This window comes from Buteo buteo, chromosome 22 (assembly GCF_964188355.1).
Source record: "Buteo buteo chromosome 22, bButBut1.hap1.1, whole genome shotgun sequence".
Classification (NCBI taxonomy): domain Eukaryota; kingdom Metazoa; phylum Chordata; class Aves; order Accipitriformes; family Accipitridae; genus Buteo; species Buteo buteo.
Genome location: NC_134192.1, coordinates 6,074,018 through 6,650,733, shown reverse-complemented (window position 1 = coordinate 6,650,733; position 576,716 = coordinate 6,074,018). Strand labels below are relative to the sequence as shown.

General features: G+C 39.1%; 4 protein-coding genes across 24 annotated transcripts; 3 read left to right on the top strand and 1 right to left on the bottom strand.

The window, feature by feature from the left end:
- The first annotated feature begins 3,675 nt into the window (after positions 1-3,675).
- On the top strand, positions 3,676-31,100 carry XIAP (X-linked inhibitor of apoptosis). Of its 12 annotated transcripts, none has more exons than XM_075054371.1 (12): positions 3,676-3,781; positions 15,395-16,304; positions 17,873-17,972; positions 19,922-20,000; positions 20,656-20,689; positions 22,449-22,676; positions 24,070-26,479; positions 27,835-27,950; positions 28,699-28,786; positions 29,562-29,679; positions 30,575-30,663; positions 30,926-31,100. In XM_075054371.1, the coding sequence occupies exons 2-7, from the start codon at positions 15,428-15,430 to the stop codon at positions 24,261-24,263; spliced, it is 1,512 nt and encodes a 503-aa protein (XP_074910472.1). In that variant the 5' UTR covers positions 3,676-3,781; positions 15,395-15,427; the 3' UTR covers positions 24,264-26,479; positions 27,835-27,950; positions 28,699-28,786; positions 29,562-29,679; positions 30,575-30,663; positions 30,926-31,100. The 12 variants fall into 12 exon arrangements, with proteins under 12 accessions (XP_074910472.1, XP_074910474.1, XP_074910471.1 ...); XM_075054375.1 differs by lacking the exons at positions 3,676-3,781; positions 27,835-27,950; positions 28,699-28,786 and adding exons at positions 11,146-11,278; positions 11,878-11,953; positions 13,189-13,221; XM_075054373.1 differs by lacking the exon at positions 27,835-27,950 and having other exon boundaries at positions 28,699-28,807.
- A 4,761-nt stretch (positions 31,101-35,861) lies between these two features.
- STAG2 (STAG2 cohesin complex component) lies at positions 35,862-116,710 on the top strand. Of its 4 annotated transcripts, none has more exons than XM_075054150.1 (34): positions 35,862-36,070; positions 74,248-74,392; positions 75,906-75,984; positions 77,163-77,324; positions 80,075-80,171; positions 81,475-81,551; positions 82,823-83,027; positions 85,283-85,434; positions 87,863-87,936; positions 88,051-88,174; positions 89,339-89,437; positions 89,534-89,613; positions 90,144-90,251; positions 91,130-91,241; positions 91,842-91,959; positions 92,692-92,795; positions 93,671-93,763; positions 93,951-94,040; positions 95,097-95,300; positions 96,904-96,974; positions 97,315-97,402; positions 97,498-97,578; positions 100,761-100,853; positions 103,378-103,552; positions 103,964-104,103; positions 105,292-105,393; positions 107,581-107,729; positions 108,275-108,403; positions 108,753-108,958; positions 109,392-109,581; positions 109,697-109,780; positions 111,380-111,506; positions 111,841-111,918; positions 114,795-116,710. In XM_075054150.1, the coding sequence occupies exons 2-34, from the start codon at positions 74,349-74,351 to the stop codon at positions 114,816-114,818; spliced, it is 3,759 nt and encodes a 1,252-aa protein (XP_074910251.1). In that variant the 5' UTR covers positions 35,862-36,070; positions 74,248-74,348; the 3' UTR covers positions 114,819-116,710. The 4 variants fall into 4 exon arrangements, with proteins under 4 accessions (XP_074910251.1, XP_074910248.1, XP_074910250.1 ...); XM_075054147.1 differs by having other exon boundaries at positions 109,667-109,780; XM_075054149.1 differs by lacking the exon at positions 114,795-116,710 and adding an exon at positions 112,493-114,786 and having other exon boundaries at positions 109,667-109,780.
- Positions 116,711-126,760: 10,050 nt separating this feature from the next.
- On the top strand, positions 126,761-181,645 carry SH2D1A (SH2 domain containing 1A). Of its 3 annotated transcripts, XM_075053905.1 has the most exons (7): positions 126,761-126,886; positions 151,677-151,762; positions 152,359-152,490; positions 165,235-165,528; positions 177,945-178,008; positions 180,378-180,513; positions 180,875-181,645. In XM_075053905.1, exons 4-7 carry the CDS (start codon positions 165,392-165,394, stop codon positions 180,913-180,915), a joined length of 378 nt encoding a protein of 125 aa, XP_074910006.1. In that variant the 5' UTR covers positions 126,761-126,886; positions 151,677-151,762; positions 152,359-152,490; positions 165,235-165,391; the 3' UTR covers positions 180,916-181,645. The 3 variants fall into 3 exon arrangements, with proteins under 3 accessions (XP_074910006.1, XP_074910003.1, XP_074910005.1); XM_075053902.1 differs by having other exon boundaries at positions 180,378-181,645; XM_075053904.1 differs by lacking the exon at positions 126,761-126,886 and adding an exon at positions 133,788-133,846 and having other exon boundaries at positions 151,677-151,744; positions 180,378-181,645.
- A 7,699-nt stretch (positions 181,646-189,344) lies between these two features.
- Positions 189,345-441,569, bottom strand: TENM1 (teneurin transmembrane protein 1). Of its 5 annotated transcripts, none has more exons than XM_075053993.1 (33): positions 441,353-441,569; positions 412,396-412,657; positions 365,288-365,324; positions 354,188-354,218; positions 350,115-350,346; positions 336,846-337,084; positions 325,436-325,588; positions 319,998-320,197; positions 318,341-318,551; positions 314,774-314,875; positions 313,504-313,698; positions 309,943-310,143; positions 288,563-288,748; positions 287,407-287,430; positions 284,900-285,046; positions 273,660-273,876; positions 266,479-266,598; positions 264,442-264,703; positions 261,595-261,862; positions 255,977-256,120; positions 251,069-251,318; positions 250,159-250,179; positions 245,806-246,038; positions 234,686-234,840; positions 215,309-215,675; positions 213,005-213,515; positions 207,717-207,889; positions 205,159-205,394; positions 198,815-199,111; positions 194,284-194,671; positions 192,385-193,605; positions 191,765-191,907; positions 189,345-190,313 (listed from the first exon to the last, which is right to left on the bottom strand). In XM_075053993.1, the coding sequence occupies exons 1-33, from the start codon at positions 441,567-441,569 to the stop codon at positions 189,555-189,557; spliced, it is 8,202 nt and encodes a 2,733-aa protein (XP_074910094.1). In that variant the 3' UTR covers positions 189,345-189,554. The 5 variants fall into 5 exon arrangements, with proteins under 5 accessions (XP_074910094.1, XP_074910096.1, XP_074910095.1 ...); XM_075053995.1 differs by having other exon boundaries at positions 325,436-325,585; XM_075053994.1 differs by lacking the exon at positions 250,159-250,179.
- Positions 441,570-576,716: the final 135,147 nt, after the last annotated feature.

Sequence of the window (576,716 nt, the reverse complement as noted above, 5' to 3'; positions counted from 1 at the left end):
CTGTCCTATTATGCCAAAGATCCTTAAATAAATGATCTTTCTTTGGACTGATGTGAAATGAGTTTAGATTGATGTGAATTTCACTACTGCAATAGAGCCATTTCTCAGACAGTGAAACATGTACAGTTATCATCTTGGCATTTTTACGCAACCAAATTCTGTCTGGCACAAATATTGCCTGTAATGCTCAAGCCTTTTACATTTGATTTTATTTCTCTTAAGGAAACAGAGAATACAAATGAAAAAAAAAAAAAAGTATGTGCATACATTACAGAAGAGACAGAGAGATTTAGACTATTTACTTGAGAGTTGTGTTTTAAAATTTCAGTCATTTATGTGTCTAAAGAGATTTGTTTCCATAGTACATTTCTTGAGGCCATCTCTGTTCACATTAAAGAACATCCCTGAAATACTTAAATAATAGTTTTGTAGTATTTCCCTGAATAATGGTCTGCATTTTCAGTACAGTTTTCTTGTTTAGAAATTAATCCATTTCTTGTTTTTACTCTATACTTATACCCTGAGAAATTGGCCAACGCATGACCAGTGAGGGACTGGAAAACTTATTTATTTTCATGAAGGACTGAGGGCCATAGTAACCTCACCAGATGCCAGAAGTATGGAAACAAGTCTAAGGATATGATTACTTTTAAGAGCCACTGTAAAATATATATATTTATATTTATTTTTGCACAACAACAAGTATAAGTATTAGAACTACAGGACTTAAGTTAGATTGTAAACTAATTGTTTGCCTTAAGTTAATCATGGGCATAATCACATCTTTGCAGTATAAAATTACAAAAGGTTTTTAGCACTGCAGTCAAATTGTTTTCTTTAAGAGCAATATTAACAAGAACCTATCTGTAGTAATATCTTTTCTGATAGTTTTTCATTAGTCTCAAAGTATTTCAAAAGTCTCAGACTTTTTGAACTATTTTTCCTTTAGTTCAGGGAAATCTTTTGTTTATTTCCTATAGGCTCAGCATCACCATTAGGCTGCATCAGTAAATGTAAGGTTTTAGGTTATGGGTCATTCTTTTTTGAACAAAGAGCAAGTAGTATGTGGACTTGCATCCCTAGTTATTCAGTATTGGTTTTGATTACTGAATATTCATTATGATTTTTTTCTAATTGACTAAAGGGAGTTTGTTACTATTTCATTACTTATAGTAATGGAAGTTACTATAGTTACTTATAATAACTAGAAGCTTTGAATCAAATTGGGATCTTAGTAGATGCTGGACAACATAAAGTAAGAAACAATCCTTATCCAAAAGGGCTTTCAGTCTAAGCCCTAGAATCTGCAAACATTCTGGCACATTGTATAATTAGACTGCTTCTCCTGAAACTGTCCTCAACTATCTGCCACAAGTCTTTGGAGATATATGATTTGAAAAAAGTAGGTCGCTCCTGATCATATGCTTAATGGGAAAACCAACGAAGTTTGAGAACGTTACTCCAAGTAGCTGACTTCTCTTGAGGATAGCAGAAGTCAGGTCCCCTACATACAGCCAAGTATCTGGCTATATTAAAATGTGTTGGATCAATCATGAGGGCACCTGAGCTTCTAATAAAAAAGAAAAAGGTTAATGGAATATTTTAATGTTGCACAACAACCATCTTAGTCTTTCAAATTATTAGGTGATTTTTCTACAACTACCAAAGAAAATAGCCTGAGGTTTGTGACTGATTTGGAAAATTCTAGTCCAAATACATGAAATTTATAATAGCTAGTGAGAACATAAATCTTCAGATTTGGAGAAAAAAAAGGCCAGTCTCTGGCAAACATACTAATAAGTAGCACTACCTGCTTTGCTTTAATATCCCTATGATTTATGAGCAAAGATTAAGAAACAATTACAATACAGCCTAAGCTGTGCTGAGAAGTATCGCCGGTAGGCATCTCATGTCTTCTGTGAGTACTTAGAAGATCAGCGTCTGGTAGATGATTTCTCAATTCCCTTATGCAGCCAGTTCAGTGAAGTCTATAAATTTCAGAATAAATAACTGCACTGTCACGCAATCTTTCAGCCAAGGTGGTTCTTAAGAACCACACCTTATTTAGGTCAAACTTGTAACTTTATTAGTATCGATCTTGTCAGTTGGCCGGTGACAGCATCCATGAGACTTCGCATGGACAGGCTGTCCGGGAGCTCCCGTCCCCATTGCACTGCCCTGTCTTTAACAGATTTAAGGCATAATGGAGCCCTGTGTTTGAGTTACGGCCTGGTGGTGATTCTGCTCAATTTAGGGTTAAATATGATGCATTGTCCTCTAAGGAGGACCCTTACTCAATAGTTTCACCATGTAGGCCTGGTTACTTTATCTAAACAATACATGCTTTGCTAAGGACTATATCCTTGAAGGAGGAACTAAAGACTGATAAAAAGGAAAGATCCTGCTCCCGAAGGCGCCGAAGGCCGAATGACTGCCAAAGCAGCCTGAACCGGGTAAAGGTATGAAAGGCGAAGGCGGCAGGGGGAGATCCCGACCACCGGCTCAATTCAAGACTGGAAAGACTTGCCCCAACACACCTGCAAGGAGCATGCTTGCTAATTTACATAGCAAGTAAGGCTAATTTAAATATAACTAACCGATAGTAGATGAGATGGTGACTGCCAGCCCAACCAATGAACGTAAATTTAGGTGGGTTTTTACTAATCATATAAGAGAATAAATACATCGTAGTTCTTTGGTGTGGCGCGCTAGCTTTGTGGAATTATCACCTAGCACCCATCTTTGCGCAAACTTAAAATAAATAAAGATCTTGGCTCTGCGTGTAAGATTGGCTTATTGCACACGGGTATCGAACCCCGCTTGTGGGACAACAATAACAACCCGTAATTGCGGGGACAAGGGGTGAGAGAAAGGAGAGCGTGGGGATTAGCGTGCTCCAGACCAGAAACCATCTGGAGAAGATGGTGTGAAACGAAGGGGCTGTTGGAGATGCTGAAGGAGGAGAGGAAACCTCCGGGCCGGCTGGGCTGGTGCGGACCAGGGGCGCGGTGAGAGCTGAGGCGCTGAGGGGACGAAGCAGAAGGAGCTGTGGTGCGGGGCTGAGGCGGCTGAGGAGCGGGACTGAGGAGTGTGAGGCACGGGACTGAGGAGTGTGAGGAGCGGGACTGAGGAGTGTGAAGAGCGGGACTGAGGAGTGTGAGGCGCGGGACTGAGGAGTGTGAGGAGCGGGACTGAGGAGTGTGAGGCGCGGGACTGAGGAGTGTGAGGAGCGGGACTGAGGAGTGTGAAGAGCGGGACTGAGGAGTGTGAGGCGCGGGACTGAGGAGTGTGAGGAGCGGGACTGAGGAGTGTGAGGCGCGGGACTGAGGAGTGTGAGGAGCGGGACTGAGGAGTGTGAGGCGCGGGACTGAGGAGTGTGAGGAGCGGGACTGAGGAGTGTGAGGCGCGGGACTGAGGAGTGTGAGGAGCGGGACTGAGGAGTGTGAGGAGCGGGACTGAGGAGTGTGAGGAGCGGGACTGAGGCGGTTGAGGCGCGGAGCTGAGGCGGCTGAGGCGCGGGGCTGAGGCGGCGGCAGCGAGGAGGGCCCGCGGCGGGCGCTGCCGCTCTGCACTTCCCGGCTGCCGCCACTGCGTGCCGCCCTCGGCCGGCGGGCGCCGGCCTGCCGCGCCACCCCAGTCCGCCAGGGGGAGCCGCTGCCTTCTCGCCTCCGCGCCGCGGAGCGGGGCCGGAGAGGCTGCCGGGAGCCGCCATTTTCTCGGCGTGCCGGAGGGGTTGAGCGGTTCCCGGAGCCGGTGCCGGCAAGGCGGGGGACGCGACGCGGTGAGTTGTCAGGCGGGCGCGGCCGTGGCGCTCGCTACCCCGGGGCAGAGGGCGGGACGGGCTCCCCGGCTGCCAGCTCCGGCGACTGTCGCTGCCCCCGGGCAGCTCGGCGGGGCTCCCCGCACGGGGCAGGGGTCTCGGTCCCTCCGCGCTGCCTGGAGCCCTCCCGCCCCTCACGCAGATGGTGCCGGGGGTCCCGAGGGCGGCTGGGGACGCCGCTGCCCCCGGCCTCTCGCAGGCGGCGGCGGGGGTGGTCGCCAGCCGTGGGAGGCGTTGCCATGGGGACGGGGCGCGCCCCCTCCGCCGTGAGCGGCCGGGCCGGGCCGGGCCTGCCCCGCCGGGTTACCCTGAGCCCAGTCCCGGGGCCGGCAGACCCCTCCGGGCAGGTCTACGATCCGCGCCCCGGCTGCCAGCTCGAAGGTCCGCGAGCGACTTTCTTCCGAAGAGAACGTTTGATGTTGTGTTCTCTTTACATAAGTAAAAGAAAAATTTGCTATGCTAATATGCAGTTTTGTGGTCGTCTTTCGTTCTTTTGACATATTTGAATATTGTCTCCCCTTGCCCGCTCTTTCTTTTTTTTTTTAATTTTCTTTTTAAATTTTAATTTAAAATTAAATTTAATTCAAAAATCTTTTTTTTTTTTCTTTTTTTTTCCTAGAATGCCCTTTCTGCCTCTTGTTAGTAAAAATGCAGTTTTGTTCAGGTTTTCTATGGTAAGAATTCAGTAGCTATTGATTCTGCAGGAAGAAGTTCACTGAGCGCACTTTTTTCCCAGCTGTAATTCAAACTTCGGTTCAGGCAGTTCTCTTTTGCACAATGGCTATGTATTTATGCTGGTATATTTCTCTTTAACAGTTAGTGTACTTCTCTTTCTGTACTACTGTCTCTCTGATGCTCCTGTCTTCCAGATACAAGCCCTATAAATGGTTGTAAGAACTACTTTTAGTAGTTTCTGTCCTTTTTAACTGTTATTAATCTGCCTCTGCTAAAAAGTATAAATCTGTTCTTGAAACCGCTTTTAGATATTTTTGCAGAGCTACTTGCAATATCCCTTCATTGCTACAACCTTACATTGCATTTTAGCATTTCTTATAGCTAAGCAGAAAGATTTTTGTCTCTTAAATAAACAGTTAGAAACTGCAGGATGTTATGGTAGACCAATTTGGAAGGAAAAGCAACCAGCTGGGAGGGGGCGGGGAAATCACTTTTTTGTCAAATACTTTTAAAAAATCTAATACCTTACCAAAGAGCAGTAGGAGATACGTTAACTTAATCTACTCTTTGTTTATCGTGAAATAAATCACCACATAACACAGAAGACAACAGTGAAGTATTGTCTCTAAGAAAGCAGGTTTTCATGTGATGGATTTGTTGATTAAGCTTTTATTTGGATTTTTTTCATCCTCTGAAGTGCTTCATTTTGCTATCTACTTGACTGCTCTGCAGTTTTCTTTCAGGCTTTTAAAGAACACCCAACTACTTCTTTCTGTAGAAAAGTTGGCACCTACAGCATTGGCCAAGAAGCACAAAGGAACAAATTAATGATTATTCTGTACATCCTCTGACCTTGCCCTTTGTAACCAGCAGCAAAAGTGAAAGAATTCTGATGAGGGTGGTTGTCTGGTTGTAGAGTTTTTTTGACTGCTCCCACTGATACGAGGCACACTTGCATTTGTTATCAGAACAGTAAGAAAACGTGTTTGTATCTTGGTTTTCTGAAGTATGAAGATGGATTTCATTTCAGGCCTCTGTGTACCTGTGATAGTGCTTCTACGTGTGTTGCTGTCCTCCCAGGGTGGGCGAGACAACTGCAGGGAGCTGAAGAGTTTCAGAAAATCCGATTTATAATCAGATGCAGAATTTCCTAGGAGAGAGAAGAGAAGGCTGGATCATTGGATCTTATTCCATCTGCTGTTACAGTCCTTCTCCTTTTTGCTGCCCTCTAGTTTTTAATGCCTGGATTTTCTTTTGCCCTCTTTGGATATTCTGGAGTTTCCCCAATCTTATGCCCCTTGCTAGTTTTAGTAAAACATCTGAATTTCAGACTTTTCCCCGACCTCAGAGTCTTTCATCTTTAGAATATATTTTAATTTAGATTTCTTGGGCAAAGGATAGATTTTTTTAAATTTTTTTTTTAATCATAGTTTTGGAGTTGTGCCTTCATAAACTATGCTGAAGGTTATGTGAAAAGGAAAATTTTTAACCTTTGTTTTTTCTACCAACAGGAGTGTAAATTTTGGAATTTGTTCTAAAGGTTGGTGGAAAATAGAGATGAGACCAGTATCTGCCTTGATTATTACTAAACTTGGCTGATTGGATACTAATTTCTTAGGGAATAACTATTGTAAGTTTGCATTTTTTTTGTTTCAGAAGTTAACAGCATACGGTACTTTGCTGCTTTTTATTTTTCATAGCACATGGTCTGTCTTGCGGAGTTCTAATCCAAAATATTCTGAACATGACGATCGAAAGTCAGGCTCCAGAAATAGCAAGATTTCTGAACATTAAAAAAAGTAGCTCTGTGTGAAGGTTGAAAGTATGTTAAGACTGAAGAAGGCATGCCACAAAGCTTGAATTGAATGTCACTCCTATCATATAAAATGTAAAATGAAGCTGCACATATCTTGCAGTTCGTTATCCTTCCCCTTCTATGTTTCGTAGAGTTTCTTATTAAATAGAAAGGCAAATGGAGTGTTTTCAACAGGTGCAACTTTCATATTTCACTTTTGGTACAATATTATAATTAGAATTAATCCCCAAGTCATCCCAATTTCCTGACAGACTTGAAATTAAAATATAGGGGATATTTCAAGACAGGTTTCCAAGTTTATAAGATGCCGAGTTGTGCGTGTGTATAAGTACATATATGTGTGTGTATGTATGTAAAAATATATGTATAAATTCATGTCATTCTTTAATGGCAAAACATTCACGCTAGTGATACCGGAAAGTATCATGATGCTGCTTCTGCATTAGGCTGCAGTTAAATGAATGTGAATAATGAACTAAGTGGCACTAGCATTATCGGGAGTATTAGCTGGGTGGAAGTGAACACCCTTGCCAGTGGGTGAGGCAGGAGGTGACAGGCTCTCTGTACTCCTGTGGTTTTACAACTTCTCTTTAGAATCCAGAAGATTCAGCAGTTTTGCTGTGGCATTAATCATGTTGCTGTAGCTAAAATTCCATATCATTATGTCTCTTTGAGGAAAGATGCCCTGTTTTTTCATCTTTTTCTTCAACTATAGAATCACAGGATGGTTTGGATTGGAAGGGATCTTAAAGATCATCTAGTTCCAACCCCCCCTGCCATGGCCAGGGACACCTTCCACCAGACCAGGTTGCTCCAAGCCCCATCCAACCTGGCCTTGAACACTGCCACGGATGGGGCAGCCACAACCTCTCTGGGCAACCTGTTCCAGTGCCTCACCACCCTCACAGTAAAGAACTTCTTCCTTACATCTAGTCTAAATACCATCTAAAGATCTACATGTATCTACATACATCTACCCTCTTTCAGTTTAAAGCCATTACCCCTTGTCCTATCACAATATGCCCTTGTAAGAAGTCCCTCTCCGGCTTTCTTGTAGGCCCCCTTTAGGTACTGCAAGGCTGCTGTAAGGTCTCCCTGGAGCCTTCTCTTCTAAGTTTAAAGGATTTGTAAAAGGATGCAATACTAAAAGCTGGAACACAGCTCCTGCTCGGGAAAGGAGATGCATCCCGTGGCACTGCAGGTTTTGCTAGGCATTTTTTACTATTCTACTTAATAGACCCTCAATGACTGGGTATCTTTTTGTTTCTTACAAAAAGAGTAGTAGCTCAGCTTCTAGGGGTTACATTTCTATAGTGATACACTTTATAATCACAGATTTAAACTTTCTTTCTGCTCATCTGCTTCATAGTTGACAAAAGTAACTTGTCATTTCTACTTTTAGGCAGGTAGGAACTGCATAGCTTGCATAGCCCCCAAAACGTATTGGTAGACTTTCATGGATGGAAGTATGCTTCAAATTATATTTAATACAACTTCCAAGCTGTTTTTTATTAGAGGGAAGAGTTCTGCAAGTTTAGTCGCAATTTCTTGGGGAAGAACTTGAAGCTAAATCAAATTCCTGTTAATAATACAGCAGTTAATGAAGTAAATGTTCTAAAGTAAAAACATAAAAATTATATAAAACATAGATTTTTATATCACTTGAATTGTATGACTAAGATGTAAGCGTATAATATAAAAGTGTATAATATAAAAATATAATAAAAAAATTGATTCCTCCTCCCATGTGTTAGTGTTGTACTGAATTTGAAATGTATTTTCACAGTAAGTTGTGTAAGAATCCTTTTATAAGAGGGAGCAATAGTAGAATAATGAACCAAATGAAGATACTGGTAGGAGATAGGGAAACAGGATGGAAAAACGAATAGGCTGATTTTCCAAATTGGGGGGGGGGCAGAAATGTAAAAATTATTCTTTCCCTATAATTTGCCTGAAAGAATACTTACAGTATCTCAATAAGTTTAAATGGTACAATTAATGCAACCTCGTAATTAAAAATTGATAGCTAAATCATACACAGATTTCTGTATGATTTACAGGAGTACAGTGCCTTTCATGAAAAATATTTCATTGTATTTCTGCTTATGCAATGAATGAAACATTCATCTTACTGGAACAGCCAGAGAAACTTGAGACTGTCAGGACTGCTCCTTCCTTTTTTATAGTTTTGTTTTGTTTTGGTGGGGGGTTATTTGAAGTCTGTGCTCTTGGTGTTGGCTCTCCTGATGTCTACTTTTACCTTTAGTCTTTCTTTCCATCTCTTTCTCAGTATGCTTGAGGTTTGATAGGATTTTTTTTGTATTGGTTTGGGGTTTTTTTTGGTGTTTTGGGGGGGTTGGTGTCCACCCCCACCCCTTATTTTTAGGTACTGTCATCTGTAGGCAATTCATTTCAGTGGCAGCAACTGTCAGAACTAAACCTTTGCTTTAGATAGATTTTTCCTGTGTCCAAATTAAAAATGCCAACATCTCTTTCACACTTCGCTTTGTACTAAACACTTAGCAAGGTGTGGTAGAGCTAAAATGATTTTCTCCAGACCTGTAGTCTTTCCTCTTCCTTGGTCACTTTGGATAATGCTGATTTATACATTCATTAATGGCTCTGATTGATTGTGTCTTAAGTTTGACTTCTGACATCTCTGTAGGACTGCGCACTTAGGCTACAGCGTGCCAGTTTTTTCTATAGCGGCTGGTATTTACTCCTTCCTTCCCATACATACAGCTAAAGTTCGTCTGAAGACATTTATCTTGCAAGTTCACAAAAACAATTTTTTTTTTCATCTGCCCTTGGCAGATGCAAATTTGTCCCATTCTTATCTACTGAGAGCACTGCCATGAATCCATTCTTCTTCTTTATTGCTCTATTCCATACCCATATGACTTCTTCGTGAAGAAAAATACAATATGAAAATCATTCTCAAAATGGTATGTTTCTATTGGCCTGGTTATATTTATTTGTAAGATGGAGAGAGTGTAAAAGTTTTTGTGACTAGAGTCAAGAATTAGGAGGATCTAATAGCCTACTATAACCTTGAGCAGCTGACTGACTTCCTATGTTGATAAACCCTGATGGGAAGCTAAGTAGGACCTGTTTGAAAAACAGACAAATGAAGCTGAGCTGATGGATTTATGTAAGCTTTGGCACTGAATCAAAAGGCGGCGTGTAGATACATACCCTCTTGATAAAATAAAGAAAAAAATCTCTAAGCAGAATTTTTTTAAAAAATGGCTATTGATAATAACATGTAAATATGCTAAGATTTGTAAACACTGTTTAAATAAATCCTGTGTTTCTTGTGGTTTTAATCTTTATAAGTATGATTTCAGTTAGCAGCATGCCCCTTCCTTGATCTAATTGCAGCTGAGCAGGCACAAAGTGAAATTCAGTGAAGTGACATATGCATAATCTGTGTGTCAGCTGGTACAGTATGTTCTGTTTGATATTTACTTGGTGCACTACTCTCACATTTCAAAATTCAGTCAACAATAAACACTAACATTGCTCTCATAGTCAGCATGTCAAGCAATAGAAGCTCCATGTTTATGTACCCTTTGGTCAGGAACATGAGGCTGTGCAAGTAGGTTTCTGACTCGGACATTACTGCCATGCTTGTCATGTGGAAGAATTAAAAATAACTCCTTATAATGCCAGTCTGTTTTAGGATTAAGGATGGAAATAATCATGTCTAATAAAATATACTTGAAAGAGAAAAGTGGGTTCTATACTTTTTCTTTGAAGCATTTCAGATCTAGGTAATGCGATGATGTCATATTTTTGCATAAAATCATACCTCTTAATATTTTAAAAGCTGAATTGAACATGTTTGTCTTGCAAAACCACAGTACAATTTTGCATTTTGAGTAAGTTAACATTTTTGCTATAAAATCTTGTCTTTATTTTTCCTTCTGAAACGTAATCAATAGACTATATAAATTGGTACTTCAGCTTGAAAGTGGGAGGTGTCTTGTGACAAATACCTTCAGATGTTTAAAAGCAGGATTAAACTTGGCTCAGCTTCTGGCATTCTTTCAGGCTAAAATAGGCTTTGTTTACTCACTGCATATATAAGAAGATATATAATGCTTCAATAATAATTAAAAAAAATCTCAGTTTTGTAAGTAAAGATGAACTTTAACATTTCTGGACATTCTACTTTTACTTCATATGTGATTAATTAAATCTGTGCAGAAAGGCTTACTTAACTTCCGTATACATAAAGTATACTCTCTGAACTCGGGTTTGCTGCTGGTATGTATTGTAAAGTCTTGTGCGCATGTCTTAGTTGGGTGCTTTTTATGAATTTGTGTTTCTTTGCCATAAACAATTCAAAATTTTACCTTCAGTTATTTTTCTTCTACCGTTAATGTTTGTCTGAGTGCTGTTATGGTGCAAGGTATTGTTCAGTAGCAGCATTACTCCAATTAGTTGGAGTAAGGCAACTGTTAAAATACCTGTGTAGAAATACTACTCCTAAGCTAGTTTTAATTTTACACTTTGAACAGTTGCTTTTAACAGTTGCTTGAAATAGAAATAATTAAACTTGGTATTGCATTTAAAGTAGTACTAATCTTGTATTTAAAGCAGTAGTTACACAGGCGAAGAGTTTGCCTCAGTGTTTAATAAATATGTTAATGTCTTTTTCTCTCAGATAAAATTATACTGAAATGTAAACCAACTATGTTTAGAGGGGCTGTCGTAAGAAAAGGGCTTCATAATGTGGATGGAGCGTTGTTAAAGCTAGCACATACCTGTGAGGGATTTGTCCTGCTTCCGTCACTGCAGTATTTAGACGTGGTTTTGAGAGGCTTCTAGAAGGATGGTTGAGTCTTTCTGCTCCAAAAGATCAAGATTAAGTAATGTGGTTGATATAATTTGAAACAGTTACTTCATATTAAAGAATTGATCTGTGGTGATTGGACCTTCTGTCAGTACTCGCTGCTCTTTTGGTATGTGCTTTTCATGCTGTTTTCATTGTGAGGATCGAGATAGATTGCTTACCTCCAGAGAATACAAATGTGGCAGATATTTTTATTATCGCCATGTTAAGGACATAATTTTTTTTACTCACCGCGTTAAAAGGAGGAGTATCGAAGTATTTGTAGCGTTGTAGAAAAATATGCTTGAAAGAATAAAGCCACTCATCTCAATGTTGTGAGTGATTAATGCATTATGTGTAGGTATTTTTAGTTTTATCCTAATGCTTATTTCCAATTATATTTTTTCTCAATTGTTAGAACTTCCAGTACAGTACATAGAGATATTTTTTTTTTCTGCTTCAGTTACCACTGTATCTACCATCTAGCCAGAGTACCATCTGGCTGAAAGGCATTGTCCTATAGTTTCCATTGCAGTTGAGGGTGGTACGGATACTGAATTTTAGGTAGTTCTGTTAGTTTATTTTTGCCTAGCATTCACAGTTAATTAAAAGTAATCAATAAAACTGAAAAAGAACATCTTGGTTAACTGAATATCATCTCCATCCTGATCTCTAATATTTCAGTTTGGTCTTTGATCCTCTTCCTTCCCTCTTTGTGTCTTTGCTCAGGTGTTTCCTTCTCAGTTCCTTAGTGTCATTAAAACACGCACACATCTTTCCAGGACACACCAAGAGGATCGACAGAGTGAGTGGAGTAAAACTAGTACAAACTGATTTAAGTAATAGTTTAGAACTCGTGCTGTTATTTCCATTAGGAAGGTCTGTCATATATGAGATGTATGACCTATATGATATTTTGAGTTCTGCAGCCTGTATTTTTAAAGGTGAGAAATTATTTGGGAAGAAGAAGAGAAAATGCACAATTAAATATTATATGTTTATAGGCACTCTGAAAATGAAGCCTGCTTTAAAAGAAGTGGGGTCTTTGGAATGAAATTATCTAAAAAGTAGATGTTTGCCAATCGCATGAAATAAAAATTTTCAGAATTTTCAGCTTATATACTAAAAACAAAATAATAAAAAAAAATGTTATGATGTTTCTTAAATTTTCTGATGTTGGAGGGGGAGAGTTTTAGTGAAAGAATCCAGAAAAGTACTGCAAGATGCAGGCTTGCTCATGCAGCGTAAGTATAATTTGAAGATAGTCCCTGTCAGAGGGCACTGGAGAATCTGGGCCTTAGTTAAGATACAATATTTATTCAGATTGCTTTGGTAAAATACCTTCTTTAGCTTGTGAAAAAGAATGCCTTACTGTAAGCAGTGCGTTCATGTTATAATGAAGTTTATATATATATATGCACCTGTTATATATTAATCTATTTTTTATTCTTTATGCATACAAGACTGCTATATCAGACTTTGTTTTAAGAATGGCAGATTTCACGATGAGTTCTGATAACAGAGCAGTTAAGTGGTGCTTAAAACAGAACATGTAGGTAGTTTATGAGAAGTGGGGCCATAATTAATTCTGTCTCTTAACTGTTTTTTAACTTCATATATCATAGTGATCATTGTAATATGTGGTCACCCCATATGGCATAAGGAACAAAAAAGCACAAACCAAGGGTGATCTTTGTGTCACCAGTAAATTCTTGAGATAATGTCAGGCTTGAACCTTGGTCTGTCTCTACCCCAGATTTTGCTAAGGACAGGGAGGTCAAGTTACAGAGAATGGCTGAGTAGATTGCCTCTGATTTGCCACAGTAACTTTGTATGCAACAGATCAAAGACAGATGTAGCAGCTCTATTCTGATTTTAAAGTAAATATAAACAAAAAAAAAGTTAGTATGTAAAAATTTAAATAGGATGATTTGATTTTTTTCTGTTTCTGAACTCATTTGTATATAAGTAAAATAGAAATTAAGATATACTGCTAATCATACATTGAAAGCATATGCATTTGTTTTATTTTTTCAACAGACATTTTGAAAAGGAGTCTCTAGAGGATGTGAGGTAGGCTTTGTTTGCCACCTTGTAGAAAGTCTTTTAGGCATGCAGATAAGAAAATCAGTATGCAGCTAATGGTCTTTGAGTAATACAGATTATTTTATGAATGCAGTGTAGTAGTAATGGTGATAGACCCATAAGGTCACTTGAGATCTCTACAGAAACAGTCCTAGAGGATTTAAAATAAGATTTTAAAAAGAAATAAACATGAACTTTTAAACTTTTGCTATAAACATTGATTGTTTTCAATATACACATGTATAGTAAAAAATACATGTATTGTGACAGCTTTCATATTACTACATGTAATTACTGATATTTTTTTTTTGCCCTTCAAAGTCAAAAAAAGCATATAGGTCATATTTGTAGGTCAGTCAATGTAATTTATTCAGAAGCTATTTTTGAATTTGCTAAGCTAAAACTGAAACCCACAGTATAATTTCTAGTGTCATTACATTAGTCACGAACTGACTTAGAGAAGGAATTAAAGCTAGTGTTCAGAAGTAGTCTTGTATCCATGATTACATGAAGCAAGCATGCGGGGTCTCTAACGTCATATTTTCTCAACCTGCTTATAGGTGAATTATCTTTGTCATCTAGGCAAAGGAAGCAGCGATCCTGCAATGCGTAGTCATTTTAATTTTCCCTTCCCCCTTCTGAACTTTAAAAAGGGTTTTGTCCTTCCTGTAGAAGCTAAATCTGGTATTATATAAGCAATTATTATAATTGTAACATCTACATTGACCTTACAGAAAGTATAATCAGTATTAATGCAGGTGTTGAGGAAGGAGCATGTTGAGGAAACTGAATTTTTACCTGATGGCCTACCTTACAAAGGTGAGGACTGGAAATAGATACATTTCAGGATGGAGAAGGACACTTGTTCAAATAAATATATATTCTGTTCTTCCTTATATGCATTTCTTTTTGCTAATTGCTGAATTATTATTGCTTTGACCTAGGAAGTCCATTTGGGCAGTCTCATAATAATTTTATTTACCACTTAATAAAGGAGTAAGTTTGAGATGTGTATCAGCAGTAGCCTGTGTTTACCGAAGACTTTGTAAGTCAATAATATCACCGCACTTGTCAGGACAAGAGATGAATTTTTACTGTGCTCTGACTTCAACCATCTTGGGATGAAGGTGATGACTGCGTCATTTTGTGGTTCTTGCATAGGACCTGTGGGAGCCAAGTTGCTCTTTTTTCATCCCTGTGAAAGAAGGGCCTTGTCTGAGTGCTTTTAGCAGCCTTCTGGGGCAGGAGGGTGCATGGCAGGACTAGCAGTCGGTACTCACCCTGGAAAAGTGTAGGCAGGAATAGGAATGTGGGACAGGTGGTAAGGAGAATGACATTCCTTCAGGGAGGAAAAGCTGAGGTGATGGCAGAGGCACAGGAACTCCTGATAGAGAGCATAGGCAGGGTGTGGGAAAGTGGAAGCAGTTTGCTGGGTGTGAATATTAGTGCTGGGTAGTCCAAGACGCTGACCTTAAAAGCAGAGCACAGCACTTTGGTGAAATGCCCCAGTGAAACATCTGATAGTTTATTTCATGAGATACTTGGCTAAAAGGAAAACTGAGATGTATGTCTTTACAATATAACACAAGTCCAAAGGCTTGTTTCTTTTTGATGGTTTTACTAGTTGATGCCCATCTATAATGGGCATGGTGGTCATGGCCTTCGTATGGGAAATAATAAAGATAGTTGTGTTTCAGAACTGGGCTGTAAAATCTTGCAAATGTGGTCTGGCTTAGATTAGTATTTTAAATTCAATATCTTTGTATTTCAGGTTTGGAAGCCTTTTGGCAGGGTTTTGCCCAGAGCTTTTGTTAAACATTTTGTTGATTTAATTCTTGCAATGTTTATTTGTTAATAAGTAGAACCTGCTTTTAAAGCTGTAAAAGTATAAACCTGTGTGTTTTCCAGGTAAATTTTTATTGGCCTATAAAACTTCATGATCTTCCTGCCTTTCTTTACGGATTGTGTTTTTATTTTGTTTTTAATGTTCTGGTGTTTGCCTCTGCGTGGCAGGGGAGGCAGGCAAGGGTGAGATGGGAGGGAAGAGGTATTATTTTAATACATAAAAGATGGCTAGTTTAATCTAGCCAGTTTCCAGGCTTGCATATGGGTACGATCTATTCTTCTGTCTGTGAAATTAAAATATTTATTCTTTGTTTAGGAAATCTGAAAGGAGAGCCCTACTTATGAAGAGATGACGTGTAATGTCCCAGATAACATCTCTGAAGCTTGTGCCACTCCAGACACTGACCATGACCAGGAATGGGCACAGGAACACTACCGACTAGGAACTTTTGTTGAATTTCCACTTAACTGTCCAGTTTCGACATCAGCACTAGCACAAGCTGGCTTTATTTATACTGGAGAAGGTGACAAAGTGAAGTGCTTCAGTTGCAATACAACTATTGAAGGATGGGCGCCTGGGGATTCTGCAGTTGAGACACACAAAAAGCTTTCCCCAAATTGCAAATTTATTACTGAATCTACTTGTCTGGAAAATAACATACATCCTCTCTCTCAGAACTACCAGCATAGAACTGAAAACGGTTCCAGCAATTCAGCCCTCCCATGTACTCTGGATGACGCATCTGATGTGGAGGCAGATTACCTCCTGAGAACTAGGCAGGTTGTGGATATGTCAGATACTTTGTATCCTAAAAACCCTGCTATGTGCAGTGAAGAGACAAGATTAAAGTCTTTTCACAGCTGGCCCCTCAATAGCCAGTTGACACCAAAGGAATTAGCTAATGCTGGATTCTATTATACAGGTATTGATGATCAAGTGGCATGTTTTTGTTGTGGTGGAAAATTGAAAAAGTGGGAACCCAGTGACAGAGCTTGGTCAGAACACAAGAGGCATTTTCCCAAATGCTTTTTTGTCCTGGGCCGAGATGTTGGAAATGTTCCAAGTGAATCTGTTCCTGCTGAGCTTGGGAGCAGTGGTTTGAACAGTGCACAGCATCCAAGGAATCCATCTATGGCAAAATATGGAAGACGTTTACAAACATTTTTAACTTGGATATATCCTGTTGACAAGGAGCAACTTGCTGAAGCTGGTTTCTATAGCATAGGTAAGCCAGATCTTAAAATGACTGATATCTTTTACAGGGAAATTTTATGTAAGTGTCTTGTTATGAAAAAATAAGCATTTTTTTTATTCTAATATGGAATGATTTGCCAGAATTTCTTTACTCTGTAAACTACTTTTCATAGTTCTTGTGTAAAATAATATACGTTATACCCAGTATTTTTAATAGCGAAGTATAAACTTGGTCATAAATTCATTTTTAATAGTAAAACATTAAAGTGTGTTTTCCTTGCCTGCTAAAACCCTCATAATTCGTCTTGCACAATGACAATTATTGAAGTTAATATTTTTTAAAAAATGAAGTGCTGTCCTTCCGCTATCTACCTTAGGTCTAAGAAGTGGGCCTGTGTCCTGTACAGAAGCCTATGAACAAGACAATCCAGGTTCTGTGCCATTTTTTTTAGTTAACACGTGTTTGCATCATCATAGCATTCAGACACATGAAAGTAGCAAATGACAAATGCCATTACTACCTACTGTAAGAGCTTTATGAAGACAATGACTCCAGTGGAACAGCTTTTACTGTTAGACATGTAGTGTATGACTTGGATAAAACTCCAGTGTCTTTGTGCATTGGTTTCCCAATTAGATTGAATTGCCTAGTCCCATTCACGCTCTTTGAAATTCTTCACTGAGAGATGCTGTGTGAGTGGAAAGTGTTGTTCTTATTAGGTCACGAAGAAAAGGGGATTATCTGGGATAATTTCTTGCTCTCATCTTAATTAGCTGCTATCTTAGTAGCTCTTGGAAGAACTTTTTAATCTGATTACATTTGTTTTACTTGTGGCCATAAATAAAACCTTTGATATGTTCTTGTATGGGTGATACATAGGCAACATTTGTACCCAATTTATTGATTTCTTCTTAGGTTCCTAAAACCTAGCTTCGCACAGACAAATGAGATCTGTATTGTGGAGGTGCACTAAATTGGCACCAGCTTATCAGACCTGATGGCTGTTCAAGTTACTTCTGTGAAAACTGTTTCCAGTGGCCTGAGAATGATTTAGCTCTGTAGGAAAAATACCTCCTCTCATTGCGATAAACACAATATCTAAGCAGTTTCTGGTGCAGTCTTTGATTCCAGTAGGCATAGTGCTAGAACAGAGAGAATGCAGTTTCTCATAACATCTCCTCAGTCATTTATGCTACTGCACTATAGAGCCCATTAATCTTAATGGTGAAATGGAGGACCAAAAAGGCAGGTAAACATCCTTAATTCTTTGTGGTAAACTACTTCACAGCTTGTTTAGTGGATTGAGCTATTTGATAATAGATTATTTTTAGCTTTTGCTTTTTATCTGCATAATTACTTGCTAAAATAAAATTCAGGAATATTTCATGTGACTTTTTTGTATTTTCTAAGCTCAAGTCTCTCCTGAAGATTTGTTTCAAATCTTATATATTATGTTGTCCTTGAAAATGGAGTTCTTTTTAGTTACAATTGCTAATCAATAAAATAAATATTTTTTCTTAATAATGTAATGTTTTAGTTGAAAACTTACTGTTATGCCTACTAGAAGTATGTAATTTTATTCTTGTATGTTTCCTCAGGTAATGGTGATCATGTGGTTTGTTTCCACTGTGGTGGAGGATTGCAAGAATGGAAGGAAAATGAAGACCCATGGGATCAACATGCCAAATGGTTTCCTGGGTAAGGTATTTCTTACTGTTTTCTTGTTGCATGTCAGAGTCTTATTTACAGTATATTATGTTTTAATGACAAAGCATACTAAAAAAGGTTTCAGAAGGTTGACTGTGGCTTAACATCATTTAGGTTAATATTAATTTAGATTAATATTAATTTAGATTAAAAATTAAAAACTGAATTTTTTTTAGTTGCCCTCCTCTACTTCCTTCTTCTTTATTTTTATCATGTAGGCACCAAAGGAATATCAGTTAATCTTCCATGGTTTATGTTTTTTCCTTTTCAATAAGTAGAAAAGATTTTAAGGAATTTTTTGCATGGGGTCCTTATTTTTGTTGTTCCATCTGTTCTGCCTTCTGTAGTCCTGCTATTATATGTATAATCATCAACATATGCTTTAATGTTATATTGGAGGCCTCAAAAGAGGACATTAACCTAATGTCATCTTTGAGAGGTAGGAGTGAGTTCTTCTGCAGCGGGTGGGAAAGAGAACTAAATCTCAAGAGGCTGAGGGCACAACTAAATCGTTAGAGGTGATCAGTCTGAAAGGTTGCCCTGAAGTTTTACCTTCTGAATAACTTCACTTTGAAGTCAGTGGTGTTTGTATGTCAGCTTGTTTGTAGGAATTATTAAAGGGAAGAGAAGTTTTCTGTGTCTGGACTTAACTGATGTCTCAGCTAGCAGAATCGTTAAGTTTTGTGAATACTTATCTGATTATTTTTTTGACTCATTATCCAAGCACTGCGTTCTAATTGTTATTTTAATAGCTTCATACGTGCCAAAGTTTGTAACTTGCATCAGGATACAAAATGACTATACTTCTGTCATGGTGCAAACAAACCTGAAGAAGTCAGTAGCGATATTGAATTCAAAACAGACTTTTGTGTAATTTTAAAGGATTGGGGATTCCAGACCCAGAAGTAGTTTTTAAGAAAGATTGCCAATTTTGTGTAAAATCTGTCTTGAGGAAAGGAGGAATAGTATATGACTCACCGTTTCTTACAGGTGCATAAAAGCTGTCCAAGTACAAAGACTTAGTTACTTGTATAACATTGATAAAATCAATGTCTTTTATGTGTTAGCTGCCAAATTTGTCTTCTGTGGTGAAAGGGTCTCTGGAAGCTGGAAGTTAGTATTTGTGTATTAGCCGATCCTTTTTTCAATAGTGGTACAGGCAGCTTTTAATTATTAGTCTCTGCCACTTGAAAGAGATGCCATTCCAAGTTTTTGGCTTGGTGCAGTGAATGGTTAAGACACATTTTCTTGCTACATTTCACTCCTCCTTATATGGGTTTGATTTTGTTTTAGGTTGCTTAAATTATGTCAGATTTGATTACTTCCTCTCAGATCACTAACTGTCTTATATGGAGTTTTTGTTTGCACATCAACTTCAGTGGCAGTGTATCAGTCTCACAGCATGCTGTCTGTGCCCATGAACAGGACACCATGAAGGGGAAGTAACTGCTGAAGCTAGAGAAGGAGGAGGAGTTATTGTCGAGGAGTTACTGCATTCCTAAATCTTCTGGTAGGGAAGAGCTCTGCCCAGTAGCTGGGACTGGTTGGAAAATAGTGAAAGTAAGCATGTAAAGCACTTGTCTGACCAGTGACTGCTTTTCTTTGATTGCAAACAGCTAAAAGAACCAACATTTTAACATAATGTTTGTTTTTCATTGGAGTCTTTACTTTTATAAACCTGTGGCATCAGCTGTCATGGCCAACAAGTCTTAGGTTTCTGTTTCACCAAAAATGTGAAAAAGGTAAGTACTGCTGAAGTGATTAAGATGTTTTTAGAAATGTTTAAATGACATTACTGATGTTGACTAAATATTTAGAGATTTTAAAAAGCAAGCATTTTATATGATGTAGGAAATGTATTGAAGCTTTTCAAAGTTATGTAGTCAATTTTTGTTTGCTGCTTATGCGGTTTTATTATAACTAAATATTTTCATTTATAGGTGCAGATTTGTGAGAAAGGAAAAGGGGCTAGAATTTATAAATAATGTTCACTTAAGAGATGGATATAGGGATTCAACAGTAAGTGTCTTGCTTATTAATCAAATATAATCTTGTTAAAATAGAAAACAGTCTTAACATAGTTTTTATATGAAGTTACTGTTCTAATTATATGCATGTCATTTAGTCCTCCTGCTGCTTCTTTCATTGGCAGAAAGTGAAAGACATCGAAGTATATTTTGGTTCTGTCATTCAGGGTTTATAGATCTCACATTTCTCCTTAGCTGGGTTATGGGTCACAGGTAGGGTACCTTGTATATGTTGTATGTTTAGTACTGAACAAGTCCTGGGTTTTTTAATAGCCTAGGAACCTAAGGTCTACAATGAATAATTTCCTTATTCAACTGTAGTACATCATTTTTCTTTTCTTGTTGGTAGAGCATTGTTAAACTTGTATGCAGTCACTAAAAAGTAAAACAGATGTTATTTTAGAATTCTTCGATAGACTAAGAATCATGTACATGTGATTATAGCAAAGATGGGTTAAAATGAAAATTTAAAACAATGTGAAAGACATAACAAAACACCGATCCCTTTGCAATTGTTCAGAGTAGATTTAATAGCTTTAGTCAATAAAAAACTGAGATCAAATAGCTATTTTCTGTCTTGTAACTGTATAGGTTTCCTTCTACCTCGTCCAGAACTGTAATTTTGTCTGTTTATATTTCACTTTTAGACAGAAGCTGCTGAAGGGACAGTACTTCCTAAAGGTATTTGTTTAAAGAAATAAATCCCAAACAAACAACTCCCCCTATTTTGGAATATCCGTATTTGCATATATAGTAAAGGAAATGGTTAATTTTAAAAATAACCCTATTACATTTTTAAATAAAGCATGACAGGCAAATCGTTGGATGATACTCTTCCATTGCTTCATTGCTTCTAAAGAACTGTGGAATGAATTTTATTTCTCTTAGGGGAAATCTAATCATGGTTGGATAAATATTGTAAAGTAAAGATTGTAAACCATGGAAGAAGTAGGTATAGGATGCAGTCTTATTTTTGCAGCTAGTAAGTATGCATCAAGTATTGAATTAGTAGTGCTGTGGGATGAATGTTAAAGAATACTGAACTGAAACAATCGTTGCTTTTCATGAGGCAGGAAGAGTTGGTCTGTTAAATGGCAAGGACTAGGAAGCTGAGAAAGCTTAAATAGCTTGTTATGTGTTCCAGTATTACACATTCCTGCAATGTTTTTCACAAATACCAAGCAATAAAAAGACAAGATAGTTAAAGGGGTAGTAGGAAGACTGTCAAGTAGCTTCATCCCAGGGAGTGATAGCTGTTGCTAATAAAAGTGGTTACACAAAACCTGTTTTAGAATCTCTCACACACTGCTCATTTATGAGACTGAAAATTAGGTTAAAAATTTTGCTCTTTGAACAGTCTTACTAAGTAAAGAAGAAATTAGTCATTTACATGTAATAGAAGAACTGGAAATAAGACACACTGCTAAAAAATCTATTAAAAAAAATTACATTGAAAAGGAGAAGGGGGAGGTCCAACAGACTGAAAAATGGTTTCCCAAAGTAGTGTCATGTCTTATCGTGGATAGGCTTACTTGCTTGCTGATTGCACTGTGTTTTGGTTTTGTAGATTCAAATTATTTATTGGTTTCTCTCAACATACGCATCATTTTTTTTTTCTTCCCTGAACTGAATTAAAATTAATGTAGTGTTACCAAATACTTACGTATCTATTGTGTCTTGGAATTTTGGATTAATTTCAGTTAACATTCAGTTATGGAATTTGTGATGTTAATTCTATAAGACATTTTAATTAAGAAGTTGAAGTAGTTGATTTGAATAGCAAAAAAAAGAGGTTGTTCAGCCTGGAGAAGAGAAGGCTCCAGGGAGACCTTATAGCGACCTTCTAGTACTTAAAGGGGGCTGACAGGAAAGATGGGGACGGACTCTTTGATCAGGAGTGTAGTGATAGCACAAGGGGTAACGGTTTCAAACTGAAAGAGAGTAGATGTAGATTAGATATAAGGAAGAAATTCTTCCCTGTGAGGGCAGTGAGGCACTGGAACAGGTTGCCCAGAGAGGTTGTGGATGCCCCATCCCTGGCAGTGTTCAAGGCCAGGTTGGATGGAGCTTTGAGCAACCTGGTCTGGTGGAAGGTGTCCCTGCCCATGGCAGGGGGGTTGGAGCTAGGTGATCTTTAAGGTCCCTTCCAATCCAAACCATTCTATGATTCTATGATCTGGGAGGATTTCTGTATTGTAAGTAGATGAAGGGAGACTGAGAAATCTAGGATGGAAGACATCTCAAATCTGTGGGTTTGGGTGTTTTGACAATGCGGTTGTTACAATTGGCAAAATTCTCAAATTGGAAATACGCTTCCTTTGGCTAGATATTTGCAAAGGTGTCGTAGAGTACTGTAGTGAATACTGTCCGATAATCAGATTCATCCTTGTTAAATTGTTTTTTTGTTTGTTTGTTTGTTTTTTTTAATTTCTTGTTTTAGATGATCTCTTACAGAATCCTTTGGTACAAGGTGCCATAGACATGGGTTTCAGTTTGTCTGAGATTAGGAACACCATGGAAAAGAGATTGCAGATGTCTGGAGAAAGTCACACAACTGTTGAGGATCTGGTAGCAGACTTAATAAGTGCTCAGAAAGAAAATACAAGGGAAGAAGGACCAAATGAAATCCCAGTTGAGCAAGATGAGCTTATTCAATTACAAAACCTCTGTGTGTACTTTCATATCAGCTCTTTAGTCTGTGAAATATACCTTATTGTTATCTGTTTATTCTGCCCTCTGATCCAAGTCTTACCTAAAGTGAAGTTACAGTATTGTAACTTAAATTCAAGAGATTTATTTTTGGACATAAAAAAAAAAGCTGAACAAAGAGGGTGTTAAAATACTTGAGCGTAGCAGTGTTTATAAATATCATCTGTAAAATAAGTAGTATTAATACCTCAGAAGTGTATAACATTGAAATAATAGTCCAGCATGCTTCTGGGAAAGGTTATACGTGCAAACTAAAAACCCAAAATTATTGTGACAATGATATTTAAAAATAAAAGCAAGAATAACTATAGATGTGGTGGCAAAATGAAATAGACACAGCAACATACTGTCAAATATTCAGTATATTCAAAATGAAAAAATCTTTGTAGGGGATTATTTTATTTTCCTTCTTGGCCAGTAAGAAAAAGTGTACTTCTAGATGGTGTTTCTTTTCAATTAGTTGTGTTCCAGCTATGCTGGGACATGCAAGTTATGCTCAGAAAGCCATTGTGGTACACTCTGTAAATAGACCAAAACCAAGATTTCTAACTTGGGAGACTTGTAGTTTAAGACAAGTGTATGAGTGAATTCATAGGGAGGAAAAAGACCTTCTGGTTGGCGTGATAGGCAGAGATCTTACCAGCCCACTATTTTAATAAGATTTTTAATGGACATTATGGGGGAAACAGAACTTGCAATGAAGATGGACATTATTTTTGTGCTTGGCTGTATGGAGCTTTCCCCAGGTGGCAGGGGAAGGCTTTTGAAGTTTGCATTTTCAAATGGGGCATACTGGAATAACAAAGAGCTCACATACAATGCAAAATTGATTCTTTCTGTATTACAAATTTTTAAGCTTTTGAAGTATGGGCATTTTGAAAATGGAGGTAGGGAAGGAAATCACATCCTCATTCTTTTCATTGAGGAAATCTCTGAAAAAAAAAAAAATCCAAATTACTTAACCAGTATCAACGAGCCTTTCTTTCATCTTCTGTACAAGTTTTGGGAAAGTTGTCAATTGGAAGTCTGTGAAAAGAATGGTTCCTGATTGAAATATGCATATCCTAAATTCTGTAGATATTTCAAGCGCTTGCAAATATAGATAGCTGAATTCCCTGCTTGCATTGGCCTAGGAGTTGTAATGTGATGAGAGGGGGGAAAAAAAAAAAAGAGGATTCCATGCTGCAGCTTGGTTTCCTATCTCTTGTAATTTTTTTTTTTCCTGTTTAAAGGTGTGACCTTTAAATCATATGAAGAAAACCTTGTCCTTGTGTGTAAAGGAAAAAAAAAAAAAAAAGAGATTCAATGGTACTAAGTATGTTAACTTCTTCTTATGTGTTTATTTTCCTTAGATCTCAGTACTGAAGAGAAGTTAAGACGCTTGCAGGAAGAAAAGCTTTGTAAAATCTGTATGGCTAAAGACATATCAGTCGCCCTCATTCCCTGTGGTCACCTAGTTGCCTGTAAGGAATGTGCTGAAGCACTTAATGAATGCCCTCTGTGTCGTACAAATATTATGAAAAGACAGGAAATTTTTATGTATTAGTGAAATATACAGCACTGTGAATGCAAACGTTTCTTGCTTTATTGCTTTAAATACATGTAATGTATGTAAAAAATGCAGTTAATTCCAGGATCTAATCATATGGCAGTACTTAGATTTTTCTGCTGTCAAACTCTACATACATTTTAACATTTAAATAGTTATTTTCCTTAAGTGAATTTTTTGTATGTAAAAAACAATATTAAAAGGCAAATATGTATATTCTGTAACTTCAATTCATAAACCTGATTTGAGAAAGCCTAAGTAATGCAAAGCTTTATTTATGTGATCATTCCTTTGCTTCACTTTGGTAGGACTCTGTACAACTGAAGTTTATGCAAATACAGTTGTATAAAGAGTCAGGCCCTATATAAAATTTGTAAATAAGTGAATTTAAAAAATTGTTATATACATGTATATTATACCTGAGATTTTAGCTTCTCAAAAATGTTATGTAAGATTGAAAATGTTATCTTATTTCTGTAACCTTGGTTGTGACATAATTCAGAGAATATGTGCAAACCTGCTGCTGCAATATTTCACCTTATGTTTGCTACTGCTACTTTTTAAGTTTGTCTGTTTTGATATATAATTCCTGTCTCCTCATTTATTTTTTCTGGTTTAGATGTATAAATTGGATTCCATAAACTCATTTTAGCAATCCATTTTTCACAAAAATCCTTCTGGTTATAAAAGTACATTAATTTCATTCCTTAAAAGAGAACTCAACAGAAATGAAGGAGATTTTATGTACCTTGTGCCCTTCATGGAAGGAGTGGTCTCATTTTAAACTTGCCCCCCTACACAAAGACGTGTTCATTGTTTGATTTTTTTCTTGTTTTTTTTAACATTGTGCATTATCCTAACTCATTTATCTGCTACTACTTTGCAGCGCTTCTGTTTGTCTATTTTTTTCATAAGAAATTAAACTATCTCCATGAAAATGCTTTTTTCTAAATTTTATTTTTAATTTACAAGTAACATTAGAAATCTTTCATTTTTGCTGTCAGTTTGCAGCATTTAAATTAAAGTTAAGAACTATTCTAGTGAGAGTCACCTTAAAATACTTAATAAGCTATTTCTTACTGGACTGATCCTCAATTCTCCAATTAAAAAAGTATCATAGCTTTGTATTTTAGTACAGCTGGTTTACGATCTCTCTACTTAATTATGTGACTTCCTTATTTTGTGGAGCTGCTAAGATGTTCTGTGCATATATTTTTATCTTTGAGTCCTACACACTGAGAGATTTAGAATATACAGAATATAGTTTTTCATGATAAAACTTTTGAATTCACTTAACAGAAATTTAGTGTCTACTTTTTCTATTTTTTAAATACACGCTGTGATTATATGCTGTTGTAATGTTATGAATATTTAAAATAAAGTGCAATCCAGTTGTTCCTTGATCAGCATATTTGATGGTCACATGCAAAAAAAAAAAAATCATAACAGAAGGTTGCTTTCTGTTGCTTTCTTGTTTTGTAACTCAGCTGTTACTAATTTAACCTGAGTGTTATTAAGGATAACAAATACATTTCAGTTGGAGAGGACATAAAATCTATTGTTTGTATAAATTAAGGTTTGTTAATTATAAAATTAAAATATGTTAATTTTGCTTTTTTTGGTAATAAATTAGAATTTGGTTCTTAGGAATACATGATGACTAGAAATTCATAAAGAATTTGGCAGATAAAGGTTTTATTTTGCCTTTTTGTGCCTTTGTGAACAGTTTAGTGTTTCAGATAATTCACACATATGGGGATTTTTCAAGACAGATACAGACTGGCAATTCTGACAGGCTTGTTTCTAGCTCCCACTTTCACGAACAGGGAGGGTTTTCTGTACTTTTCAAGAGAAATTAAAGCAGGGGGCTGTGTTTGCCTGTGAGCTGGTGTATCTTGCCTGAAATAGCTTGTTTAGTTAATGTTGCAAACCATGTTATGCTGACTTGCTTAAGCAGATGGTTTGTTACCTAACCTTGACCTAAGTCATGTGAGAGAGACTATCTGGATGAGCTGGATCCAACTTACAGGCTGCAGAGCTTGGCACGCGGCTCGACAAAGCCCTGTCTGGGAAAGAGATTGACCAAATTTTACTTAGAACTGTTACAAAACTAAATCCTAGTAAGGAGATGATTTTGGATGTAAGTATAGTATGTAAACTGTCCAAGGAAAGCCTGGAAGTCGGTCACAAATAGTACCTTCTAAACTGAAATGGTAAGCAAACACATTGTCCAAATAATATTCAAGCAAATAGCATAAATGCTTCGTGTTAAAGCTTGTTAACTTTTAAAAGGTATACTGTATCTCTTATTGTAACTTTCTGATAAAAGTTATAAAAGGTATAGCTATAATAGCAATTCAAATTTTAATCACTTAGGAATGTTAAAGGGTTAAAAGCCTGTTAGCAAGACAACAAAACAACTGCTCCGTAGGTTTAGGTTTTAAAAAAATCTATAATCAGAGTTCTATTCAGGCTAAATGTGAAAAAATAATTAGCATAGTCATCAAATTTTGACAGCTCGAATTAGGAAGATGTTTTTTCAAATTACTTTGATTTTCAGTATCTTAAAGAAACAGAGAAGGAATTCCATGGACACCGATACTGGGCTGAGTGTTTAAAGAGATAGAAATGAAGGATGCAAATAAATGGAGTAGAAGCACAGGTGCTTTGAGAAGGAGGTTAGTAGCAGGACAAAGGTGCCTTGGGAGTTGATTTTTATAGAAGAGTTACCTGGAATGAAGAGCTATGGAATATATTCAAGTATCAGTATTCAGTAACTTTCTTCTAGTAGCTTCTATGTGAAATCTTTCTTACTTCCATTTTACTTGCACTGGGAGAACTATTTGCTGCTTCAGATATGTGGGAGATTTACAAGGGTTTTTAATAATGTGTTCTGGAACTGGTTTGTTTAGAAAACATGGAAATTGCATGCCTAATTTAGGAACAGGCAGCTAAAATAAGGAAAACCCATAGATGCAGTTGTTTTATTATGCATTTAGCTTTTTCTCTCTGCCTTGAAACATGGGGCTTGAAACAGAATACTGACTTACTCTACTGGTTCCTGCAGCTTGTATCTCTACAGATCTTAGCTGTCTGTACTTTTTAAATTTTGTTTTGGGGCTTGATCCAAAGGTCATAGCACAATGGAAAGATTTTCTTTTTTTTTTTTTTTTCAAATTAGAGTATTTAAACACTTCTTTTAATATTGCCAGGTTAGTTTTGACTGCGATGCTCCCATGTTTATTTTTGTTAGCTCTATGTGCAGCCTGAAGCTGCAGGACAAATAGTTTGTCAAAGCCTTCAGAGCATTGTTGTTAACCTAAGACGTGGGTTTTTAAAGTTAGCTTTTAGGTTTGTTTTTATTGAAATTAACAAAAATTAAGGACAATGGGTTGTTAGAATTGAATTACAACTGGGTGGGAGGTTAATGCAGACACTTGATTACTGTGTTCATGTGAAACTTCAAGCTGAAGTGGTGTATACTAGGATTAAATGTTACAAGGGGCGATGACATTTGCTGCCACAGTATTTAGTAACTACTCAGAAGAGAATCCGTCCTGCCTTTCAGGCGTGCAAGTTCTAGCACATGATGTGTAAGGCCTACCCGAAGGGAAGGTCAGCTTTTCATAGAGCGAAGGAGGAGTTGGAGATTTTTTCTGGCTTTCGCAGTGTTTTTCTGCGGTGGTAAGTATGCGAACAGTGAGTTGTTAGGCGGTGTTCTTTTTTACCCTCTGCTTTGTGCAAGATTGACTCCAATCAGCAAGAAGGCTAGATGCCAAAGAGCAGGCTAGAGAAGCGCTTCCACTGCTGCCCCAGGGGCTCTTCATCGCTCGTCTTGTGCAGAACGGTTGGATCGAGCTTAGCTCTTGATCCTGCCTTGTGAGGGTGATGGTCATCTTCTCCGTATAGTGAAATGGGAAGAGCCACTCGAGTGAGATGACCTTCATTGCTCATGGAACTGAAGTATGAGTGAATACACTCCCTCCTACTATTTTTTCATGCATAAGTTTTACTGAGTAGCTTTGAAATTGGATCAAGAAAATCTTTGCTCCCCCACGACCCTGCTGTGCCTTCGCACTGATTCAGGCTGTTGAAAGTATCCTGCCATCTTTGGGAATGCCACTCTGTCACGTTGCTCCAAGAGATGTACAGATGCTGCCGTACAGCAATTTGTGTGCCATAATTATAATGGGGCTTTCTGTGAGGAGGCAAATGACCTGTGATAATTAAGAACCTTTGCTGAAGTTCAGATTTTATCTTTAATTTTTTCTTAACCAGGAATTCCTATTAAGAAATACTGACATAACATTACAGTAAAAATATGAATGTATATGAAATATATATTCATATAAAAATATGAAAATATATATTATTTCAGAGAATATGGCTCTGTAACTAACTTATCAAAAGAACTCACTTTTTCCTTGGACAGGAAAGGAGAGAGTATATATTCAGTTATAAATGGCTTGGATTAAAAGAACTCAAAGGAAAATCTGGGGGGAAATGGTATTAATTATATTGTGAGTATGTAATATTTCAAGGTAGGTGAAAACTACTCGGTGCCTTTGGATAACTATTAATTTACAGTTTGATAGCCTGGACAGCTATTGATGATGGCTGAGATAAAATGCTTGATAAGTTAGAATTGCTGGAAGTGTATTGGAGAGATACTTGAAATAGGGTTTTGCTCTTAGATTGAAAAATGAAAAACACTTTTGCAGAGTCCCGCTGTGAAAACAGCTAGGAGATTCATTACAATAATTGCTGAAAAGCCAAGTTCAGTAGAAACACGTATGCTCACCTGCAAATTTTAGAGAATGAACTAATCTAACTTCCAGAAATTACCAGGACAGAGCGCATTTATATTTATTCATGTTATGTCTTTTTGATCTTACGAAGTTAGATCTTGCTATAAAACTCTTGACACAATTTCTTTTATATTACTTAGTTTTGCACGGCATGATGAGAGTCATCACTTAAGCCAAATAGTTAATCTTCTAAATACAAGCTTTTCAAAAGTGGGTGTCAAGCCACAGTAGTCTCTTCCTTTTAACTCTTGCGTAACACATTCTGAGTCTAGGATTGACTTTACCTCTCTTTCCTGCATAACCAACCTGTGTGATGTTACTGGGGTCGGTACAGGAGCTCTGTTGGTAGGATACAAGCTGCCAGAAGAGTAACTGTTGCTTTAAACATCTCTTGTGGTCTTTTGCAAAACAGAATGTACCAAACGTAACGTTAATTTGACTCCTGTCTCTGCATCACGATTTAGCCCTTTTATAACTTTGTTAACAGTTGCTTTGTAAAGGCTTAATCAGCAATTGCAAGTTTTTGGGAGGAAGACCCATGCTCCAGGTTGGAAGTGTCACCTCTGCTGCGCTCACAGCTGGAACCAGCGGTACAGGGGACGGAGGTAGGGGGACGCCCCGGGGGGAGCGGGGTTGGGAATCGCTGTCCTCAGCGCTTACGGTGAGCGTCCCAGGAGTGCCCTCTGCCACAGAGGGGAAACGCTTTGGTCACAGCTGCTGGCACTGAGGCTTTGCAGGACTTCTACAATCGTGCTAAAGGAAGTTACAGTCTAAAAGAAGTATTTTTATCTTAACGGTTTTGAACATCTGTGCAAACCACCAAGATGTCATAAACCGTTGTATTCCTTGCTACTTGTTATGCGTTGTGTCACTTATAAAAAAATCTAAGTCACAGCTAATGACAAGATCACACTTTGCTTTGCTTCGACCTCCCACTGTGTCAGAGAGTCGAGGCAGCAAGGATGGCCTTGAGCCCCAGACACGACTGGAAGGAAGGAGAGAGGACTTCTGAAAAGCACTGTCTGAAAGAAAACTTGAAGATGGTTGATGAAGAAATCTAAACCAAAGGAAACCATGTTAGGGATGTATGTAGGATCTCGGGAATGTGGTAGGTCAGCCCCAGAAAACCATGCAAGCTTATTATCTGAAAGAGTAATCTGTTCCTTGACCTTATCTCTCATGTAAGTAACAATCCCCCATTGCGTATACTCCCACTTTAAGCCTCTAAGTTCCAGCCTCAGTAGTTTGTGGGGAGAAGTCCAAGATAAACTAATCCACTGTCATCATCCAAACCTGGTGTTTGCCTGCAAATACTGAATAGAGCTCTCCTATTCATTTGATGGAGGATTTTCCTCAAAGCTTAAACATAAATGTGTTTGACTTTATAACTGTTTTGCTCTATGATCTTGGGCAGAGGTTGAGCTGAATAATGACGTTTCTGTCCCAGTTCCACTCTAACCTCATCTAACCACAAGACATCCTCCTTCTTCCCCTTTTCAGGGACCCCCCTGGCTCCATGTCAGAGTCTCGAGGGAGCTGGAGGCCCTAGGAAATCCGACCAGCTGAGAACTACTTTCTGTTCCTGACAGGTGAGTTGCCCTGCACATCAAGAGTACGATGTGGTTTCACTGTTTGTTTTTCAGCCGTCACTTAGCTAAAGCTGCTTCCCCTGCTCAGTGCTAGTTGCTGCTGTTTGGCCCGCTTGACCTCATTTCAGTTCTTGTCTGCTTCTTACCCCAGCCCTTTTTCTGTCGTACAGTCTGTTCTTTCCTGCCTTTAACCGTGCCCCGCCGCTTACCCAGCTTACCCAATTTGAAACACGTTTCTCTGGTTCCTGTGCTTCTTCCACAGACTTTGTCACTGATGCCGTCATGGTGCCTGACTCAAAATGGTCCTTGATTTGTGATCCCTTTGCCTGGACTTAGCTACAGGACACAAGAATGTCTTGGTCATGTCTCCCAAAACCTCCCTGTGTCTGGAAACTGGAGCAGACCATGTCCCAGATCCAAGAGAGGTGGCCTGAAGGGTAATGCTTACTCTTTCCTGTACATAAGGTGAGGTGATGCCTCAAGTGGAAGCGACTCCTCTTGACTGCAACTAGGAGAAGGTCCTTTCACTCTTTCCTACCAATAACTGGTGTGGCCTTTACACAGTTTGGTGCTGAAAACTTTAAAACATGGCTAAGGGGTTTCTATCTCAAAGAATGAGACGTAGCAAAAGCACCTCACCTCAAATAGGGGAATCAGCACGGGGCTTCGGGTAACAAGTGGCACAGATGACTGACTAAAGCTGCTGATAATGCAATTAGCAGGAAGGCATTTGCGATTTACTGGGGTTCTATTCATTTCTAGAGCTGATAATGAAGGGGAGTTAAAAGTTCCTTCCTTTTTAGTGATACGGGACAAACTGTGATTCTGTGCTCCCTTACAGGTCTGAGAGCACGGTAGGCAGAAAGTTAGTGAATCAAAGAAAATTCGGACTTGAGTGAGGTGTTCTGGAAGGACCTGGCGAGAAATAGGGGAGTACAAGGGAGACTTATGTAAATTGCAAAAGGAAGAAGTTATTCACAGAACAGGGAAAGGCCTAAGGAGCTACTGATGTGCAATCTCTCTCCTGCAAATTATGGGAAAGTAACCCATTTTTTGGTCTTTATTTTTGTTTCTTACGTAATAGCTCATCTCCAAAAGGATTTAGAGCAGATTTCCCTAGAGTGACTAAGCCAGTTTCAAAAATCTGGGGAAAAAAAATGTGACTGGGAAGAATGCTTTTCCCTTCTGTACCCAGCTACACACATAAAAATATGGCTGGGGCTTATTTAATGCAGGCCATCAGAGTTACCACCTCACCTTGGAACGAATCCAGTATACAAAATCTGGGTTGTTTTCCAATTCTTGTAAGCAAATCCTTTTAAAAAAATAAAAGGAATGGTAAAGGATTGTGGCTTTTTTTTTCTTTTTTCTTTTTTTAAATAGAAAAGAGGAAACGGAATTGCAGAGGGGGTTCCTATTCCGCTGCCCTCAAAGGAAAGGAAGCAGCATGAGCATGAATCTCCTGCCTGGAAGAATGAATCAGCCATCTGGCAGCTTGAGTTTATTCTGATCTTCTCTAGTGGTGAACCTCTGGCCATTAATTCAGACATGGAATTGGTATCTACCCTCTCCTTGCTCAGTTTCTTAACTGGGTGACTGATCAAGAGCTCTCTTTGGATCAAGCATAGTAAAAGTCCCCGTTGTAAAGTCTTTGTTAAATCCTCTCTGAACTGGGTTCAATATCAGAAATGGTGGACTTTGAAGCTCCTAAAGAGTAGCTATTACGAGAAAGATGACACAGTCCTGTAGAATACTTTCTCCTACAGTTTTCCACAGAACTTCTTTTCTATCAGATATAAATCCTTTCTAGGAAGGTCAGAATTTAAAATATCTCTATTTCCTTATCATGCTTGGATAATAATACTTTTTTTTTTCTTTTACATTTTTTCATTGTATTGGAAAGGCTGCTAGAGTGCTAAAACTATATAGAAACTTCAGGATGTTCTTTGATTTCTTCACAAAGTCTGAACAGATGGTAGAAGCCCATTCTGGAATTGTTGGCTTAGAAAGAAGTGGTGTGCTAGCAGAGGAACTGCTTTTCATCTCATCTTCCCTGTTGTACCAACTGGAAGGCTCAGTCCCAGAAGCATGATCAGTTTATAGGGAAAATGCAGAATTTAGACTCTTCAGAGACCCAGTTCTGTCCCCCATAAAGACAACAAATAAAACGGTTAAGAACTTGTTCCACTTTTCTGCCCCTGTATTCCTAGCCACCGTTTGAGAGATTGTTGCATTTGCTCCTTAGAAGTGTGCTATATAAACTGGTTTATGGTGGTTATTTGTGTGATCCGAGTGTGGTGCTGTGTTAGGAATCCTCCCAGGGTACCGCTGGCCTAAGAAATTCCTATCTTCTGGTCACTGGAGCAGAGCAGAAACATTCCCAGCCTCTACAGGAGTGCACCGCACCTTCGGTTGTAATGACCAAATTGCTTATGTAGTCGTACTCCACATAGCGTCTGAGAAATGATCTGGTTTGGGGAAAAAAAAATGAAACCAGTCTCTTCGAAAACAAATGGCCCTCCCCCCTTCTCTGATGAGGCAACAGTTTTGCTTAGACAGCGGCCAGGCAAACAGCTGAATGGAACAACTGGGAGGGAGGAAGTGAACTGGAGAGTGCAAATTCCTCTTAGGCAGGCTCTGTGACCAATGGTCTGTAATATGCTGCTGCACCTGGAGTCTGGTCTCTAGAGTGCTTCCATGTTTTGTTGTCACAAGTTTAAAAAAGCAAATTCTATCGTGTGAGTCAGGACAGCCAGCAGTGTTACGAATCTGGGCTTCCAAGGTCTGAGTCAGCTTTGGAAACGGGCTGAACTCTCTGCCACGGTATTGTCAGCACTTGCACACTCATTCCTTCAAAAGCACACCCTGAAAACTGTCACGTTTTCTTCTGTTCGATGCATTTACCTTAAAGATCTTAGCTATGAGGTCAAGTGTGAACTACAGTGTTTTTGGAATAGACCAAGTATCTGTCACATGTGCTAATACATGGATTTTACGCACAGCTGACGGAAGCTGCCTCAGTGTTGTGCTTCTGCCAGCTCTCGCAATAGACTGCTATAATCTTACAAAGTTTGGGATTTGAGTTGTAATATGAGTAGCCCTATTATATCTCCGGCAGAGGATACATTACTGGAATTCCGTGTGCAGGCAAAATGTTAGTTCTGGAAGCGTGTAGTTTATTTTCATGGAAAAGTTGCCTATCTGGCAGGTGTCAGAAGCTGACTTTGTACAGGGAAGGGACAAATGGATCCAGCTCCTTTCCATCTATTTCTGTGTGTAATTTAACAACCATATATATCATAGGCAAGTTTAAAACTTCCTTGAGGTTTGGTGTGTTGTTTTGTTGGTTTTTTTTAAACACATTATCTTTTATTCACAATTCTTCTACAATTTCCAGACAGACATTAACAGATTCTCATTAAATATCAGCATATGTAGCTGTAACTGAAACCTTGAATGTAGTTTTATGACTAGGCATTCAGGATACTATTTTAAGTGTTCCCTAAAAGGGAGCCTTTCTCCCGATTTTCTTATTTTTTCCCCAGCCTTGACAGAAGGTGAAAAACATTCTGAAACGTGAATTCAAGCTATACAATGTAATTTATTTTTCTCTCATGTACACCAGACTCTCTCAAGTCTGTCTCATGTACCAACTGACAGATTATACCTAGAATTGCTAGGTGACATCAACTCCCATTACACTAGTTTTTTTATTTTAAACATGCCTTATCTGATCACAGTTTCTATTTTAAGTGGAATTATTTGCTACGCAGTGCCTCATCTTAGTTTTGAAAAGACTGGAACTGATGGATACGCTTAAGTGTCTTGCCTTTGTTAGGCAGGTAAGCAGAGCAACTCAGCTTGGTGCCTGCTTAAGTTAGGCTAACCCTCTCCCCAAAATTAAAAGTAGATAAACACAAGAGGATGATTAGAGACTAATTACCAGGACAAAAATATTCTTGTGCTGACTGATCTAACTATAAGCTTATGTGCAACTATTCGGCATGAGTAATGTGCTTAGCATTACACAATACAGGGGGAAAAAAAAATGTAGGAAGAACTACTGAATTGTGCTTTTAGAAAAACAAGCATCACGGATTCCATATCTGGTTACTTTAAGTATTCTGTATAGCTTGTATGTGATCATTTCAGGTTCCTATCAATCTTTGTGTAGGGAGAAAAAAAAGGAATCACACCCAGAGCCTAGGAGCAAACACCCATTTAAACTGGGAACGCACGTAGCGATGGGCACAAGCAGGCAACGTTTCAGGAGAACGCTCCTAACCGCACGAAATACCATCAGTGCCAGCAAACATCGCGTCCGTCTGTTTTGCCACGCAAGCTCGGAGTGCTCAAGATAAGGCACCCTCCGTCCGTGCGGGCAACTGTAAATTTGTCTTCAAAACCACAGCCTCCCTTGCCCGCGACTTTGCTTCCTGAAGCCAAGATGAAGGCAGATCAGCTGTGGTTGGCTTCGGAGAGACAGCAGTGCTGGGCCCTGGCGAGGACGCCGGCCAAGGAGCCAGCAGGCCCATGGCGGAACCCGCTCGCCTCTCCCGCCGCCAGTGGCTGCCTCCTCGCCAGTGAGGAAAAACCTTCACGTTAAGGGGTTATTTCTCGAAAGGCTGAACTTTGCCTCAGCCGAGCAACTGTTTTCTAGTTCCTTCTGTGCTACGACGGGAGAGGCCGGCAGGCCCGTGCGAGGCCGGCGGCGTCCCTCCGCTCCCCTCGGGCCGGGGCAGCGCCGCGCCGAAGCTCTCTCCTTTTTAGGCCGTCCTCGTCTGTCGGTCACCCGATCCTGCCCCGAGAATGAAGCCAGCCAGCAGCTGGGCCTCCTCCGCCGAGCCGGGCATGGCGAAAACCGGGCCCACACCACCGAGGGGAGCCCACCGGTCACCGCCGCCGCCTCGCCCCCTCACCCTGGCGGCGGCCGGCCCCGCTCCTCCCCCCTCAGGCGCTGCCGCCGCCTCAGCCGGGCCCCGCGCGCGCGTGTCGCCGCCACCGAACCCCGCGCTCGGGGAGAGCGGGGGGGTGAAGCGGGCGGCGGGCGCATGCGCGCCACCTTGTTTACCCCGCTCGGCGCTGCCCCGCCGCGGGCGGCCGGCAGGTGTCGCCCCACGCCCAGGAGAGCGGGCCTCGCTCGGTGGCCGCCAGGTGGCGCCTGCGCCCTCCATTCGCTCGCGAGCCGCCGAGCAGCGAACACCCCAAACAATCCCCAGCGCCGCCGCCAAATTAAATAACCTGCCCGCGCCCCGCGCCCTCCCCAAATCCCCCCCCCCCTTCTCGGCGGCCAAGTCTCCGGGCCGAGCCGGGCCGGGCCGGGCGCGCAACCGGCAGCCGGGCCGGGGATATAGGAGCGGAGCTACGAGCCTGGGCCTCCTCGCTGCCTACGCCGACACTGGGCAAGGTAAGTTAGAAAATGGCGGCGAAGCTTCTGGAAGTTTGGAGGGGGGACTCGGGATTGCGGTGCGTGGTTGCGGAGAGAGGCCGGGACGGGGCCCGCGGTCCCCGGGGCCTGCGAGGACGGCGCGGGGCGCTAGGCCGGCTGGCCACAGGGACTCCGCGCAGCCAAGATGGAGGACGGCGGGGCCGAGCCGCGAAAACACTCCAGCCCCCCGCTTCCCCACCCCCCCCCCCTTTCCCAGCGCGCCTCGGCGGGGAGGGGGGGGGACGTGAGCGGGAGCGCGAGTGAGAGAGCGGGAGGGCGCCGAAAGCGGCCCCCGCTGCCCGCCCGGAGCCCCGTTCCTCCTCCCCAGAGCCGGCCGCGGGCAGGCTGGGCCCAGCGCTCGGCGAGCTAAAATGGAGAACCACCTTCTCCTCCTCCTCCTCCCCCCTTCTCCCGAGCCGAGCAGGGGCTGCTGGCAAGATGGAGGACTCGGGCATTGTGTGTGTGTGTGGGCAAGCCGGGCCGGGCCGCTCGGGGGGTGGGGAGGGAGGGGAAAGGGGGGTCGGAGCGGCTGCGGACGGAGCGGGCCGCGCTCGGGGTGGGGGGGGGGGGGGGGGAGAGCGCTGGGCCGCGCGGCGCGCAGGAGAAAATGGTGGGGCGGCTGCCGGTGCCCCGGGGTGGAGTGTCGGAGGAGGCCGGGGAGAGGGGACTCCCACCCCTGACAGCGCTCCCCCTCCTTCCCGCCGCCCAGCAGCTGAGCTCTTCCTGCCGGCCCGCTCCCGGCGCCTTCCCCGCGGAGGAAAGTGCCGAGGGATCGGGGGTTCTCCGCTCCCCGTCTCTCTTGCTCGGGCTCGGCCGAGCTGGGGCAACTCCGGCCGCCTCTTCCCGGGTGACTGAGCTGGAGGGCTGGGGAGAGCGAGTTCCCTCGGCCCGAGTGAGGACGTGGGGACTGACCTGCGCCTTCCCCCCCCCCCCCCCGCCTCCCTTCGCTGCCTTCTCCGAAAGAGCTGGTGACCTTCCCCCCCGCCCAGCTCGGGGAAGGCCTTTGTGGGGCGAGTTTTCCCCTCCGAGTGACTTTGGGTGAGCTCTTCGGCGGCTGCCCGCTAAGAGGAAGAGTTGTGGCAGTTTCCGTTCGGCTCGCTTCATTTTTTTTTTTTTTTTTTTTTTTTTTTAATGTAAAGAAAGGGCGCTTGCCAACTTGTGCCGGGGACGCCCGATGCCGGGAGCCGCGTGTTGCAGGAACCCCGCTGGGCTCTCGCCGGCCCTGGTGGGGGAGGGGGGGAGGAGGAGGAGGAGGAGGAGGAAGAAGAATGCTTCTTACTGGGGGGTTTTGGCGCCACTTTTGTTTTAGATAGTGCTTCTCTGCCCCCTCCTCCTCGGCACGCACTGAACTGAGCTGAACCCTGCCCAGGTAGGAAGCGAGAGCTTTCCTGGTGTTTCTCTCTTTTCTGGGCGCTTCTTTTCTCTGCACGGATTAAAAAAAACCAAACCAACAATCTATACGGTTGTTGCCGTGGTGAGGGACTTGGAGGGACAGGGGAGCGAGGAGCGGAGGAGAGGAGAGCGGCAGCGGATGGCTGGGCTCGGAGGCCCCGTTTTTCGGGTATTCCTCTCTCCCCTCCCGAGCGCATCCCCGGTGCCCGGGGTGTGCTGGTTTTGGGTGCCTGCACCGCTGTCCTCCCCGCCGCTGTGCCTCCCTGCCTTCCTCTGTCTCCGGTAGCGCTGTGTAATCCGTCCGTCCTGTGGAAATCCGGGACCGACCGACCTCAGGTTTGGTGGTGGGTTTTTGTTTTGTTTTTTTTTTTTGTGCCCCCCCCCCCCCCCCCCCCCGCCCGAGAACGGGGAGTGAAGGCACTCGGCTCCCTCTTTGGCCGCTTTTTATTTATTTATTGTATCGCCTCGGCTGTCGCTGTTGTTGTCTTCTCACGGGATGCGGTGCTCGGAGTTGACACAAAGTTTCAATAACCGCCGAGTCCGGTGCTGTAGTTACTGTGGGTGTTTTTGTTGTGGGATTTTTTTTTTTTTAATTACTTTTTGGCAGCCCGGCTAGCACGGCTGCCCCCCGCCCGCCCGCGCTGGCTAAGTGTTCTCTTCCCGTGCGCTCCCGCAGCCACACCCTGGCGTGTCCGGTCTCATCAGGCGCCTTATCCGCCGGTGTGTGACCCCGCGTTTTCCCTCGCCTCCCCCGGGAGGAGCGGCCCGGCCCGGCCCGTTCCCGTCCCGGCCGGCCGCGGCAGGAGCGCCCGGAGGTAACCCGCGGCGGCCGAGGTTGCTCCGCTCCCCGCCGCCGTCTCCCTCAGTGGGGCCATGTCAGCGCGGCGGTTCGTGCCGGGGGCGGGGAGTCGGGTTACCGAAGTGCGTCACACGCGGCCCCGCCGGGGCCTGCTCCGCCGCCGCCGCCGCCGCTTCGGGCCGCCGCCGCCTCGCCCGCCGCCCATTGGCCAGCGCCCGGGCGGGGAGGCGGCGGCTTCCTCCCGCGCCCCGCGGCGGGCAGCCCGGCTTGGCCGGGCCCCGGCCGCCGCGCTCTCGGCGGGCCCAGCGGGGTGCGTGTGCGCCGAGGGCAGCGGGCTCGGGGAAGCGGGCGGCAGCGCGAAGGTCGCCTCGTGGAAGTCCCCTTCGCGGGTCGTGTTCGGGGGGGAAGGCGCCTTTTGGATGGCTTCCCTCGACGCCGTTGTACGGCCGGTGTTGTGCTGCCTGGGAGTTTTGGTCGGTCCTGATGTGAACGACCAGAAAGGAGAGTTCCTAGCGTGAGATGGTCCCCGAGCAGAGGTCTCGCTGTTAACTCTCGGCGGCTCAGCCCCGGTGGGCGATTGACGACTTCCTTCTCGTTTATAGTGCTTGGCCATTTGAAAGAACTTTTTCTCTTTCTCATATTCTCTTTTCCCCGAATCCATCATCTGTCCACGTGTTTGTTGTTATTCCTGGAGCGTTTTATCTGGTATCTAACCATCCAGGACTTAGGAAATATCCATGTGCCGGCTGGCTGGTTACGTGCACGTAAATAAACGCCACGAGTGGTTGTGCAATTGACAGACATTAATCTCTGTCTTCTTGGTATTACTTGCTCATTATCCTCAACTCTTAATTTTGTGGCTAAATCTTGGTGGTGATCAGGTGCAGAATCGCAGTGCCACAGGTCTTGAATGGGGCTCTTTGCTGGGTAGCGCTGTTTCTTTTCCCTTATAACCATGATAACAGTTTCATTACAAAACGAAACAGGGTGTGAAAAGGCAGCTGCCATGCTGTTAGCATAAACCTTCATCTTTTTTGCTGCTTTCAGCACTGGACCTGAATGGGCTGAAATCCCCATACTGTTCTGATTAATTAAACAAAGTTACACAAAGGAGAAAAATAGGAATTAATTCCCGTCTCTAACAGATAGATCTTGCTCCGTAACCGATGGGGCTCATGTGGGTCCTTCTCAGCAAAACCAATGACATTTTGTGGTGTCATCTACAGGTGGGTGTTACGCAACCTGTGAGAGAAATCCGTGAATTTCTGTTGCTATCGTTGGTATTAAGTGTGGTAAACTTAACATTGAATGTTGTATAAGCTTAAATTGAAACAAACAAAAAAACCCCAGGTGTGGAACTGGGGGGATGGGAGAGACTCTTGAATTTTCCTGTGAAACTTCCTAGCGCTCAGGTACCTCCCAAGTTCTGTACTTGGGCCAGAGTTAAGTTTTTGGAACTTCTTCATCCACTTACAGTTTCAGGAAGATAGTACAGAGTAAAGTCAATAAGCAATGCAAGGGTTTGTTAAACTTGTATTTAGGAAGACTAGTTAAAATTTATGTACACATCTTTTTTTCTTTTGGCCATAAAGTCTTGATGTTTTGCAACCAAAAGTTGAAATTACTTGAGTAAGTTGTTTCAAATTAATGATGCTGTGATATTTTAATATATTTTAAAGAATTGGGTTCTGTGAAAGGACCAAAAACTGGTAGGTTCATAGGTTATTAAAATATTTGGTTTAAAAATGCCTTGTGCCACTTGAAGAGCATTCCATTTTTTAAAATAGGAGCATTCAATTAGCTGACTGTTAAATCTAACTCAAATTCCGTGAATATATCGCATTCCAGCTTTACGTGTTAAAGTCTTTAAAGGCATAAATGTGCAGAATGAAATAATTTCCACTTGGAAGGAGTGTAAATAGAATTGTCAGTTAAATGCTCTCTTTGGTTTTATTTTGTTTCAGTGTAACTTATCAACAGCAACTGAATTATTTTTAAAAAAAGTAACGTAGACAGCTTCTCTTGAATATTACATGCTACTACCGTCTCCTGTAGGAAATAGCTGCAGGCAACAAACCACTTGAAAGTGCGTGCTCTTGTTGGTGGGAGCAACTACATTAGACATAGTCAAATCATGAAATAACGTTAGTACATCAGAGCATTATGAACTTTTTTTAATTGGATTGCTCTCTGTCACTTACGGTTCAAATTTAGAATGGTTTGAGAGTCCTCATTTGTCATTTTCATTTGTGGTGTTACGGTCTGGGTTGTTTTGCTGCAGGCAAATGTTATAGGAGAGATTAGGTTTTCTGGAACTTTGTGCCAGCATAAACAGGTTGTATGTTTTACAGAAACCTTAAACACTTCAGTTGCTTATTTTCACCAAATGAATCCCCAAAAGTAAGCAAATATTTCTGCTGGTTACTTCTGCTTCTTGGTCGTGTTACTGGAATGCTGTGTTTTGTCAAATGAGATGAGGTTATGAACTCTCTGTGATCCCTGCCTACGTTGTGACCATTTCTTCTCCGATTAGTTTGAAGCCTTAGGAGAATATTGTAGGTGTGAATTTCCAAAATGGTAATGTTGGTTTTTGGTGTTGAATTTTTTTGGTTTTGGTTTTTGTGTGTGTGCGTGTGTGTGAGGAATTAAGAAAACATACTGGAAAAGGAATGTGTTGTAGATTGTGTCTCTGTCAGCTAGATGCTAGAATTTCCAAGAGCTTCATCTGCTTCAGTAATTGTCTTGTAATGGAAAGAAGTGATTGATAGCAGCCATCAACATATCAGTTTAATATTCTTAAATAAGCTCTGCTCGCTTTCTCAGTATCACTTAAAACATTCGCATTCTGAAAACTTCAGCTTCCTTATGTGAGGATCATTGACAAAGAAGAGAGAATGAAGTGGTAACTTTGTCCTTGGGAGACTGGGGTGAGCAGGGAATTGGAGTTTTAGGTTGGAAAATAGGAAGTTTACGCACAACAAATCTATGGAGGAACGGAAAGAGCTCTCTCCCATATGCATCGCCAAAACCTAAATGGTGGCTTACAGCCTTATTGCATTGGTTTAGATTCAACGCCACCCGACGTTTTAAATCGCCTCCGCTTTTAAAGTCAAAGGGTGAGTAAAAATGGGAGTTCTTTACGGTCCCGTAGCGCTTCTGTCCCTGTCCCTGGCCGTCCGGCTGTCCGATGGGCTCTGGTCCTCTTCCTGCCTCCAGACCCTCTGGCCTGTTGGCTGCGGGCAGAGGCGGAACTAAACGGGCAGGTTGCACGTCCTGGTGAAGTTCCTGGGGTCCTTCTCGCCAGGAGGCCGTCGGCAGCGTGCGGAGTTTCTCGCTGCGGTCTGTTGCGGTCGGGGCTTCTGCTGGAGCCGGGCGTGGACGGGTCGAGTGGCGGGTGTCTCTGCTGCGGCGGCCGGCCCTGCGCCCCAGGGGGCGCTGCCGAGGGCGGGGAAGGGGCAGCGGGGAGGGAGAGCGCTGCTGGGGGCAGCCGGCGGAGGGAGGGAGGGAGGCTCCGGGTTCTGCCTCGGTGAAGGAAAGTCGGGAGGGAGAACCTTTTGGTGACCTTGGCGGTATTGCATTGGCGTAACCGAAGCTCTTGCTCTAGCGTTTGGTTTTTTCTGAAGGGCTGCTTTCTGGAGTGAACCAGTTAAACTCCTGCTCCGTTCTGTGAACAGGTTTCGTGTTTGAAGATCAGTCCAGTGACTTCCGTTGGCTTTTTATATGAGGGGGGAGAAAAAAAAATACCTGTTTTCAACAAGTTGTGTATCTTTGTGGTTTAAGGGTAAGCCTTGAAATCTGAAGTGACTTTTAACAAGGTCAGATATTTACTTACGAGTGATACAGTGAAAACTCCGGTTTTGAGAGTTGGAGATTAAAAATTTACTGTTTAATTGTATGTTGTTTTAATTAAAATTTATTTTCTTTAAGTTTTCTCATGTTGCAGTTCATAAGAATCTGGTTAAGTTGGATTTTTTTTTTTTTTTTGAGAGTAAATACGAAGTAAGGGAAACTTCTGAAGGTGGCCTCCTCATCTAGATCACCACAGACAAGTGTAGGGCTAATGCTGACTTGTTCAAGTTGGGAAGCTTGAGGGGCTGTTGTCTGGCTGGCTTCTATCTTGAGGAGGATGTTTCACTGTTCAGGTACCAACGCAAAAACCACGTTCTCTTTTCTTGATCCTCTCAGTTTGATGGCTGGAATCACTGAGACTAGACCAGTCTTCATCCTAAACCTGATGGGTTATGTTATTGCAATATTTCACAGTATACTCTATCCCTTTTTAGTATCTCTGTATGTCCAAGTGTTGCACTATGAAGAAATTCTCAGATCTGTGAGATCTTGGGTAGAGAAGAAGGGAGGGCGAGATGTTTCTGTTCTTTCATCTCACAAACATTTTCCCTCAACTGGTCACATCTGAGGAGAGATCTGGCACCCAGTTTTGGAGATGGGGATGTGGGAAGATCTGATCCTCCAAGGTACCCCCTTGACTTTCATGTGACAGTTAGCTTTTCCTAGCCTTTACTGGCTACAGAGTTGTATGGAGGAGCACAGGCACACTCTGTTTTTAAACTTTTTTATCCCAATTTGAGTCAGAAATGAAGGATATGTAGGACTGTGTTCATATGCACTTAGCCTCTTGTCTTATTGTGACTTCAGAGGGAAATTAAGTTAGCTGTCATGTAACTGCTTTATCCAGGTACCCACTTTATGTCCCAGTATGTTCTTTATGTTGTCTATTCTGTACATTTTGATTGTGTAACTAGTGATAACTTGCCCCTCTGGAGGGCTTATTTTTGTAAAACAATGTAATCAGAAGAGTGAGTAGATGCAAGAAGATTGGCATATATTGGCAGGTAGATTGTTATGTGTGATTGAGAAGTTAATCACAATACATACCCAAACCCAAGTATCTAGAGATGGGAGCGTGTGTTGGTTGGTTTTGGTTTTTTGTGGGTTTGTTTTTTTTTTTAGGTAGATGAATGTTTTATTTTCTTATGGCTCTGAATCTGATGGCTTATTAGTCTTGCCCTTATACAACCTTTTATGCCTTTTACTTGTCTATGCTTTTATTTCAGTAAAGGTTAGTGATTGGATTAGAGCGAGGGAATATGTGTGGCACTAGAATTCAATGGAAGAATATTTGTTTTCTACAGCAGCTTTCTGTTAGCACTTCTGTGTGGCTCCTAGAGAGGAAATTTTTGTATCTGTTCCCATTGTTTGAGGGTTAATAGGGCAAGCCAATGACTTCTGCTTACATTTTGAGAAAGGTCTCAAATGGTGCATGTTGTCATGTAACATGTATGTCTGCAGTGGTCTAGATTGATAAGAAGAATTATAGCTGAAGTCCAAATTTCAGTGTTTTCTACAGCAAAATAATGAAAAGAAATCAAATATACTGCCATGTCAGAAAGCACAAAACATTTCTGAAACTACTGACCACTTAAAAAAGAAACAACAAACCTTAGGAATGCATGTTTTATTTATTTGGGATTGCATTTCAAAATTGGCTTCGAGTGGCTGCCAAGGTTTGGTGAAATGCTGCTCAACTTCTGGCCAGTGAGTGAGATTTGGGTGATCTGCAGGACAACTAACCTTACCTGCAGGCTTCCCCTGAGTTTCTTCTCCCTACCCCAGTAGCACCCCACTCCCCCTGAGTGACAGGCATCATTTAGTGTACGTGCTTGTTAATTCGATGCTTCCTGGGAAGATGTGGTGATGTAGCACATGTAGTCACATAGCAAAGAGGACTTAAATGCAGTTATTTTCCTACTGCCTAATACATGTGATCTGCCTAGAAAGAGATGAATATTTTTGATTTGGAGGTAGTGTAGTTCTTGGTTATGGCTGAATTGCATTTTTTTACTTAACATAGGATTTCAGCCTAAGTTTTATGAAATAATTATATCTTCCTTGCAGCATCTCATCTGGGAAAAAAAGATTGACTTTTACTTTGTTTGCAAATAAAAATAAGCCGTTCAAGATGAGGCTTTTCTGTCTTTCATGCAATTACCTGTTATTCCTTTAGGTAAAACTCTCAGTTCATCCCTTAAGAAGGATCAACTCTGGAAGTTTGGACCATGTCAAGTCTTAGTAAGCCGATAATATGCAAGCAATGTAATTGGCTGATATTATTTGTTGGAGTGTAATCTTCCAGCAGGGAGAGTTCAGTTTGAGGAACGTTTGTATGGAGTAGGGGTGTGAATATTGAAGATCTGTGGGTTTTTATATGTTACTTTTTTTATCTTACTATGGGCAATTGAAGTTACTCAAAAAACAATGTATGTAGTAAATGTCAGGAACACAGTTTTGTAATTCAAGTAGCGTGCATTTGAGGTGTCTAGTTTTTAATTTGAAGGTGATTTTCTATGTCATGAGTCCTTGAATAAGATATTTTTTATAGTTATGGATGTAGTGCCCAACTAATTTAATTTGAGTAATAAGGCAGTACATCCTGACCACGGGTAATATTCTTCATTTCACTTCTGATCTTCTTAGAAACAGAGAACTGATTAATTATGATGTTCTTTCCAAGGGAGAAAACTGGGGAAACTTGATAAAGACAATTTTTTTTTCCAAAAAGAGAATGACCAATGGCTGCAGTCTATGTCTGGCAGTACTCTATGCTTCTGGTAGACAAACAGGAAGTAGAATTGATACTGACTATTGTATCTTGATTTAGGGTAAAGAATACAATTTAAATACAGTTGAAAAGGGGACTGTGATATTTATAATTTAAGATTAATAACATAAGTATTTTTAAAATTCTGTTATTTTGTACTGTTTGGGGATGGGAACTATATTCTTACAAGAAAGTTCCAGTTTGGTGTGCTGCCATACACCATTTTATTTTTAACATTGCTTTATGTGCCTGTTTGAAAACTATACTTTCTTTTAATTCCATATAAAATAAAGCTTTGCATTGTGGATGGGCAGTTGCTTCCTGGAAGTGGTGCCACAATGAAAAAATTATTTGTGTTCTAGGTCACAGAATTGTATTGGAGGGAAAGGCCCTCTGGGGGTCTAGTACAACCTCTTACTCTAAGCTTGTCCAGTTAGACCGGGTTGCTCAGGAATTTGTCCAGTCAAGTTTTTAGTATCTCAGAGGATGGGTTTTCCAAAATCTCTCTGGCAACCTGTTATGCTATTCTTATTGGGAGGTCTTTTTTTATTTCAGGTTTTAAAGTCATCTTAAATTCCTATGAAGATTCATGCCCTTCCATTCTCCAGTATGTTTGGAAGTATTCCTTGATGGAGGCTTGCGAAGCTAATGACCTGGCTTAGAGCTGATTGCAGTTTTTATTGGGAATTATTAGAAAAGAGAGAGAGAGGTGAATGGCTGCAGAATGTCTTTTTGGTGCCTACTTTCCTCTTCCCCCTGGTTGCATTTACTGTCTTTATTCTTCTGCTGTCCATGCTCAAGTTTCACTACTGTGTCTATGACAAGGTCTTGCAAATAAAACTTCCTTTCCTAAGCATTTACCTTTTCACTTAAGTGTCATTCATACACCGATCAAAATGATTCTTCTTGCGGTCTTTGTATTTAAGCAGTGATATTTTTATTCCTTCTCATAAGTATTATTTCTAGAAATCTACAGTTCATTTGAAACTATGGTAACCAGAAAGGAAAGCTGCACAAGTATCTCTCTTGCATCTGAGGTATAGGTCTGTTACTTGCCTAATAAACGATTGGCCAACAAAAGGTGAAACTGGCTTTTGTGTATTGATTTACCAAACATAGAAGTGGTTTATTAAAGCAAATACTTCAATGATAATGGAAAAATGTTTGGGTTTTTTTTGCATGTGCTGCTGGATTACATTTTTGTCTTCAATATTCCATGTTTAAGCTGCTCTTGTTTTATTAAGTGAGCTTCCATTTGACTTACTTTCATAAGCTGTATTTTCAAACCTGATGCATTTATATATATTTGTTTAAAATGTTTATGAATTAAAAAGTATTGCTGACATAGCAACGTCGGTATGGTATATTACTACTCTGCTGTGAGGTAGAACCGATTTTGTAAACTAGAAGACCTGTGGCTTGACAGTTGAAAAATAATCAGGAAAATAAGCCTTTAGGCATTTTATTTCTCTTGCTGCATTGCATTGTCTTTCTGGTTATACTGCTCAATTTTTATTCAGTAATGCAATGGTTTTGTGGAAGTTAATAAAGTTGTGACTTAAGAGAGCGTATATTTGTGCCTCACAGCAGTAGCTGCTGCCAAGCAAAAATTTTCAAAGGTGGCAAGACACAGGTTGTATGCATCAGTGTGATATAAAAATGTCAAAAACATTTTTAGAAACTTTCAGTTTAATGACACTGTGGATAGAAGAAAATACAGTAAGTCATCCTCTTCATAGACAGTAGGTCAGGCATTAAGATTCTTCATATTCACCCCCAAATGCAAGAACAATCTCTGTAAAACTGAATTCCCGAGTTTTTTCCTTTTTGTGCCAAGGGGATATAAACTCTATGAAGTGTACCTTGCATTCAAAACTGGTTAGGGAAGTTTTGTTTACAAAGAGGATTTATGCATTCTTGCATAATCCTACAAATGGGTTTAGTCTTCCCCTATCTCCAGTGAAGAGAAGCATGGAAAAATTCTAACAGTTCTTTTGGATGCAAGATTGAGTCCATGTTCTTGGTAGCTTGAGGATTCAAGAAACTTGCAAGTTTTTCAGTTCCATTACAGTAAGGCCTACTTGACAGTATATAAGGATTTAAGCATCCTAGAAGATGAAATAGGATTATCAGGATGAAGGAAAGTATACCAAGGAAGATGGGAAGGATAGGGAAGTGTAAGAATATGTTGATGCTTACTAGAACCATTTCAAAAGTATGTTCTGTGTCCAGTTGCATCACCGTGACTTTTTTGTTTCTGTTGTGGAATATGTTGGCATTGAGCTATTAGCTACATAAAGTGTAAATAAGTGCTTTTATGTAAAATCTTAATCTTGGATTACATTGTCCTGTCATATGTGGAAGGTGCAAATGTTTGACTTAAATGTTTGATAAAGTTAGAAATTGAAAAATTAATCATTAAAGCCTTTTGTCGGGGGATCTGGAGGAGAGAAATCAAGCTGGCAATGGAAAGTTGTTTTTTCTCTGAGGGTAGTTGGTGGAGAGACTAAGTTACTTAACTGATACAAAAGAACAGAACTGGGCAGTTACGTAACTGTAAGTAATTTTTGAACGTAACTCCATGTGCAGTTTCCCTCTTTCACAGTTGTCTTCCTTCCATGCTTGTTCCCTTCAAGCTACTGAAGATGTGCCTTCACCATGTAACAAGGCCAGTTCAATGGCAAGCTGCTCCTAATAGGGTGGTCTTGTCTCTGTCCGGTCTTGTCTCTGTCCTGACCGCATGCTTCTGTTGTTTGCCTTGTGCCTGTGTTTTCTGTCCATTTGAACCCCATAGGTGAACTGGTTTAAGGAGCTAAACTGCAAAGAAGAGTAGTTTTCTGTGGGTTAAACCTCTGTGGAGTCAAATGGGTGTTGCTCCTGCATGGAAAAGGATACAGGAGCTTTTGGCTGGTGAGAATACAGAATTGAGGGGGACTGCCCCTTTCAGTAGATAAAAGTGTCCTATCAGTTGCCTGGTCCAAGAGTAGTGGCAATGTTTTCCGTAACTGTAGTACCAGGAAAATAAAACTACTCCTGCTGTTGTCTGCTGCTTTTCTACCTGATCTTACTATTAAAAACCATTTGGGCAATATGCCAGTTCCAAAAGTAATCCTCTAATCTTTGTAGTGATCTCAGTTTTATCTTTTTTCTTTTTTTTTTTTTTTTCTGAAATGTTAGATAGTCTGTCATAGATCAATTAGAGCTCTGCAGGGAAATTTAGGACTGCTGTTTATTTGCATTAATTTGTGCAGGCGGGAGGATCATGTACTTTTTTCTTTGGTTTCAGCCTACACGCTAGTTAGAAGTTGTGCAGGTGTTACTTGGAATGGGATGGAAGGGGTAAGAGAAGATTTAGGAACAGTTATAGAAGAGTTTCCTCCCCTCGAGATTTTCTTCCAGCCTTAGCATGGTTAATCAGATGCTGTTGTCAAAACCCTGCTAGACCTCCTCCTTCAGTTGGATGCTTACCAGCCTGTTGTGGTTAGATCTTATTATGAGCCTTTGCACTCTTGAGTTTTCCGTGGTTTATGGAAGCTGCAGTGCCAGTTCTGTACGTGAGGTCTGTCTCCGGCCTTTTTTCAGAATGTGGACCAACCTATGCAATGATGTGAAGTCTCATCCCTCCCAACTCATCTCCCTCCTAGCTTCTGAGTTTTTGGGGGCATGCTGAGGCTCATCTCCGGCAGTACCTGATAATTAAGCCAGAGTTACCCTTTTTTAATCTCATAAAATATTAATATTGTCCTTCAGAGATACTGAGAAACAGACCTAATAATGCCTGAACACATTGCCTGCCTCTCCTCTCTACCTCACTTTAGGCTTAGTTCGAGGCATTTTGTTTTCTTCTGCTCTTAAAAGAAGACTTGCAGAGTGTTGTTTACAATGTGGAATCCTCTGATTTTTTTTCAACTAGCTAAGAAGATGCCAGCTTTCTTCTTTAGGTGTTCGGGAAGAGCCTTACAGCTGATTGATCAGAAACTGTTGCATAGTGATTCATTGCTTAATTCCTCACCATTTTAGAATTTAGATCTGGGTAAACTGGTCTGCTCTAGGCAGAAGCTATGATTTGTTGAAAATAAGCTTCTGTGTGAATAATCAAACTGACAGCTACACTGTAGGCTGTGATTTCATTTTGTGAAGTTGTAGTCTGGTCAGAAATATTAGACAACAGGAAAGCCACATGTACAAGATTTTTGGAGTTTTGTAGATCATTTTAGGTTGCACAGAAGACTATAGAGATTCAGGTTGTTCAGTATCCATTTATATAAGCCATGTTGGAACAGGATTTACTACTTTGGTCTTGAATTTGTAGATGGCAGTGAGCATGGCTAGTGGGCATTGGTTCTCCCTGGTTTTGCAGGTGCTCCTTAGAAGGACTGTTGTGAATATAGCTGCAATTGCCTGAGTGCTCTCAGTTTCTCCTTACTGCTGCTGAAATGTTTCTGTGGGACTTCCCTGCTTGGAGGCATGCCAAAATGAGTGTGTGGGAAGACTTAATACTTGCTACTTACATAGCATTTTGTATGTTCAAAGTCATCTGCAAATATTAACTAATCTTTATTTAACATTTGAGCCCAATTTCTGTCAGTATAAATCAGTAACAGCCAGTTATGACCCCTACTTTTTTTGATGTCAAAAGAACGAAATGCTGTAACTAGTGTAGTTAAGAATAATCTTTATCATCTTATTAACATACCGTTTTTATCACTCTACCCTCCTGGCTTAGTGTGGTGTAGAAAAAAGTTATGAATAGAGTATAGTACTACTCTTCAGGAGGTCTGTGCGTTGTAAGATGCTGACTACTGGAAAGAATGCCATTTCGTTCATTTTGTGTGTGGCATTTCAAGCTTTTGTTTCTGCTATATTAAGGTTTATTTCTTTCCAGTCTGGGGAGCCATAGCATATTTGTAACAAGTAATGCTGTGAGAATAATGTTCATTCTGATCTTGCTTCTTAAGAACTGTCATTCATCTTAAAATGTAGTCTTAAGTAGAAAATTACTTTAATTACTGTATACCTGTACTAAAAAGTTTTAAGATTTTCCCTATCTGTGTTCTGGCATTATAAATGGTAGTTTTTAGTTAACTGATATTTGTTAAATATAACTGCTATGACAGATTCATTAAGCTGTTACTGTTTTGATTACAGTAAGGTTCTCACAACACCGAAACCAAAGTAGCTATGTACATTTTTACTAGGATCCCATACTCTACTTGGAAAATTACTGTTACGTTGTTTTGTCTATGCTGTTGATGAGCTGTAAATGACTGGCATGTTGTATGGAAGTATTTTGCTGCAGCAGTGTCTGAAAAATCAGCATATGGATTTAAAGCAAACAAGTTTATAATTCATAAAAAATGTTCCTGTTGAGTCGCAGTTTTTACAGAAAGTTATGTAGTTGTACATTTTAGCTTGTATTACCTAGATTTTCTACTGCTTGTTTTTCTTTTGAAGAGATTGTAAAATATTCTTTTCTTCAGGTAGTTTACAACTGTAATATGCATAAATTTGTAAATGTGTGTCTTTGCAAATTGGATGGGATATGTTTTCACATTAAGTCTCCTTTCAAAGAGAGGCTTCAGCAGTTCTGACTGAAGCTTCAAGATTTTGTTGTTCCAGCTTTTCCTTAGGGAGTTAAACATGAAAATTTGCAAGAACAGGTCTATACAGTAAATTTCCTGCTGGAAACAGTGTAGACTAAGGGGAAGAAATACTGAGATGAGGGCCCTCTTGGTGTAGGTGCGGTGCTGTGCTGAAACAGCTCTCCTGTTTTCTGCACCAGGACTGGCCTGGACACTTTTCTGTGGTGGTGTGTTGCATCTTAGAGACACAGAACACTAAGGAAAATGAAGTGGTGGGTACGGCGTGTTGGTCTTAACCTTTTTTAGCAGAGAGTTGAGAGAGAAATTTCCTAAATTGATGTAAAAAATTCAGTCTGACAGTAACGTATAGTCCCTGGGAATATATAGCTTGCAGAATTTTGAGAACAAAATTCTCTTAGTCTGAAAGCAAGTTCGAATTCTAACTTGTAACACAGTAAAAGCTGACTAAATTTCAGAGAGAAAGTCTATAGGAGGTGGTCTAATCTTTTACTTCCTGTTATTTTTTGTTGTTGACCAAACAGTTCACCAATTTTAAATTGGTTGTTACATATTAATTTGCTGTTGAGTTTCAGGTAATGAGGTTTTGAGTTTTAGTTAATGAGGTTTTCTTTGTTTGTTGTAAAGTTCAGTAGCTTTAGAAATTAAATGGCTCTCGGGCTTTTGACCTTCACTAAGTGTCAAAAATGTAGCTAGCTTTTTGAGAAAAGTAGTGTGGTACAAAAATCAGTAGTGTGCATAAGTATCCCACCTGCAGGCCTAGTACTGTTCTAATTCTTCTGATCTTGGTTAGAATGGAATAAAACTGTATTTCTGTTTGATTATCATCTGATAAAATGTTAGTCAAAACAACTTGGGTATGAATGCAGTAAAAAAAAATACTGTTTGTTTTCTGGTAATGATGTTTTTTGGCATGATTTTTAGAAGCTACAGATCAATGAAAAAATCATTAGAAATAGAACTAGTTCTCATTACATACTCTTAGGATATTAAACTACTCACTGGTGAGTGCTGCGTGTGGTTGAATAAAGCTAGTCCTGGCTTTGTACACAGTAATGTCAGATTCTAATCATGTCTGTTATGCTAAAGAAACATTGTAATAGTAATGGATTATAGAACCTAAATGAGACCACTCTTGGCTGTACTTGGTAAAATGAGCTAGTGGTTCTCTGTTCAGCAGGGGTGTAACATCCTTCTATTCTGTCACATCTCTGCTGCTTTCATTGCCATTTTATATAGGGTTTAGGCAAAGGTGATCAACTATTGGCTTGTCAGATCATTGATTCAGACACTACAAAACAGAGTGAGTTATGAGTTTCTGTTACTGTTGGAAAAGGAGCCTGTTGTGGCCAGGCTTTTATATTTCATAGCTGGCTAGATAACACTTGGTACTGGCATTTGGGTGCTGTACTAAGGATGCATCATAGTGCTATAGCCAGAGACGATAAGCTAGATTTGGAGCAGTGTATGGCAACTTTTCAAGCAGTTGTAGCCTACCAAAACAGTATAGACATCTCTTTTTTTTCCTTCAACATAATTTGACAGTCGATCATGTCTGCTGTAGCGTCTTACTCATTTGGAAAGAGCTGTTTTCTTGCACCAGCCACAGGACTCTTGTTGAGCTAGCTCAACCTACTAAACTGTTGGAAAGCTAATTCATTCTAAAAGAAATTAATAGATTGTTGCTCAACAAAGGGTCTGACAAGTGCCCTTGACTATGAGATATGACCAGGAGTAAATGCAGGGAGAAGGGGGCAGTGGGACTGTTCCTTTCACCAGTAGCAACCCATCTATTTTATTGTATTATCCAACTGCTGTGGTTATTGTCTGTAGCTTCATTATTTAGCAAAAAAGAGGATAGATACAGTTAATGCAATCTGTTCAAATTGGTATAAAATGTGCTCTCAGTTGATAATTGAAAGGAATACTGGAAAAAAAATTGAAATTACTAGTACTTACTTGGCCAAGTTGTTTCCATTGAACATCTTGCTTTTCTAAAGGTGAATAGCAATTAGAGAAGGCATAGAAAAGGCAAAGATTGTGAAATAGGGAAGTAAGTGGAACTGCTTAAGTTTTTAAAAAGGATTTTGTATAATGTATGTGTAATGCATAGAATGGTTTGGGTTGGAAGGGACCTTAAAGATCATCTAGTTGCAATCCCCCTGCCATGGGCAGGGACACCTACCACTAGACCAAGTGATTCATTTTATATTCTAAATTTTCAATAATAATAATAGTGAAACCTTTAACTGCTGGAAAGCATGATGTTTTTAAGTATCTACTTAATTTTTAGGATTTGGTAGTTTCTTCACAGAAGACTTAACAGTGACATTTATAGTTGAAGGGTACGTGTTACATGTTGTACATTGGGACTTGTGTATCACAATATCGTAGAAGATAGTCTAGAGTGTTAGAAATCTGGGGTATCTGTTCTCAGACTGCTAAAATTTTACCATATTGTTACTTCTATTTAAGTGGTTCTCTGGAGCCACTAGTCTGGGAATAGATTATACTCCAAATAAAATGGAGGAAGATTCTGCAGTTTATTCAGGGAACATGTAGATGATGGAAATAATCACATAGACATGTCAAACAGTATAAGCTGCATATTGCTGTAAAAATACTGCTATTTTGAGCATCATATAAAAGTTTAACTATTGCATTTGTCACATTGAGAAATGATATAACAAATCAGAACAGTTAATATCATTTTAGGATAATAAGCAATAAGCAAAAATTGTTATTGGCATGCAAAAAAGTTACTTGAAAAATATATTTCACCAGTGTTGTTACTAGATCCTCAAATCTTGAGAAAGCAATGCTAGGGAATGTCTTTATATGGGTATACATGGAATGAGATCAAAAGGAGAGGAAAATAAGTTGTTTAGTTTGAGAGAAATATAAATTACCAAGAAATAGAATTGTCAAAAATGGCAAGAAAATACTTGTTTAAAATATTTTAATGATATGGTATAATCATAAATTAACATTGAAGGAAATGCAAACTTAAGGCAGGAAGGAGTGTCTTTAAGGAAAATGTAGTAGAAGATATTTGGTAACATGATTGGAAATACTGTTTTGCATTGTTGTTGAGTATATAAAAAATATTTGGGTTTGTTATGGTCTATATTGGTTGTACTGGACAAATAATGTGTTTATCTACTCTTGGAGATCCTTCATTCTGCTGTGTAAGTTAGGGTTGATTTTCTTCTTAAAATACCATTGTATTTTAAGTTGAATACTTCAGAGTAACAGTGACATTTGAAGCTATGTGCTCTGTGCCACCTTTTGCATCTCTTCTGCCCCCTTCCCCTTCTTCTCCATTCCTGCCCCCGCCCCCCGGTGTTCTTTTAAAGAAAGCACTAAATTCAAGCAGTGCTTGATAAAGTAAGGGCTTTCATTGTCTGTAATACTGGTTTTAGTATTGCTTCAGTTAGGTGATGTTTTTATAATAGACAAAACAATCATATTTTGGTGCCCATCCTTTGTGAAAAAGGCCTGGCAGCACTCGATGAGTGTCAATGAATCAAAAATGCCACAGCTACATGCTAGGAAGGTGCTAACTTATTCTGCCTGTTTGTAAAATTAACCTGTAATTCTCAAACAGTTTAATGATGAATCACATATCTTCTGTCCAGGACAGATCTGGCATTATGTGTTTGTGCAAAATTATCAGAAATGTAGTTGTGTGCCTCAGTCTAATACATGTCAAGTTTTCATGACTGGGTGATCTGGTACTACTTTGTTCAAGTATAAACAACTGTGGTGTCACTGTCAAAGGACACTTGCAGTGTACTTCTATGTCCTGTAGGCACAGAAGGCAGATGTTTATGCAGAAACCTGGAAGATGGTGTGATTGAAGTATCATGCTGCAGTTTTTGACTGCCCTGTAAATTAGATCTTCCTGTGCTTAGACTCTTCCTCTGGTGACTTAATTTTGGAATAAGACGGTTATTTATTCTGAAAATGCCGTACAGTTACTTAGAATAGACTGGGTTATTCTTCCCCTGAGTGTTGTTCCTTGTGGACTGTAAATGATGACAGTATAGGTGAGTATACCTGTTGGTCTGCGTTATCTACCTGTATTGCTTTATGCGGTACAAAATGAAATTCGTAAATTATGCTATTGTTGAAGTTTCTAATAATTGTGAATTATTACTAGAATACTAAACTTCTCTTCATTGAGAGCCTAATTAAAATAAAGGCACAAGATATTGCAGTAAAGTCAGTACTACTAATTTTGCTTGATAAAGAGTAAATTATACGGTAGGTAAACGCTGTCCATTTTAAAATGGCTGAATATTAATCTTCTTATTCTAATTTAGTAGCAGTTACCTTCCTGAAGTAATTCTTTATCCATGCCATTTTTGTTTCCTACTTCCTCATTCCTGCCCCCACATATTTAGATTTATGAGTAGCATCTGTCTTTTAACACTGTTAACTCCTCTGTCTTTTGGAATTCTCTGAAAGACATGGTAGTGCTGCCCTATTTAATTGCATTTAAAAAAAAAAAATCTTTTTCTTGCATTGATGTTTGCTAATTCTTCTTGTGAGGTAAGTGGTCTTCAGCGCAGCAAGTAGAAATGGGAGTTGTCAATAATGGAGAGGTAGGCTAATTGGGTCCACATTAACAAGTACCACTGACAAGGCATAGTAAAGTCCACCAGGACCTTTAAAACAAAAAACACCTGCTAAACTGAAGAAGGCCTATGGGACACGCTGGTTTTTAGGGACCCATATCTATGGAAGTAGACTTGTTCACTTAGTACTAGTTAAGACAAAAGGCTGGAAAGGGAGAAATAAAATGTTTCCTTGTTTTTGTGTCACTCACTATTATTTGGTTAGATGTGCAGTTTCCTGTGAATGTTGTGAGTGTTACAAAGGCTTTTTTTTCTCCTTTTTTTTTCTTTTTTTGAAATCTATTGTTAGGCTTCTGTAGATTTCCTTACCCATAGAAATGTGAAGGCCCAAAATCAACTTAATGATAAATTCAAGTTCATAAAGCAGTTCTTGGAATAAAATTTCAGTTTGCTCCTGTATATATTGATGGAGAGGATAAAAACCAAGCATTTTTTCACTATCCCAGAAAGGTTTCCACATTAGACCAGTCAACTCTAATTGAAATGATTAATTACCTTGGAGCGAGAAGTACAGTATTGTACTCTTGAATAAATGTTTCTAAGATATTTTCTATTAACATAATTTTTTTTTAATGCATACTATTTCTAATGTAACTGGGACATCAATAATGTGTGCTCCATAAACTGTGCTGTGAAAACCCAAGCTTAGAAGAGTGGTTGTTGAAGGCTACAGATAAATTGGTGAGCAGGCATGTTGCCGAGTTCTTAAGGGAAGTGGGGTTTGTTAGGGTTAAGTTAGATGAGTGTTGTAGCTCCTGCACTTGCGCAAAGCTAGTGGAGGAATTTTAAAACAATGCGTGAGTGTTGGTGATCTTGCTGGTTTTATGTAGTTTTGGGGAAGGAAGCTTAAAAGTGGGATGTGCTATAATGTTTCAGTTGTTCTTCAGAGTAGCCAAAGCCACCTTGGTAAGTTGACTATAGTGGATGGTCATCCAGTTCCTTATGCTTTGGCCAACCATATTTAACTGTTGCATTTCTGTATACAATATACCTAACTTAAAGGACTATTTTAAAACTCGTATCACTCCAAGAAATCCGCTAATTGTCAGTAGCATTTGTTCTGGCGTTTTCCTGGGAACTACACTGGTGACCAAACGTGGGAAAAAAAATTGCATGTATTTGGGTTTGGGTTCTTAATGTTTCTTCACATGACTAAAGCATGTGAGATTCAAGTAGGTAGCCTCTAGAAAAATGTTTTGGATTCCACAGTATTCTTAGCAACTTAGCGGCTTAAATTTAAAAAAATCATTTTTCTTGCCTTACACTATTGGTTGAGAACACCACAGCTTTTTCAGGGAACAATACAAAGCTTGCCTTGTCTGAAGGGTAACTGTTAGGTTAATAGCCTGTTTTAAGGAGTAAGTTTGGTATAGTTAAAAGGCTGTCTTTTAAAAATAAATAATGGTTACATATTTGCAAATATTTGTGGTGGGCAACATTTTTAATATATACGCATTCTGCAAATGGATTTCACTGAACATCATTTTGCTTGTAGTGTTAGAACCATGACAGAGCTTTTCTTACTAATGATTGATAAATCAGCTGAGGAGTTACTGCCTAGATTTGTACTTTGACTACCTGTACTCCATGTGCTTGTAGGATTTTTAGTTCATTAGAGAAGAAATGCAGAAGCCTTCCAGAAGTTCCAAGCAATTGTCACAGGATAAAGTGAGATTTAAAAAAAATTGTGTAAAAATGTGTAGCTCATCATTTCCTCCTGATCAGTAAGAGATCATCAAGGATGTAGGAAGCCTCTGCTACAGGGGCAGATAGATCAGTTGTTAAGAGATGCAAGTGTGAGTGCTGTCTGTATGTTAATACTCAAGAAGGTTTTGAGAACTAGATATCTGTTACGATGCATTGTCCTTTTTCTTTCTCCCCGCATATGAAAGTATAGGCAGCACTGAAGCAGACATAGTAGAAATTTTGTCTACTATAAAATGGCTGGGGGAAGATCAGAAAGATGTTACTTTTTATTCCAGTTCTGCAGTTTTCCTTGAGCTTTGGGTTGTGGGTGTTCATTATTCTTTCTGGTTTCAAGCTGTTTTACTGGAAAACAGATAACCTGTATGCAGTGTAAAAAATGTTCTCATGTATGAAAGTGTGAAAGGTTTGACTGGAAATCAGTATATTATAATATTCTCAATCTTTCTTAAAATACTGCTTTTCATGAATGATGTTATGTCTGTATTAAAAATAGTCAAATATTGGTATTTCCTGTGAAAGAGGGGAGTTTTGTTAATTGTGACCTAACAAATGTTTTTAATAGTAAGTTCTTGTCACCTGTGACAAAATGCACGTGCATCCCTTCTTTCATGTGATTGAGGGGACTAGAATACTGCAGTATTGTTGGTTTGGTTTTTGTTGGCTTTTAACTGCTCAGGTTAACCCAAGTCATGTGGTCTTTCACTTTTTTCCCTCTCTCACTAGCAGTGTGGGGCGATTGTTAACCTGCCTGTGCGTAGCTAGATATGTTATTGATGCTGCTTTAATCAACCGTAAGCAGTTTCTAGAGAACATCTTGAAGACATATTGTTTCCTTGGGGATTTACTGTGTTTGCAACATCACACCTCTGATCCTGCTGCTTACAGAATATGATTATCAGCCATTAATACTGAATATTTAAGCTTGGTCACTACATAGTGTTCCCCTTCTCATTTGTGATTTCTGTCCTGCTCATTATTAAGGATCTCTCTCTACTGTGTTTAGTTTTTTTGACTTCTTTCATGCGCTGTGTTTTTTTCCCCCTGTACTCGTCGTTTTAGTGTAAGTTCTGTCTAGTCTTGCTGACAGAAATGTTGATAGATTTTCACAAAATGTTTTTTTCTACAAAATGTTTTTCTTGGTTTTCCTAGGAAAGATAAAAGTTCCTTCCTTTTTTCTAGTGATCAGTTAGTCTCTTAAAGAAGATACTTAAGATAGGTGCTTTTTATTGTTTCTCCCCCTCGTAGTCTTGTGTGTTCCAGAAAACTGAAAAATCACATCCAGAATTTTTGGGTTTTGCCTTCCTGTTGCCTGGATGAGAAATGTTAACAAGTAGCATGTCATATTGCACATTAAAGGCTGTGTGATATAGGAGAACATCAAATGGTGTTTCAACCCTAATAGTATAAATCTTTTTTTTTTATTTGTTTTTGCTTGTTACTTACAGCATACACCCTTATTGTTGTACTTTGTTTACATTCTACTGCTGTGCTGGAGATGAACATGTTTTAAACCACTGCTGGTTATATAAAATGAGATTGTGATTAATCTATAAATAATAATAAACATCTATTTAGTCTGTTATTTTAATGTAAATTTTGGGAACGGTAAGTATCAAAACTTAAATTTGTTCTTTTTGTTTATCACAGTGCATGAATCTTGATGTGTTAATTGGCGAGAGATTTCGTTTAGATAGGCAGCTGGGGAACTTTGTCTTCTCTCCCTTGACAAATACTAGCTTCCATTTTGAACAAGAATATTGTTTTGGTAAAGGGGAACCATTTAATGGCACCATTTTATGCTAGTGCTTGAGGGTTGTAAATATTGCAATCCAGTAAATAGTCGGCGATTTCTTGAGCTGGAAATTGCTGCTTGTGTTGCTCCAAGGAGTCACCTCATATGTAAAGTGAATTGCTTGATGAGGACTTCACTTTCTTCAGGGTTATTGGAGGAAGTGAAAATATTTTGGTATCTGCTTCTGGAAATAATGCTGGACAGTTGTCTTTTTCTCTGCAAAATGATCTTTGCCCTTCTATTTACACTTAAGGAAATTGATTCTTGGGGAAGTCAGGTGAAGATATGTTGATATCATTAAATTTCTCAACTTATACTATACAGTTTTACACCTATCAGAGTCAAAACAACTTTAATTTTCTCTCTAATGTGTTCTTTTGGGGAGTTTGAGGGGACTAACTGTGATTGCAATTCTAAAGTATGTATACTCAGTTGGGCTGTGATACAGAATTAAATCTAGAAATACTGTAATGTGAAGAATGATTAAACCTTTGTTGCAGTAGAATGTAACTTGTAGTCTGTAATCATACGGTTAATAACATCATTATATGATCTGATAGAGAATGGCATACAATTATTTTGCTTGGGAAGAAGAGATTAGTATTTGTATATGCTACAAAGAAACCTGATGACATTCTTTTAGGCCTAAACCAGTAAGGTGTCCTTTGTGGATTGGCTTTTTTTTGTAGTCAGTGTAAAATGCCAGAATTATTTCCTTAACTATGTCCTAGGTGTTAAGAGTTGTATGCATTTATTTGTGAGAAAGCTGTGTGAACAATTTTAATGGAGTACATTCTCTGTATCACTAGTACGAGGGTGAAAAGGCTTCTTTAGAGATTGTCACTGGTGGTATGTGTGTACTGTGTACATTCAGTGCTAAGACTTGCTATCTAATCTTTAACACCATGCTTTCTTATTTTTATTGATACACATGGAACTTAATTGGAGTTAATTCCCTAGGAGACCTGTGCAGAGTTCTGTAAATCGAGTTATATCATCTCCGGTTCTTGTTAAAGCTTTTTTAATTTCTTAGATCGTGTTTGTGTTTTGTCATTTTATTTTGCTGTTGAAACAGCTGTGACTTTGTCATTCTTGTGCTTTAGTCCTTCAAATGCTCTACCTGTGTTCCTAGACCTTCCCTTACCATGTAAGTTAAGTTCACAAGTAGCTAATAACTGCTTGTTCTGTGGTCCGTCATCAGTCTTCTCTGGCCTTTTTAAAGGTTCTGTGTTGCTGCCTGGCTCCTTCTCTGCTGGTCTGCTGGTCTTACCTTTGTTTCTTCAGCTAAGACTTGCAGAAGAGGAATTTTACTAGTTTGTGGCCTAGTAAGTGTATCTTGCTATGATCAGCTACGAGAAGTGCTTACGTACCTTTCTGGGTTTTTTTCTTCTGCCTTGTTTTCTTAGTGGGCTATGTATTATACCAGATTCTGCGGTTCTGGAGTAGTTTTTACGCTTAGCGTATAAAGTCTTAAGTTAATTCACACAGTAATAAAATTTATGTTCTGTAATTAATTTTTCTGGCAGGCATCTGTTTCACAGTAATGAATTGGTAGCAGTTCCTAAAATGTCTGTTGACTGTCTAGAGAATTGTAGGAAAGCTGGCATTTTAAAATGTTTCTCATAACTGAAAGAAGTGGGCAGCTTTATATTAACCCATCTTTTCTTAGAAAAACTTTCCAAACTTCCAACTGAACTCTTTCTCTATATAAATTTAAAAAAAAAAAAAAAGTGGATTGTATTTCTCTTGACCTCTGAATTTAAAGGGTAGTTACTTTCCCTTAATCTCAAAACGATCCTGAAATTAAATATAATAAGTTAAGGGTAGAGATAATAGTTGTTTCTTTTAGCAAACATCCCCCCCCCCGCCCCAAAACCCAACCCCAAAACAAACAACCAAACAAAAAGTGCAGCTTGACATGGTGTTATCTATCATCACTATTGCCTCTTCAGCTCTTAACAGCAGTTGAAAACCATGGCTCTGATAGCAGGTTCATTTTAGGTTGCTTGCAAGACTAAATTCATAGCATTTAATGATCTAGGATTTTCATACCCTAGGGCAGGATTATAGTAAGTGGAGGTCAAGCTGAACAACCGCCAGACCTAATTTACACTCGGATAAAAATGTTCTTGTCTAACAATTAGATTGAATGTTATTATCTCTTTCCCTAACTTCTGCTAAAATTTGGTTTGTGTTGTTTCAAGACGAAGGCAGTATGATGCCAAGAAAGTGTCCTCTAAATGGAGCATTAGTCTCACCTTTTGAGCTTACGAAATTGCACAGGATCAAGTATGCATATTAGTGCCCTAGCATGCTTCTTGTGGAGAGGTTAGGAGACTTACCCCAAATAGAATGTTTTCTTATTTTATAAGCTCTTCATAATATGATGTCTGCAAGAATGCAGCAATGATGCTGAAACGGGGAAGAAAAAAATCTTGGAAAGATGTGACCTCTTTGATTATTTACATTTGAGTCTTCCAAGACTGATCTGATAAATGTGTTTCAGTAGGATTATTACACTTACTTCTTCAGATCAATTGATTTATTAGTAACCTATGTCTTGCCACCTATGTAAGAGATCATAACCAAAATAATGAGGGTTTTTCATATAGGTTAGGTGAGGAATTAAACCTTACTCTGAAGCATTAAAACTGATTACACTTAGTTGTATATGGGCAAACAAAAGTAAAGGAAAGATGGTAAATATATTTCAGTCAAAGCATTGTATTACTGTAACTAAACATTATGTGTAGCTATTTTGTCAGGTGATGTTAACTTCCAGTGGCATGCCTGTATAGGAATTTCCTTTAAATTTTAGAAAAATTTGAGTGCAAACTTAATTGAAATAAGATACTATACTTGTAATCCTGATTAGCAGTACAACAGCATGAGAATTCTATACTGCTGATTTATTATAAGAGCAATTCTAAACATTAAGTGGCTTTTTGAATAAGCAGAACACTAAGTTGGCAGTTTGCATTAGTAATGTAAAGAGATTAGTATAACATAGCTTATTGCTGATCCAGTGTTCTTATGAAATCAGTGCCTGGGGCATTAAAATCATTACTTGAAAAAAAAAATTGGTGCCTGATGATACTTAAGTATACTAGGTTATTTTTTGTATGAAGGTATTTTAAATGTGCATGAACCCTAATCCAGTTACTTAATTTTTAGTCTCTTCCCTTTTCCCATAAGGAGCTGTGGACTTGTTGTAAGTAGTAAATGATTTTGCAGAATCTTACCAGGTGAAAAACTACTTCTTTGCCATTAGATGTTACGATTTGATGTTAGAATCCTGAATGGTGATCACAAGCTATTGGTAAAAATAATTTATGAGAAGAAAATTTGTTAGCCATAAGTAAGAGTGGAGTCTGCTGAGTTCAACACAGGAGTAATAAATAATTACGTAACTGATGGCTGGCTAATTAAGTCAAAGAAACACTGCTCTTGAATAAGTAGTTAGGGCAACTGAATAACTTAATATGGGGGATTCAGCTAGATTTAATTTTGTATTTTAGAAATCTATATGATTTAGAGAAGGTATATTGATTACTTCATCGCATCATTGTACAATGTAAAATGGAGTAGAAAGATCAAAGCAATCTGAAAGAGGAATTATCTGTTTTAAATAATCCCTTTTCTGTCCAACTGTTTAAAATAGTTGGAATTATTATTTACTGAGAAAAGTCAGAGAAACTAAAATAGGACTGAAAGAGCCCTGTACACTTAACAGTGTGTTGTGTTCTCAACTGCCGAGTTATCCATTTCTGATTTGAGTGTGGGGAGATGGGGGTTATGTGTTTGGTACCAAAGAGAGGAAGAGAAACCTGTGCTTAAGAGTAGGAATGCAGTTAATTATGAAACCACAGCAATTGTTGGGGAAGACGTGGTGACAGATACAGCACTTGCCATCTAGCAAGTCTTGTTTTAATAATTAGAGGTAATTTCAAACTGATAAGTCAAATATGATCACCAACTGAAAACCACAAGATGATACAGTTCAGATAATAAATTAAAAGCTGAAACTACAGTGAGTGAGTGAAGCATTTTTCCATGCAATTGATGAACAACTGTATGTTCTGATAATTGTCCTCTGGTGACTTCTGCCATGGCAGTTAGGTTTTCCATCCCTCTGTTGGGAGGTAACGAAAGTCAGCAAAATGGGATTTGTCACCTCTTTAGTCCTCCCTATTTGCAGTTCAGAATATTAGCCTTAATTGTCAGTGAAGATGAGCTGTCATTAATAGATCTAACTGTAAAGTAGAGCATATGAAATGTGAAAAATTGTTCTCTTTGGTGTTTTTTTTCTCCATTGGAATGGTAATATTTGATCTAGTTAGGTTCCCCCCCTGCCCCGGGTAGCAGCCTGTTAGGAGACCTAGAAAAGGGTTGTTCAGCAGTAAATTTTTCTGAATTTGCCACACAGAATCACAAGTATTAAACTGCTGTATGAATTAAAACACAGCTGCTGTAAATAAAGTCAACACTGCAATTAAATGTTATTTTATTTGTACTTGCCAACTAACTTCTATCAGAGAAAGATGGTTTTTGGTATGCCTTGTGCTAAAGGAGCTAGTAAACGATGATGACTAAAAGGAGGTTCTTTCTGCGTTTAAGATATGGTAAAAACAATAGCTTGAATTCTGTGCTTATGCCCAAGATTGCATTTTTGTCTCAGCTGTAAGGAAGGGAAAACCCCTCCCAAGCCCTCAGCATTTAGCATGTGAGACTTGTTTCATCTGCTGGAGGTGAGGGTATTAGTAAGCAATTGGTCCTAGAAATCGGCTTCAAGTTTCATGCGATTCCAAGAGTACGGGGCAATTCTCTGGATTCAGCCTAACTGATGCTATATGGTATACCCCGTTCCAGAATGCCACTCTCTTGGAGTGGGGGAAGGAGGAGGAATCATAGCACATGTAGCTTGTTTGAGAGACATCTGGCACTACTGCTCCTTTTTTTTTTCTTTCTTTTTTTTTCTTTCTTCTTTTAAAAAGAAAATACAGGGAAAAGAGGATGAAAGTAACTACCTCAACAGCTTCTACTGTGTTGCTGAGGTAATAAGTGTAATAGTTGTAGTTTAAAAAATATTTTCTGTGTATTGAACATTGCTGAAGTAAAATATTTACTACGAATTATGATACTTGCGTAATATGACCAGTAAATTTTCAACAAAATATAAATTTAGCTGTAGGCTATAACTGCCTCTTGAAGGAGGAGGTAGCTACTAGCTGTATTTACATGATGAATTTACTCAAGAACAAACATGTAAGGGTATAGCTTTTTGATATGTTTTTCTTTTTGGTTTAAATGAAGAAACCTAAAATTTAATTTTGGTTGATATAACAAGCTGTACATTGCATATTTTAGATCAGGGTGGAATGGATGCTCCTGTATCCCTGTGGTGCCTAATGCACAGTATTTGAGACTTATAAAGGAAGATAATTTCAAAAGGACAAGTCTCACTGACCTTTGCTTCAGAATATTTTATACACTTCAAGAGTTTCTCAGTATTTGTCAGCTTACTTAGTAAAATGAGTTTGGTCTCTAAAAAAACTGGTTTTGATACTTTTTCTTCATGTTGGCCTTCATAAAATAGGCATAGTATGTTATAGCTCTCCCAGTTGGCAGAATTTGTTACCTGCCACAAGTAAGCAATTACAGAATTGAAAGAACTTACTGATTTGAGTAATGCTAGTATTTTTGCAATGTTCTTAGGACGTATACAAGTGGCCACACTGGTTTCCTCTGGATGTTTAATGAATGTCCCTAGCTAACTCTAGGTCTCCATACATGAGGCTTCAGCACCAGTCATCAGAAAATTCTTTTAAGATGGCTCTGTTTTAGGATGAATAAAGAAAAAGAAAGAGAGGGTGATTTTTAGTCTTGGTGATCATATGTATTTTTTTCATCTGATAATGAATTCATTAATGGATTATTAGCATTCTGCATTCTGGATATATTCAGTTCTCTAAATTATGTGGGGGAAAGCCATGCACATCACAACTGCTGTTTCATATAAAATTAGTATTCAGTGCTGCAAATCTCCAAACAAACCAATTGGGATTTTAGCCCAAATGTTATGAGGGAGAACAAGAACAAAATGTTGGGTATTAAAAATCTTTTAAGTTACGACTGAGGATGTATGTATGGAGCACAGATGTTCTGAGGTTGGCAGAATTGCAGAGATAACTTTTTAATGAAAGATAACGTTTTTGTCTCTATTTCTTCTGTTTCAGAGGTGAAGCCAACTTTTGCATACATGAGTAGTTGCTTGAATTTTATTTTGTAAGGATGATTATTTAGATTGATTGTTGAAAGAGCTATAATCCACTTATGAAAAGCTTAGGTTTTAGCTGTCATACTGCTTGGTTTGGATGCTGTACAATATTCATTCCTTTTTTCTTAAATATTCCTTTTCCTTTCTGATGGCATAGATTTTCATTTGAGCCAGGGAAGGATGGACGACTGCTCTTGATTAGTTACACAAACACCAAGGTGATGGCAGTTCTTGGAGCTTCACTGTAAATAAATAGTTTTATACTGCTGTTGTGAGACTGATAATGACAGTAGTCATCTGACTGAGAGGGTGACAGGAGAGCACACTGCACTGGGGTGCAGAGCAGCTGCTTTCCTGCAGGTGGCCCATAAGGAATCAGACGAAGTGATGCCCTTTCTGTAGTCCAGGCCTGTTACAAAAAAAGCTGGGCTGGTGCGGTGGAAGAAGGCAGGATGGAATATGGGCCATGAACCATTCTTACACACCAATGCACCCCTCCTCCCCCTTTTTTTTTAAAATTAATTCTTTGAAAGATCCAGTTAAGACTAATGCTCTTTGACTTGTACTTAGATTCTTTTCTGTTTGTTTCTGTGCCGGACTTAGTCTCTTTAGTTATTGTCTGGAAGCAGTTTAGCCATTTTTATGTAATGTGAAGCTTCAGCTACTAAACTGTGGCGGACCTCAGCTGACAAAACACAGAACTGAGCTGGTTCTCCTTTTCTCATCTTAGAAGGCTTGGGGTCACAGTGCAGAGGAGTGCAGTGGGCTCTTCAAAGGACTATCCAAAGTGTGCTATGACCTGGGCTGATGTGAGCTGACTCTGGGAGATGTGCTTGAGAGATTTAACTTTCCACTCTTCAGTAGTTTTATTTTATGGGGTTTTCCCTTATTTCAGTCACCTAATATTGACTGTATCTTATAGTAGGAGCTGATGCTATTGGAGTATGTACTGTGTAGTTCCCTCTCCAGAATTTATAGTCAAATGCAGTTGTTCTTTAGAAATGCCCAAACAGAGTATTGGGCACAAAGCCCTAGTGAACTGGTCTTTCAAAGGGGAAAATCTATATGGTAGGAGGGGAAGCTAGGGCTCCTACAAAGCGAGGCAGCTTGCAGGCTTACATTGATCAGTGGAAGAACAAAAAATAGAACTTGCCAGATGGGATACCTTGTCGGTTGGAAAACCCTGCCTCTACCGTGTGTACTGAAGTAACTCGTCACTGTTGGCTGCACATTTGAACAATGCTAATTCTGTTCTAGGCTTTTACTGTGTAGCTGGTTAACTGCTTGCTGTGGACAGTGTGTGTGCATCTTCATCCCTAGCTTTCACAAGGGCCAGAATTTTGAGGGGATGTGCAAAAGACTACATTTTTGAAAAATCTGTGTGTAAAGGGGCATATTGATATATTCTGTAGTGTAGTTTCGAAATTTAGGGCATTTAGGCAGCTGGGAGGTGCGCTTGCCTTATATCATAAATGAACTAGTATTCTTCTTTTGGCTTGTTTAAGTAGGCATATGTAGCTTTTTTTCTTTTTTTCTATTTTTTTTTTTCTTAAATCTTGGTTGTCATCCGACTTGGCTTTTATTCTTCCTAGGAGCCTCATTTTCCATGCAGTCAGACTGCAACATCTGGAAGCCATCTCTTCTTTGGCAGGGAAAGATGTGACAGACACAATGAGGTGTAACTTCTACTTTGTTATCTTACCTTTGCCTTTTTTTTAAGAGATCCAAAACCAAACTGTTTTAAAGAAGTATGGGAATTTCAGGTGCGTTTTAGCAAAGCTCAGGAATACTGTTGAGCAGAATCATTAGAGAATAATATAAGTACTTTTCCCTTTAATAAGGGGAATAGTTGCATTTATTGTACAGTTGATTAATTTTTCAGTATTTTTTAATGCTTGTTTCAAGTGTTTTAAACCCACATTTTACTGCACAGTGTAAATTACTACATACCAATATAAAAACCTCATAAAATGATTCAAATCATAACAATGTGTTTCTATTTCAAAATAGTATTTAACTTATTGCATTAAAGATATTGATGTTATTAATGGTACTTTAATGAGTAATCCTATGACTGTGAAGCACTGTAGCAACCTCTTTTCCTTCTATAATAGTTGTTCCATGTATTTATTTACTAAAAACAGCAGAAGTCCAAAAAATACTTCTGCTGAGAGTGGGACTATTTGATGGTGAAGTTGAGGTTGGCAGAGTTATTAGGGTGGTACAGAGGTCCTTGTATGTTATTCATGTTTCAGATCTCTAAACTTGGGGTAAAGTGTCAACCTTCACTCTAGGTTTTAGCCTGACTTTTTTTTTGTGTATGCCTTTTAAATCTTTCTTTTTCTGTGTTGTCCCCATCCCCCCCTGTAAAGCCTGTTTAAGCTTCTCCTTTCTCAGCATTAAACTGTGAAAACAAATTTTGCTTTCTGTTTACTGATGTGTGCATTACCTCTGGGGACCCGTGTTTTCCATGTGCTTGGCTGTTCCTGGCTGGTTGTCTTCTCAGGATCTGGTGGTCACTATCAGCTGTTAGCTGGGCTTCTCATCGGAAGGCTGGTAAGAAGCAAATGGTTAGGTAGGTATATGCGCAGTCTGCTGTGTAGTGAAAATGTAGGAAACGTGTGTGAAGGAGGAGTGAGGAGAAGACTTTGAGAAGGAGACAGCTGAGACTGGACAGGTGCCTGATGAATTCACAGGTAGAACATGCTGCCTCCCTGTGATGTGGGAGTCACAGGTGAGGTGTTAACCTGCAGGGCTGCCTCTTCCTATGGCAGGTAGGCGGGTGAAGGAGCGGGAGCCCAGCAGTGGATCTGGCCTTGCTGCCTGCTTTGCCCCACTGGAGCCACAGAGCAGCGGGCTGTTGGCTGTGGCCCCTCCCAAGGGAAGGGTAGGAATATTAGCGATAGCTATGCAAGGGCTCCAGTTTGCCACTTTCCTTTGATTTAACTGGTCCTGTGCTGCAGCAGAGCTCTGCCCCTGTGCGTAATGCGCTGACATTGGCAAAGCTCATCATTTGCTTTACTGTGAAGGGGTAGAGTTCAGCTGCTTTGGATGCTGCATCTAGTGACTTGCGTGGCTGCGGGAGGAGTTGATTCAGTTGGCTGATCCAATGGAGAGCTAATCGTGGGGGGGAGGAAATGGTTTTGTTTTTATAATTTGCTCGCTGCTGGTTTATTTGAGTGCTAGAAGGGAGCAGAAACTTTCCTCTGTGTTTGGGGAGTGAGAAGGAAGACTGCTGCTCTCAGTAGCAGCCCACAGCATCAGAAAAGCGTGTTCTGAGATGACTCTTTCCCACTTAATCAGCAGACTGATTTAGTTCCATGAACTAAAGAGCAAATATTATAAAAATGGAATAAAGACCAGGCCAGGGAATAAAAATGGTAGTGTGTCGGCATAATATCAACAGTCACAGTAAGATTGCTTTTTCATTTTTTGAAAGATGAAGAGGAAGGGAGATGTGTGGACAGAAATGGTGTGGAGGGGGTGTAAGAGCTGGAAGTTTAGAAAAAAATAAAATGTGAAGAAAGAGACTGAAAAGATAAGACCTATATAAATTAGGTCATTTAGGTTCTTTGTTGGAGTGTTAACTGTTCAGTGACTTTGGCTCCATGGACTTATTGTGTACGCAGACCATGTCTCTGTTGGCGAGCATGGAAGAATGTAGATTGATGATGTCTAGTTCAGGTCTTCTGGTAAAGGAATTATAAGACTCATTTATTAAGCAAACGGCACAAAAATAACCACACATCTAAAGGTATTAATTGCATTATAGTTCGGTTTAGTCTTGATTATATTATCATAATATGATCAAAACTGCTGATACAGTTATAACTAAATCATGTTAAAGTACAGTTGTTACAATACAGAATGCTACTTGCAGTATGTTTTCTGTATTTTACTCAAATTACAGAATTGCTCTAAAGCTTGTTGGCAGCTGAAATATTAGGTTATGTAATATTAGCAGAAATAATGCATAGAAATAAAACTCTTTCAGGGCTGCAGGGAGTGTCATGCAGTTGCTCAAAATCTTGCTTAAAAATCCATGTATGAAGATGCATGCAAAAGTAATATGAAGAAGCATACTTATTTGGGGAAAAAAGCCCAAACAACCAAACCCTCTTTTAGAAAACAAAAGTTTAGACATATCCTAGTCTCTCGGAAAAGGAGTGAGGGGCATGATGTAGTTGATAACTATTTTAGAAGAGAAAGATGTTAAGGGAAAATACTGGACATACTTCTGATCCTTTATTTAAATTTGATCTGACTAGCATTTTAACTTGCTGCTGTGTAATTGGTTCTGAAGCATCAGCATCTCTCATTCATGGATAGATAAATAATTCAGGGATGAACTTTAGCCACACACTTCAGCATCACAATTTTAGAAGTTCTTATTTACTGAATTAAGAAAGTGAGGTCCTTGATTTTACAGGTGATTAACAGAATTACAGGGAAAAATCAATACATCTCTGAACAGCCATCCTGCATTTCAGAAATCTTTGTCCTGGCTACATAGCCATTTTTAAACTTTGCATCTCTGCCTTCCCAGAAAAATGATAGCAGCTTTACTGATTTGCCTTATAAAACTTCCAGGCAATAGACACCAAGGGAAAAAAAAAAGTGCATATGTACAGAACCCACCCCAAACCACAACCCACCTACCTGAAACAGCTTGCTGTGAGCTTGTTAAGTAATACTATAGTTACTGCATTTACACAAGAGTAGGAAACACAAGCTTCTGGGACAGAATTTGTGATTCTTTATATTTTGTGTGCATGTATATAGATGCATACTCTTTTAACAAAGGCTGCTTGCTGAATTAAATTAATGTTTGTTTAGCCTGTTTGTGCATGTAGTAGAAATTGTGAGAGGACAGGTAGCACTCAGCAACTGCTGATCACATATGTGTTATTGTGTGAATTGTACTGGTGAATTTTGTCAACTTCTGTCAGACCTCAACATTTGGCCGGTATATTTGAGTTAATCACAACCATACCTAAATTAATTATTCATGCATTAGGAGAAAGTAACCTTTTAAAATTTAAATGTTTTTCAGTGAAGACACATTTGAGTTCTTTATAGTGTTTCATGCTTAGCTCTTGCTTTTATCAGTCAAATTATTTTAAATAGAAACTCCTCTTACATTTAGAGTTGGCAGCATTATGTATGATTAGTGTTCCTGGAGTACTTCCAGTGGTTTTTTAGTTCATTAGCGTTTTGTTAGCAGAATTTTAAATGGCAAGGTACAATGAGGGGATACATTATTTCTGCTATTAAAATGTATTTTGAAATTCTTCTGCTTGCTTTTGAAAACCAAATACTGAGACGAGTTGTACTACAGCAGCTGTATGCATTTCTGTCTTTGGAGGAGTCATTGAATCAAACATCTATGTGCATTTATTTTAGAAAAGATGCAGGAATCTTCTGATGTCTTTACGTAATCTAAATATAAATCTAAAGGAAATGTACTACAATATTATTGCAGTTTTAGCAATCTATTATAAAGTTTATTGCACAGAAATAACTAGGTCAACCTCTGGCTGACCTGTCTTTTGGATTTTCTTCAGTTAGCTTTAGGCTAGAGCTCCACCTTGTGATCTTTCAGCAGGATACATTTTATAGTTCATAATTTAATTATGATTTCACAAAGTTGAGTGACTTCAGAAAGTTTTCACAGTCTTGAGAGATTTCAGTATCTGTTTGGGAAAATTAAAGTAGGAATTCTGTGAACTTGCAAAAGGAAACTGAAGAAGTGCTGGTTTTTATGAGGCACTTCAGTTTTGATTTAACTTATTAAAATAATCTGCTTATTAGAGCACATTTAATAGGTAATGTAGACTTTCACTGTTTGGAATTTCACTTTCCTTTTTTCAGACTGCACTGTGATGAACTTGGTATATTTTAAAAGGTTTGATAGGATGTTTATATGGACCGTTTTCCTTTCTCATTGACTTCCCAAACTGGGTGCTTTGAATGAGTCATCAAGTATGTGCTTGAAGACATGGCTGGCAGTAGTCTTGAATTTCCAGAAGGCATTTACTGAGATCAGAGATAATGGGGAATGACCAATGCCAGTCTTTTCCAAGAGAACCTCAAACAAAATTGGAAAGTGATAAATTCAAAGCAAAGAACGTGCCTCTTAGTAGTATGGAGTTTGGCTGTGGGAGTTCTTGTATGGAATACCATCACTGCTGAATATTGAGTTAAAGTAATTGGAAATATTAATGGAAAACATATTGGTAAGGGGTTATAAAATATAGGGATAGCCTCTCTGCTGAAAAAAAATCCCTGAGTTATTTCTGGATTCTGGGAAGGTATTCAGGGAAAACAACACTAGTAAGAACAAAGCAAATGGGTTCTTCCTTGGGCAGCTTCTGTGGGCCACTGCCAGAGAGGGCATGCTGGGCTAGGTTGTCCCTGCTGGTTGAGAATCAAAAGCCCGTGTCGTATTCTGGATGTATGCAAATCTTCTGAAATTATCCTTTACTGGGACAAACACAAGGGGTTTTTTGGTCATTGCTGGAGTTTGAGCTTGACGCTGGAGAACCCTTACAGTCTTACCTCATATAGTCTTGCAAGGCATTCAACTGTAGCTACTGTTTGCCATAATACCAGTATACAGTTGCACTCATGAAGGCCAAGTTTCTTCTTTCAAGAAAAACAATTCTTGAAACGTAAATCTTGCTAGATGCCGAAGCGTTAAGCTACTAAGAACTTGATATTTGTTTCCCATTTTATGAGGTGATTCTGACCAAACAGTGCCATGTTTTCTTTTACGTTTTGTTGTTTGTACTAAGATAAATGGTTCTTACCAGAAGTTCAAGTTGGTATAAACTGTAGCCAGTTAGTTTTGTCAGGTGATTTATTTGACTTGTTTGATGTAAAGAATACATACTTTAAGCATTTACCCATCCTTTTTTGTAGTTTTGTTACTAATTTTTTTCTTTAACGTATTTCTATGATTGTAAGAAACTTTATTGAGAATTTTTGCAAAATCTGATAAGAATACATTTGCTTTTCATAAAGGGAGCTAAAAATGTGAACAAGCGGTTAACTTGCTTTGGTTCTCAGCACTTTCAAATTTTATGGATAGGTAATTTTTAATACGGTAAATAGGTAGTATTAATGAGCAGTAATACAAAATTTGCATGTAAGCATCCTGATTGTCACTTCAGTAGATGTGTTGCTTCTCAACATTGAAAAATGTAAACTAGAAAAAGTCAAGTAACAACATATTGATAGACAGGTTGAACTTGAAACTGAGCAGTGTGGTTTCTGAAGTTTGCATCTTTGCTTTGCACTGGGACTGAATCACAAGCATGCCCCAAAAAGGACTTGTGTGGCTGGATCCCTCTCTCTTCCCCAACGCCCCGTTTCTTTTTCTACCTCTCTGCCCCCTTACTGAGGTACATCTATGAGCAGGTGCACTAAAGTGTACTGTGGTATTTTTCCAAGTTCAAGTTGCTGACAGGAATCAGAGCAAATATTAAAAAAAATAAAATATAATCCAAAGTGTAGAGCGTTTTGGTACATCACCAACTGAGCATATAGTTTTACAGACCACCTGGATTGTATGATAGGTCCTTGCCACCAAAGAAGGGGGTTTTACTCTTCCCTCCCCTGCTCATCACTACAGAGTCTTGTGTTTCCCATGCATTGGCTCCACATACCTGCTGTTGAACCAGTTTAACCTGATAATCCAGGGGAAAAAAACTCTTGAGGTGTATTTTACCCATTTTATTGGGGAATTGAATCTGCTGATACTGAATGGCAGAGACTACAAAGATAAATGGCTGGGGAGGGGATGTTACCCAGCCTGTGAATGATTGTTTGCTAAAGAGAGTGTATAAATGGAGTAGGAAAGGATGAAACACACCAGTCATGTGCCTGTGTGGTTTTGGAGGAGGGAGGAATGGGGTGACAAAGGTTGCTGCCATTCTGCAGCAGCAATGTTTTTGAAGCTTTATCTTCTTGTGCTGTGTTCTGGATGGAACATGCTTTAGTACTTGCAGACTGTCTTGAGATTCACCAGCCTATCTCAAACCTCCTCTCTTTTTGCCGTTATTTCTTTCCACTCTGGTTCTCTGCTTTTATGTAATTGTGTGAAATGTGAAGAAAGAGAACATAGTAAGTTCAGGGTTTATGGTTTTACTGAGCTCTGTAAATTCTGGAAGCTACAGTGGCCCCTAGCATTCAGAATAAGCACTTGCAGGGGAAAAAAAAATACAGCCTCTATCTACATGCTCAATTGAAATGCAGTCTCTGAAGCATAGCTACCAGACATTAAGCAACATGTGCTTAGCATGCCAAAATTAAATCTTTGCTTCAAATACCCAGTGACTCCAGCAAGCTATGGAGTCAGCAGGCTTGACTCTGAAGGTTTTTGTCCTTGCTATTGTATCTTTAAAATACCTGAACATCATGCTTTCTTAATTTAACTCTATAAAAGTTAGCGTGGGGCAGACAATTGACATAGAAAACTTTAGCCTGCATGGTTAAGTCTTACATTTGAAGTATCCAGTGAGGTCGTGTTTCAACCCCCCCCAACATAATAAAACTAGATAAATTAAAAAAATTATGAATAGGTGGCAATATTATAATTAAGTCGAAAAGCAAGTATTTCACAATCTCAACGTTTTCTTTATAAAATGCTATATGGTTTCTGATGTTTTTTCTTTATAACATGTGGATAGTATTAATCTTCCTTGATATTCTTAGTCTTGTCAAATGCTTTAAATGTTAAAACTGTTGTAAGCCTGGCTTATCAACTCCGGAGGACAGGGAGTTGTGAAACAGCTGGTTATAAGAACTTGTTATAAGAGCTTATCTTTATGGAAAATGTCATGGAAGTTTACAAATTGGAGATACAAAGTTGGTATATATAATGTCCTTAAATGTACACATGCTGTGCTCTAACATAAAATGTGGTTTTGTTTTGGTTAACCAGAAATATCCTAGTATTGGTAAGTTTAGGCTCTGCAGTGCATGGTGTTACAGTTCAAACTTAAATCTAGTATAGATTTAGAAATAAAAGCTATTACTTGCAAGGTGTTAATGAAAACCATTCCAGTTTGCTCATCCTGTTCAGAAAATTGGGGTTTTTTCCAAATGTTTCTGTATTTTATTTTACTGTGATGCTTTTAAAATTTTAGAGGTACTTTGTAGAAAGATCGTGGGAGGAGTCAAAAATATAAAATCTCTAAACAGGAAGAAGCTTGGTTGGAAACAGAGGGTGTTGTGATCTAAATTTTCTGTATTTCCCACTTTTTTTACCCCTTTGTATGCGGAAAAATTTTCACTGTTTTGTTTGTGTTGGTTTTTTTTTTATTGTAGAAGTTGTCCACTACAAAGGAAGAAAGAAAAGTAAGCTTGTACTTCAGACTGCTTTTTGAATATCTTTCTAATACAGTGGTGTTCCAGAAGATGATAAAGAAATGATAGCAGCTCCAGAAATACCAACTGATTTTACTCTCCTTCAGTAAGTGTTTTTAAGAATTTGTAGTTTCCTTTTAAAATGTACTGGCTCTTTTTAGTGTTAATACATATGGCTGGTTTTCTTTTGGAAACAAGGAAACAAAATGAGGGAATAGGGTGTTAGATTTTTTCCTATTGAAATGTTGATAAAGCATTGTTTGAATTCTTTCTTGAGTATTCAGCAGTAATTAAAATAAGTATTTCAGAAGTGCTTAATTATTTTAAATCAGTTTTTAAACTTTGCTAGTAGGAAGCCATTGTGACAGACATTTTCGTTTATGCAATGTACTTGGGATCTTGTCTTTCCAAATGAAATGTTTGAATAAGAAACTTTGATTAGGAATAAAAAAAAAAAGTTTCCTTCATTAAAGCCTCTTTATACAGAGAGTGGAAGCAGTTGAGGTATTTGCCCTTAATAACTGGGTCGAGTTGCCTAATATTTAAAATACGTAATGCCAAATGCTTTAGTTAAAGCCAAAGTCTTAGCTTCCCTCAGGCATCAGTTCCTTGGTGTTTTTGACATCATTTTATTAGCTCTCTTAGTCTTCCTACAATTTCTAAGAAACAGACATTTGAATTTCCAAGATTGAAGATCAGGTATAGATTACATTTTGGACAGAGAAGTAAAGTGATTATTTTAAGCAGACCAGAAGAATCCAGTTCCTCATCTTTTAATTGTTGAGAAATTGACATGAATACATTTCAACAGACTGCTAAATGGATTAAATTGGTATAAAATCTAAAAAGGTACAAAGATGCGGTTTTGTATCAACGAGGTTGGTGATGTCGTGTGTCGTGTCCCCCCCCCCCCCCCCCCCCCCCAATGTTGGCAATAAAGGATTTGTATATCGATGCAGCATATTTTAACGATGTAGGAAACTAAACAAATGAGAAAGTGTGTATATTGTTTAACATCTTTTTACCTTTATAAGCCTAAACAGAACTACAGGTTATCTTTTTGATGGAGAAACCTCACCTAAACTTTCAACAGAAGTGCATACCTCTTTACTACCTACTTAGTTTCTAATAGGATGAAGGGATCTGCTGAGACACTCTGCTTGTGAGGGAAGGTGGTGGTTTTTTTGTTTTTGTTTTTTGTTCGTTTTTGTTTTTTTTTGGTGTTTTTTTTTTTTTTTGCTGTTGGGTTTTTTCCTCTTTTGTTTAAGTATTTGTGGCAGATATTTATAGTGCTCTTTGCTTTTTGAGATGGTGTAATATTTGGCTTGTGCCAGAAGCAAGATTCCCAACCTGTTGCTATTTTCTACTCACCTTCACATCTTTTAACCTGACTGTATGGCTTTCTTCACAGGTAAATTGCTTGGAGGAGGCAGGGTAGGGTGTGAGTGTGAGGATATGCTCTGATCTGTTCCTCAGCAGTAGACTTAAACAGAAGCAGAAAGCAGTTTCACTGTTAGAGTTGACTTACTGGACCCTGAGAGCATAATGTCACTTTATGTAGTGTATTTAAGAATGTTTCTGATGAAATGTGTAAATGGTTTGTCTTTTTATCCTTGCAGGGAGTCTGAAACACACTTCTCTTCCGATACAGACTTTGAGGATATTGAAGGAAAAAACCAAAAACAAGGCAAAGGAAAAGTATGTTCAGTTTATAGGGATACTGCAACACTTCTGCTGTTAGGAATTGAAGAGTTCAGCACTTGCTTTGAAGCTGAATGAGCTAAGAGTATTTTCTGAAAATGCGAGTGTTCTGTGAAGAGAGTTCATATTTGTATCTGCATTGAAATGCTTCATCTTGAGTATATGCATGATATTTCCTTAGTGCTATGATGGCATAAGGGAGGTGGGGGAGAAAAAGATCAGCTTTGATTTGATTAGTCTCTCTGCATGTGTTCATCCTATACTTAAATTTGGTGCTAATACAGTCTCTTTTGGTTGGTGTCATTAATTCTGGCGCTCTCTTAATTTGAAAAGTGAACAGAAATCAATAATGAAATGAAAAGTTTTTTTTTTAATGGGCTGCAGACAGGAGGTTGCACTACTGGAGTGTGGAGGTCTAAACCCAGTAAATAGCCTTTCTCTCCCCTCATCGGACCCATGTCCTCCTCATCTGGGTGGCTCCTGCCCTCTCACTGGCTTGACACCCACCACATGCGTCTCCTTCACTGCCGTGGCACAGGCAGGCTGCTGCACGGCAGCTGGCCTGGGCTGTGACTGCCTTGCCGGGCACCCCATGTACCTGTACTGGTACAGAGTGCCCGGTCATTAAGAGGTGGTGATAAATAATTTTATACAACAGTCATTTCTTTTAAATTTTTTTCTTTCTTCTTTCTGTAAGTCATACTTGATTTGGGGAATCAAATACAGAGACACCTGTCTGCTCTTCCTCACCCTCACTTGCTAATGTGTGATCAAATTAAAAAACAAAGGGTTAATGAATTGCAGAGGAGACTTTGTGATGTGTGTTAAGGGAATTGCCATAGCTGTTTTAAATAAAATCTGTGTAATCTGTTTTACAATTTAACACGAGAAAAATCTTTGTGTCATACACTGTCACTAATTGAATTTTTAGTGGCTAGAAGTTTTTAGATGAGGGAAGGAGGAAGTGGAACCTGTAGAATTCTTGCAGGTCTTTGTATTAGTCAGGATCAGCTATTATTCTCAACTTTGGATTTTTAATTGTTCCTGAAGACAGAAAGCCTTGTGTATAGTTGTCATGGTAAGAATAGTGATTTGTTTGTTGGTGTTTTTGTTTTTTTTTTTAAATTACTACATAATAGACAGTTAAAACTTCTTATGTGTGTTTGTGATTGCAGACCTGTAAAAAAGGAAAAAAGGGACCAGCAGAGAAGGGGAAAAGTGGAAACGGAGGAGGGAAACCTGGTGGTCCGAATCGGATGAATGGACATCACCAACAGAATGGTGTGGAAAACATGATGCTGTTTGAGGTAGTTAAAATGGGCAAGAGTGCTATGCAGGTAAGACTTGGGATATCGCTATGCCTTGGATGAATATGCAATTTAAATACAACAATTTTTCTGTACATATGATTTAATAAAATGACGCCTAAAGTAAATTTTTTTTCCTTCAATCTGTTGCTTTTAGTTCCAGATTAAGATTTTTTTTTAAAAAGTGGTTTTGCATTGTTAAGGTTTGAATTTGAACAAACTGATTTTTCATTTCTAAATGTCAGGCATGAATAATCACATATATAATGAAGAAATTCAAGCTATGATTCAAAGTAGGTTTTCAGTATCCTGAGTGATACATGACTTTACAAAAAGGACTTTAACTAAGTACCAATGTGGTTTATGCCTGTAGTTGTCATAGAACTTAACAGGAAATCTGTAGTTTATAGATCCCCCCTAGAGCTTAGATTATCTGAAAAAAAAAATAAAAATTGCTTCTCTTCTCTTGCCCAAAGTAAAATCACTAGCTGCAACTCAAGGGCTACTCTTTAAATTTCCCCTAAGTTGACTTGACTAATGTATATTGCAACACACTAATAGCTGGAATTAGGGTCAGGAAATTTTAACCTGTTAGAAGTCTCTGCATTAGGCACTGTCTCCACTGCATTTACTAGCAGGACTGAAGTCAGTATTAAGATATTTAGCACACTTTTTTTTTTTTCCTTAAATTGAGTTAAATCAGTAAAGCGTTTGCTTGACTGTGTGAATCTTCCAGTGGAGAGAGGGTTAAAGTGTAAGCCTGTCAGCCATGAAGCCTTCCTGCTGACTCGCTCATGTGACTCCTCAGCAGCCTGGAAGAAACACTATCTTTGGGACTGAAAATCTAGAGTATACAGTTTGTGTGATACACATGCAGGAAGCTGGGTCTATATGCAGTCCCCTCAAGATTAGCAGGCTACTGCGTTAGAGCTGGGAACCTTGAAGACTGAATTCCTTGGCAGAAATTTAGTTCAGACGTGTAAAAAAGAACAGATTACTTCGATGTCTTTGCACAGAGAAATTCTGATACTTGCATCATTTGTTTTGTTCTGCCATATTTCAAAGTGGGTGGAAAAACTATACTTTTCTAACTGTTGCTGTGTGTGCCGCATTTTCAGCCAATTAACAGCGGTTGTATCTTCATCACATGTAACTGTTTAAAATGATAGACAGTCAAAATCTTTTGCTTTCCAAGAGCAAAATGGACCTTTGCCAGGCCTGATTATTCTGTTGAATTGGGGAATTGATACCTGGGTAATAGTTAATCTTAAGTTAATATTTTTTGTCAAAATTACGGAAGAAAAAAATTCTCAAAGTATTTCTAAAGTCCACTTCAGCACTCAATGTAAAAAGTTTTTTCTGTGGTCCTCAGCTCTTGCTTACCTGAGAAGATTTTGATAATAATTTTTATTTTATTCTAATTTTATTTTTAAAATCTGTTCCATACCTTTGTCTGAGTTAGTGTCTATTCTCTGGCAAAAACAGGGGTTCATCCACTGAGACAAAATGTTTCAAGAAACTACTGTTTTGCTGGAGGTTCTTTAAAATAAATAAGTTCTGAAAACAAGGCTGCCTAACTGAAATACTTGTCCTGTTCCTAGCATTATGCTGTTCTTGCACAATGACCTTCTTTATAAGCCTAATTTAAGGTGTTTCTTAGATTATTAACGCCCTCCCCACAGACCAATCAAATCAGTGCTAGTTTGTAGGTTCTGCTCCTACTGGGAAGACTAAGACAGTTTCACTTTGAGTTTTTTCATTCTTTTTGTCTTGTTGACGAAAGTTGTGTATCATACTATAAACAATCATAAATTTAGGGAAGAGGGATTTAGCTGTATCTCTGTTCAAAAACTTTTCCTGCATGGCAATATGTTTTATTTGTCCTTGCACCGTTATTGCCTGTGAGAGTAAGCACTGAGGAGAGTACAGACAGGAAGCGTTGGAGATGCTGCGTAGTCCAGTTGTCTTTTGGAAGTTCTGAACTATTCCATCATCTCTCTTTATTTAGAATGACCCTAGATTTTAGGGCCAGGGTATCAACATATTAAAAAACACAAAACTGAGAGCTTGTTGCTAAACTGAGTCTATTGTGTCTGTGTTAATGAATTGTCTGATACATGTTTTTATGACTTCTGTAGCAGACAGTTTGTACTACACACATGGATGGTTTAAACATAATTGCATGAAATTTCTATTTTCTCAAAACCATTATCACAGGTTTCTTATTAATTTGCTTCCCTTTAAGGTTTTTTAGTAAAATGCTCGTGTTCCTATTTAGTTCAGTGAATACAGAGTAATTAATGTCTCCGCAGTGTAGGGCAGTGCTGTTCATCCTGTTACGCTAATGTGCATGGAGCACAGTTCATCAAAGGGGCAACATTTTTGAAGAGTATAGGGATGTGTAGCTGTTGGAACTGAACACCTAAATATTATCTTTAGAAAATCATCACGGGGGGGGGGGGAGAAAACCTGCTTCTGCAAAATATTTTTGCATTCTTCCTCAAAAAAAGTTACTGTAGCTTAGATTATGGTATTCCTGTGCTTTATATTTAGGTGTTTCGTACTTGTATATGTTTATAGAACAAAATGAGTTCTTTTCAAGAAAACTGATATTATGGCAGTAAAGGATCATTCAAACATTTTGTTCTGTATTAATCAAAAAACAACAGAGTTCAGGTTATTTATGGAAGAAACAAGAATCACTTGCTGGAAAGCAGTTAAATAACACTGTCTTCAATTTGTGAAAACTAAAAAGTGCCTTTATATTTGTTTCTTTTCAGTCTGTAGTGGATGACTGGATAGAGTCATACAAACATGACAGAGATATAGCACTTCTTGATCTCATTAACTTCTTTATTCAGTGTTCAGGCTGCAAAGGTAAGATACTGAAATGTTAACTTCTTTGCTTTTATACTATATATGCTGTAGGACTCTTCATCCCTGCGGCTAGTTTACGTTGTTAGGTTCGTGTAGTTAAGCTAGTATTTCTGAAGGTAGGAGCAGGAGGTTTAAAATATTAGAATATATTTAAAAATGTAGATAAAGCCTTTTGTATTCACACCAGAGAGAATGTAGTACTGGTACTTAACACTTACTTCATCTTCCTCTGCTCCTGCTATTATTTCAGAAAACCATCTCTCTTAACGTTGATAGTTTAGCTTGTTCAGTCTTAGACTTCTAGTTGGGATTTATCTCGTTCTTATCATTGAGTGTGTTAAGATTGTTTCATAGCCTTTGTAGAGATGCTTGATTTAAAAGATATTATGGACAGCTTCATGGTAGCCTGTATACAGTAAGATTGTATTTCAATATTTTATTCTTCTCTTTATTTTCTGGTTTTCTTTCATCATTTCCACATCCTCCATTCTTTGTCCCCTCACCTCCTTTTGAAGAGGAGAAGATAATTTACTCTGTGGTGTTGCTGCACTTGATAGAGTAGGACTGGATGTAATTTGTTCCACTCAAGCATTTCTCTGTCCTGATAAACTTATAATGTGCATAAATCTCCAGAAAGCTAACACCATTCCTCAGAGGTTATCTATGCTTTCAAGAGCAGTGACCTTTTGATTATTGTTACCAGATAAAACTACAGAATCTTTTAATGCTTTCTGAGATGATCCTTGTCGTGAATTTTGCTGTATAGTTGCAGTAAACTTTAGGAGATCTATTTGTTTTTTATATCACCATTTACACTCTAACAGTTCGAGGCTAAGAGAAATAGAAATTGTGTGAAATCACTGTGTTTATTACAGTGCAGAAGATAATAAGTAGCAATAGAACTGTTCAAAATTGTCTTATACCATTTAGAATCATGAGTCCTGAAAGGTCACTTCAGATTAGTGCAGTCTCTTGGCTGATGAAGAGGTTTGGCACAAGTATCTTTCACTTCTGAATACGAATGAATGAGTATATTCTAGATGTGTGTGTACATGCATGCAAACACACTTTGAAAAAAGTATAATAATAAACACTATATATATATATATATATATACACAAAAGAAAAGGTATTGGTGCCACGCGCTTGTTATCCACTAAAATAAGAAATGTGTAACTTCTTAAAAAATACATGTGTAATCTGCAGGTTAGCTGAATATTGGTAATTTTTACATTGTAGCAGGAGCCATGTCATCTACCTCTTTCATACTGAAAGTGCTAATAATCTAATGTTCACATTGTAGGAGTTGTTACAGCAGAGATGTTCCGACATATGCAGAATTCTGAAATAATCCGAAAAATGACTGAAGAATTTGATGAGGTAATTTAATGAAGTGCTGATAATGTATTTATATTAATTTTTTATCTTACCTGTCCTAACCTTACTGGATCATGTTGCTACAGTTTTCTTTCGAGCGTAAGGTCAGCTGCAAAAATGACAGAGCTTTTATGAATGAAAATCTTGGAACTCCTTTATTTCATTGAATTTGTAAGACTAGGAAGTAAAGCTCTGCATGAATATAACTTGTTTTATTAATGGTTTAAGAAATCAATATCGACTTTCAGTTTTTGAATAGTGGGAACTCCTACTACTGTGGGGTTGTGTGGGATGCCTCCTTGTTCCTGCTGTGTACGTAAGGCCTTTAAGTCTTTAACTTTTAAAATGGTTGCTAAATTTATTTTTATGCATTCATTAGTCTACAAATCGTGGGGATTTGAATGTGATATTCTCTAGTTGAAGACTAATGCCTTGCCTTTCATGGGGATTATAACTTTTCCTTTAAATTGTGTCTTACTTTCTGTTCCACTGAGTGTTGGGGTAAATGAGATGCCTTGGTTTTTTGGGTGTTTTGGTTTTTTGTGGGTTTATTTTTGAGTGGTATTCCTTTCACCTTGTGTTCCAAAGAACATAAAGGTAGCTTTAAAACTTAATATGGAAATAATCCCATACTCTACCCCCCCATTAAAATACAAAAAACATCAGTAACTTTAACAGAGTTAAAGTTAACATATTAACTTTAATATGGTTTTGTTTAACTTCCCCCCTCCCCGTCATTTTACTGTTATTTGTAAAAGTTCCTGAATCAGGAGAGGCACACACGTTTGTTATGTTCAAGGTGCTGTAATAGGTCATTTTATGACTTCAGGAATTTTCAGTCTGATATGTAAGCATCTCCCTGTAAACTTTATTATAGTCCTGAACTGAGTGTTCTTAAACATGTCAGTTAACTGTTCATGTGATGGTTCTTTTGTTCTAGTGTAACCTGAAACAGATTGTAAGGGGTATGAATTACTTTTTTTTTTTTTTTTTAAGGGAGTAGGACAGAAGGAAGAAATTAGGAGTTATTTCAGTATATCTAGTTGTGTTCAGGTTTATGGTAGGACTTGCAGAATGTTGTCTCTGCATGTAACAAACCTGAGCTGCAAAGTAGATGCATATTTGTGGAATTGTGTTCTTCTGATATATCGTTTTTATGGCACCAGAGATTTTGGCATTAAAGTTGTACCCATCTCTTTTTAATCTTTATTTAATAAAATGACTTTTAAGACATTTGAAAGAGTTTCCTGTTTCCTTTTTTGTTTTTTTAATAGGATAGCGGAGATTATCCGCTTACTATGGCTGGTCCCCAGTGGAAGAAGTTCAAATCCAGTTTTTGTGAGTTCATTGGAGTACTCGTCCGACAATGTCAATATAGCATCATATATGATGAATATATGATGGATACTGTCATTTCACTGCTTACGGGGCTGTCAGACTCACAAGTCAGAGCATTTCGGCACACTAGCACACTGGCAGGTCAGTGAATTATATTATCTGTGTATTGCTTCCATTTTATGCTTTGTGTTGCACGGGAAAGAATTTTTCTGGTTGAACTTCTTGATATTCGACATGCAACTCATGTTTCATTGTGTGATACGGTTTTCGTCTAATGCAGCTTGTTTTGGTACAACTTTCTTACCTTGTCTTTATTGGTTTTTCATTACTGAAAAAAACCAGCATTATTTCAAAGCATTCTTTACCAGCTGTCTAGTACTTAATTTTTGTTAGCTTTAAGTCTAGTAGAAAAAGTAAATAGAAGGAAACTTTTCAGTTGATTCTACAAGTTTGTCTTTGGTCATAATAAGGGTGTAGGTATCTTTTTAACCTCAGATGCAGTCAAACCTGTTTATGCTCTGCATTAGGTCAAACAGGAGTCATATTTTAGATTAGATGCAATTTTTACTACAAATTTCAATTGTGCTGTATATTGAGGCTGTGGCACAATGCAATTGAAAGTAGCATTTCCATTCATTGCATTAGAAGTAATTTTAAAGAATGCTTCATCAGTGATACAGTCACTAAATTTCTGTATGGTTTCCAGTAATTGTCCTTTTTACATGATTTTTTTCAAATCTGTTAAATTACAAAGAAATCCCTTATGAGTTAAGTATGGCGTGTTTTAAATAAATTTATCATTATATGGACAAAGGACAAGCTTCTTGGATAAGTCCTAAACCTGCGTTGATTAATGAAGAAGGGTCTCAGATGGCGTTGTGCAGCAGTCCACTTAATGTAAGGCTTATAGCAGTTCTAGTCTGAACAAGGTGAATTTAGACTGTACGTGAAACTGAGTTTTTGCCACACTGGAAATAGTTCTTGTTAGCTTTACTGCAACTGGCTGATCTATAGCCAGCTTCAGTTCTGACTATCTGATCATTTGTTCTATTTCATCGATCATCTCTCTTGAATATACATTAGCATGCTGCACATCAGGCTGCTGCTGCGAGACTTCCACTAGCCAAGGCATTTATGGGGAGAGGAACAAAACCTTTTATTTCAGGAGTATATATACTCTTTCTGCTCTATCATCAGTTTGTACCATGTGACTAATACAAATTTTTGTTCTTAAACAAGTTTTTACTACTTTTTTTTGAGCTGTGCCTGAATAAAAGTTGCAGAAGTCACCCTGTTGCATGTTAATTTCTGTCACACAAAATAATTTTTATCAGTAGTCTGTTTGCGTTTGTTCACATCAGTAGTTGATTCTGTTGATTTTGCATAATTACTTGTGCATTTCATATGAGATTACAGTTTGTACTCTTGAAGATTGTGTTTTATATGGGATAGAGACAGCCAACAAAATCCTTATATCCATATTTACTGTTGTTTGCAGTAATTTTGGTTTCTATGATTAGCTCAGACTTGTTCTTTTCATCCTGATATCCTTGGAGATCACAGTGTGTGATGATATTTTGTTTTATCTGCATGTCTTTGTGCCTTACTCATCAACTTTATGCTAGTGATACATGCTTCATAATGTTCTGTGTATGCTCTGCCAATGCAAGCCCTTTCATGCCTCGTTGTTACAAAAGTTCGTAAGAAAAGCAAGTATACTATTGACCACCTCCTGGTTTCTGGAATAGGCATATTTGTCTGTACCCCTTTTTAAAAGGGTTGATACAGAAATAAAAGCACACAAAAAATCCCACCCAAGTGTATTTTACATTTTGGTCAGTTCTCTGGCTTCTAATTGGCTAATGTCTTTCTCTACTTCTGCAAATAAAGGAATATTTAAAGAAAACTGCCCCCGATTAAAATTAAATTGAGGGGAAAAGAACGGTGTGGTATGGTGGAGTTGGTTGTCTAAGACGTTTCCTTTCGAAGAAAGAAACTTGTATGTTTGTGGTTGAATGATTTGGTAATACCAGTCTGCTAACTGATTCTAATAATATTTCCTGGGCTATGCTTTTAAATCTTACATTCCACCTTCATTTTTTTGGGGGGGAGGGGAGCATATCCTATGTCTCAGTTCAACAATAATGCTTTTAGTACTAAAAAATTGTCAGAAAGAAAAGAACAAAATGTCAGTGTTTTTCCTATTCTGTTGGTAAGTAATGATGCAGTGCTTAGTAAAACACTGCTGAAGTTTGGGTGTCAAGAAATATACAGTGAATATATTTTCATAAATACAGAAAGGGTTGACAGGAGCAGGTGTCAAGATTTTTGTTTATAATTTTTCTTAGATCAGGTGACCTTTTAAATAATCCTTATTCTTTTTTCTTTTTTTGTAGCCATGAAGCTGATGACTGCTTTAGTGAATGTGGCATTAAACCTTAGTATTAACATGGACAATACACAACGGCAGTATGAAGCAGAACGAAATAAAATAATTGGGAAACGAGCTAATGATAGGCTGGAACTCTTACTACAGAAAAGAAAGGAGGTTAGTGCAACTGTCTGTAGCTGGTATGCATAGGATGAGTGTTGATAAATGACAATAATTCATCTTGTTCTGTAATATTTTTTTTTAAAGGTTGTTACTAGTCCCTGTTTCGTTCTTTTAAGGTGTTCATGTTTAATGTTTGAAAAACTTAATTTCTTTGACAGGTGCTTCTTAGCATCCGTTTTTCTGTAAAAAAAATAAATGTAGGCTCTTAAAAAATTTCATATAGTCCCGTTTTAGTAAAGTTAGCAAGAGAGACTGCAATCAGTAATAGATAATTTTTTTTTTGTATTTCTTGACTAAACTGAGCTCAGTTATGTAACAAAAATTACTGTACACTAACTGGTTTTGGCTTCTAGAGAAGAAACCCATGATCTTGGGGCAAAAATCTGCTTTTGTGATGTCAATACTGATCTCAGCAGAAAGTGTGTTTAAAGGCTTTAGATAAGGTTTTTTTCTTCTACAGAACACACTATCAAAATTGAAAATGCAATCTACTTCTTTTTTCTTTCTTTTTGTGTCAAAGGGACTTGCTGATTCATTGCTGACAGTGCTGTCTTGTTGAAAGCCCTGATTCATTCAGGTTTAAGTTTTTATTTTGGAGGGAACTGGTGTTTGGGTGGGTTTTTTTGTTTGTTTTATTTCTAATGTCTAAAACAAACAACCTTCTCATGATCAAAGGAAACATCTCACTTTTTGCTCTTCAACTTTTATGGTGTTACCCGTTAAAATGTTTTTACTTTCTTGATAATTCAGATAAACTAACAACTTTGTCTTTTGTTCATCTCACAAAAGATCTTGCAGTTTGAGACTGATCCCTTAAACAACCATTAAATGTAGTTGTGCTAGATGTGTGTGCAGGACCAGTCCTATTATAAGTAGTACATAGACACACAGAAAAGGAGTGATGTGAGCACTCGCAGTCTCAATTGCTCTTATGTATATTAGCTCTTAGGATTTCTTACCAGCTTTTCTAGTTTTGGTTTTGATTTTCTGTTTTTCCTGTACTAAATGAAAGTAGGCTTTGAAGTAACATTCAGTTGTTTGTTTGGTTTCAGGTTTTGTTTTATTTATAACTCAGCCTTATCCAGTACTAAAATTCACTTTATTCTTTGATTCTTTTTGCACCTCTTTTTTAATATTTTGAATTTTTTTCCCCCTCTTTTTACTTCAGAGGCTACTGTGGGCAAGTGTTAGATTTAGGCCCAGAACATGTTAAATATTTTGCTTTGTTAGCCCTTTTTTCCTCCTACTTAGTCTTTTTTTTCTTAAGTATTTCCTTATAGTTTTTTTCCTTTCTTCCATAAATTCCCAGATCTTGTAGTGCTATGGAAGTTGTTCGTTCTTGCTGTTTTTCTAAACATCTGTAGGAGAGGTCCTTTACCTTTTGTACCCATTCCCCTGTGGGTGCAGCTACCCCCCACCCCAATCTGGGCAGTATCTCTGGTGGTTTCTTTATGGGGTTTTGGTGGTGGGTGGGTGGGTTTTTTGGTTTTGTTTTTTTTAGGGTTGGTTTTTCTTCTTCCCACCGCCCCAATCTGATCCACCAAAATGTCAACTTCCTCAGTCCTTGACTATTCTCATTAACATTGTCTCAATTTGTCCTACCTTTACAGTTCAAACTGCAGAAAGAATATACTTGTCCACTGACAATATTTAGTTGTTTTCCAGTCCTTTAACTGACTTGCTTGCACTTTAAAAGCAAATACAATTTTCTGTGTTTTAAAACACAACACACATCATTTTTCAACTCATTTGCATGTCTTGCTCTTGCGTTGTTACTCTGAGACTGGATTTATCTCCTACATTATTTTTCAGCTCCATATTCTTAAATTAATTTTTTCTGCAATACCTTGGTCAGTTTCTGCATTTTTTCTTTGTAATTATGTAATGGATGAGGAGGAAAGAGGTATTCAAAACAGAGTATATGCTGCCCATGTAGTCATTTGCAGTGTTCTTCATCTGTATCTTGTCTTTTTAGATTACACATTCTTTAGCGTGCAGAAAAGACTCCATGTAATGCAGTTCACATTATTTGGGTATTGTTCTAACAATATGTGTCCATAAAAACATAGTAAATGTATTAAAAATTGGGCTGAACATTGGGCTTAAAAAGTTACTAGAAAATTAAGTCATGTTTTCTTATAAATAACTTAAGGAGGAGCTTGCAGAAACCTAAGATGTCTTTGTTAAAGTTGAAGAACAATTTTCCAGTGGTCAGAATTACTAAAATTTGTATGCTGTGGTATATACAATTCCTTAAATACTAGCATATTGTACCGTTAAACAGGTTTGTGAATATTTTGGGAAAGGATTTAGTGGCCACACTTGCAAATGTTAACTTAATGTAGTTTGTCTAGCTTCGGCACCATCTGATCTGAGTGTAAAAGTGCTGCTCACTGTTTATGTACTCTGTTCATTGTTTCAGCTTCAGGAAAATCAGGATGAAATAGAAAACATGATGAATGCAATATTTAAAGGTGTTTTTGTGCATAGATACCGGTAAGTTTCTCTTAGTAAGTAATCTGTAGCTTCATTAATTTATTTGGGAAGCTGGTGACAAGTTATTTCTAATTATTCATCTGTTTGATCCTATTGCCCCACTTTTCTCCACAGAGATGCAATTGCTGAAATAAGAGCTATCTGTATTGAAGAGATTGGAATATGGATGAAGATGTACAGTGACGCCTTTCTCAATGACAGCTACTTAAAATATGTAGGGTGGACTATGCATGATAAGGTAAGCTGCACTGAGGAAAAGGAACGGAATCATGAAGCGTAACTCCATGGTTTTGGTGGTTGATCTTGCCAGAGTAGATTCTGATCTCTTACCTGTTTTAATCAGTCACTGCTTTTCTTATGACTCGGAAGCATAGGCATTTCAACATATATATATAAAATAGAGTTGAATTGTTTGAATGGTTTTAGAGAGTGAATATAGATTTTTAAGGAACTGTTATTTGTAAGGAAGTGGCTTTTTCTATTTATTTATTGCTGATACTGACTTCTACTTTATAATACTTAACTGTTTAAAATTAATGCATTTCACATGGAATAATCCAGCCATATAGCCTAACAGTTTCTCTGTTTTGCCAAGTTAAGAAACTTTTTAGCATTCTCAGCTAGCTGGGAAAAGCATGGGAAAAGTCCTCTTTTGTGCTGATGAGTGCCTCAAGCTGTTACTTGCCAGCTACCAGTTTGAGATTATTCTCTGCTTGGAGTGGTCAACAGATAGAGTTTACAAATACTCCTTGATTCATTGCTGAGGCAGCACATTGTCTCAGCTCTTGCATTGGAGACTTCAGGATACTGAATTTGAAGTGAAACAAATGAGGGATGCTCACTCATGCTATGCTGTTCATGGGTTTGATATGAAAAAAACAATAACCTCTGGCAGTGGGGTTATAAGAAACTGCGTGAAGCCAGTTGTCCTAGACTTCTAAAAAGTATTTCTGTATCTATACCTTAAAACATGTTCTCTGCTAATGTAGATCTTGCACTTCAGGAGGAGTATTTCTACTTGGTAATTCTGATGTAACAAGAGATGGTCCTTAATGATACAGATATCGCCAGTTTTAAGTGAAAGGAAACATGTAAATTCTACTTAGAAGTATCTCGAGCACTTACAGTACATCTTCAAAGAATGAAACAAGTGTATTTTGACTTACAGAGATACTAACTGCAGTAAGACAGTGACGGGTGTTTTTTGGTTTGTTCATTGGTTTGTTACAAACAAGGACATATTCTTATGTCATTAACATGATTATTGACAGTATATCTTGGCAACATTTAATCTTAGTCTTTGAATTAGTTCAGACTGCAAAAGAAACTAGTCTTATATGATTTGAAGATCACATCTGTATGCTATACTTGACTTTTAATCCAGTTCTTAATTTTATTTTAGCAAGGGGAAGTAAGACTCAAATGCCTAACTGCTTTGCAAGGGCTTTACTATAATAAAGAGCTTAATTCCAAATTGGAACTCTTCACCAGTCGGTTCAAGGTTAGTGTAACTTCGTATCTTTAAGTACATATGAATTTTTTTAAAGTTGTATTACACTTCTTTCCTCTTTGAAAATACTTTCTTTTGTGTTCTTAGGATAGAATTGTGTCTATGACTCTTGACAAGGAATATGATGTTGCAGTCCAAGCAATAAAATTACTCACTCTTGTTTTACAGTAAGTACATATGTATCTCCTTTTCTGACCTACAACAGATATTAAAACTTAAAAGTATTTTCTCATACCTGTGGGTGAGGACAGCAACTTGACAGAATTCAGATAATCCAAACTCTAGAGAAATGTCTACACATTTTACGCTGGAACAAATTGGAATTTCAGAAGTAATCTGCCTAGAACAGTGCTGTTACTTACCTACCATAGTTAAATAAGTGTAAAGGCTAGAAACTCAGAATTCAGCCTTCCTAATTTGAAGCTATCCTGCAATATTTGAACTGAAGAAATACAGGACGTGTTCAACATTACACTATAGTTGAACTTTTGAGTATAACCTTCCGAATGCTCATACTTTATCAGTAATTTTTGTCTAGGAAGATTTTGGAACTAAGCTATCTTGTTTCAGGTTTTAGGATGATAAATTGAAGGAAAAGGTTTAGATTCTCCTTCATTTCCATCTCCCTCACTAGAGTTCATACTTTATATTGACTCAGCTTTTTTTTTCCTTTCCTTCTTCCCATCCCCACCCCTAGGAGTAGTGAAGAAGTTCTGACTGCAGAAGACTGTGAAAACGTATACCATCTGGTTTATTCAGCTCATCGGCCAGTAGCCGTTGCCGCAGGGGAATTTCTTTATAAAAAGTAAGGTGGAGAAATTATAGTTAACTTCTTGTTCCTGTAGATTTTAGTGTGTGCATTAATACTACAGTTCTGATTAGTTTAAATTAAGGAAAGGAAAAACTGAATAATGAAGTGGCCTTAAGAAATAACTTACAGAAAATGTAACACTGCTGTAGTTTTTGAACTGTTGTAGTTCTTCTGAATGGGAAATAGAGAGTAATTTTGAAGGCTGTGCTTTAAAAGCTTATACCTACAGGGAATATAATAAAAACATTCCTCTGTCTTCTCCTTTCCTGTCCTTCCTGTGTTCTGTGAAACATCTAAAAATGCTCATGTAGTTTCGTACCTAAAACTTGTGCTTGCATCTTAAGGAGTATTTTCCCTTTTGTAGTTCCTCCCCCCTGCCAAGTTGGCTCACTAAAGTGTTTTTCTAGTTTAAAAATAAAAAAATAAAAAAAAAAAAAAGAGAGAGAGATTCAACACATCAGGTGTGCAGGGAAACAAAATAGAATTTCCATCTAATCCTTTTCAGACCTTCTTCCAGTATTTCTTTGCTGCTTTAAAGTCTCATGTGGGGGAGGTTCAGAAAACATAATTTGTTATAGAGGAGCATGGAACCTCAAGCACCTGCAATTATGACTGATGTTTGTAAAGTATTTTGTTATAATTATACATTCCACTGGAAACAGTCAGTGAAATACCAACTCAGCATATATGAAACTGTTCAAATGATACTTGTCCTAAATTACTTCCTTTCAAAATAGAATGTGGAGCCAAGCAGCAAGGTATTAAGTGTGTGTCTGTAAAAAAAAACCACCAGTATCTTGATATGAATTGACTGTGGCAAAGGCAATGAAGAAGAAAGTTGTCCCGAAATATTTATTTATTTTTTTTTTTAGGCTTTTCAGCCGCAGAGATCCTGAAGATGATGGAATACTTAAAAGGAGGGGAAGACAAAGTCCAAATGCTAACCTTGTGAAGACATTAGTGTTTTTCTTTTTGGAAAGTGAAGTAAGTTGAGTTTCAGGGATATCCTTATTTTGCGGTGTGTTTTGTTTTTTGGTTTTTGTTTTGTTTTTAATTTTTTTTTAATTAATTTGTTGTTTTTCTTTTCCCCACTCATTAGTTAATAACCATGAATGTGTCCTGGTTTTCCTACTGAGCAACCTGTAGGTTGAAGGACTGTTTTGTGTAGCTGTGTTATCTGAAGGATCTGTCCAGTACACAGTGTTGACGCAGGCTGTGAGCTCTACTCTGACAAATATTCTTCTGTCATTCTTCATGTTAATATATAGGTGGAAAAAAATGGTGATTTAGGAGATGGACAAAGGGGGAGAGACCAAAACAAACAAAAAAACCCTACACAACCCCCACCCGTCTGTCCTCCGACCTGTGACAGATCTTGTAGCACTACTCTTTGTAGCAGTTGGTCTGGTTTCAATTTTAAGTTAATTGGGGAAAAGAGGCTTCTGTTGAACCAGAGAGCTTTTTCTCTGGTTTTTTTTTTGCCACAGACAGGAGCCAAGTGAGAAAAATACCCTGTGTTATAGCAAGTTCTGTAATGAACTTTACTGCTGATAAAGAAAAATACTTAACCTGTTCTCATTTTAGTTGCATGAACATGCTGCTTATCTTGTGGACAGCATGTGGGACTGTGCAACAGATCTCTTGAAAGACTGGGAATGTATGAACAGTCTTCTGTTGGAGGAGCCTCTCAATGGAGAAGAACGTAAGAGATTTTTGTAGATCTTCCTTTATATTGCTATGCAGTTTCTGTTAGTCTCGGTTTATAAGGAAATAAAATGTTTACATTTATGAGTCCCCATAATATTCTCTATTTTTACATGACTACAATAAACCACTAATACTAATTATAAAATATGAAGAAGAGTAGAAAGAGATCACTTCTTGTATGGAAGTGAGACACAGAAAAACAATGGTGGGAAGAGGGAGAAAAGAGAGGGAAAAAGCATGTCATGTCCAGTTGCCCTGTTGTTCCACAGGTTGAGGCTGGACTTCTGGCATTAGGGCAACTAAGCTGCTTGTGAAACTGGTTCATCTGTTGAGTGCTAAAACTACCCCATGGAAAAATACTGTAATTTCTTTAATGACAGTAAAACCAAACAAAGCCCCTAGCATAATTCTGTAATTCATAGGTCCTAGTAAATGGACCTCTAAAAATGAAGAAGAACTAAAACTACTATAAAACTTTGGTATTTGTTTCATCCTGTCCTGTGACTCATCCAGTGATATTCCCTCAATTTTAAATATTTTCTTGTGTTGTTTTGTAAGGTGCTTATCTTCCTATCCCCTGTGCCACACCCACCCTGGAAGTGAGCTATTGGCCTAAATGCCTGTCTTTTTTCTTTTAAAAAATAAACATATTTTGATCCTTAGATACTAATACTGGTGGAAAATGAAAAATCAAGCTGTGTGTTAACATCTGTTTCTTAAATTTCAGCTTTAACGGATAGACAGGAAAGCGCACTGATTGAAATAATGCTTTGTACAATTCGGCAAGCAGCTGAATGTCATCCTCCTGTGGGAAGAGGAACAGGGAAAAGGGTAGGAAGCAAAAAACTACTCCTCTAGAGATGTGGGAATGGCTATGTGGGGGCAGTGTGGGAAGAAGGAAAAGGTTGTACTGTTGCTGCTGAAGGGACTGAATTCAGAAGTTCAGCTTCAGTCTCTGCAGCTTCCAGTATCTGACTAACCTGTCTTGTTCACTTTTTCTGGACTTTGGCACATGCTTAATACTGTTTGGGCTACATTTGGTTTTGCTATTAAAGGTAATACAAAATAGATTTTGAAAGAAGTATTGGTTGGAAAGGACAACAAAAAACAGTGTTTGGGAAAGCTAAAACTATTTCCAATTTGAAAGAGCAAAATGTGGGAAGGGAATGTACTTCATAGGCTCTTTGGAAGGAGGGCAGTCCACCAGTTGGCTTTTCTCTGATTCTATAGAGTTTAGGCAGCCCTCTTTTACTGGGGCATGAAGCAGGGAAGGGAACTGCTTTCAAGACTGGTGCAGCTTTTGGTAAGGAACCTGTTTAGGTACAGATTGAAAAATTTCAGGAAGATCAGATTGACATATGAATTGAGTAAATATCGTTACAAATCCTAAGTAAACTGAAACATTTGCTGTTCTTTCATTGTCAAGAAAAGCATTTTGATGGTGGTATTTTGTTGCAGGGAAGGTAAACCTTTTGTTCTAGATTGTCACTTCTGTTTTCAAGATAATCTCAATAGTATTAGATGTAACTTTAAATTGCATTTTTTGAATCCTCAATGTTTTTTTTATTGCCCCCCCCCTTTTTTTTACATTGATATTTTACAGTGATATTAGAAGGTCTGTGTACCTAATTGTCATTTCATTAATGAAAATGAAACTTTGCACCAGAACTTTTAGTTGTAAAATCTTCACAATACCAATATTTTAGGTGCTGACAGCAAAGGAAAAGAAAACCCAGTTGGATGACAGGACAAAAATTACTGAACTTTTTGCAGTGGCACTTCCTCAGTTGCTAGCAAAGGTAGGTTTAATTCTATTTCTTGCTGATGGACTGTTGTTGAAATGTTAACAAATAAAGTTTCTGTAACTAACTGTATAGCTGGCCCAAGTCTTAATTTTTTCTTTAGTCTTTATTAATATTTGCTCTGTAACAAATTGTGTTGTTCGAGACTTTTTCATTTAAACTTTTTTCCTTGTCAATTTTACAGTATTCTGTAGATGCAGAAAAAGTCACCAACTTACTGCAATTACCACAGTACTTCGATTTGGAAATTTATACAACAGGGCGATTAGAAAAGGTAAGGTAACATTCAATAACACTTACCAGAAAAGGATTCAAAACAGAATTTAGACTTAGTCACTGCAATTTCAGTCACCATTGTAGGTGTGGTTTTTTGTATAAGTGAGACTTTATTTATCAGAACCCTTACTGAGAGTGAGATTTGGACTTCAGAGCTGTGACTGACTGCCGTTCTTGGAGATACTGAAAGTTTGAGTTTTCCAAGGCCTGTGTGGGGAGTTTGTAAGAAAGAATCTTGCCAGTTAAATGAACTTTATGGGAGAGCATTTATTGTTGGGTTATGTTCATGTTTGAGGTATGCTGCTTGCAAATAAAGCTTGTAAAAATAGCTTGATAAGTTTTCTTTTTCTTATCACTGAAACTAATAAACCACCATCTTCATTGCATGAAAACTACCAGATCACAAATTACATAGTTACTGCTCTCATTTTATCTGCTACGGTGGTGAAGTTGGTGTAAGCTGTTCTCATCTTTACTTTCTCCTTCTCAGATGCACTATTTTGTTGTATTGTGAAGGAAGTAGCTGGAAATCGTTAGGGTCAAAAAAAGTAATAAAATGTTTAGGTGACAGCATAGACTAGCAATGATAGAGCAGCAGTGAGCAACTTGGGTTGAGCGGAGGCATATAAGAACAACTGAAGTTGGTTTCAGTGCTGACACTTGAGTGTTATGAAACTAAATCTTCAATTATACAGCTTTTAAGACCATGTGTAAACGTTTGTGTGAGTGGGAGATAAATGCTTCTGTGTTGTTCAGTTGTCATTGCAAATTCAAGTGTTGGATAAAACCATACCAACAATTGCAAATTTTTAATGACTTTAAAATGCATTGAATCTTTAGCCTTTGACAAACTCCTACTTAATTTTTGCTAAATAGATTAATTTACTCAGACGCTTCACCAGCTTTCTAGAAGTGTTTTGTGTTCTGTATCATAATTGCAAAAGTAATAAATGGAATTTATCTTTTAAAATTCCTTAAGGTTTATTACGAATAAGTGTGTGTTTATATATGTATGAATACGTTTGGTTTTTTCCACGCCTCATCTTTCTTGTAGCATTTGGATGCCTTACTGCGACAAATCCGGGATATTGTGGAGAAGCACACAGATATAGATGTTTTGGAAGCCTGCTCAAAAACATACCACGCTCTCTGTAATGAAGAATTCACAATCTTCAACAGGGTTGACATTGCAAGAAGTCAGTTAATAGATGAATTGGCAGACAAGTTTAATCGACTTCTTGAAGACTTCCTGCAAGAGGTATTTCAATGTGCAAGATCAACTTTTCCTGCCCCTGTAAATATTTCCAGTATGTTTTTCTGCCTTCCTATGCAAGTCAGTAAGTTAGGGATGGGAACTTCCCTCTGACTTTCAAAACTGTTAAGCACAATAACACAACAGTATCATTGCTGCAATTATGTGAACTCAGACTGTTCTTTTGTATTAGGACAGTGAGTCTTTAATTTTAATCTCCTTTTGACAAGCATGTTTTGAGAATTTGAGAGAAATTTCAGATAAAGTATGAAATCATGTAAACTTTTCACATTTACGTTTTGAAGCTCATGTTTTTGAAAGATGTAGCATTGTATTTCCACTAGGATTCTCCTCAGATGTACTAATGTTGGTAGTCTTGCATGTGATTGCATGTTGCTGTTGTTTAAATATCACAGTCTCTAGAAGACACTCCTCCTCCCTTCCTGAATGCAAGCAGATGCAGTTAATAGTTTAAAAATCACTTTGTTCCCACACTGTGCTAATCTGAAGAGTGAGAATTTTCTGGTACAGTATTTAAATTCACTGTGTAGGATCTCAGACATTCAGACAAAACTTGTTCCTCCTTCTCCTGATCTGTGATAAGGACCATGGGAAGTGTCTTTTTGATGACTTTATTCTTCACACTTCTCAGATGTAGACTTATTTTATCAAGCTTTGCTCCTGTTGCTCTTGCTTATTGGCCTGAACTAGGACTCCACTCTAGAAACCTAGACATATGTGGACTATGTAAGAAATATGCCTAGTAATCCATTTATTTCCTCCTTTGTGAGGCAAAGAATGAGAGCTAAAGCAAGGAAATGAAATGTCAGACGGTTGGCTTGAAGGAAAATGGCAAATACTCTGGTAGACGTGTTGAAATCCATAGTGCTTTGATAAGGTTGTGCAATTACAGAACAGTAAAACGTGTTGGACTTGCAGTATGTCTGATACACTGAGGATTTTCTGTGACCTTAGATAGTTCATCCTATGTACTGAAATAGTTACTTTTTGGACCCTTTCCTTTTTACTCTTGCCCCCCCCCCCCCAATGCAAGTTTGTTAGAACTTTTGGGAAAATTAGAACAAAACACTTCCCTTACCTCTCTCAGAGATTTTTTTTCTGTGATTAAAGTAAGATTGAGGTACTGACCTGTGGCCCATCTAGTCCAGTATCTATTGTCTGACAGTGGCCTCTGCTGGATTCTTCAGAGAATATGGAAGCATCTACATAATACATTGTATTCCACTATCCTAGACTTTTTTCTTTTTTTCCCCTTGTCCCTCCTTCCCACCCCCCTCCCTTTTCTCCTTATGCTGCTATTTCTAAACATAAACTGCTACACTCTCTCTTAACTCTTTAACTCTACCGAAAACAAATGTGTCATTGATAATTCGTTTAGATGCAGTTCTCTCCTCCCTCGCCCGGTTGTTGTTGGTTGGGTTGGGGGGGGGGCTGTTTCGAGGCTCGGTGGTTTTTTGTTGGTTTTTGCTGTTGTTGTTTGTTGGTTTGTTTTTTGGTTTTGTTTGTTTGTTTGGGTTCTTTTAATCAAGTTCCCTAGTTTGCTTAGCATACATTGCTTGGGATATCTTACTATATGATTATTAAATAGGGGGAAGAACCTGATGAAGATGATGCATATCAAGTCTTGTCAACACTGAAGAGAATCACTGCTTTTCACAAGTAAGTAGGCTTCTGCAAACATCTGTCAGGGTTGGGGGGGTTTTGTGGGTTTTTTTAGTGTAACTTGGAGTGTTTAGTTTGAGAGTTGTGCAGAACATGACGCATTTTGAATATATGAAGAAATGTATACAAAATGGAAATTGGGGGGGTTGCTTCAGGGTTTTTTTTTCTGGTGGTGTTGGGGGTTTTGTTTGGTGTTTGGGGGGTATTTGTGGAGTGTTTGTTTTTTAAAAAATTTGTTTGTTTGTTTGTTTGACCAGTAAAGCTTTTAGTAGTTGTTAACATCAAGTTGCAGAAATGGTGTTAAATTACATCTTTGCTTCATTTCTAATGCTTCCAGTGCTCATGATCTATCAAGATGGGACTTGTTTGGCTGCAACTACAAGTTATTGAAAACTGGCATTGAAAATGGAGACATGCCAGAACAGGTCTGTAGTTAAAATGTGTTCTTTAGGCACAACAGTAAATAGCTTGTCTTTTATTGGGCTTTGTCATCTAATGTGTTTCTTCCTTTTGATTTCAGATTGTTATTCATGCACTGCAGTGTACTCATTATGTAATCCTTTGGCAGCTAGCAAAAATTACTGAAAGCAGTTCCACAAAGGTATGCCTTGTTCCAGTTATATTAGTAAATATTTGTACATACCTGCAGTGTCATCAAGTGGGAACTGTGATGGAATTAAGACTAAGAATTTTTTTTTATACTGATACCTGCCTAAACCTGCTTTTCTAATAAGTTCTTAAAAAGCCATAGTTTTAGTAGTGGAATGCTTGCCTTTTAAACGTAGTGTTTCTCTAAATTGTTGTGTTTTTATTATTTAAATGTCAATATTATGTTTAACGTGACAGAATTCTAAAGTAATTGTAGTAAATAAATGCAATACCTATTAGTCTGGCACAGTAACAATGGTAAGGAGGGGTAGACTACCAATTACAAAACTGTATAGTCAGTCTTACTACTCTTAAGTAATGGGTTTCAGTTTGTTTGCTAACTTTGAAGAATCAGTGACAAGTCAGTGAGATACAAGAATTTGCGTACTATCATAGTATTCTTATTGCTCAGTATGTTTCAAACTTTGCTCTTCATCAGTCTTTTAAATGTGTTGTTAAATAAAGATGTGAAAAGATTAAGTTAAATTTCAAACTTTCTGAGGGAATAATAAGAGGGCCTGTTCTGGTTCTATGTATAGTAATCTTGAAGGGCAGAGCTCTGGCAAATGTCATCTTTCTAATTTCACTTCCTGAAAAATCTTGGAGGAAGGATTAAGGTTTCTTCTATGCACTGGACAGCACTGCTTGAAGAGGGTGATTAGGTGGTTTGATGTGTGAACTGCCTAATGAAATATGGTTTTTGAAAGGCTAGACAGTTTGGAACAGAGTTCGTAAGTGCTGAAACATTTTCATGATTTCTCTAACAAAAAAAAAGTTAGTCAAACATACTTTTTCTGGAAACCTTCTACAGCTCTGTAAGAAGAGTATGTTTTGTGCTCTTTTACTGGAATTTACACTGGAGTTGCACTTTGTTATTGGAGTTACTGATAACACATCCCATATTTATGTCAGAGATGAAATAAGTAAATTCTTGAGGTTTTTTTAAACACTTTGCTTGCCATACTTCTAATTAATTTAAGAAAAAAATTTTATGCATCTGTCATAATTTACTAGGGAGAAAACAAAGAGAACTCACAATATTAATAAATTATAATCAATAAATTGTAATTTGTAATTAATCCATTTTTACAACAAACTTAATGTGAGGATGTATAAATTTTTTTTTTCTTTATTTTAGGGTGTGATAGTATGAGCTTCTGGTAGATACAGGAGTGGAGAAGCATGCTATGTAACTTGTACTAATGGTTTTTATAACAGATAACACCTTTGTGAGATTATGGTGGTTTTTTTATTTTCTTTTTTTTTTTTTTTTTTTTTTGTGTTAAGACATCGTTAGTCCGATGTATAATTGTGGCCTTACTGATTCAGTAATTACAGTCTGAAGGTGTCTTAAATGTGAACTTCTTCAACACTGGCTGGCTAGCTAGTTTACCATCTAGGTTTTAATGGCTTATAACATTTCCAAAACAAAAAATACCAGATCTGAAGGGGATGCATAGTTGTTGAGAGCCACTTATGTGAGTGAAGGATTTGGAGGCTTTGTTATCTTATTCTTTAAAGGGTAAACAGGAGTCTTGAGTTTTTTGTAATAGTGATTAAAGACTTATTACAAGCCTGATGGCAGAAGCTGAGCGAAATACTGCAAAGTTAGGTTAGAAATGCAGATTAACTTAGCTATTTTGCAGTAAAATGTAATTTGTAATACTTTCAGCAGGAATGAAAAGAACTTATTTGAAAAGTGCTCCTTTATTGAGACCATTTTCTGCTCCTGTATAATAAAAAATTTGGTAAATTAAAGCTTTCGTAGGTTTAACTTCTGAACCACAACTATTTTATTGTATGTAACTGCTTGGCTGCTGCCAAATATATCTGGTACGTACAGAAGTTCCATTGATTTCTGTTCAATGCCGATGGAACATAACAGCAAAGAAGTTGAAGCACAGAACTGGAAGTGATGGAAATGTACTGTGCCTAAAGATGATTTGTTTGGTTGGTTTTATTTGTAGGTTTGGGGTTTTTTTTGTATTGTTTTTTCTTCTATGACAAAAGAAACTAATTGTGTGCCGCTTGTGAGCAGGTTGACTTAAGTATGGGAATTGACTTCATAATACAGGCTGCTAAAATAAAATAAATAGTTAAATTTTTATTAAAATTTAAATGAATAATTCTGTATAAAGGAAAGAAAATATTCCCATGTGTAATTCTCTTAACATCAGTATAGTAATCTGAATGGTGAATGTTGAGAGAAAAGTTAGTGAAAGTGTTTAAAATCATATTATACTTAAACTCATAGTCAAGAAGCAGCTGTTGCTTTTGTGATTCCTGTTGAGATTAAATGACACCCTGTACCAGTGTGTTACCTACTTTCTTGAAGGGAGAGTCTTGTTTTGGTTTAGATTGCATGCATAGTTTTTAAACTTCTCAGGGGTATTTCTTCTTTGTCTGGAGTGATGCTGGTACACAGTTGGTCTTTTGTAATATGACTTCCCCAGTTCTGCTTGGGCTAGAATCTTCACATCATTGAGTAACACCAACTATGCTACATATGTGGGTGGTATTTTTACCAATTTGATACTTCATTTGCTCAATAATCTACTTTTTTTAAAGTTATTGCAACACTTATAAAGCTACTGCCCCCGCCCCCCGCCCCCTCCCCCCGCCTCCCATGGAAGAGGGGAAGAACCCCAACTCTCATCTGACATTTTACTTTATCCCCAAGCAGTGAGTTAAAAAAAAAAAAAATACCATGTAGCCTTGTCTGGGTTAGTTATAAACAGCTACCTAAATCTATCCTCAAGGTTGAAAATACAGATATTTTAAAGAGAAAATGCTTTCTGCTCTGGGTTTTGGTTTTGGTTGGGTTTTTTTGGCGGCGGGGGTGGTGGTGGTTGGTGGAGTGTTTTTAGGTTTGGTTGGGGGGGTGTGTTACTATTAATAACTTCACTATTTTCATCCCAACTTCCATTTCTTTTTGTGGTACACAGGATGACAAAATTGAGGAAATTGCTACTTGCTATTTTTATTTGTAATAGTGATTTTTAAATAACGCAGTGGACTTGAATGTTATGACTACATATGAGGCCTGTGGTGGATAGCTCTGTGAAAATTCGTACACTAAATGTGACTATAAAATTTAAAAATCAAAACAGTTATATGAAATCCTTCTCTTTAAAGGAGGATCTTCTACGTCTAAAGAAGCAGATGAGAGTGTTCTGTCAAATCTGTCAACACTACCTGACCAATGTAAACACTGCTGTTAAGGAACAGGTTAGTGATTGTTGTTTATCCTTGTAGTCTTCTAATACTATACTTTTAAAGCAGTTGAAAAGTTCCTCTTGCTAATATTTTTAGGGCTTATGTGGGAATGTGGTGCATCTTGGATGTTTAGGCTGCATGCTCTTTGAGTGTGAATACCTACTGTACTTCTATGCTTGCCCTCCTTTAGGTAATTTAGGTAGGATTTCAGAATCAATTTAAATTTGATTCTTTCTAGTAATTTTAGGCAGCATAAACTTTTATTCAAAGGAGGGTTTTGTTTGTTTCGTTAAACAATGACTGGGCCAGTGTACCGTAGAAGCTTTCTGGTTTTTAAGTTAGGTGGGAGAGTTCCATTTCAAAGGTCTTGCTTACCATGTGGTCATGACACACACTTCCAGAGGAGCTGATTGTGGATTCATAGACACTGAGCTGGAAGAGCTAGGGACAGCTATTTAAAAGAGAGAAGTTATTTTTTTAGTTGTATCTTTGAATGCTTTCTGTACTATGATATATATGTGCCCATCCACTCAAGAACAGTGAAAACAACTTTCTTCCTCTTGCTGTAAACCTGTGAGAACATACAGGAGCAACTTGTCTGTTTCCCTTCACCATGATGCTGCATACAGAGTATATTCCTCAGTTCTTCAGAGTCCCAGGATTTTTGGGATCTCTGAATCAGGAGAAAAAGAAAGGGTACTTAACATGAGTCTGTCTGTTCTTACGCATGCACATGTATGCGCTGTAACCTAGGGACTTTTTTTGTTGGGAAGTGGTATTTCTTTTTTGTGGTCACCCTTAGGTACACGTACACACTGGTCAATTGTTAACAGTATTGTTCAGAAATATCTGGAGACCATTCTAGCAAATGCTTGGAAGCCTCAACAATAATGTGCTGCTTGGAAAAGATGTGAGCAGTTTTCATTTTACCAGGTTTATAGTCAGTCCCTCATGTAGTTGTCCTTTGCGGGGGAAAGTTTTAGCTGGAACTAAGTTCTTTGATATTTCAGACATAAAAATATGTAGGTATTTAGTTGATGCAAGTAGTGCCTGGCATTTTGGGCAGGAGACAAAAGTCCTGGCTTTCTTGAAGAAAATTTAGGCGTGAAGGTTTTGGGGGTTGTCTTCTATTTTTCTTCTGTTTCAAAAAGAATTGAGACATCATCTTGGGAAATACTTATCTTTAGTTGTGAGGGTAACAGGTCAAAGGAAAAGGTTAAACTGTAGGGCCTAAGTCTCTTCCAGTCTGTTGTCAGATAGTTCTCTAGCTGGGACACTGAGGGGTTTCAGGTTCCAGTGAAGAGCACAGGTTACTGATAGCAGAATTACTTCTAAGTAAATGCCTTTAACAACCTTTAGAATGCTAAAATGAGAAAAATAAAGTACCTTTCTGTGGGGGAAGGACCAAACTATCTTCTGGGAATACTTTTTAATTAAACAAATAGAAGGCCAGGAGCCTTTTTGCTGCTAAAGGTAATAATAACCTGGTTGAGCTTGAAGTTGAAAATCTGGTCCACTGAGTTGCACAATTGCAGCTTTTGAAACTCTTAACAAGAATATTCCTGGAACTGAATAGGCATGTTCTATGTTGGAGAGCTGTCTAGTGTCAAAATCGCAACGTGTAGAGTGTGAAAGTGTGAGTAACAAAAGTGAGGTCTCTTTAAAAGGCTATATAACTCTCAGACTCAGGTGAATGGTCTAGAAACTAGAACTGCCTGAGTCACATAGGGTACAGTAGCCATAGTTCTGATTTCCTTCTCTAATCTCATGAAAGGGCACAAGGAAATTCAGAGGAGCATATGTATTTTTGTGGCCAGGAAGTTGGTAGTATTTGCTTTGAGGAGTTAAAGAACAAATCTGTTCATTAAAATGGAAGTACTGAAGAGATTAGAGTGAAAGAGATGAGGTGCAGCACTAAGCAGGGTGTTGCCTTGGTCTGTTAGTTTGAAGAATGTCAGTCGAGGTACCTATACATTTGAACTTTCCAGGGAGGTGGAGTACAGACATTTAAATCTTATGTCAGATGCACGAGTTAGCCAGCAAAATGAAGAGGTGGTTGCGTTTTTGGAAGCAAGACATACTTTTGGATTTAAAGGGATTGAGTGACCTCAGCTGTAAGACATTTTACAAATGTGATCCAAACAATTTAAAAAACAAAACCAAAAACAACAAAAAAAAAAAGAAAGAAAAAAGGAGACTGTACTGTGGTTGGTGTCCGCAAAGTTCTGTAGTGACCTAATGTAGTATATATCAGGCAGAATTTGGGAGTTTCAGGCTCATCATGTTTTAATCTCACAATGTGTTGATATTTAGTTGGCTTCATCTGTGCAATGTTTTTATTTGGAGACCCAGTCTTCATACAGCAACCTCCTGTAAGAAACTATGCGCATTTTAACTTCCAGTTCGCCTGTGTAGTTGTTGACTTAAGTGGCCTGTGTACACCATTGGGCTCTAAGTATTTTGTTAAGTGGAAATATATTATTCTAAATAAAACCCAGTTTACAAGCAAGTATTCACTAAGATTTCTTTTTAATAGGCTTTCACAATTCTGTGTGATGTGTTGATGATCTTCAGTCATCAGATTATGACAGGAGGACGTGACATGTTGGAGCCACTTGTTTATACTCCTGATTCTTCATTGCAATCTGAACTACTCAGTTTTATTTTAGATCATGTCTTCATTGATCAGGATGATGATAATAATAGTGCAGGTTTGTACAAAACATATGTTTTCTTTATATTATTTGCCTTCTAACTAATATATTGGTTGGCCTATGCTTTTTTTGTGTTTTTTTTCTTTTTTTTTTTTTTTTTTTTTGGCATTGAGAGGTGTGCATGGGCATGGAGGTAGGTTTGTCTTTTAAACATCAGCAGCTGATTAAAGCATTTTATGTTTTTGGGACATCTAGGATAATTATGATAAAGATGTGGTTTAACAGGCACAAATATATATGTCTCTGTATGAGGAAAAAAGCCTTGTTAGTGGGCAATAAAGTGCACTGCCATCAGAATTGAGATTTGATTTTCTGAATCCTGACCATAAGCCCACATCACTTCATATATAAATGCTTAAATATGAAGTATTTAAACCTGTCAATTTTCGTGTTCTGATCTCTTTCTAGATGGACAGCAAGATGATGAAGCTAGCAAAATTGAAGCATTGCACAAAAGAAGAAATCTACTTGCAGCTTTCTGTAAACTCATTGTGTATACTGTGGTGGAAATGAATACAGCTGCAGACATTTTCAAGCAATATATGAAGGTAAATCTGAAGCCTAGTAGTGATACTTCATAAAACTACCAGAATACTGTAGCTGTGGATTTTATAATTATTATTTATTTTTTACCTTACAAGATAACTGACTCAAAATGCAAAGAATTCAAAACTCCACGGTTGGTAGTTTGTAGGCCTTCGAAAGTTCTTTTTCCGTAAGAAGGGAATAAAATGACTGAGATGGATTTCACAGTTCCAATGTGTGTGGAGGAAGGAAGGAAACCTGATCATTATTTTTTACGTTGTTTTTAATAGATTTATTTTCTTATCCTGATCAATGGTATATTTTTAATTCAGTTATTAGTTTAGCAGACCTTTTGAGAATCTTCTCACAAAGATCAACTCGATGATGACTAGCCTCATCAGATAATTTCAGCTTAAACTTTGTAGAAGAGAAAAAAAACTTTTGTGTGTTCCACCCACTGCCTGCCTGCTGCTGCCCTCCACACCCCCACTCCTCACCCCTAAAAAAAGGCGATCTTTATATCTGTTTCTATGTTAAATATAAAACCCCCTTCTTGGCTCCTGGGATTCACAGCTGCACAATAATACGAGTTCTCATTTTGTGAACGTGATACAACTTTGCTCCTTGGTGATTATCTTAAAAAAAAAATTAAAATTTGGGCAGCCTGCTTTTGTCTGAATGCCCTACATGTATTTTGAATCTCTAAATAACTAATTGGGTCTTTATTGAACCTGAAATACTTAAAGAACTGAACAGGCAGCTGTCTTAATTGGAAAAATTATGGCTATGATGGTATGCTTAAGTGCTTCCTTTCGGCAGAGAAAATAGAAAACTCCTCACCAGAGTTGTAGGAGTTACTAAAAGGATTAGATTCCAATCTTGTACCCTGAAGGGGTGAACACGTGTCATTAACAAATGTGTCATGGCCTCGAACATAAATAGGTCATTCTGCCTCTAAAGTAGTACTAAGGAGAAGAATTGAAAAGAGGTGGATACTCTTTCTGATTTGATTACTTTTTTTTATCATTTTGGAGGTGGTTTAGGATATAATTTTGATGATGTAATCATGAACATGCTAGGTTTTTTCCCTTTGAAAAATGTTCAGATTTTTTTAAAAATAGAAAATCTTAGATGTTGTTCTCTGAAGAATTCAGTAGTTGTTAACATTTTCAACTAAAATTGAAAGCTAACTTTTTTTTATTTTTTCCTAGTATTACAACGACTATGGTGATATTATTAAAGAAACGATGAGTAAAACAAGACAGATAGACAAAATCCAGTGTGCTAAAACACTTATACTTAGCTTGCAGCAGGTAAGAATGATTTACAATATTTTTATGCATGAAATTCCATACTGTAGATCATGTCCTGTTGTTTAATAGCTAGTGTGGGATATTAATGAAGAAATTCTTATGGAAGGTAGGGATTAGTGGATCTAAATTGAAACACATTTTCTGCAACTATTTGAAAAACTGCCAGAAGTCTTCCTATACTTACCAAATACTGTGTTGTAAAAAGTGTGAGAGGCCGATAAATACAAAATGAATGTGATAAGAAATGAAACTCTGTGATACCTTCTTAGCTCTAAAACAGTAGTTTGAGTCATGTATTTAGAAATGTGTTGTGAAACGGCTAGTTTACTTATTCATGAACAGATAAACAAGGGAAAAGACTTCCTGCCTGTGTGGTGGGGGTTTGTGGTTTTGTTTGTATTTTTTCTTTGTTTTGTTTGTTTTGCTTTGGGATTTTTTGTTGTGGTGTTTCGTTGTTGGGGATTTTTTTGTTGTGTTTTTTTAAACTATTCTGGGAAGTAATGGGAAGTTTTAGTAATTCAGTATTTCTTAATGTTTGGTAGGGGCTTCACCCATCTTTGAAATTAAAACATGATTTAATGCTCTCTTCAGTAAATGAGCTTGTTTGTGTGGAGACCTGATGAATTCAGTCGAGGTCAGAGTCGGATTCATCTGCTCACATGAACCATCTGCATGAATCTTATTTACAGGATCAGAACAATAAAGTCGTATCTCTGCAAACCACTGTAATCCAACATAGATCTCTGCTATTGTTGAAAGGAAAAATGTACTCCAATTTGTCCGTTCTCTCCCCACACTTTTTTTTTTAACTAGACGTCATAGAGCCACATAGTGGATATTAGATCTAGATATTGATCCTGATTGAGAACTAACCAGAGAAAGTGTTTAATGAAGCCCCTAGGCTGGTTTATCTGTATGGATATTGCCAATACAAGGGAGGATGAGACCTTTTGTTTTGGTAGCAGCATGACTTTAAGTAGCTGGTGGAACTGCAACATAAAATATGCAGCTAAATACTCCTACAATTTTTGCTGACTTTTCACCAGAGTTCATAATTTTTTGTGATATTGGGTAAATGCTATCCTTATTAGTCTTTTCTGTCTCATGAATAACCAGCCCCTTATGTTTTAAAGGGCAGACAGGAAGTGAATGTAGTAAGTACAGTTATGCACTAGGGAGGCAGTTACAGAGTCCTAATATGGCAGTAAGAATAGTGGCATGAGGGGACCCAAGTATTATAAAACAAACAAACAAAACCCCCTCACATGTCAAATTAAGCATGTAACTAGCATTTTTTCCAGGAAGACTTCTTAAAAAGGAAACTAACAAGAGAAGAAATACTACAAGTGATAGTGGATAAAGGGAATAACTAAGTTGCAGTGAGCTACGCCAACGTAAAAGTATGCAACTATGGGCCAAAACATATCTATAAACGAAAAGTTAATGTTCATAGCCCTAGTAAGTCTGGTTTTGGTTTATTCTGTGTTACATGAAAGAGTGAAGTGTGTGTTAGACAAAATTAGAAAATAATAGAAAAATTGACAACAGAATAGAATTACAGTCAAATTCAGTAAGATGAGAAAAGGATTCATCAAAGAAAAAAAGATTGTAAAGTTCAGCTTTGCCAACTATTGATGAGCAGTTAAAAGTTTGATTCTTAGTTGCTAAGTTTCTGGTGTCTTTGGCAACTTCCCTAAAGACATGTTTCCATTTTAGAATTTCTTCATTATACTTGTATTTTGAAAAGATACAAAAGAAAAGAATTAGAAAGTAGTAGTTTGACAAACTTCCCTGTGATACTGTGATAGTAAAGACCAGGTGGGAATTTACTCTGTTCATTTCTTTTCTGTTAGTGTATGTATCAGGGAATCCTACTAACTTATAGTATTCTAAACTCTAGAACACCTCATTTAGGGAAGTGCTGAAATCTGTCATCCAACATATTTACAGTTGGGTATGTGCTTGGACAGTGTGCATTTCAAGGATTAATTTTGAAGTGCAGACTCTTCAAGATAGGTTTGACTTGGCTTTCGTAAACCTCCATGTTTGTCTTTTGGGGTTGTCGAATTAAAAAAAAAAAAAAAAAAGCTGTAAAACTTTTTTACTGAAACTTAGGTCTGTGTCAATTGATCCAAAGTTTGGCATAATCTTTTAATAAATTAAAATCTCTCTTTTCATTTCATACAGCTTTTCAATGAAATGATTCAAGAAAATGGTTATAATTTTGACAGATCATCACCGACATTCAGTGGCATAAAGGAACTTGCTCGACGTTTTGCTTTAACGTTTGGACTGGATCAGTTGAAAACAAGAGAAGCTATTGCTATGTTACACAAGTAATTGTGTGCTTTGTATTACTTCCCTTTTTGTAAACACTTCTTGACTAACATTAAAGTATCTTTTCAGTCTTTCACAATCAGTTTGTTAATACAAAATGCAACAGCACTAGAGATGATACAGCCCATTTATAATTAGGAGATGACTGCAATTTTGTCCCTGAGTTAAACCTAAATGTTAAATAATGTTGACGTTCTTCAGCATCATTGTATAAGCCTGTAAATAATAGCAGTGTTGCTGCTATGATGAAAAGTATTTTTAACGTCTTACCTGTAACAGTAAGAACTGATCCACTTCATTGTCAGTGGTGGTAACGTTAGCCTCATGCAGAAAACTTGAAATGCAAGGTAGAAACATTGTGACAGAAAGAATGTGTCCAGATTCAAATCATGAATAGTGTTCACTTTTTTTGCCACAGTATGGAAACATTGAATTATTGCTTTCTTGATGTAAAGGAAAGGTGTTGAGTTTTGATAGCTCCCAGTGCTTAAAACTTTTTCTTTAGTTTGTGCTTTATGTGACTCAATTTTTAACTTTTTCTTAGGGATGGCATAGAATTTGCTTTTAAGGAGCCTAATCCACAAGGTGAGAGCCACCCACCATTAAATTTGGCATTTCTTGATATTCTGAGTGAGTTCTCCTCCAAACTTCTCAGACAAGACAAAAGAACAGTGTAAGTACTTTCTTAATACTCTTAATATTTGTAAAGATAACCATAAAAGACATGTAGCTGAATAAGTATGTATTTATGTGTATTGCATTCACCTAAAGTGGAATCTTCAGCACATCAAGATAAATTTTACACTAATACAGTCAAGTATAATCATAAAGGGCAAATTGTATTTCTCTTTGTTATTTTATGGTGGATGAACAGAAGTCATACTCTGGATTTGCTGTTGTCAGGCCTTTTTGTTAACTAGATGAGGAGCACTGGGTGTTAATTTCAGTAATTACTTATCGTGACATGTTAACATCTTGTTACAGATATTTTGCATCTTTGTAATTATTTTTTCTATTTAAAGGTATGTTTACTTGGAGAAGTTTATGACCTTTCAGATGTCTCTACGAAGAGAAGATGTGTGGCTTCCGCTCATGTCCTACAGAAACTCTTTATTAGCTGGTGGGGATGATGATACTATGTCAGTGATTAGTGGAATTAGTAGTCGAGGATCTACAGTAAGAAATAAGAAGACAAAGCCAGCAACAGGAAAACGGAAAGTACCTGAAGGTAGAACTTTCCTCATCTTAAAATTTACTGCAGTAGATATTCATATAAACTAAACATGTTGATCCCTGTTTGTTGGCTTGAGCGAATTTGTATACTTTAATGTTTTTTTTTTTTTTAGAACAGAGTAGCTTCTGTGCATGTATATGTCTTGGTGGGAAAACTATTCATTTGATGAGTCTGAATAACATAACACTGGTTCACAAAAGGAAATAAAGGTGCTATGCTGTGTTAAGTCACAGAATATAAAAGTATTTTAAATACTCTAGCCAAGGGTTATAAATCCAGACCTTTTGGGGCACATGTAAGACTTTGTGGCAAAAAGTAAAGAAATCGGTTCTCAGTAAGCAGAAAGTACATGCATTTAAGTCATGTTTAAACATTCAACTTTAGACTAATTTGAAAAAATTTACCAATGTCTTCTGTTTCCTTCCAGCTGAAGAAAGCAGCAGTAGTGACAGTATGTGGCTGAACAGGGAGCAGACAATGCACACACCAGTCATGATGCAGACGCCTCAGCTTACTTCCACAATAATGAGGGAGCCCAAGAGATTGCGACCTGAAGAAAGTTATATGGGTGTCTATCCTATGCAGCCTGAACACCACCAAGCTCCACTCGATTACAAGTACGTAGATGAGTAGGTCTGCTTTGTGTTAGTGTTCATACACAAAACCAGTTCATGTTTAAAATAGAATAATGGTCTTTTTAAGCACGCAAGTAACGTGGATGTTGGCTCAAAGGCAACAGGAAGAAGCCGCGCGACAACAACAGGAGAGGGCAGCGATGAACTACGTCAAGCTGAGAACCAACTTGCAACACGCTATGTGAGTGAGAGTGAAATGTTCCTTCAGTGGTTTGGGGAGGGTTTATTAAATGCAGTGTTACTCCTCTATCTTCTAAGAGGGATACATCTTCTAGTTCTTGAGTAGAGTTTTTCTGTGTTTTAAAATTTTAAGTTGCCTTAGAAGAGCAGTGGTAAAAGTGCATGGTGATGCATTTAGCGGAATAGATCTGTTTGATTTCTTGCTTATTTTTGAACTAAAATTCCAGAAAAATTAAATAGTATTGAGCTTTGTAATAAAGGGAACTGGTTGTTGAACTGAATGCTCTCTGTGGCAGATACATATAATCAACACATATGAAACATCCTCATTATGTATTCCTAACTGCAGACTCATTTTTAGAAAAGAACATTAAAAATGAGTTTTAAAATAGGTGTTCAATGTGTGAAGCAGAAAGTTTCTGCTCAGTTTAATTCTACTTTTTCTTTCTCCTTTGGCTTTTGAGTTGTAAGTTTAGAGTTCAGCTGCTTTTTTATTTAAAAAAAAGTATTCCTTTTAAAGAAAGTGCTGTCTTCAGCATTTCTGCGAGTGATACAGATTTTGTCTGACCTAAACTGACACCAAAGTTGAGAGGAATCCTGTAGTACCAGTCTTTGTAGAGCTTCCCAACCCAAACACACAAAAACCTTGTGAAGTCCTCCATATTGTGAACGACAATAAAGATAGTCTAACGTTTCATAAATTAATGTTCTTCAGAGGCCATACATTCTTATTGTAGTGTCATTTACTTCACTGTGATTCATCACGTGTGCATTTTGACATGCATGCTGATGAAATTATGTTCCAGAGCTAGTTTAGCTGAGCAGGGAAAGACTAGTTTTAGGAGTTCTCTGTTTTAATGAAGGCTGTGTAGTTCTACAGAATAAAAGCACAAGTTGTAAACTAAAAGCTGGACATATATATTGAGGACCTCTACATCTTTCCCCTGCTTGTTTTCAGTTCTTTAATATCTGTATTTCATGTAACATAGTTCAGTGCTTTGCTTTTTGGTTTTGTTTGGTTTTGTTGTTTTTTTTTAAAATACAGTGACAGCAATTAGTTTCATTAGAGTGACTCCTTACATTTTGCGTAAGGTGTGATGTTGCATGTAGAAGTTGCAAGGAAAAAGGATGAAGGACTGTGTGGGAATGTCTGAAAATGGATTTATGCATCCATTTTATCACAAAGATGTTCTTCCTTGCCTTGTCATAAGGCAGGAACAATTTTTCTTTAGGTAGCAAAGCTTAGGTTCTTTCTCGCTTGAGCATAGATACTTGCATGGAAATCTCTGAATTAGGTGTGGTTTCAATCTGCTTATCAATTCCCGCAGTCTCTCAGAATACCCATTTAGAGATGTACCACAAAGTTCCATAAGTTGATCTTTGTTAGTTTTTCTCCTGCAATCTCTTAGTATCTTCTAGCTGGTTAAATACCAGCTTTCTTTAGTAGTAGTTACGCATGTATTTAATTACTTAATTTCTTTTCTATCTGATGGAATTACCATTTGTTGACAGTTACTTACTGAACATTAGCTTTTTAAATATTCAGATAAAACTTAACTTGATTTAGTGCTAAACAACATGCTTTTTCTTTTCATTTCAGTCGACGTGGCACAAGTCTAATGGAAGATGATGAAGAGCCAATTGTTGAAGATGTGATGATGTCATCAGAAGGGCGGATTGAAGATCTCAATGAAGGCATGGATTTTGACACCATGGACATAGACCTAGTAAGAAATTTGCTTGTCTTTTTAGTGGATTTTGGATTTGTGTTTCTGCTTTTGAAGTAGATATTTGAATCAAATTTTCCTTTTGGTGAAACAGAAAAATCATGCTTGTTGATCTCTGCATTCTTACACAGCTGTGCCACTATCTGTATACAAGTGCCATCTGTTCAAACTGCCATACAAAAAGCAAGAACACTTCCTGTAATAATAATGAGATGAACGTTTATCCCCTGTAAATTCTTGCCCCTTGAGAGTTCAGCTTCACTTATTACAGTTTAAAAACTCTTGGTTTTTGCTGAAATTACATTTAACGTGTTTGTTTGTTTGCTTTCTAAAGCCACCGTCAAAGAACAGGAGAGAAAGAACGGAACTAAAACCAGATTTCTTTGACCCCGCTTCAATCATGGATGAATCGGTAGGTTAACTTACGTAAGAGGAAAATAACGTAAAATCAGTCTTCAGGTTACAGTACTCTATTACTTCAAATTTTGAATGGAAAGAATGCAATCTTTAGGTTGTCTTCATTAGCTTATTTTGGCAGACTGGTACAGCCAGTGAAATATTTTATGCTGTAATTCAGCTTCATAAATTCTAAGGTAGTCAATGTTCTTTGCGAGTTTATAGGATTTTTGTTCTAAATACTTTATATGTAGCTATGTAAAAATCAAAAGCCTTTGAATCTGAGAAGAAAACACATCTGGTATGGAAAAGACCCTTGCAGAGGTTGGTAGCAAAGAGCTTTAAAAAAAAAAAAAGGAAGAAAAAAAAAAGAAAAATTGTGCATACACAATATTAAAGGCAAGTTTCCTATTGTCATGAGCTTAGTTGAGTGACTCTTATGTCATTACCAATTGTCAGGATTGGATGGTTTGCTTTTTTTAAAAAATTGGCATATTTACTTTTGTACATAAGTAAGATAATGGAGAAAATAGAGATAATACAGATATCTGTTTATAGAGATGAGAGGTATTTTTTCTTTCCGTATAAAGTTTTAGGTCCAAAACATCCGAAGTCTGTAGTTTCTGCTTGCAGTTGCCCTTTTTTCCGACTTGATAAATCTGCAGTCTCTATTCTCTTTTAAAAATCTGCATGAGGGATTCCTTCTGTCTTGAACCACTTGTAATGTATGCAGCCATTTTTGACCTTGTGTAGCTGGTACAAAATTACACTGGAAATAACAAGCTGCAGCAAGCCAGCAGAGGACAGTGCAACAAGGCTTCCTGGGAATCTTGGACAGCTTGGTGGAATTTGGAAGACGGTTATGTATTTTTTTACAGTATTGTTGCAGCGTGAACCTGTTCTTGTTATGGGAGAAAGAAGTCTTAACTACTGTTTTAAATGCAAATCCATATATTTTGTACTAGTAGGCCTTTGCTTTAGTAGTAATGAATCAGATTAGGTTGTGCATCTAGCTGTTGTGTGTTCTGTTCTTGAAGTAACACCAAGAAAGTATATCACCTGTTTTCTGACGTTCTGTTTTAAAATAGTCCTTCCCCTCCCCTTCTTGATTTTTAATTGATTGATCTGTGAAATGGCAGTCAGGTTTTATTCTGACAATGCTGAAAACTTGGTCTTCTACAGGTGCATTTCATTGCTCTCAGAAACCTTTCGGCCTTTCAGTGTCCAAAGCTAATTAACAATAGTTTAATAGGTCTACTGTTAGCTAGGTTTCTTTCCTGTTACTTTATTCCTCACTGCTCCTCCATCCATCCCCACGGGAGCCCGGGATTTGCCGGGCGCTCCTTAGCTGCAGTGTGGGAGCATCACCACACGATGGCAGGCGGTCACAGCGGCATTGCTCCCCAAGTTTTGGGAGCCGGTTCCAGAGCCCAGCGGTGCCCTGCCTCAGCCTGCCAGCAGAGCAAGCTGGTTGCTGTTCGGCTGCAAGGAGGGAGCAGTGGTGCGCTGAAAAGAGCTGGTACGGTCAAGGCAGCACCACCTAGCAAACCTTTCTCCCAGGCAGGACGCAGCAAGGGTGCTGATCCTGGAAGCAGGAGTGCAGAAAACGGCTGCATCGCAGCACGCGGCCGCCCTTTGGCGTAAACCGCACCTAAGTGAATTTAACTACCTAAAGGAGGAAAGCTCTGCCGATAGTTTAGGAGGCAACACGAAGCCATCTGAAATCAGAGCTGAATTTATCAGTCAGTATTTTAAAATGTAAAAAACCCAATTTCATAAATGCAAAAAACCTTCTCTGAATAAAGTTAATTTGCTTTATTCACATAATTTATTCCAGAGGTCCGTTATTCTTGGAGTTGCTGCACTTGTTTTGAATAGACCTAGACATAATAAAGCGGTTTAATTTATTCAGATGCACATGGTTTATGATCAAAATTTTAGTCTGTCTTCTCCTTTTTTGATGTGTCCAGTTATTGCTGGCACCAGAGGCAGTTGTGTCTTAGTGTGCTATGTTGTATGATGCATCTAAAGTGAACTTAATACCAAGAACCGTAAAAATTGCTTTGTAAACAGATAAATGTGAACAGCAGTGTTAAGGTTCAGGAAAATTAAGTCTCTCATGGCTCTCTCAGATTTTATAAAGTCCTCTAAAAGCAGGACGGTCGCAAGACCTGGATCTTCTGGGGTTTTGGTCTGGGGTTTTTTTTGGCATATCAGTGGTGATACCTACTTCCATTGGCATAGAAAACTGTATGGCTTGCTCCCACATGGGAAGTGGAAACTGATTCTTTGTTTCAGGAAAGGTTTTTCTTCACTTAATCACGCAGTCTCCTGAAGGACAGTATTTTCATTTTACCTGATTATTGTTTGATTTTTTCACTGTCTTCCTGACAGAGTTGATATATTTAATAGGAAGTATTAAGTTTATGTCCTGGCTAGCTGCTGTGAGATGACCTGTTGTTTTTACGAACACAGATACAGCAGCAGCCGGTGTATAGAGTGTTTTGTCCCAGGCTTAGTTGCTGGAAACTACACACTTGATTTCAAGTTAAGGCCAATAGAATGCCATTGTCAAAGAAGTCTAAGCTAGGCAACTAACTAAAAATTATTTTGCAATTATTACCTAAAATAATTAAAGCACAGTCTTTATCACATTCCTACTGGATCTAGTTAATTTCAAGTGTGGGAAAAATATTTTCTAATGAATGAGGTGCCCTTTTCATATTACTACATAAATCAGAAGTGTGGTGAATCTGGTTTGGAAGAAAAATAAACTTACAATGCCTTAACATATCTTGAAGTGTCTTAATCTTAAATCATATACTAATTGCTTTGTTTTTGTTAAATGTATAGTAGACTACAAATTGACACCGTTTCTAACTTTTTTTTTAGGTTCTTGGGGTGTCAATGTTTTAATACCAGAGCAGCAAATAAATCAGTGGTGAAGTCATTTTCTAAGTGGAAGAGGAAGTTTTTCAATACAAAATTGTGGTAGATACAGTGAAATTCTGAACAGATTTTTCTCTAAGGAGAATGACATGCTTTCAAGATCAAGTGCATTGAAGGGGCAGTTTTGTTTGCCTGAAAAAAAAGAAATGTAAAGGACAAGTAAACAATTTGAGGATAAGCTACACTTTTTGTTGGGGAAAAAAAAAATAATCAATATTTTATTTATGTGCTATCAGTTTATTTCCGGATCATAAGAAGTATTCCCTCTGAGTTTTAATCTAACAGTCTGAGAGGTGTTTGGTACAGATTTGAGCCCCTCTCTATACATTTGCTGGCTATACTAAATAATCATGAGCTCTGCTGGATTGCTGTTTACATCCATGAACTGAAATAATAGATGGATTGGTTTTCCTACAGTGATAGAACCAGAAGAGTGTCAGTATTTTAAATTAAATGCAAACTTCAGCAACAGAAGGTTTGTATTAATTAATCATGGGAAAAAAAAAATACATAAAGCAGAATTTTAACAGCTTTTTAATCTAAAACACACTTTTATTCCAAAAGCTTCATGCTAGCCTTTTCAGAAAGGTCCATAAACAATGAGCTACCAGAAAGTAACAGATCTCAGTCATGCTTGCCCATTACCAACCCTGAAAGTTTGCTTGTCCTTTAAGAAAAATGTAATGTTGTGAAATTCCTTCCAGTAGTGCCACTGTATTTTGTCTCCAAATAAAAGAAGCTTATTGTAGTATGTTTGCAGAAAAATTCTAAACAAAAATTATACAGCTTATTAGAGTGTGGGAATAGGGATCTAAATTTTAAATAAAATTATATATATATATAAATTGGTGCTGATTTTATAATTGCGCAGTTTGTTTAGTTTTTTCTTACTTTTAAATTCCAACTTAAAATTATGAGGTTTCAGAAATATATTGAAAGTTTAACAATGTTTAAAAATAGAAGAGCATGAGAATTCATGCTTTAAAAATGATTTTTAAATTTGTATTTTATATTGTTTTATCTATCTGTCTTTGCAAGCAGTCTTCAGGTTAAAGATACTTCTAACAGGTTACAGTACATTTCCTCTGTATGTAAATTAGATTGGATAATAGAAATTCATAAACAACCCATAATATTCTTTGAAAGCTAAGCTTTAAACTTCATTTTGTGTCCATTCACAAATAAATTAAATTTGGTCTAAAACAGAAAGTGGATCTACGCCATTTTGACATCGACTCATTTTGCAAGGCTTAGGCAGCTAGACATCATTTTAAAGGAAATATTAACTTATATTACATATGTATATTTTTTGTCAGTTGTCTCTCAGTTCTTGAGGTATATTATTTTAATCATTCCATGCCTTAATATGCTTGCAATACAAGAATCTCCCCAAATGGGTGAATACAAAAAGGCTTCCTGTTTTTAGACTCAGAAATTAAACATTCGGCTGTGGTAGCCAAAAACCATAGATTATCTAAAGGATCATGATAAAATATAATTATTTTACTAAGTCATGGGGTAACAACAAACTCAAAACTAGATCTGCCTAACTCATTTTACATAAATAAATACTCTCATGTCTAAAAGTACTGCCTATATTGTTTTTCACACCACTGCATTTAATAGAACTGCTGAGAGGACTGTATATATGATTTTAAACTTAAGTTGATTTTTCTTACTCTTGAAGGAGTGTTTCTTTGTGAAAGCAGTTCTTACAGCTTTGTTTTCAACCAGCTAAAAATGTTTTATATATTTACCTTAACCTGTTGTCCTCCACATTCTATTGTCCTAATTGTACTGTTTTCTGATTTGTATTTATGTCTTGAGACAGTAACTTTTTGAATAAAAATAAACCTACAGTATGTTGTATGTTTGATCTTTTTAAATCGGGGTTAGGGGAGGACAGTGAAGAAAGGGGTATGAGTAATGCAAATGTTATGTTTATAGAAATCAAAATCTTTTTCCATGTCTTTTAAGTGTTTGTCTCAGAGTTGGGATAATGTATGAAAAACTGCACTGTTTTATATTTGTAATAAATTGTACAAGTTTTTTAAATGTGAATAAAGCACTAATTGGGTAATAATTTAAAGTAGAAAAGTTAATGCAATCATGATTGTTTTAAATATGCTTTAATTTGAGATAAACTTGTTAAAATAATTAGTGTAAATACAGAGTGAGCTTTTCAAGAGGTTAGTACCTGCAAATAAAATTTTTAAAATTTGTATAGAACTTTTACATGCCAAGAAATCAATGGTTAATTATTTTTGTGTTACGTTTTTTAAAGGTGTATCAATAGCCTTTCTGTTGGTTTCTTTTTCCTATTAACTTTTATCTGACATCATTCAGAATGCTTTTGATTCAGACATTGGAGATATTGTATATAGTCCAATTGAAATACCACTAAAAGTGTATGCTACTTTCCATTTATTACATCCATCGTACACCTGATAAACATTCTAAGCTTAATTGGCAAGACAGCAAGGAAATGAGGGGGGAAACCCTAAACATCTCTTCCCCTCCCACTCCCCTCTTCTCAACTACTGAACAGCTCTGGCTGTGCGTTGAAAACTCCTTTCTGTTACAAGGCTTTTTAAAGGAGTCATGTTAAAATCTTAGAGATAATATTTCTAATCATTGCTAATGTAACTTTGAATGGTTTTATTATTATTATGATGATTATTATTATTATTATTACAAATGTTCATTCCTGTCTCTAAATCCTGCTGTAAGTTCAATAGTATCTTGTGGAAAACGGTTTTAGTAGGTTCTAAGTTTATAACACAAGTAAAATACCTTCACTATACAGTGTAAAGTCTGTTCTCGTTATACCATTTTGGTACAAAAGCCTGTAAATGAAAGAAATTTGAGTTTTGAAGAGATATGTGATAAAAATGTAGAAAACAACAAACAATTTGGAGAAAGTAAAGCCTGTCCTCTAGTTTACGAAAGAGGCCACAGAGAAGATATTGACACAGAATGAAATTCAAAGGAATAGTCTTCACATACTCTGTAAAAAGTATTTCTTGATATTAAACAACCAAAGACAATATGTAAGAAGTTAGTGATTGCTGTTGTTTGTTTGTTTTTCCTTTGGATGGTGTGGTGCTGATTCCTGTAGCTTGTTAGAGACAGTAAATCCCCATCTTCTCTTAATCTCAGTATAACGAAATAATTGTCTCTTTAAAATGTACTCCTCTCTGTTTTCCTGATAGTTTACACATACACTTGTCCTAGCGTGGGATTTCAGGATACCAGTACTATTAATTTTAACTTCCTTCCCATAAAAAGTCTACTGAGTTTTTTAAAATGCTTGGATTCACAATAGTGTTTTGCTGTTTTTTTCAATCTTACAGCTGCCTTTTTTTAATAGCCTGATGAATGTCATGGGCTTGTTCATTCTTTGAAGCATTTTTAAAAATTGTCAATTTGTGCTTCAGAATTCTTTTGATAAAACACAAACTGGTTCTTTAAAAATAGACTTATTCCTGCTTAACTGCTTTAATTTAATTTTCTGTAACCAATTTATGATACTGAAATGCAGCTTATGCCACTCCCTCATTTTTCATAGTCCTAAGCAATCTCAAGTATTAAGGTTTGTTTAGTTCCTGATATTTATTGGCATCCAAAAGGGATCGTATCTTTGATGGAGGTGGGTGACGACATATACTTGGAAAACAAGGTAATGTAGGACAACATCATTCTGTAATAATAATAATAATTCTATTAAAGTAATGATTCAGTGACAATTGTGCCTGTCATCTTCCTCAGCTGTCTCTCTCCTGTATCCCTCCTTCATGTTGCTGAGCTTTCTTGAATGTATTTCTTTGATTAAATCTTAGTTTTCGTATTTTTTAAAAAAAATTTTAACAGCTAGACTTCGAGTTGTTACTGGTTTTTGTAAATGAGTGCCTTTCAACCAGAAATTCGGTTGCTTTTTTTGTTGTGTTTTTTATAGCTACTGCCAGATTTTATAGACTTAAATCATAGTGGCAGTACAGTGGTAAGATGCTATGACCGTGTGCAGAAAAATGCTCCAAAGAATGTTCAAGTGATTGGATGGCTGGCTGGCAGAACCCCACACGAAAAATTCCCTGTTCTTCTGTTCTCTGTAGTCATGCTTCCCTAAACGGATTCTGTAATTTCTGCTAAGCTTTTCTGAGCATTTTTTGTTGGAAAAGAAGACGAAAGGCCATCACGTTTTGCCTATATTGACTATTTTTGTTGAAGAAAAAGCTGCAGTTAACAGTTTTAAAAGTGAAGTTTGTGTTCAGCTGATAACAGCTTGAATTCTGCACTTGTAGAAAAGTTACTTAAGAAGAATTAATACAGTAAACTATAAATCAAAATAATAAAACCTCTAGGAGTCCTAGAACATCTCAAATTAGGCAGGGGGTGTGAAGCTGGTAGTTACTTTGTGAAAGCATTCAAGTAATACAACAAGGTTTTGGAGAAAGTGATGAGTTTGAAGACAGTTTGTGTGTTGAGGTGGGTAATGACAGGTCAGGTCAATGCAAACAGCAGGAGTTTGTTTCAAATTTGGTAGGCTAAGGGCGTATCTAGAACGCTGTCTTGAATAAGCGACCAATGTTCTGTTTATTTTCATTCGAGTGCCTTTGAGAAAGCTTGCGCTTTTTTTATTTCTTTTTTTTCTGGGTACAAATATTGTTACGATTTATTTGTCAGAATTTTAGCAGGGACAGTGTCCTTGTGCTTATTTAGCCCTTCTCTAGACTGCTCATTCAATACATTTGACCTTAACTTAAAACTTTTTCCCGTGTACCTTTCTCAAAATTGCCTGCAACATCTGTCAGCAGGCATTGTAAGGCAGCGGTTCCTTGGGAGTCGATAGGAACGCTGCGCCGTAGTTAATACGGCGACTAGTTTGGGTTGGCTCAGAGCTATGGTATGTCTGACGGGGCTTCATCTCAACCTTCTGATCTCGTGCTGCTCAGCCCGAGTATTTATCTGAAAGAGTGCTTCAGCCTTTGAGTACTATGTTGGCAGCTCCACGTGAAACCTCTTATTTACCACACCATATGGCCATTCCAGGAAGCCATGCAATTTGCTGTTGCTTTTTAAATAGCAGTTAAACCACAGTTCTTGGAGTGACGTATGCGCAGGTCTTTCAGTATTTTAACACACTCTCTTCACAGGTTTATGTTCTGTTTTCTTCTTTTTAGACTGCTGAACTCCACTGAAAGCAAAAAAGCAAACCACATCCACTTGTTTTTCATATTGTGCACAAAAGATGTGGCATATCGTATATTTAGTCTGCTCTTTGTATTTTTCATCCTAAAATACTGAGCTGTCTTTTATACAACTGTTTTTGCGTATCAACTGACAAAACCTGTCTTTTCATTATTTCTGTTGCTGGCTTATAATCTTTTGAATCTTGAAAAGTAGATTTTTTGGGGCGTTTTTCTAACTGAAGTCTTCCATTACAGCCAGGAATTGAAGTGCTCTGTGAAACCTAGCGTGGATTAGGGAAGTGGCTTTGTCATTGAAAGCACTATCTTGTCATTTCCATCCTGTTTGAGGTACTGATGGTATTATGGTTTAAAAACATACTATGTAAATGCTTGTAACTGGAGAGGCCTACAGATTTGGACTATCAGTAGTTTTCCTTGTGTAGGAACTTTTTTTTTAATCTTACTCATATCAATAGGTTGTACTTGAAGGCAGCTTGGTTCAAGTGCCATGAAGCTTAAAGGAACAGATGTTCTATTTAAAGTTGCTTTCATTACAAATTCTCTCTTTTTTTTTTTTTTTTTTTACTTTTTTATTTTAACTTGCAACATTTCATCTTCTACTTCAGAATGACTTTTAACTTGCATAGTTCTCTAGCTCACCTGGGCCAGGTTTGTAGATCTGACAGAAAGAAGTGGCACCCGAAGGATGTGATTTCAGCTGTTTGCATTACCTTCCTTTTCCTGGGATTTGTGTTGAGTTAACCAAAGAGAACAGGTTGGTTGGTTGTCGTGGCATGCTACTGATTTGTCACAGATTGCGAGAGGTCCACCGATTTTGTGGATTTGGACGGTTCAGAAGCATCATCTCCTCGCATGCTGTTCCTTTAGTGAACAGTATTAGATTTAGGTCACTTGATCCATTATTAAAGTTCAAAAGACAACATGTCTTTTAGACTTTTCTTAAATCCCTACCCACAAGGAAAGCCAGGTTTCTTTTTTTTTTAATGTGATTTGCTGCTCATCTCTTATTCATTTACTAGAAATGAATCATGTGGAGTGGTCCACAGAACCAAACCACACTGCTTAGTGATGTATAATCAAAAATGTGGTAACTTGGCGGGATGGGTCTTGCGGGTGGATAACGACTCCTATTCTACAAAACGCAAACGTACGTACGCACGAATGACAGCACCAGGTCTAGTTTACGGCAGCGTGACGTGGATCTGGAGAACAAGATGCTCTGACCAGTCAGCATGTTGGGAGAGATGGGCCACAACGTGGTTTCTCCTCAGGCTCTGCCTTCCACGTCGTCAGCCCTCTGTGGCGCCCATCTCCTCTCTGATGGGGTAATTAATTATTATTCCTATGTTAGCTTGTGACCAGGCTGCCAGTGGCCTTGCTAGTCCTGTAACCCTGGGTCAGCCACCTTCGGACTCCACCAAAAAGAATACCGAAGCAGTTACCTTTGCTGCCCAGTTAATTTTAAATTGATTAGTGTGATCAGCTTGAGCTGGGCAAATGCAGTCAGGTCTCACCTCCCTGGGGAGGGAGATAATTCATTTTTTATTGGAAAAAATGTTAGAGAAGTAAACCAGCTTGGTTTTGGCCCAAGGCTTTCGGACCATTGTGTTCGAGGAATAAGATGATGTGATGCGTCGGCATAAAGTACGTTTCTTATCCCTGTAGGACTTGCTGGGGGAGAGGAGTGGGGATGGTTACACTGCAGATGTTTTACCTGAGACAGCTTTTTCAAAAAACTCGGAAGATTCTAACTCATTCCTGCTTAGTTTTTTAAGAAGTCCTATGGAAATGAGGACTGAAAAATGTCACTGCTTTTATTCCCCACTCAGCCTGAATTTAGAAGGGCCCTCTTAATTCCACACCGTACATAAATGGTCAGGAGAGCGATCCAAGTCTGTTACTGTCTCCATCCTCGGGTGCTGTCGTAGGTAATGGAAAGCGGGCAAAAGTGTTTGTCCGGCAGTATTGAAGTGATGGGCAGGCAGATACCAACATACCTTCTTTCACCTGCATGCATTGAACACAGGATGAGTCTTTTCTGAATTTAAGAACAGTGATTCTTTCTTGTAATGGCAGACTTTTTCTGTACAGTTTTATGGTACAAAGGAGGGTGCGTATTACAGGAATTTGGACTGAATGATTTGGGGAACGGAGCCTTGTCTTTCAAGGCAGATACGTATCATTAAGCAAACTGATGTTCATGGTACAGCTGATTACAAAGAATTCTGCTTTCAAAGGATGATGCTAGCAATTATGCAAAGTAAAACTCCAGTTAGTAATACTGTGCAGCTCAAATCAGTATGATATTTTCCAAGTAATGCCTTGTAGCTTTTGCAAAAGTCAAAGTACTAATTCTGTTTTCATTCTAGTACCATAGCGTTTAGGGGTGAGTTTTCCCTGACTTTATATGAGAATCAGACCTGGATAGATAATTTGTGGTGACTTACTGAGTTTGGCCTCTTTGATTTGTTCAAACATGGGATGTTTTTACAGTTACTTCTATTTCTGCTGCTACTATCCCTGGCTGAGATTCAGGCTTTTTTTTCCTGCCACCTTTCTGAAATACAGGAATTTCTAGTTATCTTTGGTCCCTATTGTCTTTTTTTTTTTTTTGGGGGGGGGGGTGTTGTTTTTAATATCCTCCTTGGAGGACCAAGGCTTTTTAATGCTACTTCAGTATAGCTCTTGACACCTACCACATCACTGAGTGAAGATAACCTCCATATTAGCAGACAGCTTGAGACTTTTGTTTAAGACAGCCCCTAGTCTCCAAACCAGACTGAGAAAAAGTCGCAAGTATTTGTTCACGACATCCAAAATGTTGCTAAAGCAACAAAATACACGTCACGATAGCCAACCTCCAAACCAGACTGAGAAAAAGTCGCAAGTATTTGTTCACGACATCCAAAATGTTGTTAAAGCAACAAAATACACGTCACGATAGCCAACCTGGTTATAATTTTTAATGAGATCGTAGAATCGTACAAACGCTGCTTGGAAAGGATCTGTAGAGATCACCTAGTCCAGCATCCCTCTGAATGTTGAAGTCAGCCTCAACGGAGCCGTTTTTTCGTAGCTGAGCCTTCAAACGCCGCGAGGGCTGGCAGTAACCTGCTGCAGCGCTGCCCTGCCACCCTCCTGGCTCCGAAGCTTCGTCCGTGTCCCAGCCGAGCACCCCAAGCCCTTTCCCCGTCTCTATCGCTCGCCCCAACCGGGAGGAACCTGACCCCGGTGGTGGGTGCTGGGGGGCTGCCCCCCGCCTCTGCCAGCCCACCCAGCCTGGTCGCCTTGCCCCGTCCGAGCAGGTCGTGGGCTCTTTGCCGCGACCCTCTCGTAGCCTCAGCTGGGCTTCCCCAATTCCTCGTGCTCCTCTTGGATGGGAGGGCCCAGCAGTCGACGCGTTATGCCGGGCATGGCCTCGCCGGAGCAGAGGACTGTAACGCCTCAATCTGCTGGCCAGGCAGGCTGCCCTGAAGAAATGGAAGATAATCTTTAATCTGCTTAAGCCAGGATCAAGCAATTTTTACGTTCAGCCAACTCTCAGCAGGCATTTCCAGAATTATGAGGCAAGTGTATTTTACTGTACATCGTATTAATATATCACTACTTGAGGGAGTGTTTAATATTCTGTTTATGGCCGTTTAGTTGCTCGATCTGCATGAGCAGAGATTTACTCTACCGGAATGAGAGGTGCTGGTCCGGAGAGCGGTGGTGCCTCCCCAGCCCCGCAGCCTGCCCGCTCCCGGCAGGCAGCCTGCTTTCCGTCAGGCTAACGAGTACGGGAAGACTTAAATGTATTGAAATGATCTTTTTTCTTTCAAATATTTCCAGTTAACTCTTGATAGTTGTGCGTAAACTCCAGTGCGGTGTGGCGTGTCCCCTTCTGCAGGGCCCGTCCGTTTGCGCATACGCAGCCTGGATGGTTCTTTGGGCTAGAATTGATCGGATCCCCCTGATGCAAATGTCGCTGCCGTGCCTGGTTCATGGCTATCTGCAGCTTGGGATAAGGTCTCTCTTGGTGGTTTGGGGTTTGGTTTTTTTTTTCCCTCACCCTTCCCTTTTTTTTTTATTTTCCCCCTATCACTTTCTACCTGCAGATCTTCACAAACTGTAAATCTCCACAACAACGTACAAATAAGCAGAGCTGTTCTTGTTGCTTTCCAGTAACAAAAAAAAGATAATCCTTTTTTCAGAGGAAAGAAGGTCGTGATAAGCCACTTCAGGGCGAAGATAAAATGGGTTAACAGGACTCTTCATAGAGAAGAGTAACAGCAATGAAGAAAATAACCTTCTTAAAGGATACTTCAGGGTCTGTATTGGGAGAGCAGGGCTGAGGCTTCTCCGCCGTGTTTCACAGACTGCGTGGGTGGACTTTGTCTTTCCCCCGTGTCCCTTGAGCCCCGGGAGCTGTCGGAGGGCACTGCGAAGGGCTGCGGGTGTCCGACCGATCCCTCTTCTCGGTTCGAAGGGCTTAATGCTCTTCTGCCCCCAAAGCAGCCCTCGCCTCTGCGGGGGCTTTCACCTTGGAGCGGATGGAGGATTACCTCTGTGTTAATGAACAAAACGGCAAGTACTTTTGGAGCTGAAAGGAGTTAATTACTAGATTAAAACGGGCTGAGTTCTCTGTCTTAGGAAAATATTAATATGTTAGGAAAGTATTAAATTACAGGAGACTCTAATAGAAATAAAGGAGCGAGCAGAGTAGAAAGGTAAAACGGGAGATGTTTATGTGGTTTTAGTGGCTGAGAAATTTGAGAACAGATTGTACTTTTCAATACTGTCAGGATGTGATTTACAGATGTTTTGGTTTAGATGTGTAATGGAAAATAGGTTTTAAGTGCTGGAGCGTCACTGTGGTGAAGGCTGCTGTACTTCCCGCTGGAGAAAAGGTCAGGTAAGTGATGTTCGGCTCCTGGGAGAGGACTTCATTGTTCTTTCGTTTGGCCAGAAATTTGGGGAAGAGAATACTTCTTGTTCAGGCTTAAGTGCAGCATAAATGTAGCTAAATTTATTCTAGGACCCAGAATAGCCCCGGAGTGTAAGCCGTGGTGCATTATGCTGTGCAGATACTCTTTATCTCTCATTAATAGACCCTCCAGTAGCCTGATAGACGCCTGTGCTCCCACAGCGTAAAGTGATCCGCTCCAGTAGCGTGGGCGTCTTGCTGGTTTTCAAGATACGTGGCCACCAGAAGGGCTCCCTGAAGAGACTCGAACCACAATATGAATTCCGCATTCTCACCGTAATGCCTTCTGGCGAAGTATTTGGGCTTGTTTCAGGTCCTTATAGCGCACATCATTATGGACCGGTGGGGTTTGAATGCTAAGGTGGTTATTCCATTTCCATCACAGGGACCACTCTCTCTTCCCCATTTCTCCTGGAGGGCCCTTCTCAAGATAACGCTCTGTTAAAACAGGAGATCCTCACCACAGCAGAGTGGTCTCTAGTTGGGACTTTAGGAAGAGGTTCTTTCTGAATTGTTGGGAAAAAAGTTGTGCATTAACCTCTTTGGGACTGTTTTCTCTACTAGCATGTCTTACTGTGTCCTCTGAGCAGCCCTTCAGCTAGAAAGAAAAATAAATTCAAAGGTCTGAGTGTGTTCAGCAGGAATCTGGGATGGAAGTTCCATGGAAGTTCCACAGAAGCCAGTCATCCAACTTGCCATATTTTTCCCAGGTTTTCTTTTTCTTTAGGTCTCTGTTCTGAATGGATTTGTCATGGCTGTGAAGTTTTTCAGCCTGGAAAACACTGATTTTTTTTAATTTTTATTTTTTTTTTTTATCCCTTTTGTGGTTCCCTGACCTAGCGGTAGGGTAGATGTCTTGCAGTGTGGTGTCGTGGGTGAGCGCCCACCCTCGCCACCAGCACCCATCGCCTTGGCCCCGACGGTGGCATCTCAAAGCAGCAGGCACTGTGAAGTGGATACCAGTCAAGCGTAATAGCAGTAACATGAGAAACCACATGGCTACTGCCATGTATTAGATGATGACATAAGATACACAGGTATATCGTTTCATTAATAGCAGTTAACTTAATCAGTTCTTTTCAACCTTGAGTATGAAATTGGCAGCCTGTCCAAAGTGCTGTCCTCAACTCTTGTACTGCTGTACTTCAGCCTTTCTTCTCCTAAATTTTTTACAGTTTCTTAACTCGTTAGACATTTGCACAACTAATCGACAAACATGTTCTTGGCATAAAGAAAAAAAACCTCACAATTTTTATTTAAAATTTGAATAGTTTTAAACTGGAATTTATTTGACTTTACATTCAGCTCCTGAGCTGGTGTCAGGACCTTGGTAATGCCGACTCCTGCACCTGTTAGGACTGATCAGTGTCATTTAAAAAGGAATTTAGGATCTATCAAATTTGATACGCTTTCCACTACATAATGAATGTTTCTGTCTCTACACTCTCTCAGTGGTAGTCGAAGTCTCCTTGGTGCTGTAGATGGATTTGTTTTAAGCCAGGCTAAAACTCTGCAAGCTCTTCTTCCAATCAGCGAGGCATCGTTACAGCAATAAAAGGAAATGTTAGAGGAAGTGGGAGCAAACCCCTCTTCTTTCTTGAGGAATGATCGTAAAACCTTGGATGACTCGGTTTTCTTTGCCTCCATTTTACACTTCATGTAACTGCCCCTGTAAGCCTGATTGATGTTTTACGGCATCTCTTCCGTGCCGCCCTGCGGAGCGTTGTGGCCAGGGGAGCTGAGCTGGTGGCTGCTCGGCATCCGCGCGCTCCCCGGGGCCAGCGCCGAGGAGGGGGGTCTGGGCTGGGGGGCCGTGGACGAGAGCGAGCGGTTTACTGGAGACGGACCAGGAGCGGGGGGTGAGCCGTGGCGGGATGGGAATGGGTGTCCTCTTCGTCAGCGGGAGAAACGGGGGCCCGGGAGAGCCTCTGCTGTGCCTGAGAGGATGGCTCTGCCGGTGGGTCCTTGCTTTTGGGGGTGGTTGGAGGGTTTGCAAACTGCTCCCCATTGCCCTCCCTGAAAGGATGCGCGAGACGCCGGTAGCGCTCTAGGAAGGGCTGGAAGCTTTCCGTATAGATTTCTCACCGCCCCGTTACATCATCTTCGGAGATGGAGAGGCTTCTGCTCATCTTCTTGTAAGAGATGCCGTGCGTTAAGCCGGGCAGTGTGTCGCAGCAGGACGGGAAAGGTTCCGCAGCGCTCCGGGTGCTGCAGAGCTGGAGGGAGGGGTGGGGGGGTCCAACTTCTCCTGAGAACGGTTTCGTGGGCCGTCTTGCTGGGACCACCGGTCTGGTGCTGCCCCGTCTTACACCAGGTAGAGCATTTCTGCGTGGGAACCGCGGGTGCGAACCTCCGGAGACGTGCAGGGAGAGGGTCGGGTACTTGCTCGGCAGGTGATGGCGGCTGCTCGATACACTCCAAAGTGGAATTTTAGCAAAAATGGGATCCGCTGTCACTGCAACTGCTCGACAGAAGGCTGAGCTGCGGGGACCGCCGAGCAGGTGTCTGACTTGCAGACGTCTTCTCCGGTGCCAGAACGGTGTCTAAGCCTTTGTACACATTTGCTGGAATCGTTCTAGTATCTTGCAGTACTGATGAAGTCTGTGATTTTTTTCTGCGAGGCTGATGGAAGCCACATGGAGCCTCTCACCTAAATTGTCATTTCCTCATCATCTCTTTCAGTGTATCACAAAAGACCACCTTCTACAACTTCTAAAAGTTTACATGCAAATTAAAATCAACCTTTCTCTTGAGCAAGCGCTGCGTATGCACATCTGAATAACGCAGCATCTCACAGCTGAGCAGAACACAGACGTTCTAAATTTGGGGTTTATTTGACAACATCTGGGCACATCCGTACAAAAGCAGTGTCACGCAATGGTACCGAGTGCCCTTCGTGGACAGGAGATGCTCCAGCCCCCTGCTAGTGGTTTCCCAATTTCTGGGAGCCCACCCAGCCCGGAGGCAGTGACGTGCCAGAGCTGCACGACCTCAGGACAGATGGACAAGAAACAAGGGGTGAGAGAAGAGGGACGGTAGCAGGTTCACCTCCATTTAGGAGCCTTTGGACTCCTTTTTGCTGTTTTTCTGCAGCACGGCGGAGCTCTGTGTCTTACATCCATAAATGAAGGTGGGGAGCGCTATAGGCTTTATAGGGCATCCACCTAAAAAACCAATATGATATCGAGTGTGACATCATGGGGCGAGCTGTGGGCTGGGCTGCGCAGTTGCAGTGAGCTGGAGTCTCTTGTACTGGTGTTCGGGGGGGGACAGACCTGAAGTGGAGAACAGGAGGGATAGGAACCAAATGAGATACAAGTTGGGGGGGGGGGGGGGACGGGGACACAAACCTGTAAGAGGGGGAAAAACAAGGGAAACTTGTTAATACCAGTCAAGCTGGTTATCTGGCAATTAGGTGGACTTGCACATGTCCCAGGAAAAGAAGCCATTAAGGAAAATGGACCTGCCAGCAAGTGGAGAGAGACGTGATTGAGGAGGAAACTGCTGGTGCTGCTCTGTAAAACCTGGGCTTTGAAGGGAACTTTAGCGTTGGGTGGAAAATCTGAAGTCACTAAAATGGAAGGGAAGAGGAAGTCGCAGAGCTACGCAGAAGGCAAAAAGCTCTGCAGAAACCTGATGATTGATGCTGAGGCAGCGGGAGCCCCGCTCAGGTAGGTGAAGGCAGGAAAGGCAGCTCCTGCCTGCTCGAGAATGGGCCCCTTTGGCTGGGAAAGCTTCCCCTGGCAGTGGGGCTGTAATGCTCATCGTGCTTGGTCTCTTCCAGCTTTTTTGAAGCTCTTCCATCACAAAATCCCACGTTATCAGGTGAATGAGAGGGGCCCTGTCTCGCCGGTTGTAGGTCTTAGTCCAAACCCCAGCGGGCGAGAGAGAAAAGCGCGTCCGATGAACGTGCCGGGCTCTGGCTCCGCTCCAGGCTCACGGCCCCCCGGAGCGCTGTGTGATCCCGCAGACGAATGCTCAGCCCTTCCATCAGCCCGAAACGCCTTTGCTGGCGTTGCAGGGTCCGTGGGCGCAACCCCTCCCGCAAGCGAGCGCGGCTGGTTTGAACCTCGCGGAGCGTGCGGAGCCGTTCCTGGGAGATCCGTGGGTGCCGGTGTGCCGTGGTTGAGGGCAGACAGTCCCGATCCCACAACCAGATGACTGTGGGCAAGCAGCCGAGACCTGGGTGGAAACCAGAGCTTGCAAATTTCCAGCGTGCAGGGCTTGCAGCAGGAGGAGCTTGTGCCCCCCCCCATCCCTTTGCAGTGTCTCTTGGCTCCCGCTCGTCATCTTTGCTTTTCCGTGCAAACGCAGGCGGCCTCCGCCTCTGCAAAACCCTGAAACCCGTAACGAGCTGTGTGAACTGCCAAGAGCTTTTTTTTTTTTTTTTTTAGGAGAGAGATGAGATGATTTAAAAATTGATTTAGTGAAGCATCTCAGCCTAGCAGTTAGGTCGGTCTCTGCTGGGGAGAAGAATGGTCTTTTCTCTCCCTGACAGCATCCCGCCGTGCCTGCAGGCTTTGCCGCGCTGCCGGTGCTGTCCCCGGGGCACAGTATTTGGTGGGGACGGGCCGATCGGTCCCCACTGTGTACCTCCTGACACTCACGCTTTGCCAGGCTGGGCTCCGTCCTACGGCCGTCTGTCTGTTTGTCCATCCTACGTGGTCCACCACAGACATCGGTCCCACTTTTCGTGCCCCGGAGCCTGGACATGAGTCCTCCCATCATCTCAGCACAGGGCACTGCCGGCCGGCGAGAAAACACCTAGTCCTCTGAGTTTGCGAGAAGTCCATGGAAAGGTTTCATGGCCTTTCCTGACAATTCTAGGAAGGGGAGGAGAAAAATGTGTGAATTTTTTTGAGAAAAAGGTTTCCTTCTTGCTATGGGGTTCTGCAGCCTTTCAGGCACCTGAGTAAACGTTCATTCTGGTGAACTGCTCACGCTGCATCTCTGCGATCAAACTGAAGTGGTTGGAGCTGGGTCACTAATAAAAAACAGCTATTTGCATTTCTGTTTCAAACTGTGTTCAAAGCACCAGGCGCGAGAGGTGGCGCTTGGTGAGCGATTACTGCGTTTCATCGCTTGGTCTGTGACTCACATCTGTCTGGTGCTTTTATGCCAAATCTCCAAAAAGGCCCAGAACTCATCTGGGGATGGATTTTTAAAAGTGCATCATCTAATTCAAGTACAAAGCAGATGAACAGTCTTATAAATGTGATCAGTCAGTCATGTGTTTAAGTCAAAGCATCATCTCTTTGAAAATCCAAATACCTGTTCATCTTCAGAGCTGCTAGCTCCTGTTTTTTTTCCCAGTTTATTTATTTTTAATATCTAGCTGCTAGTATGGCTGCACTCTACCCTTAAATGCCAGGGGAGAAAACACGTGCAACCTTGTTGGCGAGAACCTCTTGGGAAAGCCATGTGATTTGTGTTTGTGTGCAAGCAGTGACAAAATTGAAGTGTAAATAAGGGTTCGGGCTGTATAAATCTGACACTGCACTAGGTGCTGCTTGGTGGATAAATCCGCGTGTCCCAGAGGGAGGAGGTGGCAGGAGGCCATCTCTGCTCCGGCTCGCTGCGGAGCGGAGCCAGCGAGCAAGGAAAGCGGCGGCGAACACCAGAACCTCCGATTGCCGATTTGCGATCGCGGTGTCTGCGCCGCGCCAAAGTCGAGCCCGCGGTGAGCCCGCTGCCCCTGTGCCTCGGGGCGTACTGCCCACCGAATCGCCTTTAGTTAGTTTGGATGGAGGAGAAATGGCCAAAAAACCTGCTGCCCGTGTCCTATGCTGTTCCCGTGGCACTCGGAGAGGGGCGTTTCGGTGTTTCGAGGATTAGCAAGTGGAGCCCACGTAGGGTTTGGGAGGAACAACCTCAAAGCAAGGGGGGCAGCGGTGCAGGGACGGTCCTGATGTTGCCCCAAACGGGCTTCGTTTCTCTGCTGGTACTGGGAAAGGTGCTAAAATTGCCCCAAGGAGACCTGCGATAGGGACCCCTCTCCCTAGGAAAATATGCCGAAACCTCCTTTTGGCTCACGGAGTGTGACTGTGCTGCAGGCCAGATGCTGGGGGAATGGGCTCACTGGGTGGAAGGAAGGGCTCCTGCCCTGCCTGCCCCCAGCTCGATTTGGGGAGAACCAGCTTTTAATCGAGGAGGGGATTTTCTAGGGAAGCAGAGGAGCTGGCTCTGAAAAGGAGAGGTCAAGTGCTGGGAAGAGGTTTGGCCTCCGAGCTGCTAAGCACTCTTTCCAGAGAAAAAGTGTATTTATAGAACAGCCCAGAAATAGCGGCGTGATACATCTGCAGTGCTGCAAGCCCTTCGTTCCCCGCTAAGACTTTTGGGGTGGCTGGGCCGTTTAAAATATTTTAGGCACGGTGCGACATCGGCTGCCATCAAAGCTTGAATGGAGGAGCAAGAAGCGTCTGGGCACGGCGGCAGCAACCCGGAGCCCTCTGCCCAGAACGGGACATCAGCTGTGCCATCCTTCCCAAACCCTTTACTTTCTGAAGGTGTTTGCAAGCGCCGAAGTCTATTATTAGCATCTTTAACTTATTTATGTTTGGAGTGCAAATACGATGAAGAGAAAAACCAGTTCAACTCTTCTTAATCCCGCTATTTATTTATCCCTCCCCTTCCCAAGCCTGGCCTTCCTCGGGGGGCTGCAGCTCAGCCCTTTCGTACTCTCCCTTCCCTGGTCCGCAGCCCAGAAGCGAGCCCGTACTTTCTGTTCGATTCCTGCCTGCCCTAGACCCCCGCACCCCTCCTTTGCCCTGATTTCATGGCCCCAAGGCCTGCAGCTTCTGCTGGGGTTGCTTTTTTCAAAACAAACAAAAATAACACTGGGGCTGCTGACACTCAGCCAAGGGAGCCCCCACAGACCCCACACCTTCCCGTGGCGTTCCCCCCCCATCCCAAACTGGGCAGGGATTTTGAACAGGCTGAGAACAGAGCCTGGAAACCCTGCCCGGGGCTTTGGAATTGTTCAGTGATTTACTTAATTTGTATTTTTTTAGTTTTCCACCCTGTTAGGAACATAGCAGCATTCCCATTCCCCAGCCCCTTGCTCGCAGCACCTCTGCCCCCCTCCCCTCTCCCAAAGGTGGGAACATCCCTGGGGAGCGGGATTTGCTTCAGCTGGGCTCTAGGAGGGGCAAAAATCACATTTTTCTGAATGTCACAAAGTGGTTCTTTGCTGAAATCTGACAGAGGGTACAGCCAGGGGTACGGCCCTTGTGTTTTCAGGGGATGTCCCGTCAGCGTTTGGGCTGGCTGTGAGCTTTTGGAAAGGTTTGGGTTGTATGTGCTCTGTGTCGGGGCTTGAAGCTTTTGACCCTGCTGAGAAATTAAAGGTGGTGACAGGAGGCGGCTTTTGGGGGGAATGTTTAGGTTTTTATTATTTAAATAAAACTAATGACGTAACATGCAGAAATGCAGTCTAGTTCAACTTGGCTAATAGTATGGAGAAAAACTTTTATAAAATCCATGATCTTGCATTTACCTCGAGCTAAGAGCCCACACCCCAGCCCCCCCCAGGGCCCTTCCAGGCACCCACAACCACCAGGAACGTATAGGGCCGTTTCCTCTATTCTGTGGGTTACTCATGGATGAAGATGGGTGCTCGAGGGAAAAGAGGAGCGCAGTGTCTGCTTTCCGCATGGACAAAGTCATGGTGTGGTGCAACAGCAGGAGGCTTTGCAGTGTTGATATGAATAAATGGAAAAGGTGGAAGAAAGGAGCCGGACAAGAAAACAGCTCTGCTGCCGCCCCTGGAGGCAATACCCCGTGTTGGGCTTTTTGGACCCCCCCATGTGTTGCTAAATACTGATGGGGCTTTGTGCAGCCCGAGGAGGAGGACCCTGCAGCGCTGCCACACGAGCCACAGGGATCAGCGTGATGCAGACACATGTGGCAAAGGAAATATTTCCATTGATTTCAAGAGGCTCAATCAAGGCTAAAACCCGTGTGCGTTAAGATGAGTTTTGTTCGCCGTAGCATTGCATTGATTTGCCCTGTGCTGGCACCGCTCTGCGTAGGAGCGGGACGCGTCCCCACGGGGCCACTTGCGAGATCAGATCTATACTGCGCGCAGTTGGGGAGTAACTTATCTGTGAAATTGGCTGCCTAAAGGACAGCTGGCTTTGCCACTACATTTTCTGGCTGTGTGTTCCTTCCTGATAAAAAGAAAAAAAAAGGAGCTTCATCCACCCTTCCTAGCAGTGGCTAGTGCAAATTTAATTTGATACGTGTAATCTGAGGACTGGGGGGCAGCGGTAAGACCAGAGCTTAGGAGCTTTTGGAAGCTATTAAATAGCTGTGCTTAACAATGATTAAAAAATAACTACGTTTCCTTCCTGCAGGTCAGGGTTGGAGGTTTCCTCCCCCCCCGGAGCGCTGCCGGGGCTGGCGGGCAGATGGAGGAGGTTGCCAATCCCTGCGGCTGCAAAGAGCCGACGAAACCCCAACTTCCATTTCATTTTCTCGATAAGAGCAGGGGGCTCAGCTTTGCCTTCCTGCAGAAAAGGGGGGTTTGCACTCGGTGGGTGGAAAAGGCCACCAAATCCCTGCTGTAGGATCCAAGTGGAGAGGAGCCGGGTTGTTTTCCCACAGGACAGGGAAGCAGGACCAAGGGCTGGCTGTTGCCTGTGGTTGACTGCGCTTTGCTTACCCCGTGGTGAACCCCCCGTGACTTGCTCGCGTGAGCTTGGATTTTTTAGGAAGGTGCCAATATAAGCTGCTGGCATGAAGCAGCAGCCAGAGGCAAGGCTCATCTTAAGACAGGTTGTTTCCAACTGCTTGAACCAAACACTGAAACCACAGCAAAGGTAAAACCTTCAAGCTGGGGGTTTGCATGAGAAAGTGGGGTAGTTGTCCTTTTTACACAGTCTGTTTTTTTACAGTTTTTTACTGGTTTTACAGTCTTATTTATTTGTTGATGGTTCGTGTATGAACTGGGAGTCCTTACGTCATGCATGCTCTTCTCTGGTTTAACCAGCTCTTCCTAGCAGTAATGCCTGCTGCTGCTGCTCTGGAAGGAGCAGAGATGTTCTCCTCTGCATGAACGTGATAAACGTGACCATCTTTCAGTGCTTTGGTGTTACAGGGGCCGGAGGTTTTGCCCCGTTACGTTCATTGTGGTGTTTCTCTTTCACATGCTCTTAGGAGAAGCAAATGCTAGAAGTCAAAACCAAACTGTAAAGCTCGTTTTTAAAAATGACGTGAAGAATAAATAATCCTGACCCAAAAGCGAGCTGTGCGACGTCTCACCCTGGGCACGTCCTTCTTGGGTTGGGGCCAGGCAAACCAGGCTTTACTGGGCTGCATCCCAGGGTGGAGGCCAACCTGAACCCTTCGTGTCTAACCGAGCACGGAGTCACCCTCAGCACTCACGGGGATGTTCAAGCAAAGCAAATGACTCTGGGGGGGTGATAGGGGGGCAGCAGCCACGTGAGCGGGTAGAGCATCCATCTGCCGTTGTGGCGAGAGCAGGAGATGGCAGGGGTGAGGTGTGCGATAAGGATAATGTGTCAGGGTGGTATTTCAGATGGCAACTTCATCGTGTTTCCATCTCCGTGCCTTCCCCATCGCTGGGAGCTGCAGGCGTCCTGGGCTCCGCATGGGCCTGATCCGCCTGTGCTGGGGGAGCGACGCGGTGAGGGGCGGTGGCAATGAGGAGGGGGGTCCATGGGGAGTCGGTGGATAAAACCATGGATAAAAGAGCTGATGGTGGAAAAACCCTCGGTACGAGGGGATGAGGAGGAGCCCGGGCTCGTGAGATGCGCTGCTCTGCGCTGTCCCTGGGGCTGCACGTCACGCTTTGTGCTGGGGCAGCACTCGGAGCTGGTCCCTGGCTCCACAAACATCCCAGCCCGACCCATCGCACCATCTCACGGCCTTCTCCTCTTTTTCCTGCCTGTGACTGTCCCTCCCCTGAAATCTCCATCCCTCTTCATCCAATTAGCACAGCCACAAGCGAGAGAATCCCTAGACGGCAGCTGAACCAGCGCTGGGCTCTCCCAGGGCAGAGCTGCGCTTACTTAGGATGTTTCGAAAGCCTCCTGGTTGTTCCCCACGTCTCCTGGAGCGTTTGGCTTTCTGATGCGCAGGTGCTGTCCCAGGCAGGGGTGCATGGTGCCAGTGCTGGCTCCTCACTGCCTTCCCTCCTCCTCCTCCTCCTCCTCCTCCTCCTCCTGCACGCCGGAGAAAGGCATAAGCGGGCAGCAGATGCCCAGGGGAGGTGGGCAAGCGCCACGTGCCGCAGCAACTCTCCCCGGCCTTTCCAGGGGTGATGGGTTGGGTTTGTTGGTTGTTTTTTTCTGGCTATGGGCTCACACTGCCACTGCCCAGGCACCCGCCGGGTCCCCCAGCCACAGCGGTGGTGGCCGTGACCCCCCTTCTCCCTCAAGCATCCCCACCACGGGGTTAGTCATGGCCAAGGTTTTATTTTAGCCAGCTCGAACAGGGCTGCTGGACTTCTGCCTCCGTCTGGAAGGTAGAAATATGGATGTGGGTGTTAGTGTGACCCAGCTCCTTTCTCCCATTTTTTGGCCTGGGTTGATCAAGGCCACTGGGCCAGGGCTGGCTTTCCAGCCAGACCCAAGGCTGAGCCAGGGCTCCATCGTAAAGCCTGTGTTCCCTCATCTCCTCTTCAATATTTATGTCCGGACTGCAGAGGTTGGAAATACTTCTAATCAATAAAATAGTTTGACAAAACCAATCAATAAAACATTCTAAAAAGCAGTGGAAGATGGAGGAGAGATCCGTCGGCTGTAAAGCACCGCTGCCGCACGCAGCCTCTCCGGACAAGGAGCATGAATTGCTGGTGGCTTCCAAAATCCGTCTGTTCCTGTGGGGTGAGGAATAGGAGCATTTAATGCCTCCAGTTGCCGGGATGGGGCGTGTAAGGCTGTAAAGGCATCAGTGGGGCATCGGGGCTCTCCTCTAGGAACCAAAACCATTGGCAAAACCTCTCGGTTGCGGGTCCAGAGCAACGGCAGAGCCTGTGCAGGGGCTCACGGTCTCCAAAAGCGTCCCCGCGCGCCTCGGCACCCTCCTGCCCGCGTGGGCTGGGGGCAGGGAGGGCAATGCAGAGTTTGCTGGTGGTGGTCCGAGGGTCTGGTGTGAGGGTCGGTGCTGCTCGGACACGAGGGAGAGGTGCCGGAGCGGCAGCAGGGAGCGCGGCGCTGGTGCGGCTGGGGTCTCTGTACCTGGGGGTGGGCAGCAAAGCCAGCCCGATGCTGTATCGAGCGCTGCGGATAACCCGGGTGATGTCTCACGGAAAAAGCGCAAAGCCATTCCTCGGGGTCTGGCTAACCTTTCCATTCATTTAATCCAGGGAAAGCGGCAAACGAAAACGTGAGGCCCCAAAGCAGGGAGCGGCAGAGTGCTCTGCAGAGCTGCTGTTATTGCTGCCACCACCCACATTATTTTTCCTTTGTTTAATTAAAGCCCAGGAAATGTAAACTGTGACAGTTCTGCAAAGAGGAAGTGATACCACAGATCGTTTCCTCGGTAAAAGCAATTATTACGTGTTTGTGTTTTTTGGTTTAGCCTGCAGCCCTAGGTGTGTAACCGAAGGGCACCGGCTGCCCTGGCACCCTGCTTGCCTGCCCGTCTTGCTGCTGGGTGCCCGGCCTTTGGGCGAAGGTGGGTGCGAGGTGCGTTGTGCTAAGGAACGGGTGGTGTGCTCTCACCCAAAGCGTAAGCCTCGTGATGCTATCTGCTCTTCGAGGATGGAGAGAATTTAATTCAGGAGCTCAAAGCCTGGCGCCGTGCGAGCCTGGTCGAGAGCTGCGCGCGAGGCGGTGGAGGGGGGGAGCTGGGGACGCGGATTTGCAGACCCTGGACTGGCAAGTGAACAGGTAAAACAAGTAAACAGGTGAACAAAAAACAAGCAACTGCTGCGCTGCACCTGAGATGGGTGCTGGGTGCACCACAGTGAGCAACAGCTTGATCGTAGAGCCGCCACGTCCTCAGCCGAGTTCCATGTGAGTTGTTCGTCTCAGGAATTACTGACTTTGGAGCGTAATTTCCACACGTCTCCTCATTGCTTCAACCCCTTTTGCTGCAACTGATTTACCCAGGAACCGAATCTTGTCCAGAAAACCAGCTGGACTTTGCGGAAGACTCAGGACAGGGAGAAGAACTGGGGCCAGGCTCTCCCACCCCACCAAGCACTGGGTTAAGGTGCTGGGTGGGGGGCAGCTGCTGCCCTGGGCTATCAGAGGTGGAGGGAACCTGCTTCACTGCCTGCCTTTATTCCGTTGGATGGGACAAATAAAAGTTCACCCGGCTTCCTTCTCCCTGTTCGGTGGGGCTGTGCGGCATTTTGTGTGGCCCCGGGAAAGGGGGAGCACCGGGGTTGCTTGGCCCTCTGACTCGACCCGGTGTGAATGGCTCCTTGCCTCCTGGTTTCAGGCCAGAGAAATGTTAGTTTCATTAAAGTGGGCACACTACTTGCAGAGAGTGTCTTTTTTTTGGAAGAGCTTTTCTGTTCCAAAATACAAAAGAAAGAAAAAGTGGAAGAGGCAGACGGGGTGAGCAGTGGTGTTTACACGTGGCCAAGTTTCACAAAACAGTATTTCAGAAAGACAGGGAAGGGGGAGAACACAGAAACACCCACCTAAACTGGCACGTCTTACTTTGCCGTAAGCCCATACAGCGCATTTGGTTGAAATCCCTGCCAGCCTCTCTGTTAGCTCCTGGCGCCCGTGGGGACCCCCCAAACGCAGCATCTCCCAGGGTCTTGTGCCGGGATCCCCGAGGTGCATCATGCCGGGTGCCCTGTGCTGCTCAGACTCCAGCAAAGAGCCTGGAGAAGGCTGAACTGGAACCAGCCTTTTCCCCGGGAATCACTAAAGCCTCTAGGCAGTGGGAGTGCCTCACCTCGCTTAGAGTTCCCACTGGATTAAAGCTCCCGGTGTTAGATATATGTATTTATATCACCGTTGCAGAGCTAACAGTGCTCGGCTCTACGGGAGCGTTGTAAATATGAGCCTTTCCCTGTCACCTGCACTCGTCTTGATTTTAGAGCACTCGGTGGTACCTGGAGTATTTAACAGCACTCCGGCTCTGACTAATGGTTACAGATGCACATAAGATAGAAAGATTAGCAGCTCAGCTGTCTGATTAATATGTAAATGTACCCAGTTATGTGTGAGTGCTCTTAATGAAGTAACTCACACTTCTGCCTCCATATATCAAAGGTGATTGATGGAAAAAGCACTTTAGGTGCCTGCTGGAAAGCGTAAAAGTTGTTTTTGTCTATATCTCTCCTTCAAAAAAAATCTGTAGACCTAGGGCTGAGATTTCCTAAGGGAGAAAAAACAACCCAGTCTGAGTTTAATCTAAACTAATCCAAATTGTTGGCCACGCTCCTGCAATATCTGTAAATTCTCAGATAGGAATAATCCATCAGGATCTTGTATAACAATCCACATGGTATCTTAAATAAACCTTCTCTTTGGCTGTAGCTTGCAGCTGACACCTACTGTAAATTATTTGATGATACTTTATATGAAGGGCTGTAGGCTGAAACGACTGTTGCGGTGAAGGCAGGAGGCCCCAGCCCAGTGGAAGAGGTTCCTGCGCTGCTGCTTCCAGCCCGCTCGCATCCGCGCGGCTCGAGAAAATCAAATAAAAGTCGCGAGGCGTCAATGCATTTGTGCAATGCAAAAGGGCTTCCCAGCTGGGGAAGAAAAGCCGCCCGGGAGCTCCGGCCTGCAGCGCAGGGTGAGGATGGCTGCGCCCAGGGCAGGGGCTGGCACCCTCGGCGTGTGCCCCGTCCCCTGGCCCAGAACCTCCCAGTGTCTCCAGTGGGTGAAGCTGACGGCCCCGTGACGTGCCTTTTCCTGGTGGGGAGGACAGCCCTGGAAACACACGCTGAGAACACCACCGTGAGTCACATCACGCTTTCATCCTGCCCCTAAAAACCGCTGTGTACGTTTCAAGATCACTCGCTGCAAAATAAAGACCATTACGCTGAAACTGGTTGCGGGGCCGGGGGGGGGAAGTTTTGCAGTGGTAATAAAATTTGGTGTGATGCTGCAAGCTAAGCACTGCATAATGTCTGCTCCCCGGGACGGGAGCTGTAAAGCGCTCAATTGCTGCAAGATCTCACACGGATAAAATGCACTACAGCGCGTGGCTGTCAAAGGAGTTTAAAATATTCAAATCCTGTTGTAGCTCTCCTTTGCTTCATCCTTCTTGCTCCCGCAGGAATTTCAGGGGCTCAGAGCACAGAGCATTTTCACCTCCTCTCCAGGCTGGGGGGACTTGCAGCCTGTCCCCCCCAGCAAAGCCGGGCTGGGTGGGAGCCCAGTTCGGTAACCCTGGCCCAAAACCTCTCCCTACAACGCGTCTCACGTTGCTGTCTCCTTGTCGTGGTGTCTCGTAGCTGGCTGAGGCTATAATTGCTCTGTCCAAAATTTTCCATGCCCCTAGCCAGGTTTTTTTGGTGTTGGTTTTAAATAGTCAGACCTTTTCTAAGAGCAGGGATTGGAGCGGTGTGAAGTTCCCTTGTTAAAAATATTTGCTGACGTCCTCTCTGTAAGCAGAAACGTCGTCTTGGTCGGTGCACAGAGGAAGAGGGAGTGACAAGGCAGAAAGATGGCCGGTCTTGATGCTGCCAGCAGCAGCACAAATCACTGCCACACATACACACCATACTCAGGGCTGGTTCCAGCTCCGGAGAGGAGGATTCAGGACACAACTCCCCTTGTGTTGCCTTGCACGAGAGCCCTGCCGTGGGTGTGAGGGCAGCAGGGTGACCGGCGGCTCCAGCCAGGGCAGCTCGGTGCCAGCCCCTGACCACCATTTGGACATTTCTCCATAATGTCATTGCTGGCTCTGGAGGTTTTTTTCTACCATCATCTTTACTGGCAAGCATTCTCACAATTTTTTTCCCCTAAATGCAGCAACCTGGATGCACGCTCTGGCATTTTAAGTGTTTCTTTTTATTTTCTTCCAGTTCCTCTGATGCAGGACAATCAGCTCCTTGTAAGCGCTGGCATAGATAATGGTTTATTGTACTCTGGATGACAGATTGGTTTAAGATAATCGTTAGGCTGATGTTTAAAGCTTTCAATGCAAATCAATGCAATTAAACATGAAATAATACTTCATAATTCATACAGAGAATGATCTTTGTCTGCAGCTAATGTTTCAGAAGAAAATGTTTTATGAGAACAGTTCAGTCCCTGTTACACCAGTGTCCAGCTAATGGGTGCTGAACTGGGACTGTAATGCTGTTGTTTCTCTCCCTTGCTGTCTCATGGGTCTTCCTGGCCGATCTCTTTTGCTCACTGTTTCTGTAGTAAAATACAGCTATTCCTGCAGTGCTCCCCAAGGCCTCTGTCGGGAACCCCATCCTCCCTACGACGTGTTTTGCAGCGTTACGTGTGTGCTAATGCCCCCACTGTGGAAGGAGGGATGTCCCTGGCCAGCCTCGGAGGGGGAAAGCTGGTGGTACGGCCACCGTGTGAGGGGGTCCCCAGCACTGACCCGAAATGCTGAGGGGCTGAGAGACCCTCCTCCTGTTTCTCCATGACAGCAGAAAGAGTCGGCGGCTTCAGCATCTTGTTCCAGATTTCCATCATTCTGCTGTAAGTTCCCTGTGCTGCCTTCTCTTCCCCGCCTTCCATGAAAGGTAGGTAGGAGAGCAAATCAATGGTCATTTGGGTTGTGTTAACTGCGAGCTGGTCTGTTCTTCAGCTGGAAGATATTTAAGGATGCACAAAGTGGAAAATAGTCAAAAAGCATTGATTTCCCAGACAGATTGGGTAAAAACACAGGGAAGGATACAGCCCTCCTTGGAAAGACTGAGGAGACGAGGCTGGTCCATCATCCCCTCACACGATGAGCCAGTGTTTGTAACAGCGATGAGACACCCAGAGTTGATTACTGATTCTTGCCCAAGATGATTTGGTTTCACATCTCCCGTTTTTGGAGATGTCCCTTGCTGTCAGGCTCTGGGCTCCCCTGGCACGAGCGCTCGCCCTGCTCCCATCTAAACCACCGCAGTCAGCAGCAGGTTCACTGGGTTGGGAGGGGATGACCATGGCTGGTGGGCTAAGGCTGTCCTGGAAGAACAGCAGTCTGGGTTCTGACCTTTATGTCAAAATTATTTATAGATTTTTACCCAATGACTATTTGGTGGTTTTGACACAGAAATATTCTTAGTGTAGACTGAACTTTAAGAACTTCAGAAAAGTTGGTCACTCCTTTATTAAATGTTATTGTAGCTCACAGACCTAATAGATGTATATTTTTATATATATATATAAAAATATGGATGTAGTATATTCACTTTGCTGTCATGTAACAGGTTACTCATGTATTAATAATTACTAACAGCACAGATCTTAGATCCTTCTGGGTGGATAGCGTCCAAAATTTCTGCAGTTTGATGCTGTCTTAAGGCTTCAAATACTTTGATCCTACATTACAAAAACAGGCTTAAAGTTGTTCAAGAGACATCCAGTATTTCAAAGCCAGGTTTCTTAATTTGACACTGCTTTAAAAGTTGACTGCTAAGCAGAGCCAGCCTCTGCGTCCCCTGCTAAGGGCCAGCGTTGTGGGTGTGCATCGCAAAGTCCTAAAGCGACTTCGTGTTGAATTCAACTTCACTCTGTCATTGGCATTCAGCCCTTTACAGCCATATCTGGATCTTTTATGGTAGATTTTTTCTTTTTCTTTTTCAATTCTAAACCAATTTAAAGCCTTTTAATGGCAGTAAGTGTACACCTGATCTGCCATTTTCGAGCTGCAATTTATGTTGTCTCGCAGCAGCATTAATTCCGGCACCTGAGGCGGGAGAAGGGCTTACCGCCGTCAGACTGATGAACAGGGATGGATCTGTGCTATTTAATTAGGAGGAGCAGCCGCTTCCCACAGAGCTGCTCGCACATTGCCAGGAGGCAGCCCGAGCGCCAGCCGCCCTGCGAGGCAGGGGCCAGCCCCTGTCCCCGTCTCCCACCCACCCACAGTGGGTGAAAATCCTTCTGAGTGGGGGGAACAGCCTGGCACAGGGCTCCCGGCCCCTCACTGAGTCTCCTCTGGTGCCTCGCTAGGGGCAAATTTGTCAGATCAACCTCTAGGCTGAAATCACAAACCCCCTGATTTTTGAACTGAGGTTCTGTTTGAGTGCAGTCTTGTTCTGGGGGACCCTAAAGATAACATATAGCACTGAGTAGAGTAAAAAAAAAAAAACCAAACCACCCATATTTTCCTTCCTGTAGGAGAGAATTGCTGATTTTCATGCTGCAAATAGGTCTGGGCTTGAGGAAGGCTTTTTGGCAGTCCTGGTGAGACCTGCTTGCTCCAACCCACCTGGGACAGCAAAGTTGTCACTGTAGGAGGGACATTGACTGACTATAAACTGTCCATATTTTCCAAAACCAGTGAAAAATTGTCAGGGAAGAAAGTATACTGGCAATGGTCTTTGATCTATTTTTCAAGGGCAGAAATGAAACCCTACGTCTTATGACACAGACATAAACCATCGGGGAACTTGTACCTGTCAGAAGAGGTACAGTGCAGGATATTTTCCTTTTCCACTCTCTTCGTCCCTGGCCTTGTACGTGGGACAAACGCTTCTCATCAGCTTCTGTGAGACTCCAGGGGAAGGGAAAAAAAAGATTAGGAAAAAGGCAGATAAAACTGGAAGCAGCAGGACGTGATGGCTATATTTGCATATCATTTTGCATTTGTGAGAACAGTAATAACCCACTTACAGAAGGATGACATCAAGGTCTACCCTATCAGCAAATCAGTTTCAAGACGCTTCATTTTTTTTCCAAAATAAGTTCTCTGCAGTTATTTTCCTTTATAATCTAGGCCTATCCGATCTACTTACTGGGCTTTATGGACTGAAATTTGGCCTAGCTTTGTTTTATCTGTCATGCCAAAAGCCAGATAAATAAACGTAGCCTTATTAAGTGGGACTGGAAACTGCAGGGTTAAGGGATAATGATCTGAAATGTGCCTGAACCAGGGATGCAGGCAGTGGTCAGACACAGGCAGCTTCGCGGGATGGGTCCTGTCTTTAATCACCCGGCTTAACTGCACTGATTGCCAGCGAGCCCCCGCCACTGGGAGAAACCAGTCCCCGACCCCTTCTCTTGAAATGTTTCCTTGTCTAATTCTGGCTCCAAAACTCTTCTATATTCAAGAAAATGGGTTTTCCTTTCATATGGGAAGGAAAATGATACAAGCAGAGCTCAGTAATTTTCAGAATATATTGGGAAGAAAAGGCATTTATTTGGTTAGGTACCAGCTAAACTCTGCAGAAAAGCCATTGGTAACGCAGAAAAGGCACTCGATCCGCGCAGAAACATTCAATAAATGTGTCTTGGTTGGGGAAAACAAGTTTCAGCTGCGGTCATACCGTGGGATGGAGAGTCCCACAGCGACCTGGTGCATGCAGCAGAGCACGGACCACCACTGCACGCTCTGCACCAGTGGGTCCAGGGGACTGGTCACCGGTACTGGCCCCGCAGCTCTCTGAACTGGTCGTAGCGATTTTCAGTGGCGCTTGGGTCGTCACGGTTGGGTGGCAATGAAAGCTATCTGCTGCTGTGCCAGGATTTGAAAACCAGCTGGGGACAGCCCAGCTTGACACCAGTCCTAGACAAACATGTAACGGCGCGTGCAAGGGTATGACTAATGAAGGATGGAGAGTTATTCCATCACTGTAGGGTTACAGAAAAGAACTTGATATCTTTTTAATGAGATTGCAAATTAGACTGCTAAAGGTAATAATGTTGTTGTAATTTACAGAGATATTTGATTCTTCAAAGCTATTGATTAAGGAATTAGAATTATATAAAATTAATATAGTACATACTGAGAGAATTTCAAGCCAGCAGATTTACAAGCCTCACAAGACAGCTGCTAACAGGGGAGCGAGCAAGCTTGTGTCCACTCAGCTCTGGTGGGGCTCAGGTCTTGCTCTTTCACGATTTAACATCCCTGTCAGTGGTTTTGGGGAGAAAACAGAACATTCGTAGATGACATGAAACCAGAAGACAGGTGAAGAATGAAGTAGTAAGTCACCGAGGCTGAGCATTTGGGCTTTGTCACTTGGCACGAGTAAACAGAGTTTGTTTTTTAATAAGGTCAAACATAAAGTCCTGCATCCTGGAAGGCAGGAGCCAGGCTGTGTTTGCAGGGCAGGGATTTCTGCCCAGACAAGCGGGGAGCCAGGGAACAGCTGAGAGTTTATGGTGAATGAAAGCTCCTCATCCAGCACTGTAGCCTAAAGGTATAAGTATTTTGGTGGGATAAAGAGGGTAATTGCAGCACTGGGAAGGAGACACTGCTGTTTCTGTGTTGGATGACACGTGAATATTTCCAAAACGTGTGTCCGCTTCTGGTCTCTTAAGAAAACCGCTGCTGCTGTGGAAGACCCCGAGAGGAGGTGGAAGAGCATCGTGCCTTGCCGTTTCTGCCGGGCAGAGAGGGAAGGAGCCGTGCGGCCGCCGTGGTGCCCGGCTGACCGCGGAGCTGGCTGCGTGGCATGCGAGGTCCTCGGCACAACCGACGTCCCGCGCCTCGCTCGGCGTCGCGGGGCTCCTTGTGGCGAAACCCCGGTTGCCTTCCAGAGGTGCTCTGAAGAGGTGTACGGGAATGCAGTCCATCATCTATGGACTATGCTGCAGGTTTCAAATAATCCCCGGTGTTGGTGGATCAAGTGTGTGACAGCCTAGCCCAGACGAGCTTTGTCTCTCTGAAGCCCTACGTTGGAGCAAGTTGCTCGCTCCCAATTCCTCGCTGTGGCTTTGTGTGCTCTGGACACACTGACGAGTACAGAGGCAGGGGAAAGCAGAGGGATCGAGGCGATATGTTTTGCATTTCCCCTTTGCTGTGGCCTTTTGCTCCTCCATGGTTGCTTGGTGAGGGCCAGCTGCAGCCTTCAAGCATTAGAAATATTTAAAAATCATCCCCTTTGCTCAGGGGAAAGGTGGCATAGCAAGCTGCCACGTTCCCTGAGAGATCAATAACACCCTGCAGGAAGCTAAATCGTCCTTTATTAATCTGATGAATTAGCCTGATACAGGGAGAAGGAGATCAACAGCATGGAAAATAAATGCATGCCCTGAAGCAAAGCTTGTCAGCTATGGAAATAGAAATGTCTTTCCTTTTATCCATAACAAATAATCTTGAAAGTTAGGCTAGGAGACCAAAGTGACTTCTGAGGTTTATCAGTGCTACGTGGATAGAGAAACTCGCTTCCCTCTTTGAAAAACAATTACGCAGAGACAAGCAGTTTCCCCGCTGTGCTGCTGGATTAGAAAGCTTGAGTATCTTCCTCCTTACGCTTTAAGAGGGCCTGATTCAGCAAAGTACTTATGTACATGTTTCAGCATCAGAGTCATTCAAGGGAGATCAGCTTTAGCCTTGCAGAATCAGGATCCTGCAAAAAGGCGAAATGAAATGGCATCAGATTTCCATCATGTATTGAAGAGGGCAAAAACGGGTTTTCATAATAAGGAACAAAAAGCAGCACCTCTGAGCAGCTGCACTGGGGAGGCAGCCCTGGCCCTGGGTTTTTCCCTGCCTTCATGGGAACAAGCTGCACACCACCAAGAATTGTTGTGGCTTTCTCTCTGAAAATAGCATGATTAAGCCATTCCTTCTAAAATGTGGTCAGCTTTTCGAAAGTCTCTATACTGCCTGCAGTTGCTTTGGTTTGACCAAATCAGGGCTGGCTGTTTGGGGATTTTCGAAGGAAAACATTCAGTGTGCCAGCGTGGAGAGACTCCTGCTGCAACTCCTGCCCCAGTTTTCTTTTTCTTTCAGGAGCATGGCGCAGCATCGCCCAACCCTGCTCTGCCTGGGCCAGAGTACCCAAACCCAGCAGCTCTGCAGCAAGGAGCTGGGGCAGGTCCTTGTGGCTGAAGGAGAGTTTTGCTTCCTGCAGCTGCTGCATCAGCTTTGCAGCACTTGCAGGAGCTTTTGCACACCTGCTGATTTCCTAGTAAAATAAGTATAAATCTCTCATGCCAGAACCAGGATGACTGAGATGTCAACTCTGACATCATTTAGTGTTTTCATAAGAATAAGATTTTCAATTTTTATTTAAAAAGCCAAAGCTTCTAGCTTAAACTGTCAGAAAATGCTTGAAAAATTTTAAGTCAGATTTAAGATTTGAGGTCATGTCAGAATTTGAAAATGGTTGGACATGGCAACGCACATTGATAGTAATTGCTTTAAAACTGTCATTTGAGGGATTTTTGAAGGTGTGCTAAAGTTGCCGTGGAACACCTTCAGGCAGAGAGAAGTGCATGGATTTTGGTGTATTCTCCTTGGAGAGTTAAGGGCTACATTTCCCCCACTGAACTCCAGAGCCTGAGTCAGACCAAAATATTGGGGTCTCCAATTCAGCCTTTCCAACTTCTATTTTTTATCTGATAGAAGGTGCAACTATACAAATAGTCCCTTACACTCATTGGGTTTCTGCAAGCCACAAGTTATTACCAAATAGAAAGAGGGGAATTCTGCAGGTGCAAAACCCAATACAAATGATGAACTACCTCCAGTGTCAATGCTTTGCTCGTTTCCCATCCCTATGGGCAAACTTGATTTTTTTGAACCATTAATCTACAGCACTGAATAAAGTTAGGTAAATCTGGTGCAATGAGGAAGGCTTTTAAGCTGTGATAGGTATATCATGGTCCTCTCCCATTCTGTGAAATTGCTTTATAGCCAGGCCATAATCGCAATGACAGACATGCTTGATTGAGTTTTGTCTCTCTGTTAATCTATGGTGTCATTTGCAGGTGAAAATGAAGAGCTGTGTGTATCTGTGAAACTGTGGATGCGCTGAAAAATTATCCTTTTAATACTGAGCATGGAGGTTCCCCTGTGTTATTATAGGAGTGCGTTTTAGGATCAGAGTCTTTGGAAACTTCTCATTATAACTGTGATTTATTTTTAAGCGGTTTTCCCCTATAAAGTAATATTAGAGATTAAGGAGCATATATTTCAGGTGATAGTGAAAAACTGAAGATTAAGGCAAGGTACTGAGAATGCGAGTCCATGAGAGATGGTGAAGATGACTCATTTCTCTAATGCATGGGGTGAAAGCTTAACTGAAAGGGTGAACAGATGAGAGGCAGAGCACAAGTGGTGTTTTATTGTCAGATCCTGAAAAATGTCATTTCAGACTCTCAGGGGAATTCTGCCTGGGCTTTCCCATTACAAGTGCAATTTGTTGTATGTGAAAGAAACCGATGACTAGGGGACGGGTGGCTTTTCGCAGCGGGACGAGGAGGAGAGCAACACTTTCCAGGCAGGGTCTGACTTGCAATAGCATGTACCGAAGGAGCCAGGGAGGTTAACTGTGTCCTTTGCTGGTGAGGATGAGCCAAGCAGAGGTATGACAAAGTGGGGAAAGGTTATCTTGAGTCTACACTAGTGGAAGGGCTTGGTAGGTCTCAGCAGGTCCTGGAGCAGCGCGTGAGGTTAAATCCACCCCTTGCAGCACTGGAAGGGTTTTTTTTCCCCTCGGTTTTGCACAACGGGATGTCTGCACGCTGCTGCTGGAGCCTTGTGCAGCTGCAGTCATCCTGTGCAGCCCTGGAGGGTTCACGTTGCCTCTGTGAAATGGAGATAACAGCCCTTCTTATCTACAAGGCTCTTCTCAGATATCAAGATGATTAAGCACACGCCTTTGTAAAATGTGCCCCAGCACCTCTTATCATTGAAGACAAGGATGACTGGGAGCAATGAGTCAAAGTGAAAAGTCAAAATACAAGGTGAGGCAGTGATGAGACAGTGACTCCCCAGGCACCGAGCCCTCTGCTGTGGTTCTTGCTGCTGGGGCTGTTCCCCACCCTGAAGGAGGGATCCTGCCAACAACCAGGTAGCTCCGGTCGCAGACGGGGCAAAGGGGTTGTGGGTGCTTCTTGCCTAATTGTGACCGTAGGAGTTCACCCCCTCACCTGAGAAGGGGTGTCCCCCCGCCGTGGCGTTCCATACGGAGCAGACGTCGGGAGGTCGAGGTGGGGAGGGGGTCGCTGGAGGTGGCTCTGCCCTCCTGGGGTGGACCGGGTCTGATTTTCCCCTCTCACTTTGAGAAGGAAGAGGAAGAGAAGACAAAGTGAAGCAAAGAGCAGCTTGACATATTGACTCATTTTTATGCCCAAAGTCCATGTCCTCAGGCTCCCCGCTAGCTCCCCTCATCTGCACCAGTTACACGCCCGGCGAGATGGTGACTAATGGAAGATCTGATCATATTTCTGTGAAAATCAATGGCAAGCCTTCCCTGGTGCAGGACCAAGCTTCTGCAAAGAAAATGCTTCTTGTGAATTAGCAAAGTCGGTGCGAGAAAAAAAATCCTTTGCAGTGATCACCTTTTAAATTTAGCCATCCAGAGACTTTTGATCCAATCTACGTGGAAAATTGTAACCTTTGCTGAAGAACGTGCTTCTGTTCAGTGGGAGGTAGCAGGGTGCTCCGGATCTCGTGGGCTTGAACCCAGAGGGAGGTTTGTTTTTAGGTCTCATGTTGACTAAGTTCTCCTCTCTTGTTTAGAGGGGGTAGTTTTACTGTTAAGGGTGGATATTCAGATGATCGCTGCCTTGGGCCCTTCAGAAAAATTGCCACATTTTACATTCAGGGCAACCTTCCTCACATAGTACATCGCTGCAATTAATTGTCTTGACACATGATTAGTACCTGGGGGCAAGGACGGATCGTTCTGTTGATTGGGCAGGGATGCGTTATTAATTGTATAAACTGGCTCATAGTCAAAGGACACAAACCAGTGTCTGCGGTTATTGTCACTGTGGAACTGGTTTTTGAAAGAGCGCAGGAGATTTGTGGTGGAGCAATGCTCCTTTGCCATCGCAATATTATTAAGATTGTCTGACTGCAACTCGCAATAAATTAGTCTTTAAACCCGATTCCTCCGCAACACCAGGTCACTTGGTATTTCTGGTATTGTGCTGCACCCTCCCATTTGCTCCTGTTTATTTTCCGTCTTTGCACAGACGTGGCATCTGGCAGACTGAACAGCGCAGGTAGCTTCTCCCTGGCTAGCAGGGAACAGTTAGGAGTTTTGTACATAAAAAATGAACTGGCTGACCTTGACTCATTCTGAAATGGTGTGATGTCCTGTTTAGAGATTTAGTTCCATTTTCTGCCAAGAAGTCATTCTGAAAGGAAGTTCATGAAGGATGTTAAAAGATTTAGCAGAAGTAAAAAAAGCAATAATAATAATAATAATAATGATCATATTGTGTCATTTATTCTCTCTGCATCCCATGTAGTTGAAGCAATTTTACAGCTATTGTTACGTTGTGCAGGATCTCTTCGTGGTGTTAATTACCAGACAATATAATACAATTCAAGCCTGAGATGTAAGGCTTCACTGAAATGAATCCTGAAGTATTTCACTGCTGATTGCAGGCTGTACATACCAATGCGGCTGCTTTGGAGAGCACTCCCGGGCATCCAGGAGGCAGCCACAGATGGGGGGGCAACAATGGCACCTCATAGGTGATCCCAGCACCCATGGGGTTCTGAATTTGTACAGGGGAAGCTGCCAGGTGGAGGCCAAAGAAAAGTCAAAAGTCCCAGGGTGGGGGCAATAGGTGAGTCGTGATACATCATGAAGATGGGGCCAAAGGTTAAGTTTCTTTTCAGGTGGATGCTATTAGTTGTGCCACGCAGCACCTGCAGCATCTCTGCTAACCAGGAGGCATTTCCATGCACGGCATTTTATTAATGTTCATTCTCTTTTCGTTTCCAAGTTGTGCGGGCTCTGATGGGAGCAGTTGACACATGCATACTTTCCATTACGTCTTGCATGAGCAGCTCACATGCTCGTTTCTAAACCCGTCTGACATCTCTTCAGCTGGTGGTGGTGGCGGGTCTCCGGCGGTGCCCACGGTGGGGAGGACATCCCTGCCCTCGCCGGCGGGCACGCAGCCTCGGGGTGCCCATCCTGCCCGCGGTGCTGCGCCAGGACAGCTTGCCCAGCTGCCTAACAAACTGGCTGCCTGTGTGCAGCTTCACGCCGTGCTGCCAAAATTTCTCATCTTGACAGCATCACCACCCGCTCTCATTACATTAGAACTAGAAATTGTACACACCAACTTTTTAGAGTGACACGTAAAGGGAAATGCATGTTATATTACATGCTGTTATTAAGTGCCTTAGGCTCCAGCAATCTTTTTTCTTGCCAGCATTGATTCATTAAGCAGCATACGGAAGTATAATAGTGGCTGGTATTAGGTTATATCCCCCTTGCTAACAAGACTCTGATTTTTCTTCTTCAGTTTTATTTCCAGTGTTTTGCATTGCTGTAATGGAGAACAAATTGTACAGGAGAAAAAGCACCTGCTGAATTTTAGCCTTTTGGCTCGTGCATATCTACAAGGCCTGTGTGTTTCACTGATAGGACTCTCATATATTTAAAATTCAAAAAGAAAGACTTCTTGATCTAAAAATTATCTTGTTTTACTTGGGATGTCAAACTGAGAATAAACTTCTCAAGTTTAAGCACATTCAAGAGTAGCAGGCCATTGTATCTGATAATGTACGATGTCCAGGGCCCTAGAAAGCTTACGTAGAAGACTAGGCAGGAAAAATAAGAAGATAAGCCAGATACAGAAAGAAAACAGCCCCAAAAAAGGCATCATAAGAAATATAGAACAATATACTCCCTCCCCACTGAAGAAAAACCCTGTTTCAAATGACAAGAGCAACTCAGTTTTGGTTTAGCTGAAAGCAAGGCTTGGTGCATTCAGAGATGGCCCCGTGTTGTCTTCTGCAGAACGTGCTAAAAGGTTGCGGCACCCTGGTTTTCACAGGGTCTAAGCTCTGCACCCCCCGTCGTGTGGACATGCAACACTTTGTTTTTTCGGTTGATCATCTTTACACTTGCGTCAAACCTCATAACAACCAAATTAAAAATAAACTAATGTAAACCACACCATGTAAAAAAAGCAAGGTGTGGGAGCTGCCTCCTGGGGACCACTCAGAGCACACAATGGGGAATGGACAGGCAACCGCAGTGCACAGCCGAAACGCTGCCTGGCCCTGTAGTTGGGTAGGTTTTTACGCCTTGCTGAATTGTGTTCTCAGCCAGTTGTGCAGAATTCCCTTGGTTTCTGGTTTCTGCTCCCCGTTATACCGGTGGTGATGGTGCAAGGGGAGAAGCGACCAAAAAGCCCGCCCTACCAGAAGCCCCAGCGTGTCTCACCCCTCTACAGCTCCAATGGCACGAACACTATCACTAAAGCCTTTTTGTTTTTCAAAGACAGGGTTTGGGAATCTCTCTTTGCCCAGATGGCACGTTGCTGGACTCCATTTGCAGGTTATTGCTCTGGTTGTTCAAGGTGCTGCAGGCGCGTGGTGTCCCCCCGGGACTCTCGGTGCCCCTCGCAGAGGGCAGCTGGCTGGCAGCGATGGTCCTTCTGCTCTCGGGGCTCGCAGGAGGGCTGCCTGCACGCAAACACCCTTGTGCCTTGTGCGGGTGGGTGCCAAAGGGGTCAGAGCTGCAGGACAGCCCTGATGCCGCAGTCACCCGTGGTGGGTTGGGGGGCTCAAAGGCACAGGACTCGACAGGGAGGGAGGGCAGAAACAGTGGAGAAAAGGAGGAGGATGGTGTTTCCCTGCCCACGTTGACTATGATCTTTCTCTCGGCAGAAGGCTTGTTTCTACAGCCGTCACAGATGACCTCTTCCTTCGGCTGAAGCCCCACGACAGACCCTGTGGTGCGTCTTGATGCAATGGTGAGCAGCTTGGCTTGCAGAGCTCATAGCAGAGCCTCACGAGTGAAACCCAGCAGCCCCAGTGCTGCCACTGGTGTGGGGGAACCCAAGCTTGTTGTGGATTTGCCCCATAACACTTCTTTCCCTGTCCTGTCAGAAACGAGCTCCCTGCCCTGCTTCTACTCACATCCTGAATTTTAAAACATCCCCAAGTACTAATGACTTCAGACCTGCTCCTGAAAAAAACCCTGAGATGATTCAACCTGCAATAACAGTGATATACTAATCTGTAATAAAAGTCAAGTGCCCTGTTAACCAAATACTTCATTTCTTAATTCAATTGAAACCCTGCTATGACAAATTTGCTCTTTTGAAGTGGACAAAAAATATTTTCAACAGATGATGCGTATTTTAAATTCGTTTTTAAATTATTATCTTAAGATACACTTATGACAAAGAAAAGACGTGTGTGGGTGCTCAGGGCAAGACTAGGGCAGACGTGTTCTTCAGTGTGGATTTATTACTGTTTTCAGCTATTATGTTATCATCCGTCATGTATTTTATTATTGTTAATAGTTAATTTGCATATTAATATTTATTATTGCTCTGGCCCTCAGAAGGATTCCAGGGCTCTGGAGATCAAAGGGACCGCCGACAAACTCCTCACGCTCCAGCTGCAACTTGAACAGGCTCAGCCAGCAGCAGCGAAGTGCCTTGCTGTGTGATCGTATCGCTCCGTGTAGGCAGAGGTGAGCTTTGCATGTGAATTTAAAACACCACTGAAATTAAAATGGGAAGACGGCCCTGAGGACCGGTGGGTTTCTCCATGTCGGAATTTCCTGTAGTGTCTCTGGTGCTCTGGGTGGGGACGACCTCTTCTTTTATTAATTTTTGTTGTAGGTAGTAATTTGTGAATAATTTTCTAGGTAAAACAAAGGTTGAACTTTTGAAGCAAATGTACATGACATGACCTTTATATCTCTTAGTCACTGTCAGGCTTCACTGAGTGCTCTGCACCTTGACATTCAGTAAAGCAATAAAGAACTGAAATGTACTAATGTAACCTTTATAAAAATAGTTAAAATGATAATTTAATTTTTAATCTCCCACTATGGTGTTAAAATAAGCTCAATAAACTTTGGCAGTAAATTACATTCAGAAGGAACTCAATTTGAATAACATTATGGTTATGATAGTCAGCAAATTATGTCCTGAACCACTGCTTCAAGAAAAAAAAAACCCACGTTTAAGGTGGGGCTGTTGACCTTTCCAAGTTTTGGATAATAATTGGACCACTATTCAATTTTTGGTAGTTGATCTGGAACCTCAGGTCCTTTCTTCTCACATATCCTACCCAGGCAATCAAGAGGATGTTGTAGATTAATATCTCTCAGCAGCCAGAGCAAATGAGTCTTACGTATTTGAGCCACAGCATTGTGTTTAATTTCATCTTTATAAAAGACCCCCACAAAAAAAAAAGGACCAAAAGACTATTTGAGGGGAAGATGAAGAAATGAACCAAAAGAATGGTTTAAGCAAGATTATAAAGTTGTTTGATAGAGAAAATAATTTCTTGGTCGTCCTATAAAATGACATGGTTTGCTGGGTGATCATTACAGATCAGGCTGTAAAATCAGGCTGAGCTTGTGACTCTGGAGTACCTGTTGCAAGCTGAAAATACCATAGGCTTACATATACAAATGCATGCTGGAAATGAGTGCTGTGTGAGATCTGTATATGAGATACAAGTTGTTTAGAAATGTGTATACAAGACTATGCGTTGCATCTTACATGGAGGGATCTTAAACTATTTCACAAACACATATTTCTCAGAACTGTTTTACCCAAAGTGCGTTCCTTCTGCAGTTTGCGGTGATACAGCAAACTTCTTCCATGGATGCAATTTTGATCTTTGTTTTGTCTAACCGGACAAAACCTACTCAGGAAGGTGAGGGACATGTGTCCAGCATTGGCTTGGTTCGTTGTTTTAATCCACGAGAGGTATTGACGTTCTACTTGTTCTCTTGCAAAATTAAATCCTTCTCCTGCAGAGCCAGCCTTTAATTGCCTGTAGTGCTTAGACAGAGCTTGGACAGGGACCATAAAAGTACTTTGATAAATAGGTAGGACTAGAGAAAACAACGGTGCCTCAGCTCTGCTCACCCTCTCCTGCATCTGTGCCTGCTCAGCCCGACCGCAGTATATCACGGTGGAAGGGGACACGTTGCCTGTTGCGGGGGAAGTGCCAGGGAAGCTAAATACAGTGAGAAAATACAGTAATGCCACCATCTCAGCTAGAGCAGGAGCTATTACTGGAGGACTGACTTTATTTCTTAGAGCTGTCTAGAGGTTTCTGTTTCTTTGAAGCTGAGGACAGTGCAGTGAAGGTGTGGGAGGTAATGTTCAGTGAGGGGAAGGGAGACAGAGGAAAAGCAGAGTTTGTACTAACAGGGAAAATGAGCTGAAGGGAAGGAAACAAATCTTACCTCTGGGCCGTAAAAAGGTGGATGCACGTTATATGCTAGTGGGTGCTATTTTCTGGAGAAGTGGTGATATCTACTAGCAGGTGATCTGGATTGCAGTACTAAAGGCTCATTACGTTGTTCCCAATGCTGCTCTAGGCTTAGGTATTTTCACATTTGCTCTATAAAGAAATGATCTTCTGAATGAGTTTTACTGTATAATTTTCAGTGAATGTAATTTAAAAAGGCTTCAGTAAAACAGCTCTTTACCCCTTGAAGGCAACTGAGAAGTAGGAGGTCAAAAATTAGTGATCTAGTTTCATGTTATTAGATTTCCCCCGATCAAGGCAGCAGTGAATATACTGCATTAATAGAGCACCAACTGTGTAGAACAAATGGATTATGATACTTTTTTTTTATGGTGGTACTATAAATACTTTGTCCCTACATACCTTTGCCATTGAAAGCGAAGAATGACATTTAAATACATGTAAAGAAAGCACATAATCTTATCTCCATAAAAGTTACTTTCACCTTCTTGTGACTAATTAGGGACATGGGGACTTTCTTTAAGCATCGGTCATTTCTTCTTGAAGATTAAGGCTGATGAGTGTGTTACAGACAGTGAATCGGAAGGGGTTTCATGCCTATGATTATATTGTTACTACTTTGACCTTAGTCAAATGGGGGGCATTTATACGCTCTTACAAAAGAAAGACATGACTCGTTCAAGGGGGCACGACCGGTACCAAAGTAGTGGGCTAAAAATGCGATACCCCATGAAATTATCTGACCTCAAATGCCTGGAAGTTAAGAGGAACATTTCCACTAGCTTGTAATCTGGACAAGGCTTAGTCCAGGGAAAAGCACACGTTTTGTTGGGTTTTGTTTCTTTTTTGGTGACTGTTAAACTTTTTCTGTTAAATGAAACATGCTATCTAGAATGATTTCATTTCTTGTACTTTTATTTGCTTTCTTTTTTTCACTTAGTAATTTCTCAGTTGCATTTCAGTTAAAGTAAATACATGCTATCATAAAGTAAAGAAGTTAGGTTTACGTCTCTGAAGTTTTTGTAAAAACTGAGGATATTTTGGAAAAGTTATGAAAAAAACATTATGATGCCCTAAAATCTGCCAAGATTATTCTACTGTCTATTAGAACTGATGGGTGAAAATATTGCAGAAAGAACAGTAAAGAAGGAGTTTCAACAACACAAAAAGGCAAGTATTTTATGAAATATTTATGTAAAAACTAATTAAATGAAAATAAAAACAGAATTGTATTTTGCTTTAAAATTTGCACTACAATGTCTTGGTGGGAGAAAAAAACCCTCATATTTGATCAAGAGCTCTCTGAGGTAGGCAAAAAATTCAGGCAGGAGATTTCTGCCAGGTTTAGCTGTCAAACAAGAGCAGGAAATTGAAGTCAAGCACCTACATTTAGCAGCAAAAGAATAATGTGTCTGCTACGGTCCAAGTGGCAAAGGGCTGGCACCGTTTCCTCACCGGGCACCGGCACCGGTGTGGTCCCTGACTGTCCTGTTGCCACTGCGTTGCTCCTGCCCAGCGGACTGGGGTCTCTCCGGAGGGCAGGGTGCTGCAACTTGGTGCTGAAAATGTTCCTGAGCACATTCCGCTGTAACTAAAGCCCTAATGTGTTTTTTGGACAGCCCTGAGCATGCTTATGAATAGTTCATAGTAAAAGCTTCCATGGAGAATATAAAAAGCAATTAAATCTTAATGGCCCAATGTTTACATTTTTTGAACTACAGGTTGGAAAGCCTGAGTGCAAATTGTTCAGATAGATACAGCTAACATTTTTGCTGTAAGGGGATTTGTGATAAGCACTGGGCAAAAAATGTATCTGACCAATCTAGTCTCTCATTTTTTCATATGCATTTTCCTTGCACCACTAGAAGTGAGGGTTTTCAGTTATATTTTAGAGGGCAGTTCCCTCAGAAGGAGGACTGTTGGTACCTGCAGATATGAGGTCCCAGGGAGGGGGGAGCCTGATCTCACCCAGGCAAGGAGGTCAGGATGAGGATGCTGTCCCCAAACATCATCACGGTGCTTAGACACCATCCCCATGGGAGCCATGATGACTACATACAAAATAAAACAAGACTCAAGTGTGAAGTACTTTATAGTTGGTTTTTAGGAGTCAGTCCCACAGGGGCAGCAGCCTCGCGCAGGGCTCTTTACCCTGGCTGGGACTTGAGAATCACCTCATGTAGACCTGCTAGCAACCTTTCATGGGTACATTATGCCAAGTAAAGCAGCAAGTTTCATCTCCAGGTAAAACTTCCCCTTTGACACTAGGGAGGATGACATCGTTGGGGCCTTAAGCTTTTTCCTGCTCCCCACTGGCCATTGCCACCGCAACTTGAGTGTAACCCACGACCCAAGAGACCCATCAAGGGAGGCAAAGGCTTTCCTTTAAGCCTTACAGACTTTGTGTCTTGGTGCCTGAGGCATTTTTATTTATCTTAAAATAGAGTAGCAAGCCACCATATGCAGTTTTCCTCATCTTGTCCTTCTGGCCCACCTTGACCTTGACATGGGGGTTCAGCCATACTTGGGACATGCCTTCCCAACCAACGGGGCTGCCGAAGCGTGTCAGCCAAATGGGAAATGGTCCTCTACAGGCACTTGCGTGAGAGTACCCATCTGGTATAGACTGAAAGCAGCGACCTGGAGTTATGTAGATCCTCTGCATCACCCAGACTTCATCTGCTTAGCTTCTAACCTTTGAAAAACCCACATCAGCCTTAGGGAATGGCCTTGAATGCACAAGAGCCATGACAGCAATGTGAGGAGTAAGAGCCTCTCTTGGCATGTAAATGTTGTTGTCTTGGCCAGCTCAACTTCATTTGCTCTTTTCTCTCACTGTATTTGATTTAGTCTGCAATCAATAGTGGAATGAAAAGGACGTGGGTTTAGTCCACCCACAGACTTTCACTGTGCTACTTGGAGATGCCCGGTCTGCAGGATTCTGCAAATCTGTGCTCCGTGCCGTGCAGCACGGGAAGGATATAATCAGAAGTTGAATGCTGGGTAGTCCTTGCCTAAAGATTACTGCTCTCCAAAAACACAGGCTTCCTGTTGTCTGCTGAGAGAAGTTTCACCTACTCTCAGTCTCGCTACAAGCAGGACAGCTCTGCTGTTGATTTCAGTCAGAACGGGGTTAAAACTACTAATCATCTTACTAGCAGCGTAGCTTATGATCTGATGGTACAGCCTGGCATTGAGTCCAATGCAAGTTTTCTTTCCTGGGCTGAAGGAAAGTAACTCTATTGCAGTCTTTCATCAGTGGGAAAAGATAAAACTTAATGAGGGTGTTTTTCAGGATCTGTCAGAAAAAAAAATTAATTTAATACACACAGGTATTTTAAAATTCATAAGCACCGTGTGTGTGTGTGTGCACACGCATGCATGTACACACACACACACCTTCAGTTCTGGGTTTTTTTAGGACAGAAATATAATTTTTTCTTTTTGCTGAAGTCTGTGATGTTGGCCGGAAAAGCAATCTGTGCCCAAAAATACTAAGGCAAAACTTTCAAAGAACAATTAGTATAACCAGAATATGTTCTTTTTTCCTTATTGAGATCATGTCTGTTTTAGTGACAGCCTGGCTTGTGAAAAAAGCATGCAGTGAAGTCCACTGCTGGTGTGGTCTCTATACAAAATACTCAGAGTGGAGGGGTGTGTGTGTATTTCTCTGTACTGAGACCAATGTAACATCACCACAATAGATTTTGAATGATTTATGAAATCTCTCCTTAGTGCAATGAGAGGATACATGCAGGGCTGTACTGAACTATTTACTCTAACATTTAGTTTAAACCTGGTTAATAAACCACTGAAAACCTATAAATAAATAAATAAATAAATAAAATCTGTATATTTTCTCTTTTTGCTGTTATAGGTAGGCTTATGATTGGAATCTCAAAATATTAGAAACTCAAGCTGGAAACAGGAAAGTGCACACAGCTCATTTTTATTTTGCCATGAGCAATGTTTGGTTTCAGGTGAAGCAATTTGTGCATCACCACAAATTGATAGCATAGGGTGATGAGGTGAGTGCAGTCATAAAAGGAACCTGGATTATTCAATAAACTGGTCCCATTGGGATCAAATGGTACATACTGAATTCTGTATTTATGAAACTTCAGCATGGTGTAGTTTGCCTCACCCTACAGTTGTGTACCGGGAAGGAGAGACTTCATTACGCACCAGAGGTTGGTAAAAGGAAAGCGGTTCAGCATGCTCTTCCACGGCAGAGGAGACCCCTGTGCTCCTTGTGTGCATCACTGGCACCATGAGAAGGGGCTGGGCACTGCTGAAATAGATATCGGGTAAAATAAAAATAAACAGACAGGAAGGACCGGAGAAAACACCTTACCCTGTGAGTTTTCAGCATTCAGTGAAGCCTATTAGAAAAAACAAAACAAAATATTTGAGAGGTGACTTGACTCCAGAGAATAAACACTTGCACAGGGAAAAAATAATGGGTACCAAAGGGCTTTTTAACTAAACTCTGAAAAGTATAACGAGATCCAGCGGATGGAATCTGGAGCCAGACAAATTCAAATTGGAAACATGACCTACATTTTTAATAGTGAGTGTGATTAGCCATTGGAACAAAGTACCCACAAAGTAGTGGATTCTCTCCTCTTGATGGCTTTGAATCAAAACTAGATGCCTTTCTGGGAGATAAGCTTTAGTCAAAAATAGTTATGCTTTAGTCAAACACATGTTACAGGGCTCAATATAGAGGTAATTGGGGAAATGTAATGGCCTGTGATATCCAGGAGGTCAGGCCAGATGGTATAATGATCCCTTCTGGCCTCAAACTCAATGAATCTCAGAATGAATATAAATGCTATCATCTGGATGTGCATTTGAAATAATTGCAGGCAGAGATTAGACATGCAGTTGCATATGGTTCAGAATTGATAAACTTTCCTCCCCTCCAGAACAAAGGCCCTTATTTGTGCCTAACTACATGGTGCTGTTGTAATTCAGATAAATATCCGTTAGGAACTCGGATGGGATGTCAGCAAATCAATTTTAACTACTGTGTGTGTGTCGTGTGGAAATCTAGTTTCTAAAGCTTACATTCAACTCCAGACTTGCTTGCACAGGAACATACCCAGGAAGAGCTCCAGCATGGACATTTACTTCACCCTGAGAGTGTTGTTATATGATTTAGCCCTATTGACTTTGAAGTTGATTCAGTTAAATCATAAAGATGTGGAGGTCCTTGTCCCCAAAGCAGCTGGGTGCCTAATGCTTATGACTACCCATGCATTGCCGGATTTTACGGGAAAGAGTTGTTGAAAGAGTCATAGCAGAAAATAAAAAGTTGCAAGCTTCTATGAGTAGTTCTGCTTATGCTGACATTATCGCAAATGGCATCTCTGCTTGGTAATGCACATGCACCTGCAAAATAGCCAGCTGTTGCAATGCTTCTGGAGAAAGAAGTACAAAATATTAACCAGTAAAAGAAACCGCATTAAAACAGAGATAACTTTTAATATGAATTTCACCATATTGTGTAGCTTTCAATTTTAGTGTTATCTCACTCACAAAGCATTCAAAACAACTGCACAGGTAAGCAGTGAGACCACACAGAGGAAATAATGTTGTTAAAGTTCAGCGAAATGTCGTCATTTATGGTACGTGTGTATTTACCTGTGCTCAGAAGACAAATGTTGATGAGTATAAAGAGTTTCATTCATAAAGGTCCACAACCTTTCTTATTCTCAGTCCTCCCCCAGAATCAACTCTGACCCATGGCACCAAACACCCAATTTCCAGGTGATGAGAAAGTTTATTTTTTTCAAGTTCTAGCACTGTACAGAAATCCTCACAGTAGCTAAGGTGCCACTTGAGGACTTAATATTCTGAGGTAAGGAGATTTTCCCTGGGCTATATGTTTCATTTGAAGAGGGCAAAAGCCTGGATCTGCAATGGCCTTCACAACTACCCAAACATTTAAGCAGTTCTGTGACAGCCCAGTGTTAGAGGTTGGCCATTCTCAAAGCCAATATCATCTGAACGATGTATGTATCCTGGAGTATAAAGCTGGAATCCGCACCTGCATCCAAACTTTGCTTATTATATCCATCTTCCATTTTGTTTCCTTTTTTTTCCCAAGCAACATACATAGAATATCATGACTAACACAGAGGCTGTAGAAATATATGCTAATCTGTGAACTTTAAGAAAAAATTTCTTTGGATTCCTCCTTCTGTGTTGATGCTCAGCACCTTACAGCTAATTACACATTTGCTAATTGTAGCCTGCTTTTTCCAACCTCTTTCCTTTCAGCTTGAAAAGAAAACATGATAATGGTGACTCTGCAGGTACTTTGTAGAATAAGCAACGTTTTACTGAATCTCAGCATTAATTTCTTATGTGAATAGCAAGTCTCTGCCTGCAGTTACTATTCGATACAGTTGTTCTGAATATTTTGTTAGATTACACTAAAAATGAAAGTGACACGAAATAATGAAAATCATATTTAAAGTTAGCTGCGTTTTAATGTGGCATTTTGCCAGTTAACTATTTTTTCAAAAACATTGCCATAGCTGCTGATTTTGAAGCTGCTTTTTCAGTACTCGTACAGGGATGACATTTACAATAATACTGCTGTATCAGCAAAACTACCAATACAGGTATTTTACTTTTAATCTTGCTTTATAGCCCCTTATACAAGGGCTTCCTATAACAGTTCTGCAGTAGCATTAATTTCATAAAGGTCCTGAAGGTCATTCTTATTTTCAGTCAAATAACAATATTTGAGAATTTTAATGATGGTCTTGCATTAGTGTTGTAATATTCAGAATTGTTATAAAATTCAACAACGTATGAAAATGTCATCGCTAGGGATGAATGAAGTAGCTCATCTGAAAATGAAAATCAGCCCAAATCTTTGCAGGTGTTCAAAAAACTGAAGGTAATTTCATTTTGTCTCCCCTATCTCCACTTCTCAGGTACTTCTACAAGTTCTGGTGCCTGAAATATCATAATAATTGATTTTTCTAGACAAAGGAAGTGCTTAGAGCTAATTATCTAAACTTAAGTACAGCATTTGGTACAGTGCCATGTGGGAAATTATTAGTAAAATGGGAGATTAGTACAGAAATTGAAAAGTGAATAAGAAAGTGAGTAGTAGTAGGAGAAGATCAGTACTGAGGGAAGGTAGTAGAGCTTCCCAAGCATCAGTCTTGGGCCTGATATTACTTAACATTTTTTATTAATGATGAACCCATAAAAAATAAGTGTGTGCTAATGGAATTTACCAGTGGCATAAGGGAGGGAGGTACTGTCACTGCAGAGACGAATAAAACTCTCATTTAGGAAGAACTGACTGACCTTGAGGACCAGGATAGGATAAATTGGATGAAATTCAGAAGGATTTGAGCACAAGTTCATGCATCTGGGTCTTGTTAACCAGGTTTCTACTATACCTGCATGCTCATAGGTAAGAAAAGAATAAGGAGGGGAAAGGCAGAACATACAAAGCAAGGTATTGTCACCAGGGTAATGAAACGCAGGTAATGGTGTATGAGGCACATGTCAGAAATCAGCCAGGACAGTGCATGCTACTCGCAAATTATTCATTTCACTTTCGGGAAGCTACAGAAAAAGATGATTAGAGTGACCACGGGAAGGGAGAGCCTTAAGCGGGAGAGGAGTTTGGCAAAATGAAGGCTGAGGGAGGCCGCTATAAATACCACATGGGCATAAGCTCCAGAAAGAGAAAACATCTATTTAAACTAAAGGACAACATTGGCACAAGAACAAATGAGTATAAATTGGTCATGAATAAATTTAGGATGGAAATTGGAAGCAGGTTTCCAAACAACAGAACAGTGATGTTCTGCAATTGCTTTCCAATGAGAACAGTGGAAACAGCAACAACAAAAAACCCCAAGCTACTTTTAAGATGGAGTATAATGAGTTTCTGAAAGGGATTATATGATGTGTTTGGCTAAGATAGCAGGGAAGTAGACTTGATGACCCAAGAGGTCTATGCAGGCCTATCTTTCTAAGCCTGTTTTTCATGACCAAATATTTCAGAGCACTTTTAAGTGCTTCCTTTCCTTCATGTATTTTTTAGATAATTTTTTTATAGTATACTGCAGGGGCTGCTAGCTGGACTGATTTAGGGAAGGCACAAATCTGTGGTGTCCAGAATATGCTGAATACTCTCCAAACAAAACAAGAGAAACGTCCAGCATTCTACAGGGCAAGGCTCCAGATTCTTAAAGAAATCACCATTTTCAGGGGAAGGCAATGGGGACTAAGTCCAAACAGGAGCAGCACCCCTTTGAGGCTTGGTTCTCTGCTTTTTCTCCTACTCTCCTGAGCCTGCTGCTCCATTTTGTAGTTTGCCTTCTCAGCCCCACTGCGCATAGGCAGCAGTACAAAATAGGATGGCAAACGACACTTTAGATACGTAAGTTTAAATGGATAAAAATGGAGCAGTCGGTGTGAGTCTGACTGGGTGCCAACAGCAGAAAGCTGCAGTGAAGATGGCTTGTTTGGGAGAAGGGAAGATTTCTCCAGCCTCGGTGGTGTGGTGCAGAGCTGTGCTAGCACTGCTGTGGTTTCTCTCTTTTCAGCCCAGGAAGCACCTATGTCCTCTGGATTGGTTTATCCTGCTTGGTGCCTCAATGCTTGCTTAGTGTCCTGTGTTGCAAAATCCAGCATTTCCATTACTTCTTAAAAGCTGCGTATGCCCTAGTCAATGTGGCCATAAAAAGATTCGTATGGAAGCCCAGGCTTTGGGATTCAGTAGCTGGAGTTTTACGGGTTCCTTACCCACAAAAGCAAAATTGGGTGTTGACAACTCTTTTACAATAATGCATACTTCTTCAGCAAAGTGTTGGGAGTATGCAGGCTGGCCTCATAATGTGGTGACTCCCTTATTAAGAGAGCATCTCGTAGTCAAAAGTTTTAAGATTTTCTACCTATGCTTTAGTTGAAATCTAATGAGTGGGACAATGAGATCTGCAGAATTGGATTATTCTGGTTGTTTTTCCTCTCCAGCTAACTACATGTATACTTTTTCTGAAATCATCTATTAATATTGAGAATAGGTTAAGAAATGGGAAAGTTAGGTGAAATCCTCAAAAGTGCAGGCAGTTTGGAAAAGGAGAAGAAGTAGGCAGCAGCTTTACAAGAGAACAGTGCTTTGCTTACACCTTGTCACCATCCACATTAATCACATTTGCAGTAGGCAGCAGCTTTACCTTTTTGTGCAAATACTTTAACAACTGGTTTAAAAAACCAAGCAGGATAGCTGAGTCCCCAGGTTCGCATAAATGCTGTAATGAACACCTGTGTAACAAAATAGAAAAGCCATAAACATGGTCGTGGAAGTTTTCAGTCCCTCTTCAGCTGAGGTTTTCCGCAGCTTTCTCAAACCCTCGGGTGCCAGGCAAGGAGGCAGCCACTCGCTGGGGTCTCCCTACAGGCAAGAGGCTCACGGTGCCTCCGAAAGCTGCAGCTTTGCCATCGGTGACTTCGGTGCAGTGCCCCAAGCATGAGCTATCCTGCGGCTCACTGGTCAGAAATGCCTGTCCCTCAATAGGAAAAGCTAAAGCTAGTTTGAAAAAAGTATTTTCGAGGAAGAACTATATTAAAGGTCAGAATTGAAAGACATGCACTGTGAAATGATCGAGAGAATACATTTTGATTGATTGAAACTTAAAAAGAGCAGCCCTTATTTTTGGTGGTTTTTAATTTAATTTTTGTTCCTGAAGCATGTGTATCTAGAGAGCTATTTTTTCACCCATCCTTAACTTCAACCAGGACACAGCATTCTGTGAACACCTGGGTGAGATGATTTAATTCTGCCCTGTCCTGCTAGCAAACTCAATTTAAAACGAATCAATCATAAGCACGACCCATACTTATCGTTATATTTTAGTGAGTTATTACTCATACACCCAGGTGTGAGGACACAGCTCAGCACATATATATATATATTTTTTTTTTAATTTATTTATTTTTTTTTTAATAATATCAGGCCCAAAGGGGCCTGTCCAGTGGCCATGTTTGCAGGGGCAGTGCCACCTTGTCACTGCCGTGTGGTGCCACTCAGCACCAGGAAACGTGCTTGTTTTTGCCATGGGTGGAAATATCTATGGGGATATAAAAGCACGTTTTCAGCTTGTTTGCAAACAGGCCCGTTTGCAGGCACGTGCGTATGGGAGCTTTCAAGCGACAAGCGTACTGAGGAAATGTCTGTGACCACAGCAGGTGAGAGAAATGGCTTTTTCAGACATGTCTCTGGATTTTGGCTGCCCAAAATTTTGGCGGTCGCGCGCCACACAAAGACGGCAGCAGCACGGATGGCGTCAGGAAGGATGTGAGGGGCCTCCTCGCCTGTGCCGAGGCCGTTGCCTGCCTCCAAGCACAAATAATGAGCACCCCTGACATGAGCAGTCATTAAACACCACCAAAGCCTATGAAAATAACCACTCATGAGGTAAATCAGCCGGGGCCTGGCATCTGTGGGCGCTGGGCCATCCACCATGGTTGGTGCCTGTGGCCTGAGATGAGCGGCCTGGCGGGGCAAGGCCAGCTTCCGTCCTCTAGTTTTTCACCCCTGGGGATTTTAGAAATAAGAGGTTAACAAAATAACCCCTGCTTTGTAGAGGGCCTTTGGGCCTTGAAAGGCCTTTCACCCTTCTTTGTCCCCCCCCCTCGGGTTAACACCAGAGGAGACAAGCACCCGGCGGCAGCCGCTGGCAGCGGTGCCACGGTCCTGGCCTCCCCGACCCAGGGCGGCCATCGGCCCCGCGGCCGTCGGGCACTTCATCATGTCACGTCCCTGCCGAGCGGGGAGCCGCACGGGCGAGTGTAGGCTGGGAAATGACAGCTCTGTGTGTGAGCTGTGGTGCCATGAGGATGTTACAGCCCACGAAAAAGGAAAACAAAAAGGGGCAAAGGAAAAAAAACAAAACAAAAAAAGGGCAAAAAAAGCTGTGCTCGTTCCTCACTCTTCCCTCAGTGCCGTCTCACCGTGTGTGGAGGCTTCAGAGGTGTGAACACATCCTGTTTACATCTGCCACCGAGACAGAGATGGTGAGAGGAGCGCGCAGCTGAGGAGCAGTCGGAGGCAGCGCCGCGCGCAGGGAGAGCTGCCCGCCACGGGAGACGGCCCCAGCATGGACGCGCTGCCCATCTACCACGGGGGCATCACCCGGGAGGCCGGGGAGAAGCTGTTGCTGGCGGCGGGCACCGATGGCAGCTACCTACTGCGGGACAGCGAGAGCATCCCGGGAGTCTACTGCCTCTGCGTGCTGTGAGTGCGGCCGGCCCTGCGCAGCCGCCGTTGCGTCTCTCGGGTGCGGGGCTGCCGAGGGTGGCGGGGCTGGTCGGGTGGTAGCCGATTTCCAACATTCGCATCCACAGTACAGGGTGTTCCCAGGTAACAGTGACAAAATATGTCCTACTTTCACCATTCGCAGACATGTGTGAGGCTCTTGGCTCCTTCACTGTGACTTAAGGCAGAGGGGGGCGGGAGGGGTGTGGGGTCTTTTGCAGAGCGAAGAGGTGCAGTTTTTGCCTTGGAGAGCCCGTGCTTCCTACGGGCGTAAAACAAACAAAAAAGCAAGCCTGGAGCATGTAGGAAGTACGAGCGAGGTGCTGTGGAGAAGAGCCAGGCAACTTGACTCGGGATGGCGTGCGCTGCCTCTTTGTGCTGGATGGTCCTCTTGCTTTCTGCCCACTGTCTTCTGCTTCTCTAATGTGCTTATGGGTGTGCTTAACAACATCCAGAACGTGCCTTTGCTCTGGGACGCTCTTTGTCAGACTGTGTCCCCCCCAGGTTCGTTGGGCTTGGAGTAAACTATCTGTACAGTACATGAAATACTGATGGGTAACAAACTAAGTGGTAAAGGTCCACCAAATAGAGTGAAAATGGCAAGATCTGATGGGATGGTCTGTCAGAGAGAGGGCAGAGGGGTTTCCTTGAGAGAGCTGGGGGACTTTATAATCATAGGACTTTGTTTTGATGAGGCAATTTAATTACCCTACTTTTGGCAAAAGCAGAAGTCTCAGAAGTCCTGAGAGAAAATGCTATACAATGAGCTACCCTTACATTGAAAGAATGAAGATGTGTCTACCACGGCTAAACGAGACACTTGCGCCTTACTTCAGTAGGAGAAGGAATACAAGAGAAAACCATTTTAGGGCCAGCAAGAAATTAGCTAACAGAGGGCACTTAGGTACCTGGCAAACGAACAGAAGAGGAAGAAGAGTCCTAAGTCAGGTTTTTCCCAAATGTCTTGAATACATTTCCAACAACATGTAATTAAGCCCTGGGTGAGCATTACTATTCCCCTGTTGTAGAGCAGTAAATGGAGGCATGCAAGAAGGTTATAGGCAATCCAGAAATACACAGCCTTCTTTTCAGGGAAGATCTTTGTGGCAGAAGATGTATTTTTTCTTCTCTCATGAAATCAGAAGGTGAACCAAGATAGGTGCTACTGCTAACAAATACCTTAACAGTTAGCTGAAAAATGGGAAATAAGAAGCATCTTGAGTTAAATGAAAATGGAATAGACATAGCAAGAGGTAAGGAGTGCTGTGATTCCTGTGATGGGAATAGGCAATAAAAGCAGAATCTCTTTTAAATAACCATCAGAGGAAATGGTGATCTATCTCCTTAACACTCAGAAGTCATTCAGTGCAAGCAAAACACTAAGGCATTAGAGAAAGGGTCAGGCAGAATGTTACAATGCTGAATAAAATAGAGAATCCTAAAAGTAGTCCACCATTAGTCTAAATCGGGGTGTAGCTATGTAACAAGGTCTTTCATCTGCACACAATCAGTTGGGATTTTTTGCTATATTAGTGGTAATTTATGTCCTTTGGAAGAAATTTCATGAATGAAATAAAATATACAAAATGAAAATAGGAAGAACAGGAAGGATTGCTAACTATGAAGCTCAGCAATCTTTGGAGGAAAAGAAAAAAGGCTTCAGTAAGAAACAGAACCCTACCTAATTGTTTCTGGAAATTATGGGCCACTCCTGTCTTCACGTTATGTTGCATTCAAACATATATATGATAAGCAAAGGGGTAAAAGCAAAAAGTATTACTGGCAAATGTTATGCAGGCTTCTTACAGAATATAGATCCTCAATAAAATTTTTATAAGGGAAATTTTCAATGGCATCTTGGATAAGTCCAGATAAAAATTTAAATGAAAAATGTTATGATGAGTATGATCTGGTATAGACAGAAAGGTGGCTGAAAAATGATAAAGCAAAGCTTGGTTCCAATACTTCTTAATATTTCAATTCAGAGCATTATGTAAGAAACAGCAGATATAGTAAACAACATATCACACAATAACTTTGGAGACAGTTATCATAAAGATACCAGAAAATAGTCTCACACTGAAGATAGCAATGACAGTTTAAAGAAATGTGGGCCATAAACTAGAGAATTGCTTTGACATGCAAAAGTTTACCAAAGCAGAGCACTTTAGTGGAAAGATTGGAGGACCAAGTGGGGAAGGCATGAGAGATGTAGGTATGTATTCAATGGAGGATGCTAAGCCTGACTTTGGCAAAATAAACCAACGGACCCAAGCCCCCCAGATTCCAGTCTGAACATCATGCACAGAGACAAAACAGGTCACAAGCATGTATGTGCATTAGAGCTTTGGTAAAAACTGAGGGAAACATGCAGCTGCTCTATTCACTGTTTAAGAAGAAAGAAAAAAAAAAAGAAAGAGTAAGTACTTCTCTGCATTTTTATACTTCCTTCTAAATAAATAATGGAAATTATTAGGAAAAACAAAGTTATTCGGAAATTTACATTTTGGTTCAGAATCTATGCTGATCATCACTCTAGGAATACCTAGATATATCTAGATTAGGCAAAACCTGTATTTACTGGAAGTACAAGTGATCTTTGAAACGTGAGAAACAAAGCTGGTCAGCCGTTAGATATATTGCAGTAAGTATCAAGAGTTAAATAAAAAATTTTACATCTTTCCAATGACAGTTTCTAACTGAAGTGAAACTGTTTCATACAGCCAGTGATGTTTCTATTGCTCTTAGAAAAGAAAAAGAGAAAAATAGTTCAGTTTTTCAAAATCAAAACATGTTCAGTCTGTCTTCTTTCCCCTCTCCCCGCACTTCCCTGGAGAAATAAAACAAAACAAACCTAAAAACCCCAGCTCCCCAGATCCATGCCGCCTTAGGGTTTTGGGTTTTTTTTTTGTGGTTTTTTTTTTTTACCATGAGGGAAGAAGGGAGTTGTCAAAATTAAAAGGCACAGTTCTGATGATGAGAAAAGAAATGTTTATCAAAAAAGTCATTAAACAAATATTTGGATGACAATACTGTCATCAGCTTGAGCTCACATAGGTGGCCGCTCTACACTTCCAGCTCCAGGTACAGTAACTGGTAAGTCCTGTGATTGCCTCTGCATTGCTTAGGCTCAAACAATGCCTCCTTTTTCCAAGAAACTGCATAAATTTGTAATGCCACCACCACCATGCCTTCCCCCCCGGGTACCCCCAAAAACCCTAACATATTTTGGCAGTGTGTGAGCCTCTTAAAGCACGTAATAAGGGCAGCAGTCTTCACGGTCAGGCTCATACGCCTTTTGCTTTTCTAATTAAAAAGTGGAGCCCTGACCTTTAAAAAGGAGAAGAGTCAAAGACTTCATGAATCCCTTGCGACTGACACTGATTTTACAGGGCAAGCATAAAAGAGACAGGTAGTAGCATAAAACCTGACCTACAGAAACAGGTAACTGCGGCAGGCAGGGCCCTGTTGTTGAAGCATTTGGCTACAAAACTCTGCTTTCTCTATTCTTTTTTACTCCTGAAGTATTGCTTTATCTTCCTTGAATGCGCTTTCCCCTGTTCGAAGTTATGGTGTGCAGACGGCATGCCTGCAAGCCTTCAAAGAGAATGTTTTTTGGTGTGGCTGTGGCAAAGCACAAAGAACCCACTTTCATAAATATTTTAAGACCACAATTAAACTATGCATGGAAGACTAGAAAGGTTTTGATTTGCAACAGTGTCCCCCGGGACCTTTACCAACAGAGGTGCTACCTGCAGATTTTGGCAAAGTTTTTTAATACCAGATGCTCTCAAGATCTTAATTGTATGAATACCATTATTAAATTGATAATACATACTTTAAGGATGTTGTTCATCATGTTTTGAATGTGTCAACAGAGGAGCACAATCTTTTCCTGGAAATTTTTTGGGGTTGCATTGAAAAGCAGGAAGATTTTTGCTGTTCCTGAAAACTGGGCTAGAAGAAATGCATATGCTTTAAAGAATGTACACATTTTACCTGTAGACATGTTAGACACTACATGCACTACAACAGGATTTTAGTAACAAAACCTGATTGTTCCAGGGAGCTTTCTTTACTGGTCTGGTTTTCTCTTTGCTCAATATCCCATTTGACATTTTTAGCACCCTCAGAAATCCTCTGTGCACACTGCTCCTAATGAAGTCAATGGGGGACACAGGACACAATAACGGTGGTTAGTTTGAGAAGCAGCCTCTTAAACTGTGCCTGAGAAATGCATAAATAAACTGCCTGAGAGTGCCAAAAGCACCGCTTTCCTTTACAGATATATGAGCACACATGCAGAAACAAGCAGCTCATGCCTGAATTGGCAAAGAAAGCATTTATAGTTTGGGTCTTAAAATTCATATACTTGAAAATACTTGGAATGTTAGTAGTTGTTTCAGAGCTTTAAGTAAGCTAAACATGACATACTTGTCAAACTGTGTGTTCAGATTATTTGTTTGAAACCAGCCATTCATGTACTGTGCTGCATTCAATTTGTGGAGAATAATCAAAAGCTGGAATAGAAAGCTGTTTAAAGCTCTTGAAGCAACAGTAATGGCAACAGGGATAGGCTGCAGTCCTATCAGATTTTACGTGTGCTATTTTTTCTGTCACTGTAACCACAGTGCACAAGTTCAGGCAACGTGCTGAAACTTTCTGATGCAGCAGATGTATCAGCTGTACAGCATGAAGGTGTAATACAAGATCACGAGCCGGTTTCAGCTTAGCATTTCTTTTGTTTCCCATGTAATATTTTTGATAGAAATGGCAGAATAATTGCATTTATTATAACACCGCACATAATAATCATTATCATTTAAGATGTAATTTGGAACAAAAGCTTCTCTCTGAGGAGGAGCCCCTCAATTCAAGGTTCTGTTGTAAATATCACGCACTATTTTCAGCTTTGAAAAAATAATTCTACAGCACAACGGTAAATTCTACTGAGGTGAGTGTTTCAGCTCCCTGCTAATCAGAGTGAGCTTTGTCTTTGCTGAGAATAACTTGGCTAATGGCCTTCAGATATTCCAATTGCTTTTCATGGAAAGATTTTAGAAAGGTTGACAGCCTGAACAGTGGGTAACCACTATGCTAACAAATCTGTAAATGTCAGAATGGGTACAATCGTTAGGTAACAGAACCTAGATTAGCTCTACCCTGGTTTTGTAGGCTTGAGTTTTGATGATTTAGTTGAACCAGTGATTTCAGGTTCAGGGATTTTATAGTCAGGCAGTACCTACCTTGCTCTGATGGAAACAGGAAATCTGAAAATGAGCTACACTGAATTACTCCCAAATAAACCAAGAAATTTTTCATAGAAATATGAAACAGTAACATTCACAGGGCTATTGACAGTGTTTTATCTATTGCAGTTCTTGTGAGTTTTGCTTAAAGTGATGAAAGGAATTTCACCAGATATAACCTTATTTCATGAGTTTTTGCCTTTGTGAGGTACTATTCTGGAGGACATAGTAATTCATGTAGCTTAGTTACTGGCCCACCATAAAGTAATTTCCTTCTATTTAGCATCTCAGATTTGAATAACTTCTCATTTTATTTCCAAATTTGAAGAAATTCCTCTTTGAGGCATTGCTTTTGGCTGGCATCACCTCGTACCAGACCAACATAAAACCTGCTCAGAAAGTCTACATGCTTGCTCTGTAGGTAAATGAGCAACATTTCTACTGATGGTTAGGAGTGTTCCAAGTGGTGAAGATACTGACAATCTTCCACAGCAATCTGTGCATAAATTCAGAGACATTTCACAAGATTTGACTTGCTCTTTCAAGCTTCTGTTAAGTTCAGAATGGAAAATCAAGATAAGGCATTTGCTTTATAATGCTCCAGCACTATGGCAAGCTGATACGAGTTACTGATTCAGTTATCATTGATAAATTTTTGCTGCAGGAAGTGTTAGTAGGGGAATCAGTGACAGAAGTGTAAACCTGAGTGGGGATGTGTAGAGTGCTGCTGTGAGTTAAGCTACAGTAACTCCGTTGGGCTTTTCAGATGTTGTAAACACTGATTTAAACTATTTTACTCACTCTTGCTGACATAGAGCTTGTATCTCGCACATCATCTCAATGTGAATGCTATTTCTTCAGCTTGGGTTAGCTGATGGGTGGTAATTGCTAAGTTGCTGTACCTTTATTGTATGTCTGAGACCTAAATAAGGCAGGAACCAGGCTGCTTGTCAACCAGAAAATGCAAATTCCAGGACAGAATGACGACCTGTAAGCTTAAATAGGATTTTCTCCTACATTAAATAACAAGACTTCTGGCCTTTCCATGATTAATAAACCAAGCAGAAATATAACAATTAAAAAGGAAAAAGAAAGAAGAAAGAAGTTTAAGTGGATGACTGAATTGACTGTTTCATCATTTTGGCAGCTGTCACTTCTGTTGCATGGGGGAGGCCATGCAGCTCAGGGGTACCCTGGGCAGAGGAGACCTTGATGAACACACGTGGGACATGCAGGCTCCCAGGCGCTGCTGTGGATTCCCCTGAGCTCATGAGTTTTGGCTCTGCAGTAGCCATCTCCCACCTCTGTAGCCACTGTGGTGCCCGTGCCATTGGCCACGTTCCCGGTCCAGGGTTGCCCACTGGGATGCTGCCTGAAGTTAGTCCCTCTGACCGGGCATTCATGAGCTGATCCACAACCTGCATCAAACACCTCCGGATAAGGCAGATGCGGCTGCAGCCTGGCCTCTCATGCTCATTATGTTATCTGCTGCATGCCCTTGACCCCCCACTACTGAGTCCCCCATGAGCTCTCTTGTAGTATTCATCTCCATAGTATCAGTAGTACTCATCTCCATAGTATTAAGTAAGCGGTGTCTAAGCATTATCTCAGTTCGTGAGCTGAAGAGTTTGTTAACTCTGTTTCACATGAGCGAAACGGTGACACAGGAGGCTCAGGTCTGCAGTACCCTTTAGCTTTGGGTTCACAATGTGAGGGGCATAGGAATGGATTTTGAGACTACGCAGTGTTATTCTGTACAGCCTGCTGACTTTGCTTGCATTGCCAAGGGCTGTTTCCTTGTTTCATATGTCTTCTGCTTCCAAACCACCCATCTTCTTTTCCTGGCTTTTTCACTCCTCCAGCATTTTGTGCTGCTCCCACTTCAAGCCCCCTCATGTTCCACCTCCATATATCCCCTTCCTTACTCATTTAGTCTTACTCTCTCCCAGGGGTTCAATTTTCACTGCTGTTTCCTTGCCCAGCTTACAAAGACATGGGTCCCCTTTTCCTTCTGTCCACATCCACCCCACCCAGTCCCAATCATCCTTTCCAAGATGCCCAATCTAAATTACCTTCTGTTCCCCCCCCCCACTAATGCAGGCCAGGCAACACACACATATTGTTTGTGGCTTGACCTTGTGGACACTGCTTAGCTGAGTGCCCGTGGTACAGCCAGCCCAGGCACGGTGCAGCTACAGCTGCTAACAACCTTTAGACAGTACGTTTCTTGCAGTCTAGACAGCCACCACTGCTTTCTCTTGGAGATACATACCTTCCTTGAAACAAATTTTATGTCTTACTCTAAAAACAGGGCAACCCCCCCCCAACAGTTAGGAGTTTTTTTTGTTTTACAATGTGGCAGAAGCATTGTTTTGCCTAACATGTCCCCTTTTCTGGAACTTGTGCATTCTCCATCCCTAAATAAGGTTGAGGCAAACACCTAAGAAATAAAAATTTCAGTCTGAAAGGCTGAAATGTGGCAAAGTTATAAGAAACTGAGTATGGATAGTATATAATGCTCAGGACCACTGTCTGGTTCTTAAGCAATATTGTAAAGCCAAATTCCAAGGTAAGGTCAGGATGCAAATATACCAGGTAGGAAGAGCTGATTGATATAGTGCAAAGACATCAGAAGAGAAAGCTATGTAAGGAGGAAGAAATTGATGTCATTTATTGCTGACATGGCTTTCCCCTGTCTCTCTGTCTTTCTCCCTTTGTATTTGTTCCATTCTGGACCCAGAAATGAATAAAAATTAGTTTAATAAAATTTCCCAACTGAGATAAAAAACATTTGGAAATGATTTTAAAATATACCATGCAGCTGAAATGTCATGGTTAATTTTAATCTGCAGCATGTGGCTAATATCCTCTGGCTATTTCAGTGGTGCAGAAGATTGTAATTATTCACCTGTTAAAGTAAGTGTGGCTTTAACAAGTCTGATCACAGTTGAAAAGAAGGGAGTGGAGAGGACAGGTAGACAGATGCTGTCTCAGTATGTCATCTGTGAATGATGCCTTTGTAGCTCTTTGGGAGGAATTATTGAGCTGCAAAGAAAAAAGCCTATAATATAAAGTGGACCGTTTCCTGTAATAGCAACTTTTTCTAGATTTTCCTTTGACAAAGTTTTCCCAGCGATGGTATTACAACAGAGACAGTGCTGGTGCAGTTCCCAGCTGGTATAACACATCCTTTGTTATGGAGATGAAAAAATTAGTGAGACAACATAAAAATATCATCAGTGGTGACCAAACCACTTTTTTGTAAGCGCTATCTAATATTGTCCTTAGAGCAATGGCTGTTTTCTGCTTCCCCTCATCATCATTTTGGCATTTTTTGCCTTTGATCAAAAATTTATAGGGTCTCATTCATGAAGCTGTTAATTCATGATTGCTCCCATCCCTTGAGCTTTACTGGCATGAAGGAGGAGCTTTGCAATTGTGAGTGAGACTTGTGGCCGTCCTTGGGCCAGATGAAGGGATGGGGGAGCCCTTCGTTGGGTCTTTGCCTGGATGTCAAGAGCTGGTCCTCCTCCAAGATATGCTGGTACACCAGTGTCACTGTAAGAGTGCTCTCTGAAATCCTTCTCTCAGTGACATGTGTCCATCTCCTGTTGATTTTGTCCAGCAGAGAGAGGAGTTCAGGTCACTGAGAGGTGGACTTGGCTTGCATCTCACCAGGTAATAGCTGCAAAGCACGAGTTGTGTGAGAGGCCCCAAGCAACTAGCACCATGCCCAGGCCATATGGTGTTTAGGTTTTGCCTTTAGCTACATGGCCACATCACATATAGGATGAGTGTGTCACACTAGGAGATTTCTTCAGCAGTGAATTGAGTAAAATGTAGAAAAGTGAGCTGTCCCCTCATGGCGGCTGGGGAATTTCTCATCTCCAGAGACCTCAGCTCCAGTAAATGTACTTTTCCACCTGCTTTTGCCCAGTGTTACATGTTTTGCTCTTCAGGAGGTAATGTTCTATAAAATATCAACTTTAATTATTGTATTTAATTTTTCTTTTAAGAAAAATACCCTGATCTTCCTTCAGTCAACACTGATCTCAGTTAATGTTGGGTAGTTTAAATCATAAAAACCTTTCTCACGGGAGGCTGTGCCCATGTAGCAGTAAAGAGAACTTGGCTCATCAAAATCATGTCACTCACACATGGAAGGTAAAAAGCACTTTGAAGTGGTAATGAAGTAAGTTCCTGCTGCTTAACAGAAAGTTTTGATAAGATCATATTCGTTGGGAGAGTACTTATCAGAAGAACTGTAATTCATTTTGTAGAAACAAAGATCCCAATGGAGAGTAGTTAGATGGGAAGATCTAGCTGCTCACCTTCTTAACGAAATGCATCCTCCTTCCTTTGTGCATATCCTTTGAAGAAGCAGGTGTGGTGGTGCTGAGCCATCTTCCTTCCATCTACATAGTGGCTGTGTTTACTGATGGCTTCAGAGCCAACAGCAGATTGATAATGAGTTTTTCAGCTTAAGCACAGTGAACCCCTTCAGGCCTTTCAGTCTTTCCTCCTCTGGGAAAAAAATGTACATTTGCTAGGTGAATGGAGAGCTCTCACTTGTCCCTTGGAAGACTGTGATAGCAATGTCATACTCCTCTCATTTTCCACTCTGTGCTTAAAGCTTCCATGTTCCCAAATTATTGGTCCTTTTCCTGTATCTCATAGATTTTTAATAGAGCTGTCCTTTGTGCTTTCTCTGGGCTCAGTTGAAATATTTTACAGCAGAATTTTTTGAAAAATGCAGGATAGGTGTCTATCTTATGCCTTACCCTGCTTTGGCCCTGAATATTACTTTATCTGACCTCTATTTTTCAATTTGTCCAGCTTAGTAAACCCTTTTGGCAGAGTTCTGAAAGCCATCAGACATTTGAGAGTCAGGGCAGCACCCTAGCCCCTCAACCACTTCAAGTCATGCAATCTCTTAGGTAGAGAAAATGATGAAAGAAACAACAGATGGTAGCTTTCCAGACAACTGAGCCGTTTGTGGAATAATCAGATTTTAAAGAGAGTGAAGCAGTCGGAGTGATTTGGGACAACCAAGAACAAACATGAGTAATATGCACAGTGTATTACTAAAAACAGGAGGCAAGAGAGTGAGTTTTAGATTTTTACATACTGATTCTGTTGGTTTTGAGGCTTGAAAAAAGCCACTGTGGAGATAGTCAAATACCCACTTCAAAGAGAGGGGACAAAATGCCAGGACCTCTCCGGTGTTTCCCAGTACACTATGGCTTGTAAAATCCTAGTTTCAGTAACCATATATTGGCTGGTGTGCTACATACGTAGGCGCAGGAAAGCCCCTCGTGATTTCTAAAAAGAAAAGATTAATGTGAACATCAGCTACTCATGAAAAGTTGACAGGCACAGCTCTCAGAGGTTTTTAAGAAAGCACATGGTTGTCTAAGGGCCCTAATGGGAGACACTGGATTCCCTGAACGTGAACATTTCTAGTAGCTCAGAGGGATGTGCTTTTAAGCAACTGGGCATAAATTGTGGCCTCAAACACCAGTGACCGCGGTGCAATGGCATGGACAGGAGAACAGTGTTGTCCTTCCACGTCCTTCCCTCCTCCCACAGCTGCAGCAGGTTGCTCACACCTCTTCCCAAGGGTCCTTTCTGGGCTGTCCAAATCCCTGACGGACTGCAGAAGTCGAGCTTGCTGGGGGAAGAAGTGGGCTAGCAGCGGCTGTATCGTCCTTAGGTTTCCAAAAAGTGATCATGGCCGGCTATTTTTCATGTCCGTCTGGTGCCAGATGGAAAGTTGTGCCTCTGGGAAAAACGCTCCCTTGGTTAACGCGAAGAGGTGGCCGAAGTTGTGGTGGGATCATGGGGCTGCATCAGGCATATTCCCAAACACGAGGAGGAGGGCAGCGTCTCCGCTGCTGCGCAGGGAGTTTGTGCCCGCAGCCGCCCCGACGGGAGGGAACGGCTTTGTGTCTCCCGCCTCCGTATTTAATCACAGTGGGAGTCAAGCGGCGGGGGGAGAGCTCACAAATCACGACAGGCATTTTTGCTCCCACTTTGTGGGTTTGTAGCAGTGTGACAACTGTTAACAACTTCCTGCTTGGGTAAATTATATCAGACACTGCTTTGCAAAGGTTGCTGTAATGACATTTTAACAAGAATTTATCCAGGAGCCATGACATGGAGCGTAAGTAATTGCAATCATACGGTATCTGTGTCATTGATGATTTCTGCTATTTTGTAATAACTACTATAATACCATGTATAATTGGAAAGAAATATAGTATTTTTCTGCTTTCTTAAGAACAAGAATTGGTGCTGAAATAGGGAATGGTCCCTAAAAGCCTGCTGTGTATTCCTGTAAATCTATGCAGTATGAAATAATACAATCTTTCTTACCTGATACTGTCTAAACTGATATTGCACCCACGAAACTACTATCATCTCTGCTCCTGAGGTAAATTTTTGGATATCGGTATAATAATCTACCATCTAAATCATTCATTGTGTTGGATTTGTAAGAGAAGCAAGACTGTCTCTGGACACAAGTATGTCTTGTGTTACTAGTGTATGACTCCTTATTCTCGAAAGACTCAAGTTAGATTTAAAAAGAAGGAAGATTCCACACTCTCATAAGTCTCCATTATCAGTATTTGAGAATTCAAAATATACAGGCAAGGCAAAGAGCAATTTACCTCGCTTTTGTGGGTTTAGCTTTCCAAATAAATTACACTCATGCTATTGCTTCTGGGAACATCTGCATTTAAATCAATCACAATACAGTAATGCTATCTGCCAATAATATACCTTCTCTTTTTCCAGGGAAAGCATGTCTGGTGTGTGTCAGTTAAAGGAGGTCACTGAAAAAAAAAATAATAAAAATGCTAAGGCAGGAATGAAAGCAACATCACTTAAACTAGAATAACTGAATATTGCTCAACTAGACCGGAGTCAGACCAATCCTTCTCATCCAAAAAGAACCCAGTAGGCTGAACACTGCTTCTGACCTGCGTCTCAGTTTTTTTATCTACCTCGAGCCTTTGTAGGTGGATTTATTTTTGAGGAAAGGTTAGCAGATGAACTGACTCCCACGTAACAGAGTGTACCTCTTGTGAAACCTGACAGTAGAAGTGAGTAATAAATACCTGTTGATTTTTTTTTTTTCCACAGGCATCAGGGTTACATTTATACCTACAGAGTGTCCAAGACAGAAACTGGGTCCTGGAGTGCTGAGGTGTGTAATTCTTTCTCTTCTGTAAATTTCTACATCCTGTTTGATGTTAGTATTGATTTAATGAAATATATTCAAATTATTCATGTTTCTGCATAGTCTGACTTTCATCGAAGGTAATCGATCTTGAGTGCGTCCATCACTAAGATGTCTCTGTGCCACTTCTGACAGTCTTGAACTCATAAATTAATTCCCTGTTACATTTCAGCTGTTGCATAATGCAATAGTGCATTATTTTGCATCATTTTAAATGGCAAAAATATTGTGTTTCTATAATTTGACAAGCACAATCAGTTCCCTTCTATCCCACGTACCATTAATCTCAGAATATTTAAGGAAATTATTTTCAATCATCTACAGTGTTTTAAAGTTAATTTCTTTCCAGATTAATTCATCATTGGTGTAAAACATATATAGGGTAGCCAAAGCTTGTTGCAAAATATATTTTCACCCATCTGATAAGAAATTCAAGTGTATAACAACACCATTTGCAATACAGACAACTATTTGGGTTGATGGAATTGGGATGCTAACCTGTATTTCTTTTATGAAGGTCTTGTTCTTTGGATGTACTCTGTGTATTAATTCATAATTAGCTTTCTGTTTGCACATTAATGAACACCGATTACAAGCATTAAATAATTTCCAGACAGGCATAATTCCTTGGCTGTTATTATAATAGAAGTGGTTGCAGTTCTCTGGAAGGCAAGGCTGATTCCTGGGGTTACTCAGAAGCAGTTTGGGGAGTAAAAGTGACTCACATTACTGTGGAGTAAATAATTACCCATGTCATCCTTGGGAACGGTACCCAGGAAGAATTCACTCATTCATTCCTGTAAGGCATCAGGAGCACCCTGTAGATTTGCACTGCCCAGGCAGGAGGGTTTTTGAGACGTGGTGGGGCTGGTAGTGCAGCCGGCGTGCCAGGGCGAGCACTGGTGTCTCACGAAGGATGCCGGGACCCCCAGGGACCTCCACCCGCGGAGGATAATTCCCTGAGCGAGGCTGCAGCCTGCTTTGGCCCCAGGTAATGTCAGTGCCTGCAGTGAGGTTTTTCTGGTCTTATATAGGCCTGCTACAACTCCTCCCCCATAACCTCCACTGGCTTCCTACGCATGGGTCTTGGGCTTTCCCTCGCTGTATTTTAGGCAAACCTTATCTGTGTTTCACAGTGTGGGTGTCCTGAAGGCCCAGGACTCTCAATACATCCTCTGCAGGGAAAGGTGCTAGTTACAGACCCATGATACCAATCCTTCCTTTAAGCAAACAGAAACCTTTAAGTAAAGGTTGCTAAGACCATGCTGGCATCAGCTGTTCGAAACAGCAGCCTAAATCCAACTTATCCCCACGAAATGTGCCTCCAAGGCCAAAACAGGCTCCAGCTGCAGCTGGTGCTTTCCTGTCTCTGCTTCCTTCCCTGTGGCTGGTTCGTCTCTGAGCAGGCTCGGGTGGCACCCATCTTTCAAGGACGAGGCAGGGAAATTAAACCAATGCTGGTAAAATCCCAGTCAGTGCAAAGGCTCCAGTTGGTGCCAGTGAGGCCAGATTTAGCCCATGACTGCTGGGTGAGCACGGTGTCCTCGGGTAGGACTATGCCAGCAGGACCTGTGCTTGTCCTCCCATGGCTTTGGTGGGGAGGAGTTTTTATGAGAATGCCCTGAAGAATTTAACAGAAACGTTGGATTTTTGATTAAAAGCAGACACAGTTTCATTTCACAGTGTTTGAAAAGATGCTAATGTAGAAAGATAGAAAATCTCCCACTTTCAATAAATAGGTAACGTTTTGCTGCTACCTTTGTACAAGAGATAGACAGGAATACTCAATGAACATGGAAGCCAGTATTGAATGCTCAGGAAAAGGCTTGCAAAGAGGCTGTCCACGCCTGAATTTAGTGGTGTAAGGACTCCCCCTCCCCGGTAAGTGCCAGGTAGGTCTCTAGATTGTCTTGATGGTATTTCCAGGCTGGAAGTATCTTACTGATAACTCCAGGCTGGAGGTTAAATCACAGGCTGCAATAAATCAGGGTCAGAAATAGCAAAAGACCACTTGGGAATTTGCCTAATAAGTACGGCAGGCTCTGGGTTTCTCTTGTAGTGATTAAGAAATCATCCCTCTTCCAGCCTTATATCACCACACTGCTGGAAACCACTCAGTGCAGGGAGGCCACGATGCCCCAGGGGAAGGACGAGAGCAGTACAGCTCATTGACTCATTTTAAGTTGGCACATCAGAGGGTCCAAATGAAGGGCTGGCTCCTTCCCTGGGGTGTGTGTGCATGTCTGAGGACAAGGCTTCTGTGCCAGCGCCCTGAGCCAGGCACAGACGCTCAGCACCCAGCATCCCCTCTCACCTCTCACCCTTTGTCTTCGCAGACGGCGCCCGGGGTCCACCGGAGGCATTTTCGGAAAGTGCACAACCTCATTGCAGCCTTCCAGAAACCCGACCAAGGCATCATAACACCCCTGCAGCACCCAGTCGTCAACCACGCGAAAGCCAAATACCCCCCAGGTACTGGTGGGGCAGAGGGAGCCTTGGCTGCAGCTGAGCAGAGCCCGCCACAGTGGCGGGGATGGAGGTCTTAGATTTATTTGCATCTTTGACCTGAACTAGCCAGCAGGGTGCCATTGCCAAAAATAGGCCCTAACTTTGCTACGGTGTGATCGAAATGCTGGCACTCAGGTACTCATTAGGGATAGGGCCTGTCAATGTGATGAGAAAATGGATTTTGAATATGTATTCTTGAGTGCTATACTGGCAGTGGCTACCCTCCCTCCCCAACGCCCTCACTCTTGCAGGTACGAACCTTCTGATCTGTCCATTTTCTTGCAGCGTTCATCCTTTCATATATCTTTGTGATTATTTTTCTTAGGGATAAATGAAGGCCATGGCTTCCACCTGCAGCCATCATGAAGACATTTACCCAAGTGTGACATAACCATATCTTCCAATGTCTCCTCTAGTCCGTGCTCTAGAACAGAATGATTTATATGATAGTTAATACAACTCCATGAGTTTTATTGTAACATTTGCAGAAATGTGTATTTGATAGAATTTCTAGCTCAAAAATTTTGAATGTTTTGAATTTAGGGTTTTTTTCTTTTTTTTCTAGGAGAGGATAAGAAAATATCAACTATAAATAGTGTAATGTCTTTTTTTTTCTCTTTGTACTCTCAAGTATGAAATATTTTTCATTTCAAGATTAGTTCCTAATTAATAATCAGTTACTAATTTTACATTACTTAACTTTGGACTCTGCTTTGCTTTGTTCTGGTTGGCATTTATGCACAACTGGGCAAGCCCCCTTTTATAGCCTTCAGAAAATTGCTTACATTAAAGTGCCTTTGCCTTGGGTGTCTGTCATTCACACAGTTCCTAAAGGTATTCCAGAAGTGGCACCATGAGGATCCCCACTAACAAATTTTCCAACACACCAGGCACTCTGCCCTGTAACTCACCAGAACTGGCCATCACTGCCTGGATGTACAAAATCTGCAGTTTGCACAGCTGATCAAAAGCTTAAGCAGTGCACTGAGTAACTGAGATCAACCAGTGAAGTGGAGAACATGGTTCTTTGCGCTTAGATATTTGCTGTACTTGAAAAAAAATCACCCCTGCATACAATTTTAAAAAATAAATTATTTTTGCATGACAGTTTCTCTGCTTTTCTTTACCTATCCATGTATGTTTCCATGCTGCTGCTGGACTCCTGGAGGAGAGGTTTGAAACTACAGGACTCATCAGCTGTGCAGGGTTAGCTTGTGGCTACTGGAGAATTCAAAGTACGTGCTATTTACATGCGGGGTTTAACGAGCATGATGACACTGTCCTGGCAGACAGTAGGAAACACTTTTGAACAGACTGGTTGTCCTGCAGCCCTCTTGTTTCAGGAGATAGTACTGTATCTGCACTGCAGCCAAAGGGTGGTAGACGTGTTCTGGGCTCCCTCTGTGTGGGTTTCTGCCAGGCAGGCTTGCGTGAGCTCCTGTGAGCTTTGGGAGGGGACCCAGCCCTGGCCCAGCCTTGTCTGTGTGCGCTCAGTCTGCGAGGGAGATGCATCTGGTCTGGCTGGGAGGTTTGTGCCACCAAAGTTAGTCAGCCTTCAACCTGCACAAATGGGCCTGACTATCAAAAGAATGGGATTCTCCCGCGCTCCCTTCCAAAGCACAAGACTAACAGTGATTGCAGATGGACTACAAAAATACATATATTTAAAAAACCCAACTCTTAAATGTTGTACAGCCACATTTGGGTTGCTCTGGTTAAATGATTCATGCCTATACTTCTAACTTCTGCACGGCTTGGAAGGCTGGAAACGTTTCTTAAGAAGGAAAGAGGCTTTTTCCAGAAACACCAGGCTACAGGCTCAGGAGGACAAAACTGATCAAATTCCACCAGACATGGCCATCCATGGCTTGGTGGCACAGCAAAAGGCACAGCAGCTGCCTCCCTGCAATAGCCCCAGTGCGTGTATTTGTATCTGCATAGAGGATACTTGGAGAACACTCCTTCACCAGTATGTTAAAAAAACCCCTCCACCCCTAATCTACTTAATTGTTGGGATCCTTTCTTGTTTTCACCTCACTAAAGGCAAGCAGGATGCAAACAGTGACGGAGCTAAATGGGCTGCAAGTGCAGGATTCAGCAAGGTTAGGATGCTCTGAGCAGCATTTGATAAGGCTGGCAGGTTTAGCTTTATTTTTTTCCTGTACAAGTGGCTATGTATGTGTGTTCATGTGTGAGTGAGACAGTGCAAGCAATGGAACATTTTCTGTGAAGTACAACATGTTCGTTGCAAACCAGCAATGGGAATAAACGCAATAAATAAACAGCCTCATGGTAACAGGGACCGGTAAGCAATACTGTTGCAAAGTTGTGATAATTTTAGTTCATGACTCAGTTTCTGTCTAAATGAAAGCCAAATTTCATTCGCGGTGAAATGTCCTGTCCCCCCCCAACTAGTCACATCATATTTTACACTGTGTGCGCATGTGTTGCTCTGTGCCTCCTTGTTACATATGCTTGTTGGTTGTAACAAGGGTCTTATCTTAATACAGTGCCTTACAGCGGCAGATCCAGCATGATTTACTCTTTAATAAAATATTTAAAAGCCGTTTTTTTTAATTGTTACATAATTCAGCAAATGCCAGCCATGAAGGCACTGAACTGCCCGCCGCCAGCACGGAGCGCAACATCCTCAGCACCGCCTGCGTTGCTGTCACTTGAATCTTTCCCTCCTCCTCTGTGCCTTAAAGGTTTTCCCGACTTGCTGCCCATCTGCGGCAGCTGGTCCCTGGCCGTTCCTCTCCGGCTTTGTGCTCCTGCAAACCATCCTTCCCCGAAACCAACCGACCCGCTGGGTGCTTGCAGAGAGCGCGTGTGTGTGCCCCCAGGCTTCCCAGGGAGTCCTTTTGCTTTCTAAAAGTGCTGGGTCTAAACTCCTGGTTTACCTGGCCTCTCCTGGGAGCAGGATAGAGCGTGCTTGGAAATGGTCCGTGGCAGATGATTGCACCGTGGTGGGGATAAATGTAGTGGGAAGCCCTTTGCCGAAGGGCTGTTTCCTATAGAAATGTCCTATTGACTTCAAGCAAAGGCTGAGGCTGTCAGTGCTGTATGTGCAAACCCGGAGGCTGTCAGCGCTGCCTGGCACAGGAGCAGTAGCCGCGCGTCCGCTCTGCAGTGCAGTGAGCTGAGGATAACTGGTTTGACTATGGATGACTCCAGCAGTGCATTGTTCTCCTAAAAAATACATAAAATAGACCAGAAGATGCCATTTTTGTTTAAAGCTGAGAATGTCGTTTCAGTTTCCGATGTAAATTATTAAGACAGAGGCTTGTTTGTGTTGTTTCTTTTGGGTACCCGAGGGTCTGGAATTGCTGTAGGCTTAAACAAGGTGGAAACAGAGAGAGAAGCTCATGGTATCTGTGGGACAAGGAGTTGATGTTTGGTCATGGGACCAGTAATATGGAAATTATATAGATTTCATGCATTGTCTTGGGTGTGAAGAGCTACGGCTCATTTTAGAGAGCAGCAGCTGCATTTTATGGGCACGACTTCCCAGGTAATGTCTGTATCACCTGCTTCTCCCTTCCCACCACCCCTGCTGGTCTGCAGCCACAGGGGGACGCAGCCCCTCGCTGCTGCGCTTGCTCTGCCCGATCCCCCCCAGCCCTCCCGCTCCCCTTCCCCTGGGTGCCGCAGTCCTGGCTCTCACAGCTGATTTTGCAGCTCGGCGGGGGGACTCTGCGTGCCCTGCCCCGGCCCTCCCCGCTCTGCCTTGTCACCAGCAAAGGCAATGCCGCTCCTCTGCAGCGACTAATCCTGCTACAGCTCTGGTTTTGTCTCCGCTAAGCCCTCCCCTACTTCCCGGCTACTGTGACAGACCTCCTGCAGCACTAAATCAATACCATCTCCCAGGCTGGTTTTCTTCCCTTTTCTACTAGAGCACCCCTTTGGCCTTGCTTCCTTCTTATCCATCCAACACAGCTCCTGCAGCCTCAGCCCTCACGTTGGGTTATTGCCCAACCCAGCTGCTCCGATCTATTTTTCACCATGTAACCTTTTCTTTAGCCTTAAACACTCCTTCTGCCCCTCTGGTTTACCGTCTTTTCCTCTCTGCTGCATGTGCCGGGCTTTTTATTTTTCCTCACGTGCACACTTTTGATACACACAGTCGTTCATCATCATCTCTTTGAGGCAGCTCCACAGAACATGCAGGTACTTAAACTTTGCTCCTCATCCCCTACCACCACCGTCGACTTCACCCACTCGGTTCTTGGGAGTGCGAAGGCATTTAGCAGAAATTTTTTTTTTTTCTCTCTCACATTTGTTCTGATGAAATGTAATAACCTGTGCACAGAAACTGCCTGTGATTTCAGCTGCAGTGAAACCTGCATAGTGATATGCATGCACTTTGGTGAATCGGAAGTAAAATTAAATCTTGCTAGCAGCCCCCTGCCCCCCAACTTTTGAATCAACCAATATTGTCTGAAGCCCTTATTTAGCTGTATGGAAGCACCTTCTACTGACACGACCAGAACATCCCAAATACATGGTGTAAACAAAGACAAAGTCACACACCATCAGTTTGCACCTTTATTTTTTAAAAATGAAATAGTCAAAGTACTTTCTTTTTCAAATATCGACACATAATATATTAACTTTTAATATTTACAGCGTGTTGCTGGGATGTTCTTGTAGAAAATGCATGCTTCTGGTCTGAAACCCAGAGCAAAATGCATCAGACCATTTAACTGCAGCCATATAACATAAACCTGTACAGTATCCAGTCACTATTCAGCACAGGAGTTAGAGCAGGAATAAAAAAATTGGGATCTATTGTTTCCTAGCAACGAGGCTGAGGCCATTATAACACAATTTCTGTAAGATCAGAACCTCTAACTGGTGTTAGACAGAAACTGAAGATCTTGGCATACATTGTAAACATTTTTACTGTTGATGAGAAAGCTAAAAGGAACGTTACTTTGACATATATCGTATGCTATGCTTCTCTTTCTCATTTATTGACACTTCTGCCTGAAGAGTATGAGGATTTTAATGTTTTATCATGGTTCATACAAGTAAAATACTGTCAAGGACACGATCTGATATACTAACATTTATTAAAAGGCTAAAGTCCACACGAGATCTAAGGAAAAACTGGAAATTGTCAAAACACGTTTCCTTAGACAAATAATGGCAGGTGACAAATGCCCGGACAAATCCACAGCGAGTCCGACTCCACCGTTCCCAGTTTCTGCCGAGAAGCGATTCCTCTGGCAGTCAGGGCACTTTCGACCCGGTAATGTTTTGTATCAAGGAGAGGTTTAAATAACAGTCAGCATTTGACGGGGAAAATCCTTTCGGCTATCGGCGGCAGCCCGACCCGAGCGTCGCCGCGCTAGATCAGCCGTGCTACGGCGAATCCCCCCGAGCACGCTAATGCCCTGCCAGGGATGTGCCGAGCTCCTTTTGCTCAGCCTAAAAAAATAGGAGCTCCTCTGCCCAAACCACTTTCCCCTTCGGAACAGGACCTTGGCTTCCAGCAGCACCGATGGCCATCGCTCCCGTCGGGAAAGCTGCCGCTCCGTAACCCCGGCCCCGGCCGCCGGCGGAGCGGGGGCTTGGCGGCCAGGGGGGCGCAGGACTGGGACGCCAGAGCTTCGGGAGCGCTCGTGGCCAAAAAGAGAGGCCGTGTCTACTAGTGTATGACTGAGAGGACGTTAAAGAGCTCAAACCAAACAGCTAGGATGTGTATACCGAGATGCACATTGACCAGTTCATATATATTTATTTGGCTATGTTCTACATAGATATCTATATATATATATTTATACCTTTGAAATGTTCTAGATTTGCTAAATAAATATGAAAGCAAAGGAAACATTACTTGTACACACTATTTGTTTGGCTGTCATAAAAAATATAGCACGTATTTCTTATGGTAGGTACTTTGCTACAGGATAGTGTGCAATAGTGGTTTTTATTTTATTTTATTTTACTTTATTTATTTTATTTTATTTTTTCCACTTTCAGAACCTTGTTTGCAGTGCAGAATGTTAGCATCAAATTATCTGATCTAAATAACAGTAAAAATTTCCATGCCATTATTTTTCTTTTTTCTCATTTGGGTCTCTAGGCTATAGTGCAAAATTAAAAAAAAAAAAAAAAGAAAGGAAAACTAAAAAAAAACCAACAGAGAGAAATTGGTCTAACTACAAGCAAAAAAAAAAATGGAGACTGAAATATTCCCTGCCTCCATCTGAGGTTGTTCATGAACGAGATGGTCCAAAACTATTTGTTTGCTTAGTTCTCACGAATCACTGCTGGCTGGCCCACGTGCAGCTATGACTTCAGTCTCCAGTGCTCTTTCAGTAGTAACTCGTTTCTTTAGCACTGTCAACTCAGCACGACATTTATATTTAGTTTCCTAAATTTCTGAAACTGTTACGATGAAGGCCGCTTTTTTTTTTTTTGCTTTTGTAACCAGGCCATGTAATGTCATGTGATTCTTTATACATCCATATTCTCGTAAGAAATATTGTTCAAAAATGTACCTTAGACTGCACCCAGGAACTGGGAAAATGCCAAATCTACCTTCCGAGACAAACTTGTAACACATTTCACTCTTTGACCTTTTGGCATAATATGAGAACAACAGTAATCAAGGCAGTATTAAAAAACACAGCTGTAGGTAATACAAAGTGCATTTCCTGCATATAATACAAATATAACTTTAAGAAACTAAAGGCACAAGCTAACTAAATATGTATTACATACTAGAAATGCACAGTTCAAGGTAATTCTAATAGCTTCAAATATTTGTTTATAATGGATATTTAAAGCAGTTTGAAAATGATCCTCATTAGTGAATTGCAAAAAAGTATAATTGCTTAAAATATAAGTAAAATAGACTCTAATATTGACATCTTGGATCAGTGATAAAATACATCATCACGTTTATGAATGCACTCTCTATATACAATTCATAAATTATTCTTCCATTGATTAAAAGTATATTAGAGGCTCAAGGATTTGAAGGTCCATTTTTAGGCTGGTGTGGAGGTATTCAAATTCTCCGTGATCGTATGGAAAATTACAGAAATCAGAGCTGTCAAACCTGGCTGTTGTCAGCTCCCAATTCTGTACGTTAGTTAATGATGAGCCCGATCAAAATGCGTATGTGCAGGTTTTGGTCCGTAATTCCCCCTGGCTGGGGAGAAGAGGGTGGTTTTAGGGGCCAGGCTCTCACTCGGCCTGATCCTGCACCCCCAAAGCTGCGCTGGCTCCCGGAGGAGCGAAAGGAGTCTGGAAAGAGACGCTAATGGTGTGAGGCTGAGAGCCCAGTTCAAACCCCTGCGGGGGTTCGGGTCTCAGGTGCCAGCTCAGGCTCATCTCTAACTTTGGTACAGTCTGCTCCACTTGCCCAAAAACAAGGGAAAAAAGAAAACTGGAAAGAAAGGAAGAAAGACAAAGAAAGCACTTTGTTGGCTTCAATAAATACGAGCAGAAATTGTTTCAATATATTTACTATGTCTGTTTTGAAAGAAATGTGCAATAACATCACTGGTACGGATACACAGGCTCTATAACAAGACTTCTAGCTCCCTCTGAAAGTCAGTAAAGGAAATCTGCTTACCCGTCCCCCCCTCCCCGTGTGCCCTCCCCACCTCCTGATAATCAGGTCCTTTAAAAATGACAAGCTGAAAGAAGGATCACCTACTCTGCTATGAAATAACTGTGCCAGCAGCACATGATACCTTGGGAAATAAAAATTTCTGTCCATGCAATATTATGCTTTTCTATGTGCTCTAGATATTGAGCTGAAAAGTGAAGAGTCATCCCCAAAATGTTCTACGTTTATCAACATATTTACTATCCACACTTAGGTTCATCAACTCCCAACCCACCAATCTTCTTCAGACTCGAAAAAATGAGTAATACGACAGGATTATTAATTTGAGATGAAAAGAACGCGATGCCTAAACCCAACAACACTGCAATTTCCAAACGATCTGTGCAAAGACGAGTCCTGACCCCACGACTACAGGCAGGACCGATCCTGCATGGCTTGCTGTTACCGCACCGTGCGGGCCCTCCCAGCTGGGTAACGAGGGTCGTCCCAAAAGCACTGAGTTAAAGCCCAGTCTGGAGCACACTGATGTCAGCGGAGAGACTCCGGTTGACTGCAGTGCTCCCAAAACCCTCCTTCGGCCGTCCCTGACACCCGGCTGAAGCCCCCAGCGGCACGGTGCCACCCCGCGCCCCTCCGCCGGGAAGATCGGCAGCTCTACGTGTGCTGCCGGACTCCGGCATAACCCAGTGCCGAGGGAAACCTTGGCAGAGAGGCTCCTCCATGCAAAAGTAGACGCAACGTGGTGTTCATCACTGAGGGGCTGAGAGGTGGCTACGGCCGAGCAAAGCTAAAGGCAATACGGGACAGCCTTTTACGTACTGTATCCAACACAAGTCGGGTTTCCCAGGTTAGAAAATCCCTTAGATCATAGCTGTGAGGAATGACATGTGCGGGGTTGGTGAGCAACTATGAAGTTTCCATACACAGTCTGGTTTCTGTATGCAATCCCTTAAACTTACAGGAGATCTCACTGGGATAAAAACTACCCAGTAAATATGGGTTGCAGAATCAGGCTCTGTAACCTTTTAAATAATTGGTGAATTATTAAATCAACAACAACAAAAAAGTCGTGTTTCTTTAGAAGAAGGCAGAGCACGCTGCGCTCTCCCCTACCCCGCATGTGCGGTGTCACCCCAGGCACCTCGCGCGCAGGTCGCGCTGCTCAGCTGTCAGGACTCTGCTTCTGCAATTTTTGAATACTGCCACACAAGAACTAAAAATCGTCACTGTCATCTCTCAAAGAGTTAAACGAACAATATTAAAATACCATCTTCTGTCACATTTAAAGGCAGTTGGATATGTTTTTTCCTCTATATTTATATATACAGAGTTCTGATCTAGAAAAACCAATACAATAAACCATTTTACGTTTAAAAACAGGCAGTCTTTGGTGACGCAAAGGCAGAGATTTTCTTTGTTACCTTCTGCCTATTTCACTCTGTCTCATAAAGTGAATATTATTGGCACTGTCAGAAAGTTCCAGATACTGCTCCACAGATAAAACAAAATATCCATCGTAGCCTTGTACCCGCCCAGTGCTTAAAAGCTGCTGTTTCTCTCCATCTGTCCATGCCCTAATACCTTCTTCCCCTTCCTGCAGCCGTCTCTGCTCCTTAGTCCAGGCCTGAGCCACGGCTCTCTGCCTGGCTATCTCTAAGACATGGTTCTTTTCTTCTTCCACCGTTGTTCCATACCGAACGTTAAAGCACAGCGCGCCGTGCTGGAGCTGGATGTCAGCAAAGCGTCTAGTCCTCCCATTGATCACAGAAGTCATCTGCGACACTGTGACGTTGACGCCGTTCTCCAAGATGCGCCGTCCTCCGGTGTTGCCGATTAGGGCCAAATCTTCTTCCAAAGACCCCAGCTTGATGAAGTAATGCGTGTCTCGGCCCTCTATGGTGAAATGCAAGTTCTCCAGATAGTGAGCGTTGTTGAGGATGGCAGCAATGCGCCGGCTGTCCTCGTTAGCCACGCCTATAATGTCAGCTGTCACTATACCATCCTTTATAGCGAATTTGATGCCTTTGCCGAATACTGAAGGAATAGCTGCAAATCTCGGTTGTTTCACTCCCTCATAGCACTTGCCGTCGCTATACCTGGGTGTCATAGGAAGTTGATCCAAGGATATAAAGTTTCGGAGTTGCTTTTGTAGCTCACACTGAATACCAAGAATAGTCTGGAAAATAAAACAGCAATAAAGTTTGCAGGTGAAGCACCCTGCAGTTCATTATAGTGTCTCACAGACCCTACTAATCTCTTAATTGCTTGGAATGGATCTTCAATTTGTTTGGAAAACATTGTGCACATCTACAGAGCCTGGGTATACGCACAGGCTTTCTAATCGCCTAAGGTATTGCTTTCTGTCTCTTGGACTCTTTTGTTTCTAGAAAACAAATGGAAAATGTGTTTATCACAAATCCTATTTTTGTATTTATTCTTCCTTTTTTTTCTTCCTCCCCTCTTGAATTGTTACTGTAATGTCTGGTCTTTTGACTCTTAGGCATGGGAAAGCTGAACTCAAAGCTGTGCTCTTTCACATGATTCTATGCTTAGTCTCTGTGCGTCTAATTATGTCTTCTGTAAAACAGCAGTAACAGTTTTTATAGCCCATTCTTTAAGGAAAGCAGGCTGTGAAGGTCTCAAGACACTAGAACAATAGGAACCATGCAAGTACATCAGATCTGTAGATCTTGCTCCCCAATGAGGCTAAAAAAATAATCTCATTCCAACCATCTACTTGTCTTTTAACACTATACCTATCACTATGCTTTTCCTGTGCCTTTTTAATATCTTCTTTAATATCTCAGTGACAATTTTACATGAACATGCTCCTACATCTGGAACAAACTCTGACCCTCCAGCCCTCTGCACTTTGTGCAGTCATTTGTGCATGGGAAAAGAAGTCTGTTAAGTGCTAGGAACGTAAACTCACACCACTTTACACTTCCTTTTCCTGACTACATTAGAGAAAAGGCATCTTCCCTCTCTCATCTTTGCAAAATCATAGTTCTTTGTTAACAGATGCTTGTATGGTCAAATGCAAAATGTGAACACCTGCTCAGAACATCGGTAGTCAGTCCTGTTGCAGTTACATTGATTGCTAGACCCTGATAGCTGCTGTGTGGCTCTTCTTTACTGAAAATAAGCCCCGGAGCAAGGTTGAATTTTACAGACCCCTGTACGAATCCATAGCCATAATTATGCAGAGGTACAGACATGTAAAGCTGTTTATCCCCTCAGTGATTTTGCATCTCTTGTGGCATCTTTGCTAACAAAGATGAAAATCTGTTGGTTTAATTTTTTAATTCCACAGAATTTTTGTAGCTTTTTCAATTTTCACACAAACACTTTTACCCTTTTGCCTATCCTGCCCCTTAAATTTGGATTGTTTCTTTGTAAACACCTGCTAAGTTCCTTCGCTGTGTTGCTAAAAGCTTCTCCTTAAAAACTCTCCTCCACTCTGATGCCAGTACATAATTGACAATATTGAAGTTTCTAGCATTGTTATACTATTTGCTTGCCTATTATGTTGAAAGACAGAGTCACATTGTTTCCTTGGTGTCCAGTATTTTCTAATAAAATTCCTTAATTCAGTATGAGAAGCAGCTGAACAGAGTTTTTGCTAACCTTTCCAGGGTCCCACTCTTGGGTTTTTGTTTGAAGCTGTAGAAGTTCGTATGTTGTCTCCAAAGCTTCTATCTCTGGTTTTGGGAATCCAGGTAGTACATTGTGCAACTGGAAACCAAACAGCTCTAGCCAACTTCCAATGTCTACAAAACAAGGAAAGGATGCTGGCAATAAGGCACATAAATCCTAGAAAAAGTGAGGGTAGTCTGCAGAAATCCCAGCTATGCAGAAATAATGATTTCACATCAATTTATGTTTTCAGTACTGGTTACAGCATTTATTGTAGCAAACAAATTATTTGATTACAAAGCACAGCTATACTCAAATCAATAGTGTACCTTCTATCTATTTATAATGGAAAAAATTCAAATTAAGCTGCCTCCATTCTTCCCCTAATTTTAGCACTTAGAAAAGCAGCAGACACAACTATTAATTATCTTCTTCGTTACCATAAAGGCTATAGGAAACAGATCAAGCTCAGTAGGATGTTATCTATTGAAGAAATGACTTTAATGTATGTAAATTAGGACCAAATAGTAACTTTGGATGTATGCAAGTCTTGAATCCATACCAGAATCTGATAAAAAATTGTATTTTCATGAGAAACATGTTACTTTTACCTGTTGTATACTTAGCAACGTCTTGGATTCTGCCAACTGGGTAATTATTTTCAAATGAGTAGAGATTAAATGGTTGTGGGACAGCATTCAGGTGTTTCCATATATGATGATTTGGTGTTGTCCACCGACCAGCAATGACGTCATAGTCCCGCTGACCCAGATGAACTAATTTAGTAAGAGAATCATAGAGCCCTCCATGAAAACCAATGATAACCTGGAAATCTGGATTAGTGTCCTGGTAGATCTCTCCATATGGGGTGTACAAAATCTCTTTTATGACTTGGCCCCGACTGCTAAATACAGCTAGAGGTGTTCCAGTGTTATCACAAGCGACATAATACTCTTCTCCACTGCTTAATTCCATCGCAATGAGATGACCTTGAAGATCATAATATAGGGATGTTATTTCAGAGCTAGTATGATTGTACAAGTGAGTAACTCTTATTGGGTTGGAGAGATCAGCGTAGAAGAACTGTAAGTGTTGACCTAGGCTTGATTTGCTTGCAACTCGTCTTCCAAGACCATCGTAACAGTATTGCACACTCCAGCCAGACACTTTGTTGTATGCTTTGTTCAGCAGACCATTAGAGTTGTACTCAAAGATCTCATTGCCTCTTTGCCTGAGAAACCCATCTTCGTCCATTTTGTATTGAATTTCTCCAAGTCTGGTAATGCGATCTCTCAGATCGTATCTCAGAGGAGTGAGGCGCGCACTGTTTCCGTGGCTCAGCAAGTTGATGTTGCCATTAAGGTCATAGCTGTAGCGCCACTGGGTTTTATCATTCACAGACACGGTCTGAAGTTGACCATCAGCATCATACTCATAAAAATATCTCGTTATATTGGCATCTACACCTACGCGTATATCACAGATCACCATACGACCCATATTATCATACTGGATGGTCATCCAGTAAGCGATAGACTTGAGAATTTCATACTGTACTTCAATCACCTGACCATTAGCACTAAAAATTTTGGTATGCTTCATCACAGTGGTGGTTATAACTTGGTTTAAATCATAATTAATTACACTGAATTTTCCAAATTGTTCAGTCCTGCCAGAAACATCGACGTAACGGTACAGATCTATGGGAAGAGGCGTCTCATTTATCATGGCCTGCATGCTCGTGACACGGAAGTTGTTATAGCTGTAGTCAAATCTGGCGTTTACAAGCCCTTCTTCACTAAACCTGAAGATCTGCCGACCAATAAGTGGACCTGTCCAAAACAAAGAGGCGAAAAAGGAAAAGCAAGAAAAATAATGAATTACGTCACAGTATACTTACCCTACAGATCTAGCACAAACAGGCAGTGAACTCATATATACCCTTAAGCCTTATTGCTACTTGACTCTCTTAGAAAATACCATTAACTAAGAATATGTTAGATTATTCTCTCACAAACCTTTATTAATGCTTGCTCTACAAAAATATCTATATTTTATTAACATTTGTTTAAATGAATGCTATTTTATTCATAATTATGATTTCTATTTGCTTACAAGATAATTCTAAACTAAATTTATTTTACATGGTGATTTCCTTCCTCATATAAACAGTCCTCTTGAATTTATGTTATATTATGGTATAAACGGGAAACTTGGAAATACAAATAATAAAACAACTTGATTTAGTATTTAGCAAATATCCACACAGTGGAATAAAAACAATCAAACATTATAAGAACTATTCCATACCAAGCAATAAAAAGAAAACTGTATTTCAAATGGGACAGCTATATATGCCTATGGACACAGACGTAGAGATACACACATACATTTTTCTATTGAAACATAAAATATAAGAACTTGTAGACATAAAAATAATGGAAATTCATGCCAGGTGAGTGCAGGATCAGGGCCAAAAACTTTAGCAAAAAGCAGACAGTTACACAAACCTGTTTGCCTGTATCTGATGGTACAGATGAACCCATCGTGCATTAAATGTATTGTTTTAATAACCCCAGAAGATTCCTCGTAGGTGAACGTGACTTGAGTAGTATCATAAAGAATCTCAGAAAGTCGGGACTGTTTGGTGTATTTGTAAAGGACTCTGCGTCCTGTCCCAGGATATAATGTTTGCAGAAGCCGTCCGTCTCTGGTGACGTCCTGTATGAAAGCCGCGTTGCTGTCTGGAGGGGTGTAGATGTTGCGGTAGTACCCGACGGACAGCATGGTTTGCAGGGCATGGCGCACCATGCTCGGCATGGTGACCGACAGCAGGTAGTCGGACTGGTCATACTCAAAGATGTAGCGGCGCTGGCTGTGCAACAGGAGCATCACGGACTGCAATCAAACAGAAATGGCAGTGTAAGTGGCTGATCAAACAAATGATTATTCATCTAGTGAGTGCCTGAAGGTGAAGGAAACGCTGAAACGACCACCCACTCTTGTTGTTTGCTCTTACTGTCTGTACAATTCCAAGTGAAGCTTTCAGCTCCAGGAGACCTGGCCAGCAAGGTGGTATAAAACAGGAGAAGAATAATAATAAGTCTAGAGGTAAGGACCTCCAAACTGGAAGGCAGATGTGGCTCTCAGTAGCATTTCAGCCTCATGCTGACTTGCTATGTTGCTTTGAAATATTTAGGTCATCCTCTCAGGAAGCAAAAACAGAGGGAGCCTCTCCCTCACACACAGGCAGAGCATCTGCACCAGCAGATGTTTCTAGGGGAGGTGGAAAGGGGAAGCTTTCAGTGGTGTGTGCAAGGTGTTTACCTTTTATTTGCACTCTGCCTATCTCTAGCACAGACCTACCCCTTTTTCTGTACGTCTTCTATTAAATGCCCATTGTCCCAGAGGTCACAGTATCTCCGTGCTTACAGATGGATGAAAGTAGTCTGCAGGTTCTTTGGTGTGACTACGTCTATCTCTGGTTCTTGATGTTTACAAAGAAAACTATTTCTACACAGGTACTTGATATTTGCCCTGTGCTGGTTAATTGTGGCTGGTCAACGAAATCTGGTTTGTTTGTTTGGCAGACGAATGTGCAAGCATGGCAGACATTCTTCTGTGCAAATTTAAAGTTTGGGTTCTGTCAACTTTTTCAGCAGTCATGTGCAAAGTCACAGTATCACAGAGTACAAGCCCACTGGTGAACAGGCACCGTTGAAAACAAGCATAATGAAACACAGAGTGAAAATGAATGGGGGATCTTTGTAGCCTTCCCCCAGCTCCAGCAAGTGGCCCGGCTGGACCAGAGCACTGCACATCTTTGCCACACTGTCTGAGCTGAGACGGAGCGCTGACACTGCACCGTTCTTAGCTCACAGCCCAAACCTACCAGGCACATAACCAAATTTGTCCGGTTTCTGCCCGATTGGGATGTCATGCAAAACAAAGTCTTATGAAGAACAGTGTGGCTGCTTTTTTGTAGAGCATTGGGGAAAGAAATCAGAAAAAAAGGCTTTTTTTCCCTTTAAGCTCAAAAATCTTCTCTGGGAAGAAAACACTGAGAGCTTAGCCTTGCAATGTGTTAAGTAACATTGGCCCTAAGCCACTTCGCTCTGACAAATAACCCAAGTGCTTATTCAAAGGACCAAAGACAGGCTAAGCCTTGGCCATCCTCTCTGCACCCCCGGCCCCCTGCCCTCCCAAGATGTATTTCTTCCTGCCCTTGGTGAAAGACATCTGTCACCCGCACACAAGCCAGCCAGCACCAACATATGCCACTCGCGAGTCACCCTCTGCCAACTGGTGACGACAGACCTTTACTCTGAGCTTTCTCTGATCGCTTTATTGCCGGTCTGCCAAGCATTTCTAACACGCGCAGTGTTTATTTTGTTTTCACCTTCAGTCAAGAGTCCCCAATCTGCAGTAAACCACTGGCTGAACTCTCTCCTCGCACTGATGTGACGCCTCTCTCTATATACTGCTCCCGGGCCTGTTTTTAAGCTGTCTGCCATTGACAGAGTATGAATAACAAGATCAGAAACATCTCTAATATAACTTTAGTGCCCCTGTGTGCCATTTTTACAGCGTTTTGTGGCTTTTCCACTTTTGTCCGGGATAGTAAAAGGTTAGACAGTACAAGGGTTTGAGACTTAGTATCCTCTCTAGCCTATTAGAGTATACCATAAAGAGAAAAAAAAATTAATTCCCAACTCATCCTAATAATATTACAATAGATTTTTCAACTCTTTGCACAAATTGGGATCTAATTGTTTTAAAGGATTTCAGAGGGTAGCTCATAAACATCCCAAAAGCTGTCATTTTATAAAAGCAACCAGAGCCTGGTCAACCACGTAATGATTGATGCCGCATGGTATATCGAGACAAACAGCCAGTGGCAATTACTTGGAGCTCTACTGGGAATACACAGAAATGCTGAGCTTCACCACTAGATGTCATTTCTGTCCAACATACACATGCAGCCGCTCATCTATTTTGTCTGGTGGTAAACGGCAGGATTTTGGAAGCAAGCTTGGAGTATTCAGGAGATTTTATAACACCATTAACTAATTGAGGAAAGTGACCAAAACAAGAGGAACTGAATCTCATCAGTAAGAATTATTTACAGTGCTACTATCATAGTGCTTTTTAAAATCTAAATTATTGGGGCTAATTTTGGAAGGGGAAGAGATTTTTGAAGATGTACAATTAACTCAAGTGCTAAAAAATGAAAAATTAAATAATTATGAATTGGAAGCGAACTATATAATTGATTTTTTGATAAAAGGAATCATTGGGTCTTACAAGGTTTCAGACAACCTTTAGCAATCATTATATAATTAACACAATGAGTTATTGACTTTAATGGAGCCACAAAATGATATCTCAATGTCTAATTTTGACAGGGAATTCATCTTTTTTTGGCACAAGGAACAAACAGTGATGAAAGTACATTAAATAGCTGGAAGATTATGTCCATAGTGTGTATGACTTTCCATAATTTTAATGACAAGTTACAGCATAACCCAAGCCTGCTGCTACCTGATTCAGTAATGTTTTGCCATTTGCGTCTACAAGATCAGGATTTGGCCACTTGCGCAGAATTCTAGAATAACAGTTTGAAGTCATATGACTTTATTTATAAGCTCGTCATAAACTAAGAACAGACGAAGTGGTTTAGAAAGATAAGAAGCATACATCTTTCCAAAATTATGGTCCATTAGCCCCAAAGAAAAAAGAAAAGATTCCTCCAACAGGCATATTGCCCAATATTTGAAAGCTGTACTAAACGCCTGTTTACTTGCAATTTGCAGAAGAGCATACAGACAAAAGAAGCCCTGACAAATTTATCAGAACCAAACTTCTGAAGCTTCTAGGGTTTGCCAATCTTGTTAACACATGCAAGAACCATACTGCATGCAGACAAGGAAAGAATCACATTTTTATGCATTCTCCCGTCTAAATCATTTTTTTCTCTGGGTTAGGTTTAAGTTTTTTGAGGATCAGGCTTAAATACATTCAAAATAAGTACAGCAAAGTTTATCTTAAAGGTACACATTTGGAACTTTTAAATATATTAATAACTTCAAAGTGATTGGATTTCCTGCGTGTAATACCCCCTATCAGTTTTACCTCACCTGCCCCCTCCTAGCCTCTCCCTGTGGTTAACAGGTTCAGAGAAAATGTTCTGCAAACTCAGGGTATATTGGATAGTCCAAGATGTTGCTATTTAAAAAAAAAAAAGTTTAAAAGGACACTGTTTCAGTACAATTTCACAGTAAGTTCTGAAAGCATTAAAAATACAGATTGGCTTTTTGGTTTTGAAAGACAAGATGATACCAAATGAGATGCTTCTACAGGTGAAGGAGATGCTGTTCTTCCTTAGTCTGTACAACACCTACTCCCCTATCTTGTGACCATTACTTATAGACATAAATGAAAATTACAATACTCAGGCAATTTAGACATGAAGTCACTATAAAAGCAGAGCAATAACTCATTTCATATTAATATTTTCCCCCTCAAATAGCCCTCATAAATACTGAAGCAATCTTTCTCCTCACAGGAGCAATCCCTTTTTTATAGCGCAGCACTGAGTAGGTGCAAGCTTGTACTCACTGCCTCGTAATTTTGGCTTAAAAGAATCATGTTTGTGGGGAGGGAACAGTTCCTTTTCAGTGACTGTTATACTTTTGACTATGTTATATGGAGTGGCAACGTGTTTTTCACCAGTGAGAGTGTCCTTTGTTCACTTGAACTTGGACTGGGACCAAGAAGTCATTTCTACTTACCAATTAAATAAATCTGAGGTGCTAATAGCTTCCTTCAGAACTAAAGTATGGCAGGTTTGAACTGGTGACATGCAGGTCTAAGCACGTCCAGAGACATTTTTATCTGGTTATGTAATTGTATGCATTTTCTGTTTAAAAAGTCTTAAACATTCTTGCAAAAGATAGCATTACAACATAGTTCACAATATAATATCTATATGAAAACAAATATTTTGCCTTGGTACAACAATCTACTTTTGAAATGATTTACCTTTTCTAAATATGTGTAACTCCATATTTTACCATCTGCCCATGTTCTGGAAATTATGTTCCCACTTGGATCATACTCCATTTTCTCAGTCCAGGTTCCTCTTTGGATATAGGTGACTAATCCAGAATGTGAATAAGTGATATTGACCTCATTGTACTTGCTGATGGGCGACCATAAAATTGGGCGTCCTGTCTGGTCATACATAATCCGAAGAGTGAATTTTCGATGATCATCATAAATCTTTCCTGTTCTGGTTACATGATCAAAATCAATGGAGAGCAGGTTTCTGTTGTGGGCCTAAACACAAAGATACAGTAAGGTAAGAAAACAATGCATCTTAATTACGCACCACACAAACATTTCTATGTCAGGTCTAATCAAAATGTGCAATGGTTTAACGTTATGATGGGGAATTTAGGCCTTGTGAAAAACAAGGAAATAGAAAAATATTCAGATGAGAAACAGGAGGACCCAGAAACAAAATGCTGCTTGCATTCAGTGTTACTATACTTTGCATTACAGGATGCTTCCTATTTCCATGTGCTAACCCACACCTCTGCTCTCACCTTTTCCTAAGTTTTTCTTCTTTCTTCTCAACTTTCATCTCTCTGTGGATGGACGTTTTGATTCCAGCCAAAGATCACAGCCCACAAATTAACAAAGCCATCCTATCTCACATCCTCTCTCGTAAGCTCCGTTAATGTTGACAGGTCAGTTACTGCTCTGGGATAGCCCACGCCAGGTCGCACACTGATGCCGCAAAGGGAAGAGCTCTGCTTGCAGCTCCCGAAGACCCCGCTCACCGGCGTCCTCATGCTTCTTCACAAAACCACCCTTCTCCCAGAGCTCGTGAAAGCCAGGGGCAGCCGTGCCTGCTGCCAGCCATATTCCTTGTTGCAGCTTTCTCACAGCATTTGGGACCCGCAGCATTTGTTAAATCCGCTGTGTCTGACAGACTAACAGTGACTGTGCTATGATCTGTTAACATTTATTGTCCAACGGGAAAATGCAGAGGGGCAGCCCAATTCTCAATCTGAAATCAAGTTTAAAGCTGAGCCAGATTCATGAAGACAAAATATATGTATCCAGCGCTTTTATCATCTACCTCCTTACATCATTCAGTCACTGGGCAATCACCATTAAACCCCATTTAAATCAGAGATATAATTTAGGGAACCATAAGACATTGTTCATTGACTTGTCTTTTTCAGATCAATGCTCAATGTGCTCGTATTAATCTACTGCATTTTATCTAATCGCTTGTATTAATCTATTCCAATTAATAAATTCCTTACAGCAGAGGCGATGTCAGTGCAAGTGTTAGCACAGTGCACAGCACAGTGCTTGCTCTTGAGACCTGGAGGCGTAGCCGTAAAGTAAATGGTTAAGAATACCTGTTTAATAATTCAAGCTGGGATCATATGGTGGTAGTGATTAGAAAGAACATTTTTTTTCTTTACCCTTTCTGTTTTTAGATACAAAATAATTTGAAAATCTAGAAGAAGCAGGTGTTCTTTCTTCAACTACCATTCCTGGGGTTTTATATACACACATGTCTAACTTTAATAGTGTTCATTTACAATAGCTGTAAAATACCTATATACCCCTGTAGACTGCTGTAACTACTACAATTTATGCTCTAATGATAGTTAAGGAGCCCAAGTAAAATGGGATGCTCAGTTCAACTATGTTTGCTTGTATACAGTCTGATGGATTAAGTGTATTACAATATATTTCTTGCAAACTTCTTGCAATTTCTGAAAACAAACCCTCTTGGTGGTAAAATAACTGAAAAGCAAGCAGGGGATATACCCTGGCTCATATTCATTTACTGTCTATGTACATATTTAATGTTCTTATTGCTATTATTATTATTATTATTATTGTAGAATGCAGTTACGAGAAAGGGAAGTCTTGAATACAAATTGCTTGCAATCTACATTTCAGGGACAATACAACAAATAAGAGTGAAAACCAAACAGAGGCAGAATTAGCAGCAAAGTGGATAGCAGCAGTATTTGAAAGCTCACAGAGTTAAGGTAAGGTTTGGGTGGATGCCATTACTTCCCTTATATTCCACATTTTATGTCTCATTTGTTTACTTTCTTAGATTTTAGTTAAATTTAACACCCTTCTCAAGGCAAGACAGGATGATACATGGGTAGGAGGCCTCATTTCAACGTTGTCACCAAAAAAGCTGATTTCAAATCCCATTGGCTTTTTAAAGATGCCTCCTCCAACGTACATACAATGTAGTAAGGAGCCCCTGTGAGAGGCTGGAGCTCATGTGCTCTGTTACAAGCCAGGGAAAACTGGTTTCCTAAAACAGTGTCAGGTCAGAAATTCAGCTGATGAAAACAGGGAGAAAATTCAGCTGACTTCAGTAATAATGTTAGTAGTGCATAAAAAGATATATTTATTATATATTTTTAAACATTCGTTGACTCTACTTCCATTAGGTTTATAGCCAGAAATTTTGCAGTGTAAATAATCGCATAAATGTGCAGTCTCTTGACTTTCATTCTCAAACCTAAACTGTCTACAATATGTAAATCAGATGAGATGATTGTATTATTTCCTTGTCTGTGTTTTGATTTGAGTCAACGTAAGCTGATACACACTGGCAGAGGATTTGGTTCTATCATTAGAACTTGCTGTAAGACTGGTAAATAAAGGGACATCATTTGCTAAATGCGATAATAAACATAGCTGTCAAAGCCTGTAGCTGCAGGACTTTTGAATTGAGGCCAGTGAGTTATTTCCTTTTTTGTTACTAAAAAAAAAAAAAAAAAAGGCAAAAATAAGTAAGACTGGCCAAGCATTCAATTTTCAATTTTGTAGATATTCAGTTATAAAACCTGGACTGCATCCAATGCCAAGTTCCTCTAAGTTATGCAAAAGACAGGAGGGAACAGAGCTGCATTCTAATCAGTATATTACTATGCATCATGCTCATTGGTTTTAACAACAGCCTTTGCTTCATTTTTAGAAGTCAATTAAAATAGCAGTTTAATTGATAAAAAAGAAGTCTTGCTAGATTAAGATTGATGTTAAAATGCCTGATTGTACATAGATTTATTATTAATATAAAATGCATACATCCCTACAGACTGTTTTATATACTTTCAGGAAGCACCAGGGCAGGCAGTTCTGCACTTAAAGGAAACCTGTGATTAATTCCTGTTTCCCACATTGATTTAGATACGGAGACAAAGTTAGATGTCTGTTCTAGCATTTCAGTTAACTAACTTACTCACTTCTGCTCTATTTCTAGAGCAGGGAATTCACACCATGCAAAAATCCCACTCTTTAAAACACAGTGTTTACAGCGTTATTCAGAACGTGCGAACAGCGGCCTCCTTCCAAAACTGGAAACAACACTAATAGAGTGACATGCTTTCAAGATGGCTGCTAATTGCAATTAAGAATTAAAAAGGTTAGGACCAGGTAGAGAAGGAAAACTTTCTTCTTCTCAAGTAGGTCATCCTGTACCTCATCCTCAGTTACCTGCCTTCTAATTTATACCTCTTAGCACTCAAAGCCATTTGTTTCAATGGCAGTATCAGGACTGATCTCTAAGTAACATCTTTAAACCTCATTTTTATGCTTTTTTTCTTTTTCTTCTCAGAAAACTCTTCCATTGTGCTGGGTTTTTTTCTTCGACTGAGAGCTCCTGCAAGTCTGTTCATTTCCATTGAGAAATGGTCCAATCCCCAGAGCTTTTCTTTACATATATTTTCAAAGTTCAGCATAGTTCTTTCTGCCCTACATTGCAAGCTTTCTAACACACTTCCTATTGTGCCAGTCATGGCATATTAAGTGTTTAAAAACTTTCTTTTTAAAATACAACTCACTAGAAGTTTTCAGAAGATCTCACCAGAACCTCATCCAGCATAACGGCTTCTAATGATGCTACATTTTTTTTTTCCCCCAGCAGCACTCAAGCATCTGTCAATAGCAAGCCCTAAATCCCTTTCATTATTTGGCATTACTGCTTCAAACACATTATATGATGGTATTTTTGCTCCTGCTGTCCTGCATATTTCCTTTAATCACCAAGGCACGATAGCTGTCTCTGGGTAAATTCTGCCGCTCCTTTGCCTCCCTTGTCAACTGCACTGTTCCAGCTCCGTCCACCTCCACCGACTCCCCACTCCATCAGCATCCCACGCAAACTTCTCAGTGCTAAAGCTGAACTCCAGGACCCATATATTTCACCTATCCTCCAAAGTCCTTCTCATTGGCAGTAACAGCCTCGATAGTCCATTTGTTCCTTTCTCTTGTGTCTATTTACGTGGTGGATCCTATGCGCAGAATATTTCTCCTCCTTCCCACTATCAAATCCTCATTTAATGTGCTATCCCACCAGGTTCCCTCCAGCCTTGCCCTGACAGCCCTCAGACAGATGGTCCTAGAGCTCGCTACAGTCAAGGGAGGGGAAACCATTGTCATACCAGCAGCTGACTTGTCCTTCTGAGTAGGCAGGGGCAATCCATAAGCCCCCTTGATCTTGGGTAGGTATAAAAAGACACAATTTACAGTAATAACAATGCAATGGTCACTGCTGTGATGCTAGTGGATACTTTTGGAGGGACAGAGAATATAAGACAGCAGCACAACAAAGTCGTTCTTACACTTCACCTTCACATTCTGTCCTCTCACTGGATGAAGGTGAAGGAGGAGAAGGAGGAGTATACGAGTGGTTCTATGCACCAACAGGCTGACCCAGAGGCAGGTCAATCTCTGAGCTCTGGACAGCTTCAGTGTTGCAGTATTTCAACGAACATTTTATGCCTCCAGCCAGAACCCATTTAATCCTGACCAATTTGTGAATTTCCTCCCTTTTTTGGTATGCAATATTAAGGATCATGCAGAAGCAAGTGAAAATGAGTTAAAAAGAACCTGCAATCAATTTCAACAATAGAAAACATGAACTGCGTAACAGGAAAACTGTGCAGGGTGATGTGCCTATATTAAATATAACTGTCATGAACAACTTGGCCCTGGCAATGGAAGCAGAAGAGATGACTGACTACATCCTTTCCATTTAAGATTTTATTACATAAGATCCTTAAAAAAAATGCGCCATATCTAAGCACAAAATCACAGAAAACCCAACTGAATGGGCAATGTGAGCCATGGAGGCCATAGTTTGGATCCTGCCATCTTAACACATTTGCCACTGTAATGAAGTTCAGCTGCCTCTCTAGACAGGACCATGAGGACTCACGCTATACCAGAGCGGCGGCACCCAGAAGCTTCTCCTCATTTGCAAGATCCTAATAAAGTAACTGTGACTGTCAAACCTGAAAGATGGCCTTTCAAACAGGCGTTTCACATGCAGTGGCCAGTCCATCCAAGTCTCGCACTTTTGATTGATCAGAGCAGTTGAAAACCAAACAGATGATACAGTTTCAAAAAATATACCATATCTCATAACCAAAAGACAATCCAGAGATTTTAATAACCATCTCTGTATTTTCAGAGCTAACAGATGTACGTTCGGAGACAATACCTATCCAGGAAGATTGTAGTTAACAATGCAATATTTTTAAAGCCAAAATTCCCAGACGTACTACTGGTACAGGCATTTTAAAGAGTATTCATGTGAAAAGCAGAACTGATTTTGTAAAATACCTGTTCTGCAAGGTAGCAGTCTCTTTGAGCCTTAGTGTTACCTAATCAAATGCTGAATGTTGACCATCTGTCATTGTAATCTGCGAGTTCTCATCACAGATAAAAATAAACCATGGAGGGAATGTTAAAGTAATTCTTTATTAGGGCCATAGTGCAACCCAGCCAGAGGGAGTGGGGGAGTTTGAGAGCATGTGGTGGAAGGCACAACACATAGCCTGTCTAGATACACAGGGAGGACCTACAGCACTCTGGCTTGCACGAAACACACTGGCCAGGACACCCAAGGTGTGCCCTGCAAGACCCTCTGCCCCAGGCAGAGGCTGGTACCTGTTATTTCCCTCAGAAGAAAGAGGGTCAATAGATCTGAGAGAGGCATTCTGTGGCTCCGACTCTGCTGCTGTGCCAGAGTAACTACGCATTGTCCTTTGCTCACAGCTTCTTCCAAAGCCATAATTAAGTTCTTAGTTGAAAAAGAAGTGGAAGAAAAAAAGTAATTATGTCTTGAGGTCAAGTCTCACAACCAAAATCAAACAGAGATCAAACATCCCTGTGACTGTCGGAGGAGTTTAGGTTTGAAATTCATGGCTGGGGCCCACCATTGATACAAACTTTCCATTGCTCTCCTTACAAAGTAGAACATTTCAACATGATTTTAGTTCAATGTCTTTCAAAGGGAACACTGCACTTTACACAAGAGGAAGCCTTACCCTTAGCCTTCTCTCAAACGTGGAGATATTGCCTTTGGTCTGCTCCCTCCTTTGCCTCCATTCAATGAGATTTGAGTTATGCTCTCCAGGAAGGGAGATATTGCACTTCCCTAAAGTGGGGCTGACAACCCCTGCTAGAATATGAGGCTCCGTGTTAAGCGTGATTTCCATTCCACTGGCAAAGGTGACTCTCAGAGACCCATCTGGGCTGACCCGGTAGATATTCTGCGTGTTATCTGTCAAAAAACAACAACCAAAAACAGGCAACAAAGAAAAGTTCAGATTTCCAGATTTATGAAGCAAATGTTAGGTGCAATAGGGCTTTGTTTGTCCCTAGGTTACAGACAGCTGAACATATACCAACTGCAGTGTGATTTTTGCAACCTGTGACCTCCAGGCCTTCCCATGTCTAAAGAGCTTTTTATTACATTTGGCCTGATGATTTCCATTGTGAAGGTTTCCTGCAGCAGGAATAAAGAGTTTTTGCTTTCAGCTTAAAAGTATGTAAACCCACAGGCTGGGTTTTGACCACTGATATTCTGATGATTTTAGCACATTGGGATCTATTAACAGGATAGTGTACTGCTTGAGCGACTGCAATGAGTATCTGAGGTCAAGCATGAAAGCTGTTTTCAAAATGTCTAGGATGATGGCCAGTCTCCCATTCTGTCCATTTTCCCTGTATCACCGTGCTAAAATCTCCTCCTCCTCCCCATTAGCAGCAAGACCCTGGGGTACAGGCACAGTGACAGTCAGCCACGAGCCTGAAGCCTGGTGCAAGAGACCCACTGGGATGTGGTTGTTGGCAGAAAAATGAATGGGTCAGCAACGGTGGCACAGCGAGCAGCTCCAGAGGCTCGGGACTGTGCTGCAGAGGGCTGTCGAGGGCAGCTGGGATGACCTAGCACAGCCTCCTCCTCCTCCTCCACAAAACTGCCAGAAGGACGCGGAGGGTCCAGAGCAGGTCTCCACTGCAAGGACGTAAAGGCATACAGCCACTGCACGCTCCCTTTCTTTTGCCTGGGCACTGGAATTCCTCCACTGCAGGCAGAGCTGAGCCACATCGCCTTGCATTTGGTCAGGCTAGGGATATGCACGCGGGAGGTTACTGTGGCTCAGCTGTCAGGGGGCAACTCGATCATGAGCCTGAATGTTTAGTGCTAAGAGACAAAGCGGAAGTCTCACCCTTAAAATGCAATTGAATTCATACCAGCTAGGGACTATGAAAAGCATCCTTTTTTTTTCTTTTAGCCGGTCCACACAGGAGTAACTGGTCCAGCTCTTGAGACGTGAATATGTGGAAAACGGTCAGGTATGTCAGAAAGTGAAGATAATAGGCATTACATTAAAAGAGACTTTGTGACTCAGATGTAAGGATACCACGTCTGACTGGTTGTTCACAGGGTGCTTTGTGATAGTTTCACAGAGATACAGAAATATGCAAATTATATGAATTCATAAATATGATAGGTATAATAACTACAGCTGTTCATTTCCTGGCACTGCCCATAGCGTGCTGGCACTTTCCTGAGGCAGAATTTGGTAACATATCAACTTTGAGGAGTTTCAGATTTAAGGACAGACATACAACCAGGCAGTCAGTAGATGATGCAGATGGGGTCACTTGGACAAAGCCTAACAGGTGATACAACAATACAGTATAATTATTTCCACTTGTTCAGTGCTGTCTCTGCAATGCAATAGTGAAGAGAAATGAGTATCTATCTTGTTAGGTGAGTTCTTCCTATTTTTTGTTATAGATCAAAAACTGAGAGGAAGAAAAGTTCTGTGATTTGCTCAGTTACAGAGCTTTTCCATAGCAGACCTGGAAGGAAATCAGAGAGCAAAAACCTGAACAAGCCACTGCAAACAAGAAAATCAACAAGGAGAAGAAAACCCAGATCAATTAAACTATATAAAACCAGAACTCTGGTGATGAATCTGCAAAATCTGAAGGAGGGCACCGAGGCACTTCCATTAGGCAGAGAGTAAATTCTTCTGGAGAGATATGATATTGCCAGGGAAATAATGTGGTGTCTACAGGGGCTGAGTCAAAATCTCATCCCCAAGGCAGTCACCAGCAGAAGTGGGTCGCGCTTTTCTCCTTCCTACAAGTGCTGTCCCCAGGACACAGCACTACCTGAAAGGATTCACAACATTGGCCAAACAAGGCATTTCAGTGCTAAAACATCAGTGGAACATGTCATTCTTCTGGGCAATATTTCTCAGAATAACAAAGCTCAGTGTATTATAGCTCAGTCTAAGTCCTCCAGATACTGAAGTAGAAACTAGCACGTAATGCCTGGAGACACTGGAGATTTCAATAACTAGAATCCATCCATGGGACTCTTCTAGGAGGAAAAGAATTCAGTTGTGGTTTGTTTCTAATTGGTATCCCAGGAGAATTATAAGTAGTATCTAGCTATTTGTACTGAAGCAAGGAAGAAGCAAATGAACTAATTCTAATGTCTTTTTTTGGCAAACAGTTAAGAATGCAGTAATATCTAGGGTTTGAAACGTAATGATGAGGGAAGAAATAACAGAAATGCGTTAATTACCTTGTTTTAAAGTATATATTGTAGAGGTAGCTGAGAAGTTTGTGGCTGTGATCACATTCTCTCTGTTTGAAGTATCAAGTTCCACTCGCGTCAGTTTTTCAACATCGCTGTGGAAACTGCTGACTTCCCCGGTTGGGAAGGTCGCATTGGTGAGATGGCCATCAGAGTCATACCTGCAAGACATGGTGTTAAAGAGGCATGAAAATGTATCACTATTGTCTTGGAGATACACCTAAAGGAAAAAAAAAAGGGAAAAAAGTAAGAAGCATTGTTAACACTGTGCAATAAGGAAAAAGGTAAGAATTGGTCCAGTTATTCACTCAAAATGCATTCATTCCCTAATCCGAATTCCTGCTTAGAGTCTTTTTCAGTGGTGGTGGATAAAATACAACTGGGAACAGTCTGAGATGCTACCTACATCAGTCAGCTTCTGCCAGAGGTTTCAGCGTTGCGGTGGGGGTTTCACCCACTGGGATGTGATACAGGAGGGCGGCCGCTGGAGGTCACTCGGCATTCAGGCAACCACCTCGCCCCCAAAAAAGGCGTTTTCTTACCGTAAGTTTAAATAAAACCAATTCTTAGATCCCGCAACACTCAAAACCTGCCTTTTGTTGCTGATGCGTGAAGTACATAATATGAATGGTGAATTTAAAAAGGGGACCTAAAGCGTAACAATAGCAATAAAATTAGATTGAAATCTGCAGCGATTAAGTTGCCTACATGGTTTTTACTCTTGTGTTAGGTTTCCCACGGGCCTACTCAAATCAGCAGGAACTTCTCATCACAAGTAACAGCATCAGAATCTAGAGCACCACATTCTAGTTCACCTAAATTTCATCAGTGCTAAGGAAATTCTTTTAGTTTAAGGTACTTTATGTGCATCAGGCCATGTTACGAAAAAGTAAAAAAATTCAAAAAAAGCTCGGGAGCAGTGTTTCTAACAGGTCTTTTCAGTTCTACAGATATATTTGTTCTTTCTCATGGTTCACATGGAATACAATGCAGAACACTGCTTGGTGCTTGATATTGTTTCACATTAATGCCTCCCATCTTAAAAACCTTATTGATGCTAACACAGTTTTATTCATCCAAGACACCTCACTGATAATGCAGATGTATTTGCATGAGTAAAACCAACTCATGTTCATAAAATAGAAACTTATTTGTGCAGGTAGGAAAGCATAATTAAGTTTCATGTTTTATTAACTGTCTCCTCTCATTGACAAAACATATCCTCAGCTGGTGTAGCAACCGGCAAAGCTCCACTGCCTCCAATGGAACTCTTCCAATTCACATCAGCAGACGATCTGGCTATGTCCTTCACTTTAATGTGTTGGCATCATTTCCTTAGGATCTTTACTTCCCCCTAATTAGTCAGACAAAAATCTATGTCACAAGAAGTATTGGCGAAAAAAAATCAGGATTTTTTTCCCTTTCCCCCCAATATAAAAGAAAAATACAGCAGCTGTTCTTTCCAAATGGAGCACTGGAGAATGAACTAGTGACCATGTTGTGTTTTTTTCACAAAAACATTAATCAAATGTTAAATGCAGTATAATCTCTCTCTCACCTCCTACTGCCCTCATATACATCATGCAATTTATTTACATTCTACCCTTATGCCGGTTCTGTGCAAATTGACTGGATGCCACACCCAGCAATTAAAATTGACTCAGATCACTACTTTTGATCATTAGAAAACTCCATGAACATTGGGCAGTTATATTTCATTTACTGCTTCATCAAACAGATATGACAGCTTGCTAGGTTATTTGGATTCGCTACCGTACCACAGAAAAATCCCCAAATCATGCATTTTTATGGCGTAAATGCAGCCAGTTTATTGGAATGTATTTGTGCACAAGACTTGGGATCCATCTTCGCTAAGGATCTAGTTTTGCTGCTGATAGTGCTGCTGTCGAGATACAGAACTCACTGTGTAGCTGAAAATGGGATAAACTGTTACTGGATGGCTGGCCAGATAGGGTACTGAATTATAATGAGACTAGAGCACATGCCAACGGACTCTTACTCATGTAGATGGTCCGAATGACTTCAAGGAGAACATGCAGATTAGCATCTCAGCAATGATTCCATAATGTGACCATCTAAAGGGTTTTTTTTTATTCCAGATTGCTCCAAGAAACCCAACCCTCCAAGGATAGGTTCTGCCACCTTTCACATGATGAATAGTAGCACACTGGGACTCAGTTCCTGCAGAGCAATGTCCTACCCATACTAATAGGGGCAGAATCATGACATATTTCTTAATGTTAATTTGGGGCCCAGTTATGCCACTGTTAATCATGTCAGTGACCATTTAATCATGCAAATAATTGCATTGATTTCAGTACTCACATGAGGAAGTGCTCACCAGTATTTGAAATGCACACTTGGGGATATAGCTTCACAATCTATTTTCATTTCTATGTGTAGCACAGTTAAGAGTTATATCATTTCAAAGGGAAAGCGGTCTAATTAATTTTTTCAGAGAGAGTTGTTTCTTGCAGGTGTTTTCTCGTCCTTGATTTAATAGAGGCACAGAGCTCCCCCTCCCCTCTTACAGCTTTAATGATACAATATTAAAAAAATCTAGATGACTGAAAATTATACATTAGCTATAATTTTATGCAAGAGCTCTTTCAGTACTTCCATTCCATCAGATTAGAGTAGATGGATGACAAGTACTTTTGTAGGTGGTTTTCTACCTCTTAATAATTTCCCTCTGTGAGTGAATCTGACATATAGGTAGATGTTCTGAACAGTTCATTATCTTTGCTCATATTCCCAAGTATGTGTGATACGTGTTGTTAAACAAACTCATCCCTGCTTCAGCTTGACACTGCCATGGGTTGAACTTTTGGATGTGAATGCAAATCTACCTTAAATGGAGAAGATGATTCCAAGCAATTTGAAGGTTGCTTATATGATAATTCTCTTAGCTCCAATACTATGTTCATACAGGACTTGGAAGCGATTCACATATAAGTAACCCCTTCAAAAAAATCTAATTTTCAAACTGAAATCTGGTGTCAGTTCAGAATGTGACCTGTCTGGAAAATAATGTCTGGTTAAAGGATAACTAAGGATCATCACGCCCCATGACCTATTCATGGCAGAAGGTGAGCAGCATCTCCTGAAAGCACATCTACTCACCGCAGCACTGATTATAGTCAACTACCTCTCTGACTGCAGCCGATTGGGTGACAGTCTGTGTATTGGCCATTCAGGAATTTGTAATATATTATGAAGATGACTTAAAATCTTGGACTGAACATAAGTATTAAAGACATGACTTCACTATTTAATTTTGATATTGTTTTTGTAGTGCTAACAATTGTAATTCTGTCAATTTCTAGTGACTGATCTAGATTGGCAGAAGGGCGCAGTCGTGCAAAGCCTGGACAACTCGAAGCATCAGTGAGGACAGTGTTACCTAGCCTGCAGTTAAAGCTGTGAAAGCATGAAAAACGGTTTAATTTAGCAAAACTTCTTTGTGTTAATCACATACATCGTATCAATCCTTCCAAGGCACAAGTATTTCTTTGTGAAGAAATCTATTTTACATACAATGGGAGGCACCTGCAAGCAGGTGAAGTCCTTTAAAAGGTCTTACTATCCTTGAGTCATACTTTAACAAACAGCTTGCCAGAAGACAACAGGAACAAGCAATAATAGTGTGAAATGGTTTACACTCAGTGTCAGTGGGACAGAGTAAGAATACCGAGATTGAGTAGCACATGACTGAAAATAATCTGCTCTAACATGCTCTAACAATCAAGGCCCTGCAACAATGCATAGTGTTCAGCATTTTAACAAGTAATAGGCATGATTTGGAGCTACTGTAAAAGCTTTTTGAAAGTGTCATTGGTCCATGGTCTGGATTGATGCCATCCTCAAGTAGGGATTTAAATGGATCACTCTCAGTGTCAAAATTATTACAAAGTATATATATTAAGTTAGTTCTGCTTATAAAAGGTAACACTCAGATGAGTGTTTAAGCAGCACCAGACAACAGTGAGCTTTGTCTTGTTGCAAGATAATTTAAATTTATATCAATAGATGCCTGATAATGAGAACTGAACCAGGAAGGCCCTGTATGGTTTTGTTTTCCTGCATATTGTCAAAAACGGCCCTCTCTAATGGTTTATACTTATGTCCACTCTATCAATTTAGTCTTTGGCAGAATAATAGAGGGCAGGATGGAAAAACATACCCTTGAATAAAAAAATCCCATGCACTAGGCAGCAGTTTTCTCTGCTTTTGTGCTACTTCCATTTCAAGAAAATATAATTCTAAAAACCTGTAATGATGGTGACTCAACTGCCTCTCCAGGTGACTTATGCAGTAACTTAATTCTCCTCAATGTGTTTTCTGTTCGTATCTCACCTGGATGGCTTTTCATTTCAGTTTTTGACCATGAACTCCTATGCTCCACAGAAAGCAGGCATTATTATCCTCCTTGAAGACTCTGAACTAGTACTGCAATGTTAACATATGATTTCCATCCATCACTTGTCACATCCTCAAACAGGGATTATGACAATTAATTATAAATAATGAGAAATCCTGATACATCACACCTCGTTATAAATAAAAAATGAACTTTCTCTTGGGTTGTTCTCTCTCTGGGACCAGACTGGGATGTTCTGACTGCATCTTTAACTGTCTTGTCTTGCTCTTTAGAAGTCCTGTCAAAGGTCTCCTGAAGGTCTTGCTTATGAGGCCATTCCTATTCCCCTTATATATAGCCTTTTGCTATTACATATTCTTTTGTTATTATATATCCTCTTCCCCTGCTGATAGAGACAAGTTCACGCTTGTCTTTCTTTGAATATTCTTTCCACTGAGATTCTCAATTTCCTTTGCAACACTCCTTTCTCTGATGAGTATGCTAATTTTCCCCTTTTTGCCTTCCTCGGGAATTTTGCAAATTCCTGATTCGTATCACAACTTGCCTCTACTTCTTTAGTTACAAAAAATTCCGCAATCATATTTTCATTTAGAGAAACAGATTCACAATAATAAAGTGCAAATGAAGTACAATTTCAGGCAGTTTCTGCTACACTTAATGGGCACTATATACAGAGTTTCTACATGTGACAGGCTTTGGCACTTAAAAATGGTAGTGTTTCATTGTAAAAGCTTGTGCAACAGCACTACCTGTCCTTTCTCATGCAGTGTTAGTAGCAGGGTGTCTTTTTAAATTACTAGAACTGACTACAAAAATTTCAATGTTCCTTTAAAACGGGGTTTCTTACATCAGGCATTTAAGGTCATGGACTTACTCGTACACAGTCGTCCATCCATTTTCATCGCTTTTGGTTGCTAGAAGCCCTGTGTTTCCAGGATATGTCATGAGAGCCAGGTTGTAGCCTTGGGCATAAACTCTTTTCAGAACCCCATTGCTGCTTATTGTCAGCCAGTACACCTGGCCCCCTGGCACCACGACCCACAGGGGCAGCCCGCTCGTGTCTCTGCGGATGTGAACCGAATTCCCATTGCTGCTGGTGATGGTGCCAATATCCCCTTCCCCGCTGTAGGTGAAATTGTAAATGTAGTCCCTCGTTATGAGGTTCAGCGTGTGCAGGTGGGTGCCGTTGATGGTGAACTGATATAGTTCTTGGTCCGCTGGCGACGCAATCTCATACATATTCGTGTCACTGAGGTGAGCCTTGTTTCGGCTGACTGCACGGATGCGAACATTGCCAAGGTCTGCTACGTACAGCGTGTCATCAGGAGAGACTGCTAGAGAAGAAGGTGCTTTCAACTTTGCATCTTTGGCATATCCACCATCACCTGGAGGAGAAATGGTAATTTTAGTAATCTGTAATGTCCATATTTAAGCTGAGCCCCTAAACCTGACACACTGCTTCTCCTCAGTATCATTTACAGGTCAATAAAACAATATCTTCTTCCGACTAATTAAATCCCTATTATCTGAGGTTGGTGCAATTCTAAATTAGCCTCAATGAAGACAAACAAGAATATAAATTATCTAATTTACAACGGTTTTGCTAAGGCCAAAACCCTGCTGCTCAGGAAAGCTTTAATGGCAAAATTGTGAAAGAAAAAATCATGACAACTGATGTTTCATTCTCTACTTTTTGTCTGTTGGCATGTTGTTAAAGTAGAATCATGTTATAAATAAAACAAAGAGAAAATAAAACCCAGTAATTCAACTAAAATGACGCTGAAGGAAAGATTAGTTTATACTTATTAAAAACTCAACACAGAGGAAAACAACACAAGAACAATAGACAAAAAGCGCCTTGAGAAACAACCCCTTCCAATATAATTTGATAATTTATTTGGTTTGTGTATTTCAGGGTTTGAGGAGGATATTTGCATTATCATGGGCTGTATATGCATATCAAAATGACTTTACATGAGCAGGATTTTCTGTAACTAGGAAGAAAGCATATTAAACCTCACTCTTAAGAGAAAAATACATTAGTGTTTGTATTGCTCCACTTCTCCTGCCTGAGAAACAAAATTTGCTGAAGAGTTTGAGCACACTCTGTTCTTCCTTGGAGATGGATAAATTAGCTGATCTTTCTGCCAAGCTGACCCTGCCTTTCACCAACAATCATTAGATTTGCCAGTTTTTAATTTTTCAGCACTGAGGGTAGTTACCCTCAACAGGAACCCTGAACCGGATTCTTTTCAGCACTGGTCTCCTATAGCCATAACTGAAGCTGGCAGCACTTGGCAATGCACATGAGGCTTTGATTATCATTACAATGCTGGGTCAGCAACCCACCTTCTCTGGAAGACCATTTACATTTTTTTCTCTCCATTCTTGACATACTTAATGTTTTCTTGTCAGTAATTAACCTTTTACTTGAAATGAGAGGCTTAAGAATTATGATGACATTATGGTGCTGAACACAGTGGTTCTTAGAGATGACAAGATGACAACATACTGCACACCTCTGTATATGGGAATGCTGTCCTTTGTCCCATTATGAAATATGTTTTTATGGAAAAAAAAAAAAAAAGCCACAATTTGTTTTGATGCATGCAGGGGAGAGGAGCTGCGCTGCTGAGCACGTCTGGTGATGCAGTGTGGGTCTGGCACTGGCTGTTCCATTTTAAAACACACAACGAAGAAGGAATTCTTAACTTTATGTGTTTGCATCATTTTGCTGGTTGTGCAGTGTGACACAAGAGATGAGAAGGGATAAGCTAGTGTTTTTCACTTGATGTGAAACACCTTGGTACTCAGTGAGAAGGACTGCTTGATCCAGTAGTATTTAGGTGCAATCTGTACTGGGGCCAGTACCATCTTCAGCATGGGCAAACATAGCTGGCACAGAAAGGCAGGCTTGGAGCTAATTTTGAATTGTGTAAGCTCTGTATCAAAAGAGGAAAAGCTAAGACCACCCCGAGGTTCCTCCATTGCCAACTGGAAGACTCATGTCTCTGAATCCAACGGATTAAATCCACAAAGAGCTGCTGATAACATTTCTGGCTTTCCAAGGAAAATGAATTATTGCTCGTCTCTCCTTCCCCTCGTCACTTTGCTAATCTGCAGCTGTGCCAGGGGTTCTCAACAGATAAGAGACAGGAAATAACTAGCATCTCCTTACCTGAAAAACAGTCACAATTAGGATCAATCTTGCAGTCGCAATCCGATGGGGCTCCAGCGATTATAGAGATCTCACCGTTGGTTGTGACCTGTTGTATACGGTTGATCTTTCTTTCATCTGTTTCTGCAATGTAGAGTATGCCGCTGTGAGACACGGCGATCGCCCTGGCTGACTCCAGGGTCGAATGGATGGCCACCTTGCTGACGATGAAGTGGTCAATGCCTGGCACCTGGCAGTGAATGGGGCGTCCTGCAATAATTCGCACACGCCTGTTCTCAGAGATCTGCAGGACAATGTTGTTGTCCAGGACATACAGTGAATTGTCTAGAGGGTTCACTGTGAGGTCTGTTGGCCACTCTAACCGCACCTGGGAAAAAAAAATTAAGGGGAAGGCAGGGAAAAAAAGAGAAAAAAAGAATGATTACCACAGTAAGGCAGTTTCATTCAACCATCTTTGATCACCATGTCATCAAGGCACTCGGTGGATTCACCCAGCACCGCTTCTCTAGTATGTACCTTTAATTGGGTTTGGCAGAAGAAGTTTCAACAAGCATACTCTTTTCTGAGGTCCAGCTCCAGTGCGGAACAAAACTTGATTTGAAAAGTAATTTAGCACCCTCTGAGAGGTATTTGCACAAGTCCATTAACGTGGGAATTTTATTATACCTATGCGGTCATGCAAATAAAAACACACACTTCATGTCATGCAACATCAGCCGGAAAATTTTCCAGGTCTGAATGTTATTGTTTCAAGGTTGCAGTCAACACTGGCAGAGTGGAAAACAGTTAGAGGCTGTCAATGTCCTAACACTTTAATTGACTGTTAGTACAAAAGGAAAATGACATACCAGAAGAGTACGACATAGTTCCACGATTTATTTACTAAGCAAGAAATGTTAATGACTTATATGCCATAAGAAATATAAGCTTGTTAATAATAAACCAATATATCATGCTTCACATGATACAGTAGCCAAGCCATAATTATTTATAATGATTTTGCTTTGTGAATTCAGTATTTCAGTCATGGATTAAATAAATTCTTCACACTTAAGGTTAGCTTTTTGCCTTTTTCCATGCAGGTGAGAGTGCCAACCAAGCAAAGTTTCCAAACAACGCTGGAGGAAATACTAGAAGAATGACCTCACTCATCTGATACCTGTTGCATCAGGATCTGGAGGAATTAAACATGCTCCCAATTAAAGGTGGGGCTTCCTGTCAACCGGAAAGACAACCAGTATGTAGGCTGCTAATTGTAGCATGTACTGGCCAGAGCTTCAAACTCCTCCTGTTGGGAAAGCTCAATAGGCAGTGTAGGATTGCTGAACTGGGAAACAACAACAGAATAGACTGGTCCCCCTTGCCAGCTAATGGCCAGTGGAGGTTTTGGACTGCAGCTTGTCTACGGAAAGGTCAGAGAACAACTGAGCCACCGAGATTGCAAGACAGCCTATTTTTGTCGTCCGTCTCAGGACGCTTTGCTTGTTATCTTTCGTGAAGAGATGGCTGCTTTTATCTGAGTGGAATTTTTCTGGACTAAATATTTCCATCATCAGAAAAGAATAAATATCAGGCTAAAGTGTAACGGTTTTATATGCTTTATGTCACAGAAGCTTCTATTATTTAATTTACTGATTTTGTTGCTGGTTTTGCTCATTTTTCCACTGTGCTAATTAAAAGATCTATGAATCTAGAGACCACAGATGCTAATACAATGCTCAGCACTGAGGAATAACATATGGTGGAGTGTGTGGCCATCGCAAGCCACCTGCTTGCCTGGGGTCAGCTCAGGAACCGGGCTGGAGTCCAAGTCTCTCCCCGTCTCAAGCATCAGTATTTCCTGAATAATCTCGTTTCCAGAAGTACATTGCTGGTTTGATAATTGATGTTTTAATAAAGTGAGTGCATTGTGGCTGCCGTGTCTCATCCTGCGTGGTTACGTGGTGCACCACACAATTATGAAGGCTCATGGAGTAATCGAATTACTCCTTGTGCCCAGTCCATTTTACTAGACAGCATAATAACTGGCATTAAAACTAATGCTGTTGGGTTCAAGATCTCTTCTGAACCAGGTGGTAGAGTCCTTCCAAAGGATGATAAATGTGGTGAAACAGTTGGAAACAGATTCCTCCCAAAAGGTGCTGATTTCTGGGCATGTGTGAAATTGCCCGCATTTCACCTGCTGCTCTAGGGCTGGTTTACACAGTGCTTCAACTGGGAGTTCACTGGTACACCAAATACAACTCTTTTGTTAGCATTAAAATCTCTACAAGGCTCTCTTCAGGGAACTTGGAAAAAACCATATTTGCAATGTACCTTTAATGCAGAACATTTGATGGGAAACAGACACCTTCAACTTCAGTGGCCTCCTTCATAGATCGCTCTGCTGTAAAAATAATCTTTGATTAACCGTAACTAGATTATTAGTGATAAAAACTTTGGGCTGAAACTCCCTATTTTTTCCATAACGACTCTGCATAGCACCTGCCATGTTGTAATAGCTGGTTTTCCTTTGTGGACCAGCCACACTGCCTTTGCCCAGTGAATAATTTGAATTCCTCCCACTGTGAAGCTATGCCTGGTGTCTTGCAGATAAACAGGGACTGGTTTGGGCCAAAACAACTTACTCTCTTGTTGATTTAAGGCTGATTTGGTTTATTGAGATAGAATAAACTTTTATGCAGCTGTCCATTTCACTTGCAGCAATGTGCCTAAAGCTTAGTCTTAACAGCTGTTAACTGCAAGCACATTTGCTTTCATACCGATCACATCTGTAAATCTAGCTGCATTATGGTAAAAATAAATAAAATTTTAGTTGGGAACATCTAAACAATTTTGATTACTACACCAGAACTGTTGCCTAGCTCGCTGCTCTGCAAAGCTAACAGAAGGTATGGCTACAGCTTCTCCTTCCTGGGTTTAAAGTGGTCATGGATGTATTAATGGTTTAATCCCAGGCGAAATATTAAAGCTAGCATGTACCTGTCTGGAGATTGCAGCATAAAAACCAGCTGCTGCTCACAGCAAGCTTACGCTAGTGCAACTGGAGGGGAAAAAAAGGTGAAATAGCCCAATTAAAATCAAACATACACACAAGCCCAAACCCCTGAGCATTCCTAATCGAAGAAGAATTTCACAGATTTAGAAAAAATCTGCACTGTTCTTGCCAGGATGAGGCTTCATGGCGTCTTAAACTGGTGCAAGCTGGGGCTGCTGCAGTCCCACCCCATCCCTTCTCCCAGTGCAGCCCCAGCAGCAAGGCCAGTGTTTATGTGCTCCTACAGAGAACAGGTTCAGGATGGTTTGCTGGCTAAAAACTAATCATCTAAATCAGCTTAAGCTGAAGTGTAACTGCACCCTCAGGTTCACTGTTATCTTGAAAAGTCACCGGTTGTTTCTTTTCTTTTAAAGCAAGCTGCTCTCTGGCAGGTTTCTGTGACCAAACCATCAGTTGTGCTTCATTCAAAGCCAATAAACATATTACAGAGAAGCACTTCAATTCTCATCTGATACGACTGTGCCTATTAAAAGGTTTTTCCAGACAAAACCTCAGTTAGGATTAGAATATTAAATCAGTTAATATACTTTTTAATTTGAAGCAGTACTTCACAAGCCACTGTAAAAAGTCCTCTCCCATATATGTATATTTTTCTTATAACTCAAAATCGGGCCAACTGCAAGTGTTTTTTCTTGAATTTAATGGGTTCTTTTTTTGAGCAGTGTACAGAAATGGCATTGCTGATTATCCCATTATAAACAAACAGACAAGGTTTGTTCAGTAGCAGTCAGTACCTCACACTCTTCCACAGACTGAAATTTTCAGGTGACAATTCTGGTTAGGTTCACGGAAGACTGAGTATATGCAATGGAAATCACTGCTGAAACAAGTGAACCCTTGAGCAATGAGACCTTTTGCATATAAGTATTAACATGTCAACTTTTCTGGGAATTCAGCATTTAACTGTCAACATAAAGGCTCCAGCTATATCTAATAATCAATCTCTCGTTTGAGAAGTGCAAAATTAACACCTACTGGTCTGGCTTTCTAATACATCTTTTCATGTCAAGTGTTCTGGAAAACAGAAAGTGCACTAAGGTGGCTTCAGTTTAAATGAATTTTCACTGGGAGGTCTACATTTAGGTAGTTAAATAGCTCTCAGACCCAAATGGTATTTTTTGTGTTTGTTTCTTTCTTGCAAAATACACATGTGCTTGTATAACTTTCTATCTACCTACCTATTTGGTTTTGAAATATTTAAATATTTTTCCCACAGCTAAGCTTACAACTAAATAAATAACATGAGATTTTTGCAAAGTAGCACTGATAGGGGAGCCTGCACTCACATACTTCTTAAACATAGACGCCTGCACATGTACACACATTTAAGTGTTAGTTTGTGAAGAATACTGTTTCACTTTTTGTTTTGACCATATGGCTAAAACTTTCTGCACATTTTGCATGACACTTTATGGCTGTGGCATTTTTGGTACTATTTTAAACAAATCAGATCAAATTCAACCGTTCATATCAAAGTAAGAAAAGTAAAGAGAGAAAAATCTATCCCTGTCTTCAGATGCCGATTTCAAGAGCTTAACTGTTTGGTTGCGGGGGTAAATTTCACTGGGATAAGTTTCATTTATCATGGATTAAAAGAAGCTGCATAAATCCCTAAAAAGGCTTCACCATTGCTTTGATTTCTTGCCACGCATTGCTTGTATATTTTGATTCAATTTCATGTAGTAGCATGAAATTCATGCCAAAATTTTTCTGATAGTCCTGACTGATGGATTACTTCCTATCTGTACTGCTTAGCTTCAAGCACTTCTGTTTATGCTACCTTTCCCTTTATTCAGCTCTACGATATGCATTTGCAGAACTGATCATAGCCTCTTCCATATTTCTCTTTTGCTTCTAACTTCCTTTTTTCACAGAACCCTAGTATGGTTTGGGTTGGAAGGGACATTAAAGATCATCTAGTTCCAATCCCCCTGCCATGGGTAGGGACACCTTCCACTAGACCAGGTTGCTCATCTTCTTTTATTTATACTCACTTCAGCTGTTTTTTCCAGGGCAAACCCTTTTACTCACCACAATGTCCTTTTAAATAGCATTTTTCTCTCTTCCTGCTCAAACCCTTCTTTCACCTTCCTTCTGGGAGAGAAACGGCTCTGAGGAAGGACTCACACAGGTGGTCCATTAGGAGTGAGTGTGTAGTTTACAAGGCAGAAGGAGACTGGTTCTGCTTCCCTGAACTTTTTACAGGATGTCTCACTACATATATTTTTCTCTATTTTCTCACAGTTGACAACCATGGATATTTTTTCATCATTTTCTGTCAGTGTGCTCTCACTTCTGGGCTCTTTCGTTTGTTGACACTGACACTGTCAGGTCCTCTCAGCAGCTTAGCTTCTTTCTTAATGGCACACAGAGACACAATTCAGCTCCTGCGGTCTGACACCAGGGAACCCTTCCCCACGGTGGGATTACAGCCTCCTCCCACGCTGGAGGAGCCTTTGTTTCTCATGCCCCTGATGCTGCATATTGTAAAATTCAGAATTATACAGTTCAGCTGTAGCAGTCCCTGCTCTAAACTTCACAAATGTTGCTCTCTCTGCATTCATCGTTCCCCAGTGAAAAACCCAAATAAATGAGTTTTGCAGCCTAACGACTGCTGTTTTCTACCCTGGGCTGAGAAAGCAGCTGTGGCACATTTTCCTATGCAGCTCAGAGGTCTGAGGCCACCACTTCTCCAGGATCACGGCTTGGGTAGTCTCCCTGCCAACATGCCTTTGCCGTCAATTATTTCCAGTGGATGAGGGACCCAGCACAGGAACGTGAAGGCAAGGCACCACTTCAACAGTTTTCACTGCTTGTCTTCACTTCACTTGCAACAAGATTCGCTGTGCTCTCACCTTCCAGCTCTCTTCTTGTTTCATAATTTCTTTCTTTTTTATGATTTTTTCTGCTTCACAACTTCAAAGACCGTATCTTGGGTCTACTAAATCGATAGAAAAAGTTGATTTCTATGGAGACAGGTTTCACACCGTCTTTATTTAATAATAGAGGGAATATTATCCAGAATCACATAAGCCCATTGACTATGAAAATCAATGGGACTTAGATTCCTAAGCCATTTAAGTCTGTTTAAACATGGTACCCATGGTTTATACAGGCTATAAAAGATATACTTTGTTAAGTGCCCAGAAGGAATTTACAAAGTATTTCAACCAGACTGGTACCTCTGAGAGGAGAAATCTTAGACTCTTCAATTAAAATATCTCAAAATAGACCATGAATTTGAATCTAACCCAAACGCGTCTCCAGTGCTGGAGTGGGAATAGATGTCCTCCAAACATACTGTTAATTTGCATGGCCAAAAGGAGGGAGAGGGACCAGGCGGAAATCTAGCTAACAACAGGACTGTTTCCATTTTGCCTCACTTTCTAACTTGCGTTTCCAGGTCCCGGTGCTTGTCAGACAAGACAGCACAAAAGTAAGGTTGCATAAATCTTAATAAATCTCTCACTAGTCTTGGCCTCATCTTTCCATTTCGGGCTCAGAAGTTCTGGATACAGAAAGCCAGTGTGTTGCCAATGAAGAAAAAGTGGGAGGAAGATCTTGAAAAGCTTTAATTGAGACAGTAACTAAAAGCGGTATGAGAACAGTGAGAGGCTAGAGCTAGTACATTACGGTGTCTTTTGCTTCCAATAACTACTGAGGTTCATAAAAGCATCTGGCCTAAAAACTGAGAGGAAGAGAGGATACATTTCCAAAACTGAAAAAAGTGAAAAAAGCAAAAGCCCCTGCCTTTGAGCAACACCAGCCACTGTGAAGATATCACCCAAATACTCTGACTCTGTCCCGAATCCTGAATCAAACTCAAAATTAAAATTAAAATTAAATTCTTGAAATTAAAACTTCCTACAGATTTGTGCCCAGGAAACTGTCTGTCTCTCCAGGATCATGATCTCTGACAACAGCACCGCTCCTCAGGGCAGTGTTCCTTTGACCCCAGGGCTGGGCAGAAAGTGAGACCAGGGGAAGCAAAGGATGAGGAGCCACTGCCAGGAGGCTTCCAGTTGGGCGCGTGGGAGCCACAGCTGCCTCCTCAGCCAGATCAGGGCTGCAAAACACATCCTGCAAGGATTGGAACAAATCCTAAATCTACAGCTTTCACAAGAAAATGCAAACTCAGTTCTGTGGTTTATGCTTTCCCTTAAGAGTTACACCATTAAACTCACAAACACAACTTCTGCAAGTGAAAGAAAGAAGGATGGGGAAAATAGATATTCTGCAATTCACGTTTACGGCAGGGCATCTTCTATGGCAAATTCCTACAACGATACACAATTCAAGAGTAATAGCTTTTTTTAATCCATTGTAAGAATGAACTAATTCTTTACTAAACTGTAGCAGAGAGTTAAAGCAAAGCAACTATTAAAAAGTTTGATTTTTATCTTTAAATTATACTTTTTTTTTTCACATGGATATAAAAATTCTAGGCAGAAAAAGCAACTGAAGTAATTTGAGTCCTTTTACCGAAATTAGCACAAGATTAATTGCTATCACGACATGATTTTCTGCAACTCATTTTTCATAAGTATTTACACAATAGATATTTCAACTGAGCAAAATGAATGTAATCTAACTAGCTGTCATGCTGCATTGAAAGCAAACACATACTGCTGTTAGACTTCAAAGAGCTAATAAAAAAAATAGGCGTCTTGCATTTTGCAGAACAAACAAGACAGCTGCATTCCATACAGCAATCCTTCTATGTGAGTATTTACATTGATTATATACTCGCAAGAAAACGTACTGGGGAGTGTTTGATTCTGGTCTGAGACTGTAAGCAGGCACTCTGCTTTAAATTTCTGTCAGCTAAGGGCATTGGTTACTGCTGTGATGCATATTTGGATATGTATTATCAGACTGTGCCAGAAAAGCTTACAAGGATACAGTTTAGGACTAATGTTTTTTTAAGCAAAAATCAAGAAAGACCACTCAACAAAAGAACATATCTCAAGCCTGGGATGGATACAACCTGGATGCAAAAGGAGAGGCACTTGGTTTTGTTGTCTTCCAAAAAGGCTCTAGACAAAGATTTTAAAAGTGCATCTGAAATTAGGTTTCCAACAGGTTCCTAGTCACACAGCTAAAGTTTTTGATTTTCAGTAGCTGACCTCAAGATCTAGAAAGGCATAGAAATGCTCCAGACCTAGAGGGGGTCAGGAAAGCTCTACAAAACCTCTTGCAAAACAAACAAAAAAAGATGTGGGAGATGAGGATGTGCAGGAGACCCTAGATGGGGGTCTCTGGAAAGGGACCCATAAGGGTGCTGGATCTAGAAAAGCCTGCCGAGCTAGAAAGGGCTGCAGAAGGGCTTCAGAGAAGTGCTAGGCAGGCTCTGAGAAAAATCTCTAAAAGGCTTCCAAACCATCCCAGGAAAAAGATCTAGTGAGTCTCTAGACATGCTCCAGAAGCTATGGATGTGTCATCCCTCCTTCCCCCTCCCCTGCTCCAAAAAGCTCGAGATCTAGAAAGGCCCCAGATCTACAAAGGTGCTAGATGTCTTCAGAAAGGCTCTTGATATCTCTAGCAAAGTATAGATTTCAGGCTTTTAGCCATTTCTAGATCTAGAAAGCAACAGGAATCTCTAGACACTGCTAGATCTGGAAATGTCCTTTTAAAACCTCTTCTTTTCTTTATTCCTTCAAACCAAATCCAAAAAGGCTGAAGCAAATAGCATAGCACAAGTTATAAATCCTTCTGGCTGGATAGGAGCATACAAAAATCATTACACAATGAAATGAGTTCCTTAGGACTAGGCTACTTATACCAAGTTTCAACCATTTGACCTCTCCTGATTCCCCAAAGTTTTGGCATACCTTTCATGAGCCACCCAATATACTTATAGTTCATGGTAGTAACAGCAAAAAACCCATTGGTTTTGTTGTCACTATCGATATGGACACAGACATATAACTCTGAACTGGCAAGAAAAATAGAAGAAAAAAGAAATACATATGGATAGAGGACCTAAAGGGTTTTACATCGTATCATGACTTTCCCCACTTCTCACCAGAGACAGCTACACGCTGTTCAGTTTCCTATTTTGCTTTGAGCAGTTGATTGAATGGCTATTGAGTGATGTTCAGACATTTACGATTTTCCTGCAATGTGACCTACATTGCTAAACTTCATAAATTTATTCTCCAAGGCAGTGTATCATTTTGCATGCCATACCCATCCCAAAGGAATCTATCAGCAGGAGATGAGGCCCAGTTCGTAAAAGCTGAATGTCCTTCAGACATTTTTAGCTAATTTGTTTGTAAATCTGAGTGTTATTGTCAGAGTAACATACTGCATGAAATGGTGCTCTCTATCATTCTGTTTGCATCTCTCTGTGGCCTAAACTTCATAATGCACAGCTATAAATGTAACCTCTGTATGGCATGCGACAAATGGATACAACCAATTTCTGTCTTGACATTTGCATTTTTTTTCCTCCCCTGACACAGTGCCTTTTCATTTTTTTTTTCCCTTGGCACAAACAAGGGTAGAAAAGATGCTGAAGCAAACATGGTATCATGAAGAGGAGAAATCAGGCATTCTTAGCTGTCACTGCCCAGGCTGCAGCTCCTGCCACGTTACTTTCTGTGGTTGTCACAGCTTACTTTCATTTGACTTCAGCAGCTTGTAAGAATAACTCAGGGCAAACTTAGTCCTAATAATAATACCAGAGATATCACTAATACCTCCAAAGCAACACTTCTTGGTACTAAAACCTTTTCAGTCTTTGTTTATAACCAGCTTTGAGACTCAAGAAGTACCCAGACAGCAAGGGAACAACACCCTCTAGAGTTCCCTCATGCTGACATGCTTCAAAGTCCTGACCTTTGTAAGCTGTTATTATTACAGTGTTGTTTTGACAGGATCTGCAGACTTTCAGGTTCCCCTTAGCACCTGGAGCAATTTGCAGGGCAGAAATATTGCGGTGCTGGCTTTTTTGACCCCCCTTCCACCGGTTACTGTGGTGCAATGCTTTCAGTCATGCAACCATACCCACACTTTCTTTTACAGCTTTCAAATGCAGCAGTTTGCAGCTATGTAAAATTTCAGTGAGCTGATGATAGAATTAAATGCCTATATCACTTTTTTCACTTACACTGGTTTTATGCCTTTATTTCTGTAAGCCTTCTCCTGACCTGTGCTGTTGTGAAGACAGACCGAGTCCATAGACCAGTTCTCACTCCTCTAAGATGTATGACAATCTTCCTCTGACCTAGTCAATGCAACAATTTCTATCCCAGCAGTGTGTGACATCTCTGCAGGACGGACACCACCACCTCTGGTGACTGCTGGCCTCAAACCTGCCCTGTACTCAAACTCCAGACTTCTGCCAGCCCATTTGGTCTCCCTCCCCCTAATGCTATGCAACATTTCCAAATACCCAAACCAGAATACACTAGGCAATCTGAAAGGCTTGGAATAGAGGCAGTAAAGACAGCTCCACTTAAAGCTCAATTATTACTGTTATTCACTTTATAACACAAAAACCCTGCTACATTTGTGGGAGATCCTTTACCCCATAGGTGGGTGAAGGGTTGGTTGGTGAGAGGCGGAGAGGAACATACACACAGTACCAGCCTTGACAATCTTAAAAAAAAAAGGCTAACGTAGGAGTTGCCTCCATCAAAGCAGATATTTCTTAAATCACAGACAGGCCTTGTAATTAGTGAATATGGATGAACAACTGGATTAAAAGAAAAGGAGGGGCATTGTCTGCTGGGCCTGCCTCTGCACGCTCCCATCAACATCTACCTTCCCTTCTCAGCAGACCTTCTTGGGGCTTGGACTCCAGGATGCCAGGGACCAGCTTTCACTATCTGATTACTTATGGTAGCTCTGCGGTATATGTAGAAACCACATATACATATATGTATATAGACATAGTTATATATGCATATATAGGTATATATTATGTGTGTGTATATATGCATACATTTGTCCACTATGCCTCCTCAACAGATGAAAAAAGTCAGATGTAGTAACCAATACATCTCAGCCCACTGCAGACTCCCACCAGTCTGGCAAAGCTGCGCTAAACATTTTCAGCAGCATAATTCAGCACACCAGATACAACGCCTCTGCCACAAATAACTCATCAACTAGACTCCACGGTACTGAAACCATATTTAAATGAGAGAGATAATCAAAGGAATAAAAAGTGAAGCAACCAGGTAAGCTGGTTGCTTGGGAAAGACTGAGGAGAGCCTCAAAAGGAGCCAGGCTTCTCAGCCGGGAACCCATTCACTGGAGAGCTAAAGAGGATCGGGTGTTTGAAGAGCTGGGCAGTGGGCTAGGACCTCGGCCGTGCAAGGACGGCGGGTGAGCTGGAGGAAGCCTGGAGGTGGCAAGGCAGCTTGGATGAGTTGGAGTTGCTGGGTGGGTGGGTATGTACAGGGCACACGCAGGCGGCATTTGGTGAGCATGGAGGTTTCTGTTAGTCAGGATTTCAGACCTGAGAGCTCCTAGACTCAGGGCTGAGCTGCTGCTACCTTCTTGCCAGCCATCCAATTCTTACAGAACTTTCTTCCTTCTTGCAATTTCTCATTAGAAACAAATGATTAAAAACCCAATTTAAACCTGGCTCTGTATAGCAGAAAGGAAGAGAAAAGCCATGAGCAAAGGTCTGTCAGGTGTCCTTCACTTCACCATCAAGTGTCTAATGCTCCCTGCCTCAACAATCAAAGAAAAGGATGCAATCGCTGGAAGCGTTGATTAAAATGTACATAGTCTTTTACTCAGTGGTAATGCATTATTTATGGCAGATAATTGAAATAAATTGCTGTTTTGCAGGTGACCAATACAAAAAGAGCACTTGGGCTTTAAGGAAGAAATTGCAGTGTGACTTCATTGCATGCTATCTCTCTTCTATGACTAATATTTCAAATTCAGTGATAGAATAATTTGATTAGAATATAAATTAGCTGTGATGAAACCACCCTGCTTTCTGTTTGATATTCTAAAAATCACATTATACACCTACAAGTTTGATTCATGAGCTCTCACAGACTTTTTTCCACCTGAGGTCCTAATCCTATGAGCCTCTTTTTCTCTCAGTTCCTGTTAAAGAGAGGCTACTTAACCTCTCCTCTACCCCTTGAAAAGATTATTTTATCTGCTACCTGAAGAACTTTTTTTTAAAAAGGCTTTCAGTTTGGTTTTACTTCAAAGTATGGATAGTAGTGACTGCTTGCTCCTGCATATGCTATTATGGCTGGAATTATTTTGTATAGGCTTCCGAAGACTAACACTTAATTAATTGGGTGTATGTGTGTGTATGTGTGTGTGTGTTCATTTTTAAAAAGGTTTGAAAATGCCTGTGTAAAGGCTCTGTCCTCTGCCTGTTTTGGTCTGTTTTTCAGAAGCAAATACATTCTCTTAGGATACAGTTGCTCCTTGCTACACACTTGCCACTCCCTACCCTTTCAATTAAGCTCGGAAAACCACCCAGTGAGAAGCCCCAGTTCCACTGAAATCAGTGGCAAAACAGTTGCTGATTTTGCTAGGGCCACAACTTCCACTCTAGTTTGCTTCTCTGGTGCTCCAGCAAAGCCAGAGAAGAAAGAACGTAAAATAAAGCAGCAGATTAAAAAGAACTAGAGAATAAGATGACTTTATACTGGAAAAAAATAACAGCTTTTCTGGGCTCCTTCATGCAGCAAAAATTAGAAAAAATAATAATAAAGATCTTTTCTAAAAAGAAAAAAGCTCTGGAAGTCTTCTGTAAGGGAAGACCACGCATAAAAATTAAAGGGCCTATAAATTGTCATTTCTGCTTTGTGTGCTTTTTGTTCAGCAATTTCACGAATACACATAAAACATGTTTCTGCGAAGCACTGAAAAACACAGTTCAGAGATTTGGAATATTTATGATGCATTAATTACACATATCTAGAACAGTGTATCAAAAGCCTCGCACAGGTAGAGGACTAAAAGTAAATCAAGAGCAGGTGTAGTTTTGCAATACTTTGTTACCGTGAAAAGATAGTTGTTCCTTTTTGACGGCATGCAGCTCTCTAACACAATTAGAATATAATGTTAAAAAAAAGCTAATGAGAAAGCCTGTGCTTTCTGCTTTTACAAGAATGCAGTATATACTGTTGGGTATGTAGAGAAGCACCTAAAGGGATAGCGTGCATTCCTCTGACCTGTGATACTAATTAATTAATTTGCTCCATGTAATCCTGCTGTTGCTTTGTGATATCCTACTCTCAACCTGGCTTAAAAGTACTTCAGCCTAGAATCAATTTGGTTTTTATGCTGGCTGCTTGCTCCCCGTTTCTCACCCGTTCATCAGATCATATTTTTGTCTTTCACATTTTCCTTTCCTTCCTCCAAACGTACCCAGTTAAAGTTCTGTTCAGGCTGTGCTTGCTCCGATGAGCAGACCCTCATTGATGCTTTCAAGTGAGGTCACCATGTCCTGGGAGCTTTTTGTTCTGCTCAAAAGGCTTCCACAATGCCACTGAAGCATATTGTGCCTGTGCAGACGCTGGTGGGGAGCGCCCGCAGCACTTGTGACTGCAGGAGCAATGTCAGCGTTTGCATTTTTGAGATATATACTACATTTTCAAGCGATTCTGCTCATCTTTACTCCTGCTTTCCAGCATTTTGTCTCTCACTTCACTATTTCAAGTAGGTCATCAACAGCATTATGTATTGCTCTCTCCCCTCTGCTCCATCATTCAAAGTAGGCTGTCCAGGACACAGCATTCTGGCCATGTGTGGGTTGCCTTTAAACCCTGTTCTAGAAATCTGCCTTTTAATTTGACCTATGCAAGCATATCGCCTACGTAAGTAACACTGTCACATTTTTAGAAGGGAGCAAAACATTTTGCAGTGTCACTGAAGTTTATGTGAAGCAACACAATATAGATGGTTCCCTTATGTGGAGAACTGCTGAACAAAGGCTGATGAAGTGCAAATGTCAAGAAAAAGTCTTCAAACCAGACCTTTCATTTTGGAACACAGCAGTGACAGTTATTAACACCATCAATCAGGCCGGAGCTATTATTTTGGCACAGACTCATGCCTAGTGGGACTGACATCAGCACTAGAACAAGGCCATGGTTACAGGCTAAGAGAAAGCTCTTGGGATTCATTTTCTGTTGCCTTGCAAATGTTTGGTCTCTATATTTGCAGCGACTGTGCTCGAGATTGGTTTAAACAGTTCCCAAATGCTAACTGTTACCACTCGCACAGATATAAATGACTTGAGGTTGAGAGTGGTGGAAATTCAGCCCACATATTTCTCACGGGAGGAAAGATAGAGGATGAAATTACAAGATGGTAGAAATATCTGCTAATTCTCTCCTCAGCTTTCACCACAGCAATGGAGGCAGAAGAGCAGTGAAGCTTATCGCCCAAGCTGAGCTGAAGTGTTTTTACTTTCACACAAAACCTCCCACAACGTCAATATAACTTCTATGAATGCTGGATCTAATGAAGTCTGGTTTCCTAAGGACTTCCGTCTCATGGCTGACTGACTTGGGAGTTTAATAAGATCCAAACACCAAATGAAGCTTTTCCTGTGAATGGGGCATTTATTAGATCCTGAGTGGAATCTCTGGAGTTTAATAAAAGAAAGCTCATGCTGCAATATATCCTTTTGAAAGGGCACTTTAGGTCTCTCTCCTCCAACTGGATTAATATTTTTTATGGAACATGTAGGAATTTAATTGCTGAGAAGGCTGGTGTTCCTCTAAAAATTTGTGTGAAATTGGCCCAAGATTTTGATTTACTGTGAGGAAAAGAATACTGACAGACAGACAGACAGACATACCCACACAATGTTCTCTCATTTGCTATCAATAACCAGGCTAAAAAATTTCTGTATACCCTAGGGATACAGCAAACACTAGGAGAGCGTGCACATTTGAGAAAAAGAGCAACCTAGAGATGCCTCTGGTCTAGACCAGAATCAAGCCCAAATTCATCAGGCAGTGAAACAGAAGGATGATCCTCTCTCTTTTCCTTTCGCCGTCCATTCCGGTCTCCTCCCTCAGCACTCCCGTCGCTGCTTGTGGCCAGGAGGCCCTGCCGCAGGTCCTGCTGCGGGGTGGTGCCCCCAGCCAGCCCACTGCTGGTGCAAGTCTGGAGAGCAGTTAGCAGTGCAGCAATTTGAGAAGTCATTAGGAGTATTTTAGATCAAAGCTTATGTCCCTGATTTAGAGTACCTACAACAGTCTTCCTGGCCAAAGGGTATGGGAAAGGTAGGAGATGTAGCAGGTAATTCTGTCCTCTTCAGCTGGGCTTCAATTTGACAGAAGGAGATATGCAGTAGACTGTGCAGCTGGGGGATCAGTTAGCTCAATCCATGGGGCCTCCAGCTCAGATGCAAAAGTATAAGGTTCAACATGGGTTTATTATTCATTTAATTAACTGACAACAAAACAGCTTCCAAAGAGCAAATGAAGAATGGGAGCCAGACCTAGAAGAAGCCAAGGACCGAGCAGCAGGGGCACTCATGTGAAAAGTCTGGCATTCAGATTCGGGGTGCTGTTGATTAGTGAGGTGAATATTAAAAAATAAAGAACAAATGAAGACCAACACCACCTTTTGACATTCTTGAAAAATGTTTTGCCTTTAAAATTTAGCTCTTGTTCATGTTCTAGCATTCAGGGTTTCAGAGGCAGCATTTTCCAAAAATATGACCAGCTCTATCAGAATGAAAGATATGGGAAAAACTGATTTTAATGTAGGTGTCTGTTGAAATCCTGGCACCAATGGTGAGTGTTGAGTATATACACATATATATTCATAAACCTAGCTCTGAAGAGCCATTTTCTTTAGATTTGCTCCTTATTAACTGATTGAAGAACACTAAAATCATCTGTGCTGAGAAGAAAAGTCATCCAAGTTTTGTACATGCTGAAATAGTACTGAGAATGCTGGCATACCATATAAACACCTCAACTGAATGTCCTTTTCCTTCTAAATTCAGATTAACATCCTCACAGTGAAGTATGAGATCAAAGTCATTAGTCAGAACTTGGTGGTTTATTTGCCACAACACATAATCTTTTCAACCCCAGCTGTCCTTCCCTGCCCCTGGTATGAATGCAGAATACTATGCTTGAGAATGAGAAGGTGGTGAATAACAAACACAGAATGATTAATAAGAAGTGTTTCCATCAAAACTGATATTGGAATAAATGATTAAACCCCTTCATAATCAACTCATTTATTAAAGTGAATGCCTTAAAGTGAAGGCTTGTCATTTACGGTAGTTTTTGCAATGGCCAGTTACTCTATGTATTTACTTCAAGAGTATATTTTTGTACTTTGGTAAACCAAGAAATACTGATTTTGAGTAAGCCGTTGGTTTATTGTCAGAACAAATTTAGCTTTGAGAATTGATTTTATTAACGTATTTCGTAAGTCCCTCTAAACACGCAATTTGTGAGCAACCCATATTCTCTTGATGTAAATGCCATTTGTAATTTAGCCAAAAAGCAATTTAAGTGGTGATGGGCCAAATTCATTTTTCATTTATGTTTATGCCATTCTGGAATAAACTCAGCAGTCTTGCAAGGATATACAATTGTTTCTGACTAAGTCAAAATATCATTCCCTTATTTTCATTGATATAATTTCAGATTAACAAGCTTGACTTCAAGGGGATGTGATTATTTCATAGGCTTTTCTGGTTATCAGCAACAATTTTGGAAGAAGACTATTGAGCAAATTTGATACAGTTACTTTTCAGAACATACATTCTCAGCATTTATTTCATGTCTGTGTTTTACTGAGTATGTGAAAAACCTCAAAAGTATGGATTTTGTGAAAAATTTCAATAAGTAGATTCACTTGAACCCCCAGAAAACAAATCCTCCAAACAAGAAATGCTTCCAAAAGCTATACGTACATCTCTACTGCAGATTGTCAACAATGTGACTTCACCTATCAGTGACAGAAAATGATACAGAAAGTGTTACTATAGTTAGGCTTACAAAATGAGACTGGCCACTTTTTAGGGACACTTTACTATGCCATCATTTATTATGTTGTTTAGAATATTTACTGGCATGCATTCACAATTTATCTGAAGATTATCTCAATCTATGTGGTAAGAACGTATCTTGATTTCCCAGAATGCTGAAACATTTGCAAAATTTTGAGAAAAGTGCAGCAATAGTTTCATGTAGGTGCTGCAGCATGGAAGCTCTGGGATTGTTCATGGAAAAAAGGTTATTTCTGTTCATTTGAAATGAAGGCCCAACCCTAGCTGTATGCTGATGTCCTGAGAGCAGTATGAAGAAGAATTTGCTCTATAACATGCTTTTTCTTATCTATGATTTTGTAGAAGCCCTTTCTCCATGGTATTGGAACTACGTTGTAGAGTAAGGTAAACTAAACCTGTTTCTGGCAAGTAGCCAACCAATCAAAAAATAGAATTTTAGGACTATTTAAATCTCCTTACAAATTTGGCATATTTGATTTCACCCCCAAAAGTTTACCCCTTGAATTTCTTTTTGATTTAAAAAATAAAATAATTTATTTCTGCATTTGCCAGACCCCTGCTGCAACTTATTTGCTAAAGGGTATTTGCATTTTTTTAAAGGAATTGAAAATGATCAAGACTCACCATTTCAGATTTAGTGAGACATTTGGTTACTGAGCAAAACGAGCAAAAATTTCAACACAAATACACAGCCGCACATTGTATAGCCAGTAAAACAATTATTTGTAAAGCCTGAGATGCAGATCACAAAGAGAAGGCAGGGACAGAACGTTGCACCTGGCACCATTCCCTGCACCTCAGAGATATTTAATCTGGTTATTAATGCCCCAGGCAGTTGTTACATCTATCCAAGAAGCAAGCAAATGTGCTTCAGGCAGCTTTAAGTTCCACAAAGCATCGCTCCTGCCAGCTGGTATGTAGGAATAGAGGGGAGAGTCAGTGCCTCCAGCTGGGGAGCACTGCCTGCTGTAGTGGGTTCCTGCTCATCACCTGCAGGACTGGCTTTCCTGTAAGAAGAGGTGCCAGAGCAGAAGCCAAGGTGCCCGCAAGCCATATGATCTTAAGACAATTACTAGGCTAGTTTAAGCTTGGGTTTAGCACAACTAAGCCAGTTGACCCTGTTCTGCTTTACATGGAACAATTATGTGTCTACTGGACCACAGAGAATACAAAAGCCTGTCTATCCCAGAACTGGGAACAGGGAGGTTCCCCTGAGGAAACTGAGGTTCCCCTCCCCACATTTGCAAATACTTAGTGTGCAGTGACATGTAAAATGGAACACAGACACATTTTTCTGTTTTGACTCTAGTAATAAAATCCCCAAGTGCTTCTGTGACAACAGCATTAGATTCCATTGTTTGTCCCTCCGAAATTTGGTAAGAACTACCCAAAACATTGACCCCACATTCTTCATGTATGTGAATGCAAGATCATAGCCACCTGCTAGTACTCAAAGTCTACTTAGAAATGAGGAACAAGCTCTTACCAATACAGTGTATTTTAACTGTGATTTTCCAATTCTGAAGGACTGAAGAAAGGGCAGGGAGAAATGAAATGTAAAATTAACTGGATCCTGGTTATTAGCTTACACAGTTCATCATATAATTTTAGTATGTTACTTGAATGCCTCAAGATTTTTTCAAGTACAGATTTTCTCCCGTTTTGAAGCTGATTAATTCAAGTATTTATTGGCAAAGGCCAATCCCTTCCTTGTGCTATCCCTAAGTGTGGCTCACAGACTAGGCAAGAGTACCATTTATGTTTCTTCATGTTTGTCTATATTTTTTTTTTAGCATAAACTAGAGATGAGATAAGTGTCTTTTAGATGTATTTCTTTTACACTGGTCTTGAAATAAGAGCTGAAAAGCACTTTGAGAAATGTATTGAAATGCACTAGCTTCACTGTGATACTGCTGTTGTGTAATTACTTACTGTAATGCTCCTCCATGATTTAGAACAGACTTAGATGTAAACAGAATATATATTTTTTCCATTTAGTAGTTCAAGCAAATCAGTCTGCTGGACTAAAGGAAAGCACTCTAAACTTCTGAAGATCTATCATCTCAGAGTAGCAAACAACTTTCTAAAGTAGTATGTATTCTTTATATAAGCCCCCCTACGCATTCATATGCCTGCTCCTAGAAAAAAATCAAGTGTATAGTTTTGCATTTATATGGTACACCTTAAAATAATCATGCGAATGGAAGATCCGCTCCATACTGTGCATTCCAGAATTACCTGATTCATGCAGCATATTCTGATATATAATCCTTGTACAAGACACTAAGTTATCTGTCTCCACAACGTGTAGGAAAGTGACAACACATGAAAACCAGGTGTCTACCTGAGTGATGTCCATTCCAGAGTCACAGCTCAATGGCTGGGTTGATGTGAGGCCGTTTGAACCTATTATTGTTGTGATCACACCGTTCTCATCAATTTTCCGAATCATGGTACCGTCAACAAAGTAAATAAATCCATGCTTATCTACAGTGATACCTGGATGAAGGGAAAGGGTAAAAAACAGTGTTAGTACTGACATCATCTAGATTAAAAAGTATGAGCTTAAAATGTTTCCTCTCCTCTTAGACTCTCAGAGTCTGCTGATTAAAAAAAGTATGACTTTTTTTTTCTATCCATTACTTATTTGAGGCTTATATGAACTGTATATGGAAAGATCATACCCATATATCAGACTGTCTTTACTTACAGAGAAAGAGGGAAGATATGAGGAAGAAACAGAACAAAACAGCAGAGGCTCTGATTGTAATGTAGTTCTATATACATAGAATCAGGCTCTTCAATAACTTTACTTCATGTCCGTCACAAAGTGGGACAAGACTAGCTTTTCTAAAAACTTATCTTACAGTTGATTTTTCTTCATTTTCACTTTCTGAATTCTCATGCAGAGGCAATTTTTTTTTTTTTTTTTATTACTGTACCATCTGAATTATCAGTGTCTGAGCAAGGAAGAAGCACCCATAGAAAATGAGACTTTTGTCATGATATGGGCTATACATACAAATGGTGCAAACAAGGCTCTGCTTAGCAGGCAGAGGGAGTATCTGTGCTGCAGAACGTATTGCAGTGCAGTGTTGCCCAAGACGATGATCATGTACTGGAACCAGCCTCATGACAACAGTGGGCTTCAGCAGGAGGTAGTGCAGTTCTCCTACTTCTGGATCTGCAACAGCACTGCACTGCACAGGAGAGATGGACCCTGAAACAAATGCGCGAGGGCTGTGCAAAGGAAAGGTCATGGTCCTCTGTATTTCAGTGGGGAAAGTGAGGAAGGGCTGGCTTGCTGTCTCCCACCAGCAGTGTGTGGTACGGCCATGTCACAACTCACGCCCAGCCTTGTTCTGTCCCAGTCTAACACTTTCACCAGTTCTTCCTGCATTCGTTAGACTTTTCTGTATTGCATGAACTGTAAGATCTTTTTTCCCTGACATGTTGAAAATACAGCTAGAAATGCACTTCTATTCATGTTAGGTTTGTGAAATCCTTTCTACCAAAACCGCTCAATTTCTTGCTTTAAACTACTTCGTAATTTCCCATTTAAAGTTGCATAACTTTGCAATTATAGCAGCTGCTGTGCACAGCCAAGCTATTTTAATAATGAATTTATGTTCTGCTACACTGAAATGAAAGGCAGAGGACTCGAACAGATGGTTTGGACAGTGGCTTATATGGTTCTTGATTTTGTCCCCTGCATTTAGCACAACTGAAGGCTGCCTATACTCTGAGTTTACAAAACACTTGTCTGCACGCCAGTTTAGGATCTCACACAGCAATTCCACACGCCATTAAAAAAAAAAAACAAACCCCGAAACTGAACTCCTTCACCTCCCAGCCCCATTTCCTTACACTTAATTCAAATTCTTTAAATATATAGGCGCAGTTGTAGCTGGGGGCAAGGGAGAGTAAGCAGTCTGGGGGGCAGGGGCAGGACCAGGCGGCCCTAATGGGGAACACACATCTTCCGCGGGGCTGGGAGAAGGGAGGACGGTCTCCCCAGGCGCCTAAATAAACCTGTACCCGGCAGTTGGAAATACCTAGGGATTGAGTTGGAGTTACATACACATTTGAGTGTAATACGCTTTCTCTTACGGTGTTAACACTGAGTGGCAGGGTCCCGAGACAAACTGCCCGTGACCACTTCTTTTCTAAGAGAAAGCGGGAATAACGCCCACACCGGTTGTCCTGTCACGGCCAGGAGGTTAGCGAGGGCTCGACGTTCCCCTCTGCCAGAGCAGGCCGACCTCCTCTGCCGGAGGGTTTCCAGCCATTACTCTGGCTGAGAGGGCGGTCCTGAGGGAGGCTGTGAAGGCCTCGCGGGGGGACAGGATTCGGGCAGGGCCTGCCATCACGTCCCCCACCGCTCCGTTCCCGTCCGGAGGTGCCTCTTCGCCACAGGTGACGTTTGGGCACCTTGCGAAGGTCTGAGGGTATCATCACCAAAAAAATCCAAAGGCCACCGCAGTTAACTTTAGCAGCTGGCGCTCCTACTACATCCAGCTTTCAGGCTATCTATGGGCACAGTGTTGGCGGTTGAAATGAATTCTTTAAATTGTCAGTTCAAGCATATTCATCTGGCTGTGAACGGCCGTTAGAAGAGGGGTATTTGCCATCCTGTCACCTTCTCCATCCAGGACAAAAAAATGCCCACGGACTGCTGAAGTGCCACAGGGTACGGGGTTAGGCTACATCGCTTCGTTATGTGAAACGGCTGATCACCGAAATGTCCAATTCAGTGACAGGTGTCACCTGGGAGATTGAAATCACCTGGGGGCCTGGATGGGTCAGCTGGGGGGAATCTGGGAGGTTATAAAAAGGCTAAAGGAAAAGCAGGACATCTTAGGGCCTGACTCCTTGTGGGCCTGTGAGCTCACAGACCATACCTCCTTGGTACTGGCTCCTTCAGAGGATCTTTATTCTTTAATTAGAGAGTAACAGTGTTTTTGGAAACTACAGAATGACTGGCAAGCTCATGGCTGTCGTCTGCTTCTGAGAAGTCTGATTAGAAATCTGAAAGGCTGAAGGTTTGAAGGTGAGCTGAGGTAAAGAGTGCGTCGGAGAAGCAAAGGGTTTATTTTGGTGTTGGGGGGGTGACCTCTGTGTTCCAGTTTTTGGTAAGGGATGGCACCTCTGTCCCTCGTGCATGCTAAACAGACTTTGCACCGAAGAGACCCGTGCATGCAAAAGGCCAGAATTAGGGGTGCCTGCAGGGCTGGAGCTTCAGAAACAAAGGCTAGGTGTGCAAAGCAAGCTGTAAAGTCTCCTTTGATACAACTGAGCTGCTAAAACATTTACCCTAAAACCACAACCATAGCAGAAAGACACCCAGCCTGTTTACTGATGACCATCTAAACAATTAATATATAAAGCTGATGAGGTTTTTCCAAATGTTATTCTGAGGGAATGCATGTGGCAGAAGCCAACAGAGCAAACCACACTGTACCTTCTGCAGTGCATCTAGAGGTCTGCAGAGGTTTTCATGACAACAGTTCCCAAAGACCTGAGTTGTGATCTGCAGTTTAGTTTGTACAGGGATAAATTTTCTCTTCAGAAAATGAGAAGGGTTGTGGTGACTCTGCTACTGCAGTTTGGGCCACAGAGCAGGTGGAGCTGGGCTCTGAGGCACCTGCTGCTGTTCTTGCTGGGATGCTCAGGGGCTCCTGCCTGGGCTCTGTCCTGCTCTGATCACCTTTATGCTGTAAAGCTGAAGCATGCTAAGGGATTATTAGTAAATGGAAAAGCTGCTAGGAAATTGTTTTAGGGTTTTTTCTTCAGGGATGTGTGAAAGTTGGATAAAAAAGTCTCTTCAGCCCCAGCCTCCTACTACTTTCTTGAGAGTCTCTTCAAGACTCCTTTTGAAAAGAAAAAGCCATGCTGGACTGCTGTGGCAGGGAAGGTGTGAGGAGCAAGGACCACCATATGTGATTGTTGTGGTGTGCGTGCAGCTATGATTGTTGGGTGTGTTTTTAACCTTACTGATGTTGCACTGTGGAGCAACATTAGATGGGATTTGATTTGCTTTCCAGTGTGGTTCACAGACTCAAATGAGAAACCTGATGTGGGTGGGAACTACAGCACATGTTCTGTGCCTTAGTCTGCCTTTGCAGAGGGGTGCTTGGTAAGCAAGGAGCTATGCCTCTCACCTGGGTAGTGCAGCCCTGGATCGGATCCATGCCATGGATAACACAAGGCTGGGATCTATCACTAGGGCAAGTGCATCTTCTGTTTTACGCAATTTCCCTGTGAACAGATGGCTGTGTTGGCTGCAAACCATCCATTATATAAAAATCAAAAATTATGCTGCAATGAAATAAAGCTACTCAGCTGTGTTGCTGAATAGATTTCAAACACTGACTATATAAGAAAACCAAAGATCCTTTAATGTTAATAGTGTACATTTTGCTCTCCAGCCATTGCAGAAAGGTAACCTACCTGTAAGGAAAGTACATATGCCAGTGTGATGGCATAAACAAGCCCATGTCTTCAGTATTTGTACTAAAGATAATAAATTCCTGGTACTTCCTAATAAGCCAGTTTCTTCAAGTACCACTGTACATGCATTCAACAGTGAACTACTGCTTCCAGTGCTTACTCCTGTATACTAAACCAACATGACTTTACCTAGTTGAAAAACATTACTTATGCATTTGTCTTGTTGACAAATACCCTACATAAGGCATCCATTGGAAAACAAAATACAGATTTGTGGCTAAACCGTCCCAATTTATTCACTATTAGAGTTGGATTCATTAACGCTCCTGTCACATCTTGCATGATGCTTCACATAATCTGTACTCCAAGAGCTTATTTTTAATCCTTTTCTGACGTACAGTGTAATGCAGAATCAAATCACACGCAGCACTTCAATTGTGCTTTAATCACTGAGGAACTCGGAGAGGAAACATGCACATGCTGAGTGTAATGAATTGCACTGAATGCAAGTAGGAACACTGCTCACTCCATAAGTGAGTAAAAAAAGGTCATTTTTAGGTATCTGTGTACAGTGAATGAGATGTAGTTTGTATTAGGCTCTCAGTCTGGTTCTGTTTTTCAAGGAACTGTAGCACTAAACTGTATGCCCAACTGATGCTGTCTTTGTGCGCAAATGTGACCTATTGCACAAATGACAGACTTAACCTTGCTTGGATATGAGATTTGTCATTAAACACTGATGTCTGAGTAAGGACAAAATAAACTTGTGCAAGGATTTATTCTTGTTCTTTACCTCAGGGCTGAGCACAATCTCTTTTTCTGAGTAACATGCTTGTACTGAAGGATTGCTTTTAGTCATGTTTAGTCACTGGGACTGTCTTACGTAGGACTAGATTTTGTACCTGAATGTAAAACAGTAGCTCTTACGAACATCTGTCTCTAGTAGATTTATGTGCAGACATCTTGAAACAATATTTATAACACTCAGAGGACTTTTAATCGGTACCATTTAAATTCTGTTAACTAACATTAAAAATGAATGGCTGCTAATGCAATTGCACATGGCTCCTACGTATCACCACTAGAAAGACTGCGCAGAAAAAGTTTTGCTCTTTATAACTGTTTTCTGCACAAAATAGTACTTAGTACATGGGCTGGGTACAACCATGATAAACACAGAAGGCTGACTATAACCTCTCATCTTATATGCTCTCAGGACTAATTTTGATTAAAGGGTTAGTTCCCTTGACAGATCTGCCTTAGTGCACGTATGTACATGATTACAAATGCAAATAACACTTTGAAAGCAAACTGATCACTTTTCTGTGTAGTTCTCATAGCTATACATTCAAAATACGTATGATTATTATACATATGGATCTTTCAGTCCAGAAATTTTGGCATTTCAATGTTAATGGAGCTAAGCTTATAGTGCTAAAAATATGGATTAAAAGTAATACAGTAAATTCCCTGTTAAGATCTTTAATTACCCCGCCCCCCCATCATAGCCTGCACTTGCATTCTAAGAGACACTTTCTGAGAACAAATGCTTTTAAAACACATCAGTAAACATCAGCTAGAGCTATCTGTTGCCCACTTTTGGAAATTCTACTTTTTGCTTAGCTAAAAACTTTGCAAATGAGCATTTTACATTGAAAACTTCCAATTCATCTTCTGAAAAATTTGTAAAAGAAAACCTAAAACTACTGTTGAGGACCAATAAAAGAGAATGTCACCTTCTGCTGAAGAAAAACTGTATTTAGAAGGAACTTGCGACTCTCATAAAACTTTTAATAGGAAGAAGTGAATCAAATTGGTTAATTACCATTTTATGGTTGGTAAAAGGGCAAATTACATGCCATCCATTTCTAAACATCTAAATGTCTCCAGTGCTTTTAATTAAAGCTGCCATCTAGAAACTACTAAAGCAATTTTATGCAATTAGTTATTTATAGGTTACCATAATACACCACTCAAAATATGATTCAAGTGATTTGCAGTCTGTTGCTTTGTGATCTTTGTCATCTTTACTTCATTACTGTCTAACTACTAGCGGCAAAATATCCAGTAGTTCTTTGTCAGCTGGAACATGACTTCAGTACTTGCACTTGAGTGTTGTTCTCTTTAGATGCATAACAGTAGAGCTGGAGCAAACAGCATTTTTAACTACTGACTGTGAATGAAAATGTCCTGCTTCCACTCTGAGACATGACAACTGGGGTCATACTGCTGACAATGGTTTGCAGAAAAGTGTATAACTTATGTGTTCTGATGAAGGTTGGATGAAAGTTAGGAAAACTTGCTGTCCAAAAAGTTTACCTTAAACGTTCTACAAGATTCCCAGACTTCTGAATTCATAGGTAGCTAAGGCTACTGAAGAGGGAAATAAGGAATAATTTTGCTGAATCAAAAATGGCATGAGATGACTTTTTTGCTTGTTCTATGATGCATACAGGACAATGATTCAAGGCTGCAAATCACCTTGGTTTGTCTACTTCTTATGTTATATATTGCTAATGAAACATCTCACCCCATTCTGCTCTCCTTTTTGATTTGTATGGAAGGGTTGAAAAGGTCTTAGGAATTTATAGAATAGCAAAGATTGCTTAATAAATAGTATTGATCATTACCTGTGACGAGGGGGTCTTGTTTTCACAAAAGGCTGTATTAGGAGTTTGGTGTGCATCCTATTGAAGGTAACAGGAATCTTTTAGCTGAGCAGGAGCAGGCCTTAAATGGGCTACTGTCATTTGACAAATGTAAAGGTTTAATCTGAGCAGTTGTTCTTACAGCTTTATTTACTTTAGAAAGTATTGCTGCAGATGGTGAGCAACAAGACTGATTATTTCAGGATGGAAGCTACTGGGGCGAACACGTTTTCAAAACCATGATTTTTTTAGTAGTGTTTCCTTAGTAATTTCAAGCAAAATGAATAAAACTACACCGCAGAACTGATTTTTAATTTAAGCTTTCATTTGTGTTGCTAGTTCATGGCCATGGGTCTGAGTGAAAAAGGTTCTTTGCTACAGCTGTGTATAAGGTATTGTTATGCATGGGATTTAGAATTTACTCCAATCCTCTACATTTCCCTGGTACGTACTTACTTTGAGGTCACTGCACTGCATTCAAGTACTCTGTACTCTGTGCAGTTTTTAATTTCTTGAGGCATTGACTGTACACGTAGCTTGCACAGTGTGTGCATCTATCTTCTAGTTCTAGAGTCTGGTCTGGACCCAAGAGTCAAAAAGCAGACACTGCAGGACCTTAGATGCTTAAATCTTTGGATTTAGTGTTTGGGCTTCCAAATGTTGTAAATCACTTCTGAGGCTGAGTTCCATCATTGGAGGGACTTACTATTTTCACAAAAGTTACTTAGTTTTATGTTTCCACCAGGGCTGTCCTGTGTGAATGCTCTGAGTTGGTCACAAATACAACGTAATTGAAATCAGATGTTAATCTAAGACACTTTTCTTAGTATACTGACTGGGAGACACTGTAGCTCAGCAAAAATGTGGTAACTTGATCGTCTCAGCCTCTCACTGCTTCTGTCAATTTAAGCTTGCAAAGTCAAATCTATTTACATGTCTAAAGCCTAGTGATTTCAGAAGGGCAGGGTAGGTAAGTGTTTAATGCCTTTCATCCAGGCATTGGCTTTGCAGTGATAAGTAGAACAACTCCCAGGTATTTCTATTAATTTTAGTGCTGCTTACTGCTCCAATACTCAATGACTAATCTCATTAAAATTGGGACACCAGCCCTTAGTGCCTTATTATAAGTACTAATCCAGAATGTTTACATAATAGTGTTGGTGACTAGATGTGCCATAAACACTTTTTATCAAAAAAATCCCCAAATCCACCAAACAGAATTCCCCACCCCAAAATTAAAATCTGTTACTTGGTAAAGTGCAAGTGATTGGAATTCAGTCAATGATTAATATCTTGTGTAGTTACTTCTTCATTTTCAATATCTTCTTGTGTAATAAATGTGTTCAGCTTGTCACAGATCTTATTTTATGTCCCCACCTTGTATCATTTCACATTCTGCTTAAGTACTTGGTCATCTATTACATGACTCATTAGTCTGAGATCTCTACAGAATTAAAGAAAGTTGCAGTAAAAATAATATATTGAAGTTCAAATTTCAACTACATCACCCATGCATGCTTAAAAGCATCTTTCAAAGTCAGCTCAACATACAATAGTGCAAGATTAATGTTCACTAAGCCCCATCTCTAGTCCTTCACTGAGATGCGGGAAGAGACTGAACAAAGCTACACGTGTTTGTTACCTGCAAAATAAAAGCTGTGGAAAGCAGATCAAATCATAATTGATTAGTGTGACTTCATGATGTTTTCCTGTCTGGCATTTAGTTCCTGATCACTAGGCAAAGGCAGTCTTGCCAAATAAAGATAATGAGAAATAAAAGTTGATGAAAGATTTAAATCATTAAATTATAGTCTAGGACTCTCCCAAAACCTACCTGCATGCCCACAGAAGTAGAGAAATTGTTATGAGTTCAGAAAAGTTAAAACAGCATTTGAAGCAACTTTCCTTCAGAAAAGAAAGAGTATTTGAATTTCCACTTATTAACATACTTCTGAGGATGTTACCAAACAGGATTAAGTTTCACAAGTGTTACACAGTAGATATTTCTTATCAATTTTGCAAATGGATAAACTGAGTCATATAGATAAGCCCTTATTCAGAGTCACAAGCAGCCGGTAGCAAAAATGAGAATACAACTTCTGAGCTGTAACTAACCAAGGTCAGATGGCCACTAAATGGAGTTCTTTCTCAGATATTACCTTTCTAACAAGTAAGAGGTAAATTTATTTTTCATTTATAATGAGGAAAAAAAGGAATACTCAAGACAAAACTAAGAAGGTAAATGGGGAAAAAACCCTAAAATTTTTCTGTATTAGCTTAAAAAATAAATGCTAATCTTCTCTGGTCATTGAGTAATGTAAGTGATTATATTTAATAATCTCTTTGCAATTAATTTGTCTTTATCTGCATTATCAGGTACCTTTTTTGCACTGTAAAAATCTGAGGTGAGAAATTAGAAGAAATTAATTTATTTCTGTGGTCAAATACTACATAATGTTATATTACTTTGTGTTCAAGTATTTTTAAACACGGATAAGATGTTGGTGAGTCTGTGGACTCACCAAAATTTTTGTCAGTGTTTCGTGCCTTCTAGAAAAAATATTTCTGGGTATACTGTTTGAATGTTATTTCAGGAGAAATGTGACATCATCTAACTTGACAATTATTCCAAGAACAAGCAAAGTAAGGGATCCCAAAGAATCTCTAAAACTGTATTAAGTATGTGAGACTTTTAGGTTTCTTAATAACTAATAGATCTATGGGTACCAGGCAAGTACTTCCTACTACTTTCCAAGGTTATTCAACCTCCTACAGTTTAGGGGAAAACAAGGACAGGCACTTATAAGGTCATTATGATAATACACAGCTAATTGTTCATACTGTGCTGGTGACTACAGGTTGATGCTGCTTTTTGCTAGGCCCTGTACAAAAGGGCATGCCGCAGTCGATAGTTCTTGAGATTAAAATCCAAAACATAACAAATCTGACAATTTTGAACTGATGTATTTAAAGTAGATGCATAAATCAAAAGCAGCTGGGAGCCAAAACCTGAATTTGCCAATATATGAGCCATTGTCTGCTAACAGTTTATTATTTTAGTATTTGCTAGCTGCCCCTGAACTCATGAATTGAACTTTTATTCCTCTTAATTTCTTTATGACTAGAACCTTCTGTTAAGGAAGCCAGCTATGCATGGGTATTTTTAAAGTAAATAGCATATTAAAAATTTACACCAACATACTACCCCAATAAGAAAATAAGATGGAACTACTAATTGTATTGTAATTAGATATAATCAATTGTAATCAGCAATAAAACATCGATCATTTTCCTGCTAAAGGATCTGAACCCCTTTGTTTTCTACTATTTTTAGAATTGATTCATTACATTAATTAGCTGCCTGAAGATTAACATTTATTTGTACTTACCTCACACTTACCTTCTATCATTAAAGACATGTTAAAGTCACTCTATAATTACAACGTGTCTCTTGCTAAGCCTTAGAACAGGATTATTTGCTTGTCTTAGAGACGTTTCTGCCTGGATATACATTCTAATTTGCTACTGATATACGGCCTTCCTTTATTAGCTTACAAAAAATAATCAAACCCCTTCCTTAGAGCTAGTCATTAGGAGAGAGTGGTATGCTACGGGGGAAGCATGCTAAAAGCCCAGCAGGGCTGTGCCACAGGAGCTGCAGAATACCCTTTGTTCCAGGGATTTCAGTGGGAGTTGAGGGTGATCAGCTGCTTTAGAGCACCAAATCCAGAGACTTTATCACAGTTCTAACGCACACTGCAAGGGGATTAATTGTGGCGCTGGTGGGGATTCAAGGCTTCGCACGCATTTTGCCTGTGACAATACAGGATGTATTTGGACAGGAAGGCTGCAGCAAAATGCTTATTTCATGTGCAGTAGGTGAGATACTCATATTTTGCAAAGTGCATTTAATAAGGAAGGACAAACTAGACTTCCAAATAAACTTGATTTTGCTGACTGACCTAAACAGCCCTGACTTGACGTGTATGAGTAAGCTCCATTAACATTACAAGAATCACCTGAATGCATAAAATCTAAAAAATGGACTTTGTGATCATAGTATTTGCTTAAAAGTTAAATATAATTACATGCTGCCACCCTGCAATTGAAAGGTAGTAAGAGGAGTGTTGCCACACAAGGAAAGAGTATTTCAGAGGATGCTAGCTGGAGCCTGCTGCTCCCTCATAAAGGACTGGCTGTATTAAAAACATGAGTGAGCTTTATGAAATGATTTGGCTTGCTTATAGTTGGTTAAATTATCACCTTGGACCTGTTTTTGTACATCCAGTTGCATCTGAATTTCTAAATAACGGAAGGAAAAGACAGATGGCCAACACCAAGTACTTCAGATATGCTCTTTTCTTACCTCTTGGACTGTTGAGAGAGGCCTCGGATGCCTTTCCGCCATCTCCACAGTGACTCTGGTCAAACGGAAGGCACTGATCACCTGTTCCTGCCACCACGTCTGCGTTTTTTGCCAGATCCTTTGTTTCAATGAGAGACTTTGCTTTGTAGACTTTTCTGGTGTTAGTATCTGACAAGTAAAGGGATTCTGACACTGGATCGATGGCCAAGTAATATTTATGTGCAGGGCTTGTACTAAAACAGAAGAGAAGAGCATCAAAGTTAAGTTGTTTTTCTTTTTAATCTCTGTTCATGGCAGCATAACAATTGTATTCTACTTATCTGTAGACATCTGTTCAGTGATCTGGAGATGACAGAGGCATAAGTGAGACCAGCTTTAATGTAGCTCATGCAGGCGCTGCTGCTAAGGAAGGAACTAGTACTGGCTGCCGAGCCTGACCAGCCAGCTACGTATCAGTGAGCTTATGCAGAGAGCGGTATTGGTGGAGTTAGTCTGTCCATCAGTACCAAGCTACCCAGTATAAAGCCAGCTGGAGTGACTTCAGCTTAGTTATAATTATTACTATCAAAAGCAAGGTCATTTTTCTATACCTGATAATTTCTAGTACTCTTGGCACTGAAAACAAATCTATGAGTTGCAGCAAAGTGAATCACAGACTGTTCTATATGGGCACAAATACCCACTCCTGGTTATTTTTATCTGTTTCTAAACCTTAGGAAATAGGAAGGTGTGAAATATGGTGCCTTAATTCATGCCGACTGTATTGTCAAGAGCAAGGCAGAAGGCCAAGTAGTGTCAGTGCAACTAGGCATGAATTAATGCACCATAATTCATGCACTGAAGTGCCTTATTGAGATTATAAAATGTTATTTAAAAAAAATATTTACATATGTTAATTAAATGGTGAGGATCATAAATTCTAATCAGAGAACTGGGCTGCATCTTATTAACCAGTAAGACTTTTTGTTTCTTTTTCAATGCGAAGTTAATTTCCAGTTTGAGGAAATTGTCTAAGCACATGGCAAACCAAGCTGGTGTCCTGAGCCTGGTGAGATTGCTGTATAGCCCTGATTATAAAATAAAATAAAAGTCCAGGTAAGCGTAGATCCTTTAAATCACACAGTTGATTCCTGAAATGGTGGGAGATAGGCACAGGCAGAGGGGTGGCCAATGCCTGGCAGAGCGTTAGGAGCTCAGACAGTATTTTTATCACTGCCGTGTTTCTCTGGTGGGAGGATGAGGTTTCTGATAGGCGACTGTGCTAGACACTGACCTGCCCACATCCCCTGTAACTCTGTATGGGACTTCCCTATCTGCTCCACAGATTAAATAGATTGTCAGATTCTTTTTTTTTTTGAGACATTTTACTGACATTGGTACAATTAACTAACACTTAAGATTGCTGCAACAAAGTTAGGAAATGAATTAGTCCTCTCAGCTTTGTCAGTTCTGTTTGTGGTGGGTTTGACAACGCTCGGCACACAGCTCCTTCTGCAGGGCTTGGTTTTCGTGCCACAACAAACCAGGAAAGGAAGAATCCAGAATAAAATAGAACTGAAGAACTGGCAGAGGCTCCAGGACAGACATGTAGTGTCTGAGGTAATACTGACTTAACCTACTGACTTGATTTCAGGTTGATGGACCCTCTAAGTTTTTGCTTGGCTGAGGCAGATATTAAGCTTTACTAGTCATCTATTAGACAGTTCTACCTTACTGAGCAATGTTGCAAAACAATGTAAAAAATACTTGCCAATATCTTTTTTAGGAATCCACTGAGTATATATTGGTAATAAACTTCTAACAGATGATCAGCTGAAATCTTATTTCCATTTGTAAGTGATAAGGCTAATGCTGTACCACAGTAAATACGATAGAGCTTGGGCCTATTTCTCTTGGTTCTCATTCTCCATCCAAAAAGGGACAGAAACTACTCAGCATCTCTGAGGATTGGGCTACAAGCTGGACTAGCTTAAAGCTGACCTTGGTCACAAATGTTTATAAAAGACAGAAGGGGGAAATATAAGGAAAGATATTCCCACAGTTGGGGAACAGATGTGAAGCCCAGTCTGAGGAAACATAGGGAATGAGAGGATATTGGTAGGTTGAAAGATGAGTAAGAGGATGAGCTAAAAGCAATTAATGCCAAATTATGTATCACCAGCATTATAAAATTTTGTTTGTTGAAAACATTAAGAATCATTTGTGTTCTCTGGAGTGAGCTCAGAAGATACTGGCCAGCCAAAAGATGATTTTTTAATAAAATATCTCTGTGGAAAAAGTTGCAAGGAGAATTCTACACATTGAATAAACATATTGTTCATCATGCAGAAACCGCACAGAACCAGGGGTCATTATATACTCTCCTTGTAAACACACTTTCCGTCATCCTTGTCATTACATTTAATAGACCTGCTGTTAGAAATTTCTTGATGTTTATGCTTAAAGCCTTGCATACTAAAATGTTTAAAGAGTATTAGTAAAAAATGGAACAAAATAAAGTACTTGCTATCTTTGCAGAAATTTCTAATCAAATCTAAATCTGAGTTTATTTAAATTAGCCTATTAAAAACTATATCAAGTAGACTAGGTTTTACAATGAATCTTTCCAGAACAGGTTATTACTGTCCTGTAGTAAAATTTTTCACTGTAACCTCAAAGCCTAGTTTCCATTTTTACCAGTTCTTAAACAGCTTTGTTATTTCTTATTAAAATCTTAATGACAAGAAAAATGGGATAAGTTGTTTTTAAATAGTCAAAAATAAGATCAGTGGCCTTCTCTGTTTACTGGTGTCCAAACTCTAACCATTTTTACACAGTATTTTCCTTGTCCTGGTAAAATGAACCCTTTTGCCCTGCTCTTTTGGAGATTAAAATTTATGTTGAGGAACTAGATTTTGACGCCTTTTCCTGCTTGGACTGTTATGAGCCTCTGACTGCTTTTAGTTGTTGCTTCCATGTGTTTCTTTGAGCATCCTAGAAATTTCCACCATGACTATGGCCTTTACAGCCTCAAGAGAATGGCATACAGTGGGACTGCAGAGTACTCCCCTGTAACTTCAAAGACTACACTAACTTCACATGATTTCCTCCAATTTTCCACAGATTTCACTTGGACAGAATACTGACAGAGGCAATTACTGTTGTAATTAATAGGGCTGGGGTACTTGAGTATTGTCATAACTTGATTTAATTAAGGTTTAAGCTCATCTCAAGAAAGCAGTACTAGTGAGCAAGTATTAAAAAAATTCTACTTTAGAAAAGAAACCCCTGAATTTTAAACCTGATTCATGTTCTGAATGTGTTACAGAGTAAGTAATTCAATTTGCTGCTTTAGTTTACAAGGATACTGGTCAGTTTAAAGCAAATGGAAACAATCTTTCAGCTAAAAACCAAACCTTGCACTTACCAACTATGAATTACTCTTTTTAAGTTTTCATTGTAAAATATACGAGATGTGACATCATCTGTAAGTAGGCTGGCAAATAATCTATAGTATTCAATAGCATTCTTGTGGCTAAAGCAAGTAATTCCAACCAGTACTCTCATCCTGCAAACACTTGTTCAGTCCACGCTCTGCTTCCTACTACGCCATGAAGTTATCAGCGTAGGTTGTACTAGTGCTGGTTTATTTACCTCGTTTAAGTACTCAAATGCTAAGAAGTTTGTTTCTAAGGATACAGAGTGCCTTGCTATCTCTTTCTAGCATGCAACATCATTTCTGCAGCTGGACTGTTATAACCAATCCCTTCACTGTCTGTCACAGAGGCCTAATGAGCAATGTTCATTCTTTTAAAGAAATCCCTACATTGCAATGCTAAAATGCTAACTGGAAAGGGGGGAAGCCACTTGCTTTTGCTTTAGCTAGAGAAGCAAGGACTGAGCTGTGACACAGCATCCTCAGTTCTGGGGTCTGCTGTGCACCCTCGGTAGCAACTGTGGCAGATTTTAAAGTTCATAGTATCCTAGAGCTGCTAAAGCGCAGTCCTCTTGTGTGACTCTAAAGCCTTTTTTATTATTTCTTTATTGCGAAAACTCTAGTATCCTTGGCTGGCTATATCTATGATCATTCAAACACCATGTGGAATGAATATGACAGCTATGAAATGCATTCCCAGCTTTTGGGTTTAAACCTCTCCATCTCTGCTTGTGATCAGCAAACTGATTTTTAGAGGGAGACTTCATTCCTTCAGAGGGAACAAATCAAACATGCTTTACTATAAACAAAAGTGAATTTGATTAACATTTGTATTTATTAAATTCAGAGTGTTTCTCTATATCCAGACTTCTAAAAGGACTTTTGTAAGACTTTCCTTGAACACGGTTCATATATTACTGTTACTGTGTTTTACTTACCTGTGTCTCGTGTCTCTATTCCTAGCAAGACAGATCAGTTCAGGTTTAAAAAAAGAAAAAGACAAGAAATGTTAGTCCTCAACAAAACTGTATTCTTTGCCTGACTGCTCACAGAGCTGTATCCCAATAACAAAACATTGCTTATCCTGTTAGTGTTATTTCTTTCTCTCAAACTGCTTCCTTTCCACTGCCTGAAAACTGCCAAGTTAATTCTGAACAATCAGCACACATCATCACCAGCAATGTTAGCTAGTGGGAGATTCATGGGTATAAGTAAGAGAAATCTAGTGTACCAGTGTCCAAAATCTTTCCTGCCTTCCCCTCTGGGCCTGAAAGGGAAGGGGAAGCCGGAGTCATAATTACAGGGGAGTCGTTAACGGTGGCACAGGCCCAGCCTGCGACAGGTCAGACTGCAATGCTGGGTTTGCTCTTGTCTGCTTAAACTCAGTCACATCTTCCGTTACAGACCAGGAGCAATTCCACCGTATTAATTCTAAATGTGGTTAGTCTATCTTCAGCCACAATGCTGTGGCTTGACATGATACTCTGCATGTTTGCTATTGAATTATGGGTTTTTCTTCAAAAATACACTTCATGGAATATTTTAACTTTTTGAGAAAATGTATGAAAAATCTTGCAGGAAGAAAAATTAGCTCTATTAATCCTGCACTTTCTAGAAATTCATTAAGCAAAACCTGTTCTAAAGACCACTTAAGACGGCCTTTTTAACTGGAGACTTTAAAGTAAGTTTTCTGATGAGTTTGACAGTTGATGAGACATATGCTCACAAGGCAACTAAATGTGGCTGCTTTTTTAAGTCCCAAGGAAAAAAAGGCTAACTGTAATTTTCATAGGCATATCACAGCCAGGCTAATGAACACTAGTCTGAGAAAGCTAATTATCTTTTTACCTTAATTCTAATATGCCAATTGAGTTTCCAGAGGGAAAGATCCGTCTGACAAAATTGAAGTCACCAATATACACACTCCCATCAGGCCCAGAAGCAAGAGCAACCGGGGCAAAGAGTTTGCTGTTGAGTGCAAGACCGTTGCAGTTGGAGCAAGAGACGCTCCTCTGGTGTCCATTGCCCATCACAGTTGAGATGACTGGCGGCTGCTGGGAAATGAACATGTTTTCACCATTGCCTTTGTGTACAATTCCTGAGGGGGGAGAAAACAGAGATAAAAAAAAGCAAATGTATAGCATTTAAACTATTCTGCTGTTTTAGATTACGCAGTCCTCTAGAAAACCAGATTACCAAAACAGCAACAAACATTAGATCTTTTAAAGACTGTCACCAGGTTCCACTAAACCCTTCCAATTTTGTTCAGTCCCAAGCTTCACCATCACCATTTTGTCAATTAGTGGTTAGTGGCTATTTTAAAAGCCAACATCATGAGGAGAACTCATGGTTGGTTAATGCTCTAACAAATTGACTGTTAATTGCAGCGCTATCTGATTTCTTGGGGATTACTACTTTAATATTCATTTTATTCATAAATTTTTATTAGGTAGCAGAGGAATTTCTTAGGCAGTTTGAATATTTAATTAAAGGAGATTAATAGCAGGACTACCATGCATTTTTCACAAAAGAGCACTGAGTGGCAGTACAAAATCAATATTCAAATTTAAAGGCAAGTCCTTCATGGTATATAAAAATGGTGCCAAGTGCAGCAAGGCCAAGTTAAGAGTCAAGGAGTAATTCTGAGGCACAAGTGAATGTCTTACCAGCAAGACTATATTAAGTTCTGCCATAAAGTTTAAAACAACTTTCCCATGGGTCAGTATTTTAGCACTGCTCTGCAGCATACATTGTTGAAAGTCTTCCCAATTACTAGGTTGATGATACCAGAATCAGTACAAAGATGTATTTTCCTCAAGCTGATAGCTGTAGTGTTTATTTTAAATAACAATGCGGTAATATAGTTAAGTACCTTTAAAATGACATGTTATTGTGAGATTTTGGCTATTTCTGAATAGAAGATAGGTATTCTTTTAGACCACAGCCCCAAATCCTTTCCCTTGGAAAGTCCAGTACTTCATCAGAGAAGTGGCATGATTAAAGGAATAATCACAAGGGAATGTACTTTCTGGAGGACTCTCAGACTGGGAAAATTCTAGACACTGCAGGAAGTACGTGTTGAGACACATCTGAGTTTTCCCAAAGTACGACAAATGGATTTATGTACTGTCTCTACCAATTTTTGTTAAACTATTTTTTTGTGGCTTTCGGGTAAGTCTGAAGCTAAAATTTGCCTTGGAAATTGAGTGTTGCCATAGCTATTTTGAAGGGAATTTTTTTTACAAATTTATTTCTGAACAATAGAGGACAGAATACATACATTTGTTTGAACATTGGCTTAAAAAAAGCATCTTGGAAATATGTCAGTAAAATTGATGGCAATATCCTCCCTTATGCACCGGATGAAAATACTACTAAATGAAGATGCTGCCCTTTGTCTGAAATTAACAATGTAAAGGTAATCTTTCAACTGCCTTATACAAATATGCTAGTAAATAATTGGGGCTCTGGAGAATATGTTTTGCTGTCAATAAATGTAAGCATGTGCTTAATTTCAGGCTTTTGAGCTCCTGCTTTAATTTTAGTCAGTGCTGTGTTGTACTGGGGCTAAAATTGCCTTAAAGCATAAAGTCTCTGTAAAATTACTCCTCCTTCCCCCAGATAAAAATAGAATCAATACACTTGCCCATCAGAAGAAAAATCTAATTCAAAGAATACTCTGAAAAATCAGTTAATAGCACATTCATTTGTATTCAAGAGATATAGGTGTCTTTAAAAGGACTCTACACAGGAACTAGTATTTATGGTATGTGTCCTCTTCTTGATTATGAGAAATGCTCTGAAGATCTTCCAAACTGACCAAAACCTTTGTGTTAGAAAACATTAAACTCTCTTCATGTCATGAATTAGAAGTGATCAAACCTCTAAACTTGAGGGGGAAAAAAAAGTGGGAAAAGAACAGTTTAGTATAGCTGAGAACAGGATATGATCCTTTGTTAACCTAACAGTCACACTGATGCAAAACCATATACATTTAAAAAGCTTGAGTTTCCAGTGACAGCCACATTAGAACAATGTATGTTATTTCACATCTATGCTGCTGTAATCGGGCATCTTTTTTTTTTCTTTTTCTAAAGATACTTAGATCTGGCAATAGAACACAGTTTTTACTTGCTATGGTTTCTGCATGTTAGTACTTGTACCTCCACAGCTTAGACTATGCTATGAAGTGCAATTCTGTAAAATTGCATCTATTTTCACAACTATTCTGTTGTACTTAGTTTATTTTGTAACATCTCTAAAATGCATAGCCTTTATGGGGAGGGAGATAAGTGCATCCACCCTGTTTCTGAGAAGGAATGTTGTGCGCAGCAGCAGACCTGCTGGAAGACAAAGCTTAGTGGCTGAAGTTAGATATAAGCTCCAGTTTTAGTTTGAAAACAAAATTGTAATTTGCAATAGAGAATTTTTAGAAAGGCATTTCTGTTATATTCCAATGCTATTTCTGTAGTTAATCCAGTGACGGTGTTTCAAAAACAGATGCAAGTTTCATGCTTCCAAAAAGAGCAGCTCTTCATACATACAGAGGGAAAGTTCTAATTAAAAGTGAAAAACCTCAATATATTCACACTCGAGAAGGCTACTCATGCTTTTCATTTCACTCACGGTGGCATGGAGATAAGTCTGAAATGTTTAATTCTAAGTTTGAATCATATTCTTGTCCTTATTTAAAGTACATTTTATATATCTGAAATGGAAGAGCAGTTCACTAGTTTCTAGATAAGACCAGAAGCACGCTTGTTATTTTTATCCTTTTGGTTAACACAGTTCATTATTTGGTTTTGCTGCTTTAATACGAGCCTACAGGCTGCTCTGTTAGGTGTGCACTAGCTATGGTATAGTCATTGTTTTTCTGCTCCTAACTGCTTTTCTAGCTCCTCTATACAAGCCAGGTGTGCATGCTCAAATCCTATTATAATCATGAGGAACATCTGAGACATCACTGAGCTCTGGCTGGGCTTTGTCATCCTCACCAGAGATGCTCTCACATGCAAACTGTAAACAGAAGAGACCCACTGATTTCAAGCCAGATGTGCTTATGCCCTCCCCTCTCCAGACTGTCTCTCTGTAAGTAATGGGTGAGGATGTTTAGCACCTTCCCCCTGACTTCAGCCTTGATCATGCCTAGCACAGCGGGAACATGTGAGGAAGAGGAGCAGGTATAAGGAGCTGCATGTTCCCCATCCTTGATATGGGGCTGGGGTGGTGGGCACAGCCTGGGTGGTTCAGAGGAGGTGGTGTGTGGCTGACAGGTCAGTGCTCTCTGGTGTTCTCAGCCACACAGCTGAGACGGGGCCAGGAAACAATTTGCCACCATATACCCTGTGCTCAGGAAAGCAATGATTGAGCCCTGCTCAGATTATAATTGTATACTTTACAAAATCTCAGAACATGTTAGTGCCTATGAGGTGAATTATAGTAGTAACTGCTGCAGTTAGCGGATAGTCATATAAATTGGAGTTACTGCCAGCAATTTAGTCTTGAAATTAAACTATGCAAGTGGTAAATTGGCACTAAGGAGTAGACTATGGGGCTCACAGTTGGGGGCTGAGCTGACTGAGGTCAGATTTCTCTTTGTGTTAAATGTCAATAGCTGGCATTTAAAAGAGACAATCTATACAAACCAATAAGACAGGGTATGAAAGAACTGCTGTTTAAAATGTCAAACTATTTTAAATCAAAACAGAAATCCAGATAATTTACAAACTAAATCTGACCTTTTGTATTTGGAATATTTATACTGTAGCTGCACATTCAACAACAGAACTTGTAAAAACCTGACAGCCATACATCTGTGCATGAATCTTCATTAACAGAAGTCTGCAGATGAAAACAGATTTTAGTGGACTGACTCTCAGCTGGAGCAAATTGAGAGAACTTTACTGAATCCAATACTCTGCTGATTTATAAGGGCTGAAATCTGACCCCAAGTTTCTCTTACCCTGGACAGTGAAATCTGTTCATTGGCAAAATCATATTCTTCTAGTTACCATAATTTAACTACAAGTATTGTTTTAATAATTTAATCCCACTAGTTCCTGATTATAGATGTTAAGGGAGGAAAAGAAAAAACCCCAGGAATAAAATAAAAGCACTGAGAAAACAGATTCAAGTCTCTGTGCTTGAAGAATCTCTATGCGGGGTTAATGTTATGACACCCAAAGCATTTGCAGTTTTTTTTTCTAATGCCTTGAAAGGTGCTGGACTGCTTGTCCTGAAGAGTAACTTACTGTGCTTCTCCACAGAGTGGGCAGCCACAAAAGCTTCTGCATACCGGATGGTTTCAGAAGTGCTACCTCTCGCTCAGCCAGCCTGTTTTCATGCATGGTTTGTCTCCCTGGTGCTGTGATGCTACTAACCACCGTTAGTCACAGGATGAATTAGGGGTATAGACATTTCACTGAGAATATAACACACTATAAACTGACCTGAAATGTGGTACTTCTATACCAACAGTGTGAGAACAAACCTAAATTAGTATGCCCTTTTCCCATCCAAATGACTGCAATGTGCTAGCGATCGCGAGAGTTAGTGATATTAATGTTTAATACCTGGGAGCCAGAACATTAAAAATATCCTTTCAGGTGGCATTTGCAGTTCAGTTCCCAATAAATGAGGGTGCACATCGAAAGAGGATTACACATTAGGAAGTGTAACGCTTAAAATCTGAACAATTAATTCCTTTAAAATTTGTATTCTTCTTCTGCATGGCCAGTTAATAAAGGAAGGACTTACCACTTTGTGGATTTAATACATGGTGTTTGTTTATAGACCAGCCTCCCAGATTTGAAGCATCCATTTCAAAGCCTTGAAGGATTACTGTTCTCTTCTCCCACAGAATGAAATCAGGACATGTTTCATATTCATATCCCACTGACACTGCAAACAAATAATTAAAGATCTATCAGTCTACCTTTTCCTCTGTGAACTACTAGGTAATTTTTCATTCCAGGTTTTGATATTCATTTGTCAAGTAATGATGCCACTAATTTTCCTGTGCCTGATTGCTATTGTTGAGTGGTGTTTTTTTAAAAAGGGTTTTAAGAGATTAGTATGTTATTACAGCTATAGTTACTACTGTTTCAAAGCATAAAATTTTCTGTTGTATCAGTTATGGATTTCTTAGGAGTATAAATCTCCTCCAGTGATTCCGGATGTGATCGTTTATTGCATTTCTGCTAATTACCTGAATAACAGCTTAAATAGAAAAAAAATCCATGTTAAAACAAACTGGTTTTAATTTGTTTGCTAACTGTAAAAACTGTAGCTAGGCAGAAATGGATTGCCAAGCTGAAAATTTCTAGAACTAAACATTTATCTTAACAGGCTTGCACATCACATGGCTCCCCTCTACAGCTCTCCAAAATATCTGCTGAAAATCTTGAATTTCCCTAAGGATGGTGGTTTTTGGGGGTGCTCAAACTAACCAAAACTCCTTCCCTTTAGTAATTCAGAAACAAAACCCCCCAACCTCTTCAAAATTTAATTTTGGTATCTCTAATATACCATCTTTTTTTTTTAAAGTTATTTATCTCCTCTAGTTAACCTTTTTAGATTTCAGTGCAACTCATTCATAAAGGAAGAATGTTTGTTACTTTGGCACCAAATCCCCAAATTTGATCTAGGAAATATTGAGATAGTTTGGCCTTTCAAAATTAAAAATGTCTTTAAAAATATTTTAAGATACCAAGATAAAATATTTTAAAAGAGTTTTCTGTCATTTTCAATATTTTCTTCTCACTTTTTCTATGTAGCAGCTTTAGGTACACTTTACTTGAACCATAAATAGTTTTAATACCATCTAAATTCCATTACTGGATGCAATTGAAATATTGTGTCCAGCTACAGCAGGGAGCATTTGTGTTTGTAAGATAAATGTTTTATGGCAAACTGACTTGTGAAAATCACATCTCCTTAAGTACTGTAAATATTGTATGTTTCAAACATGATAGGTTTTCAGTCTGAGGGTCCAGCAGCCACTCTGTCCAATTTTTCTGTTACAGGAGCTCTTATGACTAACATCACCCATGTTTCTGGGTAACTCCTTGGGCTGAGTGCCCAACTCTGGGCATGGAGCTTCTTCCAGAACAGCCACATCTTGTGCTGGGATGAGCTATCGAGGTTCAGTAAGCAAACATGCTATTTTCTAGGTGCTAATGCAGAGAGACGATAAAGGGCAGATTTTTCCTATGAAGCAACCTCATGCTTGCCACCTACATGTTTGCATCTTTACTCCATTCATCTACTTAACATGTTCAGTCCTGGGTCAGATGTGTATACTTGAAAAGAGGGATGACCTATAATACCAAGTAAGTCACTCCCTCAGCCCTGCTCTGTGAACTGTTACAGGCCCACAGGACACTTCACCAGCTGCTGTAAGGTAGCATGCTGGTATCTGGGTCAAGGGAGGTATAACGATTTACACCATTTGAGAATCTGTGCCAATGGATCCACAGTGGCACATTTACTAGAACTGTAGCTACGCTTTAAAGCATCTCTTATTCCCTGCCTATAGCTGATGTTTCTGAGCTGCCAAATACCTTCTAGAGGCTATCATCCCCTTTCTTAGAAGCTCCTTGCTCTCACAGTTATTGTGCGTAGATGCCTTTTTGTCCCTTCTCATCAGTGAAGAGACACGTGGACATACACTCACTTTGGCTGTGTCTACAACCATGTTTCTGTGTATACTTAAACATACTTATGAAAGAAGTCTATGCTCTAAAAAGGATTATCTCTGTGATCTTAAAGCAGGGTCTCCTGAACCATCTACTTGGAGGTACTGATGTACAAGCCATGAAAATTTCCTATCAATCTTTTTGCATGCAAAGTAGTCAAGGCAAAGCGTAACAATTGTCAAGTCAACCAAGTGACTGCAGTGCCACTTGATAAACAAGTATTTTGTTACTGGCAGGTTTTGTGAAACATTGTAATTTTGTAAATGAAATTACAATCTCAGTGAGCTTACCCTCATTGTGGGGTGTTTACTTTCTGATCAAATTAATTAATTTATAGCCCTTTTTTGCAGTGACTGAGATTTCACTGCATGAAGGACAACTGTAGTGAGTATGTTTTTGGACACTAACAGCCAGCAAGTACAGCTCTTTACAATCTCAAAAAGGATTTAAAAAGATTTACTGAAATAATCTGTACCAAAAATCTCTTCTTTTCATAGAACTATTTAGAAGACTGAACAATAATTTGTCAGTAGTGCCAGCATAACACAGTTTAAGGGCTGTTGCCAAAATACAGGTAAGAAATAAAAGACAGGATTAAGCAGGACAGTAACCTCTATCTTCAGCCTCTCCTCAAATATTTGTACTTATCAGCAACCTACTTCTTCAAACAATGAACATCATGAACTTGACCAAAGTAACGAGTAATAAACCGAAAAGACTGAAGACTGCTTGAGAGCTGGTTTATTTTTACACCCAGAAGGGTTAGTCCTTGCTCACCACTTCATGCTGCTGTGCGGGATGCAAGGGCTTGCAGGAGTAAGATTGAGCATGCGTGGAGTTATACAGGAGCATTTACTGAGATTTCTACTGAGATCCTTCCTTTTCCTATGTTAAATTACAAGGGGACATAGACTTTACCACCAAGGTTTTGTGTGTCAACATTCACATGATGGCTTCTTTTATTCAGAACAAAAAAATGTTAGTTTATCATCTCAGTTGTTGCTCTGAGAACATGGCCTCTTGTTAGGGACTTGGGAACTAGACAAACACCAGCAAACAAATTGAAACAGAACCACTTGTGTGTGGAAATATGCTCAGAAAGTTGTCTTTTCTGTAACTGGTTATGTGATCGCTGCTGTCAATAAACCTGAAGAAAAACAGAGATGTTTATAGTATTTATAAAACCAAAAGCAGATGGTTATATTCCTGAGTTCCAGGAATTCAACCTGCTGCAATTTAATTTAATTAAAATGAAAACCGAACAGAATGCATTATTAAATATTGGTAATATACTGGCAGAGGAAATTATTTTGACAAAAATTCATATAATGGATGCAGATAAAGGTCCCTGAGTACTACAGTGTGTCAAATTAAATAAAGCTTTATTGGAATCTAACAAAGCATGCTAAGAATGCACTTAAAATAGAAATATTTTTGCTTCTATTTTGAAAGAAGCATAATTAACCTAAACTTTAAGGAAAAGAAAAAAATTAACCACCAATTAAATAATTTAAAAGTTGTTATCCAGCACTATTGCATAAGCTTTATTCATATTTAAACATATTATGCTCATCTACTTCTAATCTGGGACTCTGTAACTACAGTATCATTTCATAAGATGTTATGTATTTGATTTAAATTGTTTTAAAGTCCAGATATGTAATGGAACTTCATGATCATCAGAAGGCTTTTAAATGATGTGGAGGGAGCAGGCATACTCGACTGTTCCCTCTCAAATGTGTGTGTTAGTGATAACGTGCAGTGACTGAGCACAGGGCACGCGTAGCTGTGCTGAGGAAAGCCCCAGGTGGCACCCGTGACCCATCTGGTCCTGCCCGATCACCCATGGGAATGCCAAAGGGCACATGGGAATTTTTTTTTCCACTTCTGGATTTGCACAAATACGTGTAAGTGAAGCCAACGACGCATTTAATACCTTCCCTCACTGCAAAATGCTAGGAGTCGTCTACGTCTGTAATGGGCTAAGGCTAGATTTGCCCCCTAACAAGGTTTTAAGAGACAGACGGGCTGAAAAGGGGCACTCCTGCTACCCAGCACGTTCAGAGCCCTCCTTCGAAAAGTTGTCCCCTCCCGCAGATGTGGTAGATGAGATGCAGATATGCTGGATGATGCGGCAATTTAGGAGACCTTGCACTAAGGGTGGAGTATTGATCACTTTGGGCTGATGTAATGTGTGGGCTACAGCTGGAATGAGAAGGCCTGTGCTTCTGCACTAGCATTCATAGCCCATCAGGAAACTAATGAAGCTGAAAATTTATCATTTATTTTCTGGTTGCTTCAGTTTTCAGCTGAATTTGTTCCTGATCTGGCTCATTTCATGATCAAATGAATGTCAGTGGTGGCTCAGGGGTAAGGAAAGAAGAACATGGGAATGTCCCTTCTGGCAGCAGCCTGCAGCCGTATCTGTTGAAGCAGACTGTGGGACCACAGCCCTAGAATAAGCTCTTTGTTTTCTGATATATTCCTATGTGCATCGAGTGATGGAAATCATACTCCATGCTCATAACCCTTTGTGGACACTGGTGGCTACGTTTGCATCATTCTCTAAGTAGAAATGACTAGGAAAACGTTATAATCCCACTTTCTTCCATCACCTCTCCATGCAGCTGCCTCACAGACCACCTGGCTGGGAGGACATGCTAACACAGTCACACACTACATGCTCTGGGAGTTCAGGGCTTGTGTAGCCCAGATGGCTCCTTTTGCCTTTGCACGAGTCGATTTGCAGGCATGCTGCATGTATGGACAACACAGCAAATCCTGAAGAGAGCTTCTGGCTGCCCCTCAGAACAGCAGTTTCATATACGGAACACGGCATATTCCTCGTGAGGGTAGATGGCTCCAAGTAGCCCTTGCTATTCTTGTTTTATAGCCTCATCCTGCCAATGCTGCTTGCTGTAATTCCCCTGACTTAAAAAGCAAAACGAAACTGCCAAGGAAGTGAATAGGGCTTATTCACAATACTAAGCTTTGCTGGTAAGGTAAATAATCTTAATGGAAAGTATCTATAAGATTAGTCCATTAAGCAACATAACCCCAAATTCAATTAAAAAAATAGGAAGCCATTTAAAAACCAAATCATGAAATTAATGAAAAAAATGCCAGCTAAATAATGTGTATTTGCACAGACAGCACTTCTGCAGCAATTCTCAGAATAGCTGCTCGCACTGCTTGATAAAGAAAGCCTATGAAACATGATGATTTTCGTATAAACATCTTTTTTTAAACAACAAATCAAGAAGTTTTAACTGTTGGAGATGTGAAATGTAGTAAGAAAGGATGCCTAAGAGTTAGAATTTTGTAAACCCTAAGTGGAAATGACATTTTAAATGTCACAGCCAAAAAATGACAGAAACAATGACACACCAAAGGTCATATTCAAAGTAACATTCAAAAACAAAGACAGCTGAATATAATGCCGTTAGTACATAACCATTCTCCGAGGGAAAAGGGGATTTTCAAATTGATTAAATTAGAAAGATGACATTGGAAGAACAAGAAAATAAATGTTCTTAGGAAATCATACAAGTCACTTTAGCTAAAGAGGCAGTTGATTTAAAAGAATGTAACTAAGTGCAGCAACAAAATTTATAAGCCTCATTTTCCTGGCTTGATGTGTGTGAGCGCTTCTGCTTGCATCAAGGTGATTGTACATACCCATCGCCTCGGCCAGACCAGAAACCTTCTGTCCATATATATCTGTCTTATTCCAGGCAAATGTGTATACCAAATTGGCTGCAGCAGGAAACCATTTCTGAAGCAAACGTCCTTCAACAGCAACTATCAGATGGACTTTCGTCATTCCAGAAGGGATGGTTGTGTGTGTCAAAATAATGCGCAGCAAAGTTTTATAACCCGGTGTTCGACTGCTAAGATAACTCAGCTTCACAAAACTTGAAGGAATGGGGATTTCCTCCTGGACCACCTTGGGAAAAAAACACATCATTATATCTATAGCTAAGAAAATGCAAAATTTTAATAGTAACAGCGGGTGCTTATTTTACATTTCACAACCATGATGTGAACACAGTACCACTTAAAACACCGATGTCGGCTGCTGTTAAACCACAACATATCTACTGAGGAGCAAATACTACCTCTGTGGGCATACTCATACACATGAGCTCTACAGCTTTATCTTGGCTTTATTATTTGGTTTACTTAACAAGTGTTCTTAACCAGAATACAATTGAAAACTTTTTATAAATATGCACTAATTTATAAATAAGTTTATATACTACATTATGATTTGAAGATTCTATGCTGCTTTAGAGGTAATACCTCTGACTTGGGGAGAGCCAAGAAATACCCAAACCTTCCTGCTAAACCATCTTCAGTGCAGAAGTGCTTGCAGTAAGGCTAAGCTCCAGCCAGAAGGGGCATGGCATACGAAGGCGCACCATAAGGAACCTAACAAGCTAACTGGGGACACACGGCAATGAAGATGAAACAGTCTGGGTGTCGGAGTCAGCTAGCTAACAGGTAGGTCCCCAGGGTGTGCGACGGAGTTCAAATCCCACGGCGCTGCTGTCAGTGCCGCTGTCTGAATCACTTGGATTAAAGCTGGCTTGGATATGCCCACTGTGGGGTAGTATCAATCGCGGCTGCAATGAAGCTAAGCCCTCGGCAACTAGAAGGACTGCAAAGACTGCGAGCTTGTGAGGAAGAAACGAAACCTGGCCTTGACCTTTTGAATGATGTGGGCCTTGGAGCTACAAAAAGGGATTTAGCTCTTGTGATCTCCTGAGAAAAAGGAGGTCTTCTGGGACAGACTGTGAGGAAGAGCAGGCAAGAGGAGAGAGCAGCTTCTTGGAGGATGCCACTGCAGTCACTCAAAATCTACTAAAAACTAGACTGTGCTTAATAAGGTTAATGATTTTAGCGTAATTCCATAATAACAAGCCAACCCGTCACAATGCTAAATTGGTTCAAGCTTGGAAAAATACAAACTGTTTTGTTTATATTCCCCAGTTTTAAAATTCTTCTTGTTAACAATAGATTACTTCACTTTCAAAACAATTTTATTTACACATTGCAACAGTATCACTGTCATAGGATTGCTGCAGTACAGCTGGAGGCCTGCCAGCACTTGTCGTTTCAACATATGAAATGTAGTGTTGCCAGGGAAATCCTGCTCCCTTTATTGTTCCTGATTTGCAGTGTTCCCCTTATTTCCTGCTGACATCCCAGCTGCCCCCTCTGTCATACATCTGACATCTCTTCTCATTTTTTAATAGAAAAGTAGGAAGAAATATTCATGCATTAATACATGCTAATATATCTCGTTCTCCTATTATTCTGGGTTACTTTTTGTTCATTTCCCAGTACTGTACAATGAAACTTAACACTCTAAGGACCCTCCAATGACAAAAAAAAGGACTGGGGGCAGTTTCTCTCTAAGTAGGCTGCATCTTTGGGTACCTTGCTGTTTAAAGAAGACCCAGGAATCCCTCACGTGGAGAAATGTGACCCAGTTTTTTCTTACTAGCGTGCATCAGTTATTCTTATTTTATGTTCATTAGTTTCACTTAGTACGTTCTGTGAAGCAACGCTATGGCCATCAACTGGCTGAAACATGATAATGTTTTTAATAGTTATGGAGATGTTCAGTCATAATTGAGTTCAATCAGAGGTCTCTTACATGTAGAATAAAGGCCTTTAATCAGTAGTAACACTTCTATGAGAAAAAGAGAAAAGGTTGGAAATATTCATGTCTACAGGTAGCCTCCAAAATACCTTCCAGACTTGCCCAGTGAAATTTCAAGAGAACCCAAAAGAGGCCTTATTGCTTGAACTCTAACTGCTCAAACAACATACTAAAAATTCTGGGGGTTAACATGACCTTAAACCTGTGTAGTTGTATTTTGTTGGGTGTTTGACTCATACAACCTCTTTTAAGTAAGTCAGTCCCAAATAAAAGAACAGTTAAATACAAGGTTAATTAGAAATTGCTTCTAAACAATTAAGGGAGCGTCAAGAAAAAAGACATTTACACAAAACCAATCCTAAAGATCGTGTTAAAACTGCTCCACCTTGGAAACAAAGTAATAAAACCCAAGAAGCTAACATACAGCTGGAGATGCCATTGTAAAGATCTAGAAGATGTGAACGGATGAAACATCCCTAGGAGATTTCAAAGCATTTTGGGTCATGCCTCACATTGATGCATGGGGAGGTTGTACTGTTTATCTGTAACCTGGGGGTGGTTTTGTGCATCACTATAAATAAATGAGGATTTCAATAATAAATCACGTTAGGACCCCCCACTTTCTTCTACTTGGAGGTAAGAAATAAAGCACCTTAAAATATAAACAAAAACCAAGGAAAGAAAAAAAGAGAAAAGCATCTTGTGAAACAGTACTAAGGAGATACGCACTGGTGTCATTCTGACAAGTGAATAACATCCCTGCAGTCAGTTGCTCACTACCTGGTATCATCATGTAAAATTGTCTAGAACCTGTTCTGCAACTCAACAAATTGTTAATGGGAAAGTCTTTTCATTACCTGTAGCTCTGGAATAATGGTTCCTCTTTCGGGACAGGACCCTCCAAATGCTGTCAAGGGTGAAGGGAGTACAATCGGATTTGGGCTGATAAAACTACTGATGTCACAAGATGGTGTGTCCGACTCTGTTCTTTGCATTACAACTTTGTCTACGATGATAAATCTATTCCAAGGCAACCAAAGTGTCCTTTTTTCAGATAGGAAAGGAGATCTGTCAAAAACTAGAGTGACAGAGATGCCTCCAACAGCCACAAGGTCAAAACTGGAAAAGAGAAAACAAATTGCTTTCTTTTTGTTTTATCATAATATTACCACAACTTCCAATGCATCACAAACAAAAACTTCATGTTGCTTATTACAGCCCTTAATTTACTATGTGAAATCATTCAAGTATACCTTCCTGCTGTCACCCTGGTACTTACAAAGAAGCTTTACCTCTCTGTGCTTTCTCCCTGTATGCATCAATAGCAAGGTACAGTACTTCGCTGTTACTTGGCCAACCTCCCCCCCTGCTTATCAACTAGAATCAATACTAATGAGTCATCCATAACAAAAGTGTGGACCCAGTTACTTTGGTTTATACGAAAAGAAATTCCTAGCGCAGAAAAAGGATGCTACTCATAATCTGTGCAGGTACAGAATGCAGAATAAGAAGTCTTAAAGCCTGTTAGGCCTTTTCTTTATTAACATGTCCTTCTCCCTTTTTCTAAAAGTAGCAGGAGGAAAAGGTTGAGTACACTGAACAGGAGACCCCTCTGTGCAGGATATGAAATTTTTGGGAAAGATGCCGATTAATTGCACTGCGAACTGAATCAGCTCTTGTACGTAAGGCAGGTGATCCTCTGGGAGCTATTGTGAAGAACCTTTGGCATATCTGGGCTGCAAAACAGTGGGACATAGAAGGCACGATACAGAGTCTCAATTTCCTGAGTTTCTGACATCCATAGTCAGGCAACGCAAGGTAATATGTAAATAGATACTTCACTCTCTCTGTTATTGAATGCATTTATTATGGAGGCTTTTGAAGGTAACAAACTGCGATAAGAAGTCAGACTTAATTATGCATATCTCATCACATTTCCCAAATGACACCCATTACATTCACAGTGAAATACAGGTAGCATATTTTAATGCAACAACTTTATCCAGGCTAGCGTAAAGAGGAAATGATAATTACTAACTTTCAGTAGTGCGATTTGAAAGTCAATAAACTAAGGTAGAATAAATATGCATGCTCCTTACTTTTATAAATTGACAAAGCCAAACCAAAAAAAAAATAAAAAAATTGTGGAAACAGTGACAAATTACACTCTTTCCCTGTTGGAAGATAGTTTCTGTTTTCTTGTAATTCACAACACAGCCAAGGAAGATGAAGTCTTAAACTGCCTTTAGCAGGTTAATTCAAGTTCAGGAGCAAATCATGACCCTATTGCAAAAGGATGGCTAACCCTGGAGTGCAATATAGAATATATAGGAACTTCATCTGTCTTTGAGAACTGAACTAAGCCCTACAAGGCTGAGGAAAAAGGGCAAGCCAGGATTGGTCAGGACTGGTTGTGGAACAGCAATTTAACCAGTTTGGCTCTGGAAAGAGTCTGTCCTCACTTTCACCAGTGTGGCTCAGGTGATCAACTAAAGGAGTTAACTTCATTGACACCTCAATAAACTACTTGGAAGATTCAAGCTTAACAACAGAAAAAAAAGAGGTAAGACAGGGAATTCTCTGGAAAATCTGACTAGTGAAAATATTCAAATGTCAGGAAGGTACTGTTACAGCAGTACTGTCACATTTTGACTCCAGGTGTTTGAATGTCATTGCAATCTTGTTGCTGTTCAGGTTTCTTCCCTTTCTTCTTTGGTCCCTCTACCACAGAGAGCTCTAACTAAATGTGCTCCTAGAGCAGAGGGCCAGATGCCATCCTCAATCCACACTATGAACAGCAATGTCTATGAAGATTTTGCACATGACTAGAAGGTGGTACGTGGCCCTAACTATACAAATCTAAACCAGTGAAAGACCATACATGAAAGGCTGACCTTCCATCTTGTCGACTGATGGTGTATCCATACTCATTGTGGTGCAGAAAACTGACGTTCACTCCAACCAAAGGTGTTCCGTCTATTGCTACCACCTGGCCTCGAATGACACATGCCCGTCTGTAACAAAAAGAGTAGAAGGCAAGATGTTAGATACATCAGGAGGGTGAGAAGGGCACTGATTTCAGAAACTGTGCTATACTTCTGTCCCAGAGAGACAGAACTACTGTGTTATCATTGTGACTGTTGATTTTGAATGAAAATTCAAACAAGTCCAAAAGATTGATATGAAAAACCATTATCTCATGAAGACGACACACAGACTCTCCAGTGAATCGCTGGTGTATCAAGAATATATTTCCATTTCCGGCTCTATTTCAGGATACCATTTGTTCTGCCATTGAATAGCACTGCAAAGGTTTCACTGATAGCGTGATTTAGCTTGCTGCAGCTCTAGGGGGTGATGATTTGTGAAAGGGGAGAATGAAACCTCATTCTCTGCTGCTAAGAATAGGGCATTGCTGTCTATTAGGAAAAAGCTGAACTAATGTGATAAGGCAGCAGCGAGACACATGGTCCTTCACCGAACTTCAGAAACTTATATAGGTAAATTCAGAGAGCGCCTAATCAAGCATAACATACCTTTTTCTCAATCCCCCATCACATGTTATGCCCTTTTAAATTCCCTCTGGGATGTGTTGGACTTGCACCCACTTTCCAGCATAAAAATCCTCCCATTCCAGAACAGAAGTTGGAATATGGCAGCAGAGCAGAACACATCAAAGTCAACGGACAGAGAAGTGAACTCATTACTAAGTGGGTCTAATCGGAGGCTAACGGGATCACAGAATCATAGAAAATGAGAGCTGAAAGGAAATACAAGACTTTATCTTGTCCATTCCTTTGCCTCAGGTAAGATCAACTATACCTACACTACTCCATACAGATGCTTGTCTAACTCCATAACCTCACCAAGTAACCCATTCCAATGCGTTTGTTTGAGTGCTTTACTCATGGCAAGTTTTTCCTACTGTCTAATTTGAATCTCCACTGCTGTCCTTTAAGACCATTACTTTCACCCTAGCCCCAGAAATGGTGAAATTACTCTCTCTTTCTTAGCTTTAGCCTTTTACATATTTGAAAACTGAAATGTAAGGGAGACAAATCTCATCAAGGATGAAGAATAAGGTGTGAAATACCGTCACGGTGCAGATTAGGACCTAGTGGGATTTTTCTAAGGTCTTACACAGCTATGTTCCACTGAAACACCTTTCAGTATTTTTCTCCGTGCCGTCAGGCGTGCTACATTAGCATACCTCCACCGGCTGAATGGATCCAGGTGTTGGGATCTAATGATGCAATTGCACGTATTTCCTGGAATTGTGGTTTCACATAACTAAGTGAACAGTGTATGTAGAAGTCTTTTGATAACGTTAAGACATTTAGGGTCAAGACCAACAGAATACTTATAAAGGTAACTGGCATTAAGTACTCAATATAAACAACAAGCATAAATTTAGACATCGTTATGTTTCTCTTTCAGTTTGAAAGGTCACGGTAGACCTCAACAGACAAATCCTACCTTTACACAGTGAATATGTAATCTAAAGGAAAAACTTAATAGCTCCTCAGATGAAGGTTATTTAGGAGTCTATATATGAATTTAAAAAAATATCCCTGGAGAGATTAATTGATCATGATCCAATGAAATCATATGCACAAATTGGAGACCATAAATTTCTGAAAATTCTGACTTGTTTCATAAGATCCCATTCTCCAAAGCCACTTGACAGGACACTAATTAATCACTATGATATCATCAAACCCGTCTGACTGTGACCTGAGAAAATGCAACTGGTAAAAATTAACCTCTTTGTGAGTACGCCATTCACCACAGTTGCTAATATCAATTCCATGCTCCCAGGACATAAGATGATGATTTTCAGCAAGATGCTGATTTTCAGCAAAGATACTGATAAATCCCAGAGGAATGGGAGAGGCTGCATTACTGCCAGTATGCAAAACAGAGTTCTGATTTACCACCTGTTTGTTTTCTACACTAACTGAATTGGTTGCGGCCCTATTTGTGGGCAAAACCTGCTGCTCCACCGAAGGCAATCAAGCTCTTGTGTGTCTCAACAGACTCACGAGACTCACTCAGCAGGACAGCCAGGTTCAATTACTCTTTGATTTGTTAGAGCAGAAAATACCGGTTTCTATTGTTTTCTTGTATTTCTAACATCAACAGACCTGCCTTTCCTTTTCTAATCCCTTTATTAGCGCACTCCATGTATTTACAACACCCATTGGTGTGAGAGACAGAGACCCCTAAGAGTCATCATTTTTCAGTACATTATTCTCGTACTCCTGTCTGTTCGTTCCACACAGACCTGTCTTCTGACTCTACTCTGTCCTCATATTTTACCAAGCACACAGACTTGTGCGATAACAACTCATCAAAGTCTTCATTATTTCACACATAGTCTTTCTTTCCTCTACTCATTCACTTTACTTCTCATTATTCATAAATAATATTGAGACTTATCTTTCAACTTCCTTGCTCCTTTTTGATTCGTCGTATTTTACAAGCCACACACATTTACAGTATGTGATAAAGACTCATAAACCTCATTATTCTACATTTATCTGTATTGAACTGTCTTTGCAATCTTTTAGATTTTAAATGTTCTAAGCCTGCCTCTGTTGCTACATTTGTCCTCATTATTTACTGTCTTTTTATTACCTACTCTAAGTTCAAGTGTATTCTACTCTCTGGCCTCTTCTTGAATTACCAGCACCTACTAAATCTCTGACTGAGTGTTTGATCAGAATTAGATTTAATTTTTGCATTTACTGCAGGTATGGAAACATTTTTCAGTTCCTTTATGACCAGCACTAATCTCAAAGGCTCAGGGAGGTAAAAAACCACCCCCCAGTTTGCCGCAGGTTCTCCCTCCTTTCCCGATACCCTGACAGCTCACAAAGTGGACCACCGTGCCCAGAGGCATGCTGGCACGCAGGTTCCCTGCAGCTTTGCTGCTTCCAGAAGACCTCACTTAATTCCTTTCCTTACCAGAGCTTTTAGAGCATGTTCCCTGCAGTGATGTCACTTCATACTCAACTGCCACTTCACGCTTCCTTGCTTCAACATTCACCCCCTTTCCAGGTGAGCTGTGGACCTTGCTACCACTCACTGCTTTTCTTATCAGAGAAACCTCTAAAGATAATTATGCCTCCTCGATGTGCTGTATGTTCCTTTTCTATTCTCAGCCCCTAAGATTTATTCTACATGCTTGTGACTGGCCTGCTTTTCTTTCTCATGGGGGACAATAACTCCTACTACGTGTCCAACAGTCACCTATTTGCAACGACTGCATAATCTTGGACTAAGGCTGTCCAAGTTGTTTTAACTTGAAAGTAAGCAAAAACCCTGTCTTTTCTAATTCAGAGGAGCTGGGAAGGAACATGTCCCTGATAAGCTGCCTTAGCGTTTTCAAATGCATTAAAAATGTTTCTAGTCCCCTGGCAAGCTGTACTAAATCTGCAACTCCAGAGGGAGCAGTTGGCTTTTTGAGAGAAAGCAGAGATTCCCACGGGTTGCAGGTGGCCTAAAAGCAGTAGGAATTCTCTGCCAATACTTCATGGGTCATTCCACGTGTAACTGAGGATCTCAGCTCTGCGGGTCTCAGCTCTCTGCCATCAGGCAGTTTGTTTGACATCTCTAATTTAAAATATAAATCGAAGTTTAAAATTCTAGATGCATTCTTTTACTACTTGTAAAGTATTTTATTATTCTACCACCATTCCACCACCTCTACTGCTACTTATCTGCTATTTTTTTGCTTTTGTTTTGTGTGTTAAAATTTCCAACATTCTCCGAGCACCTCAGGCTGAGACATTAGGCCTAGATGTGGAACTCTGTCAAGCAACTTGTGAATTCGCAAGTGTCACATTACCAGAAGATGTCATTTACTGTATTACATTTCTGATCAAAATCTTCAATCAGAGAAATTAAGCTAAAGGCTAGTAAGGTACATTCATTTCTTCCTGCTGACAATGTTGCTGTAAGCAGCCTTTGAAGGGTAATTAATTCAGTACCATACACTGGACCCTTTTTGTAGGCAATTTGCAGCGAGTCAAATAGCTTGCCAGCAGCATGCATTAAAAATACTCAGCAAAGAAACAAGCTAAAAACCTTCCTGAGAACAGAAGTTGATAAAAACATTATAATCCGCTACACCCTCCTACATGCAGTAGGTCAAAACCATTCCTGATGTAACCGAGTACATTTCCATTTATTCAGAAAGTGTCTAATCTGCCTTTAAGCATGACACAGTTTAAGTTGGGAGTTTGTAAAAACCCAGTACAAATGACATAGCTTTGGCACAATAAAAAGCAAAATATATTTCAAAAACATTTAGCTCTTTAACATTAATTTTGGTGTAGCATTTAGCCCTGGCTCAATGCAACACTCTGACTGCACTGTAGAAGGCAAATGCTTAAAAAATCAGATCTAAGCTAAAGTCTAAGATGCAAATGCAAAAGGATAGATGTCCCAGCAGTTGCCAGAACAACTGATTTTAGTATTTCAGATGATGTTGAAAATGCCAGGATATGGCAGAGACCAAACACTTTGAGTCTGAAGGATAGAGATAATCTTTACCATTTTTTGGTAGGTTTCCCAAATCTATTCAACATCACTTTGGCTTTATCTGCAGTGAGATTCATGCAAACATCACCCATATTGGAGTTCCACTGACCTATGGTAGAATAAAACTCTGCACAATGTCATTTGAATCAGAAGACTGAAAACATTGGATAGATGTTTCTTCCTTAATCCTCCTAATGGTCTCAGAGACTTCTTGCAAAGGTGTGTGTGGGGAAGCCAGATAGGGCTTTGCAAAATTTGAGCACCAGTGGGAATGGATGCCAGTGCTCTGAAATAAATGAATGCCACTATTTCATCCAATCCTTCCAACATTTCTTGTTGAACCACCAATGCTATAAAGTAAGTGGCACTGCAGAGAGCCATGAGTTAATATCATCTGCCTGGACACAACCTTTTCAGCAATAGCCAAAAGGAGATTAAAACCCCCCAAGCATTCTTTGGTCTGTACCAGATAGGCAGGATTGCAGATTTCTGATTTTTTTTAACTGTAGTAACAGTTGTCTTTCTCTATTTTTTTCAGTAATCTTAATTCCCAGGAGAAGAACAGACACTAGATGACAGTCAGATTGACAATGTCAGAGGAAGATTTCTGAACAGAGGCAGCACAGTTAAGCTGTTGTCTCCTTCTGAGACTCTGCTTATCTCTCATCCTTGAGGAAAATTCTGGCAGTTTTTAATAATATTTGACTTATGGATGAGCAATTTTTCAACAGCCTGGAAGACTTGAGGATCAAGCAAAGTGTGGACTGATGAACTCCTCGGGGTGCCCAGTACATGGCAGATCACTGTTGACAAAACCCAGGAGACATGGCACAGCGCAAGTCTCCAGGCACTGCCCTGATTCCAAAGATACAGACAGCCTCATCTGAATCCCAATGACCTTCTCACCAAACTAACTAGTAATTTCTCTACAGTGGCAGGAAATGATATCTGGGGTGTGAACAATGCACCAATGCAAGTACAAGTCGTATTCCTGAGCGGTATAAGGTATCAAACGATGGTGAAGGTGGGCTGCTGCGCACACAAAGGCCTTCGCTGCTCTTCGTTCTTCAAAGGCATGGCAGATATCAGGGTAAAGAAACGAAATACTCAGAAAAAGCTTTTAAATCCAAGTTAAATCCCATCAATGATAGCTTTAAAAGATCAGTTCCTTATATCTATAAAAGCACGTTGACGGGATTATGTGCAATCTGGCTGCTAACATTTGCAGTGTCACAGAACGCTGTACAGGCGACTTGAGTGCTCACCTCCTCTCTGAAAACACCTCGCTGCGAGGCATTTTGATGAGGAAAATCTTTCACCGGTGACTTTTGGTTTAAACTGTGGTACGCTCCGCTGTGCGTAGAGCCAGCCAAGGACCTCGCGCCAGGCGCAGTGGCACTGCTCATCAGCGAGACGCGTTCGGAGAGACCCGCCGTGGCCAGGAGGGTGCTCTTCACGGAGTTCATTTTCGTGCCCTATCATTCTACATATTTATAACATCCTGTTACATTATTAATAGTGATTAAATGTTTAGGTATTTCAGATCAATAAAGACTCTGTTTACATATTTACTTTATTAAAAATTAATGTTACAAAGAGAAAGTGCACTGAATTTGTGCGCAGCTATGGAATGAAGTCGAGTTTGTAACCTAAGTAAGTGCTATGTACTGTACTGTGAAAATAAAAAAATTCTTATGCCCTTATTATTGGAACATGGTTTATCTAATGCATAGGCCTAGTTGGCAGGGTAATAGTTAGGTGATGTGGATGATTTGTGGATCTCTTTGTCAGCATGTAAGTTATAGCTTCCCAGGTGAACTACAGCATAAAAACTTATGTGCCCCTATATTTCAAGTGTTCATGAAAATATGTGTTACCAGGTTTTCTGAGCAAGTAAGTGCCCCTTTCCTATTGCACAGCCTTTTCCCGTTAAAGGGCAAGTCAATCTCACAAACACTCAGAGATCACTCTACTGTTTGCGTGACAGCTTGAGAATAACCCGCAGCATGAAATGGTAAACTCCACACTGGTCTATCAACACGTAGTAAAACCAAAGAAGTTGGTTAATTGGGTAGCTGGATTATATGTGAGTGACACATGTAAATTTATTACACCATAAATACAAATCAAATTCTACTGGGCAGAAAGGTGAGTGAATACAACGCATATGAATCCAACTTATCCTTCTGCTTCCTGCCATTATATGTATCTACAGCATAAAGGGCTGAACTTCCCCCCACTTATTTTACAAGTAATAGATAGCTTACCTTCCATGACAGTCAAAGTCTTGTTAATAAGGTTAGTAGAGTTTCTTGCTGTGACGCTTTTATGAACTGGATAGGTACTAATGAGAATCTGATAAACAAGATCCTCAGCTGTTGGGACTTAAACGTTTGCTATCCTTTTAAGTACTTTTTGATCACCAGTGAAGAATTCTCAGCTATGCAGCTGTCAGTGGCTTTTCCTGGTTAAATAGTTTCATTGCAGTTTTCAATATTCAGAAAAGTCTTTCATCTAAAAGAAAACTCACCTGCTCTCAAATAAGACATCTCCTGGGATTACATGAGTGCTTTCCTTCCCGATAAGGAATCTGATTCGATCATAAAAGAGTCTCGGAGGATGCTGAGAGAAAGGCGGTTGGCTGTGCTGAATAAGGTCAAGGGGATCAGGCGAACCCTGGCAGAGAGGACTTGCGTAACAATTGCTTTGCTGACAACAGTCAGGGTCTACACAGTCTGTCAAGCCATCTAAAACAGAGAGAATGGAAAGTTCAGGAAATTGAGTGATTCTGAGAATAAAGCACCGAGCTGGCTACTGGGGAGAAGAGGAGGTATTTAATCAATTGGAAGGCATGCCGATTATGACGCATTCAAATTCAATAAAGCATTAACATACATGCTTAGTCCAGGAGGGGTATTTCTCTCTAGTCATTAACACTGTACCACCTCATAAAATCCCCACACGACAATGAGAAAACAGAACCTACAAACTAAGTGAACAGGGAAGAGTGGGACTGTCCTCACTGCAGAACAGGCAGAAGAAAATCACTACACAATACTCGTTAGACCAACGGGTGCAGGATCCACACTGTGCAGCTGATCTCTCGAAGAGTCCTTTATTGTCACTACTGCCTGTTCACACCTGTGAGGAATATACACTTGCTAACCAGTCTGCAATAATGAAGTCGGAAATGTTATCTAACTCTCATAAGCATCCTCACTAGAGTAGTAAAAAGAGGTATTTGTTACAGTTGTCTGACTTCTACTTTATGGCCTACAATAGTTTTACTAGTGCTTTAGGATGTTTAATTTTCATTTATTGGTTGCAATACAAGAGTGATCCAAAAAGGGAAGAATCATGACTATGCTCCTTTCATAGTTGGTGATATACAAACACACACCTCAATGCAGGCTCTACCCCCGTGACCTGACAGATACAATCTTCTTCATGGATGTTTGTACCAGGAAAGCAAATTTGGAAAGTGAAAATAAACTTATCCCTCCTCCCTCCAGTTTCAAGTATGAAAAATAGGAGAAACAATTGATTTTATTTTTTTTCAAAAATCTACATTTCTTCATGGACAAACTTGTGACAACATTTGTAGGGGAGATTCATTTCCTTAAATGTCCAAAGCTTATGATGAAAAGTGAAGCACTGAAGTGCATCCAAATGAAGCACCTAAATAAAACTCAAAATTGGGCTATTGGCATTTAATTGCTTCTATCAGCAGCATAGATGTCCAAATCACCTAAATTACATACTCAACCAGAAACAGATTTAATAAGGTACAGTAAAATGTCCAACTATCTTCTTAAACGTCCATTTTATGACTTCGCAGTCGCTAACTTGCTTGGATTGACAAGCACACTAATGCATATAAAGCAAGATTAAGGCATTGTATCCTTCAACAAAGACATCTCTTTGTATTTTTAACAAGGTCGGTCTCAATAACTGTGGAGTCATCATATTACTGTATGAATTTCCCTTGTGTTAAAATCCGAAAGCTATAGGATCAACATACTGTCACATATTTCCACTTCATGCTTTGACTTTTTATGCTCTGTTCGTACCAACACTTCGGTGCCTATAAAACCATACCTCCTCAGGGCAAACTGCGTTATCAGGGAAGCTGCTGTAGTTTTGTCATTGACTTTAATGGGTGCAAGACCAACACTGAGCCAACTCTGCTCTTTTCTCAACAGAGCACACTGCACTGTGTGAATGCTCAGTAAATAAGAGCATAAAATATTCACTTTGAAAAGAAAGCAAAAGCCCTTCTACAGAACAAACAAGTATAATGACATGGGCTTTCCTGGAATCTGAAAATCCTTGCTTGACCTTGAGCAAGGTAATTGCTTGGCTAAGCAAAAAATATTAACAAATCTATCCTACTGCAGCTGGGAAATCAGATAGAGCAGGCTAGTTTTTGTGATAATGAGCCAAGGGCAACTGTAGATAGCTAGCAACAATAATCTAAGACCCTCGAATCCAACAAAGCTGGCATAGCTACAGGTCAGTGCATGCTTTAAGTTCTTTTCACGTTCCCCCAGTTGTGAAGACAACAGGCATTTGCCAGAGGTGGGAGAAGAACTTCACAGGGCAACACTGAGTTTATTGACTTTGAGTGTAGCAGTCACTTTATATTCAGGAGAACCTAGTAAGCTACCAAAATCCACTAGGAAATCAGTAAGCTGAAACAATAAGGGGCCTCCAGTCTAAACAAAACCACATGAGAAGTGGACGGAGGAGTTCACAGTATGAACCAGAGGGGTTTTCATTGTGTTCTAATGAAAAAGAAACAATCTTTTTGGGTTGAAACCTGAAGAGCAGGCTTGGAACTGCAAGGAAAAAATACCTCCTCTTATTGCTTCCTCTTTTTTGTCCAAGGAATGAAACTCTCTATATTCTTAATAAGTGAACTGAAAAGCATCAAATTACTATTAGATTCTCCAAGACTGCAAATGTTAAAGAATTCCACTAGAGTTAAAAAGGTGACAAAGAAATTGAAATCTCTTGCTTTCGCTTTATACTGGTGAAGATCCCTGCAGAGGGCTCTGATGTGGTTAGGTACAGCGGTTCAGGGCCGGGCTGGTCTCTGCCGGTGGAACGGTTATGGCAGTGACAAGTCTTGCTCAAGGAGTCAAGGTACTTTCTGCAAGGTGCTAATCTCTACAAGCTGACTGCTCTCTACCTGGGAAACTTGACAAACATTGGTCTGGCAGAATAAGTACTAATCAGAAAAAAGGCACACTTATTTCAGAATAACAGTATCCATGGGGAAGCTATTTTGGAGTAATTTATTCCACAGTAGCTATTCTGATTAATTTTTTCCTTGTCAACAAGCCATTAGATATGGGAACTGAGCTGACCCGATTCTCTCATTTATGTAAGAAATAAAAGGGAAATGTCACAGAAATATTAGAATATGAAGATTTGCTTAGAAAAGAAATAGATATAAGAATAACAATTAAATACTTTGCTTTCTCTAATAGAGTCCTCATTCTTCTCTGCTCTGGTCAACAGCTTACATGCCTGGCAACAAACAGTGTGCATTCATGCTGTACACGAAAAGAAACCAAATGAAGGGAAAGCAGTTTTCCATCTTCCAGTCAGACTCAATTTTCATCTTTTGTTTGCAGTTTACTTGTCAGCAAAGTGACTATCTTATAAACTCTTCCAGGTTCTGCTAATGGAGTTATTTTTGTTTGAATTACTTGCACCTGGTTTCATTTGCCTCTCCAGGCTCTCAGGGCTACAAAAGGGTGGGTTACCCATTAGTAGGGGTGTGAAGTCCCAGAAGCGTACCTGAATAACCTGTGGTGAGAATGGGATCTGGCCTAACACCACCAGGAATGTACAAAGCGCTGGATACACCAGGAACAGCTTACAGCCTTGGGAGCAAAGGCTCCAAAATCATCAGAGGAAGAAATTGCTAACCAAAATATAAATGTTAATCCCAAATAGGAGTCTTCTAGGTTACAGATTATCATTTATGGCTTCTCTCTCTCTCTCTCTCACACTGTACTTATTTTTTTTTTCATTTTAAAAAATCTTTTCATTGATTAGGTGACAATTTATTTCAATCTCCCCTCTCAGCCGTGCAGAATGAAACAGAAGACAGATGCTGAGCTCAGAGAAGACGCACCATGGGCAGTGAGGCAGGAGGTGCAGCAGCACCAGCTCCTCTACAGACTCTTAACACAACAGGTTTGGCTCAGGCCACTGGGTGTATGTAGTTAAGAATTATTAGCTAGAATTGTCTGAATAATGTAACTTCTAGCTTTTTTTCCAAGCAGTTGAACAAAATTTAGAAAAGAAATCAACTTGGATAAAACTGAAAAATACTTTTTGCACTTTGTGCTGAAGTAAAAGAATAAAACAGCTATTTCGGGACAGATAGGGAACTCTTAAGCCAACATAAAATCTTTGTTCCACTTTAGGCTCACTTCAGATTTTGGTTTTAACTTAGACCATTTAAAAGAAAAAAGAAAAAACCCCAAACCTAAACCCCCCAAAGAAACTACTGTAATTCAGCATGATACCCATTAAAATAAGCCAGGTAGAACAAACTGGTACAGAATCACAAGTTACATACGGAGGCAGTTTATGACAATGCAAATCATATTAGTAAGTGCATGTGAGGATAACATTTTCAACAAGCCAATCCTATCTGAAATGAGATTTTTAATCCAGGAGAATAACCCAGAAAAACCCAAATAAATCTTGTTTATAAAGTATAACATCAAACTCATTCATTACAATGCTACAAATACATTAGTCAATTCTCAACCAATGGTCACATTTTTTAGTTAAGGTTTCATATCAGGAAGCGACTATTAAAAAACTCATTGTGTTAAGAAAACAGGAGAGTTTCTTTTAAATCTCAGGAGACAACAGTCAGGAGTATCAACAAACTACTACAAACAGCAAAAACTGTAATTCATACAGCAGGGGAGCCTGTATACTGAAGTTTTTACTGTCAATTACCACAAAGTGCATCACAGCATAGGTGCAGACTAAAATGTATTACAGAGGTGTAAATGATTCTGGTTTGCTATTAGCATTTTTTTATTTATTTTACATAAAAGGCAGTCAGGCACCTTCACGGTGCACTACAGATTATGTAATAAAGTGATTCACATTTTGAGGAGTCTGAGATTACGGTTCACACCTTCCAGGTACCTTGTTTTGTATGCAAGGGATAACTAGGATTTTTGGTCTTGTAAGTAAATTAGACAATGAAAATATTTTTCATATTACTGCTAAAATAGAATTCACAAAGATCAACTTGAGGATAAAAAGCACTTCATAGCACTCTTAAATAATTTAGACAACCTCAAAGAAAAGGCAGAGCATGCCAAAACAAGTTGCTCTGTTTTCAGTCACACCACTCCTCTCTGCATTGCCGTAGCTCACAGAGTTAGGACAAGATTTTCCCATTTCCTTGCTGGGGAAGGGATCCTTTCAGGAAGCTTTCTATAAGGAATGGTATTAATATTTATTGTGTCAGGAGTTTGTGTCAATGGAATCACACAATGTTTTCCATCAAACAAAATATATTTTATTGCTTATACATTTTTATATATATATTTATATATAAATATATTTTTTTCTTATTTAATATGATGGAAAGAATGCCAGAAGTGTGATGAAATTACCTCCTCATCTATGTTTCTACTGCAGCCATGGAAGGCTCAGTTTGTGCCAGGTACAGCGCATTCTCTAAGGTACACATTATGCAGCAATCTCTCTTCTACATGGGTGATCACCTTCAGCAGCCAGACAAACTGGCAGCGGAGCTATGGACCCACCTTCTCCATTGGTTACTTTCCAGCAATATACCTCTTAAATTACCATGTTCGGGCAAGTGCTGTACAGCGATTGTATTTCATGTTTTGTATTTGAGCTTTCCATACGCTGCGTAATATCTATATTAAATCCTCAATAAAATAATAACATTTGGAAAAGAAAAAGCCATTTTGTCAGCTATAAGCTCATAGCAAGAACATGGAACAAGTCACATATTTCAGGCCTGATAGGAACAGCTCTATGCCATCTACTTTTCAAATCCTGGCCTTTCTAGCCTTCTCATCTACCCTTGAATTACCTGCAATTCATGACTGCAATACGGGAATATCACGATAACTCATGTTGCTGAAAATGGATTCGTGTTCACAATTAGTACAAATTGTCTAGGTAGGGGAGCACCCGAGGACATTAAAGAGGCGCTGGGTGGGCTCACGGGTAAGGGAAGCGAAGACCAAAGCGGTTCTAATTTCAGCAGTGGTGGCTTCCCCAGCTCACCAGTGCAGCGTGCAATAACTTTCACAGTGGCTTCTTTTCCATTAAAACATTGAGACGCTTTATTAACTGGCTATGAAAATGACAAATTCAATCAGACTCTACCTCCCATGTTACTGGGTTAGTTGTTTTAATAAGCCATCCACCATCATTAGGTTCTGGCAAGCAAAATGTAAATAGTTAGAAATAATACTTAAAATTGCTATTCTTCTGCTTTAAAGTTCATTAAAAGAGCAGAGTTCTCATGCCTTCAAGCTTTTGTCACACATGGAGAAGACACCGCTAATGTTAACTGCAATAGGTTTGAAGTTTTATGGTTAACACCAAGCCCAGAATACTACAATAAGTGGTGTATGTACTTACATGGTGCATGCGTATACATGTATGCAGGCATACTCACAAACACACATACTAATAAATATACCTGCTCAGCCATATGAAAATCAAGCCCACCTCGAAGCAATATACTGAATATAATAATACCAATGACCTTCATTTCCACTGCTGCAGAGCAACCCAGAAGCGTAAGTGCTCTCCTGCTCCCTCTGTGCTGATCCCAAGTGACTGTACTGATCACAAGCCAGCGTTGGAGCTGTGAGAACTATGTCCAGAACATTTTCACAGAAAGTAAAAAATGGGCTTTAAGTTTCTCCTTGCAGTAAGCAGATTTTGTTCTCTGAACTCCCTATGCAGGACAACCTAAAAAACTCAGCACCATGACCCTCAACACTTGAAGGATTTGAGCTTTTGCTCAATACTATCGTTTGTGGGGAAAAAGAAAAAAAAAAAAATCCGCAGGAGTCTTCATCTTACATTTGCTTGCTTTCTTTTACAGATTTCAAATAAGTATTAAAAATTGCCTGTGCCGACTTGTTTCACCACAGGCTCAGTTAAGTCCAATTAGGGTTGCCAGGAATCTAAGCAAACGGAATCAAAGCGTAACTTCAGAAGAGACTAAGCAGCAGTAACCGTCATGAGTCTCTAATGCTTATTCGTATGCACTAATCCAAACGGCTTCTCAAATTTTAGCTGGAATACAGAGCATGCAGCAGACAGTGAGGCTGTTCACTGGGAACACCAGCGTTTGTTTAAGGACATTGGGAACCCACCAGTGTGCCTGTGGAAGGGCTGCAGAATGTTTTATCCAGTGAGGACCAGTGGTGTTTGGCCTTCCACACGCAGGAGAACACAAATATATCAGGATACGATTTTCAGAAACTCTAAGTATCCCTGGGGAGCCCTTGCTGCTCAGCAACAATGAAAACCATTCCCATCAGTATTATTTATATTGTGTAATAATAGCATATTACTTATATATGGACTCAATATCTCTGTGATGGATAGGTTATTAAAATGCCAATGGATGGGTCAGAAATACATCAATATTTTAGCAGCACTGGTTATCAGCCCAAGGCTATGCTGAGTCATATATTTTCTTGTGCTTGGAAAAGCTTGGAGAAAGCTACAATAACTGTCTGAAGTGACTGAAGGGATGTTTGGAAGAGAATGCAAAGCTTGTAGTAAATAGTATTTTCCTTAAAAAGAAACAGTCAAGATTGATTCACGAAAGAAAAAGAAAACGATGAAATGAGATCCAGGCAAATTTAAAAGAGTGATCCGTATCAAAGAAATTAATGGGAGCGATGTGGGGGCTGCAACTTTCAGCTTAAGATAAAGACCTGCCTGTGCAGCACCAATGTGAATATATGTCAGAACAGCAGGTAACTTGTGGCTTGGCAGGGCAGAGGGGTGACCGGAGAGCTGGTGCTGAGCGTCCTTGCGCGTCCCAGCCCCGCGGCAGCGTGCTCTGCCTCCTCGCGCCCGGGACACCGGCGCTCGCCTGCGCAGAACTCGGCAAAGCTTTCAGGCGATCTTCCTGGAGCTATTGAAGCTTTCAAAGGAGTCTAAAGTAATGGCAGGGTGAGAGAAAATGACCTGCTCAGATGAGCTGAATGGTCATCTTATAAACTGAAATCTTGTCAGTCATGACAATGAAAGAAGGAAAATAAGAATAATGGGGAATAATGGAGAATAACGGGGAATAATGGGATGCTGAGGGAAGGCACGGCAAGGGAAAGGCCCCACCGCAAAGGACATCTGCTTGACTTCTTGGCATTATTTAATGGACATCACACTGCTAACAGACCGCAGATGCGCTCCACAAGAGCAAGTGCAAACCATGCCGTCGTGCATCTGTTATAATGCTAAGACCTTTTCAATGATATTTGTAGTGATATTTGAACAGGTAAACATGCCCTTAAGTCTGCAAGTAGGAAAAAGCTAACAGAGAGTTATGAGATGGAAAGGGAAAGGCAGTTATGGTACAGTCAGGGCACAAGTACAGTGTATACTAATGGGGCTCTACTAAAGAAATAGTACTCTCCCTGCTCAGGAAAATATTTCTGCATGTGTTTAACCTTACCACCACTGATAATTGGGCAACTCGGTGCTTCAGCATCTGCAGAACCAGGACGCCTGTGAATATGCTTGTGGCTTACCTTTATACCAATATACCAGTCCCTAAAAAATGAAGTCAACATTTCCTCCCTCCCAAAATTTTTGTGTTGTTACTACAGGCGAAACAATAACGCTAATGCTTCCTTGTGCCAAATAGATGACATTATTCAATCCCTACAGTTGGAACTAATAAAATGCTTCATTTTCTAACACATTTTTTCTACCCCATATTTTTGTATAGTAAAAATCTCAGTTTTTTCAGTCTCTGAAAGTACCAAATAATAAATCAACTGGAAACTACATAACATTATCACTCTGCCTAACTCCTGAAATTAGAATTTGTTTGAAATAATAATTGTTAAACTTTACTACAGCTTTGTTCTTTGATTGGGACTTCCTCCTAACAAACTTGAAGCACAAAACACCTCCTAAGGACTGAGATACGTATGTTTGATTTAAACACAACTGGAATGAATAAGACTTTTGCTAGGTAAGAATACCATGATTTGGAATACACGAGGGCCCTAAATTAGGTCCAGAGCATGTTCTCTTGGGCAATGTGTCACTGACTGAATGGGATCACATCCTAACAGCTTAGGAAGTTCCTACCTGCCAGCTGAGTTGCAGAAACTCAGCTGAGTGCATGCTCTTAACTCACCACAACTGCAGGTGAAAACGTTAATAGCGTCCATCCTCATGAACCTAATTGTTATGTAGTTTGATGAATGGTAACTCATTATGCCACCGTAATATTCTCATAGCCTAAGGCACAACCTCCCAGCAAACAGGACTTAACAGGTAATGTCATGTCTCCTTCGTGATTTCTGTTTTTACTGTTGTGTGTGTATACAAACCCTGAAACACTCGGAATCAACTTCCGATTCTGTATTAATGTCGCACTGGTGTAACTCCAAAGACTTTACGGGAATTTTTCTAATTTATTCTTATGCCAAATCAGGCCCTATGAACTTCATATATAAAGAGAAGTGGTTTTAATATGTAGATATAATTTTCTTTTCTTATATAAAATTGATTGTGAAGGAAACTTAATTACTTTTAGCCCATCTGTAGTAGTCAGATTAATTAAATATTTCTCTCTGCACTTATCTCTAATTGTAATGTCAACAGAGCTGTCCTAGTCCATGTTATGTTGCCATTAAAAAGGAAAAAGAAAATTACTTTTAAAACCTGCAGTGAAATGATGTTAAGTGTCTCCCTTAAACTGACAAATTCAAGGAGATTTAGAGTTAAAACTGCCAACTCTTTCAATAACTCACCGTTATTGCAGAATATAAAGCACCCAAAATCACAATACAGGGCAGCTTATACAGAGCCAATTCATAGAGTGGATCAGAAAATGCTTTACACACATTACAGGCTACACAGGGTTTTTGTGGACAGATTTAAGAGTGCAGGCGGGTGAGTCAGTGGCTCGGACAGCAGGGGAGAGCACCAGACAGATGGGAGAGCACGCGGGGGGGAGCGATGCCAGCTGTGGGACCTTGTGTGAGAGGGATACGCACCAGCGTAGAAGAGCAGAGAGAGTGGGCAGAGAAATGGTCGTTAGACGTCTTGGAAATAAGGTGGAAAAGGAAGGATAAGAGAGGAATCAGGCAATTTTGAATGGGGTTCAGAAATGAGGAGGCCTTTGCCAAAGGACAGCATGGTCTTAGAGCCCACAGGATACAAAATCAGAAGGTCTCAAAATATATCTGTAAATGAAGAATCATCACTGAGTCAGAATGTTTCTATTGAGGTCCCACAGTGACCTCAGTTCTTGGCCCTAAATCAAGCTTAATTTATCAATGACCTAGAAGAAAACAGACAATCATTATACCAAGGTTTGACACTACAGTGGGGTATGACAGGTCACCCAAGACACTGAGGTGGTCTGTAAGTGTGACACAATAAGATAATATATATTTCATTACATCTCAGTGTACAACCTAAGGAAAAAAATGTAACCGTGCTTGGGGCAGATGTATTCACAGTCCGAATGAGAAAGCTGCACAGCTCCGAGTACGGGGGCAAGCACACTGTAAAGGATGGCACTAAGTAAAGGAGAGGAAAGCAATAGTCCTTCTTCACTGTCTAGTAAATGAGTATTCCTAAAATAGATAGGAGAAATAATTAACTCTGAGAACAATCAGTAAGGAATGTTGTAGCTTTTCTCCCACTGGTAAGTTTGAAATAGAATCTGGATGTTTTTCCTGAAAAAAAAGCACTAGCTCGTGTATTAGAATGAACTACTGGAAAGGAGGCAGAGACTAACTTAAGAACGAACTATGTTTTTCCTAGCACACCTAAAACTTCTCCAGCCTTAGAATGAATCAGGACTACAGAGGTCTGAGGTAGGGAGCACCCAATGCTTCAACTGGTGGAAAAGAGCAAACAATTATTTTAGTACAGGGCTCTGTTTATTGTACTTTCAAAAATTACTTCTGCATACTTTCTGCACTTCCCTACTCAACATTCGTTCAAATGTAGGTCCAGATAATTGCAAGAACTGTGCTGTGTCTCAGTGGAAACATTAAGAAAGAGATTAACGTTAAAAAAGCATCTCTAAATGTACACGTTATGCTTGCAAATGTATTCATTTAATATTAACATAAAACTAAACCTTGGATGCATTTTGACAGGCACAGAGGTTTTTTCATTTGGGTATCCATTGGCTGTCTTTTCTGAAATAGATGACAGAGTTATGAGGTAGAGTGGAAAGGAGATAGAAGAAATTACTTGTTACACTTTTTTTTTTTTTTAAAGAAAAAAAAAATCAAGTACTGGGATGTTAGGTACAGCACATACATAATTTCTGCCTTGAATAACATCTAGCACAAGGGTCTGTTCCCTCACTGCACTGCTTCAGATGAAGTCAGTGGAACAACTGTCTTGAGCGAACAGACAAACATTGGCATTCTGTGATAAAAAGGAAAACATACACCCAAACTACAGATTCAAATGACAATCAAGAATGTGACAAATAAACAAACAGACATGAGTTATGTATCATACCTCCATCATTGTCCAGGTTATCTCCACACACCATTTCCATGACAACGTTACACCCCGAGCCACTCCAGCCCACTTGACAAACACAGTGCCATCCGTTCTGATCAAGAGTGCACCTCCCATTTCCATAACAGAGACCTGGGCAGCCATCTAGAAAAGAAAATGTAAAAAAGAAGCCTTCATGGAGGAGTTTTCTTCTCTTCTTTTACAGTTGCCATTATTCTTTAACATTCTTTCATATAGTATTATACTCGCTGCCTTCAAATGATTGCAGCTCCCTCGCAAGCCGTTTATATTTTTGGCCAAATATGAAAAAATACCCATCCTGGTCCCTCCCTTCGCTTGCCCAAAAGTCATTTCTCAGTGAGGAATGAGGCTTTTTTAGTGTGTAACATTTTGCGCTCAGGAAAAAAATGAGTAAACTTATAAGAAGATATTTAACAGTCTGCCACGTCCGTCTCTTTCTCTACTTACGGAAAAATAAGTTGTAGATCTCCAAGGAAGGCATATACATCATCAACGTTTATATCAAAGATATACATGGGAAATATTGTTTAAAAGACTAACTGGCATTTATGGACATAATCCTACACATTGCAGGGAGTGGAGGTGACCTTTTTATTCTGTTCACAAATAGTCAGCTGACTGAGAAAAAACCAATTTGATTTATGCTACAATGCAACTCTTTCCACAGAAGGCAAATGAGGGAGCATTTCCTTCCAACGTCCAGTTCCACTTCCTTCACATTACAGCTGATTCACATATGACAAACACTTGCCCTTCAGTGGCTCTGATTCTAGATTAAAACTGGAACAATGACTGTAGCATCCTCTGGATTATGTATTTGTAAACTCTGAATCAATAGTAATTTGGACATTCTCAGCTCGATCTCTTGCCTCTAAGAGTGAGAGAGGAATCGTCTCTTGGATGTGTACACTCATATCCATCTGCTTGCATAGTTTGGTGCCAACTCAGACATTTGGCAAATCCTCACCATGTCACACATGGAGCCAAAGGACAGTGGATAAAGCTCAGCAATAAGCTTGACAGCACAAGTGGCATCCCTTCTAAGAGGGCTCCTTTCTTTTTGCCAGCACGGATATACAGGAACTGAAAGCCCTTCTGTACTTGATAGTGAACGTCAACGCGTGTTATCAGAGAGAATTTGTTTTGAGGAAGAAAGAGGAGGCCTCAGTCTGCATACATGTTTGGCAGCCCCAAGATGCTCCAGAAGGACTTTGGAGGAGCCAACCAGGGTCAGAAAATCTGTATGACCGGTCTGTCTGGTTGTGACTTACATCCCAGCGTGCAGCACATCTCCTGGCAACTTTACACTAGACACATCACCTCTCTCCTCCTCACCCTCGGCACAGTTTATCAACCATATCTGCAAACAGGGGGATTGGAGAGTCTGACCATCTTGCTCGGAAGAGCCGGAGATGGATGGCACCGTTTTCTCACACTGGAATTCTGGAAGTTGCTGTTCTAAAATAGCATGAGGTTGGCCACTACCAGATACACTACAAAAGCCAATTATTTGCCTCTTTTGGGGAGTTGGGGGAAAGGGCAGGATGTGAGAGCTGTTCTGGGTAATGGGGGTGTTATTCCACCTCAATTCACTGTCCTGCTGAGTTAATTAATTTCTTGTATATGATTCGATTTTGCTGCTATGGGTGGTTATCCTCTAAGACTATAAATGTAATCAAATGAATGCCTACATGATTTTATTATTATCTAATTCTGAAGAAATAAAATAGCAAACACGAAACAAACACCCAGGTCTTCCTGGAATATTGGTTACTTTGATATTTCAGCTAGCAGCATTTTTGCAAGGGGCAATGTGCATCATTGCTCCGCACAGCATGGCTGGGACTGAGGGACTGCTGTCAAACTCGGGGAAGGTACTTGCGCTGACATGACCAAGCAGGACCTGCGGCAAGGCACGGAAATCAAATGAACAGCACCAGACACAAAACAACATAAAATTTAACTCTTGTATCAAATGATTTGAAGAGAACTGTATCACATCTAGCATAGACAGCTTTAAAAAAAGTGTACTTCTCTCTCAAAAGAAACTTGCTTCAAGCACAAATAAAAAAAAAAAAAGGGCAAATTTTTGTTCTCATGGAAGACAGGATCAACACAAAGTTTTTTTGAGCAAGTCCTCAGCTCTGTCATTACTTTGGAATGGTAAGCGAGAGCAAAAAACCTGATTTGCCTAACATAGCACATCAGATGGCCACATAAAACATGCTTACATTGCTACAACTTTGCCAATGAGTTGAGCACATTATTTTTAACACCTGCATTTTCTTCTGTAAATCTCACTCTGTCTCTCTGTGTGTGTGTATCTATCTATCTATCTCTATCTCCATAAACAAATGTTTTCTCTATTCTGGCAACTCAGCAGTACAGAAGCTCAGACAAAACAGGTAACACAAAACACTCCATCGCCAATACTTTCATATCTTTTCATTATTCTTTCGCAATGCTGATATGAAAAAACTTACCTCGAAGAGCATCTAAGTAGTGAGCTTAAAAAAGAAAAGAACAAAACTGAGATGGATTGAACTTCTGTACCCAAATGAAAATACAGACACCACTTGCTTATGGCTTGCCACCTGTTGGTTAAATATAAAATACCTCCCTCTTACTGCAGTCAGATCTATTCCTGCTACTGTGATCAAAACACATTGCGTATGTGATTGTTCTCCATTTGATGACAAGCATGCAGAGGACAGCTTGGGTCATACCTGGCAGTGCCTACAATGGGATGAGCAGCTCTATTTATCTTCTTAATTATTTTAGTCCTTTTCTGGATTTGCTCTACACAACCTTTAGAAAATTAGGCTGTTCCTCCTTCACAAACCTGATTCTTGATTTAGCAAATCTGATTTAGTAAATTCTAGAGCCAGGGAATCAATTAGCTTAAAATGATCAAGATGAAGCTAAAACATTCTACTTTTTTTTCAAGAAGCAAGCATGAGAGCTTACACTGCTTACCTCTAAAAATTAGATACCCTGCTATTATAAACAACTAAAACAATAATAAATAATCTTGCTCTGGGACATTTTAGGGAGAAACACTATTAGACTTTGCAAAAACCTGTTGTATTTCATTAAAAATACAACTATTACATTTGTATAGTAGAGTAATGACTTCTAAAACGATCTGAAAGCTTTACCGTATTAGGAATATTGTTAGAAGCCAACTATAGAAAAAGCACCTCTAGTAATAAGTAAAATATGTAAATCCTCAGACATGAAGGCAAGAGATTTAATGCAAGAATTACTTAAGCTGAATAAAAGCTTCATCCCCTCACACCTTCTATTTCTTAAACATTTTTTTCCTTCCTGACTCAAAGTTCACATACGAACACAACCCAAAGATATGTTAGGACTGAGATATCTTTCTTTTGTGTGTTTTTTTTAAAAAATTAATTCATCAGTGTTTTTTCCTCCAAACAGAAAGCTGCACTGAGTTGCTATTCTGTGGGACAAGCAGGGTGCACCATCAGTGCAGAGGCACCTTTTTACACCTGGCCTGATTCTGGGTCTCTATTTTTTCCAAAAATGACTTGAATCAGACTGATGGCTATGGCAGATCTTTGTATAACTGGTTAAGGTTTTACGTATTTTATTTCTAGAGGCACAAAGCGCCCTTACCAATGGTGCAGTGGTCCCCTTCCCATCCAGGGCTGCACTCACACTTCCCGTCCTTGCACTGGCCGTGTTCCGCGCAGTGCGAGTGGCAGGTACGTTCTTCACAGGTTGGTCCCACCCAGCCCTCTTCGCACTGGCATATCCCTCTTGAACAGACGCCATGGCTGCCACAGTCCAGCGTACATAGCTCTGCACAGGATTACAAAAATACATAATGTGAAACAGCAATTTCCTACTGCAAATAGACTTTGCACCGATACTAAATTTAATCACTTCTATACTAATATCGCTCATCAGTTGGATCAAATACGGGATTTCATCACCCAGTACAAACCTTGCACAATCTGTCTGCCTCCTTCTTTAGCATTTACTTGCAAGATCATTTATTTGCTTGGGGTGGGGACTGCAGAAATGATGGCTTTGCAAATGGTAGGGCAACGGGTCTAAACCAGACAAACAATGACTCCAAAAAGTCCATATCTTTTGACCGATTTCAGCTGAGGCCTTTAATAACAGCATGCCATGTCTGTTCCCAGGTCACACTGGCTCAGTTCTGAAATCTCGTATAAACTCAAATATTGCAAGTGAGCTGAATTAAAGGATAAAGTGGCACACTAAATACATACAAGCAAAAGTCTTTGAGATATTCAGACAATTGTAGCGATGGCAAAATGGCCTTCACTTACAGTAAGAAGAGCCACCAGAAAGGTAACAGTGAGAAAGAAGAAGAGCAAGCACGCCACTCTGACAGCAGTATACAATATTACATGACTTACAGGCCATGCAGATCTGCCTAGTTCTAAAATGGCTTTCAAGGATTAAAACATTTTTCCTTCCTGGCTCTCATGAGCCAACTACTAAGAAACAAGCAAAGCTGTTTTGGGAAGACAGGAGTACCTCCTTCATCGCACTCAGAACAATTTCTCTACCTGGGCACTGGAGAACACCACTTATTGAGAAGTGGAATGAAAGTCCTGAATTGTTTCAATACATCACAATATGCCAATTGCAATTCTACTTCCACTTAGACCAAAGTTGTTCTGTGAAAAGAATGGGTTCATTATAAAAAGGTTCTATGTAGTTTGAATTTATTTAGAATAATTAGTGTCAAGAGAGAATTTGCTTGTTATTCTGCAATTAACCTGCCACAGAAATGTTTCCTCCTTCTTCCACTCGGAAAGCAGCTGATAGCACTACAAGTGCAAGCCAAATAATTGTGTCTGATCTGATTTCAAATGTCAGTGTTACATATTTAGTCGTTGCAAGATTTTTCCCTTGACAGATTTTAAACAATGATCATTTATATCTTGGAACTATTGTATATAAACATTCTTAAACGCATTTGTAGTGACAAATGCTGTCACTGTATATACCAAGCAAAGTTTTTAAAGTTTAAATTGAAATGTTATCAATTCAAATAATTTTAACACCAAGAAAAAAAGCAGCACAGAAACGGAACTGCACAGTGGCGTCGCAGACGTGCCAGGCTCTGTCTCAAGTTAGTCTAGCTCTTATTTTTGTTAATAGCTGGAGGGATGGCACAGAGTGCAATCAAAAGAATAGGTGAGCAACAAACCAGAAGAGCATGGTCAAACTCAAAATCACCTTCAGAAGCAGAAGGCATGGTAAAGAATCCAAGATAAAATTCAGTAAGAGAAACTGTGAAGTACTGTCCTGAGGAAGTCAAAATCAGCTACATAAAAAAATAATTAATTTTACTATTCAGACGGACTTGTGTTATAGTGGAGTACAAGATAAACATAATTATCTGACGATATTCCTGTGAAAGAGTATATAAGACAAGGAAAGAGACTGCTCTGCTATATTCAAATGAAAAACCGTGCTGAGCCTGGGGCATTATCCCTTAGAAAGACTTGATTGCTGCCTGCCGACGATTTATTAATCTAATGCTTCATGCCTTGGACTGCCTGCCTGCAGGTGCTGGGAAGGATTTCTTCCCCCTTGCTGCGTAACTTGGCTTGGCTTTTTTGTTTTGTTGCTTGTTTGTTCCTTGGAAACCCGGGAGACCGCTCAGAGGACTAAGGGGGAGACTTGCTCTGTTATTTCATTGGCACTGAACTCGCCTAAATACTTGCTCCTATGATCAGCAAGTCAACTGATCCCACCAGATCTGGGATCACAAAGAATCACCCCCAGGCCAGCCTGGCAGAGGCCCACTGGTATTATTTTAACTTATCTTTATAGCTTGGGGCACGGGCTAACTCCTGAGAATTAAATCTAACAAATTACCTGCTACTTCAAGGATTTAGGCTGCTAGAGGGATGCCTTTGATCTCTCCTGATCTCCCTCTAGTTCATTATAATCACTGCTTTTGGTATTTTACTCTAAGTGGTAAGGATTGTTAAGAGGATTTTAAGAAATATTCTGGAGTTTACACTGTACTGGGTTGGACTAGATGTTTTTTCTGACCCTTCTGGATTGAGTGTCTACTACGCAGTTTTTTGCAGTTGTGGGACTGGCTTAGTTCAACTGATGCCAAAACTTCAGGGCATATTGTAGGCATCAGTATACAGAAGTGGTAATGTAGGCTGGAATGGCTGAAGCGGGGAAACAAAGCGATACATCGAGCTTCCAATTGTGTCAGCAGCTCTACCAGCTCCCACCACTTCTCTATCGGTAAATAAATAAATCAAAGAACCAGCTGTGGAAAACCTTGAACACATTCCCACATGTGGCGTGCACGCCTGCCTCGCCTCTGTCTGTCTACCCAGCAGAGTCTAATCACGACAAACTCACCTTGCAAACAAACAAACAAACAAAAGAAGTAGCAGCATGGAGCCAAAGGCAACGTAGGCACGTCCCTACCATAGGGACGTAGATCTTGCACATATTCCTATTTTACAACCCCTAAATTAAATGGATCTTAAAATGTTTGAAAGTTTTCCATTGTTGTCCCCACGCTTCACACAAGGAATAAAATGTTTAAACACTATTTAAGCTCCTAAATTCAATCAGATTAATGAAGTGGAGATACAAGATTTCCTATCTCATCAAAAAAATATCCTAGGTCAGTCAGTATATAGTCTTCGCTCACAAGGCTCATTTTTTTTTATTCTATTTGCCCACATAAGATCGTGCACAGCCAAACAAATTTTCCTTTATTTTTTGCCTATTGGAATACACCGGCTTCCTCTATCCCAACCACACTGCCTTGGAAAGACAACACAGCGGCACAAGTTCTGGACCCCAAACTGGCTCTGTGTGATAGGAAATGTTAGGTTAGTTGTCCCGTGCCCAGTTATTCAGTTTTCACACCTCATTTCTGCCAGCAAGTCAGGGCACAGTAACCAGATAGCGGTAACTGAGTGAAAAGTGTTACAAAACCAGTGTGTGTCAAACCTGTTCTGGCAGAGGGATCCTGGAATGATCTCACCTACCTCTTGCCTTTCCTTCTAGCAATGCGTTTTTTTCCCCCCAAATATTTAATCTAAACCTTCTTTGATGCAAATCAAAACCAATCCTGTAAGCACCAGGTGTAATGAAACCTGGGTTCTTAGTTTGGCCCAGACACTTTCCTCAGTTACCCTCGTTGTCCTGCTGCTCAGCCAACTCAGACTTTATGGTCACTGAGGCCAATCTTGAGAATTACATTTGTTTTGGTGATTTACTATGAGGCTTCAGAAATGCTGTTCACCATGATAATGTATTCTTCTGCCACACAAATCCAAGATTCTCCCCAGACTTCTCATGCAAAGCAAAGGAAATCAAGCCTAACATCATCCTATTAATGCCACAGTAGTACCTGCGGCTTTAACCCACAACTAATTCAAACAGCTAAGATTAAAAAGTGCATTATCAGTTCAGGCTGTCCTGTTTTTAAAGCAAAACAATTCCTTAGCTCCTCCTGCAGATAAACAAGTACAGAAATATCAGCATAGCGGGGAGCCACACTAGCAGTTGTGTTTGCATGGAGAGACTGGGTTTCCACAGCCAACTAGACAAAATGAGATACTTGAGTGAGTGGACAGTGACCGAATGCGATGGGAAACAATACAGTAACTCAAAATAGGTAAATAGCTTCAAACAAAGCTGATGTGGTAAAAATTCAGGCAGCACTGAAGTTGGACAGCAAGTCAGACACCAAGCAACTGTTCTGCCCAATGGAGCATCTTCCTCCTTCCACAGCAGTTGGTCCTACAGGACACAGAAACGCCCTAAAATGCAGTGGGTCCTCCACAAGGGACCAGCACGGTGGGGCAAGGGCTTTGAGCTGTGGGTAGGTGCAGCAGTTGAGACAGCCAAAGATGTCTCCTCTGACTGAAACCGCTATTCCTCTCCCCCTCCTCTCCATCCATCTCCTGGCTCTGCCTGGAGCTGGAAAACTGCGGTGAGCTGATTCAGATCATGAAACTGGCAGATAATTATTCACTTTATTTTCCTGGGTTAATACCTGACAGCTTGCTAAGCTCAATCAGCTCACTGAGGGATCAAAGAGGCAACACAGGCAGGGCAAGGGAGGAGATGGAGGTCACAGCCGGGACGGGGACCGTCCTGCTGAGGAGCCGCGAGCTGTGCCATCGTCGGACCGCAAAGGACAAGAGCAAGGGGGAGGTGACTTGTGTAAGGTAACAAGGGAGGCAGGTGACAAGAGATACAGTTTGGATTAGTCGACCCGGGGATATTACATCACAAGCCTTTAGTTATGCTGTTACGTTAATTGTCAATCATTCTCACAACGTACAGTGCAACACGCGCAATTTGTGAAGTCCCTCGACCGTGTTGGTGTCTAGGCTTGTAGGCTTACGCAAAATCCATCTCCTCTCCCGCTGCTCTTGGTCGCTCACTGTTCGGTGTTCATACGCCTGCCCAGCTTGCCGGACAGAGCTCTAGGCAGAGCTTGTGGAGTGTGGGGGGGTGAAGGCTGGTCTGTGGCTAACAGACCAGATCCTCAGGAGGCGTGAATTTTCACGGCTCCCATGAAACCAACGGCCACCCTAATTCATAGTAATTCGTGGCCCTGTTTCGGTTTTTGTACCTGTACACTTTGCAATCAAAACAAGGTTCTCTAAGTGTAGGGCTGGAAAGTTAATTTCCTTATTTTAAAAAAAAGCTCAGCTGTGCAGACTCACTGCAAGCGATGTGCTGGCAAATTGCTGGGACCTGTCCTCAACCGACCCCTGCAGTTTCTTATAGACTTTCATGAAATACAGTCTTTACTGAATCTAAAATTCAGGGACCTCAGACTTAAACCAATTAATGAATAAGAGACTTAAAAAACGTTCAACTCAGTCTAGAATTTTTACTGACATGTCCTTAATTCTGAAGGCTCATTAATTTTTCTTGGAAGAAAGCAAATGTGAGCTGTGAAGCATTATTTGTACATATTCTTGAGAAGGAGACAAATATGTTGATCACTCCTGAGCTAATCTAAAAAGCATTAAAAATTCACTCCACACTCTTCATTTTAATTATCTAAGTCAACAATGAGTTCTTTCAAATGTGTTTTATAATAAGTTTCTACTTATGTGATATGAAAAGGGAAATTAAAGCTAAATATTTTATAATTTGTAATGATAAGGGAAGATTTTAATGTTAATTTGACATGTTTCAGAAATAACTCTTAGAAAATCATGCTAAGAATACAAAACTATATGTAAACAAAAGTGGTGAAATACTTACTATGAAAACACTCATTTTACTTTTCTTCACATTCAGCGGTGAGTCTTGTTCTACAGACAGTCTAAACCTTAAGTATCATATTCATAATTTTGCTATCCATTTTTTAATAAGTGGTTTTCCATAAAGATTAGAAATTAATCTATCCTGACTTTCACCCAATAAGCTTAACTGCTGGAGGCAGCAAAATATCACCTATCTAGGCCTAATAAAGAAAGTTTTTTCAATTTAAATATACATTGCATTTAATAAGCTTGCATGATAATTTCAACAATGTTCCTGAGCTTTTTAAATTACCTTCCCGCTGTGTCCTGGAGACAACTCTGTTCTAGCTTTCATTTTCAGCAACTGACTTTATTAATATAATTTTTTACACTGCAAAAAAAGTTCAAAAATTTAAAGTTTTAGGAGTTTCAAAAGGACTTAAGCTATTTTTTTTCAGTAAAACCTAACGGAAAGTTGTCCCCCCTAGAGAAGGTTACCTGAGAAAGTGCACTATAGAGGTTTAATGTAGATACCAAGTTTTACATATCTGTACCAGAAGAGATATTATTTTTATGGTACAGCTTCTATTATTTTCCCAATTTAAATAAACTCCTTGGGCAATCTGGATGTTAGAACTGCATCTAATCTAGGCTTCTCCAACAGCGTCACAGTATGTCAGTTAGGTGTACAATTTTTTACATTCTTAGCCAACCCCAGCTATGCCAATAAACTGTCAAGCTAGGGACAGTTTTTCCACAGAGGCAACACAGAAGTATTACAGGGGCTGTGCCAGAATTCAGTGGCACCTGCTCTTCAAGCCCGAGCTGGAAATCAAAAGGACTTGGAAGTGTCTGCAAAACATTAATTTTGAAGTCTTTGGCTGTCAGCTGCCAGCTTTAGTGAACATGTTTCCTCTGGCAAACAGAAATCAGGTTCCTGTGTGGAAAAGGCAGCAAAGATGCATTCCCCAACAATTGCTGCTATACCTTCGCCCTATCCTTCACAGCACCAAGCAACGCTTGATGGGAAAATGCCATAGAACTCTATGTGATATTTGGTACGAAAATAAATCAACATGATAGATCATCACTGAATGACTGGCAACTGTTTGGGGGGAAAAAAAAAAGGAAGCCTCTACTGCTCTACTCTCAGAATACTAAAATAACACACAGTTCTGACAGGTATCTATGCGCATAGCCCGGTTTACCTATTTTAATGTAGATTTATAGAAAACAGAGGTGCAAAGGACTTCACATGATCATCTACTCTTCCTTCTTCCAAATGAAATCATGGCTGGCATCCTTTAAAAGCTCCCAGCAACAGAGAACCTACCACAGGACTAGGCAATCCATACCACCACCACACTATCTTCAGACAACTATTCTCTCAATCTAAATTCTGCTGCTGCAATACTTCTTGTCCTCTCCATGCATCGCACACTTGCATCTGACAATGAAACAACATTAAAGATCATCTCACAACACCACAACAATTTGTGAGTTGGAGCTGTTTGTTATATTTGTGTGAATAAATTCAAAACAACACTTTAATGTTAATTACATGAACACTGCAAAACTATCGCATTGAATTTGTTCTCACATATACTCCAAAATAATTCCCACAGTCATTTTCAAAGATTCTGCTCTTGCACAAAATGAGACTTGGTGGCCCATACCAACAAAAGACACAGAGAGATTCATCTCACCCGACCTGACACATTTGTGTCTGAAATAGTTTTCTATTACAGTCTGTTATCAGACTAGAATGTTTAAATTTATTCAGCTATTGATATTTATCCTTTCTGACACTGTCACGAAGCAAGAGACTGTAGCAAACATATAAAGCTATGTTAAGCAGAAGAGGCACGATTTTGGAAAAAATCTCAAGGAGAAAACAGGTCCTACTCCAAATCATATTTGCCCTCATTTCTGGCTCTGAATAATGTTAGAGAGGCTCATAAGATATTACGACTATTTACAGTTTTCCGTACATTACACAAACATGTGGGCATTCCTTAAACTCCTTAAATATCATTCTAGAGTCTTCTTGATGTCTTCTATTACTTGACCTCCTATTAAGTACCCCCTTTCCCTCACGATTACATCACTGATACCCTATTTCCTATTTTCTCTTCAGTAGATCTATTGGTTTTGCTATGAAATAACTTAATGATTCCAGTAATTAAGCTTTTGGGTGGTCTCACTGGCAACTGAAAAATTGCACAGCTGAAAACACTCTAATCACTGAATAAAGGTTCGATCCTGGCTCTCTACTTCATGTTACGAACGGCATTATCCCAGGAGGTGTTGACCGGGAGGCAATGAGGTACTTCGGGAGGTCAGGTCTTCCTCACAGAGACAAGAGTTGCAGAAAAGTACTATTGAATAGTCAGCGTCTTCAGAACAAAGTGGGGCAATCTAAACTTCGCACAGCCCTGACTATTATTTGGGATAATTCAGACACAGTTACTGCATAATGATCAACTATTTCTACCAAAGGCAAAACTTCTCCATTCTTCAAACATTGTTTCTTTTTAAACCTTTCTACTGTAAGCTTTATGCAGAAAGCCTTTCTCATGCGTTGCCTCACTGATATCTAACTACCTTTCTTATCTTCTTACCACAGGCCACAACACATAAAATAAAACCACTGGAACTAAAATGCCATATCCTCACTGTTTGTTACTCAGAATGTTTTGCCATCAATCTAGCAACGGTTTTAATTGCTTTCTGGAAATAATCCTACCATCATCTCATTGAACTTCTTTCTGATGCATTAAGTACTCTATAAATAGCTCTTCTGACTTCTGGTAGGAAGGCTGCCATTAACACTATTGTGTATCTCAAAATATATGAATGTAATTGCATTTTTTTGAAAACCGTAATGTAGCTTCTGATAATGCTACACCTATCTGAAAGTATCATTTCCAAACTGGGAGCCTCAATTTGCTTGAAAATTTATTTGTGTAGAAAAGTAATCAGTAGACAGACAGAAAGGTCCAAAGGGCAAGTACAGCAGAGGCGGGGGAAACGACAGAGAAACTTTTTCCCCTTCTTAGATCTTTTATCACACTTTTTTTTTCAGCTTTATTTTTCATCTGATGAAGAATATTTTCTTCCTGATCCAAATCCAATTTGTATATATAAAAAAACCTCACCCTTTATCGATTTTGCTGTGGTTCAAAATGGTATTTTTACAGTGCAAAAATTTAATCAATACAGCCTGATGAATCTGGACTGGTAATGGTAAACATACTAACAGATATTTCATTTCAGGCAGCCAAAGCTCTGAAAATTGATACCACTGAAAAGGATTATTCATTTGCCATTGGGTATATCTCTGTTTACCCAGCCATAGTACTGGTGTAAAGCAGAATACAATTATGCTGTGCTTGCCACACAAGGGACTTCAGCTGCAGAACCTGTCTCTTTCTTAGAGATGATACAGGTTGGCAGGTCAGACAAGGCCTTTGTGGGAAATGTTTAAAATAAATGAGCAGGAGTACAACCTAATAGCAAGGAAGATTAGACTGACACAAGGGTAAGCAGAACCACAGAGTATTCTGACCAGGACATTTTTTAAATACCACGTTTCCCAAGTAAATGTGGAGTTTCCTTGTCAAATTTGGTCCTGCTTTATAATTTCAAGTTGTGATTGTTATGATTTCAAGTTGTACGTGTTGTAAAGCAGTGAGATTACAGTCCTCACCGGAGATTCATACTCTGACTAACAAGTTCTGAAATCCTTCACAATACATTGAGAACCACAAAAGGAAATGCCATGCAACGTCTACCTTGTTCGATATTTTATTTGATCAGGAGACCAGCAAGAAAGCAGTCTAGAACAATCTATCGTCAGCAGTAATGAGTGAGATGAAAGCTATGAAAGCTATGCCCTTGTGTTCAGTCACAGGGGAAAATGCAAACCACAGCTCCTTGGGCTAAAAAGCCAGTTCTGTAGGAAAAATGGGAAACCTGTTGAGTAAGTGAGAGAACATGAGAATCAGGACAGGCATGAGGCCTATGATAACGATGAGAAACATGGCAGAGTAACCAAAGGAAGGTTTCCTTTCCTCCAAAAGGAAACGGGCAAAGAGATGGCTCAGTAGGTACGTTTAATAAAGCTGTCTCACAGGTACAGCCCGAACTAATACAGCGTCAAAAGAAAATAAAGATTTTGAGACCCTATTTTCAGCAAAGGTTCACCAGGTTGCCCGAGTGGATCAGGATACATCTTTATGTAAGCACTAAATCTTTCATGATACACAGAAGTACTATTATTAACACTGACTAAGGGCTCTGCTCAGAGCATAAAGTTTTCCACAATTATTTAATTAGTAAATTTGATTAGTAAAATTCAGTAAAGAAGTAATGATTTATTTAAGCACTTTTGCAAAGAGTAAGCACCACCTTAAATTCACTGGCTTACAGGATGACCTTTGAAGATGGGTCCACTCACAAGAATTGCTCCAGCAAGTGCCTACCTCACCCAGGTTATGTGTTGTGTACATTAGAAGTACCTGCTGATTTCAGTAATGGAAGATGATATATTTTGCTTACTGTATCTCTGAAGGGCTCAAAATGCTGAAAAGGTGGGCACCGGTACTACTTCGCAACATATTACAGGAACATCTATTCAGATTCACCTGTGTAAAAGCAATGGCAGCCCCCAAAGGGCATAGATGTCATTGCTGCCCAAATTGGTCATAGAAAGGGGACTGGATGCTTAAAAGGACGTACTTCCATTTTCACAGACTTTTTTTTCAGGGAAGAGTCAGACCACATGCACAGAAACAGTGGATCAACTACAAAAACCTCAGGAGCTCTGTGTTCCCAACAAACAACTTCTACCACAGTAACAACTACTATGAGAAATTAAAGGTCATTACCAGCTTCTAAGTAACATCTCAGTTTCACAATCAAAAGCAAAGTCAGCCGAAGAGGCTGGCCTTGCTTCCTCTCTTTTTAGCACAAATAAGCAGTTTCTTGGACAAACTCAAGAGCCAGGCATAACAAGCTCTTTAACAAAAGCAAGGAGTGCAGCCTCAATTAGCAGAAGTCATGCAGTGCTCAGTGACCGAGCATGAACACCGCTTACACGGACAAGGAGCAAACATTTCTATGTTCATTGCTGTGTTTGTGAAGATGAGTACAGAGAGAGATGAAGCAGCTCCCAGTAAATAAACCATAACTTCTTCTGTGTCAGCACCACGAACAGAAATAGCAACACGCATCTGGCAGCTGCTGTTCCGTCTTGCTGCTGCTAAAGCAAAGTTGCAGCTCATGACTTGCATTTTTCCCGCACCAGGGAGAAGCAGCACCTTGGGCACACGACCCTGGCTTTGAAGCGAGCGCTGCTATCGCGCTCCTCGGTGGCCGTGGTACAACGGCAGTAGCGCTTTGCAGATTTTAAGAAGTGAACGAGCGTCCTTTGTTATTTTGCTCGCTCTCTTCCTTCTACGCTGCCTGCGTTTTTTTCCACTAACTCATCACTTCGCGGTCCCTCCTCGCCCGTGCAAACGCTGCTTTGCTGAGGCAGTTCTGCTATCCCCAGGACATGCTGCCCGGTCACATACAGCTCAAAGACCCCCTGCTACTGCTCGCTCCGCAGAGCTCACCGCCGGGCTGGCCACCCTTCTTCAAGGCATTTTCGTAATGAGCGCGTGGGTGACCAGAGGAGGAGCTGGAAATACAAATGTGCCACGTGAACAAGCGGCTTTCTGCGGGCCATCGGAAAATGATTTTGGATCACAAGGTGATAGATGCTATTTTAATAATCTGTTTATAAAACAGCCAGGGCTTCCTAAACTGAAGAGCGACGTGCCCAAATGTACACTGCAGCTACAATACACAAGGAGTTTGTGCTCTATCACCATTGAAATGTTCTTGCATAATTACTATAAATTTAATTTTATTTAAAAAGCATTACTTGAGCCTAAATATTTAAGCAAAAGTCCTTAAAGAGGGCAGAGACCAGGAATTCCTTAGATGTCTACATATATTACCCTTCCAACAATCTTCACAATCAAAAAACTTAAAAATGCAATATGTAGGAGAAAAGCAAGTTTCCATGATTTTTTTACTTTTATCAATAGCAATTTCCTATTTCCAGAGGTAAGTTAACTTTGTAGACTCTGCTGCATAAGCATACTGAAATGATAGCTATTTCTGTAGAACTCTTACCACAACAATAAAAAAATTATTATAAATATCTGCCTTTCAGGGACTGATACAATGTCTTTTGCACAACGGATGTTCTGAAATTCACTGAAGGACAAAACCTTTAGTTGTTCTGGGGCTTTTTTTGTACTCTTGCTCTTGCAATTCCCATTTGTGCTTTTCTAGCTGTGAGGAAGGGAAGCTCCCTCCTAACACAAGAACCCTTCTTTACATGTTAGTGGTATGGATAACATGTCAGAGTTTCATCACTGGACTTGGCTTAGCAAATTAAAAGTTAAAGATTTTGTATGTCACTATTGTTCTTTTGTCCATTTAGGCTGTTTTTTCCCCCTCACTGCAGCACCCACAACACCAGCAGAACATTCCCACAACTTCTCTACTTCAGAAAACGCTTTTGTAAAGGGTTCTTGTGGAGTAGAGGCCTTTCATATTCAGAATTTCCATCCTGATATTTTCTTGGATACAGAGTATTGACAAAAGTCCTTTCCATGCTATATCCTGTCAGTTGTTTTACTATGGTTCTTAATCACTGTCTAGGAGATTGACTACCACGTAGGCGATAAGATTGAGATGTAAAAAGCGATGCAGGCACTTAACTACAACCTTAAATGTCTAAATCCCAAATTTAGACCCTTAAACCCTTTGCTCAGCTTACCTAATTTGGAGGTGCTTGAACCACTTTGGCACCTGAATTGCTACTAAAATCCCACTTATTTGCCGGGTTTTGCTACTAGATTATCACCCAACTAGAGGTCCTAACAGCTTTAAGCTCTCTAGTTTCACAGTCTGCATGATCTTACACAGGTGTTGCCTGAGGATCCTAATGAGCATTACCCTCAAACCAGATCTACCGGAGGTGGCCAAGCACAAAACACACAGAGGTGGATGGTTCTGGGACACAACAGACTCCCTAAAGAGACACAATGCCATGCCTAGAGAGTGGAAAGTCTCCGATAGCTACGTAGAAGGTAGGATAAACAGGACCATATTGCTGTCACCTCAGCAATCTGGGGATCTCGCTCCTGGATAAGGGAAGAGCTGCTGGGATAGAAGCATCCGAAATTGGGGTTTGTGGATTCCACCCAGTGGAATAAGTAACACCTTTTTGTGGATTAGACCAGGATTTACAAAAGCTGACTTAAGTAAACGATGTTTACATTTGAATGAGGGATATTTCCAATAATTGCTGAATGAGGTGCACACAGCAGGAGATTAAGAATCTTAATTTTCAGGAAGAAAAAGGGAAGGAAAGAGCCATTATTTTTGGCCAATCTGCAAAATAAGCAGCAATCAGTTGAAAAACATCCCAAGTTTCCTCATTGTATATCTCATACCCTTGACTTATCCTATTTTTTAAATCAATACATGACTACATCAGGTATTTCTGGTTCCCCCTGGACTGATTTCAACATGCAGGAGAATTAATTTTTATTGGAGTGCTTCTTCACTGCCTTAAATTTCTCATGTTTTAAATTCACCAGCAACACATACTAAGTGTTCCAATCTTTAACTACTAAGTTTTTAATAGAAATCTTGCTCACCAGATACCTTTTTGCAAACTCTTGCAACTCTACAGGAGATACAAATCAAACTCGCCACACATCATTTTTTTTTTCTTTTCAATGAAATATACAGTAGTAAGAAGAGTCTTTCTACAATGTCAGACAATGTACAGCAGGGGAAACTTCAATCATCCTTTTAATTAGCAGAGCAGTAATAGTCAAAGCTCCTCACAAATTAAAGAAAGAGGACAGTTAGATGAAATTAACTAAGTCCATCATTTCTTCAGAACAAAACAATGAAGGATGGTTATAGTGTAATTAAAAAGTTCTTGAGATTTGTCTAAAATAGGGAGCAGAGTAGAAGTACCAACATGGAACAGAGCAGTCTATAGAAAATGCATGACAGATTACATCACGTATTGAGGAAATTTCAAGGCTATTTTCACTACCGCGAGCTGTTTGCAGTGAATATCCTTGTCCTTGGCAAATGAGAATGACTGACACCCATAATTTGCAATTTCCTAAACCTGAAGAGTTTTCTGATTGCGATGAAATGGTTTTACCTAATTATTTTTTCAAGTTGCAGTTTTTGATGTTTAATTTTGAAACCAATTTGAGATGTCTTGAACTATATTAATATACTGTATTATGCCTTCATTTCTTTTTGAAGCACTTTGCTTTAAAAAATGCATACTTCTAATGATTTTTAAATTACTCTACTCTGCACATATCAATTTACAACAATTACAACATTTTGCATTTTTCAAAGCACTTCAGTTTTAAAGAGGTTTTATGCTTCGCAAGATACTGAGGGAAGAGGCTACTGATCCATTTTTAACCTTTGTAAAATTACTACCAATCTTGCTAGAGAGAGCTTAACCAAAAATAGATATGCTAAATATATACCATCTCCATATAATCATTTTAGGATGAATGTTTTTGTGACTAAGAACTGCCAGTATTCTTTTCCCAATCATAATTAGGTTGCTTCAGTGGTATAAATGGATTCAGTGGAATTATGACAAATGTCCTGGAATAAGGAGGACGGAAACTGGCCTACTTTGGCTGAATAGAGTCTAGAGAAACTAATACGGGACAGGATGTCACAGGCATCAGCTCTGTCACAGATTTCATTACCTTTCAGTCTATAGTATTTTAGGCATAGCGCTGCAATTAATTAGTGACTCAGGGCTGGATTCTCACCTGAAACACACTGGGATGGCACCGGTGGCATCACTGCAGTTACACTAATTTATGCTAGCTAAGGCTCTGCCTCACTGAGCAACTCTGTCATCCATTTTCTTTTGGTATTTCACTCCCTTAATCTCAAGGCTCCATGTTAAAGGTGTGTGAGAACAGAAGATGAGGGGTTTTTTTTGTTCAGTTTGTTGATGCTGCACCTTCAATTAGCCAGAGCTTCCCTTATACCTGACACGAGTAGTCAGTACTCACAAGTTTGATTTTGTCTTTCTGAAAAGCACTGCCTATACGCCTCAAAGGGAGATGACTCATTAACATCAAGGGATTTTGGATGACAGCCTATAAATAAAGCAACAAAGATCCACAGACAGTAAGTAGAAAGTTGACTATACTGAAGTCCTGGTGACATTAAAGTAGTGTACTATCAGTCTTCCATCCTACTGTATTATTTTGTCATGTATGCAGTAAATCACGCCCATACTGCACAGGTCAACTAAGCCGTATGTTGAAGGTCTGAATAATAACCGATTTTCACATACAATCATAACTGGATCCAGTATGGTGTAAAGATGCTGAGACTCTGAAATATTCCAAGGATTACCTTTTCCAGCACAGGTAGTTTTCACAAAAAAAATTTTATAATCAGTCTCACTTGGAACACAGTATGAAATTCCTATTCTCTATTCACAGTTTTTAGAGGAGGGGGGGGGAGACTAAATGAGAAACAGAACCCAATCTCTTGTGCACCTCTCTTAGGCACATCCACTGTCAGATGGCTAAACTGGTAACGGCCAAATGTCTTTGGGTGTTTTTGTGCCACTTGCCAAAGGATGACCAAACTAGGAAAAAACCTGAAATTAAATGAGCAAAGTGACAAACAACATAGTAAGGAATTAATTCAAACACAGAATACTCACATTTATATTGTATTATCATGGGGTTTTAATTTTCAGTGCTTTACATTAGAGAAGGATTGGTTTTTCCACAAGCTAATGATTTGAGAGATAAAATCACATGGTTTTTTTGACAGCATGAGCTAGAGCCATTACAGTGTTTGAAGACGACCTCTAATTGCTGTATGGTAGGTGTGACTGTTGGGGTCAATGTCTTGGACAATGTGGATGTGCCAATGTGGATGTCTTGGACCACGTGGACGATGTTGGGCAATCCAACAGTAACAGTGCTGTTGCTGTTTCTTTTGTCTTCGAAACACTTTGGGAATCAAAATGGTGGAAAGACAGCTCTCCTCGGAGATGTCTGTGGACCTCTGCCCAAGATCAACTTCGCTGGGCCCTAACAGCCGTGCCTCCCTTACTTTTAGGCAAAAGCGGACACAACTCTCCTCATTCCTCGCACAGTCCAAAGTGAAGACTGCAGAAAGTGGGATGGATGACTGTTCAAGGGACAGCTGGCTAAAACAACTTAAAGAAATAAAGTTAATGTAAAAGATGATACTGGATCTCTGTGTATATCTCAACGTAGATTACACCACAGGTAAAGGCAGTAAGCAATGTCCGCTGAGGCCAGCAGGAATGAAAGATTTGATTACATTACTTGAATAATGACTGCAGCATTGATCCTTGCAACTGGAATTACAACAGCTATGGCCAAGGTACAGCATTTGGACGAACTCAGCCAGAATAACTCTGTGCTGCTTCACTACAAATTTCTGACTGGTACAATTTTGAAGCAGTGAAAGCCATAGCTTGTTTTTGACCTTCAGTGTTCAAAGCCAGTTGGCAAATTGGCAAAACAGGCTAATCCATCTCCCTCATAGTAAATACGCACCAGTGTATAATCATATAGAACGATTAAAGCACTTTGATCTTGTCCATATAATAAACCAAATCTTAGGTACAGATAGAGGGTAAGTGATTTTTTTTTTTCTCCTAATGTCACATATGGCTGTAGAAAGGATGCCTATCAGTGATGTTTTAATTGGTGTAGCTAAAGATCTGTCAATGTTTTCAGAGTGAAATTCAGTTGATGCTGCCTAAAGAAGGCAAAAGAATCAGAAGCATATTATCTTTCTGTTTGAACGTTAGCTGATAAGAAGAGCCTTTACAAATAGGTGCACAGGTAGCAAGGCAAAGCCTGAACCAAAACCACATCATCTTTGGGATAGGCAAATTGAAATCTGAGCTAATAAAACAAAATGGCTTTTCATGGAAGTTCAATATTGCAGGGTAGAAAGAGGCCAAACATGTCCGTAACAGATACCCAGCTAAGAATATTGAAAGGCTGGATCTTAACAGAGCTGAATAAAAGGACAGCATAGGTTGTGTCCTACAAGTAGCGTAGGAGTAACAATACTAAATGTCTGAACAACCTTCAAGCCATACTGAGCTGATCTTATTGAGAACCAATTCAAACACGATGAAAACATATCCTGACAGCTGCTTTGGAGTTCTGTAAGAGGATTTTCTGGACCTCAAGGGATGGCAACTGACCATCAAGAACTTTGGATCTAGAAGGAGTATCAGAAGGTGGTGCAGTGAGATTGGTTTTTGGCAGTCCGCAGTCCACAGGTCAGAGCAGAGACTATGCTGGACATCTGTGTTAAGCTGACTAGCCAAAACTGGCTTGGACGGTGTGGAACTGTAACAGTGTTGTGGCTCTGTTTCTTTTGGTCTTGGAAATACTTTGGGAATCAAAGCTATGCAGAGAAAGTGAGTGGGTCTATGCTACACTGGAGAAGGGTCCTGGGTTCAGGTGTCTGATGATAAAAATAAGATCTTGAAGCACTTCAGAATTACCACTATTTTTGCTAGAAGCTGGTGTAATGCCCACACCAGGAGAGGATGTCAATGATTTTGGCAGCAAGCATCTGCTCTCCCCAGCTCAGAGCTGTTAACAGTATGCTTTGTAGCATTGCTACAAAGGTGCCCGATTGCCAACTAATCCTCATACATAAAAGATGCTTAAGCTGATAGGTCATGCAGGACAGTTTAACTAGACCAGTAAGTCAGATGGACTCTGGACTGGTTCTGTGGCAGTTAATTCAGTGCCACACAGCTTTTCTCCACAGCCGTAGTGTAAGAAACATCTCTAACACTGGAGTTATTTTTGGGTAGAAGAGTAATCCTCAACTCTGAACATAAACTAGGGCTGCCCTAGTTATACCAGCCTTTGGAGTACAGATATTATCTGTTGAATTATTCTATTCTATTGAATAAATTAATTCCTTCAGAACATACATAAGGCCTAAAGAAAAAGGAAGAGCTCTTCAGAAAAAAGTATTGCAAAAGTTCAGTGGACAACCCGAGACATTTAGCTGCTGAGCCAAAAAAGGGGATAATGCCAGAATTCACATTCTTATAGGGAAGCCTCCAAGATGGACTCTGCAATACTTAGGTGAGTCACAGCTATGGCCTCCCCATTTTGACAGTCCCTTTAGAAACCATGCCCCACATGAGGGAAGACTAGAAATAAATCCAATTCACTCCATTACTCTGCGCTTTTGGGCATGTGCTCCCTCAAATATTTAAATATAGCTATACACACATTTCACCTTTTTTAAACTAGCCACTTCTTATCAACTGATTAATTCAACCACATCACAGTTCAGTGTTTGTGGTATCCAAACACTCTAAACATGCAAGTTCATGTAGAATCTGAACTGAACAGTCCAGTAGATTAGAAAAAAATGTTGTCTTTAGTACAGCAACTGTGCAGAAGAGCAAGTATATACAAGAACAAGTAACTGCTTGAATGATCAGGCCATACATCCTTAGCGAAATGGCATTTCTATAACTGTGAAAAATGAAACCTGTTTCATAAGAAACACAGGAAAGATGAGTTAGTTAACGTGTAGGTATCCTCTTTTGTCTTTCTTTAATCTTTGAATATTTAAGCTTGGAGTTTCAGTGTCCCCTTGATGTAATTTTTTAATGAAACAATAGGAAAAGAAAAACGCATACTTTATGTGGTCATTCATACTTCACAAAAAGCCTACCCCAAACCCAAGAAATACATAAGTTTTTTTTGGCATTCATTATTCTTGTGGATGTGGAGATAGAAATGAGGGAAGAGAGAGAAAGAGAAAGAGGGTGGGTGGAGAGAGAGGGGGGTCTGTATGTAGCATTATGAGAAGCAGATATATTTCAAATGTTGGCTCTTTTTATAAACATTAAGGACAAAAATATAGTGACTTTGACAAAGAATTTGACAGTCTTTCACCTCACAGAAAGAGACACAACTGTAAGACTTTTCACCTATTCAAACTGGGAGTAAAAGGTGCACTTTTTAGCAGAGAGGGTCAGGCATAATGGAAACAATTTACCTAAGGACATGGTAGACTATCCTTCATTTTCAGTCTTTGTGAGGAGGTTAAATTTTGAAAAACTAAACAGAAATTATGAGTGTCAAGCAGAAGCTGAAGGACAATTTTTTTGTTGTTGTTGTACATGTCCTACAGAAAATCAAACAGCATGAACACCATGGTCTTTTCCAGCCTCAAAAATCCATGAATGATTCCAGATCTCAGGCTGGGGCTCCAAACATTCACAATCTTTCAGGATACGCACGGGTCACACAGTCACCCTTCATCTCTGGTCCTCCATGTCCACACTGATCTCTGTCTTTCCCCAGCCTGCTGCTTGGAAAATGGAATTTCTTATTGTTTGAAGAGCTAGAGATGGGCAGGTAGGGGAAGGTATCATAGAGATGGCTTATCCCTCTTCAGGTGGGCCACAGTGTATCTGGGATAATATACTCAAAAACATTCTGGCACCTTTGCTATTTCTCCTTTTTTAAAGTACAGCAAGATATATTAATTTCTATTTAGGAAAAACATAAAACTTAAAATAATTTATCCTTTTATTTTGAAAGGATTTGGAATTTGCTGGGGAATGCAGAAATCATCAGGACAGGAGCCTCTATTCTTCGAGGTGATACAGAAAAGCAAATTTTCACAGTACTGATAATGATGTGGTACAGAGATGGTGGGAAAGTGCCAGGGTTTGAGGCAGGCTGAGAGACTGCTCGTCTATCACTTGCAAAGCTTTCCTTGTTGTCTGATTCCAGATGAGCAGTCTGTGGTTTACCCTCTTCATCCTCTTCATTGTACAGAACCTCGTGATTTTTTCCATTCACATATGACAGCTCGTTTATTCTGACCTTGCTGACTTACTCATCCGATGTTTTCCTTCCTCACTAAAATCAAGCTTTACTTCCAGCATGCACAGCAATCACTGATCCTAGGAGGAAAGTCCCAAGCACAAATGAACATCTGTACTTCAGTCTAACACTCATTGCATTGCCAGAACAATCCTGAATCTAGTTTAACACCTATGAAGAAAGATATATTTGAAAGGAGAAATCTGAAGTTTCTAGCTAGAAAGAGAGATGCCTGTTGGTGGTTGTAAAAACATCCTTTGATAACTCAGAAGACAGTAGGAATGAAGAGAAGTATTTTCCCCACTGGTTGATAGAGGTAGGGAAAAAAGTTACCTTTCCTCTAAAAATTAATCAGAACAGCTTTGGAGGTGAGACAAACATGAAAACTATGATCCTAGCACACAAGGTAAAAGCCTCTTCGCTGCAGTTATTTATTAGTTCTTTGTTCCCTTACTTGCCCCATGCAGCTGACAAAACAGAACTATTGGAGATTAACATCTCTTTTTGAGCTACAATAATGTATTGGAACAGAGTTAGTTTGCATATTTAAAAAAAAATAGTAAAAAATTAGTAAATAGCTAGCACCTTTCCTAATTATTTGCTTCATTAATGGAAGTACTACTATATTACTAAACTTCAGCAAATATTTTTAAAACGTAATAAAATACATGATAAAAATGCTAGCAACCGGGCTTTTGCTGAAAGCCAATAAAAAGTCGATTCTTATCAAATCAGGTACCATATCCGACAGTGTCAGACTGAAATTACAGGCATTAATTTTGGAGTCTAGAACGAATGAATGCAGGGCCTTTGTAACAAACACTGAAAATTATTTGCAGGTCAATATTTTGTTGCTTAAAAAGTTATCACAGAGAGGGACATTTCATAAGTCCCAACTTCAAGATCATAACCATACCCTTTAAAGATGTGAATGGAAATTTATACTGTTCCAAGTGTTCTTTTGAATGATGATTTCTAAGAAAGATTGGTGACTTGGACCACTGGTTGTATTCCACAGTATTCAGCAAATCTGTCACTTGCATCTATTCTGTACTGCGATGTGCTACTTATCATCTGAGATTCTGGTTTTGTGAGCTTTATATGGGGAAAAAACAGTAGCACATACATTGGTAATGACATGCTCCATTACAGAGTAAAATGTCCAGAGTGCATTCATTTCGAGAAAATGAAACGTAAATGTACAAAGCACATAGGAAATCCATTTCAACTCTTAATCAAATTCAGTGAGATCAAACCTTGATGGTCCTCTAAGAAAGAAACGAGTTTTTATCCCAGCGTGAGAGAATGGATGGTCATTTTTGTTTAAAGATTTTTTGGCAGAGCCTCCTTACTCATCAGTCACTGCATTTAGACCTTTTTTTTTTTTTTTTTTATATCCTCCCAGTCTCTCTCCGAGTTGTGGATTCCCTCATTGCAGGAGCCTGATAAGAGCTCAGCATCTCAGGTGAGAGTTATGCTTGACTCCAATTCATGCCAGGAGGCACTTGCACTCTTGCAGGACTACCGTTCTCGCTGTCACGCCATCAGGCAGTCAACGTTCTTGTCACAGAGGAAAAGCTTTTCTATCCTTGTCAACAGAGAGCCAGTTGCTGACAAGCCCATTAAGTGCCATGCCACAGCATCCCTGGTTCATCCCTCTCTTGTTTTTTAAATTCATACTAGCACGTTAATAGTAACTACTTTCTTTCATGACTCAAAAGAAATCACAGACATCACTGAAGAAATCAAACCTCCAGCATACCTGTTGAACAGTCTGAACCCGTCCACTGCGGTTCACAGCTGCAGACTCCCGTGTCCAGGAGGAAAGTCCCGTGCCCCGAGCACTGCTCCTGGCACACGGGAAGCGACGTCTCACAGTTCACACCGCCCCAGCCTGTGGAGCAGTGACATTCCCCTTGAACGCACACACCATGGCCAGAGCACATCGGATCCAAGCAGTCCTCTGGAAAGCAGGGAACACACAACTTAGAGCACAAAGCTTGCACCTTTACAGTGGCTTCCTAGTGAAATACAACATCAGGGATTCAGACGAATTTGCTGATTTTTGTGCAAATACCCAAACTGAAATGATGTTAACGAACGCAAGGAAAAAACAGTCTACGCTAACATCTGTGCAAAAGTATAAGCCAAAACCAAGAAAAAAAGCAAGCATGTAGACTGTTAGAGATCATATGATTTTGCTTGTCAAGGATATTGTCTTATTTTTAAAATGCAGATTCCCAAGACAGGTCTACTGGTCCAAGTCAGTGAAGTTTGTGCTTCAGTAGCAGGGCTGGGAAAGAAGTTGAGCAATTAATAATTACTTCTACAATCGTGCATTGTGTTTCCATTTGGGTATTTGTGCTCTGTGTTTTATTTACATCTGGGAAAAGGAAGATTTATTCTTTCATCTTCCTGTGGAAAGGAAGCTGAAAATTTGATACAAAAAAAGTGGCCATCCACTAACCCTGAGTAGTGAATCTCTGACTGAATGCTAGCTGTAAAAAAAAATAAAAATATCTCAAACACTCATAAAAAGTATGTGCTGGGCAATTGCAGATAATGAACAGATTCATAAAAGTCATAACGTACTGATGAACAATTTGCAAACAGACAAAGAGCTAAATTTGTTCTCAATTTGGATTAAACTATTCCTAGTGAAAAATTCAGGAGCTCTGTAGAAGAATTTAAATCAGCTGGTTAGTCCTGTATAATCAGCATATTCTTTCATAAAGGCCCAGCATTTCTTTAACAAGACAGATTCTAAGCAGAACACAGCCTGCCTTCTCTGGAGGCTGCAGGAAGGCTGCAGAGCTGAAGAGGATTTGTGGGGTCCGAGCATGGGAAACAATTAGCCAAAAGCCTATTCATGTTAGATCATGCTTCAGACTAACATTAAAGAGACACTTTGAAAGTTCTTGCATGTATTTTTGAAGTATCAGCACAAGTACTGTTTTAATAATTAAATTGTAAACCTAACAACAGTATTCTGTGCTACACAAATGAAGAGACGCTCTCTGCTTCGGTAAGGGAAGACTAAATACTTCAGACGTAGAGATTAACAGACTCCAGTTCATAGGACCTTTTGAACTAAGAATAAAGAAGTGATGCTTTATCTTTTGAGCTGCTATGCCATCAATTCAAGATCTCATTTCAAGATGTATGTTGTATCTTTTTCAGCCTTCCAGGCTGGTGCACAGCATAATATAATTCTGAAAGAGGGGAGTCAAGTGTTTCTGGACAACGTATATCTTGCTAAGCATAGGACAAAAATACTCCGCAATTTTCTCTCATCCTGAGACAGCTCTTTATTTTGCTGACCTTTTAAAGTTAATTGAGTGACTCCATAAACAGCTTAAAAAGTATCATTCACTTTAGTAATGATAATCTGACAGGACAAATTCAAAGGACTCCCATAGCAATGAATACATGTAGCTACTGGTGTTCCCTGGATAGTACATCTGGTACTATGCCTGCTATGTCAACAATGCTGCTATAATAATAAACTCGTATTTACATACAATAATGTAATCTGAATTCCTGACAGAATTACTTCCACGACTGCACACGTTACTTTGTACAATACAGTAAACTGAACAGTCATGTCATGCACACACTGTTACAATAAAAATCCACTGTACATGGTTGCACAGGTTCGTTTCATCCACCCTATTTCTGCATAATTCCACCTTTTAAAAAAATTTAAATATGTCTCTTACTTTAAAAAGCCAATGTTCTCACACTCTTAGTTTCAGTAGCTGTCTGAGTACACTTATCTCAATTATTTTTTTCAACCATTTTGCAGGATCACGTTATGGCAAGAAACAAAGGAACTGAAAACAGCAGTCAGCCTCTCACCAGCTACAGGCTTGTTCGGCATCACGGCCTCTGTGAGTAAATCTGTGTATTACTTGCTTTTTCCCATTTGGGTTTTCTTGTTTTTGTCTGTTTCTGAGACTACCAGCAACTGAGTATGTCAGACGCATTCTCTTGATCCTCCCTTTAAAAACCGTACCAGGTATGTCAAATCCATCAAATCCATCCTGGACATTTTTCTGACTAGAGAATTCAAGCTACATAAAGAGCCTCCTCTGTGCGCTACTCAAAAGAATTACCTAAAATCTATATAGCAGGAAGCACAACGTATGCTGTCACTAGCTTCAGGCTAAGGGGACTAGTGGAAAAATCATCAAATCAGGGCAAGCATGAAGAAGAGTTCTGCCTTCCGAGGCTATGCACAGGGGAAGAAAGTCAAAGCTGATGAGCTATCTCAGAAATGCTAAGAGGCAAACGACAACTCCTTCTTTCTATAGATGAGGGCAGAGACACATCGGTACTACAACCAGCAAAAGTACAATTACTTGTTCTCAGAATTTCCCGCTTTTTATTAGCTGAGCCTTAAAGGATGCCAGTTTAGTACCCTGAACACAGGCTCACAGTAAAAATGACATACGACAACAGAATTACACAATATGCTCTGGTAAACTGAAACTGTTTGCTGCTCTTTTGGCTTTATATTGTCAGGACATTCTTTGCAGAAAAATCTAAGATGTAACAGAATGAAGAAAAGAAAAAGCTGATTATGATCTTGCGATTACCCTGGGGAACCACCACATCATATTTTGTTTAAATGATCTTCTGAATGCCTTGCTCTTAGCTTTTAGCCAAGTAAAAAAAGTCTGCAGAGGCTCTCTGACTTTGTGTGCTAAGGGATTGAGGTTACTGGCAGCAAGGAGGACTGGGGATGCCAGCCACCCTTCCTGAAAAAAGTATCTGAAGCCTGAGAGAAGAAAAGTAGAGACAAACAAATCAAGATGGTCTCACAACTTCCACAAAAAAAAAGGAATCGTTGCTTGCCGGGATGTTTTCCAGGAAACTTTTGGAGGATTGAGAATACATTGCTTGCTGGAAGGCAAAAAATTCCAGCCAGTTCTGTTCTTGCTACTGAGATTCAGTGGAGGGAAGGAACAGAAATCATCCAAGAACTAGAGTCCTCCTGGACTGAAAGAGAAACTGAGTATTTCAGAGGACTGCCCATGCTACCATTATTAGATAGTCTTATTAAACAACATTAAATAATTTTAATCTTTTAGAATAAAAATATGGATCTTGGAAATTACGTGATCAGCTTCTACTGATTGTCACTGAGACCTGAATGCCTTTACCTTTATCTTAACATTACTTCTATGAGACAGTGAAGGTGCTTTTGAGCCAAACAGTAAGATTCTCGCATCTATGTGAGTTCTTACCTACCTTAAAACAGGTTTGGAGATTAAAGACAAAAATCAAACCCTCTATCTACAGAGAGGGAAACTTCACAAACCTTCCTCACAAATCTCTCCTTTGTATCCAGGGACACAGATGCAGACGCCCATGATACAAGTACCATGGCCAAAGCAGGTTGGATCAATACACTGTTCTTCTGGAACATCACACTCCGGTCCTTTCCACCCATTGCGACACACACAGTGACCTTTCTCATATTCTCCATTTCCGCTGCACAGCACTGGACAGGAATCTGAAGAAGGCAGATTGACCTTTTTAACGTATTTACATACTTACATAGATTAACATTTATTGCATTTATTGTTCTGTAAAATTGCTTTTCCACTCCAGCCCCGCAATCCTCCGTTTGATTCGAGGGTTGTGACAGGCTGCAATCTTTGCACTAGGTAATGCAGCAGCAGTACAATGTCCTCGTCTCCTCAGTCTGCTTCACCAGTATACCTTGATTTTGATCTGAAATGGGATATCTTAGAAGATAAAAATAATTCCCTCCCCTTGATTGGCCTCTGCAGAAAATTTGCGGTGATGCCTGCTTATGATTTTCAGTAAGATTAATATTTCTTCCCTGTGAACTGAAGCAAGATGCTGCCCTTTTCTTCTTTCTTCTAAGCGGGCTTAACATTACTGAAGTTTTAGCCATTACAGATCCACACGTAAACCAGTGATGTGGCAGCTTAGTTTTACAATCCAGTATCAATTTCTGAGCCAATCAAGCTCTTAAAAAATAAAGTTAATCCTAAATTTGAGGAAACATTGGAAAAACATGAGAATGTCTGGACATCATATGCAGCAGATGATGGGTAATACCGACAGAAATCTCTGAAACAGAAATAAGCTCACTTAACAATCTTTTTAGCATGTTTTTTTGTCCGAATGGTGGAAAACAGTCTCTAAGCTGCTTTCGGCTTCTTTTCTATATCCCATTCAAGTTAAGACCACAGAAGCATTTGACTGACTTATGCAATTTTCTCCAAAGTGAAACTGTTTGTCACTTTCAAATAACAGAAAACATTATGCTAAGCTAACACACTTAATAAAAAATGTATTTTACAATCACGGAGCGGATGCAAAGAAGGATGGAGGAATCTATTAACTCTGAAAGTCAGGGAGAGAGAAGTGGTTGATGCATCTTAGCTCAAGTACAGCATAAAGAAACTTTCTATGTGTGTGCTTGCACTGTATCTGTCACCTGGCCGGAAAAGGGAATTTAATCTCCTTTAACCACTTCGAATCTTTGCAAGCCCAGCAGTCACACACTATAATCAAGATCCCTGTCACGCACTGTGGGTCAGTTAATATGAGATTACCTTTCGCACAATCAGGACCAAGGAATCCTGGGAAACAGTGGCAGTGCCCCGAGATACATTCTCCATTCCCATTGCAATTAGTAGAGCAGTCATCCAGGATTTCTGTTTATTCGGAGTTGTGCACAAAGAAAAATACAAATTGGTTGAATTTGAAAAGAACGGCATCTTCACCTCACTCTGCAGGACACAGCTCAACATACAAATAGGTGCAGAAGCAGTAAAAGGCCCATTTTCATTCACAGGGCACATAAAACAAAATTCCTGTTCCAGCAGCTTACAAATATTAGATTTTGTCTTGACAGCTTTGAGATAACAAGCACATCATTTATATTACACCAAAAAGCTTTTAAAGTAAGTGTTCATGTAAAATTTACCACCATTAAAAGCACTGCAAGAACCAGAGTATTTGCTGAAAAATGTCCACCTTAAACACTTCCTTTTATTGCCAAAGTAATTTGTTTGAAACCTGTTTATAGAGTAAATTGCCTTCTATGGTGTTCATTTGAACCATGTGAATTGAATTCCTTGGAGGAGGGTAGGATTTCCACTTGTATACAATCAGATGAAAAAAAAATAGTCTTTTGTACAGTGATGAAAGTCAATGCAATAAAGGACTAAGAACTAGATTTGAAGAAAAAAAACCCGCCTTCAATTCTGATCTTAAACTTGCCCATGTTTTATCACACAGCTTTGGATAGTAAACCACTTAACCTCACACATCTGGGGACAGGCTCATATCTGTACATGGATTAGCTGTTTTTAATTTACACATGTATTTCCTACAGGAATTCAGTGGATTCACTGATTTATATGGGTTTTATGTAAAGGATATGAAGCAAATCCAAGGCTAAGGTGCTCCCAGGTGGAACAGGTCACTGTCAGGCCAGCGCCAGGGTCTCTGCAGCCCACGCAGGACGGGAGAGGGGCTACAGAAAAATGGGAACTGGGACTGTTTTATGGGCTCATGCACTAATGGAAGTGGGGAAGTACTGCTGGCTAGAGGAAGATGGGAAACATGAGTCCTTTCCCACAAAATAATACCTGTTGGGGAAAAAGAAGAAAACCCAGATCCTTTTGAAGAGTATCTGTCTGTGGCGAGTGATTTGGGAGGAAAAACTTTTCTCAAGAAAGGGCATACCATTGGAATATTTAATCTAATGAAATCTGATATACTTCTAAACTCAAACCTAACTTGTCAAAGGATGGATTATAAACACATCCTACAACTAATATGAATAACTTAAATAAGTTTATTTTGATCTTATTTATGGGCACTTGGACAGATAAGGATTGGCTCCTCTTGAAAACTCCTACTGTTATTTAAAAACGTTCCTTTCAGGCTATCAGTTTATACCAAAGGACAGGCATTTGATATGTATCTATTCATCAGATATCCACAACCTGTACACGGATGCCTGTTTCAAAGTCAAAAACCCAGCTCGTTTTCAGAAGTAAGTTTTTTCACAGATATGCTGCTTGTTAGTTAATTTTTACATATTACTGTTCATTATCAACTCTTCTCTTGCTCTATGTGTAGACTTGCCTGTCATCTCAGTTTTCCAGAATCACATGGTAAATGATCCCTACATTGCTCTGAAATGAAGAATTAATGGTTTGAAAAGTTACTTCCCCTCGATGCAACGTCCAGTTTGGGCTGGCCTTTATTCAGTCTATGGAAGCACTTGAGGCGTGCCAGATTTTGCATGCAAATTACCCCCCTCAAGGGAAAGTCTGATCAGAGCTTTAGCTAAAGTGTCAGCAAAATCAATTTTGTACATAACTAACATCAAGCAACTTGAAATACTACCTAACAGATGCTCATGAGGAGAGCATGAGTGCTTCATACAGCCAACAGTAACATACAGCAGAGATGTATCCAAGCTCTTGCTCTATTCTGGGTGTTTCAATCTGTGGTCCTGGTTAATTCCTTTGTCGGCAGAGATGTCAAATATGACTCCAGCCCAGCCTAGGGTAAGGAGTGTGGCTCAAGTTTGGTTTTTTGGTTTGTTTTTTTTTTTGTTGTTGTTTTTTTTTTTTTTTTCGGAAACCCCCAAAGAAACCACCAAGAACCATTATGCAAAGAAAAGTATGAGAAGAAGATACACAGGTTATGAAAACACAATAGCTAGCTCTATTTTCAAATATATCAGCAGTAGATTCTTGCATGAACCCTATTCTTCCCCCCAAAAGTCTTCTCGCAGCCATTTCTGAGATTAAGCATAAGGATTCCTGCCTTCACTGTGGCTCTCGCTGTTCCCCTCTCTAAGACCCAGTCTGTTCTGCTTATTGGCCAGAGAAGGGAAGGACAGCTGCTTTTTCACCAAATACAAGAACCACCAAACCGCAGCATTCAATTCAATCCTTTTTTTTTTTTGGAGAGGGTATGCTACTTAACAATGAAACATTGGTTAAACCCTCCAGTATAAACACTGCTGTCTTACAGTAGAAATAAACATGGGGGCAGGTATTTGGATTCGGATTTGGACTGGAGTTTGGCCAGGTTTTATGCTCTTCACAGAGCATCTGTGAAGATGCTTCATAAATTGCTTGAATATTATTTTCTCATATGGCATTGAATAATGGCATTTTTTCTTGCTTGTAAAAGATTCACTTTTCTGAACAGAGCAAATATGAACTTTCACACCAAAAGCAGTCATTACAATTCTATCTCTATCTCTAGATTTTTTTCCTGCAAGTCCTTCAAAATCTTGGTATTTGAATCACACTGTCCTGCTCTGCAAGGTGTTTACCATCAAGTAAAAATAGCATCCAATTGTTCTAAAGAGCAGATGGCATGTCCATTACTAGTAAAGACATCTTGCTAAACATATGGTAGAACAGGTTAACTAAAGGGCATAGTGGTTAAAGTCTTGCAACAAACCGAGACTGTCATAAATACAACACTTTACCTAAATTTAAATTCCAAAGAAACCCTGTGTGTGAGCACTGCTCGCTAAAAACACCGAGTTGCAAACATTTGTCCAACTATGTGTATTAAAAAGGCAGTAGGGATCCGATATACAACAAGGACGCTGTCTCCTATATTTGCCTTCTGTGTTCCAAACAAAATGGTGCATTCGAATAACTGTATAAAACAACAGCACCCATCCATCGAACAACAATCACAACCCACTCTACAAAAGCTGCCTTTTAGATTTTCTAACTGACTAAAATACTAGAAATAAGAACTTAAAGCCTGGATAATTTTTGTAGGATTTATGGTTCCCATGTAAATAGAGAGGGCAGACATAATCTCTTTTACTTTGAGCAAGTTAACACCAGAAATTACTCAAGCATTTAAGCTATCGTATAAAAATCTTCACACACATGAAAACCTCACACGTAATTAATTTGATAATATCCATCTTTAATACACAAATGTTGTTATTTGTCTAATATTGGCATAAACATGAAGTTGCTCCACTGAGGTTAATTAAACCAAGCTGAAATAAAAAAATATTTAAGAGAATACTTAAGAGAAGCCAGAATCAAGGTCAATAATTTCTTTTCAAATATAGCTTTCCAATGTAATAATCAGAATAACAATTTTATTGAAATTGTTCTTACCAATCGCTGTAGTTAGTACAAACACTTGCTCCACTTTCTTCCCATCGTTGTAGAATGCCATATGCCAAGCTCCTTGATCCATATACTCGATGAAACCTGTCTCTTGCAGGGAAGTTAAGATCAGATTTCTGGGAGCTTGCTGAGGCTCCTCTGAGTTTTTTGGTTCCTGTTTAATTAACTGTTTTCCATCCATCAGTTTTACAAAATCAAACTGAAATAAAAATGAGCAAAAATTAACCACCTAGCAAATTTTTATGAATCTGCTCTGCATGTCTCATTCAAACAGGCATAAACAGTTGAAATCTTAAAAGGAATTGCCTGACTAAGTATTCACCAATGTAGACAGCAGCTGCATAAGCTAGTCTATTTAGCTTCAGCTCCCATATAAAAAGCGTTACAGTAGGTCAGAAATTTGGCATCAAAACTTGCTGTTTGCTATGGCAGGGTAAATTCAGACTTGCTGCACTAAATACAGCAGATTTACTTCAAAAATTATATCTCTTTAATGGGAATAATTCCAAAATTCCCGAGCTGTAGTTCGTATGCAGTGATTCCTCTCAAATGCCAAGAACAGATTAAAGAACCTATTGTTCTATACCAGATGTTTAAATGTTTGTCCCTTAATATCAATATTGTACATCAAAACCTAAATATACTTTTAATTTATATTTAATTTAATTTTATTAATGCAAATAAGTATCTATTTTTTACCTGGAAGTTCTTAATACCCAACCAAGTTGATGCTGATAACTTTAAGACCAGTTAACCTCAAAGCATCAGAGATCTAAAATTTTCCATGAACCCCTGTTCAAGAAATGTGTATATTTCTCTAGGCTTCTCTAGGCATTCTGATTTCAGAAAAGTTCAACTTCAGCTCAACTGAAGACCCAGCTTCAACTGAAGTCAATGACAGCTAAAAGCACTTATTTCTAAGATCAAAACTCTAGTAAACAGTTTTTGAGGTTAGACTGGATGATCTCCAGAGGTCCCTTCTAAATAATCTTTCCGTGATTCCATGTATAAGTTTATCACACTCTATGGAGTGTGATCCTGCTGTAAGAAAGCTGAAAAATCTATTATACATAGAAATGACAGCTTCATATGCCAAATACATTAAGCCCCCCCAAAAAAAGCTGAGTGTGACCAGCAATATCGCACATTCTTACTGCTTAGCTAGGTTTTCTCCTGCAAAATCCCTAGGAGTAAACACTCAAAAATAATCTTCATATTAGAAACCAGAAGCAATTTTATTTTTTTTTCTATTACCTCTTTATACTGACTATGTAATCTGTTTGTCCTGATGAAGTCATAAAAAGATTAAAGTGTTTTCAAATGATCTGGTACTTCATCCCACTGCCCCTGCGAAGAAGATGCGGGAGCTGCACAGCAGCAGAGCGCGTACCAGTCCGGCCGCCCAGACAGTCACATCACGGTGGTCGCAACTGCTGACCTTTCTGGTACGACACTGTCCCTTCCTCTGAGAGAGCGCGGTTTCAGGGTGTAGCGAGACCTCAGTAAAAGAAAGGGCTAACATACTGCTTTTTGTGGTTACAGCCAGTCCCTTCCTCCCTCCCTGCTTTGAAAGTGTTTGTGAACGTTCGCACCCGCTGCTGTTTGAAAATGTAAGCATGATAGAATTAGTATTGTTTCTAATTACCTGAGTGTGAGTAGGTGGAATGTTTCTTCTGCCATAAATTCCCAGCAGAGAATCCTTCGCCAGTGAAATGTTAAATTTCAGGTACATGGGGTGATGTATAGTAATCTGAAAGCGCCAGAATAAACCAGGGGGGATCGTCTGCATAACTTGAGCTCCAATCTCAACTTCTCCTGTGTCTATGGCCCGTCCCTTCTGAAACACTGATTTTCCAGAAACAAACAAAACAATCAGTTGCATATTCATGGTGGGTGAAGATAATAGGTCATGAGGTATAAATGTGCCTTAGCTATATCAGAAGATATTGAAAACAACCTCTAAACAGAGGGCTTTTCACTGAACCCATTGCATTTTTTTATTCAACTAGTTGAAAAATACAAATAAACTTGCACACAATATTTACGAAAGCAGGCGTCACAGAGCATTTTTGCCCTGGAAATCTTGGAATGCTTTACTGAATCTAAAAATGTGGAAGTGCTGCTGCGTAAACCATGGTCTTTACCTATCAGCTATGCAAACAAAACCCATTCGACTGAGAACGCACAGAGAGAAGGCAGCGGGAGATCTTCCTCTGGCACGTAGTTCAGACTACTGCTGAACGGGCATTGCATAAGCTACACAAATGGACACCAGTGAGGACAGAAAATCCATCAAACCTGGTAGGTCAGAGCCCACATCCAAAGCCTAGAATTCTATTAATCACCGTTCCTAATGATTTTATTATGGTAGTGATAATCTAGTCCTGGAGAAATAAAGAACATCTGTTTTGGCTTGGTCTTTCTGCATGAAAGCATAACAGGGGCATGAGGGTAGGGACAGGCAATCTAAAGAGAAAACTGGCATAATGTCATAATGCCTAACAATAAATTTGCAGACATCTACAGTATGTAACTTCACACATGGGTATGAGAGAGCTGAAATAGAAAGGGAAATGGAATGCATAAAGAAGGCATTGCCAAACTAAATTGGAACTGGCTTGCTTTGCTGGCTTATATCACCATCTTTGTGTATTTTAATGCCTGTCTGTGATCAGCATCGTGACATGCTGCAAATCACAGACCCAAACCTGCTAACATCTGAGCTAATTCCATTGTAAGTTTTGCAAAACTCTAACTTGCATTTCCATACTTTCTCTTAACTAGACAAAAAAAGCAGGACAGTATGCTGCATCGGAGGAAGAGCCAAGAGAAGAAGATTGAATTCAGCAGCCATATCCATTTATGTTTCATCTCATTCCAGTATCACAGTGAAGGATAAAGAGGAACAATCAATGTGACTGGAGCCTCACCTTTTACAATAATGCATATAAATATCTAATGCTACATAACGTACATGAAATTTTATAAATTGCCATTGGAAATGAAAACAGAAGTAGCAAAGCTAGGGCCAGCTTTTTCCTGAATGTATTAATAACAAAGATCCTCAGTGGGATCTTACATAGGCTTTAACTAGCGTAGGAAGTACTTAGCATTCTTAATGAATAAAGATTTAATTTACAAGGCAGGAGCAATTCTCAGGGTACTGGATCTTCCAGCTTTACAGCTGCTTTGTGTCACCAAACTTACAGCAAGAACTAGGAGCTGACTTTTAACACCTTATCCCATTAAAGCATCTATTTTTAGAGCACAAAACTTGTAATCTAATACTCTAAAAATACACCTGTTACTTAGTTCATGAGCTAAAATACTTCCGAACTGCTGCTTTAACAATGTTCAAGGTGAGACTACTTCTGTCCAATTTGCTTCATGGAAAAAATCTTGAATGTTGAATTTTGAAACGAGAATTAAAATTCCTATGTTGGGCAACGGAAGTGTGTATCCCTTCCCACCCCAACCCATACAAGATCCTACTTGGCTGATGTAAATTTAAAAACCTTTTCCCCTATTTCCAATACTCCAGAGATATTAAATCTTAATGATTCTCTGCAAGCAATTATCCTGGGTTAAGTAAAACACTAAGGAACTTTTTGGTGATATTGACACATGGTAATTAATGTGATTCAATTACAGGACAGTAGAGCACTAAGTAAAAAGTCAAGGATACAGTATCATTTTTGAAGTTAATGGCATTATTGGTTGGTGTTCAAGGTCCTTTAAAATACAGTAACTGCTTCTTAGTTTGTTGAAGTGAGAGGGCCTGTTTCTTCCTTGAAAATAAAAAGCATTATGTCTTCAGTTGGGGAGTATTTTCACTAATTGATGTTATCAAATTATCCTGAATACCATGCTAGTTTTGCTAAGCTCAAAACAACAGATCTCTGACTTTTTCTGCATTTGGCGGAAAATACCTTTGCTTTAGCAATAATTTTATGTAATCTTTGAAAAAACAGATGCACTTAGTTTTACTTTGATCTCATTACACAGGAAAGAAGTGCATGCTGCTGTTCACAATAGTAACATGAAAATAAATTATCTACCACCTACTGAAAGTATGCAGTCACACCATCTCTACCTTTCAAACACCATTTTTTCAGACAACCACGTATCATGGAAAGGCTACTGTAAGAGCCATGTCTGAAGTGCATGTTTTTGTATTCACTGAGCCACTGTGTCTTATTTATAGAAAAATAATTGAGCCCTGTTTCTGTGCTTAATTGAATGAAGCAGGTATTTGACTGTACAAAAAAGGCACCTGAAGATACACTATTCACAGACTATCCTTGTATACTTCCTTGGTCTTTCTTGAAAAAGTCCAAAATAAGCTTTTAAAATTACAGTGCTGCAATACAAGTTCTGCTTTCGTTCTAAAAACATCTTTCTCGTAACAACATTTTTCTTATAACAAAGAATCATTTAATTATCTATATTCGATTCCTTGTACAGCTTCCAGTCTTGCCAACCGGTATTAATTCTTCCCTATTCTTTCTAAGCACACTTTCCTTGTAAGTCTAAAGCAGAAGATAGATTCCTAATCACAGGCTTCTCTCGTCTTCAAGAAAGTAAAACTCTGAACAGCGTGGTGCCAATTATCTTCACAAGAAAGTACCCATATGCTGATTATTACTGATCCTGAAACAATCAATCTCCTTGTACTCCCCTGGTAAATACCAGCATCAATAGGATGTCTGAGTTTTTAATCACATTACTACATATTAAAATGTTAACTCATAGCCGTGGGTCAGTGTGTTATAAAGTGACTTCTTAAAGAAATCTGACTTGCTGGTTTGTAAACTTGATTTTCATTAAAAGATTAGTTAAAATATATGCTTTCAAAGTCTGGAAAAGCATTCTGTGCTGCTGCATCGAGTTGGAAAAAAGGGAGGTCACAATATCTGACATTAGTTATTTATCCTTGCGAATCACACCAGAGGCTTCAAGTTTACAGGAAAAGTATGAACTTTCTGTGGTATCCTGCTGTAGTGAGAAATGAGTTGCCTCTTTCCAAATCCTCCTTCCCAGCACATCTATGTAGAGAATTTCTTATGAGCACTGGGAATAAAATTACTGATATATAATAAAACTGATGGAAAGAAATAAAACCAGCAAAAATGAGCCACAGCACAGTCTATGCACGTACTAATGCCTGGTACTAAGTCCACATGATTTTTCTTGTGTTTTCCCTAGTGTATAGTCCTTGTTAGCATACACTCTGGATTACAGGTTACCCCCAAAAGGTGAAAGGGGACAAGTGGGACAACAGTCTAGCTATATTCATGACTGACCTCTGAAACTGCTGGATAAGCCCTCAGTGAAGTGGCTCTGCTACCACAGGCCTCCTTACTTTAGTGTTGTGGGGGAATTGCGTAGCTACACAAGACATTGGGATTGCCTGGGGCATGGCAGGTCGTTTAGTTTTTTACCTACTACACTGAGTTTCTATTGACTTACATATTCTTTCCTCTGTTTTCAAGCACCTAATTTTTAAGATTTTTGATGTTTTTCCTGCACATCCTCCTTTGGAAGCCAAATGCTTTGCAAAAGCTTTTATTAAATCTGTAATATATTGACGAAATGATTTAATGCAGTTGAGAAGGACTATTTGAGATACTTTCTGTGGTGCACTAGGGCAAAAATACAAAAGCGTATAAAACATTTACTGCAATTTACTACCAATCCATTCTACAGGACGAAATAATGGATAACAACATCATTGTCTCCTTACGTATATTTCTATTACTCATTTATCTAATATGATCTCTATCCGGTTGTGCCACATTGATTTGTAAGACCATTGATGTGAGGTGTAATCTTTCTTCTGGAGCGACTGGTACAAGAATGTCCACCTTGTCTCATATTTACAGTCATAGATGTTACCTGGCATACACAAAATCAGATCAAGGCTCTGCTCTAAAATTTGAAAGCTCTGGAAATCTATCATTGCAGAGCTCTCAGTACAATTTTACCTTCCTCCTAACAACTGCAAAGACTAGGGTTCATATTCTACTCCCATTCACTTTTCCCTGACCTAATCTGGTTTACCCACTTTTTCTGAGTTTCGTAAAAAGAAATGAGAAGGCCATCTACTTCCTACAGTCAGAAAGCATCACCATGGTGGTCAATGGGAAGCGTGGGCCAGAGCTCGTAACTAATATTGGAGCAGGTGATTTAACAACATTAAGTGACAGGACTTGAGAGAAAGGATTTGCGCATCTCGGAGACAGTCCTGCTCTCTGTTTCACGCTCCTGCCTGCGCGGTCCCCTCCTTTCCTATGTCAGCTCTGACACTTCTCTGCCCCTTCAAAAGAGCTGGTTCAGCCACTTACATGGCAGAAGACTATTTGTATTTTTGAATGAAGCCATTTTCTGCTGCCGCAGCGAACTGACGTGACTTGGTCGTGCGTGAGCCAACCCCTGCAGTGGGCACGGGGATGCGGGGAGCTGCCCTGGCAGAGAGCGGGGGCAGAGCAGGACCCTCCTCCCGGCAGCAGGGAGCTGCCAGAGTGGCTCAGGCGTTTTGTGAAACCTCAGGAGATACCTGCGAGCTGATTCACTGTGACCGGTGAAGCCAGGATGTGATAGGATGCTGTATTTTAGCTTACACCTTCAAGAACTGGTTGCCTGTAAAAGCATTAAGATTTCTGCGCTTCTGCATATTCTGACCTGTCAGTACAAAGGGTTTCGCTTTGCCCAAGATTGACTCTGGCCTGCAAGATAGGCACAGCATCAAGCCCTTTACGTAAATGGGAACACGGCAAATACGGTCTCGCCTCCCCTGTCTTAAGACAGAAGCCAAATGGTCTCATCTCTCCTCTTTCACAAAAGAAGGGCGATTATTTTGCTATTGAACATTACCTTCCTAATGGCTTGGGTCGGTTGCTAATTTCAGTGAGAGTTCTGCTAAAGGAAACAATCTGGTTATGGGCTTTTCACACCCATTTTAAAGTTATACTACAGAAGATAGAACCTGAACTCAAAATACTGTCAAACTGGAGCAAATAGAGAATCTGAACAGTAGTAATGTTTAAATATTCACAATCTCTCTGTCTTCTCATTCACACATACCTTTTTTTTCTGTTTTATCAGAAACTTTTCCTCCGATTGGTGAGTAAGTAGTATCCATGGATTCTGTTCCTTTATTTCCTTTGCTAACTCCATTTTCATACAGCTGCCCCTCAACAGGCTGTAGTTGCCAGGTTAAACCAAACAAGTGTACTGCTGCAAAAAAATGAAGACCAATTAATTGATGGCTAAGCTACAGCACCTTCAGTCAGACTAAGAAAGCATGCTATGACCCAGTTTCTGCAAAGTCAAGTACTACTTTGTCCTGTTAGTAATAAATCAGAATTTCAAGGGGTCTAATGAGCAATTTACTATTTTACCTTAAAACTCAACGTTTAATTACTTTCCACACTTTCTTTTGGAGCTCAGCCAGGTGAGGGTGATGAATTTCTATAGCAATTAATGGAAATACTTGCAATTAAAAGGATAACAGTTGATTGAATTTAATATCGCATGACAGATTCTAATACTAATGTTGTCCCTCAGCTTTCAACTGTCAAAGAGCTCAGTTTGTTGATTAAAGCACTGACACCAAGTAAAACTTCTCACCTTTCCAACCCTGAGTGAAACTGTGCCCACTGCATTCCCAAACCATTTCATTTAGGTTAAACATTAGTAAAACCACTGACTCCATAGATTTACTTGAGAATTACACTGCAGATAAAAACCTGGCTCTAGATCTACAATATATGCAACTACTCTACAACACATCTTAACAGAAATATAGTTGTTACTTATGTACGCACTGGGAAATCTACTAAATTAATCCTTTTATGAAGTTATAAACTATCTTTATTACCATACATGGGGGCTGCCTACTTCACTTTGCCTGCACTGCCATTCACTTTTTCTGCTTTCCTTTCTGTTGTTTCTGATCTGAGGCATCAAAGGGTGGTAGGAGAAAGACAGCAACAGAGATCTTATTTTAAGCATAATATGATAGTACTGCAGTCATTCTAGACAATTACCTAAGTCTTACTGAGGAGGGCAAATTCTTCCAAGGAAGAGGTTGCCTTAGCATTGAAGTAACTCAGCGGGGAGGACTGATGACCCACTAAAATATGGATTGAGGATACCCCCCACAGAGGAGCTGAAATTGTCACATAAAGAGCAAAACCTGAGTAGCAGGCTCTTTAGCCACATGCAGCAATTTGCACTGAGTAGGATCTGCACACAGTGGGAGCCTAAAAGGCAATATATTTGCTCTTCCTGAATCACAGAATGGTTTGGGTTGGAAGGGACCTTGAAGATCATCTAGTTCAACCCCCCTGCCATGGGCAGGGACACCTTCCACCAGACCAGGTTGCTCCAAGCCCCATCCAACCTGGCCTTCAACACTGCCAGGGATGGGGCAGCCACAACCTCTCTGGGCAACCTGTTCCAGTGCCTCACCACCCTCACAGTAAAGAACTTCTTCCTTACATCTAATCTAAATCTACCCTCTTTCAGTTTAAAGCCATTACCCCTTGTTCTATCACCACATGCCCTTGTAAAAAGTCCCTCTCCGGCTTTCTTGTAGGCCCCCTTTAGATACTAGAAGGAATCATGTAGGAAACCCAGAGACTCTCAGGAGAAGTAAGTATGATCTAGAATGGGTCTTACATTTAGAAAGAACATTGTTTTCTTTTGCACTTGCACATACTTTAAGGAAAAAATCTCAATACAAACAGGAAACCTAGAGTCTATTATCCATTTTCTATGTATTAGCTCGCAAGCCTCCCTTGTATGGTGAAAAGTTAAATTACAAAGCAAAACCCTATGCCTTGAATGGGTTCCTGGCAAGGGCTTGCCAAAACTACCACAGGAATGCAAAGCTGCCAATCTACAATCATTAATTCCAGATCTGTGCATTCTTGGATCACCGAGCCACAGATACATGATCCAGATCAAGCAAAGGAGAGCACTTCTATCAAATTAGTGAGGTGCAATATTTGTGACACATTTCTATTTTTTATATTGGCTTCAGGAGAAGAGAGCCAAATTTACTGAATTCTCAAACCACAGCTTCACCATCAGATCTGGGCTCTGGAGACACTCCACTGGTCAGTAAATTCCCACTCCCCAGAAGAGATATGAGAAGCTTACTCCAGTGTTAGTGGTAAGATCTCAAGTCAGAGACTTGCCTGGATTGCTTCATGTTCTATGGACTTGAAATTGTCAAGTGACCATGCTAATACTTTGAAAAGGGTCTTGCAGTCAGATCGCACAGACCTGAGCTCTGATCTTTGAGCTTATTAATGCAAGACAGATTACTTCTATGTACAGAAGGTACAATGAAAATCAACACGCCTTGACGTCTCTAGAGCAGGCAGCTCTTGCTCCTGGCTTCAGCTTCTGGACGTTATTATTATTTACAGAGTTAATAACAACAAAAAGGAACAAAGTTGAATGGGATTGATAACTAATGAATGTACATTTCATTTATACTAATGCAAATAATATGGGCACTTGAAACAGATAAACACTAGAAGCAAAACGTAACTGCAAACATCAATAAGCTTTTAGTGGTTATAGAATCATGAATATAATCTAGTTGCTTTCTCACGCTTTTTCCATTGTTGCTATTATTCATTTCCTAAGACAGCAGTTGCACGTGCTGCAGAGGGTACGTCACAAAGCAAGGACTGAATATGTAATGCACCTTTTTCCTTACTGTATGTCTTTTCCAGATTACATACAGTATGCATTTTGTCATCCATTTGCACCAATCCAAATAGTTTGCTTGCTTTGTTTTCCTTCAGGCCGGGGAAGTGCTGTTGTTTTTATAGTTCGTGCCAAGCTTGGCAAGCTAGCAAAACTATTTGTTTGTATGTTCGACAGTCAGTTTTGTCCCTGAGAAACACCAACTGCATTGTAGAGATGATGGTCTCTGCCAGCCTTGGACTTCTAGCCCATGGGAGATGACACAGGATACTGGTAGACCAGCTTCACATTAAACAATGTGCAAGACCGAGTGTTTGAACAACAAAGCAGATTGTTATGAAAATAAGGTCTACTTGAATTCAACTGAATGACTTCTATCACTGCAGAAACCTGGTCATCTTGCAATCTTAAAATCAATCTGATTTTCATTACGTTAGCTATAGCTCTTGAGAAATTACCTTCAGATCCAGGTATCCCTCTGGTAATAACCAGACCACATACACCAATAAAGCCATTAGTTCTTAGAGTTACCATTTTTAGAAGTTAACTGCAGAGAATAATAAATGTTTATTTAGCAGACATGGAACCTTACCTTGCCTCTTCATTATCTGTGATACTTTTCTTTTACCTGAGGTATACATAATTCCTACGAAGCTTGCGTTTCCTACAACATATGTACATCCTGTTTCAAATATACAGGTATTTCACCAAATAAGATTAAATAAAACTTTCAAATCTCTCTCAAATCTCTTTAGAAATAAGTAGGCATGTACTGAATTTCATTAAAAAGCTCAGAAGAACTTCTCTTTCGAGTCATTCTCTCTTTGATTTTTCTAGTGGATTTCTGGCTTTTGCTTTCACCCTTTCACACAAAGGGGCACAGCAAATGCTGTCGAATTCAACGGTGGGTCACAATGTCATTTCCCACAGCATAAATCCATTTGTAAGATTCTCAGCTGTATTTCCCCTGTGTAGTGCCCAGGTATAAGACCCTACACCACAGACCAAGTAGAAGATGATGCCACCATTCTGTCCAACTTAGGACTGGGCTGGGTAAAAAGGAGGGAGATTCACTTTCTGAAGAAGGTCTCTGCCCTTCCCTCAAAGTTCAGCCTTCCAGACTGATATTTACAGAAAACCACCTTGACCGCAGTACTTTTGCAGGCTGGCTGCTGACTGACAGTACCAAACCCCACCATTGTGACTAAAGATGCACTACTGGGTGCACCTCAAGTTCCCACAGAACACAAAAACCAGCCTTTGAGGTTTGATGACTACGCTGGTATTACAGAAAAAGCAAAAGCTACTTTGGCTCTGCCTACCTGGCTCCAGAAAAATTCTGCAATCAGATACCCTGTATTCTGCAGCACCTAAAATACCTCAGCTACTAGAAGGGTGGGTAAGGTCATTGGTGAACTGCCACAGTTTCAAGCAAAACCCAAGGATTACCAGACAAGTGGAGATTAAAGAGCTTGATAGCCGCATCAGTATGCTTCACAATTGCAAAATTCATACTTTAAGTTAGAAGGGGCTGTGGGGAGTCACCAGGAGCATCAGCCGGTAACAACCCCTCATCTGGGCCTCACCGAACCTCTCGTCTGAAAACCGAGTGCCAACATTCTCCGGGCTGGTAGCAACCGCACTTTTTTACCTGGCATTCTTGGACTTCCAACTTGATTTCTCTGTTTCCTTGGTTCTTCCATCCTACTGCAAAGCTCATCTGAAAAGATATTCTTTCTTGGCTTGCTTGAACCTCCAGTATATTCCCCCCTCTATCATTACATTATTAGTTTGCTCTGTGTTACTTATGAGTTGCACTCTGCCAGGAGCAGAGTTCTACATTGCTTTCACTGAGGTGATCTGGAGGCAGGAAAATATATCTGAAGGCAAAATTTGACGCTCTTTATGTAATGTCTGGAGATAGAGGTTACACGATGGATGCCACCATACCTATATTTCATTTATATTTTATGAGATAGCCCTGTTTAATTCAAACTTTCAGATAAAATTGTAACACAAAAGTGGACATACTTTTTTTTTTTTTAATGACATGCATTATGGATGTTATTGCAGATGCTAAATTTGGAGGAGTCTGTAGTCAGTGGAGCTGAAGAGGCTGGAGGATGCCACAGGGGTATGGTGAAACCAAGCTTCTTCCTCAGTCACCCTGGCCTGCCCAGGCTGCACAGTGGAGCTGCTCAGGGTAACTTCAAATGACCTCGCTTGTGAATATAGAAGATTGCACTTGTAGTACAGAGCTTTTCTTGGCTAATTGATTATGAATTTTAGGTAAAAAATAATTATTAGGTATAAAACATGTCTCTTGCAGAAAAAAAAATAAATTAAAGGCCTGTATCTTCTACCCTTCCCATAAAATTCCTTCATGGAACAGAGAGATGAAAAGCTAGTGTGACTTTATGCTGCCTAAGGGATTTTCTCTATCCAGAGGCAGGTTTTTGGTTGCTTCACATTACTGCTGTAAGTGAAACCAGTTGGGCCCTGATTGGAACCAAAGCTCGGGTCTTTACCTCTGAAGTAAATGGCACGATTGCTTATTTTGTTCAGCATTTAAATAAAACAAACTGATGCTTTCAGATAAACAAAATCAGTCGCCGCAATTCCATGGCACACTCACGTAAATATTCACAAATATATAAGCTTTTTTTTTCAGAACTCGCTTTGTAAACTGGATTAACCTGCCATCTGCTACGAAGCCAATGATCTAATTTAATTTATTCTTATCTACCTTCTGTGTAAGCACAGCTTGTCAACTCCTGTGCTACACGTTTGGCAGAATATGAATAAGAGGCTTGGCTCCAATGCAAAAGAGACTCTCAGTAGTGAGGAGATGTCAAAAAAGTCCTGTGCAATAAGTACTTATCAACCTGCAAGACGAACTTCAGAGGACAAAAATCCTACAAATGCTAAGTCTCTCCAAATTGCTGACCTCCACTAAAGGCTTTTGTTTAGCTTTCTCTGCTGTTTCCAGTTATTTTACAAAATCTCAGTAGATCATCCCCCTGAAGCCTAGACTTTAGAAGAGCTGTAATAGAATGTATATCAGCAGCTGACTATTCTTTCTGCACCTGCTCTGACCAAGTGCCAGAAAATTATGTCTTTTCTATAACTGCTAGCAGGTTCTGCTTACAAAACTGGATTTCACTGTGGCATGAAGCCACAGGTGCACCAGTGCCTCAGTTCCAGTAAAGGTGAAGCAATGCAAAAATAGCTGAACACAAATAAGAGTTCTGATCCTGACCTACAGAAGAGGTGTTCTTTTGTAAGCTCATTCTGTAAATAAAATGCTATGTCATTCTGCTCTAACCAAATTTGAAAATTTGAGACTGTTAATATGTGATACAGTCTTAAGAATTTTTTTTTTTTAAATCCATATTGAAGTAGATAAGTTATTTTGGACGTTATATGGCCTTTTATGAAATAAAGATTTTTCCATATATTTGTTACAGCCATCCTAACTCTCAAGCACTCTCCTCTTTCTCAAGCAGTCTTCTCTTTATACCTAACATATTTTTACACCTGAGAATAGAAATATCCCCTCCTCTCCTGCAATCCTCCTGCTGGGATGTATAACGACTAGCCTGGTTTCATTTTTCATTACTGAGTCACACGTTAGACTTAGGAACAAACAAAACCTAATCTTAGACAACAGTACAATGTTGTCAGGCTTTCTCCTTAGTGTACTTAAAGATTTGTGACAATATCAAGTTCGTCAGTATGACCCAGGCTCAGAGAGAGCAGGCATCACGATTTCCAGCTGTGAAACCCTGAGGTACCTGTCCCAGGGAGAGCTGTCCCACTAAGGACTTCAACAACATTTCAGAGTTGCTCATCTGCATCACAGCTTTTACATATACCTGAAACATTTAGCAATGCTTACTATACCATGATATTCTTCAGTGTGGAATCAGCTTATTTTCCCCTTGAGCTTTCTCTGCATAATTTCTAGTTCTGAGAGTTAAGGATTTCTATTTTTTCCTACTGTTTTGTATTGTATAAAGCTATGCAACCAATATTATGAACCTATGCACCGAGATACACAGGTCCTTAAAATTTGGCCTGGCCTTTCCCAGTGTTGAAACCATCACCCCTCTAGCTTGTACGCGGTGTGAGAAATGACAGGTCACAATGGCAGACAGCAGAGAGGTTTTAATTTCCTCACTCTCCATATGAATATAATTTAAGACTCAACACCCATCTCCAGCGCATACTCATAAATAGTGATAATATCATGAAGGATAGGGACAACTTCATATTCATACTTGAGAATTCATCTGTATATAAAATAGTCATTTTGTAGTCAGGGATGGTTAAATCTAAGAACATGGGATGCAATTTTCAGAGGCACTGAACATTTGCATCTCCTGCTGAAATCAATAGGAACCGTAGGAGTTCAGCACCTTTGATCAATAGGACCAGTGATTTGCAAGTCCAAATCAGCTGCTGATAAAATGGTAAGGTATCATGGAAGAAAAATCCTACTTACTAATGGGCTAAAAATAACTGACTAGATGAGCAGCCACATCAAACTGTGTATTGTACTTAAAGAAAATGGCGTGGTGCTGAAAAAATTACAGAAAAAAGATTATATTTCTCATTCTATCTCTTGTATTTGCCTTGTTTACTCTTAAATTTTTGATCAAATTTCTTCTTCAATTGCTGATGGCTTCTTAGGTTTTTATTACAATAAGATTAAAAAAAGAGAATATTTACTACACCATTCCACAATGGTAGCCTATTTTATACTCTTTATAGCAACACAGACCAATAGATGAACAGAGACACACAACTATTGACTGCATTGAATCAAACTGATACGTTCTTGTCTTTCATGTGATAATCTGGAATCTACATTATAGCCTTTGGATATCAGTATGTACAGAGCATCTGCTAGACCTCATCTTACTTACCAGATAAAATAAACTATTTATAAAGTATTACAGAAATTTCAGTTTTCTTTTCCATACTTTCCATCTCTGTAAATATCTGAGCCTAGACTGGTGACACGGCTTCAGCTCAGTCCTTTCAAACACCTCATGCCAGAGAAATATACATCAACACATAGCCAAGGATTTATGTTTCTGTTTTACAATCAAAAATAGAAAAACTTTAAGGTAACTGGATTTCAATAATTTTACCTCAACCTTTTTTTTTTTTTTAAATTTGAGCATTCATTTGCATAAATCTTTAAAAAACACACAGCTCGCATGACCTACAGGCACAACGAGCGCTAGCAGGCAGCTTTTGCCCATTTCGCATTGCTGTCTGAAAAGCAGATAACTTGTTTTCCCTAGTCAGCCTTTCATTCCACCGGCAATCTCACCGAACGGTCTGCCCACTTCCCACAGCCCTGGCCAGGCTCTCAGGAGCCGCGGGCGAAGCTGCTGCAGCCCCGACGCGCGGCTGACATGCCCCAACATCACCTCCCTGGTGGGTGACCCAACTGCTCACCTGCCTTACTGCCCTCTTTGGGGGCAAATTCAGGCAATTGTGCCCCAGATTGCCATGAATGCATTACAGGTCTCAACATATATGAAAGTACAGAAGAAAAATAAAAGTATGTACGCCTTTATTTGATAGAAAATAGTTCAACGCATTTACAGTGTGGAGACCAAACATCCACTTTATGAAATGAGTTTTTTTTGGAGTAACTACTATGACTTTAGAACCTATTCACAGAAATTACTCCTGTTGAAGTGAAAACATCTGTTTTACTTGGTAGACTAAATATTATGACTAAAGATTTTCAATAAATCAGCTGTTATACAACCATTTACAGGGTTCTATAATTTCCTTACTGCCCATATAATAGTCAAATTTATTTCAGAAAGGACCAAATAATAAACATGGTGATTATAGGCAAAAGTGGAAACACGGAGAAAAAAAATATTTTTTTAAAACTGACTACTAGTTCAAAGGAGAAAAAAAATACAGTAGAAGTATTGTGTTCTCAAGTATAAGCTTCTCTATTGAATCTCACCGATAACAGGGAAAGACTGAAAAAATAAAAGAACAAAAACATTTTGCTACTTTACCTTTTGATTGAAAAGAAATCACAGCTTAGAGCACTCTGGCACAGGTCTCAGTTTGTTACAAATATAAGAGCCACTTGCAAATTTTTTATCTGGAATAACCTTCGGGTTTCCAAGACTTTGGGAATGTTCTGACTTGAGGCTGAGGTTTGGGCCTATTTTTAACAGTAACACGTAGCTCATGCATCTAACAGCAGTATGAGAGATTTGAGAAAGCACATTTAAGTTATTAGATAAGGGGAAGAAAAAGCTTAATGTTAAATTTTGATCTACATTCATTTGGCCTGAAACTGCAGCTCCTTATAAGTTAATGCATGCTATCCCATAAAATACAATGATGAAAATAATTTTGCCTTTACAAAGTCTCCCTTATTCCTCCAGCAGCAACCACTGAACTGATCCCAGGTTAAGTCTGATCCTGAGATTAGTTTTGCAGTTTGGGCCCAAGTCTGCAGTCATTGCTCAGACATAATTCCCCCTGACTTGAAGAAAACCTGCCTGGAGTGAGGACTGAGGGACCTGAATCATGGTAAGCAAAGACAAAATACTTTGGGGAGTGAATTTTAAATTCAGAATGTCACATACAGTCTGACTTTGTATATTCAACAACTCTCATTTAAAACATGCACACTTAAATTTTTGATGTGAAAAGATATGCAAATATGAAACCCTACAGAGCAAGTGAACTTTGAAAATAGTTTATATGCTATTATTCATACCTAACAAAAGGGAAGAACTAAGGTACCTGACTCATAAGAACAGGCCATGAACTTATTTAAATATTTAACCAACCAGAAATGGGAAGCGTGAACATTAATTTAGAATAAGCTAACTAATACTACCTGAATCTGCAGGAAAGCTTATGCAACTGAAAAATTTCTGGTGCAAACAAGAGCAAATAATGGCATCTTGGAAAATTTTCTGAATTAGAATTCCTGGTTCAGAGATTTATATTTTGCTATAGAAAACACAACTAGAAATACTAATAATTTATAAAATACAAAGACATCTTCATTTTACCTAGTTCTGCCCAACTAATGAAAACACGTTACACCTTTATGTTATCAGGTTAAGATAAACAGAGACATGTCTACAGGAAATTCATATAGAGCTTTTTAATTCATAGTGACATGGAACGCTCACAGCCTTCTCAGGCTGATGACATGCAGCAGTATATCTCTAGAAAATTAAAAAATTTTCAGTGACAGACTGAAATCTAAGCAGGGATGAAACAGGCAGTGCTTCATCCAGATAAAATCTAAATGGTGTGGGTGGGATATATATGTAGCAAACAGATGAGGCTGCAAAATTTATACAGCCAGTCCTAACTGAGGGCATATGCTCACCAGCTGTTATGTAAATCTGCAATTAATGTAGCTTACTAGATCCTCAGGTGCTTTCAAATAATCATACACTAGAAATGATCAAATCTGCTTTCCCATATGCATTAGGTGAGGATGTTAGAAAAAATCCCTCCTGATGAGCATCTTGCTGACAGTAACCAGAACTTTGTCACTATGGGACCAAAAAACCCAGTGGAAAACAAAAATGATTTTCACTATAAAGACATTTATTCAGAGAATATAGAAAATCAGTGGCCACATATCAGTTTGGAGGTATCTGTACTTGTATCCCTGTACAAGTTTTACCAAGTACAAACCAGTATTTCAGGCAGACCCAGAGTTATTCCCATTCAAGCTAAAAGATGTTGCAGATAGTCTGGCTCCTGCTCACCTGAGAACTGGCAACTAAATCAACAAAACAAGAGTGCGTGTGAGAAAGTGTGTCACACAAGCAAAAATTAATTAGATTTCCCTACGTTTACAGAAGCCACAGTCGCATTCTAAGATTCTACATAACAAATGTTTTGTAGTATTTTCAATTCAGATCGAAAAAACAATGTGCTAATAAATGTTCAGCCAAAATGTCATATAGTAAGTCTCAAAGACTTGCTCTCCAATGTACGGTTGTAATCACATTGACTCCAAGCCCACCTCCAATGTAACTATCTTCCAAAAAAAAAAAAGGAACGCGTTTCTAGCTACTCTGATAAATTCTCCCAATCTATCATGGTACCAAAATTGCACAGTTAGGTACTTACAAAGATGAGTTTGAAATTAAGAAACTACACTTCAATCTATGCAACATTTTTCTGAAACATAAATTCAATAAAGGGACAGCAAAACACATCTTAGAAAACATGGTGTAAAATACTACATAGTTTTAGAGCTAGCTGTCATTCTAGCCAATGATGTACGAATTAAGAGGAAAAAAATGAAAGACTTAAATTGCAATCTGACTGAAGAAATGAAATAAAGATAGAAAGGCAAAATACAATTAATTGTTATCAGCCTTTTCTGAATAATCCTTTAAGAGCAACAATGTTGTAAGGCTTAATATGAAAATCAAATGTTTAATTTAAGGAAAATATCACAGCAATTAAAATCAGTAGGAGTCCTCTGCTAGTATAAACATGTCATCTTGAATAATATTTCTTTCTCTACTAGACAGTATCAAGGTTAACAGAGTAGAAAGTTAATGAGAATTCCATGTTGTATTCAACCTCTGGCCAACCTCGCATTTTGTTCGCCAGAATTTACAAAGCACCCAATGGCAAACATTATTTGCAAACCATGATTTGTATTAGTGTAAAAGCAAGCAAGACAACAGAACAGAAAAGGTAGAGAATAATTTAGCAGAGAAAAGAAAGAGAGGCTTACCAATAACATAGGCTAGCAACAATGCCAGGGTAACTGTAATAGCAGTAGCACTCAAAGCAGTGCACTTCCAGTTGCAACACCTGTAAGGTTTGTTAAAAGTGAAGGCAGGTCTGGAAAAGGTACTTCTAGGAAGAGGCCTAGGAGGTGGAGAGTAAACAGTATTGGATGTTAAAGGATAGTTCTGACTGGCTGCGCTGAAGATAGCTGAAGACCCAGATCCATGTTTAAATAGGAAATGCCTACGAAAAGAAGACAAAGAACCATGTTGTAAAAACCACTTTGTGATTTAAGAAGTGAAAGGAACTATATAAGCACCGTGTGATAAATACTGCATATATCCACAGAAAATATCAAAGACAGGAAAATGTGTAAATACACATTATGAATAGTTTTTATTATTTTAATTGTTTAATTATGAATACACTCTGCATTGGAAGTTTTTCAACCACACCGCAAGACTTCCAACAATTTTTTTAGTGAAACAATGTAACGTAAATGAATTCTAAACTATCCTCCCAGTGGTTCAGCGTAATGGTGAGCAAAGGTTATTTCTCCGTACAGTACCTGGGGGTCCTCCAAGACAAGCAGCCCCTGTGTGCCTCGTTACACGGGTGTGCCTGAGACATGGCAGTTTGTTGTCAGCAGTACCCACTCCATCCACAAACACACAACTGGGTTTATCTCACCAAGAGTACAAAAGAAGTGCAGAAGCCACTATCACTCTGATAGTTATTTTTACTACGGATTCTCTCCAGAATATAGGAAATAACAAGAAGTAACAAAAAAGAAAAATAAAAAAGAGAAAAAAGAAAAAAAAAGAAAAGAAAAAGAAGAAAGAAAAAAGAGAGAAAGGTGGCTACTTAGTGGAAAATGTACAAGGATAATCCATTTTGAAGGACTGTAGTTACTGTATAGGTGAGTACAATTTCCTCAGTATTCTTAATTGAGCTATTTTGAGAGCAGTTTTTCTTCAAATGCTTTTGCCTACTGTGGTGATTCTCAAACATACTAAGAAAGACTTCATTTGGAGAGCTATTTCAGCATATTTTGGAGGACTGATTGCCTTCAAGAAAAAATAGCAAAGACCTACATTAGCACAAAAAAAAAAAAAAAAGATACAGAAATGTGCCTTGCAGAACAGGCTCTGGTGCAGAAACATAGAGTGGTTGTTTATAGGAAGATGGATGGTTTTCAGGACTGGCAAGTGTTCTCCAAGAGAATTTGGGAACAGATATTTAATCTTAAACAATAACTTACTGGGCTACGTGCTCAGAAATTGTGGCAACAAAGGACACATTCAAGGCTGACCATAGCAACTACATATTCTTTTGGAAACACCAACTTTCTTTGGACCTTTTTTCCTTTGTTTCGTGTAAGTGAGCAAGCTTCTTCAGTGCACTCTTTTCTGACAGGCGCACATCTACATCTCATGCCATAGCATGCACCCAAAGAAGTTTAGAGCACCTCGGTGTTCTCTGCCTCAAGCCATAAGGTCTGAGCTGAGAAAGCAAGTGAAGGGGCACTGATACTACACAGCTTGGAAGAATAACGACTGCCTTGGCCACAGGGCAAGTATTGTTGTAGCCTGAATCCTTGTAGCCTTTCTGTTGAGTACCCCGCCTCAGGAAGGCATTTCCCAGAGAACAGCATTCAACTCTCCTGAGCTTGCCAGCTCTTTGCTTTGGGAGCCACTGACCCACTTGCAGTTTGGGTGCTTTGAACTGTGCCCCATTCATACGAGCTCCCAGCTGAGTAAGAGCATCTGTGACTGTTGCTGCCATTGGTTCCTATACAACCCGTTTCTCTGCTCTTCCATCGGCTGAGAGCATGCAAGTGCTCTGCGGACCCCAGGCAAGCACTACAGTGCCACTTGTGCTGGGGGTGCGAGTCGCCCTCAGTTGTTTCTGCCAAAATTGAAGCAGGATCTTGCATTTAGAATCACGTGGCACTATGATGCCTGCAAGCCAAAAGCCACAGACACGCTTCGCAGCTGCAGTAAGCTGGCCAATGTTGACATGGTCCACAATCTTCCCAATGACAAATGTACCTTTACACCTTCAGCAAGGCACAAGACACATTTTTGAATACATATATGGATCAATCAATCCATGCTGGTAGAATTTCTTTGATGGATTCACAGCGGGATGTACACAGGATCAACCACTCAAGAGTATGAAACATGATTATACTGTGACATTTGACTGTAAGAATACTGTAAATACATGTTCCTGAAAAGGTAATTTCTAAAATGGTGTAATGAGTATGATATTATGTATTTCCATTAGAAGATTTTAAAAGTAAGGTTACAGTTCTCAAAATGCCAGATTATAGAAAATAAAAAGGTATTACAGAGCAGTTTTATCTTTTCAAGGGCCTTTTATTCAGGCAGTTACATAAAAAAGAAGGTAAATGAGAATACTGGTTAGCTTGCATTAGATTACAGTGCCTACATATCAGGAGTCTTTTGACAAACTATGAGAATGAAATTTTTGTGTTGCTTATGTTGAGTACTAGTTATTCCCGCTTCATACTTATTATCCCAGTAAACAACACTCAGACAAAAAAAGGACAACTGAATCTGAGTACAGCATCCTGGCATTATATTAGACAACAAATTCTAGTTTTCTTTCCCACTGACTTTCAAAATTGTAGATATATACATTATATAGATGGCAATGCTCTGAACATGTTAATGTTATCTGTAACTATTTTAGTTTGAAAATTCTAAACTCAGACTATATAAATCTGCTTCCTTCATATCAGGCCACGAGAATACAGTTGATTATTTTCACTTCAATGCTCCTTTGTCACACTTGAAGGATTTTGCAAGTATGTGAAGCATACCTTACTTTGCAGTCAGCAGTTAACAAGATACATAGTCACATAGACTTTTGGTAGGAAAGAACATCATGGCAAAATTCCTACTGATATTCAAGGAAGCAGAAGCAGAATCAGCATATAAAATAAGAAAAGTGTTACTATACATAAGCATATACATATATAAAGTATGTATACATATACACATATATACACACAAATAATATTTATATGTAAAAAATCCCAGTCAATAGTTCCTTACTTGCTTTACATTTTCAAGACATAATGACAAAATCTACTTATCTGATAATTTCCCATTTAAATTTTTTGGAAATCACAGCAAAATGGTCTGATATTGGCAGTATTGATTGTCCTTTATGGTGCATAACTCAAACATATCAGAGGTAAAGGGAAGGAAATGCTGAACTGAAAGTTATCATTAAGGCTTTAACAGCCTTGCAATCAATAGCCAGGAATAATTTCATTCTCTTGCACAGGGATTTATAAATGTGGCTTCATAGCCTGATGGTAAAATGCTAGTCTGCAGAGGGATTTCCTTATTAGCAGAAGAGTGCACAGAAGCTGGATCCAGCTCACACCCTTTTAGATAGACGATTCTGTTCACACCGAGGAGAATTTACATAGCTCTAACTTGTAATAAAACTGAGATTTTGAAGCAATGCTACACTGAAACTGAGCTACCAGTGAAATAACGTTGAGAAAATGTTAAAAATCACAATTGTTTATGCCTTCCATTTTTGGGAGAGTATATTGAGTACCCAAAGACATTTCTATAGAATTTGAAAAACACTGGTGGCACAAAGACAAATTTCCAAAGCTAGACTGCGACTATGTTCTCATAAACTCAGACGACTCATCTGTCTGAGCACACCACTGTTCCCACAGGACGTTAGGACACGCTAAACTGTTGCTATCAATTCTATAAAATCAGGTGCTCTCTCTAAAGAGCAAAATAATAAAAAACTGAAGTTCAAAAGTTTAGATGTGACTGCAGCCTGGTGTGTGCTTTAATATTTGATCTAAGGGAAAAGCTAAGGCTTTTTTTTGGTAAACTGGGAACACAAGAAAAATCAGAGAATTTATAAGCATGACTGATAAGACTGCTTGTTCCGAGTGAGGAAATTCTGAATGTTCACAAAACCATCAAAAACATCCATAAAGAAGATGATAATATTCCCTTAAAAAAAAGAAATACAGGACATAATCTCTAAGGCATTTGTTTGTGAAATAGAAGTCACTTAATATTATTACACTGATAATTCCAATACATAAATAAATATTAAAGACTTAGTAATAATTTCACATATAAAAGAGGCAGCTGGAAAACATTCCCTCTTTAAGGTAACCACAATGTCTGTTTGCCTATCTATCCATCTGTTCATCTCTACAAATGTAAAACTTTTGAACTTTGAATCCTCTCAAGCGAAGTTAATGGGAAGAAAAAGATCCTACCAGACTCACAAAAATTGGGGTGGGGGAAGGAGCGGGGCGGGACCAAAACCCCCAAACACCCAACAAAACCAGCAAAAGCCCCAGCGAGCTCCTCTTTCTACATTCAGCTCTTTGTCTTCTCTAAGCTCCTCTAGCCACCCATCCAGCACGGCACACGGTGGCTAATGAAGCAGAATATGTACTGGCTGATCAACCGCTAGCTCGAAACCGGCTACACCGACATGCCCAGTAAGGAGAGAAGGACTGAGGGAAGGGAGTTAGTGGGGAGTTCAGGTGACAGAAGGCATGAAATTAGACCTCTTAGTCCTGCTGATCACAGAATAGCTTGCTTTCGGTAAAGAAGCAGTTTCATGTGGTTCGTCTAAGTGCTCTTGTTCAACCTCAAGAGGAATGGCATATAACTCCAAGAGTGCAATTCATACAAAAATGATGAATTCTCAGCTAGGAGAAGATTAGAGAACAGGAGTTCATTTCTTTCTTTACACCCTTCTCTATCAGGTCGTTTTGTTATGTGCTTTTGGCTTCTTATCTGAAATGGTAATTTAAGACTTATAAAAGGTACACGTGAAGCAATATCCCAACTGAATTCATGTGGCTGTAACGTAATACTATTACAGAAACCAGATTAACCCCACACAGAATTCCTTAATTAAATTCTGAGAAAATATTTTTATATCCCAGAACTGCAGTAATGTCCCTCAACTTTGTCAAGGGCTTGGTATCAGTTCTGTAAGTTCTATGCATTTACCCTGTGCCTAGTGTCTGTAGGTCTAGAAGTCCACCTTCATTTGTACCTGTAACATGTTTTCTTTCCATTTCCATTAAAAACTACAGGTTTGTAAGAGGAAAAAAAGAACAAAAGCAGATTTGAAAGTGAACCACCGGGTGAGTTAGTAGAAACACAAACCTTGCAACAACTTGGCCAAAAAATTAGTCTGCATTTCTCCTGGATAAACCAAGTAGGAACACATTTGTACTTGTATGTGTTTCACATTCAAGAAATTGTTACCTAAAGTGTTACAAATTGCTGCATAGCTATGTGATAGGAAAACTAAGATGTCTTCAGTTAGACCATTTAAATTTTTCAATTTCTTTTCAAGTAAATCCTCTAACTGCATATAATATATATAACTGTATATCTACACCAATGTTTAAGTAGGCAATTGAAGTAATTCTTTTAGATGTTAACAGAAGTGCAGAGGGAATTTTTAAGAGACATAGTAGCTGAAACATAAGAAGGATGCTGATTTTTGGCATAACCAGAAAATATATAAAGACGGTAGCCAAAAGGGATTTGGAACTCATACAGTTGCCCATCTACTATGGCAAACACCACCATGAACCCATTGTGACCTGGCCCTTTTAAGTCACTCAGTATTTCCTGTGACAGTGGGAAGAAACAGAAATTTGCTCTTTCCTGATTTCCTATCCATCCCATTCTGTACCCCAAGTGGGAGGGGAAAAAAAAAAAGGAAACCTCTAAACTTAGATACCAATCAGAATATGGACCTCTGTTTATCAATCTCACATACAGTACTCAGCAAACTATATAGTATAAAAACAAGACAGCTATTCTAAGGTAAGTATATAGTATAAAAACAAGACACCTACTTGACAACAAAGATATATGCACCATACCCTCATCTTGAAAACCAACCCAGGAAAACTGTATGTGAATATAAGACATGACTTATAATTATAGAATCTAGCCTATAATTTTATCTACCTTGTTTCACCTTTTCGTGCACAAGAACTGTAGGAACAAGAATGCTCATGGGTGAAAGAAGAGGGAAATGGCCATGAAAACTATTTACCTAATTTATTTTATCATTCTATTTTTACATGTCTAATTGAAATACATTTGAAACCCCCTAGAGATTTGCCTTTGGGAATAGAACTGCTTTGTTAAAATTTCCTCTTTGAGCTGGATTTGACTTTTGAATCATTCACATAGAATTGCTTCCCTTTATTCACTCATGGTTTTTTTACATAGTGTTTGAAAACTTAGCCCTGTGACCTGCTGAGCCTTTCTGAAAAAAGAGTCTGTATCCTTTACTTTTCGCTTCAGTACAGAACAACAAGTGACATGATGCTGACTCACTTGTCTGTTGTTGCTGTAGGCAAGCTAAGCCTGTTAACCAGGTGAATAAACTTTCAAGTCCCTAGGAGAAATCTGGGACAATAATTAAATAAATATAGGACAAGAACAGCTTCTACAAAGGAACAGTTCTCCAAAATACAGCTGTCTTCTGGTTTCACTGGCTATTTAATGGGGGATAAAAAAAAAAGATAAAATAAAACCTACCACACTGGGGACATAAATTACTCTTGTATAGATCAGTATGGGCTTTATTATTATGATACATGGTGACATCGCTACATTAATCCAGTAGTTTTCAAAAGTGCTTTTCTGTGGCTTAGAACTTTCCTTTTGCACTACAACTCAAACAACAGCTGAGTAAAACTGATCAATGTACACAGAGACTTGGTATGGAAGGAATAAGCTTGTGGTTTTTGCTCTATTATTTTTTTTCCCAATAAATTCTAAATTTTTGATATGGAAAATGAGAACAATAGTACTTACAATAATATTTACAAAAATTATATAAAGAATAGTATGTAACATTTGCAGAGCACTTTGAAACCATGAATCAAGAAGGACAAAAATACCAATATTGTAATTTTGTTGCTTATATTCTGTGGTTAGAAGCATGACCTAAAACAAAGAAAGAAATGAGATAACTGAAGTAGAAGTAGATGCCCCTCAGTTCTCTTTGCCATGAATTTCCACCTGTGGGTATTCATGCATATTCTAACTGACTTTTATTAGCGTTTTTGTCTCCTTCCAAATACCTACATTCACATGCGTATGGTCTAAAGCCAAGCGGTATAGGTACTGTGACAAATAACGCAAATTTTACTTGACAAGAGGTGTATCACATTAACTATGTGAATACTATCTAGTCTTCGAAAACAGATTTCCTAGAAGTAGCTATCCAGGGGATAGATACACATTTCCGGGCAATAACATTACACATGCATATGTGATTTTCTTTGAAATGAAAAGATAGAATCTTTTGCATATCTCTGGCCCTTTATCATGGTCTCTGTTTTCCAAATCAGCCTAGACCCTTTGTATTAATCTGTAATTATCTTTGTCTTTCAACATTTATATTCAGTCTGTTTCTGGTTTTGTAAATGAAAACACTGTGTTTCACAGAAAGCTAACAGGCTGCTTGCTTATTGGTGGCCATAAAATAACAACATATCTTTACTTTTAGTTATAACGTTATATACTATTCCATTATTCAAAATAATGAGTGAAAAGTATTGGCAGCGTGATTATTCAAGTTACTATATTAAGCCTGCATAAAAACCCTTTAAACATACGAATACTATCCCACTGTTCCAGGAAAGCCCATACTAGACCTTCTCCCAAGGAAAAATACAGTAGAGTATAGGAACAATTTAAATTACCTTAATGTCCTTAGTGACTGGATCTCAAATTATTCAAAGGAAGGACCCTCAAGTGCCATTGCTGCTGACATGAAAATTGTACTTCACTGTAGCTGACAAATATTTATATTTTTATTTCCATAAAAGATGCTTTCATTCTCGCATTATTAAATTTAGGGTCATATTTACAGCTTTTATTTTAAGTTCATGGTCATATTTACAGTTTTCAATTTATCTTTTACAATTCAGAAGTCTTAAATATTTTTAGATCTTTTCTGCTGTGCAGTAAAAACACATGGGACTTGGACTGAATTTAAAACCCTTGCCATGTGTCTGTTTTTAATATGGTCAGCCTCTCTGTAGGTTAGATTTATTGTTTAATTAGGTAGAAAATGACAAAAAACAAGTGAAATGTCATAACAGCAAATACTGACCAACATGACTTGAAGAAAAGATCATAAATGAAGCCCTCCCCTACATTTATTCTTGGAATAACCACAAGTCTGGTCATTTAACTCAAGAGTAGGCTCCATTTGCAAACAAGTTCCTAATGAATTACATTGCTCAAATAGTAATTGTCTCCCTGCTTGGTGGTTTATGATCATTAACACCTGTGTGCCTTGGGAGCTGTAAAAGCCCTTCTGTTTGCTATGGAAACCTTGAACTAGGAAAAAGGAAGGCACAAAAGTGCTTTCGGTATCTCTGCACTGGGGGCAAGATTCACAAGATGGTCAAATGAAGAGACCAAGGAGAAAGAATAAACCTTCCAAGAGCTCACACCGAACCGTGTGAGTGAGTATTTATATATGTACTTTTCGTCTTATTATTTTCGCTTTTAGCACTACTACAGCTTAAACAGAAAGTGAGTGTGTACAGGTTTCCGTGATTTGAAAGGCTACCAATGTACTTCTTGAAGAGCACAAATACTTATGAGCTTGATTAAAAAAGAACAAGGGAAAGCCAAAGTACAGAAAAAATCTCTTGATAAGTGATAGTTGTCAAGATCTCCCCTATACTAAATAGAATTATACACAAGATGGTATTTTTAGGAAAATCCAGATAGTCTTAATATGCACCTTAAATAACTAGGTAATACAGAAAGGAATGACTCCATCTATATGATGAGCCGAATAAACTTTTTGAACTCCAAAACCCTCGAAGTTTTTAAGTGTTTAGAGCCATAATCAAACTTTAGGCCTCTGAAATATTGCTGAATAGTAACTAAAACCCATAACTGCCTTGAACCCCAAATACTTCTCTTATTATTCTAGTACTTCAAAGTTTTATATAAATTAATGATAATTGAATCTCAGGTTCATGGTCTGGTACCTCACTGTCCCCTTAGAGGAGCTATTACCATGGTGATAAGATTGCTTAAATTAAGCTGTCTTTTTCCACAGTACTTGGCTCATTGCCAGTGCAGTGAAGGGAGATTTCAGTCCATTCAGCACAGCATTAACCTTACTGCCAACACTGCGAAATGGGTTAGAGGAACTAGAAAGAAATTTTGTTAAAAAAGGAAGGAACAAGAAAATATGTAAAATACTGAAGCACAAAACAGGACTAAAAAACCCCCACTTTGAAACAAAATCAGAATTAGGTAAGTTTTGATATTTAGACAGATAACTTAAAAATTCGAATGCTTGGGTAATCTAAATGCAAAACTTTCCTCAAAATAATTGTGTGCAATGGTCTATCCATGAGGGAACTGTAACAGACTATAGCAAGGATCAGAAATAATGTCAGGTAAAAAACCCTGTTTAACATCTAGTTTCTTCTGATTTGGGAATTTGACTGAAGTGGGAAAATAAATAGCAAACACCAGAAAAAAAAAAACCCACCACAAAAAAAGCAAGATATGGAAACAAATAATGAGTCAACTAACAGGGCATAGAGAAAATGAAAAACACTTCTTTGAATTATCAGGGTTTAATACACACTCAATAAAAAGTAGTAAGCTATGTTCAGATGGGGCTGTCAGAGATAATGACAATGTATTACACTGTAAATCCCAAGATTTGAAACATTAGAGCAAAGTACCTATGAAACCTGAAAAAACAATTATTTTAGTGGAAAGGAAGGGAACAGACAATAGGTTGCAAGTACTTTATTCTGGGGGAGAAGAAAAAAAATCAATTTATGTAAGAGCCCAATGACATTATCCTAAAAAAGGGAATCAATGTTTCCTGTGTTTTTATGTGGTGTGAGAGATCCTTGCAGTCTTCTGGCAATACTTACAAATTATTTTTCTGTGTGACAATGAAATTACTGCATGTTCATAAGTCATTTTAATAATATGCTTTTTTCAAAACTGTGTGTGCATGCATACTTACAGAGCCTGTATTTGCATTTACAGGCACATTACAGCACTGAAGGCTGCAGCACAGTCAGTCAGCAGTCTGAGCTGTTATACCTCCTACAGGTACAGCTCTTCTCCAATTTTTTCAACAGCTATTCTATGACACGTCCTCTGAAGTTGTAAAGGTGTTCCTAATTTGTATTTTCATTTGGGTTGCTTTAATCAGAATAATTGCTGGAGTTAGAGAACTGACCTTGGCAATGACATACATCTAGACTATTTTTGGCTTTGCCAAAAGCTTGTGTGAACTTGAACAAGTAATTTTGCCTTTTCAAGTCAGTCTCCTCATTAAACAGTTGGGCAAGTAAGCTGGGTCCTGACAAAACTGCTTTGTGGATTAGTCCATGCATATAACACCTCTGCATGAAGCACAAAACAGAATTTCTGATTTGCCCTTTTCTATAAAAATATAAGAAAGTTTTACGCTACAAAAAAGACGTTCAGAACACATACTTCAGTATACGTCTTTACTGCAGCCCTTTGTGGTCTGCAAAGGTGGTCTATTCTAATTACATAAGAATACAGTGCTGCAAACATTTTCAGAACTACAGAATTTTACATAAATATGACACATTACTATTATGAGCAGGCTCATAAACTTGCTTCATTTCTGACTGTCCAGAGTGAACAGGATTTACAGTCACATGATTAGCTCTAGGAAATCTTTTCCTGTCTGAAAATTCTCTAATATTACATGGCTGTAGATAAACCACGCAAACACATGTGCTCTTTATGGATTAACAGGAGATACAGTTGGAAGAAAAGCTGAACATGTGCATTCTCATTTTTGCCTTGTTATTACAGTAGGGAATAAATTACTAAGTCTTCTTTTTGATTGCAAATGTTCCAAATTAAAAAAAAAATCTGCTTAGACATATTAGGTATGTACCTATTAGGTAGATTTGGTACTATTAAAGATTTAGCACAGAAACACAGCTGCCATTGACATGTTTCCCTTTATTTGTAGGATTATTTTTAATGGGCAGCTAAACATTAATGGAGAAGGTAAGCAAGAAAATCCAGATATTAGGCCAAAGTATCTGTTCGATTCTAGCTGAATCATTCCCTGTTAAAGGAAGAAAAAAAACATGCTGCAAGCCCTTCTTTTTCTCTAAGGCTGTGTTGTGTACTATAGACTTCTGGGAAGTGGTGATCACAAATGTTTTTTATTACAATTACAATGCTATATCACTTGTCTGCACATAAACTGCAGATACATCTTGGCAAACAGTCTCACAGATTGTACTTTTGGATTATATAGCCTTTCAGCCAGCTTCACGAGAGGCTGCAGCTAGCTACCAGAGGGTGTATGAAATCAGCTGAAACAACCACCAAAGGGCAGGAATGTGAATCGCTAACGTGTAGCCCACAGTATGTTTTCCAGTCTGAATTCTTAATCCGCTGCACAGGTGTTTTGTCAGTGCCCAATTATGTAATTACAGATATAACTATGTATCTATGTATTTGTCCTTTATGAGAAGTTTCAAATTTGCAAAAATAATACGAAACCAGAAAAATTAAACTGAACTCAAGAGAGACTTAAAACTGCAAAATATTTTCACCAATGAGGTCTGATGAGAATATAGTGAACAGGGATGCAAGAAAGGCTAAACAAGATCTACCTAACTGTTAACTGAAGAGAACCAAAAGGTACTTAATGGGTACAGAACGCCCAGTGATCAGCCTTACATGCGGCAGAAGGTATAGGTATATAAGCTTGTTACACCAGAAATGACAGAGATTTATCTTTATAAAGACTGTGTAAACAGCAGCTTCTAGCTCTAGAAGGAGTAGCTGAACTAAAATTCTGTTTATGTTCACTTTTCTCTTTCTATGGAAAGTTTCCATCCTCCTTGATTCTTTTTGTGATTTGTCCTTAAGACAAATAAGGAATTTTATTTCAGAATTAATCAGTTTATTCTTCAAGCCCAACTTAATAGACTTTCAGAGAAGAAAAAATTAATTCGACACTTCTGATTAGCAGCAGTTAAGTGTATAAAGATGTATACTAAAATTAAGTTTTGTAATAAAATAAAAGCAACCTTTTTATAGAACAAAATTTTAGTACTTAATTGTGATAACTGGCCCTTGGACATATGCGTATCAAAAAGAAAACATTTCCGTGCATAATACCTTATATTCTCTGGATCAGATTAGTTGGATGCTAGACATTCATCTGTTTCACCAAACACAACTTTCACAGAGTTATATGCTTTACACGTTTTAAAATGCCAAAACCCAAAGGAAACCCTAGTCTTCTTGGTGGTCCGTTCACAATGAAGAGGAAGAAAGTTGTAGAAAATCAAGGGCTCGTTTTAAGCATCAAGTCAGCAAACACAGCTGTAGTTGAAAGCCATCAAATTAGCTAATACTTATCATGAATGAAAAAAGCTTATTGTAGCCAAAAAGTCAGAGGAAACTGCATTTACCACTGTGGCAGAACTCTGGGTACTGAAACACAGGTTTTCTGAATACAGAATATATTTGCTTTCAATTATTTTTCAGAGTAGATTATTTGTGTAAATTGTGATTGATCCCGAAGTTGAACCCCCCCTTCCCCAGCTCCCAGAGGTAAGGTTCTCCATGCTCAATACCTGCCTTGGGCCTGTATTGTTTCTCCATTACCAAATGATTATCAAATTATATTCTTTGTGTATATATGCAATAAAGTGTTTAAATACACATCGAAGGAGATACTATTCTAGTATTATTTCCTATCTTTTCCTATCCACAGGAAAGCTACCGCCTGAAGACTGACTGACTCCAGAGGTGCCAGAGTACACCGATTAAACAAAACTTCTATTCGCTGATTACAAAATGGCCCTGGGAGAATGTGGGAAGGTGAGACAAGTACACAAGCACAAATCCTGAGTGCACACAACTCTAAAATACCTATGTAATCTACACACCTTAAGGAGATCAATGTCTTCCCAAACTTAGCAAAACACGTGCTTTTATGAGCATTGGTGATCTAGGTGAATCAAGTAAATAAGACCTCAAGTGGCTACACGACACGGCCTCAAATCAAAAGGCACTGGCATGTCCTGAATGAGAAACTTGTAATTCCCCATCACCATCAATGTCAGACCTCCACTCCATCTTTTTTTTTCTTTTTTTTCCCCCAAACATTTGAGATATGTTGTGTACAACAGGTTGGCGTGTACCTGGTTTCCAGCGGTATGTTGCTGTTCAAGACCCAGCTGTTATGGAGATGCACCGAATCTTGGGTACTGGTGGGGGGAGTCGGGGCAGCAGGACTGGGCTGGCTGCGGGTGGTCATTGACCTTCTCTGGAGAGAATCGGCTGTCGGAGGTGGTTTTCGGGCACAGGTGCATGCGTGCGGCGGTGGAGGCGGCGGCGGGAGGGGTCTGAAGGTGAACTGGTTATGTGGGCTACCTGGCATATCTGAAACGACAAAGAAAAGGCAAAGAAACCCACAGAGGGTTATTATTTCAAAAAGATCAAGAGAGCATGACCATGATGTAATAGTTATTGGGATTAAGGCATGGTGCTTTATCATGTTGTTAACCCAGCTGCCTGTAAAATGTTGCTGCAATGTGAAATAATTTAAAATATAATACTCTACTGCAATGGAGAATATCAGATAGAGATGCACACCCTCCAGCACTGTAGTTCAGTAGTTCAACAAAAAACAAAAAAGAAAAAAGGAAAAAAAAAGATGATCTAGCATTCACTTAATTTGTCATAGGATTTTCTGGGGATGAGGGTAAGGAACAAATAAATCAAGTTGACACTGAATTGCAGCACAGATACCAACTGATTTCATAAGGTGTAATTCTCATTTAAGAACACCTGTGAAAGAAACAGACACAGTATAAGAATTAGTCTTGTGCTTCAAATCAAGAGAGAAGATAATTGAGTAACTCCTACCACCTAACAAACATCTTTCATAAAAGGGGGTTAACACATTTCTGTGAGTCTGTTACTGCACTTGTAAAATGAGACCTGGGAAAAATCCCTATTAAAGATTACCTGAAGCACTAATGACCCAGATACCCAGAGAAAAGGTTTTATGGCAGCTAAAGGCAGATGAGCTGGCAAGAAACTCGCAACCACCGGACCAGGCTGTGAAGGAGATGGAGTGAAAGACGTGGGGGGGGGGTACCCTGCTACCGGCGCTGCCGCTGCCCTGCGGGACCCCCAGCGCTGCCCTCCAGCACCCGAGAGGGACGCTGGAACCGTACAGCTCCTGCCCTGTGCTAACACCACTACGTGGCTTTAGGGTAGCTCAGCCTGTCCCAGTGAGCTTGAAGCCTCCTGCAAAAGACAGCGAAGATACAAATGTGGTATAATGGCATTTTAAAGGGACAATAAAAACTTGTTTTCTCTACTTCCCACAAGAGCCTGCAAAGCCTCTCAGTACAGCAAGAAACACAGCTATGGAAAATTGAGGCAAGAAATTCCTTTTCAAAGGAACAATAACAAATACTTTGCAAAGAAGATGCTGATAAAAACTGCTGCCAGTTTGGGTGAACTGTGAAGCTATTAACCTGAAACTCTTCCAGTTAATTTACCTCAGTGTCTAATGCGGCTTTGTCCCATTTCTATACTCACCCTCACTTTCCCTTGTACCTTAGCAGATGTCCAGTTAAATTTGCACAAAACCAGCTGGAGCGGAGCTCTGATGAATCTGCAAAAATTCCCTGCAAGGAACTGTTGTTGCCATCCATTTACAACACATGCTTTCTTTAAATTATGACATGATGTGTCTTCAAGGTGAAAGATGAAAGTGTGCCCCTTCCCTTCTTGGAAGAGCTCGTGGAAAAAAAGCACCTTTTTTTCTCCGTGATGGTCACAATTTACCCCAACTGGAGAAACAAGGTTGTTTAGTGCTCCACATAAGCTTTTCTATGCTGTGGTAAGCAAAGCTGTCACGGATTTGGCCCAGGCTTAATCCTTTTAATTTCATTGATCTTTTATCAAGGCAGCATTCTTACAGTTGCATTAGGGTTTACGCTGTAATATTAGTTTGCATATACCAGAAAAGCATTTCTAAGCATATTAGAAAATTGGAGACCTCAGTAAATTAAATCACTGGAGTCAACAGTCCAGAGCTCTGAAATAATCTGCTAAGGCACTTTCATATAATAATTAATCTCAGTAAATCCTGTATCCTGCTATTTTAAAATTGAAAGCTACCCAAATTTTGGACATAATATTTGATGTCCAGCATCCTCAAGTATTTCATCAATGACATTCCCTTACTTAGTGGTATCAATCTTAAATCCATGCTACAGAAAATTTGCAGGATTATTACACATCCTGTAATTTGCATGACAAGCCATTTTAATGTTGTGTCACTGCCCTGTTAGAAAATTGCTGATCTTTGCCAGGACATGCAGTTAGACTCCACAAGGTACATCAAAAGCTATGCAGTAAATGCCAAGCTACCAAGGTGACTGCTTCTCTAGGTAAATGGGAAAAAACCGGTATCATCTACATGGCAACGCATCTTTTAGTTCCCTTCTTCCTCATTTATCTGTACTGTCCCTATCCTGTCAATAGCACACAATTATCTGACAAATAGTTTAGTTTGTTCCATGCAATAGCCTGGTTCTGCTTTGTGAACCATAAAGTATTTCTGGTTGGTAGGGTACCTTATATCTCCCAGCGCAATTTATCACAATACATTAACACATCAGATTTCCTGGGGGATTCCTTTTTAATTATCACACTCGTCACCCCTTCATCCAGCTACTGGCATCAGAAAACCGCACATCAGATTCTGAAGTATTTTGATGATTTAAAGACAAGTCTTCGGCATCAGACCTTCACTGCAAATTCATTATGTTGAGAATCAGCCTGAGTTTCCAATTAGTTTTTACAGACTTTCTAATTTGGAAAAGTTATTTTTATTTTCCTTGAAACTAAGTCTACATCTCATTAACTTTACTTTTATACCACAAAAAGTGTTGCTTGGGATATAAAGCAGCATTATGTCTAAATATGCACATTTAAGGTTCTTCAGGACTCTGAATAAACAGTAGACTCCATAAAATAACTTAATGCAAAATCATTTAAATACCTAAATAGTGGTATTACACAAGATAATTTGTCTAAAGCCAACAAGTTTCCAAAATGTATGGGAGTGATATAGAAATTAGCTTAGCTATCAATTTTTATCCCATTGCTATTGTTCAGCATAATGCTATCCATAACAACTCCTGTTTTTATTTGTAATGGTTGCTAATAATTTTCAGGTTATTAAATTTTTTTTACATCAAAAAGTCTATGTATGATATGCAAATACAGCATTATTTGTTTTCAATGTGTTCATTGACATGGTAGAAGTTTCCATTCATCTAAAAAATTAACTATAAAACATGATTTCAGCTCAAACTTTACATTTACAATAATTTGCTTCAAATCAGATTTTCATCTGAGGAACATGCGAGCCAGAAGAGATGCTCTTGGTCCTTACTATCGACCTTCTAATTCTGCACTTGCATTAAGGACCCCCTACCCCCCCCCTTTTTTTTTACAGACAGAAGAGGCTGTTTAGAAAACATCTAAATTCCTTCCCCTGAGAATTCATTATTTTAAAATAGTTCTCTCATTTCAGCAAAGCACATCTAGAACTGTGATGTTTCCTGAAAAGATCTATACAATATTCTGCTGCTTTGCTGTGCATTGGATCTGCTTTGTTTTACTCTAACTTGCACCCGCCCATCCACTCCACAAACTCCACTTAAACTTCTTTTCCTGCACTTTTTTTTTTCCCTTTTCCATTTTTAGGGTTTTTGTTTTCATTCTTCAATAACAATGTTGATTTGTTTGGCTCCTCTATTTTGAGACACTTCCCAAACTCCATGCACTCACTCCAAAAGAGAAACCGCTGTATTGATGCCAGCTATAAACAAGAAAAACTCCTTGTAATTCTGCTAGCTTGAAGGTTTTCTACTTGCTCTCCTCTCTTTGAAGTTTGAAGGGAGGAGTTCTGCTTCTGTCCTGAACGTTTTGCCTCCTTTGGTTCTGACTCATTCTTTTGGATGGCCCTGGATCAATATTGAACATGCGCTGCTCCATGGCAGTTGTATAATGGAGCTTGATACCCTACAGTTACGGAGTGCAGACCTCAACAGCTCCTCCTTCACCTGCTGAGTTCTACTACTACCGCTTTTTCCTTCACGAGATACAATAATTCAGATCTTGCCTTCTTACTAGGCCTCTGCTTTTCAGAAAGTGGCAAGTTAGTTAACTTAGACACTTCCCTTACTCTGCCGTGTTGGTTGAGTGCTGCCATTCTGCTCAAAAGTTATTGGAGACACAGACCAATGGACAAGAGCGGCATTAACATAAACTCATTTTCCTTCAGAGTCAGGCTAAAATGCCTTTGTAATCATAAACATGTAGCCAAATTGCTTTACAGACTGACAAAAATGAAATAAGCAGCTTTATCAACTAGTTAGCACCCGATTAAAAATTAGTTTTGAAAATAAGCCAGGCCTTTGCTGAAGTATTTTCCTAACAGTTTTGAAGTACACTTTACTATATTTTTCGGATCCACATAGAAAGAAGGGGTAATTGAACTGTTTTATCATTTACTGACAAGACTACAATACGTTACTAAGTATATCAGAAAGAATATATTAAAAAGCAATGAACCTTAAAAGGTTTGCATCTAACCTATAGTGCTTTTGAGATGTTTTAATTTTTTCAGTTCCTAAAGTCATTATTTATTGGTATGTTTGGATTTTTTTGTTCTTTTTTTTTAACTAGACGTATCTCAGCTGAGTATGAATTCACTTGCAATCCATTATTTAATGAATGACATAGCAACATATGTTCAGAGAGTTCAGTTTATTTAAAACTTCTGTGGGTATACTACCGCTCAGTTACAAACCAATCTGTAATTTTTTTCTCAAGCAGAGATGAAGGACCATAAGGGGCACTGAAGAACTGGAAAAGATTCAGTGCAGGGAAAACAGAGAATCAGAATGCTTAAGACTAGAGCTAAAAAGCACAGAATAAAAATTCTTAATTTTACAATGAGATTTATGCTCTGGGTCCAAGAAGACAAACTAAGAATTAGATGTAGGTGCTACCATTGCAGAGTGCTGGTTCTGCTACATGTTAATATACTTACTGATGTTGTGCAAGTCTTTACACCCTTTCCTTCCATTCTAAATTTAAAATTATTCTTTTTCTATGTATGCACCAACGACCTTACTAAGTCCCTAATTATTTGTTGCCTATCTCTGAATGCCTTTACTTTTTGCTGTCACGTATTTTGAGAAAGGGTGAATATGAAGAAAAATACCGTGTATGAAATTGCTCTATTGAGGTATAAATTCACGTTGTGCTTCAATAATCTATTCTACACTTGCTCCTTCTGATGTAGCTCAATATTTAGTTGGCCTACCTTACTTGCAAAATCCTTTGCTTTGAGAACTTTGTCAGACCACTAGGATACAAAAGTATCTAACCAGTACCTTTAATACCAATTTACCTTTAGATTATTTTTTTGCTGTATCTGACTTTCTTCTTGGCCTTACTACACAGTAAATCTTCCAGAATATGAAATATCAAACATCTCTAAAGAATTCTACAGACCATACGGTTTTATGCAAAATAAAGTTTACAGTGTAATGAAAGCTTATAAACTAAAGGTCATATGGACTCAAAGTTTACACATGAAGTAAAAGAGATTTAGAGACCTCCAGAGACCAATACCACTTCCCACCACAGCCTACTGACTCATGCCCACGGAGCTCTGAGCTCGCCCCTGCCGCAGCAGATTTTCCTTGCTGAGCAGGTTGGGACGGCCCAGACCAGACTGAGGGAGGGAGGGACCAGTTAAGCACTGGCGATCATTAAGGGGCTCTGGGCCCTTTATTTATCAGTACAGGTGTGCCTTCAAATAGCCAAGTATATAATTCCATACCATACTGCCACTCTAAGAGTAAAATGAAGCCTACATATTATTATTTAGGCTGTGCTGAAAACCCAGCACTTCACTTCCAAAGAAAAATTAACAGAGATCTTATGCCATGTACTTTGATTGGCGTCAATGAGCATAAAATACAGCTGGATTTACTTTATAATAATGTAATGATGTCAAAGAAATGATGTATAACACTTAAAACACTCAGTCCAATGTGTTCATATGGATCCCATTAAATGTTTCCTTTACATTCTCTGTATCACGTATGTTCAATTCCCTTGAATCCCTTACAATTATACACATGCACACACAATAACAGCTTCTAACTAGTAATTTGTGGATCACTTTAACAAAAAGAGATTTGGGAAAATAAGAATTCTAATAATTTCCTGATGCTAACAGAAACTTATTTCTCTTTCAACTTTTCCAAGTTTAGCCATATTTAAAAATGAAATATGATGGCAATTAAACTATTTTTTAAAACACAAGAAACATTCATATTGAATGTTGTATGGTCTAACTATGTAGGCAAAAATCTATCCTGCATATAAGCTACAAGGACAGTAAAGACTTCTTATGATAGCTGTGCAGCACTTCCTTTTCTATTTTTACATTAAAAGTCAAAACTTGTACTGTAAGACCTACCTAAGTGACCATATTTTGTAAACACTCATAATGGACTTCATTCTAAGACACTTTACAAAAAGATTATTACCCAGTTTTGAACACCAGAGTAAAAAGGAACAAGAGCATCACCAGCAGGTCCCTCTTTAAAACATTGTTGCTTTTACAGAAGTGAATGTTTTATGTTTCTTTTATTCTGTTTAATACAGTCTCTTGTGAAATAGTGCTAAACTCAGCTAAAATTTCTTCTGGAGTCCATATTTATTTAGGTAGACTAATGTGAGCCTGGGATTATTCCCATTATTTTAATTTACATTTTTGGTCCACTTCTAACAAACAAATGCTGGATTACTTAAAGTCTACTAGAAAATCTTCAGAAATCAAATAGTATAAATGGACTTTATAACCTGCATATGGTATTGGTATTAAGTATCAATGCCTTAAAACTTCTAGCATAAGGAATTTTCATTAGCAAGACTTTTGTATTTGTCAGTAATTTGCCATTACTGTTGCATGCCAGGATGGTAACACTGCTGAGCTCTATTTCTGGTAAAACATCAATTAGTGGCATGATAAAAGTGAAAAAAGAAAAAAAAAACAAAACCCAAACACTGCAGATCTCATAGTATTTTGGAAAATAAATCAGAAGTGTCTCAAAAGTGTCTCTGCAAACAACCTGTTTCTTGACTCAGCTGCAGGAAGACATGGAAGAATTTTTCAGGCAAAAGAACAGAGGTTAGAACTCATTAGAAAAGGAAAGGCAGTGATTTATCCCTAGGGAACTATCACATGTCCACCTTTTCCAACTTTGCTGCTAGGATGCATTTAACAATATTCTGCCTTTCAAGACTTAAAAAATTCTGGCATCTGGCATCTTTGTACTGTATACTTAACTTGTCAATTTTACTTTGTAAAATTCTTGAAATAAGACTGATATACTTTTTTGTTTTTTTAATGTATGTGTGGGGGAGAGTTTTTGCTTTTTCTGATGATAGGAATGTTAATATACTCAAACCAAAACAAGGGCTTGTGGGCCCAAAGCCCGCTTTTTTTCTCCAGCTGTATCAGCTGGTGCAATGAAAGACATTACCTTTCCTGACAAATTTTGCATCACTTAGAGGCACTTATATCTGTAGACCATTAGAGCTACGACAGCACTAATCCTCCTTAATTAACTCCATCACTCAGTGCTTTAACTTGGGAGCCTGATTGCTGAATTTTGGATATAAACACTGCACTATAAGATGCCACTCTCTGTGCTGTAGTTTGTAACTAGGAATGAGTTTCACATTACAACGCTGTGTACTGTGGATAAGATGCAAGTTTTAAAAGTTATCATGGAGAAGCACCGACAATATGTACACGCCGATGCGTGTTCATATAACATAAACATTTCCAGAGGGGACTGAAGAGCTAGAGCTCCTGAGGTGCTTTTACTCCGCTGAACTGTCTGAATTATAGCTTTGGTCTATAGGACTTCTTCATATAGCTGTCAAATACTAATGCACTCTATGTATAATATTTACGTGAAAAACATTATTGCATTTGTGTGAAATGCTCACATTTACGTCAATTAATATGACAAATTCGAAAGGAAACTATCCTACTCACTCCCATCTCCTTCGTTGCAGGTGGTACATTCATCAGCTTCTCTCAAACACCCACTCAGTTGAGACAGGACTCCTCTTAAACCACCACAGTCTGTTCCAACACAAGCCCAGCCCATTGGTGCTTGAGTCACAGAGGTCAAGGACAAAACGTGAAGGGAGAAGAAAAGCAGCATTCCAATTACGATGGTGACCGAGGGAACAACCTAAACTATCAGCTTGGGCTTCCAGTGGTTTGTTTAGCAGATCAAGCGGCTGCTGGTACAATTAACAACACACAGCATTCAAAGGATAGAAGTGGAGACTGACAGCTCCCAGCCAGCTTAAAGGTGATATTTTCAGGAGAATGCCTAATTCCTGCCATTACTTAAAAGTGGTGGGTTCAGTCAATATCACAAGTTGTAACTTCTATCAGTGGCAACTCACAGGGGACAGTACAATCACTATTCTAAAACTCTGAACAAAGCGGGAGAGATTATAGCTTACAGGGTAAGCATATCATCCAGGTTTACAAAAGCCAGGCAGTTACAAGTAGCCTGGCAGCAAATTTTGATGACCTTAGAGGTGAACAGATTTTGATTAAAGAGCAGTTTATGATTGGTAAAATAGGTTGCAAGCAGCCACGGCTGTAAAAATTAATGTTTCCCCAGTTATTGATGGTTTTCGGCAGAGTGATATATATTCAAGTTTTGGCCTTTGTGTCATTAAATTCATTAGCTGTGAGGGCTTTCTAAAAGGGATCTATGGGTAATGGAATTAGCAACTATAAATCATACTGAAATACACAGTGTATTTAGCCCACTAGTTCAGTGGGAATATCATGGATACAGACATATTAAGCCACTTTGCCACCAACCTCTCTACAGTGGATGATAACCTTCCCTGCCTGCCTCTTACCTGCTTCATCTGTGTTCCTGTTCCTCTGCAACATTTTTAGGAAAACAGACTGCTTGAGGCCTTGCCCCGTTACAGACCCAAATAACGTAAAACCCTGCAGCGCTCGAGTTCACTGCACTGCGATGGCTGAGGTGAAGGCTCCTCCATTTTAGTGCTCGCCTTCTCAAGGCTGCGGACAGTGACATGAGTCCTACCAGTTGACTGAAGTACAGAATCCCGTTCAACTTAAAGCCCAGCCATGAGAGACATATTTTTGTAAATACAAAATATTCTGTGGCTCTACGGAGGTACGGAAAGATGATAAACACTAAGTCATAGTTAAACCTGCCAGTTGCATCAGGACCCAAACGCAAGCACTGATGAGCATGTTCATGCACATTCCTGAAATTAGTAGGGGCAAGATCCCAAGCACATCTCCTATTTATTTGGACTCAGACAGAGCTAGCTCTTTGTTGGCAGCACTGCAAACTTACTCTAAGTTTACTTCAAAATTTAGTGCCTGAACTTTCTGGCTTCGAGGATGAATCACACTTCAGCTTCTCCCATCTGGATAGATAAAGGCTTTGCTCAGGACACCTAACTCTCTGCCCTCCAAGATTATCATGTGAAATCCAGACATCCAGCATGTCTCCTGACATTATTTTGCAGGGCTAATTGAAAAAGCTAGATCCATTTTTATGATCAATACCACACACAGATGTAGAAGCTTGAAGCTTTTCTGGATCATTCAGTAATTGTCTCTATCCCCATGTATTTGCTTCATTTTTAAGACAGTCCTTTTAGAAAGGTATTAATAAGGGAACACTGGGACAAATATAGACTAGCTTCTATGTTCATAATATTCTCAAGAACATGTTTATAGCTTAAATAGGAAAATGAAGGTCTCTATTTTATTCAGTAAAACAGTATTCCATATATGTTTATTACGGGTTTCACCTTGACATTAAATTGCTTGATATGAACATCTTTACAGATATTTCCGGTGACTGCTATAAGATTATAGGGAGGATTAAAAAAATAATTCATTTATCTGTGGTTATATAGCAACTTGTGGAGGGGCAGAAAAAGCTGTCAAATGTATCCATAACATGTAAACATATGTAGAATTTAACTGTGGCTCTATATGCGTATCTATCTCAAATTCATCAAAATAATACTAATGTAGCAGTGTTTTATAAATAAATAGTATGAAATATTTTTCTTGACAGAACATTTTGCAACTAGATTTGTGTAAACACTGTAGCCAGTTATATAGACTACGATGTCTGCAAGAGTACTGCATAAAGCCGTAGACAGGGCTGAACATCACATTCAGCTGGAGGATAGAGGAGCACAACACACCGTCATCACACTGAAATAAGCTAAAAATTACTTTAGGCCATATCATGGCATTGGGTTTTTCTAAGTAGATTTGGGCATTCTATAGAAAAGTTTACGTCTAGACTGTTTCCCTGCCTTCCTGGGGAGGAGGCGTAGCGGTGCAGCGATGGTCCAGGGGGACCAGAGCACTGCTGGGGCCACTTGCGTGGCTTTGCTCTACAGGAGTAGAGAATTAAAAGACAGCTTGCTCAAAGCTGGCTGCTTCAGATCAAATATCCCTTGACCTACAAGGTTCAAACAGAATTCACCATAAATCACTGGGCTTCATCTGATTATAAATCTGTGTGCCCTGTACTGGCTCTGCAGCAATGATTTCCGCTGTATTCTCCGAGATTTAATTTTAAAGTGATTCTTCTTTCTCTGTAGACTGTACGGAGTAGCAGAGCTCTTTGTTACTACAATTTTCTGCTAGCTATTTTGGATAATCAGAAAGAAAACTTTATAGAGAAGCAAGCTACCAACCAATAAAATGAGCAGCTTTTGGTGAAACTGATAATGGTTTTATCTGGCTCTTCCTGAATGACTGCATATACATTCAAACTTGTTATATCAATTAGAAACATGATGCACTACTCTTCCTGAAGTCGAGAAGAGACTTCCACTTCATCTTAGTGGAGGTTGGTTTTAAACACAGTTGATGAATTGACAAGCAGCAAGTATGTGTGCTTATTACTGGTCAAGAAATATTGTTGACAACTTTTTTTTAAAAAATCAAAGTACATGCAGCCCCCCATCCTCTCCTCTCCTCAGAGTAGTCTGACCTATAAAATAATTTGCAATTAATGCATAAATTACATTAGGACAGATTTTTCTCAACAACCTTACTAGCTCCCTGTTGGTCAGGGTAGAGAGCTTGCAGGAAACCAGACTGTTTCCTTCAGCTTCGTTTATATTCTACTTCACAAACTTTAGTTGACAGATTTCTTAAAAAAGAGTTCTTTAAAACAAATTACGTTTCAAAACATATTATCCTTTTGAAGTTTTACTTTAGAAGAGAAACAGATTTTAAAATAATTATTTCAAATTACCTTTTAATTCTCTACTTAAACAGAGAATTGTTGTTTTAAATATGGGACATTTTTTTAAAAACAAGAAGAATGGTAACCTGAGCTGTAGGACAGTTAGCATCAATTTATTCTCGGTAACCCTTAGAAGTACGTGGTATTATTTAAGAAGGAGGCTGCACGTAATTGTCAGAGAGCATAACAGAAAGCTATTTGTCACTAACCAAATGATTTTACGTGGTATCTAAATTACACCAAACTAGTTAAAGCATATACCTCAGTGTAGAACTAGCTGAACGACTACTGCTGCCTTTTATCCCTAGAGGCAGTTAACAAGTTCCTGTCCCTCTCAACTTAATCCATAAATAAAAGAAATACTTCTATGAAAAGATCTATTCCTGCCATTGACGTTTGCTAACATTTTATTTAGGAATGTTGACACTTCTCCTATAGCACTGAGCTTGCTGGGAGGAAAGACAATGGTACATGTGTAACTGATGGTAAACAACAAATTGATTATTTTTTAAAGAAAAGAAAAACTCCTGTAGGGAAAGACAAAATGACAACACAGGAACAGCTACTGTAATGCCTGAAAATGAACATAACAGCCTAGGCACAAACCCACAGTTTTCAAGTTAGTCACTCAAATGCATATTTAGGCATTTACAAGCAAGCATGTAGATTTTCTGAAATATGAATATGCTTCTACCACTCCACTAAACTGGGGGTTATGGCCTGATTCTTCAGAACTATTTAGGACTTTTAACTCCACTGCGTTTTATTATTAGGAGCCCTGCACTCTTAAACACCTTTGAAAATCTGAGCAGAGCATCTATGAAGTACCAATAGGGTCACTTCTGCACAAACAGATTCAGAGAGCTAACTTCAGGCAGTAAGGTTTGACAAGCTTCTCCTGCTGTTCTTGCTCAACTTGCAAAAGAAATCTAGTGCAATTCAAAATTAACAAAGATGACATCACTTTACAGCATTTATAGGTTATAAAAGTTCTTTGTGACCATACCCTCAGTTCACCTCACAAACACATTTGTGCTGGTTTTGGCTGGGGTAGAGTTAATTTCCTTCACAGTAGCTGGTATGGGGCTGTGTTTTGGATTTGTGCTGAAAACAGTGCTGATAACACAGGGATGTTTTCATTATTGCTGAGCAGCGCTTACCCAGAGCCAAGGCCCTTTCTGCTCCTCACCCCACCCCACCAGCGAGGAGGCTGGGGGGGCACAAGGAGTTGGGGGGGGACACAGCCGGGACAGCTGACCCCGACTGACCCAAGGGATATCCCAGACCATAGGACGTCATGCTCAGCTTATAAAGCTGGGGGAAGGAGGAGGAATGGGGGATGTTCAGAGTGATGGCGTTCGTCTTCCCAAGTCCCCGTTAGTTGTGCTGGAGCCCTGCTGTCCTGGAGATGGCTGAACACCTGCCTGCCCATGGGAAACGGGGAATGAATTCCTTGGTTTGCTTTGCTTGCGTGTGCTGCTTTTGCTTTACCTGTTAAACTGTCTTTATCTCAGCCCATGAGTTTTCTCACTTTCACCCTTCTGATTCTCTTCCTCATCCCACTGGGTGGGAGGGAGCGAGCGGCTGTGTGGGGCTTAGTTGCTGGCTGGGGTTAAACCATGACAACATTTCTAAGGTGCATTTCGCTCAAAGCTTATCTATATACAGTTATTTAAACTCATTGTAAATAAGACATGCATTTTTGAATATTACTAGAAATTACATCTATAAAATATCGAATAAAACCTTCAAAACAAATGCATAAAGAAGCATCAAGGGAAACATACTTTTTCATATGAATCTAACCAACAAAGTATTTTAATGAATGCACATCTATTAAGAGAATTCTCAGGATACTGTAATTATTATTCATTTTCTAGAATTGTTTCACCATGAAGCTTTATGCTACTATGGGGACTTTAATGTTTATGTTTTGTGACGGCTGCGTTGACTATTAAAAAGCAATTTGGCTGACATTTTAAGTCTTTTGTTGCCAGTTTTAATTGGATTGTTCACCAAGCACCAACTCCCCCGTTAACTGCAAAAATTACAGGCCAACGTCAGTTTATACTAATGACTGTTTAATGATTTTATCCTGTCAGTATGCCAGCTTCATATGGATGCATGCATGATTAGTTTCATATCAAGACCTGTAATTAAATAATTGAAACCTAAACAAAAGCGAATATCAAACAGGAACACATCCTTAATAAAGACTTGAAGATTTATCAAGATACTCATTCCAAATTAAAAAATAATTAATGTTTTGAGGTCAAACAGTGCAAGAGTTGGTGTTAAGGAAAAAAGTTCTCTGCACCTTTTGCTACAGAAGAAATTTCCCTTTAAGTGATGCAAAGTTTGAGAGCTCACTGCAGTGAGTCTTTGCTTATCATTTTTAAAACTGACTCAAAATTATTCAGAACTCATTATTAGCTATTTTTGTTTGCTTTCCAGACTAGGTAAAGCTGCTTTTATAATAATAATTATAAGATATAAAAATAATTATCCCTCAACTGAAACTTACAGTACTTACAATCAAAGAACATGAAACTTACAGTACTTACAATCAAAGAACAAGCCCACTAACTTCTCAGAAATTCAGATTCTTGAAAGAAAACCAATTATTATTCTTTGTTCAGCTCTGAATCCTATGCCAAACTCCTACATATTTCAGAATTTCAAATAGAGCAAAAAAAATGGCTTTTAGAAGATAACTCTTTGAAGGTGTGAAATATCCAAGAAAATAAAGTCAGAAACAAAGACGTACAAAGCTGGGCCAGCATTGCAAAGGCAGCGAGTGCCTCCTCATACTGCTCAAAAAGAGTTCAAGAAGCTGGGGGCTTCTTGGAGAATTTCACACCTTATGGTTTTGGCCATCTGACATGGACGGTGACCTTTGGGAGGCAGTTAAACTCTTGAATTTTGAAAAGAACTTCGTATTTCACATATTTTGATACTTAGAAAGTCCAGGGGAAAAAATTACTGACTAAGGGTTTTCACTGTCTTATAAATAAGCACACCTGCACGACAAAATTTGGGATGGGGTGCCTCTGTAAACTGAGCTGGTACGTTTATGGATTCCCATTAAACTTAGACCTCAAAGGTCAAATACCAGACTTTATTGTGTTATGCATTCAGTAAGTATTCAGGCAAATTTCAGCAATTTATAGCAACTTAGAAGAACTTACGTTCATCTGTTTTCAGGCTTGACTTTTATGGACTATAGTCACCTACTAGAAAATATTAACCTACTGGAAAGTCAATAGATTTTCAAGGCTGCTTCATTTTTATGTACAAAAAGCTGTATGCCTTGCAGAATCATTCATTTTCCTTTTATTGCCAGGATGATGGCTTAAAACCTGTTCTGACCAAACTTTTGAGCAGATGGCTTTATTTGAATGACTTAGGGGTAAATTTAGGGCCCACCTCTTTTCCCAGTTACAACAGCATGATATGGGATTAACTCCATTGATTTCAATTATGTTATTCTGCCTTCGTTTGCTAGGTGTAACCACAGAAGCTAACAGTCCAACTTTGGTAGGGCATATCCATTTTTTATACATTTAGAAACAGAAAATTCATCACTTCAAAATATCAGCTGTGGAACACCACACCATTCTGTTCCAGGAACGGGGTTGCTGTATTTCTAATTTAGAAAGGGAGGAACCACTGAACCAGTAAAACACAGGTTGGCACAAACTTATTTCGATTCATAAAATAAGAAGGTCCAGCAGAGGTATGTGAATGGACCATACATCAGCAGATGAAAATGCACATCGACAAATGCAAGCTACCTCAAATTGATTGCTGAGATCTAAATGAACTCCAAGTACTCAGAAAATGGACCTGTAAACAGCTCAATGAAAACCTCTTTTCTATGTACAGCTTTAGTAAAAGAATGTAACAGCATGGAAAATAAAGCAAATTGGAGAGAAAGTAAAAAGGCAAATGCTGTTAAATCATTACATACAGATCTTGTGGAATACTTTGTTCCATTCCTGACACTTTTTTGCAGAACAATTTGGTAAAAATAGGAGGGATTTTACAAACAGGTGACTAAATTAGTGATATGGAAAAACCATTATGTGAGGAGACACTAAACAGATTGTGTAGTTTAAAGAGAAGCAAGATGTAAATGATAGAGAAACAATATAATGAACTCAGTAGGTATGCAATTATTTACACTCACAATAAAAGTACAGTGGATCACTAAATGGAACTGTTAGAAGAGAAATTTAAAACTGATAAAAGGGAATACTGTGGGGTTTTTTTCTTTTTTTTTTTTTAGCAACACATTTAATCTAGGAACTTGTTGCTACAAACTATCATTGAGATGAGGAGGTTGCAAATATTTTATATAAAAATTTTATATAGATAATTATACATCCACGCAGAATAAGCAGGCAATATACACACAAACCTACGTGTATCTAAGTATAAAACGTACATATAAAAAGGAAGCATTTTTATGTATAGAAGCATATAATATACTTATAATACACTATATTACATAAGTATCTTTTATATATACTTATAATATCCTATAATATACTTATATAAAATATATCTGTGTTTTATGCATACACATAAATCACCACTGAATTCAAATCCCCGTGGAAAGAATAAAAGTTAGACTGATATTGTCTCAGTTTATTTACAAGGCTAAATCTTTATCATCTTGAAGGATTTGATTTCACATAGGTTAATGCAACAGCATGGAGCAAAACTGCACTCACTGCTTGCTTCCTGCTTCTGCCAGAGAACCTCAATGAAATTCCAGTCTGTGGTGAATTTCCTCCTACGTGATCAGGTCAGTCCCTGGTTTAGTCAGAAGACATTTGGGGAAAAGAAGACGAGTGTGTCATTTACTCAGCCAACTGATGAAACAAGTTTAAGGCAATCCATTCTCATGGCTGAAAAAGAAGAATGGATCTGCCTTGAAGTCGTGTACCACCAATAATGCAAAAAATAGAGATGAAAGACTTGATTTGCAGATCTCTGAGTGAGCGAGGTATTGACACTTAAATAGCAATTTGAAACTCAACACACATAAGGAACCCATGAAACCACTTCTATAGGATTTATTGTCCAGAAAAGAATAGTAATTCAAGCCTCTTTCTGATCCTCATCCTGATGTTTAAATTCTAATTTTAATGCTTACCTGCAGTCTTTTTAAATACGTGACTGTTAACAAATACTGTAAATAACCTCATACAGATTTTGTGAACAATACCAATGGGATTACTGCACTTCAACCTGAATGATGCAATAACCAGGTAACAAAGTACCCTCTGCCAAACCCATCTGACAGTACTGAATAACAGAATATCCAAGGAAACTAGGATAGAACAAATTGTTCTGTTCATATACTTGCACTGTGCTTTATACACCTGCCTGCCTTTATTATGGAATATGCAGACTGAATGCAAACAAAGCAAATGTATCAAGGAGGTAGAAGAAGGAGTTGGCAATAATACATGCTATAGTTACCTTTTACAAAAGGGGATGGACAGAATGAGTGAACATCAAGCGGGTAGTTTCAGCTTATGCAATTTCAAAATGACCTTTTAAAAGTAATTATTAGAGCTGCGTTGTAGCATTCAGCTGAAATCGAATTCTTTAGAATTCCACGCACTTACGAAGTAGAAATTGTGGAAGAAAAATGCATCATACGCGTCAAAAAGCAGGGGGCCACTCAGACACAGTTTTCCTCCTCCTCCAGTTTGTTTTTTGTAATCTTACACTGAAGAAAAAGCAACACACCACTTATCTATCAAAATAAAGTGTATGCTATTGTAGAAAAAAGACGGCTGAAAAATGTATGAGTGAAGATGTCAATGAATCGGTTCCAACTGAAGAAAGAAGAACTGAGTATAAAGATATAATCTAAGACAGCTGTATGGTAGTTCATAGTCCAAATTCAGATGAAAATTTTGCTTAACGTAGGAGGGAATATCAGATGGCTGCAGAGACACTCCCAGGCTAGTTTACAGCCTGCAGTGATCTCCAAAGCTCTAATTCTGTCCCATTGATTAGACAGGAAAAAAAGAGGCAAGGGAAAGATCTGTCACCAGCTCAGTTCTGCAGTGCACGTGCCAGCACCCATACTCGCTCTGCGTGCTGCAGAGCAACTGCACTCGTCCCAAAGAGGCTGTGAAGAAAGAATTGGTACCATTGTGTGGGACATCTGCTGAGCTAAAATTCATCTCATGTGAATATCCTTGCAATTTGATAGCACAAATATGATTATATTGCTACATCACTTATATTAAAAACATTGCTGCACATTACACGTGACAGCATAGCTAATGCAGAAACAACTTCTACTTCATGAGACTGAACTAAATGACCGAAACTGTAGTTGACATTTATGGTATTGATCAGGCTCCAACATTAATACAAAGTCAAATAGCTTGGGAAGTTTATCCCTTTACTGATTAGTGATTCATCTCCTTCCAGATGATCTCCGAGTATGACAGCACTGTGTATGTCTGCATTCTTCTTCACTGTGAAGCATTAGCTCCATTTCACATGCTATAAAGGCAGCACTAAAATTACCATGCTTTACCTATACAAAACTAAACACTTCATGCTTCTTTCAAAATGACTCTATCACCCTAAAAAAGCCTCCCTCAAACACCATAGCAACAGCAGCAAACTCCATGTCTACTAATATAAGCCCCCCCCTAAGGCATTAGTCAAAGACAAGCTGTTCTATTAGGTTATATTAGTAGAGAATCCTTGGATGGCTGCTGTTAAAGTGAATAATATTGTCCATGCCATCACTGAATATGTAAAATCACCTGGAAGACTTCCAGCACAGATTCCATGAATTATAAGAAAATTCTGCACTTGGTAGTACCACAGATTCCAGGCAAAGTGGGACTGTAGGCAGCTGCTATACGGACTGTACAGAGAGCACAAGCACGAGCGGTCCCTGTACGTACCAAAAAAAAGGGGCAAACTCTTGTCACTGGAGCACGGGTGACGCACTGAGATGCTCCCTTCCCAAAAGCAGGAAGGGAGAAGCACAGATGAAGCGAGACACTGTCTTATTTTGCTTTCACATAAGCCAGGTGATGCAAGGGAACTGGCAAGTGCACTCCCTTGATGGGTAGTAACATGTTCCTTCTCTCTCAGTCTCTCCCGGTGCTTCCACTGGTGCAATGAAGCTCTTTATTTTCTGTCCCAAGTTCTTACTGTCAAGCAAAACTGAGCAATGAATGGAGATACAGTTCAGCTGAGAGCAGAATTTGATTTAATATTCCTATAACACTTTGAATATAAAAATGCACTACAGAAGTGCTAAGTCTTATTAAGCTTGGCAATAGCGAATGCAGGGTGACAGCTTCCCTAGACTTGACAGTATTGCTCACCAGACTCCAACGTATATAAGCATCACCAGGCAATGCAGAGAACACTTCAGAGTAGAAAACAGAGGAAACACGGCTCCTCACAAATCAAGAAAGCCAGTCTTTACGGCTTTCACCTGAGCATGGGAGGCTCAGCTTTATTTGCTCTGACACAGATATGGGACTTGAATCTTCGGCACTCATACCATAGACCTACTACCTGAGACTTGTCGCTCTTAAAATGTAGTCGGCACAGGGATTTGAACTGCTGTCAGTCACGTAACATAGGAGTGCCTGACCACTGCGCTACAGAGCACGTTGGTGGCTGTCTCTCTGCTCCCATAAATATTTCATTTTTTATATGCAGTGAAGTAGCTCACAAGAGATGAGGAGAGTGGAAGGAGAAAAGACTAATTGTGTACCAGGTGCGAGGGTATCATTTTCAATCCTCTCCTTCACCATTATTTGACTTTCCAGGTGAGTATCTTGACAACTGCCTTTCCTCTGTGAACCTCTTGCTCTGATGAGGAATTTCACCTCCAGACAGAGATCTCTTCTTTGGGGAAACATCACTGGAATTGACACTTTTACTGAAATGTTTGGGTTTCGGCACACTTTCAAAGAAATGGGATTTTACATTTTAAAGCTCTACCACAGAGAAACAGGCAACGCTTTAACGTGAGGCGTAAGTCGCAGTGGCAGATTTCTCTTTCACAGAGGGTGGTAGAAGTCTTAAGTTAGAGGAGCTTTTCTGACGAGGCGCAGGAGGCTCTTGCGCGGCACTGGCTCGCGCCAGGGGCAGCACGTCTGCCGGTATGGAAATGCCACCAGTCCTCTGGTCATTTATTTCTTTACCTACCAAAGCCAAGGTAAACAAAATGTAGGCTACATATAGCCAACAGGAGCTTCTTGTCAGTTGCAGTAGGAACTAAGTAAAACTCTGTGTGTGTAACTTCAAGTCCGTTTAACATAGCGAATAACCAATTTACCAGTTTTGCTTCATATATAAAAGAAAGACTCCATGGGTTCTGAATGTATCCACACTCCGCTGATGCTGTAAAGACAGACTAATTCTACTGTATAGCCCAATAAAAGACAAGATACCTGGTAATCTGCCTCTTTGTGAAGCATTACTTCTCATCTCACACAGGAGAGAGATGAGACAGCATGGGAAGCTAAAAGAACAGCACTTTATCCCTTTGTTTGAAAATTTTCAATAGACAGCATTTTAAAAAAAAAAATTAAATTGGTCCTATTCAAATGCATCACGAAAGAAAACGGTGTTGAGTTCAGGCTGGGCACGGTGACCTGCCCTAGTTTGTAGCTGAACAAAGGCATAAAAGCAAATGATAAATTTCCATTTTGTTATACAATATTCCATTAGGGAGCTAATTAAACAGGCTGTACTCAAATGCAGCATATAAACAATATTACACATGAAGGGGAGCATTTCTGGGAAGATATTAGCTGATAGCACTAACATAAATGATTTAAATTGTTTTTTTCTTTTCTCAACAGTTAGGAACAAAAAGCTTTTTTTCCCCATTACCTCATCCTAAGTAGTTTTTCAAATCAAGCCCATGTTCACATTCATGCTGTCACTGATAATGGATCTTGCGTCAAATAAGAAGAGAGTAAAGGACCTGATAATAAGTGCAATTATAAAACATCAAAAATGGTAGATCAAAGTGGATTTCTTTTATTCCACTGTGTACAGTCACTTCACAGCTTTTCAGTGTTCCCGTCATGCGGTCCTGACAGTATGTATTAATTTTCTCTATTATCATAGCAACAAGAATGGCACACTTCAGAAAGCAGCTGACAAATGCAGCTCCTCATTATTACTCTGTCTTACTTTTATTCATTTTGTTTATAAAAACACTTTTTAAATCCCCTTCTCTTGAGATTCTCAGGCATGATGATAGCCATCAAATGGTTGATAACCTTGTGATAAACGAAACTCTGGGACAAACGCTCAAGCCTTCTAAGTACTGCCACTCTTCAAAAAAGAACTGAAATTTACAGCCTCCAAAAATTTCAAAGCCAGTGATGAGTTCACGTTAGAAAAGCTTGAAAACTTCACCTAAAGATTCCCACTCTAATTCATCTTGGAAGAGTATCCATCTTCTGAGTTTTTACTAAATTCTGTGTGGGAATTCATAGCATAGATTGGTAATTTAATATAAAAATTGCATTTGAAAAAAAAAATAAAGCTCAGGAGTTAAGCAAACTAGCTCAGCTTCATTCCTCCTGCCTTGGCCCCACAGGTACCATGACTCAACTCTTGGTGCAGATGCTCAGGTCTATCACTGCAGCAATAGTTAGAAGCTTCTGAAATGAAATGTGCATGGCAAGAAAATAGTTTTACAGCATTTTCCCAATGGAAAAAATATGGATAGAGGCTTTGAGCTGGTGGTCTCCTTAATAAACTATGCTTACCCTTCCTGACATCAAAGCTTGCAGGAGTGTTTGCTTTGAGCTGGTCACAAAACGTTGCAGCAAGTATTACTAATATGCAGAGGAATACAGACTCAAACACAAAGAAAGGAGAATAAGAATCAAGCAAATTGCATAATATAAACAAGTGCATGCAAAAGAAAGTTCTGGAGCAATACATTGTCCTATACAATTGCATACCTCTGCTGAAGTGAGTAAACCATAACAATTTGCACCAAGTGCAAATATAATATTCACACTAAAACCTGAAAACTATTGTATTTGACATGTAGAATTTCATAGGATAAATTCTGCTCTAAGCATGCATGCTAATGTAAAGCATCACGTTCAGAAAGTCTACGATGTTATTTTGAATTTAGAATATACTTGACCAGTATTGACTTTCATGACTAGTTTGAAAAACTAAATCTAAATTCACTAATTCAATTGACTATGACATGGCCCTATGCAGTTGGAAATAAACGGAGGTACTATGCCATGATGCCATCACAAAGAGTAACTATCTTAAATATTAGTATAAAAGTGGATGCAGCAGTTTCATAACCTATCATATGAATATTATGGCAATGATGCGTAGAAGTGATTTACATCTTCATTATTTCTAGACTGCAAGAATTGCTATTGCTAGCACTTTGTAGAGTCATTTGCTAACATTTAAGCAAGTTATGATTAATGCAATTTGAGTAGAATGCATATTGGACAGATAGATTATAGCCCTGCTGATACTGTATGTACAATAATTAGTACTGTGACAACAGCTAATTATTTTTAATTTTAAAGCTGAAAGATTTTATCCATAAATATTATGGCTGGACTTAATAGATCAGTTCTTCCCATAGCCAAAACAAGGTGACAGAAATTATGCATTAAATGAATGAATAATTTCCTATCAATATTTAAAACTAATGGAATGCCAATCAATAACACCACTAGACATTTAAAGCACTGCTGCAAAGTATTACTGACAAAATTAGTATATAAAGCACCCACATCATCATCCCACCCACTGTGCTGTGCAGCGCAATGAAACTTATTAAAAGACAATTGAAAACATAAAAACTACCTTCTTAAAATTCAAGAGATCTAAGATACCAGCATGAAACACTGTTCCAGCTGTATGGAAGACCACCTGTCTGCGTAAGAACTGGAGTGAAAAAACAGATTCTCAGATGGACTCAAAAGGAGTTAATTCATTGATTTTGATAGTGCTACTCTAGAAGAGCACGTCCGAATTGTATGGCCTGCAGTTAGCATCAGGACCTTACCTGCCTGCTAACAGTCAAAGTCAGGACCTTACTTATTTGCTAATGGTCAAAGTAATTTTCTGAATAGCATGAACCCATACATCTAACAATTTAGATAGCAGAACACCAGGGAAACTGTGAAAAGTTCACTTATGAACAAGCACCTGGTTTATTTCAGACTGGAAATTCTGACTTTAAAATATTCCAGCAAGTTTGAAACTTTAGGAAAAGTGATTTAAAGAAGTTAAGAGAAAATTCCTAGAACTTGGAGGGGTGTGTGCGTGGAAAAAAAAAGAAAAGAAGTGTTTCACTGGCACACGAAGATGATGCACAACTGGCAGTAATCCATAACGGGCAATGAAGGACTTATTCCAGTATATGGCACTATTCAGGTACCTCAGCCACAGGTCTAATATGGGAGCAGACAACAGCACTGAGGTGATTCCTTCAAGCATTAATACCTACTTTTCTTACCCCGGGGGAAGCCCATCAATCACCGAGCAACTAATTTGTGCACAAACAATAGCTACTGGCAACAGTGGTGCATAGCAAAAACCAAGGCAGCCTACCACTCTACCCGAAAACTAAGATGTGGGCCTGAGCTGCAGCCAAACCGTGTGGACAAATCCAAACATCTCCACAGCCTAAATAAACGAGGCACTGTACATGATATAGGAATGCAAACAGTAGTTACGACCCAACTGTTCAGAAACAATGAAAAAAGTCCCAGAAAACAAAGGATAATTCTAAATTATGAGATTTCCTTAAACCCTTTTATCCATTTCACTGTGAGTTCCTTCAGTCCCAATGGGAATCATTTCATGCTTTCTTACGACCGAGAGGAACGCTATTTTACTTGAAAAGAAAGCTAAAATCCTCACATCATCCTGTCAGCGCTGCCTCCCCACGTGCTCCTAGGGGAGCAGGCAAAGCTGGGGAAGGCTCTGCTTGCAGACTGGCTCAAATTTTAGAAGAACCTTGGGCGCGCTCATCATTCTCCAAGATTGAAGCAGCATACCGACTTTCTTTTAGCTCTTCCAATTTTCTGGCAATACAGAACATTAATAATTGATGTTTCATTGATTTGATTATTTTCTTCAGAAAGTTGTACAGTTCTTCCACAGCTAAGAGCTGCGGAATGCTCCCAAAAGCAATCGCATTTATCAGTACTTCTCTGACTCACTCAATATCAGTTTATTAGCCTTAATTTGTACCCTTGTGTTTAACATCAAGGAAGTTACTTTTTGATTGACTCTGAAGAAACAACCCTTAAAAACAGAAACTGAAACAAAAGCTTTCCCACCAGAACAATTTTTAAAACTTAATGATGCTAGAACAAACTCCTTGGTTTCATTTACTTGGGTAGTAATTGCTCAGTGCAACAAAGAAGCCGTTTCTAATAGAAGACTTGTATCCCTAGCTCCTTTAAGTGCTTTTGGTATCAGATTAAATATTAATACAAAACAAACTGTACTGTTCAACTACTTTTTGCATTACTGTTCTGTAAGGGATCACACTATGAAGCAGATGTAATACTGATGTCAATATTAAATGTACTTAGCTTTTCTTTAAAGTCAATGTGTCAATTTATACAAACAGAAAGGTACGCATCTTTTGGCACTTCAGATTTTCTTGAGCACCTACATCTTAGAATCATCATGAGATGAAAGAACTGGTCAGAAATGCAAATCATGTATTTTATTTGACTGAGGTTCCATTACATTGAGAACAGAAGAACCTAAGAAAGCAGTCGGACAACTACGCCTGACCACAAGTCTATGAAGAGGTCTGGTAAGCCAGCAGAAGCAGTCTTAATTTCAAGGTATGCTGTACAAGTGAGAAAATAGTTATTATAAAAATTGCATATCTTAATTGTATGCCTGCCACAAACATGTATAAATGTAAATATCGCTACAAATACCTTATTCACCATCTTTTGCCTTATGGGGTAGAAAAAGATGAAGAACCAATCATTTTTTTCAGATACTTAAGACAAGTTCTTGGCAGCATACACTCGAAAATGTAGCAACATTTCCTGCCACAAGTGGAAAGTGAGACATGAGACGCGAGATCAACAGCATCCAGCAGAGTCCCAGTGTCAAAGAGTCTGAAGCTTTCCAAACAGCCGGGATAATACTGGAGTGCTGCTGAACAGAAGTGGCATCTAACCCTTCAAAACAGCGCGCCAGTGCTCGTGCTACCGTACATAGTGGTCTTCTCACATGAAGTGGTACCTGATAAAAAAGTATTCTTTTAGTAGTTTGTGCATAATTTGGCAAATGCAAATGTCTAAAGATGCAATGTTTAGACAGCCTGCCACATAGCATGCTTACGTCCCAATCCTAACTATTGCTGGGTAGAGCAGAGCTCTCTGGCAGTGGAAGAATGTTACCAGAGGACTGAGACCTATGAGGGACACCAAGACCGTTGCAGAAGCGCAGGTTCCTGTGAAGACGTAGCCCAAGCAGAGTAACTCTCACGAATTTTAAGCACACTAATCAGGATATTACCAGTATTAGCTTGCCTTGAGCTCAAACGTAAGCATACTAAAACAGTGTACCCAATAGCAGTAACACTTGACAGCATAGCCATGCACTATATATAAGCATTTTATTTAAGTATGTGAGCAATATAACCAGCAAAGGGAGAAGCTACAACTTGCACTCAGGTGTCACAGAAAAACATGTAACCAGTGACCCAAGTAACAGAATTTACAAGGTAAAGAACAGGATAAGCACAAGGTACTGCAAACTAACAGGACATCCTCAGCATGAAGTGCGTTGTCAATGACTAAATCTAGTAAAGTTTTGTTTTCAAGTCTAAAACTGGCTTATCGGAAGACTTACCATTCTTCTAAATACTCTCCCCACTGCTATCTCTAATTCCCTAACTGATGCATATATGTACACACATATCCAACTGCAACAGAGAGGACCCCAGCTGCCCTGTGATCTATGACGTCTGCAGTAGACCTTATGCCCTTGAGATATATAATAAAATACAGAGTTAAGTCACACGAGGTGATTAAACGCAATCCGACCCGAGTTCCTTTTTCTGCATTATTATCCAGTCTTTTCTCTTCACACATCTAACCTGTCGGATGCAAACATCAGCTTGAAGCCCTACAGTAATCAAGACCGAAAGTGATAACAGATGCCTAAAAAAAGAACCTCAAGCAGTAAAACACAAAAAAGTATGGGTGACAAACTGTGTTCCAGCAGATTTTAATGTTTCTTTTTAAATTGTAATTGGCACTAATCACACTATTTACATGTTAATGCACAACACCTGGCCTCAGCTGGATATAAAGTGGCTGACAATGTCTTCCTCTCACCTCATTGATAAGGAATTGAACACATACAGTCCTACAGAGATAGGCTTGCCAAATAGGAGGCACCAATAATTAGGACAATGTGAAACCAATCTAACTTATTCACAAACTTTAAGTAAGTGCAAAGCTACTAAACATTATTTTGAATTATTAAAGAACTAGACTGAAATTAAGTCTGAAACACACAGATACAGAAGAAAAATAAAAACAAGAGAAAAAGCTTGATTAAAGAACCTGTCTTTCCAACTAAAAGAGGAGAGGAATGCCCCCACCTCCCAAACCCAACAAAACCCAACAAAAAAAATCCCAAAACAAGCAACAACAACAACAAAAAAACCCCAACAAACAGAAAGACTCACTTATCTTGTGGATAGGATAAAAAGTATGCAAAAACAATTCTAGCTCTTCTAGCTGAATGGGTAATCTACTATATTATCCTTATAATAAAAGCCCATACACTGCAGTACTGGCAAAGGTAAAAGTACCCCCAGAAGACTTCAGCAGTGAGAATAAAACAGTGGTGATGAAGCTCAAAATTTCAGCCTACCTGCTTTCTAACTAAAGAGCCTTCTTCCTACAGAGTTGACCTGGACCAACTGAAAACCACATAGCTTCTTACTTTTGTTTAATCAGTGAGCCATTTCCAAAACAACTACTCTAAAAAATACCCATGCTAATTCATTTTATCTCTTTTAAACACTTGCTTTTTCAACAAAATTACAGATGCTATACAAGTACTGCTCCTGAAAACACTCATTTATTGTTGCTAATGACCACATCTCTGGAATTCATTTCAGAACTCTCATTCTTCACCATCTCACAACCAGAAAACAAAGAAAAGCCAGACAACTAAACACTGATGTGTGCCTTATCCAAGTCCAACGTTCACCAACCTTTTCCAACTAACTTTCACACTATAGCACAGCCTGAAGGATTCTGTCCAGCTTCTGTAGATCAGATAAAATATAAACACTAGATATGATCTAGTGAAGTCTCTGTCTCCTCTGGCTGTACATTCAGAGTTCCTAATAATTCTAAATGGATTTCTGTAGTATGTATGTTCAGGAAATATTTATTTGAAGTTTAATTTTTAGTTCTGCTTTGTTTCAAAAACTTAGCAATAACCTCTTGAACAGATATACAATTAACATAATTAGCTATATGTTGCTAATTTTACAGTTTTAAAAAATATTGCTTCAATTGTTGAGATTTTTTTCCCAATGTTCTAATTAGCAACCCCCTAAACATTATCATAGGGCAAATTACTGTTGTCCTATATGGTATTTATCAGAAAAATTATGTGGAAAAGCTAAATCCATTCAATACCAGTGTTTGGCAAGAACAAACCACACCAAACTGCTGTTACTGACATGCAGAGAGCATTTATGTATTACAAAGATATATTTGCATACAACAAAACTCAGCTCATGTCAATTGAAACATGTTGAGAATAACTAAACATCATTTTGTTTAGTATGGTACAAAATAGAATTAAAGCAAATTCTGTAAGACATAAGTTTCACAATGAACACAGCCTCAGGGGACTTACTCTGATCACACTTCAACAAAGGACAAACAAGGAGGCTGTGTTTAAAAGAAAGGGCCAACCATAGCTGGAGGAAGAATTGCCATGTTCCATTTAGAAAAGATTTGTTGCAAATCAAAAGTCACATTTTAACAAAGACATACTTTATCCGGGGTTTACCAACATATTGTAGGAATATGTAGGATCACAAATTTGATACATATAAAACAAAGGTACACAATGTAGAAAAGAACATGGCTCATTTGCTCTTCTACTCAACTATAGGAAGCGTTACTATCTACAAGCAAGGTTAATGATACAGTAATAGATGAATACACAAAAAGACATAGATGTTAGAGGGAAAACAAAGACTGCAGGAGGAAATGTAGAAGTTGTAGGAAGCACAGTTACACTACCAGCATTACTTTAAAGAATAAAGATGGAAAAAATAAACAACCAGCTTGTATATAAACTACACACACTAAACACGAATGAAATTTGCTCAGGTCTTACCCAGCCAGAGGGATCAGCCTTCCTGTTAGTATCTCCATAGGGAGATGCTTTTAATGCTTCTAGAAAGTTCTGCATTAAGTTGTATCTGAGTCACTGTGAGTTAAGTGTGCGTCTTAGTTTTCATCCTAATAACCTTTCTATAGGCTTTTATTGTCTCTGCAGATGATGAGGGGAAAGACAGAGGAAAACTAAGGACACCTGTATAATTAATATAATACCTCTTGAGGAAGATCAATGCAAAGTCATCATTGCAGAGGCAAAAATACAAACACAAGCAAGTTAAAAGACTTATTGTTAAAAAAAACCCAAACCAAAAAAAACAACCAGAAAAAACCACAAGCAGATCTGACAAAGTGTCTGAAGTCAAAATTACCTTATCCAAATTTAGCCTATTAACTAGGAAAAAGGCTACTGAACTCCCTATGCACGTCCTTCCCAAGAACACTTAACAGTTCAGTCAAATTATGGAGCTACATCTCTCTCCAATGATGTGATAGAACAATTATGCTCTCAGACGAACACTGTCTCCGTAAACCCCTAGGTACAGCAGTGTGAGCCAAGAGCTCTGTGCGCACATGTACCACAGCACCACTGACCCTTGATCGGTGTATAATTCCTCCTATAGTGTAAATTGGCTTTGAAGTCAGCTCCGTTTCCTCTCACAAGTAACAAACCCATCCCAGCTCATGTTGATCAAAGCTTTCCACTCAGCCATGGTATAATCCTTCTACGGATAATATTTCCAATAATTTGATAGGAAAGTTACTTCAACACCATTGCTGTTTAACACAAAAAAACATTTATTATTGGCTGTAATGTTCATGTACATAAATACAGATATATTTCTACCAGAAAAAAAAAAGTAAAAAGAAAAAACTCACTTAGCATACTTTTTTCCCTCCAGTTGTCTCTTAGGCAATTTGTCCCATTACTGGGTACTTGCTAGAAAACGCCAAATTAAAGAACCTGATATGTCCACACAAGCAGACACATGCAGTCAGGTCTAGAATGCACAGATAGAAGAGAGGTATAGAAACACTACATGATGACAGTGAACAATATAAATCACTTACCATGCTGTGGGAAGAAGAAAAGACTCATTTCTAAACCCATTTCTCAGCCCAAGTCTAATTTCAACCTTTGTACAAATATAGTATAAGTATACATATTAAACATGAAATATTAAAACATACATATTAAACACAAGCAGACACAGTCTGTCTAGAAAATAGCACTCTGGATACATACACATGGTTTGCATGTGATAATTAAATTGTTGACAAAACCCCCTTTCATTCTTGCTCTGATTTTTAGTAAAAGGATTTAGAAACACCAGCAAAAGATATGAAATGAAATATTTATGTAACACAGAGCTCCATCAATCAACCAAGGAAAAAACCCCTAACTTTATGAATTCAGGAAGAAAAACCTAAGTGTGCAGCAGAATGTAAGAGGCATTCCAAAAGGTGTGTGGTTTCCATTATACTTTAGGTTTTGGGGGAAAAGATTTAATGTGAGATGAGAGGCTATACTTTACATAATGTCTAATTGACACAAAAAATAATAGTTATGTTTGTGAAAAATCAATAGAGAAAGATAAATTTGAAAATAAATAGCAATTTAAGCATTCAAGACTGTGAAACAGAATAACAAAACATTAATTACAGTTAAGGTTGACATTCTATAACAAATGACTTTGTAACTCACATCTGACAATACCAGATTTTACAGGAGAGCAATCATTTATAGGGACAATTAGGTACAGATTTAGCATTTGAACTTAATTTCTCACTTTTTGTCAATTTAAGTTACGGCTTTCTTATTTATTTGTATCTTAAAGTCACGACTCATTTTGAAAAATTCTTTTCTTGAAAGCTAAAATTGTATTGTACTTATGGTTACTAAAATATTGATTTGTAACATAGATCAGCAAATACAAGTGCTGATGTAGCTTCTTTCCCAAAGCAAACCAGAGCTGGCAATGGTCTTTACATACACTTAAATTTGACAATGGGAAAACTACAATTTTAATATTGAAACAAGTTTCAAACTAACTGGGGATAGTTTGAGGCTATCAATTTTTCTTCACTGTGAAGAAAACTCTCTTTGTTACAAATTCTCTTCGTATCCCTCCTCTCCCTAAACAACAGACCTTGCTGGCTGTTGTTTTATGCCCTGAAGCACCACTACTTATTTTCCCAAGTGATACTTTACAGAGTATATTATATCAGTTCCTTTTCTTTGACTACTGAAGGTAATTCTTCTCATTCACATTATTTAAAGTAGGTTTACCTTAGGAAGAGAAAACAATGTTCTTTGTCTTCTTTACGTTAGATCTTCCAATATCATAAAGTAAATACAGCTCAACAGAAAATATCAAACATGCGTGCGCAACTCTGCAAGAATGGATGGAAGAAGGGAAAAGATCCTATGCAGGAGGAATTAATGAGATAAATATATATGTTGTAATATTAAAAAAACCCCAACATACAGGATCTTGCTTTGGCTGTTTGGAAGATTATTATTCCAGAAGTTCAGATTTTGAAGCAAAGCATATTCTATTAATAATACCATAGTGATTTAACTCTTCTGGTGGTCTTGCTCACGTCTACCACTTCCTATGAAGGCAAATCTTTAATAAATAAGGTTAGCATTTAGAAATAAGGGCTCTCAGAAGCCTGACAACCAGTAAACCTGTTACATTATCAACTGTAAGTCAGATTGGATGGGTAAGATTTTCCATTTTGAAACCTCAATTTTCCTTTTACGATATGTTAGTCACTGATGCTTTTACAGTTGCACCTTTAATTACCCTTTCTATCACTTCACAGTCATGAAATAAAGCTTGCATCAGTAAATATCACAAAAAATGCTTCTCTGACATTTTAAACTGACTTTTGAATTTAATATGCATTTTTTCCATTATGTTTATTAATAAGGCTTGAGGCAACTTTCTTGTTATTAATAAGATTTGCTTTGCCATAGCTTAATGGTTATATCTGAGGTACCTATGTACATATCGAGACACACATGGAGCAAAGATGGTTTCATGCTTCTATGGGAGATTGATCTCCATTTGAGAGCCGTCACGTTCCGCGGAGGTAAGGGAAGAGCTGGCAGTGCTCCAAGCACAGCCACAGCTGTAAAACTCAAGTTAGCTCTCCCTAATCCCACACGTGTGTTGGGGACCACACAGGAAATGTTTCATACACACCCCTCTCCACTCTCCCCGCCAAACCCCAAACAAAATAGGCTTGAGGAAATTAAAGAAAGCAGGTCTAGATAATTGAAGAGATTATAATAGGAACAAGACAGCTAACAGTAATTTTGAGGTGACGGTGTAGCTGGGGAGAGGAAAGCGAGTATAGTGTTGGAAAGCTCACACCAACCCTAGCAATGCTGCCTTAGGAAGCTGACTTCAAGACTGCCTTTTATGAGAACTGCATTTTTTGCTGAGCATTACTGTTCAAAGTAGACTGCAGTGCTGTAGCTGGTCATTCCAAATGTACAAGTTTAAAGGGAAGAAAACAAACCAGAACGAAAACACAGGTTTATGAACACAGCTGGAGAGATAAGGAGATGACTTCTACACTCTGATTTTCTGTTGTACTGAAGGGATATGAAGAACATCTGTCATGTGCCTTGACAGACTTGTTAGATACTTTTATTTAGCAGATCTGTTAAGAAAAATATTAATCGAAGAAGTTGTTAGGAGTCAATTCCATCACATTTTTGAATTGGTTGCTACAAAAACAAATGAGGTTTCACAATACAGTGACAGAACTGCAAAACCTAATGGGATAGATTTTCCTGTATTGTCTATTGTTAAGGATTTAAAAGACCAGTGTGCACAAACACACAGAAGAAAATTATGCAAATGTCAATTTGTAAACCTCCAGCTCTGCTGCTTAGCCTAACTGCTAAGTGATATCCAGTGGTAATGCCATCAGCAAGGGAAAGGACTTTCTCAGGCAGGCACTGGCTGCGGCATTTTGTGAATCTTGAAAGAGAAACAAAGCAGAAAAATAAAGATACTAAAAACAGTTGTAGGGGTAAATTCTCAAGAGTCCTCTTGATAAGATAACCAAGACCTCTGTCTTCACTGAGATCAGAAATATGTTTGCAAAGGAATATGGTTATTTTACAATTATATTATTGAAACAACTGGACATGTGCCAACTCACTCAACAAAATCTGCCATTCTTTTATCATCAGTTTAACTGGGAACAAGCTTACAGGATATTTATGTATTCTCAGAGAAAAGGGGGGATTTTTTTTTTTTACCAACTGACCTTTTAAAAATACCTCTGCAGAATAGAGACCTTGTGATAGCTAATCTTGAGGATCTCTCATGCCAGTGAAAAGTCACAGAGGCAGCTCCCATCTTACTGAGACTTGTTTAAATTACATATCAGCTCTTCCACAGTCAGCCAGGCCCAGCTGCAGGGCTCTGTTTGCTCAGAAGAATATATAAAGGTTTCTGTGATTTAGATGATTTTTGTGTGACAAATATTGTAAAATTATAGCCAGGACTCAGGACCTGGTAATATCCATTGATGTGTCAAGACATTGAAAGCTACACAAATCACTTCTGAAGAGTAGAGTCTTTATGCAGGCTTATTTCACTTGCAAATATAAAGGCCTGAATCTGGAACGAGACATCAGAGAAGTAGTGTTCAGCAAAATGTACATATATATATATCCCATATATATATATATATGGGATATATATGTGCTAGTGAGGCAATTATAGCCAGCTGCAGTGTCTAGAAACTATCTTAGTGATACAGGGGAAACTGGTACTAAGCAGTCAACCTCCAGTATCCATTTGCAAGCCTTCAGCTGTAATGTGAATGTGCAGGAGAAGAAAGAGAGCATCAATGAAAGTAACTACTGGAAATAAGACACAAAAAAAAGTAGGTCATGAAAAATAAACTTACATGAAAATAAGTATGACAAACAAGCCTTGAACTGACAGGGGCAAAGCCCAACTTACATGAAAAGCCAAAGCATATTAGGACGATATCTTGCCTCTCTACACCTCTCAAAAACCAAATGGAATCCAGACTAATAAGCTGATCTGAAAAATGGTAACACAGCAGTGTGAAGAATCTTTTTTAGGGTAAGCTACAGTTAAAAAGAAATTTCCTTGTGTGTAGCTTATTAGTAAGAAGCATGGTCAAGCCTGAAGGTACTGCATGAGCTTCCGACATCCCATCTGAATCAAAGCAGATTACCATGAAGAGAACCATCTGTATTGGGAAAGTGCAGTCAAGACTAATGTTGCAAAATTGAGCTTGTAGCCTTTTATACTTTGGAAATCTATTGAGAGATTCAAAGCTTCCTGTGATGCAAGTGTTTACAGTTTCATTAGCTGCGCTAGAATACAAATAAATTGAGATATTCATCATAACAATTAAATGCAAGTCAAAACTCATTGAAAACAAAATCTAGTGGGCTTTCCAAATGTGATTTTATCAGTACATGTTGCTACAACTATTTTTTTTTAAAATCACTGCGAACTTTTCATCATCCATCAGCAGGTCTTCAACATGACATCAGCTATTGCATGTCAATTAATAAATGTGCAAACAAGCTGGATGCTGTAAATTAATTTAATGTGAGAAAGAGAAGTTGGTGACTCTGCTTAAGCTGTTACATCATTCCCTCACCTTAATATTGAAGGCATAGCTGCCTGGCAGTTTAAGTTAATGTAACTCAGAGAAGCCGTAATTCTGCTCTCCCTCACATCTCTGGTTACTTCACCTGGCCTGGTTCCCCTGCGCAATTGCATAGGAAACTAATTCTGCACTGAGAATTAACCTAGCAAAAGAACTGACTATTTTTTGCATAGGTCAGCTCTGATGCCGGAGAAGGGACAGGGACACTAGGTTAGCATCAAGGAGATGGCAGGATCGCGGCAGTCAGCGTGATCTATGGTGTAAGTGCATTTTACGAGCGATGAAAGAACAGCTTCAGGGTAACATAAGGAACGGCACCCCTCCCACCCCGAACCACCTCCCCAGTGCTTCCAGTCAGAAACCTGCGAACACATACAAACTGACTTCTAATCGTGTCCATAGTACTCAAAAGAGAACTGAAAAAATAGAATTGAAGAAAAAGGATAAAAGTCAGCTGGCAGATACCTATAGACTTAGTTGTTCAATTTCAGGCTGTGTTTACCAAATTAAAAAAAAAACCACAAAAACCACAACTTAATTGAGCCATGGACCGTCTGTGGAATAAAGGCTGACAGAATCGGAACCATAAAGAACTACTGAGAGAAGTCATACGTTCTTTTTCTTTTCCTCCTGACTCTTCTCTGCTACCCCATTCCCTATGCAAATATATAAGGAAATAAGAGGCCCCATCCTGTGAGTGTTTCCTGCCAGCAGGACACTCACTGAAGTCAATCACAGCTTTGTGTGTGAGCTGGTAAGACAGGGACCCTTGTGTAGAAACGGTTTCATAAAAAAGTATTTTAAAGCAAGATTTCTTTTTATTTAATCATCTCACTATGTATTCTTGCCATTCTGGGCAAACAGCCACGAAGGCAGGGAAAAAAAAAATCTCCTGCAATAGGAACACCTGAAATTGGTAACGTTACGATTCAGCCATTTTTTCTACCTCCCCCAAATACAAACCAGTACATTGTACTTTTAATTTGAAATAGGCTCTATTTTCTGCCAAACGCAGTGAAAACGCTTAAGCCATATCTCTTAAAGAAAGAATAAACGTTGCAGACATAATTCCCATTAATATGTTGTCCTTAAACTTCAGGTTTGTAGACTTCTCTGAGAAGTCTGCAGTGCTTTGGAAAAGGATCAGGCTGCAGCCCTGGCGCCTCAGCCCTACCTCCGGCTGAACAACTCCCCAAGTGCCTCTTTGGCAAGTGTACGGTTAATGCAAGGGTACGGTTAATGCTCTCCGCGCTCCGCTCAGGCCTGGCCTGCGGCTGACACTGACAACCAGGGCACCCATTAGTGCCAACTGCGGTTTTCTGATAGGAAACCCAGATGGCTAATTATGAGCACTTAAATGCCAAGATCCCTTATTAACCATTTCACTTTAGAATTGCATAACGGCAAAATCGAGGTAATGTACTTTCTAATGCAGCAAGATATTCTCGTGTCCTGACCTTTCATTCATTTGGAAGGATGTTCTGCGAGAACCAAGTTAATAATATATTTCTCTCTTTTTGGCAGCATTTGTAAGTACACTTGTGAATATTCAGACAGGTGTCAGCTCAGGCAAACCGCTGCTTAAGTAAGTTGTTTGGCAGGAATGCATTCACCAGTCGGTGAATGCTGGATGGAATAAAAACATTTCCTACATGTTTCATCAATGGAAAAAAGAGTGAATCACTGTAATAGCTTATCTAGGATTCAAAGTGCACAGCGTAAGAGTATGTTGTTTCCTACATTTCCATCATCATCATTATTCTTTTTTAAGGCTAGCTTCCATAGGCTCCATACTCTTCACAGTAGTTTCTCATAGCAACCTCTTTCCACAATTACAAAGATTGCATGTACACTTTTTTTTTAAGCTTCCCTCTATTTTTCCCCTCTTTCTTCTTCTTTCCACCACAGGTTCTTTCTGGGTACTCCCCATCTCTCTCTCCTCCCGCCCCAATGTGCATCTCTATTTCATTGGATGTTGTCCCTGTTTCCTCTGTCACATTCTCACCACACATCTCCACAATCCTTCATGCTGCACGTGACCACTACATCATGCTAGTGAAAAGTGTATTTCTGATCCAGAGCAGGAATGCACACTCAACTGCGCTGCTCGTGGGTTAACCACAGCTACCCAACGCTGAGTTGAGGCCAGTCCTACACTTCTTTGTCAACAGTTTCAAACCATAATACCTTGAAACTGAGCAATTTGTGCATTATTGAAAAGATTTCAGTGGGACACTGCAACAATTGACACCAACTATCCTTAGTTCTTATTTTAACGCTAGTAGTACAACAGTGAAGAGGCACAGTCTCCAAGCAAGGAACTGCCAAGAAAAAACTAATGAAAATAGTTACATAAATAATTAACTACAATGAAATTAAAAGTAATTTCAAGTATGAACTAATATTCTGAGTCAGTTCCTAGCTATTTGCCATTTCACACACACCTAAAAGCATACTCCAGTAATACAACACAATGATTGCTCAGCTCCTTTGCAAAAACAGAATTCAAAGTGCCATCACAAATTTTAAAAAATGGTTTTCATATAACAAAGACATTTAAACTACAGCTTAACTAAAGACTAGTTTGTGCATGATGAGCACAGAGCAGGTAGGAAGACCAAGCTGTTCATAAAATGTGAATTCAATTTATCTTTCTGCTATCTATACAGGATTGCATTTCAAAATGGGACTCACTCATGACAGAAACAGTGCTGTAAGTGAAAATAATTAATTATGTGTGTCCAATGACAACAATTTTTGAAATGACAATTTAGTAACAGGAAAACATCTTATTTTCTAAGGCCAGCTTCTCCATGAGGGTAGATGCTTTACTATTTACAAATATAGGGTAGTAATATTTAAAGTTAGTATCCAAGTGAAGAAAAAAAGAATTTTCTACTCCCTAATTAACATAAAGCCAATATATGGACATTCACATACTTGAGTCAAACAGTTTTGCTTCTAATAAATCAGGCTTTTCAATGATTATTTTTTACTACTTTAAAAGACTTTAATCTGGTTTATAATCAAAATGTATGGCTTTTAGTGAATATTATCAGACTTTCTCAAGTCCAGTATCTTCTTACCTACTAACCTGGAAGCCAGTCTGCCCTCCAAGTCAAACAGTGATCATTTTCCCCTGCAGCTGTTAAAAAAGCAAGCATTTCTAACTTCCGTAAGTCATAACAGAGCACAAAACTGCCTCTATGCCAGGACCAGAATACTATGGATTCTGTACTTAAATAGCATGGGAAAAATTCTCAGGTAGAGAAAGACTGCAGAAATTTTGCTTCTATTTATGGGTTATTCCCCCCCTGCCCCATTAGTTTACTGGCACAAACTCCCAAAACTAGTAAGAATGGTGTAGATAGGCTCGCTGGTAGCCTCATCTGCCTTTCCCTGGTATTATTAGTACATCATGCGTGACCTCTAGGAAGACCTCAAAGTGATCTGAGGACCCCTGAGTTCCCTAAGAACACTATATTGAATGCTTCTTACAATACAGCTTTTATAAAATATTTCAGCAGCCTGGAAAACGAAGAAAAAGTATAAACTGAGAAGATTTAAGGGCCACCACAAAAATGCTAACTTAGAGAGCTGTGAAGCAAGTTGGATGGAAGGAAAGCATTATAGCTGATAAGTCTGAGTTCCATATTCTGTAAGAACACAAGGACATCAGAGCCCACTTTCTTACATGTTCAGAAACTACATTGCTCTTGAGGAGAAGTTTCAGGAAACAAAGTTTTAAAACACACACAAACAAAACAGTGGCGTGAAGTAGGAGAGCCTTTCTTACCTTAAACAAAGAGTGCAGGAGAGGAAGGAAGCAGCTTTAGGGTTGACGGAAGGCCCAAGACAGAAACACAAAGAAGAGCTACTTCCTCCTCAAAGCATGGAGACGGAGGAGAGAAAAAACAAACAGGAGAACAAATTCCCCCATAGTCTGGCTTGTCAAAGGAGAAAATGTGGCAATGGGTCTCTTATTATCCCACTGGGACCATGGCTGTGTGCCAAGTAACTGTGGAATAGTTGAGGTGAACCCTAGCAAGGCCTTTTAGAAGTATGCTAAAATCTGCAGGAGCAAAATCATTTGTTCATTACAGTATCAGTTCGTAGCTTTTAGTAACCACACAACACAGAGAATGTGGGATTTTCACTTTCTAAGAGCATAACTCAACCAATAAAAGTGAAGATCAAAGATGTTTTCTCCATTTTTCTGGTCACTAAGTGGTAGCACATGCTTAATTTCATAAATAATTCAAGCTAATGGGAAGTATTAACTTTAAAGAAATTATTAGCAAGAATAGTGCTTTCTATGGGAAGCACAGCTAGCAGTATAAAAAAAATACTCGTACTCGTGGGAATAATTACATTTATATTCATTAAATGCTTCTTTTCCAAGGACACCAATGTAGATAAAAATGGGTTAGTGCATAGCATTTCTTGCACCTTAAGTATGATGCTGCATGGAAAAATGTATTTGGCTGAATCACAATTTCAGAATGGAGCCAGGGTGAGACAAGCTGCAACAAAACTACAGGTAAGTCCAGATGTCTTAGTAATAGAAATTAGAAGTCAGACTGTTGTATTCTTTTGTATGATATCACTCAGTGATTTAGAAGCACTCTCAGTGCTCCTAAATAAAGTTGACTCTACCAGGAATGGACTTTCTTTTTTCCCCCCCAAATGCTAAGACAGGTTCTTTAGAATACTGTATTCCTCCAACCATCAAATATATATATATCAGAACAAATGAGGGTAATCCAAAAGAACAATTCATACTCCCTGGTTAGTTTATGTGTGTCATCCACAGCCATTAATAAAATAGAACTCTTCAGTAAACTTTGGATAATGCCCAATTCAGAAACAAGGAGATACTGGGCAGGACTGTCATAGCTCTCTAGCAGAGCAGGTGAATTATTTGGTATACAATCAAAGTGACTGTTTGGTGAATGTGTTCGGACTAGTGGAATATATTGCAAGTATCAGGCACTAATGTAATACGTTGTAATATGACTGTTCACTAGCTATTTTTTAAAATTGAAATCACAGCACATGATAATCACTACACAGCTGAAAATAAACAACCATCACATTACCTGTAAATTAAAACCCCCTTAGGCTATACATCACCATCTTTTACTGACTCGAGATCTATATGTCTGCACACATGTATTTTTAACACTGTCAATCAATTATTATGTACTGCATGCAGAAATTACATTAACCAGTGTATGGATTTACAAAGCAAGCCTAAAACAGCCTCTGAATGCAGTACTCTCCAACTTCTATGTCAAGGACTTAACCTCCAGAATTAACACACCCTGCAAACATATCCCTTCAAATCCAAACCAGACAAGCAGCACAAAATGCCAACCAGCAAAACTTGCACCGCTCCCAGAGGGAAAATCTACCTGTAAATCCTAGGAATGACAACAGCCGTCCAGCTGCTCCTAGAGACACTCATCCTGGAGCTGAGCATCTGGGGTTCGTAAACACACAAGCAGTCATAGCTCCTTTGCTGAAGCAAGCAGAATGGGAAAAGAAAGCAAAGCTTGCTAGCTTCCCAGAGAAATGCCAAGGTAGTATGGTAATTGCATACATCTGGTGATGTAGGAATGACAATGCTATTTTAAGAAAGCCTAAAAAACTTAAAAAAGAAGCAGATCATAAAGAAGTTTAACTTTTATAGTGGGCAACTCTGAGTACACACTGAAATACAAATTAATAGCCTTTAAAAACTTAGGAAGCTTACATCAGTTCACATACAGTTTTATATACACTGAAGATTTATATCTGTCCTTCTGTAGGATAAAAAAACCAAACAAAAACCTTACGGAAAACACTCCAGGGTCTTCCTTCATAACTTTCATCACACTTGATTTAGAACATTAACTGACTATCTTTGAACAAATGTTTTGAACAGGGCAAGCTATAAAAGCCTTGTAAAACTCAATTCTCTATTACTGGGTAGAGATACATACCTATCTTTTGACTACATGATGACATGTGCCTAAACTCACAAACTGAAATATGCATGCATGTGTATAGGTGTGTACAACTCACAGGACTCGAATCCATCACTTTGATCAAATCAGAAATGTCATTCCAATCAGGTCCATGTAACAGGGATTATGTTAGAAAATTTTGGGCAAAAGGGTTGCAGAATGAATTGGTTACCAGGGGAGGATGGTAGGGTGCAGATCACAAATTTAATGTTACAGAACTTCAAAAACTGGATTATTTCTGAAAGCATTATTTTCAGGGAACAGTTGTAGGAAGCTGGTATATCATTTAGGCTACTCGTCTAATCTTCTTAAAACATTTCTTACCGCAACATGACATGTGGTTGGTTTTTCTGAAATTTTAACCATTTGGAATGAACCTCTTGTACCAGGTCTCTATCTCAGGGTGTTCAGGGATGCGGGGAGAGTTATTCAAATTCACCCAGACATCTCTGAGGATGACGTTAGGGACAATGTGTTTTACATATGTTGCTGAAGACTTTTCCTCTAAAATGCTCCAAGGCCCCTAGCTGTTGCTGGAACAAGAGATTTGCAAATTGTCATAGCATTAGCCTTTATGTCAGTCTTCCATCCAAACCAAATGCATGCAAGTCCTCAGAGGCCTCTGGGCGACCAGAAAGTGCTGGCACCACATTGTAGAGAGGCTGAGAAGACTTCAGCCCACGGCTACAGTGGTCAGGTCTCTGCTTTTGCTGCTACACATACTCATCCAGCAAGGACAGCACTAGAGAATGAGTCTGTGAGCCAGAGGTTTCCTCCTCCTATGCTCCTAAAGACCTCTGCTTGGTGGCACTTAAGCATGATGGAGAAGACAGATGGCTGATTTAAACTACTACAGAAGAGAGAGAATCAGATGAAACCACCTGGACAGAAACCAGATGAAGGAAGGAGTTAGAAACAAGAAGCGAGCGTGAATCATTAAAACAGACTAAAATGCAAAAGGAGAGAAGTGGGGAGCACACAAGAACGATTTGAGCAGGAATGGTGAGATCAGATCTCTTGAAGACTGCTATGGTATGATGACTACGATTTGAATGGGAAGCCCAGAAAGAAGAAATTAAGTAGGAGAAAAGCTCTGGGGCAAAGCTCAGGCTTGGAAAGAAAGTGACTGGCACCAGATCAGGGAAAAGAAGTAAACTTCAAGGAAAGCGGGGGGTTGGGAGGAGTGGCAGAGAGAAAAGCTGTCAGTTAACATTTGTGAAACCCAACAGCAATACATGGATTTCTTTTATTTCCTGTGTTGGTTTCAAAGAGAAGATGATAGCTTGCTCCTGCTATCAGAAGTTCTGCAGCTCAAGTAGTATAAATCTTTATACTGAACCTAGATGTTAGAAACTGCTCAAAAATCAACTGATGCCACGTGATAATTTCACTTCTTATTTTGCCTTTTTGCAAACCTACGGAGCTGTACCTTAAGTCAGTGAGAGCTATTCTTAGTATTATATTGCACTAATGTTTGAAATATTCTGAAAAAAATCAGGTGTTGAGCAGTTCAAATTAGATGCCCAAGTTTAGCAGGTATTTTTCACTCTTATTTGTGTGTATGTGAATTCACCATCCATAAAATGGAGGTAATACCCCTGTCTTTTCCCAGGGGTAAGAATACTGTAGCGATGAGCAACACAGAATTGCCAACAGGACATTAATATTGCTGTAAGAACAAGGTTTGAATAGTGGTAATAAATAAGGCTTAAGGCTATACATTGAACAATTAAAATAAACTAAAATATTGAATAGCTTGTCATCATGCTGGCACAGTCTATTCTGTGCACTCAATATGAAAGGGGTCCTGAGGGAAAGGGCACAAGCAGAAATTGCAAGTAGTGACTGTAACATAATGCATATGCATACACACCTTTAATTCTGACACTAGAAATTTTTTGACAACTGCATTTGATATTCTTAGAATAATGATCATTATCGTACGAGAGAGAGCATAAATACAGAAAAGCAGCACTGTTCACATGAAAAAGTAAACAACAGTGAAAACGTACCTGTAGGCAGATAGGAATATTCAGTACTGCTGTAAAGACTCAAGTTTAACAAAGGTGGTGACACACTGTAAAATTGTTTTTGCTTGAAACTTTTAATTTACCAGCTGAACTGATGAATACAGGAACACGAGCCTCCTCTGTTTCAGACCTTTTTGCCTTTATAACATGTCTATACACAACTACGGAAGATCATTATTCCAACTTCTTTGGGAACATAGTTTGTTTAATTTCATGGCATAATAATTTACACAATAACACACAGAGACACACTCTTACTTCACTCACCTGTTCACTTCTCTGTGATCTTTGCCTAACATGAAGAATAAAGGTAGAGATTTCAGTATCTACTTTAACAACACAATGAAGCAAATTCTGCTCCCATATAAATGGGATTATACAGCAGGGCTGAAACCTTCTCATTCATTAAATGTATGGATTAGTTAGCATGCAAGTGATAGCAATAATTAAATTAATTTAGACACATGTATTTACACATAATGAGTGCCTTTGCAATGAGCTATTATTAGCACTTATAAGCTAATTCATAGTGAGGTAGCAGAACTAAGCATGATGATGCTAGCACAGTACTTGCATTTTAGAAGTTAACTTCTAGAGGAGCATAAGTTCCTATTTTGTGTCTGTTCCTATTTTGGCAACTTGCTCAATGTATGTCAAATCATGCAGTCCTTCCTCAGGTAAAAATCCCAGTTCAGACAAATGTTTTCACCCAAGGAAACAGTCAGGAGCCAAATAAAAGTACTGCTACTTGTATAAACAAAACAAATTTTGACTGGGCTTTGCCACCAGTGCTGAGCTGGACTGAGCAGCTCAGATGCCCAGTACTTGCCAACTTACAGAATACACTGCTGGTCGGAGCTGGGTGCAGTCACATTTGCTCGCTGCCCTTTTAAAACAAAACCAGACTGACATATAACTTGAATTCTGGACCTCGTTAAAAAAATTCTAGGCCAAGGGTCATTGTTTCGTATGCCTTAATGTTGATAGGCCAGTCATGAAGTGTAACGCTCTAGTGAGAGATAATAAAATGCCTTCAGCACATTCCTCTGCCTCACTAGATGCAGCAGTCACAAAAGAACAGTAACACACAACTGCAATAGATAGTAAAAGAGAAGGTAGCCTGTTACACACTCCAAATGCTTTTGTAAACTTATTTAAAAACACTGATCTATTGCAGTAAAGTTAATATACTGTTTTATATTCACTTTTAAGTCCAATTTCTCCGGCTCTCAATGAACAATGACAGCACCTGATTTACGTTTGTTTCAGGGCAATTTAATTTTTTCCACTGGCGTCAAACTAGTCATATACCAGTCCATGGATAAGAAAATCACTGTTAGTTCTCTTCTAAAGAAATAGTCTGTAAGGTTTAGACAAGCAGAACTATTTCTTCACATTAAGTTAAGGAAAAGTAAAGGATTGACTGCTAAAAGAGAGTCACCAGTCCTGCGCAGTAACTAAGAGACCCATCCTGTAGACAGTCTCTGCAGATGCATGACTTGGAGGGGAAAGAAGTGACTGTGATACCAGTGCTTTGTTAAGTAGGTAACAGCTGAGATGATGTGCTTCACACCTGTAATACACCTGAAATAAAGACAGATGAGGACTCATCTCATGCACGGCAAGTATTCAGCAGTATGCAGTGGAGAACCACAGATGAGTTAATCAGACTGTATTTAGATCATTACATTCATAAAAGCAAAACAAGCTCTACTAATTAGTAGCCACTCCCACTATTTCTTCCTTGTTAAAAAAGGTGGTCTTGCCACAAGGTAACTAACTTGAGATAAAAGTCTAGTGAAAGCAAGACAGACTAAATTTCTGAGTCGGTGGGTCAAATTACAGAATAGTATTCAACAAGTTCCCAATTTATAATAAAACTACAAAATTACTTACTTGGATTTTAGCTTTAAGCTAGTTAATTTAAATATGAAAGGATGTAATGTTTTTCTTTACATGAGGCCAATGCTAAAATTCTGAAGCAAAGACAGAAACAACAGAAGATTTTCATTATCTGTATTAAGCGTTTGGCAAGACATACGGACATGCTCAAGAGACTTACAAAATCCCCAGTTCAAAATTTTCCAAAGCTAGTATTTGGCAAAGCCTGTTTCTTGATAGATGAGATGAAAAGTAATTACAGGTGAGACATGCTGCACTGACAGAGACTTTGGGGATCAGCCACTCAAAATGCAAAGTGGATTAATTAGCAGTGTCCACCCTTAATCAAGAGTTCTGGGAACCAAAAAATTAAATCTGCCTGGACCCATCAGAAGACTACAAACTCCAACTGAGGTGGAAAACAACATGCTGGAATAGATGGAAAACTGTTATAAGAAACAGACGCTGCCATGCCTGGAATCTGAAGAGCAAACTATACAGGAGAAAAGGAAGCCATGATTAATACCTTGTCAGGGGAGGGCAGCAATGCAGTAGGATAATGAAAGGAAGGTTCTAATTTAATCTTGGCACAGTTTGATTAGATGTGTATTTCTTTAATTTCTTTACTTAAACCTTTAATAAACATTTGTCTGTTTGGGTTACCATAGATAAATATCTTGACCTGCATTCCACCTGAACTGCTCTTTATTTAATGACTGACTGATTACTGCACAAGTACTTCTCTGATGTGTTGGCATTATTATTTTACAAATGGATTCTACCAGCTCATTCCCAGATGTATAGTCTTCAGATTCAATAAGCTTTCTGTATAAACAACAGAATGAATGGCCTTTGTCCTTATTAACTTATAGAAAATTAATTTCTTATTGTTAATTTTTGGGCTTAGGCCAGTTGCCAAATCTTTAGGGCAGCTGCTAGACCTATAGACAATATCACACAAGTCAGAGATGGAAAGATCTATTAGGTTATTTCCTTCGACTACAAACTGATGAAGAACTGCAATCAATGAATCACATGCCTGTCACGTCCTCTATAGTATATACTCAATTGTGTTGGCTGGTTTTAAACAGCAGCCACAAAACCTCTACCACTTCATTTATTGCTTCATACTACTCTAAAACAGACATGTTTGAAAAAATTAATAGTCAGTAAAAACATAATAGCTTTACAGATTATGAAGCAAAGAAAGAGCCAATGTACCCATCCAGTCTGATCACCTTCACAATCAGAACTACAATTTCAACCAGTGACCCTCACATTAACCCTCATAACGCAAGGCTCAGCTCCAGCATGTTTTGAAAAACATTCAGACCCTAAGGGCTCCAAGTACTAAGGACTTACTGTCCCTCGGCAAATTATTCCCATGTTGAATGACTACACTGTTTTAAAACTGTCTTTGATTTCATATTTAAATTTCTCAGACTGCCAATTACAGCTACTGAACCAACATTGCTGGGTCTGTCTGTTAGCAGATATATTCTGCTGTATATTCTGCACTGTATTCTTAGCAAAACGCCTGGGATGCTACATACCTTCGAAGTTCTTCTCTCCCTGTCCCCCATACTTGTTTCAGAGTTATCTGAGTGACAACTCAGACATTCTCTACGGATTCAGACCTATTAAAAAAATCTTTCCTTGAATAACAAGTCCCAAAGACATAATCGCATTTTGCACTCCTCTGAGAGTCTCTTCAATTTTATACATCCCTGGTGTTGAAATGCCCAGAACTGACTCGTCAGAGAAGTCTTGGCGACATCTGCTATATTTCATGGATCCTTGACAAGATGCATGTACACAGGCAGCCCAAAGTAGCATTTGACTTGTTGGCTCCATTTATCTCATTTACTGGCCCTTAAGGTCCCTTTCGGCATTACTGCTTTCCAAAGTAGTTCCTATTAAATATTTTATATTTGGTTACTATCCCCTGCACTGAATCTCATTCGGTTCCCTGTATATCCTTGTGGATCTTTGAACTGTTCTGTATTGACTTCTGTGTCAGCAATGATGTTTTTAATGTCTGCAGCTTGAATATCAGATCAGAAGCACATTTCTGACATCTTCCACTACGATTTCTCATATAGATCTTCACGTCCCTAACACAGATACTGTGGCATGCTATGCTCCCCCCCCCTCCACGTTTCAGATATTAAAGAGGCAACCAGCTATATTTTCATATTGTAATACATATCTACATTAGCTATCATTTGAAAATAAAAAAACTATATTTAACTGTATTTGGTGATTAATGTTTCTAAACATAGACAACAGCAATAAGGGAGCAAGTACCTCTTTTAACAGTCTGCTCCACTTCCCTATTTCAACTGTTATAACTTCTATGCTACAAAATACTATGTGGGAAACAAAAGGTTTCAATAAATTTGAAATATAAAAAACTTATTATCCTTGACAATAACAGCTTTCTTGTGCAGAATCTAAATATTTGTGCAAATGCTGACCTGATACCATCTTAATAACAGATAAAGATAATAATGAAGTTCTTCAGAGTTAGTAACAAAATTTTGTATCAAGAGCTTTATGCTTATTATGAGGCTCAGGATGAACCTGTGAAAGATAATAGAGATAAAATAATCAATATATGTATACCTTTTGGGGTCTTCAGAGGACTGGCTCATCTTTTGACCATATCTGTGTAATGTGAAGTAAAATAAGCCTTGATTTTGATGAGAATCTGTTAGCATTCTTATAATACAAATAATAAAAATCACTGCCTGGAAGTGTTGTTTAGGAGATTAGAAAACTTCTGAGGGATACGGTTAACACAGTTAACCAAAACCTCCACTTGTGACCTGTGCCTGCGACAGTGTCTTATTCTGATTAGGCTTATTTTTTTGCATTTTTCCTACTATTCCATTAACTGATAAACTTCACTGCATATACTGAACACAGGTAAGCATTTCAAAGTAAAACTACACAACCTATAAAGAAGAGGCAATCCGGTCTTCTGAGCAGAACCGGAGTATTTCCAAATGTTTTAAATTCCACCCAGCAGAATTGGAGTAACTACAGCTTTCTCATCACTACAATTTGTCATGTTTCAGCCTCTGAAACAACAGCTCAATGAAACTGGGCTTTCTACTTATCTATTTTTTTCTAGGTTGACTACAAATTTCAGTCACAGTTATCAGCTTATCACACAACTGAGGTGGTGCAGAAGCATGCCAGAAGCATGTCTCTAACTAATCTCCCCTCGGTGCCCTCATATTGGTAGAAACAAGCTACATTCAAGTGAAAAGTCAAGAAATTAATTCAAAGATGTGGAGTTATGAAATGCCATTGAGTTTGGTAGGCATTTAAAAATCAATCAGGTCAGGCTAGTAGAAGGTTGTTCCTTGTTCTGCTGTTCTTAAGGAAATAAAATGACTGATCAGAAAAACAAATACATTAAGATACTTGTCATCTGTTTTCAGATCACTATCTCAAAAGCAAACATGGAGAAAATATTTTTAGAAGTAATTAAATCAGCCAAACACAGTGAGCCTGTAAGAAAGACCTACTTGTAGTGGAGAATTTCTAGGCAACTGTCCCTACTTGTCTTCCTCCTGTTCTGGTGGCTCATTGGAAGCATCCAAAGAAGGGTCCAAATCTGAAATTACCAACACAAGCTGCTTGACATACACCAGTTGAAGAACTCCTCCAAATACAATTATTATTCATAAGCACAAGCAAACGCTCGACTGCCCAGTCAGCTGCTTTTTGGGATGTTTGCTTTTCTTGTATTTGCATATGGATCAATACATGAAAACAAGAGGAGGAATTCTCTAATCTGATGAATTTTGAAAGACTTTTCAAATTAATTGTGATTTTGATATATCAGTTGTGCAAGTCAAGCTAAAAACCAACAGCAAATTGATCAACCGAGATAAACAAATTTCACACTTTTCACCTGCTTACCTTTTTAACTTGAGTAGCGACTGATTTCAGTGCAACCACTCACATTTATGAGGTATATAAATGCTGCCAACACTCGAACCCTTTAAGCTGCTACAAGTAGCAGCTGTACTGAGACAGAGCAGGTGTGTATTTGCCAGCTACCAGAATAAGCAACGCAGCCAACCCCAAACTTGCATCCTAGAAGACTATGCACGAAGAGGCTGACATACATGTCAAAAGATCTCTCTCTGCATCGCAGGAGTATTAGTTCTCCAGGAAATGATTGCTTTGGAAAATTATACAGACGTTTTAAAACTAATTTAACACCTCCTGTTTCCACTTCTTGAGTTAGCTTGGTTTTTCTGCTTTATCAGCACACTGATACTTATTTAGGATTCAAGCTTCAGAACATTATCAAAGACTTTATCAACATCATCACAAAAATGTGTTGATGTCCTCAGAGGACATAGGAGACTTTAAGAGAGCCAAGCAACCAGAGAACATTATGGCAGGAAGGAGGGAAAGCAGCAGGATGAGAAGCTCCTGCTACGTATTTTTGGCAGCTACGTTGTACACCTGAACTAGACAACTATCCTTCAAAGAGTACTTGACTACTATTTTTTTTCCCACAGGCATACAGAACTGCAAATTACATGATAATATACTGAAAGGGCAGCAACGACAGGGATAGCAGTGCAGGAGACTATGGTTTTTTGGTGATACAGGGAATTGCTGTCAAAGATTATCATCAAAATATGATCTGAGCTGGCAAAGCTATCAGCCAAACATCTCCACTTTGTGGACTACCCGTGCTGTTTCCAAGCTGGCTGCAGGTTATTTCTGTTTCCGCACTCTGACTCCTAATGCAGGTTTCCCCAGTGGGAACCTACAACCTGAGCTCTGCCAGCCATCTAGAGCCCGGATCAATTTACAGGAGTTCACAGCCAGGAATTATATTTTGTTTCATGACTGCACAAACCTTAAGCTTTGGAAGAAAATTATCTGAAACCATTTAAAATTGGCAACTCACTGCCATTTCTTTTAACAGAGGCTTCTTGCCATAAATTTGACCATGATTCAGTATCTTAAGAGTTCTTACTGAGCCTGAGAGAGAAACCCAACTGAAACTGCAGGCTTTGACATCACTTTCTGCAACATGAAGGGATATGTGGGGTTTTTTTTTATCTTTTTTCCTTTTTCCCAACCAGAAGGTAGATAAATCATTCTAATTATAGAAGCAATGAATGAACAAATAATTCCACAAAGATTTATGAAAAAAACCAATTGATTTAGACTGTTTACTTATTTTATTATGGGTCTTTATTTAACATTAATAAGCACTGTTTAAATTCTAAAGTAATTGCATATAAACACGTTTATTTTATTGTATGTACAGCTGTAGTACTGTTTAAAAATGCATTCAGTATAAAGCAGTCCTTCTATGGTTTTTTTTCCCCTTTTATTTTCCAGATAGTTATGATTTAGGTTTTTTGCCTATATTAGCCACCAACCAATTTATAAGATACCTACAAGAAAGCTCAAAAAATTCCGCTATAGTTGCCTGGTAAAGTACAGAAAATGCTTTCTATTTGATTTTGTATTAAAAGGAAATTGGATATCATAAGACTAAAATGGTGATGCCATCCTGAAAGATATTTTGAGACAAAATGCAGAAGACTGTCTTCAGAGAAAAGATGTAAACAAAAATGAGTGACTGAAACAATGTGGACCACTTCAGATATGGATGAGAGGTACCAGGGATCAAAAATGAATTATTATGCTCTAAAATGATCCAATAAAAATTGAACTGTAGTGCAGTAATCAGAAAATGTATTGGAAAAAAGATAGGTTAAAAAAAGAAAAAGGAGCTTTCAAGTACTGTAGGTTATTAGCTACTACGGAGAAATCTGTATTCAGGAGATTATATTTCTAACAAAACATGCACACAACCAAACACAGCTGAATTTGCTGTTCAAAAGGAAGTGAACTATAAAAATTAAAAAGCTAGAATGGAGACAGAATCACAAGCTAGAATAAAAATAATCAATGCAACCATCAATAGGAATGTCGAGATGAACATTGTACTGACTGAACACACAGCCATGCAGGCTTGAGGAAGAATGACTCAATTATATTTTTCCCCACGGGCAAAGACATAAAAGATAGTTGTAGACACATTGAGCGCATCACAAAAAAGCATTTGGGCAGCGCCCCTTGTTAGAAAGGAAGAACTGCAATTTGGAACAGTGAATAATTACAGAAGCTCTGGAAGAAAAACAGTCGGGCTCTATTGCCTTTGGCAGGGAAGCCCTGGCACACTGCAGCCACTGCGCCCACCTTCACAGGTGCTCACCAGCACTTGGTAGCCCACAAAATCCCACAAAATGGGAGGGAAGGCCTTCCTTTATTGAAGCACTGGGACAGCCACGTTCTTACCAATTGCTGGGCTGGGAGAGGGAAGGGCTGAGGATTTTTGAAAAAGGCACAAAGCCCTTTAGTAGTCTGATGTTGACCTGGGCAAGGAAGAGGTGGGATGCAAAGGCTTCGTTGTGAACCCGCACCACAGACCATCTTCCATGTTCTCTTCCTTTCAAAGTAGGCAGATTTCTCAGGACTGCAGCATCCCTTATGCCACTGGCACCGAGAAGACACCAAAGGACAGCAGAGACTTGGCAGAACACCAACAGCTAACCCCAAACACACAGACTACGTATGAGCAAACATACACTGCTAACAACTGAGGGTGGCATCTTCCTCAGAACAGCAGCTCCTAGCTCCTCTCTCACTACGCCACAAAAGTATGGCTCTTTCAGTCACATTCAGGCTACTGAGATAAAAATGGATCTTGACAGTCAGGATAGCACATTAAGACCTGAGTAAGTTGACTATATTGTTGCACCATTCCACAAAAAGGAAATCTAGGTTGCAAAGCCGTGCATAAACATGGCTTTTCATTTATGCTGAACTAATTTGAATGAGCTACTACAAAGAAAATGTATGTCACCTTACTTCCCAAGACGGGACCTTCGGGCAGGTGTAAACCAAGCCTTTTATAATTATACCAGGAAGATAACCACCGTCATAACCTAGGTGCATATTCACTACCTCTGTCTCAACCTTTCAAAAGGAGTTTCTGTGACTAGAAATGAGACTTCATCACTACCATCTTCCCTATAAAAGGAAATTATGTAATATTCTGGGAAGTTTTTTAGTCTCTTGAGAAAAATTCTCCAGTACATAAAAATAAATTTGGGGATTTTCCTTTCACCAGGAGCTTTATCCCTTTACAGCAAGAGTTCCGCCCCTACCTGCGATCAGCAGCACAACCTAAAGCAGCACCCCTTTCTGACAGCATATGAGAAAATGCAATCCATTGCCACCCCCCAAATGCAGCTGTATCGCAATCGGTAAGATCTGGCACATGCAGACCACCAGCTAGCAGTCACAAAATACACCACTATCTTATGAAGCAGCCTGAGAATCTGTAACAGTAGCTATTATTCAGGTATGTTCTGCTTCTAAGATTTTTGTGGTAAACAAGACGCAAGCATCCAGAAATTATTCTGTCACAAAGAACACAAATGATGGCTGCCCCATCCCTGGCAGTGTTGAAGGCCAGGTTGGATGGGGCTTTGAGCAACCTGGTCTGGTGGAAGGTGTCCCTGCCCATGGCAGGGGGGTTGGAACTAGATATCTTTAAGGTCCCTTCCAACCCAAACCATTCTATGACATTCTATGATATGAAAAGTCTCTAGTGTTGAGCTGTAAATATTGCAGCACTCATCAGATCCCATTGACAATGCATGACTAGCAAGCAGCTCTATTATGTGATCCCAACATCAACAGTTCAAGCAGATTCAAATCAAATAAGATTCAAGTAAACTACACCAGATACTTTCTGACTGTGCAACTGGAGGTATGTTTATACCAAATTATGCAGAAAAACATAAATTCAGAGCATGCATTATGATTCTGACGCTTCAATAAACAGTAAACTACTCGCTCTAAAAGAGCTTAGCATGACTGGACAATAACAGAAAGTTTGCTGTCTCAAAAGCACTGTTTGGGGAAAAGTTAATCAAATATGATGTTCTCAAACCAAAAGTGCCACTTGAAATTGCTGTTGGACAAAGCAATGAAAAGGGCACTGAAGTCTAAACAACACTTACTGTGGCTTTGGTACATACAAAGTGCACGTATTAATTTCTGTTGTACATTTTGTACTGGGTCTGCATGGCAAGGTTTTGGTAGCGGAGGGTGGGAGGGTGCAGCTACAGGGGTGGCTTCTGTGAGAAGCTGCCAGAAGCTTCCCCCATGTCTGATGGAACTGATGCCAGCCGGCTCCACGATGGACCCGCTGCTGGCCAAAGTCAAGCCAATAAGCGACAGTGGTAGCCTACGCCTCTGTGACAACATATTTAAGAAGGGAAAAAAAAGTTGCTGCAGCACAGAAACTGCAGCCAGAGAGAGGAGTGAGAACACGTAAGAGAAACAACCCTGCAGACCCCCAGGTCAGTGAAGGAGGGGAGGAGATGCTCCAAACGCTGGAGCAGAGATTCCCCTGCAGCCCGTTGGGAAGACCCTGGTGAGGCAGGCTGTCCCCCTGCAGCCCAGGGAGGTCCACGGTGGAGCAGATCTCCACCTGCAGCCCGGGGAGGACCCAACGTCGGAGCAGGTGGGTGCCCGAAGGAGGCTGTGACCCCGTGGGAAGCCCGTGCTGGAGCAGGCTCCTGGCCAGACCTGTGGACCCGTGGGGAGGGACCCCACGTTGGAGCAGGCAAAGAGCGCGAGGAGTCCTGCCCCTGAAGGATGAAGAGGCAGAGACAACGTGTGATGAACTGACCATTACCCCTATTCCCCATCCACCTGTGCCGCTCGTTGGGGTTGGTAGAGAATTTGGCAGTGAAGCTGTGCCTGGGAAGAAGGGAGGGGTGGGGGGAAAGTCTTTTAAGATTTCGTTTTATTTCTCATTACCCTACTCTGGTTTGATTGGCAATAAATTAATTTTCCCCAAGTCGAGTCTGTTTTGCCTGTGATGGTAATTGCTGAATGATCTCTCCCTGCCCTTATCTCGACCCATAAGCCTTTTGTTATATTTTCTCTCCCCTGTCCAGCTGAGGAGAGGAGTGATAGAGCGGCTTTGGTGGGCACCTGGCATCCAGCAAGGATCAATCCACCACACATTTACTGAAAAATAATTGTAGGCAGAAGGAAAATCACATTGCATTTACAGTTTAAAAGCTACATTGAAAGATGTGAGTAATACCCTTTTGACCAAATGTGTTTTACTCCACTGACTAATTATGGAAAACGTGGGGTGTGTTTGTGGCACGAAGACCCCCTTTTGCTTGCTGTCCTTCCATAAGACAAAGGCATTGCTTGAGAGTGTAGGACAGAGCCACTTAATACTGTTACGAACACTAAACAACCCACCAGGGAATTATAGCTCAGTGGAGTGACAGTATGGTGAAGATCCTACAGGCAAACATACCACACCACACGGAAACTCTCTCTTTAACATCAGGTTCATTAAAGAAATGGCTTCACCCGTTCCTACAGAAAATACAGCTTTGACTCTTCCTTGGCCACGGTACTTGATTGATAGGAAATGTAACAATATTTTGGAAAAGACAAGAATAAAGCCCCATGAATTTGAAGCTCATTTACAAATGTGAAATCATTTCAGCTTCAAAGCAAGTGACATGCTTACTACATTGATGTAAACAAGCCCAAAGCAACATTTGGTAATGCTCATTACAATGACTAGATTCAAAAGCCAAAAGAAAATTAACAGTTCATCAATCATGTTCAACTGTTCCACAAATATATCCCTAAGACAAGACAACACTGGCTTCATCAAACTGGAGTCATACTCTGCAGTATTTATTAGCGTAACCAATGCTAAAACTCTATGGGATCTTCAGAGAAAGAAAAACAGGGAGAAAGTCTAGTAGCTGGAGTCACAGAAATTCAAAATCATTGATATTCATGTGTCCACACTTGTTCAACATGCATATCATTTGGGGATAGGAGGACATTTAATAGATACAAACATTTCTCTCTTGACTTGCCTGTAGTTAAAATACTGAAGCTTTTTCTTCTTTTAGTTCTAGTGCACCATGCCATCTTGATTACATTTCTGACGATGTCAGAGAAGATATAAAATCCATCTAATGTACAAACTGATGAGATGGGGAGGGAGGAGTGCTATGAACCATAATAAATACTATATACAGTTTAGAAGTACCCTTAACTTTTGTCCCTTGGTTTTCTTACATGCTTTTGGTAGCTTTTAGCAACATTTCTAACAATAGAGCTGAATAACTCTCACCTGATGTCCTAAGTCATCCTCACTCCCAGGCATTTCCTCCCACACATAGATCTTTTAGGTAGTGTGGTTTCATGGAATAAAAGAACCTCCAGACCACTGACTTTCCCCAGCTCCTTTTCTGGATAAAACCCAAGGCAAAGGAACATAGTTACTTTACAACATTTGGTCTCTGTTGCCCGAAGGGCTGCTTCTCTGTACTGCCAATACATCTCATGGTGAACAACTTATGATCACATGCTGACACGTGCTGCTCAATTGAAAATCAGCGTTGTGAAGCACTGTATAAAATCTACATTGCAAATCATCTGGAGTAGAAACTTAAGATAAGAAAACAACACTGGCAATATAATTAGTCATCAGAATATGTGAATCTAATTAAAATATTACTCAAAAACATCTTTTAGGGAGAGGAAGCAGCCTGCAGGAATTATTCAGTGCTCCTAGACCCATATTGTAGAAGAGCTAATTATACACAATTCCTCTTATGCTCATATTACAAAATAGAAAGTTAGGGTGTAGAGCTAGGTATGATTAAAGAAAACAAAATTAATATCCAAAATACTGAATTTCATTTCGTAAGACCTGTATATGAAAGCAAGTTGAAACAAGCAGTATTCAAATCTGCATTATTCTGTACAAACTAACTGTAATTTCATATACAACTTCCCATTCTTATCCTATTTTCTATTGCAGAAATAAGAAATAGTCTAATATGTTTGGTTTAGCTTTCACTTTTAGAAGACTATGAATGTTGCAGCCATGGGAAGCAGCCACTTCCTCCATTTCCTATGTCTCTTCTAGATGGGCTAACCAAAGATATTTGCTACTATCAATACTTCCCACTTGTAAGATGAGGATATGCTAATATTTGTAACTCTGAATAATACAGATTTATACTGATCTTCATCTTACTCCTAAGCCCAAGAGGAAATGAAATACTAACAAATTTGAAAATGGATGATAAGACTTTCTCATGTAATTTAATACACAATGAATTAAACGGGTAAAAATGAAAAAAGGCTGAAGAGGAAGAACGAGCAATCTTTTGTCATCCATGGTAGGACAACAATAAATTCTTAGAAGATCTCATACTGTTAAGAATAAATATATTTAGATTAAACCTCACTAGACCCTAAAAGGATAATTTGTCAGTATTTTCCACTTTTCTACCAATCCTGTACTCGTTTGCTAGATCTCTTGTTTTTTTGTCTCACTTAAATATTACAGTTTGGAATAGCTGAAAAACATTTTGCTAGCGGGAAGAAAAAAGCTCTAGCTATCTTTGTATTTAAAACCATACTGGCTGAGGGTATAAGGAACCAAATAAGAGTAATTTGATCTTATTTATCTAGTAGCCTTAACTATAATCTTGCATGGTAAGTAGTTCACCAGTTTTCCTGTTAGCCTTATTTCACACTAATGATGTTCCACTGGCAGCTTTCAGCAGAACATCCCAAACTTTGATGAAAAACAGATTCCAACTGTTAGGAACATTTACATTTTGAGACATATAAGTGAGAATTGCTTATATTTCAAAATAAGTATTAAACCAAAATAAATAATTTATTCTATATAAAATATGACTGTAGGTTGTTTCTGTAAAGCAGATTTCTGACCTTCTAATATATTTTAAACTTTAACCAACAGAGATGAGAAATAAAACATGTTATAAACTTAATAATAAAAAAACATAAATAAAATATCAGGATTGGCATGTGATTGTTTAGAATGGAACTGTTCCCAGCGATACACTAGTCCAGAGATGTCCTCATGTAGAATTCATGGTAAATGTTTAAAAGAGAAAAAGTATTTTGTTCAGCGTCCCCCTAGTCTCACAAAGATTGCTGAAATGAAGAGTCAGATAATCCTCACGCTTTTGCATCGCAGCACTCTGAAGGCAGGTGCCTTACTGCCTATCCCATCTCATCTTTCCCTCCCTGTGGCAGGCTAGATAAACGGAGCTCCCAAGAACTGCAGCAGTACTGCAAAGTATTTGTGGAAATACTTTTCCTGCATGCCCATTTCCACCTGAGAAACTCAAAAGGATTCAGCAGAAAGAAGGCGCAATAATTTATATTGCTACAGGCTCCTTAAGCATAACACAAGGGAGAAAAGCCAAGTGATTTTTTTTGAGCTCTAGTGCCAAGTTACTCATTTCTGGGATAAAAAGTAGACCTGACTGTTTTCCTCAGGCTTCCCTCCCTCCCTCGCCTCTTTTAGCTACCCATGAAAGAAAACAAAACTGCAGGGCTAAAAATATTACACAACCTTGCGCAAATGCACAGATACTTTTTACTATGTGGTGGGCAAAGGTAATTTGGATTATGGAATATAAAAAATATTTCTACTATGTTCTAAATATTGTTTCATTATCTTCAATATAAAATATTAAACACTGTTTGATATTTGTCTTTAAATTAGTGTTCACTGTGCTTAAAAGAGAAACACTGTAAACAGAATGTTTTAACATTGTGTATTGGTTTTAATATACCCTATGAAAACTGTAAAGATTAAAATAGGAGGTATGCAGATACAATGCCCCTGTCAGTCAGAAAAAGTAATGAAGAGAGTCCTTTTAAAAGGCAGGATTTTCCTCACAATACTGACAAACAACAACTCATCATTAACTGAATTTCCACATATGAGCAATTCCATAAATGGCTTAAATACTAGGGGCACAAATGCAAGACTTTCATGATATTACAACTGAGGTGATGTTACAGTGCTCACAGAAGCACCTCACACTTATCCAAAGCAATTCAGATGACTTACATGCTTCCTTTGAGACAGTAACATTGCCAAAGGAACCACTCTGAGGTCAACAAAAGCAACTTACACTCTTAACAACTCCAGCAGAGCAGTTACAATGTCAATGTATACTCCAGTGCTCCTCAAAAGGCATCGCTATGTTACTGCAGAGATTCATGTGCTTCCTTTGACACTGAGGAGGCTTCTTTGAAACAATAGCAGAAGCAACCGATATAAGTACCATCTAAACACTACAAAGGGGGAAAAAAACCCACAACAAAAGCAAAAGAAGTCTTATTAAGGGAAGATAAGTGGCCCTTTTCTGTCAAATATCAGAGAGTATCATATATGAAATATCTGACAAGCTATAGTAAACTCCAGAAGTTGACGGAATTTCACCGTGGGAGTTTTGTGTTTTAAGTGATGAGGTTGCCTTAGTCTATTAGGTGACTAAAACCATCCAACAGACAGGAGTGTACAAACATGAATGCAATCCATGCCACAATAAAAAGGCAAAGCAAAGCACACTAGGAATGAAGAGAAAAATATTAAATGGCACAGATGGAATAGGATTAAGACTAATACCTACCTTTATATTTTCAAGGCTACTTACACATATTTGACCTAACTGCTCTACTTGCAAATTAGTAACTCCATTTCTTAATTGTACCATTGTAAATAGAGTGACAGGACAGGAGCTAATGGAAATACTTCAGATACAGCCATCGTTATTACAAACACAATCCTGCATAGAGAGTCAGTCACTTGCATACTTCTTCTCAGAGCATGTATTGTTATTATAATGTAGCTGCTGGTAATAATTTCCTGGAGAAATGAGAAAGCCAGAGATCAGCTTTAATGCCTGGCTTGTTTACAAAATAACAGTAAATAACAGCAACATTAATCCCAATGCTCTCACTTTCTCGCATTAAACACAAGACTTTTATGAAGAGCCAAATTCAAGTCTAATTTAAACAGGTGTGAATTCACAGTAGCTCTATTGACATACATCATAAATTAAACCAGAACCTTGTCCTTAGCTAAATCCTCCCCATGTTTGAATAACTACGGCATTCACAAAGCTGTGTTTTTCATACAGCATCAGCAATTCCAGTATTTTCTTTACTAATTAAGCATCTTTATGCCTTTAACACATACTGTTAAGATACTGAATTTGAAATGCAAAGAGCTGGGGTGACTTGCCCAAAAGTCACCCATCTGCCCAGCAATCAAAGTGAAAAAAACCCAGAGATTTAAGGAGAGTCAAAAGCTCTGTTAAATGGACCACTGCTCACAGGGTAGAAAACAAATACTTCGGTGAATTAGACAAGATTAATCTTACATGTTTCTATGTCATTAAACTCAGCTTTGATCCGTAACCTACTAATTTACTACATCCACTTATTAATATATGGCTAATATTATTATTCTAACTTTGCACTCTGATGTTTAAATTTATTGATATTATTAAAATTATTGTTCCAAATAACATAAGTGTATAGGATCAGATTCTAAGAAAGAAGTTTCCCAATAATTTCTATGGGAAAAAGGAAACAACTACATTTTTTCATAGCTGCCCCCCCCCCCGCCTTGCCTTGTTTTTAAAAACACAAATACGTTATTTTAAAAAAAAAAAAATCCCCTGGCCAGATCTCAAGCACTCTAAAGCTATATTCCATGACCAGTCTAGTGGTATTTCAGCCTGTACTAACACCCTAATTTCTTGCCTACAAGTCTCAAAGAAGCTGTTGTGAACTATAGTCAATGCCTTGTTGTCATAAAATAATGCGGCCAAAGGAACTGAACATGAATCTGGCTCCAAGACTGAGTGTGCATTTCACATACACTCATCCAGTACTGGGAATCCAGTACTCTGCTATTGGTTCTCACTACTTAGTAGAGAAAGAATAACTAATTGCATAAAAAGATCTAAGTATGTGTCAGGAGTAAGCCAAACAAGTCAGCCTTTAAAGTACTTCAAAACAATGTGGCAACCTAAAACAGGTTAAAAATTGTGTTATTGTAGAAATGGCTCAAGTTCCATACTAGCTCTCAGCCGAGATGTGGTAGCTAAAAGCATAAGAGTTGATGGTTGTGCAAACAAGTCATACGTGGATCAAAAATGGATTATGGCAAGGCATGGATGCACTTGAGGTAAAATTCATCGCTTCACAGCTGCACAGACATCCTGTAAAGCAAAACATATGAACTGCATGAACAGTTCAATGGGGAAGAGTATATGGATACAAAATGGACTGTAGTCTCCTTTTTAGTACACTTGCTAGTGTGGGATGCAGATCCATGTCACATGATGTAGTTTTAGATGTCTGTCTGAAGACCGCCCTTTCTGTAGATCAGGGTTGTATCCTCTCCTGGACCACAGCTTTACTCCAGAAAAAGAAAAGAAATAATTAAATTTGCCAGCTCAGTAATCTGGCAGACTAAACCACTGAACTCAATGTTCTGATATGCTGCAATGACAGATACCGTTGGTTCAGTGAATTGCGGGTAAATGTAGGCTTCTTCAATGGCATAAAGTAACTATTTTTGATACTGGTATTCTGTAGTGTTTCTGTCTGAAATTTACATTCACATGTTGTAGAGTAACACTGTTCATGTTTAAATAGAGCTATTTATACTATACCAGAGATAAGCAATGATCCCCAAGGAATTGGTCATTCATTACTTGCAGTTAATATATATTTTGCTTAGCCTCAGGCAAAGCTGAAGGCAGTTTGTGCACTAATAGGCTATTATTAGTTGCCATTAACATTGACAACACTAATTTAAACAGGAATGGTGGTGTTTCACACAATCTGTTCAATGCTGCCAAAACAACCAGAGTATGTTTAAACAGTGATTATGACAGAGTTGGTGTGTCTGTGAAGGAAAATAATCCTCAAATAAATTCTTAAATTGGGCTACTCAGAATACATAATGAAGTATATATCCTGTGTCAGGGAACCTCCTGCTAGAGCTTTGAATGAATACGAGAAATTCAAGGAACAGCTAAACAGAATAAAATTTGCAAAAGTGTATTTGCTTCAGATCCACGCAAAGCAAAAAAATATCCTGAAAGCAGGTCTACCAGAGTCCACACACTTGGTTGTCCTAATGTTATCACACAAAAAGCTATTCTGCATTTGTGCCAGAACTGTTCTCATAGATGAAAAGAAAAAAAACCCACAAAACCCCCAAAAAACCCCAATGACAAAACCCAACTGACCTTTTCAAAACACAGACAATAATAGCAATTAGTTTTCTCAAACAATGCAACTGTATCTTCCTCATTAATTTTACTCCAGTTACAAATAGCTGTGTTCACATGCCATTTGGTCAACCCTTCAAGAGCCAGAATTTCTAAATATCGATTTTTACAGCAATTAGACAGTATAATGGACACTAGCATTTCATGAACTTCCAGCAACTGATCTTATGCACTCACCCATTTTCATACCACAGAAGTTACTGGCTGGCACAAAGAAAGTACTTCCACGGCAGGATCTGACAAGGATAAATGCAACACTTGTGGCTCTCTGATAAAGCCCCTGGACTGCATAGAAACGGAAAGATGTGCCATCTATTACTTCATTTAAGTAGAGATTTAGGACCTTCTGTATTCAAAGAGTGCTTTGTTACTGAGTGCCAACCCCGACGGAAAACACACTGCTCTCTGGATCAGGAATCTTGACTATGAACTTACCTGTGAAGTCCTAGATAATATAAATAAATACAGCTTGAACCATCACTGTCTTTAAAATTATCCACATTAACTTTCAAGACTATAATTATTACAATGACTCAACGCCACAGGAAGCACTGATACATGCTCTGTTGACCCTGCCTGGAGACAACTAAAGAGTTCAAATGGGCTTGTGCTCTCAGTTTCTCTCTCTTCCCGCTTACTCTTGCCCTCGCCTTCCTCTTCCAACGATTTAGTTAAAATTTGTATTCAAGTACCTAAAACACGTATCCCTGATTAAAAATTTGTTATCGAGCTTACAAAGAACAAAAGCCACATGCAAAAGGACTACTCTGTTCTATTCTAGACCACGCAGGAAATGAGTTTAAATTTATTAAAATCATTCTCTGAGACAAACATTTATAAGAAGCCACTCCATTCTTCGTTGGTGAAACACAATGATTATGTGTCCCTATCTTAATGCCACTTAACCCATGGTTCCTGCAGTGTAGGACGATGAAGGTAAAAAAAGCATTTCCTTAACTACCTACAATCATTTTCACCTATAGCATGATGACTTCTTTAGTGCAACTTGTCCAGCTAGCAAAACATCATGAATACCCAGCTGCACCACTGCATTCCAGACTGAAATACATAACTTGGTTATACACTTTAAACTGCTTTCAATACATCGGCTTCCTAGCACCTTAAAACATAAATGATCATGTGTATTTCTTAGTCTGAATGGTACAAATATGCACATTCCTTTCTCATGTAGCATTCCCTTTAAAAGATTTTTATAGTTAAGGGTCAACCCCTTCCAAGCAGATCAGATTCAATTCCTTCAGCCACCATGTAAAACCAAATGTCTTAGGAAATCATGCAAAAAAACCCTCAACCCCAAACAAAAAACCCCTAGTCAACAACACTTTACAGAGGATGAATCCCACACAGAATGTGGCAGAAGCAGGAAGCTAGAAGGCAGGCATCCGTTGATCATCATGCAAATGGGGTGGCATCTGAAAATTAACTGATTCCATCAACACGATACAATGTGATAGTGCAAAACGCTTAATTCTCAAAGGCATATTTAATTAAAAATGAGCTGTGCACTAAAACCTTTTTTTTTTTTTTTTAAACTCATGCAGATAATCTGATGTCTTTGAACCTATACTGGACAATATCATTCGTATTGACAAACACGCAGATGAAATTACAATTAAATTACCAGCTTCGTATTTGACAAATTCAAAACACATAACTGTAGAAATGACATTCATGACTAAACTCTCTTCATCTTATGACTATACATCTACTAAAATGTATCACTGTCAACACTGAAATGTCAATTTGCTACTTTTACTGTTTCCCTATCTCTTACCCACTTAAAAATACATATTTAACTACATTTAGACTTGCCATAACTTGTAGCTATTAAACACAGAAATTAAAATATGAGCTAAGCTTGTTGATCTTAAGCATGATAAATTTGTTTACTTATAATACTCTTTAAGGAAACATTTAGAGCAGATTTTCATTGATTTTAATGCAGAGATAAAAAATTATTAATTCCCCCGTGTTACTTAATTAAATACACATTTTCCCCTTCCGTGACACACTAAACCATAAGAAAAACAAATTGGTAAAAAGATCCTGAAAGAGAACAAATATTTAAAAAACCCCAACCAACCAAACAGAAAAACACCAAACCCACAAACTGCCCCCCCCAGCCTAACCCAGAAACCCACCCTCCATATGCAGAGAAATTCAAAACTGAGATATGACAAAGACCTGTGCAACCTGTCCTACTGATAAAGGCACATCTTCAGGTATAGCCTGCAATTACAGGTAAATAGAGCATTTAGGATTGCAGGTTGTCTTTCTGAAGTCACCTGGCTATAGAGTCTTAAAGCTACGCCCAGAAGCCAGCACACAGAGGATCAATTCTACACAAAATGTGATATGAATGTACATGTATAGATTTGTTTTAGAACCTAATTCATTGGCCACTAAACTCAAATGATAAAAGTCCTATGGCATAAAAATGAAGAATGTGGGAAAGTAATTGGTCTCTAGAAGAATAATGTTTTAACAAAAACATTGTTTCATTTTTTGTCTTATTTTCCATCTACACTATAAATACAATACACATACCAAAGAACCCTTTCACCTTTCATATAATAAAGAGACCTAAGAAGAAAGAGGAAAAAAGAAGAAAACAAACAAACAAACAGAAGGAAAATAAAAGAGAAGTGGAAGAAGAAAGTTTCAAATAAATTACTACTTCTATTCAGTACATTAGATGCATTTCTTTATTACCATTCTCCCCATCAGACTTCCTTTCATGGTCAGTGTCAGTGAGCGACAACGCTGAGTTTGCCCGGCTTGACAAACAGGAGCTGTGTTCCGATTTCATCCCCCTCATCCACATCCTCAGGGCATGATCCGGGGACGCACCACCTTCCGTCTCAGTGTCCACATCTGAGCCCACCTCTAGTGGGTAACTGTGCTCACCTACACCGTGTAAATCTGTTTGATAGCCAGAGCACAGAATATGGGGAGTCTCACAGAATTCCATGTCTGGAAAAAACAAAAGTTCAGAAAAAAATTTAGAAGTGAAAAGCAATATACCTTTGATTTTCTTTTGGAGAATCTGTTTTGAGAATTAACATTGTTAACACTATTAGAAGACATTTTTGGTCAGTGACTCACTCTGCTATCTAATCTACTATAAGTATAATAGAACCAAAAGAGTGCAACTCTGTAAAATATAATACTGTGCTGTCGTTGTGCCTTCTCATCTGATAGAAGTATATATTATAGCTCAAATATGTGTACACACCCACACACTGATAGTACATCAATTTACAACTGAAGTGAGTACTTACAAATACAGATACTTTCTTGCTTTTTGCCAGAAAGGTAAAAGCTCTAAAATTAATCTCAGTATGTTTTTATCGTGGGAAAAGCGTAGCAAATTTGCAAATAGGGAATTTACAAAGTAACACTTGAAACATTTGGTTAATCACAGAAGACAAAGAAAGGGTACTTACCATTGGCTTGCTCTTTGAGAGTGCTGTCCTTGCATATTCACACCAGTGGGTTTTGGTTCTCCAGTGCTGGTGACCTACAGGAACTTCCTAGAAGAGCAGTGACTACTAGGACTGTACAAGTGCCATCTCATGACACCAACCGATCAGAGATTTTAAAGAGTTGTACAGTGCTCAATACTTCAGTTATTCTTACTAAACGCCGCAGCTGTAGGGCAGTAGAAATCCGAGGACAAACAGAAGGTGGACAGGACCCATAATGTGAATATGCAGAGAAAACATTCTCGAAGAACTACAGGTAAGTAACACACATCAGCAAATTACAACTTCCCTTTGAGGTAGCCTCTGCATATTCTCACTTGTGAGAATCCAATTACAAACACAAGTCCCAGGGAGTAAGACAAGGAGTTCTAATTAAATAAGGATTACAGAACTGCACACCCTAACTGAACAACAGACCTGGGATGCCATCTTGAGAGACTAAGTACAATATCAAACATGTATACAGTATTCTTTCAATTTCTAGAAAGGAAACATTAGAGACAAGAGTCATTGATTGAGACTGAGGACAAACACTCTATTCTACTGTCATCCTAACTAAAGCTTTAATTTGCCAAACTAATCCACTTACCAGGCAGTGAGAGGAATGGTTCTTATTTTAAGCACACTCTCCGAAATAACAAAAAGCCCAGGTATTTCCTTGAAGGTATCGACCAAAATCTACAAACCAAATGCTAAGCTAGAATATGCTGAGGTGGCTTAATTTTTAAGTCATCTATCTCTGAATATCTTTCCTTTGCCATCAAAACGTTCCTGAAGGTCTTAGCTGTAGTGACAGCCCACAGGGGCTGGCTTTCAGCTCAGGGAATGACAACCTGTTTTCTAGAGGGCAGGGGAAAAAGGTGGGCAGCAAACAGAAAGAAGTGGCCATGTTCTCACTTGCCTAGGCAAGAGTCCTGGAAGATGTCCCTGGTGTTGTCACTGCATCAGCTGGCCCATCCCAGCAGCGCTGGGTATCACGGCTCCTGCTCCTTTCAGAGCAGCAAGACAGACGCGAGGACCCTCCGGAGTGCTCCATCACCGCTCTCATCTCTTCCCCTTGTTCAAAGGAGGAGGACTTGGTCTCAGCCTGACACTTGAGAAGCTGCAACGTATGCCACCTTCACTAGCTCTGTTTTCCAAGTCTCTCAAATGCCTTGGGGCTGACTATGAGGTTTGATGGAGACGGCTAGGAGAAAATAGCCAATATGCTGGGAAGGAGCTGCGTAGTTTCTGCAGTAATGGGAATATTTGGCATTCAAACTTCATCTAACATTACAACGCAGTGTTCTTCATGCTCTCTGGGGCCTGTTTAAAACTGGCACTTGGCTGATTGGTAGAAGGAAGGAGGAAAAGTAGTTCAAGGCAGTACTTGTGGACACAAATGGAACCTGAGGCTGGATGCTACTGGTTCTCAGTCCTACACAGATACTTGCAAGAGAGACTTCAAAACCTGTAAGACCCTCTGGAAAAAACTCTCCCTCCCCTATGGCTAAGATGGCAAACACAAAACATCCAGTCTTCAGAGAAGTCCTGTTTTTCGGAGACTTTCAAAGCTCATGGGGCATGGGAGACACAGAGGCAATCTCACAGAAAGTTACTGGATATAACTAAGTACAGTGTTGCTCATACAAAGCCCTATTTTTAAGTGCCATTGTAATTATTTATTATATACACAACAAACAAGCTGCACTTGGTTTCATCAAACAGCATGGACCAAACCTTTGTAGAAGATGAAGAGTACAGATACTGATATTGGATGCTGAACCATCACAGCTGCATTACACTCCTTTTACTTTCTTTTTGACAGCACTAAATGAATAAAATCACCTTTATACAAAATATGGTTCCAAACAGAACCAATTCTTATTTTTTCTTTACAAAATTCAAAAAGGATTTGAATTAAAAAGCCAGCAACAGTCCCAGATTACTAACCTACAGCCTAGTATCAATGAGATACAGACTGAATCATATCAGCAGGCTGATTCTACTCCACCCTGAAAGGGCTACATTGTTCATTTAAATTGAGGTTGTGGATGCCACTATTTCACCAAACAGTTCTCAGTAACAAAGAGGTGAGTCAATGCTTTCTTGTGAAATAGCTGATTTAAAAGTTCTGCTTAATTGAGCTGAGCTACTATAAAAAAGTGACAGGAGCTTCACTCCACATACTGCACCTGTGCTCTGAAAAAAAGGTGAAAACCAAATCTTACTGGCAAGTAGCTCACAACTAGCAATGAGCTAGGTTGTCACATGCAGGGTACAGTTCAGATTGTCCACCCCATCAAAAATTTATGATGGCTAACACACACTTTAGCAGAAGACATAAAAAAGAAGAATAAATGTATACTGCCATTTAAAGAAGTATATTATCAAAGAAAATGAAAATTTAGCTACTAAAAATGTATAAAATTCAAGGAAAGTAAATTAGGCTCATGCATTTGGACAGTTGTGTTGAAAGACACTAGTAGGTCTTTAGTGCTTCTCATACATGCTAATAAGAAAGTACTTCCAGAGGGGGATAGTTTATTGATATACATCAAGAACAATTTAGAGTGAAAAAACACACTTAATTCTTTCCTCATGAAATAAGAGAGCCAACAGGATTATCAGCCTTAATATTGGTCTCAATTTTGACTGAGGCCCACACTGCAGAAATAACCTCCAATGAAACTGCCCCATAACTTTTTTTTTAAATTCTCTCAAAAAGCAGTGTTATGCTTTTTTTTTTTTAACTTAGATCTCTGTAAAGTACTACAGCAACACAGGGTTCTTAGAGTATGCCTCTGTCAACTAAATTACACCTTGTGATCTCAAGAAGCATCTTCTGAACCTCCTTCCCCTTCAAAGCAGATTTCTACTTATTTTCACCAGCTGAGAAGCTTCCCCATAATTACAAATCTTCTCTTAACTTCAAGAACCATGTCAGCTGATGCCAGGTCCTCAGGGAGCAAGGATGCAGGCACTTCTCTACGCGGATGTCCACTCCAGGCACATGTCTGCCCCTAGCAGCCTGCAGGCCATGCTCTCCCTCTTTGCAATTGCATATGCCAAGGGGAAAATTCATCCCAGTAAATCTCACAGATGCTAATTAGATTACACATGTTTAAGAAACACAGAATTTACCCTTCAGTCTATATGTTAATTCAAAATGTAGCAGCTAACATATTCAAATATTTTAGCTTTTTTTTTTTTTTTGGTAGAGCAAAAGAAAATGACTTTTTGATACTATAACTCATATTCAACTGAAGTCTAACACAATATATTGCCTTAATAGCCTATTTCTTAAGTACACAAGCTTTTGTAGTATTTTAACTCCCACGGGATTCATTTTTTTGAAAAGCACTTAGAATGCCAAAAGTAGCTGCTTTTAGTCTGCATATCTAACAGTGTTACCTAAAATACTGCATATTCCCACAAGGAGATAAAGTTCAAGTGGATTTATGATAGATTTAGTCTTACCAAAAAGACACAGTCACAAGAGAAATGAGGGAACATTAATACGAAATTCAAGTTTTTGCATGAACTGTGGACAGAGAAAAAAAGGTTGCAGTTATGAATGTATATAGAAGATCACAATAGGGTTTTCACCTTTGGAGCCTTGTGGAGCCTATTGTAACACAGCTGTTAAAAAATACAAGTATTTTATCCCTCATTGATATTAAATTCTTTTTACAAAAAGTAATGGATAAAGAAAAGTAAAATATTTAATCATCAAGAAACGGAAAGAAGGCTGGGTGCATTAAAAAATAAATCATCATTTCAACTAAGAGATCCCTTTCTTTCTACCTTTAAGCAATGTAATTTTCTTGAAAAAAATCCCACTTCAGAGATGAGCCATTAAAGAGGAGTTTGACCCCACTGGCCAATGGTGCCTTTGCTATTTAAGATGCTCATGACAATATGAGAATGAGGCAGCTGAACAGGCAGACAGCTCTAACACTGCTCCAACTTTGCTCACCAACAGAGAGCTACTGGAAACCCCAGATACACTCACTAAGTATTTATTTACTACAGCATCAGTTTAGCCACCAGTACAGTTAACAACTTACAGTTAGGATGTTCAAGCGTACATAAAGCATTTATCCCAGTACATCTTCAGGACTATTTCATTGTCCTTTGCACAGTCAGGAATAACTGTGTGCCAGCTACTCTTTCTGCAACTCTTTTGTTTTTCTGGCACAGGGAAAAAAAAAAAAAAATAACCCAAGTGAAAGACCATTGAGGTCCTGCTCTTCCACTTAGTATTTCTGCAAACTTAGTGGACTTGTAGGATTTGTGAAATTTCCATGCTGTTGCCACTTGCCAAGAATTTTGTTAATTTCAAACAACTAACTGGGAGAGTAAATAAATATTCATTTCAATAAATAAATATTTAAAATAAAGAGTAGACTGTCCAAACAAAATAGATAAAAGAGAATCACAAAACTATTGTATAAACAGAGATGAGCATAAACCCCTTCCTTTCAAATTTTCATACTCCCTTATGGAAAAATATTAGTTTCTATTAATAACAGAATGACAAATACTTCTTTAAATTACTTTATCAATCTATCTGTTCAACTGGAGAAAGAGCTTACAGAAAAATGTAAATTATTTATAAACTGGAATAGTTTGACAAGTTGCTATTACGTGCCTTTTATGAACCTATCGTATAATTAAGCAGTTCTAACATATTTTACAAGTCTCTTTAAACATCACAGATTCACAATTTTATTTTACCCTTGATTCTTGGTATGAGGTGGTTCTTACTCTGAGGATGCTCCCCGCCCACACACACACAAAATCAATTCTCCAGATGAAAATGTACAAATTGCTCTATCTCTGCAGATGTAAGACTATAAAGGAGCCCAAGTAGCTCAAAGGCAAGGAGAAAATATCAATGCCTTGGAAGTTTAAATCCATGGTACTTATTTCGGGCCGGTTGCCGCCTTCTTTCACACTCGAAGTTATTTGAGAATACTGGGAATGTCAGAGTCTAGGGAGCAGATCTGATGGAAAGATCCTGAACAATAATGGAAGGAATTCCAGAAAGGCAAATAATATATGTTAATCTCAATAGTGTCATGTTTACTTTAGTTACCAAGATGGTGCCTGAAGAAATGGTAATGGAAATGCAGGGGAAAAACCATTCCAAACATGCAGTTTTGAGGTTGGTGTAGGGTTTGGGATTTTCTAGTGTTACACTGCAAATCTGGGTATGTTGTTTCACATTCTGAACTTAGGCCAACGGTTTAATCAGCAAGTGTATTGCATGAGTTTCAAAATGAGAAGAAAGGCAGATGAGCTACTCATGGCATAAGAGACTCGGAGAGAGAGGGGGAGGGAGGGGAGGAAGGAGGAAGAAAAGTAAATAAAATGGGGAAAGTAAAGTTCACATTCATTTTTGGAAGCAATACATATGCACCCTCCTAAATGAGAAATTTTGAGGGCTGTTGAGCACTCTGCTAAATTCAGTGTGTTCAACGGCCCTTAAAATTTCTCATTTCTCACCTGAGGACCACGGTTTACTGTCTGTACACTGGACTTGAGAATTAAATGGGCAGAGATCTTAAGCTACTTTATGAAGTCGTTCATATAACGTAATCTGCTAGGTAACTTTGTGAATGTCTTTGTGTGTTCACATTTCATTTAGTCAAAGATCTTACTTGCTTCCATGTTAAGAACATGCCACATCTTTTCTAGGACAATATAATTCAAAGACATTAAACTTCAGTAACCATTCATATGAAAATCATTGAGGAAGAAGCCAAAAATCAATTAATTTGCAAAAGCACATTACACTGACTATTAATTTGCTTTAGAAATCTCATGTTTATCACCAATTACACTATTACCACAGCCCAAAACAGATTGAGTTACATTTATTTTAATTAAAAAAAAAAATTGGATATACCTATTACACAAAAAAATATGCACATAAAAGATACCATTTAAGTTTTGATACTTATATCTCAAATGCATCGTATTGTACATGTTTTCTTTTACCGTATTTCAACTTTTCCTTGCATTCCCTTATCTATGTAGTTTATTTTCTTACAGTAATCTCCAGTTATCACCAGAGATGCTAGAAAGTTAAAAATAACAGTAATAACAAATAAAGGAGGAATAAAAGAGGAATCAATGTCTGCTGTAACACTAAGCAGTTTCATGAAATTTGCAGATTAGGCAGCTAAGGGATTAGGAAAGGAGACTGCACTTTCAGGAAACTCTTTGGCTTGTGAAATTTATGAGAAAAAGAAATTCTTTATTCCTCAGGTCCTTCCCCAGAGGAACCAGCAGATGAGGTTCCAACCCATGCCTCATGGCAAATATCTTTCTAGTCTCTTCTTCAGACTAATTCTTCAAACTTAAAGAAAGAGGGCAGAAGCAGACTGAACCTATTTTTAAAAATGCTCCTGGAGTTCTCGGATATTCATTTTTATTACTATCAAAATCAACATGAATAAGGAAATGTAATTCTCAAATTCTGCATGGAAATCATCCTGATCCTATGAGGACATAGACAAATTTTCTCTCATCCCAGAAGTGGAATATTCTTTTTGTAGATCACTGGAAATTTTTAATGTTAGAGATTTTGTTTTTAAAGAGTAACTAGCAAGATGCGAGATAGAGGGCTTTTGGAGCTACAGTGTGGATGCAGTGGGACTCAGGTTTAATTTAGGAAGAAACATTGTCATCATCAGATTGACTAGGAATTTAATCCTTCAAGTTCAAATACATTTTAAGCATTGATGGCTATAACCTTTCCTATTCCTAAAGCATGGCTTTATGAGGTAAAGTAGTTCCATTCACAAGATTCTGTTAAAGAGAAATTTCTATTGTAGGTATTCATAAATATCTCTCCTTTAATGAATTTTAGAGTTATAAAACCATAGCAAATGCCAGGAGTTAGCATTTAACCTAAATTTCTGATAAAGGAAACCTACTTAATCTCGAATAATGACCACACTAACTCTACCCTATTAAAGAGAAGAGGGAAAAAAATAAAATCTAATTATCAGAGATGAGAAAGAACCTCGATATCATTTGTAAGGATAAATTAAATTCTTCTAATGCTACAGTTGAAATAGAGTTTGGAAAAGCTTGTCTTAGAATACATTCAATTACAATTTCATTCTCCATATGCAAAAACCTATTAGGAAATGAAGAATTTTCAAGAAAAAAGATTTTCTGTTTCTAAAAACTCTATTCTAAGAGAAAGCATTACAATTTTCTTTCAAGAATTTTAAAGGGTCCTCGGTTTTGAAATCATTTTTCAGTTGCAAGTTTTGGCATTTGTGTAATGTGTTTCAGGGAAGCAACAGATAATGGATCCTTTCTTCTTGTCATTAAATTTTCAAAATTAAAGCTAGCCACAGCCTTAGCCTGTAGATTTTCTTAAGTTTTTTATTTAAAAGAAAAAAAAAAAGGCAAGATAAGACTTCCACAAAGGACAGCAGAACTGTGAATCAAATCATCTACAGCAGATTAACTAACTTTTCTCTTTGAAAGAGTTTCATATGAACAAATATTCTTCCTCAAGATTAACCATAGTGTGAGAAACAGTGGAGTACTGCTAGCTTTAGTGTAGTATGTTTACAATTCTTAACAGGCAAAGTTAAGGCTGTGGTTCTAACTTGTTTCAAAGTCTGCATGGCACTTAAGAAAGATTGACAGAGCTGTATACTAACATTCTTCAAAGTGAAATTACCCCCAGATTGTTGCTATATCCTTACAAACTTGACTTCAACTCAGAGATGTTTTTCTGGTAGTAATTTCTGAATGCAGTTACATTTAAAGCAGAATCACTTTCATTCAAACATCAATCTTAGAGGTTTCATAACAGGTATCACTTTCTAATAGAACTTAAGATGGAAATATAAAATTAATTTCTACCAACAGTTTTGATTCCGGTTTATAAAATATTTCTTAAATATACCTTCTGTTTGTTCAAATGCTGAAATTGTTTCTCTTTCAAAATTCCAGTCGAACCATTGACTTAAGATACAGGACCATCAAAGCCTTTTTAAAATAAAAGACGTGCAAAGCAGGTATATTTTTACATTTCACTGACAGTGTTAGAAGACAACACATTTAAAAATTCAGAAGTCTAAAATCTGACTTAATTTACAGTGCTATAACTCCAGAATTGAATTCTATGAAGCCAGTGTGCCAGGTAGAGAAGGTAGCACTTAGGATTCACATCAGTGTGACTGCCTCAAAGTAAGCATATCTTTGTGATGATGGAAATACTTTTAGAAAGCTGCTATCAACAGAGATTTACCAGAAACGTTCTCCTTCACTGATGGAATATTCAACAGACCTGAGGCACTCAGGACACAGACACTGCTCAAAAAGAACAATCACAGAGCAACTTAGCTCCTCTCCTTCAGTTTCACCAAAAACTATGAAGCTCTAATATAATTTTAGAATTGCTTAAGAGAGTATCAAGGACACTACTACCCATTTTCCTTTGAAGAGGTGTGAATGGAGGGCAGACAGCAAATGGAGGCAGGTTGGAGCAGAGGAAGGTAGTCTGCATCACCCTGAGCCAGTTTCAGTGAATAGTCAGTGAATGAGTCGTTTCAGATCTGAAACACTGTAAGTGAGAGGAAGGATTCTGCAAGAGTGCACTGATGAAGCTGCACTTGGTTCACATTCCAACAGACAAATTGTTAAAAATACTGGAAATTAGGAAAAAGTATTTGCAATGGAGCATTGCATTGCATTCCAGAGAGGTCTAAGCATCTGGAAGCAAAATCCCTTAAAAGAAGGGGTGATGCGCAAGGCAGTCACCAGCATCACCGCGTGTCTTTCTTCAAGTGTTCGGTTTACCAAAGGGATTTCAATAACAGCAGTTCAAACTTAAAGGTCAGCTCTACTGCAGGGTAAGTAATAAAACGATTTAATTGAAATAATTGGGTTTGTGTATCTTATGTTTGATACATACAATCACAGTAACTATTTTTCAACTGTTTAACTAATTTCCTTCCAAGACCTTTATTAGATTTTCCCAATACTTCCATATATTATTTCTTCTACACTGTATTTCTATAAGTAGCTATATAAATCATAAAGACTATTACATTCTGTTTCAGTGTCTACAAAATGGGGTCATTTTGGGGTTTACACCATCAAGATGCATCAAAGTAACTCAGCTGAAAGCAATGGAGTCATTCCAGGTGTGCAGCCCCAGGAAATACACTGCAGTAATCTAACATCAATATTACACTGCATCATTATTATTTAAGTTAAATAAACAGTTCTTAAAACATATTTTACCCTAAAACGGACATCACGGTTACCAAGGGAAGGTGAAAATCTGAGACATTTGCATGAGCATAATTAAGTTCCTAAGCAAATAATATGGTATGTACAAAATTTTCCATCTCAAGATCTGATGCAGAGCTCCAAAAGAGCGAAGTACCGCCATCATTCCTGTGCTGCACCAAAGGGAAATAAGTATGAGAAGACTTCCAAAGCACAGCAAATCAAAAGACCTCTGCATGTTTTCATGAAGTTTAAACAAGTGCTGTGAGTCCCCACGATCTGTCATCAAAATTTATCCAAACTTTGGAAACACAGCCACTACACAAAGAAATAACTCCAGTACTTTTATGTGCGTAGGAGCACTTGGCTACATTTTTTTGCAGCTCTAGGCCTCTTTGATTTCCTTGCCCTTTCTTAATGTGAGTTCTAATTGTTTTAAAATACTAAGTGGCTTATTTAGGTATCTAATACTCATTTTAGCAGCTATTCTAGTCACTGACTTTGAAAACTCCAGCCTGTGATTTAACCACATAGCATTTTTAACTTTCACAGAGACACAGCCATATAATTGATACCTGGGAAATAACAAGTCACTGACTGGTAAGCATAAAAATGTGATTGCTCACCTTTGAAAATTAGCAGGCAGGCACCTGCTCTTTCTAATGCAAATCACAGGTAGTGTTGACTATCCACAACTAAAACCAAATCCCCTTCATCATCAAATAAGTGGATATATTTGTATTGCTAATGTGTATAAAGGTGGTTGGGAGGCTGAATACCTAACATGAGACAGCTAGGAGTTCTTAACAACTTTATTAGACAAACCCTGAAAAAGGAAATTAGAAAATGAAGTAATTTGTTTGGATCTTAACAGACTGAAAAACACAGGAAGAATTACCCACAGTATTAGCATTCCCCATACAAATTGTTTCTAAAGTTTTCCAGTATCTGCCTTTGAGACATTTTACTTGTGGAATAGAAGATGCACACCAGTAGCTTTCTTCATAGCTAACATACCTTGTATTCTGCAGCAGTGGGCAACTGAAAGCCTGTGAGCTCACCATAATTCTTGGTTATGCAAAGCTGCTTGATCAATGATGCTTGGGAAAAGTCAGTTATGAGCCTCCACAGCAGCTGAGAGTACTCTAACCCAAAGAAAATAAATCAAACCAAAAGGGAACTAACAGATTAGCCTACAGTGGCCCTGTAAACTCTTCCATGCCCTGAAGGAAAGCTTGCCATAGGCAGATAAGCAAAGCTCATGTTCTGTATTTCTGGAAATACTTTGTGCCTCCTTATTGAGAAATTCATACAGTTGGAGGTGAACTAATTGAGGTGGTGGAGAGAGTAACACAGAAGGCACTTAAAATGTCATTAAGCCATGATCAGAAAACGGACACATAAGGGAGAAAGCACTCAAAAGAGAGACTCCAGGGAAATACCAGATTAAAGCAAAAATGAGAGCAACCATGTATTAAACCATGTTCAAAGACATTTATATATATTGCTAAAAGAATCTGTGCAGATATCAGTTCAAACACTAAAGCCACAGCTAACCAGGAAAAAAGGAAATATACTTTTGTTTTAGATAGCCTTCATATGCTTTAGTGCACACCACGGAGACAAGGTGTTTTGACAGGAAGAAGAGGACCCTATCCTGCACCTGAGCGGTTCTGAATCAAGCTGGGTATCTAAGAACAAGGACACAACAGTGTCGTGGTTTAACCCCAGCCAGCAACTAAGCACCACGCAGCCGCTCACTCACTCCCCCCCCATCCAGTGGGATGGGGGAGAAAATCAGGAAAAGAAGTAAAACTCCTGGGTTGAGATAAGAACAGTTTAATAGAACAGAAAAGAAGAAACTAATAATGATAATGATAACACTAATAAAATGACAGCAGTAGTAATAAAAGGATTGAAATGTACAAATGATGCGCAGGGCAATTGCTCACCACCCGCCGACCGACACCCAGCCAGTCCCCGAGCGGCGATTCCCTGCCCCCCCCTTCCCAGTTCCTAAACTAGATGGGACGTCCCATGGTATGGAATACACCGTTGGCCAGTTTGGGTCAGGTGCCCTGGCTGGGCATGAGAAGCTGAAAAATCCCCGACCATAGTCTAAACACTACTGAGCAACAACTGAAAACATCAGTGTGTTATCAACATTCTTCACATACTGAACTCAAAACATAGCACTGCACCAGCTACTAGGAAGACAGTTAACTCTATCCCAGCTGAAACCAGGACAGACAGGAGCATTAAGCGCCTCAATTCTTTTGGTTTTATTCTAGAAAAACACACTTCAGCTTTACTGTTAGCTGTTCTGGAAGGACTGTAGCATATGCTGAGAAGCACAGTTCAGACGTACACCCACTATATTAAGGAGGGGGAAAACAAAACATAAAGAGTAAAAACATGTGACTATAAACTTCACAATCTTGACTTAACACATATAACAAATTCCCTTTGTGACAAACGCTGCAGTCTAGAGACTTAGTGATAGTCTACAGAATTTAGTGCCTATTTTTCCCTCAGTGTTAACTATTTTACAGGGTGGTGGGGAAGGTATCAGAAAAAAATACAAGCTAATATCCAGTTATGTGAGGAATTGTTTTCAGATTAAACTAAAAAAAAAAAAAAAAAAAAAGGAAAAGCTTAAATATCCTTTTGTACAAAGGTTTCTTCTAGCAGACAGCTTTACGTTTTAAACAGACCTTAAAGCTCTTTTCCATTGGTTTTTTCCTATTAAATTTGTTTTATGCAAACCTGCTGAATTCAGAGGCTTGACGAGAAACAGTTCCCCCACAGCGTACAAGTCACATGCAGATCTTGCCTTTTTTCACAATATCCACCATTTGGTATTGTCTCATTTCCCTACCAGCTGCTTCACCATTTCCTGAGCTGCACCATCTCGTACTGTGTCCGATATTAGACACAGCAGTGACAAAGCAAATGGGAAATAAACAGCACAGCTGATCAAGACAACTGGCAAAGGATGCAAGCAGCATATCCAGAAGTGGTTATGAGGGAAAAAAACCCACAACATTTGTTTGTAGGAGCTTAAATCACTTTGCTTTAAAAACATAGCAAGATCCTCTCTGACTCAAGGAAGGAAGGAAGAGCTTGGACTCAGTGAGTTTGAACAGGGGGATGACACAAACCCAAGAAGGATGAACAGTGAGCTGCTGTGTAGCAATGAAGAAAGTGAACATAGGACAAAGAACCATTTTCAACAGGCTAATAAAAAGTACTTACTTGAACTGTCTTGTCAACAACACACACACTCAGAAGAGTATGTACATCCCTCATTGCTGTCCCCTTCCCACATCTCCCTGGTTTTTTTTAAACTCCAAATGAGGAATGTATAAAGAGCAAGGAATGAATGGATGGACACCAGGACAGAAAACAAAACATTGAATGAGAAGCAGCCTGTTGATGCACTGTTACTGAAAAGATACTGGCCAGAAAATTTCACAAGTCAGTATTTTCCTGTTTAATACAGTTGTTTTCTTGCTTAGACTAGTTTGCTGCAATTATAAAATCCAGAACTGTTAAGCACGTTTTCAGGCTAATTTTTACAAAATAATATACAAGCACTGTAAAATCGTATTGAATGTTGCCAAAGACACCAACTCAGTACATAAGTCACTTGCAAAGAATCTGCTACTGAACTCTAATTGCTTCACTCACTGATCTCTTACCATTGTTATTGCAGCTACTTTTTACTTAGCACTTTTATTTGTTTTAATAATAATATTTATACAAAAGCAAGAAAACAGCCTTTATGTCCCTTTCTTCTCCTTTAGTAGGACTTATCAGCCACTAAAAATATATTTTATGCATATAATTCTTCTGAAAAGATCATCAAATTAAACTGAAATATAGGTACTCGCTAGCAACATTATTCCACTCAATTGACAGTTTAGATAAATCCATCACCATAGCACATTTAAAGACTGAGATTTCTTTTAGTAACTACAATCCTTGAGAAAAACTTGAAAATACTGAAATATAATGTCTGAAAACTCGATTGATCACAACAGATATCTAAATTGGAGCACCAAGTTACAGCAAAGCAGCACCCTGTATATGTCCACTGTGCTGTTACCTCACATTCAAGTTGGGATTTAAGGCAGCACATGGAAAGATGAGTGGCAGGTGCCTCTCTCTTCTTTTTCCTAAAACATCAAGCATTGTATAAAGGAAGAGTTTTCTAACACTCATCATGGTCATTTAACCCAAATCTGATACCACAGATGACGGAGTGTTATTAAAGCATGAGGAACCATAAGCTTCATGCTGCCAAAACAGTGACAGAAATGATTGGTGGTGTGAGAAGTTTGGTTTATTAGAGTGGAGCTGTTCAGGGATGATGATAATCATCTGTGAAATGAATATTCACCACATGGGTGAATTCAAGGCTGAATAATACTTCACTAGAGAGTGGGAATAACGTCAGGGAGAAGTTGGCCGAAGCAGACACCGCTCACTTTGTACTGAGGTCTGGTGCAGCTGTATGACACACAGATGGGTGCCAAGAATTCACGAACTGGAGAAGCAGCCTGCAGTAGGCAGACCTATCCCCTACGTTAGTTTCTCAATACAAAGCTGAAAATTAGCTAAAGAACTTTTATATCCCTGAAAGTATGCTCAGCCCTACCAATAAATAAATAAATACATTACTGCTATTATTTCTGCAAGAAGTAAATAGCACTGAGGTTTCCAATGCCACCCTTTCCTTTTCTCCACAACTCCAAAATCTTTTCCTATCAGAGAACTTACTTGGAGTGATAAGAATTTTCAGAGGCAGTCATTTCAAAAGGTACAGTCTGTCTCTGCCAATTTCTTTGCTAGTGGCACAAGTCTCTGGCTAGCTGAAGTGAACACCTGGCAACTGACCCAAAAGCACAGTGGCCACCACAGTGGGGCTGAAGTAGGAGAGTTTAACTTTATTTATGAGCTTTTATTATTATTAATTTTTTTTAAATAGATGTTATCAGACTGGGAAGAAAAAAAAAACTAAAAGAAACCGTTTGCATGCCAGAAGTCCTCAAATGTTTTTAAAAGGTAGTATAGAAAGCAGACTGGAGTATTTTGAAGGACCTTTCCTTTCATGACCAAAAATAACTTGAACAGCTACATGGGGTAACAGAGACTTGAGAACACAGAAAGGAGTCCAACAGGACAACGACGGAAGAAAAAGGAAACACTACCTCTATCTTCTGGCTCCAGAACAGCACGGAGTGAAGCTATGACAACCCCTAACTGCAAACCAGCGGTATTTAAGTGAGTCACAGTAACTAAACCTATCCTGCGGTAAAGGCGGTGGGGTAAAGGTCCACACAATGTATCACCACCTGTATGGCAGTTCTAGAGTCATACGGAAGGCAGGCGCGATCCAGCCTGCCGAGCAGAGCTATCGCTGATCTCCTGTCCCTGTGCTATCCCTGGGAAGCAAGCCAAACTTTAATACAGGATAGTACCATTAAAGTAGTAAAAGTGTGGGGAGGAGCCAAGAGATACTTTAAAAATATGCATCAATGAGATCTTCAGAAGTCTGGTCCAGCAGCTAGGACATAAAAATGGACAAATAATTCAGTAAGTAGGTTTGAGGTTTTTTTAATTGTCTGAAAGCAGATTCGTTTTCTAAGCATAGAATAAAAGCAAACTATTAGCATCCCTCTCCTCAAACACCTAAACTCTACAGATCAATAGCCAACAATTAATTGCAAACATTAAGTAATCACTACTACAATATCAGCTTACACTCACGTCACACCTATAAGCATAATTCTCACTAACACCAGGAAGAACTGTATCCCTAGAATCAACAGTTCAATTAATCCTTTGAGAAACTGTACGCAAACCAAACCAACCAAATAAATCCTACAAATATTCCTTTCCAAAATCACTAATTATACACTTCTGACAAAACACTACTCAAGGTTACGTATTGACACATGCTACAATACGTAGTTTGCAATGTACTTTGTTGTTGTTAAAGACAGAAAGATTATTTTCTGATTTACCGTAGTATGACTAGTGGTCACAGGACTGATTGCATACAGAATTAGCATTGAAAACAGACCTGTGTTCTTCATATTTTTATCCATAAGCAGAAATATAAACTTAATTTTCTCCTGTATCTTCACAGAAAAATTCTACAGAAAAGAAACAGTCTTAATCCAAACACCAAAGCAAAATACAAAACTGCATGTCAGATGGCTTCTCTTAAGACTAAAAAAGCCAAACCCATAAAAAATTAATGCATTAGTTTATTAAGGAATTTAATCAATGGGAAATTAATTTTTAAGAAGATCAATAAAACCCCCCCAAATATCTTAGAAAATTCCTCAAGCTAAGTTTAAATGTTGAGGAAGCAACGAAAACCAGCAATCAGCATATCAAAATACCATCTTGGCATAATGCATTCCTGACTAAAGATGCCTAAGTTAGTATATTCAGTTTTAGCTTCACCCATAGAAGTAGTATAATGCTGAAAGTTTTGCCTGTGCTAACTGGTTAGGTGAAGGGCATGCTTTGTCCTTTGTCACAGACACAAATTGAGTGTGTTCTGACATTAAACTGTGTTGTGCTCAATAAGATCATGGAAACAGATACTCCAGTAAATTTATTACTCTTTTGCTGATTTTAGTTTTTTCACTAGAACTCTCTAAATAGTAGTGAATATAGAACTGACTCAGAAAAGTTGGATACACAGGAGAAGAAAAGAAATATATTTAAAGGAACAAAGATATACTTTACGTGATGGCAGTCACAATGGGAGGAGGAGTGCTATCTATGCAGATAGGTACTGTGTGTTCATCATTATTTTTACAATAGGTAACAGACAAGATGGTCATCCAAGATATGCTCACATGAATGAAGATTTATCCAGTAGGGACAGGCAAATAATTTCCTTTTTTCCTTTCTCAACTGAAATGCAAGGAATTTTTCATACCATGCCCTTCTCTTCATGAATTCTCTATTTCCTTCCAGAGACACAAAGATAAACAAATTTTGTCATCTGTCCCCAAGTATGAAATGAGAAAAGGAACCACAGTAAGAGGAAATTACTAACACATTTTCCAAGCATCACAGGGGAATACCTCTGGGGGCAATTATTAGACATCATTTCTAATATTTATCTATTCAAACTCTTAGTAACTGACTCCAATTACAAAGAAAAACCCCAAATTGGTCCAAAGTTAGAATGCCTGTGTACACTCTTCTGATTCCTGCATTTCCTTTAATATTCTGCATCTCCATGTGTATAACAAAATCTCAGAAAAAAACTCTGGCTGTTTTTCTGGACTAAATAGGGTAGGGTACAAGACTGCACCTTAAAGTAATGCAGGTAGAACTTGTATTGTACTATGTCAATACTACATGCATACCCTTCCATATTTATACACACATTTGTAGTAATGAATATGAAAACTCCCACAGAAATAACAAAAGGAAAACATTATTGAGAAATTTTAAAATTAATTCCTGCCTCCAACTGAACAGAATAACTAATTTTATGTAGGACAATATACAACCCTTTGATTTTTACTAAAAATTATTAAGTAACAATCAATTTATTTAATTTCATCACTAGGAAAGTTTCAAAGTATGTGCCAAAATTATATTACAAACGACCACATAATCAGTGTCCTGATATGATTTTTTTATAAAAAAGTTAGAAAGTTGTCTTGTCTTAATTACAGCAGCATATGAAGTTAGAGAATTGTTTTTCTTCAATAGATGGTGAAATAAAGAGATCAAGCTAGCAGATGTCATTAATTTCATGCAAGGGTTTGAAAAGAAGGAAGAAGTTATAGATATGTTCAAATTGAATTGACTGCAAATGTTTTAAACTATACTTGAAGTTGCTCTTTGATCAGAATTTAAAACTTTCATCCCTAAGAAAAGTGCAGGCATGTTTCACAGGCCACAAAAAGACATCTGAAAAAAGAAAACTACATATTTTCTGCACTAATGTTGTTAATTGTGTTTCTAGTTATCACGAATGCTTACTTTTACTATTTACCTCTCTCTTGAACAATATTGAAGTAAATCATGCAAGCCTCTTGGCATGATGCCAGAAGTACAAAATTCTACAGTTCTTCAGTGAAAGCACAAGTGTGCTTCCATTTTTAAGACTTAGAAAAAAATTATGACTAATAAATTGAATTATAGTTAAGAAATTAACACACCTGTAAACAATCACTCACTATGTTATCTGCATTTCCATTTCTATAACTTTTATAAATAACAGAATCTACTTCTAGGATACATTTCATTACAATAGGCTATATTAAGAAAATCATATGTGAATAATCTTTGCTCTGTAATTTAAAACGAAGAGGAACTCAAGTTTTTATGTACTTCTAAACACCAACCACTTTCATCCTCTAAAAAATATTTAGAAGCAAGGGAGCCTTAAGAATTTCTGGCAATTACTTTGCTGCTTCTGTTGTTCTCCATAGGAACTGTGCACCTGTACCAGGAATCCAAAACCATCAATATCGGAGAACTGTTAGAAAGCTTAAATAAAACCTTCTGATAAATCATGTAGTTTAAGCACATTGGGCCATTTATTTTCTTGCTTAGGTCACTTTTAGACCAATGCATCTTCATTTGTTTGAACAGAAGTAATCTTAAATTATGTATGAATTAGTGAGAAAGTGTGTGGCAAATCCAGTGAATAAAGATTTCTCCATTCAGTGGGAGAACTAAAATTCAAATAAATTTAAAAAACAGATAAAAATAAAAATAGATTAACCTCAGTTAGCTTAACTAAATTCAATTTAATTAACAGAAGTTTTGCAGAACAGTTCATGAATCTGCAGTGAATTTTTCTCAATGTTTAAGATTACACTCGTTTTTCCTTCTATGGTAGTCTCCTAACAGCAAACACTACATATTTTTGTGAGCGTGAGGATTGATTACATTCCAGCCATTCTAGCAAGCCACTTCTATTGCCTTGCTGCTTGTCCAAAAGGCAGTAGGAGCACGTTCATGTGGTCCCATTCCACATGCTTTGTGATGCTTAGAAATGCCATTTACAGGGAAGTGGAATAACCTCGAGCATCCTTAGGTTTTTAAAGTTCATTCACTCTTTTTTTTTTTAATTTGTTTTCTAGTATTTTAATTCCAGGAAAAGTGCCTTACTAGTGAAGTGATATAAACAACGGCTGAATCACAAAATACAGCACCTGCCATTTAGTTTCATTGCAAGGAAAGCTCTACACAGCTCACGCTACGCTTCTGTGTTCAGAAAGTGCTATCGGCAGGGAGGTCCAGGTTCTTCTCCACTCCCAGGTATTCAGGAAGGGTGGTTTTGGGACTTCAGTCTCAAAGACAGACTTGTCCCACTTGCAGGGGCCATGGGCAGCATAACCTGATGCTGCTTCTCTTTAGCTAATGACACCTTTCTCTACAGCTCTCTATTGTCTGTAAAGCGTGGTAACAGCCCTGGCTCACATGACTGGGTTTTTCTTGGCAGTTCAAAAATCACGTGTGAAGCTAAGCACCTTAGGTCAATTAAGTCAGTGGCAACGCTGAATCTAGCTTTTCAGACACTACTGTTTTCAGTTATCAGGAAAAAAGACTAGGATTTCTGTTATGGCCTATTTCTGAGCACAATATTTAAGACAATCCAGTTGCTAATCTTCATTCTTACAGATGCAACTTCTGTAGCAGTTATGAATTTCAGCACATTAATACCGAATAAAGGATCTTTCAAAAATTTTACAAAAACTTAACATTTATGTCTCATTAGTCACCGTGCTAATATTATCATTTGAATTCGCTGGCTTCATAATCTCTTGGTGATTTTCACAGAAACTGTTTATATTTTAACATGTGACTTTTCTAGGTCCTCAAACTATTTTTCCTGAGGTTAAAGCTGGAAGTGACTATATCAACCTTACTCAGTATTCACTGTTTTGTTATACAACTGGTGCTTGGGCGGGGTGGTGATGGTGAAAAAAACCCAGTCTGCTCATGTTAAACATTACCTTATTCCTTCCATGCTGTTTTTTCCATCTGAGCTAAGGATACTTCATCTACTTGCAAAGCATTCCTAATGAGTGACAGTCAGCAGGAAACTGATTTTTGAGCAGCTTCCAATAAAACTGAAACTTTGAAAGGAGAACCTTAGATTTTAAATCACATTCACAATTTATTTCACATAATTACCTACAGAACTAAGTTCAGAACTATTTCAGTCTCATTCTCAAAAGAAAAACTAATTCAAGCTCTAAATGAGTTAGGGTACACCCACCCTGCTGTTTATCCAGATACGCAGCAATGTCATCGACTCACTGAGCTACTTCTTGACAGCTCTTTATTTCGAGAGGTACAAAATCTTCTGACAGATACGTAATTGAGAAACCCTGGGAAGAAATGTTATTTTGTTTCAGCATCTGCTCTGTAAATGAAGATAAGCAAACCAGATTTCTAGTTGCAGAAAATAAGACAGCTCTTCTTTGTTTTCAAAAGAGTGACATCAAAGACACAGCAAGAATATGTATATTAAAATGGCTTCCAGGACAAGTGCAGAGCTGTTCACTGGTTCCCATGTTCTGTAACACTCACTTCGTCACTTTGTCTTGATGTTTGTTCATATCTTGGTTTAAACTTAAGACAGATTTTCTTGGGCACTTTTAAGCGCTATAGGAAGAGGCTGTATTAATATAGCAAGAACATTTTACAGCTATAATTTCAGGCTTGGACAAACAGAATTCCAAAACATATTAACTCAGAAGTTTAAGCCTCTGCTGTAGATATTCCATTAGTATTGGGCACAGGTTACTGTAAAGATTGCTGTATCTCAGTTTCTGTTACACTGGCTGGGTTACTCTCCCCTTTTGATTTTTATGTCTACGATTTTTGTCATTTTACACCAAGGAAAACTGGTGATTCAGAGAAGAGAATGGAAATTAGGATTGTCATTTGCATCTGTACACTGACAAATGGATTGTTAAGCTTGTGTAACATTAGCACAATGCTTTTTTTTATTCCTTAGATGACATTTGTTAGCAGGGGATTGAAAATGCACTGTGATCCTTCTCTAGGTTATTTCCTTTCTCAGTAGTTTTTTTTTTCCCTTACTTTTCCCCTCTCTTGGATATCCACTTTTTAAATCAAAAGAATGACTTGAGGGAATGAAACTATTTTTGATCATACAAGGCTTTTTTTTTTTTTCACTGAGATGATGGCAGATATTGTAAGATTGGAAGCAGCATTACAGGAATGGTGACAGCAGGTTACAAGCTTTTGTAACACAGTTGTGATGTAGGAAGGGAACACCCACTTCAGCCTTGTGGGAAGAGTCTCTTTACACATTCAGTTTGCTCATGTATTTTGATTTGATGAAGGGAAGGAAAAGTATTCCCTCCATGAGATTTTAAATGAAGCCACAAACATGCAGTTTCTTCACCCCAGCTACTCCAAGAAGAGAAATTTCCCATTACTTGGCAAATCAAGAAAGAATATCCAGAGGGGGTCTGAATCTAAGTGCAGCTTTTCCTTTCCTTAGAGTTTGCAGATACTCCCCACCTAGAGGAAAAGGCTGCAGTCCAGGAAGCCACAGGGAACTGCTCATCACACTGTTTTTCTCTGGGAGACAGTAACATCACTGTGATTAGAACACAACTAGCCAAACAAAGCAGAGCACACCAGGAATCCCTATTTCTGCAAGGGGATGCAGGTGGAGACAATGCACTAAAGCTTTAGGAGTGCGGAGTCTTTTACTCTGCCTCATATGTAATTTTTTTGGGACAACATGAAGCTCATGAACACTCAGACCAGATGGTGTAACATGCAGCAGCAGGAGATGAAGCTTATTAGCTATCGCTTCCTTCCGCTAGTGTACAGCCCAGAAATCTGAAGGACCTTTAAACCACCCTCCACTGGAAGCTGAGTCCCTTTCATGAGACAGTACGAGGGAAATACTGTGTGCCCTTACACAGACATCACTTCATTACGCTTCAAGTCCCTGCTCTAAAGTATGCAGGTACAAAACATGCTTAAATTAAGGTCTCAGAAGATTTTCTAAAATTAGCAAAATAATGTTGTAGACAACATTAAAAGTCTAACATTTAAATGTCTGGCATTTGAAAGAAGTGAAAAAAAATTCTAATAATACAAAATACCTCAACAGTTTTGATACAAGCCCTATCTAGTAATAGTATGTTACCAGAAGTCTTCAATGTTATTTTTGTATTTTCTTCCTTAAACTACAGAATTTAAAGAAAAGTGCTTGCAAAAATAATTGGTTTCCTTTGTAATCAGCCTGTTCCTAACTTTCTCATCCGGAACTCGGCAATGCTTCATTCCACTGTGCTACAATCATGTTCCACAACAACTCAATACACAGCTCTAAACGAATTATGCAGCTTAAAGGTTAAAAAAAAATCCCATCCTTCATTAACCCACAAATCTCATCATAAAGAAAACATTGGGAACAAGAGAAGTAAATAACTACCCAGCTGAAGAGTTCGAAACTACCACATTTCTAAAAGCCTGCATAGTAATAGTTCTTTTAAGAGAGATTTTTTTCACTTTAAATTTTTTCTTGCCCTTTTCAAAACTAATGATCTCCCCCTCCAGCTACAAACATAAAAAATGCATTTTACTGTGTCCTGTTTACATGTCAATAAATAGCCATTATAATATTCTTTATTTTGATAGTCTTTATCACATGAGTACTACTGGCAAAGGCTCCAAAATATGCAACTAACAAGTAGAGCTATATTGAACTGTTCTACGCTATTCCATCGACCACCAGATTAGCACAGATTGTAATTGAGCTCCATCTTCTTAATATCAACAAGGAGTTTGGGCATGCCCCCGATAAAATTTTCCCTTCATTAACTGCTCTTTGTGCAAGTTTAAAAGCACAGAGTCCTAAATTCACCCAGATAAGTGCTCCAAATCTCTATTAAAATGCTGAAAAATCACAGCCACCCTGTTGGCATCAATTTCCTTTGGGAGGGCTCAAAAGACCACAAACTTATGGTCTGTTAGAGTATTATTCTAGTGTTATACATAACAGATTAAGGGGAGAAGCTAATAAAGATCGGCTTATTTATTTTTAAATGACGTGTAAAGGTAAAGTAATTGAAACAAAAAGCACATGCTATACACAGCCCCGATTCAACTCTCCACGGCCCTGGTACAGACACAAAGCAGATCTGCTGCCCTGAATGGATTTACATAATTCTGAAATCAGAGGAGAATATGGCTATTATGTAAAAAGCTTTTGCTACTTCACAGATGACAAAAAAACACCATGACATTTTCCTGACAGGACCATTTCCTACCAGCGCTTGTCAGCGCGCCTTATATTTATGTCTATGATGATAAGTAAAACTGTTTTTGACTGGTCATATGATGTTAAGAGCTACATGTGTTTAAATCTTCCTTCCTGGTAAATCTAAATTTGCTGAACTTTAAAGTACAGCAAAACAGACCACCAATTTCTGCACCCCACATGTAGTTTTTCCTTTCTAGGGGAAGAAAGTGCTTTTCAGCACTGGAACATTTCTATTGCCTACATATCCTTACCATTGCTAGAATGGTAACTGAGCGCAGAAATGAGAATCGGATTGCAACAGCAGTAAGCTAAAAAAAAGATCAAGGATGAAACAGAAGTGGCCTTAGGCTGAAGAGCACAGCTTTCTCACATGGTGACCCAGGCCACTTCATGAAGCCAATTGAGTTCATTCAAGGAAGATTTTGAACACTTAGCTGGATCCGTTTACCTACTGCTCCTGAAGATAATTTTATATACCTTCTCTGCAAAACATTTAATATGTTATCAATCTGCAGTTTTTGTCCTATAAAAACGTTTTCCTTACTTCTCGGGCTAAAGGCAGGAAAGGTCAGTTCTTTGTGAAGCACTCTAAAACATCACTTCTTAGAATACTAGTAATGCTTAATTTTTTTCACACATATTTACCAAAAGATATTTGCTGTTGGATCCTCCTGCTAGGAATAACTCCAGTTTGCCTTGCCTATAATGCAGTTCAATATATTTCTTTTGCCAGGAAATACACGTTTGTCTAACCAGAAATTTACCGCCGTATGCTCATATTGTTAACGATCAATAAACTTTATCATGCCAATGACTCAATCCCAGATGCTTATCCTATCAGGAATTCATTCCTCTAAACTAGTGTTTTCTGCAAATCTGTAATTAACCTAAAAGCCATAAAGCTTTTTTGTACTGCCAGTATTTGTAGAGTACAGCTCCCTTTGTATTTACTTTGGTGTAAACAGAGAAAACTGTGGAAGAAAACAGTTCTGATGATGTAAACATGTCACAAGCTGGAATTGCAATCTATGTATGGTACAACTATGAGAATTTTTTTTCCTCGCAGCCAGGTCCATCAATGAGTCTCCTAGCAAGAACAACATTTCTGACGACTTCTGCCAATTCTACCCCATCTCTTTCAAGTACGAAACACCGTGTTTACCAATTCTTGCAAGAATTAATTTACTATGTTTGCCAGTATCCCCAAACTATACGATACTGGGTCTGCCAGGAATTTACTTTGTAAGATCTTCTTGCCAGGATGAGATATTGCAGATTTGCATATCTTCAGATAAACAGGAGTTTGAACATTCCAGTGACTAAGGGAATTCATTTTCGGATGTACACATTATGCAATTAGCACTGACTCTTCAGGAGTCAATGACACTTTGTCAGGAGAGTTTTGTATCTGCTCACATTGAGTTGTTAGGCCAGTAAAACTTAGCTCGGCTTGAAACAGTCTGGGGTGTTATTTGTTAAATCTGGAATTGTCAGATAACTACAAGTTTCTGATGCAAATTACCCCAGACACACAATTTATCTTCCACTGGACTCTCCATGAAGGACATCGCTACTAGACCTCAAGAATAACACCTACAAATCATTGCTTAATCAATAGATTAATTCTGTACTTACTGGTTTTGATTTTTTTTTGTTTTGTTTTGAGGTTTTTTTTTCTTTCATATTCCTACCTATAAGATGTGTGAAACCAACCAATCAATCATTCCTCTTTGAAGAGTAAGATTTGAGTTTCAATAAGATCTACAGTATCAGGCATTGTAAGGAGTACAATAACACTGAAGAAGTTATATATTCTATATTTGGGTATTGTTTTCAATCTTTAAAACAAAAATTTTTGTAATTTGCGAGATCATATGGCCTTTCAGACTAAGCTTTGACACAAAAAATGTTTTGCAAAATACTAACAGTGCTATTCAATTCCGTAGGATACATATGAGAACTCTGAAAATGTTTCCTTTGAGTTCATGCCATGTAGAATTCTGGTTTATACAGATTGTCTATGTATGCAAACATATAAATACCCACATGTAATGATTTTACATAATCTCAGATTCCAGTTGAAACTTTTCATAGAAATAAATCCTCAATATTGATACTAACAATGAAATAGTCAAACTGCTTGTCACAAAAAACTTCACAGAAATTGCTGAGATATCAGTATTTTGAGCAGTAAATCACATTTTACTCTGAAGCGGTTTACTAAATTCACATGACTGCTCAGTCTAATTTATATAACCTACCATGCTTAAGTAGCCAATACAAATTCTTCCAGTTTCCATAAACATCTAAATTGGTGATTCTTTTCACAAAACTAACTCTATCAGTACAGATACCCCTACACTTGTTCCTGTTATAAGCTTCTCTTCATTAATTTTTTTGTTCTGAAACAATTCATCTCACATTCCACCATTAGAGCTTGTTTGATTGCTATCTCACCCTTCATCATTATCACTTCATTCATGACTGTTACTATGTGTCTGTTTTCTCATCTATTCTCACACCTTCCCTGGATGAAGTTCATGAATTTTATCCTCACTGTGCCATCCATTAATTCATCACACATTAAGTACAGAGTACTATTTCAGTTGTACCTAGTAGCTAGAGAAGAATATTATGTCAATACCTAGGGATAAAGCTGTGCATGCCCCTTTAGCTTTGATATGTAGATTTTATTTATGCAATAGTCTTAAGCAACGGCATGGTACCGCACTCTCCTTGCAAAATAATCGTCTTTGAAAAGAGGCACTGTGGGGTTTTTGGTTTTGATTTTTTGTTTGTTTTTTTTGTTGTTTTTTTTTTTTTTTTACACTCCAAAGATGTGCCAAACATGAGAAAAACTTTGTTAAAGATTCTGATGAGGAATTCTAGAAAAGAATGGCTTTAAAACAAATTCCATCTACAGTGTTATGGAGTCATACCAGATTCAGATACCAAAACTGAACCTGATTTTTTTCTGGTATTGACTGAGCAACTACCAAAAATCACCAAGAACTCTCCAACTCCCATGCCTCATACCGTGAAACCTGGTGTCCTTTTGGAAATAACACACTGGAACTGTAATCAAATCAAACTCTGGCTGAAGTCTGAAATAGTACACTCAGCTTTACAAACTTTTTTGCTCCTGTTTGAATTTTGAGCTCAACCAGTTTTCTATTTCAAATTATCATTTAAATCACTAGAAAGATATGGGGATGAATTCCCAGGAAGCCAGATATACTTAGCAGTGCAATTACTAACTCGGTTATACCAAACTGAATTTGTCACAGGAGAAAACTATGATTTCTAGTACAAGAAGCAAAATTCAACTCCATCCTTACAAACCAGGACACAAGTATATGTTTTTAAAAATGCTTTTATGCTCAGTAACACAATAAAGCAAGCACTATATATTACATAATAATATACTGACCTAGACAATTCAGGAAAGAAGGTGCCTAGAGCTAAGCAAGTATTTAAATGCTGCCCTGCATATTGACAAACTACTGTAGAGACTTGAGCGATGTTCTACGAACATCAAGCCTCATACTGCAGTTTGAAGCAGTACAAGACTGTATTGGTTCCCAGAAGAAAAATACCAATGCTTGTAAAATAGAAGAACTGCAAATTCATAAAATATCTCATAAAAATTAATTTGAATGGAAAAATCTCGGGGCATGTATTTCCAATAAAATCATCTTACAACATTAGTGTAAAATACTTGTTGGTCTGCACAAGCGTAAATCTGATTCCTAACAGGCCAGTCCTGAATAAGTGAGGTAAGCTCACGCCTGACAACTTCTTGCAGAAACGCACACTAATTTGACCATTTCTCCAAAACTATTAATGCGATTGCTTTCAGAGGCACGGTTCTGGAAGAATAAATTCAACATATGACACTCAGGCTGGTTCCTTATGCCTACGATAGTGACTGCAACTCTTTTACATGTGTCCAATGTAGTGATGCTACAGCTGACATGAATACCAACAGCCACAAAGCTTTGCAAACAGGGAGCTCTTCAGAGGCCTAGGTCAATGCAGAGGTTATGCTTCCATAGCCACAATGGTCAGTAATGAGGTAGTTCCTCTAAGTAGATCTACAAGTACATTTATATCATCTCCAGTTACAACAATATAGCCATATCTTAGTTAACCAAACTCTCATAACATGTTCAAGATCAAGCCATTTATAAAGAATCAAATATATAAGTTGAATTTTCTATATAAAAATTGTTGAAATCTGTATTCAGGACTTTTTCTTTCCCAATATTGCAGTTTTGTAACTCTTTGGAGGGAATATATGTACATGGATTGAGGCTATCTCTGGCAGCTAGGTATTATTTCTCCCATGAACGATAGGTAATTTCAGACAACACCAGTATTATGAAAGTAACTTGATTCAGAATATCTGCAGTAAAACCAAAAAGGCTGCAAGAACTATGTAGCACAGCTATTCTTATTTTTGCATTAATTTACACATCACAGAGGAGACAAATTTTCTAGCTTCAAAAAGCCTATTTTTTACTTTGTCGTAAAAAAAATTCATTTTAATATTCAGAAAATTGGAGAAGGCTTTTCTGAGTGAGCGGTGAGGGATTGGGTTGCTTTGTGCAGGGGGTGTTTTGTTGTTTTTTTTCCTGTGGTTTGTTTTTTTTGTTTTCTTTTGTTTTGTTTTAATAGGTACCAAAATTTTTAGCTGAGAAGTACTGGCCACGCTATAATGGATCAATTTAACCACTTCCTTGAAGAGCAGGAGGTGACTGTTCCTGGAACTCTTTTGCTGTTACCTTTAAGGGGGCAGGACTCGCTGTTTCTGACATGCACTCCGATTTCTAAAGATGTTCTCCCTGCCCCACCATCCTGCCAAATTTGTGACAGAGCTAAAGGCAACAGACAGGCCACTTGTATGTACAAAGTATGTTAAATGCAGTATGCGGGTTTCCACGAGCAGCAGTCTATCAGGGAATGCTACAGTAAATTCTGCTCATTTCCTTCCATTTTTTTTGTCTTAGTCTTTAGCTTTTATCTCTAACCAAACAGTAGCTTTTCCTAACCTTAGCTCAACCACCATAAGCTCTCAAATATTTGTCCTAGACTTCTGTCCGTATTGTGCAAAAGGCTAAAAAAGAAACAACAATTGTTTTTTTCATACAATACACTCATCTTCAGTTTCTAAATGACTTGGTTATTTATACATTTAGAAATTTTGTTAAGAGAATTGTTGCAATTGAATTAATTCATAGGCTTTGTAAGCATATGCAGAGATAGCCTACAACCTCAACATTGATTTTATATCAAAATGCACACAATATATGCAAAGGTAGTAAATAATTAGTCAACATCAGTACAAAGACTAGCTGCTACTAAAGAAATATTAATCTATAGATATCATGTGATGGTCTCTAGCATACCAGTCAGTCTATCCTGCTAGAAAAGCCATCTTACTTCAAAAAAACATTTCCTAAATTTCTGATATTATGGTATGGTTAAAAATAGGTTAAAAGTCAGCTGTCACTACAAAACTTTGAAAACAAAATGTTTGCTTGTCTGCTGACAACATGATATTGTTTCATAGTAAGTAATCAAGACAGTAATGAAAATAATGAGTAGATAAAATAAACAATTTACCTTGCGTGGACTGGTCAATGTTTTTTCTTTTTCTGCTATGACTGTTATAATTAAGTCTTAGTTCTTGGCTATATTCATTCAGAGTTTCTCTTGAGTCATAAGATTGCCTTTGCTTTCCCCCATCTTCACTTTCATCTGAAGAACTTGTGTAAGTTAGATCCACTTCATGTTTGACTTTTGACAGTGGTTGGTAGGGTTTGCAGTCCATCTGCTCCATCTCTGATTAAATAGGGTCAAAGTCATGAAAACAAGCAACTGGAACTCCTTAAGGAAATAGTCCTGGGGGGAAAAAAAAAAAAAACAAAAAACAAACAATAAACCATTTCAGATATCATATATAAATTTAGCTCACAAAGGCTAAATTTTATCTTTAGTTGATGTAAACCAATTAAATCGTATTAATATCACTATGATCCCAGAAAGAATCTGAACATGTCTTATTTTACTGTTTTACTTTTTAAAAATAGAATTAAAGTAACAGCAACTTCAAGAAAAGAAAATAAACCCAGATCTTAAGCACTATCCCATTAGACCAAGCAATAACTGTACCTTATGCACAAAACATGTTACAAAAACTTATATTTGGTATTAAACCAAGAAGGAACAGTTAGTATTTCTCTAAAGGGATGCATATGCATCCTAAATGAAAATAACATTTTGTATCTTTTAAAATATGAAGCCTAGAAACAAGAAAGTTCACTCTTTTGAAGTATTTTGCTGTAAATTACATTTAATCAAGAATAAGAGACTTCACACTTTAGAAAACCACCAAACTTAGTAAACACAAAAATCCACCACACTGTTACTCTACCAGAGCATACAACAGTTTAGAAATGGACGTTTTCCTTTTAGACCGTGTGGACATTTCAACAGGAAGAAGGTTCTACCCTGCACTACAAACCCCTTTTCCCTCTGCATCTCCTGTCTAAACTCATACCAACATGCGGGCTATACTGATCCTCAGTGAAACCTTCCAAACTGCAGCTTGCAGTTTTGTATATAATTAAAATGATGTTCAAATCCAATATCATTAAAATCTAGTGGGTTGCAGCTGCACATGCAACTGGTGCACTTGTCCTGTAACCTTGCCTCCATCATTAATTTAAGGCAAACACTGCGATGAAATAACAGGGGTTACGGCACACCTTTTATAGCAGCATCGTTCACAAACAGGGAGCTCTGTTAAAATAAGTTTTGGGGTGGGTTTGTTTTTCTGGGGTTTTTTTTGTTTGTTTGTTTGTTTTTTAAGATTAACAGATGCTATTAACCTAGAAAAAGAAACGTAACAAAAAAGGCAGCTGTAAATATTATTGCTAGAAGACCAAAACCATAGAAGTTAAAAGATTTTGCTTAATTAAAAAGCAATTGTTCTCAGCTTCTTAATGATTTTAAGGTAAGCAGCAGAGGGAAGCAAGTTTAATACCCAATTTGATATCAGCCCTTTTCCCATCTGCAACAAGGACTTTTAACCCCATACATTGCCAGCTGCGAGCGTACAATATGAATCTCCAAAAGCAACCACAGAAAAAGTGAAAACACGCAAAAGGTAAACATCAAAAAAACCCCCACAGAAAGCACTTCTTGTTAGAGGGCTATAGACATGAGTTTAACTTCTGAAATTATCTGAATTTTTGAGAAACAACTGATGGTAGCTGTCACTGCATTCCAGCATAGCAAAACTTCACCTCCTGCTTGTGTGTCCTCCCAATACTTTAGAAAGGACCACCTTCCTGAGCAAGAGTGAAAACCACTGCACATGGCCTGACGAGGGAACAAGGTTTCTAACATAGTAACAGAAGAAGAAAATCCAGGCCCACAGAACCCTTGGAGGGATGGCATGAAGAGAGACAGACCACGACAGTAGAAGTAACACCGTGGAGTGCATGCCATCCCTTCCCCACGTTTCAGGATGCTACCTACGAAAGAGGTTAAAGATATGTCTTTGCTTGAAACACAAAAATCTCAGGGAGTTTCATCCAATCATTTAAGGTGAGATGGAATAGCTCTTCAGAAAGACATAGCACCTGGATGAAGAGCCCTAACATTTAAAAAAAAATAATTAAAAAAGCAGTTTATATCTCCTACTCAACAAAGTGGGCTTAAAAGCCCCCAAGTCAATAAAAAAACTCTTTGAGAGAGAGACAGAACAAAAAAAAAGACAAACTAAGGAGCTGACAGTCTGCCAGAGACCAAGGCTGGCTGACAAGTGTGTCATGGGGCTTCAGCAATGAATACAATTTTTTGTGCTCTGGACTGATCGCACCATATCAAGCTGGTGTTAAGATGCTTCTGTAGACAAGTTACTAATAAGCACTATTTGCTTCTCTAAAGCTATTTGCCTAAATAATTTACTGTTATTTGCCAACGTTGCCTGTTATTGCCTAAGAAGTTCAGTATTCATTTTATGAGTTGCTTTAATAGCCTGATCTGCGACAGAAGAACACAAAGGTGCTGACTTACAAGCACAGGGTTGGCTTAAAAGATTACCTGATGACTCTGTAGAAATGGTTACTGACAGGAAAAAGCCTTCCTATATATCCTGTCTGACGGAACAAATGGAGACGGTGGTACAGAAGCCAGAGAAAAATGAGGAGAAATTAAGGGCCTCCACTAAGAAGATGCAGTAGGCAGGAAATAAATTTTGCCATGAAAGTAACAAGAGCGAGCAGCCTCAGATGCACGCGGTGCATCGCGCTTTCAAAAGCGCAAAACAATGAACCTGACAAATTTAGCTCATTACTGGAAAAATTAGTAGTATACTTATGCACCTTGACTCATGGAAAAAAAATAATACACAGAAGTTCCTCCTAAAAGATAACCTTGCTGCGTATCTATTTTGTGGGATGTTTCAAGAGCGACTTTTTTTTTAAACAAGTAACAAAAATTTATTAGGATGCACAGAGACCTGTAAAACTGCAGAAAACCAACTACTTAACAAAGATTTATTTTTATTCTTTTAAAACAAGGTTTAATAACCTAAGTCTTCACTTTTTGTGAGAACAGTCTGTAGCAGAAATATATTTAACGTTGCTAACCAAGGCAGCAGACAGACCAAATAATTTAATGTAAGCAATTAATATTAGATTCATGACAGATCCAGGTCTTTTCTTTCACTGCGTTACTTTCGTATGTGCTATCTTCTCATATGTAAGGATGTGCATTTTCTCAAATCTAAATTAATGTAAAAGCTCCATGAAATATCCCCTTAAAAGCTGTAAATTTCTTACTCCTTATTATATAAGGGCAAGAATGATTACCAACCACAGCCAATTTATGAATATCACAACCTTAGCAGCACATTCCCCCTGCTCAGGGACTCTACTACTGTCTCCAGCCATTGCCATGGATTACCACACTTCCAGCTGCAGGGCTGCAAATGCCCAACACATGTGTGCAAAGCCACAGCTCAACTTTTCTCAGCGTAACACTGTTCACCAAGCCACTTAAGCGCCAGGCTGTAATACTCGCTGTCTTCAGTGCATGCTGCACAAGACCAGGAAAACTTAACATAAAGTTTTACACCCTGTATGGCGGAAGGATGCAGACACAGATGTAACACAGACAGATCCCAAGTTGCCTACTCATTCACCACCTGAAGGAAGAAAATCTTTAGCTCACCTGGCCAACTCTTCCCTTCCCACCCCAACCCAATTTTACCAAAGCCATCTAAAACACAGTGGTGCTAATGGCTCACATAGGGCTGGAGATACAGCACCGGAGCTTCAAATGTCACAGTAAACTTCGACTTCCTCTCATATACGGGCTCAACTTGTGCTTCTTTTATTTTTGCTTCGGGCATTAATGTCTCATAAACACACGGCTACCTGGCCTGATATGAAAGCAGGTAATAAACCATTTACAGGAGCTGGAAAAATACTACTTAAAATTTTTCATCAAAAAAATGCTTTTATGAATCAGGTACACATGATAAAAAACAAGATCAAATCTTCAAGCTTTTCTACAGTAAGAGATTCAGTTAAATTTAATGAATGATGGTATGTTACGATAATTTGAATTTAAACACTGGCAATCAAATACTTGAACCTTATTTCATATTTTGTTTGAGAAAAGACAATGCAATAAGCAACTCAAAATGCTGGAATAGGGCAGGAGTATAAAGAATATTGCCTGGATCTTTACACAGGTTTCTTCAAATAACTGGCCTTCAAGTAACTAAACAAAATACGATCAATAACAAGTTGACCTTGTCAGCAAAATGATAAAGTCTCATAAAGACTTACAGTTCCTGCAAGTGACCTTTGTGTAAGTGTCTTAATGCTCTCTTCCTCACGAAGAATAGCACTTTTTGACCTTTCCATCACTGTTCTGTCATTGAAAGGCTTCACAAAATATTTAACCAGAAAATATTATAATATATATAAATATTGTATGTTTATTATACATAAAAATGTAAATATATGAAATATATTTAGGCACTGAATAGCAAGCAATCCTCAACCATACATTAAAACAGCTATCATATACAGTTTACAGTCAGATTTGTAGAAAAATACAGACCTAATCGTTTAAATTCACAATGAAACACTTTTGGAAATTCAAAAAAAAGTCAGAAAGCTCTATTAGATTGGAAAACACCACCTTTTAAGCAATGGAACTAATACAGATATATATGGTTTTATATTTTTAATGTATGATTCATGCAACTTTGTAAATGCACGTTGTAAGTATTACAAACTATTTTCAAATTTCACTTGCATCAAAACCGTTTTACATCAACCACCTAACTTTCACGTTCTGCTTAGATCAGAATCCTACTTGCTCTGAAGCGCAATAACGTTAGGATAACTGTGGCTTATGAGAAAGCCTGTGATGAGGCCGTTTGCAGTGCACATACTAATCAATAGGTATTTTATAAGAAAACTCACTGTATGCATTTATACTGCAGAGAGGCTCTGTACTCAAATACAGTGACACCACAGATATCATGTTACTTTTAATAGTGCTTTGGATAAATTCTTATCAGGCTGCTCTGATAGGGTGCCCCTTTAATGAGCAAATGTCCATGCTGATTACCCACCATCAACCCCATCAAATCACCAGTGGCATACCCAGTTACCAGTAAGTCCAGACTTATTTGGAGAAGTCATGATACAGATGATAATGAGTATGATGTAGCTGAACAGGGTCTTCTGGAAGCGTACAAGAGTAAAAACATGAAGTACTGTAACCTTTTTGGCCTCAACTAAGCATTATGTCCAATACTCAGATATTACAAACTACATAGAATTAAAATGTAATTGCAGTTATGATGCTAAAGTATAATCAGGAAACAGTCCTTGTTTGCATGTATTCAAAACCTAAATTCAGAAGGCAGCCTCCTGTAATTCCCTTTTTCATTCTCAGAGGGCCGTTCAATCAACTACAAACCCCAGCTCCACAATTGCTTAATTCCCTCCTATATTTCTTTTCTTTCAACATATATCCTTATCTGAAAGCTACCATTTGCTTATTACCTTTTCAGACCACTCGTTTCTGAAAATGAACTACTAAGCAGGTATTTCAGCTCTGGATTGCCGAAGGCAAAAAGAATAGCACCTTTATTCTGCAAGTCTTTCCTGAAATACTAAACTGTAAGATATGAAAGGCAAAACAAAGCAAACATTCCTGAGTTAAACCTTTGAGAAATGCAATAGCAAGAAAAACAAAAAGAAAAAATATTCTGACCTTGTACATACCTTCAAAACTATATCCCTCAAATATTTGTTTAGATATTATAAAAACAAAGGAAGTTCTTAGGTTATCCTTAAAGTTCTCTGCTTTACAGAACAGTTATATGCAGCGAGAATGATACCAGTTAAAACAGTGGAGCAGCAGTGGAGCAGGAACAAATTATGTTTCTAGATGATGCACGGAATTAGATAGCACTATGAAGAAATATGGAAAGCCTGCTTAAGTCTGCAGGATGGAAGCAGATAATACTTTCCACTGGAAGGAAAAAAGTTACACTAAAATCAAGAAAGAATAATTGGGATCAATCCCTAGAAGAAAGACTGAAGAAACAGGATTTTTAAAAAAAAACAAGAAGCAACCAAAATTCACATGAACATTTTTCTGTGGATCATAAAATATCAACACGTCAAAAGATGTCTGAAGATGACATAATGAAGTATGGATGACTAGGTATGACGTGCCCAATATTTCTCGGTGTACGAGTGAGATTGTGAAATATCGAGGCATTGTGTTATTCCTGCAAGTGGACTACACAGTACCTCTTAAAAAGAGCAGATGTACAGATAAAAGAAAACAATGTGTGAATATGGGGTTTTACATATCTTTCTAAATCAGATATGTAAATGCAAAATGCAGTTTTCAGGGACATACCATGGGTTTAACACACTCCCTAGAGGATGTGCTGTTTTAACCTATGGATGGATCCACTTGCCCATACATTTTTATCTGTCACTGTGATAGATGCAAGTGGAATAAGGTTCATTTTCACATTTAATCATCTTCATTTAAAATTAAAATTTCAAAGTCTAATTTAATTCTAGTTAACAAAGTAATTCAAAGTGTTGCCCATTTTATCCAAAGTTTTGTAGAGAAAACACCATGGAACAAAACTGTAAAAAAAAGTCAGGTTGTTGCAGTATTTTGTGGCATATGGCAAGACTGAAAGTGAACTGAAAAACATACGTTATGTCAGCTACTCAACTGTGATACAGAATTCTTGGCCAACACGTGCCCTTCACTTTACTTGGAGAATTGCCACTGACTGTAAAAATCACACAACTCCCTAATGATTTCTTTTGGAAACCCATCATTCAATGTTAGTGAGCATAAGTAATGGAAGTTCAAGCACAAAAGATCAACCTCTACTACTGTGGGACAAAGTACATCCATGACTCGGGGTGACACATCCTGGACAGGTTCTGAATATCTCCTGAACTCTAAGTCTTTCTGAAGAACTGTACTTTAGGAAATCCTGCAATATAATCAGGAATTGTTTAACACCTGGTTCAAACTTTTAATTTCAAATAATGAAACCACTGTGAAAAGTATCCTAGCATCTCGACGCTTCAACTAGGAATCCTGCAGAACATGAAAAAGTCTGGGCTTAAGTAAAACTAACCAAGCGCTTGACATCTACAGATTTGGTACAGAACACATGGGCATGTCATCTAATGACTTGGCAACTTAATTCCTAACTGTATGGTAGGGGCAACAGAGGGAAAGAGGTAAAGGAAGTTTGACAACAGGCTGAGATTACAGGATCGACATTCCTATATGGATCTCTCGGAAGTCTTTTTTTACTACAGGGAGGATGTACGGTCAAAGCTGTATTTTCTTAGTAAAAGACATTATAAGAAGAGAGTAGTATTGAAGCAAGGGATGTTCCCCCTCACATTCAAGTATGCCTGGGACAACTAAGCTTCCTCCCATCGTATAGGATGTTTCCAATATATACTAGGCACTTCTTTGTACTAAATGTATCCAGATGAAGTGTTAAAATGCTTGTCAATGGAAGCTCAGGTTGCTCTCCACTGTTATGATTACTGTTTTGGTGTCAAGAGCATAATTTTGCATTATAAAACCCTAAAATCAGGAAACTCCACTTAGTAAAGCTATGAGAATACAGTTTAATCTTGGAGCTCTTCTGAACTAAAGACATAAACAGTATCACAATGGTTTTTTATATATACACACTATGCAAGTGCTATCATTTACCTAACAATATAATACAACAGTGAGGCGTACATGTACTTATATATACGCAGGTAGGAAAAATAGAATCTTCATTTCATGCAGGAGTAAGCAAGTATTGTCCTTTGGAAGGTATACTGTTTTAAAATACATCAACATGTAGCAAGTATTGTATTCATTTATACGTCACAAGAAAATTGAATCATGCTTTGGCTATTTGTTGATAATGCAAATTGTATGGCCATCAAATTGAGATAATTATTGCTATGTCTCTTTTCCAACTGTGTGCTTAATTAAGACCCAGTAAGACCTAATTAGCAACAATGCAATTTTTAAAATCCAATTTAGTTGCTCAGAGATTACAAAAATTGAAAATAACATGTTCCATTTAGACATTATTAATTTTTTGAGATACCAATTTAAATTTTGTAGTACAATAAGGTTAGCATATAAGAATAATTTACAACACATCAATACCATGGAACATCTAAAAACCAGTTCAAGTATTAGACTGTCACTGATACTACGATGCCTTGGCAATGGCATTTAAAAACATTTTGTCTACATTTTCACTTATCCTGTTTTTAATTAGAATAAAGGAAGAAGTCTTCATTGAACAAACTAGACTTATTCACCAGAGTATTTATGGATATCAAAGCTCAAGAACAAGTCTAAGTACCATCACACTTGATGAGGCAAAAGATTTGATCACTTGCCATCACAGTGAACAAAGTCACAAAAAGGGAATTTTCCTGGTAGGTGTCCCCGTGTCCGTCCCCCCCCGGTGTTATTCTTATGTTTTCATTTTCCTCTCTAAGAAAAATCCCACAAGATGTTTTGGTAGATCTCAAGGGGCCCTAGCAATTTTCTTTTCCACTTGCAAAAACAAAAAACCGCACGTAACAAAAATCTCTGAAACAAAACGCTGACACAGCTCACCACCTCTAGCTGAATATTTCTAATGGGACATGTTATCTTAAATATTATCAGAATCTCTCTAGTGTTGTCTAATCCTCAGCTTTGCTGTGGCTTGTTCATATTTAAATTTATGACCTTTTGGGGGTCATTTATTTTTGCTACATTACAACTTCTAGGATTTCTAGAAGCAGCATTGATTCAGTAACATGTTTATTTCCAGTACAGGCTCAAAACGGTGCACTTGCAGCAGGCGTATGATCTGTAGTTTAATGTCTTGCAAGTGTATGGATATTCAAACAAGGTATCACAGCAGTGTGTAAGAATTTTTCAGTCTCTTCCTAAATACTTAGTTTTCTTAACTTTTGCTCTTCTAACTCTAGGAAGAAATACCATCAATTATTATGCAGTGTTGACATTACCTACTAAGTTAAAACTTAAAAAGCTTTTCAGGCATTTGAAGTACTTTTTTGCAGGAAGACCTGACTACTGCCTGACCACAAGACCAACATCTGCATCACCTTCATTTGAAGCATCGCTCAGGTTGCTATTTGCGTGCCTGACACCATCATGCCCGAGAACTGATCTTACTGTTCCTTTTCTTCTCGCTTTGATGTCTGTCAGAGTATTCAGTGTCTTCAACTGCCATTGTTCTGACAAGCAGACCCTCCCAATGGACTTGTACTATATACTGTGACTCCCAGAACTCCTTTATTTGAGCTGGTGTCAGATTGATTTTCTTTCTGTTCATGATAGTGCTATGATCTTGCAGGGTTGAAATTACTGCTGATTTATGCCTTGATGCAACCCCTCAAGAACTGGCTTGTATCAGCATGTCACCTATGAAAAGGTACGTCTGAATCCTCAGAGATCTTTCCAGTGGAACCTTTGTTCTCATTTCAATAGAGAATCCTTTGTAATGGATGTTTGCTAGAAATTTCTCCTGCAAGTACCAAGACTCTTCTGTAGTGCAAACTGGAAGTATATTATGCATCTATCCATTTTTACCAGTCTGTGGGAGCCTTCTTGGCAGAGATTAATTTAAGATAAGTTCTCCATCCACAACCTTATGGTTTTTGCAAATTGATTATACCATTTTCTTTAGCACTCCACAAAGACAGTGCAGGTTGTGGTGGCACTGAAGAGTGGGAGTATTCCCTAGCTTTATGTCATCTAAAGGCTCACCTACATAAGGAAATGCAACAGACTAAGAACATGCAATTATGCCTCTAGTGTGTTTGTGAAAAAATAGCCTTTTATGGCAGGGCCTTCTTTTATTTGGACTTTAGAACAGGAAATAATTTCCTCTATTGTTTAAGCGTTATTCACATTTTCGCATATTCTGCCTATTAGCATCATGGACAATTTTTCCACTGTCATTACAAGTAGCCTCTTGCCTACATCTTTGTGAGCAATTTTCCCATAAAATGTAGCTTCTCTTCTGCAAAAATACAATAACAGGTAGGTGCTGATTTTACATTTAAACAATTCTAACATGGTAAAGTCCAGTTGAAATCTTCTTGCCCATTTTTAACATCAGCCTCTGAAATCGTAAATTCCCCCCTGCCCCTCCCCCCCTCGTTGGTAGAGCTAATTTAGGTAAGCTAATTATTTTCTTTTCTCATGGTTAAAGAGAAAAGACAGACATGGGGATTCAGCCGTGTTTGTTATGGCTTTATAAAGGGCTTGGCCATTTAGTTCCATACTAATGTACAATTCCATACTAGGGAAAACTTTTCAGGTAGATACAAAAATAACATACGAATTTAGACAGAGGTTCAACATTGAACATGAATTTGTTCAGTTATGCATGAAAAAACCCAAGAACTTTAGCAACTGCACTGAAGAACATGCAAGTTTTGATATATTTAAAAAAATCCTTTCCTCACTAGAAAATAATCATTTCTACTCAAAAATATTTCTTAGAAACAGGTGGTGGTTGTATTTAGTAAACCATTACTACACAAAGCACCTTCTCAGCAGGACCTCTTAACACTCCTAGACAGGATAAAACCAAAACATCTCAATGAGGAATTACTGACCAATTCCTGTTTACCCATGTCTTCTTTCAGTTTAAGTGCTTCTGGTGCAGATACTGTCCTTTCTTCTATTTTGGGCACCACTATCAACAATACTCGTTTCAAGAATACTACAAAAGGAACTGAAGCAGACAAATTTTTTGGAAACTGGTATTCTGCAATAATAAATTTAAGTTCAAAAATAGATGGGAGTTTGCTGCTACTAATTCTTCCTACTAAACAAGAAACTAAACAGAAGTGTCTAACAAGTCAAGTGGTCCTACTCTCCTGTTTAGGTGCTGGAAGGAAGATGAACCTTCCGAAAGACATCAATAGCCTCTGTATCCCCAGCGACTACCAAGTGAGACCCAGACAACTACAACCCTACCTTGGGTACACAAGTTAGGAGAAAGGAAACTGTGCCACACTTCATTTTTTTGGAATAAGTTCTCAAAACTCTCAGCTACTTAAGCCCTTACATCATATACCTAATACATTACTATCACTGTGACCACCCTGCAAAAACCTTTGCCAACAATACATTCTCTTTAGTGCTTGTGCAATGGCTCCATTTAGCTCAGCTCCCTTACTTCAGGTAAAAAATCACAGCAAGAAGAGAGAAAGAGAAGGATGAAACTGAAATATGTGGCTCTTGCCCATCACTTTTATACATATGTATATACACAGACACACATGTATACGAGTTGCATTTAAAAAAAATCAGAATCATTATCACTGCCTTAATATTAGGATGTGCTGTTGTCTTGGTGAATCATTTTTCCTTAGGGACGTTGTCTGGATAACAATTTCACTCATGTTAACTCTATTTACATTGGGAGAACTGTAGTAATGTTTAATGTGAAGACGAGTTTCCTTCATGAGCAAGAAAAATGTCACTTTCCTTTCCCAAAGCACCAAAAGGCTCCTTTTACTGTCACAGAACACAATTATATGTTAGGGCTCTGCTGTCTCTTTCCAGCCAACAAGGCAAGAAAATGACCTTTCTTTAACCTATGGCTGAATTGCATTATATTTGGTTCAGTGGATATCCTTTTTTATATTCTCCTGTATCAAGTGCCTTCTTACTGAGGTTATGAGATGGGCACCTGCCTTTCACATCTCCTAGTGATTTCATTTTTTCAAAAAAAAAAACAACCTTGCTTTCATTTGAGGAGGGATGTTAACTCTCATTCCACATTTCATGTCCTGGTTTGTAAATACCCGAAGACACTCAAAGCTGCATGGAGACTCAGCCATCAGAATTTGGTTACTGGCTGCTGCACTTTGCTCCACAACACAATGCTGTAAAAGGTCAGGAAGAAATACGCCACGCACACTGACTTACTCTGTGTCATGCTGTGGTCTTGTGCAGAATAACAACACGCTGAAGCAGCCTCATATTTCTCCTCCATTCTGTGAAGCAATTTGCATGTCTGGTCTGTCTTGTTTTATGGGTAGCTTGGTAATGGAAGGAAAGAGACATTCCCCACAGCACAGGTATCTCAACTGCACTTCAGTTTACATGAGCAAGGTGCTTGGGGAAGCAGAAGAAAGTAGCTGTGACATTAATGAAGTAAGCCATTGCTGATCTGCCCAAGGGAGCAAGTCAGCAGTGGAGGATTTGTGAACATGATGCTGAGTGACAAGTATCATTGCCAAAGAAAATTGCACCATACAGGTGCAACAGAGTATTATGTTTTAAAATTAAGGAAGTTCAGAGACAAAAGAACACCATGCAAATCATTACTTACACGCATAGATCATCTCACAAGTAGCCACATAAATAAGCTCCCCTAGAAAACACTTGGCATCACTGTTGATCTGGAGAGAATTCTAAATACCCATTTCAGTGCTCTTAGGTGTACAGGAGTCCTCAAGTTGGGCAATTCACTATGTGACAAGTAGGTTTCTGTCAACTGTTATTAAAGATGACTCATATTAGTATCTCCTCTGTTTAAGCAGGAAAGTTGTGTAGCTTAAGGATACCTTCCTAAATGCTACCATTTTACCAGCACGTTGTTTGCTACGTTAACACTGAAGGTGTTGTTAACATGGAGGTAAAATGTGACTGTAGGCACCAAAGGAGACAGGCTAGTAACATACATTACGTTAATCTTGTGAAGAGCACTGTTAAAAGCTTAACTCTGAGTTACTGCTATTACGTTACACTGAAAGTAAATGGAAAGTACCAAACATTCAAAATAAAATGAAACAGTCATTTCTTGTTCTGTAGTAAAAGAAATCTTCATATACAGTCGAAGACCTTTAAATACATCCAGAAGCACTTCATATCCAAGTGACTGTTAGCTTGTAAAATGTCTCGGGCTACACACAGTTCTGGCATTTTCAAAATCCACCAAATTTGAACATCATTCTGCATAACAGACTTGCAATATGAGGTATACTTCCATATTACGAGGTATACTTGTATATGAGATACAGGTCCTACATACTTTTGAAAGAACAAAACTACTTTTTAGTGAAAATACTGTGCAAAATTCTCTAAACAGTTGTTTACATATATTGACTGCTCCTACAGCAACATGGTAATCTGTCAAGGTGAGTTTTTTTGAAAGTTGATACTGTCTTTGGAATTCATTGTGAACTAAGGATAAGATCTCTATCACCAATAATGGAAAAAAGACTTGAGAAATATCTGCACTAATTCCTCTGAAGACCACCAAATAAAATACGGGCTTCAGATCCACCTACAGTAACATGTATAATTATGGAACAAAAGTGCATGGTCAAGGATGAAACAAAAAAAACCCAAACCAAACAACACAACAAAAAACCCCAACAAAAAAACAACCACCCAACCCCACAAAAAACCCCACTGTAGACGCAGAGTGCGATCCTCTTCCTAAAAGCACAAGTCTGCATATACTACTAGAATGTAGGTTCTGACACATGTTCACTTACTAAGCATCTAGCTCTGAAGTGGTGGTATTTGTTTATGGTTTTTTCAAACATATTTTGGCTTCAAAAATACTGCAAGTAGAAGAATTTTAATCTATGTGAATGTCTACTTCCTAGAAAAAAACACAGAAGTTCCTCCCACACATAGAATCTTCTAATATTTTAAATCTTACCCTAATAAAATTACAAGGAACACATATCTGCAGTCTAAAGTAAAAACATTAACATGAAATTTGCTACTAAAGTTGTCATTAGAGGGCCTATTCCTCATTTCGGCTCCAACAATTCCCAAACCCATTATTAATAGACTTCCACCTAAGCTTTAATCAAGATTGGAGACCTAATCACAGTTAAAATACATATAAATCAAACTCTTATTCCTACTCCTACATACAATTCTTATAACAGTCGACTCTGAATTACATGCAGTGAAGATGCTGCCAGAAAAACAAGGATAGAAATGAAGTGGCTGTGGTCCTGTATGGACTGTTCTACGTGTGCTTTTCTGAGACCAGTAGAACATGGTCCTGGGGTGACATCCCAGGTGGAGCACTTTGAAGGAGAAACAATTATTTTTCCAGTGGCTTCAGCTGACCTATATATTTAGGGAACAGAGTATTGAATGAGCATGACAAAGTGAGCATCATTTTAACAAAAAGAAGGAAAAGGTCAGCTTGTTCCTGGAAATAGCTGAATAGTTGGAGGAAGGAAAAAATTACCATCAGCAGACTAAGAAAAAAGAGATTTAGTTTGAATTTTTCTTCTGCAGTTAATGGACTATTTAATAAAAAAAAGGATACAAAAAGAAAAAAAGGTTAAACTATAGCTACACCAAGCTTTATGTAACAGATAGTGTTGCCTCGTAATACAACCACACCACTCAATTGATTTAAATGAATTTAAGGATGAGCACACATAGAGAATTGGACCAACGATTCCAGGGCTCACCAGAACCATTTCCAGGTATTACTATCTCCAACACCATGATGGCCAGTGTGCTACCTGTGTCAGAAGAACACAGAGATATTTCTATTTAGATTTTTTTGCCTTTAATTAAGACTTTTAGTAAGTTGTTTTGCCTTTAATTCCTAAATTATTTGTTATTCCTAAATGCTTTCATTTCAATTGATCTCAAGGTCAGTCCAGTTGCCCAGGAGTTTTCTTCTTACTGAAATGCTAAGCTAATTCTACATTTGAAAAGTTATGTCTCAACAACACATCAATCTGTGTGACTTTCTGTGAAACCTTCTTGTTTAATACTTAAAACTGCTAAGAATGAAGCACGATTTCCCTCTAGCTCTTGTCAAACTTTTTTTGTTAGAGTCAAGTGCCAGGAGTCTTGTAAAAACTTGTAAAGTACAAAGGTTTTTGTTCTTTAAAGTGACAATCCGACCTAAGTTTCTTGCTTAAATACAGTGTCTAGGAAATTAGTAGGTGTTCAAAACATTGTAACACTAGTACCTTAGCAAAACAAACAAATGGATAAACCATCCTTCAGTGGAGGATGAGAGGAGTTTCTGTATGTTAAAGAAAAGAAAAAACACAATTAAAATGACTGCAGTAACCAGACACCAAGAAACACAACTGTTGGAATGTGAATGCTTTCTCACTTGATAGTTCTATAATTTACGATTGGAAAAATGAGCTCATTACGATTACAAACTTAGAAGTTACACAATTAAGGTCATCCTCAATATTATCCTCTTAAATAATATTTCAAAGTGAAGACTGAGCAGATATAGTGAAACTGCTGGAGCTGCAATACTTGCCACTTTATTGGCTTAGAATGTTAGAAATAGGTTTTTTTTTTCTGGGGTGGGAACATGCGTTCTTCTAAAATCTGCATTTCTTCTAAAAATCTACATGCATGCCCCTAAAACTCGATGGGAACTGCACTGACTCACAGTGGCATAAATGAGTTCAGACTCAAACTGCATGAATTTAGCAACATAATCCTGTGATTTCTTCTCTGAAGTTCAAATAAGAGAACTAAGATAACCATTACGAAAGCACTGGGAGAAACACTGAAAAAAAAAAGTGTCTTATTAGCAGCTTGAGAGGGTCCATTTTACAACCACAGATGTTTGGAGGCTGCACTACTTCAATCACTTGGCTTTAAGGCATCTTAAGCCGTATTACAGTCCAAAAGCAATTCAGATAACAAACTGTATTAGGTGAGTTTGGAATTAAAAATCCTCCTTTATCTATTCAGTAGAAGGAAAGCAAAAGACAAGTTAATATTTCAGTGAAAGTGCACGGCACACAAAATGTTAAAAAGTGAGTTAAGAATTTATTACTTTTTTTGGATAGCACCCAAATGTTGGTGCACATAGATCCCAAATCAATCAGTTGACCAAAACACCGAGTAAATTTATCTCCCTGATGAGTTTAAACATAAAAGAAAACATGAGAAATTGAATTCTTATAGCATAAATATCTTGGCTGAAATCTGGAATGTAATCAACATTATCATATTTACTGAAAGTTAAAGACTTAAATTAATGAGTACCATGCGTTTATCTACTAAATTTCAACATGCTAATCTAGTCTGATCATAATTTTCCAAGTCAAATGGTTATGAGAAATGCTCAATAAATGTTTAATAATGATCAAATGCATTTTTACATCAAAACAAACAACCTAAACTTAACACAGAATACATTTTCATTAACACACAAAAATGGAAAACGGATCTGCTAGGGATACTAGTGTTCATCATAAAAAATAATCCTTTAGCATAAATGTATGTATTGCTTGTGTTGACAGGATAAGAAAGCAACTCATTTAGCGATCTGTGTGGCTGACAAAGTATTAGTTCAGATTTCAGCTAATGGATACTAATTCTCATATCATGAATTTAATCTTTAAACTGCAATAATAAATACATTTGTGAAAAGTTACCTGGAACATTTAAGAATCATGTAAAAAGTGAAGCATTCTGCCCATGAGAAGTATCCTGCTCAGGAAACATGGATCAATTGAGAAAAAGTGTAGTGTAACAACATAAAAAATATGTAGAAATCTATTCATTGCTGATTCCCACTGACAGGGACATTAACATTGGGATATTGGTACTGCACAGCCTGTATCATGTGGTCCTTTTTATCATGTCCGTATTATTCCAAAAACATAGCTAAAGAAATAAAGAACAGTACTCCCAACTGTCAGGTTCTTCAGTTCAGTATCCAGTCCTCTATATTCCTAACCAATGAAAGATTATTTCTGATTGAGTCACATTAAGCAGTGAACTCCACGGTCAATTTAGATTTTGTAATTCAGAGTTCTTTTAGCAGGATTAGGTTGATCTCAGCAGAGATGCACAGATTCCTAAGAAGTTAAGGTCTCCCAGATTTAAAATAAATAAATAAAGACGTCCAAGTTAATCATCAGAAACAGCCTAATCAGATTAAGGTTGTGAACTCTGGACTGCCACAGTGTTTTCCAGCAGCTCAGCAAGCTTAATCCACAAATGGATAATACGATACAAAGCATTTCTATCAAATATTCCCTTGCAAGACACTAAACCTATCATTTTGGTAAAGGAAACAAATATCTTTGCTAAATCTAATAAGAGATTTAACCAAGATCTTTAAGCGAGTTATCAAGGGCTACAATTGTTGCCATGTTAATCCCTTTTCTCACAACAAACGTATTTCTTTGGGTATTCAATTTCATTCTCATTTGAAATAAGATAGTTAAACAAATATTTCAATAGGAATTTCAGAACCACTCCTCTTCTACAGGCAGTCTGTTTCTCCAATATTTTATGCTCCCTTCTGCATCTCTCCTTTTATCCTGAAGATATCACAATCCCTTTCCTCCTACTTCACAGAAGGGTGTCCTGGCTGTGAGACTACCAATACTACACTGAGGTCTGAACATAGTTCTGCTAAAGGTCTGAGGATTAACAATGATACAATTTTGTTTTAAAAAAGTATATACGTGAAACATCACTTCTCATATGTTACCATATATACTAAATTTTCCCACTGCATTAGAGTACTTAAAAGGATAAATTTTAAACCCACTATTTTTTCTAGTGGCTTGCTTTTAGAGATAATGGTATATTGTAATGCTGGACATTACTAATAAACAACAGAAAACCCCCAAACAAGGTGCTTTAGAAGTCTTAACAACTTCTAGGGCATACAAGTGTCAAGGTTTCCCCACTCCTCCTTTCACAAACCAAAAGACAAGACTGCATTTAAAAATAACATTAGTGCCCAACAAAAAAATTCTTCCCGTATTACCTATTCCTTGAATTACTTTCTATGAAATATAAGATTACTTTCAAGAAAATATGCCACTTCTCCTTTATCTATAGTGATAGTAATGGGACTAAATAGTACAGAGCCATTTCAAAATACCATTTCATTAGAAGTGGCTTAGTGTACACCACGTGTGATGTAACTCAGACTGCCTTATTAGCAAAGGTCATCCCCATAGTCTAATATTATTGGGTACATTTTACTTGTCAGTTAAGCTTTGATGAATACATAAAGTTAACAGATTGAACAAGCCATGCAGATGTTTCTTATCAACTCTTGACAAATGAGAGATAGATAAGGCCATACAGTTCTCATGACTTGCTGATTCTGACATGCTGATATCTGTATAACAAACTGTTCACAACTACAAGCAGAAATTAAAACTCCGCCGTGGAATTCAACTCAGCTTGCAGCTAAGAAGCTGCAATTTTCTATCACATCCTAATATATGGCATTTGCCATGGAAATAAAGTTTCGGGGCCACTCAAGTACTCCAAATTGATGTATCTATTTATTTCACAATGAATACACAAAATTGCACTTCCCTGAATTTATGAGTAAGAATCTTTTTCACCCCTAAGTTTCTTTTTTGTAGTTCTTTATCCAAAACCCTAGAAATGCTTTTCTCCCCAATGCTGCCCTCATGTTCCCTGTTTGGCTTTCTACACCTCTCAATCATCTTTTCTGATCTTTCTGTTGCTTCACTTCAGTGTGCAGTTTAACGCTGCAGTTAAGTGCCTTCTTGTTTACACGCATCCCAACTGAAAGTAGAGTGCCCATATATAGCTCGGATGGCTGCATACTGATACACAAGGTGTTTCAAACATGTGATAATATTCCTCATTTCAGCTCTCATAGCCTATAATAAAGGTTAATTTTTGCTTATGCTTCACCTGAAAGAGTGACAGGAACTCTTGTCTACCAGCCCCGAGAATTACCTCAGCCCCCTGCAGAAAAGCATTAAAATTTCATGGTACCAAAAAAAACCCTAATCAGACTATTCATGCATAATCTTGCTCAAATGATAATGAAATAAACTACATCTTAAGAACACGCAATTTTGGAATATAAACAGACAGTCTTTGAAGGCTTCAGAATCTGCATTTTGGCAGCTGGATATTGGAAAATACATGACCGTCACCATTTCTGAAGTACTCTTATAAACTATACAATCCTCGCACTGCTAAGCTCAGGGTAAGGAAGAAGACTGCAGCGTGGCTGATGTTTTCCCTGCGCATTCGGGGACAGGATCCATCCTTAAACACAGAGCCTAAGGGGACAGAAAAAAAAAAGCCAAGGCTACTATAACACATGGGTATCGTGGTCATTATTTGTCTAGGACTGTCAGGGAGGACTTGCCATGGAAAAACAGCATTTTACTGACAGAAGAAAAGGTATACGATGGTAATATCCAAGAACTGTTTGGGCCAGTATTTTCTCCCAGAATCAATCCCCTAACAGGCAGGGATCTTTATGGACAGTAGGACAAGGGTTGCCACTTTTCTGTCTGCAAAACCCCAAGCAGAAATATTGTGCTTATGCCCCACATATTACAGGCACAGGGAGTTTGAAGCTTCTGGAAATGTTAGATTCATTGTGCCTCCACTGCACAGTTAATCTGTGCACATGCAGTAAATCCAGCTTACTCAGATGCCTCAGACTTGCCTCATATGCACAAATTACCTGTGTGATACATGCACTGTAGGTTTGCGCATATGCGGAAGTCTCAAGGATTCCCCAAGGAAACAAAATTTTGCCCAAACAAAATTTCTGCAAACAAACGGGTATGTGCCAGGAAAACATCCCTGGCTGTAGCCTGTCTGCTGAAGTGGCCAAATCCGCTTTATGGTTTTCAGGCTAACCCAAGCGAGGAACTCGGGGGAGATGCTCACCCATACGTGAGACATCATAGGCTGGATTAATTTGCAGCAAAGCAATATTCAAGAAAATAAACTGTGTTTGTCGGGGAAGACAAAACACGATCATACATTTTACTGCACACCTCCAAAATCTAAGGGCTTATCCAAGCGGTAATACTGATAAATATTGAAAAGAGCCCTAATTTAGAATAAACGTTGAGTGCCTAAGACAATGACATGCAATTGCACACGTGTATCTGTATCTTAATGGCTATACAAACAATATTTCATTGGTCAAATTTTTTTCCCCAACTATAAATCAGCACTCACACTTTCCCACTCATTTTTCATGGAAATGCTCTGAGTATGTATTGGACAACTTCTGATTAATTTTAATTTGTTTTCTAAAAACAAAAACATTTTTCTCTGGAACATAACAGTCTTCTCAAACAGAAATGTAAATTAACCACCTTTTATTCTCCAAATAATACTCATGTTTCACCATAAGTATCAGATTTAATGCCAATAGGTATTTGTTTATTTTATAAATAAAACTGTATCTGTATCACCTCTTCAGTACAATTAATAGAAAACAACTTGACTCTGAACACATTTTTGAAGTACAGCTTAAGCAGTCAAACATTTATTAAATATTGCCTCAATTTACTTAGCTAGTTATTCCACTGTTCATTTCATTCCTATGAAAATTACAGACATAAGCTTGAAACCTGCAGACCAGACACACTCACTACTTCGTTCATCAAAGAGCTGCCACTGACAATGGGATCATGCATCTAAGTTATGTAAAAGCATCAGCAGTTTTAGATTTCTTTTCTAACGTTTATCCTTTCTTGGTTTCTGAACAGCACCCATTACTTTATAACACTATGGTATTATCAGAGCCTATAAGAGCTATTCTTCCACAAATAATACACATTTCCTTTGCCAGTCTCACCAGAAGGAGACCTTAGCTAATAAATATATATATCGTATATAATCTAATACATAATACATATAGAGTATATTCTAAACATCTATGTGAAGTTTAAATTTCTATCAATAGGTGGCAACACTGTTATGTGTAACATATGAAGCATATGTGTTTATGTACATGCACATGCCCAGAGAATTTCTATACCACCATGGCATGCTTTTTCACATGTTGCTTCATTTTGTTTTAAATGTTACCCGACACCATTTTCCAACTACATACAAGTAAAAACTATCTGGTTCATATGCTTTTTATAGAACATATGTATGGATCATCGTGATATTTTAACTTATTTTAGTAATTCTCCCTGACAGACTGCAAACTGTACCAGTTGGATTAGGAGGCAAATATGTGCATTTGGTATACGGTCAAGTGGATAACACATACCGTGGCTTCTATTTGGGGACCAAAAGATTTTTCAGGAAGACTGAAGAGTTGTTCTTGCCCCTTGTGAAGCCCACATAGCTGCTGAGGCGCTTACGGAATTTTAAGATCGTTGAACCTTCTGCTCATTTGTCATCACAAACAAATTTTACATTGCAGTGTGATGCAGAAAAAGTCCAATTTCTGAACGGAAAACTGTAAACATGGTGATCTGTTGTTGAGTCTCAGACCCAAAACTGGGGGGGGGGAAGTACCAGTTAGGGGTGTAAAATTGCTACTTTACAGAAAAAGGTCCTGAGGTACAGGCAGAATATGTGATTCGCTCGAGGTCAGAGAAGAAGCCACTGGTAATCAGAAGCAAAATCTGCCTCTCCTGCCTCAACTGTGAGCTTTAGCCAACAGGCAGATGCCACCTTGCAGATTACATTGTATTCGCCACAGTCAGCAAACCCAGAGCCCTGTTAAAGCTAAGATACCTTCGTAACAGCTCACCATCACAAAGCACAATAGACTAATTAATTGACTTTCCAAATAAGTTTTTTTAAACTTCTATCATACCAAACAAGAATAGCACTAGAAAGCCTAGTGCTACTAAACCTACATTTCTATATATGCTGTTGGTCTATAGAGAAAAGCTAAACCTTCAAAGAGACAGGATTATACAATGAGAGAGCAGTTCAACATATACAGATAGTCTTTTTTATTTTCTGAACTACATTTATCTCCCTTTTCAGCAGGGGCTTTTTTTTTTTAAATAAAGAAAAATCCAGCTGTGTATTCTCAACTGATAAGAAATGAATGTGGGTGTCAGTGCAACAGGAAAACTGTAGAAATTTTGATAAAAGCTCTTTCTGAGAGGAAGAAAAAAAAAAAAAAAAAAAGGTATCAAAGAGGTTACGTTGGACAATGTTTCGGATACCATGGTTACAGCTGACCAGAGAAGGAGGCTTCCTGCACTACTTCTCTTTGGATACTCCATTTATTTTCAGTTTAACATCAATGTCACATGCTGGCTAGGGTTCAAACATGATAAAAAAGAGGCATATAAATGAGAGAGATTTACAGATTACTTGGATAGCATTAAAAGTGATATCACAATTTAAACTACTTCAAGTGTTATGAGGATAGTTAAAATCCATCAGGACTAACATCTAAAAACTGTACAAACTCTTTCATAAATTTACACACAGAAATAATGATATACCTCAATACACACACATATGTAGACCCACAGCCCAGTTTTTCTCATCTGAAGTGCTATCTTTGCACTGCTACGAAACTGATATGGCAATAGCTCTGTTATTCTAACAGAACTCAATAAACAAACTGAATACATGTTTTAATTGGTAGTATAATGCAACCATCTCCAGGTTAAACAACTAAAACTCCAAACACGCATATGTACATGTAGCAGCAATATTGTTGGTGAGATTTAAAACAGAAGGGCAGAAACCATCAATGACCTTCTCAACTACATTTCCACCTGGTAGGAAACACTTGGTTTATTTTAAAAAATACTTCCAGATTTAAGTCTTCCCTCTTTCTCTCTCCTTTCTTCTTATACACTTGTTTTTTAAACACGGATATACATGATGCACATCCTGAGATGGCAGCATTTCAATAACAGTAAATCAGGCTGCCATGCTCACTGAAGTTATTTTCATGTTTGCAGATGATGAAAAATGATGTCTCTAGGACTGCTACCCACACTACTTTGTGAAGGCAAACACATAGCCTTGGTACTGCAGTAAGCTTTGGTAAAATACATTTGTCACAGGGAAACCATAGGATTTTTCGCAGTCAGAAAGACTGCAAAATTCCTCCTATTCCTTATGGAATCCATTCAGATTTATATAGTTTTAGGCTGGCCATTTGTTTGTTTATTTACTGCCTCCTAGGCAAAATACTGTGCCAAAAATCAGTATGTAGAATAAAAGACTCATCTGCATTTTCCTCACATAGACATATTTGTGTTCTACTCATGTATCTCACCCTCACAGTATAGGCAGATCAACCTATCTACCTACACCGACACCTCACCAGAAAGCTATTAGTGGTAATTTACAGAAAATATGTAGTAACTACTTATTAAGGTAACCCTAACGGGTTTATCATTCACAAAGGCCTAGTAAATTCACCATATGCTTAGAAATATTTGCCCCATCCTCTCTATCTTATTTCTTGCCTGCAGAGTGAGAATTATGCATTATCCAGTCATAAAAAAAAGACTGCTAGTGCCCATGCAGAAAATTCACAAAGAACTACATGTAATTCAGCTGCATCACAGATGAAATAAAAACACTCCTATACACAAAACCTTCACAGAGGAAGACCCATATACATGTGGTGACTGTAATCTAGTCATTAGTTTACAGAAGAATCCAAAAAGTTTTTTAAGTGCCCTATTAAATCTGCATAATGTCTCAAATGCTAGCTGTTGCTTTTTATCTTTCATTTACCTGAAAATGTATAAAATATCATATCACTAGACAGCTCTTTATTGGTTAACCACCTGAAGAGATGCTTAGGAGAGTCATTCTGGCAAAAAAAGATGGCAGTAATTTACACTCAAAAAAAAGGCTCAATAAATCGATCTACTTTTTTTTAAAGTGATCCAGGATCAGATCTGCTAAGTCTCCATTTCTGCAGGTTGCTAACACACACCTTGGAGTGGCGAGAAGACGGGCAAAACACTTCTACAGAAAGCCTGCTCTTACCTTTACATACAGAAAACTTGTTATGTAGTTCAGAAATATGTAACTCCCCAACAGAATTTGGCTTAGAAAATATCCTTGGATGGGAGAATCTTGATTCGCACAGCCATTTTGAACTTGACTATATTTTTATTAAGAGAAAACTTGAAAACATTCTTCAAATATAGTATGTTATGAAGTGTAGAAGAAAGAGAAACTCCCCCAAAGGGAAGCACTGGCAAAACAATTCTAGTAAATGTATCTTGGCCACACTGCTACACTGAAAGATGTAAAATCTTTTTTCCTCCAAAAACATTACCAGACGCATTAGAAATGCTGCATGGTATGCTGATTCACTTCATCCTTCACTGATGCACAGTCACCTCTAACCAGAAAGGCAGCAGTACTTAACGGTGTGTAAAAACGCCTCCCTCCAGTTAAAAATAAGGAGGAAGGATAACTTACCCAGTAAGTTAACTTAGTTTATGCTAAATGTATTAATCTTGTACAAACCATAAAGCATGTTTTCTGAATACTTCTAACAAAGACTATGATGTAGACAAGGTTCATGTAAAATATATAGAACCCCTAAAAATATGCATGTAACACTCACAGGCGTATGTGCAAAGGCAGGCATAGAGAACAGCTCTGAAAAAAACCCATTAATTACAATATCTTGAACATAAATAGAAGTGCGAAGTATAATCATCCTAAAATAACACATCCTTGGGGGGAGGGGTGCAATTACTCTAACAAAATGAAGTCTCAAGTTCTTGCAGCAGCACACAGTATTTCCAGTGCTAACTCCAGTATAATTTCTTACAAAAATGCCATCAACAATCCTGCTATAGTAACTCCCTGGAGATAAAGGACGTGCCAGCTCAGATTTTGCAAACAGAGACAAATCTCTTGGGGGGCGGGGGGAGAAAAAGAAAATGACGATATTTCTGTGCAGATTCTAATATGCTGAAGTGATTTTATCCTGATATAACTGAGTTGCCCTCTTGTTCCTTTTCAATTTGATTAGTATAGCAAGATCTCCTTTTATATAGTGTTTAGAAATAATCACAGCTAGAGTTAATTTGATGCACCTTGCATGCCAGATTGTCAGAGCACTAAAAGTTTAATTGATAATAAAGATAATATCATTGCCTTACATTTATATGGCACCTTTCACAGTGAAAGATCCCAGAGGCACTGTTGACTTACAGGTACCACCAGAGTGGAAATGTGATTGCTATTTGCTACCATATAGCAAAAGAGCTACAAGATGGCACACAGAATGAAACCACCACCCAAAAGTTCAGGATTCTCCTCTATTCACTCGCCTGACCCTGACAGCTTTGGTCCTACATAACGACTAGGCTTGATTAGACAAGCAAAAGCAAATTTTAATGTTCAACCCTTTTTTCTATCCAATTACTTGGATTGATAGCTGAAAGAGAATGCAGAGACATGAAAGATACTCCCGTTTTTCTTCACAGTAATTTAATCACAAAGATCCTCTGAAGCACAAATTCTGAGATGAAGAAATTTTCAGGTGCCGGAGTGACAACCTGCCCTGGGTTTCACAGGGCCTGGCTTAATGGCTGCCCCTGAGTCTTCACCATCACGGTTTCTGGAGAGGATGGCAAGAGCCACAGCACCTTAATTCTCTCCCAACTCAACCCTGCCCTTGTACAGTGGAGAACTGCAACTGAGCTCCAATGATTATAAAAATTTTGAAAAAGCTTCTGAAAAGCATGAATCCTCTCCATGTTCAAAAAAAAACCACAAAATCACCTGAACACAATCAATGCATTTTCTAGCTGATGGAAGAGTAGTGATCAGCTTGTTTCTCATGACTGAATGATCACTGCCTCAAATGTTATGGGAGAAGGGGCAAACCTTCTCTCCCTTGTTTTTCAGGCATACCTTAGTCTGACCAATACTGAAGACAGTATCAATGTATTCTGGATGTTTCTAACTAGTATCTGACAGCAATCTGCTATTCAGAAAGCAGAAGTGCTAGCCAAACCTGATGACTAGCTACTCTCCTAGACCCCAGCAAGGTCAAGGTTCTGCTCAAGGCATGAAGAAAGAAATCAGCCTCAACGACACTGATGCACAAATCTCTCTCCAGTGATGAATGGCAAGCAGACATCTGTTCCCATACTCCTAGACTTCCCTACAGCATTTAGCATTGTGGATCAGAAAGATGGCAAGGATCCAAAGAACTGTACTGAAGTCATTTAAGTCCTTTCTGAAGGCACATACAAAAAGGACACAAAAAGCAATCTCAGCAGTGCAAACGTCTCCTCAGAGGACTGATGTCCTGGGTACGGCTGAGATAGTTAATTTTCACAAGAAGCTTGGAGGAGGCACAGCCAGGACAGCTGACCCAAATCATTCAAGGGGATATTCAATACCATAGGACATCATGCTCAGTATATAACTGCAGGAGCTGGCGGGAGTGGGGAGAGGTGGGACTGCAGCTCTGGGACGGGCTGCTGGGCATCGGATTCTGGGTGGTGAGCAATTGCACTGTGCACCACTTACTTTATACATTCTTTTATTAGTATTATTGTTACTATTATGTCTTCTCTCCTTGTATTGTCCTATTAAATGGTCCTTATCTCAACCCACGAGGTTTTACCTTTTTCTTCTGATTCTCGTCCCCATCCCACCAGGGAGGGGAAGAGTGAGCGAGCGGCCTTGTGGTGCTTTGTTACCCGCTGGGCTTAAACCAAGACAACTAACAAAGATACAGTCTCTCCATTTGTATTTACAACAATATGGACTCAAGCAACAGACAAGTGGCATTGAAGACAAAGTTGTATTTATCTCATGTAAGCATAAAGACATCCCAAAGCCCACAATTTTGGAATGTTTAGCTGAAATCAGAACTAGAGACTGAATCTGAACCCAGACTTATGCAAAGATAAAACACTGAAGAATATGCAAACATCAGTCCTACAACTGATGGCAAATTTCAAACACAGGCATTGATGCTTGGCCAATACAGTTGACAGTTTCTGCATTCCTCATGATTTCTCATTCCCAGAGGGAACTACTTAGAAGTGATGTTTCTCGTTCTCTTAGTCTCGTCACTTAGCAATATACAGTATTTGGTATAAATCACTTTAAAGGCAGTCTAGTTTCAGACAGGGTGGGAAACCTTCCAGAAAGAGCACCACTACCAGAAAAGTCAGCATCTACTGAATTAGGCATCATATAATTTAATTTTACCTCTCAACTTTCTGAGTATGAAAAAGTAGTTACTTTTCTAAGCTCATGATCTTGGCCTTTGCTCTTTGGACTACAAGGAGGGCAAAAGGCATACACTCATTTTTTCCCCAATTTGAAGTATAATGTAACAGGATACTTGAGAACATTATTTTTTTAAAAAAAAAAAGTTAATTAAGCAACCATGAATACATTTCATCTCATACCTCTAGCTGCCAAGTCAGCTTACTTTGCCGAAAGAAAGAGAAAAAACTACAGTCTTTCACCTGCACTTAAAATACTAAATTGTGTATTTCAAAGGAAGGAAAAGGTGCTGAATTTGTTGTTCTTACTTTAAGCTCTTTCAGGTCTTTAATGTATGCAGGCTACAGCAGAAACTAAAGTTACTTTTTTTATTTTTTATTAAGGAAAAAGTATCATACAAACTGGATCCATTTCATTCACAGAATTAGCTTCCACCTATATCAAAAGTTTTCTATGGACATGATAATGCTCTCACCTTCACTTTCCATGTTTATACAATCTGTTTCAATTGAGTTAGTGTGGATACTAAACATAAGCCCAGAAAGGCATCCACTCTGTTTTCAGCGGACACACACAACCATTTTAGACTTACATCTTCGTTGCTGACATTAGAATACATCTTCATCTTACATCTTCTGTTTGGGTATTTCTCAAAGTATTTGCAACCTCCATGTATTTCAGAGAAAAAAAAATCAACAACCCCACAACCCAAAACTTTATTATTAAGATAAAAGCAACATATGGATGTATTTTCCAGTTTATGCTTATGAGAGCAGATGTTTCTGGCAACAGAAATACTTTTATGGATGAGTTACATACTAAATTTGGAGAAGTGGGAAGCTATTAGTAGATTCAGATTAATTTCATTGTTGACAAATGCCAGGCAATGCATTCATCCTCACAACTGGGCTCTAAATAAAATGCATTTACTCAAGAGAAAGACCTTACTATCACCATAGACAATTTAATGAATGTTGCTGCTCTCATATCCTGAAAATGCAAAATAACACCAAATAAAAATATTAAGGTGCATTAAAAAACAGAAGTACAAAACGAATCATTAAATGTTCTGAGTGACACGGCATATAACCGATGCTAAGCCTTCTCCTGTAATACTCTACTTACACTGTTTATAGTAAAAGTAATACAGATTCAGAAATGGGCAATGAAAATTATTATTAAAACTATCCTTCAGGTTTTGAACCCTAGGCAGATGTCTTATCTGCTGCTATCAAGTGAGGATTCTGGATTACTGATCTATTGGACTGTTCACTATTAATCATAACAAGCTGGTTCAATTTTCCATTGAGCCATAAACTAGACATGAGACCCCCAAAAAGCAAGTAAAAAGTGAAACAGAAGTCTAGGATACACCTCATAACAGACAATGGCAAAGGTCCATCCAGATCAGAGTTTCGTAGTTCAGAACAGTCTCTTTTGCAAAGCAAGATCTAGAATGTGTATCACACACTTACTCTCATTTAGAACATCTACAAAGAACAAAGTAAATGAAGTATCTCTTGGGATCTTGAGCAAAAAAAATGTTGAAAGGCTCAGCTTCAGCTTAGAAGTCTGTTACCGCATGTGCTACATTATATATAAACACTGAATGCTTTGGCAAATTCATTTTTCTACAGTGAATTATGTATGAACTGCTTTAACCCCCCTTCTCCCTCTGTTAAGGGCAGTAAACACTATGCTCTTAGAATGACAAGTCATTCAGATCATCTGCGGTTTTAAGTCATACATTCAGCTGTATTAGTCATATCACTGTTTACAATCACCTCCACAGGTTGTTTTGTTTTCAGTGAGCAAAATGCCTGACAGTAAACTTTTCGGCAACAATGACACATATTGTACCTTCTGCTGTTAATCCTTTTCATAAAGCTTCTCTGATCTATTACAAATGTAAACCCTCATTAAAAGTCTTTTTTTTTCCTTTTTTTTTTTTTTTTTCTTTCTGTGTATATTACCACAAGGGAAACTCTAAGTCATTTCTCTCTCACTGATCCTTTAAGAGCCTGTGGCTACTGCTGATCTGTATTAATTGCTACTGAGAATTCAAAATCTGCATCTTCAAAACAGGCCAGAATAGCTCCCTTCATCATTATGTCATTTGCAGAAACATTTTACCATAGAAACCCCGAGCACGATGAGGCTGGAGTCTTCTGTGATTTCAGAGTAAGACATCATTTCTGGTGAATTACATTTACAAAACGATTTAGGGCTTTTTCCTTACAACAGTAATTTCAATAAGCACTTCACTCTTTCCAAGTCCTTTTAAGTATATCTGAACTCACCAGTTTGCCAATCTAGAATATAAAAAGTTTTCTTTGTATATTTAAGTCATTAGGCTTACAACTTGCTCTTCTTTGAAACAGCCTTTCCAGGAGAGTAAATATCATCTAAATTTGGCCCAAACTTGCACATTCAAAAATAGATATGCAACATGCATACTCAAGTATTGAGGACAAGTTCACTGGGATTAAACAGAATGAGCACAAACACTCAAGAATAACAGAAAAAAAAAGGATGTCTAAACTCTCCTATATCTGAAAACTCACTACTTTAGGAAAGTACATCCACACTGGAAAACAGTGGGAAAAAAAAAAAAAAAAGTCTGTTGGAAAAAGTTATTTCTTTCTGTGTGAATATATACAGAGAAAACGTGTACACAAGTTTTCATCCTAGACCAGATATATCTGAAACGCAATTTCAAATTATCACTAGCTTTACAATCCACCTCAGAACATTTCAGTGTATGTGCATTTACTGACAGACTAATCAGAAAAAAAAGTTTGCCTTAAAATTCTTTCTTCAGCAAGTCACTGCTGTATCAAACCCAGTGGTGCTGCCTTTCCTGTCAAAGCCTGCTATATTACCTCAAGAGCATTAACACCAGTCTTCACATACAAATACCTTAACTGCTAAAATAATAACTTGAGGTATCATATGTACAAATACGAAAGAGAGGCTTCCCTAACTGTTGGCATTTCCAGTGAGAGGAACCGTTGCTTACCCACAACAGGTGCCAAGAAATGAAAGACACTGATAATGCATCATTTAAATATAAAGTAAGGATCCAGAAGCCATGGAGATACCTGGCCAAACAGTTAAAGTTTGAAGGGAGGAAAAAGGTTTGCAAAAAATTTAAACTGCTACAGAAATTAAACCCACTGATGTGACCACTAAGAGCCCACAGAATTGTTCACTTAAAAACTTGAAGATGGTATTTTCAGATTCTGATAAAATGCTGATCAAATTTTAGCTCTAAAAGACTAGTATCTACATTCCTTAAAGAAACCAGCTTACTACAAATAGTACTTGTTTGACTTCACACACTGATTGAAATATCCTTAAAACAGTAACATAGCATTATTTTCATTTTTATATGAAATATTTACAGATCAAAAATGCTTAAAAATAAAACCTTGAAGAACTGTAAGCTAAGAAAATTGGGCTTATTTTCCCCCTAAATTGGAAGGCGTTTTAATATCCCACAGCATGTGACTTCTTTCGTTAGGTTCTAGGCTTCAAATAAGAATATACTAAAGTACATGTTGCAGAGCCTGACTGAAACTGGATTGGCAAAGGAGCTTATCAAACATAATAGCCCAAAACAGAAAATACTTTATTACATTGTTTTATGTTTAATACTGATTTTCAAGCCATGAAATATATTGTAGAGATTGAATCGGCAATAAGATGCAGGTGAATAAAAAGTTTCTCCTCTAAAGCTGCATAATTAGAAAGTTTGACCAACAATGTATACATTCAAAAATCCAGCAAAAATAATTTTCTGTTAAAGTTAAAAAAGAAAGAAGAGAAGTTATGATATTCAACTATCAAAAGCTCACAAGTAAGATCAATGGCAAAGTTTAGAAGCTGTATTTAGCTCAACATCAAATCTTGCTTAGTTTCTCAAGCCCAGAAGTATTTTCCAAAGAGTAACAAAACCCTGAAACCTTCCCCTTCTTATACTACACTAGTAAGCAAAGACATATGCCAGGTACAGGTGCACAGTGCAAGCATCTGCAGCATTTATAACACTAAAGTGCACATAAATAATATATTTAAGACACAAGCCAGACAGAAATCAATGGCCTAGATGCAATTCTGGGAGCAGAATGCAACACCCATGCTCCATATTTGAGTTACAAAGGGCATCTTGTGTAAGACATGTAAAAGGTAACATCTCAATGTTATGGGCCTTTGACAGATGCTAAAATGCCCCCCCCCCCCCAAAAAAAAAAAATAAAAATCTAGCTTGTAAGTGGTACAGATATTCTGAGGAGATGGCTTCGTACATGGTGGCTAGGTCTGCATCTCAACATTTTATGGACAGATAACATAACAGCCAGTATTTTAGAAGGGGGAAACCTAAACCAGCAAAACCTAAACAATTTTAGTGTCTTTTGCAGTCACTGTCAAGTTTGTAGGAAAAAAAAATTGTTTCAGTCTAAAACCATTTATCATTATTTTAAAATAATGTCAAGGAGCTCTCTAAAACTCTTCAGTCATACATCATCTGTGTCCTACAGAGGATTCAGGTGGCAAAAAGCAAACAAAACAAAAAACCCAAACCCACTTTTTGTGATCTGAAAGACTCTGGAAATAACACTATATATCAACAAATGAAAACTTCAGACATGTTATTGTAAAAAAAAAACCAAAAAACACAAAACAAAACAAAAAAACCCAACCCTTTCTTCACTGAAAAAAAAAAAAAATCTCTTTAAAACAGCATCTATATCACATTGGTTCGTCTAGAAGTGCATTTTTGCTCTGGGATTTTCATTTTTTTCCTCTACCTCTTCACTCTCAGGATTCAAATCCCGATTAGCGTGGGATAGTTTCAGTTCAGCTATTTTGCTCTTTCAGAGGCAGGGCCTCTGCTCAGCCCTTCGCTCCAGGCTCACCCCTCGCCGTTCAGTACTGCTCACCACTCACTTATGAGCACCAACTCAGACCTCGTACCCGGCAGCCTCCAATTTCTTAACCATGAAGTAGAAATTAGCTATGATGGCTAAGTAGGCTCTAGCCCTTCATTTGCTCTCCTCCTTTACTGTCCCTGCGTGGCATTAGCCACTCTCATTTGGATACAAGGCAAAATTGCGACATGTTAACAGCTACACCAGCTCATACATGCTACACCATGGCCCCATCACTAGCCCTCAGGGTATTTCCACTAACTGACCACACACCGGGAGTACTGCTTTCCTAAACTCACTCAGAGATGCAAATCTTGAAAACACTTCTGATATGCTTCACCTTCACTGCCTGTACCAAATGCACATACGCCTATGGAGTAGTTATATAGTAGTGAAGGATATGCGTATATCAGGATGAAACGCTCCTTTGCCCACTCCATACAGTTCCAGCTCTATTCTATACAGATTTCTATCTGAAAAAGAAGATAAGGGTCTGGAAGACAACGTGAATTTCCACACTTCTTTAGCTGGCATATTCTCTTGGTTTGTACCAGCAATCTGAAATTACTACGATGGTACGTAGCTAGCATGCACTTTAGGCTTCACCCTAAAATGTCACCAATCCCTGCCCCCAAAAAAAGCCTAATTAGAAAATTGATGTAAAAATCAATGTAGTGTTGTGCTACTAAATAGCCTTTAACTGTAATTTTTCAGAGAGAAAACAGAGGCAGACCACAGAAGTCAGTACGTTACTGAAAGTCACATGGTATTTGGTTCTCTTGCAATCACCCCTTCTTCCTTTCTCAAAAAACATATTCTCAAAAGATTGCAGCCCTTTTGTTATACATAACATGTAATTCTGAAGCCTGTATATGGCAAAACCAATAATGCATTCAGGCTAACGCATACGTTCAAATCTCTTGCAGAAATCTCAAAAGCTTTCCACTAGGAGAACCACAGAGGTGTCCCAGCTCCTGGAGCTGCATGGGTATCGTTTCCTGCGCCATGCTCACCAGTCTTCTGTCTGCTTTTTCTGATGATTTCTCTCCTGCCCAGGTTAGTGTTAGCACTGCTAAATCAGATCACTAGCTCAGCTGCTTTCTTACAGCTTTAGTATTGTTTGCAAGGCTGTGAGATCAGAAATCAGGTCCATGTTTTTTGTCTTTGCAATCTCCTTTTAGTAAGGCCATAATACTGTATGTATTACGGAATAACAAGCCCCCTAATGCTGTGTTAAACTGAAACCCAAACAAGAACCCTTAACTCAAAATCCACAGCTTGATGTCTTCCAGAAATAACATCAGAATTCTGTTATTGTACAAGATTACAGAAAGAAGTTTTTGATGATTGGGCAAGGGACAGGGGATTCAGGTCTTCCGTTCTTAGGTTTGAAAAGCTCTTCCATAGGTCCATCAATAAAACAGGAAGAGATTTTCTCTTTCTACAGTGTGGTTGCATCACTTCATCCACTATTTACAGCTTCTGGATGCTGTAATTTTAGGATTCATACAGGTGCCTATTAAAGAAACCCCAGACATGGGGTTTGGGAAGGATAGGTGCAATGCAACACAAAGCTCATCCAGTCACTCACTCTTGGGAAAGTTCACATGTAAGATATTTCAGGGATGTTCAAACTGCACTAAGAACTCAGTAAATATTCTAAACTATCTCCAAATCTTAAGAGTAAATGCTACCCCTATATAAATTGTAAATACTGTCTACTTATTGTGACGGTCTGACAAATTCAAATGTCTCAAACATCCGCTAAAAGAGCTTTGGTGGACAAAATGACCTCTGTAAAAATGCTGGAGTTTTGTGAACAGGACAATGTGGACAGAGGAGAGGGCCCCATGGAGGGGGGGAATGCACTGCTCCAAGGCCCAATTCCTTATCTTGAGTGACCAGGAGAAGAAGTACGATTTATGTCTTCCTGGAGGGAGAGGGCTCCACGGAGGGTGGGCCAAGGCCCCAGTTACCAGGAGAAGAAGCACAATTTATGCCTCCCTGGAGGAAGAGGGCCCCATGGAAGTTGGGACTGTGCTTCTATTTTAAGTGGTCATGCCAGCAGGCCACAATGAACACACCCCCCCCCCCCCCGCCAAAGCTCACTGATCGATTCCAGTGAACCCCAGGTGTGGGAACTGCGCATGTTAAGATCATCAACTAACACACTATAAAAGAAGAGAGAACAAATCCTCAGCGCGCCCCCTCCGGAACTGGATCTCTACGCTGGCTGGACCAACGCTGGACCCAGGACTGGTGAAACCCTTCTCCTCTTTCTTTCTCCTTTCTCTCATTCTCTCTCTCTCTCCCTCCCTTCTCTCTTTTCCACAGTCCCTACACCTCATCCTTTTAAACATAAACCGTTGACCAAGTCTGAGACTAGGAGTGGATCTAGCCGCCCCTGAGCTCCTCTTTGAGAAGGAGTCCAGAAAGCAAGGGGGTCTGCTCTGAACCTCGTGACTCAACGGGAGGGCTCTCCTTCTGATACATTTCATGTTCCTTTTTCCATTTCATTTTTCTATACTTCCCTCCCCTTCTCAAACAGCGGCTTAATGACATGTTGCAAGGTTCATATTAACAAGTTCATGTGTATCTGGACAAAGCTAGCTAGGTTGAATAAATGTTGATTGTTGTTTGAACTCCCCTGGTGTCGTTTCACCTTAATTCTGACAAAGGAAATCCACGAACCTGAGTCGCTCCAACTTTGGGACGCGACACTTATTTACTTACTGACATCGTGATTTTAATTTAACAATCACCTTTATATCCAGTTACCAAATACATTTCTTGGTTCGCAAATTGTTTAATTTAGTTAATTAATATTTCTCAGACTCCTTTCTGAGAAAATAAAGTTATTTGAGCTAAAGTTCTAGAACAGGCAACAAATCTTTGAGAGAGTTTCAACATAGAATGTCCACATACAATTCTCCTTGCCTCTCTGGTAACTCACTTGTGTTACAGAAGGGAAGAGTTAGCATGAACTTGCCAGTTTTCTCTTTACCCAGCCATACCAAACCTTACAAAGACAAACAGAAAACTCCAACTCTGTTGTCTCTGGCAGAAATAATCAGTCGGTTCTCTTAGCACTGTCCTCCCTTTGGCGTTTGGATTCTACTACAGCTCTTAAAAGCAGATCCCCTCCCCACACATTAGAAGGTTTTTACCAACAGACAACTGCGTTGTGACAAAGACGGAGGGAAACATGTTAGATGGGCAGAAAAGAAAGACTTCATTGAATAACAGATATAAAAAAAAGCATCTCTCATACAATGAAGTAATTTTTCTTAATGTTTTAAATAAATGCTGCTTTTCATTCCTCCCAAACTGCATTTATAGTATAATTACATGATTGCTGGAGGCTTCATATAGCTGAATTATAGGGTGTCTCTTCCACATTAAGGTTTGTGAAAGAGTCTCTCAGCTTCCCTTCATATTTCTCTAACCACCGACAAGGATACTCTCAAGGCATTCTATAATTCAATTACAACTATCCTCTGAGAAACATATAATTTTATAGAAAGAAGATTTAAGCCATCATGTATCCATTTTTTTCCTGTTATGAAAGCATTTGTCTAAATTCTGGTATTAAATTTAAATAGGTCTGAAACAATCTTAACCCGATAGTTTTCAACTGTGTCATTTGACAGTTGTCAGACTGGCACAACCCCCAAGCTCACTTTAAAACTTAAGCGCTACATGGACTAAGTACATGTTGAAGACTATTGTATGGAAAACGCCACACAGGGAAGGTATGACAGACTGTATGCATAAATATATGATATATGCACTTACCTCAATTTCCATGAAACTAAATTTTACATAAATACACATGCTAAACAGATTCAATGCAATTCAACTGTAACATCACATTCTTAGCTGCTGTAATAAATGTGATATGCTAATTAGAATGCAAAAACCAAATGTCTGAGCTAATTAGTAAATGGCATTACAGTATCAAAAATGCTTCCCCATCATACAGATTTTTCCAGGCACAGAAATACTGGTTCATAATAAATCAGAAAGTGTTTTATATGTTTTTTTCTAAGGAATGATACAAATGTCAATTGTAGCCAAAAACTAAAAAAGTACTCAATGGACAATTCCCACTCAGCTAGTTTTCTCATATGTTTCACAGCAAAGGAAAGCCTAACTAGGGCAAGTAACTACCCCAAATAAACTACAGATGGCCTGAATTTGTATTCTAACAAAACAGCCAAAACCTTGCAATTAGCAGGATGCCTACAATCACTGCATAGCTCAGAGGTATAACAAGCCCTACAATTCAAGATCTAGAAGGAAAAATGGGTTTAGATTTGCAAATCTTAACCAAACTTAATTTCCATTATTTTTACTCAGTTAATTTCAGTTGAATGCTAGAACTAAGTTTCTCATGTCTTCTATTTTAAATCCATTGTAGGGACTTAAAAAAAATTAAATCATTTAAATATAGTTTATTTTACTGTTTAAAGATTTTAATCTAGTGTTATTTTTCTAAAAATCAATATTTATTATAACAACTTACATTTCATATTATCAATATCCTGTGCATCACAAAGTATTATTACAAGAATACAACATTTGAAACTTGATCTTCAGCTTGATCAAATAAAATAGGGTGGAAAAGCCAGTAAATTGTAAAGAAAAATAATGCAAGTATCTCATTGATGCACACAATTATGAGGGGAACAAAAGAAAGCAAGAAATCTGCCCACAGTTCTGGAATGCTTTGACACCCATGAGATGAGTTTAATCTCCTGAGTAGAGACACACATGTTTGCCTACCCTGGTGTAACTAGGGCTCTCCAATGCCAGACACTACTTGTGGTAGGCAACCCAATTGTTTTTACAAGGCTACCAGCAACAGCTCTTCCAAATGCCCAAGTTCAAAGAGAAACTAGCTTTGTTCTCAATATATACCACAGGAACTTTACTATGTCAAAGCATTTAGACATATCTATAAAAACAAACAATGGATCTGGAAGGAACAATGCTCATTGTAGCTCAACTTGTGGAACATACCAATGAACCTAGCGCCAAATTCCAAAAACAGGTAAATAACATTCAGTCTTCTTGACAACATACTCTTGGTCAAGTCTTTTCTGACCTAGTATTTTGCAGTTATTTCAACCATGAGGCCAGAAAGCAAGAATTTTCACTGTTAATACATACTGCTTTGTTTATACACAACAACAAATACCTTTGTGTATTTAAGTGATCACTTGTGGTTTTTCAGATGTCACCTGAAATGGATTCTGAAAGCATCCCTGGGGCACAGAACTCCAGCTGTACCATGCAAGGAAAACAGACCCCATGCATTTTCAAGTCATCTTTACTTGAGTTTATTTTAGTGTTTTTGAAATCTGCAGCCTCAAAGCAATCTCTGACTCATCTCTTTCTTCAGCAAATTCAAAACAAGCCATCAGAATAATTCAACTGCACCATGGCAGTTATTTTCTATTTCCTAGTATTTCAAGCATGACTGGATGGCAGCCAATGCCAAATGCTGATTTTTGTAAGGGTAACCACTAGCTACCTAGGGAAGGGAAGAAAGTTGCCGGTTGACATATCATATTTCATCTATCATAATTTGTCAGCTAAACCCAAGAAGGGTTTCTAAAAAGACAATCTAGACAGCACTTCAAGAGTTTTATTTTTCAGATAAGACTCACACTCACAGTTGACAAAAAAACGGGTCTTTAGAACTCTTTCAGACTCCTGATGAAATTAAGCAGATATACTGAGCCATTTCTCAATTATTTTTACATAAGGATGTTTTCTGGATCAAGCAGTTCTAAAATGGTGTTACAAATGACACTGCAGTGACACTAAATTGACACTTAAAAATACAGGTGAATTTAATTACCTTCATTTTGCAAAACAGACTGCATTACCATAACTTTCACCACACAATCTGATTGTTCTGCAGCAACAATCTAAACATTAAACATACTTCAAAAAGAAGTTATTCATGCAAATTCAACAATTGCATCCAAATTAACTAAAAAATTGTGACCCAAATAAAAATAATTCCAACATAGATGCATTTGAACTCTATGATACAAACTTATGCCAAACAAGAAAGTAAATATCTGCATATTCCAGTTTATTCCCAAACACCAGATACCTCAGGAGCTTCACATAGGTTAACCAGATATAAACCACTGCACCAGCTCTGTCTGCAATGCCTAGCTACAGATGCGCTAATGATTCTCAAACAGAGATCAAAAAGCTTTATGGAGAAATAAGTCAGTATTATAGTTAGACTATTAATTATGTACCTACAGACCAAGACAGCTGTCAATATTTTACATTCTACTCAATTCGGATGATTGCTGTTGTCTAGAAAATTTTGGTGGTATGCAGGAATATTCAATTCAATCACTTTCCACCAATTTTAAACCAATATGAAATATCCCATCACATATTAATCTGAGCTGCAGTTTAAACTGTGCGTAGAAATAATGCTTACTTCTGTAACAAATGCAGTCTTACTCAGTTTAACTGGAAATAAATTTTCATGTGAATTCTTTCATTTAAGAAAAGCTGTCCAATACTTACCCCTCTAGCTTGGGGCCTGAACAGTTTGTTCAGCTCTGCTCAGGAGTGCAAACTTCAGGAAAGCTACAGTCATAAAAACTTTGCAGAGAGAGAGATTAGTCTCCATTTATTCAACAATCCATTGTCAAATTCTGCTGTAGCAGGAACAGGCAGAAGACCGGTAAGAATTACTTCTTTTCTTGGATTTGCAGGTGCCTTATAACAACAGCGACTAGTTTAATTTTGTTAAGATAGATATTGTTTTGATACTTTTGTACAAATTGATTTGTTGATGCCTTGAAACTTGACAAGACCAAGCAGTAAAAAGGGAAGTGGACTATCCCAGGTGGGCCTCTGGTTCCCACTTCCTCTGTGTTCAAGGACTGACCAGTTTATCACTTTAGCAAGTGCCTTTATTGGCCTCAGTTTTTCTGGGGCTCATTTATTTAGTCCAGATCCAACCTCCCTGTACTTGTAACTGGGACTGCATACAGAAAAAACAAAACAAAACAAAACCAAACCCACATTTTGTCCAGAATCAAAAGCCAGTATCATTAACACAGGAACAACGACCCTAGAGATGTCTTTGCCACTGATCAGAGCTTGGCAGCCAAAGAACATGTCAGGGCTAGTGACTAGGTGCAATGTGACCTCACACAATTAAAAAAAAACAAACAACCATCAACAAAACAACAACAATGCCCCGCCCCCCCCCCCCAAAAAAAAACAAAACCCAAAACAAACCCACCCCAAAAAACAAACAGAAAAAGCTCACTACAGCTCGTGGTCTACCAACCAGTAACAGAAAATGAGCAGTAGTACCCCAGATTTTTCTGGGAAAGGGAAGTATCTCTAGATTCATGGAGACTGGGTCCCTTTCCAGTTTGTGATGACAATGGACACAAATGGATTCTGTCATTATCCTGCCTCCAGCTGCGGTGCTTAGAGCACTTGACGCATATGATGGAACTTAGTATTTCATTTCCTTTTGCCTACGTGTCAGGGTCAGAGAAATGCTGGGCATTTTTCCTCTGTTTCAGTACTACAGCGTATGTGCCTCACTGCCGCTAATCAGTAATTCTAATGGGTGACTACTTACTCTTAAGATACCGTACAGTGCCATCAGACTCATCTGTCTGAATACCAAAGCAGTGAGTTTCAATGACAGAAATGTTGCTTAAAGATAAAAATGTATTTGAGAACGATGTAGAAGATGTCAAAATTATGCTTCAGATTTGCTACCAAATGCCCACCTGTGGTTCCACATTTCCTCTGTACCCAGCCCCTTGACATGGAGAAACATTAGTTTGGATGTTGTTGGCAAGCTGCCTGGAACTCCGCTGTTAAGTGTAAGGACTCGATCGCTTGATGTTGCCAGAAAGAACCCTAGGCTACAACAGGGAGCCAACTTGGATGGAGGGAAGAGATTAGTACAATGAGAAAAAAAAAAGTAATGGGATAAATAACAACACTGCAGGCCTTTAAAGACAAAGCTTGCTGGAAAGAAAATATCACATCAGATTTGTTTCTAATAAGAAAGTGAGATTACGCTGTGAAGCCCTGAAGAGGAAAACTGCTAAATCTTTGTGACACTGATCCTTGGAACACAGTGGAATAATACATTTTAATACAGTGCTGAATTTTAACAAACTGCAAAGGCCTTATTAAATGTTAAGTGAAGAAACAAAAAATTATCAAGATTTTCCAGTCTCTGAATTCCTCATAACTGCGATTATAAAAAGGAAATAAAATACACCGATAACAATATAGTGGGCAAATAGTATCCTGACAGTTAATGAATAACCAATAAAAAAGCATAAGCATGCTTAGATTACTGTTGTGACAATTCATACCTAGGGGTAAGCTAACCAAAACAAAAATCCTCTACTTTCAATGTATAAAAATGTCTTAAAAAGATCAAAATGATAGCTTTGTTTTTGTAGCAATTAAAACCTTTTTCAAGGGAAAAATCTCTTACGTGTTATAGTACTTCTATGAATGTCATAATTTGGCTATCTTTGCAGCGGGACAAAAAACCTGATAAGGAGTATACAATATTCCTTTTAAAATTCCTCATTTATAAGTTTTCCCACAGCTTCCAAGAACAGTCAAAAATTAAGTAAAAGTTACTACTTTTCTATAACTGGCATATTGTTAACACAGTATTCTGAACTCCAAGGATTTTACTGGCTGCTGTGCTGAATCCTGTTTATAAACCTTCAGCTTCCCAGTGACCCAAAAGAACAGAATCACTCATTCTGACTAAGTGTGTAATATCCGCAAGAATGAGTAAATATTTAACTGTGTTAAAGCAGATTATTGACACAACAGATTTTACAGGGGCTTGACACAGTAGGCCTTAAAGGGCAATTATCTTGCCAGGAACCAGTTAGAGCAAGAGAGAGTGATATTAGAAGGGCATGCAGTAGAAGCTGGGTCACAAAAGGTAAGTGAAAAAGCTGTGCCAGCTGCTGTGGTTGTCCCAGGCATGCTGGTGGAGAAGACACCCTTCTCTGCTCCTTCAGCCACCACCTGCTTGGTCATCGGAGAACAGTACAACATGAAGGAAAAGGACAGCCAAAATAAGCACTCCGGGTGCTGGGACCATATGATTCCCATCTGATATTATCAGTCTTATTTTGCTACTAATTGATAAAGTTCCTATACAAGATAAAACAGGTAAGAAACAAAGAAGCATTGCCCCATGTACTACCAAAGAACTGTATTTCACTGCAGGTGCAGTCTTTCACATGTGGATGAAACACACTACTTGTACGCTCTCATCAAGTGCATTCTCACTAGAGGCCTAAGGACTAGCCTGTATGCTCCAGATGTAAACTCATCTTTAACAGAAACCATTTACTGAAAAGGTTATTTTGGGATTCACATTAGAGGATCCACAGAGAACTAATTCATCCACTGTCCAAACAAAGGCCACATCCTACCACTGTTCCAGGTGCTGAGCAGATTCTATTCTGCAAATAGAATAGAATTAGAATATTTTCCCATAAAATAAATTACTAGTTCATGTAATCAGGTTGAAAGACCCGGCATCTACTATTTACTAATCAATTGAATCAAAACCACCTACCAAATAAAAATTATCCAGTCGTGATATCTGAACTGAGCTTTTACTCAATGGTAATTAGAAGTCTCAGTACTGTTGTATACGGTTCACAACAGCTACATATATTTTTATTATGGTGCCAGTATAAAAATGAGAAAAAGTTTGCAATTTACCTTGTGATAAGAAGTAGGTGGTCTTTGAACAAGATCACAGAGCAATCTTCAAATAAAATGAATAACAAGGAAGCATGGCTGAAAATGGTAGAACAATTGCCTTCATTAGACGCACATAGTACTCTCTCAAAGATTCATTTTTGACAGTCAGCTGATGATAAAAGAACCTTCCAAATCTTTCAAGGAGTAAATATAAGAACAAAAAACTCAAAATAAATTCAGTAAACTTCCCTGTTGTCCCCCCACAACAATCCTCATATGGCTGAAAATTGCAGCAAGCCCCACTGTGCCTGGTTTGTGGCAATGCTGGCATGCTCTGCTCTAATAAAACAAAACTCTCCGAACCAGACAAGCCTCCTGATCACTTTTCCCTTTTTCAAAATCCTAGAAGTTGATCATATCAGCCTGTGATAGATAAGTGAATCTAGGTGGGAGGAAATCATGACCTGTTTTCATACAACAATTAGGCCAAATAAACACAACACTGTCCAGCTAAGAATCTAGAGGCAAAAACTAAGATGAAAACATAGAAATCAGTCAAGCAAGGACTTCGATCAAGCTGTTAAGACCTTGCTTTTAGCATTCAAGAAAATGTTCGTGAAAGTCCAAGGCAAAGCTGCATTTACAATGAATTAAAAAGGTTTGTGTAAGAAAGGAACAAAGTATTTTCTTCTGCCTCTGCTCCAATTCTTCCAGCTATCTCCAGCAATTAGGTATGTATTACTAAAAAAATAGATGCTGTTTAATGTATGTCTATCATCAGGGATAAAAGCCCACAAAGTTAACATCCCACAACTTCAGTTTGTAGTCAAAGACAATTTCCTTAGCAAACTTTAATAACCTTATCATCACAAGCATCATGATTATCATGTCCACTAATTCTCTTGAAAAAGATCCTGGAAAGTATTGCTCTAACTCCAAACACATTTACAAAAACGAATTACATTCTGGGATGGAGGGCTGGGTTGTTTGTTTTTTACACTAAGCAACAACTTTGTAGTCTGCCCAGAACAACCATGCTATAAAGATGAGGGCAGATAACTTCTGCGCGCTTCCCTGCTTGCCACCTTGTGCCATCTTTTTCCCAGCAGCAGTTAGATAAGCAACAATTTCAAGAGAAACTCAGAAGATGTAACAGGGAACAGGAATGTTTTGGGGTTTAGATGCATCTATCATATTCAAAAAGTTTACACACCTTCAATATCAAACCTGACTGGTAATGTAAGCAGGAAGGAAGATTCATCAGGAACTGATGACAGTTTTCAGCCACTAAAGTCCATCACTTTCCTCCCAGAAGCTTGGTCTGGAGTCCCAGTCCTAAGCCTAAAATGCTGAGGGAGGGAGGATACATAGGCAGAGGGAGGAGAAGGATTTCATCCAACTCATAATGAAGCCAACTGGTGTCTTGAGTGCTGATGACAGGGTAAGTAATTTCCTAGATACTTAAGCATACAACTATCATACATTAACATTACAAGGAACTTCTGGGTGCCATGAATTCCAGATAGTCCAACCCTACTAAGCACTGAATTCATCTGTAAGCACATAACGGAAAATTCCAGGACCCATGCTCTTCTAAGTTACAGAAAAAAACACCCAAAAGGTGGGAGAAAAACTGTAGGCCTATTGCACAAACAGTAAGCAAGCCACAAACATATCTGACTGTCCAAAGCACCAGATAAAATAAAATACGGTATCATTGTTTAGGAAGGTAATTTTCCCAGAAATATCATAATGACGAGAAATTTGAGAACCCTATCTCATGTTAATTTCCACTGTAATCTACTGTAATTAAAAAAAATTTATAACTCAAGCTTAAATGTAAAGGCAGCAAGGGAAGAACTTGGTAGAATTTTGGTTGCAAAATTACTCATCTTGGCTTTTCAATTACTCTGGAAATACTCAGCTGTTTAAATAAGCAAACTACTGATACATTATCCCTTAATAGCAGAAACAGAATTGGTAAACCAGGCTGAAACCTGGCTGGGTGGATTGATTTTTTTATTAATATGTTCCACTTAGTAACATATGAACACTGTTGGCCTTGTAAACTTTCCTTCAGCCCTCTTCTGACACTTCAGACACATCCGACCAAGATTCATGCACCTATCAAATGATTCCTTTGAATTATAACCATAGTCTTCACCAACAGGGTTGTCTTTGAGCTTTTTTCTTTCCTTTGTCCGCATTTACTTCCCCTGCTTTTTAAGTTTTTGAACAAATTTTGCCATTCTCAGACTGCACAGCATTATTACATTAGTCAGAAGAGGAATAATTCCTAATTCTTGTGTTCTTCTTAGTCCTCTGCCTCAGTGAGGAGAAGTGAGCAAGGCTGAGGCACATCCTTACCAACAAATGCTGCTTCCCATTTTCATTCTCACACCAATCTTACTACACATACATTCTTAAGGCATGAAAAATACCTCCGATCCTTTTCCCCAAATAACAAAGAACAGCTACGTTACATTTTCCAATTCAGTGTTTTGATTAAGGTATACGCAGTGTTAGCTACTTTACAAAAGCATAACTAATTCAGTGCACTCAGTAAGCATAAAATTTTCTAGCTGTTAAGGCCAACTGGAAAAAGTCAACAGGGCCTTTCAATTCTAGCCCAACAGCTCAGATTTAACTCAAGTATCTGGTACGAGCTAAAGGATGAAAAAGCAATGATACTGGGATTTAGATGACCCTTCTTTCATTCACAGCACTGTTGTTTAATCAGTATATGACAAGGATCAAGACACTCTGACTGAATGGTTTTATCCAAAAGCCTTAACTATCAGTGAACAAATGGTCAGACACCTGCATTAAAAGGTATCTCTAATTCAAAGTGTAGGCGTCAGCGGGTCATAGAAGGGTGTTAGCACTGCTAATCTGACTCTTCTTCTAGATCAAGTGAATCTTTAAAGTGGGGTAAGGTTAACTCCCAGTGCAGAGGCCTGTACACAGCACTAAGTGACATGTGAATGGAGCAAACAGGACCAGCCTCCTGTGCAAGTGCTGCTAGAGTTAAGGGACAGCCCTGTGACAGGGTGTGCTGGTCAGCCAAAGCCACAGTCTGTCTACGGCAGCAATCTCCTTACAGCAATTCAAGTAGAGCACTGGTAGGAAGCAGCAGCTGTCAAGCTCCTTACATCTGCGCTGTGATTAGGACAGAGGATTTAGATATTTGGATTTAGATATTTTAGATATTTATAGATTTAGATATTTGCAAGAAATGCTCTAACTCATAAGGCTACTGCAGAAATATTTAGAATTTATTATTTTTTAAAGACAATTACTAACTGCATTTAGGTTTTATGGGAATAAGAAAGAATCCTACAGATAAACAATCATGTAAGCACAGAATGTTAGTTTATGATCTAATGAAAACACCTACCTTGGACATTAAGCTAGCTGGTCACTAATTAAAAAAACCCAACAGCTACCCAGAGAAAAGATGTCAAAAACTGACCAAACTATTCCCAGAACAATTTTTTCTATATATAAATCAAGCATTAACAAAAACAAAACAACAACAAAAAGAGTTAAAAAAAAATAATCAAAGAAAACTAAACAATACAAAAGTAAGAAATTTTTGTTTGGAAGGGGCCTCTGGAGTTCCACCATCCTGCTCAAAGCAGGCCTAACCTCAGCATAAGGCAAGGTTCCCCACAGCCTTATTCAGCCAAATTTTGACACTCCTGTAGGATCCCACAACTTCTCCAGGTAACATGCTCCCAGGTCCCTACCAACTCTCATCAAGAAAAATTCATTGTCCTGCTTTCCTAACCAGCATTTCCCCGTACTCCCTCCTGACCGTTGACTCCTGTCTTGTCACTGTGCGCCCCGGAGAGCAGCCTGGCTCCTACAAGCTACCATGCATGGACACAGGGGAGGGCTGAGACCAGCCACTGCTGGTGAAGGCTGAACTCAGCCCTTCTGTCTGTCCTTCCTCGCAAGGTCACCTCTTTCCCCCCGCCTCCATTCAGCAGCATGCCTATTGAAGCGCTTGGAGTGAGAAAGACCGTGCGTGGGAGAGTTTCAAAACCATTTGGTATTGACTTCACACTGCTCCCACTACTAAGCTAACACCAAACGCTTATGAAAATTCCAGCCTACCAGCCTGCTAGCTGAAAATACTATTAATAATTAAACACATCAAAAAATATTCTGTTTTTTCTACTTCCTATATTGCAGGCCCCATCTGTTGTCTATTAACCCTTAGTTTGTAAGGAACAAGGTTGAAGCTCTTCCTGTTCTGTGATTCCTGGCAGGCTGACTATTTATAGTCCATCTGAATGATTTTCTTCCATTTGTTAATGGGAATGAGAAAAGGTCTGCAAAGTATTTTTATTTGTTCATAACACACTATGTTGTCAAAATATCTTTCCTGAGAAAAAGGTCAAAATCATGTGCATATCACAGAATTCTTGCACCTAACAGATTTTGCCTAATAATAATTACACACAAATGTGTATTTGTAGGTGTATATACAAGCACAAATACAACTCAATTCACATGTATTTTGTGGATATCTGTTCTCTCCTCCCAGATGATGCTTTCAGACTATTAAACTTTTCCTACAAAAACAGAAAAGAAATTAATAATGTAAATCAAACTATGTAAAATGGAAACGTATTCTTTAAAAGGGCTGACTAACCTTGCAGTCAAATCTTGTTAAAATATCTCAGCTTGTCTCCTCCAGAAGCAGAAGAAACAGTACTGCAATTAGATCATTATTTTCAGTAGTCAGTAACACTGCACTGATATTAGACACTTCCATTGACAGGGCAGTCTGGCTGGGGACCAGCTCTGTGAAGGGTCCTGGTGGATCCAAAGTGAATCCTACAGGCCCATCCAGTCTGAATTACTTTCTGACTTCACCAGTGAAGCCTAGAGCACATACTGAAAGCAGCTTTTCCCTAGTGACTAAGAGTTTTTTAACATTTTAGTTACATTTCAATGCACACTTTAAAAAGTGTACTGGTCAAAATGTGGTTATTTTTAAGCAAATTAAAAACTACCATTTTTAAGGTTAAGAAAATACTGAAATAATATATTGTTTTGCTGTTTTCAAGTGTAAGTTATGTGTTAAAACAGTATTTAGTGATATAATAGTAACTGGGACAATCATTAGGAAGTGCTGAAAAACTTATTGCGGTGTGTCTACAACCAACCAGCGTATAGCAGAAGTGTACACTGCGTACTAAGAGCTGCTATATATGCACTGTATGACAAAGAATTTTTTTTTTTAATTTGCAGTAAGATAAATATACACCTAGTCATAAGACCCAACTACCACCCAGAGTTACAAAAATAGAGCTTGTTACTTGTCGTCACAATGAAAGGCGTGAAGTGCTATCCTATCACCGGCAGCTCCCTGCTCTGCTGCTCACCTACACCCCCTGAGGAGACCAGGCGTTCACAGAAGGGACCTGTCCCAGGCAGAGAGCCATCACACCTGGCTTTTTCCTTAAAATTGCAGGATTTCCAACTGCAGGACTTGGTGACAATGATGTCATATCATCTCTGAATTTTTAAAAGGCTAGTGAATTCAGCATAAAGGAATATTAATATAATAGACAATCATTAAATTCTGATTCTAGCAGATTTGGAAAAATACTAACACACTGCTAGAAATTATCATCAACCTCAATGAGAAAAATCACTATTGACTTGAAAAAATATTAAAAAAAATCACTAGAGCAGAATATGACAGAACTTTTTGCATTATAAACAACTGATAGGGAATAATAATACTAAATTCAGAACATTCTACCTCATCTCCTCAAAGCACCTTCCTGTATTTTTTCCAAATAAAAAAATAGACATTTGAAGACAAAAATTGTTTTCAAGATGCTAATTATCTTTTTTTTCTTTTTTTTTTGTAAGTGCAACACCTTTTATGTGGTTTATATTTCATATAATTTGGACTGGTGGATGCAGCTGAGTACACAGGGACATGAAGATAGCAGGGGGCCAGGAAGACTTTACAGGCACAAACACAGCACACGAAACACAAATTTAGCCAGCACTAACAGGCACGTCTTGTTCGCAACACTGATGACTTTCACAAGGTCAACCAACTTCAAATCCCCAAAGAGACTGACCAGCATCAGTAAGAGTCAACTAGTAGTTGCATGTACGCAATTCATAAATAGAATAAATAATACGTGCACTAGAGAAAATGCAGTGTTTATGGGAAGCACTGTGCAGGCTTTTCACACACCAAATGTAAACAACTGCCTTACCAGCCAGCAATGAGCTTTTTTCTCCCCCTGCATGTAGATGAGCATCTTGTTAAGAGTGTAGGGAAGCTCTAAGACTTTCAGGAGTTCTAGAGGAGGAAGAGGCTTAATAATCCCTTCTAATTAAATTAATTATTAAAACCTGGAGAAGGAGAGAGGGCAAAATTTTAATCTCTGGAAAAATCTAAGCAAGTTTTAGGCATAAGAAAAACACCTGTATCCAAATCAACATCCTCTTCCAGGACAGCAAATCAAATAAAAACTGAGCTCTGGTTATAAGGTTATGGGGCTATTAATTCATAGCTGGGCAACATCAAGAGAAAGAATCCTCTTCTTGGAGGAGGCACAGTTCTCTGTATTTCTGTTCACCCTTCCACAATGTTCACAACTCTTACTTAGATTTGGACTTGGAAAATACTATCTTTACTTTGTATTTCTGTTAACATTTTTTGTGGGTTTAGCAGGTTTCAACATAATTGATCCAAAAAATGGTAATCCACTGCTACAAATGCAGCAGTCCTTAAAAGCAGTATACTTAATAACTGACATTGATTAGAAGTTCCAAATGATCCTGCTGGGATTTAGACATGTAACAGAATGCTTCTCTACGAAGTCACATCGGCTGATGGAAGAGTCAGAACAAGATGATGTGTGTAAAGGGGATGTTTCTTTGACTTTCAGCAGGACTTCCCTTTCACATCTTATACCCCTTCTATCCCAAACTGAAATATATTCAAACGATTTCTTTGCTCCATTTCTCACCATCAATCTGGCAAGTTGAGTAGTAAACCCCACAGTACCATATGGTAGAAGACAGCTGAGATACAAACGTGTTGTGTAATGTGAATCCTAATGAGTGATAGAAATAAAACTCAAAGAGCTAAATATCTGGCTTAAACATTAAAAAGCATCAAAATTTCACAGTTAAGGATAAAAGCCTATTGTGTAGCCAATCCTAGATATTTCCAAACTGTAGTACTGTACCTTACAGACGTGTGGTACCACTTTTATTCCCTGCAGCAGCCTGACCAAAAATACGCATTCTCCGAAACCCTCAATGAAGAGCTTGGCAATGCTATCAGCTGTGCCTAATTGCTCAATGCTGCTGGAAGAGAAAAGGAATGTAAACAAATGCATTTATCTTTCTCCATTTGAGTACAGAGATTAATGGAAGGGAGAAGAACTAGAAGTTATTTTCAGACTCTCTTCAGTACAGTTTATCACATATGTAAAAATTCAGCTTGAAAAAGCAGACAACAAGAGACAGAGAAACACTTAGCATTTGAGGAAGTACAGGTTTTAAGACCCGTCTCAAACATTATAGTTGTAGTTTTGTTCAACATTGAATATGCTGCTCATAACCCCAGACAGAGTTTCAGTACTAGAAGCAGAGCAAGTAGATTCCTGCTCCCTCCTACACCCTCCAGCTCCCTGCCCCCTTTTAAAAAATATTCCTGTAGCTCAATCTTTCTCACTAACATTGTAAGACAATCAGATATGGTAATGCCTGCAAAACTCTGCTTTTTTTTTTTTTTTTTTAACCTCCTCCTACTTTTAGAATACACTTTAAAATTGGAGAAAATTAAGTCTCCACCAGGAGTGGCAGTTATCAAAACTCATCTGCATGGGCCTAGACTTATAGAAGTATCACAAACTGACACATTTTTGGGCAGAACAAAACGTACAGGATATTCTAAAGAAAAGAATTTCTCTTACAATGTAGAAGACAGAGAAACAAGTATTGAGGGAGGAACCTAAGCCTCCTAAACAGTCCTAATGCTAGGCTGGTGCATTACATGCATTAGTCAAAGAAATCAATCTTGGTCATTGTATGCATCTCCATTTAGTTGGCAACAGCAACGAAGGCTTTAGAAGTCAGGTTCCTGGTATTCCCTCCTCCTGTACAAATAGGCCTTACCGTGCACAAACTGGACTGCTTTTACATAAAGCTAAGCCAGAAGATCCACTCCAACTACTAATGGGCACTCAGTCCACAGCACTGAACCAAATTCAGCTGCAGCCCTGCACGGCCAAAAGGCACACAATGCATGTTCTACGTCTCACTCTACTGACCTGCTGCTCCATTACACCCACTCTCCATGCTATTGTAGGCATGGCCATCAAGTGCTCCACACCAACACCATCCACTTCTCTGTAAACTGAGTGTTTGGAACTGACTTCTTAAGACACACTACTATTTCAGACTGGAATAAATGAGACTTTACTCTCTAGATTATAGACTGATGTTTTACACAAGTTTTCACATCTAATAATACTTTTCATCTGAAATGTGTGCACTTACTGTTTCTTTTTAGAACAAAGTTATAAAGTTTATGTTCAGTGAATCCATCTGCCCTATATATTTGTCCTCTTGACATACATGTTACCTGTTTCCACATTCTGTTAATTTTGTTTCATTATTGTATATGCAAAATGAAGACTAAGAATCCTCATCTGCCTTGCTTCCAATATTTGGTTCCACACCTGCAAGCATTTGAATTATGGGAAGACTCTATAGTGTGACTTTTCCCTTTTTAAGTCTTCCGACTTTACTGCAGGTCTGCTGGTCTATTTAGACTTGTATCACCCAGAAGAAAGCAAGCAGCCAACAGCAGTGAGCTCACCAATGCAGAACAGATTACTGACCTAAGCTCTCTGGTAGGCAGAATGCTTCATTTTCAGTCCATCAAGTACCAAAAAGTTTCCTACACAATTTACTCTACAAAATTATTAAAGGCAACTCTTCTATTACTTCTTAATGGAAACTGAAACATAGAAAATTTCAATTACCATTTATTCTAGTAAGAGCCATTACTTGAAAGGATTTACTATAAAACATAACTAAGAATGTAAAAGGCACATTTGTCAAGATGCCAAATGCAGACCTAGAGTGACGATGTTAGAACAGTACCTTGGACAGCAACCCTAACATGTTGGCTGCTAATTATGTTACCCCAACAAAATTTTCCATGTTTTTAAATCGAGTAAATTTATGGGTAATATCTGAACAATTAGAGCTTAATTCAAAATCACTAAATAAATATTGCTGAGGAGACCAATGCTTCCCTTCAGTTTTGCTGCCTGGTAAAAAGTAGAAACAAGTTTTGAGGCTCCTGTGCCACTCAGAGTTTTATGTCACGAGTCTGACTTGTCCCTAAGCTCCAAAGAGTGTATCAAGCATAAATGCTGAGTGAAGGGGCAAAAAGGAGAAGGTAAAGCAGAAGAAGGAGCAGCTTCTCCACATGTCCGCTTGAAACACCCCTTATGCATAGCTTAACAGTGCTCCAAACAGCATTAGCATTTCCTTAGAGCTATCACTTACTTCAAAAGATTTGCAGACTCCCATTCTAGCAGGCACTGCACAAATATAAAATAGAAGTGACCCAAGTCAAACAGTTTACAAATCAAGAATGAGACAGAAGAGAAGAGATGAATACAGCAAACAGATGGGAAAAGAAAAAGGGAACAAATAATGAGACAATACTGGTTAGAAGGCAGTCTTGGAGCACAATCTAAAATGACTGGTGCTAAACATTCCATAGATATCATGAATGCAGAGTTCCACACAGCTGTTTGAGGATGATGAACTAACCTGGCAGATGTTTATGGATAACCTTTTTGCTGAATAAAAGGGACAGGTGATTTTCTAAACACTTTACTAGATAGATGAAGCTTGGCACAGGCTGATTTGGGCATGAGTTGTCTCCTCTTCTAGGCTACAAAAAGAGCAACTAGGCCACAGAGATGCAAGAAGAGAAAAGTTAACCAGTTTATATTTGATGAGGCAGAGAAAATGAGCTGCAAGAGACGTTGAAACGACAAACGAGAAATCTGTTTTTTACAGAAGTGTTTTCAGTCGTTATAAAGGGAATGTGTTTAAGGAAGACTAGAGGCAATGGCCACAGTAGTCAAGAACAACAGAAGATCAAGAGACTTAACTCTTCTGTCAGAGGAGTGATTTTATCTGAGAATGTAATTACAAAAAGCACACTCACTTTGCCAGTTTGGGTCAACCAGAAGTCACAGAAATGGGCCCACTGCAGCGCTGAGCCTGAGCTATCAAACCCTGCCCGATTCCTTCAATCAGAATGCAACAGCAGACAGAAAACAAACAAACCAACCAACCAAACACAACTGCTAAACTCTTACTGTCAAGGCTGCCCAGAGAAAAGTTCTACAAAGAAAAGTGGGCAAGACAATGATAGAAATAATTTAGTGAAGACAGTGAAAACTCAGCTGTAAAGGCAAGAGGAGGGAAGATAACAAAGAAAGGATTAGAGACAAGCAGATGATCCAGGAGAGGGCTGAGTCGTGAAAGACCAAGGAGGAAAGGATTTCAGGAACAGAACATGGTACGAAATGTTAAAAGCATGCAATGGCTTTCAGAGGATAAATGGCTTTTGTTCTGACCTTTTCTTCAGTATTATTTCCTAAGCAAAATAGAAGTCGTTCAGCAACCCTTCCCAACTACTGCCGTAGGGCTCCTTGCAAACTACCAGAATGCTCGGTCACCAAGCATTAACAACCCCATAAGTCATGAAAAGTCAGTGAAGTCTTCACAATGAGGTTTCCACCAATAATTCCCTATTTCTAAGAAAATTATTAAGACTTCAGAAAAACAAGCTCAAGAATATTTTTATTGATATTTACTATAAGCCACAAACATCCTTCTGCTCATAAGAGCACTAACATGAAAAATCAGCAACCGATGGGATATAAAGGCTTCCATCCCATTCAGCTTCCAATGACCCCATAGACTGCAGAATATGGACTCCACTGGCCCTCTGCAATGGAAGAATTCAGCAGGAATTTCACACAGCAATGACAACTACTTATTTTAACCTTTGTAGGTGATTTATATCCAAGGAGATATAAAATAAGTGAAAGCCAATAATATTACTACATAAAATCCAAGGAGCAGTATCTGCCTGATTTTAAGAGATTTGTTGCGTGTGTGTGTGTGTGTGTGTGTGTGTGTGTGTGTGTGGAAAGCAAGTCACAAACTTTAAGATGACTTCATTGCTTGAGCTGATTTTTCTCAGATAACTACATGCAAGTAGATGAAGTTAAGTTTCTTTTCACTTTTTTTCTGAAAAGAAAAAAGTATAATAATTATTTAAAAACTAGGTATATTTTTCATCCAGTTACTCTCTTCTAGGGTAGGAGTGCAGTGAAAATAAAGAATGCCTAATGCAATACTGACTTAAAAATCTAATTGTCCGACTGATTTGTCAGAAGCGACTTGACTTTTAAAGGCAAGAAGATGCTGAACCTTATCCAAGTTTGTTAATTAATATCCTCCCTAGATAAATTCCTTCTTACTGATGTACTTGATTACTAAATCTGCTTCAAGGCAACAGATGGCTTAAGTTGTTCCAAAATTAAAAAGTCCAGAAGTCTCCATACTACAACAATTTAAATTTAGTCAGATGCTTAAGTATTAATATTAATTTTTAATTGAGTAATGAAACAACCACGGATAGATGGAAAAATTCACTCTTGCGATTTTCTGGACACTTACAAGTTCAGAATATTATTATACATTCCTCTTGTTTAGTAAATTTTTGATCAGCACTAGGAACATGAACAAAAGCATCCTTGACACCAAATCTGAAACCATTATGACAAGAATGGGTCAATCACACCCTTCTGTCAAAGTTGTTAGCTGAACATTCACCATCGTAAGAAAATAAAAACACACTACACACTCTCAAGTTTTCAGTCTGGTATCTTCAATTGTTCCTTCCATTTTTAACTCCTTCCGAACAGAAGAGGACAGCCTTTATGAACTGACCTAGATTAATTGTATAGTTTAAATGAAGACCACAGTAACAATTTTCTTTTGGTGACTATACACTGGAAGACTGTAAACACAAACACCACTTATTTTCTCCTATTTCTATGGCATCATGACCTAAGGGCCACAAAAGTCAGCAGAAACCTTTTAATTGATTTGAAAATCCATCCTCTGACCCTGACGTTGCAAAGATCCGCACAGACAGATCCTTGCTTCAACGACTGCACATTTCTTTGTGGAATCTGGGCTACTAAAATACAGCAGCTAATTCTCTGTAGCAATTTCGGATTTTACTGCATTCCAAGTTGTTGAAAACACTGTGGAGTTTCTTTATTAAATTTCACTAACCCCATAAAAGGAAAAAATCTAACTTTTGGCATCACATGAAAGTGTGTATCAGAATCCAAATGCAAAACAAATAGGTGGATTGTCAGAACTCCAGGCACAAAATGAACATTAAGGCTGCTCACATTAGCACTTTTGAATAGATCATGTCTATTCATTTATTAATGCTTTTATAATAATGTTTTCAAACTATATTCTTAAAATACCTATTTTAAGTTTCACCCCAACCATGTTCATTTTCCTCCTCTAGAGTTTGTTGTATCTCATGTTTAGTATCTCACGCTTGGAAAGGTTTTCAAAACTTTGACCTTGAGAACTTTAAGATAATTTCATTTTTCAGTATACTGTTGCATTCTGCTTTCTCCAAAATTAAGTCACAGAGAAGATTTCATCAGCATTTCTATTATGTTAACTTTTTCTAAAAAAAATTTCAATCCATTTGTAAGTGGCTGTTCTATTAGAATTTAAAAGAAAGAATGTCAAACCTCTGGGAGCTGAAATTCAATTATATATATGCGTCCAGTGGTGCTGGGAGAGAAGCTGATCCATATGTGGAAACAACCCCACAGAATTCTCCATTGGTTTATGTAAGAAAAACAGCTTTTGTCTGCTCGAGTGGTCATTGTAAGAATATAAACTTCTAATCGGAACTGTAAGTAGAAATAGGTTAAGAGAACACACTTCCCCCCTCCCCTCAAATTTTCCTAGCGTGCATCTTACTATTCTGAAAAGCATGGTATAAAACATATCTTAAAATAACAGTATTAATATCCTTTTAGCACTGCTACCAAGAAGAGTGACAGTTTTACAAAACACACACATACAAAAAAAGAAAAATTTGGGAAACCTCGATTAAACCAATGAGTTACTCAGAATTATCTGATTGACTATTAAAAAAAATTTTTTTAAAATGCATAAAATATTACAAAGGCCTTCATATGTAGTTACTGCTTTCCCAGAAGGTCTTGGAACATAAAACTGTAGACATGTCCTAGATACAAAGGCTATCCCATCAGACATACATAAATGCAAGAGATACATACTATATAGTCTCACAGGTGCCTTGGATTTCACTGCATTGCTACAAGTATGGACAGCAATGAGCTACTAGATTTTCAAGAAAAGCCCAAGTACTGAAATAAGAGATCACGGTGGAATAATATATTCCTGCCTGCCTTAAACTGAGCCGTCTACTGAAAGCAAGTCTAATATTAAACGTACTCTGGCACACTGCAGAAGAGTTGAGAAGTTACACTTCCTGTAGGAAAAGATCATCCCAATAGCAGGAAGGAAAAGTGCTCAGTCCTGCAGTCCTTATTTACATGAGCAGCTCCCCTGAAATCTGTGAAATCACGGAAGACAAAAATACAGGCTCCATCTCACAGTTATGATCAGAGACTAATCTGTCAATTCATGTGCATAAAGTTACTTAAACAAGTGCATCTAAGTTTTGACCTCATTTGGAGGAATATCAGAACCCTTTGGTACACAATGTTTACTATTCAGAAACGTATTTTAATTCAGAAGCCAGTAAATTACTTTAAGCCAACAAAATAACCTAATTATTTGATAACAATTTAGCGGTATGTTAGACTATTAGAAGCTCTAGATAGGTTGCTATAAAATAGATGCTCAAAAGTACAGACATGATTTATTTGAACATAAATTTTTAAGTACCTACATATAACAAAGTTTGTAATTCAGAGGAAAACTAGATATATTCACTGACATTATTTCTCACTTCAATTCACTTTCTTCTGTTCACATATTTAAAACATACTAAAACTTAATTTTTTTTATTTTACGCCTGTATGCTTAGTTTTCAGAGATAATTACTGCATACAAAACTAGTTTAAGTATAATAACAATAGAATATCACAGTTATCTTGCCATTTATTTGGAAATATATTATTCCAGGAAGACTCCTCCTGGGTCACATTTAATTGCCTTTGAAGATCCTGCCATTTGAATCTGTCTTCTGGAACATGCATTTCATCATTATTTTTTAGCCTTGTTACATCAATCACCACAACTGCTACAGAAGATTTCTGGGCTGTGAAGTGATAATTTGTTCCAGCGATATTAATGAGGCAAGCAGTGGTCTTGAGGGAGGTGACAGCCCATTGCTTTACAGACAGCAGCAGATTAAGGTGTTGTACTGTACATACTTTGAAACATATCACTGGAGCCTTCAAAATATTATACGCTATGTCTTAAGGTATTTTTGCCACCCATACTACCAGTTACCCATGGAGTAACATTACAACCCTTGCCATAGTGCAGTGTCATTCAAAGAAGCCATACCAATGGTCAGTAGTTTGGAGCTTCTGGGAATGATGCTACAGAACCAGGAAAAAAAAAAAAAAAGATTTGTTGATGCTGTAATGGCATTCCCAGTATACTGTTGCAGGAAGCCGTACATCTGGAAACAACAGATGGTCTGCGTTTAAATGGGAGGGAATAGAGTATTTTAATACCCACACATCTCTAAGTCAGTTCTACAAGTTTGATTTCTATGTTTTCTCAGATTATGGAGTGTTACAGGATCTGTATGACAGGCTTTATCCATATTACTGTTACTATCAATGTTACCAGCTAAAACCCTAATGTTGTACTATCTTTATCTGTGAACTCTGACTTAGCCATATGTGCACTTTCAGAAAAGTAGACTTGGTTTTTAAAACAAAGCTTAAACACGAAATTTATATAAAATAAAATACTATTCATTTCAGGCCAGATGCTCTACCACCCTGAATCATTCATGATCACCTATTTAGCCTTTTGCACTTACTTTATGATATACTTTGTACAGGTACACATAGTTCTACAGATAATTTTAACTAAAAGAAAAAAAAAGAAAAAAAAAGAGAGAACACACTCAGGACTTTTTTACATATATCCTTTCCACATAAATGCCTCAAGCTCTTAACTGATTTATACATAAGAGCCACTTACAGGCATTCTAAAGAATAATCCTAACTGTGCATGATTTACATTTACACATTTTAACTCAAAGTAGGAGAGGAAAGAGGATATGGCCATCTGCGCAGTTTCAAAGCCTTCTGTGGATAACAGCTAGCACTACCAGCTCTCCCAGTTACTAATGCCAGATTGAACCATTTGTAACTGGTGCATAGGGAATGGCTGGCTAAGAGCTGGAAGATAAGCTTCTAGAAAAAAGACAGCATACACTTTTTAAGCAGAAAGCACAATTATCTTACTGATGATTAATCTCCAGCAGAAATATAACATGGTAAAGATGAATGAGGTGCAAATCTAAGAACATTTGCCTTTATCGTCTTTCCAATAGCATGCATTCAAACTATTGGAATTTTGAGTCTGACACATCCTAAGACATATTTAACAGGTACGTTATACTGATCTAACAAAATATGTATACCCTTGGAAATGTAAAAACCAGTTCCTTAGAGATGGCCGAAATTGGAAATTTGTTCAAGCATAATTAGCCCTTATGCCTTGGTAATATAGAGGTCAGCATCTGTTTAAAGTAGGATTTGACATCAGTTGAAGCATATGGATAGGAATCCAAACACTTTTTCTCATTAAAAATACACCATTTAATTTGGCTCAGTTCAGGACGATTAGCAATATGTGCTCAAAGAGAAGCTTACAATTGGAACAGGGAGAGTTGGCTTGGGCAGAAGACCATGCACAGAAGAGAATCCAGAAGCTTGTAAAGATGGCCCGTATACACTATGCCAGATTCTTGTTAATGCTATTAGCTCTTCATTTTCATAAGCACTCAGATATATTAAGTAAAAACATTCAGCCAACAAGAAACATATAATAACAATTACATATCAATAAATCCAACATATTATCTCCCTAAAATACCCAGAGACCTATCTTCCAAGCTTTCTAGAACTAACAGATTTCTAAAAACAAAACACACCCTGACATTATTTACAGCAAAACATTACTAAAAACAATTAGACAAATTATAGATTTGAAGAAGACATAATGCTCTGATTCATAGTTTAGAAGAATATGCAATCATTGCCAAATCTAAGTTTGGCAATGTACACAGTTATTGAACTGTAAGGTTCAAACAATGTTGCAATGCAAGAATTATGTTAGAGAGATTTAAAGTAAATCCTAGAACTTTCCAGTATCTGTCCTAACAGAAGTTAAAAGAAAAACGACAGAAAAAATAACCCAAACTGAAAAACCACACCCTGTAATCTTAACATTCTCCTCTCTAGAACTTCTACATATGCACAGATGTTACTACGCAGAATGATAACCCATCATTTTGTACTGACATACAGAAGGTGCTGGATCAAACATTTTAAAAATAATTAGCTGTTAATACAGTTGAAGCATTTTCAAAGTTATTCTGAAACCTACTACTGAAACCTCATCTGGTAGCAAATGTAACAAACTAGTACCATCAGCAGTAAAGCTGATTTAGCATACATTTATCTAAGAATCTCCCCCCCTCCCCGGGAATTACAGAAAAAATATGAAAGGAACCAAACACAGCGTATTTTTTCCACAGTAATACACAATTATAGGAATACAGCAGGAAACTCACTGCTGTAACTTTACATTTCACTTCCTATAATTTAACTGAAGTTATTTGGAACACTGGAATTCAGTGGCTTGAACCTTAAGACTTCAAGGCTGGATTTAGCACAAACCTTTAAAAAGAAAGCAAAAAAACTGATTTCATCTAACTTCCTTGCATTTCTTCATTTTATGTGCTTAATAGTTTATATATAATCTTGCTATAAGAACCACAAACAAACCAACAAAGAGAGTACAACCATGCCTCCTTCTACCACACAAGTATCTTCTGCCCATTCACTGTTTCTGAACCAGATGATCTGATAACATGAGACAGCCAAACATTTTCAGAAGTGCTATTACTCTGTCATCATATAATGATGGCAAATTTGCTCACAGCTTTCCCTGCTTTTACAGAAAGCAACTGAGAAATGACTTTTCCATGCACCAGTACTTCTAGCGATGGTGCTGGTACAATAGAGCCTACAGAATCTCTCCCTATAGCCACAGGAGTACAAGTTCACCTGTGCTTCATTTTTAGGTTTGATTTAGCAGGACCTCTATCAAAAACCTTGCCTTTGGGCTCTTGATAAAAACCCTTTCATGTTTCCAGGGCACAGTGTTATGACATAAAAATGCAAACATCATCAATTCTACACAGACTTCCTCTTATTCTTACTAAGAAACTGGTAGAAACAAGGGGGACTTCAATGCATCTTCTCATTTACTATTAACACATTCATATAACGGTCTCACATAAAATTTACCTTTACTATAAAATATGCTTTTTGTTAAGAGGCTCATTAGATTGTGTTTAATTACAGACTCTTTGCCTATTGGAATAATGAATCAAATTTTGGAAAAAAATGCTTTGCACTATAGCTTGTTTCTGGGTAATTTAAAACCCCATGATACTCTATTCTTTGACTGTCAGTCTGAAAAGCAGAATAAGCTAACCAGATCTCTATTCCTTCTTAATAGGACTGACTGTTCTCATCAAATATGTGGAGGAAGAAAGGAAAACAGGCACTCATTTTTCCCCCTTTGAATTTCTCAGCTGGGGAGAATACACTTACCAAACACTTTCAAGAATATCAAAGTAAGACCTAGATCTTCAGCTGCATAATATAGTCATTTTCAAAGGGTATTCTTTCTTGGTGTGCTGAATATAACAATATTAAAATGTACTTAGAGTGGCACTGCAATTTACCACTGGTTTGAAGGCACAGTAAAGCAACAGGCATGGCCATACAACATGGAACTTTAATCTGCCTAATTCAAAGAATTTGCCAGCAACTGTTGATTAGAAAAAAAAAAACAAAAACCCAACCCCAAAACAATCACCAAAATGACAAAAAGCACCAAAACAAAATGCTCCCCCCTGCCATATTAGGCCTATTATTCTACAAGATACCTTCATATCATAACAATTGTTTCCAAAATTCAATGTATGCAGAATTTTGATATATTGAAATTCATAGGATTCAAGGGACTTAATATGATGTAAAAGAAATACACATAATTTGTAAAGAACTGCTGTTATTACAGAGACACAAACAATAATAATGATCAACTGCATTAGAAGACATTCCACATGTATTCACTACAGAATACAGAGATTCAAGTCTTTGATTCCTCTTTGCAGTATTTAAGATTTCTTTAGTCTAAGAGAAAACTGATACGTTTTTCACAATACACCACTTCTTAATGCATATGCATGTTTTGACTACTCTAAGTAGTCTATAATATTAGGTTATAATGCATTGCACAAGCTGGTACTCACCCAATACTTTTTAATTACATGCAATATTAATACACAAGTTATCCTCTTTACTAACAAGACTGATAAACTGAAATAACGACAGATATCTTTTTATATCTGAATGCAGAAAGGAATTAAAATTTTCCATCCATTTTACAGCAAGAGAGAAAAATCATGCAGAAGTCTTACTAGGTATGCATGCTTTCTCAAGACAGGCAATTTAGGCCCAGTTTAAGTTACACGTGGTTCAGTAATTGAAGTAAGATTTAAATCTTGGCCACATATCTTGTATCTTTGTTTTAAAGGGAGAGGATGAGTGATGGAAAGGAAGTTGCAGCACCTAGCTCTATTAAAAAACACCGTTCCTAGTATAAAAGCCTTGCAATGTCTTTAAAACTTCACATGGGAGCCAGGGCACTGGTTTACAATTGTGACCAGAAACACCAGTTCTATGAAAATGCAAAATACTAGACCTTCACATCTTTTAATCATCTGATCTCATAACAGAAGACCTTAATTTGCTGGTTAAAGAGTGAATTAAGAGTAGTTCCACTTTCTTTAATCTATAAATAAAAAATAAATACAAGAAGATTCCATTACTCCATGACAAAACAATTGCTGTGGGTTAACCCCAGACGGCAGCTCAGCCCCTGCACAGCTGATCGCACACTCCCCTCCAGCAGGATGAGGAAGAGAATTAGGATAAAAGTGTGAGAACTTGTGGGTTGAGATAAAGACAGTTTAATAGGTAAAGCAAAGGCCATGCACGCAAGTAAAGCAAAATGAGGAATTCATTCCCCGCCTCCCATGGGCAAGCAGGTGTTCAGCCATCTCCAGGAAAACAGGGATCCATCACATGTTAACAGTTACTTGGGAAGACAAATGCCATCACTCCGAACATCCCCCCCCTTGCTCCTTCTTCCCCCAGCTTTATAAGCTGAGCATGACATCGTATGGTCTGGAATATCCCTTTGGTCAGTCGGGGTCAGCCGTCCCAGCTGTGTGTCCCCCCCAGCCTCCTCGCTGGTGGGGTGGGGTGAGGAGCAGAAAAGGCCTTGGCTCTGGGTAAGCGGTGCTTGGCAACAACTACACCATCACTGTGTTATCAGCACTGTTTTCAGCACAAATCCAAAACATAGCCCCATCGTAGCTACTGTGAAGAAAATTAACTCTACTCCAGCCAAAAACCAGTACAACACAAATCACATTTTTAGTGGGAAGAGTCACTGATAAAGTAAGTTTCAATTCAAGGGCTCAGAATAATTCCATTTTAACTTTGATAGTTTGGATACGCTTGGATTAACTGAGAAGGTCAGAAAAACCAGGTTTGTATCTCAAAATTTCCAACAAACAAAATGCCTGGCACAGCACAGAACAAAGCATCGTCAGGAAACAACATCTAGAAGCACTGTAACTACTCCAATACCTACTCCCCTCCCAGCAGCGAGCAGTTAACACAAGTCAGGCAGGCAGCAGCTGCCTGCAGAGCTCCAGCAGTCCTGCCTGTTAGTACCTCTTGCAAGAATAAGGACTGTTTTTCATGCCCTGACACTGCACAAAGATTTCTTCCTATGTTTCAACTAATACCTGAAGATCTAGTTTAACATCTCATAAGAAGTGACGGTAATTCAACAAGTATGGGAAGCTTAGAAACTGGCAATCAAAACAACAATTTTAACTATCTTCAAATACTAACACAAGTCTCACCTCTTTTTAATAATCAAAACAGTTTAAGTAACTGATGCACAACAACAGAAAACATGCTGATTTTTTTAACAGAAAAAGTTCTTTAATCAAAGAATAGAGAAAAATAATTCTGCTTTGAAAAATTCCCTTTATGTATAATAATTACCATATAAAGACAATAGAGAAGATTTCACACATCCTCTTAGAATCACTACAAAAAGATTAACATGAATGTTCTTTTCCTAAAGACAAGTAATTCACCTACAGAAGTTTGTTTAGAACATGGTTTCAGGAAATATTCTTAATGAGGAAGCATAGTTTGAAATATATGAATGAAAAACACAGTCCTAATTATCTTACACTGGAGTAAATACGTATGAAAGCTTTATATACCATATACTTTCAAAGACAACACAGATTTACATCATACCCTCTTATTACAGAGTAGGAGATTTTGGTAAAAGACGACATCTACAAGAATGCAGAAAAATCGCTGCTGTACATCGCCTTCAGCAGCTGTTGGTTTTAGCAAAACCTAAACTGATAACACTTTTTGAAGACAAAAGCTTACACGAAAACACAGCATACACATGTAAAGGAGTCAAACCCAACTCCTCCCTTCTTTTGCAGCCATTTCCTATACAACTAATACAACCGGTGATCTTCCTGCAGGAAGTTAACATGAACAAACACAACACGTAACAAACAACGATGACTTGTTCTTCTGCATTCCATGCTAATAGTGATCTGCTTGGCTATATAGTAAAGCTACATATAGACAATAAAGCACCTCCTATAAGAAGACTGCAACCTTTTTCAGTCCTTGAAGATGAAACAGAGAGATGCATTTCCAACTTTTCATTTGCCATTTTAGACCAGACTTAAACCAGACAAATCCAGTAATGAATGACAGAGAGGTAAGTCTGAAGGAATTATGGATTCTTTTATCAGGCCTCTCCCAACTGGCATGTTAATTGAAAGTTCACAACTGTGAGTCAATCAGAAAAATTAACCTGGAAGAAATAAACACATTTTTACTAGAAAATATTTCAGATCTTATTTTTACTATATGAACACAAAATATTAAAATACATAAATAATTTGACTTCCAGATATGACAGACCTACTGAAAAGAATGGGAGATTATTATGATGCCCGTCTTAGCTTTTTCTTAGCTTAGTTTCTTAGCTAGCGTATGTTCAACAAGTATAAATAGTTTTACAGTCAGATTCCTTCTCAAATCTCAATGAGATCACTATTTCTGAAAAACTACTTTAATTAACTTAATTCTCTGTATGAAATCTACAAGGTACTACTCTGTATTAATAAACATCTTAATCATGGACTAGTACAACATTAAGAAACAAGAAGAACATTGCCACCTAGCTGTTTCAACAGTGCCCATAGAAGATGGTATGTTCAGCTTAAGTCTCTCAAATATTACAGAGAAAAATCGGTCCAAATCAAACATGTAGGAAGGGCTACCTGAAGATATGGGGCAAGCATAAGTTTCCGACACTTTTATCTTACCAACTCTGAAAGCAGCTGGTCACAAAATATGTGCAATGAAAGCCTTTTCAAAAAAATTATTCAGTACAATCACAAATCTGTGCCTGACACCATCTTTCTTTCATCAAGTTCTCAGCAGAAAGTCAAACAGACTAACACATAAGTATATACACTGACATTTGTAAATTAAACAGCACTGTGAAATTCCTGCAAAATCTGAAATATCCTTAGATAAGATATCCATGTGTATGTAAATAAGTGCATACCTCTGATGGACAGATATGTTTCTTCAAAATACATTTCCTGGCTTTTTCTTTTAAATATATTTAATAAAGGTTACATTTGAAAAGCAGCCCCTGTACAATTTACAAAATGCAACTGGCTATACACATGCAGTATAATGACTTCCCAGAAAATTCAGGACAAAGCAAACCAGCTGAAGCCTGACATTGCAGATGCCCAGACTGGTATTTTCTGAGTAAGTAATTACAAGAAATGCCACAGTAGAAGGGCATCATGCCCTGTCCCACAGTCCAGCAAGAACAAAGGCAAGCATAACAGAACTGGCACATCATCCGCTAGGCAGCTGTGTATTCCCATTCTGCAGCCGGGAGCTCATGCGTTCCAAAAGCATTTGGTAGTTTCTTTGAAGCTCTTCAACCTTATACACTAAATTTAGGGTGCTGCAGCACTGAGAAAACAATCAGAAAAGGGGATAAAGCTTCTGTATAGCTGCAAGGCTTCAGACAGTGATTTGACACCACCCACCCACCCCCCCAAAAATTTTTATCATCTTTAATGTAGAATAATGACATTTTTTGAGGAATGGAACTAAGCTATGTCTTGTTAGGAAATGAGGTGTAACAACACAAAACGTCAAGTTTTATAAAGTTTTCCATTAAAACCTGAACCTTTACCAGTTAGCTGCTGGTTACTCCACAGCACTGCAGCTCTCTGGTCATGTCAGTCTGTGAATCTCATCTTGCTGATTGATCCTCCACCCAGCCCGGCCTTGAGAAAAACAAGCTACAGAGCTCATGGTGCAGTCCTCTCCAGGCTGAGCCTCCCTTCCTCACAGCACAGGCAAGACAAGAGCACAGCGCAGTCCCAGGTCCCTACACCCTCCAGAGGAAACCATCGACTCTGTGACACTGGTGGAGCACGTTCATTTATGAGCTCTTCCGTCCCCAACACCACCATAGCGCAGCCAAGTAGGACTGCAATATGGTCATGTTTAATACCAGTATTTCCATTATAATCTAGGAGTAAATAACAATTTGACAAAGAAGGGGAGGATATTTTAGTACTTTACATTTAATTTGAAACACAATAAAATAAAAGACTGACTGGGTCTATGCAAGTTCACTATAGGCCTAGCTAATTACCAACTCTTCCTAAGTTAAGAGTATTAAAGACCTCTCACTTCTTCAACTACTTCATTAACCTGGAACTTCAGTACGATTTTGAGCCAGTAAGAGGATGCATGAGTCTATACTACATTCAAACACAAACAGAAACTTGGCTAAACCCGACTATTACATACAAGTGGAAGGAATAATTATTCAAGATAAAGATCCCATTTCCACAATGAGGATGAAAACAGTCAATTCACCTGGAATTAGTACAAATTAACTCATCTGCTGTAGATATCCAAATAAGTAGTTACATAAACTGATAATTATCCAGATACACTCACAGAGATAAAAAAAAATACAGAAGTTATATAGAAATTAAAGTTCTCAGTATATATATATATTTTATAATGTCTTCAACAACTGGATAGCAATATTACACCAAATAAAGTGAATTAAAAAAAAATACAGTAAACTGATCTTTTTTTTTTCCTAAACAGAAAAAGGAGGTACCCCCCCCAAAATGGCCTAGGCAGACAAAGCCAGAAGTTTTAAGTTGCCCAAAGGATAGCACCAGTTAGGAAAAAAGCACATACCAGTGTCACTGGTGTCAAACTGGTGTCTTTTGAAAATGGATCACGTACAAAGAACTTGAAAACCTAAACCAGTAAAAATTAAGACACTCAGTAAAACTATTAGTTTATCACACATGCAAACTCCTTAAAAGGAAAACTGCAATTTTTTTTCTCCTCACCGTTAGTTGATTGAGAAGATTTTATACCTTCGTCAATGGAAAGTATACATATTGCTATTATGTATACTACATAAGTAGTACTAACTTATGTTAGTAGAATTAACTGCAAATATTATTTTTTGATGATGGGTCAATCTCTGCAGAGCTTAGCCTGCAATAAAGAAAGAAAATGAACACAATGTCACCCTCCCCCCCCCCCCCCGAATTTTAGTTAAACTTTTCCCATGAGCATTCACATTTTGTATTTAGAGGTTTGTCATTCATATTAGCTATCAAATATTCCTCCTGTGCTTATCAGACATTAAATCAGGGTAATAATTTATGGAAATAGATGAGACTCGCACAAGTGCATTACTCCCAGTGTAACCTTATTCAAAGGTTTGAAGCTGAAATCATTCAATCAGATGCCCAGAACTGGATATAAGACAAATCTAACCAGTGAACTCACTGGGAGAAAGCAGTCGAGTATGTCACACCTACCTCTTCTCTTTGGCCAGCTTGTCAAGCCCATACATTCAGACTAGCCACAAAAACTACTGTCACATCTGGCAATTCAGTGCCAAGACAGATAATGAACAAAAGAGCAAGGATACCCTGGAGACTACAGGAAGAAACTCAAGACTGCTCCAGGGTATTTTCATGATGAAAAAAAGATCATAGAGAGAAGATCTGGCATATCAGCCATAACAGTGGATAAGATACAATCTTCAGGAAAACATGTTTAATTCTTTTGTCTTTAGAGAAAACAAATTTTAAAAATTGGCTAACCTGTATTTAGCTCTTCTGTTTCTTCACCTGAACCTACAAAAAGCTAATAAAGTGTCACGCTTAGCACAGTACACAGCCTTTACCCTCAAAAGAAGAATAAAGAACCACCTACCTATTTCAAAAGAATACTAGAAAAAATATATACATAACAAAGTTCACATGTGCAATGTGCTTTCAAGCAAACATATATCTGTATACTTCTATGTGTGTATATATACACATATATGTAAAAACAGATCATTATCAACTACATGCGAAGGACTCATGGTTTAAACTTCTTTCCCATGATTCCCTTCAACATGAACGAAAAAGATGGTCATTAAACAAAATTTGACACTCTACCACATAATTGCCATTGAATCACCAATTGTGTTTACTACATCTTTAAGACCATCCATGCAGTATGCTACCCTGATTCTCAGTTTCTCTAGGCCACATGCCCTTGTTTCTTACTCTTACAGCCATGTCAAGTTGGATGAGTCTAAAGGAAAGGAAAAAATTCAGAGCCTTTAATAAAAAGCAACAAAATATACTTTTGTTCTTCAGTTAATTGCCATCAGTATCTATGTAGTATCTACTTTTCCTGACTTGATCATTAACAATAATATTCTATGTTCATAGGATTATATGTTCATCTATCACAATACAGAAAAAAATATATATAAACCAGTGGTGTTGTTCAAGCATTTTTAGGATAGTGTCCAAGAGAAATAAAATTGACATTTTCTTGTCAAAATATTTTTTTGCTGGAAACACTGAATTAATAATAAATCATCTACTCCAGCAGATCTGATAGTTATGTACTTGGAAATCAGCTTACTTCGGTATTAGTTCTATTAAGGTTTCTCAGAATCGTGTGGTGTATAGTTACTAACACCTCAGTATATTTATACTTGCTGTGATGGTCTCGCTCAAACATCTATTATTCCAGGTCGTTGACTCACACTTTCAAATATTCTGAAAAGTTTGTCTAGTTTGCGTAGTCCAGCTGTAGCTGAGAGGTAGAAGAAAAATTCTGCATTGGATAAGAAAACAGGAATGTCTTATATTCAAGAATGGGTTTTACAGATGCATTTCAGTTATTTCATATTAAAACCAGCAAGACTTCATTAAAATTATACTCTTGCATCAAAATCAACTATTGCTTCTTCACAAGACTTTGGCCACCCGCAGATCTAAGAGGTACCAGAGCTTCAGGCCAGAAATCATGCCTTACTTTATCCTACAAGCCACATCATGATCCACTACATGAAATGACAAGAGAAAGAAACTCCATTTTCATTACAATATGCTCTGTTTTTCATAGACATGGCATGCAATCCTAGCTTTCCACATGGCTGCAAGCAAGAAGTCGCACAGCTGCCAAAGAAACCATTTACCAACTGAGAAACAGACTGATTTGGCAATGGCCCCATCAATGATAAAAATGTAATGGTCCTACAGAACAACACAGGCAAAAAAAAAAAAAAAAAAAAAAAAAGGAAAACATCCCAAGACATATACAAGAAGAGTCAGAACAGAGACAAATTATTTGGTGTATGTGACAAATTCTCTGAAGGCATGTGGGTTTCAAACATGCTCTATTGTCCACACTGTGCTCCTGTGAATAAAAGGCAACTTTCTTTACTCCTGATCCCTGGGTATTACACTCAAACCACATCACTCATGAATTACTTGGGTAATATATGATTACACAGATTTCATTTTAATGACTGAATTATAAGAGAGAAGGCTAGGATATTGGGATTTTATGGCAACGTGGGCACTGTGTGATTATGTTTTTCACTGAAAGGGTGAGGAAAATTTCTTCTTCGAAGTTTGAGACTTCTGGAATTCATTTTCCTTTCATTCCGACTTTCTGGATAGTGCTCAAGACTTACCACTGGTCTTTCCATACAAATTCAAATGACAAACTTCAATGCAAAAAAACCCCAATGGACACAGAAGATTCGCAGGCTCAATGAAAGGAAGAATTCAGCAGACTCTCTATGCGGGAAGATATTTACAAAATGAAGCAACTACCAGGTCTTCACACCATTTACCAAGGGATGATACAGGTTTCATAAGTCTCTTCTCTGCAGTAACATGGGCTGGGATATGGGATACTGCTTTTCAAGATAGAAAAAGAAACCAACAGACAAACTGAAACAAAAGCTGAAAACTAACACAGAGGAAGCAGGGACAGAGCTTTTAGTACACAGTCCTGACATACTGAGCATTTTATGGCAAGTAAAGCACATTTTTTGTTGTTTCTGTTAATGAGATGTTCCCCCCCAAAGAGAGAAGAGGAATTCACCAGAGACAAATGATCATCAATTACTCTCAGTTTGTCACTTTAAGGACAGCTACAAATAGTGACAAAGGACAAGGTATTTAAATGGCACATGTTTTGTGAGATGGAAGTTGGGGGATGAGGGGTAGAAAGTGAATTGGAGTTCTCTTAAAATTGTAATTTTAATACAATTCATTCAATACACAAACACTTGAAAGGCTTGAAGGCATCCCATGTATACAAGTCTGCATACACAGAGCCTGTCTATTCTTAGAAAAATAAAGCTATTAAATTTGGAAATCCCAAATAATTACAGGAAAACCTAAAGAGTCCGGAGCTTGGGCAATATTTGAGTTACATCTTTACAGCTTCAAAGAGCTGCCTCAGCTTCCTCTGAACTAATTTCCAACCACTGTTTTAGGGCATCTCTTGGTTTTCTTTTCCTCTAACTCTGCCTTAAAAAGTTTTAAGCACAGAAAACATGTTTAAGCACAGCTGTCACAATATTTTCCTCTCAAAAAGCAAACAATTCTAAATCTCTAAAACTGCTACCGTATTAGTCTTATGCAGCACCATATTTACAACTTTTCAATAAGCTCAATTTTGAAGATAAAATTAAATACAGTATAAGTTAACTCAGCCATTCAAGACTGAATTTGCATATTAGGCTGTTTCACTTAATGAGATCTCTGAGACAGAGCTGAAAGTGTACCTAAGGAACAGTCATAATACCACTGCCAGATTTCCAGTCCTTCTCAGAAGTTCTACACAAATGGGAACAAACAGCACTGGGGTTTCATTTAGTCATTTATGGATATTTTATTCATACTGTGGGATTATGATAGTTATGGAACAGGGTTTGTGGTTAAGGGTTTTTGAAAAAAAAATACCATTCCATCATGTTTTTTCATCAGTTTTGACATTAAATAGTTAAATGCAGATAGCTGTTAAAAAAAAAAATCATAGAATCGTAGAATGGTTTGGGTTGGAAGTGACCTTTAAACGTCATGTTGTCCAACCCCCCGCCCTGCAACGAGCAGGGACATCTTCCACTAGACCAAGTTGCTCAGAACCCCATCCAACCTAATCCATCCATACCTGCACACTATTTGTGTGTGTGTGCAGGTATGTTTGTGAATGAGCATGCACGTGTATTTATTCACACATCAGAACTCTTTCCATATGGGTAATCCAGTGCCGTGAAAGAAAAAAACTCCTGAAAATAGGAATAGAACAAAAGCAACTGCTTGCAATACCTAAGGAAAATACATTTTGGAGAAGTTGCTTTTCATCAGACCAAGGTACCCAAATATTTTCCCTGACTCCAAGACTAAAATTCAAACTACAAAGGTCATCGAGGTCTACTACAGCTATAGTAGTAGGACTAAGCAGTAAGTAAAAATCTTAGCAGCCATACATCTAAAAAGTGCACAGAGAAAACAGGAATCACTGTATGAATCCTAATACTTCCATCCACGAAACACTGCATAAAACTCCTTTTCATTTTTACAGTGAAGGTAAAAACAATAATAATAATAATGTTGGGAGAAAAAGGGACGCTCACTACAAAGTTAATCTTGCCTTTAACTGAATTTATGAAACAAAAGTCAAAACAAACACCCAGGGTGAAAAAAGTACTAGTAATGTCCTTGTAGAAAAAAGGTATTATTGCTCACACAAAATGGAAAGGAGTATGAGCTGAGAGATGCTTATAAGCAAACAAGCGGAAGGCTAATGAGAACATGGGCCATTGTCACTTGCATAATGTAAAATTAAAAGCCGATGAAGACTGAGAATACCTTTTACAGTTCTGTATGAGGGCTTTTGCTAATTAGAAGTCTGCCAGTGTCTCCCCCTAAAGCCTGCCAGAAAACAGAACCAAATATTTACTTCTTTAGTAACATTTTAACAAATTTAGGATAGATGACGACAACGGCTTTGCATTTGTGGGCATACATTTCAGTTCTAACACGCAAGTGGTAACAAAAGTTTAATAAGTAAATTCCCTCTCCTCTTATAACCCACATTTAGCCTCATGTAAATGAATCTTTTCTCCACTTTAGGAAAAAGTAATACTTACATTTAAGATGTACATAAAACTTTTTTTTTTCAGCTTAAAAAGTCTGTTGCATTACATTCTTTTTCCACTAAAATCGGGAAACAGGAATGAAAGCCCATAAGAAGAACACTGTTTTGCTAAAATTTAAGCCTTTAGGGTTGTAAAGAGAAGCTCAGAATGGACTATGGACTAGATTATCTCTACAGAAAGAATCAGAAAAATTAGGTTTGGGTGAGGGAGCAGGAAAAGTAAAGACTCTTTCCCTCCATGTCACCCAAATATCTACTACCTAGTCTCTACAATTTATACAGCAAAGACAATAGGGGAAAATAAAGTCACAGGAAACAGCTATACCATGTGGGAAAATGGTAATACCTAAATCCTCAATTATTTGGCATGGAGACATGTATGTACTCTCTTACAAAATACCTTGTCCATGGTAATTGTCTTCCATTCTGCCAGGCTAGCCAGGGCATCTGCAGCGCTGTTGTTCTCTCCCTCCTAGCCTTGACAACCTTGACTTTTTTTCCTAAATATGAAGATGCTCTCTGCTCACAAGCTAAAGTCCAAGAGCTGACGTTCAAAGCAACAATTATACTAGCCTCTCTGGAGTCTACAGAAAGAGTTAACAAAGGTGTCACTAAAAAACTGTCACTGTAGACTGAATGAAGAAATGATGTCAGACTTCTGACAATCTATGTTACCCCTAAGTATCTTTTGTGCTAGTTTGCCTACTCCTCAGTTTAGAAGGCAAATACCTTAGGTAACATTTCAGAGAGTTACAGAGCCCAAAACTAAAGTCTCTAGATTTCTTCTAGTGTTTACTGATTTACAGCTAATGGTTCTTAGTGATACTATAACTCAATAAAACACAAAACATACTATTAGAAATCAGGCACCCCATTAGCTATTCTTACACACTATACCTAGTAACCAACAAACTGTACTGTTCAACACAAAAGTTTGCCCAAATTAAAAGGCAAAGTATAAAGCAAGTAAAAGTTCATTTTTATGATGGAGCTTAGAGCACAAGCAATACATAAAAATAATACCAAACTGATTCAAAAAGAGAGTACAAATTACATTTATCATTGTTGGGTGGTACATTTATTTTGAAGTGGAATATTATGACAACTGAAAATAAAGCCTCTATTCATTTCCAAATGATGCTGAAAAATCACTTCAGCTGTTATGTTGTTATAAAAGCAACATATCAATCATTTCACAGTCATACTGCACTTGATTCAGTACCAATGCCAGCTATATTACTCAAATATATCAAAGTAGACACAGTTTCACTTTATGATCACTAATTATCACTACTTAATAGCAGTATATTCAGTGCCTAAGGATATGCTGTTTGAATACTGAAATATAAACTTCTTTACATATGGGAAAGAACAGGAAGTTTTACAGACCTCCCTGGTCTTCCACTGGGAAACCTTTCTGTTAACAGGAAAGTTAGCCCGTGACTAAAAAGATATGAGTTATATTTGAAGCCTTTCCTAGACTTCTCTGAAATTCTTAAACAAGACATTTAAAAACAACAACAACAACAACAAGTTTAAGGACCATAAGGTGCCCAATTTCCATTAACCTCTTGGTGTCTTAGCCCTTCCATAAGTAACCTGCACATTACAATAACTGGCATTCAATTCAAATTCTGAGCACTCCAACAACTCATTAGCATTCATAAAGAACATTGAGCTTATCAAAGAAAAGTTGCCACAGATGGAAATGCAAAATATTGCTGTTAATAAAGCAACACAGCTCTTTAATAAGCAGCAATGAAAAAGGAATCCCATCTACAAGATTTGCAAATATTAACAGTAGTGCCAGAAGAGACAAGTCACAAATAACGGTGTATTTCTTGCAAACGGTAGGCAGAGGCAGCTGGGCAACTCTCAGAACTGCAAGTCCCAGCAATGCATAAAACAAAGGAATTAATTTTAAAAGGATGAATTCCTAACTACATGAATAATTTCATACAGTCAAAATAATGTCAGGAAACAACAGCAAATTCTGTTGATGATGGCACAGGTATGCAACCAGCACTTCCTGCTGGACACTTCCTCTGCTGAAGAAGTAGATATTCAGTAATATAAGCTTAAGTTTTGGCACAGCAAGTATTTTCTACACAGTGTGCGAAATATTAGGTGCTGAAAAAAATAGCGGGAGTTGTGTCAGTGGCCCTCAAAACACACAGCAGAAGTTCTCTTCTTGCATATTTCTAAAGGTAGTTAATTCAATGCCTTTTTTTTTTTTTTAATTTACACAGATGTAAGAACTGTGAGTTGCAATATGTTGCACATCACGTAATAAACAAATGTGTTACTAAGGCCTGCAGAAATTAACAGCTATTTGCTTAGTATACCTCCCAGATGAGTTACTACTATGTGACTGAAGGCTACAAATACTTATTTTATCCTCTTATCCAAACCTGAAAAATATGTTAACATTCTTATATGTAAGAATAACGGGCTGAAAGTCCATTGCCTCAAGAACTATGCAGATAAGACTTCCCCTCAAAATTTGTTCAGAAAAGGGCTTTAAATCCCAGCCAGTCACCTTATCATTACAAATTATGACTTCAGTTCCATTAGGCAACTTGAAGAAAAGGCAAAATTGCTGTGCAGCAACCAAGTCTTTTTTTTTTTTTAATATTCAGTACCACTTGTTGCTAAGTTCCTTTCATTCATTCTACAAACAGCTTAAAACGTTTCACTGTGGAAACAATTTTTATCTGACATCCTTTGAAATTCTTTTGTCTATAAGACTGCAAAGGAGGAATGAACTGATTTTAATTAATTTAATTTTTCAGTGAGATAAAATTCCAGCAAGTCTACAGTATCCAGAATTCAAATTGACAGTTGTCATCTTGAATACCATTCACTAAAAAGCACTCATCTCTAGGAGAATTATATTCTGTAGCTAATGATATCCATCCTTAGATTTATCATTTAAATAAATGTTTATTTAGAGGTACATTCTCCAAATATATGTATTTGTACTCTATAAATACGTGTTTGTTCAGATCAGAGGTATATTAACAACAGGACTTGTATACTAAACTGAGCACTCCTGGGTCTGCCACCATCTCTACTGTCAACTGAAAAGTATCCAAGTCAAAACAACATTTCTTGTTTATGAGTTTCTGTCACCGCTGTTAGACAACTGTGGTCCAGAAGCACTATACTGAACTAGATCATCTATTTTTTTGATCTGGTATGGAAAATCCTACATCTGACCCTGATATTACCCCTTACTCATGTGAAACTGTTAAACTGTTTGCCTGTAGCAAAGAACTTCATCTAAGCTGTTCAGAAAATGCCAGGAGAAAGAATTAAAAGGGGTACCTTTAGTCTTTTAGTCATTACTAAAAAAAAATGCAGAATGGAAGGGAACTGGATGCCTACTTGGCAATGCAGATCTCTGGTTCTAAAAATAATTCCCTCTCCACCTGCAGTCTCCTTGGAAAAGTTGACAAATTGTCCCAAGAGCTTAAAACTTCTACAGAGCATTTATGTTTCTTTTGCTCTGTTTATAAACAAAGATTCCATGTAATAGAAAAATCATGGACTGAGTATAGCTTTAAGTAAGCTTTACTGCTTTGAAAACCCAGGATAAAGACCTAAGCACCGCCCAGTTGCCTATATACGAATGTGCAACAGGCACCTGGTGATGCTTTACAATCCAGTAACCTCAGAATCCATTCCTGTTCTGCTAGAAAAATCTGCCCAACGACTCTTTATTTAGACCTATTTCACTCTGCCAATGCTAGCTATTCACCTAAGAGGACTTACGGGATCTTCCCAAAAAGCACTGGTGGGCATGTGAGGGGTGGGAAGAGCTGGAGAGGAGAAACAGGCACCCAAGAGGGAAGAACAGTCCTGCTTGCTGGAGAGAGGGCAATGTGCCTTCAGAGGTGAGTGGAACATCTCTCACAGACCTCTAAGACCAAGCAGTAGAGGCAAATAAAACAGTGCTGTTTTATTTCACCCATTAACTATGTTTACCAGAAGGGGAAAAGTGAATTTGGATATAATCTGGGAATGCTTAGAAATTGGACACAATAAATTGCACTTCAGGGAGTATCATCTACATATTCTCCAAAACAGATGAGTTATTTCAGCAAGCGGGAAACAACAAATCTTTATTTCTACCAATTCTGTTATCATCATCCCTTAGGCCTATACAGCTCATCTACCGTCCAATTTTAGCTGTATGCTTCCCCAGAAACATAATTTTTCTGAAACAGTGTCCTTTTCTGCCCTCTTTAATACACAAATCTCATCCAGTGTAAGGAAAAGCATCAAAACATTTAAAAGGGCTAAAATAGTAATTTCTTTAAATGGTCATAATTTTTAGTAAGTATTACTTAACAGAGAGCTCTATTTGAATCACTATGGTAGAGACAGTTCTGTTTTCCCATCACTAATGAACCATGCATTTTTACTCAAATGTAACAGGATGTTCAGCTCCCAGGATAATGATTAGAAGAGCTCCTGTTTTATTCTGCCGACAAAGCAGATACCATACTTAAGTTTTTCTCCCTAGGAGCTGAAACCATAACAGAAGACAAGTTTTTTTAACAGTTTAAGGAAATAACCTTTTAAAAGTTTCCATACTATACAATTATGTCCTAAAGCAATTTTGATACAAGTTTCCTGTGGTCATAATCATCTTCATGGTACATATAGTCGCCTTCTCATCTATTAACAGTCTTGTAATCCCACAGCCCTTTTGTGCTGGAACACTAAATCAGCTTTGGAGGGGAATTTTGCACATATGTAAACAAACAACTTCTGTTAATAGGCGCAATGCTATTTAAGTCTTCTAGTGGCTGTAAACAGCAAGCATCAAGAACACATTTCTGACCCCCAGGCAAGGCATCAGAGAAAAATCGAGAACACAACTTTGAGGTTTATTTCTTAATTACAATGAGCTGTCTGCAAATTCAGTGCATGATAGCCTTGAATTGATCTCACTCATCCTCAGTGTAGGAAATGAGTATTTAAGTTGTTTCTGGGTATCAGTCTGCAGTAGAGAAACAGATTTACTGGAGTATGGCTCTATTTGAAAAATCCCTCATTTCCACTTCTAAATTATTTCAAACTTTGTCACTCATAAGATTCCCATTAATACATTTTTTCTGAGAGCTACCATCATTTCGTCATAAACTCATGTTCCAAATAATAATGCAGAACGTTGGTAACAGATTTGCTGTCATCCTTCAGCTCCCTCATGCTCTTCACATGAAATCTGTGGAGCAGGTCACAGTTCACTTAAAACAAGCAAAAACTCTGCATACACTAAAACACAGTTTCCCCTTCGAAATCACAGCAATCTCAGTGGTCAAGGTCAGGATGGATAAGGTCTCCAAGATACCTTTACAGTTTTCAATCTAACAGGACACAACAAAGATTCGGGAAATCTCGACCCTTGTTCTACAGAAGACTTACCTGAACCACAGAGCACCCAGGTGAGCCATCAGTGCCCTTTCTTTTCAGCCCAAGAAGATTGCTTTCCTTTCTGGTGGAAAACTGGAAATAGTTTCCTACCTCCCTCCCAGATTTGAAGTTGTTAGGAGTTTTTTTTACAAAATACTTACGCACACACATATTAATGATGTTCCAGTGAACAAAAGAAGAAAAAACCCAAAACCCTCCACTTTTCCTTTTGTCCTCAAGTTTTGTAGCATTTCTGAGAACAGAAGTTATTTAAAGATTACAAGAATTAGTGACACCTAAATGCAAGTGGAAAATCTAAGACAAAGTGAAACCATCTAAAGAAGAGAACAAAGACTAGAACAACTTCAAGCTGCAGTGATTCACAGTTGATTTATCAATGGATATCACAATTCAATGTTAGTTCCAGAAAAACTGTCAAGTTTAGGTTTTTGCTGACCCTGTTGCCATGAATCTTCCCATGAGATTTCACACAAACAGAAAACATACAAAAAGTTATAGAGGACCACGCTGTAATCCAACACAAGCTCAGAGCTACTGGAAGAGCATGTACATGTCACCACAAATGTTTAAACAAGAAGTTCAGTGTTTGATTACATCAGTCAAGGCAAATTTGGAATTGTTCAGATCCGCCAAAAGCACTTTTCTATCAAGTGACATCAGGAAACAGGGAGCATGTACCTGCCTGCTGCAGTCTATCTGGAACACCGCAGCAAAACCCCCATGCTTTTTCTGCTGCTCCAGTCACACAGCTATGTTCTCCTGCTCCACCTCACCTCTCCTCTTCCTTCTGCACCATTTTCAAATCCCCTTAGGCACGTTCAGTTTTGCACAGGCCTACAAATGCAGCTGGTTTCCTTCCCTTCCAATTTATTTCTCACCTTCTCACCTTACCTTTCCCCCCAGATCTTCCCTAAATGATGCACGATCTGAAGTCTTAAACCATCAGCTTTTCTCTGGTATCGTACTATCACATTAAAAGAAATAGGTAGAGGTCTCTGCAGACAGACACTAAACAGTAGCACTCTTCTAAGAGCGTTTTCCCTTTGATTGTATTCCATGATTTTTCACTCCTTCAATCTCATCTGTTATTTCCCTTGTTTTTTTCAAACTAGCTTACAAACTCCTAGGAGAAAGGCCCACAGTAGGTTTTTCATACTGTATTATAACATGCAACAGAGGAGTGCTACTCGGTTGAGGTTTTTCCTTTTTTAGGATGTAGCCAGTTTTGGTTAATTTTTAGAGGTAGATAATGTGTCCTAAAGCATTCAACCTTGATTTTAAACTCCGCCAGAAAGGTATGGTCTTCATTTTCACATGTAGAAAAGTGCAGACATAGAATACAATTAAAAAAAAAGTCTAGATAATCACAGAATCACAGAATGGGTTGGGTTGGATGGGACCTTAAAGGTCACCTAGTTCAACCCCCCTGCCATGGGCAGGGACACCTTCCACCAGACCAGGCTGCTCCAAGCCCCATCCAACCTGGCCTTGAACACTGCCAGGGATGGGGCAGCCACAACCTCTCTGGGCAACCTGTTCCAGTGCCTCACTGCCCTCACAGTAAACAACTTCTTCCTTGCACCCAAGCTCAATCTACCCTCTTTCAGTTTAAAGCCATTACCCCTTATCCTATCACTACATGCCCTTGTAATTTAATACGCAGTTTTATTTGGGAAGAAGGACAACTACTAAGGGTAGCCTAGTACCATAACCATGCCCTTTCATACAAAATATTGGGCTCTCAATAGCTTTATTTAGGAGTACAAGCCAGATCCTTAATATTCTTTTAATGCAGTATTTTTAACTGATATGGTGCTTATGCTTGCAGAATGTTTTGATGCATTTACATTGCATTTGTGATTTAATCTACAGCTCTACACTTATCCCTTAGGTGTGCGGTAATCCCCACTGTTAAAAACGCAAAGCAAAACAAAAAAGCTGAACACACACTATTTAAGCAATTTATTTCAAACAGATGTCAGAGACATATTTTATTATTTCCAAATCGGACATTGATCAGCAAGATGATGAGCAAAGAAAAAGATCTGCTAACCTAAAATGTGTGACTCTTTATTTACACTGCATTTCCAATCAATAAGGTAAAAACATTACTAAAATATGAAGAGTCATGGTTTTGATTTACTGCTGCTTCTCATGTTCTGGTGTGAAGTCCACCGTCATCACATCATCCTAGAATTGTTTGTACTTCATACACTATCGCTTTGTCACTATAACATATTAATGCCATATTAGTTATGCAGAAATGGTTCAAAATTATTAAGCTCTAATAAAGGTGCTAGACATCTCTGCCTCACAGCTTTTGTTTGCTTGTTTTTTAAGAACAGGTCCACACTAGAAAGATATAATATCCTTTACTTATCTACAAACAAAAGCACATGTGGAGGAAGAGCGGGAATACACAATTCTCTTGTATCATTCCTGTATTTGACCCTCAGTAATTTCTTCTAAGCATAAGAATTTAATTTGTCTCCATCTGATAATAATAGAGACAGTATATTTAGTATTCAACATGATGACGTTTACTAAAATGTCAATGGTTACTCAGTAAGAATAGGACTGGAATGACTACCACTTCAAAGGCCCTATTGGTATTGGCTTGATGATTTATGGCACAGTAGTAATAAGTAATGATAAAACACAACACAATCACATCTGTAAAAAGTTCTGGATGCTGAAAACTTAAGACAAATGTTTAAATCAGCAACACAGATATCTACGTTTTAGTATTCATCTTCTACGAATTATGATATAAACCCACTTTTTTAGTTTCTTGGACCTTGATTATTTTTAATAATTTGAGCATATGGTCTAAGTTTAATGTAACAGCATGTGCATATGTGTATATATATATATATATATATAAAAAGATGACTACCAGTATCACTCAATTTCCATACATCTGGCATTTCTAGATACAGTTATAAGTCTGAAAGCACAAAGGGTTACATGGCTAATACATAAAAGGACTCCAGAAGCTGCTCCATTCAATACCCAATCAATCGAACTCAAGAAATTCAACATGTGAATAAGTTCTATATTCAGAAGAGAGAATACGTAAGCCTTCTACATCTCAGTTCTCCAAAATAAATCCCATCTTCATTCCCTGCTGATGAATCTAACCATCACATTCATTTCTGACTTCCCTTCGGTTCAAAAGAGAAAGTGGAAACAAGTTCAGCTCAATATAGAAGCTTCAATATCAAGCCACAGAACAGACAAAGCTTTAGCACTATTGATAAGTGAGCTGTTCCTGGCAGCATGGAAGGAAAATAGTTTCCTCTTTTTCAGTCTAACAGGAGCTTTAACAGAGAAACTTTGAACATACCAGTTACATACTGACATGCAGTCAGAATCCAGCTAGACTGGAAAGAACAGCGCTCAACTAATGCACCCGTTCTGTGGAAAACGGCAGGCATATTCAAACATTCTTGGCTCAAGAAAATAAGGAAAAGGAGTATCAAAACTTACTCCATGCAAGTAAATAAAGGCTACTCAGCAACAGGAAGATGAGAAATGTCTCATCTCCTTGCACACCAGAATGCTCTTCACAAAGTCATCTGTCTTTTTTTCCCCTTAGGAACTTTTTATGGAGTTAATTTCTATGCTTTGTTTCATTATTATTCAAGAACATGCTTTAGATTACCTGCTCAAATGTAGCACCAACAGTTAAGTTACAAACTGCATTTTTAGGATGCATTTTCCCCAACATTTTAGGACTTATTGCAGCTTTTAAAACACCTTGAAATTACTCTCAAAGTAGAAGTTACAAATAAAGGAGTTAGCATTTTCATTCTCTGGATGGTATTTTTTCCTGACATTCAATTAACCCTGTATCACTGATATTAATATTTCAATTTCCACTAAAGTTACATTTCTGGTGGGGTTTTTTGTTGCTCAAACAGCTTTTGATATTTATTAAAGGTACATTAATGTAAAACCAACGGCATTTAATGTAGTGAATTAAATGAACAGGTAACACCTACAAGCTATTGAAAAAAGCAGAGAAGCATCTAAATTACATCTCCTGTCAAGTATAAATACTAGTGACATTACTGTGTTACATAATGCTAACTGCAGCTATAATTTATACAGAAAGATTTCCACATTATATTATAGCAAATTTTAAGATGGACGAGGGCTTTCAAGCAAATACCTTTAAACAAACAGAAACCACTTAAACATCAACAAATGAAAAAGATACAGCTCTTCTAAAGTTAGACGGCAATGGCAGACATTAGCTTCATCCACATGAACTGATCTTTAAGCCTACCAGTAAAGATTTTTTGTTAAGGAATTAATATTTATATAGTTTCAACCATAGGCAAAGATGAATGAAGAATGACATCTGTTCATTTAAGCATACTCTCCTCACCATGAAATGCAATAGGAGATTCTCAAGAATAGACTTATCCAAAGTGCTAAAGTAAGAATATAACCAGTGTCTCCTTTTTACTGAAGCAGCACCATAATCTTACCTTCTTTCCAGTAGAAGTACCATTTAACATTATTTCCATCTTATTTAATTCATGGACACCAACTTGCACTTTGTGTCTCTTTCTTAGCTAATTGTTTGACTCATGGAAAGCAGAACAATAGTAAGATGCAACACGTTGAATATTCATTTTGAAGAAGGCAGACACCACTGACACTTCCCCACTACAAAGTGTTAGTTGTAACTATCTAAAACCCACTACAACTGTACTAAGGAATAATTCCATGCATACGTAAAAGCTCAGCCAAGTATTACTAGGCTGTACCCTTGGCCAAGAAACAATAAAAAGTTAGTAAATTGGGGGAGGGAGGAGACAAGTCTACCTCTAACTGATTTTAGTAAACCTTGAACATGCCACTTAGCAGTGCTTCAGCAAGATGCTCAACCTTTCAAAATTAGTATCTACCTAGCAAAATGAAGATGGAGCTCTTGATGAGCATCACTGAAAAACTGTGAAGATGTAAAAGCATTCAACAACACAGTGCTGGTCTGGCAGAATTATTAGAAAGGTTGATATGCTGGTAGCTACTTGAGCAGCCTGTCACCACAGATTCATAGATTTGCATACTACCTAGACTGAAGCTAGAATCAGAGGTTTTTGTTCTCTAGAGGGATCTCCATTTAGTCATGTCAATCACAAACTAGCATCATATTCACATAAACATAGCGCTGGTAATGAATGACACACTGGATAACCTGCTATAACTTTTCCACATCAATATACTGTAAAGACTAAATCAATGTCTACAAAGGAACAATAGCATCACTTTAATACGTGTCCACCTGGGATTCGACGTAACCTCACATAATAAAAATCAAAAACTTTTTCTAAACCAGGTATTTTATTTCTGAACCAAAGCCCTCACAAGTCTTAGCTTCAACATGATTTCCCCAAGCACAGTAAACATTCTAATTTGTCAAATAATAATTTTTTTTATTATTGTTCATTAGAGAGGACCGTAGTCAAATGCTGAAATCAACAACAATGGATTAAATTCCCCTTACTGTTTTTACATTGTGATATTTCTTGGTAACTTCTACATGGGTTTTACATATGCAAGTTCTAACAGAAAGAGAACTTCCTTATGAGAGGAGCACAAAAATCTTGGAAAATTTAAAGTTTGTACACTGGGATTATAACAGAACCTTAAAGGCGAGCAAAGCAAAGGTGGCAAAGCAAACACTGCATCTCCTTTTCTTAACCTGCATAAAAGCTGCAAAAGTATTACAGTACTTTATGTATTTACCACTTTAAAACAGTAAAGAAGCAGAACAATGACTACTATACGTAAAATTGCTTACAGCAGTGTTTGCTAAACTACGGTCTGACATTATACTATTTTCACTAATTTCAAAGGCAGAAAGTCCTGTAACTCAAATCAGTGGGAACAGGACTGGGCCTTTAAAGAGAAAACAAAACTATATTAAAGTCTGTTTGGTCTTATGAAAACAAACTGTTTTCGTTTGTTCATTATTTCAAGGGCAATGTTTCAAAATAAAAAAGTAGACTTTAAAAAAAAAAGAAACAAAATTCACTCTCAACAATTCAGTTGCATAGCAAACCACACCACCACATACAGAAGCACTCGCTTTTTTTTTTTTTTTTTTTACTATAATGATCAACAATTTCACAGCAATAACTAAGTAATTTTAAAATATTTTTAGGACTATAATATATCCACTTCGTAAGTCTTCTATGATTGGCTTCAGTTAGTTAGGTCCTGAGAAGCTTAGAAACGTTTACTTGAAGATAATTGTTGTGACGCTGATTTACAAACTATAGCTTGCTACAGTTCCATTAGATTACCACACACTGGTTACCACACATTAGATGTGGTAACAGCTCGTGTACATACATATAAAGACAGTAAATACATTTTGTACTAAGAATAAAACACATACTTAGGAGATTCATTTTAAAGCTGTGTTGTGTATTATTGCAAAATAGGGCTGGGAGTCTGAGATGGGCAATCTTTTAACTGAACAGTTTCATCACTAAATAATGCTGTTTGGCACTGATTAAAAAAAAAGCTGTAAATTTTGATGGAATTTGGCAATTTGTTTCATTCTTTGTTCATGTCAAAACAATGTTTCTTCTTTAGAAGTGGGCTAAGAGAAATTTAAAAAAATGCTTTAGAATTCTTCATTTCACAACACCCAATGTAGCGTTTCTTAGTCCCAATTTCTTCTTAATTTGCTCATGAAAGGAACTTCAAATCATTCCTGGTTTTGGTTCTGTTCCCACTTCTAAGATAAAGAGATGGCATTAGACATAGAATGTCAAATCCATCTGTCTCCCTCCATAATGTCTTTAAAGATGGACCATATTTGCATTCTATAGAGAAGACATCAGTAACAAAGCACACAAAACAAAAACAAACAAAAAACCAGAAAACAGGGTGTCTTTCCCTAGTTTCACCATATGGACCGAACAGTTATTTCTCTTACCTGGAGTTAAGTGCGTAAGATGAGTCTTACTTCCATTTCTATCACTTATTTTTATTTTAAAAAAAACCCTGTAAAACCAAAAAACCCTGAAGCTTCCATGCCTGCCATAAAAAAAAAAACAAAAACAAATTGCCAAGCAAAAAACCCAACATAACTCAATTGCTAATAGCCTGACCTTGTTGATATATCATCTAAATGAAGTCTTAAAATAGCAGTGCGGTCATTTATGGTAATCTCTCATGTACATTACAGGTTTGCATTTGGGAATGGTAACATCAACATATAAAACAATTTCTTGTGGTCTGTAGCTGCTACTCCAGAAAACTTAGTATGAATTGCTCAGAGCAGTTCAATACAGCTCATATATGCTTTGCGATTCCAAAATTCAATTTTGTAACTCGTAATCAACTACAAAAATACTATGAACCAAATATGAGCAACATTAAAATGCAATTTCTTCCTACTATTGACTACTTATCAACTGACAACTTAGTCTGTTGAAATTAAAACAATTGGTATAATTTATGGTGATTGCTAAAGCTGCTGACCACAAGTAAAATTATTGCGCTTTATAGACTTAAAAGTCTCTTAATCTAAGCAGCCAATTTAACCTAACATTTCTAAAGACAACGTAACTTTATTTAAAGTGTGTTAATGAAACATTAAAAGGTTGCACAATTAAATTATAGTTGAATATGTTCATATTAACTCTTCCCTCCAGTATGTCTGTCAAGATAAGAATCTGCTTCAGTTACACAACAAAATTGCACAGCGTGTCATAAAATGATGGCTATGCACCTACATTTACAAAAGTTCAGATGGAAGACATCTTATCCCTTCTCTCTCATTCCCTGCTCAAACCATTTGTTAGGCAAGCAAATCGGGATCAAATCCTCTGCTGAACCACTTGCTATGACTTCACTGATGAAATCAGTAGCATATTTCCATGTAGGTGGAAATACAGCATGTAGTGGCACATACAACATCAGTAGAAATATACCTATTTACATTTATGAGAAATTGGCCCATTTCCTCTCAATTAATGCTTTATTTAATAAGCATCACTAGAACATTAATTCTCAAAACAGTACTGCAAGGTTCAAACAACAGACAGTGGTAAAAGTAAAGTTCCCACACTCATCTTCACGTGCTGCATCTTCTGATTTTTTTAATAACCAAAATAGATGCTTACTACTAAGATTTACTCTTGTACTCTTTAAAGACATTTAAGTCCATGGTGATTCCGATTTATTGAAATATTTGGAATTTGTGGAAATACACAGTACAGCTAATGGGTTGATAAAACTCCAAACATTATGTTGCTATAATTACATTGTAATAGAGATTAGCTCTCGTGTTCTAGGAAACATGCATGAAAACGCATTGTGCAGATGAGGAACACCGCCATTTGTGGACACCAAATCATTTGGACAAATGCAAGAGGTGTCTTTTACAACAATGCACAGAATAAGTTTTGCAGATATGCTGTATCCAAGACAGTTCCTATGTATTAACCTAAAAACTTCAATGCCCAAAATTCTGTTTTGTACAAAAAAAACAGGACATCTTTGCTGATAAAAGTAGCTAGCCTACATGCTGTAAAATCCATCTTGTCCTAGGCTAGAAAAGATCTAGGTGCAAACTCTGACTATAGGGCTTCTCTTTTGTAAATAACTGCCTACCTATATTACGAGGAAAAGAAGAAAGAAGAAGAAACAATACCAGTCACTACACCTACAACCAGATCTTTGTCACTTAAAAGCAGTTAATAATACAAACTTAAACAACAAAAATATATTAAGATATGCATTTAAATGCTATTTTACTAGTTGAGGGTGCAAAGAGAATGATTTATATTTTATAGGGGTGGGATAGAATTTGCTTGTAGCAGCTGAAGTACTAATAAAAAGAAGGGGCAAAGGGAAACAAAAGACTAAAGCTCGCAAAACCATAGAGTTCTCAATTCAACACTGATCTAATGTTAGAGAACCTGGTATGTGGCACTTCCTCAGTAAAAAAATGCAATAAGAGTGATATTTCCTTCCCATACTCAGATCTGGATAAAAACATGGAGGAAAGAGATGGTGGAGAAAGGCTTACCTCTGGGTGAGACTATAAGGGGAGGCTGATGATGGTTAAGATCAAAGTTGTAAAAAAGCAGCTGAATGCAGAACTGCGTGGATTTCAATTCGCTGGACTTCACGAAACAGAAAGGCTCAACATGACAATACAGGGCTCTGCAGAAAAGCAGACAAAATTTTGGATGAATTGGGAGCTGAGGAAAGAGCTGGGGAAGAAACTGAGGAAAATGAAATTCAAGTCAGCTCATAGGTGCATCTATAACCTGGATGTATAGAAAACGAGGGATATTGAGTTGTTATGGTTTATAAAGCACATCAGGTGGTTATTAAAGAATGAGACCTGTAAGCATGGTTCTCAAATGTTGTGAACAGGAAGGACTAAGCTGTGTGAAGCCAGAGTAAGAGGAATCTGAAAAGGAACAGGAAAAAAAGGTGAATGGGGCAGAGAATGAAGTCAGAAAAACACAGCAGTAGTTCGGAGCAAGAAATAATTTGGTGTTAAAGGAGCACCTGTCTATAGGAAAGCTGTATGATCTCCAGAGGTGAAGAAGGCTCTATGGTTAGTGGGACACATGTGGAAGACAGAATTTGAAAGAGGAGATTTGTATATGAGGAGTAATGGATATTCCTGCTGAGAATGGCTTATAGGAACAAGCAGGAAGGCTTGTATCCAGACCATCAGGAAGCCCACAACAAGCAATTCTGCTTCTGCATTAATTTCTTTCCCCGTGACACCTCCCTGGTCCAGTAGTTGGCTAATGCCTTGTGTAAGAAATGAACTCAGAAACAAAATGAGCTGCACAGCTAAGTCAGAAAAATCATATCACACATCAGAGCAGCTGAAAAAGAAAGCGTCTTCTGGAACAAAAACATGGGTTACAAAAAAAGTAGTTTACTCACTTGCTTTTAAAAAAAAGTATCTGTGTTGTTTCAGATAAGCAAGACAACCACCATGAATCTTTCTTATTTCACAAAAATGGAACAAGAAAGTCTCACTCCTCCAACCAGTACATGAAAGCCCCATCATACTCCCCACACTCTGTTGTTGGCTGCTAACTCCTTTTGGAACCAGTTTCCATAGGATCAGAGTACTGGTAAGAGGAAACACAGTGGAGGACAGTCAACCACCTCCCAGGTTTGCATTCTCTATCAAGCACGACAGTCCACCACCCATTACCATGGAACTGAGCAGAACTTGCAAAGTTCTATTTTTTAAGTTCTTCTATTAGATAAAAAAACCCTTCAGTTTACAATAATTAACACCCTGATGTATCAGAAGAAAACCTAAAGTAATACTATTATTTAATTGCAGTACCCTTAAAAGGAGTGGTCAAGTTATTGATACGCTACTCAAAGCAAAGTCAACGCAGTCACGTTCATATATGCCATCTAAGAATCTTTACCCTTAAATGACTCTGTTCTCACCAAGTTTCTGTAGTTAATATGACCCAACACAAAACTCTTTGGTAGATGAGGCAAATATACCACACGCACACACTGCAGCCAATATTTCATTAATGCTTGCTTAAGTCCCAAGCGACCTCTCTTTTAGTAGATGTTTCTTTAAAAGTTGCATTGCTACAAAACACTCTCCTCTGCAACCCCAACACCATGTGCAGTCTATGAACATTCATATGAAAAAAATTATGCATAAACCAATTATCCCTTAGAGTAGAAAATGAGGCCAGAGCAACTGCATGAAAATATCATCCAAAATAGCATTCCAAACCTACCTACAGTCCCGAAACAGAGTTACAGAAGGGACTATTTGCTTACAACCATTTTCAGATCTAAAGCCCAACATTTCAATAATGGAAATATGAATTCTTTAAAACGTGTCAAAATGTTGTCAGTTATTTAAGACTGAAGTCCATATAGACAGAAAGAGATGTACAGGTAAGACACACACATACACTGTATAAACCCAGAACTTTATACCTACAACCCCCCCCCCCCCCCCCCAAAAAAAAAACCCAACAAACCGGAAAAAAAACAACTCCAAAACACAAAAAAGTTCATGGAATCCTCATAACCCTTAGCAAACATCTCTCTGCATTCAGGAAAACAAACAAACCAAAACACCAAAAATGCCAACAGCCTACAGGCAAACCAGAAAGATATATCTATAATTTGGAACAAGCAGTACTGTCTACTTAAAAGAGGCTCTGAACTGGAAGAGTGCAGTAATTGCTCATTAAGGCAGGCTACAGAAAATAAGCACTGCTGAGCGAGAGCTTGCAAAGCAACAAGCCAGTGCTAAGCCCAATTCAATACAGTCATTTTAATTTCAATATACTTATTATAGACAACACATTTAACTAGAAGCAATCTTTTCCCTCCAATCTTACACTACTTGTTTTCTAAAACTCAGAAATGAGAACTCCGTACTAGAAAGTAGAAAACAATACAACAACAGCCTCATACAGTAGCTTCAGCCAAGGAGATTAATATCAAATATATATGATTTTTATTCTTTTAAATAGACAACTTCCAGTGAAACAGTTCAGTGCAACAGAGTGAAAACAAAGAAGGAATACTTATTTTCAATAACACACTCAATATACTATTAGAGGAAAAAAAAACAAAACCAAAGAAGTAGCTTAAGTATCTTTTAAGCAGCTTTCAGAAATATTATGTTAAAATAGTAAATACAGTAGGAAAGAAACTGACTTGTTTTCTCAGTACAGAGTAGTTCACTGGATATTTTAGTAAGTTTTGTAGAGTTGAGTATTTGGGTATCCTCAATATTTTATGGAAAGAAGTTTTAGAAAAGACAGGTTCTCATTAGAAAAACCCACTTACAGTCACATTTTTAATGTATGTGTATATATAAGTCATAAAGGATAAACATATCCTGTTCTTAAGACCTCTCAGACTGTTGAAGAGAGATAACACCACCAAGACCACTGCATATTTTCAGCTTTATTTGGCCCTAAATATATTGTCAAGAGACCAACTACATGGTAACACCTAGGTAGAACGCTACGTATTAGCAAGAGGTTGCTAGCACAGTCGAACTCTCTTTGACTTGATGCTTTTTACAGTTACACAGTGTTAACCATTAACTCAGTTGTGCTGCAACTGTAAAACTTAAGAAATCTAGTCCCACTACAGTCATTGTGAGATACCGTCACTCATTGCGACTGAAGCAACGAAAGAGCGCACCATTATCCCAGTCTGTAAAATGGGAACAAAAAATATTCCTAACCGAATGGAGGGGACTGTTTTTCCATAACCAAAGCCCTGAGATAATGATAAATTAAGCAGCAGCATTATTCTTCTTACATTTTTCAGATTAAGATCATTTAAATATTAAATTCATACCATTTAGACCTCATGAATCACACTGAATAATGTCCTGCCTCCTCCAATTAACATCAATGCCAATCCTCAGAATTTCCTACCTCAATGAAAAGAAGTATGCTTACCTATTCCATTAATGCAGAGCAAACATGTTTGCTATCTCCATACACACGTGACTACAGGCACATGTGTAAGCAATCATGTCATTTCTTCAGTTTTAAAAAACATCATTTTAAATTACGATACCACATCAAATGCGTAATAATAGACTTCCTTTGCTACATCTTTTCTCACGTGACACTGCTTTTATAGAACTCTGAACACATTTCAATGGCTTTTTTATACATAAGCCATCAATACAATATGTTCATTTACTTCCACATCTGACTACTTGAGATGTTAAGGTTAGTAATTTGCATTCCCACATTCTTAAGAGTTGCTTTTAATAAAATTTTATATTTTTTGATTTATGTGTCATTTACATATTTAAAATCTGGCAAATGGAGGGCACTTCTCTTCAAAAGAAAAGATTTTTATCTAAGTATTTTAAAGGTAGTTTTCTTGTGTGTTTGGTTTTTTTGTTCTGTGTTTAAGATTAAACATTTATAGAACAAAACCTATTTAGAATGTGTTATTCACAATACTTCTAATCATTCCTTGAAACAAAACCGTGATATAACAAAAAAAAAAAAAAGGCAACACCCACAAAGGTTCCTAAATGCCCACGATGTTGAAAGATTTGAGTTCCTGAAACAAGCCAAAACGCCCAAAACACACAGATGCATTAAAAACACATTAACAACTTCTGATGATTTTACATTATCAATACATGCTATCTATAGGGAAAACAGCAACTAGTTTATTAATAACCCTATATTTCTTGTGAGGAGAAGTATTTTGAAATTAGCCCACAGCATTGCAAGTCATGCATAAAATAAGCTTTGAAAAGAAACTATGGACAGGAAAGAAGCAAAACTATTGGGCTGGGTCTCACCTTCCAATAGGTAGCTCTTTCCCTACAACAGTGTATCTTGCTATTTGTGATTCACAAAGTGTTCTCTACAACACCAGGAATTCCATCCTTCAAATATCAAATTGCTCTACATTAAGCTTCACAATTAACAGCTAAAATACAGGCACTAGGAGCGGTGGGGTTTTGTTACTGCAAAAACATTTGGAGATACAGTAGATGTTTGAGATGCTTGCCCCACCACACGGACAGCTGGTATTTATTCCCATCGTACAGCGTATCTGACTCGTTAATTATCAGAGAAGCATCAGCACAATCAAGATGGGTATCTACAACCTTTGGATATTGCAAACACAATCAATGAAAGACCATCGCTGCGATAGTTATTATACAGTCTGAAAAGGCAGCATACGTTTAAGCCAAAGAATGGAGGAGGGATGGCAGAAGTTCTTGCCTTTGATTTCAGAATTAGAACATGTAAACCCCACATCTGCTAAGGTAAACGTGTTGACATTTAACGCGATAAGATCATACAGTTAATAACTGAAGAAGCAGGGACCTCTCTACATACCACAATCGTACCAGAAGCCAGTCTAAGCATTCATCAGCCAAGCCTAAAGCGTCAGTCACGAGCTACAGCTGTAAGGTATTTAGGGAAAAAGCAGTTGAAAGCAGCAGAGCAGTATAACGACTACACACGCACGCCTCGCCTGAACTAGAGATTACCAGATCCCGTAGACAGCAGGAGGAGAATATACATTTAACAGATTACGCCTGAGAATCAGTCAGAAACAAGGCAGCCCCCCCCATCCACCGCCGGGCAGACGGCGCGGTGCCGCTGCCCCGACAGAGTCACCTCACCCCCGCGCTCACCGGGGATGCGGCTTTTCACCTGAGCGGCCCCGGGGCGCTCCCGCGACGCCAGCGCGGAGCCGGAGCCAAAGCGCCGCGCCGGGGCGTCCCGCGGGGGCGGGCGGCGGCCCCCGGCAGAGAGCGAGAGAGCGCGCCCCGCCTTTCCCCACCGCCGCGGACGGCCGCGCACACCGCCCGCCCGCCCGCCCCGCCTCAGCCGGCGACGGGGACGGAGAGCAGCGGGCGGGCAGAGCTGCGCGCCGCGCCGACCCACCCCGTCCGCTCGCTCGCTCCGCAACCGCGGGCGAAGGAGACCCCCTATAGGCGTGAGGAGACCTGATGCCTCAGCCGTCCCCCCCCCCCCCCCGCCCCGGGCACAGCTACGGACGCGGCGGCATCTCCGCCGGGCGACGGCGCCAGCTCCCCCCTCGGCAGGCGCCGCGGCAAAGCGGGTTCCCCGCAGCCGGCGGAGCGCCCGCGCACCGGCGACACGCGCCGCCTTGGGAAGCCCCGCTCCCGCCGCGGCACCGTCCTCCCGCCTGGCGAGCACCACACACACGCGTAGGCGGCACGTACACACCCAGCGGCATCCACGGCACAGCCCTTCCGAGAGCGCCCGGCGGCTTCCCGCTCACGGCGGGGCAGGGCAACCCCCCCCCTCCTCCGCCCGCCCTTCGCCGCCCCGGTCCCCCGCGAGAGGCGAAGTTCGGGGCGCCCGCGGCGCCGCTCCCGCCTCCCCGGCAAACTTACCGAGCGCGGCCACCGGCTGAACTTTCAGCAGCGCCCCGGCTCAGCCCCGCGGACGGGCTTCTCCCATCGCCTCTAGGTGCGGTGCCCGCGCCCCGCTCCCCGGCGGCTGCGGCGCGGGCGAATATAAATCCACATTGCCGCTGCCGGCGCCTGGCGGATTTCTCCCCCCCCCCCCGCAGCCCGCCCCGGCCCCTCCGCCCCGCTGAGGGGACGGCGCCGGTTCCTGCTGCCGCGGCTCGACCCGCAGCGAACGGCGGCGGCGGCGCGTCAGGCTGTGAGAAGCCAAGGCGCGAGGGGAAGCGGGGCCGGGCTCGGCGCAGCCCCGCCGCCGCCGCTGCGGCTGCTGCCGCCGCCGCTCCTCTCCGGCGGGTGTAGTATCAGCGGCGCCGCTCGCTCTCAGGGTGGGTTTTGGGTTTTTTTTTTTTTTTTTTTTCTTCTCTCTCTTTTTTTTTTCCCCCTTTTCAGCTCCTTCGCTGTTAATGAGCATGCCCGGGCAGATCTGCGCAGGCGCGTTACCGACCGCCGCGCCTCAAGTCGCCTCGCACCGGCCGCCGCGGCGGGTTTGTGAGGCGAAGAGCTGAGGGGGCGCGAGCCGGGGCAAGGCGGGCAGGGCTGCTCCTCGCCCCGCGGGCGGAGGGGGCACCGAGGCGGGAGGGAGCGGAGGGAGGGCGGCGGAGGAGGAGGATGATGATGATGAACCGGCAGTCGGGAAGCTTTCGGCGGAGTTAAGAGAAGTAGCCGGGGAGGTGAGGCGCCTGAGCCCCTCTGAGGGAGAGGAGCTGTCCCCCACCCCCCCCGCCCCGGCCCCCCGGGGACAGGCCGCCCGCACTGGCCCACGGCTTCTCACACGCGCGGGAAAGGGAGGAAAGAGGAAAAAAAAAAAAAAAAAACCCACCGGCGGTCTTCTGCGTTTGGAAATAACGCAGAATACCTCCCTCTAAATTTACCTTGCCGAGAAAGTAAGACTGATAGTAGCATCAAGGCTTGGGAGAGAGCTGTTGATTTATAGATGGTGCTTCAGCCGCTTTCCTTTCTCGAGCTGAGCTTACTAATGTGGGGATTTCCCGTGTCCACCTCCATTAACAGTCCCGGGGCTTGCTGCAGGGGAACTTCATCTTCTGGTGATGATCTCTATAATTTCATCATTTATACGCTGTATATCCTCAAGAGGACATACAAAGGCATAAAGTGATTACAACCTGCTTTTTCATAACAGCTAAATCTGCATCTGCAGTTATTTGTAAGATTCTATGGTGCTGAAGACTCCAAGAAGCTGGCAAAAGGTGTGTGCCTCTGAGGCTGGACCCAGCTTATCAGTCTGTCTCCATCCTAGTTTCAGTTTACATTGATACTGCATACCTATCCATTCCTTAAAAAATCACTGTGGTTATTTACATTATACAGCCTGTGCATTCAGCAACAGGAACACACTGGAAAAAAAGTGAAATTCACAGTTCCTGTTATTTCTTCATAAGTTTCTGCATAGACCACCTAAAGTCGAGTTGCTTGTTTTACTCTGTATCGTGCCCCAAGACATACTTCATTTAGACAGTTAGTTTATGGTGTTTACATAAGTATTTGGGAGAAAGCACCTCTTAAAGAAACAAAAACATTTTAAGAAGTGGCCCTTAAGTAAAGAGAAATTCTATTTTTGCCTATATAATGTCTTGCAGTACATAAGTAAAAAAAGAATAAAGTAGGTAAGGCCATCTGTGGTTCTAATATACTGCTGCTAATACATAACTTTTCTGTCATTTTTTTAACAGTTGCTCTTCGAGGCAACCCTGCCCTGAACTTGCTTTGTCAGAAATAAAATTCAGGTGCCCATGAGAAATCTTACTAAGTCATTTTTTCTTGGTTCTTCAGGTAAAAACACAGATAGGGGTTTGATATTCAAAATTATTTCCTGCCAATGTGATCAGTTTGTAGGAATAAAGAAAATTCCTCTCTGAACAGCATTGCAAAGGTGTTGAAGGAACTGACCCAAAATACAATTCCTTTTCCAAAACATGTACATTAGTATCTGTATAAATATGAAGCAATGGAGATTTGTCTCCCCAATTTATGTAGGCTGCAACCCAATTCTGAAAAAAGTTAAGAGGTTTTGATAATTCCAAAGCCAGCCGCTTTGAAAAACAAAGGATGGGAAGATGAAAAGAAGGACGAGGAACCAGAAAGGTGATAGCATTTTCAAATCTAGCATCAAAATGGCTGCTTACATGAATGACAAGAGTACTGACTTTGTATCTTCCTTTCTAGACCTTAGGTATTTATTTCCTTCTATTCTACAGATTTCTAAAGATACAAATTTAAGATGAAGAAGTTCATCTAGCTCTTCAAAATGAAACCGCCTTTCAGCAATACTCTGGAAATCTACATCTGCCTCTCCCTAAAGAAAGCACAGCTGTAAAGATCTTGAGGTAAATATAGAGTCCTTTAGGAAGTCATAGAATCATTTAGGTTGAAAAAGACCTTTAAGCTCATTGAGTCCAACTGTCAACCATGCCCACTAAACCAAGTCCTGAAGTGCCTTGTCTACGCACTTTTTGAATACTTCCAGGGATGGCGACACCACCACTTCTCTGGGCAGCTTGTTCCAATGCCTGACAACCCTTTCAGTAAAGAAGGTCCATTTTATCTTCCTTAGATTAAATGCATCCTATATAGCAGAAGGAAGGTCTTGAACTGCTGGCTATACATTACTTCCTTAGGAAGGACAGAAGTAACAAACCAGATGAGTTTCTCATGAATCTTGAAGCCATTAAACAAATTTCACCATGAACTGACTCTAAAAATAATTATTTTAAGTCAGAACAGTCCTCTCTTAAAAGTTTGTGTCAAATATCTGTGACTTAGTGCTGGTAGGTGGAATAATTCTTCAGCAGCATAGATCAGTCATGAACTATTCTGAGCCTAGAGCAAAGAGTAAATTTTCTTTCCCAGGAGACACGGTTGTTTTAGTTTCTTCTCTCTCAGGGTAGACTTTAACATTTGCTTTTCATTAACACAAAAATTAGATACCATGGCTTGAACACGGAAATAGTTCAAAACCAAAAAAAGAAAAATGAAGTTGATATGTTAGTCACAGAAACATAAACCAAGATAGCCGACTAGTCTAGATTCCAGGCTTTAAGATACTACCATAGTCAAGTAAATACTGCCCTGCTATTAGCTGACAAAGATCACACATTATTATTAATGCTTCTGCTTGGAATGCCGTGGAATTGCCTATTGCAGTCATTAAACATATAGTAGTCGTAAAAGGATGGTAGCCTCAAGGGAGGACATAAAAAGATAACTATTTGAGGTGGACATTCAATCCTACCTTTGTCTCTTCAGGCACTGCTGACATAAATGAACCAAAGTTGATAAACTCAATAGTGGAAAATTGTTGCTAGATATCAAGTGGTGTATCTGGTATATATGCTAATTTCAGACGCCCATGGGATGCTCCCTGGTGAGTTGGGGTTAGGGAAACCAAAAAGGTCTGCTTAGAGTACCGTGCAGATACTATATATTAGTCCATGAGAAAGATACATAGGAAGGTGTGAAACTTCAGGTATATTATACGCATGTGCCAACAGAACTAGGAGCACATTCCAGTGCGACATGAGAACTGTTAAATACTAAGAGCATTTCTTTTAGATGAGCTACCCCAGTAGAAGGAACAGATACAGATATAGGTTTTTCCAAGAACCAGATAAAGATTTTTATAACTGGCAACAAGGACCCTTAGGCACATCAAACCTAAAAGTACCGAATACCAGAAGTGCATTGAGCAAAAAAAAAAAATCTGACCCTCAGATTTCTCAACTAAGTATGTTAAACTGGCTTCGAAGAAAGTGATAGGTAAAATTTTGCTAGATAGGCTGGTGCCAAATGGAATTTTCTTGAGTGAAAATACATGTAGGTTTATATAGTATTGCAGCTCCCTGCACTAAAGATTTTCTCTAAGTAGCAAAGGATAGCATCTATAGTGCAGAGTTGCAATACTAGTCAATGCAGTACTGATGCTAAGGACTTGCTTGACGCCTTTTGGCTAGCTCAAGTTGGGAAGAGCCTCCTGAGTGATTCATTGTCGTCTTTAACTGGTAACTGAGTTATGCTGAAGTGTTGGTTTTAAATTATTCTCGTGCCTCCTGTGGGAATAGAGATCATTGCCTGCATTGCAACAATCTCTGTCGAGCCCTGAGACACAGCTGCTGGTCTCACTGCTGAATAGCATCTTTTCAACCCACCTGGGGTAGGATATCACCACACTTACCAGGGTTCTGTCAGCCTGTGCTTCCAAGAATGATGCTGAAACTTTCTCTTTTTGCCTCTTATTCTTTGAATCAGATCAAGTCCTCAAAAACTTCTCTGAAATTTTGGGGAATTTTCTTAGTTTACGAGACTGCTTCCTGGACAACTGTAAGATAGGATAAGATACTTTGCTAAATAATTGAAGTGGTTCTTTGGTGTGCCATTTATGGAAATTACTCCTTCATACCGTTAACAGGCTTCAAAACACAGAGGCAGGAAATCAGCGAGATCCCAGTGCTGACTATGCTTTCTAACATAGTTTGTTTGAAATACAAGGGTTGACTTGTTTGTTTTGGTCTTTTCGACAGACTAAGAGAAAACTATTTCAAAAAGGAGATGAAATATTTACAGTAAGTCCCTTAATACTGCTAGGAAACTACCCAAATACAAAGGGCATTGAAATCCCAGCTGTCTGCCAGAAAGTGACAGAAGGGACTGAGTGGCACTAGTAACATTGCCCTGCCCCTTATGGAACAGGCAAAAAAATTATAAGGACATTCAGACTCCAGAAGGACACTGTTGAGGAAGTTCTTGTTGTGTACATCAACATGGGATCCCAACCGTAGTCCAAAAGGTTCAATTATTTTAAAAATCCAGTTATTTATACTTGATAAAGCTCATGAGACTGATCCATCAGAGTTGTCCACAGTGGTTTTGGAATGTTGCCATTTTTTAAAATGATACCGTACATCAGTCTGATGTAGGTGCATATGAGGTGTGGATGTAAAACATGATCAAAACATAACAACAGAAGTCTAGCTGTACCCAATGCATATTCACTTTGACAAGGCACAGGTCATTGCACGAAGAGAAATGTAAAGGAGAATCAGGATCTTTTTTTATAGTTATGAGTATATTATGTCATTATATATTTTTCTAGTTATGTTCCTACTGAACAGAATATTGATACATTCCACTAAAATGGAACTTGCCCTTAGTCTGGGAATATTCAAATATGTAAAAGATTTGGAAGGAGAAAATGAGTTATGAAACACCAGTCAGAAGTTTTTACTTTCTGGACCAAAACAAGGGTCTAGAAAGTTGGGAAAGTTGCTCTTCTATTTCCTCCTCACTGAGAAGAGCTGAATTTCATGAAGCTACACTTAATACACATAGACACAGAAAATGGTGTACGAAATTGCTCTCCCATATTATTACCAGCTCCCAGCAAGAACAGGTTTTGCCCCAGACTTCTACCAGAAACTGTACATCTGTAGTAGAGCTAAGAGACAAGTAAGTCATTGCAATTTCTGATGGGATATCACTTTTCAGAAATTGTACCCCCAGAACCAAGAAGATCACTAAAGAGGAGTTGATATTTTTGAAAAAGAAATGAAAACTGATGTATTTTGGTAGTCATCTTGGTGAAAAATGTACCAGAAATAGATTTGTTTACAGAACAGTTTCTACCATGCAAAAGACTGAGGAAAGCACTGCTGCCTTGTGCCATGCTTACAAACTATGAAAAAATAATAGAAACTCATGATATTGACTCTCTGTCCAAGGCTTTCCATCATTGCATGATGCCCGTCTCCTTTGCTCACTTTTTAAATTTTCAAAGAAAAGACTTTCATAGTTTTTAAAGTGTCATCTCTCACATTCAGAAAGAAATCCTGTAAATAACTGCAAATCTTCTTTCAAAGTTTACCTCTAAACTAGCTTGCTTCAGGATGTCTACCAAAAACCTGGCGATAGTGAGGCTGTTCATGTGCTATGACCGCTGCCTAGCACGTTGACCAAAACTGCAAACTTGTTTCCTGATAATTTCCCATCTATCTGGATGAATCGAGTATTCTAAACTTGTGGCGCCAAAAAATTACGCACCTTTTCCACAGATATGGCTCCCTCGTTAATATGCAGTAGAGAGAACAGGAGAGTGTTGCAATTTTAATGGCTGGAGAGGGGTGTTACTTATTTTCCCATCACATGAACACAAGGTGGTGCTAATGCTCCTATCACCGGTACTGATTCTCCACTTCCCCAGTAAGCTTTACTTGGGTGATGGTAGCTGAAGTGTAGCTGGTGTACCAGGTATTTAATTTTCCTTAAATTAATTATAAGAAATAATATCCATTAAGAGAAAACATTTCGTTTAAAATTAAACTCTTGGGGCTTTTTTGATAAACTGAAAAAAACCATCCATTTCCAATTGACATAGAGAAATATTTTCTTCATTGTTTTGGTTTGAACCCCAGAACCCAAACAAACAGACCAGTTGTATTCCCAGCTTCCATTCAAGACCCGAATAAAAATGACTTCTAGGTCAAGAAAGAAAAGGAAAAAAAACCTTAAGAGCATCCATATTTTTTCAGTTCTTAAGAAAGAATTAAAAAAAAACAAAACCAAGCAACACATGAAATGAACTTGTGAAATATATAAATAAGTATACTCCCAGGTAATTGAAAAGAGCTGGAGATGTGAAAAGATCAGTTTAAATGCTTTCCTGCTCTTAGGGGGAAGTCTTTTGGTACTGCAGAAAGGTGCATCTAAACTAGAAGATTTAAAAAACCCTTTACTAAGAAAGATGACTATTAAAAATCATTGTTGAAAAATATTCAATGAAAATGTTTATTCCTAAAAATGAATACATGCTAAAAGAGGTTTGAATCTATCAGCTTGCCCATTAGAGTGGAACTAAGGTAAAGCACTTTTGAAGAGAGATTAAACTTCCAAATAGCAGGGATTGTTTCTTTCCTAAATAAAATAATAGTAAGATGTTTCATTGCATTGAAAGCTGACACTGAAGAAGATAAGGAAGATAAAAAACAAAGGCATGTTTCATAGAGTATTTTGGATCCACTGTTTCATCAACCTCATGGTTAGCCTACAGTGTAATTTGTTGCATAGAAAGGAAATCATAATAAGGATCTTTTTTCAAATATAGTTTATAAAGACATAAAGGCCCTTCTTCTGTATTTCTCTTCAGGTTCATCTGATAATTACATAATTATTGTGAGAGAAATTCTGACTCTCAGTGCAGTGCAATATTTTTTGAGGCATTTGAAAGTGAACATACTTTATGATCATCTACCCAACCTGCTTTTCCCTTTTCCTGTTCCCTTTTATTACATAACATTCCCCTATGTTCCTGCTGCTTTTCTTTTTTCTTATATTTTTGCTGATCTCTGTTGCTTGTGTATTTACTTTTCCCTTAGGAAAATATACAAAACCAAGACCTAAATATCTTAATCTCTTCAGCTTAATTAGACATGAAAGTAACTCTGGCCTCATTAAGAAATGTCCTAAAGCAACAGGTAAAATGGAATCAGATGAGTTTGAAATCTCATCCAGAGATCAGCTTGTCAGACAGTCCTAGTTGTTAAAGAAGCCTGGGATATAGCTACTGTAGAGAAGAGAAAAACTAAATGCTTAGTATAAATCTCAGTGGAAGAGGTGACTAATTAGAGATAATTATACACAGATTTCTTGCATTAAAAGTGCTTTAAAACATAAACATTCACATTTTACTTAGGCTCCCAAGTGCTTCCTAGGAGGCAAGCTTGCAAGAACTGCCTTTTAAACGATGTCAAGCGCTTTTAAACCAAATGATTTTTAAGAGGCATCTCACTGAAAATTGTGATGCCTTGAATTTTCTTTTCACCTTCAGTTTAGTAAGAAACTGCAATAAATTTTATGGCCTAAGTTAGTATCTTAATTGCCCTATAACAAAGGTAATCAAGAGTCATGCAGTACTGATTTGCTACTGTTCACTAGCAATTTCAAAACCTGTACCCGAAATTCACTTGATAGGAAGACACTGAACTGTCTTCAGAACTGAGGTCAAAACTGTCAAAACACTGATAAGGGACATCAGAAAGGATGCTGTGCTAAAAATATATCATCTATGAGATTAAAAAAAAAAGCAAAAAAACCCCAAAAACCAAAATGCCCAGCAAAACTTAGGACACAATCTATAAGCAAATTTCTGGAATATTTATGGAAAACTCTGAAAGTCAGCGTATAAAGTTTTCTTAGATATCTTCATCCCTCAGTACTACTTACACTGGAGCAAACAGAGAATTTCAGATTTTTACAATGCAATTTTTCTTTCAGTTTTATATTTTTTTATCAAAATCAATCACATGACTCCCACAAAATCTTCAGGTCAATAATATACATACATATAGGTCAATATATAGTTAATGTACTTTTTTTGAGATAGCAAGACAGTGCAATTCAAAGCACAAACGTTTTTGAGGTTTTGCACAGTTATCATGCAGGTGTTCAGGAAAACCTGTACATACTTATTTATTCAAGATTCATTGAGAAGAAGTGCCAGTTTTTCATCTTTTAAAATATTGTCAATTCATACAGTTTGTTTTGGAAAAACAGGAACACACAGCATCTGTCCATTCATCCATGTAGTTTCCCGTCAGATTCTTTATCTTATTATTGCACATTCATGTCAGAACATTTCATGTCTTTATGAACAACCTGATCAGTAGGCAAGAGTGCACACTCAGCCAGTTTGTGGATAATACCAAGTTGCGGTGAGTGGTCCATGCACAGACCAGGGCTCACAAGAACCTTATGAAGTTCAATAAAGGATAAGACAAAGTCCTATATGCAAATGCAGTAGTGTCATGCACCTGTACAGGGCCAAGGCAAAGAAAGCAGCAAGCACCCGAGGATCCTGATGAACAAATTGAACAAGAATTAGCAAAGTGTCCTTGCAGCAAAGGACAACAGCAGGTAGAGGGAAGTCATCCTGTGCCTCTTTGCAGTACGTCCGAGACCATATCTGACATGCGGTTTTGAGCTCCCCAGTACAAGACAGACATCGTCTCTCTGGAGTGAGTTCAGCAAGATGGGACAGGACAAAAGGCAACAGACACACTGGAACATGAGAAATTCCAACTAGATATTAGGAGAAATATTTTCACCATGGGGTCATCAAATACTCAAACAGGTTGCCTGGAGAGGTTAGGGGTTCTCCATCTTTGGGAATATTCAAACTTGAAAGGTGCAGGCTCCAAGTGGGGGTTACACCAAAAATTTCTTGAGATCCCTTCCAACTCAAGTTATTTCATGATTCTATGATCGATCACTTTTTTCATTACACCAAAACAAAACAAGGTAAAAATACTTGCATATAAAACCTTCCCAATCACTGTATTTATAACAAACTATTCTGGTCAACTTTAAAACAAACCAAAACCTTTAAATTGATTCAACCTGTTCTTCCAATGAGATGACAGTCCTGAATAGCCACAGAAAATGCAAAAATTTTTCAGCACTTCACTTGCAAAGGTGTGGAGCTTATATCATCACTACCCTTCCAGTGAATTACCATCTTCTAGTTAGGGTCATTGCTATCAGCATATATTGAAAGAGATCAGCCATTCTGAGTAGGTGTAGAATTAAAATATGTAACTGGTCATAACAGTAATGAACGTTTAATCACTGTGAAAAGTTTTGAAAGGAGCAGTTCCTTAAGTATACAAATCTCAGTTTTTATAATTAGAGTTGGTACTTTGGTACTAGCCATGTCAGTATTTTGTAGCTAATAATAGCATATGTACAAGGTTAACATTCTCACTATTTATCTTATTTTCACTTGCTTACCATCAGAACACACTGGCAGTGATGATGGGGGTAGAGAGTCAACTAAAGCAAAGAGAGTGGACACCCACAGTCATAGAAAACACACTGCAATGAAAATAAATACTGCAGGGAGCTATATGAATGTCAGGAAAAAGCAATGAATTTGCAAGATCTGTCATGCCAGTAAAAAGTGAAATAAGAATATTGTGGCCACATTTGTTCTATAACTGTTTTTCAAGAAGAAAAGAATCTTTTTTTGAGGCAGTCTTCAAGACAGAATGGAATTGGACAGCTATTATTTATGAGACAGACAATATTAATCTGTAATTGGAAGGTGTCTGAGTCTTATAGTGTTACAGCATATAGACAATTACAGAAATATTCTGATAATTATTAATGCAGTTTGGGCATATCAGGTGCAGAAGACTGGCTCCCCCATTCCTTAGTACATTTTTAACTAAAAGTAATGTGATGAAAGCGTTAGTATTCAGGGCTGCTAGTTCTTCTCTGCTAATTTACATTTATATTCTTAATGTCTAGATTGAGCCTAGGGAAATTTAAAACTCTATTTCATTAATGCTAACTTCTACAGAAATCCCAATATGCACAGAAGTTCCTAGATTGCAAGGCTAGTTAGATGAGAATACAGAAGCTAAACATAATTGCTGGGTGGTTACGATAGTTAAATATGTACTGTCAGTTTTGAGTTCTGAAATCCCTATAGACATAAACCCACTCTTTTAAAAGTTAAAAATATGAAGTAACAGAGTAATGGATTAAAATACCTTTAGAGCAAGTGTTTTGAGTTTCAACTCTTGTTTACAGGTATGTTTTAAACTGTTACAGCATAACAACATTGTGTTTGGCTTTTTCAGGAGAAGTTTCTGTGAAGAGTTAGATAATTTAATCTCTCTTTTTTTTTGGCTTTTGAATGGATGGCAAATTACAAATACATGTGCAGCCATTTTAACAGTCCAGATTGGGTCGTGTTCTGGCAGGCTTTTGTGAAGTGCTGCAGTTTTACAATGCTAATGCAATATTAATGTGCACTCATTTACTGGCTGTCATCAGCTCTGTGCAGAAGGTTCTGATGCAACTTCTTCTTTAAAAATAACCCATTTAGAGATTTGGATGCAGAAATCTTGGTCATCTGCAGAAATCCCTGCACATATATATGTTTATATACACACACACACGCATCTCAGTACCTGAGGTTTGTCTAAACTGGCTATGTAACTTTTTGCCTGCAAAGCTGAACACCACCTGTTTTATACCAATCAAAGTAAGGAATAGAAAACAGAGGAAGGGTATACCGAATCTACACATTTGATTGAGCAATAATGGCTCAGGATGAATAAGACTTGCTAATTTTGTTATACAGTTATTTTAGTGCCTTAGGTCCGCCTGCAATTTCTGCCAGGCATGTTACTCCAGAACTTAAGTTCTGACCTGCCTGAACCCTATGGAACCTTCATAATGCATATCCATTCAAAAATAAATAAAGCATGTTTGCTTTAAGTGATCAGAAAGTTCTGCTTTGGTCTAGTTAGTATCCATCTTGCACAGGTAAGACTGCACCAGTACGAGACTGTAGAGAGTCAGACCCAGAATAAATAAATTAAAAGTGATTATAAAATATGCATGGGGCATTTATGTAAAACCATATTTTCTGCAAGGTAATCTCTTATGGAATTTATAGTACAGTATATCACCAAAGAGAGAAACTGGAGAAAAGGTTAATAGCTGGACTAATTATAAATCCAGATATATATAATTCAGCCCCCTAAACAGCATCATGCCCTTGCGGTTTAAGTAAGAAGTTATAAGGGAAATACTCTTTTAGAACCTATTGGTCTTTTCTGTAATATTTATGAGTATACTAGCATTTAATTCATTATTTATAGGTTTCTGACATGCATCTCATTTGTTTGATATATAATTTTTATCAGTAGTACTTTGTAGACAAGCAAATACTTCAAGAAAGCAGAATATAACGCAAATCTGCAGTAGCCTTCGGGAAAATGTATTAAGTGTGTAAACCTGACTAAATAATGTCTGGAGATATGGGACAGTATGTTAAACTTACAATTTTGCTATAGCCGAGGTAAATTTTAATGTTTGTGTTATTCATCCTAACTGCAAAATCTTTAATTTTAATTTTCACTACACAGCAATGGATAAGAAACACAATCATTCTCATAAGAATGAGAACTAAAATACCTTAGAGTTCCTCATGTTCCTTTAACCTAAGGCTTCTTTATGTTGTTTGTATATTGGATGGGAAGAGGAGAATCAGTTTGAAACAATCTAGTGTAACATTTGGTATAAAAACTAATGACTGGCTGAAAGGTCTGTTTATAAGTAAGTGAATTATGTGCAGTTTAGCTGTTGACAAACTGATAAGCACACAGATATATGTATATAATAGGAAGCTGTAATGTAGTATAAAATTATTACTACACATCTTGTGGTCTACAAATGGAATGTACATACAGTAAAGCAGCCCCAATAGCTTTAAATTGTAGATTGTGGCATGATTGGACCTTAAGCCTGTATACTATTTAAAAGAGACTAATATCTGTCTGTGGAAATGCATAGGAAGGGTTTCTGGTGTGAGAATAAATCAGATATGTCAATTTAACCAGAAAAATATAGAAATACTACGAGTCATGAGTAGAAATAATAATGAGATATAGGCCCGGTTGAAAGATAAATGGAAAAGTGCAGTAATACTCCCTGAAACTGTGCTTTGCAATGCAACATAGCTAAACAGTATGTATCTGACCAAATTCTTACAGCTGAAGATGATATTTCATCATTTAAATGCATTATTCTTTTCCCCTCTTTCACAGACCTTGCATTACTGTAACTGCCACAAAAAAGTTATCACAAACAGGTGATCAATTTTTTTTAAGACCTCATCAGAGATAATTATCCTTTTGCTAGGTAACCCATCAAATGCACAAAGAGCTTCTGTCCCACGAACTCCCAGTGGTCATGGAGAACAAAGAATTACAGGCATTTTTTTATTCTCAAAACTAGTAAAAGTGACAACTAGTCAAGCCTCTCGGTAACTGCACCTAAATGCAATGGCTTTCAACCTTTTTGGAGCAAGATTCATTGCTGACATTCTTCCTGCATCCTATTCTCTTAGTCCTTGCTAGAGATAAAAGGCAGGAGGACCAGAACTCTTTGGGTTGCAAGCTGCAAGGGTCAAAGGAGTTATTGCAGTGAGTTGTGCTGGAATCAATCTTGGCAAAACAGAAATAGAAAAAAAGTCTGACCTGCCCTGCAGCTACTGCTTTCTTCCTGACTGATAATGTGGGAATAATGCAAAAATAAGTAAAGCCACATATGTCACTGTTTGGGAATCACTAACCTAGGTAACAAGCACCAAGTTAGGTCTCTGCCAATTAAGTTCTACTCCCAGTTCGGCAACTAGACCGTATTCCAGATCTCATTTTTTCATCTGTTAGAACAATACTGACCTTTACAAAGAACTTTAGTCTCCATTAATGAAAAGTACATCATGAGAGTGAGAAAAGGCCCTATTGCTAGTGTATGGAAAAACAGAGGATAAAAAGGTAATAATTATAATTTTACAGATTTAGAAAATAACATTTTTGATGTTTAGCCATATGAAGATATGTATATAATGTTTACTGGGCAGATTCTTTTGAACCAATATACTATTCTTTTTAAAAGCAATTGACAGCAATCTGTTTTCAATAAATTTAAATTTTTACTTTCAAATGCAACTGGAAAAAAAAAAACTTCAAAAACCAGTCAAAGACAAACTTTGCTTCAGTTGATATTCTCACACAGGCCTCCTATAAACACAAGCACTAAATCTTTAACTCATTACCTCTTTCCTTGTTAGAGGCTAAATGATACTTCTTTCCATTGTAAGAGGAATGAAGAGTATGCATTTTCTGAGCTGCTGAAGCTTGTTATTGAAATTAAGCTTTATGACACTGCTGTTTCCCATACTTGGACCCAGCCCATTGGATTTGTGTGGCTGCTTCCAGAAATAAGAAGGGCAAATGCCAATGCGTTTTCAAAAGCAAAGGCAAGGAACAGGTTGTTAAATGGGCTGAGTTAAGCAATCTCCTAGAAAGGACACCTACTAAAAGTAGTATGTGAAAGAGCTTGTCCTAATGTGCTCCTCCGTTTCTGTGACAGTACCGTCCAAACTCAACAATGTCCTTTCCTTTTACATTTAATACCTTTGCATCTGTGTGGTTTTCAGTAAGATTGATTCCTTTAAAAAGGCTGGATGGCAAGGAACATATCAAGCCCTTCACTCATCTTTAAATAAAAGGATGTGTATTTCAGTGTTTATGAAGTAGTGAGGAAGTACTGCCTCTATTTTCCAAAGAATTCTTGTCAATTTTCCTTTCCACGTGTTATAAACCATATTGATGTGAATGCCTTCTGAAGTTACTCAGTCAAAAAAGTAATTCATTTCAGTAGAATGATTTCGGAGGCACATCATTGCCCTGTAGACTTTCATCAGATTCCTCTCTTCACATGAAAAATGAATACATTTCTAAACTGCAATTTTAAATATTGAATAAGGCTACTGATATCAATAAGTTTGATTATTCAAGACATGAGCTTACAAAGTGTTGAACACTATTATTATCGAGGTACAAAGCAAGAGTGTGCAGCCTTTTCTATGTAGCATGCAGCACTTTGGAGGATTGGACCCTAAAGAAAGAGGATTAACAGTTTATAGGAATTAATGTAGAGAGACGGAAGCCAAGATATTACATAAGCCCAATATCTGGCCTTTTAGATTATTTAGATATCTTAATTTAGAAAGATATATTTAATTTATATTAAAAATGCATTGAAGCATAGATCAATAGACTTTTTTTTTCAATTTAGTTGTGTATCACATCTATTTCATAGTGTTCATATTTCCTTGGATCAAGGAGTTGGCAGCTCTGGATATTTAACACTTCATTAACACACAGTATTAGTGTATAACAACAGGTTATACTGACAATAATATGCGCTTTGTAATTTGACAACATTCATTTAGAATTAGCAACAGAGGGTGAGCTAGGAAGTAATTATATTAAAAATGGCATGGCAGTGAAAACCATTTTTTTTGTATTTTATTAATGACTTAATGTATATACTTTAAGGTCCTGAAGAGCTTATATGTTAGCTTCGTGTTTTCACATGACTGCAATGGAAGTAGAAGACAACTGAAATCAGATATATGACTACAACCCTAGGTGTCTCTGCAGTTTGTCAGTATTTTACTGTGTGCTAATTCCAGAGAAAAAAATAGCTTAGTTCTGCATCTAGTCAGTTTTCCAGTCAAATTTTTCTCTTTGGAAGTCAAATGAAATTCTGTTGGGGAATGGACACATATTTATCTTTCTGCCGTATATGTATCATTTTGGAGCATTAATGTTTCCACTAAAAAACATGCCATATTTGTTGAGCGCCTTGATAAACAACAAATGCACTTGTTTGTGGATTAGTATCTCTGTTCTGTAAGTTGATTTTAACATACTTAATACGCACTTTGATTCTTACAGCTCTTTATCTTGCTTCTTGATTTCAGTAGAGTTTTCTTCTTCAAGTAGTACATGCTTTCACATGGATGTTTTGCTGTTTTACCTAGGGTATTCTGATTCATTTTATTCTAGTGTGTTTTCCTATTCAGCTAGTTGTGATGAATCAAAAATTTATTTTCTTTTCATCAAGAGCTTTCTCTTTCCATGAGGTATAATTTTCTTTACTTTTTCCCTTTCTTTTGCCCTTTCTTGCTGGTTCTTTTTGATAATTCATTTAAAGGAAGAAACATTTTATTTAATGCTGTTGTAAACCATCACTGAATATATTACTACAGTGTAAATTATTCCTCTTTCATGAAACACTAGAAGAATTGTGATCACACTGTAAAGTCAATGGAATAACTTGACTGAATGAGAGAAAACAATATCCTCTCACTAATCTAGATCCTACAAATTAGATAACCACGCATCAGTAAGCAGTGACGAGCCTCGTTTGCAGGTGAGTAACTAAAGACCAATAGAGAGTAGGTAAATCTCCAAAAAACTCATCTTGAATTGTTTGCCCAAGCTTTTTATGCTGGACAATATTTGGAACCAGATGTTCCATGGATTACAGTAACATTGGCTTTAGTAAACCACCCTTCCTCTCTGCTGTCCTTTAGAATCTTTTGCATTGCAATTTCCAGATACTTAACAGAAATCAGCAATAGCTTTGCTCATTTTCAAAGCCTGACATTTCAAGTATAAGATCAAAATACATTTTAGGACACAGTGGAAGACTCAAAACTGTTTTTCTTCTGAGGTGGTATTAGTATCGCGGCCTTTAATCAGCAGAATCTCAACCCATTATTCTGTCTTCTGCAACATAGAATGTATTATACACACATATGCTTCATCTGTAAGGAATTCTTTTCCACACTAAAAGGATAACAAAGAAGGAAATGTTGCACAAATATGATAAAATTCCCAATTTACATTGGAAAATACACCAGTTCAAAATGTAGTGTGTTGGGTAGAGGTAAAAGATTAGAGTTATCTTTCTCCAGGTCCCAGGCAGAAAGTATATTCTTTTCCCAGGCTGCACCAGTGAGCTTAATGGAGTCATCCATAACTGCTTTATACAGAAGAAACTTATTGATGAAGTTGGGAAAGGAGGAAAACTCTATGGTTAAATAAAGGTTTAATGTATTTGCATGGTAACTATAAGATTTTAAAATGCAAACATAAAACCTTGAATTGCATTTCAGATCAGTACCATGTCAGGCGCAGCTTTAAAAATCAGCTGATGATATATATGTATATTTAATGAAAGAATGTTACAAAAAGATGCAAAAGAGCTCAGTGAGCAGAACAATAGAAAAGATGAAGTTCAAGCAGAATTTTCTTTGGCCCTTTTTACCTGTACACTACCACAAGCACACAAACTGAGTGATGAAAATTCCAAGAAATTAAATATAAAAATCAGAGAACCATATCTTACAAAATGAGGATATTGTAAAAAGATAACAGGAAATAAGGCCATTCACAATGAATACTAGAACACACAAAGAATAAAATATAACTAACAGAAAACACAGTTTTAATAAGTGTTTTTAAAATAGGATCTGTAAAGGGATAGCAAGATAACTATTCATGTAAGAATAGCTGTCTGTCTTAAAGGTCTGTGATGGAAGAGTAGTTACAGACACGCTTTTCAAGGAGCATCCAGCTTTCACCAGCCTTGTAAGACAGGACCCTTACAAATGTGATAGCTACTACACTTCATATCACATTAAGAATAAAGAATTAAAGGGAAAAATTAGGACTATTGTTTCCTTATACATTGTTAGAAGAACAGTGTTCTCAAGTTAAAAAGGTGTTAATATGCATGACAGGGACCTTAAATAAGAATTTTATTTCTCATGTAATTTTATTCTATCCCAAAGTATTGTCCATGTCATTCTTACTTTAGAAATACTGGTCTTTAAACTTTCACCAAATTCCAAACCTTCATATAAGGGAATAGTAGGAATTGTTTGGTAGTGTTATGCTTTATGCAGAGTTGCTTTAATTTGTGTATCTGAGAAAGCAAGCCACTCTGAAAAATGGTCCTTAAATAACATTGTAGCATTTTATATCTTGCCACAATGAATCCAGATTACGCTACTGTAAAAAAAATGTTTCCTGTTTATCAGGGCTAAAATTAATTTTGAGGTCCAAAGATCAAGCTCTCAAAACGTCACAATCTGGTCAAAGACTGTCAAGGAAGAAAATGACATCATTTATTCTTTTATAATCCCACTATTTTAAAATCCACCCTTAAGGAACACTATTAAGAAGGAAATATTTTATAATGAAAAAGTTTAAAATAGGGTCTGGATTTCACTAATGTGAGAGGTACTAAGGCTTTTACTTCATCAGGAGACTGCAGGACTGCAAATGAAGGCCTAATTTTTGAGAAGAGATTACAGAAACATCTTTGTATCTTGGATTTTTCATTCTCTGAGTTTCTGTATTTTGCCTCGAATTCTGGCCTTTGTATAACTATTGAGCTATGAATTAACTGTACTTGGAAAGAATTCATCAAGTATCGGCAATTACATTTCTGATCCAATATCCAGGTAAAATTCAGTTCAATCTCTTCAGTTTTTGTTGGCCCAAGTGGGAGAAACATGGCAAGAAAATTATTTTTGTCACCAAAATATGCACAGAAAGCAGTATTGCTGAATAAGCAAACAGCACATTTGTAATGACCTCGATATGCTCCTGGATTGGTAAACGGTGCATAAACTGTATAGCTCACCAAAGCAATGGTTACTTTTTAAGCTACATTCTTGCATGTATCACAGTTTCCCTTTAGCTTTTGAACAAAGGTTTGTTTTGCAGTTTGCATTCCTCTTGGACGATAATGCAGATTTGCAGTATCTCCAGAAATGCTACTTTTAACCTATGTACTGTTCATGCTGTTTGCAATTCTACTGCCACCGAAAATCTACAATGGCTCTGTCAAGTTCTCTGCTATTCTGAGTAGTATTTACTCCATATTTTCAAAGGGTTTCTCTTATCTGATATGCTATACAATAGAAAAGGCTTAACAGACAAGGAAAGGTTTATACTGGCAGCTATCCATCTGAAAATATATGCTGTTCTATTCTTTAACTTTCTACAGAAGTTGATCTGCCTATTACAAGATTTCCTACTATCATTCTCTGATAGCTGTCTAAAGAAGATCTCCACAAGCTATTATAATTCATTTCCATGTAGAATGATACTCTCAATAGTGTTGCTTTAGATATTTAGACTACATCAGAATAGGAAATCAGTATAAAAAAGGAACCCCCTTCTTCCTAAGAACTGGTGAACACTGATTCTCATCTCTGATCATGAGAACATCTTTCAGTTTATGTTCGGGAGACAGGCTCATTTTCTTCTTGTACTGATAGAAGCTATCCATCTCTGCTCTGGGAGCTACACATCTGCACCCTCAGACAGAATGTTCTGTCAATTGGTTAAGGCAGCTGTGATGGAAATTTTTATCCAGAGGACATTTCAAATACAGAGAAGCCGCACCATGCTGACATCAGACATAAGTGCGACTGAAGCCATGCAGCTGGCATAAATGATGTGCCTTCCTACTACCTCTAGCTGTGGCATGCCACCAGCTCAGATAACAACAGTCCTGTCCATAAAAGCTGCTCCTCAGGGTTGAAATGGACTGTGTTTACATTCCTTTTATACTGCCTGGTAGAAGAATAACTGATCAATAAATAAAACAGTTTATATTGTGCCGTGCAAAGGCAATTAGGAATTCTTGCCAATGATCTTCAGCAATAGTCAAAAGACGCCTAATTCTCACTGCAACTACCCCAGCTGACCACAGCCAATTGTATCACGGCAATGCTTGGTGATGTAGATATCCACATCATTAACAGCGTAGTAACTACTATTAAGTGAAGGCTTCATTAGCAGGTTTGAGAAAGAGGCAAGGATATAAAATGGGACAGTGTGAAACTTTATCCTGTTTTTTAAATAATGACACTTGAAGGTCATGGCACAGTAGTGTTGAGAAAACTCCAATGCTGCGACCTATGCTGTGTCTGCTCTTCAAGAAAATGTGCCTTCCAGGGCTGTGACTGTAGACTTCTCACAATACTAAAATTTACTTTTAGAAGATTACTATATCATCTGAAATATGCTTCAATCTATAAATATAAATAAGTCTTTTAGCTTGATATGGCAGCAATGAATATTGAGAAGTGAATATCTTTCCATTACTATACTTGGTTTATTCCTTTTTGTTATCTAAGAATTCTGATCAGTATTCCTTTGCCCTTACTGAATGGATGTTCCAGTATTCACAGCATTTTGATAACTCCTCTTTTAAAATCTATTTGTTATATCTGTTGCTCCCCCCGCCTAAATTTGTCATCCGCATGGAAGATATAACACTGCAACCCTGAGTTAAAAAGGATGAACATACTGAATAGTTGTTTTACAGCAATATTTTTGTATAGCTTTATCCCTGGTTGGCCTATGAGTCACCCCAAATTAAGGCCCCATTTTACTGAGCACGGTAGAAGAGTATCTTGGGGCTTAAGACAATCTCAAGCAAACCCTGCATACAGGTATGAAATGTATAACTAACATACCATTTGCTGTCTTGTTTTTTATTTACCGTTTTAGAGAAATGGTTCTCTATGGCTAGACATGAAAATCACGTGACTGACAAGATTCAGCATAGGACTCATACAGCAGAATCCCCTCCTCCTCCACTTCTAGCACTCCACCTACACCTCCAGGCTCTTTCTCATGGTGCTTTCTCACCTCTTGCCAATCCCAGCATCCCACATGTAGCACGAAACCAATTAACCCATCACTAATGGCAGCAAGATGAAGATGTCCTCACACACAAAGAAACCCCGTCTGCAACACGTTTAACCATGCCTGCAGCACATGCTTTAACCTCTCTCCCAATCCCACTCAGCAATGTCTCTCCATCCATCAGAACATAAGATATTTCAGAGACTGTACTTCAACGTGGAATTCAATGGCTAGTATGCTTCCGTTCAATTCCACCATTTTGGAAGGTGCAGGATTTGTCACAACTGTTCATAAGATTCCAACATGACAGTACTAAGAATCTTAACTGTATAGAAAAGGTTATAAAGAAACAATGAATGACTTCACTACTTTTCAAAGTATTTTAAAAATTATGATTCAACTAACACTTCTTAATCTGCATATCTTTTCTAGAAGCCTTCAGATTTTGATGATATCAGGAGATATTAGGATCGTAAGATGAAGAGCATCCAATATCAGGAAAACTGCTACAAACCAGACTGGTCTAAAAGGATATTTCACAAAGGAAAAAAACCAGCTTTTTTATTTTATACACTGTTCCAATACAGAATGGTTTTTTAAAGAAACTTATTTCAAGTCCAACACACTAACAATATCTCAGGCTATAGTGACTTAACTTTTAGATTATTTTTTCTTATTCAACTACATCTCAACATTATTTTATTTTATCCTTCGCTGACTGCAAGCTTTGTGTATTCCTTTTAACTCCATCTGTATACTAATGGTGTCATGTCTGTTTTCAGGTTTTCAAGCTTGCTGTTAATGGAGAATTTTTCTGACAGTTTTGTACAGCATTTTCCATTTTAGTGGTAATGCTACTGACCTAAGAGTTTCCATCATGCACTAAAAAGTATTACTGGTATAGATCTCTGTTTCTTTAGAAAGATCCATAATACTCCATGCCAAAAAATTCTCACAGTGATGGAAAAATTACAGGACCATGTTCCTATCACAAAAGAGAAAGTCATTCTAGAAGTGCTAAAGTAACACAAGTTATTTGAACTCTTATTAAAATATTACTGAAGCATTAGTACAAGCATTTAAATAGACTGTGAGTAGCCATTTTAAAGAATAACTAAGGGATATTTTTAGATACCCAGCCTTCTGGCTGGAGTTTTAAGAACTCATATCACATGAAGTTAATATCCTTGTAGTATAAAATCTCTTAATAATAGTGAGAAACAGGAAATGGGGAAGGAGTGTACACTCTTTCCATTTAATCCGAATATTCTAAAAGGGAATTTTACATTCATTTTGACAAAACTTATCTGGTATTTAAACTAGATACAAAATTACCAATGCAAACTTTTATGCCACTGCAGAATGAATACAAGGTGCATATATGCTTTGTTTGAATCCAGTTGTAGCAGTTACGGCAGTTATTAAAACTTGAATTACATGAATACCAAAGACGTTTTAATGAGGACAAAACTAAAATGTGAATTCTCATTAGAGTTCTACCATAGAGATACATGGCGTCAAGTTGGAATAAGGTCAATAGTGTCGTGCCTATTCTTAACCTCTAAGGATCCCACTAAATTTTGGCGACTATCTGGGAAACACAACAGTGTACCACACAGGAATCAGCAGATGCCAGAGGCTTGCTATTTCATAGGAGTAAACCTACCACCCTTTCCACAAATCCTATTTCAAAAAGAATATGAAAGAAAATCAATGAGTGGAAACAGAGATTTTCCAGCCTTTTATGCTGGAAAACCACACATAGAGATCTAATTCAGCTCTGAGTGTCAGGCTTAACTTTGAATGACCTGATTTTGGCCAAATGTGTCACAGCTTTAATGTTATTTAAATGTAGGGTTTTTTTGTCTGTGAATATTAGCAAAGTCCTTGCTGCTTTAGATAAGCAGATGACATTCCATTCCTCTTCGTTTCCCTCATTAAAGCAAAGAAGTTGAATATTAATGAGTGTGGAGAATTATGTTGTCATGCATGTTAGTCTAGAAAATATAAATTCATCTCATAAAAAAGTCAAAGGATCAAAGAAGGTTTTTACTGTTAATTGGAAACAAAGTGTCAACAGTGTCCTGATTTAAAGGGCACTCAAGGATGATAAGGGAGGGTTGTTGTTTTTTTTTTTCCAAAAAGGAACTATAATTGAGGTGAAGTGGAGTTATTATTAGTACTTCTTGACTAAAATCCTTTTCATTGCCTATGGCATTCAATGTGGCATTCCCAGTGTTCAAAGTAATTTTAAAAATAAAAAATATATTATTGCAAACATACTTCAAAATTACTAAAAGTAATATTTTTGTAGCCAAAAGCACTTTGAACATTATGGTTGAAAGTATTTTAAATAGGGTAGTTTTACATGCTGCTTTTAAATCTACACATTTGATGCAACTAGTACGTTTTCATTGTTCTTTTGGTAAGTAAACTTAAAAATAGCACGTTTAGCTCGTGGCTAATTAATAGACAGAAAATAACAGAGGATCACCTCTCCATTTTGGACTCCTGTGCTCAGCCCTAATTGCAGCAGTAAAAATTAAACCTGGGCTTGCTGAGCAAGCCTAGAAACACTAGATTTCTTGCACACACACATGCACACACCAGAACAACAGACTAAGCTTATGCCAGCATGCAGTATACTGTTAGTATTTCCTTCAGTTATGAGTGATATTATACTCAACATATACTCAAAACGGCAGTATTACAAGCATATCTTAACTGTTTAGACTTCACTAACTCGCAAGAAAGAGCAAATGTCTTTTACATGTGAGAACAGAGAGTATAGACAGGGAACAATTTTATGTTAATGTTCTTTCTAATGAAATACACAAACTGTAAACTCTAAGAGATAGATCTCTCACTTATCTGATGAGATAACCTCTGTGCCTTTATAAAATGTGAGGCCATTTGTGTGGTTTTCTTTAACGTTGTTTAATTGCAGTAGTCTTCAGATACATCTTGCAAAAATCTCTTATTGTTTCCTGTAGCAACTGTACGTGTTAACTCTTATTTCTCTGTGAACAGAAATTTGCTGAAAAAAGTGAAAACCTATTATTTAAATTAACCCTAAGAAACAATGCTGAAATCAAGTGAATACTGACAACACTATCTGAAACTTTCCTGGTCTTTTTATATGATCTCCAAGGTAAAGCTTAAAAGGTTACAAAGTCATATAGTTTGGACAAATAATTAAAATGCAAAAAAATTTATTTATTAACAAGGCAAAATCCAAACAAAAATATTCTGTATGCTCCTCCACATGCATCAGCTGAAATACTATGAGAATAAATTAATACCATTTTATTACTATTACATTTTACTAGAATACTTGTTAATAACAGCAACAAATAAAATATAAGTGAGAGGCAGTATTAGAAATCATTACTACTTAGAACAGTTGTGTGAACTTTTTTTGGTAGTAATAGAATTTACATGATTACAAGTACAGTGGGTGCCATTAAAATTTTAACATTTGCTACCTTTTGTCATTGTAATTCTGCATATATTCAGGGGCAGTGAATCTGGAGGTCTTAAGGCACCTGCTGCATCTATATAAGTCACAAATTATATTTCATTATAACATAGTTTGAATGTTCTGCTGATAGGATTATTCAGCTTCCTGAACTTGCTGACATCATTTTTCTCTGAACATAGACCCTCTGGGGCAATGTCAGCCCAATGGACTATTGCATTACTATTGTTCAAAACACAGAAACTGGTTTTTCATTTTAAAGTTTCAAGTCTACTGCTTTAAGCTTGTGAAATGGCAAGTCAGTGAAGAAAGTCCCCTCTTAAAAACAGGCATTCGTGGGGGGGTATTTTAGAATATATATGAGTAATCGCCCCTTCACCTAGTAGGTAAGCTGTAGACATCAGTTAATTGCTCAGCTCTCAGAAACAGTACTTCTGTGTGCATGCTTCGGTGGGGAATACCCCGGTGCCTATAAAGCCATTCACCAATAGTCATTAATCCCAGCGTGATGTGAAGTAAAATGTAATGTGGTTTCAGACTGGTGAGAAATTAATCACTTTTTCTCCTCACCACTTGAGACACAGAATCATAGAATCATTTAGCCTGGAAAAGACCCTTAAGGTCATCGAGTCCAACCATAAGACATGAAGGGCAAATCCAAATTGCAGAGCTTAGGGAGTCCATGGTGAGGAACAGAAGCTTTTACGCTTCACTTTCAGAGCAAGGAGAACCGCTGGACTTACAGTCTGGGCCATAGAGGAAGCAGGGTAGCTCACTGGGCTCAGGCTGGGCGAGGGCAAAGCCAGTGAGACATAGCTGCTCAAACACAATCATTCTGGCTGAGCAACCTGCATTGTCATGTAAGAAAGGAGACAGAAACACCAGCTTTCTGCATGAATTGCCATGTATTTTGCAGTTACATCTTCATATGTTAGAATCCCTATAGGTCTACCTGTCTAGGTAGTAACAAAGGCTTCAGCACTAATGTGTAATGCTGCTAGGACATCCATGCTCTGACTTCTCCAGAAGGGCACTGTTACCTCCTTTCAAAAGGATCAGCCTAGCTACAGTCCTTTGCTGAAAAGACCTTAACAGTGTAGACTTCAAAATGGCATAAATATGCTTTTCTATTAAGCTCCAGTGAAAAGATTAACAAAATAAGAGCTTTGTTAACTGAACAAGAATGTTACGTTAACTTCTTCAATTACTGCTTTCATACGTTTGCTTAGATTTAAATATATAATTCATAGGGTAAGTGTAGTTAGAAATGTAAAAGACCTATTTAGGTCACCTAGTCCATCTTTGCCAGCACAGCATTATTTTCATCACTGTATTGTCCATTTTCTCTTTAAAATAATCTGTAAGTCATGTAGGGTTTATAAACTGGGTGCTTAGCAGAAATGTTATTTGCAGCTGATAATCACAAGCCAAGGGAAAACAACATTGCAATACGTGCTAAATTTATGGATTTGCTTTTGTCCATTGCAAAATGGCTATAGCTATTGGTACCAAGCTATCAATGAAGTCAAGTACCACACAAGTATACCATTCACGGTTTTTATGTGTTTTGACTACAATATGCTACATAGAATTGTGTTTACTCTTTGAACTTGGCCTAGGAAAACTAATTCGTGCTGGTGCACTGGCAGCAGAATCATGCTGTCAGGAAGTTTGTTTAAAAAAAATATATTGTAGAACTCCCCAGCACAGATACTTTGCTATAGAAACACAATTCAGGATATATGTGCACGCATGTGCACAAGCACACAAAGGAAGGCTATTTTGGGAGGTACTTATTAACAATAGAGGGAGCCTCTACAACCAGGTATGGCTACCTGTCTATTACATGTTAAAATCAGTTAAGGTGAATTCAGCATTCACTACTTTTGGTTTTTTGATGACCATAAATATAGGAGTCCCCAGATCTGCTGCTGAACCACAAAGAGGTAACATTTATGGTACAGATGAGGAAGACAACAGCCCTGGCAATATGCTGAGAGCTGCTACTGAGACTGAAGTGAAACAGATCAAATACTTATGACTTGCAAACAGTTAAAAGTGGTTCCAAACAGCTCTTAACAGATACCACAGGCTTCTTAAAGGGGTGAAACAGGACTCAGGAAACCCTAGTTTTGGGGGGTTTTTTATACTATTTGTGTGTGTGTATGTATATGCATGTAAGAGAGAGAGAGAGAGTGTGTGTGTGTGTGTGTGTGTATATAAAAACGACTTTTCTTACTAAGAAGGAAATATTCAGTTTGGAACCCAATGTTAATAGATTGGTTTTTGTTATGTCTGAGAAGTCTGAAACAAATGCCTCAGAGCTTTCCACACTTTCTTAATGCAGCAAAGACTTTGGAACTTAATGAGAACAATTAAAACATCAATATTGTCAATAATTGTAATTCAGAGCATTTTCACAGAGTCCTCTGACTACTGAGGTTGTCTGCAGTCTGAAAAAGTGACAAGTTCTAAAGTGAGGTAGAGCAGAAAATGTGCTATCTGAAAAAGACTGCTGGGACAACATAGGCTGTGTAGAATAGAGACTTAAAATTCAGACAATTTGGTCACTAAAGCCTCTACCTTAAAGAAAATGAAGGAAGAGAGACCTTTCCCAACATTTTCTGAATGCTCCAAAAACCTCCCTCACCAGACCCAGTGGTCTCAAGGCTCTAGTCAGCTGTCAAAGGCTCTAGCTACAGATTTCCATCTTTTATCTATCTTTTTGGAAACAAACAACTCCCCAGTTCTCTGCGGAGTACTCTAATTAATGAAAGCTCATGCATTTATTCTGCATAGTATATAAACTTACTTACAAAACAAAGCAGAACAAGGTTCACCACATCACACTCAGTCTGAATTTTCCATCACTGGAAAGCAGAAAGGGTAAGATCAGTTGACAGATTCAGGGTATGGGATTGACATTCAAGGAATGGAACAAGGGCCTAAAAAGCTCGTGTAGTTTCTGTCCTTGGAGGTTTTCAAGGCCCCATGATAAAACCCTGAGCTACCTGGCTGGACCTTAAAACTGACCCTGATTCAGCAGGAAGTTGGACAGTGTGACCTCCTGAGCTCTCTTCAAATCTGATCTATCCTACGATCCTTTGACTATTATCTCCATGTTCAAATTGGTTTTAAAACAAGAACCACCCATACAACAAAGAATAATTAAGATGAGTGATAAGTAGACTCAGTTATCAAGGTTTACTAGAACTCGGATATTACCCGAATACCCTCTTGAACAGCTTTGATCACCCTCCTATTTCTAGCAGTCTCTTCACTTTATGATTATAAAGTCCTTCAAGATGAAAAGCACTCCATGAATGGCATGTATATTCATTTTTCCCATATTTTTAACCTACTTGAGGGATCAACAAAGACACAGTTTACTTTCATGACAGTTACCTGTTAATTTTGTTCTGCCTTGTGGAAACACACAGCTAATCTGAATGCACTGGGGTGATTTATTTTCTTGTTTTATCATGTCAGCCAACTCTCTCCTATTAATTCAGGACATTAAAATCTATGCCAGCATGCAAGAGATTCAGAAATATTCCACTATTTATGTGTAAATCTACAATCTGAGGTTAAATTAAACAACTAGAGCACAAAGACCCCATGATACAGAATTAGTGTGCAGCAGTAATCAGGTTTGTAAGCAGGACTATGACCAGAGAAGATGAGTATTTTAAAAACTATACAAAAATGTAGAATTTCCTCAAATGAATCTTACATAAGTACTAGTATAATCTCATTTATTTTAAGTTTATGCTATCATTTTCCTTCTAGTTTATGACGAATAAAACATTTGGGAAGATGCATTTTCTTCTCCACCAGCCCTTATTTGATTTATTAGTGTATTACATTTATCAACATCAGTTGTCCTAATACTTGGGAACAGTTTGAGGTATTACACAATGAACACAACAGTGACATTGCTTCCTAAACAGTGCAAAATTTCCCTTCTGAAAATATGCCTCATTCCCATTGACAAACTGTATCTACACTGGGGTATCCCATCAAAAAGGCTGAATTTGTAAAAGCAGTGAAATTATTCCCCCACACACTTCCTTCAGTACTACTATATACAAGATGAAATGCATCCAGCAGTATAGGGGTCCATGACAGCACAATACTATATTTGATGGAAACAGCAAGGAAAACCAAGTTGTGCATATTGGAATTTGATGAACATATCTAGCTTAACATAGGTTTAGTAGTGAAAAGTTTCAGCGGATCTGAAAATTGCTGACTGCATTTGTTGAGAATCTCAGCTCTTACATTGCCCAAGCCCTCTGCCCCAGAGGCAAGACACGTCTTACAGAAACTTTCTTTTCTCCTTAGTCTGTTTGTGTAAAATTACATTTTGCAGCCTGACTGTCTGAAGTGGGAAAAGGGGAACGGTAACAGAGTGAAGGAAAGGAGAAGATTGGCTACATGTAAACCAATTTTTCTCCCAAGATCCTTGCAGTAACAGAAATAATTGCTTAGTTTTATGAAATCGAGGAAATCCTCCAAAGTTACAGTTTATCCCTGGCCTCACAGCAATACTTGAGAAGCATAGGTGGAGGCTGAGCCAACTCCCTTGTAAGTTCATCTCCTGATGTTACAGCCCTGAATCTTTTACACAACTTTAAATGAGTTTCTCTTCAGTCAAATACTAAACTGACTCACGCTTACACTGTGAAATCACATGAGACTTTCAGGTCAGGATGGCAAATCTGCAAGACTTACTCGGATATGCTCTTCTACATTTCTTGTTTCAGAAGGAGACCTTCTGACACCAAATCCAAAACTGAAACCTGTTTTACAGAGAGTGAAGTTCTAGTATAAACAAGCAAATAGTTAATTTCTATTTAAAATGGCCTCACCTGTTAGGTTTTAGATGAGATGCAAGAAGCAGTTACAGTTTTTTAGTAATTAAATTAGTTGACAATTTTTCAGTTTGTGTGGTACACTCGGACTATGACTTATTACCTCTGGGTAGTTAACTAGGCTTGAACTAGACAACACATTTGAAAAAAAGCTTTAGCAAAGATATTTGTTTGATAATTTTGTACTTTATGAAAATACATAGATACGTTAATATGCACAGATTGTTTTATGTAGAAACAATGCAGCATTCAAGGTATTGTATGTAACATAGGCGTGACATACTTCACTTCCATCTCACAAGCATTAGAGAGACTTTGTTCTTTAAAATCATGTGCCCCTTGTATAGAGAGTGATCCAACTTAAATTGGGATACTGATATGACCTGTTCCTGTGGCAGGCAACATCTAAATGCCTTTCCTGGAAAGACTTCCTCTGGACCTTCCATTTTGACCATGCATATGACATTGACTCAAAGGCAGAAGAGATAACCAATGACAGCAAAGCCAGGTACAAGACTATCAACCTGTAAGTATGGACTTGAATATTTTCTGAAACAGAGGTTGTACCCAGGTCTTCTCCAGGAGTGTACTAGGAGAGTCTCTAGTAGACGTCAACAACAGGTGAAGTATGTGAACAGTGGGATGAATGTGGCCTTGAGCATAGGCTCCACTAGGTCCCGTATTACTCTGAAAAACGTAGCTCCTGAACTCGTTCCTGTAGAAGTATTTGCACACCATCTGTGTGCAGACTTATTACTGATGTGCTTGGGACTCATAAGCAGAACAACCATAGACTGTGTCCCTTAGATTTGACAATCTGTGTAAGAAAAATAAGGTTTAACTAGGAATGTATCTGTTTCTGACAAGAGAATGATGGATAAAACCACTTTATTTACCCTGACAGAAATATCTTTGTTGATAAGCTTTGTGTTTTGCAAAAGAAAAGAAAGAGTGAGTATCTAGATTTATGTATGTGAGGTGAAATATTGCATTTTAGACTGGAATGTATAATTTCATAGATTATGAGTTTTGTTTAATGACTGACTGCAAGACTGATATTTCAGGGTTTAGCGTTTCAATGATTTATGGTATTGTCAGTGAATTTTTAATATGCTTTATGTGCACAGATGTTTCTGCAATTGTGACGTGCTGTAAAAATTCACAGCGGTCAATTGTCCTCCAGTGCTTTTCATGTCAAGTCTATGGCAGAAAAGTCAGAGGATTGTATAGTGGAGCTGCAATGACTAGCAGCTAGGGATAGTTTAGTCATTAACTGGTGAAGTTTCTTGTTGTTAACCACTGCTTGCAGTCAGCTGTGCTTCCAAAAGTGTTGAAAACAGAAGGATTATTTGAAATAAAATAAGACAGACAACTCAACTGAAAACATTGCAACAATAATACCTTTTCAAATAAATAGATAAATAAATTACATGTACAGACCTGACTTCCTCACACCTAATTTTGGGCTAAATTGTTCCAGCTAAGTAGAAACAACCTTAGTTAGAAACAAATTCCCCCAATGTCTCTTCAAAATTATTTTCTCAGTATAAAAATCTGACTCCTCAAAACAAACAAGCAGGATTGGTTGGAATAAGTGGATTTTGTGAGATTGATGAAGATTTCGTAGTATGGTACTGACAGTAAAGTGTTGCTCTCCAACTGGTTTGGGGTCCATCGGGATGTGGAAGAACCAGCATCCATAGCAGCGCTGCTTAATACAGAAATATCTGTACAATCTCTTGACACACATTTCTATAAGACCTGAATAAATTTAAACTTCAAAGCACCCTCTGTTCTCAAAGGCGGCATTCACTAGATCCCAAGACTCCTATTCTGAAAGCAAAAGATCTGGTCCTTAGGTTTTTTGTTTGTTTTAAGGTTTATTTTTATCCTTCTATTCCATTCATATAATTTTCAAAGTTGTGTTCGCTACCTATAATTCTGGTTTTGTTGGAATATTTTTGTCTCATTCTAGACCTATGAAAGCAGCAGAAATTTGTGATACTGCATTGTTACGTGGCAGGCCAGGGATAACATAGTCAGCTTGGTAGCTTATTGGGAATTTATCTCTTTTCTGCCTTCCTTCAAACTGTTCCTCAGTCATTGGTTTCATGTTTTGTTTAACAGACCTATTTTCAGTCTAACTGAACTCATTGAATTGCAAAGGGAACTAATGAGTATGAGCATTACAACACTCCCACATAGATAGGCTCTTCCAACTGGATGCCTAACTGCTGCACAAAACCCTTGCCCAACTCTACCAGATTTGTTGAGCAACAGCGATGTATCAGAACAATAGATTGCTTAAAAAAAAGCTCTTCTTTCATATGGATAGGTAAGAATACAAGTAAACAAAGCTACATTTTAAACATTAAGAATTATTCTTACAGAATGTTGTATAGAATCTGTTGTTAGTGTAGCTGCTAGGAAGCAAACAAAAGAAAACAAGAATTGTGCCATTTTTTCCTCCTACTGAATTGACTGATTTGTCCAATACAGCAATATTAAAAGGACATTCACACACACACACAAAAAGAGAAAAAGAAAAAAAAAAGAAGAAATTAGTTTCATCATGATCCTAGTATATACCCCTTTTTCCACAGCATGGAACCATCAGCAGATCTGACTATTGCATTGCTGTAAATTCCCTGTGCCTTAAAGACTTCCACATTTCTCCATGGATCCCTGCATGCCTCTCTATAAAGCTCAGTCAGGTCAAAGGACATGTAAGAAATCAGCTGTTTATCTCAAGAGTATGAAAATCAGTGGCCCTGGGACATTTCAAGTATAGCCACATCTGGCCATGCCTGCTTTATAATTAGCTGCATGCATTAACAATGGCTTTCAATAAGAATAATCGCTCCTGCTTCAAAAATAGTTTTTGGAACTTGTTATTTAAGAACTTCATTAGAGAGAAGCAATACTGTAAAGTTACTAACTTAACTTCTCTGTTCTTTACTGTCCTGTCATTACATCTGACTTCGTAATTTATCTTTTTATAAAAAAAAACCCAATAAATTTAGCTTAAATTTAGCTGTGAAAAACAGACAAGCCTTAAAAAAAAATTACTATGAGTAGTCAAACACATAGCAACAGATTTTAGCTCAACTAGAATATGAACAAACTCCCATATGGTAGCATGAGCAATCATGACCAAAACAAGACTATATATCTTAGTCAAGGAATAACAAACAACTGTGTTTTAACAAAAAAAAAAAAACGTCACTGTTTTATTTGCAGTGAAAAAATAACTGTTTTTCTGAAAGTTTAACTAGAGGAATTGCTGGATTACTAAACATGAAATGTCCTTTACCAAGCTGATTCCAGAAGTAACAGATGATCATAAACAGCTTATAGTCTTACTTTCTGTAGAAAATTGTTCATTAAAACTGCATAACAGAAAACATATTTATGTATTTCACTCAGTGCAGATACAAAAATATTCCTAAGTCAGAATTCTGAGAAAATAAGCTGGACTGTAGGTGAAAAAGGGTATAAATCAACACATATCTAGACATTCTCCCTGAATAAGTATATTAAAAATACCTGTAGAAATCCAGACAGTGAATGATATATGCTACTTCTACTTACAGTTTAACCCTCTGGGCCCTCTGCAATAGCTATTCAACCACTTGCGGGCCTGTGAAGCAGAGAGCTACAGGGCAATAAACTAGGAGCAGAATACCTGCTTGCTTGCCGAAGGTTTAATTTGCTGGACAGCCCTAGGTAGGATATTTTCATTCCTTGTATGCAAACAGGGGTAGGATGGCTATCTGACCATTACAAAAAAGCTCTTTTACCTAGGAAGTCTTCACAAATTTCAGTACAACTGCATTTATACTCTAACACTAAGCTTATTATGCTGAAAATGAGATGACAAAGATTTTTTTTTTTTTAACAAATATTAGCTATTCTGATTTAAATATTATAACAAATAATCACTACTGTAATATAAAACAAAGCAAGAGCGCTTATGTAATATCCTGTCCCCATTAGAACAATTCTCTGCAATTTTGGTATATTTTCCCAACAAACTTCTACATCACTTGCCAGGTGGCATGTCTGATCTCAAAATCTCTTTCCAGTCTGCTGTTGCTAATGCAGTAGAAATTCAAATCATTTGTTCTAGAGAAACAGGTTGAATCAACATTCAGACAAGGTGCAACACCTATATTTGTTCAGTATTAATTACACTCCTGCCTAGTTCAGTACTGTACATCTGGCTTAAAGCCTTCAAGAAGGAAGTCAATTGTAAGGAGTATCACCATGCTAACTAGAGATGTGTGTAGACCAACAGTCTGAGCTACTATGTCAATCTCTTACCTCTCACAAGCATCATGCATAATCTCTCTCCCTTTATAACATAAGGTGAGTTCATAGAATTATCTAGCAAAAAATGTTAAGTTGCTTAAAAATTATCTCACAATATGTTCATACATTCATCAAGATGTTAAAAGTAGCTAACTCCATACTTTTTCTATGTTCTGCATTATTCTTATAGTGCATGAGACATCGTAGAGAATTTCTAAAGTGCACACAATAAATAGAAAACCATATCCTTAAATTGCTATGGAATTTGCTACAGACTTGTGAATTCAGTATCGGGCACTGCATCCCCTCACCAAATAACGGTAACACCCTCCACTAGCTAATATTTGATGGTTTGTATTTCCATATCTCAAAGAACTTTGCAAAAGATGAGTATCAGTAGCCCCACTTTCCAGCCAAGGTGCAGAGAGGTCCCTTGAGTCCTCGTACAGTGTTCTGTCCATCACCTTCCATGGACGCTACTAAAAAATAACTGGATACCAGAAAACAGAACTTGCCTTCCAAGGAAATAGATACCGTGCATTGTACGTACTAGAAATGATAGCTTTGATAAAGCTAGGGATCTCACAGTGTGCGTGATGTTCCCATCATGCAGAGCTCTGGGTAAGAGCTGCACCAAATCGATGCAGAGTCTCTGCACAGGCAGTTAACATTTGTAGCCTCACAAGGTATCAGTGCTTTTCCAGTGGAGGTCTTACTCTGATACTGTACAGTCAGAAGATGGTTATCATAATGATAATTATGCCAGGAAAGGAATCAAAAGACTATCAGATGGATGGCCAAACTCAGTCTTCATCCTACAAACTCCTTTAAACTGTTGGCAGTGATTATTAAGATCAAGAAATGACCCACGCTGAGAATTCATGCCAACCATAAAGGGTATGTTGAAAAAGTGGATTCATAATAACCACAGAATCTCCTCTGATTTGTGTGACCAGTATCCCTTGGAGTTGAAAACAGGAAGCTTGCATGCAATAGTTTTTAAATTTGTAAATAATTGCCCACTATCAAGTTATTTTTTCCTCTCCCACCCTTTTTTCATACTATAAAGGTAATTTAAAATAACAATTGTAATTATATAGAGACTCCCATGGGACATTTACATTATTTTTTTTTTTTCTTTACACCTGCCACAAACTGCTGTGTATTAAATGTGATTTAGACAAATTGGGCTGTTCGCCAGTAATGAACTGAAAAGAACATCTGGACATGTGCAACACATGCAAATTCACCTCTAGCAAATCAGTCTGGTGGTGGTGAATCTTAGTTTGCTTCTAGCTATTTTTTGATTTGTGGCCAATCATTCTTGACCTCTAAATAGGACTAAAACATTCCTATACTTGTAACTTTTTAGGCATATGCTTCTTGTTTATTCTAATATCAGATTTTAATACAGTCTTTCACTACAGATAAGATGCATAGATAGTTCCACTAGTTTCATATAGCTCCTCTATAGATACAGACATTCATGACTCACAATATATTAACATGTACCAGATGTCTGCAAATCAACAGAGATATTTAATTTTAGAAACTTTGCTAATAAAAGACTTAAGTCTCTGGAGCTTATCATTCCTTTTGGAAATCATACAATATATGTGACAAAGAGGCCAGATTCATGCCCTCTATCACTGTCCTGAGATCAGTGGTGTCAAAACTGCATGGAAGTATGACGTTGTGCCAGGGAGGCCTTGAACTGCATTGGGATTTCACATTAGTGACTTAAAGGGTTTTTGAGGAGCCCCATATGATGAGTCCTAATGAAAGTGCTCAGCATCCAGCAGAAGTATTCAGCCTATTACAGGACTGAACCTGATGGAAAAAAAAATGCCTGTTTTTATAAGAAGTGGATGCCTTAGCCATAGGATATTTTTGTCTGATACTACTTTTATGTATGTTTAGATCCTTTCCTAAAACTTGAAACAAAACTACAAAAGAACTAAGCTAACGTGTAATGAGTCAGGTTTTGTCTGTGTATCTTCCACATGATTTAGTGTTCACAGGTCAACAGGGAAAGAAGTGTCATGCGATCCTGTGAAGCTTAAAATATACTCTAATAAGTATGAATATTTCTCAGGCAGAAGTATAAAATACAAAGATTTAAATATAGCTAAAAGAATAACTCCATAGACATGGCCTCACGCCACATTATTTTTCTTATGGGATATTTTGTTTGAGTAATAGCAATAAAATTATAAACCAGAAAAATACAATATCCTAAACTATAATATTAGCACCACTAAGATTATGGATTTTTTTAAAAAATCTGCAGTATTATACAAACCTGAGAATTCTGTAAAATATATTAGGAAATAAGAGAGACTTTGATCAAGCTTAAGAGTTCTTAGTTTTGCCTTTGAGAGATAGCATTTGTGGTATTCCCCATACAGAGGCCTATGCTTGAAAGTATTGGGCAACTTTTCTCCAGTTTCCATTTCTTAAAAAAAAAAAAAAAAAGTTCCTAGTTGTCAGAGGCCTGACACACCTAAAATCTAACTGATAGATACAGTGATGCCTTCCTGGATTAACCTTCATTTCAATAACTCTTAAAGCAGATGCTAAAGATAATTTAAATATCAACATTGGTATGCATTTTGCTGCACTTACACAGTCCTTCAGGCTAAAGAGCGGGTGTGAGATTTTATTTCTTGAAATGGGCTATGTATTTATAAGTCTGGGAAATTCTACAGCCTACTAGGGTAAGAACACCTAAAGCAATGCAAAATTTAAACGTGTCCATGGTTCTCCACTATAGATTTAATTCTGCAGGAAACACACAAGATTTTTATATTGTCCCAGATGTGCCTAATATTACCCTGAAATTCCAACAACTCACCAGAGACAGTGGTATCTATCAGTGTTCCCTAACCTCATTTCTTTTAAAACGCTTTCTAATTAGTAAGAAAGTAATGCAGGCACATGCCTTTGATGTGTCAATACAGCTAACACTGCGATCAGGAAGAGCTGAGATTATTTCCTAAGTGAACATTTCCTAGAATGACTATCAACACGACTGCAAATTTTCCATGTCAAAATTGGAAAAGCTTTTTCTCTGTCGCACCAGAGCAAAAAAAAGTTTACCCTTCTGGTTCTTGTTCTATGTAAGCAGCAGGGCAAATCACCAAATTCGTAACATGTTAAAAATCGAGAGCAATTGTTATACCAGTAATATTATCCTCATGACAGAGAATGGTAATGCTACTAGCAGAAAATACTGGAAGTCACATAACAATTACTGCCTGATGCTGGAGAATTTCAGATCTGTTCTTATGTTCTTTATGTTAGTTCTAAACACTCAGGTAAAACTGGTTTGGCTTTTTTTTTTTTTTTTTTAAGCATGACAATTGAGGAAATGCAAAAATAGTTTGGCTTGTCTCTATAAGTGACTATGAAAATGCAAATTTTTCTGCCTTACATGGTATAAGTAACTAGATAGATGAAATAAGAGGTTAGCAAAAAAACAAGCTTTGAAGAGCTTCTTACAGCATGTAATAGGCTGCAAAAGTGTATTCTTGATATCAGTAAAGTGTATCAGTTTGAGCTCATTTTTTTTGCTGTTCATTGTCTGTCTACTTCCCAAGAAAATATTTCAGAGATTAGTGTATAATTATAATCAACGGTTATTTTATTAGGCCTACAAGACCTCCCTGAACTAAATTACTTTTCCTTTTTAGTCACAAGCCTTTCTATAGCACTAGTAATTTCTTTAAGTGGTCAATCATACAAATTCAAATAATGAATGGCAATCTTTATTAATACTGGGTTCAGCTGCTTTATCAATTGATGAACATATCTTACGTAATACATTTTTTCATGTGCAGTTACTTTTATTTTTGTTATTATTTTCTTTCTGAAGTGAGTAGAAGTTTGTCTCTGATAGTAAGAGATTTAGACCTGTAATGTAGCTGTATCTAAAGAAAAAAAAGAAAAAAAGGATTCATATCTTTAGTTACTTCTGCGATCATTGTATCTTCCTTTTCATTATTTTCCTTGTAATTTGAAGGCTGACATGCAATTCACTACTATGTAATGGCCAAGTGGAAGGAAAATTTTCAAAGGAATTTTCAAAGTCATTTATACTTACTGCAAATCAGAGTACTGTTAAAAGAAGCACTAACAAGGGAGGACTCCACTCACAGCCTGACTTTCCTTTTACAATAGCTCACATTTTTCTGCTTTAAACCTCTGATAGATTATAATAAAGAATACTAAAATAAAATGAAGAAGTGGTACTTCAAGTGTTGCAAGGAATTATGTCATTTATAATGGGAATCACAAGTGTATGTTATATCCTATTGTACATACCTGCTTTTCATTGTGAAAACATGATTTACAAATTCCATTGATAGTGATTACACTTCAAAAACTTGCAAGAAGTTAGCAGTTCCCAATGGGAAACACTTAACAACTTTATTTCCACTTGGGGGAAGACTCTATGAGCCAGCATTCTGAATATTAGGCAAAATACAGCAGATGGTTATAGGAAAAATGAGGCCAGAATAGTAGGCGATGGGTTTGGAATACCAGGAGCTGAAGCACTGACAAATTTTAGGGGACTGCACAAAAGAGAGCACTGTGGATCTAAGGCAGAATAACAATGTGGCTAGACAGATGTTTACAGAAAAAAGCTCCTCCCTGAGTTCAAGAGTAAGCATGAAAGCAAGCACACGGCTGAGCAGCCCTCATCAATCGGAGGCAGAAGTTGACATCCTAGTAGCTGATGAAAGATTATAAACAGAGGGGATAAGTAGCGCAGGACCATAAAAATGAAGATAAAAATTATGTCTGATGAGGAAGAGCCAAAAAAAGGACGCAGAGAGGAGTGATGCAGTCAGAACCAGGGCATGGGAGGATGAGCTCTGCAGAAGTCTTCTGGATAAGCCACGACTCTGTCATGGTTAAACAAAAGGATGGTGTAGCTGCAAGAAGAAAAATGAGATGCCACTCCTGAAGGGGTTATTTGCAACAGAAGGGGCTGTTAAGTAGAAGATGAATGGAGAAACAAGAAGTTCTCTGAGCATTTCTAGAGCTGAGTTACATCAGAGCAAGTGAAGCTGGGTAAAGCTGTACCCCAGTGTCTCACAGCGACCCAGGAATAGACCCAGCTCTTCCACACTGCAGCCCCTGTCTTTGCAGTAACCTTGAGGCGATGCTAACATCATAGTAGCATAGCACTTGCTGCCTTTTTTTCTTTTCTTTACATAAATACATACAGGTATACTGTACACTTACAGACCTGTCAGGAGAGGACAGTTTCTTTAATTTGGTGTCTTTAAACTTAACATACTTAAGTATGGCCATATCCCAAACCCAAATATTATTGAAATTGCGTAAGTGTAAACATTAAAAAAAAAAATCAGATTTTTTGGAAAAGGTAGTTAGACGTCATCACAAGTCATCACTAGAAAAAGTCAGTGAGTTAAGTAAAAGCAGTGGATTACATACAGTACCTTTCCTATATAAGCACAATGCGGCTGGTGAGATTTGCTCATACGGTGAGCATTCCTGCCAAGCTTCTACGATTATCTTTAATTAAGAAACATTTCTTTTTAAATTAAAATATTCCCATGGTCACATTATTCACCTTCTTTAGTTTGCTTTGTATACAAAAAAGCTGTTGGACTGGAAACATCCATCATTTACTTAAACAAAAAAAACCACAAGGTGTGTGTTAAAATGAGATAACACATGCCCCACTGGCCTCAAATGATCCAATAAAAGGACTATCTTACAATACCACGCTCTTGGAAATGTCTTATTGTGATAATGAAATGGCACCAAAGTTCATTTTGTTATAGAAAAGCTGTATTCATCCACATACTATGAGTATTTTTATACAATTTCAAGCAAAAATATCCAACCTTCCTGTTATTCTGAGGCACAGCAGAGAAACACCCACTGAATTATTTAATATATTCACTATGTAATTTAATAATATGTGATAGTTATAAAATGCATTTTTTTATTTATATCTTGATCAGCATCACAACATTTTAGTGACCTAGAAAGAGGTTCATTGCTCTGTGAGTTTCCAGTAAAAGTCTGGACAGGAGACTTGCACTCTTTCTGTATTAATAGTACTGGTAATACTGTGGAAGGGAGAAAGTAAATCAGTATTTATTTATAGGTCCATAATTATTTTTTTTCCTAGATCTTATCTTTCTACTGTTATTCCTGAAATATTCTTTCTACTGGACAATTATCAACATTAGTGATACTAAATTTTCTTACCATGTGTAGTGCCCTGTAATTAATACTTACAGACAACCAAAATATATTTGCTGTCTGGAAAATCCTAACTAAGAAACTTGGAAAGCAATGAATCGCTGCAAGACAGGAAGAAGTGATGACATTTATGATCCTGCATATTTCCAGCCATACATCAGAGTACATATCAAGGGCACTTGTCTGTACAGCGATGTTGGAACCAGCCGTTAAAGGCTTGACTCCTTCCGTTTCTCCTAGCAGAAGGGAACTATTTAAAAGCAGCAGCAGAAGCAAAAGGCCTACCACATTATTCTCTCCTTTTCCTTTTTTCTCTAGCAGGTGGCTAAAACTGAGTTCTAGTCCAATTCTGTCAGCACTGCCATAGATTGCTTCTTAAATCTTTGTTTCAGCTTCACAATGAAGTGGGGGAAAAAAAATAAATAATTTTTCAGTTTTGTAAAATGTTTTTCTCCCAATGAAATCCTAGAAACGAAAGTGCTTAAATTGCCTATGCTTCTACCTAGGGAGTAAAATTTTTTTAAGTACTTTGGAGACTCAACAAAGGCTATCTTCAGCTTCTGCCCTTCAAAAAGGAAAAAGGCTGAGAAGAAAACCAGAAAAATAGGTCAGAAGAAAAAAAAAATCTGAACCCATTCCAGTGTTATTTTTGAAACTAAAGTAAGAAACAGCGAATGATGGCCAGAAATTTTCTTTATCAATTTTTTTCCCCCTTCACTGTCTTCATATCTGACATAGACAGTCATTATGGATAATGTTAGTTCTTTATTTTAACTGTGAATATTAAGATAATGGAAGAAATTGGCTAGTCAGTTGTGAAATATTATAGCAATAAAAGTCTTTGGTGGAAGATGAATCTTCTTCAAAATAGTACGAGGGTGTCAATAAATGAAGAGTAATGTGAAGATCACTTATATTTATTGAGACTGCAGCATTTATCAAAGTCATCAACATTTAATTAGAGTTAATATACTTGCTAGCTTTTTATTTCTACTGTACAAGTTTGTTCATATATTTAGGGATAATGTGGTAGACTTCCTAGTTTTTATTTTAACTCTTTTTGGCTTTTATCCTCCATCTCTAAATAAATGTGTATTTGGATTACGCCTGTAGCATCCCTTTGGTGGGACAGGTGGGCTACTTTGTAAATGCATTAACACTTCCCATAGTGGACCTGCATGTTAACAAAACCTCTCATGTCTTATAAGCAATACAAGTGAAAAGCTAGGGATTTTGGAATTTGGAGTCAGTAAAAATACCTTATCTATGTACGTTTATGGACCATTGCATTATGTTTATGAAAGAATTATACGATTACCATATTAGCTTGAGATGTGATTCCATTCATGGGGTCTCTCATCCAGGCACGAACCTGAGGGTTGTTTGAGTTTAGGAATAAATCTAAATATCTTGGCTATCCCAAGCACTGTACTCATTGATGTCTCAGGACCTGAGACAGAAAGGAGAGGAGAGTGGAGATATCAGGCTCTGAAACCATCTCGCAGATCAGGACCCCTTCTCTTTCAGGGGATGAAGGAGCTACTAGAGAAACAGAAATTCACACACCTTGCATTTATTGGTATGGGGGGCAAGGGGCTTAGGCAGCTATGCCCACCCAGGAAATTTGGGAAGAGTACTCGGTGATTGTTCTGGCTGCAGCAGCTCTCCTCTTTCTTGGAGATCCTCCGGCTACTGCGTGAACTGGACTGTAGAGGAGGAAGGGTGGCACCTGGGTAGAGGTGATATAGTTGCACGTGTATAGCGAAGCCAGGACTGTCGGGAAGAATAAGACTTCAGCAGGGCAAAGCAGAACTGCCTCCTGCATGCCCAGCAAGCCAAGGGCTTTCTGGAGCGGCCCCGCAGGAGGTCCAGCTGTGCCAAGCCTAGCATGGCAAATCTGCGTGGCCCACAGCTGGCAGAGCACAGTGGCCAGTGTACACCAAATATATGAACAACTTATTTGTGAAAAGAAATTACAGAAAGATGACTCAGTGATTGTATTTTACTGGAATCCGCAGACCTAGTGGGACACTTACATTATTGATTTTTTCCATTGATAGATTCCTTTTCAGAATGTAAAGAGAGCAATCAGGCATTAATGTATGCATGCAGATTTCATGAGGCTCCCTAACCAGCTGCTCATGAAATAGTAATGTCATTTTTGAATAAGGGAAATGGTGAATCTAGTGGTCATTTTAACTGCTGTCAAATTGCTTGACAAAAGGTACCTACATGATACAACGTAAGATGACTTTTTACTGCAGTTCATATTTCAAGCTTCAATTTGTAGTAGCTGGAGCATGATTCCTAAAAAATCCTCAGATGCACTGTAAGCTGTAAATTCCTACTACACTGTAAACAGGATGTGTTGTTTACAGCTGTTTAGATCCACTAAATATTTGTGGATTTGCTTCCTCAGCTGTAGCAGGAACTTACTGGTCATAACTCCCTGCCTTGTTCAATAACTTCCAGTAATTATCATGAAGAAAATGCAATAAATTTACGTAATAGACTGCCCCTTTGCTATAATATACAATGAGAAGCAATCAATGCTCCTTACAATAAGGAGAAGAAATACAACTGTGTTTTATTTTATGGCTTTGGTAATGCAGCTTTGGAAGCCACCAGAGGGAGCGGAGTGAAACTCCGGTGGTCAAATTCCAGCCCCGTAAAACACAGCCCAAGGCTGACATTTTACAAAGTAGCAACACGACGCTGGGTTGCGTACTTCTTAGTAGACTATTTTATTTGTTCACCCATCCAGCAAATACAACGTCCCCATGAATTGCTGTTCTTATTTCATATGCTTAGAAACAGGGAAGCTATATGAATCTCATAAATAACCCTCAAGCTTAACCTTTGGCAAAATAATTACAAAAAAGATGATGTAGGGAGATGATAGCAAAATATCTACTTTTGCAGTTACCAACAATAATCTTGGAAAACAAGATAGCTATATTTAATCACGGTTTTAATATGTAGTTTTACTGTAACTTAAATCAAAGGGCATTTCTGAGACCATCCTAGTTATGCTTAAAGTATAATTACACGCTACATATCTTGGAAAGTAAATGAAAGCCTTTTCCTGGTGATTTGTTATACATTTCTTTTTTTGCCTCTGGCTAAGTGAAGGCCAGGCCTCTGAAGAGTTTCAAGTATAATGCACAGTGAATATAAAACAGTCCATTAATTGGGATAATAGGTCCTGGCATGTAATTGCATTGCTAAGGTACTATGGATAGCTGTTGAGTGAAATGGTATTTATTCAAGGTTGTTAGTCACCCGTGGATAACTTTATTTGTCCACTGATGCTTAAATAAATGCATCATCCATCAGTAAGAATACTTACAAAAAAATTTATAGCAAAAATCATTATCATGTCTCAAATTATAAAAGGAAACAGTATATAAAAATTGCTGAACAGTGGTACAATAAAGCCATGCCATGCTGTGGTTTGCTTGTTTTTCAGCCAGTGGAAAGTAAAATATGGTTGAAAAAGTAAGGCTGAATGGGAAGTTTACATGCTTGCAATATTTACCCTAGCCACTGAATATGCTAACTATCTTTAAAAAAAATATTTTTTTCCTAATAATTCATTCTGAAAGTGTTGTGGAAATTAACATTGTCTAAACAGGAGAAATACATTCAATAATGCATGCAGCACCAACTGCAAAAAAAAAAAAAAATAACAGCGTGTTTAAGCCACATAGATGAGTAAGGCAGCACATTTTGTTCATGTCATCGTTTTGTTGTTATTTTGCAATGATCACTAATCCCTGAGAAAATAGTGAAAAACAAATAATATATACAGAATAGTAAGACACGCATATTGCTTGATTATGGACAATCTTAAATAAAGCTTAAATAAGACAGAAAAGACCTACAAAGAATTCCCATTGATACTGCCAACAGCTCAGCTCAAAACACTTTCGTATCTCATGCAGATAAAGAAATTATTATTAAGGATCTGATTTTCAGATAAAGTGCAGCCACATCCTCTTTCATCTTCAGCTACATATGCAAACACTCATTATTTTGACAATCCTACCCTCAAGATCTTATCTCATCATACGTTCCTTTTGAATAGAACTGAATAATATCTAATACACAAGGGATACAGGTTTGCAAGCAAGGTTTAAAAGGAAATACATACATTAATTGAAGTAATGGTGCCTATGGCTGCGGCAAATGTCTTATTATTCATATTTATAATTTTTAAGTAATTGTTAGCATAGTTTGACTGGGATGCTGCTGCTTTTCTGTTGGGTCCAAAAGTATAACCCTTTTGAAAGGGTCACTGCCAGCTTTTTGGGTAGATACAAAGAGAAAACCACCTCTTTTGAGTTTGAAAGGGTAGCATAAGCCTTCTTTGCCGTTCACAGCAATAAATCACAGGTCAGCTTTGGCCATGTTTGATCTCCACACCTCCCATCGACTGCAGGGCCACCGGCCACCTCCCCACCTGCATGGGAGGCTGGACCAGCACCTCAGTCAAAGCCATCCTGTTTGTCAAGTGCCTGAACCTGCCAGATTTGTCCATCTCATGGGGTATAAAGGGCAGCAAATGGAGTAGTTTGATGAGAAAGAAGCCTATTTTAAAAACAGCTTACATTTTTTAACAGTGCAAAAAAGAGCGGTCACAGAAGTCACTCCTCCTTTCCTAATAGGCACATCAAATTTCACAGGAGTTAGGGAAAATTCCACCTAACTCACAGAAGGGGTTATTAGTTACATCTAAATATAAAGCTGATCAGTGAAGCCTGATTCTGCAAGCACGTATGCATGCTACTAACTTTAGATATACAAGGTTTTGCAGCAATCTTAGTAAGGTAGCTCATGTGTTAAATTAACCACATATATATTATGGGCATTAGAACAAAGCAGCAATGTCTTTTCCTTGAGATTCACTTTTGAGGACTTCTGGAAGGTGTCAAGTTTTGAAATACCAAATAACTTAATATGATTGAACAAAAAGTAAGAAAAAACCCTCCAGTCCTCTCTCAAAGACTGTCTGTCCTCAAAGCAGGATTTACAGCTTTCCCTCTGAGGTCTACACTCCAGACAGGGGCTCTGAACCTCTCTGCATGTTATCTTATTTCCACCTCTCTAGACCATATATTCCCAGATTTATCAACTTCACTGAATGTGCTTCTTTTTTCT

Excerpts from the sequence above, each read along its gene's own strand:
- XIAP (XM_075054368.1), top strand. The coding sequence starts at position 15,428 with ATGACGTGTAATGTCCCAGATAACATCTCTGAAGCTTGTGCCACTCCA. Across the intron at positions 16,305-17,872 it reads AGCTGGTTTCTATAGCATAG|GTAATGGTGATCATGTGGTT; the intron begins GTAAGCCAGATC and ends ATGTTTCCTCAG. Across the intron at positions 17,973-19,921 it reads CATGCCAAATGGTTTCCTGG|GTGCAGATTTGTGAGAAAGG; the intron begins GTAAGGTATTTC and ends TTTCATTTATAG.
- STAG2 (XM_075054147.1), top strand. The coding sequence starts at position 74,349 with ATGATAGCAGCTCCAGAAATACCAACTGATTTTACTCTCCTTCA. Across the intron at positions 74,393-75,905 it reads ACTGATTTTACTCTCCTTCA|GGAGTCTGAAACACACTTCT; the intron begins GTAAGTGTTTTT and ends TTATCCTTGCAG. Across the intron at positions 90,252-91,129 it reads GGGGAATTTCTTTATAAAAA|GCTTTTCAGCCGCAGAGATC; the intron begins GTAAGGTGGAGA and ends TTTTTTTTTTAG.
- SH2D1A (XM_075053902.1), top strand. The coding sequence starts at position 165,392 with ATGGACGCGCTGCCCATCTACCACGGGGGCATCACCCGGGAGGCCGGG. Across the intron at positions 165,529-177,944 it reads GTCTACTGCCTCTGCGTGCT|GCATCAGGGTTACATTTATA; the intron begins GTGAGTGCGGCC and ends TTTTTTCCACAG. Across the intron at positions 178,009-180,377 it reads CTGGGTCCTGGAGTGCTGAG|ACGGCGCCCGGGGTCCACCG; the intron begins GTGTGTAATTCT and ends TTGTCTTCGCAG.
- TENM1 (XM_075053993.1), bottom strand. The coding sequence starts at position 441,569 with ATGGAGCAGATGGACTGCAAACCCTACCAACCACTGTCAAAAGTCAAA. Across the intron at positions 215,676-234,685 it reads CTGGAATGGACATCACTCAG|GTGCGGTTAGAGTGGCCAAC; the intron begins GTAGACACCTGG and ends TTTTTTTCCCAG. Across the intron at positions 207,890-213,004 it reads GGATGGACGACTGTGTACGA|GTATGACTCTGATGGCCATC; the intron begins GTAAGTCCATGA and ends CATGTCTTGCAG.